Source organism: Anomaloglossus baeobatrachus, chromosome 4 (assembly GCF_048569485.1).
Source record: "Anomaloglossus baeobatrachus isolate aAnoBae1 chromosome 4, aAnoBae1.hap1, whole genome shotgun sequence".
NCBI classification, from domain to species: Eukaryota; Metazoa; Chordata; class Amphibia; order Anura; family Aromobatidae; genus Anomaloglossus; species Anomaloglossus baeobatrachus.
In genome coordinates this window covers 525,256,564-525,833,279 of record NC_134356.1, presented here as the reverse complement: position 1 = coordinate 525,833,279, position 576,716 = coordinate 525,256,564, and the positions used below count along the sequence as shown (strand labels likewise).

At 45.7% G+C, this 576,716-nt stretch overlaps 1 protein-coding gene across 2 annotated transcripts; it reads left to right on the top strand.

Annotated features, from left to right (window-relative positions):
• Positions 1 to 141,830: 141,830 nt before the first annotated feature.
• SEMA4B (semaphorin 4B) lies at positions 141,831 to 555,736 on the top strand. 2 transcript variants are annotated; one of them, XM_075345909.1, is made up of 16 exons: positions 141,831 to 142,098; positions 319,813 to 319,862; positions 472,365 to 472,747; positions 533,118 to 533,269; positions 533,356 to 533,418; positions 538,959 to 539,057; positions 543,964 to 544,075; positions 544,194 to 544,310; positions 545,817 to 545,974; positions 546,557 to 546,738; positions 547,459 to 547,609; positions 548,109 to 548,319; positions 548,411 to 548,526; positions 550,298 to 550,464; positions 550,549 to 550,643; positions 552,690 to 555,736. In XM_075345909.1, the coding sequence occupies exons 3-16, from the start codon at positions 472,645 to 472,647 to the stop codon at positions 553,463 to 553,465; spliced, it is 2,502 nt and encodes an 833-aa protein (XP_075202024.1). In that variant the 5' UTR covers positions 141,831 to 142,098; positions 319,813 to 319,862; positions 472,365 to 472,644; the 3' UTR covers positions 553,466 to 555,736. The 2 variants fall into 2 exon arrangements, with proteins under 2 accessions (XP_075202024.1, XP_075202023.1); XM_075345908.1 differs by having other exon boundaries at positions 141,832 to 142,098; positions 552,687 to 555,736.
• Positions 555,737 to 576,716: the final 20,980 nt, after the last annotated feature.

Genomic DNA, 576,716 nt, shown 5'->3' with positions numbered 1-576,716 from the left:
AGGGTTCTGGGTGTCCAGCTTGGTGAGTGGCTTGCCTCTAGCCTATCCTTTACAGCCCATCTGAGTGTGTCGATCCAGGCAGGCGTTACACCGTGCCCTCTGCAGAAGGCCATGTAGGCCGGGATAGTGTTTTAAAAATTGCTGGACAACCAGGTTCAACACGTGAGCCATACAAGGCACGTGTGTCACATTGCCCTGAAGAAGGGTCGCAGACTGGTTTGCATCATTGGCGCACCCGACCTTCCCTGACTGCTGGTTGAGTGTAGACAACCATTGATGAAACTCGGTCTCACTCTCTAGAGCTAACACACATTTCCCCTACATTTCAAAGTAAACATTTGACCACCTGATGGCCTTGAGCTCTGCTGCCAGCATAGTAAGGAGGTGTGTGGGATTCTTTGGGCGCAGTTACAAGGAAGGGTGGCCTGACCACACAGGGTTTGGGCCGAGGTTAAGGAGGCAGAAGCAGTGGAGGAACTTGTACATACATAGGAAGGATTGACACACAAGTCGTGGGGACGGCAAGACTTGTACAGCAAACCCTTTTCCATCTCTCACCATAGTTACCCAGTGCCCAGTCAGCAACATGTAACTCTCCTGTCCATGCTTACTGGTCCAAGTATCTGTGGTGAAATGCACCCTGTCACACACAGAGTTTCTCAAGGAATCGGTGAGGTTGTGTGCGACCTGCTGTGGTAGCGCGGGCACGCCTTTCTTGGAAAAGGAGTGACGACTGGCCATCGGCTCTTGGGGCACTGCAATGGGCATAAGGTCTCGAAAATCCTCGGTCTCAAAAGGGTGTAAAGGCAGCCTTTCTGTTGCCAACAAGTTGCAGATGATGAAACTCAACCTCTTAGGCATGTCATGCCCTTCGAAAATCATGTAAAACACAGCGAGGGGACTCCAACCACAGTCTCCCTCGTTGCCACTAATTGGGCCACACACACCCCACTTGACTGGCATCAGTTGACCCCCCTTTTGAAAAAGAAAAAGATGCTTTGCATGAAGCACTCTAAAAAATACGCGTGTCTTTCCCGTCCCCTGGATAACCCAGGGGAAGAAAAGTCCTCTGAGAGCCATGACTTGTTCATCTTGGTTCTTTTACAAACACAGCGAGGGGACTCCAACCACAGTCTCCCTCGTTGCCACTAATTGGGCCACACACACCCCACTTGACTGGCATCAGTTGACCCCCCTTTTCAAAATGAAAAAGATGCTTTGCATGAAACACTCTCAAAAATACGCGTGCCTTTCCCGTCCCCTGGATGACCCAGGGGAAGAAAAGTCCTCTGAGAGCCATGACTTGTTCATCTTGGTTCTTTTACAAACACAGCGAGGGGACTCCAACCACAGTCTCCCTCGTTTCCACTAATTGGGCCACACACACCCCACTTGACTGGCATCAGTTGATCCCCCTTTTCAAAATGAAACAGATGCTTTGCATGAAGCACTCTCAAAAATACGCGTGCCTTTCGCCTACCCTGGCTGACGCAGGGGAAGAAAAGTCCTCTGAGAGCCATGACTTGTTCATCTTGGTTCTTTTTTCAAAAGCGAGGGGACTCCAACCACAGTCTCCCTCATTTCCACTAATTGGGCCATACACACCCCACTTGACTGGCGTCACTTGATCCCCCTTTTCAAAATGAAACCGATGCTTTGCATGAAGCACTCTCAAAAATACGCGTGCCTTTCCCGTCCCCTGGCTGACCCAGGGGAAGAAAAGTCCTCTGAGAGCCATGTTCACATTGTCAGTGGACAGACACGTGTGCTTATCTGCCAGCAGACCCCCAGCAGCACTGAAGACAGGTTCCGAGAGAACGCTGGCTGCGGGACACGACAAGATCCCCAAGGCGTACGTGGCAAGCTCAGGCAATTTATCCAGATTGGAAGCCTAAAATGAGCAGGGCTCAAGTTGCACAGTAATGGCATCGATGTTTCCTTGCATATACTCATATATCTGTGTCTCCTCCTCTTTTTCCTTGTCCAGCTCTTTTGTTTTCGCATGAGTATATGTCCTTGTCACTTTCCCATGTGTTTGTGTTGTGAGTTGTTTATCACCTTTTGGACACCTTTGAGGGTGTTTTCTAGGTGTTTTTATGCGTTTGTGAATGCCTGCCATTGTTTCCTATGCGGTTCGAGTTCGGTTCGTCGAACGTTCAGAGTGCCAGGAGGACGTCAGTGTCGTGGACTGCATGGCTGGGGACGTGTGTGTGTGTGTGTGTGTGAGTGAGTGTGTACATGCCGCGTGCAGGAGGGGGCGGAGTGAGCTGAGCAGGGAAGTGTGGGCTTCCTGCACGTAACTAGGATAAACATCGGGTTACTAACCAAAGCGCTTTGCTTGGATACCCGATGTTTATCTTGGTTACCAGCTTCTGGCAGGCTGCCAGCGATGGCTCCTGCACACTGTAGCTGTAAAAAGCCCTGCTTTTTGCTGCTAGAACCGTTCTCGAACGTATCTAGAACTATCGAGCTTTAGCAAAAAGCTCGAGTTCTAGTTCGATCTAGAACAGCCCCCAAAATCACTCGAGCCGCGAACTGGAGAACCTCGAACCGCGAACTGCGCTCAACTCTATTAACTAGGCTCCCAGGGACGGTGTTGTGCAGGTTGGTGTTGACCCCTCCATGGGCAGGGGGTGATGGTCCCAGGGCCCGATGATTGCGAGGTGCGGGCGTGTTGGTGCGGCGCGGTGCGCGGCCCGAGGGCACTGTTGTACTCACTATGACAGATACACCGGAGTCTCTGGTAAACCATAAGGATGGTGGTTGGTGCCCGCAGCCAGCTGCGCTTGGTCCCCCACCCGGTTCGGTGGTTCCCGCCTTTCTCCTGCACCTCGTTTTGTAGAATTTGACTGCCTATGCTTCAGCAACGGTAGTCCACTCCTCGGCTTTCTGTGTGTCGGGGAACCCGTTTGCCTGGGATCTCTCTGCCTGTGCGGTGGCTTTCTGTCCCCCTCGGTGGGCTGTTGCTGTCTTTCGGGTCTTGGGACGGGAAAGGACCTAAGGTCCAGACCTCAATCAGTAAATTCGACGTGGTCCAGTGGCTTCTGGACCTCGTTCTGGGTCTGAGTACCCCTCCTGATGCTCCAGTTTCCAGTTGGTTCCCCGGTTCGGTACCGGCGGGCCACTACCCTGTCTCGGTCCTTTACGGTTCCACCAGCCGTCTTCCCGGCTCCTGCAGGCGGCAACCACCGTCTTCCTCCTGGCCACAGGGTATCTGGGCTACGACCCAGATCCCTGACAGACGTTTACTCTTTACCACTACTCTCTTTCACCTCCAAAACTGATCTGTTTGTGTTTTTTCCCGCCTCAGGCTATCTGAACTCCTCAGTGGGCGTGGCCAACCGCCTGGCTCCGCCCCCAGGTGTGAACGTCAAGACCTGAGAGGGGTGACTCAGGATTTTTAGGTTGGCTGCTGTTATCTTGTTAGGGGACGGGTGTTTGTGCAAAGGCCTACCTGTGACTATCTGGCTAGTCCAGGGCGTCACATTAGCACTGAGAACTTTATCATTTAAAGGGAACCTATCACCAGGTTTTTCCTTTATAAGCTGCAGCCACCACCAGTAGGCTCTTATATACAGCATTCTAGAATACAGTATATAAGGGCCCAGGCCGCTCTGTATAATGTAAAAAACACCTTTTATTATACTCACCTAGAGGGTGGTCCGGTCCGATGGGAGTCTCTGGTTTCAATGCCTCCTCCATCTTATGCGATTGCCGTCCTCCATCCTAGCCCCATGTAGATGAATTGTCCAACGTCATTCACACAGTGCCCTCAAATGTGCTACTGTGCATGCGCACTTCTCTCTGCCCTGCTGAGGACAGATCAGAGTGTTGTAGTTTGCATGACCTTTCCTCCTGCCTGCACATTACAGTACTTTGATCTGCACTCACCAGGGAAGAGAAAAGTGCACATGCGCAGGAGCGCAATGGAGACCTTTGTGTGGATGACTTAGGAGACGTCATCAACACGGGGCTAGGAAGGAGGACGGTGACCGCACATGATGGAGGAGGCGCTAGATTCGAGAGCAGCGACGCTCATCGGACCGGACTGTCCCCTAGGTGAGTATAATAAAGGTTATTATTTATTTTATACAGAGAGGCCTGGGCTCTTATATACAGTATTCTAGAAGGCTATATACAAGGGCTTTCTGGTGCTGGCCGAAACGCATAAGGGAAAATCCTGATGACAGGTTCCCCTTAAGAGCAAAAAGAATATCCAAAGATTTCTGAATATGGAAGGAATTTTATGCTCTAAAGTGAAAGTATTTAGAAATATTTAACTACAATAAATGTGCTGTTGTCCATGGGAGAAGCAGTGTAAGAGCACACTCACATGAGCGTGAAAAACGTCCGAGTGCTATGCGAGAAAATCTTGCATTGCACTCAGACCAATGTTAGGGGTACTTTACATGCTGCGATATCGCTAGCAATTGCTAGCGATGTCGTGTGCGATAGCACCTGCCCCCGTTGTTGTAACAATATGTGGTGATTGCTGCCGTAGCAAACATTATCGCTACGGCAGTGTCACACGCACATACCTGTTCAGTGATGTCGCTGTGACTGCCGAACAATCCTTCCCTCAAGGGGGAGGTGCGTTCGTCGTCACCGCGACGTCACAGCGACGTCACTAAGTGGCCGGCCAATAGAAGTGGAGGGGCGGAGATGAGCGGGACGTAACATCCCGCCCACCTCCTTTCCGCATTGCCGGTGGACGCAGTTAAGGAGATGTTTGTCGTTCCTGCGGTGTCACACATAGCGATGTGTGCTGCCGCAGGAACGACAAACAACATCGTACTTGTGGCAGCAGCGATATTAAGGAAATGAACGACGTGTCAACGAGCAACGATTTTTCACATTTTTGCGCTCGTTGATCGTCGCTCATTTCTACCACACTCTGCGATGTCGCTACCGGCGCCAGATGTGCGTCACTAACGACGTGACCCCGACGATATATCGGTAGCGATGTCGCAGCATGTAAAGTACACCTTAGTCAATGAGGGAGAACAGTTGGTCAGCTTTTCTCACATTCAGATTCTCAATACGAGAAAAGTCGCAAAATGCTGCGATTTTCTGCTAGAGCCGTATCACTCGCATCCATTCAAGTCTATGGGTGCGAGAGAACCATCGGACTGCACTCGGATGTTATCTAAGTCTATCTCCTGCTGGAAATATTGTATCTTTTATTTTCTTTTACAGTATAGCACAAAAGTGAGTATACCGCTCACATTTTTGGAAATATTTTATTATATTTTTTCATGGGACAACGCTGAAGATATGACACTTTGATACAATGTAAAGTAGTCACTGTACAGCTTATATAACTGTAAATGTGGTTTGTGTTCTAAATAACTCAGCACATAGCCATGAGTCCTTCCGGCTGTTGGGAGCTACAGTTCATTTTGGGAACATGAATGCCAACATGTACTGTGACATACTGAAGCAGACCATGATCCCCTCCCTTCAGAAACTGGGCTGCAGGACAGTATTCCAAGATGATAACGACCCCAAATACACCTCCAAGACATCCACTGCCTTGCTAAAGAATCTTAGGGTAAAGGTGCTGGTCTGGCCAAGCATGTCTCCAAACCTAAACCCTATTGAGTATCTCTGCAACATCCTCAAACTGAAGGTAAAGGAGCCCAAGGACTCTAACATCCATCAGCTTCATGATGTCATAATGGAGGATAGAAGAAGATTCCATCGGCTCATGTAAATCTTTAATGAACTCCATGCCCAAAAAAGTTAAGGGAGTGCTTGAAACTAATGGTGGCCACACAAAACATTGATACTTGTGAGGCAGTGACAGGGGTAATATTTGAAGACCAGAATGTGTCTGGAAACCCTCTGAGTTTGCTATAGCTTTTACTGGGAGTATAGCACAAAGGGTAACAGGGAGACAGATCTCTCCTCCCAGTCCAGGTTTTGTAGCAATCCTCATGTCCGGCATTTTCATTTAAAATCATGCAGAGCACAGCAGGGTGTGTCTCAGTTGAGAGCCAGGCTTGGTGAAGCTAACACATGCCGTGTGAGCTGGGCTGGCTCTGTGTGGAGTGAACACAGGCCAAGAGTGTGAGCCTAGGAGAACCTTACACAGATCCCTGCGGTTAACGGGGTCCTAAGGTAACAAGACTTTTTGATGCAAAGAATTTGTCTATATGCACCGGCTGTGATCCGGAAGAGACTTTGACAGTGGGAAATTGGATCTATTTATGCTGCAACAATAAATAGACTGTTGGTGTGAACACGCTGCTGCCTCACTGCCTCACGTTTTTGCCCAAGCAACGCTGCTACCTCACATTATAGTGGAGAATGCGGGCACTGCAGCCTGGTTGCTAAGGGCAATGGCCTAAGAGGTACTTACCCGGGAGAAGAAGAAAAAAAAAAAAGGAATTTTTTTTTTACTGACTGTTTGCGGTGGATCGGCGGGTCCACGAAGCTTACAGGCGTTGCAGCCTGGTTGCTAGGGGCAACAACCCAGTTTTCACATGTTTATGATCAAGCCTGCAAAGTTACAGTTTAACTCAGCAGCCACCATGGAGGATCTTGTAAAGCAGCTGGCCCAGGCTAATGCTCAGCAGCAACAAACCAATGTCCAGCTCCAGCGGGCGTTCATTCAGCAACAGGAGACAAACAGCTTGTTGGCTAAGCAGCTTTCTGCTCTGCGCGAAGCGCTCCCAGCGGTAACTCCAGGTCATCCAGTCCTTCCTGCGGCCCAGGACAGAGTAAGGGCAGCACTTACGAGGATGAGTGCAGAGGATGACCCAGAAGCCTTTCTCTCCGTGTTTGAGAGGACCACTGAGCGAGAGAAATTGTCTATCGACCGTTGGACTGATGTCGTGGCCCCGTTCTTGGTAGGTGAACCCCAAAAAGCCTACCTGGATCTCAGCACGGAGGATGCCAAGGACTATGGCACACTGAAAGGTGAGATCCTTGCACGAATGGGGGTTAACACTTATCTCCGGGCCCAACGAGTGAATCAGTGGTCCTTTGAGGAGGGAAAACCTGCACGCTCACAGGCCCATGTCTTACTGGACCTTGTAAAAAAATGGCTGCAGCCGGAGACCTTGAACCCCGGACAGATGATTGAGCGGGTGGTGATTGAACGGTTTGTGCGAACTTTGCCAGCCCCCATTCAACGGTGGGTGGGACAGGGGGACCCCGGTACCCTAGACCAGCTAGTGAATTTGGTGGAACGCTACACAGCTACCCAGGAGTTGGTCCGGGACTCTGCTTCACGGCGGGCACTCCGTAGGGATACGCCCCCTTCACAGTTGGTAAAAGACTCCCGTCCCTCCTCGGGTGCTGCCCCGTCTTCAGCCCTGGCAGAGAGTAAACCCCAGACTAAGGTCAGCAGGAGTCCCGGTTCCCCAAAGTCAGACACCCGAAACAGGAACACCTCTGCTGTTATGTGCTGGCGGTGCCATCAGCTCGGGCATGTGATGGCACAGTGCCCACTCACATCAGAACCCATGGACTGCCGGTACGCTCGCCGGGTATCAATGTATGCCCATACTGTTTGTACCGTAAGCACTGTTACTATGGGGGAGGAGCCCCATCTCTGCAAAGTACGTGTTAATGGCTATACAGCAGAGCCTTTGTTGGACTCAGGAAGTTTAGTGACTCTTGGATACTTTGTATTCATGGAGACCTACGTGAATACCCTATGGAAAGGGTCACCATTGCTACCTCGTGTGGAGAGGTTCAACATGAAGTGGGGGTGATGAAAAGACTTCCATATGCTGTTATTTTGGGAAGAGACTTGCCCCTGTTCTGGACATTATGTGGGAGGCGACCTAGCCCTCCGAGGTGTATGATTGAACCAGGTCCTGATCCGGACGATCCCGACTCAGGGATACCTGCCGTAGGGGTCACCAGTATAGGGACAGAATGTAACCCTGCCAGGTTCCCCCTAGAGGTAATGGCAGGAGAGGTTGAGCCACCCGAGGCAATCCCGGAGTTGAGCGTGTCTCCAGATAATTTCGGAACAGCACAGCTCCGGGACCCCACATTGGCTCCTGGACGTGGAAATGTACAGGTAATTGATGGGGTACCCCAGCGGCCTGGTGCCAGGCTGGAAACTCCCTACATGGCTCTAAAGCGAGAGTTGCTCTATCGGGTTGATACAATCCGGGGGGAAATAGTGGAACAGTTGGTGGTCCCTCAGCCGTACCGCCGTCAGACCTTGGAATTGGCTCATAACCACCTAATGAGTGGGCACCTAGGTGAAGAGAAAACGCGGGAACGCATGTTTCAGCGGTTTTACTGGCCAGGGGTCGGCGCAGAAATTAAGAGGTTCTGTGAGTCCTGCCCAGTTTGTCAGTTGACCGCACCAACGCACCGTTTCCGTAGTCCTCTGATACCTTTACCCATTATAGAGGTGCCTTTTGAGCGGATTGCTATGGATCTGATCGGACCCATTGTAAAATCAGCCCGTGGTCACCAGCACATCCTGGTAGTGATGGATTACGCGACACGTTATCCGGAGGCCATTCCACTACGTCACACCTCGGCGAGGCTTATTGCTCAGGAGTTGTTTGCTATGTTCTGTCGCGTGGGGTTACCCAAAGAAATCCTGACCGATCAGGGCACTCCCTTTATGTCTAAAATTACAAAGGAACTGTGCAAACTCCTCCAGATCAAGCAGCTACGCACGTCAGTGTACCATCCCCAGACTGATGGTCTAGTGGAACGTTTTAATAAAACTCTAAAGGCTATGTTGAAAAAGGTGGTCTCCAAAGAGGGGAAAGATTGGGACATGTTATTGCCCTATTTAATGTTCGCTATCCGCGAGGTCCCACAATCTTCCACCGGGTTCTCGCCATTTGAGTTACTGTATGGCAGACATCCGCGGGGACTGCTGGATATAGTTAAGGAAACTTGGGAACAGGAGCCCACCCCTCACAAAAGCACAGTGGAATACGTTATGGGTATGCAGGATCGTATCACGGCAATAATGCCCATTGTTAAAGAGCATTTGCTGGATGCTCAGGCAGCCCAAAGTACTCAGTATAATAGAAAGGCCTCCATCAGGTCTTTTAAACCGGGAGATCGTGTCTTAGTCCTAATACCTACTGCAGAAAGTAAGTTCTTAGCCAAATGGCAAGGTCCCTATGAGATCCGGGAGAAAGTGGGGGAAGTAAACTATAAGGTGTATCAGCCAGGTAGAAGAAAACCAGAGCAAATCTATCATGTAAACCTGATGAAGGCATGGAAAGACAGGGAATGTATGGCGGCTGACGTAACGTTGGACCTAACCTTTTCAGGTGCCTTGACAACAACAAAGGAGGAGTCCCCTGATGATGAATTGGGAGTAAGGATAGGGGATTCTCTCTCAAAACAGCAGAGACGGGAGTCTCGGAGATTAGTGCAGCGGAATACGGATGTGTTCTCAAGCCTACCCGGCTGAACAACCGTAATCCACCATGATATTGTCACCGAGCCTCAAGTAAGGGTACGCCTGAGGCCATACCGGGTACCAGAGGCTCGTAGGCAAGCCATTGCGGAGGAGGTAAAAAAGATGCTCCAACTAGGGGTTATTGAAAAATCCACGAGCGAATGGGCCAGTCCCATTGTGCTGATCCCGAAACCAGACGGTTCTTTAAGATTCTGTAATGACTTCCGAAAGTTAAATGTGGTATCGAAGTTTGATATGTATCCCATGCCCAGGGTCGACGAGCTGATAGAGAGACTGGGACGGGCCCAGTACTTCACGACTCTCGATCTCACTAAAGGTTACTGGCAGGTGCCGCTGACAGAGGCGGCAAAAGAAAAGACCGCTTTTGTCACGCCAGGGGGGCTCTATCACTATGTCGTCTTGCCATTTGGTTTACATGGAGCTCCGGCCACGTTTCAGAGATTAATGGACATAGTGTTAGAACCCCATCAACCATATGCCTCCGCATATTTGGATGACATCATCATCTATAGCAGTGACTGGAGCACCCACTTATCTCAGGTACAAGCGGTAGTGGATTCGCTCAGAGCGGCTGGTCTGACGGCGAATCCAAGCAAATGTGCTATGGGTCTCAAAGAAGCCCGTTACTTGGGGTATGTGATAGGCCAAGGGGTTATCAAGCCACAAGTAAACAAAATCGAAGCCATTCAAAACTGGCCTCGTCCCCTTACCACAAAACAGGTAAGAGCCTTTCTGGGTATAATGGGGTATTACCGACGATTCATACCCAATTTTGCTGGAAGGTCGGCGCCTTTGTCCGATCTTTTAAAAGGGAAGAAGTCGGTCATGGTCCACTGGAATACACAAGCAGAGGAAGCCTTTCAGGTGCTAAAGGTAGTCCTATGTGGTCAGCCTGTCCTTGTCAACCCTGACTTTCAAAAGGAGTTTATAGTACAGGCAGATGCCTCTGAGGTGGGTCTGGGTGCAGTTCTGTCCCAGGAGGTAGATGGAAAAGAGCACCCGGTCACCTATTTGAGTAGAAAACTCACCCCGGCAGAGAAGAACTATAGCATAGTGGAGAAGGAGTGCCTGGCCATAAAATGGGCTCTGGAATCCCTCCGCTACTACCTGCTGGGGTGACACTTTCGCCTGGTGACAGACCACTCCCCTTTGGTCTGGATGAGGAATGCTAAGGAGAGAAATGCTAGAGTCACCAGGTGGTTTCTCTCCTTGCAGAACTTTCACTTTTCTGTGGAACACCGGGCTGGTAGGTTGCAGGGCAATGTGGATGCCCTGTCCAGAGGTTCCTGTATGTTGGCAAAAGTTCAACCCCGCCCGTTTGAACTGCAGTGGGGAATATGTGAGGCAGTGACAGGGGTAATATTTGAAGACCGCTATGCGTCCCCCAGAATGTGTCTGGAAACCCTCTGAGTTTGCTATAGCTATTACTGGGAGTATAGCACAAAGGGTAACAGGGAGACAGATCTCTCCTCCCAGTCCAGGTTTTGTAGCAATCCTCATGTCCGGCATTTTCATTTAAAATCATGCAGAGCACAGCAGGGTGTGTCTCAGTTGAGAGCCAGGCTTGGTGAAGCTAACACATGCCGTGTGAGCTGGGCTGGCTCTGTGTGGAGTGAACACAGGCCAAGAGTGTGAGCCTAGGAGAACCTTACACAGATTCCTGCGGTTAACGGGGTCCTAAGGTAACAAGACTTTTTGATGCAAAGAATTTGTCTATATGCACCGGCTGTGATCCGGAAGAGACTTTGACAGTGGGAAATTGGATCTATTTATGCTGCAACAATAAATAGACTGTTGGTGTGAACACGCTGCTGCCTCACTGCCTCACGTTTTCGCCCAAGCAACGCTGCTACCTCACATACTTTAGGCAAAATTTGTCTATTATCACTTAGGGGTGTACTCAGTTTTGTTCTAGTGGTTTAGACATTAATGACTGTGTTGTGTTATTTAGAGGGAACAAAACATTTATACTGTTATACAAGCTGTACACTGACTACTTTACATTGTATCAGTGTCATATCTTCAGTGTTGTCCCATGAAAAGATGTAATAAGATATTTACAAAAACGTGAGGGGTTTACTCACTTTTGTGATATACTATATAATCCTGAGGTGATAATGCAATGACCTCTACAGAACAGGAAGTGTCAGCCAATTGTGAAGCCCACTGGTCAGGAATTCTTAAATGTTGTGACATGAAAATCACAGCTAAAACACCACCATAATTCTTAAAAAAATACGTAAAACATGAAAACGTGATTCAAACAATAGGTCATTACTAGTGATGAGCGAGCACTAAAATGCTCGAGTGTTCGGCAGGTTGGACGCTCTGACGGAATTGATTCAAGTAACGAGTATAATGGAAGTCAATGGAAAACTCAAACATTTCAGGAAGACCCCCAGGAGGGCTGGGGAGGCCCTAAAATCACTGAAATAGATGGAAACAGCACTCAAATGGAATGGGAACAACATGGGGAAGACCAGTGGATGCATATCTGACTCACAAGTCGCCGCCGAGAACAATGTTGTCAGAGTATTACGCCATTTTCCCAGACTGACAATTAAACATACAAAACCAAAGATAAAATGGATTTTGCAGGAAAAAATTAAAAGAAACATTTTTTCCTCTATAATGACTTGTATGTAAGGCAAAATAAAAATAAAAAAAAAAACCCGGCTCCTCCATCCCTTAGATCATGTTCACACATAGCGTTTTTACACTTTCTCATTGCTCTCAATATTAAAAATTGCTATAAAAAAAGCTTAAAAATGCTGTGAAAGAGCTGACATTCTACTTCTTTCAAAAAGCAGCAGTTTTCCATTTCAGTCAGGAAAAATAAGCAGTCATGTGCATTAGATTTATGAAGTCTCCTAGCTTTTGTCATAAATTAGAAGAAGGTACTCCAATACACCCTGAAAGACACAAGAGGAAGGCCTCAGAAAATATTTGTTCCCATTATAAAGAGCAGGACTTCTACACTAGTAAAGTCTATGCACTATATGCATGGGTTGGCAAAAATTAGAAGGAGGTATTCCAATACATCCTGGAAGACACAAAGAGGAAGGCCTCTGAAATTTTTTGTTACCATTATTGATAGTGGGAGTCCTACAGTAGTAAAATCTATGCACTCTATGCAAAGGCTGACAAAATTAGAAGGAAGTACTCCAATACACCCTAAAGGCATGTAGAGAAGGGCCTCAGAAACCCATTTACTGGGAAAGCCTAAGCACTAACTACAAAGAATAAAAAACATTGACATCTGTGGGGTATACATACAGTGCCTACAAGTAGTATTCAACCCCCTGCAGATTTAGCAGGTTTACACATTCGGAATTAACTTGGCATTGCGACATTTGGACTGTAGATCAGCCTGGAAGTGTGAAATGCACTGCAGCAAAAAAGAATGTTATTTCTTTTTTTTTTTTTTTTTTTAAATTGTGAAAAGTTTATTCAGAGGGTCATTTATTATTCAACCCCTCAAACCACCAGAATTCTGTTTGGTTCCCCTAAAGTATTAAGAAGTATTTCAGGCACAAAGAACAATGAGCTTCACATGTTTGGATTAATTATCTCTTTTTCCAGCCTTTTCTGACTAAGTAAGACCCTCCCCAAACTTGTGAACAGCACTCATACTTGGTCAACATGGGAAAGACAAAGGAGCATTCCAAGGCCATCAGAGACAAGATCGTGGAGGGTCATAAGGCTGGCAAGGGGTACAAAACCCTTTCCAAGGAGTTGGGCCTACCTGTCTCCACTGTTGGGAGCATCATCCGGAAGTGGAAGGCTTATGGAACTACTGTTAGCCTTCCACGGCCTGGACAGCCTTTGAAAGTTTCCACCCGTGCCGAGGCCAGGCTTGTCCGAAGAGTCAAGGCTAACCCAAGGACAACAAGGAAGGAGCTCCGGGAAGATCTCATGGCAGTGGGGACATTGGTTTCAGTCAATACCATAAGTAACGTACTCCACCGCAATGGTCTCCGTTCCAGACGAGCCCGTAAGGTACCTTTACTTTCAAAGCGTCATGTCAAGGCTCGTCTACAGTTTGCTCATGATCACTTGGAGGACTCTGAGACAGACTGGTTCAAGGTTCTCTGGTCTGATGAGACCAAGATCGAGATCTTTGGTGCCAACCACACACGTGACGTTTGGAGACTGGATGGCACTGCATACGACCCCAAGAATACCATCCCTACAGTCAAGAATGGTGGTGGCAGCATCATGCTGTGGGGCTGTTTCTCAGCCAAGGGGCCTGGCCATCTGGTCCGCATCCATGGGAAGATGGATAGCACGGCCTACCTGGAGATTTTGGCCAAGAACCTCCACTCCTCCATCAAGGATCTTAAGATGGGTCGTCATTTCATCTTCCAACTAGACAACGACCCAAAGCACACAGCCAAGAAAACCAAGGCCTGGTTCAAGAGGGAAAAAATCAAGGTGTTGCAGTAGCCTAGTCAGTCTTCTGACCTTATCCCAATAGAAAACTTGTGGAAGGAGCTCAAGATTAAAGTCCACATGAGACACCCAAAGAACCTAGATAACTTGGAGAAGATCTGCATGGAGGAGTGGGCCAAGATAACTCCAGGGACCTGTGCCGGCCTTATCAGGTCTTATAAAAGACGATTATTAGCTGTAATTGCAAACAAGGGTTATTCCACAAAATATTAAACCTAGGGGTTGAATAATAATTGACCCACACTTTTATGTTGAAAATTTATTAAAATTTAACTGAGCAACATAACTTGTTGGTTTGTAAGATTTATGCATCTGTTAATAAATCCTGCTCTTGTTTGAAATTTGCAGGCTCTAACTTATTTGCATCTTATCAAACCTGCTAAATCTGCAGGGGGTTTAATACTACGTGTAGGCACTGTATATATAAGAGAATTTTCAAGGTAGGCCTCTAAAAATTATGGAGGGCATTATACACACCCTTCAAAAATTAGCGAGGGTCCCATGATCAACCTGTTGATATGGTGGTGGAGGAGGAGGACACAAAAAAGAAGAAATCCTGAACCATATACCCTAGTTTTGGTGGGAAGGAGTGCATGGGAAAAAACAAGAAAAAAAGAAATATTTTAATTGCCTTTATGTTTCACTCAGTGAATCCTTTTCAGCTTTGTCTATAAATTTTCAATAGCATTGAGATCAGGGCTTTGTGATGGCCACCCCAAAACATTAACTTTGTTTTCCTTAAGCCACTTTGTAACCAGATCATTATCCATTTGAAAGACCAATTTCCACCTAAGCTTTACGCTCCTGGCTGATGTTTTGAGATGTTGCCTCAGTATTGCCACATAATCTTCTTTCCTCATGATGCCATTTCTTCTGTGAAGTGCATCAGTGCCTCCTGCAGTAAAACTACCCCACAACATGATGTAGTTGGGATTGTGTTCTTAGGCTTCAAAGCTTCTCTCATTTTCCTCCAAACGTAATGATGGTCATTATGGCCAAGCAGTTCAAGTTTAGTTTCAGCAACCCACAGGACATGTCTCCAAATATTAGGGTCATTGTTCCTGTAGGCATTTGCAGACGTTAATCTGTTTCTTTTGGAGTAATGGTTTGTTCGCAACAGAGTGGCCTTTCAGCCCATGCTGATACAGTACTCGTTTTACTGTGGACAATGGCACAATCTTACCAGCTACCAGCTTATGTTCTTGGGTTGATATGCAAATGTCTAACCAAAGCATGTTCATCCCTCATACACAGTACCTGTCTCCTTCCTGTGTGGTATAATGGATGGACATTTCCATCTTGTTTGTACTTGCATATAATTGTTTGTACAGATGAATGAGACACATTCAGGTATCTGGAAATTGCACCCAAGGATGAACCAGACTTGTGTAGGTCCACAATTCTCTTCCTGAGATTTTGGCTGATTTCTTTTAACTTTCCCATGATGCTACACAAAGAAGCAGTGTGTTTCAGGTGTGCATTAAAATACATCCACTGCTGTGTCTTTAATTAACTCAGATGTTACCAATAAATCTATCAGAAGCGTCCAAAGTCATGACATCAACATATGGGCTGTCCCATATTGTTTAAAGGCATAGTACTCTAAAGGCCGCTTTACATGCAGCGACATCGGTAAAGCGATGTTGTTGGGGTCACTTAATTCGTGACGCACATCCGGTCTCGTTAGCGATGTCGTTGCGTGTGACACCTACGAGCGATCGAAAAAGGTCGCAAAATCATGCAAAATCGTTAATCGTTGACATGCTCCTCTATTCACAAATATCGTTGCTGCTGCAGGACGCAGATTGTTCGTCGTTCCTGCGGCAGCACACATCGCTATGTGTGACACCGCAGGAACGAGGAACGTCACCTTACCTGCCTCCACCAGCAATGCGGAAGGAAGGAGGTGGGCGGGATGTTTGTCCCGCTCATCTTCGCCCCTCCGCTTCGATTGGGCGCCCGCTTAGTGACGTCGCTGTGACGCCGAACGAACCGCCCCCTTAGAAAGGAGGCGGTTCGTCGGTCACAGCGACATCGCTAGGCAGGTAAGAAGTGTGACGGGTTCGAGCGATGTTGTGCACCACGGGCAGCGAGTTACCTGTGACGCACAACCGACGGGAGCAGGTACGCACGCTAGCGAGATCGCAGCGTGTAAAGCGGCCTTTAGTGTATGTAAACTTTTGATTTTGCAGAAAGTAATAGAAGTGCCTTAAAACATTATCTGTCTCTCTCATTATTCTGGCATTTGGCAAATGTAAATAATAATGGTTCCTAAATGACCTAAAGTGGGAAAGGTTTATTATTTTATTATTTATTCTGATTTCATGTCAGATGGTGAGAACAGCATCCATATGTGTCTTGTTAGATAGTGTATGTAAACTCATTTCAACTGTAACTTTACAAATAATATCATTACACAAGTAGAAAATAATGCCTGTGCTAAAGGCTCTCTGTTCTACAATAATTTTGCAACTGGATGTTGTCCTAGGAGGCGCCTGCAGTTGAAAATAGCGCAAGCCACTAACAGTGGTCTCTATTCTATATGCCCAAGCATTAGGTCCCTGTCCTGTGCAAAATACAAGCCACAAAATTAAATCATAAGTATTACTTCCATAATAAAAATGTAATTAATTTAACATGACGTGATATTAAATAATTCTGGTGAATCCATTGTAAAATACACTCCAAAAATGTGAATGCAATAGCAGCAAGCAAAAAAAAATAAATATAATATGTTTTATAAAGGATACTGTAATATATGCTAGGGGTTTCTCTTTTGTTCTAGCACTGCCACCTCACACTAGCCTTAATGGTTGGGTTGCTGTGTATGTGCTCCCTGCGGTATTCTTCTTTTGTGGTTTTTTAAACTACGTAAGAAAAGTAATGACTGTGCAGATTGTAAACACTAAAGGTCATCTAAATATGACAGCCTGTATAGGAAGATGACTACCACTTCTAAATGCACTGTTTGTACTTTAATATAAAACATAGGTCTAAAGGAAAATACTGAGATCCCTGCATAGCCAAATAATCTTACTTTGTACATGTGTGTTTCAGCTACAGTAAAGAAACTACATTTAAAATATACTAGAAGATATGTGGAGCATTCCAGTATTTGACTGGGTGCCACTTGACTGCTGTGCCCGGTAATAAGGGGTTAATCTGGTCGTCCCATGTAATTTTCTGTCTCCTCCCCGTTTGTTGCATCCAATAATTCTTCTCTCCTCCTCCTGCTTTTCCCCTTGATAATCTCATTCCCTGCCTTTTCCGGTCTCTCCCCACTCTGTGGGACCCGGAGGCAGCTGTCCCACCCTCCCTCCCTTTGTCAGCGTTGTTGGTTTCAGTGTGGACGCTTACCTGTGCCGGAAGTCCGGCTGTGAGACAATGATTGGTACTGTAAAAGCTACCTGTGCCGGGAGTCTGGCTTCAACACAATTATTTTGACTGGTTTGGCTTACTTGCGCCGGGAGTCCGGCTGCGACACAATGAGTTGTACTGGTTTTCTTTTCCATAATCTTGGATTAAGTCACAGCAGCGGTCAATTCAACAACGTTGGTGGTTTTTTGGTACAAAAGCTACCCTTGCCGGGAGTCCGGCTGCGGCACAACGCTTTGTACTGATTTACTGTGTTTTATTTCAGTGGTTTTACTTTGATATTTTGAGCTGTGACCGACCACCATCCACTAAAAGATGAGATTTGGTTATTAAATTTCCAAATAAATAGAGTTCTGATTTATATACCTGAGTCTGATTCTTCATTACATGGGACGATGGGTTGTGGGTTTGTTGCGGGTCTCAGCAGTCTCACTGGTAGGTGTAGAAGGTCAGGCTCACAGGTTAAATAGGTAGGTGCTCTGAAGTTAAATAAATATAGTTACTAGTATAAGGGTAATACTTCAGCATCAACACTCAACAGAAAAAAACAGAAAATTAAAAAAGTAAAAAAAAATCTTTTTCCATAGTGCTTTTATTGTGCATTCAAAGGCAATATTGTCCAAGACATGTCATATCTCCAACATTTTGGCTGGTGGCATCAGCCTTTTTCAAGGTGAACATGAGTAGTCTGGAAAGGAGAAGGAAAAGGAGGGCCGTGAGTGGAGGAATAAATGTTAGAGGTCAATGCCATATATATAGTAGATTGTAGGTACACCCGGAGGTAATGCTATAGAATCCTAGGACAAGGTAATGGTACCCCAAGATTGCTGTCTATCTGCACAGGGATGTGTGTGTTTCCCCAGCGTATAAAGAGGCTCCGTCTGAGACCTGCTTGCTAAACAATTGAAAGGTGATAAAGGGTTTCCGTATAGCCCGGATTGCTTCCAGGATAGGGGTCTTTTGTATTTTCCGTTATCATATATCACCTCGTTACTTACAGGTTGGAAACGCATTGACCTTCTCTAGGTTGTAGTTATGCTACATTGGTCTGGTGGCTGACCTTTACCATTACCATGTATGGTTGCTGGTCTGGCACTGAGAAAGGTACTTCTGATATTGTCCTGGTGTGTGTGGCGTCTGCTACACATGATGGGACCTGGGCTGACCTTTTATCCGCAGTTGCCTCTTGCTGCAAAATGGAAGCGGTTATATATAGGTTACAGGTATGTGTGCTTCAGTATATGGTTCTGCTTTTAAATTTATTTAGGAGGCCGTATGGCACATGACATACATAATAAAGAGTAGGACCCCCTTATCGAAATTTGCCGTGAAGTGGCAGGGGTGGCTCAAAGAATTGATCAATTATTTGCTAAAAATCTCATTTTGTATTATAGTACAGTTGGAATAAATCCGTGAATTTGCACTTTTATATGATGCATGCCACTTTCAGATCATGCTGGCTCTTCTTTCTCAGACCTGAAGAAGATAAGATGGCCTGTAACGCAGTGGTGGCAGTGGCCACCACTGCATTACAGGACAACTTATCTTCTCCAGGCCTGGACCCTCCTCCCCAGGGCATTTTGCCCATAAGAGAGGCATCTTTCAGCATTTTTTTGCATCCTTTATAGGGTCTAGCAAGTACCCCAAGTCTTGACTGCATTTCCAACCCATAACTAACCAAGTGATATACGACAAAGGAAAATACAAAAGACCCCTATCCTGGATGCAATCTGATCCATACGGTAACCCTTTATCCCCTTCCAGTTGTGTAGCACTCAGGTCTCAGACGGAGCCTCTATATACGCTGGGGAAACACACACATCCTTGTGCAGACAGACAGAAATTTTGGGGTACCATTCTCCTTACCTTGTCCTAGGATCCTATAGCATTACCTCCGGATCTACTTACAATCTACTATTTATCTGGCATTTACAGTACCTCTAACATTTATTCCGCCACTCATGGCCCTTTTTTCCTTTCTTCTTCCAGATTACTCTTTCCAACATGTTAACCTTGAAAAAAGTTGACGCTACCAGCCGAAACGGATATATAACATGTCTTGCGCAATATTGCCTTTAAATACACAATATAAGCATTACGGAAAAATAACTTTTTTACTTTTTGTTTTTTTCATCTATTGAGTGACGAAGTTTTACCATTATACTTGTACTAAGGTCCTTCTGGGGCTCCTTCTGCAATATCCCTTTAACTTCTGAATTTGAGATCTTCAGATCCCAAACTGTAGGCTGAAACATTTTTTATTCTACTCTTCTGGGCTTTTCTATGTTACCCCGTATGATCCTGCCATTTCCCCCATTCAAATTTGTATATAAATTCATTAAAACAAGATGTGTATATGGTGAAAGCACACAACTAAAAAAAAATAAATATTTATGCAGGATAGAGATAAACCCTTATCTTGAAGGTTAAAAAATGTGGCAATAACATTTGATATGTTTAACTAGAATTGAATATGGTGTATAGTTTTTACAATATATGAACATTCAATGGAACTCTGCATTCAGTTTTTATGTACCATTTTCCTTATTTGAAAAGCTGGGCAACATTTCTTTCATCTCTAGCTCCAGACTGCCGAGCTTCAGCTTAATTTATTCCCCTGCCTGTGCTAATTCTAAGGATGGATGACTCCGTGCCGCTTCCATCTAAACCTCCTCATTAGGTGCAGAGGCTTTGGGAAGACGGGTTTTTATCCAAGCAGCTGCACAATGTAAAATAAACCAACTATATCTGTGACCACCACTGATTGAAAGTAGCCCTCTAGGTCTCGTTCCAGCAGATGAGAGTGATGCTCTGCCATGTATAATGTGTTTATGCCTTCTGCTGAAGAGCGAACGCAAAAACCCTGATACCAATATAAGGTTTACTGTTCGATTTCAAAAATATGCAAAATGGTATTTGTCAAGATATGACAGATGGGGAAAGTATTATGCTGGTAATCCTACTCCTGGAAAACAGTGAAAAACAGCAACTCGATATTTGTTACTTCAAAAATCCATATTAAACCTATTACAGCAACCACGATAAACATGGCCTACAAGATCCTACTATATTCTGTATAGTATACGATTAATGTATTCTAAATAAAAAACCCTTGTTCTAATATCCTACTGGTTCATCATCCATATCATATATATCTAAAGGCCGCTTTACACGCAATAACATCGCTAATGAGATATCGTTGGGGTCACTGAATTCGTGACGCACAACCGGCCTCGTTAACGACATCGTTGCGTGTGACACCTACAAGCGACCGCTAACGATCACAAATACTCACCATATCGTTGATCATTGACACGTTGTTCATTTTCCAAATATCGTTGATCGTTCTGGATGCAGGTTGTTCGTCGTTCCTGAGGCAGCACACATCGCTACGTGTGACACCCCGGGAACGACAAACAAAAGCGTTCCTGCGTCCTCCGGCAACGAGGTGGGAGTGACATGAATGCGGCTGGTCTCCGCCCCTCCGCTTCTGTGGCGCCCTGGACTAGCCAGGTCGTCACAGGTACTGCAACACACACCCCCACCCTGAGACAGGCACATCAGCCAGACACAAAATCCTTGTTGCCTCCCTCCAGGGGCTGATGTCCACACCAGGTGGGGTGGAACCAGGCGGTTGGCCCCACCCACTGAGGAGTTCACAGTCCTGGAGGCGGGAAAAGGAAGTCAGATCAGTTAGGGAAGTGCAAGTGAGAGGAGTGAAGTAGAAGTGAGGAGCAAACTGACCGTGTCCGGGTGTGTGACCCGGGCACTAAGAGCAAGGTTGGCAGACGGTGGTGGCCGTCTGCAGGAGAGGCGAATCAACGCGGAACCGTAGGACCGGGGACGGGCGGTGGCCCGCCGGTACTGAAACCCCAGGGGTTTCCTAACAGCCAAGACCCGATTGAAGGCAACCGTCCAACCAGCAAAAGGAAATACAGCTACCGCCACAGCTAGAGTTCCAAGGGCCAGAGCCTGTGGGCAAAAGGGCTCCTCTGGCACATATACACGCTGGGGAGCGGTTACCGGTGGGAATCCATCGAGACTGAACATACACAAAGGTGCAGGGAAAGGCAGCCACCATCAACCGTCCGGGAGAAGTCACAGCAGCCGGCTGCGGGACCCGTCCATCCAGCCATTTGGTTTACCAGAGACTTTGCGTACATTTGTGGCTGAGTGAGTACAACCGTGCCATCCGGCACCGCGCTGCACAGTCCAGGTGACCCTGCACCTTGCCAACCCTGCCTCCCCGTCACCTCACCGGGCCCCGGGACCACCAACCCCTACCCACGGAGGGGGGAAACAACATCCCAGCTGCTCCCTACCATCGCTCCCGGGATCCCCGTCACCAGCAGCGGTGGTGCCGAATCTCACCACAACCCGTGGGTGGCGTCACGGACCAAATCCCCAAACCAAACTACCCCCTTTCACTCACGGGCGAGGAGTGCCGCTCGAGTCCCCAGATCTGGCCCACCGCTCGAGCCACCGAGCAGCCATCGCAGCAGCGCCGGACCCGAGCGTTAGCGAGCGCAGCGCAGCGGCGTCCTCCCCGCCCGCGAGAACTTGGCTTTACGAACAGGATCTTACCGTTCTACTGGCTGGTAGAAGTGCGCCTTGTGCCCCGCCGGCGGTGTCCGGCCGAAAAATTTCAGAGTCCGCCATCTTGGGCGCGAAGATTTTCCCGCTCGAGCGTCTTCTCGAGCAGTGGAGGTGCGAAAGTCGAAGCCCCGCCCCTGAAGAGAAGGTGCCGAGAAAAGACCAAGGGGGGACACGGATGGAGAGATGGCGGCGTCCTCGGGTTGGAGCGCGGGAGCGCCCGCCACCGGAGCGTCTAAGCTCTGGAAGAACAGAGGAGGAGTAGCCTTTGAAGACTGTGGCCCGGGTGAGCTCCCTGCCGGGACCGCTGCTTGGCTGGAGCGGGAGCTGGGCCGGTTCTGCTTGAAGGTGAGGGCGCAGAGCTTGCAGCAGCTGCTGGATTGGAAGGCGGAGGTGCGCAGAATGGTTGCCGTGGTGTGGGCCCGCGAGCAAGGGGCCGTTGCGGCCGTGCCGCGTCGCGACCAGGCCACCCAAGCTCCTGAACCAGCCTTGATTGAGTGGGAGCCGGTCCCCGGTACCGCAGCAGGAGGTCCAGTGAGAGTGCAGCTGATGGAAGAGGAGGTCCCGAGCACGCTGCCCCTACCACCATTCCCAACGGCGATCAGCGGTTCTGGACTGCACTGCCTATGGAAGGAGAACCCGATGTACCATCTGGTCCCCGATTGGGCCGACCCCCCGCGGTGGTAGCCGCCCAAAGGCAGCGGTCCCTCCGTTGCACCATTATCCCCGTTGGGACCACCAGTACCGTTACCCTGTTAAGTAAATGAATGAATCAAACCGAGCAAATAACCTGATTGACACCGTGATTGACCTGGCCGTTGCCGGCAAGTCCCCGTAGGGACCCTTTGTACCGTTGGCATGATAAACTCTTCATGGACATGCCTGAGAACTTGCAGGACACCCACGAACTGGTGGGATTGTAAATAAGTTGGGGCATGTTTTCCGTTGCCGCCTCCGGAGAGGCAGGTTTGGAGGATGGGCCTGGAGGAAAGTGATGGCCCAGGCCCGCCACTACCGCAACCGGTGGCGATCCTCCGGGGGTCAGGGGTCCCCCATGGACGTGGGGTCCCCTGAAGTGACAGCCGGGTGCGAGGCACCGTACCCGTTCCCGCTCGGGCAGCCTGGATCTGGACTGGGGTCAAGGGGTGCTGCCCACTTCTTAGGGGCAGCATCAGGGCTATGTTGCTTGGGTGGAAGAGCGGAAGCCGTTCGTCCGTTATTATTAAAAATGTATATATATGTGGTTTGTAACGTTTAAGTGACCTGCTTCCCGTAAGGGAAGATTTAAAATGCATAAACTGTTGATGTTTTTATATTTTTTTGCAGTTAAAAAAAATAAATAAAACCGGTGATGGACGGGCAGCCCGCGGACGGTCCGCATTTATCCAAGGGGGAATGTGGCGCCCTGGACTAGCCAGGTTGTCACAGGTACTGCAACACACACCCCCACCCTGAGACAGGCACATCAGCCAGACACAAAATCCTTGTTGCCTCCCTCCAGGGGCTGATGTCCACAACAGGTGGGGGGGGAGCCAGGCGGTTGGCCCCACCCACTGAGGAGTTCACAGTCCTGGAGGCGGGAAAAGGAAGTCAGATCAGTTAGGGAAGTGCAAGTGAGAGGAGTGAAGTAGAAGTGAGGAGTAAACTGACCGTGTCCGGGTGTGTGGCCCGGGCACTAAGAGCAAGGTTGGCAAACGGTGGTGGCCGTCTGCAGGAGAGGTGAATCAACGCAGAACCGTAGGACCGGGGATGGGCGGTGGCCCGCCGGTACTGAACCGGGGAGCGAAGTGAAGCCAGCACACACAGGCAGGGCCTGCGGACCCCGACCAGGCTTTGAGTCGCCATTAGAGGTCAAATCCGTCAGTGACCGGAACCCCAGGGGTTTCCTAACAGCCAAGACTCGATTGAAGGCAACCGTCCGACCAGCAAAAGGAAATACAGCTACCGCCACAGCTAGAGTTCCAAGGGCCAGAGCCTGCGGGCAAAAGAGCTCCTCCGGCACATATACACGCTGGGGAGCGGGTTACCGGTGGGAATCCATCGGGACCGAACATACACAAAGGTGCAGGGAAAGGCAGCCACCACCAACCGTCCGGGAGAAGTCACAGCAGCCGGCTGCGGGACCCGTCCATCCAGCCGTTTGGTTTACCAGAGACTCTGCGTACATTTGTGGCTCAGTGAGTACAACTGTGCCGTCCGGCACCGCGCTGCGCAGTCCAGGCGACCCTGCACCTTGCCAAACTTGTCTCCCCGTCACCTCACCGGGCCCCGGGACCACCAACCCCTACCCACGGAGGGGGGAAACAACATCCCAGCTGCTCCCTACTATCGCTCCCGGGATCCCCGTCACCAGCAGCGGTGGTGCCCAACCTCACCACAACCTGTGGGTGGTGTCACGGACCAAATCCCCAAACCAAACTACCCCCTTTCACTCACGGGCGAGGAGCGCCGCTCGAGTCCCCGGATTTGGCCCACCGCTCGAGCCACCGAGCAGCCATCGCAGCAGCGCCGGACCCGAGCGTTAGCGAGCGCAGCGGCGTCCTCCCCGCCCGCGACACTTCTATTGGTGGCCTGCTGTGTGACATCGCTGTGATGCCGCACGAACCGCCCCCTTAAAAAAGAGGTTGTTTGCCGCCTACAGCATCGTCGCTAGGAAGGTAAGTACGTGTGATGCGTCCTAGCAATATTGTTCGCCACGAGCAGCGATTTGCCTGTGATGCACAAATGACGGGGGCGGGTGCGATCGCTAGCGACATCGCTAATGATGTTGCAGCGTGAAAGCACCCTTTAGTACAAATTCTGTTTTTGTTTTTCTTTTAAGGTTATAACATTGTTGACCTATCCTTATTATTGGTGGGGTCTCACCATGGAAACTTGCACCAATCAGCAGACCATGCTGATCAGTACCGCACAACTGCATATGGTGGCTGAATCTGATATTAAAGTTCAATCACTCTCAGCCCTACTTCGTAGTATGGTGAAAAAGTTGTTTAAGGGCAGAAATCCAAGCATGCTAAGGCCAGATGCGCACAACCGTTTTGTCTCCTTCATTGAAAATTGCTAATAAGACTCTGATTAGAGTCTGATCCAATCCATTTTTCTTGGGGGAGGAGAATAAAAAAAAAAAAAAAAAAAGTGTCACAAGTCACCTTTGGCTCTGCTTCCTACAAAGCCATTGGTTTTTTTTCTATTGCTCTGTTGTTTGTATTCTCCGAGTCCTTGCCATGGGCAGGGCTTGTTCTGTGACTCGTTCAAGTAATCACCTTGCCTTATCTTTGGGCTGTTGAACCCGGAATGTCGCCAGTGATAGTTGCTGCTCTGAAGTGTGCGCTTCTGGTTCTCATAAGTTTGTTGTGATCCTCATCCCGCTACCCCGACTCATCTTCCCTGTCCACCGCTCCATCTGTCTTGTCTGCTCCCTGACTCCCTGACCCTCCTCTTGTTCCCTCAGTCCCACTTCCCCCCTTTGTACTGACGTTCCCCTTTGGCTTTCTCTCCCGGCTTGCTCTCTGACTATGGTTTTGTTCCCCATCTGTATCTGACATTATTTCCCGGCTACCAACCTTAGGCTTTCACGTGACTTCGGCTCCTCTTACTCCTTTGCACTGATGTGAAGTCCCGGCTCTGACTCTCGGTGTGTTCAACCATTCTGCTACCTCCCCGTGTAACTTCCGGTGACATCTAGTGGGCAGATGCTGCATTACACCTAGGAGTTCCACAACTCTCCTGTGTACCTACACACCCTGGTGGTAGCATTACAAAAGGTTTCTCCACCTTCTCCATTATATCAGTCTATGAAAATTGAACCACACTCGGATATTATCAGAGTGCTGCACAGTTTTTTCATGGACTGCTAAACTTGAATGTCCATTAGCTTCTCAGAGGCAAATTGTGCATTTTTTTTCCTCGGACTACTTAAGTAGTTCCAAGGAAAAAGATTGGATGAGTGAACTGTCTCTTAGAATAACATTGGTCGGAGTAGGCTATTTCCATAATCACATGTTTAAAACATTTGGGTTTATTAACGACTTAAAAACCACAAAACCCATAACTAAATATTACATGTGCGGAATGCATTTTATGGAATAACTAACAAGTTGATGAACATGTCTTTTTTCAACCACACTATGTGAATATTTAATATACAATCTAGTATTATTCTAAGGCAAAATAATATCCCAAAAAATATTTTATTCTATTGCAAATTATTCACCTAATTTCCTCTTTATTAAGCACAAACATGATTATGCAAAACAACTGTCAATATTTTGATCAAACCAAACAACTGATTGATAAAACCTTAGAACAATGTACGCCCTGGTAGGTGGGAAGAGAAATATCAAAATTGCACCAATCAAGCAGGTAAAGTAATATTATGATTAAGTGAACAATAGCTGCTACAGTCACTAGCTGCACAAGAACTGCAAAATGTCAGATCACTTCAAAACTTACACAGTAAGAAAACCACAAGTAAAATTACAATGCAGCTGGAACATTACACCATTGCCATAAGTCGCCATAATTCTCACCCACCAAAACCCCTAAGTTGCTATGTTTCACTGTCCAGTAGCCCAATGCTCATTACTAGTGATGGGCAGATTCGGTCTGTAAAAGTCCGGACCCACGCAGGTTCAAAGGTACCCAAGTGCCGGGGCAGGGCCTGCAATTCTCAGGGAATTCTGGGTATTGATCCGGATCCGGCACTCAGGTAATACAAAAAAATAAAGGAAACATAAAGAAAAAATAATAAAGTACGTGCTTCATATTTATATCCCTGCTGAACTGGTCCTTCTGTCTAAAGGGTACTTTGCACACTACGACATCGCAGGTGCGATGTCGGTGGGGTCAAATCGAAAGTGACGCACATTCGGTGTCGCTGTCGACATCGGAGTATGTGAATCGTTTTTACTACGATTAATGAGCGCAAAAGCGTTGGTGTAGCGTTGGTCATTTCCATAATTTCGGAAGGACCAATGTTAAGATGTTGTTCCTCGTTCCTGCGGCAGCACACATCGCTGTGTGTGAAGCCGCAGGAGCAAGGAACATCGCCTTACCTGCGTCCCGGCTGCAATGAGGAAGGAAGAAGGTGGGCGAGATGTTTACGTCCCACTCATCTCCGCCCCCTGCTTCTATTGGCCACCTGCCGTGTGATGTCGCTTTGACGCCGCACGACCCGCCCTCTTAGGAAGGAGGCAGTTCGCCGGCCAGAGCGACGTCGCAGGGCAGGTAAGTGCATGTGAAGCTGCCGTAGCGATAATTTTCGCTACGGCAGCTATCACAAGATATCGCAGCTACGACGGGGGCGGGGACTATCATGCTCGGCATCGCTACCATCGGCTTGCGATGTCGTAGTGTGCAAAGGGCCCCTAAGACTTTCACCTGGGAACCAATTCCCCTGTTTTCAATTCCTAGGTTACTTTTGGTCTTCCGGCTATTCTTTCTTTGGCCAACAGAGGGCAGTGTCACATCACTAATCTCACAAGGTTGCATGGATCGTTGTGCTCATATTCCTACATTTCACCTCACATTAAAGTCGCCAGTCCTCTGGCAAGGAGAGTTCTCCTAAATCTGACAGTTCTACTGGAGTGGACTCATGGCGGTCATCATTTGGTTGCATTTCTGCATGTGTTGAATCAGCTGTTGCCAGATTAACTCATCTTGGGCGTATCTTGAAGGGGGAGCACCAGTATTGGCCTGCTCAGTCCTCTGAGGTCCCTCTGGGGGCGGCTCATCCAGAGGACTCAAGGCTTCAGTGGCTGCATACTGAGGCTCCTCTTCCTGGGTTCCTCCCTCGTCTGGGGCTGGGGGGGGAGGATAGACCACCCTGGGAAGTTCGACAGGAGGCATCCACCACCCTTCTTTATACCCTAGGCCCCTCAAGTCACTGGAGTTGGTGGTGCTGGCGCTGAGGTTCCTCTGCTATAGACATGCAGGGGCGGAGCATATTCCGGTGTAAGACTTGGCTGGGGCCAGTTTCTTCTTCCTTCAGGTCATACCTCATACACTGGATTATCAGGATGCACCCTTTTCACCACTGGGTAGGGCACGGCCTCCCAATGATGACCCAGTTTATTCTTTGGTCATGTGGCCCACACTAGCACTTGATCCCCCAGGTGTAAGGGTGCCTCTTGCACCGGAGTCACGTCGGGATGACTCAGCTCTTGGAATCTCTGTTCTACAAGTCGCCATAGCACCCAGAAACGATGTTGATCTTCCAGTACCCATGTGCATGTGTTCGACCATGGCCAGTCTTCCTCTGAACCGAGTTCCATCTGGGTGATCTTGTGGCCCTCATGGCCAAACATGAGTGTATGCGGAGAATACCGGGTGGTTGCGTGCACTCAATTGTTGTACACGCACACTAGTTCTGAGACAAACTTGGTCCATTTAATTTTCTAATCCTCTTCCAGAGTTTGTAGCATTTGCAAAAGCATTCTATTAAGGCGTTCGCAGGCCCCATGATAAGAAGTGCTGCGAGATTTCTCTATGTCGTATAGCCAGTGCAGTTCTTCCATCACCTTTCCCTGGAAGCACGCCCTATCATCGGAGTGGATTCTCTTTTGGCACCCATACACACGGATGAAGTCCCAACAGGTGGCCCAGGGCATTGGACCCTCGTGGGTATCACGACTGCGAACTTCATGAAGTGGTCCGTCATCACCAAACAGTATTCACACCCGCTGCGGGACGGACCAATCCTCAGTTAGTCAACCATTAGATAAAGAGATCTTTAGAAAAAGTATTTCTAAAGATTCTTTCTAATATGCTAATGAGGCCAGGGACTAGTCTCAGGGGCATTACTTCCCTTGGCTAGTCAACCCACTTAGCATGTAAGTACGCCCCCGCAGGCATGCTAACATGATAAAGACTGTGCAGCATCAGAGGCATGGTGGGGCTCACCTCAGCTACCACCGCTGACTCAGTGCGCAAGATCAGAACGTCCCCAGACGTCCATTCATGTGCACTACACCAGTTTGAAGACAGGACGCGTACACCCGGCTTTATAGTACACATTACTGAAAGTCCGGGACTTTTGATCATGCGCGTTGAGAAAACTAGTGGTGGCAGCAGAAGTGAGCATGACCATACCTCCGACGCTGCACATTCATTAGCATGTTAGTGCGCAGACAGGGGCGTGTTTACATGCTAAGGTGGCCGACTAGACAAGGGAAGTAACGTTCTTGTGACTAGTCGCTGGCCTCATTGGCATATGACAAAAGATCTTTAGAAATACTTTTTCTAAAGATCTCTTTATCTATGCTATTGTATAAAGGGACGGTTAGGCAGAGATTAGCAATATGCACTCAGAACTGCTCGTGGTTTTTGGTGCATATTGCATCTGACAGGTTCCCTTGAAAGTCAAAGATGGATTTACAAAATTCTAACAAAATAATAAAAATAAAAATTTATATCTTTAAGAGCAAAAAAGTAACAATGCAGTGACATGACAAGAATCTGAATAACTAATCATATGCTAAATAGTTGGAAGTCAAATTTATGTATGAGATATATAGCCTTAATGATTGTCTATAAAATGAAGATAGCCCACCGCTGAAAGCTGTAGTGAATGGTGAGATATGGAGCCTGAAAGTCAAAAGTTCAAAACATTGTTATCCTTTTGCTCATCAGTGTAACTCCATATCTAGAAAGTGTAGGTGTATACGTCATTCTGTTGAAAGGTGCTCAGATAGGACATTACACCAAATACAATATAGAAAATAGAATCTGGCACTCATGTAATTTAAACTGCAATCCAGCTTTTGTAACTTTTCGAAATGACACTCAGACCTTCATCAGACAGACTGCTACAGAAAGAAGATGTGCATAAACGGTTTAATGAGGATAAGGGTAACAGCCCAAAGAATATGCACATAATGCTGGATCGCAGTTCTTATTAAACTATGTTTTCCTATTTGTATTACATAAGTGCCAGATTCTAGTTTATATATTTAACTCCTGTTCTAGGTATATAAATCAGCATACAGAGATGTATGACTTAAGGGTACTTTACACGCTGCGCCATCGCTAACGATTTATCGCCGGGGTCACGGTGTTTGTGACGCACATGCGGCGTCGTTAGCGACATCACAGCGTGTGACATGTACGAGCGACCTTTAATGATCGCAAAAGTGGTAAATATCGTTGGGTTTGGAAAGGTTGTTCAAACACCAAATATCGTTGTCTAGTGAGTAGCGAGGTTGTTTGTCATTCCTGCGGCACCACACATCGCTGTGTGTGACACCTCAGGAACATGGAAACTCACCGTACCTGCGTCCCGCTGCCAATGAGGAAGGAGGTGGGTGGGATATTTGGCCCGCTAATCTCCGCCCCTCCTCTGCTATTGGGTGGCCACTTAGTGACGTCGCTATGACGCCGAACGAACCGCCCCCTTAGAAAGGAGGCGATTCGCCAGTCACTGCGACGTCACAGAGAAGGTCGATGTTGTGCGCCACAGGAAGCGATTTGCTCGTGACGCACAACCGATGGGGGCGGGTACGCTCGCTAGCGATATCGGTACCGATATCGCAGCGTGTAAAGTACCCTTTAGTGGAGGTAGAGCACGTTTATATACTATCATACATGTTACATGCTAGAATGTAACTAGGATGTAATGTCCAATCAGCATACAAACTTATTCTTCTATTATTTTTCTGAAAGGGAAGGTGTCGTGAAAAAAACAAAATTAAATAACTGAAAAAATATAAAGTATTAATGTTTTAATGTTATGTTTAAATAATATTATTTATTTTTAATTGAGAAAAAAATAAAAGTTTGATATTTTCCACTCTTAAACACTAGTGGGAGCAGCTGCTGAAATCCTACTGTAGAGCTACTGTAAAACTAGCTCACATTACAACTGCAGTAAAAGTGGGTAGAATCTGCCCTCCTGTTTGTGATGTCACCTCCCTCTCCCAATCTGGGTGTTTCCAAAAGGATAAGAGAGAATGAAGTTTAGGATCACAGTGCGTAGCCATTTTGTTGGTGGCCGCAAAGTGATCCTAATATGTCTAAAGAGTCACTAAGGCCAGCTGCATAGTGCTCCATTGTATCCCATGTCCCAATGCCCCACTGACTGTATCCCAATGCCCCACTGACTGTATCCCAATGCCCCACTGACTGTATTCCAATGCCACACTATATCCAGAACTCCATATACTGTGCTGCCAGTGGGGATCAGAGGTTCGAGATGACATGCGGCGAGGCGAGGTGATCTGTAGTGCAGTGCTGCTCAGGCTGACCGCTCACAGCCGCATGCACTCACCTTAGACCTGTGCCCCCAGCAGCCTGTCCTGTCAGCGATCACAGTATATAGTAGCGAGCCGTGGAGGCCCGAGGTGAGCACACACAGGGAGGGGGATAAGCGGCGGGGAAGGAGGGGAGGTGAGTGCTGGGGAAGGGGGGTAAGCGGCGGGGGAGGGGGGGAGTGAACGGAGGGGGTGTGAGCGGCAGAGTAGGGGGTGAGCGAAGTGGGAAAGGGGGTGAGCGGCAGAACGGAGGGGGTGAGCGGCAGAATGGAGGGGGTGAGCGGCAGAGTGGGGGGGTGTGCGGAGGGGGAGGGGAGATGAGCGGCAGAGTGGGAAGCAGCACGCCAGTATTAGTTACGGTGCAATAACCGCTGCACCAGTACTCACCCCATCCCGGTGGGTGACAGGGGAAAGACAAGCACACAGCATACGCTGTGAGCTCTACAAATATGGTGCTGATCTCTTCCCTCTGCTGTGATCTGGACAGCAGATGCTGGTTCTGTGTTAAGTATAGGTCGCAGGCCGAGACCGGTCTTCTATGCACAGGGGGCTGCAATAATGGAGGTGAGTTACTCACAGCAAATCCAAGATGGCAACCCCCAGTGCTTCAGTAAAACTAGAATTAAATAAAAACTAAATAAACAGTGAATTTAATTTTGTATTAAAAATACTTCATTTCATATCACTATTATTAATACAAAAATTAAAAAACGCAACAGCGTGCCTTTAACCATCCCCGCCTCACTGCCGTGCCTGACAATTCAATCTGGATATCATAAAAATACCAGATGCCAAGAAGGGATCTTAACCAGAGAAAGCTAAGGCTGTGTTCAGAGGGTTTTCATTTGTCAGCTGATAAACCCTTTTCAAGACATCAGCTCTAATGTCACTAGAGCAAACTGTCCTCCTGAGCTCCTGGAAGAAGAACAATGGACAGACTGAAGAATGGACCCAGATATAGGGTAAGTTCACACAGTGCGTTTTTCGCGGCGTTTTTGCGCAGTTTTCGGGTACGTTTTTGCTCAGAAAACTGCATGACAAGTCTATGAGTTTTCATTTTTGCTGTCTGCACACAGCGTTTTTTTTCAGCTGCGTTTTTGTGGTGCCACAAAAACGCAGCATGTCAATTATTCCCGCGTTTTTCACTGCGCTTTTCATCCATTGAGTGCAATGGGATGTTGAAAGACGCAATGAGAAACGCAAATAGCTGCGTTTTGGTGCGTTTTGGTGCGTTTCTAAGACCAAAAACGCAGCTATAAACGCAGGAGGTGGGTAGTAAAGTGACATGTACAGGAAGAGGATTCCTTCTGTCAGTAAACACAGAAGCGTGAATCCTCCCGGTACCGTCACCGCCGCTTCCACCTCCAGTCCTGTGCATGTATGCTGCCGTGCGGCGCCATGTCTGGGCGGGAGGTGGAAGCGGCTGCGAAAACAAAAGTTAACAGTAGAAAAAAAAAAAAAAAGTTATACTCACCTGTCTGCAGGGTCCCGGTGCCATGCCTGCTCCCATCTCCTCTCACGGTATCGCCGCTGCGGCTGTGTGCAGACGGCTGGGACACCTCCGATAGATGCAGGACCTGGCGATGGATCACCTGATGCAGTCACCTGACGCATCAGGTGATCGTAAGTATCGCGGTGACGTGGGTGCCCGGCCGGTTTAAGCTATCAGCGGATGCGTCAGGAGACTTCATCCCTGTTACCGACAGCTGCTGCAGCAATCGGACAGGATCAGACTCCCGCCCCATCGCTCCAGGAGCTGCCGGTAATCAGCACATAAGTGAGTATTTTTTTTTTTTTTTGCACCGATGCATCTGCTGATTGTATAAACGGCTTTTATACAATCAGCTGATGTGTGATGTGCTTCAGCCCCTAGAACCTGACACATCATCTGATCGCTTTGCCTTCCAGCAAACCGATCAGATGATATTGGATCCGGATTGGACGGCACGGGACCCTTGACCCAGGATTACTGCGGAGGGGGGTTCTTTATTTCAATAAAGATGGAGTCACTAATTGTGTTGTGTTTTATTTCTAATAAAAATATTTTTCTGTGTGTTGTGTTTTTTTTTTTATCTTTACTAGAAATTCATGGTGGCCATGTCTAATATTGGCGTGACACCATGAATTTCGGGCTTAGGGCCAGCTATACAGCTAGCCCTAACCCCATTATTACCCAGCGAGACACCCGGCATCAGGGCAGCTGGAAGAGTTGGATACAGCGCCAGAAGATGGCGCTTCTATGAAAGCGCCATTTTCTGGGGTGGCTGTGGGACTGCAATTCACAGCGGGGGTACCCAGAAAGCATGGGCACCCTGCACTGTGGATTCCAACCTCCAGCTGCCTAGTTGTACCCGGCTGGACTCAAAACTTGGGCGAAGCTCACGTAATTTTTTTTTTAATTATTTCATGAAATTCATGAAATAATTAAAAAAAAAAAAGGGCTTCCCTATATTTTTGGTTCCCAGCCGGGTACAAATAGGCAGCTGGGGTTGGGGGCAGCCTGTACCTGCCTGCTGTACCCGGCTAGCATACAAAAATATGGCGAAGCCCACATCATTTTTTTGGGGGGCAAAAAACTCCTGCATACAGTTCTGGATGAAGGATGCTGAGCCTTGTAGTTCTGCAGCTGCTGTCTGCTCTCCTGCATACACTATTGGATGGAGTATGCTGAGCCTTGTAGTTCTGCTCCCCCTGCCTTTCCCTCCAGCATACAGTCCTGTATGGAGCATGTAGTTCTGCAGCTGTCTGCTCTATTGCATACACTAGTGGAGAATGAAGAACATATTGAAGAAGAAAATGACATCAGACCTTTTTTTTTTTCAACAATCTTTAATGGCATTGTTCACTGATAAAAAAACGCATAAAGACGCAGTGAGCAAAAACGCAGCAAAACACAGCACCAAACGCACCAAATCGCGGCTAAACGCGTGCGTTTGTTGCCGAGGGTGCGTTTTTGTGCGTTTGTTGCCACAAAAAATGCACAAAAACGCATCGTCAAAAAAACGCAGTGCGTGAACCTAGCCATACAGTGCTGGCCAAAAGTATTGGCACCCCTGCAATTCTGTTAGATAATACTCAGTTTCTTCTTGAAAATGATTGCAATCACAAATTTTTTGGTAATAATCAGAAAGACCAGGAGTTTTTGTAGGCAAAAAATAGACAATCTTTATTAATACAAAATATATGCAGTTAGAAAAATACACAAGAATAAAATAGTGCTATAGGGGAAAACACCCAGAGACGTATGGGACAAAAAAGCACTCTCATGTATCAAAACATATGGGTATATACAAAACAGGCCTTAGTAAAAGATTATAAAATGCAATCATGTAGTAGGCCAAAAAATTCAATGCTTACCCATTATGGAGAGAGCGTCACAAGTGCGTCGCTAATGTGTCCCACAGGTCACAGAACCCTTCCTACCAACGCGCGTTTCGCGTCATATGTCTCAGCTTCCTCAGGAGAAAGCTGAGACATATGACGCTAAACGCGCGTTGGTAGGAGGGTTCTGTGACCTGTGGGACACATTAGCGACGCACTTGCGACGCTCTCTCCATAATGGGTAAGCATTGAATTTTTTGGCCTACTACATGATTGTATTTTATAATCTTTTATTAAGGCCTGTTTTGTATATACCCATATGTTTTGATACATGAGAGTGCTTTTTTGTCCCATACGTCTCTGGGTGTTTTCCCCTATAGCACTATTTTATTCTTGTGTATTTTTCTAACTGCATATATTTTGTATTAATAAAGATTGTCTATTTTTTGCCTACAAAAACTCCTGGTCTTTCTGATTATTATGCTTCTATGGAGTGGTGTTTCTGAGACATAGTTTAAAAACAATTGAGATGTGTGTTTTGTTCAAATTACAAATTTTTTGGTATTGTTATCTTCATTTATTTTGCTTGCAATGAAAAAACACAAAAGAGAATGAAACAAAAATTAAATCATTGATCATTTGACACAAAACTCCAAAAATTGGCCAGACAAAAGTATTGGCACCCTTAGCCTAATACTTGGTTGCACAACCTTTAGCCAAAATAACTGCGAACAACAGCTTCCGGTAACCATCAATGAGTTTCTTACAACGCTCTGCTGGAATTTTAGACCATTCTTCTTTGGCAAACTGCTCCAGATCCCTGAGATTTGCCGGGTGCCTTCTCCAAACTGCCATTTTGAGATCTCTCCACAGGTGTTCTATGGGATTCAGGTCTGGACTCATTGCTGGCCACTTTAGTAGTCTCCAGTGCTTTCTATCAAACCATTTTCTAGTGCTTTTTGAAGTGTGTTTTGGGTCATTGTCCTGCTGGAAGACCCATGACCTCTGAGGAAGACCCAGCTTTCTCACACTGGGCCCTACATTATGCTGCAAAATTTGTTGTAGTCTTCACACTTCATAATGCCATGTACACAGTTAAGCAGTCCAGTGCCAGAGGCAGCAAAGCAAACCCAAAACATCAGGGGACCTCCACCATGTTTGACTGTAGGGACCGTGTTCTTTTCTTTGAATGCCTCTTTTTTTCCCTGTAAACTCTATGTTTATGGCCTTTCCCAAAAAGCTCTACTTTTGTCTCATCTGACCAGAGAACATTCTTCCAAAACATTTTAGACTTTCTCAGGTAAGTTTTGGCAAACTCCAGCCTGGCTTTTTTATGTCTCGGGGTAGGAAGTGGGGTCTTCGTGGGTATTCTACCATACAGTCCCTTTTCATTGAGACGCCGACGGATAGTATGGGTTGACACTGTTGTACCCTCGGACTGCAGGGCAGCTTGAACTTGTTTGGATGTTAGTTGAGGTTCTTTATCCACTATCCGCACAATCTTGCGTTGAAATCTCTCGTCAATTTTTCTTTTCCTTCCACATCTAGGGAGGTTAGCCACAATGCCATGGGCTTTAAACTTCTTGATGACACTGCGCACTGTAGACACAGGAACTTTCAGGTCTTTGGAGATTGACTTGTAGCCTTGAGATTGCTCATGCTTCCTCACGATTTTGATTCTCAAGTCCTCGGACAGTTCTTTGGTCTTCTTTCTTTTCTCCATGCTTTATGTGGTACACACAAGGACACAGGACAGAGGTTGAGTCAACTTTAATCAATGTCAACTGGCTGCAAGTGTGATTTAGTTATTGCCAACTCCTGTTAGGTGCCACAGGTAAGTTACAGGTGCTGTTAATTACACAAATTAGAGAAGCATCACATGATTTTTCAAACAGTGCCAAAACTTTTGTCCACCCCCTTTTTTATGTTTTGTGTGGAATTATATCCAATTTGGCTTTGTGACAATTTTTTTTTTCATTGAAAACAAATAAAATGAAAATAATAATACCAAAGAATTTGTGATAGCAATCATTTTCAAGCAGAAACTGAGTATTATCTGACAGAATTGCAGGGGTGCCAATACTTTTGGCTAGCACTGTAGTTGGAAACATATTGTTATATATAGGTGTATGGAGTTGGAGTTGCTAATTATGCATTTGCCTAATTTCATGATTAAAGCTTTTTATTAAAAAGCATTAAATGCTTATGTGAAATATGTAGACAGTAAATGTTGTCTATTGCTTCATCCTGTCATATATACTATAGTATGAAGACCACACAGATTGAAAACATTGAAATAACATCAAAAAGTTGATCACAATAACATAAGCGACTGGCACAGGACCAAAGCACAATATCATCAACAGGAGAATTCATCAGGGGACTCACCTGATAGTGAAGACATCTGTCAATGAAGGACAGTAAGGGACTAGAAGAAAGCAGACGATCAGTACAACCAAGGGTTGTTTGTAGTGGCGCCAGAACATCTGCGATTCTTTCTAATCATAGGCACGTGTGATACACAGAATATATGAACCTTTAACTGGATTTCCTGACGTTCATGATAGGTTATCAAAACAAATGTGATGGCAGGCTATTAGGTGGTAGAAAAGGCCAGATATTTTTCTTTTTAGTAACATTTACCACATTCCTATGACACTTATAATTAGCTGCTACCATGTACACTTATCCTCTGAATGGAGTAGATTTTTTAAATCTTACCGGTAACAGAATTTCCTTCTGTCAATGACATATGTCATAAGTGAGGGCAAAAAGGTGTGTGATGGCCGGTTAGTAAGGAGCGGAGGAGGCCAGACTGTTTTTCATTTACAGATGGAGGACACTCAGGGACCTGGTTTCTGTGAACCAGAAGATCAGTACAGGCGATAGTGATAAGAAGGAGCACCAGAGCATCTGTGTTTATACATAGGTATGTGTTATACCTTTAAGAGTATACAGACCAGTAACTGGATTTCCACACATTCATGATAGCACCAACATGTGTTGTTGTCTTAGTTTCGGGAAAAGAGCATTTCTAATAATCGTGTAGTGTAAATGCACTTTTAGGTGTCTCTATTTTCTCAAAAATAATAATGTAAAAACTTTTCTGTTATAAAAACATTAGAAAAAAGCTGACTACTAAGTCAATAAAGGGATACAGTATATACAATCCAAATGGAGTTCTGTAAGTTAATAATTAGGTACACTGATATTAGGAGGCTTTCTTTTTCAATGTAATGTTTGCAGGGTGAGTACGGGGTTAGTGGATCCACTGGACCAAAAGGTACCAATCACTGGGCTGGGGGAGAGAACAAGAATGGCTATTGTGTCTTTACTAAACTACATGAAGTGGTGATAGACACACATACTGGTAGGTAGCCAACACAGGGCAGCACCAGGGGATCAACGGTACCTTGGGAGCTGGCGCCACAGACACAAACAGTCTCTGGTTGCAGAAGCAGCAACTCGGATATCGTAGATATTAGAAGCTACACCACAAGCTCTCAATACAAGTCTATGACAGTCAAAACAAGGCTCTCATGAACTTGTATTGATTTGTGACCACCAGAGTGCTCCATGAAACACCGGAGCAGTCGGCACTCCATAAACTGGAGCAACCAAAAGGACTAACGAGATGTCGTTGGGGTCACGGAATTCGTGACTCACATTTGGCCTCGTTAGTGACGTTGTTGCGTGTGAAATGCAGAAACGACCGTTAACGATCAAAAATACCATATCGTTGAACTTTGACACGTTGTTATAATCTCAAATATCGTTACTGCTGCAGGTACAATGTTGTTCGTCGTTCCTGTGGAAGCACACATCGCTGTGTGTGACACCGCAGGAACGAGGAACAACATCGTACCTGCAGCCGCCGCCAATGAGGAAGGAAGGAGGTGGGCGGGATGTTACGGCCGCTCATCTCCGCCCTTCCGCTTCTATTGGGCGGCCGCTTTGTGACGCCGCTGTGGCGCCGCATGAACCGCCCCCTTAGAATGGAGGCGGTTCGCCAGCCACAGCGACGTCACTAGGCAGGTAAGTATGTGTGATGGGTCCTAGCGATGTTGTGCGCCACGGGCAGAGATTTGCCCGTGACGCACAACCGACAGGGGCGGGTGCTTTCACCAGCGACATCGCTAGCGATGTCGCTGCGTGTAAAGCAGCCTTAACAGGAGCAATGCTGAAAGCACATGAAGATGCCAGAGGATGAGTATAACAGTAGGGTCAGGAGACTTAAATTTAAAGCAACACTCCAGCGGTGAAATATAAGAAAACACAAGAGTGGCGTTTTAACAAAGTTGTGGACTACAGGTCTATAGAACAGACAATATAAATATTTCTGTTCAAATTGACAACAGGTGAGACTGTGACACAGTTTTAGGTCCTAATGTTCATAGACATGAGGACAGAAGGCTAATTTGTTTGGTGTGATCCCACAGGAGAGTCACAGTATTACAATACTGAAAATGTTAATGTTGGCAATGATAGAAAAGTGCAAGAATACATAGCCTGGTTCACCACTCAACGCACACAGAAAATCAGAAATTGACCATGAAGTAAAGGACAAAAGCGGCCTGGTTTTCTGAGTCAAGTTTTCTTTTACATTTTGTAGATAGCCAGGTGCATGTGTTTCAATTAACTGGAGAAATGATTGTACAAGGATGAACTATGATAAGACCACGAGCTGTGAAGACAGGGTCATGCTCTGGGCAATGTTCTGCTGCAAACCTTAAAGAGGGTGTCTCGTCTAAATCCACAATTCAGCTGGCGTCAGAGCCAGTAATGGTGGACATGTGGCCGCAAATATGTGATATGCATGTAGCGCCCCTGAACCCATCAGGGCACTACAAGGTACTGCATCCTGTCATAGATCTGGATGACCAGTGCCGGTACTAACAAAACACATAATTATCCCCAGTTTTCCTCTCCCAGCCTTGGGTAACTGACTAGTTCGGGACCCAATGGATGGCCACCCAGAGATGGAGCTAGTCCAGTCCACTAGACGACAACCAGGTGGGAGGGGACAGACAAAGAGACCGTAAAGAGAGTCCGGTAGTGACAAATGAAGGGGATGGACGTGTCTCCAGATGGGATCGTGTATCAGTAACCTAGGCGCAGGAAAGTGGTTGCCAGTGAGGGTACGGCGAGGTACCCCTGAAGCCAGAGCACCGATGGGGCACAGGATCCTAGGTCAGGCAAACGCTTCAGGCTACCTGACAAATACCTGCACATTGAGGGGACCTTCAAGGACCTCACTGACCCAAGAATCTGGGGGCACCAGCAGTAAAGTTAGAGCCAGGGATCATAACAGAACACCGACCCTACTGGGTTCACACTGCCCGTCGTACGGACCAGAGACTGCCGACAGACAGTAGGGGACCATCAGACGCTCCAAGCTACGGGGTTTCACCCACCATTGAGAGGTGTCGGGGAAAGAAGCCACCAAGTTACCACACCGGCACTGGAATAAATGGGACCAGGGGTATGAACAAGCCATCCTCAGCGCAGCAGCATCAACAATGTTGCGAGTAAAACAATGGTTGCCCTGCATCGCCATCATGTGATCTCCCTTCTTTCTGCACTGGATCCCACCATTCACTTGCGGAGGGCCTATCATCCAGGCTGCCATCACCATCAGCCCCAGTGGTAAAAGACTGTGCAGCGGCGGTTCCATCACCATAACCGCAACCCGCAAGTAGCATCACAATATAAACTCTTTAATCTCCCCTGTATATAATCCCTTTAAAAAGCGACCCCCAGGGTCATGGAACCGGACATCGGCCGTTACACAACTGTGACACAGCATCCCCGTACATACACAGCCCGGGACCGAGTACCCATAGCCCTGGGGTGTCACATGCACACTCCCAGCCAGAGTCCGACTAGATGCGCTCAATACATGTGTATTAAGTGAGGCCGCACACATCTAGTAAGAATGTGGCTGGGAATATGCACATGGCCTACTTGTGGCCACGTTGCAGCCGTTCCCGTCACTGACACTGTCGAATCCTCTCAGTACACAGTGCGCACAATGTAAGGGGAGTATTTACAAGTCTGCAGTCATATAGAGTGACCGCAGACTTATGGATTTAGCCAGGATAACCCCTGTAAGTCATTATATTCATTATGAGATTGTGGTTTAGCATTTAAGTCCTAAATAAGCACTGCTGCAGGTCAAGTACACGCTTTCATGATAAAAATATTTCCTCACTGCGGTGACTTCTTTAAACAGAATAATGTTCTCCTAGCACACTGCAAAAACTGCTCAGGAATGATTTAACGAATATAGAAAATATTCAGTTGAACCTCTATCGAATATGTTGGAAAAACAAGTCACTCATCAAAGAAACAACAAATTGTTTAAAATCTGGTTTTTTTATGTTATATTATAGATATTTAAAAAAAAAAAAATTGTTACAAATTCCAGCTGGTTATTATGGAACAGATTGTTGCTGAAGAAGAGTTTTCAGCAAAGCTCCTTATTGTCAGAGGTAGGATACAATGACACGTAAACATGTTTATACACAACTGATAACACAGGATTCACACAGGATCACTAATTGTTATAGGCAATTTCACAGATGATTGTGCACCCCTTTCCTTCGCAATGATCTATGCATAGGTTTATCAGGTAAGGGCCATTTACACGCTGCGACATCACTAACGATATATCGTCGGGGTCACGGTGTTTGTGACGCACATCCGGCGTCGTTAGGGACATCGGAGCGTGTGACAGGCTGGAGCGACCTTAAACGATCGCAAAAGAGGCAAAAATCGTTTGTCTGAGAGAGGTCGTTTATTTATGAAAAATCGTTGTCTGGTCAGTAGCGATGTTGTTCGTCGTTCCTGCGGCAGCACACATCGCTATTTGTGACACCGCAGGAGCGACGAACATCTCCTTACCTGTGGCCGCCGGCAATGAGGAAGGAAGGAGGTGGGCGGCATGTTCCGGCCGCTCATCTCCGCCCCTCCTCTGTTATTGGATGGCTGCCGTGTGACATCGCTGCGACGCCGCACAAACCGCCCCCTTAGAAAGGAGGCGGTTCGCCGGCCAGAGCGACGTCGCAGGGAAGGTAAGTCCGTGTGACAGGTGTTAACGATGTTGTGCCCCAAGGGCAGCAATTTGCCCGTGACGCACAACCGACGGGGGCGGGTACGCTCGCTAGTGATATCGGTACCGATATCGCAGCGTGTAAAGTACCCTGTATTTCCATGTAAAAGATAGGCTACTTATCTGTTCATTGTGGATATGTGTGGCGCCCCTGAGGCTTCAGTCGCCACAGAGGTACTGCATCTCAACCAGAGGTGTGGTACCCCATCCTGGGTTAGGAAGAGGTCATCCACCGGTGTGCACACAAAACACACAACACTCTCAATTAGCAGCTTCCCACTGGGTCAGGGTTAGGGCTTGGTACTACAAAAGCTATGTATAGCCCCCACTGGTGGTGGTGCCTCCCTCCCCCTAATCTGACCTAACATGGGGGTGGAGTCTAGTTAGTGGGAGCAGCCTGTAGAAAGTTAGATAGTTGGAAGGAGCAGTGGAAGAGCGAAGATTTGTGGTCTGAAGCTGGTGCAGCTTGACCCAGGCACACAACAAAGGGGGTCCTAGAGCCCATACTCCTGTGGCCTCATTGCACATACAGCATATTGGACTGCAGGGGCTTGGCCGCAGAACGGGGACTGGTCCCTAGACTAGAGGAGAAGAACCAACGTGCTCAGCTAGTAAAACCAGAGGCTAAGGTCACTTCAAGGGGCTGAAGCCAAATCCGCCCACGAATTTGCTGGAAGGTGACCACAGAGGGCCAAGGGATAGAGCGTCAAGCTACCCGACAAGGTCTGCGGACACCGGCTCAGGGCACTCTGTGTGTAGGCGTGGGACAGGCGGGCGAGAAGTCCGCGCAGGAACACGACCAGGGAAGGTACATAAGGAGGCTCAGCGGTCTTGACCTCCGAACTACCTGGGATCAACTGGAGCCCATCACAGTGGAACCCAGCACTCCAAAGGCAGCCACTGACTAGTCGTGTTGCCTTGGAACCATCTACAGTGAGTAAAAACCTTGAGACTACATTTCTGTGTCGCTGCGTTATTCGCCTGTGCCTCCGGCCCTGCACCCCCGCCATCACAGACTACTACTCCCAACAGCCCTGGGGCCCAGCTTTACCTGTGGAGAGTTATACTAACCAAGCTGCGTCACCATCTGCCCCAGAGGTCCCATCCCGCAGCGTTAGCTATCTCTGGCCGAGTACCACAGGTGGCGTTGACGCGCCCCAGGGCTTTGGGGTACTCTGTCCCGGGCCTGGTTTCACTGAGAAGTGTCACGGGTGTAATGGCCATTGCCCGGTTCGTGACACTGGGGGTCGATTTTAAAAGGGGTAGTATTTACAGGGATTATAATAAAGTTTTAGTCATGACGCCACTTGCGAGTTGCGGCTATATGGCTGGAGCCGCCGCTGCACAGTCTCTCACTGCTGGGGCTGATGTTAAGGGCAGCCTGGATGTTGTGGTCCTTCGCAAGTAGGGCTGGGCCCCAAGGGGTAAATGGTGATGTTGTTGTTTATGTACGTTAGTAATACCGGGGCGCGGAAAGAAGGTAGGCCATACAAGGGATTACAGTGTAACTGGTTCTTTACTCACGATGGTGATGCTTGCAACCCAATGGAGGCTGGTCCTCACCACTGGTCCCCTTACTTCCAGTACCGGTGTGGTGACCTAGTGGCTTACTTCCCCTGCACCCGTCTCTGGTTGGTGGGTCTCCATGGCTTGGAGCGTCTGGAGGTCCACTTCTGGTTGTCTTTCGATTCTAGTTCATATGGCAGGCAGTTTGAACCCTGTTGGGTCGGTTCTCTGTTCCCAGTTCCAGATTCTCCCGTCACTGCCGTGCCCCGAACTCTATGGTCGGTGAGGTCCTGGATGGTCCCCTCACCGTGCAGATTTTATCAGGTCTGCCTGGAGCGTTTCCCTGACCTAGGGCTCTGCATCCCGCCGGTGCTATGGTTCCGTGAGTACACCACCGTACTTTCCTGGCAACCACACGCCTAAGCCTGACAGGTCACTGCTACACTCCCCCGTTAGTACTGTTATGTCCGTCTCCTTTCACTTCCACTAACTGACTGTCTGGCTCCCTGGTTGTCATCTAGTGGACTGGATTGGTCCCACCCCTATGTGGTTATCCATTGAGTCCAACCTAGCCTTTCACAAGTTTTGGGGGAGAGGAAAACAGGGGTTGTATGAGTGTTTTGGTGTTACCAGCACTGGTCTTTCGGTCCCTGGGGGTATGCCCTGCATCTCTGACAGGATGCAGTTCCCTGTAGCTCCTGATGGCTCAGGGGCACTACAGCGTCACATACTATTATCCCTTGTAAATATCCCCTTTCTATTAAACGACTCCGTCGTTTCCCAGAAACCGACGTTTCCCAGTAGCATCCCAGAAACAGAACCGTGGCCCGGTAATGAGTAACCCCCAGGCCCCGGTGCAGCGTGTCATATGCACATATTTTATTTCCTGAAATAACAGGAAGTTAAAGCCTTAAATAAGCCCCAGGGCCAATGTAAAAATTGTAACAAATCTATATTTATTTTTTTTATATAGATGTCATGATCCAGGCCGGCTTTTCCCTGCTGCTGGTTACACCCAGCTCTGGCCTGGTCATGTCATGGGTTAACTTCCCTTGCCTTGTTCTGGATCCCAGAACGCTATATATTGCCTCTCTCCCTATGGCCTCCGACACACATCCGTTGAAAACGTGCGTGTTTGGTCCGTTTCCGTATATACCGGAGACACGGACAAACGTGCACCAATGTTAATCTATGTTTGAGGTCACACTTGCGTTTTTCATAATGTCCGTGTGTCCGTCTCCGTGATCCATATGTGTTTCCATTTTTCACGGCAGTATGTCCGTTTCCTGCATGGAACACGCACACACGGACCCCATGAAAGTCAATGGTTTAGTGCGCACACGTTAGCAAACACGGATGCGTGTCCTTATGGTGCGTGTCCGTTTAACTAAATATATAGTCATGAATGTAAATTTGTCCAGCAGGTGTATGGCATAAGTATCGTGCTGGTGTGTTGGCAATCGGGGTAATAAGAAGTTAATGGCAGCAACCCATAGCTGCCACTAAGTCCAAGATTAATCAAAGCAGGCGTCTATGAGACACCCCCAATGATTAACCAGTAATTAGAAGATAAAATGCACACACAACGAAAAAACCTTTTATTTGAAAAAATAAACAGTAACAAAAACCCTTGGTCACCAATTTATTATGCCCCAAAAACCCATCCATGTCCGGCGTAATCCACGGAGGTCCCGCGTCAAGCTCTGCTACATGAAGGTGACAAGAGCTGCAGAAGAACACCGCCGCTCCTGTCATCTCCACGCAGCAACTGAGGTGAGTAGCGCGATCAGCGATGACATCACTCAGGTAACTCGCAGCCACCGCTGGATCCTCCAACAGTGACAGCAAGTCTCCCGAGTGACAGCAATGAAGTCACAGGTGAGTTGCGGTCTCGTTGGGAGGACTCCAGCTAGCCGCGGGTAACCAGAGTGATGGCAGCGCTACCTGCGCTAGTAACTTCAGTTACTCTGGGGATTAGCAGTCACCGAGGATTCCTTCACGGGTGACCGCTAATCAGTACGCGACACCCAGACAGAGCCGCAGTATGACAATGAAGTCGGGTGAAGTTCACCCGAGTTCATTCTCTACGCGCGACTCTGTCTGCTGTCAGCCGACATGTATCAATGGGTATCTGTCTCTAAGTCAACAGTAAAGAGAAGACTCCATGAAAGTAAATACAAAGGGTTCACATCTAGATGCAAACCATTCATCAATTCCAAAAATAGACAGGCCAGAGTTAAATTTGCTGAAAAACACCTCATGAAGCCAGCTCAGTTCTGGAAAAGTATTTGACTCGCCCACCCCAGGGCTATGGGACACCCGGTGCCGGGCCGGACTAGTCCGGTGGTAGTCAGTGGTGGCTGGGCCCGGCTCCGTGGCCCTGGTGGGTGTCAGTTGAATATGTGGCTTGCTTGTTAATGGTTGTGATCGTGACGCCACCTGTGGCATGCGGCTATTAAGCCGCCGCTGCTGTGTGAGGCCTCCGGGATGATGATATAGCAGCTATGGTAGTACTGCTCCCCACAGGTGGAGCGATGCCCGGGGCACAGTTGGTGCTTGTGAAAGTCTATGGTGCTGTGTGACTAACACGGTGCAGGGCCGACAAGCAATGAAAGAAACAGGCACAAACAGTAGTCTCTTTACCTTTTCCTCTTTTACTCTGGGAACAGTCCAGTCCTGGGAGACCGTTACAGGTGGTGATGGGGATCCGGTCGGCCTGGAAGTACTTGGGGTGATCTTTCTGGCCAGCTGAGTATGAGGCCTACTCCTGTACCTTTCTTGGTGATGATAGGACCCTGCTTCTCTGAATCCAGCAATGGCCCTCTTCGCTGCTGGGACCAATGGCACGTCCCTTCCCTCTGTAGGTGGCTGCGCAGGCTCACTCTCTGGTGCTTCTCCGCTGGGGTCCACACCGGGCCCTGATGCTGCAGCTGTACCTTGGATGTGTCTGGGCCAGGGGCTTGCAGCTCCCCTGCCCTTCGGATTCGGCTACCAGGGACGGATTTTATACCCTGGCAACCACAGACTCCGATGTCCGAGTCTCTCTGCTGCCTCTCAGCTACTCCTGCTTCTCTGGGCCAAACTGCTCCAGCTCTAGGCCCCAGATTCACAGGACAGCTCACTCTGTGTCTGTTCACTTCTGCTGCTCCCTACAGACTAACTAACTCCTCCCCCAGGTCAGGCTTAAGGAAGCTCCCTGAAACTTCAGGTTCAGAGCTCCCCCTACTGGCCTGAGGGAGAAACTGCGGTGGATGTTAACTTACTGGCCAGTAGATTTCCCCATTACCTCCAGGCTCAGCATTAACCCTCAGGAGGGCAATGCCGTTGTGGCGACCAGGTCCTAGGGCGCCACACTCCCCCTTAGTTAAATTCAGTACTCCCGGACTGTAGAAACAAAACATAACATGTCATACATTTCATCCCAATATGGGAGGCACATTCTCTTTAACGTTACAATCTTAAACATTTCTATAAGAGTCCAGTGTGGCTCCCTGCCGGGTGTCCATTACACTGCTCCATGGGGGACCCGCCGCGATCAAACCCCCAACGTAGGCTCTGGGCGTGCGTCAGAGCATTGATGACCCCACTCTATGCACGCCGGACGGGTTTTTCTTCAGGGGTGTTTGAGCACACTGGTGCTAACTATGAACAATTTAGGTGTTGGCCACCCATAGTCCAGTGGCCCAATTGTCCATTTTCGCAATCAAAGAAAAAGAAAAACATTTTGTACACAACCTTACAGACATTTTGCATAACTATGTACATTCTAATAAATACTCCTTCTTTTCCCCTTATACAGTTGACTCTCTATACCTTGGAGGGGGTTGTCCCCGAGTGCTGCGCTGGGACCTACGTAGCTCTGGTGTTTGCCCCTGACTACGTGGTGCGTCTTCTATCTCAGCACTACAGGTGGGCCTAACCCCAATAGGTAAGCGTGATGGTTGCCTTTGTGGGCTAAGAGTCGCCAAGGGTATGACAGGTTCACCACTGACAGGGGGTTGATCCTCCTGTTCCACTGCTGGCGTGTCATCTCGTGCTGGCGCGGACGGTTCTTTAGGTGGATCCGGAACCTTTTCTGTTTCTGGCTCGACCAACTGCGGAAACGTCAAAACTGGTACCACTATAGCATTGTTTATTCGGGTCCAAGTTTTGGGGAACTTTCCAAGGATGGTTTGAATCATCTCCCCTTCTTTCTCTTGACTTTGGGGACTTCCTTGTACTCCTTCCATTTCTCTTTGGATTCTGCACCGTTCAGGGCACGCTTTCAGGCGGTCTCGGGAAATTGCTTGATAGGTCTTGCCTTCATCCTTGCTTATGAGGCATACCTTACTATTGTCAAAGTTGGAGGGGATAATGGTGTAGGGCTCGTTTTCCCACTGATCATCCAATTTATGCGTCCTCCGCTTCTTCTTGAGGACTTGTTCTCCAGGTGCTAAGGGAGTTGCTGGGGCTGTTTGATTGTAATGCTGCTCTTGTCTCGTTCTTGCTTGAGACAGGCTCCTCTCTACGCACTCCTGGACCTTACGGTACCGCTGCTGCCGTTCTGTATCCCAATCCTCTATTTCTTGAACCGCCTCAGGCGACACAGTCCCCATCTCAAAGTCTACAGGCAACTTGCCAGGCCTGGCTCGCATCAGGTAAGCGGGGCTGCAGTTGGTCGAATTCACTGGGATATGGTTGTACAGGTCTACCAGATCTGGCAACTTTTCTGGCCATTGGTTCCTTTCCTCCAGCGGTAGGGTCTTCAGCATATCAATAACCACATGGTTCATTTTCTCGCACAGTCCATTGGTTTGGGGGTGGTACGGTGTGGTTCGGATTTTCTTACAACCGTACATGTTACAGAACTCTTGGAACACTTCAGCCTCGAATGCAGGACCCTGATCAGTCAGTACCCTTTCCGGATAGCCGTGAGGTCGACAAAAGGATGCCTGGAACGCTCTAGCTGCTGTCCTGGCTGTCTGGTCCTTCACAGGCACTACTACCAGGAAACGAGAGTAATGGTCCACAATGGTGAGGGCGTACACATAGCCTGACCGGCTTGGTGTTAACTTCACGTGGTCCAGGGCCACCAACTCCAGGGGCTGCTTTGTGACAATTGGCTGCAAGGGAGACCTTTGGCTGGCATCGTCTTTCCGCCTCAGGTTACACGGGCCACAGTCTCGGCACCACTTCTCGATCATCTTTCTCATGTGCACCCAATAGAACCGATCACGGAGTAGGGCCTCCAACTTCTTCCACCCGAAGTGTCCTGCGTTATCATGATACGCTGCTAGGACCATTGGAGCATCTCTCTGCGGAACCACTATCTGCCAGACAAGTTCATTTGTTCGATAGTTGACATATCTCTTGCAGAGCTTGCCTTGGTAGGTGAACAGTCGTCCCCTCTCCTTCCACAGCTGCTGGGCTTCCTCTGGAGCGTCTGGGCCAAGATGGGTCTCAGCTTGCGCTAGCTTCTCTTTGACCAATCGCACGGCCGGGTCACCGTTCTGTGTTTCTTCCCAATTATGGTGGAGTAAGGGGTTGACCGAGACCCCGTGCTGGCTTGAGCGCTTCACTCCCACAGCATGCTCACACTGGGACACACCTTGGTGATGGAAAGCCGGTAACTCTATCTCTTCGAGTTCATCCATGTCTTCTCCAGACTCGGGCAAGTGAGGCATTCTGGACAGCGCATCAGCATTGTTATTCTTCTTGCCAGCCCGATACTTGATGGTAAAGTCAAAGTTAGACAGCCGGGCCATCCATCGCTGTTCCATCGCACCTAACTTGGCTGTTGCCAGGTGTGTCAACGGATTGTTGTCCGTGAAGATGGTGAACTTGGCCGATGCCAGATAGTGCTTGAAGCGTTCAGTCACTGCCCAAACAATAGCGAGGAACTCCAGCTTGAAGGAACTGTAGTTTTCTGGATTCCTTTCTGTGGGCCGAAGCTTCCTACTGGCGTACGCTATCACCCTCTCTCTGCCTCCCTGTACCTGGGACAGAACTGCTCCCAGTCCCACGTTGCTGGCGTCTGTATACAGTACAAACGGTTGGCTGTAGTCAGGGTAGGCCAGAATTTCTTCTCCCGTGAGAGCCCCTTTCAGCCGGACAAAGGATGTTTCCAGTTGGCTGCTCCATTCAAATGGAGGGCTCTGCTTCTTAGCCTGCTTTGGCTGGCCCACCAGGAGATCTTGAAGGGGCGCTGCTATCTTGGTGAAACCATCAATGAACCTTCGGTAGTAGCCCACCAGTCCAAGGAACTGCCGCACCTCCTTCACTGTGGTGGGTCTTGGCCAGTCCTTGATTACAGTGACTTTCTCCGGATCAGGTGCCACACCTTCTGCGCTGACCACATGACCAAGGTACTGTACCTTTGGCTTCAAGAGGTGACATTTGGACGGCTTGATCTTCAGGCCATATTTCGACAAGGACTCAAACACTTCTGCTAAGTGCTTCAGGTGGTCCTCATAAGTCTTGGAGTAGACTATGACGTCATCCAGGTACAACAGCACGGTTTCAAAGTTGTGGTGGCCCAAGCAGCACTCCATCAACCTTTGGAATGTCCCTGGGGCGTTGCAGAGCCCGAATGGCATACAATTGAACTCACAGAGGCCCATTGGTGTCGTGAATGCAGTCTTCTCCTTGTCCGCCTCTGCCACGGGAACCTGCCAATACCCACTGGTGAGATCCAAGGTGGAGAAATAGTTAGCTGACTTTAAGGCTGTTAGTGACTCCTCTATTCTGGGCAGTGGATAAGCATCTTTATGTGTAATGCGGTTAATTTGCCTGTAATCTACACACATTCTCATCGTACCATCTTTTTTCTTTACGAGCACTAGTGGAGCTGCCCAGGGGCTACAACTATCTCTGATAACCCCAGCCTCCTTCATTTCCCGTAACATTTCCTTGGCACACTGATACTGTGCGGGGGGTACAGGGCGGTATCTCTCTTTAATGGGATGATGATCACCCGTGGGGATTTGATGTTTAACCCCTTTCACCTGCCCAAAATCTAGGGGGTGTTTGCTGAAGACCCGCTCGTACTCCTGTACCACCCGGTAAACCCCATGCTTTTGGTGCGAGGGGGTGGAGTCGGTGCCTACATGTAATTTTTGGCACCAGTCTTCCGGCTGCCCCTTGGAGCCATTGTCTTCCGCCTGGTCGGACGGGATCAAGGGTTCCACTGCTTTAATGGTATTGTTGCTGACAGTGTACAGTTTTGCTACAGTGGCGTACCGGGGCAATTTGGCCTCCTCCTCCCCACAATTCAAGACACGGACGGGCACTCTCCCCTTGCGGACGTCCGCTACCCCTCTGGCTATCAGGACTCCAGGCCTACTGTCTGAATACACTGGTTCTACCAAGGCATGGTAATCCTGACCCGTGAGGCCTATTGCTGCCCGACACCATATCAACATTTCACTTCTTGGGGGTATTACAATGGGGAGGGGGTCACTTACCCTCACACTGCCAATTTCTCCTCCGGCCAGCTCTACCTGCTGCCTCCTCATCAGGGCTCTGATCTCCCTCTGTAGGACACGCTGCTGCCCGGAGCTGGCAGTTTCAGACGCCTGTTGCAACAAAATTATCACTTCGGCAATACAATTTTCTATCACATTTGTACCAAGGGTTAGCAGTGGGTCAGATTCTTTGCGATCAATATCTACAATTATCATCCCCTGACATGGCAATTCCACCCGCCCCACTTTAATGGTTACTTCTTTGTACCCAATTTGAGGTAAGGGCTGACCATTACTGGCCACAATTGTTAAATCATCATCTGGGCCATGGTCAATGTCTGAATCAGCCCAATATCTTTTGTACAGTTTGTGGGGGATGGTTGTTACCTGGGACCCCGTATCCAGGAGGGCATTCAAAGGGATCCCATCCAGCACAATGGGAAGGACCGGTCGTCCTCCCACATACTTGCTGCGGCTGGGGTTTGAGCCGGGCTTCCTTACACCTGGGGGTTGGCTCCTGGCCCCAGGCTCAGCCCATTTAAAGGACAGCGTCGTGCAATGTGGCCCGCCTGGTTGCAGTGGCGGCAGATCGGTTGTCCTGTTGAATCATACCGGTCTGTGTCTCTGCCTCGGGTCGGCGGAATCCTCCTCTGTCGCATCCATGGGACGTCATCTGGGCTGGAGGCCAACTCGATTTTTGCAGGCGAGGGGGTCATTTGTAGAGACTGCACGGTCTTGGCAAGGGCAGCCACAGTCTTGGTCAGCTCCTGGAACTGCTGTCTGAGCTCTGCAGTGGGATCCTTATCCAGGGACTGCGCCTCAGCCCCTGCAGTGGCTCGTGTTGCAGGCACCACCCCGGGGTACGTGATAGCAAGAGGCCGGAGGGGTACTGGGTCATTCGGTGTAGATTCTCTCAGTACCCTGATGGCCTGGTCCTTAAACTTGGCAAAGTCCAGAGCAGGGTTCTGCAGGACCATGATACGCAGCTGGGTCCTGTGGGCATCTGACAGGAGCCCCTCTATGAACTGCTCAGTTAGGAGTTTGTGTTCTTCACGTACACTCTCTGGGTCCACCTGTTTAACTGCTTTCAGGGCCTCTTGCAGGTTTAAGGCATAGTCCCTTATGCTGTCTGTGGCCCGCTGCTTGCACCCAAAGAATCTCATCTTTATCTCTGCTGCGGTGCGGGTGTCAAAAGTACTCTTTAGCTTGGCCAGTATCTGGGCTGCTGTCCCTTTATCTGTATCAGGCCAGGACTTCACTTCCCGCTGGGCTGCGCCGGCTAGCTGTCCCATTACTATGCCCACCTTCTGGCTCTCAGTCAGCGGATACACCCGGAATAAGCTGTGCAGGCTTTCTCTGAAGTCACTCAAGGTATGGGACTCCCCGGAGTACTGCGGCAGCCATTCTGCTCCCGGTATGTACGGCATGGTGATCGGCATTACCGGCGCTACAGTGGGGGCCGGGGCGACGGCGACTGGGACTGCTTCGGCCGGTGCTGCGGCGCCTTGGGCGATGGCAGCCACCTGCTCTCCCTCTGAGTCGGACATCTTCCTCCCCCTTAGTGAACCTTACCAGGCTCCGTTCACTTTTCAAATTTCCTTCTGGGTCGCGCGGGGTTAACAGCGCTCTGCTCTGATGGCGCGCTCCCTTCGCGCTCTTTGTCAGGCACGCCCCCCTTCTTCCTGCGCTCGGCGAGGCTAATGGCGGCGACGGTCTGCAGCCAGTACACAGTCTTTTAAGCACAATTCCGGCAGGCGCACAGTACCCGGTGGGACCGGGCACGAAATCCTGTTCGTGACGCCAAAGTTGACTCGCCCACCCCAGGGCTATGGGACACCCGGTGCCGGGCCGGACTAGTCCGGTGGTAGTCAGTGGTGGCTGGGCCCGGCTCCGTGGCCCTGGTGGGTGTCAGTTGAATATGTGGCTTGCTTGTTAATGGTTGTGATCGTGACGCCACCTGTGGCATGCGGCTATTAAGCCGCCGCTGCTGTGTGAGGCCTCCGGGATGATGATATAGCAGCTATGGTAGTACTGCTCCCCACAGGTGGAGCGATGCCCGGGGCACAGTTGGTGCTTGTGAAAGTCTATGGTGCTGTGTGACTAACACGGTGCAGGGCCGACAAGCAATGAAAGAAACAGGCACAAACAGTAGTCTCTTTACCTTTTCCTCTTTTACTCTGGGAACAGTCCAGTCCTGGGAGACCGTTACAGGTGGTGATGGGGATCCGGTCGGCCTGGAAGTACTTGGGGTGATCTTTCTGGCCAGCTGAGTATGAGGCCTACTCCTGTACCTTTCTTGGTGATGATAGGACCCTGCTTCTCTGAATCCAGCAATGGCCCTCTTCGCTGCTGGGACCAATGGCACGTCCCTTCCCTCTGTAGGTGGCTGCGCAGGCTCACTCTCTGGTGCTTCTCCGCTGGGGTCCACACCGGGCCCTGATGCTGCAGCTGTACCTTGGATGTGTCTGGGCCAGGGGCTTGCAGCTCCCCTGCCCTTCGGATTCGGCTACCAGGGACGGATTTTATACCCTGGCAACCACAGACTCCGATGTCCGAGTCTCTCTGCTGCCTCTCAGCTACTCCTGCTTCTCTGGGCCAAACTGCTCCAGCTCTAGGCCCCAGATTCACAGGACAGCTCACTCTGTGTCTGTTCACTTCTGCTGCTCCCTACAGACTAACTAACTCCTCCCCCAGGTCAGGCTTAAGGAAGCTCCCTGAAACTTCAGGTTCAGAGCTCCCCCTACTGGCCTGAGGGAGAAACTGCGGTGGATGTTAACTTACTGGCCAGTAGATTTCCCCATTACCTCCAGGCTCAGCATTAACCCTCAGGAGGGCAATGCCGTTGTGGCGACCAGGTCCTAGGGCGCCACATATTCTATGGACAGATGAGACAAAGATCAACCTGTACCAGAATGATGGGAAGAAAAAAGTTTGGAGAAGAAAGGGAACGGCACATGATCCAAGGCACACCACATCCTCTGTAAACATGGTGGAGGCAACGTGATGGCATGGGCATGCATGGCTTTCAATGGCACTGGGTCACTTGTGTTTATTGATGACATAACAGCAGACAAGAGTAGCCGGATGAATTCTGAAGTGTACCGGGATATACTTTCAGCCCAGATTCAGCCAAATGCCGCAAAGTTGATCGGACGGCGCTTCATAGTACAGATGGACAATGACCCCAAGCATACAGCCAAAGCTACCCAGGAGTTCATGAGTGCAAAAAAGTGGAACATTCTGCAATGGCCAAGTCAATCACCAGATCTTAACCCAATAGAGCATGCATTTCACTTGCTCAAATCCAGACTTAAGACGGAAAGACCCACAAACAAGCAAGACCTGAAGGCTGTGGCTGTAAAGGCCTGGCAAAGCATTAAGAAGGAGGAAACCCAGCGTTTGGTGATGTCCATGGGTTCCAGACTTAGGCTCTGTGCGCACTGGGAAGTGGAATTTTCTTGAGAAAATTCCGCATGCCCTCAAAGATTACCGCACCCGCGGTAAAAAACCGCGGGAAACCGCACCCGAAAACCGCATGCGGTTTGCCGCGGTTTGCTGCGGTTTTACCGCGGTATTATTCGCGGTATTGCCGCGGTTTTGCCGCGTGCGGGTTGGGATGTGCTTTATTGCATTCAATGCAATAAAGCACATTGAAGAAAAAAAAAAAAAAAAGTCATTTAATTCTGAGAGTAGATAGACAGAAGAATAGATAGAGGGATAGATAGATAGATAGAGGGATAGATAGATAGAGAGATAGAGGACAGATCGCTGCATTTCCCACGGTCGGCAGTGAGTTCACATTACCGGCCGTGGGAAATGACCGGTAATTACCTCTGCTGCTTTCATTCAGCCTGTGTCTGTGACAGTCGCGGCTGGATGGAAGCAGCGCTGGACGTCGGACCTGGATTACGCCGGAGTTTTGTTGCGGGAGGGGTTAATAAAATGGTGAACGAGGCTTGTTTGTTTTATTTAAAATAAAGGATTTTTGGTGTCTGTGTTTTTTTTCACTTTACTTACGGGTTGATCATGTCAGCTGTCACATAGACGCTGCCATGATCAAGCCTGGGGTTAATGGCGGTGGTCCCCCACCAACATTAACCCCTTGTATTACCTTGCCACCACTGCTACACGGTGGCAAGAAGAGCCGAGGACACGCCGGTATTGTCGCATATTGCATGCGACAGTGCCGGGGCAGCTGCGGCTGATATTCTCGGCTGCCGGAGGGGGAGTGAGGCGGGGGACATTATCCCTGCCCCTCTCCCTCCCCAGCCTGAGGATACCGGGCCGCCGCTGTGTGCTTACCTCGGCTGGACGGTAAATATGCAGCGGAGCCCACGTTCTTTTTTTCCTATATTTCCGTTTTCTTTCTATGTGTGTTCTATGTGTCTGTGTCTATGTGATCTATGTCTGTGATGTCTGTGTGGCTGTGATGTGTGTGTGTTTATTCTCTGCTCCGCTTCCTCTTCCTGTAATGACATCACTTCCCTGCAAAACCGCAAGCAAGTGATGCACATTACCGGAGGTAAACCGCAAAATACCGCAGGGAATAACGCAGGAAAACGCAGTGAACCGCACAGAATTTGCTGCCTGCGTTATTCCCTGCGGGATTTCTTGATTAACATTGAGTCAATGGAGTAAAATCCCGCAACGATGTGCGGAAAAGAAGTGACATGCACTTGTTTTTGCTGCGGGATTCCCGCAGCAAAACATGCAGCTGTCAAATTCCGCCCAGTGCGCACAGGATTTTTTTTCTCCATAGGATTTGCTGGTGATTCACTGCAGAGATGTTATGAACATTTTCTGCAGCGAAACATGCAGCAAATCCGCGGCAAAATCCGCGAAAAATCCGGTAAGTGCGCACATAGCCTTAAGGCAGTGATTGCCTCCAAAGGATTCGCAACAAAATATTGAAAATAAAAATATTTTTTTTTGGTTTGATTTATTTGTCCAATTACTTTTGACCTCCTAAAATGTGGAGTGTTTGTAAAGAAATGTGTACAATTCCTACAATTTCTATCAGATATTTTTGTTCAAACCTTCAAATTAAACGTTACAATCTGCACTTGAATTCTGTTCTGTATGAAGAGGGCTTCTATATAGTTAGTTAGCCCAGCCCACGTAACCACTAGTGAGCTGACACATATGAGTTTGATTAGAAGAGCCCGAGTTAAACTAGCAACAGTTTTGCACATCTGACATATAAAAATGTAGCCTGAACAACACAGTGTACATATATCACTTACTGGAATCAATAAAAACAAGTAAACAGAGTGCACATACATATACTTATAAGTGATAACTAAAAAATATTGCAGCATCAAGAATAATATACATTTTTTTTTTTTTTTTTAAACAAATAATATCTTGATTATTCTAGAATGGATCTTGCCATCCAATATTAATATCTGGTCAATGTATAGAATGGTAAATAATCAAGATATTATTTGTTTAAAAAAAAAAAATGTATATTATTCTTGATGCTGCAATAGTTTTTAGTTATCACTTATAAGTATATGTATGTGCACTCTGTTTACTTGTTTTTATTGATGCCAGTAAGTGATATATGTACACTGTGTTGTTCAGGCTACATTTTTATATGTCAGATGTGCAAAACTGTTGCTAGTTTAACTCGGGCTCTTCTAATCAAACTCATATGTGTCAGCTCACTAGTGGTTACGTGGGCTGGGCTAACTAACTATATAGAAGCCCTCTTCATACTAGTACATCAGTTTTGTCTTGGGACCGTGAAGAAGGCGGCTGCGTCCGCCGAAACGCGTAGTCCATACTGCATATACCTTGCGCTTAACAACTTGTCAAGAGCTCTGGAATTTTTGATTCTTAGATAATAAAGTCAGAAAAAAAAAAAAAAACTTTTGGTGCCCTTTGGAGTCATTCTGCCTTGCTGGATCCTTCTTCATGTTGTTCTACATATCTTGGAAGTCTCCCACTTCGGGTCCGTGCAATAAGGAGAACAAGGATGCCGGGGCTTGAGCTCAGACAGGTGAGCTGGTCTACAACCTTTATTTCAAAATATATATAATATATATATAGGGTTACTGGATAGGGGATGACTTTCCGTTTGCTATGGATCGCACTACTGAGACCCCTACAATCCCAAGAAACATAGCTTTGAAGAGCACCATGTAAATAGAGCTGTGGTCTACCTTGAGCGATGCTGCACCATTCACATGTAGATTTTCAAATAACTCCTTTAAGAGAGTGGTGAGGGACATGATAAAATAAACGCTAAATTCACTGATCGGGACTCAGGGGTATTACAGTAAGTGGGCAAGTTGTGGGGCTTATGTGCCAGTGTCGTTTTTGGTCCCAGTGCGTCCCTGCAGATACTGTACTATAAGATGTCTTCAGAGGTCTTGTGGAGACCATGTCTTCATAGATCAGACAGGTTTTCAAAGTATAAGTGTAAAATCTACATCTGGTTGATTGGTATTTTTATATAAACTAGATAGCAGATGCAGTATATTAATAGCACAATGACATGTACCACTTATGTCAATCTTTATACATTCTTGGCTTTAATCACAAAGTTTTAGTTATGCAAGATTGGGTCAAGTGAAAGGAGCAGCTCTAGTTCATTTTCGCAGTTGCTGAGATGATTGAGGCCTGCTCACACCTCTGGTTTGGAGGAATGTCTCATTGTAGTGATACAGTCCAGCCTGACAGCGCTTTCTCTGTGTTTTCTATGATGGATGTGGTGATTTCTACAATATCATAACATTTTTTCTTTCTTGGCATAACTCGTGCTAAATGACTTAGAAAGATGCTGGTATTTGTATATCTCCAAAATTTATGATGTTATCTGTTCTCATGAATTTATCCTGATCTCACGCACAGCAGCGTCTGTCATCTCTCTCCCCCATCACTGACCATAATTAAAATGAGCAATTACTTCTTGAGAAATGACTCCCTCAAACAGCCATGGTGATTTCTTTACTCATTAATATATATATTCATTGAAAGTGTTATGTCAAGTTGTTGCTTTTAACCAGTTCAGGACCAGTCAATTGTTCCTCCTACTAACCAGTATCATTTTTCAGTTTTATTTATATTCTTTTTTTAACAGCTCTTATCAAATCATTTGTGTCTTGTTTGGTGATTATACATTTTTATGTAATTTTTTTTATACTTGTTTGGGGGTTTTTTGCTGATATCCCAGGAAAATTTTATGAAAAATAGATAATACGTGTCTAAGTTATTTTTTTTTAAGACCTTGAAGGCCTTCTAAAAAAAAAATTATACATTACATTCTCCTTAGTGTATGTGTAGAAATTATTTTTATATTTTGGAAATATTTTTTATATGAGAGAGGAGGGGCTAGAAACAGCAATTTAATCGGGGAGTGTCTATATTTTAAAGGGAATCTGTCACTCTTTTGCTTTTTTTAGCTATTAGGATGGGCATACAGGGGCATAAAGGTGAAATTAGCCATACCTCTAGGTGCACGGCTGAAAATCCCTTGCTTATGTAGCACCCACGGGGCAAGGGGTTAGCGTTACTCTTTGCCGGGGTCTGGGATGTCACTGGTGGCCCTGTCCGGCTTTGTGGCCCCGAGGCGTACAATAAAAGGGGATGAATGGAGGATGGGAGGATGGGGATAGTTTGTCTCATGACACCATCTGTGGTATGCGGCCAGGGATTATTCGCCGCTGCGGGTGAAGTCTTCCGGGGTTGATGGTGTTGCAGCATAGATGGTTCTGCTCCCCACAGGCGGAGTGGGCCCCGGGGAGGATGATGAGGGACTGTAATGGCCGTTGGCGCCAAAGCGCGGGGCGATGACACCAGCAATAAGAGACTGAATCAGCTGCTGTGGTTCCAGGTCTTTTTACTCACAGTTCAAGTGCAGTCTCACGTTACCGGTCTCTGCCGTTATGGGCCCCAGCCGATCCTGGATAATTCAGAGGTCACCTCCGGTGTTCCCACTGTGTGTCCTTTCTGGTTGGGGTCCCTTCAATCCTGTGGATGGAATGAGGAACGGGCTGCGAGTGTTTCCTGCACTCTTGACAGACCCTGGAATTCCCGGTGGCTGTGAAGAACCCAGGCTGAGCTGCCTGCTCCAAGCCACGGGTCCAATAGTGCTCCCAGAAGTGTGAAGGTAAAGAGAATATGCCTGGACCGAAGTCCCGACTGTGTTCCTCACTCCAAGCTGTGCCTGGGGCTAACTGACCATGTGTGAAGATGCTCCTCCCTTTTCCCCAAGTAGTTCCCGCCCCCCTGGTGGTTGTCCTAGTGACCGGGAAAATCCCATGTCTCGTGAAGGCCACCCCCCTATCTACCCCAGGCCAACCCCCAGGTGGGAAAGCACCTAACTGTGTGCGGTTGTGAATGTGAGAAACACCAGCAATTAACCTCTTACTTACCCGGGATGAGTACCGCACCTTAAGTGAGGTGCAGTACCCTGTGGCGACTGAAGCCTCAGGGGTGCCACATTTACACATTATGCCTGCCATCTACCCCTGCACTGTTCCACCCTTCTGTGGGCACAGGCTTCAATTTTGGTGTGCCCAGGTGCCAGGGAGTCACTGCTGCTTCACAGTGCAGGGGAGAGACAGCAGACAGAAGGCGCATGCGCGGGATTTCTAGCCGCTCACCTGACGTCACAGGAACTCTGAGGAGAAGGGGAGGAGGAATCCTGTGTAATGAAGATGGGAGGTAGACTTATTTTCCAGGCAGCCCACACCCTATAGTCCGGAAGATAGAGGATATAAAAGAGGATTTTTGCCAAATGACCCATCAAATAAGAGGCATACAGGTATGGCTAATATCACCTCTATGTTACCTTTATGCCCATATTAATAATTGAAAAAACGCAAAAGGATAACATACTAAGTTTTGTTTTCTGTCTTTTATATATTTTACACACTATGGGGGGCATTTTAATACATTGACATTTCTTTCAAAACAGAAATCGCCAGTCCATAAAATAAATACTGCATTCCATCAAGTTAAAACCAACACAGGGTAGAGCATTATTGTATTGATATATGTACAGTAGCCATTTTGCACCAATCAGGCACTTTTTAAAAGTCCCCAACATTTTTCTGTTTTGAAGAACTCTAAAGGGTGCTTTACACGCTGCAATCTCGCTAGCGAGCGCACCCGCCCCCGTCTGTTGTGCGTCAAGGGCAAATCGCTGCCCATAGCGCACAACATCGCTTACACCCATCACACGGACTTACCTTCCCTGCGACGTCGCTGTGGCCGGTGAACCGCCTCCATTCTAAAGCCCACTTTACACGTTACAATTAGTTGTACAATCGCATTTGCGATGTGACACGCCCAGGTTGCATACGGGATCTTATTAGATTGCACGTAGGTCGTTCATTTGCTGTCACACGTGCGTTAGTAGTCTATGTTAAATTGATCAACTTTGTGTGCGATCCTTTAGATCATGTGTTCTGTGACGTATGCATTGGGCACCCTTTTTTTTTTTTTTTTTTATTTATTGACTTGCCAAGCGTGTGTAATGTGTAGGGATGCGTTTTTTACTATGTCATCTGCCATTCAGCTCTGCTACATGGCCGCTGACAGCAGACACAGACAGCCATGTAGCAGAGCTGAATGGCAGATGACAGCAGACACAGAAAGAGCCGCACGATCAGAATGAACTCGGGTGAACTTCCCCCGACTTCATTGTCATGCTGCGGCTCTGTCTGTGTCGCGTCCTGATTAGCGGTCACCTGTGAAGGGCTCACCGGTGACCGCTAATCCCCTGAGTGACTGAAGTGAGCAGCCCTCTCTCATATACTCACCGATCCCCGATCTCCAGCGCGGCGCTGCACTGCGTTCACACTGCTCCGGCGGCTTTCACTATTTTGAAAACTCCGGCTGCTCATTAAACAATCTCGTATTCCCTGCTTTCCCCGCCCACCGGCGCCTATGATTGGTTGCAGTGAGACACGCCCCCACGCTGAGTGACAGGTGTCTCACTGCACCCAATCACAGCAGCCGGTGGGCGTGTCTATACTGTGCAGTGAAATAATTAAATAATTAAAAAAAACGGCGTGCGGTCCCCCCAGTTTTAAAACCAGCCAGATAAAGCCATACGGCTGAAGGCTGTTATTCTCAGGATGGGGAGCTCCACGTTATGGGGATCCCCCCAGCCTAACAATATCAGCCAGCAGCCGCCCAGAATTGCCGCATACATTAGATGCAACAGTTCTGGGACTGTACCCGGCTCTTCCCGATTTGCCCTGGTGCGTTGGCAAATCGGGGTAACAAGGAGTTATTGGCAGCCCATAGCTGCCACTAAATCCTAGATTAATCATGTCAGGCGTCTCCCCGAGATACCTTCCATGATTAATCTGTAAGTGACAGTAAATAAACACACACACCCGAAAAAATCCTTTATTAGAAATAAAAAACACAAGCATATACCGTGGTTCACCACTTTAATAAGCCCGAAAAAGCCCTCCATGTCCGGCGTAATTCAGGATGCTCCAGCGTCGCTTCCAGCTCTGCTGCATGGAGGTGACCGGAGCTGCAGAAGACACAGCCGCTCCTGTCAGCTCCACGCAGCTAATGAAGGAAATAGCACGATCAGCTGAGCTGTCACTGAGGTTAACCGCGGCCACCGCTGTATCCAGTGACAGCGGGATTCCTTCTACTAGGAAGACTATGTAGTCTTCCTAGTAGAAGACTACATAGGTAAGGATGGTTGACCTTCTACTAGGCATTGCTCCCACTAGCCAGTTTCCTACTCCACACTGATGAGGGGCAAATACCCCGAAACAGCTGCCTGTGGATGGATACCTTGTTTTGGTATAGGCGGTTTCCTTGACTGGAGACTGCCCTTCCCGTGGTTGTTCCTTCCCGGTGAAAGACCTGGCTAGTTTCCTGCCAGCGTTGAGAAACATGTGATGGTGTCTCTGCTGCATTCTTCTTTTGTAAAAATACCAGCCAGCAGCTGCCCAGAAGTGGTTCATCACATAAGATGCGCCAATTGTGATCCTCCTGATTGCCCTGGTGCAGTGGCAATTGGGGTAATGGTAGTTGGGGTTGATGTCAGCTGTGTAATGTCAGCTGGCATTTTCAAATAAACTAGTTTTGTATTTTTTTTTTCTTTATACTTACTGGGTTTGATAGATATCTCTCTATTACTAAAGCCAGGGTTTATGCCAGCTGACACTAAACAGCTGACATCAACCCCAATTACCATTACCCCAATTGCCACAGCACCAGGGCAATCAGAAGGAGCTGAGGCAAGAATTGGCACATTTTTGTGGGGCGCCTGATGGCTGGTATTTGTAGGCTTGGAAGGGACCAATAACGATGGACTTTCCTAGCCTGATAACATTAGCCCGCAATTGTCTGCTTCACTCTGGCTGGTTATCAAAAATAGAGGGGACCCCACACATTTTTTTTTTTATTTTGTATTTATTTATTTATTCATTAGGTGAAACCAAGCTAAACACCCTTTAGTGCCATATGATAGCCACCAATGGGTTCAAGTTTATAATATGAAGGAGGTTTGGGACATTAAATATCTGTAGAATATCTATCCATATACACCGTGTGCAGAATTATTAGGCAAGATGTATTTTAGAGGATTTTTTTTTATTATTGATCAACAACTATGTTCTCAATCAACCCATAAGACTCATAAATATCAAAGCTTAAAATTTTTGGAAGTTGGAGTGGGGTTTTCTTAAGGTACCGTCACACTAAGCGACGCTCCAGTGATCCCACCAGCAACCTGACCTGGCAGGGATCGCTGGAGCATCGCTACACGGGTTGCTGGTGAGCTGTCACACAGCCTACTAGCAAGGAATATTTAGAAATGTAGCAAATGTTATTTTGACAAACAACATGTTACATATCATAATTCAGCAAAATTCTATGATGCAGCAAAACTGTCCAGTTCTTTTCAGTGCTGCTGCAGCTGATTGAGAGGTCTCTCCCATTCATTTAGGCCCGTTTCACACGTCAGTGAAAAGCACAGACGTTTTTCACTGGCGTGTAAAACACGCACATGTCCCTGCGTGTGCCGAAAATTACGGCACACGTGGGTTGTCTAAGTGCAATCCGGGCTCCGTTCTCCGTGGCCCGTGATTGCACTTAGAGATTCACTCACCTGCGCCCGCTCCCGCTGTCCGTGGTGCTGAATCCTCCCGCGACGCAGCATCCGGCCGGTGGTGACCCCTGCAGGAGCTGCTTCCGGGTCGGCTGTGTCGCGCATAATGAATATGCGCAACAGTAATCAGCCGGCACAGAAGGAGCAGGGAGAACGGGCTGCAGAGGACATCGCTGGACGCCGGGTGAGTTAAAATGTTTATTATTTTAAAAGCACGTTTTTTTCTGGCACGTGTTTCACGGACCACACTACTGCGTGGTCCGTGGAACATCAGTGATGCCAGAAAAAAATGGACATGTCTCCGTGCAGCAATCACGCACACGCGGGTACGCTGCACGGAGACACGTGCAGTGACAAATCACTGACGTGTGAGCAGACCCATTCATTATAATGGGTCTGCGTATGTCAGTGATTCTGGTACGTTTAAAAAAAAGCACAAACGTACCAGAATCACTGACGTGTGAAAGGGGCCTTAGTCCTTTTTCACACGTCCGTGAAAATCACGCACGTTTTTCACGCACGTGTCAAAGGTGAATGGGTGCGAGAGAAACATCGGACTGCACTCGGTTATCCAACTGCAGTGCAATGTACGCACAGGCTGACAATGCAGGAGATGGGGGCATTAACCCCTCCCTCTTCTCCGCAGCGCCCGCCCTCAGCTTCGCAGCTGTGACCTGATTGCAAGATCGGACCACAATCGCATGACACTCGGCTCACACTTGCAGCAGAGCCTGAGCCGGGGGTCATTAGCATGTCGCATCGTATGCCATACGCTAATGTGTCTGCTGCCTTAGGGGGGCTTTAGACGTTGCGACATCGCTACCGATATATCGTCGGGGTCATGGCGTTAGTGACGCACATCCGACGCCGGTAGCGCCATCGCAACGTGTAAATCCTAAGGGCGACGATAAACGAGCACAGAAGCGTACAATATCGCTGATCTGTGTTACGTCGTTCATTTCCATAACGTCGGTTCGACCGCAGGTACGATGTTGTTTGTCGTTCCTGCAGCTCCACACATCGCTGTGTGTAAACCCGCAGGAGCGACAAACATCTCCTTACCTGTGTCCCGACGGCAATGCGGAAGGGAGAAGGTGGGCAGGATGTTATGTCCCGCTCATCTCCGTCCCTCCGCTTCTATTGGCCGGCCGATTAGTGACGTCGCTGTGACGCCGAACGCACCTCCCCCTTGAAGGACGGATTGTTCGGCAGTCACAGCGACATCGCCGACCAGGTATGTGCGTGTGAAGCTGCTGTAGCGATAATGTTTGCTACGGCAGCAATCACCACATATCGCAAGTGCGACGGGGGCGGGTGCTATCGCGCTGGACATCGCTAGCAATTGCTAGTGATGTTGCAACATGTAAAGCATGTAAAGCCTGCCTTAGGCTGAAGTCACACTTGCTTGTTTGTGACTCATGTGCGTATCGGATCGCACTGCCCAGACCAGCCTGATTCTCTCCTGACAAGAGTGGCTCAGCTGCATGTATTTTTATGCAGATGAGCCGCTCCTGTCAGGAGAGAAACTGACCAATCCGGGCAGTGTGATCCATTTTGCGCACAAGTCACAAAAAAAAGCAAAAAAAATTGTAAGAATATTTAAAAAAAATAAATCAGAAAACAGAAAACCAAAAAAATAAAAAATATTCCAATAAATATACATATCTAGGTATACAAAATGTATTTGATATCACCTTATCCATAACAATTTGATCTACAAAATTGTTACACTAGTTAACCCCTTCAGTGAATAAGGTAAAATAAAAAATGTAGCAAAAACTGTCTTTTCATCATATAGTTGACAAAAAAAGTGGAATAAAAAGCGATAAAAAAATCATATATAAATATATATGGTACCACTGAAAGCATCTTGTCACATGAAAAACATGTCATGATACAGCTCCGTGAGTGAAAAAATAAAAAAAATTCTCTAGCTCTCATACTACTGCAGTGCAAAAATGCAAAAAGTATTTTTTTCTATGAAATAATTTTTATGATGTTAACGTGGCAAAACATAACAAAGTAAATATATGTGATATCTATGAAATTGTACTGACATAAAGATTAAGGCTTCCCTATGACTTTTGCGACACAGTTATTGGCGTAAAAAAAAATCCTGAATTACTGTTTCTTCTTGATTCTACCTCAAAAAGCAAAATAGAAAGTGATAAAAAAAATATTATTTGTCCCAATATGGTAGCAATAAAAACTCCAATTCATCAAAAACAAGCCCTCACATGACTCTGTTGGCAGAAAAATAAAAAATATTGTAGTTTTCAAAATTTGTTGATGAGTTCTCAGCTTGTCATTGAGTTGAGAGCTCAATCTGTGCATACGCCAACTCTGGGCACGATTGCTTTGAAGCCCACACCTACCTCACACCTGTAGCAAGCATAGTGGGGACACCAGATGCACCTTCCGCAGCCCAGCCCTACTCCACCACCGCCCCTGCCTCTTGTGACCCCCCCCCCCCTCTGGTAAGCTACAACTGGATTATAAGGCGCACCTCCATTTGCCTTCCAAATTTCGAGGAGGAAAAGTGCGTCTTATAATCCATAAAGCCAGCCAGCAAAACAAACGGAAAATTCACTTTAATGAGGCAGAGGGGGTCATTTGGAACTACTGTCTGGCCTGTGGTCCGGTGGTGTCCATCTTTTTACTTATCTTTTTAGGCGTGCACAAAAGTATAGTCATCATAAGTTCTGTTCACCTTTAAGAAGATGGACATAGCTGAACAGAGGCCAAACAAAGTCCAGAGTAATTCTGCTGCCCCACTAGTGAATGGATACGTCGGGGTTTCACCTGAATCACGTATTTTGGAGATATACATGGAAACCCTGATGTAAGTGCTCAGCATAGAGCACAGGATAAATATGAACTGATCCAAAATGTTCTTTACTCAAATTGCCACCAAATAGCATTCAACTCAACCCACAAAAACACAAGTCCCCTCTCGGGTCCATCATCGGTTAATGGAAATATAGAGGGCTTCCATGTTACTGGTAGCACAAAGGCTATAAAATAGCGCTATAGCTCCCCCCTCAAAAAAAGAAACCAGCAAAATCTGCATTCCTAAATCCAAACGCCCCCCTCCCTTCTGAGCCCCACGATTTGTCTAAACCACAGTTGATGTCCCCATGTTTGGCATTATTGTAGTGAGGAGAGCCCACTTAATTCACGGAGTACAGGTTTACAGAAGCATGAGCTGGGCACAATGTACAGTCACTACAATGTACTGGGCACAACAAGGACTTATTTTCAATTTTTAGTTCTGCAACATTCACTGCGTTTGACTCCATGCATGTTTTCCAGAGATTAAATTGTTACAACACGTGTAGATGAACTTCCAGAGGTGTGTAATTTACAACCTGTGGTCAATTGAGGGGGTCTCTGCTTTTCTGGCACTTAGGGGCTCTGCAAATGGAGTCTGCAAACTATTCTAGGGAAATCTGTGCTCCATAAATTAAATGGTCCCTCCCGAGCCCTGCGTTGCAGTTGAAAAGTATTATACACTCACATGTGGGTATTGCCACATTCGGGAGAAACTGTGTAAAATATTATGTGGCATTTTTTACCTATTCCCCTTGTGAAAATTAGAAATCTGGGGTTAAAACAACAATTTAGTGGTAAAAATGTATTTTTTTTATCATCCAATAGAATAACATTTTGTGACATATCTGTACTCTGGATAAATCATGAAGGGGTGCAGTTTGTAAAATGGTGTCCCTTGTGGGCGGTTTCTGCTATTTTGGCACCTTAGAGGCTCTGCCAATGTGACATTCACCCCCAAACCATTTTAACTAAATCTGAACTTAAATAAGGTGCTCCTTCCTTTGTACTGTGCCTCAAATATAGTTTACAAATACATATAGGGTAAATACCTAGTTTACAAAATGTGGTCAGTTGTGGGGGAGGTCGACTGTTTAGGCATTTCAGAAGCTCTCCAAATGCGACATGGCGTCCGATAATGATTCCAGCCTTCTTTGCACTCAAAAAGTCAAATGGCGCTCCTTCCTTTCCAAGCCCTGCCGTGCACCCAAACAGTAGATTTCTACCACATATGGGGTATTACCGTACTCTGGAGAAATTGCATAAAAAACTATATAGTGCCATTTCTTCTGTTACCCTTGTGAAAGTGAAAGATGTGGGGTTAAAGCAACATTTTTGTGGTAAAAATGTATTTTATTTTCACGGCTAAACTCTTTAAAATTCTGTGAAGCACCTGGGGGGTTAAAGGTGCTCACCAAACATCTAGCTAAATTTCTTGAAGGGTCTAGTTTCAAAAAAGTGATCACTTGTGGGAAAGGTTCACGGTTTAGGTATATGAGGGCTCTCCAAATACAATATGGCATCTGTCAACAAATCCAGCCAATTTTGCATTCAAAAAGTCAAATGGCTCTCTTTCCTTTCCATTCCATGTCATGCGAACAAACAGTACATGTCCACCACATATGGGGTATCAGTGTACTCAGGAGAAATTGCACAACAAACTGCATGACCTACAAAGCCATTCACAAGCTGTCTCCTCCTTACATCTGTGACCTAGTCTTCCAGTACTTACCTGCACGCAACCTCAGATCCTCACAAGACCTCCTTCTCTACTCCTTTCTTATCTCCTCTTCCCACAATCGCATACAAGATTTCTCATGTGCCTCCCCTATACTCTAGAACGCTCTACCACAGCATATCAGACTCTCTCCTACCATGAAAAGCTTCAAGAGGAACCTGAAGACCCATCTCTTCCGACAAGCCTACAACCTACAATAACCCTCAGTCCAGTGCATCACTGCGCAACCAGCTCTGTCCTCACCTACTGTACCCTCACTCATTCCCTGTAGACTGTGAGCCCTCGCGGGCAGGGTCCTCTCTCCTTCTGTTTCAGTCTGTTTTGTATTGTTAATGATTGTTGTACTAGTTTTTATGTATATCCTTTTTCACTTGTAATTATAATAATAATAAAAAATAATAATAATAATCTTCTCTTGTTACCCTTGCAAAAATGCAAAATTTTGCAGGAAGAATTAAAATTTTCATTTTTTCCTTCCACATTGCTTTAGCTCCTGTGAAGCACCTAAAGGGTTAATAAACTTCTCGGATGGGGGTTTTAAACAGTTTGAGGGGTGCAGTTTCTAGACTGTTGTCACTTTGGGGTATTTTCTGTTACCTAGGCCAGTCAAAGTTACTTCAAATGTGATGTGTTCCCTAAAAAAATGATCTTGGAAATTTTGTTGGAAAAATGAGAAATTGCTGATAAACTTTGAATCCTTCTAACTTCCTAACAAAACAAAATTAGGTTTTAGAAATTGCGCTGATGTAAAGTAGACATGTGGGAAAAGTTATTTTTTAACTATTTTGTGTGATAAGTCCCTGGTTTAGGGGCATAAAAATTCAAAGTTTGAAAATTGCAAAATTTTAAAACTTTTTGAAAAAAAATTCTGATATTTTTACAAATTAATGCAAAAAATATCAATCCTAAATTTACCACCATCATGAAGTACAATATGTCCACTAAAATTCACTTTAGTGGACAGTGTCAGGCAACTGCTGCCAGGGCTAATAAAATAATGGGATGTATTAAAAGAGGTATAAGTGTTCATGAAAAAAATATAGTTCTACCTCTGTACAAGTCACTAGTGCGACCGCACTTAGAATACTGTGTACAATTCTGGTCACCGATATATAAGAAGGGCATAGCTGAACTGGAGAGGGTGCAGAGAAGAGCCACCAAGATTATTAGAGGAATGGGTGGGCTGCAATACCAAGGCAGGTTATTAAACTTGGGGTTATTTAGTTTGGAAAAACGAAGTCTTAGGGGGGATCTAATCACAATGTATAAATATATGAGGGGACAGTACAGAGACCTTTCCAAAGATCTTTTTACACCTAGGCCTGCGACTGGAACATGGGGGCATCCGCTACGTCTTGAGGAAAGAAGGTTTAATCATAATCACAGACGAGGATTCTTTACTGTACGAGCAGTGAGACTGTGGAACTCTCTGCCGCATGATGTTGTAATGAGTGATTCACTACTAACATTTAAGCAGAGCCTGGACGCCTTTCTTGAAAAATTTAATATTACCAGTTATGTATATTAGATTTTATGACAGGGTATTGATCCAGGGAACTAGTCTGATTGCCGGATGTGGAGTCAGGAAGGAATTTTTTTCCCCACTGGAACTTGTTTGCCACATTGGGGGTTTTTTGCTTTCCTCTGGATCAACATGTTAGGCTACAGGTTGAACTAGATGGACTTAGAGTCTCCCTTCAACCTTAAAAACTATGATACTATGATACTATGATGTCATGAAAAAAAGAATCTCAGAATCACTGGGATCCATTGAAGTGTTGCAGAGTTATTACATCATAAATTATCACTGGTCATAATAGAAAAAAAATGGCCTGGTCATGAAGGTCAAAACAGGCTGGGGTGGGAAGGGGTTAAATTATCCCTAAACCCTCTAGTATTTGGGAATCCAGATGTGCTGTTCTTTGCAGAGCTACTCACAAAAGTCACCATCTGGAGATTTGCATTTTATACCGGTTTGCTAGACCAGGTGCTAATGCAACAAGAAGGCAGACAGCCATGAGCCACACATTATGGGCCCACAAGCTACGTATGGATCCCAAGTTGAGATGAGCGATGTTCGAGGTTCGCCAATTTCATGTTCGAGTGATTTCGGGGGTGCTCGAGATCGAACTCGAACTCGAGCTTTTTGCTAAACGCTCGACAGTTCGAGTTACGTTCGACAACAGTTCGATCACCAAAAAGCCAAGCTATTTACTAGCTGGCTTTTCACTGTAATAGTGTGAGTCACTGGGATTCACGCTATTATCAAATTTCAGCGTATAGTGTGCGCGGGGGACGCGGTTTAGATCTGTGCTGCTGCTGAGTGCTGATACAATGCCGATCGCCATTTTTTTTTTTCCTAACCGCGTGTGCAGTGGGGCGGGCCATGATGTCAGCCAATCACAGACACACACACAGCTAAGTGGATTTTTGCCAGACAAGCAAGGGCATGTGTCATAGGCTGTGCATGTCACATGTCCTTGCCTTATAAGATATGGCCATTTTCCCCTTCGCAGCCATTATCAGCCTTCTGTGTGTGGGTGACAGTCAACGCTCACGCTGCTGCTGCCGCTCCTGCTGTGTGCGCTATAGGCATAGTTCAATCTACACCGCGCTGTAGGGATTTGGGACTGTTGGTTATTTCAGCCCTTTTCAGGGCTGATTTCCAGGCGTTCATAGCCATAGCTGCTAGGCAGGTCCGTGCAAATGCTGTGTACAGCTTTAGATAACAGCGTCTGCCTACCTCAGCTCAGGACATTCCTTGCTGCATTTTTTCATTGGCAGGGATAGAAAGTGAGGCTTCCTTTCCTGTCCTGGTACCCACCTGCCCAGTTTTGCCACGCTATTTTATTTGCCCAAAGAGCTGACACTTTTTTGTGTCATCCTAAAAGTGTCTGGAATACTAAGTTAGTGTTCCTTTCTTGTCCTAGTACCTACAGAACCCGGACATTCTACCCACCTGCCCATTTTTGCTACGCAATTCTAATTGCAAACTGTGCTGCCACTGTTAGGGGCATGCTAAAATTGTCTGTGATAGTCAGTGTTGGTTCTTCAGCTGTCAATAAAGCTAGACCATCTCTGCATTGTACACGTGTCCATTTTTGCTACGCAATTCTAATTGCAAATTGTGCTGCCACTGTTTGGGGCATACTAAAATTGTCTGTGATAGTCAGTGTTAGTTCTTCAGCTGTCAATAAAGCTAGAACACCTCTGCATTGTACACAGGTGTCCATTTTTGCTATGCAATTGTGATGCCCTGGACTAGCCAGGTAGTCACAGGTAGACCCCCGCATTACACCTGTCCCCCAATAAGGTGTCATCAGCCAATCTTTAAACCCTAGTCAACCCCTCAGGACTTGATGGACACACCAGGGGGCGGAGCCAGGCGGTTGGCCATGCCCACCGAGGAGTTCAGAGAGCTGGAGGCAGGAAAACAAGTAGTTAGTTGTTGGAGAGTGGAGTAGAGAGGAGTGGAGTGAAGGAGTCTGACGGGTGCCGGGGTCGGAGCCCTGGTACCTTGGCTAGGATGCAAACGGTGGCCTTAGCCTGCAGGAGCTGGGAAGATGGCTCGCTGGAACCGTGGTGGACCGGGACAGGGTAGTGGCCCGCCGGTACCGACCCGGGGAACCGACTCGGAAACCGGAGCACAAAGGGGGGTACTCAGACCCTGAAACGAGGTCTAGAACCCACTTGACTGAGTTAATTAACTGATTGCGGTCTGGACTATAGGTCCTTTCCCACTCAAGTACCGACTGAAGACAATAGCCCACCGAGGGGGATAGAAAGCTACCGCACAGGCAGAGAGATCCCACGGACCAGCGTCTGCGGGCAAAAGGGCTCTCCCGACATCTACCAAGCCGGGGAGCGGACTCTTGACGCTGAAGCGCAGGCAGCCCAAGTACACAACACAGTGCAGGAGAAAGGCCAAGACCACTGAACCGGGTAGGGGACCAGACGCAGCCGGCTGCGGGCACCGACCACCATCAACTTGGTTTACCAGAGACTTGTGTGTGTTAATAACTGTGAGTACAACAGTGCCATCCGACCATGCACCGCCCTGCACCGCCCAGCTATCCCCAATGGGTCCGGGGCCATCATCCCTACCAACGGAGGGATTAACATCTTGCTGCACTACCATCTCCCCCGGGTGCCCAGTAATCGCAGTGAGCGGTGGTGTCCAACTTCACCACAACCCGTGGGTGGCGTCACGAAGTCAAACACGGCTCCGGCCCTGCACCTACCTTCCCCCCTCCAAAAGCGCCAGCACCCCTTTCAGAGCGAAGTGACCCCGGGTCCGGAGCTGCTCGAGCCACCCACCAACGAGCCCGGATCCGAGCGGCTCAGCTGCAGCCAAGTGCGGGGCAGTAGACAATTCTAATTGCAAACTGTGCTTCCACTGTTAGGGCCATACTAAAATTGTCTGGGATAGTCAGTGTTGTTTCTTCAGCTGTCAATAAAGCTAGACCACCTCTGCAATCTACACCACCTCTCCACTTTTGCTACCACATGTCCAATCTTGTCGCTAACAAAATGAATGGCAAAAGGAGAGATGCTAGTGGAAAGGGGAACAGGCATGTTGGAAAAGGAAAAAAAGTTTGTGTCCGTGGGGAAGGTGGGAAAGCTACATTAACATCTGCTGAAGATAGGCCATCTTCCATCAAAAGTAAGATGTTTGCTACTTTCCGTGGACAATCTGATGTGCTCCCTTTTTTATGGAACCGAACAACTGTAACAAAGGTAGATGATGCACAAAAAAGAACATGCTTGAATGGATCTCAAGTGCTCCAACAAGTGAACTCTCCTCCACCTCAACTTCAACAACCAAAAAACAACAGTCCTCTGAGTTGTCATCCCAATCGCACTTGCTTTCTCCCAGCTCTCAAGTCTCCACCCGCCCTGCAGAGTATGGTGTAACAGAGATGGCTGAGTCTGCAGAGCTGTTCAGTCACACTATAGTCTGGGAATCAGAGGTCTGCTCCCAAGCTACAGTGAGTACAGACCAGGAAATGGTCTTCAGTGATGCCCAGAAGCTTTGTGAGTCAGATTCAGGCCCTGATGACCAAGTTTCTGAGCATAATGTAGACCCTCATTCCCAAACTGTAACACCTGTTGGTGGAGACAATGAGGAACATACTGATGACGATGAGAGGCAGATACCGGATTGGGATGACAACTTAACTATTCAGTCAGGGCAGGAAGAGGTTAGGTCTGAGGGCGAGGGGAGTGCAAACACAATGCTTGATGATGAAGTTCGAGATCCCACTTACTGTCAACCCACAGTCAGGTACTCGAGGAGGTCACCAGAGGCGGTGGAGGAGGATGCAACTGACGACGAAGTTACCTTGCGCCTTCCTGGACAGAGTCGGAGTACTGGAAGCAACTCTACAACTGCATCCTCAGCCACAACTTTGCATCTGAGCACAAGTCGGGGTGGGTCTGCAGGTCATATGGCCTCTAAGCCTTGCCTAGCCTGGTCCTTTTTTGACCTTGCAAAGGATCTCCTAAATATATGTGATCTGTAAAATTTGTCGGCAATCTATAAGTAGAGGCCAAAACCTTACCAGTTTGACAACTTCTTCCATGAATCGTCACATGAATAACAAGCATAAGTTTCAGTGGGAAGCTCACCGTGCTGCAATGCGGCCTAGCGGAGTGGGCCAAACACCGTCTGCCCCTTCAAGTTCCTCAACGCGCTCTTCATCTTCTATGACTGTGGGGACAGCTGTCACACCTGTTTTTCCACTCAGAATTTCCATCACTTTAACCGCAACAGGCAGTTTGTTTGGCAGGTCGTCAGTTTGGTTTGGAAGGGGAAACAAGTGCTGGTGTAGAGCTCTCTCAGACATCGAGAGCACAAACTTTGGATGAAGGCAACATCATGTCTCCGCCTGCACTTTCCTCACAGACCTGTAGTTTTCCAGGGACACCCTACTCACCACCGTCTCCACACAGCAGCCAGATCTCGGTCCCTCAGATGTGGATAAATAAAAGACCATTTCCTCCGAGCCATGACAAAGCTAAGAGGTTGACTTTATCCCTCTGTAAGCTCTTGGCTACCGAAATGCTGCCTTTCCACCTGGTGGACACAGAGGATTTTCGAGACCTTATGTTCGTCGCAGTGTCCCAGTACCAGATGCCCAGTCGCCACTACATCTCCAAGAAAGGTGTGTCTGCACTACACCAGCATGTCGCACACAACATCACCGCTTCCTTGGGAACCTCTGTGTGTGTGACAGGGTGCATTTCACCACCGATACTTGGACCAGTAAGCATGGACAGGGGTGTTACATGTCGCTGACTGGGCACTGGGTAACTATGGTGATAGATGGAGAAGGGTCTGCTGAACAAGTCTTGCCGTCCCCAAGACTTGTGCATCAATCCTCTGTATGTCGAAGTTCCTCCACTGCTTCTGCCTCCTCACTGTCCTGCACCTACGCCCCAAGCCTGCCTGGTCAGGCCACCCGCGTTGTAACTGCGCACAAGGAATCCTCAACGGTATCAGGCGGTCTTTACCTTGAAAAGTCTTGGAAATAAGAGTCACACAGCGGAGGAGTTGTGGTCAGCTCTTGCGAGTGAGTTTTGTAAATGGTTGTCTCCACTCAACCTGCAGCCAGGGAAGGCCGTGTGCGACAATGCTGCAAACCTGTGTGCGGCCCTTCGCCGGGCCAAGGTGACACACGTGCCTTGTATGGCTCACGTGTTGAACCTTGTTGTCCAGCAATTTTTAACCCACTATCCCGACTTAGATGGGCTTCTGCACAGGGCATGGTCACTCTCTGCTCACTTCCGCCATTCAACCGCTGCTGCTGACCGACTTGCATCGCTCCAGAAGTCTTTCGGCCTTTTGTACCGCCCCGGGGCTCGGCCGGCTGCCGAGCCGCTTGGATCCGTGCTCGTCAGTGGGTGGCTCGAGATCTCCACGGACCTGGGGGTCATGTCGCTCTGAAAGGGGGTTGGCGCTACAGTGTGGAGGTCCACGGCCGGAGCCGCGGTGGTTTGCAGGGGATTTAAGTTTGTGAAGCCACCCACGGGTTGTGGTGAATGGATGGACACCACCGCTGCCGTTGACTAGGCTCCCGGAGATGATGTTGCGCAGCTTGGTGTTGACCCCCTCTGTGGGTAGGGGGATGATGGTCCCGGGGCCCGAAGGAGGTGCTGAGGCAAGGGGACGGATGCGTGCTGGAGTGTCGGTGCGGTGCGGCACGGTGCGCGGCCCGAAGGCATTGTTGTACTCACTATGAGAAAACACGCTGAAGTCTCTGGTAAACCAAACAAGATGGTGAACGGTGCCCGCAGCCGGCTGCAGTTTTCCCCTTAACAGGTTGGTGGTTTCCGCCTTTCTCCTACACCTCTCTTGTATGAAAGCTATGACTCTTATGCCTAAGCAATGGTAGTCCGCTCCCCGGCTTGCTGTGTGTCGGGAGAGCCCTGTTTGCCCTCAGACGCTGGCCCCTTGGGTCTCTATGCCTTGGCGGTGGCTTTACCCTAATGGTTGGGCTGTTGTCTTCAGTCGGGTCTTGTGTGGGAAAGGTCCTAAAGTCCAGTCCTCAATCAGTTGATTTGACTTAGCCTAGTTGTTTCTGGGCCTCGTACTGGGTCTGAGTACCCCTCCTGGTGCTCCGGTTTCCGATCGGTTCCCTCTTTTTGGTATCGGCGGGCCACCGCCCGTCCCCGGTCCCTACGGTTCCACCGGCTGTAATCTCAATTCCTACAGGCGGCCACCACCATCTGTCTCTTTGCCAGAGGTGACTGGGCTCCAACCCAGACACCTGGTGTAGACTTTGGCAGGCCTGAGCACAGGTCTGCCCTTGAACTTGACTCCACTTCACTCCACTGTCAAGACTAGACTACACTCTACTGTTTTCCCACCTCCGGGCCTGTGAACTCCTCAGTGGGGGCGGAGCCAACCGCCTGGCTCCGCCCCCTGGTGTGAACATCAAACCCGGAGGGTGGTGACAAAGGTTTGTAGTTTGGCTGCTTTCACCTTTTTTAGGGGAGGGGGTGTGTGTGCATGGGACTACCTGGGACGACCTGACTATTCCAGGGCGTCACAGGTTCATCGCCTGAAATGCGATGTGGCGACACGCTGGAATTCGACTCTCCACATGTTAAAGCGACTGGCAGCACCGCCGAGCCCTGGTGCAATACGTTATGACGTATAGCTTGTGCCAACGAGATGCAGAGGTGGGGCAGATCACGCTGATGGAGTGGTCTCAGATCAAGGAACTATGCACCTTTCTGCACAGTTTTGACATGGCGACGAATATGTTTAGCACTGACAATGCCATTATCAGCATGACAATTCCAGTCATTTACATGGTGGAGCACACGCTAAACAGTATTCGGAGTCAGGGGGTGGGACAAGAGGAAAGGGAGGAAGTACAGGAGGATTCATATGCACAAGGGATACCAACATCTACAAGGTCCAGACGTTCATCATCACCAAGGCAGCAGGCATGGGACGGTGGGGGAGAGGGATTAACAAGGGCGCATGGTAGCAGCCAAAATGTTGAGGAAGGTGCAGGAGACCAGGAAGAAATGGAGGATAAACTCTCGATGGACATGGAAGACTCAGCAGATGAGGGAGACCTTGGTCAAATTTCGGTTGAACGAGTTTGGGGGGAGATGTCAGAGGAAGAAAGCACGGTTATCACCTCTCCGGCACAAACACAGCGAGGACTTGGTCCGCATGGATGCGCAAGACACATGAGCGCCTTCTTGCTGCACTACCTACGACCCTTGGATTGTCAAAATTAGAAGTAAGGATGACTACTGGGTTGCCACACTATTAGATCCCCGGTACAAGTCCAAATTTGGCGAAATAATTCCAGCCATAGAAAGGGACGCACGTATGCAGGAGTATCAGCAGAAGCTGTTACTCAATTTTAGCTTTTACACCAAACACCAGTGGTGCACGGAGTGAATCTCCCAGTTGTAACTTGCCAAGCATGGGACTGTCTCGTTATTATCAGTCAAACCGTACCAGCAACACCGTATCTGGTGCTGGTAACAGCAATTTTATGGAATCGTTTCATAATTTTTTTAGACCATCCAATGCAAGGCCACAAGAGACAAGAAGTCTGACACATAGTCAACGGCTGGAGAGGATGATACAGGAGTATCTCAAAATGAACATCGATGCCATGACTTTGCAACTGGAGTCTTGCTCATTTTGGGCCTCCAATCGTGAAAAATGGCCTGAGCTTGCCACTTACGCCTTGGAGATCTTGTCGTGTCCCGCAGCCAGTGTTGTCTCTGAACGTGTCTTCAGTGCTGCTGGGTATGTGCTGACAGATAAGCGCACGCGTCTGTCCAGTGACAATGTGGACAGACTAACGTTCATCAAGATGAATAAGTCATGGATCAGCAAGGACTTTACTACCCCTGTGTCATCCTGGGGAGAGTAAAGGCTGGCGAATTTTGGAATGTGCTTGATGCAAATGTACCTGTGAAGTTTACAACTGGGGCACAAGTGATGCCACTGAAATCGTGTCTGTGGGGCCCAATTTTTGGAAAAAAGGGAGACTCTGCTTGGAGTCCCCTTGCTGTGTTTTTAAAAAGGATCCAAGATGAACAAATCAGGGATCAGCAAAGACTTTACTACCTATCCTGGTGTCATCCTGGGGACAGCTAAGGCTGGCGTATTCTTGAATGTGCTTGATGCAAATCAAAACATCCAGTTTGCAACTAGGGTACAAGTGATGCCACTGATGGGGTGTCTGTGGGGCCCAATTTTTGGAAAAAAGGGAGACTCTGCTTGGAGTCCGCTTGCTTGCTGTGTTTTTAAAAATGATCCAAGATGAGCAAATCATGGATCAGCAAAGACTTTGCTACCTACCCCGGGGTCATCCCGGGGACAGTTAAGGCTGGCGTATTTTTGAATGTGCTTGATGCAAATCTACCTGTCAAGTTTGCAACTGGGGCACAAGTGACGCCACTGAAGGGGTGTCTGTGTGGTCCAATTTTTGGGAAAAAGGGAGACTCTGCTTGGAGTCCCCTTGCTGTGTTTTAAATGATTTTAGAAGGGCATGACATGCCTATATCTGTGTCTCCTCCTCTTTTTCCTCGTCCAGCTGTTTTGTTTTCGCATGAGTATATGTCCTTGTCACTTTCCCATGTGTTTGTGTTGTCTTGGGAGTTGTTTGTCACCTTTTGGACACCTTTGAAGGTGTTTTCTACGTGTTTTTATGTGTTTGTGATTGCCTCCCATTGTTTTCAATGGGGTTCGAGAACTCGAGCCTCTAGAGGCTCGCTCATCTCTAATCCCAAGCCACAGGGTGAAGACTTGCTCTAATGCTAAAATAGTGAACCCTGCCCTAATCATACAAATAGTGAAAATGTGCTCAAATGGTCAGAATTTTCACTGTATATACATACTTAGTGGTAAACATTAGAGCCACAGTAAGGTCAAAAACAACATAAGTCCGTGTAGTTCAGCCTGTCATCTTTACCTGTTTATGGACCACACCTCGTTTTGCATTACAAACACTGATACAAAATACTACCGTGTCCTTGTGGTGATGAAATCTCTGCAATAACAAAACATGTGGCGAAAACAAGTACAGCGATTATTGTGAAATTTATCTTTAATAATGCCTCAACAGTCAACAACAAACAACGCAGAGATCAAACATTTCTGTGATATCAATACTAGTATTGCAAGCTACAGCAAAGACACGTCATGCATTGTGCGCTTCTTCAACATTTTGTAGTTGTGGAGGGACAAACTTAACCTGATTATTATTATTATTATTATTATTATTATTATTATTATTAATAATAATAATTTGCATCCCTTAATAATGATCAGAATTAAAGGGAACCTGTCATCAAATGTTCATAATACTTACCTAACAGTCAGTGCAGAGCAGACTGGTCAAATGGGCGACCCCGTTCTTCGAGTCCCGCGCCTCCTCTTTCGGCCATCTTTGTCCTCCTTCTTCTGAAGCTAGTGTGGAAGACACGTTCTGCGTCATTTACACTAGCCGACAGGAGGTCCTGCGCAGGCGTGTAGGGGGTGGGCAGACCCCTTACAAAAAGGAAGCATAGTTAACCCGGAAATGTTATTAATAAAAATGTTTTATATGTATGTATGTATACTGTGTTAGGGTACCCCCTAGTGGCCGGGTGGGACGGCTGTCACCACAGTGGGGAGGAGGAGCCGGCAGAAGCAAGGGGAGAGACGAAAAAGTGTTGTGGAGGAAAGGGAAGAACAGGAGGGCAGTTGTCTCGGGGACGGGAGCGGAGCAGCAGAGCCGGGGCAGAGTGTGGGAGCTGAAGAACAGGGAAGCCGGAGAGAACAGGAGCAGGCGGAACCTCATAGGGTGAAGCAGTCCGGTGTGGGTCCAGGCTGTGGGTAGCCAGAAGTGGGAGCCGGGCGAAGAAGAGTAGTCAGGCACATCCCCACTGGAGGGGACGCAAGGACAGGCTTTCCCCAGCTACAGAAAGCGTAACATCACCTTTTACTGCCTCGTGTGGAGATTTGTGAAGAATAAATAATGTTTGTTATTTGCATCGAACCATGCTCGAAGAGTGTTTGTGCGCCGGACAACACCTGCACCACCACACTCTGCCCCACCATGACATCTCCTGTCCCCAAAGTGACGGCGGAACCAGGGGTAAGCCTGATAGCAAGGGCCACGACTACAAGCCCGCGCCCCTGGCACCCCGTTACATGTGGCGTAGTCGGCAGGATGCGAATTACATGCCAGGTACCCAAAAAGCCGGAGATCAAGTGGTGCCTAGGGCACAGGATCCGGATTATTGGAGAAGATTCCCGATCCCATGGTGGGAAGAAGAAGCAGTGCCTGCAGCGTTGGACCGGGCACAAGATGGCGGCAAGATGGCCGTCGTCTGTGAAGATGCAGAAAGCGCGCGAAAAGTTGGCGTCAAAAGGAGAGCCTGGGGCTGGCCGGTGCCGAAAAAGAAGTTCGGAGTACTCCGCCCAAAGAGGGGAGGTGCCGGTCCCAGGGCACGTACGAAGATATGTGAAGTGGGCGGTGTTGTAAGAAGAAAGAAGTACCGCCGCGGAGGGGTCGACCTGAAGTGTGAGACTGGGGGTGGAGTATGCCCAAGAGCGGGAAAAGTAAGCCCGCCTCCATTTCCTCCAGCTTCTCCACCGACCCTGACGCCTTTACCTGAGCCTCGTTCCCCAAGAGAGATGGAAAACGCCGAGGGACTACACCCTGCGCCTGGCCTGGAGAAGAGCTACCCGAAACAGATTGCGGCTGCGTCTGCGGAGGGATTTCCCGCTCATCTGCCGGCTGTACCCGGAGGACCGGGACGGGCCACCAAAGTGACTTGGGTGACCACGTGGGACGCCGTGACCGGCGAGACCACAACAGAGGTCCGGGTGACCTACACCGCCCAACTACCGTCGGGGAGCCGGCTTCTGGGAACCCCCTATCCATGCCCGGAGATACCCCCGTCAGCCGCGGGAGGATCTGCGACACTTGTGCAAGCTCTGGCTCCGGAGGACATACCCGCCCGGAAACTGGAGAAAGACGAGTGGGGCTTCTACTGGGACCCAGTTCAGCCGTCATCACTACCGACACGAAGGTCCCCGTCACCTGAGCCGGACCCAGTACAAGAGCGGCTGCTCGCCGAGACCGTCGCCCGGGAGATGATGACGGGTCCCCGGAGCGAGGAGTTTGAGCAACAGTACACCACCGGAGTGGTGGTGAAATTTAACCAGAGAGAGGGGTACGGCTTCATCCGGGACGAAGAGACCGGTGACGACTTTTTCTACAACAGAGTAAACCTAGATACGGAAGGTCTCCCGCAGCGGCTACATACCCTGTACCAAGGAGAGAAGGTACGGTTCCTGAGGGAAGTGGGATGCCGGGGCCTGTTTGCGGTCGGGGTGACCCGTATGCCCACCGCACAAGAAGCTGCTCAGTGGCAGCAAGAAGTAGAATGGGAGGAGTGTCAGAACCGGCGACGAGTACAGCGAAGATCGGTGTTAGCCGAAACTTCCCGCTCACGAAGTACCTTGGTTGTAGCCCCAGCAGTCATGCCCGGGCAGAGTACTGATCCGGAGAAGGGAACCCCGCCAGTGCTGGCGATTAACCAGAACATCACCACCCATCCGGTTATTGTTATGGGCAGCCCACCGCTGTCCCGCGCAGCGACCCCATCACCCCCGTCGGGGACTGAGGAGTCAAAGCCGGAGGCTGAATCAGCGGAACAACCCATCAGCTACGAGCCTTTCCGGAGGCTGCGCTGGTTGCCCGGGCAGTCCTTGTCCGAGTATGTGCAAGCCCAGAGAGCTGAGTGGCAACGGGCCTACCATCCGGAATGAATACCAAGACCGGAAGATGGCGGGCCTGTTTTTGTGTTAGACACCGGCGTTGTTCCGAGCCGGAAGAAGGTGTGTTGGTTGAAACTGTTAAAGTTGTTGAGCCCGGAGAGAGCCTACTGCTGGACTGAGCCAGGGGCTCCTCCGCGTCGCTGAGGAGAAGAAGTTTTTGATTTGTGTTCCTGCCGGTTAACAACTAAGACCGGGAGTGCTGCCAAGCCTCCGGGCACAACTAAGACCGGGAGCTTCCAGGAGGAACTCCGGGCGCTGGACTGGTGCACCCTCTTTCGGGTACCCTCCTGTGGACAGGGTCGCAGTTTCATTAAACATGACTTTGCCTAGTTTAAAATGTGATTTTAGATTGGAGCCTTGCCGGGAGGCTCAGGCTTTAAGAGGGGAGGTGTGTAGGGGGTGGGCAGACCCCTTACAAAAAGGAAGCATAGTTAACCCGGAAATGTTATTAATAAAAATGTTTTATATGTATGTATGTATGTATGTATACTGTGTTAGGGTACCCCCTAGTGGCCGGATGGGACGGCTGTCACCACAGTGGGGAGGAGGAGCCGGCAGAAGCAAGGGGAGAGACGAAAAAGTGTTGTGGAGGAAAGGGAAGAACAGGAGGGCAGTTGTCTCGGGGATGGGAGCGGAGCAGCAGAGCCGGGGCAGAGTGTGGGAGCTGAAGAACAGGGAAGCCGGAGAGAACAGGAGCAGGCGGAACCTCATAGGGTGAAGCAGTCCGGTGTGGGTCCGGGCTGTGGGTAGCCAGAAGTGGGAGCCGGGCGAAGAAGAGTAGTCAGGCACATCCCCACTGGAGGGGACGCAAGGACAGGCTTTCCCCAGCTACAGAAAGCGTAACATCACCTTTTACTGCCTCGTGTGGAGATTTGTGAAGAATAAATAATGTTTGTTATTTGCATCGAACCATGCTCGAAGAGTGTTTGTGCGCCGGACAACACCTGCACCACCACACTCTGCCCCACCATGACATCTCCTGTCCCCAAAGTGACGGCGGAACCAGGGGTAAGCCTGATAGCAAGGGCCACGACTACAAGCCCGGAGGCGCCCCTGGCACCCCGTTACAGGCGCATTTGGATCTGCCCTAAGCAAGTGTACTGCCCCGCGCTTGGCTGCAGCCGAGCCGCTCGGATCCGGGCTCGTTGGGTGGCTTGAGCATCTCCGGACCGGGGGTCACTTCGCTCTGAAAGAGTGCTGGCGATACTTAGGGGGGTGGTAGGTTGGTGTACAGCCGAGGCCATGTTTAAGTTCGTGACGCCACCCACGGGATGTGGTGAAGGTGTAGACACCACCGCTGCAGTTACGGGGCACCCGGTGGAGATGGTTATGCAACAAGATGTTAACCCCTCCGTGGGCGGGGATGATGGCCCCATGGCCCGTTGGAGAGAGTAGCCGGGCGGTGCAGGGCGGCGCGCTGCCGGATGGCACTGTTGTACTCAAAGTTATTGACACACACAAGTCTCTGGTAAACAAAGTTGATGGTGGTCGGTGCCCGCAGCCGGCTGCGTCTGGTCCCCCACCCGGTTTGGTGGTCTTGGCCTTTCTCCTGATGAAGAGGGCGGCTCGTCCCAGAAACGAGTTGTGCAATAAAAGGTTAAACACCATTCTCCAGTGTGTGTCGGATCAGTACAGCGCCCAGATCACCGCCCTTCTTTTTCTTATTACCTACTTCTATTAGCTCCCGGTCATAAAACCCTTTAGCTATCCCAGTCCATGTGTCCCACAGCTGGAGGGCCTGTCATACTTTTCCTAGGCCTGCTCTACTTTTTGTTTTGCATAAGTTGCAACAGGATTTTTTGTTATATTTTGGAGTTATGCTAAATTTTAGTTTTTGCAGTATTACTTTGTCAACAATTTTCTAATTTAGCTATGACTGAAAACACAACACACACTAGTGGTAATATTTAAGCTTTACCAGTGCTCCTCCACCAGGTTTTTAAAATGCAGTTAGTTCTTGCCTAATGTAGCATTTTTTACAAAGAAATATATGAAAGAATTGCTAATAAAACATTTATTTATATACCTATAAAATTTGCATGAAACCTTTACAAAGTCATAAAATATTAAGCAAAAATTGGAGCATGAACCATTAGCACCACAACAAGGAGTCATCCGAGGGGAAATTTACTACGCTTTGTAAATTTGTACACAGGTACATAGGTTGAAAAAAGACCTAGGTCCATCTAGTTCAACCTTCCTCCACCAATTATACATTTTGTCACTAAATCATTTATAACCAACAATGTTGTGTGTACTGAGGAAATCATCCAGCCCTTTTCTAAAAGTTGTTATAGTATCGGCCATTACTACCTCTTGTAGTAGGGCATTCCACAGTCTGACTGCTCTAAGTGTAAAGAACCCCTTCCTATTTAGCTGCCAGAATCACTTTTCTTCCAATCGCAGTGAATGCCCCTGGTCCTTAGTATTGTCTTTGGAAGGAATAAGTCATGTGACAGTCCTTTATATTGACCACAAATGTATTTATACATATAAATTAGATTTCCTCTGAGACGTCTTTTTTCTAATCTAAACAAATCCAACTTTTTCAACATCTCACCATATTGGAGGCCTTCCATTTTTTGCAATGATCTAGATGTTCGCCTTTGGACTGACTCCAACTTCTGAACATCCTTTTTAAAATATGAAGCCCAAATCTGGATCCCATATTCCAGATGTGGCCTTACAAGTGATTTATAGAGGGGTAACAATACGTTGGGATCACGGGATCTAATATCTCTTTTTATACACCCTAAAATCTTATTTGATTTTGCAGCTGCTGCTTGACATTGAGTGCTGCTGCTCAGCTTATTTGTAACCAGAATCCCCAAGTATTTCTCCTGCTTTGTTGTTCCGAGTTTACTTCCATTTAATGTATATGCAGCAATAGGATTACTCCGTCCTAGGTGCATTACTCACATTTATCAACATTAAATCTCATTTGCCAAGTATCTGTCCATTCCGACATCTTATCCAGATCGTTTTATAATATTGTACTATTAAGGTCCGTTTTGAATATTCTACATAGTTTGGTGTTGTCAGCAAAGACTGACAATTTACTATCAGTTCCATCTGCAAGGTCATTAATAAAGAGATTAAAAAGAATTGGTCCTAGCAAAGATCCACTTGCGGTACTCCACTGTTGACTATAGCCCAATTAGAGAACATACCATTTATGATGACTCTTTGTTTCCTATCTTTTAGCCAATTCCTTACCCGTCTGCTTATAATTTCCCCTAGTCCTTGCTCCTGGATCTTCATTACAAGACTGTTATGTGGCACAGTATCAAATGCTTTTGAAAAGTCCAAATAAATCACATCAGCTGCATTACTAATATCCAGATTTGCACCTACCCCCTCATAGAAACCCAGCATGTTCATTAGACACAACTTATCTTTAATGATTTCATGCTGGTTATTAGTTATATTATTCTCTCTAATATATTGTGGCGCCCTGGACAAGCCAGGTCATCACAGGTACTACACCAACACACCTCACACCCCGGATAGGCACACCTAAGTCAAACACAAATCCTTGTTGCCTTCCTCCAGGGGCTGATGTCCACACCAGGGGGTGGGCCAGGCAGTTGGTCCCACCCACCGAGGAGTACACAGTCCTGGAGGCGGGAAGAGTTTCAGTTCAGTTTTGGAGAGGAAAGTAGCAGTAGAGGAGACTGACCGTGTCCGGGTGTGTGGCCCGGGCACTCAGCAAGGTTGGCAGACGGTGGTGACCGTCTGCAGGAGAGGCTGATTGAAGTGAACCGTACGGACTGGGGACAGGCGGTGGCCCGCCGGTACCGGATCGGGGAGTGAAGAGAAGCCAGCACCATTCGACAGGGCCTACGGACCCCGACCAGGCTAGGAGTCGCCGTAAAACCGGTCAAATCCGTTAGCGAAGGGAACCTCCGGGGTTTCCCAGCAGCCAAGACCCGATTGAAGGCAACAGTTCACACCGTAGAGGGAAACACAGTCACCGCCAAGGCTACAGTTCCCAGGGCCAGAGCCTGCGGGCAAAAGGGGCTCCCTCAGCATCCATCCAAGCTGGGGAGCGGGTTACCGGTGGGAAGCCATTGGAACCGTACACACAACACAGGTGCAGGGAAAGGCAGTCACCATCAACCTACCGGGAGGAGAACTACCGCAGCCGCCTGTGGGACCCGTCCATCCAGCCGTTTGTTTGACCAGAGACTCTGTGTGAATTACTGGCTGAGTGAGTACCACCGTGCCGTGCGGCACAGCGCTGCCCCCGCGACCCTGCACCTCACCAGGCCCCGTAACCCGCCTGCCATCCCTAAAACCCTCACCGGCGCCCCGGGACAATCAACCCCCTACCCACGGAGGGGAGAACCAACATCCAAGCTGCTCCCTGTCATCGCTCGGGATCCCCGTCCAGAGCAGCGGTGGTGTCACAACTTCACCACAACCGTGGGTGGCGTCACGGACAATATCCCCAAACCACACACCAACCCCCTTTCACTCACGGGCAAGGAACGCCGCTCGAGACCCCGGGATCCGGACCACCGCTCGAATCACCACCGAACAGCAGCAGCAGTAGCCGGACCCGAGCAGTGGGTGAGCGCAGCGTCCCCTCCTCCGCCCGCGACAATATCGCTTCATGTCATCTCTTAAAATGCCCTCAAAAACTTTGCATACTACTTATCTCTGACTTACCAGATGGTAGTTGCCTGAATCTACCTTTTTACCTTTCTTAAATATCAGTGCTACGTCCGCTATTCTCCAATCCTGAGGTACCAATCATGTTACAAGAGAGTCTAAGAAGATAAGATACAGCGATCTGTCAATTACTTAGCTCAATTCCATCAATATCTGTGGATGAATGCCATCTAGCCCGGGGAATTTATCAATGCTTACTTTACTCAGACACAGGCATATTTCTTGTGTTAAATTAGTTATATCAAGAGGGGACTTTGATTTTTGCCTTATTGAATGATCCCTGGTACAGGTACTTCCATGGTGAAAACCGATGAAAAGTGCCTGTTTAATATCTCAGCCTTTTCTTTGTCCTCTATAATTAGCCGGTTATTGTGGTGGGGGTGTGGTCTAACGGCAGCCAATTAGAGACACTGGAGGAAGGGGAAAGCAGTGAATATGTATGAGGGATAACTATCAGCTCCAGAAATAGCGCTGCACAGGGAGACTCGGTAACTATGTACTGCTTTAACCCTTTTTATTTTCTTTCTTTTACAGTCCCCTTACACCATTTTACAACACATCACTTTTGCCTCACATTGTATGTCATGGGTTTGGCTAGGATCGATGATCGTATCTTCTAGGATCGTGGGTTTAGCGATTCTGAACCGATCCAATCCTTGGCAGGATCGCTTTTCTCTAGTCATTGGTCCATGGGGTTGGATTGTAACATTAGTGGATTGTATTGATTTTGATGATTACCAGCAGCATACTCTTATAGAACAAAGAAAACCTCAAAGGTTCCTTCCTTCAGACATAGATGTTGAAGGTATTCATCTGATAAAACGTTCAGACAAGGAAAAAGACAGAGAAAAAGACCATAGGAATAGGCAGGAGTCCCAGCTGGTTTTATTTCCCTAGTCTTGGGATGTCCCTGTCGAAATAGATACAGAAGATGGTTAATTTGTACACTAACAAACAGACGGTAGGGGTTCTGTTGAAGTGTTGAGGACAAAGTACACTCAAAGAATGTGAAAAGAAAGATGTGCACAAACTATATGTATGAATGTGAGATGCCCCACCGGGGCCTGGGGGCACTCGGAACCAGGCCAGCTCTGTTTGTGCTTGGAAGATGTCACGGCGACAGGGCCTGGCTTCGTGACTTCGGCGGTGTCATTAATTAAATGGGGAATATTATTTACAAGGGGAGATAGTTTGTGACGCCACCTGTGGTATGCGGCAAGATATGTGCCGCCACTTCAAGGCAGTTCCCTCTGGGGTTGATGGTGATGCAGCAGAGTTGGTATAGCTCTCCACAGGTAGAGCTGGTGCCCCAGGGCTGTCGATGGGAGATAGGATGTAATGGCGGGGTGCAGGGCCGGAGGCTCAGGCAATGACTGGTCAACACAGGAATGCAGTCGCAAGGTCTTTACTCACAGTTAAGAGTTCCAGAATAACACAACCAGTCAAATGCTGCCCTTGGAATGCTGAGTCTTACTGTGATGGGCCCCAGCCGATCCCCAGATAGTTCAGAGGCACAACCCGATGCATCCTTCTCTGTTCCTTCTCTAGTCGTCTTCCTGCGCTGGCCCCTTCCGCCTGCCCCACGCTTCATAAACAGTGCCCTGAGCCAGTGTCTGTGGATCCTGTTTTCTGCCTGGTCCCTTGGTCCTATGTGGTCACCTGGCTTTGGTACTTGCAGTAATCTCCACCTCCGTTTTGCTAGCTGAGCCTTGTAGTTCTCCACTAGTTGCAAGTTCTCCTATGTGGCCAAGTCCTTCCACACCAGTATACCGGCTGTGGAAAAGAGTCCACGGGTGTATGGCGGCTCCAGACCCCAGGACCGTTCTCCTCTGCGTCTACTCCCTGACTGACTCACGTTCTACAATCTGCTCCCACTAACTAAACTCCACCTCCAGACTAGCTTCGGGCTGTGCTTTCCTAATGCGACTGCAAAGGTGCAACTTGCCCTAACTGCAGCCTAATGGAGTGTTGCTAAATAAAGAGTGTCTGTTTATGTGTGTGCAACGACCTATGACCTCCTCCTTACCCAGGAATGGGATACCACACCTCTGACTGAGGTGCAGTACCTCTGTGGCGACTGGAGCCTCAGGGACACCACAAATGTTTTGACAATGGACTAGTACAGTGGATGTGTACAGTGTGTATAGTACAGAATCTATGATAGAGAATATTGTTTAAACTGTGGAATGATCAAACCTAAGCTCAGTTTCAAAAATGCACTTATCATGTTTCTTCTAACAAAAGTGTAGCTGGAAGAGATGGACACCACTACCTCCACATCCGTAGGGAGGGGGGCTGGGTGGCTGCAGAGAGAGTAGAAAAAAACCTGACTGTTAAATGAAAAAGTAATTATGCTGAGTTTACTATGTTGAAGTAGTTTTTTGCTACTTCAAAAGATTCTGGGACTCTTTCAATGCGACTGAAAATTAGCTAAGTTTATAAATTCAAAATCTCTCTGTAATCTCGAATCGCTTAAAAAGAAAAAAAAATCAATAACTGAAAAAATATAAAGTATTAATATTTTAATGTTATGTTTCAATAATATTATTTGTTTTTAATTCAGAAAAAAATATATATTTTTTTAAAAGTTTAATATTTTTCACTCTTAAACACTAGGGGGTGCAGCTGCTGAAATCCTGCTGTAGAAATATCTCACATTACAGCTGCAGTAAAAATGGGCAGAATCTGCTCTCCTGTGTGTGATGTCACAGCTCCCCTCCCAACCTGGGTGTTTCCAAAAGGATAAGAGAATGAAGTTTAATGACACAGTGCAGAGCCATTTTGTTGTTGGCTGCAAAGTGATTATATGTCTAAAGTGTCACCGAGGACAGCTGTATAGTGCTCCACTGTATCCCTATGCCCCGCTGCTGGCTGTCTCCCTCCCTATGCCACGCTGCTGGCTGTCTCCCTCCTTATGTCCCGCTGCTGGCTGTCTCCCTCCCTATGCCCCACCGCTGTCTGTCTCCCTCCCTATGCCCCGCTGCTGGCTGACTCTTTCCCTATGCCCCGCTGCTGGCTGTCTCCCTCCCTATGCCCCGCTGCTGGCTACTCCCTCCCTATGCCCCGCTGCTGTCTGTTTCCCTATGTTTCGCTGCTAGCTGTTTCCCTATGCCTCACTATATCCTGCGTCCCCATATACTGTGCTGCTGGCCGAGATCAGAGGTCTGAGGTGACATGCGGTGAGGAGGGGTGATCTGTAGTGCAGTGCCGCTCAGGCTGCAGATCACTGCTCCCAGCCGCATGCACTCACCTCAGACCTCTGCCCCCGGCAGGATGTCCTGTCAGCGATCACAGTATGAGCAGCGGACGCAGGCCCGAGGTGAGTACACGTGGAGAGGGGGGTGAGCGGCGGTGGTGTAAGCGGCAGAGCGGGAGGGGGGCTGAACAGCGGAGCAGGAGGGGGGCTGAACGCCAGAGCGGGATGTGAGCTGAACGGCAGAGCGGGATGTGAGCTGAACGGCAGAGTGGGACGGGAGCTGAACGGTAGAGTGGGGGAGCAGCACGCCAGGATCAGTAACGGTGCAATCACCGTTGCCTGGCGTCAGTACTCACCCCATCCATCCCGGTGGGTAACAGGGGGAAAGTGGAGCACACAGCATATGCTGTGTTCTCTACAAAGATGGCGCTGATCTCCTGCCTCTGCTGTGATCTGGAAAGCCCAGGGGGTGCATCCATTTCACAACAGATGCCTTCTCTAATTGTACAATATAGGGTCGGAATCCGACCACTGTCTTCTATGCCCAGGGGGCTGTCATAAAGGAGGTGAGTAACTGTCATTGCAAACACCAAATCCAAGATGGCAGTCCACAGTACTTCAGTAAAACTAGAATTAAAGGGGTGGTTCACCCATTTTTTTTATTTTCTGTAGGAGTTCTACTTACCTTTCTAGGCGTTTTCTCCATTGGCTTCTGTTTCCAGTTCTGGCACTGAGCAGCGCTATCCTGCACGCTCAGTGCCGGTCACATGACCCCCTGGAGCTGTGGCCACCAGCATCCTCTGACGTCCCGGCATTTCCGGGCTCTCAAACAAGACGGGTACGTCAGAGGAGGCTGGCACCACTCAGATTGAGTGACAGGGCTGTGGGCGGTGACTACCGCACATCACAACCCAGTATCGAGGGGAGGATCCGGAGGACGTCAGTGTGGAGCCGGCGTCCTGCAGATGGTGAGGCATGGGGCGCCAGTGTGCAGTACAGGGGGGGGTTCTTCAGCTGAATTCACCCCTGCACGTAAGTATGTGCTCACACTCTCCACCCGCCCGCTCTGCTGTGATGTCAGGAGAGCGGCCGGTGTCGGGCAGTGTGATCATCTGCTCCTCCCAGCAGCAAGACACTGACAGGCATGTCACCGCTGTGCTCTGCCATCTGTCCTGCTGCATGGGACCAACTGTCTGCACTCTGTCACCTGCACCACAAGTCACAGAGTGGAGACAGTTGGTGACAGAGCACCTCTGCCCCCCCTTACTCTCTTCTCTCCCCCCACTCTTCTCTGCCTCCCTCTTATCCCTCTCTCCTCTCCCCTCTCTTCCCTCGCTCTCTAACCCCCCCTCGCTCTCTTCCCCCTCCCCTCGCTCTCTTCCCCCCCTTGCTCTCTTCCCCCCCCTCGCTCTCTTCCCCCCGCGCTCTCTTCCCCCCCCTCGCTCTCTTCCCCCTCGCTCTCTTCCCCCCCCCTCGCTATCTCACCCCCTCTCGCTCCTCCCCCCCACGCTCTCTTTTCCTCCCCCCGCGCTCTCTTTTCCTCCCCCTGCGCTCTTTTCCTCCCCCCGTGCTCTTTTCCTCCCCCCGCGCTCTCTTTTCCTCCCCTGCGCTCTCTTTTCCTCCCCCCGCGCTCTCTTTTCCTCCCCCCGCGCTCTCTTTTCCTCCCCCCCTCGCTCTCTTTTCCTCCCCCCCTCGCTCTTTTCCTCCCCCCCTCGCTCTTTTCCTCCCCCCTCGCTCTCTTTTCCTCCCCTCCTCGCTCTCTTTTCCTCCTCCCCTCGCTCTCTTTTCCTCCCCCCCTCGCTCTCTTTTCCTTCCCCCCGCTCTCTTTTCCTCCCCCCGCTCTCGTTTCCTCCCCCCCTCGCTCTCTTTTCCTCCCCCCGCTATCTTTCCCCCCCCGCTCTCTTTCCCCCCCGCTCTCTTTTCCTCCCTCCTCGCTCTCTTTTCCTCCCCCCCTCGCTCTCTCTCTCTCTTTTCCCTCGCTCTCTCCTGGCATGGTCAGTACAGAAATCTCTCCATCGTGGAGGGGTGAGAGGGAGTAATAGACATGGAGTCCCTACTGTGTCTGTGTATTTATTTCTAATAAAGTATTTTTCTCTGTGTGGTCTTTTTTTTTTTTTAAACCCTTTATTGGAGATTCTTAATGGCCAGGTCAAACTTGGCCTGACATTAAGAATCTCAGGCTTTATACCAGCTGGTAAAACATAGCTGGTATTAACCCCTTATTACCCAGCGTGCCACCTGCCACCAGGGCCACTGGAAGAGTTGGATACAGCACCAGAAGATGGCGCTTCTATGAAAGCGCCATTTTCTGAGGCGGCTGTGGACTGCAATTCGCAGCGGGGGGCCCAGAAAGTTTGGGCACCCTTCACTGCGGATTCCAATCCCCAGCTGCATAGTTGTACCTGGCTGGACTCAAAAATTCGGCGAAGCCCATGTCATTTTTTTTTTTAATTATTTCATGAAATTCATGAAATAAAAAAAAAAAGGGCTTCTCTATATTTTTGGTTTCCAGCCGGGTACAAATAGGCAGCTGGGGGTTGGGGGCAGCCCGTAGCTGCCTGCTGTACCTGGCTAGCATACAAAAATATGGCGAAGCCCACTTCATTTTTTTAAAAAAGTTTTCAGGCAAAAACCTTTATAAAAAAAAAAATGCTTCCCTGGATTTCTATTGCCAGTGAAAGTAACACCAAGCAGCTGGGGTTAGCAGCCAGTAGCTGCTTGGGTTACCCTTAACAATAGAAAATGCAGCGGGAGCCCACAAACAATGTGATTTTTTTTTTTTATTTTTTATTTTTAATGAATTTAAAAAAAAAAAAAATCGACATGGGCTTCGCCCATCGAGCACCAGAGCATTTTACTGCTCAATTCATCCCAAGTAATCAGATGACTGCAGTGTCTGCCAATTACTTGTTCTGTGTCCCCCTGCATCCATTGCAGCGTGTACGGGCTGTGAGGTCAGCGGAGTTCACTCCAGCACTGGAGTCAGCTGATCTGAACTCAGCTGAACTCCAGCCTGCACACGCTGCGATGGATGCATGGGGACATAGAACAAGTAAGGTCTAAGCCACACGGCGAGAAAAACAGTGCGAGTGGAGTGCGATCAAACATCGCATTCCACTCGGACCAATATTAGCCTGTGTGTCAACACACATGAGCGATTATTTTCTCCGCCCTAATTGGACCGAGAAAACAATCGCAGCATGCTACAACTGTAATGCAAGACTCTCTCTTTTACCCATTCAAGTGTATGTGGTGAGAGAAAAATCGCACTGCACTTGCGGTACATCGGTGGACTACGGAGGAGAGAGGGAGAGAAATCCCTCCCACCCTTCCTCAGTGCTGGCCCACCCCTCGAGTGCCGGTCCGCCCCCGCAGCTGAGGTCTGCTCGCAGAGTCGGACCTCAGTCGCAGGGACACACGCATGACACTCAGCTCTGCTGTACTGAGCGTGAGCCGAGTGTAATGCGAGGGGATCGCAGTAATCCCCGTGTGGCCCCAGCCTAATCGGCCGACACTTGAGTCAGCTGATCTGAACTCCGCTGAAGTCCTCTACACACAGCCCGCACACGGTCACATGTGACCGGCAGCAGGCAGCGACTGCTGTTAAGGCTACATTCACATGACCGTTCCTTTTTGCGGGCCACAAAAAACGGTCCTTTTTTTCATGGATGCATCCTAGTGGCATCCGTGTGACATCTGCGTGCCTTCCGTTTTTTTTGCGGACCGCAAAAAACGGAAGCAGCAAGAAAGATAAATAGATGAGTAGGTATAGAGATGAATAGATAGATATAGAGACAGAGGGATAGAGGGATGAATGAATGAATGAATGGATAGATAGATAGATAGATAGATAAGAAATACATAAATAATGTCTTACCCCCTGCATATTCTAAGCTGACACCCTTTTGTGACTTTCATGTGGCACTAAGGGGTGCTTAGCCTTGTATTTAGCCAAAAAAATAAATAAATAATAAAAAAAATGACATGCGGTCCCCCTATCTTTTGTAGCCAGCTAGGGTAAAGCAAACGGCTGCAGCCTGCAAACCACAGCTGGCAGCTTCACCTTGACTGGTAATCCAAAACAGAGGGCACCCCACGCTGTTATTTTAAATTAAATAAATAATTTAAAACAAAAAACACGGGGTCCCTCAAAATTGGATCACCAGCCAAGGTAAAGCGGACAGCTGTGGTCTGGTATTCTCAGACTAGGGAGGTTCACAGTTATTGGAGACTCCCCAGCCTAAAAATAGCAGGCTGCAGCCGCCTCAGAACTAGCGCATCCATTAAATGTGCCAGTCCTGGTGCTCGCGCCATCTCATCCCGTTGCCCTGGTGCGGTGGCAAACGGGGTAATATATGGGGTTAATACCAGATGTGTAATGTCACCTGGCATCAAGCCCTGGAGTTAGTGATGTCAGGCGTGTATCAGATACCCGACATCAGCAACCCAGGCAGTAATAAAAAAAAAAAAAAAGACAACAAACACATTTTTATTTGAAAAAACACTCCCCAACACATTCCCTCTTTCACCAATTTATTAGAAAGAAAAACAAATCCAGGTCTGGTGTAATCCAAGGGGGTCCCACGATGATCCATACCATAGTCAATGTCCCAGTCAATGAAGAACAGAATGTTCCCTATTTGCTGGGAGAGCCGTGCAGTGACCTGAGCTAACATCAATAGGTCAGCCCAGGTCACTGCAGGGCATGACGAGTGCTGCTATCAGGAGGTTAGCGAGGTATATTACCTGCGATAATCGCTGAACTCCTGACAGCAGCGCTGTCACTGAGTTCAATGACCACCGCCTTCACAAACCAAGTATCGCAAGCGGCCCGTGACGTCACCACTAGTCACAGTATCGGGTCGACAGCGAGAGGTGATGTGACAAGCGGCGGGCATAGAAGGCAGTGACGACCGCTGACGTCAGGATGGCAGGACTTCATCACCGTAGGTAATGAAATTACTAACCTCTTGACGGTAGCGCTGGTCATCCCCGCGGCTGCTGACACTGCAGTGCGGGCCGCTGCTGACACTGCTGAGCGTACAGCCGCGGGGCTGAGGCTGGAGCGTGACACTGACTGCACGGGCACCCGACGGAAGTCACATGGAAGTGCTTCCGTGTTGCTTCCGGGAATTTTGCGGACCCATTGACTTGTATTGAGTCACGGTTCGTTATTACGGAACAGAATAGGACATGTTCCATAATAACGGAGCGGACATACTGCATCCAATGTGGTTTTTTTTGTAGGATCGGATGCACATGGAAGTGCTACCATGTACCATCCGATCCTACACAAAAGACATTGAAAATATGGTCCTGTCTGTGGGGCCGCAAAAAAACAGGAACTGACCAGGACACACGGAACGGTCATGTGAATGACCCCACCTGCAGCCATTGCAGCGTGTGCGGGCTGTGAGATCAGGAGTCAGCTGACTCCAGCGCCGGACGATAAATTCTGTGTCCCGCTGCAGAAGGATCCAGTAAAATAACGGTTGCATGCGCTGCACATTTAATCCACAGGATCCGGTCATATGCGGTTTGCGGATGATACGGACGACACACAGACTAGGCAAGAGGGAAAAAAGCAATCTCATCACCCCGTCACTTTTTTTTCCCCAATTATTTTTTTCACATGTTGCGCAGACTAATAATCATAATTTCTGTACACATACATACACACACACTCTCACACACACACACACAAACACTCACAAACACACTCACACTATACACACACACACACACACACACACACTGTATATACGCACACACACACTTTCTTCCCCTGGCTGTGCAGAGCTGCTGTATCTGTGATTTCTCTCTGGGCATCAACTGGGAAGAGGCAGGGAGGAGGGTTTGGTCGGAGAGTGGGTGTATTAGACACAATGGGTGTGTTAGATAAGCTAGACACCGCCCTAGAGCCACAAAGAGTTCTGGGACTTGTAGGAACTGAACACAGGAAGTCAGAGGAGAGATTAACCCCATCAGAGCTGGAGCCAGCAATGAGCATGTGCTGCTAGTGCACAATAAAAGGTAATTTTGCTGAAAAAACATAATAGATGTGTTGAGGGGCACATATTAGCAAGATTTATCAGAAAAAAAAAAATCAGTTTTGGTAACTGGACAACTTCTTTAAATAAAAACTAAATAAACAGTGATTTTAATTTTGTAATAAAAATACTTGATTTCATAATCACTATTATTAATACAAAAATGAAAAAAAAAACGACACCCTTCCTTTAAGGATGGCCCTTTGTTGTTTATTGCATACAAATCATACATACATGTAAAGCCTGCTTTACACGTGTCGATATGTCGTGCGATCGCATTTGCGATCACACCAGCCCCCATCGTTTGTGCGGCACGGGCACTTTGTTGCTCGTGTCGCACAAAGTCGTAAACCCCCGTCACACATACTTACCTTCCAAACGACCTCGATGTGGGCGGAAAGCATCCACTTCCTGAAGGGGGAGGGACGTTCGGCGTCACAGCGACGTCACACAGCGGCCGGCCAATAGAAGCGGAGGGGCGGAAATGAGCGGGACGTAAACATCCCACCCACCTCCTTCCTTCCGTGATGGTGTCTCCGCAGTGGTGGATGTTGATCTCCCTAAGGTCAACCATCCTTGCTCACATAGTCTTTTACTAGGCAATGTCCCACTAGCCAGATTCCTACTCCACACTGATGAGGGGCAAATACCCCGAAACGGCTGTCTGTGGATGGATACCATGTTTGGCATAGGTGGTCTCCTTGACTGGAGACTGCCCTTCCCGTGGTTGTTCCTTCCCGGTGAAAGACCTGGCTAGTTTCCTGCCAGCGTTGAGAAACATGTGATGGTGTCTCCGCAGGCCTTCTTGCTTTGAATATTTCCCAGGGGGCATTGCTCTAGAATCACTGCGTTGAGAAACACGTGATGGTGTCTCCGCAGTGGTGGATGTTGATCTCCCTAAGGTCAACCATCCTTGCTCACATAGTCTTTTACTAGGCAATGTCCCACTAGCCAGATTCCTACTCCACACTGATGAGGGGCAAATACCCCGAAACGGCTGTCTATGGATGGATACCATGTTTGGCATAGGTGGTCTCCTTGACTGGAGACTGCCCTTCCCGTGGTTGTTCCTTCCCGGTGAAAGACCTGGCTAGTTTCCTGCCAGCGTTGAGAAACATGTGATGGTGTCTCCGCAGGCCTTCTTGCTTTGAATATTTCCCAGGGGGCATTGCTCTAGAATCACTGCGTTGAGAAACACGTGATGGTGTCTCCGCAGTGGTGGATGTTGATCTCCCTAAGGTCAACCATCCTTGCTCATGTAGTGAAATAATGTGATAGCAAAAACAGTGTACTAATACATTGATATACAGTCTCGTGTATAACATACATAGATCATACATTAACAATATAAAGCAACATAAAACGAATGCAGTTCTAGGAACAACAATGTATTGCTACTGACAATTAGTATAAAATGCAATCTGACTGGTATAAAAATGACTGGATTAATATAATTACATGCAATGAGGAACAGTTCTAAAACAATGAGCGCTGAACATACCAGGAGGAGAAGTCTGGAAAGAGAAAAGAAAAGCAACCATAAAAGGAGCAAACAGGGTTAGGGCCTGAAAAAGAATGTATAATTAGTACACATCGTAAAGAATGGTGAGCCCGTAGTGATTGTTTATATATGCGCTATTAACATATATGTGGCGAGCAGATTAGTCAGTTCTTCTACTAATAAACAATGAGGCGATATGTACCTTGTGGCACCAGTCATCAGGCATAGGTCATCAGCTGGCACTGGTCATCAGGCACCGGACATAAGCTGGTACAGGACATACGGCACAGGTCCTGGAGACCAGGACCTCAGGCACAGGAAGAAGATGCCGGCACAGCAGGTACTTCCAGACTTCAGGTAACATACAAACACAACTTTATTCACAAAATACAGCAGGACTTTGTGTACATCACAAGACAGGATATCAGATAAAACAGCAGGACTTCAAATACGGAACACACGGACAAGGCTGGAGTCTAAGAACATGCCGGTAACTGGATACACCGAACCCTGAATACGCAGGTACTGGTTAACCGAACTACAGACAGGATACCAGACTCAGACAGATGACTGGGCTCAGGCAGTATACTGGGCTTCAGCAGCAGCAGACTACAGCACTTCGGCAGAAACACAAACAGGACAAACACATGAAATATAATGCAATACTCTGTCCCCCCTATCAGGGTGAGGAACCTTAAATAGCTGGTGCCTCCCAGTGATAGGCTGGGGCACCTTAGCAAGGGGCACACACCTCCCTATAAAAGATTAGGAAGTGTGCGCATGCCCCCTAGGCTGGAGATCAAGAAACCCCACACAACATGAGCAAAGTATGCAGCCTAGGTGGGAACAGAGACGACAATCCCATGGGCATCCACAGGGAAACCAAGCCAGGGGCTGCATATATACATGGATGGCAGAGAAGAGGGAAGCAGGCGCACTGCGCAAGGTGCAGAGGGGCGTCGTCATACTAAGGGAAGCAAATGTTACTCTTACTGTCTGTTCAACTACATGATATTAAGACATTGGCAAATGTAACTAGCAATAGTTTGTTCTTATTTTACTGATCCTATTTCAATGGTAAAATTAGTGTGGGATTGAAGTTTAGATTTCTTAATAGATGCTGGAGCAGGGAACTCTGTTGTGTATGTAAATAATGTTTTTCTTTTTTGAAATTATCAAAACATTTTATGGTAATTTACTTGGAAAATAACTTTTTAATTCCTCTGCTCCCAGACTGCCAGGATTTATTTGTATTGTTTTTGTTTTGTCTTTTGTTTTTTTTCCTTTCATGGACATAAGTAGTTTGCAGTCCACAGACATTGTTATCACAAGGTGCCCAAAAATCAACGGCAATGTATATTGTTGCAATGACAACAATTCTCAAAAGAAATATATATAAATGGACTTCTCCATATCTGGAGGTTGTGTTGCTTTAGTTTATAGTTTGTAGATAAATTATTACTTGCTGTCCTGTTCACATCTTATGCCATGAGTTCTCTATTTTATTTTTGCATTTCCCAGCAAAGGAAAGGAAGGTTACAAAACAGCAGCCTAAATTGGCCCAGAAACATGGTTTACCGCACAGATCTGTGGCTTATTCAGCTAAACTGGACCCTGACATCAGGTTGCATCTCTTCTATCAGAGCAGCTTCTGTGGTTCAAGACAAGGTTGAAAAGATCACAGAAGTAGTTCTTGATTACAAAATTACAATTAAAATTATATTTATGGTGCTTTCAGTACAATCTAGACACAACATGTCTTTCTTATGCCATAAATGTTAAGTGATAAACAGTTCTAAATCCAGCTATTCTTTGGATTCTGGATTAAAAAATGGGGGGAAAATGTCACCTATTATATTCTCCAACAGTGGATGGCAGGGTGCATGCAGACATATACATACTAGTGAGACCCTGAAACTAGCCCTTCTCCTGCAACAGTCATATTTCTTGGATCAGTAAGAAACATGTCAGCTAAATGAGAAAGTGAAAATAGGAAATTCTTGTCCTATATGCTATTTATTTAGTTTCTTCAACCATGTAAAGTACAGACGACCACTTACTGTATTATAGTCAGTTAAAGTCATAGTTTGATTTAACGCAGATTTTTAACCCAGATTTTTAGTTACTAAGATGCTGGTCAATTCTACACTGGATATGCTACAGTTACAGAACATGAGGTAATAAAAGCTGAACCCCTCCTTCCTCGCTTATTGGTACAGGAAGCCAAAATGAAGACATTCACTCATTGTATCATGTAGAGCGGCAAAGGGTAAGATGGCCACATGTGTATGTAGGCTGTAGATCTTTCCTAATATGTGTATATAAACAGCAGATTTTTCAGAAATGTCACATGAAAAACCTATAAAGACTACAGAGTGCATGTGAGCCTGACTGGAAGCTCTCCTGTTATCAAATGAGCCTGGCATAGTGAATATAAAGCTGACAATGATGGAGCTAGAGGAAATGCTCACAGAAATGCAGCAAACAAGGAAGCAGTGAAGAAGCCTAAAGTTGAGAGTTTTTTTACCAATGCAGACCAGAACCTCAGTGTCATTTGTCATTTTAGTGGCACCTGTCACTCCTGATGGTCTTAAATCCCTGCAGGAACAAGCAGTTCAACAGGGTATGGAGTGTGAGATGCAGGGAGCCCAGTTGACTGAGAAAGGTATGTGGACAAAGGGCAGTATGCTTTCTCTACCATAAGCTCTCTTCCCAATGATGCCTAGGTAACCCATGGATTAACACATCTGACAAAGACAAGTTATAAGTGTGTGCTCTGATAGACAAGGTATGGGTGGAACCAGGGTTCAGTACCCTGGTGGCCAGACACATCCAGTCTTGTATGACATGTGCAATATACAATGTTGGAAAAACTGTAAAGATCCCGCAAAAACACACCCGTCGTCCACTCTACCTGTTCCAGAGATTGAAGATATATACATCTACCATGAGTAGGTTTATATGATTTTATTAGTAACATTTCTTCCCAGGATTGAGCTGTGGCATATCCAGTGAAGAAAACTATGTTACTGTTGAAAAACTCATGATGGAAGTGGTATGTAAAAAAAAAATGGGGTTCCAAAAGTGGTAAAGGTATTTTATAGCAGCTGATATTAGAGAGATCCTTGCAGTATCTGGGAATTAGCAGACTTTATCCACTCCTTACCATCCACATAGTGGGAAGGTGGAAAGGCTGTTTGGAACATTCTAGATAAAAATCCAGAAGGTAAAGGTGAAGATTGGCAAGTCATAGACTGAATGCTTGTTTTAGTTTTCTTTTCTTAATAAATAGGTCTCAATATAAGATATTTTTTGGCTTAGCACCTGGAATATGATTATATTTCCCACAGATACTTCAGATTCAGCATGATACCCTCACCAGCAATGTACAAGCCTTATATAACTGAACAGTGTTTGAAACAGGTGTATTCTTCAATTCCAGATGTTAAATCAGTGTCAGGAGCATATGGTCTCAAGCCAGAAGACTGGGTGATCCTAAAAAGACAAGCGAAAAAGAGCCATGAGACAAGATTAGATGGGCCAATTCAGCTTCTCCTAACCACAGCAACTTCAATGACACTTGTGAGAAAACCCATTTGGATTCACAGCAGCTGCTGTAAAGAGGCATTTCAAGAGCAAAATGTTTGTCTCAGCACACCATAGAGCTGGGCTATCTCACATAGGACTTTATGGGAAATCTCTGGGTTTGGGCTGGTATACAGGAAATAGCCAAAATAAGGGAGGGATAGTTATAGGAATATGATATAAACAAGAACTTATTGTGGGGGAAACATTCTCTTTCCTGAACCAGCCAATTCATTCAAAGCAGAATGCTGAAAGAATTGACACGTTGCTTCTTTCAAAAAAGGAGCAGTTTTTCACTCAAGTCAGGAAAAAAAACAATCAAGTGTGAATGAGATTTATGAAATCTCATAGTTTATGGCTTGTAAACTGTAAAAACCACAATTTGTAGAAAACATATGAAAAAAACACACCAAAAACGCAAAATGTGAACGTAGCCTAGAAAGACAAAACCTCACTTTTTTACTTTCTGAAATATTAATGTTTCTTGTTCATTCCGTGAAAAATGCTGCCGACAGTTCAAACTGCTTGTGCTGTGGAAACGTTGATGATTAATCTAAGAATGAACGAAAAATAAAAAGTGTTTTTTGCAACATTGGAGCACTATTTAAGAGCATTACCCCCCGAGCTTCTTTTCTCTGAACTTTAGATGTTATTTACAACAACCAGCTTCTTTTTATAAATAAGGCTGATCCTTGATGAATTGTCTACTTTTGTTTAATAAGACTTTAGAATGCTTTGTATATTACTCTCAGCATGTGATGAATAAAAGTGCGGTTTCCATGACCTGTTTTCTGTTTTGTATAAACACTAGTGGGTACATTTTGTGTGTTCTCAATAGTGCTCAAAGATCTCAATTGCTATTGTTATTTGAGATTAACGCTTATTAGCTAAATGAACCAGATGAGGCTAGATAAACTGACTGTGCACATTTACAAGGATGAACTGTATTAATCTGTACTTATTCTATATGAAAGGAACAGAAAGGGATTGTCAATTTGGGGCAATGTTTTTTCATAGCTGTGCCCCTTGAAAAAGGCTGATCACAACTTTGGCTCTTTGCCGACCCCTCAACTGAACACAATTTAGCCGTCTACTGTGATCTGAAAGACCTGCTACAATCTGTAGTATACTTAATTTGTATAAGTATTACATTTCTTTGCAGCAATACTGTGGCGCCCCTGACCTGGTCAGGCACCACTGAGTACTGCACCCATGCTGGGGACAGTACAAACAGGTAATCCAGAAGGCTGACCGAGGTGTGACTACACAGGCACATAGTGATCAGGTCTCACACATGTACCTTTGGGAGGACCCCTGGGGATCCCAGGAGGGGGCGAAGCCGGTGCGAAGCCTCCATCTCCACTCAAGGGGTGTGGTAGAGAGCCTGGTTGCTAGGTGGCATAGGCAGGCACAAAAGGGAAAAGAGTGTGGAGGAGTGAGGAGCATGGAAGTGGAGCTCAGACAGGAGCAGCAGTGCAGGTCCCCCGAGTGAGCCGGTTTAGTGTGCAGCTCAGGGAAAGCAGACGTGAGGAGCAGACCCTGGAGCTGTGACAGTCTAACAGCGTCCGCGCAGTGACTACCGACGGGGGAGAACGGTCACCTAGTAGTGCTACCCGAAATCCACACACAGCTAAAGAGAGAGCAACGGAGTGGGAAGTAAGGAGACTGCCAGGGAGTTACCAGGCCCAAACGGGTAGCAGGTCCCAGTGCGGAGATAGATCCAGCTTTCTTCTGCCAAACCTGCTTGAGGGGGCACTTCACACCCCCAAGACCACACTACAGAGTCCGCAGCCACGTAGCCACAGTTAGGGCCCATAGTTCACAGGAGGCAAGCTGCCGGAGTGTCCTGGTCCAGGCTACAAGCAAACGGGCCAAAACGAAGGGGAGAGAGGCACCAGCAACTTCCCTGGGTGACCCCCATAGGGACTAAAAGTCGGGGTTACCCCAAAACGTAAAGGGCTAAGGAAGGCGAGTCGGTAGCCACCCTCATCAGTCAGCCTGAAGGACACCTGGTTCCAGCCTGGTTCATCCCAGCTACGCCCGGGTTACTCACTCTGCCACCTTCTGTGAGTAAAACCCCTGAAAGACCTTCTGCTTGTGTGGAGTTATTCTGCGCCTTGTGGTTCTACACATCTACACAGGGCCCTGGGGCTTGCCTCACTCTCAGGAGGCTATTACAACTGACTGCACCCACCATCAGCCCCAGGCGTCCCTCAATCTGCAGTGGCGGTCCCCACTGACCGCAATTCTGAGAGTGGCGTCACGACAATCCTAGATAGAAGATTTCCTACCTGTGACAGGATCCAGCTGCGTGGAGTCCCTGAAGGTAATGCACCGACACAACACTGGAGGGGCTTCACATCTGGCGTCACGAACAGGATAAGGACTAGACCTGTTCAGACAGGTGACCATGTGCCTGGGCGGTCCGCTTGAAAAATTGGAAGCGCCGCCATATTGCCACCATGAAAAGCGCGCTGAAAAACAACAGCAGCCCGCGCTGGGAGAAGTTACCGCCCACGAAGAGGTGTGGCTACCCAGAGATCCCCTGCAGAGTCCTGACCTCGCAAGTGAAGAGAGTGGAGGCGTTCAGAGACGTCGGGACAGAAAGGGAGCCAGAAGTCTGCTGCTAGAGGAAATGGCGTCTGAATACAGAGACCCAGAGCCAGGCTCCGCTGCCTGGTGGGCCCGGGAGCTTGCCCAGTTCAGTGACCGGCTGGAGGCGAGACTCGTACAACAGATCCGAGAGGGACGTGCGGAGCTTCTGGAGATGGCTGCAGCGGTTCAGGCCTACGAGGGGAGAGCCACGCGACGAGTGCCAGACCGAGCGACGACGACTCAGACCCCGATGGTGCCACCGATGGGTGAGTCCAGTGTTGCCCTTGCCAGCGCGAGTGTCCCGACCCCTGCTGCCACGCCCGCGGTCCCTGAAGAGGCGCCCGGCGCGGCGACGCTGAACCAGGCCGCAACCACGCCAGGTGCGGCCCGCCAACCCCAGGCCGCCGCAGCGATACCCTGCCCGGCCCGCAAAGATCCGGCTGCCACTGCGACCCTCATCCACGCCGCGGGTGTGACGCTGACCCAGGCCGCCGCCCTGCTAGGCCCGGCCCGCCAAGACCCCACCGCAGCAGCGACGCTCGTCCGCGCCGCAAGTGAGGTGCTGAACCAGGCCGCAGCCACGTCAGGTGCGGCCCGCCAAGCCCAGATCGCTGCAGCGACGCCCAGCCCAGCCTGCACAGATCCCATCGCAGCTGCGACGTCAATCCAGGCCGCCGCAGCGATGCCCTGCCCGGCCCGCCAAGAACCGGCCACAGTAGCGATGCCCGCTAAGACTGCAACAGCGACGCTGATCCAGGCCGCCGCCATGCCAGGCGCGGCCCGCCAAGACCAGGCCGCCGCCATGCAGGGCACGGCCCACAAAGACAAGACTGTACAATCGTTTACCCCGGCCTGCAAGGCCAGAGCAGACACCGCTCCCCAGTCCAAGGAAGTCCCTGCTAGGAAGTCCCTGCTGGGAGAGGACCCCGAATACTGGAAGCTGAAGGCTGATCTAGAGGCCCAGTTCCCACAGGAGATGGTGGACCGGTATCTGCTCCCTCCGCACACCCACAGGAAGACTTCTGCAACATCCACGCCAAAGAGCCCACCGCCCTGGCCTGCTGATGAACACCCATCCCCAGTGCTGCCACCACAGGAGTGCTCAGAAGAACTAAGGGGGAGAGGAGGCCAGGAGGCTGAGGAGCTGACCCCAGAGCCATCAGCAGTGGATCCATGCCCAGAGCCAGAGATGCTGCCGTATTCCCGCTGGGATGAAGAGAGCCCGACACCCTCCGCTGAGGAAGATCTGTCCAGATACATCACCTGGGAGTCTGCAAGCAGTGAAGTAGCAACCCAGCAGAATCCAGCCCGCAGGACACGGCGCCGCAGCACAACAAAGTTTTCCCCTGCACCGCAATCTCCGGATAGAAAAGATGAAGTAACAGCCAGAGACTTGGAAGAGAAACGGTCTTTAAGGAGAGCTAAATCCCAGGTCAGAGGCCCACTTTGTCGAGGAGTTGTGGAAGACTTCAGTTTGAAGAGTGGATATGGTTTCATAGTTGCACCTGGTATGAAAGAAGGCATCTTTGTGAACAGAAGGGATGTTAGAGCCCATTTGCCTAGAGGACATCCAGGAAGAAACTTACAGATGGGAGATACAGTGGAATTCACAATGCATCAAGGAGAAAGAGGATGGTATGCACTCGACGTTACGCCATGTACCAGAGATTCCTATAGAAACCCAGCTGTCTCCATACCACAAGAAAAAGAAACAGATACAGAAGAAGAGGAAGGAAAAGACAAAGAACCCATTGATGAGACCACAACAGATGATGACAGAGATGGAGAAAGCAACAGGTGCCGCAGCCCTACAGGCCCAAGCCCTGGTGAGGAGGAATCTGCGTAAAGCATGTAAAGAAAAGTACAGCAGTTTGAAAAGTTTTGCAACGTTCAAGTTTAAGAATGCACCCACATGAACTAGTGTGAGAAACCCATGAACCTTAAGGCTATGAACTGGCTATAGCCACAAACTCTCGCAGTGTACATAGTTACCCCAGCGGTACCACCACCAGAGCCAGCCTGTTTAGGGGCCTGGCTCGCCTGCAACCAGGGAGCACGCCTGTTTATGGGGCCTGGCTCTCCACCACAAAGAGGGTACCTGGTCGGCACCAACTGTGGAGGCCGCCTCTACATCCTGCCAGAAGTGGCTGAAGGCGCGGCTCCACCAGGCTAGGTATACCCTGAAACCACCAGACCATGAAAGCCGCCTCTACATCCTGCCAGAAGTGGCTGAAGGCGCGGCCAACGTGAGAGGGTTTAGGGTGGGTTAACGGACTTGTGGGTGGAGGGTGGTGATGTATGGTACCTGGTGGTTTTAAAAGTTTTACGATGTTTTAATGTTTTATGCATTTTAAACTGTTGTCTTGCAGCCCGAGGACGTGCTGGTGATAACTAAGGGGGAATGTGGCGCCCCTGACCTGGTCAGGCACCACTGAGTACTGCACCCATGCTGGGGACAGTACAAACAGGTAATCCAGAAGGCTGACCGAGGTGTGACTACACAGGCGCATAGTGATCAGGTCTCACACATGTACCTTTGGGAGGACCCCTGAGGATCCCAGGAGGGGGCGAAGCCGGTGCGAAGCCTCCATCTCCACTCAAGGGGTGTGGTAGAGAGCCTGGTAGTGCTCAAAGATCTCAATTGCTATTGTTATTTGAGATTAACGCTTATTAGCTAAATGAACCAGATGAGGCTAGATAAACTGACTGTGCACATTTACAAGGATGAACTGTATTAATCTGTACTTATTCTATATGAAAGGAACAGAAAGGGATTGTCAATTTGGGGCAATGTTTTTTCATAGCTGTGCCCCTTGAAAAAGGCTGATCACAACTTTGGCTCTTTGCCGACCCCTCAACTGAACACAATTTAGCCGTCTACTGTGATCTGAAAGACCTGCTACAATCTGTAGTATACTTAATTTGTATAAGTATTACATTTCTTTGCAGCAATACTGTGGCGCCCCTGACCTGGTCAGGCACCACTGAGTACTGCACCCATGCTGGGGACAGTACAAACAGGTAATCCAGAAGGCTGACCGAGGTGTGACTACACAGGCGCATAGTGATCAGGTCTCACACATGTACCTTTGGGAGGACCCCTGGGGATCCCAGGAGGGGGCGAAGCCGGTGCGAAGCCTCCATCTCCACTCAAGGGGTGTGGTAGAGAGCCTGGTTACTAGGTGGCATAGGCAGGCACAAAAGGGAAAAGAGTGTGGAGGAGTGAGGAGCATGGAAGTGGAGCTCAGACAGGAGCAGCAGTGCAGGTCCCCCGAGTGAGCCGGTTTAGTGTGCAGCTCAGGGAAAGCAGACGTGAGGAGCAGACCCTGGAGCTGTGACAGTCTAACAGCGTCCGCGCAGTGACTACCGACGGGGGAGAACGGTCACCTAGTAGTGCTACCCGAAATACACACACAGCTAAAGAGAGAGCAACGGAGTGGGAAGTAAGGAGACTGCCAGGGAGTTACCAGGCCCAAACGGGTAGCAGGTCCCAGTGCGGAGATAGATCCAGCTTTCTTCTGCCAAACCTGCTTGAGGGGGCACTTCACACCCCCAAGACCACACTACAGAGTCCGCAGCCACGTAGCCACAGTTAGGGCCCATAGTTCACAGGAGGCAAGCTGCCGGAGTGTCCTGGTCCAGGCTACAAGCAAACGGGCCAAAACGAAGGGGAGAGAGGCACCAGCAACTTCCCTGGGTGACCCCCATAGGGACTAAAAGTCGGGGTTACCCCAAAACGTAAAGGGCTAAGGAAGGCGAGTCGGTAGCCACCCTCATCAGTCAGCCTGAAGGACACCTGGTTCCAGCCTGGTTCATCCCAGCTACGCCCGGGTTACTCACTCTGCCACCTTCTGTGAGTAAAACCCCTGAAAGACCTTCTGCTTGTGTGGAGTTATTCTGCGCCTTGTGGTTCTACACATCTACACAGGGCCCTGGGGCTTGCCTCACTCTCAGGAGGCTATTACAACTGACTGCACCCACCATCAGCCCCAGGCGTCCCTCAATCTGCAGTGGCGGTCCCCACTGACCGCAATTCTGAGAGTGGCGTCACGACAATCCTAGATAGAAGATTTCCTACCTGTGACAGGATCCAGCTGCGTGGAGTCCCTGAAGGTAATGCACCGACACAACACTGGAGGGGCTTCACAATACCATATGGGAAATTAAACATCACTGCTGGTGCACCCACAGGGATGTACACATGGGTTATTACTAAACATAGAGGCTATATCACTAAGGTTCAAAATCAGAGGAATAGTAAGAGGAGAACCAGAGGTGAAATCATGAGTGAAGTCTATACTGAAGCACAATCCAGTATTGCACTGTTAAAGGGAGTCTGTCAGCAGGTTTTTGCTATGTCATCTGAGAGCACCATAAATTATGCGCCAAGTCCCTGATTCCAGTAATGTCTCATTCTGAGCTGTGTTTTGCTATTTTAATACCATCAGTGTTTACCCAATAGGAGATTATCCTTACAGGACAGCTTGGCATGTGCATCCTAGTCCAACCATGCCCCCAGCACTGATTATCAGCTCTCTGTATATAATGCAAACGGAAAGCTGTGGTGTGTGGGGTTATATACAGATGAACATATTAGCTCAGCTACATCTGCAGGAAAAATTGTGACTCCATCATAACTCCTGCACACAGTATACTAAGTGATAGATCACTAGAATAAGTGTCTCTGCCCTTACTTTATAGTGCTGTCAGATTACATAGCAAAAACCTGCTGACAGAAATGGAAACTCAAGGCTGCTTTACACGCAGCGACATTGCTAGCGATGTCGCTCGTGAAAGCACCCGCTCCCATCGTTTGTGCGTCACGGGCAAATCGCTGCCCGTGGCGGACAAAATCGCTAGTACCCGTCACACATAATTACCTTCCTAACGACGCCACTGTGGCCGGCGAACAGCTTCTTTTCTAACGGGGCGGTCCGTGCGGCGTCACAGCGACGTCACATGGCAGGCGTCCAATAGAAGTGGAGGGGTGGAGAGCAGCCGCATGAAAGTCATGCCCACCTCATTGCCGGAGGACAACGTTGTACGTAGGTACGGTGTTGTTCGTCGTTCCTGGGGTGTCACACGTAGCGATGTGTGCTGCCTCAGGAACGACGAACAACCTGAGTCCAATATCAGCAAAAACTCGGTAAAAAAAAGCTTAGTGCGCACATAGCCTAAAGGCCCTGTTACACACAATGACATCACTAACGAGATGTCGTTGGGGTCACGGAATTCGTGACGCACATCCGGCCTCGTTAGCGACATCGTTGCGTGTGACATGTACGAGCGTCCGCTAACGATGCAATTTGCCCCTGACGCACAAACGACGGGGGCGGGTGCTTTCACGAGCGACATTGCTAGCGATGTCGCTGCGTGTAAAGCACCCTTAAGGGTTCACCAGCTATGACTTCCAATAATCAGATGTCATCTGAGAAGAAAGTTGGCTGCTGGAGTTCAATTTCTCCCTACCTCTCCCACAGGGAAAATGAAGGAATACACTGTCCATTCCAATTAAATAGATATCTTTGTAATACAAAACAAGTCCAAAGAGAGCTGCACTCATTGGAACTAGGGATGAGCAAACCCGAATGGTAAAGTTCAGGGTTCGCTGAAGACATCTAGAGTCCAGGGCTCAAAATTGAACACAGACTTCTCACAGAAGTTTGGAATTTGGATACTGTTTTGATGCTGATTAAAGTTTGTTGAAAGGCTGCAGTGCAGCCAATTAACAAGCTTTTGGCATGGGGAAGATGCCTGGATGCTGCTGGAAACATATATAAATAAAGAAAAAAGACAGCCCTCAGCTGTTTCCTTTACCTTGGCTGGTTATCATAATAACTAGAGGGGATCCCATGCTGTTATTTTGGGGTGTTTTTTTTTTTTTTTCAAATGATTTATTTATAAATAAATAATTTTATAAAACGGTGTAGGGTCCCCCCTAATTTTGATCACCAGCCAAGGTAAAGCAGATAGCTGGGGGTTGGTATTAATAGTCTGTAAATGCCCATGATTACTTGGCCATTTCAAGCCTAAAATTAGCAGCTTGCAGCCACCCCAGAAATGCTGCATCCATTAGATGTGCCAATTCTGCTGCTTCGCTCGGCTCTTCCCTATTCTCCTAAAAATGATCGCAATCAAGGTAATATTTTTGAGGTTGATGTCAGCTGTGATTTCACGGCTGGCATCAAGCCCAGGGCTTAGTAATGGAGAGGCAGCTATCAGACAATCCCATTACTAACAAGGTAAGTGTAAAGTAAAAAAAAAAACACACACAGGAAGAAATAGTTTATTTGAACAAAGACTCCCCCACAGTCCCTTGTTCACCAATTTATTCATGTAAAAAAAAATCATCGAAGTTCCAGCGTCATCCAATGGTGAATAAAGACTCCCCCATGCTCCCTCTTTGACCAATTTATTCAATTAAAAAATCCTCGAAGTTCTGACATAATCCAATGGCATGATGTCCCATAAAGTCCATTGAATCCTATGGAAGCTGCTTGCTTTACCTTGGCTGGTTATCAAAAATAGGGGGACCCCACATTATTTTAAATTATTTATTTATTCCTAGCCACACTTGTTTGCAGGGCGACTGACCTGCTATTACCCCCATTTTGCTTCCTTTTGCAACCCACTAGCCCTTTTTATGAACTTCTACAGTCTCCATTGAGTTATATGGGGTTCTGGTCAAATTCGAGTCAAGTCCAGGTACTGAACCAAACTTTTAACTAGAGATGAGCGAACCGGTCGCGGTTCGGCTCGAGGTCGGCTCGCCGAACGGGGGTCCCGTTCGAGTTCGGTTCGTCAAACGTTCGACGAACCGAACTCGAACCAATAGGCTATAATGGGAGGCAATCACAAACACATAAAAATGCATGATAAATGTACACAAACAGTTAATAAACATTGCCATAACACTTACCGGTCCCCGCGATCCCTTCTGCACTCTGTCTCCTGCCGCTATTCCATCCGATGATCGCTGAATCCTCCCGTGACCGGCACTGCCAGCAGAGATGCAGGACCTATCGTGACGTCAAAATAGCCATGTGACCAGTCACGTGGCTATTATCTCATTGGCTACAGACTGGTCACATGACTATGACGCGTCATGTAGGACCTGCGAGTGCATCTCTCCGGTACACGGTGCACATATGTGTATCGCCGTGTACCGGCGACATGCTCTAGCACACGGTCGACTCCCTGCTCCGTTAGGGACCGGCTGACACAGCCGGTCATTAACGGAGATCACCGTTGCCATAGCAACGCAGTTAGCGGTGACGTCACTGCTAACCGCAGCTCCGAGAGCACCGTTGCTATGGTAACGCGTCTGTCAGCGTTACCGCTGTTACCGCTGACAGCCAGCACTGATCACTCACGGAGTGAAGGCTGCACGCTGCTTCCCGATTGTAGTGAGGATTGTACTGAGGATGAGGTTCCCCAGCCCCAAGTGATGGGCTGGTGAACCTCATCCTCACTACAATCGTCACTACTACTACACTAGAAAGAAAGAAGACAGAAGAGCAGGATCGTGGAGGGCTGACAGGGGGTAATAAAGATGGAGTCTCTAATGTGTCTGTGTATTTATTTCTATTAAAGTATTTTTTCTCTGTGTGGTGTCTTTTTTTTAACCCTTTATTGGAGATTCTTAATGGCCGGGTCAAACGTGCCTGACATTAAGAATCTCTGGCTTAATACTGGCTAGTAAAACAAAGCCAGTATTAACTCATGATTACCCAACAAGCCACCCGGCTCCAGGGCTGTTGGAAGAGTTGGATACAGCGCCAGATGATGGCGCTTCTATGAGAGCGCCATTTTCTGGGACGGCTGCGGACTGAAATTCGCAGCAGAGGCGCCCAGAAACCTCGGGCTAACCTGTGCTGCGGATTCCAATCCCCAGCTGCCTAGTTGTACCCGGCTGGACACAAAAATGGGGCGAAGCCCACGTCATTTGTTTTTTAATTATTTCATGAAATAAGTGAAATAATTAAAAAAAAAGGGCTTCCCTATATTTTTGGTTCCCAGCCGGGTACAAATAGGCAACTGGGGGTTGGAGGCAGCCCGTGGCTGCATGCTGTACCTGGCTAGCATACAAAAATATGGCGAAGCCCACGTCATTTTTTTGGTGGGCAAAAAAATTCTGCATACAGTCCTGGATGGAGTATGCTGAGCCTTGTAGTTCTGCAGCTGCTGTCTGCTCTTCTCCATACAGACACACAGCAGCTGCAGAACTACAAGGCTCAGCATACTCCATCCAGGACTGTATGCAGAAGTTTTTTGCTGAAAAAATTATGTGGGCTTCGCCATATTTTTGTATGCTAGCCAGGTACAGCAGGCAGGTACGGCTGCCCCCAACCCCCAGTTGCCTATTTGTACCCGGCTGGGAACCAAAAATAAAAAGAAGCCCTTTTTTTATTATTTCATGAATTTCATGAAATAATTAGAAAACAAATGACGTAGGCTTCACTCCATTTTTGTGTCCAGCCAGGTACATCTAGGCAGCTGGGGATTGGAATCTGCAGCACAGGTTGGCCTGAGCGTTCTGGGCCCCACTGCTGTGAATTGCAGTTTGCAGCCGCCTCAGAAAATGGCACTTTCATAGAAGCGCCATCTTCTGGCGCTGTATCCAACTCTTCCAGCACCTGCCTGCTATACCTGGCTAGCATACAAAAATATGGCGAAGCTCACGTCCTTTTTTTGTAGTTTTTTGGCCAAAAAATTAAAAAATGCTTCCCTGGATTTTCCATTGCCAGTGAAGGTAACACCAAGCAGTGGGGGTTAGCAGCCAGTAGCTGCTTGGATTACCCTTAGCTAGCAATACAAAAAATGCAGCGGGAGCCCATATATATTTTTTTTAATTATTTATTTAAATAACTAAAAACAAAATGGGCTTCCCTGTATTTTGATTGCTGGACATCACAGTGCTGTAAAAATAAATCTTTAAAAAAAATGACATAGCGCTCCGCGGTATTTTTGATTTTCAGCGCAGATAAAGCAGACAGCTATGGGTTGCCACCCCCATCTGCCTGTCGTTACCTTGGTTGGCAATCAAAATACAGGGAAGCCCATTAATTTTTTCTATTTAAAAAATAGTTAAAAAAAAAATGACGTTGGGTCCCCCCATTTTTGATAGCCAGCTAGGGTAAAGCAGACGGCTGTAGCCTGAAAACCACAGCTGGCAGCTTTACCGTGGTTGGGGATCCAATGTGGAGGTCCCCTCAGGCTCTTTTTTATAATTATTTTATAAATATTAATAATTACACAATAAAAGTAGGGTCCCCCCCAAATTGGATCACCAGCCAAGGTAAAGCGGACAGCTGTGGTCTGGTATTCTCAGGGCAGGAAGGTCCATAGTTATTGGGCCTTCACAGCCTAAAAATAGCAGGCCGCAGGCACCCCAGACGTGGCGCATCCACTAGATGCGCCAATCCTGGCGCTTCACCCCAGCTCATCCCGTGCCCTGGTGCAGTGGCAAACGGGGTAATAAATCGGGTTGGTACTAGCTGTAAAGTCAGCTGAGATCAAGCCCAGCAATTTGTGATGTCATGGCGTCTATTAGATACCCAACATCATAAACTGTCAGTACTAACAAAAACAAAAAATCGACAAAAGAAATTTATTTGAAAAAACAGTCCCCAAAACATTTCCTCTTTCACCAATTTATTGTAAGAAAAAAAATAAAGGGGTCCCACGACGACTCTGGACCGTCTAGAATATGGGGGGGAGACACTCAAGGAACGTATCCCCCATTTTCTAGGAGTGCGGACCCTTCATGTGAGGAGTGTGGGTGCAATGAATCTGCACTCACTCTCCCCGGGTCCACAGCAGCAGAGTCCATGTTGTAATGGTTGCTACCAAAGCTGCAATGCCCTGCTCATGAGGTAAGGGCATGCCTAATCAGGAGAACTACTGTAGAGGAAGCTCTGCTCACTGGTATATAGGTGCTCAGAGGTAATAATAGATAAAATTAGTGAGTAACCTCGGCACTCTAAATCTCCCAGACTAAGTCAGTAAGTCACAACGGATAGTAATGCAAAATCACTCTTTATTGGTTTGTATTAAGAAATATTTTTTTTCATAAGCATATATGTTTTTGTCCAAAACAAGTTACAAATGACGTTTCGGCCTGAGCCTTCGTCAGATTGGACTTATCTGCATGTAATCATGAAAAATGACAATAATCAGTATCACATAAGACTGAGAGAACAATAACATAAACTCGAACAATGTAGAGGTACAATTGGGATGCAGCAAAAAAATTGCAACACAGCAAGAAATGAAACACATGATACAAATGTCATAATACAGTACAAGGACAATATAGTAATGACAAATATGGGGTCAGAGTAGGCTTAGACAGCTCTGGTACGAAAGAGATGTCAATCATAAAGTAACATGTGCAGTAGGTGTAGAGCTACACTATGCATGGCAGAGCTAATGGGTAGACCGACCATAGAAAAAGAACGGAGAAAAAGTGGAGAAAAAGTGGAGAAAAAGTGGAGAAAAAATGTAGAAAAAGTGGAGAAAAAGTGGAGAAAAAAATGGAGAAAAAGTGGAGAAAAAGTGGAGAAAAAAATGGAGAAAAAGTGGAGAAAAAGTGGAGAAAAAGTGGAGAAAAAGTGGAGAAAAAGTGGAGAAAAAGTGGAGAAAAAATGGAGAAAAAGTGGAGAAAAAAATGAAGAAAAAGTGGAGAAAAAGTGGAGAAAAAGTGGAGAAAAAGTGGAGAAAAAGTGGAGAAAAAGTGGAGAAAAAAATGGAGAAAAAGTGGAGAAAAAGTGGAGAAAAAGTGGAGAAAAAGTGGAGAAAAAAATGGAGAAAAAGTGGAGAAAAAGTGGAGAAAAAGTGGAGCACCCTTTGGTGCCTTTCATGTGGCACTAAGGGGTGCTTAGCTTTGTATTTAGCCAAAAAAATGAAAAAAAAAATGACGTAGGGTTCCCCCTAGTTTTGTAGCCAGCTAGGGGAAAGCAGACGGCTGCAGCCTGCAGACCACAGCTGGCAACCTCACCTTGGCTGGTAATCCAAAACTGAGGGCACCCCACGCTGTTATTTTAAATTAAATAAATAATTTAAAAAAAAAAACACGTAAGGGGGCCCCAAAATTGGATCACCAGCCAAGGTAAAGCAGACAGCTGGGGCCTGATATTCTCAGACTAGGGAGGTCCATGGTTATTGGACTCTCCCCAGCCTAAAAATAGCAGGCCGCAGCCGCCCCAGAAGTGGCGCATCCATTAGATGCGCCAATCCTGGTGCTTCGCCCCAGCTCATCCCGCGCCCTGGTGCGGTGGCAAACGGGGTAATATATGGGGTTAATACCAGATGTGTAATGTCACCTGGCATCAAGCCCTGGGGTTGGTGAGGTCAGGCGTCTATCAGATACCCGACATCACCAACCCAGTCAGTAATAAAAAAAATAGACGACAAACACATTTTTATTGGAAAAAACACTCCCCAAAACATTCCCTCTTTAACCAATTTATTAGAATGAAAAACAAATCCAGGTCTGCTGTAATCCAAGGGGTTGCCATGACGATCCACACTGTCCCAGTCAATGAAGAGCAGGATGTTCCCCATTGGCTGGGAGAGCAGTGCAGTGACCTGAGCTAACATCAATGGGTCAGCCCAGGTCACTGCAGGGGATGACAAGTGCTGCTGTCAGCGAGGTACATTACCTGCGCTGATCTCCAGCACACTGACAGCCCCTGTCACTGAGTTCAATGACCGGCGCCTTCACACCAAGTATCGCGAGAGGCCCGTGACGTCACCGCTAGTCAGTCTCGGGTCGGAAGCGAGAGGTGATGTGACAAGCGGCGGCCATGGAGGACAGTCACAGCGCTGAGGTCGGGATGGCGGGACTTCATCACTGCAGGTAAGCCGAGCGGGACCATGTGTGTGTGTGTGTGTGTGTGTGTGTGTGTGTGTATGTATGTATGTATGTGTACATGCCGCGGGCAGGAGGGGGCGGAGTGAGCTGAGCGGGGAAGTGTGGGCTTCCTGCACGTAACTAGGATAAACATCGGGTTACTAACCAAAGCGCTTTGCTTGGATACCCGATGTTTATCTTGGTTACCAGCTTCTGGCAGGCTGCCAGCGATGGCTCCTGCACACTGTAGCTGTAAAAAGCCCTGCTTTTTGCTGCTAGAACCGTTCTCGAACGTATCTAGAACTATCGAGCTTTTGCAAAAAGCTCGAGTTCTAGTTCGATCTAGAACAGCCCCCAAAATCACTCGAGCCTAGAATTGGAGAACCACGAACCGCGATCAACTCTACTTTTAACTAAAGTTTAGCTAAACCCAGGAAAAACGAACATGCATGGGTCCGCCCATCCCTAATTGTAACAACTCTTCACTCTGGTCAAGTGGTGAGGATTCTAGATAGAGCACCCTTTCTAATGTCTCAATAGTTTCTATAAGAAGTGATTTTCTAAACTGGACGATCTCTTTAATAGCAATGTTAGTCCGCTTACTCTTTAATTTGACATTTTTTCATCTACTTGGAAAGTATAACAGATTTATAGGGGTTTTAAATAAACACTTCTACATGCCGAGTTAGGTTATACAGTAGGTTGGTCATAGATCAGTGTCATCTACATAACACCGTCCTCTGAACAAGAGGGGAATACCCAAAAAAGAGCAGTTCTCAGACGCTTACACACTCAATGCACAATTGTTTTATATGGTTGCCTAATTATTTGAATGTAACACCAATAGTCACAATCTATATAGTGTGTCCACCCATATCCTGTCCACTGCAATTAACTTGAGAACTGCGGCAGCTATAGGCATAGAAGTGGTGTCTAGGTAAAGTATCCATGCGCTACGCAATGAAACCACTTATAGTACCACCTGGTAGAAAACAACGGAGTTAGCATTTTTATCTCGAAAACGGAACGAGATAGAGAAAAAAAGTGGGCATCATCAATTCAATACGAATCGACACCTTGCATACTGAAATGCTATGATTAGAACGTGTAAAACTCACAAGGCTGCAGACGTAAAGCGATACCTCATGGAGACCTTCCTACAAGTCATTGGGTATGGTGGCTGCGTGGAGTGGCCTCCACGCTCACCTTACTGGACCCCATTGGACTTCTTTCTGTGTGGTCACATCAAACAGCAGATGTATGAGACCCCTCCACCAACACTGCAGGACCTACGACGACGTATTACAGATGCTTGTACAAACGTGTCACCAACCATATTGCACAACGTGCAGCAAGATACAGTATGCTGTCCAGAGTCCAGATGTGCATTGCAGCTGACGGTGGCCACTTTGAGCATCAAAGTTAAATGAGCGCCATATGCGTGACCAGAATTCAATGTTTTGGGGGGTCATGGGTTTCATATCATAGCATTTCTGTATGCAAAGTGTCGATTCGTATTAAATTGATGATGCCCTACAATTTTTAATTCATTTTTTTGCTCTATCTCATTCCTTTTTTGAGATAAAAATGCTAACTCTTTTGTTTTCCACCAGGTGGCGCTATAGGTGGTTTCCTTGCGTAGTGCATGGCTACTTTACTATACCTAGACACCACTTCTATGCCTATAGCTGCCGCCGTTCTCAAGTTAATGGCGGTGGACAGGATATGGGTGGACACACTGTATATAAAAGATTAATCATAAGCACTATTATTAGAATCATAATTATCAAAAATAACACAAAGTGCAGGACAGTATAGGAAGATGAAATCAATAATTGTATATTTATTATGGCATTAAACTTTTTGAAAATAACACAAAAAACAGGGAGTACAGAATGAAGAATCAAGGGAAAGACTTGAAGATGGAAGACACCTGGATAAAACTAGATATGCCTTGCACAATCAGAACGTACCAGAGCATGCCACATGAGAGCAATGTATTAAACACAGATGTAAATAGGGGTAGAGAGCAAATAAGCCCAGACTAAATATAGTATACAAAGTGGGAAGTCTGACATTGGGCAAAACCCTGTAAAATCAATGATCAATATGTCACGTATGCCACACACAAATACAAAATCGTATAGTCTACAGTCATGGCCAAAAGTTTTGAGAATGACACCAAAATTATATTTTCACATGATCTGTTGCCCTCTGGTTTTTAATTGTGTTTGTCTGATGTTTACATCACATACAGAAATATAATTGCAATCATATTATGAGTACCAAAAGGTTATATTGACAGTTAGAATGAGTTAATGCAGCAAGTCAATATTTGCAGTGTTGACACTTCTTCTTCAGGACCTCTGCAATTCTCCCTGGCATGCTCGCAATCAACTTCTGGACCAAATCCTGACTGATAGCTGTCCATTCTTGCATAAGCAATTCTTGCATTTTGCCAGAATTTGTTGGTTTTTGTTTGTCCACCCGTCTCTTGATGATTGCCCACAAGTTCTCAATGGGATTAAGATCTGGGGAGTTTCCAGGCCATGGACCCAAAATCTCTATGTTTTGTTCCATGAGCCATTTAGTGATCACCTTTGCTTTATGGCAAGGTGCTCCATCATGCTGGAAAAGGCATTGTTGGGTGCCAAACTGCTCTTGGACAGTTGGGAGAAGTTGCTCTTGGAGGACATTCTGGTACCATTCTTTATTCATGGCTGTGGTTTTAGGCAAGACTGTGAGTGAGCTGATTCCCTTGGCTGAGAAGCAACCCCACACATGAATCATTTCAGGATGCTTAACAGTTGGCATGAGACAAGACTGGTGGTAGCGCTCACCTCTTCTTCTCCTAATAAGCTGTTTTCCAGATGTCCCAAACAATCGAAAAGGGATTCATCTGAGAAAATGACTTTACCCCAGTCCTCAGCAGTCCACTCCCTGTACCTTTTGCAGAATATCAGTCGGTCCCTGATGTTTTTTCTGGAGAGAAGTGGCTTCTTTGCTGCCCTCCTTGAAACCAGGCCTTGCTCAAGCAGTCGCCGCTTCACAGTGCGTGCAGAAGCACTCACACCAGCCTGCTGCCATTGCTGAGCTAGCTCAGCACTGCAGGTAGTCCGATCCCGCAGCTGAAACAGTTTTAAGATACGGTCCTGGCGTTTGCTGGTCCTTCTTGGGCGCCCTGGAGCCTTTTTGGCAACAATGGAAGCTCTCTCCTTGAAGTTCTTGATGATGCGATAGATTGTTGACTGAGGTGCAATCTTTGTAGCTGCGATACTCTTCCCTGTTAGGCCATTTTTGTGCAGAGCAATGATGGCTGCACGTGTTTCTTTAGAGATAACCATGGTTAACTGAAGAGAAACAATGATACCAAGCACCAGCCTCCTTTTAAAGTGTCCAGTGGTGTCATTCTTACTTAATCATGACTGATTGATCGCCAGCCCTGTCCTCATCAACACCCACACCTGTGTTAATGGAACAATCACTAAAACAATGTTAGCTGCTCCTTTTAAGGCAGGAATGCAATGATGTTGAAATGTGTTTTGGGGGTTGAAGTTCATTTTCTTAGCCAATATTGACTTTGCAAGTAATTGCTGTTAAGCTGATCACTCTTTATGACATTCTGGAGTATATGCAAATTGCCATTAGAAAAACGTAAGCAGTAGACTTTGTAAAAATTAATATTTGTAGCATTCTCAAAACTTTTGGCCATGACTGTACACTATGGACACAGCTATAAAGTGTATTACCAGCTATGAGTAAAGCCCAAAGTAAATAAAGTTATCAAAGTATACAAAGTATACAGAGAGGGAGGTTTTACATGGGAGAAATCATTAGAAAAACAATGATCAAAATGCCAAGTAAGGATGCGTGCCCATGATCAGTATTTGCAGCGGTTTGGACGCAGCATACGTCAGCTGCGTCCAAACATTGCGTACAAGCATTGTGGACGGGATTCCTAGAAGTCCCATGCCCACTATGCTTGTTTTTTTCTGCAGCAAACACTGACCTGCGGAGCGGCTTTCCCAACAGCAGTATGTCAATTGTTTGCTGCGGAATTGCCTGCGTCCTCCATAGGGAGAACACAATCAGGAGACCGCAGCGTACGGAACCCTGATCGTGGGTACTGACAGCTGCGGTCTCCTGCTTTCTCCTGCGGATGAGACGCCCCCCCCCCTTCCCGGGTCAGGACTCACTGCGTTCTGAACGCAATATACCCTAAGCCTTCCACAAAATTCAAAAACATATAATCTATAACTTGGACATATCTACAGCGCCTTGTAAAAGTAGTTATGCCTCATGAACTTTTCCACATATTTTTTTCACATGACAACCACGAACGTAAATGTATTTTATTGGGATTTTATGTGATATACTAACACTAGCTAGCAAGTATTTGTGACGTTTAAAGGAAATGATATATAGTTTTCTTAATATTTTAAAAGTACAAAATATAAAAATTGTGATGTACATTTGTATTCAGACTCCTGAGTCAATATTTTGAAGGACCACCTATTGATACAATTACTGTTGTAAGTCTCTTGCAGCGTTGCACATCTAGACACTGACATTTTTGCCCATTCTTCTTTGTAACATACCATAGCTCTAGCTCAGTGAGATTGGATGGAGAGCATCTATGAACAGCAATTATCAAGTCTTCACATTGATTCTAAGTGGGATTAGGCCAAGACTTTGGGCCATTTACACACGGATATGTTTTAATCTAAACCATTCCTTTGTATCTATGGCAGCATGTTTAGGATAATTGTCCTGCTGTAAGGTAAACCTCAAGTTTTTTGTCACCTCTAAAAGGTTTTCCTCCAGCATTGCCCTGTATACATCTATCTTCCTATCAATAATGACCATCTTCCCTGTCCCTGCTAAAGAAAGCATCCCAACAACATGTTGCTGGCACCACCATGTTTAACGGTGGGGATGGTGTTTTCAGGGTAATGTGCAGTGTTAATTTTCCAGCACAGATATCATTTTGCATTTAGGACAAAATGTTTTGCTTTATTTTCATCTAACCAGAGCACCTTTCTTCACATACTAGCTGTGTCCCCTAGATAGCTTTGTGCAAACAGGATTTCTTATGGCTTACATTAAGAATGGCTTTCTTCTTGCCCTTCCTTCATAAATGCCAGATTTGGGGGTATTGTTGTGAATGTCAGTTGTGCTTTTGCCACTGTGAGGCTCCCTCTTGTGGCCAGGAATGGTTTGGACAGAGACCAGGTGTGTTGAGCAATGGGCAATTCCATTGCTAACTCTCTGCCTACTTGAACCCTGGTCTGATAGCAGGCTAAGCCGGATATCAGTTGTTCTTTGTTCACCAGCCTGCTTCTTCCTGCTCCAGATCACATCTACCCCAGGTAAGTGCTTGACTCTTTATTTGTTGTTTGGTTATTTTACTCTTATCTGAGTTTGTCATTTACTGTGGTTGTTTTCAATTTATTTGCATGCAGGGATCTTCCCTCTCAGTTGCTTAGCTGGGAAACTCCCTGCAGCTATGTTTGGAGTATTGCTCCTATTAGTCCATGTGTTTGTTGCTTCTTGAATTTGTAATGGTTCCTGCTTTCTGTTCATTGGTATGACAAGAGCGCCTGGTATAGGACGGAGTTCAGATCTAGCAATCTGAGGGCTTTTTTGTACTACCAGGTTCTTGGATTTTTGGAGGGTTTTTCTCTGGCCACCATCAGTCCCTTTCCTATCCTGTCCTATTTAATCAGTAGGGCCTCACCTTTTGCTAATCCTATCATCTATCTGTGTATTGTGTTTTCCTATATCACTGCAGTTTTTGAATGTGGGGGGCTTGCTATTCTTTATCTATTTTCTGAGGCAGAGAGTTATTCATCTTTCCTTCCTTTAGGATAGCTAGTTCTCCGGCTGGGTTCGCGGTGCACAGGATGTTAGTTCACCCCTCGGCTACTTCTAGTGTTGATGGTTAGTAAGAGGATGGTGGCCAGATTAGTTGCTAATGCTCTTGTCACCTTTTACCAACGATTTATGGTGGTCTTCCATGGTTCCGGATCATAACAGTGTATACAACTAATAGTTTTACTGTGGACAGTTTCTCCCGCCTGGATCGCTGCAGCTCCTCCAGAATGATCTTGGGCCTCTTGACTGTCTCTCTAGTGCTTTCTTTTATTGGGATGTCAGTATCTCTGTATGTCTGAAGTTGTGTCATATGCCTACATTTTTGGATGATGGATTGAACAGTGCTTCTTGACATATTCAGAGCTTCGGCTATTTTTTTGTAACCTCACTCTGCTTTACTCTTCTCCACAACTTTATTCCTGACCTGTCTGGTGTGTCCCTTGGTTTTCATTATGCTGTTTGATCCCTAATATTCTCAAACTAAATTCTGAGGTATTCACAGAACAGCTGTAGTTATACAGAGAATAAATTACACACAGATGGACTCAATTTATTAATTATGTAACTTTTGAAGTTAATTGGTCTTTCAATATTTTACTTAGAGGTATTAGACTACAAGGGGCTGAATATTAATCCACATCATGATTTTATATTTTTAAAATATTTAAAAAAACATGTATCATTTCCTTTACACTTCACAAAAACGTATGTTATAGCAAACAAAATTCCAATAAATAAATTTAAGTTTGTGGGTGTAACATGAAGAAATATGGAACCATTCATGGGGTATGAAGACTTTTTCAAGACACAGTATAAGGTATATTTCCAGGCATAAGAAACACATGAAATAGTATTAATGCAGGGAACCAGGGACTCCCCCAAACCTGATGAGTATTTTGCAGGAAATGCTCCTATCCTGCATCGATTGAAGTATTGCACATTGGCCATTCAAATCAATGGGATATCTGTATAATGCAGGACTTAACAGGTCCTGTAGAGCAAGAGACACTCTTTGTAACCGCTCTTCACTCTGGTCAAGAAATAAGGATCTTTGATAGATAACTCTATTTATGGTCTCAATATACTATAAGTATGTATTACAAGTGATTTTATTTTCAATTAAAATTAAAAATTTATTTAATAACAATGTAGTGCCCTTGCTCTCTGATTTGATATATTTCGCTTATTTGGAAAGTATAATATTTTTATATGGGTTGTAACAACTAAATAAACCTTTCCATATGCCCACATAGTGTATTTAAAGGTCATAGATCAGGGTCAACCACATGGCACCAAAACAAGAAGGGTGTATTCATAGCTCTCACCCTCTCATATTGTATGCACACATGTATTACATGTGCACTTAAAGGGAATCTGTCAGCAGGCTTTTGCCACCTCATCTGAGAGCAGCATGCTATAGGCAAGGAGATTCTGTATCACTTAGATTACTGGCTACAGCCGTTTTGACACAATATGAATTTTTAGCTTTAGTCCTGTAGCTGAGCCCAGGGAACTGTCCCTGCTAAACCGAGCTCTCAATAGAGATTGTACATTGACAGTGAGGTGCAAATCAAAGGAGTGCCTACCAGCCTGCACATGCCAGCTAGTGCCAGCTATCACAGCAATGAAAATCACCAAGTGATAAAACCTTTAGTTTAAGTCAACAACAGCATGAAGCCTGATAAGAGACACACAGTTGATTTTGTTTATTTAACCCCTGCAGCATGCTGGCTTCAGATTACATAGCGTAAAAAATTGCTGGCAAATTATTGCTGACAAATTCACTTTAAGATAACCTGTCATCAGGACTATCAGGATTATGCATGATAAAATGAAGGTAATGCCATAATGGCACTGTTATATTGCTTCAATGGAAACATTCAGTTAACAAATTTGCATCATGATTGTTATTTAATCATCATTTGAAGTTTGGGTTTCCTTTCCTATATACTTAGGCTATGTGCGCACGTGTGCGTAATTCATGCAGTTACGCTGTGCTTTGTAGCGCAGTGTAACTGCATGTGTCCTGCGTCCCCTGCACAATCTATGGAGATTGTGCAGGGGCCGTGCGCACGTGGCATATTAGAACGCAGCGCTTCGGCTACTGCCCGAATCGCTGCGTTCTAAGAAGTGACATGTCACTTCTTCCGTGCGCTTTGCCGGCAGCCCCTGCTCTGTCTATGGCAGGAGCTGCAGGCAGAGCGCACGTTCTCGCCGGCACCATGCGCTTCAGAACGCAGCTTTTCAGCTGCGCTCTGAAGCGCACCTTTTCGGTGCGGTGCAGAGCGCACATGTGCGCACATAGCCTTACCTTGTCATTGGTCATACTTGATATGTCTTATTAACAACCTATTGTATTGCTTCATGCAGAGCATCTGCTGTACAATTTTGTAAAACTTAATTTATTATATTTGTGTTATGCACCTTTGTTCCTCTTTTGTAAGTTCATCACACTATTTTACTTAATAAAGCATAATTTTTTTTACATTTAATGACTTTGATTATGGACTGTACTGATAGTTTCTTTTGAAGTCTTTTTATGTTGAAATATAGGTATGGCTATAATGGTGCTATTATACTGGTTTAATAGATACCTTCAGCGAAGAGATCTGCATCCTGGTTGTTGTTTAATCATCATTAGAAGTTTGTGTTTAATGATCCTTCGGTGCATTAGGGCTGGACTGTTGGTCAGTACTGTGGATAGGGTCTTTAGCTCTTCCCCAGCCCCTCCGCTGCTTCTGGTGTCTGTATCTTCTTCTTGCTTTAAATTGTTTGCTGACACTATGCTTACTGTATGTGCTACTTGTGTAGATTTATCTTGCTACAGGCTTCAGTAGGATGGTGCCTCTGTAGGAGTATATGCAGATTGAGATCTTGGCTTGTCATTGAGCCGAGATCTAAATCTACGCATGAGGTACCATTGGCGCTATTTTCCTGAAGACTGCTGGGAAGTCAAAATGTGCAGCCGCCAGCCGCAGGCATCAAATTTAAAACAGGAAGAATATACAGACAACAGAGGCACTGGGGCAGTGTCAAAGACCTAAAGGTATCCATTGAATGAGTATAGCAGTGCCATATGATTATTTTAACATGCATACTCTGATGACAGTTTCTCTTTAAAGGGTTCACTACTTGGCAAACCCTTCTCATTCCCCATATTTGCTACCATAGATATAAAAAGCTTATACTTACCTCAACTGCCAGCGCAGTTCCAGTGGTGTTGAAACTCGCGTTCTCGAGTCTCGTGTGACATTGTTATGACACAGTCCCACACTAGAAAGATTGCACTTCATAATCTCATAGTCTGAACTGGTGCATACTGAACATGACATACAATATTTACTTAGCAAAAAAAGATGGCCCAATTTACTTGTGCCCAGGTACCACGTCAAGGTGTAACTCTCATCTGTGTCCTACTCTAATTTCTATGTAAATTCAAGTAAATTTGGCCACCTTTACTTGCTAAGTAACTCAACTCATATTTTTTGAAAAAATGTTTTCATGTTTTCTTGGCAGTAATGCAGATTCATATTCCAATGTTCACCATCGACATACTTGTTTTTTCTCCTTCCCTTTAGTTGAGTGCAACTGCTATTTTGGATACTGTATGTCATGTTCAATATGCACCAGTTCAGACTGAGACTAGGAAGTGCTGGCAATTTTTCTAGTTTGTATTATGGAGTCATGTCCTTTGTCTGTGCACTCATGCCAGTTATTTCAGGTGTTTTTAATTTTTCTTTTGCAGGTTCTATTCTAGCCCATATACAATGTCAGTTTGGAGAAGAGAGGCATAGAAATAAGAGTAGGACCCAGATGAGAGATACACCTTGATGTGGTTTCTGGGCACAAGTAAATTTGGCCACCTTTATTTGCTAAGTAACTCATATTTTTCAAAAAAATGTTTTCATGTTTTCTTGGCAGTAATGCGTATTCATATTCCAGTGTTTACCATCAACATACTTGTTTTTTCTCATTCCCTTTACTTGAGTGCAACTGCTATTTTGGATAACGTGAGTCCCACATTCAATCACCGCCGGCTTCTCTGTCCCTGTCTTCAGACACTTAAAGGGGTATTCCCATCTCCAAGGTCTTATCCCAATATGTAGCAGGTATAATAGTAATAGTATTAGCAAATACCTCCAATTAAAAATGTAGTATAGCTCTTGAGATTCACTATGTTGCTTACCTCATGTGCAGGGCTTTGCAGAACCTTAGGTATCCATGGTTACAACCACACATATAGTGAAAGTTAGTTATTTGCTAGTGGTTATAACCATGTTCACCTAAGGTCCTACACTGCCCTGCACATGAGGTAAGCGACATAGTGAATCAAGAGAACTATACTACATTTCTAGTTGTAGGTACTTGCTAATATTATTACAAAAACTACTACACATTAGGTTAGGATCTTGGAGATGGGAATACCTTTTTAAGTAATCAAGTGGAAGTGAGCGCCAGCTACAGCTTTCACTCCTTGTTAATTATAACCGTCTGAAGGCAGAGTCAGACAAGCCGGCGGTGACTGAGCGCAGGGTTCACGTGTCATAACAATGTCACATGAGCCCCTTGAAAACAAGAGTGGATAAGACTGAAAACTACATTTCCTTGAGGATAAATGAATGCCCCTCAACAGTTGTTACAACCCCTCTAACTCTCTTTACCCTTAGAATATGTAAAAAGCATTGACGGTTACATGTACATTTATGAAATAATCAAAACTTTATATTTGTTAAATGTTACATCCCATAATGAATGCAGGTCGTTCAAGGCAACCGCTGCCTGCTGATGTCCCTATGGGGATGCACCTTGTTTATTCTACTGGCAACTTTGCTACATTTTTCTGTTTTTTCAGCTCTAGTCGCACTCATTATCCCTAGCTTCCTTCTTATATAAATTGTTGTTACCTACAACAATATGACCTTTGTGTCCTGGTTCTTCAGTACGGTATTCTCTGTATAATACCGTATGTAAAGGCAAAACTAGTTACTATGGCAACTATGCCTAGTCCACGCTGCCTCTCCTGGGAACATGACAGCCAGTTCAGTAAAGTTCTGATAAGTGTCCTACACAAGTGATACATAACACGTCAGTAAATTAATCTGCACCTAACTCTCCACTATTATATCAATGCCATTGTAAATAAATTACCCCAAAGTATATCAGAAATGCGCAATACAGTGAATTCAAGGTAAAGTCATGAGGTTGCCTGCATTAGTTACGTAGTCCAATAGTGTAACACACTGTCATGTCATTTCTTATCTCTATACCATTATTAGTTATGCAAGTGACACCTCTGTAGTAACTTGACATCAAGGACAGGTCCAGCCCCGTAGATTCCTAACTTTATTTCTTGCGCAGAAAGATAAAGAATTTCATGTGGTAAAATTGACTTCCGCTGTCACGGCCACTAGCAATATGTATTGTATCACATGTGAGAAGACAGCGTCGGCCTGTGTCCTAGATCAGTCAACTATCTCCACTGATATCTCCACTGCAAATTATACATCTAGTGAAGGACACAGGTTGTCTGGTGACTTTCTGGGCATGTTGGGAGTTGCAGTTGTGACGCCCTGGCAAAACTAGGTAGTCACACATAGGCCCCCGCATAACACCTTCCCTCACCTAGGTTACACACAGCCGACCTGAAACCCTAGTCACCCCTCCTTAGGGCAAGACAGGCTCACCAGTGGGCAAGACCAGGCGGTTAGGGAACACCCACCTAAAGGTCTAGACAGCCTGGGGCAGGAAAACAAACAGTCTAGTCGAGTCTGTAGGTCAAGTTTCGAGGAGTGTGGGCTGGAGCTAGGTGTAGCTCCAGCAGAGGAGAAGTTCAAGTTGAACGGTGCCAGGGTCAGAGCCGTGGTACCTTTGGCTAGGTGGCAGACGGTGGTCTCCGTCAGCAGGAGACGGGAAGACGGCTTGGCAGATCCGAGGTGGACCGGGACAGGGTTGTAGCCCGCCAGTACTGACACGGAGAACTGACCCCGAAACCGTAGCACAGAGGGGGTACTCGGACCCTGAAGCCAGGACCGAAACCAGCGGCCTAGCTAATTAACCGATTGAGGGCAGGATTATAGGTCCTGTCCCACCCAAAGACCCTAAAGAAGACAACAGCCCACCAATAGGGATAAGGCCACCACCAGGGCCCATAGATGCCACGGGCCAGCGTCTGGGGGGCACGGCATATAGCAAGCCGGGAGCGGACTCCTAAGTTCCAAACCAGGCAGCCCACAATACACAAAATAGTGCAGAGGAAAGGACAGCGACCACCAGCCCGGGTGGGGACCAGAGTACAACCGGCCATGGTGGCCGGCCACCAGCACCTTGGTTTACCAAAAGACTCGTGTGATTCATTTAATTGTAAGTAACCAACTATCCCCTGGTTAATCTGGGCGTGCAAGCCCCTGCAGTCGCCATACCCAGCACAGAGACACTGGGCTCCGGGGCAACCATTCCTACCCACGGAGGGGTTAACATCTGGCTGCCATTACACCTCCCCCGGGTATCCCACAACTGCAGCAGTGGTGTCCCACTTCACCACACACCGTGGGTGGCGTCAGACATTCTACAATCAATCCCGTACAAATACGTCCCCCTTTTATTCGGAGCTACCGCGAGACCCCCGGGTACGGGGAACCCCTCGAGCCATACCATAGGCCCTGGATCCCAGCAGCGCCGGCTGCTGGCACGGGGGCGGCACACAGTTACGTAACAGCTGGAGTGCAAAGAAGTAGCTGGTAGCTGGCGCTGGACCAAGGGAGGGTGAGAATCTGCAGAGATGGTTATTTAGGAACCCGTGTTTCCCCAAAAACAAGACAGGGGTCATGTTATTTTTTGCTCCAAAAGATGGGCAAGGGCTTATCTTCAGGGGATGTCTTATTTTTCAACAAAAAAATCAACATTTATACAAATCTAGTCATATTACATTCAGGAAAATCTATCTATCCCTCTATCTATCTATCCATCCATCCATCAGCTATCTCTATCTATCAATCAATCTATTACTTATCTATCTATCTATCTATCTATCTATCTATCTATGTATCTATCCATCAACTATCTCTATCTATCACTTATTTATCATCTATCTGTCTTATCCATCCATCTGTGATGCCCCTGCGGTAACCAGGTGTCACAAAAACAAGGTAACAACAAGGTAACAGCTCGGGTCCTACATGACTGTGCCAGTCATCACACACACACTAGCACACCAGGACATTTACACTCGCTGTACCCGGCTGGGAGACTCACCCTTCCAGATAACAGGGCTGGGCACTGTTAGATAACAGGCAGCCAACTGGGAGGAAGAGATCAGACCTGGGGGAGGAGAGAGTTACCTGGGGTGTATGGCTAGTCAGTCGGAGAAAGAAAGTGAAAGAGGAAGGAGTTATGAGTTGAGGAGAGGAGTAAAAAGGAATGGTGTCAAGACAGACAACAGACTCTTGAGACACAGTGAAAGTAGCAAAGAATCCGAAAAGACCTGAGTAGAAAGATCAGCCACTCAGAGGAAAAAAAGTAGCTGCAGAGCGAGAGAGCAAGCTCCAAGGACAGAGGGATCCTGTAGGGTGGACTTCCAGGGCTTACAGTACTTTGCATGCACAGGGTGCAGATCTCAGAACAGACCAGGACTTCAAGCCATCTGTTAACTCTGCCAGGCAGGTGGGTTTCCAGGACTCATCTGCCACCACTAATGTCCAAGGCATCAGCAGCAAAGAGGGGACAGGGAGAAATTCCCTTAAATAGTCCAAGCTGCCTGCGGCAGGACCCAGACACCAGGAGGATCTCTAAGTGCTCCACGCCAGGGAGGACCCACATAACAGGAGTGCAAAGGTGGAGAGTGACACCAGGTTAGCTGGCACAGCCATCAGGGACACAGGCGCACCTGGGATCCAGTGCGTCCCCAGGGCGTAAAGCCGGTAAGTAAAGGCAATCAAACTGTACTCTCTGTCTGGACTTCTTCATTGCGCTGTGCCTCCTCGTTAACCCTTCACCTACCCCTGAGGAAAATCCCTGCTCATGGAGGGCTCCACCATCCACTCTGCCCCCATCCATCATCCCCAATGGGAACCCGCAGTGGCGGCCCTACTATCCCTGGCCACAAACCGCGAGTGGCATAGTCAGACTTTCTTTTTCTTTTCATTTAAAACTGTTCGACAGTTCCCCCGGGTGCGGGACCCCTCAAGCCACGGACCGTCCGGATCTGAGCGGGGCACGACAGTTTTTAAAAACTGGCATATTCGGTAGGATTTAGACTAGACCCGCCAAAACGGGTGACAGCGTGCCTTTTTGGACTTTACAGCCCAAAGTTGAACTAGCCGCCGTTTTCTGGACTGTAAAAATGCTGTGCCATCAGTAAAAGGGCGCGAAACCAGAACTCCCTGCCCCTTGGGAGTGTCCAGGACCCCTCAAGCCACGGACCACCTGGATCCGAGCAGCTCGGCTGCCCTGGGGCACGACACATCCATCTATTATCTATCTATCTATCTATCAATCACTTATCTATCATCTATTTATCTATCTATCCCTCTACTATCTGTCTATTTATCTACAGTGCTGCTCACCATTATTGGCACCCCTTAATTTTTTCATAGACTGTACAATATCTTCAGAAATTAATGGAAATATACCAAAGTTATGTACTAAAAACGTTTTAATTAGTGGTCCAAAGTAATACAACAATAAAATATTGTTTGTCAACTTATATGTAATTTCTAAGAAGAAACCAAATAAACAGTATGTGCAACAAATAAAGACACCCCTAATTAATATCTGGTTGCCCCACTAATTAATATTTGGTTGTACACCCTTTGGTTTTGACAACAGCCTCCAAACGTTTCTTGTACCCATCTATAAGCGTCTTGCACTTCTCCGCTGGTATTTTCTCCCACTCTTCCTTTGCAGTTTGTTCAAGCTCTTGAGTGTTTGCAGAGTTCTTTTTTCCCAATGGCAGATTTCAGCTCACCCCAAAGATTTTCAATGGGATTGAGACCATGACTTATTTCTGGCCATTTTAAAGCAGTCATTTTTTTCTTTTTCAACCATTCCCGTGTAGTTTTGAATGTGTGTTTTGGGTCATTGTCTTGCTGGAGGACCAATGATCTTTGACTCAAATCAAGTTTTATTACACTGGGTAGGAGTTTTTGATCTAAAATATCTTGATAATTCTCTGACTTCATGATTCCTGTGATATGGTAAAGGCCTTCAGTACCAGACACAGCAAAGCAACCCCACAGCATTATGGATCCTCCACCATGCTTAACTGTTGGTAGGGTGTTTTTTTCCTTATAAGCTTCATTGCGCCGTCTATAGACAAACTATTGCAGACTTGTTTTTCCTGTACATCCCACAGATGATCAAATCAAAATGAGATCTGGGGAATTTAAAAGCCAAACAAACATTTGTATCTTTGAAAAAAATAATTATGTAAAAGAAGTGATATGACAGAGCTACCCTCTTTCATAGTTCCATGGTCCAATTCAAGAAATCTTGCTGCCAGCGTAGGAGTTTTTGGCAGCCAATAGACCCATACACAGCAAACTGTGATGTATTACACTTTTAGTGGGTACTAAGACCCTAAATATTGGGGGAAAACTCCATCAAACCTGCATTTTGGAGATTTTAGAGATTTTGTATTTTGTTTTTACAACTTTTATGAAATTAATATGTTTCCATGGTAACATGAAAAAAAAAGACTGTGAAGTCTGAACTTGCAGCATTACTCCTTTCTTTCTGTGCTAAGCTACCAAACTGTTATGATGCTCAGAGTAAGGAAGAAATAGGCTACTTTCACACTTGCGTTGAACGGCATCCATTGCATTGCGTTGTGTGATGGATGCAACGGATGTGTTGCATTTAGTGGCACAACGGATGCTACGGATCGTACAAAACAACGGAATCTTTTTCTTTTTTTTCTTCGTCTTTCGTTTTACCTGCGGCAGACTATTGTGAATGATCAGCTGATCGCTCACAGCAGCCGGTCACCGGGTGATCAGCTGATCATTCGGCCGCCGAGAATGTGTGAGGGGGCGGAGTGCGGGGGGCGGAGTGCGGGGTGGGTGGAGCCGAGCGGGACCATGGCGCTGAGGACGTCAGTGCAGCGAGGAATGCAAGGCTGGGGACAGGTGAGTGTGAGTGTGTGTGTGTGCGTGCGTGTGTACATGTGGAGTGGAGTGCAGGAGGGGGCGGAGTCGAGAGGGAAAGTGTCAGGCTCCCTGCACACGTGGCCAGGGTAATATTGGGTAACTAGGCAAAGCACTTTGCTTGGTTACCCGATATTTACCTTAGTTACCAGTGTACACTGCTTATCGCTGGCTCCTTGCACCCGTAGCCAGGGTAAATATCGGGTAACTAGGCAAAGCGCATTGCTTAGTAACCCGATGTTTACCCTTGTTACGTGTGCAGGGAGCCAGAGAGAGCATGCGCAGCGAAATCCTATGGATTGCGCTGCTCAAAAAAACACTACATGCAGTGTTCCCTCCACCCAACGCAACGTCAAAATAACAACGCTGCGTCGTGCAGCGGATGCAACACAAGACCATCCGTTGCTATCTGTAGCTAATAGAAGTCTATGAGGAATATAATGGTTTCCTGCAACGGTTACCATAATTCCTCAAGGCTGCGGATAGCAACGGAAGCCGTCCAACGCAAGTGTGAAAGTAGCCTTAGAAGAAAGTATGACATGCAGTAGTGCAGGATTAGGCTGTGTGCACATGTCACTTTTTATAGCGATTTTGTTTCACGTGTTTTTTCTTGCAGATTTTCACAAATCTGCAAGGAAATCCTTATGCCTGCAAAGTCAAAAAGAATCCCGTTGTACTGTTCGCATGTTCAGGATTTTTTTCCTTGCAGATTTGGTTGGAGAAAAAAATCTGCAGCATATCAATTCTTTCTGTGTTTTTGGCTGCGTTTTCACTACTGAAAGAAATTTAAAAATGTATAAAAAAGGCATTAAAAAAAGCAGCAAATGCATTAAAAAACATAGAAAATTGTGTCAAAAATGTATATTTTTGACTTAGCGCTTTTCCTGCCAGGAGATGCAGATTTGGTGCAGGTATTTCTGCAACCAAATCTGAAACGTGTGCACATAGCCTTAAGCGGGCTTTACACGCTACGACATTGCTCAAGTGATCTCGTTGGGGTCACGGAATTTGTAACGCACATCCGGTCGCTGTAGCGATGCCGTTGCGTGTGACACCTATGAGCGATTTTGCATCGTCGCAAAAACGTGCAAAATCGCTCATCGGTGACATGGGGGTACATTCTCAAATATCGTTACTGCAGCAGTAACGAAGTTGTTCCTCGTTCCTGCGGCAGCACACATCGCTCCGTGTGACAACGCAGGAACGAGGAACCTCACCTTACCTGCGTCCCGGCCACAATGCGGAAGGAAGGAGGTGGGCGGGATGTTAAGTCCCGCTCATCTCCGTCCCTCCGCTTCTATTGGGCGGCGGTTCAGTGACGCTGCTGTGACGTTGCTGTGACGCTGAACGAACCGCTCCCTTAGAAAAGAGGTGGTTCGCCGGTCACAGCGACGTCGCAGGGAAGGTAAGTCCGTGTGACGGGTCCGGGCGATGTTGTTGCGACACGGACAACCGAGATGGAGGCGGGTACGCACGCTGGCGATATCGGTACCGATATCGCAGTGTGTAAATCGGTCTTTACACTACCAAGACTACACAGATGTTGTGCATTGTCAGTTAACAAGGAAATGCATAGTCTACATAGGAGCTGTAGAATAAAACAATGAAACAAAATATAACATTTGTAGGACATTTCCAAAGTGAATTAATTTTTAATGTAGATAGATTGGGATAATAAGAATGATGCAAAAAAATATTACAAAAGTGTACAGAGGCTTTCCCCATGGTAGTTTTTGAAGGGCATATAGTGAAAAAGAATCCGGCACTCAGGAGAATAAATTAAGAAGAGTTCTGTATTTATTGATATTTCACAACCTTAAAGGGAACCTGTCACCAGAATTTTCGCTATTAAACTAAAAGAATCCCCTTCTGCAGCTCATGGGTTGCATTCTACAAAGGTTCATCTTGCTACTGGCCCCACCTTTCAGACCTCAATAACAACTTAATAAAATATTACCTTTTGCTATGGTAGTGAGGTTTGCTGGCCCCGTGGGCGGGCTGTATTTAGTCAGTCTTCTGCCGCTGTTCGCTGTCCCCCAGTGTTCATTTACATAGATGAGGCCGCCGCCCTCATGTTCCGCAGTACTCCTAAAGTCTCGCGCATGCGCAGTGGCACTATCGCGGGACTGAGCACTGTTTTCAAATCGCAAGCGCCGGTGATGTTATTACGCAGGCGCGAGATTATGGGCGGGTACTTGGATGACGTTGGTGATGACATTCATCATCAGGGCAGGGGAGAGATGAATCGCGAATATCTCATTGATGTGCATTAAATGCTGCGGCTATTTAAAAGCCTGGCGTTCTAGGTCACATCCGTTGGTTGGCATAGTGGAGCGCACTGAATATGATCACATCACATCCTGTGAAGAGCGGATGTAATGCAACGGTGAGCAGTGGGATAACCACATACCCAGAAGTGTCAGTGGTGATAGACACTACAGGGAATACTGGGGGGAGGCACATTAAACACAATAAACAAGGATAGAATACAGCAGATCAGTCCATTAAATAGATCAATAATTAAAGAACCAACAGACAAATAGTGTATATACATATTTAGCTATATTTCTCTAAAGTTAAACCTGTTTGCATAATAGAAAAGGTGTAAGCAGATAGGAATAAAAAGAGGGGGAGCGAGGCAGACAAGGGGATAATGAGAAAGAGACAGGGAAAAAGGGGATAAAGAAAGAAGAATAAAGAAAACAAGGCAAAGGGAGAGGAGATAAGAAGGAACAGGGAGAAAAAAAGGGGGAGAAATGAAAGGGAGACAAGAAAGATGGAAGTGAGGAAATAAGGGATGTTGGTAAATTAATACTGGTTGTTGACAGTGGTGATCTCGAGCTCCCAAGTGACCAAATACGATGCTGAAATTAGACAGAAGGCAGTGTTTATGAAAATGAAATTATAGAAATTTCATTAGATTGACATAAAACTCCCCACATCAAATTCTCTGTTTAAACCTTTTGGCTCCAAGGTCTGCAAGGTAAATATCCAGAACTCCTCCCTCTTTATCAATTAAAAAGTACGATTGAGGCCTCTTTTACGTAAGGGGACTTGTTCCAATACCTGGACCTTAAGTGGGGATAAACTATGTCCCATTTTATGAAAATGGAAGGGTAATAGTAGGGAGAGGGGTTCTTATTGGATAGTCGATTTATGCTGGGAGATTCTGTCCCGTACATGTTGCGTCGTTTCTTTCACCCACATACAAGAGGTCACATGGACACTTGATTGTGTATACAACAAATGAAGATTCATATGTAAAGGATCCCTTGATAAAGAAACCTTGACGTGTATGTGGTATCTCCTCTAGGCACATTATTGACCTGTATGGGGTATCTCTTCTAGGCACATTATTGCATTGCAGGCAGTTCAACCAGGGAAATGTACCATTTTTGGATGTACTCAGCTGGGTTTGAAGTATTCTGTTAGAACTCGTGTCAATATCTGCCCTTACAAATTTATTGCTCAAATTGGGAGCCTGGCAGGAGGAGGGCAGAAATGGATTCTGAAATCCATAATTCTGGGGTTCCCATGGCTCAGAATTATCCAATCTCTGTGTATAAGGCCCGTTTCACACGTCAGTGAAAAACACTGACGTTCTTCACTGACGTGTAAAACACGCACATGTCCCTCCGTGTTCCGTGATTCACGGTACACGTGGGTTGTCCATGTGCAATCCGTGATCCCGTGATTGCATATGGACATTACTCACCTGCCTTCATTCCTGCTGTCCATGGTGCTGAAGTCTCCAGCTCTGCAGCGTCCTCCCACCGCTCTCAGCAGCTACTTCCTGGGCGGCAGTTCCTGCTCTCATGAATATTCATGAGCCAGGCAGGAGCTGCCGAAAGCAGAGGCTGCAGAGCAAATCGCAGGCAAGGTAAGTTGAAAATTTTTAATATTTAATATGTCCGTGAGTTTCTGGTACGTGTTTCACTGATCACACACGGATCACACCATAGTGTGGTCCGTGGGTCATCAGTGATGCCAGACAAAAACTGACATGTCTCCATGCAGAATCACGGCCAAGGGTGCACGCTGCATGGAGACACGTTCAGTGAAAAATCACTGATGTGTGAGCAGACCCATTGATTATAATGGGTCTGCGTATGTCAGTGATTCTAGTACTTAGAAAAAAAAAAAGCACAAACGTACCAGAATCACTGACGTGTGAAGAGGGCCTAAATGTGTGTATTTTATACGCATAGGGATGAAAAGTATGGACAAAAGCCACACGCTGGTCTGAGCAGATAGTGGATGTGGAGGGATGTGGAGTCTAACTTAGTTGGAAAATTTTATCAGGGTAGCACCTAGCCTGGAATTTAGAGCGCATCTCTACAAGTCTCTTGGTTTTGATATCATTCTGGCTAACAATTCCATTAACTCATAGTCTGTAGAAAAATATGTTTTTAAATAGAGATTCCTAAACAATCTTTAGATATCCATTTCTAGTTGAAAACAGTTAAAGTTATATGTTGGACAGAATGTCACCCCCTTCTGTAACAATTTCAGTTGATCTAGTTAAAGAGATTTAGCAGATATTTTGAATACCAGAGGGTCTTCCCTACCTATGACCTTGAGATTACATTTGTCAGTGGAATATCTGAAATATTGTCCTCCCCTCCGCGTCTCTTTCTTTGGCCTGGAGAATTTTGTGGGCCTAAAAAAGAGGGATTCAGACATCTATCAGAGTGATATTACGCCCCATTGTCTGAGTTTGAAAGAGAGGTTTCGGTAGAAGAATGTCGAGGTCTTAATTGGAAGGGCCTGTTGGAATCATGCAATCGATATACTCTGTTATTCACTGACAAATTTTTCTCTTTTCTTCTTTTGAGATTCCTCACGTTGTACCTGTAAGCTTGCTTGTAGTTTTTCCTTGATGGCAGCAAATTCTTCAGTGGCAGAGGTTGAGACACGTTGAGTTTCAATGGAAGAAATATTATCACCAGAAGTCCCAATAGACTTATGTAGGTAGTCAAGTGTCAAGGTCATCAGATCCAGGGAGCATTTGTTTAATATTTGTTAAAAGGTACTGTATTACAAAAGTCCTGATTTTTATGGAAGATAGTCGGTTCACACAAAGGCTCCTGGGAATCCTTTTAACACGTAAATGTTCTGTTATGGTAGCACTATGAAATTCCAACTACAAGAGGCGATGATAGTCTCTCTCATAATCCCTTGTCTTGAATTCTTGTGTAGGGATATGTAGGAAATCGCTGGGGACAGTAGTCTGGCCAATTATATCCAAGACTTCTGTGGTTGAATATGAGAAAACATCAGATGTCATATTGAATCTTTAGGGTGAACATTTTAGGGGCCTATACAATAGTTTAAAGAAAAGACGTCACTCCATCTTTTCTTTACACTAGTTTTTGAAGGCCATCACATAGGAAATGTGAAATAGTAGCTGACTGCATATGCATGGCCGGTGGTGGCAAGGTGCAGGTTGACAACTTGAATATAGTTGTCGGAGTAAGCTCTTGAAAAACCTTATAATACTGCCGTTTGATGAGTATTAGAATGCAAGACACAATAATTTTACTTTTAGGGAAGAACTGACACCTCTGCTTTAGTAGAGATCATAGATCTCTGAGCAGTGTGGCTGAACGAGATAAGAGTCTCAGGGGTCACTTTTCTATAAAGATTTGCTTTTTTTGTATAAAAGCAAACATTGACTTGTAGCCTAAATCCTATTGTTTCACAGCTTATATTATTTGCGCTTTGAAGACTTTAGCTCGTATAGCACATGAGCTAAAATATACAGGCGTAAGTGTAGCCCTACTAATGTGGAAACAATGATTGACACTGTAATTTTATTTGCTCTGCAACTGAATGCAAATGACTCTATCGTCTCATCCATTTCTGTAAAAGGTGGTTAATAGAGGGTAAGCCAGCCTCCGTAATATCCCTCAAAGAAGATTACTGATGAGAAGTCTATTGTTTAAAGGATTATTATTGCTTTTTATGTCTGCATATTTTTCTAACTATACTTTTGCTTTTTTTACTAGTAATTATTATTCTAAATAAAGCTACATTTTATTTTTAGGGTTAATTCACAGCGTTATATTGTGGTGTTTAAATTGCATGAACGAACACATTTACAAATGTGCTAACACGCATTTGGTGCTGGATTTTTATTTTACGTGATGCATATACAATTGTCCAAGTGACAAAAAGCTGTAAAAATATACTGTTTTTTTCCCACCATATCCATAATATTATTTTATATTATTATATTATTTAAAAAAAATTACTTTTATTATACAGAATTTAAAACACTATAATATGGGTTTTGCAGAGGGTAGTATTAAAAGATAAGCCAAAACATTAAAACCATTTGTCCAATATTTTGTTGTTTCCCCTTTTTCCTATAAAGCAACTCATGAAACACGAGCACCACAAGATCTGTAAAAGTGACCTGTGGTATCTGGAACCAATATGTTAGCAGTCCTATAAATTACGCAGTGCTGCCTCCATTGATTAGACTTATCTTACCTGCATGTCCTATAGATGATAAATCAGAATAAGATCTGGGGAATTTGGGAGCTAAGAAAATATCTAAAATTCATTGTCATGTTCCTCTAACCATTCCTAAGTACTTTGCTCAGTTTGGCAGGCAGTGGCGTACCACCAATGGAAGCACACCATACGACCGCTTTGGGGCCCGTGAGTCGAGAAGGCCAATATGCTGATACAATTGAAAGTAATGATGAAAGAGGGAGCACTCCACTGACGCTCCCTCCTCCATCATTCTCCCCTCAGCACAATGATCACCATGACATCACTACAGCACACCGGCTGTGTTGAGATGAGCAGAGCTACAAATCTCTTACCTTGGAGAACGGAGCAGCGGGGGAACAACGGAAAGCAGTGGGGAAAATAAGTATTTGATACACTGACGATTTTACAAGTTTACCCACCAACAAACAATGGAGATGTCTAATTTTTACTGTAGGTAAACTTCAATGGTATTGCATGAAATAAGTGTATGATCACCTACCAACCAGCAAGAATTTTGGATGTCACAAACCTGTTATTTTTTCTTTAAGTGGCCCTCCTACTGTGCATTCATTACCTGTATTAATTGCACCTGTTTGAACCCATTACTTGTATAAAACACACCTATTCACACACGCAATCAATCAATCACATTCCAACCTCTCCACCATGGTCAAGACCAAAGAGCTGTCTATGGACAGAAGGGACAAAATTGTAGACCTGCACAAGGCTTGGATGAGCTACAGGACAAAAGGCAAGCAGCTTGGTAAGAAGGCAACAACTGTTGGTGCAATTATTAGAAAATGGAAGAAACACAAGATGACTGTCAATCTTACTCGGCCTGGGACTCCATGCAAGATCTTGCTTTGTAGGATAAGGATGATTCTGACAAAGGTCATGAATTAGCCCAGTACTACATGGGAGGACTTGCCTTTTTTCCAATATTGTATCTTCATGCTCTCTCTTTCTCAGGTAAGCAATGCACATGGACTGGGTCATCAAAATGATGTAAAAGAAAACATCATTCACCAGACCAGTCCACTCTCATCATTGCTCCATGGTCCAATTCTAGAACTCATACAGTAAAGATGCTTTTGGCAATCAACATCTCCAAATATAGCAACCTGTGAGGCACTACACTTTTATTAGATACTAATGCATGAATACTCAAAATACTCCACAAGACCTGCCATTTTGAAAATGTTACAGATTTTGTATTCTGTCTGCTTTGATTCTACAACTCCATGTATAAGACTATGTGCGCACGTGTGCGCTCTGCACTGCACCTAAAAGGTGCGCTTCAGAGCGCAGCTGGAAAGCTCCGTTCTGAAGCGCATGGTGCCGGCAGAGAACGTGCGCTCTGCCTGCAGCTCCTGCCATAGACAGAGCAGGGGCTGCCGGCAAAGTGCACGGAAGAAGTGACATGTCACTTCTTAGAACGCGCGCTTCGGGCAGCAGCCGAAGCGCTGCGCTCTAAGACGCCACGTGCGCACGGCCCCTGCACAATCTCCATAGATTGTGCAGGGGACGCAGGACGCATGCAGTTACGCTGCGCTACAAAGCGCAGCGTAACTGCGTGAATTACGCACACGTGTGCACATAGCCTAAGGCAAAAAAACTAAGTCTGGCAAGTCTGATCCTACAGCCATTCTGCTTCTGGTATATGCTATAAAATGCACAGAAGCTCAAAGTGGGGAACATAAAAAATGAAGTATGATAATGAAAGAGTGCAGGGTTACAATACACATTAGCATTATTTAAAATTAATTTTATTAGAGATTATTAAAAGTGAATGATGTGATATACTCATCTTCAACTAAATTATTATAATATAACTGATGGACTAAGGCGGGCTTTGCACACTATGACATCGCAGGTGCGATATTGGTGGGGTCAAATCTAAAGTGACGCATATCCGGCGTCGCAGTCGATATCGTAGTGTGTAAATCCTTTTTGATACGATTAACGAGCGCAAAAGCATCGTTATCGTATCATCGGTGTAGGGTCCGACATTTCCATAATTTGCCAGCAGTGACAGGTACAATGTTGTTCCTCATTCCTGCGGCAGCACAGATCGCTGTGTGAGAAGCCGTAGGAGCGAGGAACATCTCCTACCTGCGTCACCGCGTCTAACGCCGGCTCTGGGGAAGGAAGGAGGGGGGGCAGGATGTTTACGTCCCTCTCATCTCCTCCCCTCCACTTCTATTGGCTACCTGCCGTGTGACATCGCTATGACGCCGCACGACCCGCCCCCTTAATAAGGAGGCGGGTCGGCGGCCAGAGCGACGTCACAGGGCAGGTAAGTGCGTGTGAAGCTGCCGTAGAGATAATCTTCGCTACGGCAGCAATCACAAGATATCGCTGCTGCGACGGGGGCGGGGACTATCTCGCTCGACATCGCAGTATCGGCTTGCGATGTTGCAGCATGCAAAAGTACCCCTTAGTATCTATTTTCTGAATTTTCCAACAGTCCTGCCTGAGAGCACTATTTCTCAACTTTCCTGTAGTTATGGTTGGTGGTGTGAACACAACTGAGAAAACCTAACATATTCGCCCAAATCCCATACCCATATGTTTCATTTCTAAACCAGCTTCATCAGGGGTACCTTATACCTCCCTTTTTCTATGCTGGTGTTTTACAAGATGAATAGAAAAGCCCATGGAAAAATAGCAGAAAGAAATGTGTGTGATGCCTTTTCTAGACTTTTAATTTAATATCTGTCACAGGTTATTTGATAAAAAACTGCAAACAAAAATACCATTGACAAATAATCATAAATTACCGTAGTTTTTATTTCTGTTTTAGAGAAACAAGTGAAATATTTGTTTAAGAAAGTGTCCGCCAATTATTTTTAAATAAATGTAATATTATGATTTTGTTTTAATTATTTAATATTTCAGCCTTCAAGAAAACGTCTTTGCAATAAAGTATTGTTTATATGTGCATTCTAATTATGGGATTACAGTATAAAAACATTGGGTAGTCCACATGCCCATGAAAGAGGCATGCTCATTTCTATTCTATGTATTTAATAAAATAGGAAAGGTGTTCTAGAACAGTACCCAGTCCGGGCTTGTATTAGCCATTTTTGTTTTATTAAAAACACTTTAGTCCAGGGCATTATAGGCTACCACCTTTTAGATGACCACCCACCTCCCCTACAAGCCTCTTTCACTGCAATTATGGGTGTCAATTTCAGAAAAGGTTTTACTTTGTATTGATCATATTAATTTAAGTGCTTATTGTACATTTCCTTGTGCTTATTTTGTTATATTAAGGCACGTAGGTTTTTTTCTGATGAATCGTGGCATATTTCAATTCATACTATAAAGGTGCTCCCACTTATCAGGAAGAATACAGTGCCTCTCAGGGGTACCACATTATGGCACAGAAAGTATCTATGATGGCACTGTCATCCGAGCTTGTCCACATGGAATAGTTGTGCATGTGGTCTAAGGGGCAGTCAGCATGAAGATGTCTGGATCATGAACTGAGCAAAATCCTAATATTTACCCTTATGGCATGTGCACACGATCAGGACTCATGCATCTTGGTCGAAGGGGTCCTTATCTGCGGGGCTGCGCTTCTCCTCTGCGGGAGAATGCAGGAGACTGCAGCTGCTCGTACCCACTATCAGGGTTGGGTGCACTGCAGTCTCTCGCTTGTGTTCTCCCTACGGAGGACGCATGCAATTCCGCAGCAAACCATTGGCATGCTGCGGTCTGGAAAGACGCACCGTAGGTCAGTGTTTGCTGCAAAAAATACAAGCACAGTTGGCACAGGATTTCTAGAAATCCCATCCACTGTGCTGGTACTGTACAATAAAAACAAAATTCTGTGAATCCCCCTGACTGTGTGTGTCCTGTTGGGACCCTGTCGCTGTCAGCCCTTAGCCACATTGAGGCCTATTTTAGACCCATGGTAAGGTTTTAATATTAGAGAGTGTAGGTACTATCCCAACTGGGTACACCTTGACGTTTGGTGGGATAGCTTTATGCTTTTTTTGATCAAAAACAGTGTTTACTAAGTACCCTATGTTTATATGCAGTATGCTTTTATTTAGTTACAGCAGGGTATGTTTTCACAATTTTTTCCTTGGTTTCTCTTGGTACTGTACAATGCAGCATTTTGGACGCAGCTGAAGCATGCTACATCCAAAATGCTGCAAACACTGATCGTGGGCACACACCCTTAAAGGGAATCTGTCAGGTGCAATATGCATCCAGAACCACGAGCAGTTCTAGGTGCATATTCCTAATCCCTGCCTTGCTGTCCCTGCATCTAGTAGCATAGATAAAGATTAAGATAAGCTAAATGAGCACAAGGAGTAGTCGTAAGGGCGTTATTCCCTGTGCTTTTTCTGCCCCCTTAGCATGTTAGCACGCCCACAGAGACGTGCTAACATGCTGATCAATGCCCACTGCCCAGTATCATCATCAGCAGTGACGCACGTACCTGTTTCCTTTGCACCGCCTCTGAATGCTCGGCATAGGGTCAGTGCGCATGATCAGAACGTCCCCGGCACTTCTAGTCATGCACACTACACCAATTTAAAGCCAGGACACATACACCCGGCTTCATAGTGCGCATGACCGTAAGTCCAGAGATCATGCGCACTGAGCCAAAATCCAGCGTCCGGCGAGGTGGCAGCAGAGGTGAGCGCGACCATGACTCTGATGCTGCGCATTGATTAGCATGTTATTGTGCTCACAGGGGTGTGCTTACATGCTAAGGGGGCCGACTAGCCAAGGGAACTAACATTCTTGCGACTAATTGCTGGTCTCATTAGCATATCATATGGGATCTTTAGAAATACTTTTTCTAAAGATTTCTTTATCTATTTTAGTGTATACAGGGATGGTTAGGCAGGGATTAGCGATATGCACCGAGAACTGCTCGTGGTACCTGACAGGTTCACTTTAAAATGCTATCACTGGTTACTATAAGTTTGCACTCATGCATTATTTGGATGCACACTAACCTGTGGTTTATAGAAAATGTCACATAATCACTTCTGGATTTCATGTACTCTTGGGGACCTCTTTGTTGGTAGATAAGGGCTATAATCACAGTGTCTTCTAGTGTACAGTGGCACTTGGGCATATCTTTGGGTCCCTAGGGATGCTCCAGAAAGTATAATTATGAGGTCTTCTTAAAGGTACCCCTATTGTGCATGGATTCATGGCAGAAAGTGATGCAAATAAATATTGTAAAAAAATTGGCATTATCTCAACATTGAGTGAATACATGCCTTGTGTGTCTAGAAATAATAGCCAGCCTTTTCTTCCTTTGTACACTCCTTACTCCGGTACACATGAGATCATCACTGTGTATCCTCCTGCAGTCTGTCCTACATCAGCACAGCAATGAAAGGGTCTGCCATGCTTCAGAATCCCAAAGGAGCATCAAGGAAAGCATGTTCCATAGATTCACTGAGAGACAATCCCTTGTCCCCTCCTCCTGCCTCTCCTCCACCTCCCTCCTTCACCATTAGACTGGTAGTTTAACACAAGCCTTCCTTAGTGTAATGTGTTTCGCCAGCAGCCCAACCCATCTTGTCTTGTCTTTTTCCTATAATCATCTTGTCTCTCACCTGCTGAGGAGGTTCCTTCTGTAGGGCAGCTTGCTGACCACTCCATCACTCTTCCTGTATCCTCCTACTTACCTGGAATTATTAACTATTGTATGAAGCAGCATGTGTCTGGTAAGAAAATCTACCATCATTTCATTAATGCAATTATCCCTTGTCTTGTATATACATATTAGCGCCTCTGTGAATTATAGTCTCGTGCATTAATAGCTGGATTCTGTCTTTTGCAGATAGGTTGCATATAGGATGTAGTAAATCTGTGAACACATGCCATCTACTATACATGCAGGTGATGAGGGCACACCTGTATACAGTCATCATCACTTCTAATACAGTTGTATAAAGTGGGCTATAATATTACTAGATAAAAGATCTTTTATGCATAATGCGCCTAATGGTTATATTCAAGTTGTTCATTGATTTTTCTCGCATTTCTTTATTACAATTTGCATGCACTGCCCATTTACAATGTGTAAAACTGGATTATATGTTATTCGCCGAGTCTACTAGATAAATATGCAAAGCTGAAATGTGGCAGCATTGTCTAGCCCAGGGATTTTCATCCTTTGGTACCCAAGTGATGCTGAGCTTCACCTCCCACGATGAACATTGGAATCTACAGATGGACTTCTGGAGATAAACCTGGCTGTGGTATCTCACAAAGTGTTTTTACATTTTATGTTGTGATACGCTTTATATTAATATTCATATTATTACATAATTTTACAGTGACTCAGTGTCAGGCATTTTTAAGGTCTCCTTCTTCCGTTACAACATTTGTATTAGTAAATCTCATCCATTCTTGTCCCTTGTAATCTGGTTCATTATAACTTAATGGAACATAACTCTTTATGAGCCAATGTGGTGACTGAGCAATAAGATCATATAAGCAGAATTGCCTAGTGGCGACCGGGAGAATCCCCTTTATTATAAAAACCAGCATGAGGAGAGGAATGAATTAATGACCGCTCATTACATTGTTACATTGCAGGGGCAATGTAAAAGTATACAAGGCAGGATTAGGAGAATAATGCTATCAAGCCTTTATCATGAGCAGTAAAGCTGCATCAGACATGTGTGAAGTGAAGGGAATTCCTGGGTTTTCTGCTGCCTCGATCTAAGGCTGCCGCTCCACAGAAGCTCTCATACTGTTCCCCATGTCAGGTGCGGTAACCATGGAGAGAGCTGGAACAAAAACCAGAAGAGGCGAGGGTGGGGTATCGGATTCCAGAAGTCCAGAACCCGCGCTGCTATTCCTACAAGCATCATGCTGACATGACTACTCTCAGCTCACCCTACTCTGACCCTGAAACCCATCCCTCACTGCGAGATACACTCTTTTATTATTCTCTGATATTCACCTCCAAAGCAGCCACTAGAATATATGGAGTATCTCAAGATACGAGAAACATGAGTTGGCAAAAACTAAGACTTTCTAGTTTTTTAATGACTGTGTGACTTAAAAGTTTTTTTTATGACCCCTTAGACTCTTAAGCCTGCTTTACACGCTGCAATGTATCTTACGATGTGTCGGCGGGGTCACGTCGTAAGTGACGCACATCCGGCATCGTAAGGTACATTGCAGTGTGTAACAGCTACGTGCGATTGCGAATGAACGGTAAAACGTTCATCGCACGCACGTCGTTCATTCCTCATGAATTGAACGTCAGATTGTTCATCGTACCCGGGAATGGATAGCACACATCGCAGTGTGTGACACCCCGGGAATGATGAACAGATCTTACCTGCGTCCTGCGGCTCCCGGCCTGTAATGCGGAAGGAAGGAGGTGGGCGGGATGTTTACTCCACCCCTCCGCTTCTATTGGCCGGCTGCCGCGTGACGTCGCTGTGACGCCGAACGTCCCTCCCACTCCAGGAAGTGGACGTTCGCCGCCCACATCGAGGTCGTATGGACGGGTAAGTACGTGTGATGGGGGTTAATCGTTTGTGCGGCACATTCAACAAATTGAACGTGCCACACATACGATGGGGGCGTTGCAAATCGCATACGATATCGTATGCGAAATTGCAACGTGTACAGCAGGCTTTAGAGAGTGGTTGGTCTGTGACTGACCTATAGGACCCCCACCAATTCTGAAATAAAAGGTGTCCAGTCCCTGTTCCTCTAGTCAGTGTAAGAAACTAAAGCAGTTAGAAACAGGAACAGCTAAGTAAGAATGTAATTTGTATTTCCCATGGATTTTATAAGGGTTTTCCAGGACCATAATTTTGATGGTTTTATCCTGTAGATAGGCAATGAATAGCAGATCGGTGGGGTTCTACTCTCAGCCCCTTTGCCAATCAGCTGTTTAAATAGTCCACAGTGCACAGCTAAGGGCCCTTTCACATTACGTTATTACCTATGTTCACTGGTCCCGTCGGGGCCTCCGTGTGAACCCCCCCACAAAATGGGTTTTGGACACGTGCCGACAAAGCCATTGACTGTAATGGAGCAGATAGCGTCACTGTGTGCTCTGTCTTGCACCATTTTCAGGTGTATACGCTTTCTGCAGGTGGATACCCAGACATAGTAGACTGCGTCTGGGTTTTGCGGGGGTGCTTGGATGGAGGCTTCAATGGGAGCAGTGAAAATAGGTAATAATGCAATGTGAAAGCAACTTTAGTGTTCTGCATTTTCATTATTTACATTGTGTGACCGACCTGCACGTCAAACACTTAGTAGTGGTATTGTAGCTTTGTTCCATTCACTGGAGTGATTAGTGCAGCCCCTTTAAACAGCTGAACAGCGAGGAGTGCCAGTGATTGGGCCCCCCTTCCCCCAATGTGATACCGATGGCCTATTTTAAGGATATGTAATTTGTAGTGTTGATCGAGAACTAAAATGCTCAAGTGCTTGGTACTCAAATTCAGCAGGTTGGACATTCAGACCTAGGTGCGACTAAAGTAATGGTTAACTCAAACATTTTTCCGGAAGCCCCTAACAGAAAAGTCGGGAACAATATATCTCTCTTTCTCTCTCTCTCTCCCAATCATCCTGTTAGAGACTTCCGGAAAAATGAGAGCAAGAACATGCCGAATAATCAACCACCCTCATGATACTTGATCGAGTATCGACTAGTGCCAAGCTCGCTCATCACTAGTAATCAGTATTGTGATCCTGGACATCCTTATATTATAGTGTGTATACTCACACATGGTAAGATGCAGAGATGTCTCAGGATAATTTACAAGTTAAACAATTTTGGTAATACAGTAACAAATAATAAGTTTTAAGCATGGTATAAATATTTTTGGACCAGTGAGACAGATTTCAATCACTCTGAAACAATCAGATCATTATAGTAGACACAAAAGTTATCACTGGAACAGAATAAGTAGGCAGGTGCTATGGTGCTCAGCAGTCAAGGGGGCATATTTCCAAGTAGAAGTATTGTTAAAGCACCACTTCAGCATTTTATTTTCAGCTTTGGAGTAGTGCTTTAAATCTAAATCCCCTGCCCCCTCATCCTCCAGCGTTTTCGTCTTTTTTCGAGTCTGCGCCAATTCTGCAGTGCCATTTTGTACTGTACTGTACCGTAAGTCAGAAGTTACGTTGTAAGCTCTCAATGCAAGTCTATGAGTGCCAGAACAACGCCAGAATAAGGCTCTCATGGACTTTCATTGAGTTGAGACTTGCGGCACGCTCCATGAAAAACCGAAGCTCACAACCTGCCTGAGACCGACAGGAGTGGTGGCGATAACAGAAGAAGATGGCAGTAGGTGAGTATAAGAACAGGGGCAGGTGTCTTAGATTTAAAGAAGCACTCCAGTGGTAAAATTAAAAAAATGCTGGAGTGGTGCTTTAAGTATGAAATTTTACTGAATAATGGAAGGAAAAAGTTATATAGAAAATGGGAAAAAATAATGCAGTCCTTTAAACATAGAGTAGGGCATTAAAGGTACAACAGCAGCTTATACTCTATCAGAACAATGGTGGGAAAGCTTTATTAAACTATCCATACCCAATGGTATGTCGGCTCCCTGCACTTGAATCACAGCCGTACTTCAGCAGGAAAGGTATTTATTATATCAGGCTAAGCTTCATTAAATGTTAGAAATAATATATATATATATATATATATATATATATATATATATATATTGTAGAAGTAAAGAAATTGTATATTAATTAAGACTGTGAGCAGGGAGGCTTTAATAACCTTCTGCTCTAGTATGGATTTCAAACAATAGTAATGCAGCACACAACAATAGACAAATTGGTAGAATAATGGTGAAAGCATTAAAACTGCAGTGTAAAACAGCGACGCTAAGGACTTTACTGCTGTCTAAATTGTGATACGTTTATCAATCAGTCTGAATTTGCTGGGGATTGTGGACAAATTGGAATCACACTATGAATCGCTGCTCTTGCAGTCCTGGAATGTCCTCGCATTACATCGACACTAGTTGATCTGTTTGGTTAGCTTGTGATGCTACATTTGTGACTATCTGTGGCTTCCCTTTTGGATTTACAGTTGATCACCAGTGGACACAGAAGTCAGACCTGTATTAATCCGATAACTGACATGGGGTTTTCTTTCTAGGACAACTCTTATTATCCCTTGGCCCCTAAATAAATACCACCCACACTATGGAAGAACAATACCTGCGTAACTTAAGCATTAGTCCAAGTTATGTTCTTGCTAGTCATGATGAAGCTCAGCCATTTTACTGAGTCTGTCGAAAACTGACTTTTATTTCCCTCCTCTACTAAAACACCTAAACCTGAAATTCCCATCTCCACATGTAGTGCCACCACAACTACCAAGCAGCACGCCCTCTGTTTATATTTATTTTGATCTTGCTCATATCATCTGCACCTCAAAGCATATCTAAAATTCAACCTTTTCTTACCATTAACTTTGCCAAAACTCACTGTTGTTCTGATTCATTCTTGCATGGACTACTGCAAGTCACTACTATTAGGTCTCTCTCACTAAACTCCCCCGTCTCCAATTTATCATGACTGCAGCAGACAGGATCAGATTTCTTTCCATCCACTATTCTGATCCCACTACTCTTTGCACTGATTACTACAGAGATTAGTATAAACTTATTACTCTTACCCACAAACCACTTCACAGTTCTGCGCCACTCTACATTTCCTCCCTAATCTCTGGCTACCATCCTGCCTATCCTCTCTGTTCCACTAGTGACCTAACATCCTTTATAATCCGAACATTGCACTCCCTTCTCCAGGACTTCTCTCACGCTGAACCAGTTTTTTGGAATGCACTACCCTGACAATCCAGTTGATTCCCAGTATCCACAGTTTCAAGTAGACTCTAAAACACATTTATTTCAATTTATTCCACAACCTTACCTCACTAACCTAACTATTCCCTTTTCTCTCTTCCATACAATTAATAGTACCCTATATCTGTATTTGTACACACATTGGCGGGTGACCTATTCATGCAGTGTTATTTGAATGCCCCTTGATGATTGGATCTTACATGACAAGCAGTTTATTTTTACCTTTTGTCTCGCCCCTATTTCCCCATAGATTGTAAGTTTGTGAGCAGGGTCTTCACCCCTTTTGGTATGTGTTGAGCTATGTGTTACTCTGGAATCTTCTTTTTATAAATTCTTTCTGAATGTAAAGTGCTGAGGAACATGTTGGTGCTATAGAGAAAAAAAATATTAATTTGCAGCACAACCTCTAAAATAAACTCTCTCTTTGAGAAGACTTCCCTATTATCCAGTCTAGATTTTTTCATCACAGATTTTCTGTTCTAACATTTCTTATACATACTGACCATCTTCATTGAGATAACCACCCTTCAGAAGACCACTTTTGAGTGCTTGTCCAAAAAGGCTTGACTGTACAAAATGAAATTAATTTAATCAGGCATTACTAGGTTGTAGATTATTAGACAATTTTAGATAAGTATTAAAAATTGAGCTATAGGAGTTTTCTCATGTTTATAATCATGATACTTTAGTTTATGTCAGATAATGTGTGCATGGTCAACTTTAGCAATACAATCTACGAAAGATAAAAAATAGTCAAGAGACTTCCAAAGCCATTGAAATTATTTGCGAATTCTAACAGGAAAAGTCGAATAAAGTAGCACTTCTTGTTGAGATTCATATAGAGGTTTGAGACACATTCAACATTTTGAACAAACATTCCTAAAGAAATAGACCCCAGTGGCTCCAAAGTCAGTTGTATCAGAAACCTATTTGGCTATGTGCCCACATGGTGTTTTTTTGCACTTTAATGTGTTTTTCCTTGCTTATTTTAATGAATAAAATCAAGCCAAAAGCATCCCAGCAAAGTCTATGATCTATGAGAATCCTGACTTGCTGTGCACACCCTGCTTCTTTTTTCCTTGCAGATTTTGTTGCTGAAAAAACCCCACATATCAATTATTTCTGTGTTTATTTCCTGTGTTTCTATAATCCCCTGCAATGTTTTATCAGTACAGTGGATTATAGCGCAGCACTTTGCCTCACATACCATGCATACAGAATGGTCGGTGAGGCGATCTGTAGCTCAGTAACCATGGGTCATCGTCATCATGGGGACGACCCAAGGTTACCATAGCAGCAATCGGGTCCCTGTGATCACATTACAGGGACCGGATCTTCAGGGAGAGGTAAGCGATTCCTCTCCTCGCCTCCTGACTTCTGCGATTGCACTGATTGCTGCATTTAGGGGGTTAAACTGCCAGGAGCGGTGCAGGCACTGCTCCGGGTAGTGAGAGCCGGGTCCCAGCTGTAACATCAACCAGAGACCCAGCAGCGATCACACGGTTACAGAGCCTGAACCCCCACGATCCCCATGACTAACAAAAGCACAAAAAGAAGCAGGAAAAAACGCATATGTAAAAACAATCAAATGCAATAAAAAATGCGGGGTTTTTTTGTTGTGTATTTCCTGCCAAAACATATGTTTTTATCTGCAGAAAAGAAGCATATAAAAAAAGCAACGTGGGCACATAGCCTTATTGAGTTAGAGCCTAAACTGTCTGGAGGAGCTTACAGTATTTTGGTGGATAGGCATACAGAAGACTAGAAGTGTGGTTGTGTTGGGTCATATACAGTAAATTTAGTGCCAGACTTCTATCCCATGCGTCTGTCTCTTCCTTAAGGCCCCGTCACACGCAGCGACGTATCTAACGATATATCACCAGGGTCACGGATTCCGAGACGCACATCCAGCATCATTAGTGACATTGTTGCGTGTGAAGCGCACGAACGACCGTTAACGATGGAAAATACTCACCAAATCATCCATCGTTAACACGTCATTCCCTGTTAAAAAATCTTTGATTGTTGAGCATGCAGGTTTTTCGTCGTTCCCGAGGCAGCACACATTGCTACGTGTGACACCTCGGGAACAACGAACCGCAGCTTACCTGCGGCCGCCGGCAATGCGGAAGGAAGAAGGTGGGCGGGATGTTATGTCCCGCTCATCTCCGCCCCTCCGCTTCTATTGGGCCGCTTAGTGACTGTGATGTCCTGGGGGTGGATTCACTAGACCGTGCATCGGACTCCCCCAGTGAGGCAACCCGGAGCTAACCCCTATGCAGAGACTGTCCGATCACCCCACCAAAGGGCCTAGATGCACGGCAGCCAGAACACTACCGTACGAGTCCTTCAGAGATTTTCAGGGAATGTCTCTGAGTCCAAAGACACCATGAACAGGATGGATGGCGGGAACCGGGTTCAGGTGCCGGGTAGAAACAGCAGACGGGGTCCGGGTCCAGTGAGCCGTGCAGGCGGATGTACCAGGTGGAGTCAGGGACCTGTGAAGGGTATAGGCTGACGGAAGATGGCGGGATCCTCAGCAGACGGTCACAGGGACACTTCCTGGAGAACCGGTAGTCAGGACCAGCGGACGGAATCTGTGGACGAGACAGGGTTAACGGAGAGACAAAGCACAAGGGGACCTGAGCACCTAGCATGGGGAACACGTTGATCAGGCACCGCCCACCAGAAAAGGGAAGTCTAATATACCCTGTACCTGTATCTTGTCATATCCTGTTTCCGGGACGCTGGCCCTTTAAGACAAGGTGAGTGAGCGCGCACGCACGCGCCCTAATGCGCATGCACGAGGCTCGGGTGCCGGAGGCCAGTACAGGACGCTGTGAAGGAGATGCAGGGGAGCCAGACAGCGTGTCCTGGATCGCAGGAGAACGCCGGAGCCGGCGGGCGGGAGGCATGGAGGACGCAGAGGAGGGGGAGTGAGAGGAGCAGCCACGGGCAGAGGGACCGGGGGCCGGAGCGGTGAGTGGCAGGTGGCGCCGGGGACCGGGAAGCGTGACAGTGACGCTGCTGTAACACCGCACGAATCTCCCCCTTAAAAGGAGGCGGTTCGGCGGCAACAGCGACGTCGCTAGGCAGGTAAGTCCTGTGTGACAGCTCCGAATGATATTGTGCGCCATGGGCAGCAATTTGCCCGTGACGCACAAACGCACAACGTGCGTCACAAACGCATCGCTGCGTGTAACACCCCCTTTAGTCTTTGTTAATATACAGTAGAATCATAAAATGGTATAGTGGGAAGGGACCTCACGGGCCATCGGGTCCAACCCCCTGCGAGTGCAGGCTTTCCTGAATCATCCCAGCTATATGTTTATCCAATTTCTGCTTGATTTCCATTGAGGAAGAGCTCACCATACCAAACTATATCTGTACTATGGTTTCTGTTCATAACGTTCACCATAAGACAGTGATGTATCCATTGTATAAAGGATATATTTCGCCCTTTACCCTGCTAGTTGCCGCAGCAGACTGTCTAGAATCTTAGAATTAATGGAGAACCAGGGGATCAGTGATCTGTGCCAAAGAAATAGAGCACCAACCCCTCCTTTATTTTATAAGTACAGTATATTGTAGCGTACTAAGACATAATTTTTATTATTGCTACCTAATGAAGATTACACATTTACTAGTGAATTGTTCATTCCTTTATCATCTAAACATTATTACTGCAAAGATCCAGTAATTCTCTGTAGTTAGACTCCTTCAAGCTTGAGCAGGAACTACAGATTTAGCTGAAATTTCAGGACAGCCACATTTACAAAGTTATTGCAGAAATTCATGCTAAATATATGATCAAAACATCATTTTGCTGCTAAAAGATCTGTCCCTTTAGTAACTTAATACCATTGTATTATCTGCTGAGTAAGGGAAGGCGGCTAATAATAGTACGAGCCATTCCAGAAACCTAACAGACACATTGCCGGTGTTCACACAAAATTTGCTGTAATGGCAGTCATCTTTATTGTGTAAATGTATTGCATCGACTAACGCACCAAACAGAGGAAATGAGGAAATATTCCAAAGGGAGCGCCGTAAGATTCCTGCAGAGAAAGAGCAATTTACTGCAATTTGCCCAATGGTGTCAGTGGCGAGGTCTGGTTGCCAAGTAATTAGTTTAGGGTTTTTGTAATGCTATTGTGTATCAGGCAGAAATAGGGTAGAGACAATGTTTGGGTGTTTCTAGTCCTTTGTTTCCTATCTCAAAGCAAACTTACCTTACGATGACATTTTATTTTTGTTCAGCTGAACCCTACTGGAAAAGGTAGCGTCATACATAATACATCTTTCCCCAACATAATCTGACCTACCACACTTTCCGAGTAATTAAATTGTATCTCTAAATAAGTAAACAAAGAGGTTGCCATGGGAACACCATGCTATCATCACTGAGCGGTAATATAACCCTGTTCAATGTCATGCCATGTCACACTGTGCCACATGTAGCAGTGTGGTGACATATGTAACAACAAAATCAAAAGCACCCCCACATCATCACCTCGCCATCACCTTGATTCTCAATATGTATAGCCCATCCGCTCACCTTACATGCGTCTCACAAAAATATGGCGGTTTGTACCAAAAATCTAAAATTTTGACTCATCAGACCACAGTCCAGATTTTCACTGCTCTAAAGTCCAATCTTTGTGGTGCTTGGCCCAAACAAATCTCTTCTTCTTATTTGCGGTCCTCAGTAGTAGCTTCTTTGCAGCAATTTGACCATAGAGGCATGCTTCTCTTAAGGGGGCTTTGCACGCAACAACATCGCTAACGAGATGTCGTTGGGGTCACGGAATTCGTGACGCACATCCGGCCTCGTTAGCGACATCGTTGCATGTGACACGTACAAGCGACCGCCAACGATCAAAAATACTCATCTAATCGTTGATCGTTGATACGTCGTTCAAATCCGAAATAGCGTTGATGGTGCTGGACGCAGGTTGTTCGTCGTTCCTGAGGCAGCACACATTGCTACGTGTGACACCCCAGGAACGACGAATAACACCATACCTGCGTCCTCCGGCAACGAGGTGGGCGTGACTTTCCTGCGGCTGCTCTGCGCCCCTCCGCTTCAATTGGACGCCTGCCGTGTGACGTCGCTGTGACACCGCACGAACCGCCCCCTTACAAAAGAGGCAGTTCGCCGGCCCAGGTGACATTGTTAGGCAGGTAAGTATGTGTGACGGGTACTAGCGATATTGTGCGCCACGGGCAGCGATTTGCCCATGACGCACAAACGACGCGGGCGGGTGCTTTCACGAGCGACATCGCTAGCGATGTCGCTGCGTGTAAAGCAGCCTTTAGACACCTCTGGACAACTGATGTTGAGGTGTGTCTGCTTCTTGATATCTGTCCATTGTCTATGAGGGCTGTTATCTGACGTGCTGTTAAGTTCCATTTCTGAAGCTGGTAACTGTGGTCTTCCTTTCCCGGGGCATTCCTCATAAGTCGAGATGAGCGAACCTGAGGTTCGGTTTTCAAACCCAACTACAACATAAAAAAATCAAGGTTCGGATTTGGGGTTCGGATGCTTTACGTGCGAACTTCACTAGCGGAAACAACGCTGTGCTCAGGAACGCTTGGTGATGTCTACCAGGATGATAAAGGTGGAATGACAGTGGACATTTCAGTAAGATAATGATGATCCCAAACACACAGCCAAGGAAACTCTCAAAAGCTTTCAGAGAAAGAAAATAAAGCTGCTAGGATGGTCCAGCCAATCATCTGACCTTCCACTTGACGTGCCACCCTGAGGAAGTGACGACTCGGGACTGTGGGACGCAGCCTTCAGATACCCTAGGTATAGGGATTCACTCATACTAAAGCAATGATTCTAATGTGCTGGGAGCGGTATTTAAAATTACACTGGTAAAAAAATGGCTATTTAGCCTAATCCACATAGGATATTGTGAAAACTGTCTACCTAGCTATCAATTGACCGATTGGGAACATTTATTTATTTACAAAAACCTAGGAGTTTTCAGATAGTATTGAGGACCTTAGGCGGGCTTTGCACACTACGACATCGCAGGTGCGATGTCGGTGGGGTCAAATTGAAAATGACGCACTTCTGGCATCGCATGCGACATCGTAGTGTGTAAAGGCTTGATGATACGATTAACGAGCGCAAAAGCGTCGTAATCGTATCATCGGTGCAGCGTCGGCGTAATCCATAATTACGCTGACGCGACAGTCCGATGTTGTTCCTCGCTCCTGTGTGTGAAGCCGCAGGAGCGAGGAACATCTCCTACCGGCGTCACTGCGGCTTCCGTAGGATATGCGGAAGGAAGGAGGTGGGCGGGAGGTTTACATCCTGCTCATCTCCGCCCCTCCGCTCCTATTGGCCGCCTGCCATGTGACGTCGCAGTGACGCCGCACCACCCGCCCCCTTAACAAGGAGGCAGGTCGCCGGCCAGAGCGACAGTCGCAGGACAGGTGAGTCCATGTGAAGCTGCCGTAGCGATAATGTTCGCTACGGCAGCTATCACAAGGATATCGCTGCTGCGACGGGGGCGGGGACTATCGCGCTCGGCATCGCAGCATCGGCCTGCGATGTCGCAGCGTGCAAAGTACCCCTTAGTGTCCTCTATAGCAGAGGTCCCCAACTCCAGTCCTCAAGGCCCACCAACAGTGCATGTTTTCAGGATTTCCTTAGTATTGCACAGGTGATAATTTAATCACCTGCAAAGGTGCTGAATCCAACACCCATGCAATGCTAAAGAAATCCTGAAAACATGCACTGTTGGTGGGCCTTGAGTACTGGAGTTGGGGACCTCTGCTCTATAGTATGAACCCTGTTTTATTTTAACAATTATGTATCTATGCATTTATTTTTTAAGCTTATGATAAATAAAATATTTAATTTTATATTTTCGCATTAGTCAATTTGTCTTTTGGTGTGCTAAAGGGAATCTTCTTTTTCACATCGGAGGATATTCAAATTTCAATGATTAAAGTGAAGGTATCGCTATAATGGCTCTTTTATACTGATTTAATGGATAAGTGTAGTGTAAAAATCCACAGCCTGGTTCTTGTTTAATTTACTTTAGAAGTCTTGGTGCAATAGCCTCTTCGAGCATCGGGACAGGACTGTGGGGTGGGACTGTAAGTAGGGTTTTCAGCTCTATCGTGGCCCCTCCGCATTTGTATGATCCTTCTTTTTTCAATTTTTGTGCTAGTTCACAATGAACTCTGATGAACCCATGAAGTATTGTCCCTAAACCCGTGGTGGTGCGAATGTCATGGGCATGTCATCAGGAGGTCATCCGAGATCATTGTGACCTCGGATTAACCCATGATGTCACTGCACACACACTGCTAGATACTGGATAACTGTCCCCGGCGCTGATGTCCCCGGCGATGCTGCTGCTTCCAGGTCCTCAGTGCATTGAATATGCAAACAGAATAATGAGCAGGAATTGGAAGCAAGTGACAGCAGCTAAGAAGACTGCAGCACTAGAGACAGGTGAGTATAGAAATTCATTCTCCGTGCTGCCGGAGAAAAAAATGACATGTCTCCATGTGTGCGTGCGGGGCCACATGGTCCATGTGAAAACACAGAATAACATGGGTACATGTGGCATCTGTGTTAAAAATGGATGTCATATGTATGTAAAACTCAGACGTCTGAAAGCGGCCTTACAAAGAGTATCTCTCCCTAGAAGACCCATCCTGTATGACACAGACAGCCCAGTGATGTGAACTGAGGTGTGTGTGTCTGTCAGTGTGTCTCCCTGTATATGGTTGAGCCTAGAATGTATGGACTCTTGGTGGCAAATATAAACAGTACAGACCAAAGGTTTGGACACACCTCCCCATTCAAAGAGTTTTCTTTATTTTCATGACTCTAAAAATTGTAGATTCACATTGAAGGCATCAAAACTATGAATTAAAACATGTGGAATGAAATACTTAAAAAAGTGTGAAACAACTGAAAATATGTCTTATATTCTAGGTTCTTCAAAGTAGCCACCTTTTGCTTTGATTACTACTTTGCACACTCTTGGCATTCTCTTGATAAGCTTCAAGAGGTAGTCACCGAAAATGGCCTTCCAACAGTCTTGATCCCAGTCATCCCAGAGATGCTTAGCACTTGTTGGCCCTTTTGCCTTTACTCTGCGGTCCAGCTCACCCCAAACCATCTTGATTGGGTTCAGGTCTGGGGACTGTGGAGGCCAGGTCATCTGGCGTAGCACCCCATCACTCTCCTTAGTCAAATAGCCCTTACACAGCCTGGAGGTGTGTTTGGGTCAATGACCTGTTGAAAAATAAATTATGGTCCAACTAAACACAAACCATATGGAATAGCATGCCACTGCAAGATGCTGTGGTAGCCTTGCTGGTTCAGTATGCCTTCAATTTTGAATAAATCCCCAACAGTGTCACAAGCAAAGCACCCCCACACCATCACACCTCCTCCACCATGCTTAACTGTTGGTAGGGTGTTCTATTCCTTCTAAGCTGCATTGTTTGTAAATAAACTGTTGCTTTGCATTTCCAAAAAGGTCTATTTTCATTTTGTTTGTCCAAAGAACATTTTCCCAAAAGGATTGTGGTTTGTCAAGGTACTCTTTGGCAAAGATCAGTCCTTCCTTTTTTTGTCTTTTCTTCAGCAATGGTTTCTTCCTTGGACTTCGCTCATAAAGCTCTGATTGGTTTAGTATAAGGCATATGGTACTTGTTGAAACCATAACCCCAGACTGTTCCAGGTTAGCCTACAGGTCTTTGAATGTTCATGGTGTTTTTTTCCACCATTCGCACCAACCTTCAAAGACATCTCTTGTCAATTTTCCTCTTTCCACCAAGGCCAGGAAGGTTCTTAATGGTTCTATGCTTAGCAAACTTCTTAATAACATTGTGCACTGTTGAAACTGGGATACCAAGGTCTTTGGAGATGGCCTTATACCCTTTGTCAGCAATTGCCCAACAAAAGAGCAAAATGCTGCTTATTCACCCGGTGATTGGATTGTTTTTGGCGGAACAAAAATTATTGTTCTCAGCAGCACATTACCCGATGCAAACTGCAGAAGTGCTGCTGAAAACATTACACTGTAGGGGACAGATTGATCTACTAGTCATCATTCTGTGCCCATCATTCTTCATCATCCTGTATATAGAAGCCAGGAAACAAGCAATAAAGGAGTTGAATATTGTTGATCACTCTCATTATTCTGAACTCAGTATATGTAAATGAAACGTAAATGTGTGAGTGTGATGATGCAGTATGTGAGCATTTAGGGCCCCACTTTCAACTTTTGCCCAGGGCACCAGTTTGTCTAAATCTGTCCCTGACCATGTATACTTTTGTAGCTAATCTTGTATTATTGTAATGTGGCAATAAAAAAAAAGAAGCAATTTCTTTTTTGTAACGTGTCTCAATTACAGACTTCTCAGGGTTTATACTCTCTAGCTATAGATACACGTATGTATGCCTGGATGCTGTAGACACAAAACTGTTAGGACTATTTAAAAGTTACAGTACTTTATTGAAACCCTAAAGGGGTGGTTCACCCATATTTTTTATTATCTAGTTCGATATTATATTGAGAAACAATGATTCTCTCAAATACCTTGTGTTGGCAATAGTGCCTGTGAGAGGCGCTATTGCAGAACGCTGTTCCCCGCTCCGGTGACGTCACGTCGAGTTCCGCACACGCCACATCCCTGCGGCCGGCTGCAGTCTTCCTGACTCACTGAGCTGTGGGCGGTTTTCACGGCTCGTCACAGCCCATCTGCTCCCTCCTCCCTCCTCCCTCACAGCAGAACGCTGCAAGCAGGAGATGCGCTGTGCTGTGACAGCGGTGAAACACCGCCCACAGCTCAGTGAGTCAGGAAGACTGCAGCCGGCCGCAGGGATGTGACGTGTGCGGAACTTGACGTGACGTCACCGGAGCGGGGAACAGCGGTCTGCAATAGTGCCTCTCACATGCACTATTGCCAACACAAGGTATTTGAGAGAAACATTGTTTCTCAATATAATATCGAACTAGACAATAAAAAGTATGGGTGAACCACCCTTTTAAAGGGAACTAACCAGCAGAATTTTCATATATAAAGTAACGCCAGCGCCATAATAACGCTAGGATGCTTAATCCAATCATACCTTTAGTTAAGAGATTTGATGCTTGATTGCAGAAAAATGTGTAATCAAAGTTCCAGATATGCACTGATTGTTTGAGTGGCGTGTGCATCAGGGGCGGGACTATGTAGGTCGGGCTCTGCATTATTATTCCGCTCCTGTGTGCTTACCTGGCCTTTCTCCTCCCGTCGCCACCATTACTTTTTTGTCCGGAGGCAGCGCCTGCACATACCTCTGTCTCCATCTTATTATAGACACTGTCTTCCTGCTTCGGACATGTTGGTTGCTCCTGCCAAGGGTCTTCAATTAGATGACGCCAAAGATAGCGCTATGTGCTGACTCTTACACCATTTTAATGAAGAGTTCCTAAAAAACGTCTAGATGCTACTGCGCATACGCTGAACATAAATGTAGCGGCGGCGGCGGCGAGGGTACATTGGATTCAGCATGCTAGCATCAGTATGGCACTGACTTCACTTTATATACATGAAAACTCTGCTGGTTGGTTCCCTTTAAAGTGGTTTCTTTGCACAGGTTGAAATCCTTAGTGATGTCAGCAACATGAATCGGGATGATGAGGATTTCCAATTTGCATCAGCGGTGTATTTACACGTGCATGAGAATTAGTGAAATCTCTGTGTGAAAACACCCTTAGGCTATGTGTCCACGGTAGAATGTACCTGCGGATTTTTCTGCATGAAAATCCGCGACTTTCGCGGCAAATCCGCACCTTTTTTTTTGCCGCGGATTTGCCGCGGATTTACCGCAAATTTGCCGTGGATTTTGATGCGGAATTTTTTTTTTTTTCCCCATTCTATACCCAAAATCCGCACCAAAATGCGCAACAATAATTGACATGCTGCAGATTTTTCCGGATCAAAATCCGCGGCAAATCCGCCGCGGAAAAATCCGCAGCATGGACACAGCATTTCCAAAATGCCATTGAAATGGCTTGGAAGTGCCGCTGCTGCAGATTTTCGGAAAATCCGCTGTAAATCCGTGGCAAATCCGCGGCAAAATCCGCGAGAAATCCGCAGCGTGGACACATAGCCTTAGGGTTTAGACGTATGTCGCTTAAGACATTTCTTCAACTGAAAAACTTTAACATTCATCTGAATGGGGTAATATAGGCAGCAAGTACATACATTTTTCAGAGGCGTATCTAGGGGGGGCTGGCAGGGCATTTGCCCCGGGCGCAGTGTCAGGGGGGCGCTGTCATGCCGACTGATGCAGCACTCTAAGTCTCCCCGGCGGCCAGGGCTGTCATCAAGGGCGGTGATGTATGCTGCTGCCCCCGGGCCGAGTTCCGGGTACCGCAGCGCTCATGCCGGCAGGTGCACTTTCCTGATTTGCTGGCTCTTAGCTCCTCTCCTGCACGCAGCTTTCACTGCTGCGTGCAGGGTCTAAGTTTGTCTGTGGGTGGAGTTAGCACGCACTATGCACTGACAGAAACTGTCCAAAAACAGGTAGATGCTAGAATGTGTGGGCTCCTTCCAGGTATGACAATTTGTAATGAAGCTGGTCACACCCACTAACATGGAAGGAGCCCATACATTCTAGGCTTAACCCACAGAGGAGCCGAAGCATGAACATACCGCCGAGCTGTATGTCATCCTCCCCACCCCATGCTGTATACTCTCAGTACTATCTGCCCCACACACCCCAGAGCTGTATACCCCCAGTATTATCTGCCCCACACACCCCAGAGCTGTATACCCTCAGTATTATGTGTCCCATACACCTCAGAGCTGTATACCCCCAGTACTATCTGTCCCACGCACCCCAGTGCTGTATACCCCCAGTACTAAATGTCCCACGCACCCCAGTGCTGTATACCCCCAGTACTATCTGTCCCACGCACCCCAGTACTGTATACCCCCAGAACTGTTTGTCCCCGCCACCCCAGTGCTGTATACCCCAACCCTAGTGCTGTATACCCCAGAACTGTCTGTCCCCCCCCACCCCAGTACTGTATCCTGCCAGAAGTGTCTGTCTCCACCCCAGTGGTGTATACCCCCAGAACTGTCTGTACCCCCACCCAAGTGCTGTGTACCCTCAGAACTGTCTGTCCCTTGACCCCAGTGCTGTATATCCCCCAGAACTGTCTGTCCCTTGACCCCAGTGCTCTATACCCCCCAGAACTGGCTGTCCCCTGACTCCAGTGCTGTATACCCCAGAACTGTCTGTCCCCCCATGCCACTGCTGTATGCTCCCAGAACTGTCTGTCCCCTGACACCAGTGCTGTATACCCCCAGAACTGTCTGTCCACAGACCCCAGTACTGTATACCCCTCAGAAGTGTCTGTCTCCCCACTCCAGTGCGCTATACCCCCAGAGCTCTATGCCCCCCCCACCCCAGTGCGGTATACCACCCCACAGCAGTATACCCCCCCAGAGCTGTATCTCCCCCACCCCAGTGCTGTACACCCCAATAGCTGTATGTCGCCCCACCCCAGTGCTGTATGCCACTTCAGAACTGTATGCCCCCCTCTGGAGCTGTATGTGCCCCCATTGCGTGTATGTCTCCAGTCTCTCCTGTGATGTATATAGCAGTGTCAGTGTGCACTGTGTGCAGCCATGTCTGTAAGCCATGGCCACCAATAAGCGCAGCACAGCCACATGCCCAGAAGGAGCTGGATGGGAGACAAGCGGGGGAGGTGAGTGAGGCTGCTGCCGGCTTCCCCTTATTAATACCTCTAAAGTGTCTTTGTGTGTATGTATGATGTGTATCTATGTATGTCAGTGTATATGACTGTGTATAGATTTATGTCTATTTAGATGTATTCTTGTGAATTTATCTTTAAATATGTATATGTGGGTTTCTATGTGTGTTTGAGACTGAGACTCTTTCGCCAGGGACCCACAAAAACCTGGAGCCAACCCTGGATGTACTGGAAGTTGTTCATGGAATACAAATGTGTATGGATCTGACCTAACATTACAATTTATGTACCATGTACTGCTTGTGGTTCTGATTATATATTTCTGTACCAATGAGGGTTTTGATGCTGTGTTTCTGAACTGATGGGGTTATATGGATGTATTTCTGTACTGCTGGTGGTTCTGATGATGAATTGCTGCATCACTGGTGGTTGTGATGCTGTGTTTCTGTACTGTTGGGTGTTACAATTCTGTATTTCTGTACCTCTGATGGTTCTGGTGCTGTCATTAGTTCTGATCCTGTACACAAGTAACAATTCATAAATTGTAAGATTGGACAACCCCTTTACTTACAATTGGGCTACACTGCTTAATTGTATAATGAAAGGGCTTGTCCAAGTTTGAGATGAAATTCTGCAGTGACTGTGTGACTGCAGGCTTCTGAATTCTCACAGTGCATGCTCTGCACACTTTTGGGATTCTCTGGTGCCAGTGGCAAGAGTGGACGGTCATGTGTAAGTATGAGATTTTTATATTTCTGGCCAGATTCTGATTTGACTTGTCCAGCCTCACTCAATTCATTTTGAGCGAGGCCACGCATATCTAGTCAGCACGTGACCAAATATATGTAAATCACATACTTGCAGTTTCATGACCTCCCACTCTGACCATCGGCACCAGAGAATCCTGACAGCGGGCATTGTGCGCACTGTAAGAATTCAGAAGTCTGCAGTCACATAGTAACTGCAGATTTTCATCTCAAACCTGGACAACCCCATTACTTATAAAATTAAGCACTGTAGCCCAATCATAACAGCGTGTAATATACTCCCTGTCAGGATTCAGCTCTCCGTCTGGTTCCAGCAGTCATCATTTGGCCACTCCACTCATATGTGATTTTCATGCTTGCATGTGACAACTGGCTTTTCTTCACATGTTTCTCTTTGAACATTGAGAGAATTAAATTATTAAGAGCAGCTCATCATCACGTGACTGAGTGTGCAAATCACATATGAATGATTGGTCACATGGGGGGGGCGCCAAATTGAAGTCTTGCCCCGGGTGCCAGAAAGCCTAGATACACCTCTGCATTTTTACAATCAAGGTGAACTACAGTCACAGAAATGTCTGCAATAAATGGGCCACTTGTGATTTCACCGGAATATTTCCTATTGTTGTATGGAAACTACAGTGACAAATACAGGTCCCCTATATCTATACTAGTCAACTTCTCCGCTCTTGAAGAGGTATATTTTTCTCAAGAGACTCAGAGCAGGAAATGTCCTAGACAGGCTTCATCACTTCCCAAACCTGGCCTGTTATTTATGAAAAATAAAATAGCTTTCAGAAAACTTATCTAAGGCTTGTATATTCTTGGCTGAAGACACTTTATATAGCTCACATGTATGAACGCCTCATAAACTCTGTCAATAAAATACAGCAAAGTCATCAAGCAAGTGCAACTTTGCAACATTCCGGGGGTCAAGAGTGACTATCCTTTATTTTTTACTCTGCTACAGTCACCATCAGTCTTAAAGCCACGAGCCAGGACCGGGAGACTCTGCAGAAGAAATTATCTGAAAATGTGAGATATTGAATTGTTTTCCTCACAAAGCCAGACACACAAATTGTTTCTCCAGATGCTACTTGGCAGCATACAAGAAAGCTACTGAGCTAAATGCAGCTACACAAAAGATATAGGAAATGAGAAATATGGAGCAAACCAGGTCATAGTACTCAGCGCATATCATCTTGCTGCAATGGAGGACATTGAGGTGTCACTACTTGTAGAATCATTTTCAGATTTTGCAGAATGAAAACATCATTGAAACATATCTCATTTTTATGTCATATATTATTTTATGAAAATTCATCTTTTATACTCACCTTAAAGAGTATTGAAAATTTCATTAGGAATTCTTTCTTAAAATAAACTGAAGTATTCCTATAACAGAATGGATTCTGTGAATAAAACTGTCACAATGTGCATCCACAAAAAACAGGATTTATAATAATCAGCAAATCAGATTTTAGAATTGCATATGGGTTAAAAAAAATCATGGAACTGGTTGTCCTCTATTGGAGTTGAGCATACTGCCCAAAGTTCGGTTCGGAATTGCCGAGCTTGCCTGTTTTCACCAAACGGTTTGCCAATTGGTTCACGAACCTAGCCGAACTCATTAAATTCAATGAGATTTAAGAGAAAAGGTATAGACAATAACTTTAGGAGGGCACAAAAGCTACCAAAACAGCTCAAACTGTTTTACAGTGGAGCCACACTGTTGTGGCACATCTATTAACTTCCTAGACTATTAACATAAGAAATACTGGATGAGTGACAGGTGTAGGCCTGTTGTTCTGAGATCCCTGCCACTACAGACAAGACAAAACTTTGAGACCCATCGTGGTGTCTCCCCATTTCCAACAATTATGGGCAGACAGTGGCATCAATTGGCCCACAGTGCCCATAGTGACTTTGCACAGCAGTCAGGTATGGGCCTTGCACCACACAATGTCTGTTGGGAGCACTCATACCTCATGCAATAGCTAAGGCTGCTTTCACACTACGTTTTTTTAGCACGCGTCATGAACGTTTTTTTGCTGCAAAAGCGGATCCTGTTTTAGCAGAGAAAAACGCATGCAAACGCATGTGTTATTTTGCAGGATCCTGTAACTTGAAGTTTATGGGCGGGCATTGGAGTCATGTGATCGGGAGTGAGGGGAACTGAACGTGAGACTGGGAGCCGGCATCTGACAGCTGCGGAGGCTCGTAACCAAGGTAAATATCGGGTAACTAAGTGAAGTGCTTTGCTTGAATACCCGATATTTACCTTGGTTACGAGCTTCCGCAGCTGCTAGGAGCCGGCTCCCTGCACACGTAACCAAGGGAAACATCGGGTAACTATGAAGCGCTTTGCTTGGTTACCCGATATTTACCTTGGTTACGAACGTCTGCCGCTCTCAGGCGGGGGAGAGAGAGAGTGGAGAGAGGGAGGGGGAGAGAGAGAGGGAGGGGGAGAGAGAGAGGGAGAGTTAGAGGGGGAGAGAGGGAGGTGGAGAGAGGGAGGGGGAGGGAGAGGAGGAGAGAGGGAGAGAGGGAGGGGGAGAGAGGGAGGGGGAGGGGGAGAGAGACTGATCACGACAGGCTGGTTTCTGGGCACGCTCAGTAGAGCAAGCAGGATCCTGTCTATCAGCATCCCAGCGTTCACATGCGTCTGCGTGCTGTTTAGTCAGGATCCAGCGATTTTTCAGTATTTGGACGCAGCTCAAAAACGCTACAAGTAGCGTTTTTGAAAAAAGTTAAAAAACTGCAAGTCGCTGGATCCTCACTATAACGCACGCAAACGCATGTGAACGCATGTTGACGCGAGTCCATTGCAAATGCATTAAAATGAAAACGCATTTGCACTGAATCCGTTTTTGCGTTTAAAAAAACGTTCATGACGTATGTTAAAAAAACATAGTGTGAAAGCAGCCTAAAACTGCATTTCTGTTCAGCGTCAGTCAGGTGGCTACAATATTAGCTGCATAGACTATCTAGACACATTTAAGGATAGTAAAAGTGGTAGATGAGTGAAAGTTAGCTGCATGCCTGCCAGTCTGAGAACCATACTGCTACAGGCCACACACAACAAGTGTAAGGGGTGGGCAGACCCCTTACAAGGAAGCACAGGTTTTCTCTGAAGTGGTTAATGCTGTCCCCATAGAAACTGTACAGGAGGGAGGAGGAGCCGGCAGCTTAGGGGGAAAGGAAGTGTGTGCTGAAGGCAGTTGTGTCCGGGACGGGAGAGAAGAAACAGCCAGGGGCAGAGTGTGGAGCTGAGTGGGCAGAAAGAAAGAAAGAAAGAAGGGGCCACGACTACAAGCCCAGAGGCGCCCCTGGCACCCCGTTACATGTGGCGTAGTCGGCAGGATGCGAATTCCATGCCTGGGACCCAAGAAGCCGGAGATCAAGTGGTGCCTAGGGCACAGGATCCAGATCATTGGAGAAGATTCCCAGTCCCATGGTGGGAAGAAGAAACAGTGCCTGCAGCGTTGGACCGGGCACAAGATGGCGGCAAGATGGCCGTCGTCTGTGAAGATGAAGAAAGCGCGCGAAAAGTTGGCGCCAAAAGAAGAGCCTGGGGCTGGCCAGTGCCGAAAAAGAAGTTCAGAGTACTCCGCCCAAAGAGGGGAGGTGCCGGTCCCAGGGCACGAAGAAAAACATGTGAAGTGGGCGGTGTTTTGAAGAAAAAGAAGAACCGCCGCGGAGGGGTCGATATGATGTGTGAGACTGGGGGTGGAGTACACCCAAGAGCGGGAAAAGTGGGCCCGCCTCCACTGCCTCCAGCATCTCCACTGACCTCGCCGCCATTACCAGAAACGCTGACTCCGAGCAAGATGGAGACTCCAGGAAGACAGCATGCTGCGGTAGCCGCACTAGTAGCGACTATCCTGGGCAGAGGACGCCCGAAGCAGACTGCGGCTGCGGAAGGACCCACCCTTAACCTACCGGCTGTGCCAGGAGGACCGGAGCGGCCCACTACACAAGAGGCCGCACAGTGGCAACAGGAAATCGAGTGGGAGGAATGCCAATACCGGCGGCGGTCGCAGCAAAGACCGTGCTGGCTGAACTCTCCCACCCGAGACGTTGGAGCAACCCGCCAACTACGAGCCCTTCCGGAGGCTGCGCCGGTTGCCCGGACAGTCCCTGTCGGAGTACGTGCAGGCCCAACGAGCCGAATGGCAACGTGCATATCATCCGGAGTGACTTTTCAAGACCGGAAGATGGCGGGCCTGTTTTTGTTCAACACCGGCGTTGTTTTGAGCCGGAAGAAGGTGTGTTGTTTGTAACCGTTCAAGTTGCTGAGCCCGGAAGAGAGCCTGATGCTGGACTGAGCCAGGGGCTCCCTCCGCGTCGTTAAGAAGATTTTTGCCGAGTTGTGTTCCTGCCAGCTAACGTCTAAAACCGGGAGTGCTGCAAAAGCCTCCGGGCAGAAACTCCACTAAGACCGGGAGTGCCTGCCGACGGCCTCCGGGCACGACTAAGACCGGGAGCTTCCAGGAGGAACTCCGGGCGCTGGACTGGTGTGCCCTTGCGGGTGCCCCCTGGTAGATGAAACAGATACCGTAACTTAAAAAAAAAAAGACATTGTCTATGGAGATTCATAATAATAATCAGTTGGAGATCAAAACCTTAAAACTGTATACAGTCATATCTTCTGCATACAAACCCGACAAATTAGCAGTGTACCCTGAAAGACAAAAAGAAAAATAATTTTAACATATTTGGCTTCATTACATCTATATATTGATTGTCCTTTTACAGTTTTTAAAGGAGGAGTGCAACAACAAAGGGAATGATGATGAAGCTGTAGAGCAAACCCCCCACACTACATTAACCTTTTTTGTTTTTTCAAAATGGTTTGCCATAATCTATAGCAATAACCCACAATGTTCCCCAAAAGCAAACCTAAAAGACAGAATAAGATACAATTCTTAAAGAAATAAAGACAAAAGATGCTCTCAAGTTTTTAAATCCCTCCACTCCTGTCTCTTCCACATCCTCTAAGGCCTCCACCTGTGCCTTCAACCTCTCCCTTAATGTGACTCTCCATTCCAACAGCTCAGACAGAATCACCCCAACCTCCGTACTGTGCAGCCAGGGCTCACCGTAACCAGGCAGTGTTTCTATTAAAATGCATTATGGGAATAGGCGTGGTATTCGAGGTGTACGTGGGGTAGATGGTAAAGTTACTGAACGTTCTCCTGAACACATGTCGCGGGCGGGGAGGAGGGTGTCAGCACACTACGCTCACCCCTTCTGCTCGGGTCTGGCGGCTGCTGCTCAGTGGTGGCTCGAGCGGTGGGCCGGATCCCGGGGGTTTCTCGAGCGGCACTCCTCGCCCGTGAGTGAAAGGGGGTTGTTGGGTGTGGGAATTGTTTAATGTCCGTGACGCCACCCACGGTTGTGGTGATTTCACCACCGCTGCTCTAGACGGGGATCCCGGGGATGGTGATGCGGAGCAGCCAGGTGTTGTGTTGCCCCTCCGTGGGTAGGGGTTGGTGATCCCGGGGCCCGGTGATGGTGAGGGAGGTGCAGGGCCTGGTGGGCGCAGGGACGCGGGGGCAGCGCTGTGCCTTGCGGCACTGTGGTACTCACTCAGCCTGAGACGTTGACACAGTTTTTACGGTAAACCACACGGCTGGAAAGACGGTTCCCACGGACGGCTGCACTTGCTCTCCCAGTAGGTGACGGTGATGTCCCTCTTCCTTGCACCTTTGTTTACTTGTTGGTAGCGATGGGTCCCCACAGGTAACCCGCTCCCCGGCTTCAAGCTGGACCGGAGGAGCTCTACTCTTTGCTCGCAGGCGCTGGCCCTGAGAAACTGGTGCCTTGGCGGTGGCGGTGTCTCTCCTACTCTGGTTGGGCTGTTGCCTTCAATCGGGACTTGGTTGTTGGGGGATCTACGTCCCCTTCACTGACAGATTTGGCAAATTATGGCGACTCCTAGCCTTGCCGGGGTCCGAGAGGCCCCTGCCCTGGTGCTGACTGTCCTTCGGAACACTGCTCCAGACCGCCGGGCCACTACCCGTCCGCGGTCCTTCCAGGAACTTCCAAACGGTCCCCCTCCAGACAGTCACCGCCGTTGCTGACCTTGCTGACCTGTCCTGCACACAGCTGGACTACTTCAGGCTTTCTCTCTGTCACCACTCTTGCTTTCCTCCTTTACCACTTTACTTCACTTCTACTTCCACTTCCTTAACTCCTCTTAGCTGTTCTTTACTCGAGCCCTGCCTGGGCTAATCTCTCTCCTTCCACTTCCTCCTCCAAACTCTATCTGCCTGGTTTCTCCCGCCTCCAGAGCTGTGAACTCCTCGGTGGGCGGAGCCAACCACCTGGCCCACCCCCTGGTGTGAATCATCAGTCTCTGGAGGAAGGCAACAAGGATTTTTGGTTAGCTTTGGTGTTCCTAACTGGGATGTAGGGTGCGGTGGTGTGTGACCTGTGTCCCCTGGCTTGCCCAGGGCGACACACACACACCAGCTCACCCTATCCAAAGGCAACTGACAACTTCTATTAGTGGACGGGCTACTCGATTCCTTCTCCTTGTCAGCCGCACTGTGGTATGACTTGTACTGTAGATGAAGCCCAGAAAGAGCATGTGCTACATTGGATGGCAAGTGTGACGCCCTGGACTATCCAGGTCATCCCAGGTAGACACAACAACACTACACCCCCCCTTCCCAGTTAGGTAACATCAGTCAAACTTAAAAGCCTTGTCACCACCCTCCAGGTTTGATGTCCACACCAGGGGGGTGGAGCCAGGCAGTTGGAGGGAGGTTGTATCCAGAAGCAGCCCTGTGCTCAGGCCTGCCAAAGACTACTCTGGTGGCTGGGTTGGAGCCCAGTCACCATTGGCAAAGAGGCAGATGGTAGTGGCCGCCTGCAGGAGACCGGGAAGATGACCGGTGGAACCGTAAGAGACCGGGACAGGGTAGTGGCCCGCCGGAACTGAACCGGGGAGCCAACTGGATACCGGAGCACCAGGCAGGGTACTCAGACCCCGAACTAGGCTAGAAGCCACCACCATAGTCGAATTAACTGATTGCGGTCTGGACCTCAGGGGTTCATTCCCACCTAAATCCCGATTGAAGGCAACAGCCCAACCATTCGGGATAAGTGCCACCGCCAAGGGCAAGAGATCCAAAGGGCCAGCGTCTGCGGGCAAACGGGCTCCTACAACAGATACACATCGGGGAGCGGACTACCGGTGCCTAGGCACAGGAGTCAAGATTCACACACAGAGGTGCAGGAGTAAGGCGGACATAACCAACCTAATCTGGGAAAAGCTGCAGCCGGCTGCAGGCCCCATTCATCACTCCGTTTGGTTTACCAGTGACTCCAGTGTCTTGTGTCAGAGTGAGTACACCAGTGCCATCCGGCACTGCGCCGCGCTGCGCCGCAACACTACACCCTGCACTCGGGCCCAAGCCTGCCGGACCCCGGGACCAATATCCCCTACCCATGGAGGGGTCAACACCTAGCTGCGCTACTACACCGCTCCCACACCTTCACCGCAATCACCACAACCCGTGGGTGGCGTCACGAACTATCACTTCAAACCAAACACCCTAATCCCCGCTTGTAGCGCCAACCCCCTTGCAGAGCGACGTGACCCCTGGGTCCATGAGAGGCTCGAGCCACCACCCGAAGTGCGAGCACGGATCCGAGCGGCTTGGCGGCCGCAGCCGAGCCCGCGGGGCGGTACACAAGCACTGCATTAAGTGGCCTCTCGTCCGCTTCTTCCATCTCAACATCACACACAGTACAGTTCCCAGAGGTGGCACCCCAATTACCCTTCTTTCCTCCCACATCACAGCTCTCTAACCACCCAACTGACTTTGGGGAAACAGAAGTGGACGAGTCTGCAGAGGTATTCACACATTCTATTCCATGGGTATCAAAGCTCTGCTCCAAAGATTAACAGAGGAGGTAAACATCTGCAAAAATCCCCCAAATCTTTGTCAGTAGGATCCATAGCCGGACGAAGTAGGTTCCGACTAAAATCCAGACCCTCATCACCAGACATTAACCCCCAGGGCTGGAGAGAATCATGATGAGACTCAGATACCTGAGGCGCACATATACTGTACTGTCAGGGCAGGAAGAGGAGGAGGGTGACTTTCAGGGTGAGGAGTGTGACAACAGAGAGGATTACAATAAGGTTCTACCTCTCACTGGGTGTTAACCCAGAGGCATGCAGCATAATAGCTTAGTAGAGAAGGTTGAGGAGGAGGAAGACAAGAAGGTTCTGTTGTGGCTTCCCACACAGACACGGATTGATGTAACCATGAAAAGCAGTGTATCCTCAGCCACAACACTGACTGTGGCCAGTAGTGGTAGGGGGGCTTCAGTTCACATAGGTGGCAAGGGTTGCTTAGTCTGAGCCTTTTTTGAGACCACAAAGGATGACACAACTTACGTTATATGCCAACTGTGTAAACAACTACTCAGTAGAGGCAAAAATTCCAATAATTTGAGTTCTACCTGCATTAATCAGCACATGCGCATGCAACATGCATTATTCTAGGAAGTTTACCGTGCTGAAACACGGCTTAGCAGGCCTCTCCTACCACCAGCCTCCCCATCTACTGCATCTTCTGCTTCATCCTCCTCCATCACCGTGGCAAGTGTTCTCAGAAAGGTCTCCGATCATGGAACCTCCATTTGTTTACTCGTTACAGCCGGGGTGAGTGAGAACCTGTAAGCTGTTAGGGAAGTGGACATGCCTGCTGTTTTTGATCGATCTGAGACATAGAGCACACCACATTTTTTTCAATCCACCATATCTCTGTCTGTACCTCCACCTCCCTCAAAGGACACCAGTTTGAGCTCCTGTTAGAATGACTGGGGGAATGGGGGCTGAGTGATTGGGTATGAGGTTAGAAAGGTTGCAGAAAGTCATGCTATATCGTGGATGAGGGCTACCAATAACTGTGAACTGTGGGAATGTTTTGAGAAGGGCCGGCAGTCGGAGAGATATGACCACTAGTGAGGAGAAGCAGCGAGAGTGTTAGTAGGTGGCAGCAGGAGAGGCCATGATGTGGCTGTGTGTGTTTGGAGACAGAAGATTTTATGTTGAGCAACATATCTGAGGAGAAGGTGAGATGGATGGGGAGGATGGAGGGAGTTCATTCCTAGATACAGGGATTAGTGGAAATATTAGGAAGTGAATGACTATAGGAGTGATAGTGAAACTAAAGACCATCATTGTTTACAGTGACTATGGATTGAGTTAACTTCAGTTCCAATATGGTTCAATTCTGATCTAATTCATTAAAGTACACTTATAGATAAATTTAGTCGATGCACAAATGCTTCCTTTCCGCCTGTTGGAAACAGATTGTTTCTAAAAGCTGATTGTGGAGACACGGGGGTCAGTGGGTGCTCTCGTCCGCTGGCCCGAAAGAAAGACAGCATGGCCCAGGGCTCATCCCAACTGAACACCCGACCTCCTTAACCGTGGGCGGAACACTACTCAAACAACACAGGGTGAGGGAATCACAATATTAAGACTTTATTGGATCCCAAAACAATTAACGGCACATAGCACATAACCAGCAAGACAACAAAATGTAACCGGCAACAGTTTCTCACCCTTCTGCTACTTCACCAGGGATTAGAATGTCCGTGCCTCAGAGCTTCCAGGGCCACTTACTCCAAACCAGCCGCACCCCGCTTTTGGTGGGCACCCACAGAGAATGGAATAACGCCAGATTTAGGAAGCTGGCTGAGGATCGCAAAACCTGTAGTCAGGTGACTGTATTGTCCCAAGCTGGATTCCTTCCTTAGGTAGTCTTTGATAGCTCAGCCGAATCCTTGCATTCGATGCTGAAGTCCATATAGTATTATAATCCTGGTTGGGTTATGGCTTGGTAATCAGATCCGCAGGTCCTAGATTGGTAGCATGTAGCAAGAGACTAGCCGGGCAATGGACAGACCTCCTTCTTATACCTTGAGCTCTCCATTCAGACCATTGGGGTCTTCAGGATTGGTGAGTAAGACTGGGCTCTTATTGGCTAGATTTCAAGCCGTATACAAAATATCCCTAATAGTAATGGTCTCTGTCAGAAACGAGGGGGAGACAGCTAAGTTACATCGCATAATTGATTTGTCTGTGTTTCTGAACTTCACTGGCCAAGGCAATTACATGAGTCAACAAGAACTGTAACACTAGACTCCTAAAGGTGGTGTCACACACAGCGACGACGACAACGATGTCGCTGCTACGTCACCATTTTCTGTGACGTAGTAGCGACGTCCTGTCGCTGTCGCTGTGTGTGACATCCAGCAACGAGCTGGCCCCTGCTGTGAGGTCGCCGCTTGTTGCTGAATGTCCAGCTTCATTTTTTGGTCGTCGCTCTCCCGCTGTGATGCACACATCGCTGTGTGTGACAGCGAGAGTGCGACGAAATGAAGCGAGCAGGGAGCAAGAGCCAGCATCTGGCAGCTGCAGTAAGCTGTAACCAGGGTAAACATCGGGTAACCAAGGGAAGACCTTTCCCTGGTTACCCGATATTTACCTTCGTTACCAGCGTCTGCCGCTCTTGCTGCCAGTGCTGGCTCCCTGCTCTCTGCACATGTAGCTGCGGTACACATCGGGTAATTAACCCGATGTGTATTGTAGCTAGGAGTGCAGGGAGCCAGCGCTAAGCAGTATGCGCGGCTCCGCTCCCTGCTCTCTGCACATGTAACACAGCGACGCGTGTCATTATGATCGCTGCTGCGTCTGCTGTGTTTGACAGCTAAGCAGCAATCATAACAGCTACTTACAAGGTCGCTGTTGCGTCACAGAAAATGGTGACGTAACAGCGATGTCGTTGTCGCTGTCGCTTTGTGTGAACCCAGCTTAAGAGTCTTGTAGAAACAATGAGGGGCTTATCCCCTGTGTATAAACAAACTATCTTCATGCCTGGCTGAATTTTAAGAAACGTAACCCATGCTAGGCACTGAAAGGGTCCATGTCATCACACTGATCTCCAACAAAGTCCCGCAGTATCAAGCCTGCACTACACCAGCATGTTGCAGACATCATCCATTGCTTGAAAAAATTGCGTTTGATGGGCTGCATTTGACCACTGACACCTGGACCAGCAAGTGTGGCCCGAGGCGTTACCTCTCGCTGACTGGGCACGGGGTGAGTCTGGTGGTAGGGTGGGAGAGGCTCCTCAACCAGTATTGAAATCTCGCAAGCTTTTGGGACCAACCTCTGTATCTACCACTTCCTCCACTGCTTCTGCCTTTTCCACCTCCCATAGGGCCTCCACCTGCAGCCTGAACATCCCCCTTAATATGACACACATTCCCACAGAGAGAATCCCCCCAGTTTCAATGGTGCCAACACTTTCAGCCATGACTGTATATGTTATAGTAAGCTTCGTGATATCATCCAATAGACTTCGGTGCTGGTATTCTTCAGCTCCAGAAATGTCTGCTATAAAATTACCGCATGTTAATTTACCCTTAGACTGCACTACTGTTTTTCAGCTCAGTAAATAAGGAATTTCGGTCCTTTAGCGTTATTGGTTTTATTTTCATAAAACAGCTTTTTTTCTTTCTTAAAAGCCACCTGCTTGTAAAGAACGGGGAACAGAAGTCTGCTAGTAATTATTTGCAGATTGAAACAATACAATGTAGATTTTTGTAAATTTTGCTAATAATACAACAGGCTGTAAAACTAAAGAATAAAGTCCGTAAGGTTCATTAAACTGCCATATGCTAACATATTTATTTTACCATTAGTGTTTTAAGAGAGTAAAGAGGTGCTCTCAAATCAATACTTAAATGTACAACAGCCTTTCCCAGTGGTTAAGTAATCGTTACTTGGCTCCGTTCAATGCACCAGTAATATTAGCTACTTTGTGAGCAGGGATCACTGACAATGAACCACAGTTGTCCTGACAGCGGATATAGCACAGGATAACAACAGTTCTGCACACATGCATTAAACATGTATACTGATGCAATCCATCCTTTGATTTACCCTTCCAAGTTTCTTACTCCTTCCTTCTGAGTAGACATGCAACAATTTCCAAAAATACTGACACGTTTTAAACAGCCATATGATAATGTCTACATTTGTGAAAGACAAGATGTAATCAGGGAGATCTTAAGTTATTCCTGTGTAAAGTTAGTAAGTGGGCTCAGAGGGTGCCTGAAAATGTGACTTTATCTCCTCAAGCAAGAAAAAAATATTCATGCATGTTACACTTATGGGCTTTAGCGTCAGATTCGTGCTAATTTTCTACAATCAGCTTTTTAATACAACGGTCGTGAAAAGTTTAAGGTCTCTACTAGGGATGGGCAAACCAGAAGATGTTTTCATTCGGCAGGTCCAGACGGACTTAAACCTGAACTTGAACTTGACCCGAACTTGAGCCCGAACACTGAAGCTCATATAAGCCTATGGGGACCCAAACATCAGTGCTATAAAATGGTATTAGTAAGGGCTAGGGGACTGCAAAAGGAACAAAATGGGGATTAAACCAGGACAATCATACTTACCGAGTTTCCGCGCAGCTGTCACTCTGTTCCTAATTAAATCTTATGAATATTCACTGCTTCCCCAACTCACCCTCTGCAACAGCGTCTGTGATTGGTTGAAGTCAGACTGTGCCCCCACCCTCTGTGCCGGAATCTGTGATTGGTTGCTCTCACACTAGCTGTCTGGGTCCCCGAAGTGGAGTGTAAAAATAAACAAATTGGAAAAAATGGCGTAGGGTCCCCCATGTTTTGATAACCGTCACAGATAAAGCAGACAGCTGGAGGCTGCATCCCCCAGCTGTGTGCTTCTCTTTGGCTGTGTATCAAAATACGAGGGACCCCCACTTTGGCTTTTTTTTAACTAATTTTAAATAAATCATTCTAATAACTGGCATGGGGTCTCCCCAATTTTGATACCCAGCCAAGTTAAAGCAGACAGCTGCAGGCTGATATTTGGTGATGAGTGAATATATTCGGCATTATTCATTACTCGCACGAATATTAAGGTATACACGATATTAGTTACAAGTCAGGTATTTTGGTGCTTAACTCGTGAGTTTCGAGTCGCTTCCCCACATGATGGTGCCTGATTTTCAGCCACTAAACATGCTAGGTTTCTTGACAATCACAGTATTGCCATAGCCATCTTTGCTACTGGTATTACTGTGATTGACAGGTGTAGTGGAGAGATAAAAAATGAGGTGTGGTCATTAAAGCCGGAGAATTATACGTACTGAGTTTCCCCATGGTTGCACCGCTTCCCCCACTCGCCCTCTGTAACAGTGTCTGTGATTGGTTGCAGTAATGCTTCCCTCGCCCAACCCCTGTGCCGCCATCTGTGATTGGTTGACCTCACATTAGCTGTCTGGGTCCCCCAAGTGGAGTGCAAAATTAAATAAATGAAAAAAAATGGCGTAGGTCCTCCCACTTTTTGATACACAGCACAGATAAAGCAGACGGCTACTGGCTGTCCCTGGCTGTATGCGTCATATTGGCTGTGTATCAAAATACGAGGGACCCCCATGCATTTTGTTGTTTTTTTTAAATTATTTAAATAAATAATTTAAAAAACGATGGCAGATCCCCCCCAATTTTGATACCAAGTCAAGATAAAGCAGACAGCTGGAGGCTTATATTCTCAGGCTGGGGACGCCCACGGTTATTGGGCCCTCCCCAGCCTCAAAGGAGCAACCCACAGCCACTCCAGAATTGGCACATCTTTTAGATGCGCCAAATCCAGCACTTTACCCGGCTCATCCCGATTGCCCTGATGTGGTGGCAATTGGGGCAACATAAAGGGTTAATTACAGCTGTGATTTGTAAAAAATCACAGTTGTCATCAAGCGCAAGGTTAGTAATGGGTCTATAAGACCTCCATTACTAACCCTGTAATTTCAAAGACATAAACACAGAGAAAAATACTTTATTTATAAAAAACAAACAATCTTTTTCCAATTTATTAACTCCTAAAAAACACTCCTGCAGGTCTGACATAATCCACACCAGGTCCCATGATAATCCCGGTTCTGCTGCATATGAGGAGAATTTGACTGATCACTTCGGCGTCACGGATACAGTGATAGAGCAACAGCTGTGAGCAGTGAAGTCACTGAGCTCACCTGAGATCACAGCTGGCAGTTCCAATGGTACCCCTATTCGCCCATCTCTACTGATGTTCTCAGGCTGGGGCGGCCCATGGTTATTGGGACCTGCTGAGCCTTAAAATAGCAGCCTGCGGCCACCCCATGATCATCCTGTTTGCCCTAGTGTTGTGGCAATCAGGGTTATATAAGGGGTTAATGACAGCTGTGATTTGTCAAAAAAAATCACATCTGCCACAAAGCCCTGGATTACTAATGGGTAGGGGTGTATGAGACCCTTCCCCCCCATTACTAATTGTGTAAGTAAAAAGAAATAAACACAAATAAATAAATAAGTAAATCACTTTGTCACATGAACTCCAGGAATTTGATTACTGACACCACTGGAATTGCACCGGCAACGAAGGTGAGTATACACTTTCTTATTTTACTTGGGGTTTGGGGTAAACATGTGGAATCAGAAGGAATTGTCCTATGAGTGGAAAACCCCTGAGCTTTACAGCTATTTGTAAAAATCAGCTGTCCAGGAAGGCTATGGGACAACACAGAAAATACTTGATTTTATTGTTGGCTCCAATTATTATAATCATTGGAAACCCAGTATGGGCTCTAAAAGTGAGCAGCCTTTCTTTGAGTAACTGGTTGTCATTTCTGTTCCATCAAATGACAGAGGGAAAATAGAATATTCCTGGCATTGGTAACAAAAATAAAAAGCAGTAGGTGTGTTGTAGATGTGAACAAGGTGGGAAACAGGTTGCCAACTTGACTTTTTTATTTTTCTGGCTGATTTATACAAAATTATAGATAGACAATATTTTTTACGGACACACTGGAAAACAATTATGAATCATTATAATAACAGCTCATAATTGTAATATGATGACATTAGCTGCATTCACTTTAAACTGGGAAATGATAAGTACAGTCAAAATAATCTGTATAAGTGTCTTCAGCTTCATAAATGATCCTACGCCTCAATTTTTTTTTATGAATGGGGCAAAAAAAGGCCCAATTTTACAGACAGTCCAGGAATTTCTGTACGATTGGCAACCATGATGTTACAATGGGATCACAGTGAAGCGATGAACTGAGGGCCCTCCGCTATGCAGAGCAAGTCACGGGATCAGACAGATTGACGGATAAACCAGGGAGAATGTTTATTTACAGGGAATAACAAATGCAAGCTGCCCAGGAGCAGGAAGGGGGGAAAACAAGTAAAGGCGGGAAAATAACCCACAGTACAAAAGTAAACTCTTAGCTGAAGTGACTGCCAAGGTTGCCACAAGTAGAATAACATACAATATCATTTTAACAGCACTGCAGCGATATGCATACAGTGGAACCTTGCTTAACGAGAACAATCCGTTCTGGGAGTGTGCTTGTTAACCTAACCAAGTTACTCGTTCAGCAAAGCAAGATTTCCCATAGGAAATCATTGCAATGCAGACGATTCGTTCCACAACTTGTTAAATGTCCCATCCTGGTCCCCTATTCTGTCATTCCACAAATGCACAAACGCACACAAACACGTACAAACACACACAAACACACACAAACACACACAAACTCACACAAACTCACACAAACACACACAAACACACAAGCACGCACGTACACGCACATATTATATGCTCACCTTACCTTCCATTCCATTGCTGGTCTCCTGGGACTTGCTATTCTCCGGTACGGGCTGTGCATCGGGTTACCATAACGACGAGGGAGGAACTTTCGCTCCCAGCGCGCTGACGTCAAAGGCAGATCCGCTTGCCTCTGATTGGCCAGCGAGCTGCCTTTGAGTACCGGTGACAGGAAGTTCCTGCTTCGTCGCTATGGATGCTGATGCACAGCCTGGAGTGGAGCGGAGTGGCGAACTACAGGACCCAGGAGGCCGGCGATGAAACGGAAGGTACACATATTATATGCTCACCTTACCTTCCATTCCACCGCCTTCCTCATGGTACTTGTAGTTCGCCACGAGGAGGTCGCAATGTACCCGGGAACTACAAGAACCATGAGACCGGCGGAGGAACGGAAGATAAGGTGAGCATAATACTGTATGTGTGTGCGTGTGTGTGTGTTTGCACGTACATGTGTGTGTTTGTGTGGACTGCAAGTGCGGGTCAGAGCGCGGTGGATGTACGGAACCGGAAGTGTGTGCGGTGAGAATTTTGCTCGTACAGCAAAGCTTTCTCGTAAACCGGGTTACAAATTTACAGAAAGCTTTGCTTGTTAAGCAAAATTCTCGTTAAGTGAGTTACTTATTAAGCGAGGTACCACTGTATATGCAACGTTAAACAGTCATTCTCTGTCCTCTATCCTAACTGGTCTCCCGTAAAGGGACAGTGCGGTTACAGCATTCTGCCTACAAAGGCCTAATATGGTTCCCTAACTGCTACGCCCAAGCGTACACTCACGGCACTGTTCGCAGGGCCGGTCCGCTTTGAGGCTTGACGGTATGGTCATGCGCACTTCCCTCCGGGAGGGCAATTCAGGACTTTTCTTCCCACAATTCACCGGACAGCAGGGCTCATCCAGGCGGTGTCTTCTAGCAGGCCAGATACCGACTCTCATGTGTGCGTCCCTCGGCATGTCCTGGAACTCTCTCTCTGTCTGCCACTTCCTGCTTCTTACTGCACTTTTTCTCAGGCCAGACTAAACAAACTCACAGCCACAGGGGAGATGCAGCCCATTCCATTGTGCTCTGCAGGGGAGCCAGTTTCTTAAAGCCATAATATAACAAAGTCGTAAAGTAACATTATTGGTAGGGGCTGCACTCCTCTACAACAGCACCATTGGCAAGGTAATGGCAGGGCATTTATTATAAAGGGGACCTGTCGACCTGAGCAAGCAGTGTCTACTACCGGCATTATATTATAGAGCAGGAAGAGCAGAGCAGATTGATATATAGTATTGGTATTTTTGGAAAAGGTTTAGTATAACTTATATTTTATTTATTTCAATTCCTGCTTAGAAATCCATCTTGTGGTTCTAATTAGTAATATACACCAATCTGCATATGGATTCACATAAAGGACGTTGTCAGTCATTCAGTTGGACCGTCTGCTAGACCCCTTAGTCCAGCTAGATTCGCACTTACACGGTGACAGGTTCCTTTTAACAGGAGCATACTATATGTTTTTGTTAAACATATATGTCGCTACCATGTTTTTAACACCTGAACAACTTATTTAATTATAACAATATATACAAAACAGGCACCAGGGTATATAGAAAGACAGCAAGCATATCTAAATGTGGTGTTATGACTTTAGACCATTGTGCAGGAGATTTTAACTTTCTGAATCCTTTTTTTACTACTAAAATTGTTAGCCATTTTATTACAATAATGCTTCTGTAGGATCAAATTGTAAGAACTGATATCTTGTTTTTATTGTCACTGGAATTAGTTTGGAGGCCATAGACATAAGCATGAACAGACGTTTTGCACCAAGGCATATGAGCCTTTAGATACATCCTTGCATCGATGCAATAACAAGTACATGATATCGTGATTTGGATTTAGCAATTCACCCACTTTTCATGTGGGATGCTTTTAGGAAAACTAATTTGAACGTGTGACTGTATGAAGGATGTGAGATTTGCCCACCTAATGCTGAAGAATCATATGCAAGCACATTTTTACATCCCACAAGAAAAATCTCAAGTCAAATAACTTAGAAATTACAGTAGTTACTCCAAGTTCACAATTTGTTAGCATCCTTAAGGTACTTATGATGAGTGTAAAGCAGGCTTTACACGCTACGATATATCTAACGAGATGTCGGCGGGGTCACGTCGTAATTGACGCACATCTGGCATCGCTAGTGATATCGTAGCATGTGACAGCTATGAACGAGCAGAAATACTCACCTTCTCGTTCATTGTTGACACGTCGCTCATTTTCTAAAAATCGAACGTCCGGTTGTTCATTGTTCCCGAGGCAGCACACATCGCTCCGTGTGACACCCCGGGAACGATGAACACAGCTTACCTGCGTCCCGCCGGCAATGCGGAAGGAAGGAGGTGGGCGGGATGTTTACGTCCCGCTCATCTCCGCCCCTCCGCTTCTATTGGCCAGCCGCTGTGTGACGTCGCTGTGACGCAGAACGTCCCTCCCCCTTCAGGAAGTGGATGTTCGCCGCCCACAGCGAGGTCATTTGGAAGGTAAGTATGTGTGACGGGAGATACAGCATTGTGTGACACGGGCAAGAAATTGCCCGTGCCGCACAAACGATGGGGGCGGGTGCGATCGCAAATGCGATAGCACAACTAATTGCAGCATTTAAAGCAGCCTTTACTCGCATTCTGGACTCAGCGTATTTTTGCTGCTTCCAAAACACATTGTTTCACAGTACATGCAAAGTGGATGGGATTAATAGAAATCACATGTCCAGTGTGCTTCTTTTTTACACTGCGTAAACTCACCTGCAGTGAATTTTTCCAAGCTATAGTATGTCAATTTCTCTTGTGGGAACACTCAGTTTTCTGTGCGGATTTTTCCCACAGACTTGTATTAGATGTGGTAATATACATGGCGAAAATGCACCAAAACGCTTGTGTTCCACACCTAAATATGTCAAAGTTTTCTGAAGCAGCAGTTGATGTCATCACACTGTGTCAACAGATATGGACAACAGGTAAGTGGCCCAAGGACTGGACAAAATCAGTGTTTATTCCTATTCCGAAGAAGGCAGATGCTACCAACTGTGAAAACTATCAGACTATTGTGCTCATACCTCATGCCAGCAAAATACTACTGAAGATCCTACACAGATGGTTAAAGCCTCAGTTTGACAAAGGGCTGCGAGAGAACCAAGCAGGATTCAGAAAGCGTAGAGGAACAGGAGATGTAATTGCTAACATTAGCTGGATAATGGAAAAAGCCAAAGAATATAAGAAGGAGCTCTGCTTTTACTTCATTGACTACAGCAAAGCCTTTCTTTTACTATGATGATCACCAGAAACTTTGGCATACCATTAGGGACATAGGTGTGCCAAACTATCTGATTAGCCTCAGGAACCTTTAAATTGTCCAAATTGCAACAGTCCAAACGGAACACAGTGACATGGTATGGTTCAACGTATAACGAATCATCAGACAAGACTGCATTCTATCATCATTTCTCTTCAATTTATGCACAGAAGCTTTTTTAGGAAAGCTGGATTTGCCAAAAAAGAAGGAATCGAAATTGCTGGACAAATAATCAACAATCTTAAATACGCAGACAATACAACATTGAAAGCAACAAGCATAAATGGAATGAAGGACTTATTACAGAGTGTCAAGATGGAAAACTTGAATATGGGACTCCTACTCAATAAAAAGAAGACACAGATATTGACGATTGTGAGATACGGCCAAGACATATTTGAGGTGGATGGCAGCAAACTGGAAGTTGTAAAGGACATCAAACTACTCAGATCAATGATCACTCAAAATGCAGTGACGACACCGGAAGTCAATAGGAGAATGGCTATGGGCAAATCAACAATGAAGTCACTGGACATAGTCTTCAAATTGAGGAAAATTTCACTGTTGACTAAGAGACAAGTCATTCATAGTCTCGTCTTTTCTGTAGCAACATATAGATGCGACACCTGGACGATAAAGAAACAAGACAGAAGAAGAATCAATGCCTTTGAAATATTGTGCTGGAGAAGGATGTTGTCAATAACATGGATGGCAAGAAGAACAAACAAATCAATATTGCAACAAATGAAGCCAGTCATTTCACTGAAAACAAGGTTGACCAAGCTATGACTTGCCTACTTTGGACATATACAAAAAGATCAATCACTGAAGAAGAACATCACGGTAGGATGAATAGAAGGAACAAGGTGAAGAGGAAGACCAGCAACCTCATGGCTTGATACAATCAAGAAAACAGCAGAGAAGACCTTGGTGGACCTATCTACCTTTGCACAGGATCAGTCTTCCTACAGTGCATTCATTCATCAAGTCGCCATGGCTCGAGATCAAGCTGAAGGCCGTTAACAAAAAACAAAATTGATGTTGATACCAGGAACCTTAACCCCTTAACCTTTAACCCCTTAACAACCTAGGACATATATATATCCTCCCCTCCTTTGGTGTGGGCTCACATGGTGAGCTCACATCTTTACCCACACATGTTGACTGATCTGATCAACTGACTTGTGCAGCTAACAAGCGCGGGTGTTTCTAATGCGCTCCAGCGGGTATCCCGCCATTCCCCACTGCCATTGAAGTCCCGTGACGCGATCACGGGATGCCATTGGGTTGCTCACGTCCTGTTAATGCCGTCAGAGTGCTGGCAATTACAGGAGACAAGCATTTCTGCTGATCATAGCAATGCTTTACTCTGATCAGCAGAAGAGATCGGACTGTGCAGTCATAAAGTCCCCTACGGAATTTAAAAAAAAAAAGTATTGAAAAATATTACAAAAAACCTAAATGTTTTAATCACCTCTCTTTTGCCCTTTGAAAAAAAAATACACATATTTGGTATCACCATGTTCAGAAATACCTGATCTATCAAAATATAAAATCAATTAATGTAAAGTAAAGGTAAATCGATAAAGGGTGTAGTGAGAAAAAAAATCTAAGGCCATGTGCGCACTAGAAATTGTCTTTTTCTTAAGGAAAATCCAGACCCTCTGAAAAAATCCAGCACCTGCGGTAAAAAAAACGCACCAAAACCGTAACGAAATCCGCATACGGTTTTGCCGCGGTTTGGTTCGGTTTTGGTGCGGATTTGCAGCGCTTTTTCCGCAGGTTGGTCCCTGCGGATTTTTACCATTATTTATGGCAAAAAACGCAGGTACCTATGGAAAAGAAGTGACATGCTCATTAATTCCGCAGCGGAAATTCCGCCTGTAAATCCGCAGGTGTATAAGTGTGCGTACAGCATTTTTTAATACCTATAGGTTTTTCTGGGGAATGACTGCAGAAATGTTGGAAACATTTTCTGCAGCAAATCCGTGGCAAATACGCGGTAAAATCCACGGTAAATCCGCAGTGTGCGCACATAGCCTAAACCCCAAAAGTAAGATTTTTTTGGTTGCTGTAACATTGCATTAAAATGTAATAGCAGGAGTTCAAAACATCACATCTACCCAAGAAGATTAAAAACGCCAGCTGAAGATGCAAAAATAAGAAATCTCTCAGTCACAGATCTCAAAAATGAGAACACTACAGGTGTAGTCACATATGAAAAAGAGAGGAGTATTAAATGTGCAAAATACTAAATTTTGTTAAGGTTGAAATAAAAACTCACAATAAAAGTAGTGAAAAAGGCAACGTATGTTCTCTCATGCGACAGAATTGGACCAATTATGCTCTAGACACTGATCTGATCAGAGTTTGAGCTGAGTGTCATTTACTGAGATCCGATTGCCTCGCACGAGAGAATCAGAATGAGATACAGGTGAGATGATGTAGATCCAGAGTACAGGTGAGGAGAAGTTGGAGATCTTAATTACTACACTTTCTCCATTGTCTGTCAGTGTAAATTGGACTGCACTCAGGTAGACTTGTATGGGTGCGTGTGATCCCATTGCATTGCCAATTGCAACATCCTGAATCAACATGAAAAAAAAGTGCTGATTGGCACTGCCCCATAGTATAACATTGGGCCAATGGCTATCCGATTGGTCCGATGAATAACCCTTGTCCGTATTATACGTTTGTGTGAGCACGTGCAAAAGGCCATTAAACAAGGAGGGATACTAACCTGCTCATGTCAGAAACTACACTGTGTGCAGAATTATTAGGCAAATGTGTATTTTGTTTACATGATACTTTTTATACATGTTGTCCTACTCCAAGCTGTATAGGCTTGAGAGCCAACTACCAATTAAGTAAATCAGGTGATGTGCATCTCTGTAATGAGGAGGGGTGCGGTGTAATGACATCAACACCCTATATAAGGTGTGCTTAATTATTAGGCAACTTCCTTTCCTTTGGCAAAATGGGTCTAAAGAGAGATTTGAAGGGCTCTGAGAAGTCCAAAATTGTGGGATGTCTTGCAGAGGGATGCAGCATTCTTGAAATTGCCAAACTTTTGAAGCATGATCACCGAACAATCAAGAGTTTCTTGGCAAATAGCTAACAGGGTCGCAAGAAGCATGTTGGGCAAAAAGGCGCAAAATAACTACCCATGAATTGAGGAAAATCAAGCGTGAAGCTGCCAAGATGCCATTTGCCACCAGTTTGGCCATATTTCAGAGCTGCAACGTTACTGGAGTATCAAAAAGCACAAGGTGTGCCATACTCAGGGACATGGCCAAGGTAAGGAAGGCTGAAAAATGACCACCTTTGAACAAGCAACATAAGATAAAACGTCAAGACTGGGCCAAGAAATATCTTAAGACTGATTTTTCAAAGGTTTTAAGACTGATGTAATGAGAGTGACTCTTGATGGGCCAGATGGATGGGCCAAAGGCTGAATCAGTAAAGGGCAGAGAGCTCCACTCCGACTCAGATGCAAGCAAGGTGGAGGTGGGGTACTGGTATGGGCTGGTATCATGAAAGATGAACTTGTGGCACCTTTTCGGGTTGAGGATGGAGTGAAGCTCAACTCCCAGACCTACTGCCAGTTTCTGGAAGACAACTTCTTCAAGCAGTGGTACAGGAAGAAGTCGGTATCATTCAAGAAAAACATGATTTTCATGCAGGACAATGCTCCATCACATGCATCCAACTAGTCCACAGCGTGGCTGGCCAGTAAAGGTCTAAAAGATGAAAAAATAATGACATGGCCCCCTTGTTCACCTGATCTGAACCCCATAGAGAACCTGTGGTCCCTCATAAAATGTGAGATATACAGGGAGGGAAAACAGTACATGACTCGCCCACCCCAGGGCTATGGGACACTCGGTGCCGGGCTGGACTAGTCCGGTGGTAGTCAGTGGTGGCTGGGCCCGGCTCCGTGGCCCTGGTGGGTGTCAGTAGAATATGTGGCTTGCTTGTTAATGGTTGTGTTCGTGACGCCACCTGTGGTATGCGGCTAATAAGCCGCCGCTGCTGTGTGAGGCCTCCGGGATGATATTATGGCAGCTATGATGGTACTGCTCCCCACAGGTGGAGCAATGCCCGGGGCACAGTTGGTGCTTGTAAGTGTCTATGTAGGTGGAATAACAGAGACGAGTCCAAGGTGCAGTTCCAGTTCTTTTACTCACTGTTTCTGTCACACTTGCAAGGACCCTCAGACTGCTGGGACCACTGTCAGGGACCTCCGTCGTTTCTGGATGGTTCCGAGCGTGAAATCCGGTTCCCTCTCTTTAGTGTCCCTTTTTCTGCTGACTTCACTAGCCTTGCCTTAGGTAGATGGACTTGGCTTGGCCTCCACTACAGCCTCCAGGCTGGGGGGTCACCTGTCGGCTGATTACCCCTTTTCTGGAGATCTGCTCTGGGTTCTGGCCCTGGGAGCTTGCAATTCCCTGGGCCTCGGTTTTTACTGTCTGGAGACTGTCTTTCCACTCCTTCAGTTTCTAGGGACCGTCCCCTGTCGCAGCTGATCACTCCACCGATGTCACTGTGGAACGGGCCACCGCAGCCTGCAGCTACCCGTAGCGCCTCTGGGCCCTCGGCAGCGGTACCCAACAAGGACTGCTCGTGGTACCTACAGGACTACCCGCGGCCCTGTGACCCTTTCTTTCCTTCTCTTCTTTCTCCTCCTTGCCTGCCTCAGCAGGCCTCCTCCTCCCTCCTTTCTCTCGTTCTTCTCCTCCAACTACATGCTGCTTCTCTCACTCCCTGAGGTAAACTAAAACTAACTTCACTTTCCTTTCTCTATCTGCTCTCAGTGGCTCCTCCCACCTCCCCAGTTGCTAAGCTACCACCCTATGGGAGCAGGGATAGGTCTTACAGCCCCTCTCAGCATGCAGCATGGGAGGGTTGCCTGCCACTTTCCCTGGTCCTGTGTGTCCCTAGCAATGGGTGTAGTGTGAATTTACCATGGGACCGGAGTTCACTCTCTTCCTCTCCCAGAATGGGGCATCACACCGCAGATGGGGTGCAATGACCTGTGGCGACGGAAGCCTCAGGGGCGCCACATACACCTCTCAGAACAGTGTCTGGGAGGCTGTGGTGGCTGTTGCACGCAATGTTGATCGTAAACAGATCAAGGTACTGACAGAATCTATGGATGGTAGGCTGTTGAGTGTCATCATAAAGAAAGGTGGCTATATTGGTCACTAATTTTTTGGGGGTTTGTTTTTGCATGTCAGAAATGTTTATTTCTAAATTTTGTGCAGTTATATTGGTTTATCTGGTGAAAATACACACGTTAGATGGGAATATGTTTGGTTTTTATTAAGTTGCGTAATAATTCTGCATAGTAATAGTTACCTGCACAAACAGATATCCTCCTAAGATAGCCAAATCTAAAAAAAAACCACTCCAACTTCCAAAAATATTAAGCGTTGATATTTATGAGTCCTTTGGATTGATTGAGAACATAGTTGTTGATCAATAATAAAAAAATGCTCTAAAATACAATTTGCCTGATAATTATGCACACAGTGTATGTCTGGTATACAGCACTGATAATATGGTAGCCTGATAGCAAGGGTACGCTCACACAAGCGTATAAATTGGACAAGTGCAATGCGAGAAAATCTAGCATTGCACTCGGCCCCATGTTAGACAATGCTGCAGCTCAGATCAGTGATTTTTTTCTCAGCCCTAAACGAACTGAGGAAAAATTCACAGCATGCTGCGATTTTCTACGAGAGCAGTATTACTTGCACCCATTCAAATGAGTGGGTGCAAGAGAAGCATCGGACTGCACTCAGATGTTATCCCAGTGCAGTGCGATATACGCACAGGCTGACAATGGAGGAGATGGGGCAATTAACCCCTCCCTCTCCTCCGCAGCGCTTGCCCTCAGCTTCACAGCTGTGACCCGATCGTAAGGGTGGAACACAGTCGCATGACACTCAGCTCACGCTCGCAGCAGAGCCTGAGCCAGGGGTCATTAGCATATCGCATCCGTTGCTCTCGCATCAGATGCCATACGCTTATGTGTCTGCAGCCCAAAGCTCATAGTAGGATCAATATACAGCACTGATAATATGGTGGTCTGAAACCAAACCCCAAGCTCAAAGCAGGATCAGTATATAGCACTGGAGGTCATATACAAGGAGGGAGACTAATAATTAGCACGTCTGATACCAATGGTCATAGAAGGATGCGTATATCAGCAAGATCAACATATAGGATAATGAGAACAGTGCACTCCTCATCTATGTAATATCCCGCTGACCCCAGGAGAGTCATCATCACACCAGGACTTTGAGGAAGATGCATAAATTACCTGTAGTATATAAATGACTTATGAGGTGTTTCGACCATGTCTGCGCTGTGATACAGGAGCAGTGAAAGAGACAGATAAATGAGGTGATGGAGAAGGACACAATATCTGAGGTAAAACTTTCATCTTTATGTGAGGTAGAAGACCCTACACCATAAGGCTATGTCCGCACGTTGCTTTTTACCTGCTTTTTACCTGCTTTTTTGCTGCTTTTTCAACTGCAGCGTTTAATGCCAAAATGGTTGTGTTCTGCTTTTCAAGCAAAGTCTATGGGAATTTGGGTTTCTTGTCCGCACTATGCAGTTTAAACTGCAGCCTTTTTGTTGCAGAACTTTGGTCAAAAACTCAGCTTTGCAGTGCAAAACCCAAATGGCAAAAACAACTGACATGTCAATTGTTTTTGCCATTTGGGCTTTGCACTGCAAAGCTGAGTTTTTGACCAAAGTTCTGCAACAAAAAGGCTGCAGTTTGAACTGCATAGTGCGGACAAGAAACCCAAATTCCCATAGACTTTGCTTGAAAAGCAGAACACAACCATTTTGGCATTAAACGCTGCAGTTGAAAAAGCAGCAAAAAAGCAGGTAAAAAGCAGGTAAAAAGCAACGTGCGGACATAGCCTTATATGGTGTGTGAGGTGAATTTGGCAGTTTTGTGAGTTGATTACCCCAGTAGTACTCTAAATGGCTGTGGACATGTTTTTTCTGTTGAAAGTAACAGGAAGCGCTATAAACCTGCAAATGTTGGGATAATCTGTAGGTGAATAGTATAACAATGGTGCCTGTCAGTGTGGCTACTGGGAGAAAATTAACATTCCATGCAGGAGCTGCCGGCTTTCAGGCATAGAGGCGTGCTGGAACACCTACAGTCACCGCTCAGCACGCAGTGAGTGGCGACTGTGAGGACACCTGGACCTTTTGATTGACAGAGTGCTCCTCACACATGCGGCATACAGCCAGCTGTCTATCAAGGAACTGTAGCGGGCTTACAGTTGCCACTCACTGTGTTCTGAATGGTGACTGAAGCCACATCGGCACGCCTCTATCACCGAAAGCCAATAGCTCTGGCATGGAATGAAGTTAATTTCCTCCCAGAGCCGCACTTTCAGTAAGGTGGCCAGACAGGTTTGTAACGGTATTACCTGCAGATCACAAGATATCTACAGGTTAATAGAATTTGGGGACATGACAGGTTACCTTTAGGAAACCCTCCTTTCTTTCTATATATTCTTGAATGAGAAACTCACCCAGAAATAGGTCTGCCAACCTCATAATTATAATGACATCTCAGTTTGATTCACTATATATATATATATATGAACAACAACAAGGCAGAGTCCAGCAATAACGTGAGCAATCCAAGATGCTATTAAAAAGTTTTGTTTTTTTTGTTTTTTTTTCTTTCTTTTTATTCATAAATTCCTTAAAATATAATGGTCCAAGCAATTCAGAACAGCATTATCGCAGGAAAATAGCGCAGATAGGACTACGCGTTTCAGCGGTAAAATCCGCCTTCTTCACGGTCCAGAATCTGATCTGCTTTCCAAACATAGAACCTTATATACATCTCACTCCCAATCAGGGTAATTACAAACACGTGTGATCCTTTCCTTATAACTCTTATGCATGCTGTATATTGATTAATATGCGGATAGCTTACATGTTTCATTTGCTTTTCTAGCTCATGTTTTTAAATCTCTCACACATGTTTGTAATTACCCTGATGGGAGTGAGATGTATATAAGGTTCTATGTTTGGAAAGCAGATCAGATTCTGGACCGTGAAGAAGGCGGATTTTACCGCTGAAACGCGTAGTCCTATCTGCGCTATTTTCCTGCGATAATGCTGTTCTGAATTGCTTGGACCATTCTATTTTAAGGAATTTATGAATAAAAAGAAAGAAAAAAAAAAATTTTAACAGCATCCTGGATTGCTCACGTTATTGCTGGACTCTGCCTTGTTGTTGTTCAGATTTGTATGGATGGACTCCTACGTCCTGATCCGGGCACAACGGAGTCAACCAGGTCAGCTGAGGTTCCAGGTGATTCACAGGAGTGAGCTGGTCTACATTGTTGGACATATATATATATATATATATATATATATATATATATATATATATATATATATATATAATTTAGAAAGCATTATACAGAAGGCTCAATTACAGTATAAAACCTTTAAACTGTATCTACTAAAACGGAAATCTTAATATTTTATTTGCAAAGGGACAAACTCTTGCACTTCTTCTTTTGCTGCTCATTTTACTGCATTAATTAGATTTATTCCTCCTCTCAGTATTTATATGTTCAAAAAGGGGCATAATTTAATGTTAATTGACTTTCTGCAAGCCCTCCGGGTTTTCTACTACCACATATTGATTCTCTATCTTGCCTACCTACAATTTATCATTATGTTTTTGCTGCTCGGGACAGATTTTATGAATTTTCTCCATACAATGATTTTCATAAATTGCGAGTATGGAACAATGTAATTATAACTGTGTAAATATTCCTAATTGACCAAGGCACTGCAATGGTGTTAGAGCTGAAACAGAATAACTTTGATTAAGGTGTGAGTTCATTACTTAGAAATCTTAGAAGACTGCATATTAATATTAGAGGGAATTGCATATATGTTTTAGGGTACGGTTCCACTTACGTTTAGCACAGACGAGTACAGTCCAATAAACCATCAGATTGTTCTCCCTCTAGTGCAAAACTATGGGGCAGTGTCTATCTGTGATTGATTTCTCATGCCATATCGGCAGCTAGTCTCAGCTCATGCACCCCCATACAAGCTAAGGGTGATTAGCATATCACTTCCAGTGCTCTCGCATCGTAAGCTCTGCGCAAGTGGAACTGTACCCTTAGGGGTACTTTGCACGCTGCGTCATCGCAAGCCGATGCTTGCGATGCCGAGCGCGATAGTACCCGCCCCGTCGCAGGTGCGATATCCTGTGATTGCTGCCGTAGCAAATATTATCGCTACGCCAGCTTCACATGCACTAACCTGCCCTGCGACGTTGCTGTGGCCGGCGACCCACCTCCTTCCTAAGGGGGCGGGTTGTGCGGCGTCATAGCGACGTCACACGGCAGTCAGCCAATAGCAGCGAAGGGGCGGAGATGAGCAAGATGTAAACATCCCGCCCACTTCCGTCCTTCCTCATTGCAGCCGGGACGCAGGTAGGAGATGTTCCTCGCTCCTGCGGCTTCATACACAGCGATGTGTGCTGCCGCAGGAACGAGGAACAACATCGTACCTGTCGCTGCACCGGCATTATGGAAATGTCGGACCCTACACCGATGATACGATAACGACGCTTTTGCGCTCGTTAATAGTATCAAAAAGGATTTGCACACTACGATATCGACAGCGACGCCGGATGTGCGTCACTTTCGATTTGACCCCACCAACATTGCACCTGCGATGTCGTAGTGTGCAAAGCCCGCCTAAGGCTATGTGCGTACGTTGCATTTTTTCATTTTTCCGCAGCGTTTTGAGCTGCAGCGTTTTTATGCAATATTGCATGCGTTTTGATTTCCAGGCAAAGTTTATGGAAAATAGGGCATTTTTTGTGCGCACAATGCTTTTAAAATTGCTGCGTTTTTGTTGACAAAAATTTGTCAAAATCTCTGCATTTGAAGAAGCAACATGTCAATTATTTTTACCATTTTGGCAGCGTTTTGCTAATATTAAAGTCAATGAGAATTATCAAAACGCATCCTAAAAGAAATTTATAGTGTTTTACATGCTTTTTTGATGCAAAACGCATACTTTTTTGTCAAAATCTAAGCATGCGTTTTTGGCATTATAGTGAGGTCAAGAGGTTTCCATTTGCCCTCACATGCAGCCCGACTTTAAAAAAAAGAGTCCAACAATAAGATAAATTTATTTTTAAAATAAATATTAAATCTCAATAATCTTTTTATGAAAATTATCATTACAGTTAATGATTTAAAGGATGATTTTTTTTTTTTCATTTTTTTCCTAGTGTTTGAATGTTCAAACTTTATTTAGTAGTGTCTTTGTATTGAAAACACATCTCATGTTAAGCACTGAAAAAGCATGTAAAATGCAGTCAAAACGTGGCAAAAACGCAAGAAAAACGATTGCGTATTTCCTGCGTTTATGTGGTCAAAACAAAATTTGACAATGACAAATTCTGCCAGAGGATGCGTTCATTTCTGCAAGTTACTCAACGCAACGTGAGCACATGGCCTTAGAGGGGTTGTCCACTACTACTCAGAGAGGGTAAAAAAAAGATACCTGCTGAACCAGTGTTGCTCACTCTAAGGCCTCTGTCACATGTATGTGAAAATCACGCACGTGCCGCGAGACACATATTTTCCCTGCGTGTTGCGTTTGATAAGTGTCTCCAGTACATGCGTCCCACGTGCGTTCTCCGTGTGCTATCCGCGATAACACACGGAGAACTGGTAATTTGAATACTCACGTGGTCCTTGCTGCTGTCCAGGGTACTGATCTTCGGCTCCAGACCCGCCCACTCCCCGATGATGCTGCCTTCGGCCGAGCGGAGGGGCGGAGATTAGCGCCTGTGACATCACGCCCACCTCCTTAACACGCTCATAATGAGTGGCGGTCGGCAGCAACTGTTTGCAGCGGACGTTTTGCAGGGCTTATATGAGTATGTGAGTATGTGTTTTTTTTTATTTTAAAATAATGACACGTGTTTCTCCGGCGTGTGTCACATAGGACCGCATTCACACTACATGCGTGTGGTACGGGTGCGGGCCGTGTGACACCCGTGATGCCGGAGAGAATCGGACATGTCGGCTTGAGGAACACACGGACATGCGTAAGTACGGAACTGACACACGTTCCGTTCCAAAATACCTACATGTGTCCAAACCATTAGGAATCCATAGGTCCACGTGTGTACGTATCTCCGGTACGTGATAAAACTACAAAACATGTACCCGAGGCACGTACATGTGACAGAGACCTAAGGCCTCAATCAGATGTCAGTTTTTCACATACTGTACAAGTTGTATTCGGGATTTTCACAGATAGACTTTTATATGAACATGTTCTATCAGGCTGTTCACATGTTTATATATTTTTGTAGACCTAGTGGTGTGCACCAAATAATGGAGACATGTCTTATAATGATCCTAATCACGAATCAAACTTCTCAAAGCAAGTCTGTAAGTCTACGAAAAATACCATTTGCATAGTCTGTTTGTTATTCAGTGACAATCTGATAGGAGAACTTTGAGAAACCTCCTTGGTTTTTTTAACATACTGAGGAAACTCTGATAATAAATAATGTCACATTGCCCCATCCTGGAATATATGTGTGACGCCCTGGCAAAACAAGGTAGTCACAGTTAGGCCCCCGCACAACACCCATCCCACACGGGGTTAAATCAGCCGACCTGAAATCCTAGTCACCCCCCCTCAGAGAGGGACAGACACACCAGTGGGTGGGACCAGGCGGTTAAGAAACGCCCACCTAGGGGTCTGGAGAGCCCGGGGTGGGAAAACAGTCAGTTTAGTTCAATTAAGTTCAGTTAGTGGAGTTGAGTGGAAGTGTGTGGAGGTGCTAGCTGACAGGCGTCGGGGTTGGAGCCCTGACGTTCTGGCTAGGTGGCAGACAGTAGCCAGAGTCTGCAGAAGACGGGAAAACGGCTGCCGGAGATCCGAGGTGGACCGGGACAGGGTTGGAGCCCGCCGATACCGACACCGGAGAACTGACCCGGAAACAGTGTGCACAGAGGGGGTACTTGGACCCTGAAGTCAGGACCGGCACCGACGGCCTGGCTAATTAGCCAATTGAGGGCAGGATTTTAGGTCCTGTCCCAACCTAAATCCCGAAAAGTAGACAACCGAGGGGGATAGGACAACCACCAGGCCCCGTAGATCCCAAGGGTCAGCGTCAGATGGGCACAGCTCCAAACCAAAGGACCGGGAGCGGACTCCTGTGTTTCAAACCAGGAAGCCCTGCTTACAACACACTAAGTGCAGAGGAGAGAGACTTTGACTACCAACCCAGGTGTGGGACCAGATACACCCGTCTGCGGCAGACGGCCACCATCACCTTGGTTTACCACAGGACTTGTGTACTTTATCCGACCGTGAGTAACATCCCCGGCCTGGCCAGGTGCGCCGGCCCCTGCAATCAACAACCCGCAGCATAAAGACACTGGGCCCCGGGACATCCATCCCTACACACAGAGGGGTTAACATCCAGCTGCCAGCCCAACGTCCCCAGGAGCCCCGCAACGGAAGCGGTGGTGCTACATCTCACCACACACCGTGGGTGGCGTCACAGATATTTTACAACCAATCCCGTACAAATACGTCCCCCCTTTCATTCGGAGTGTCCGCGCGATCCCCGGGTCCGGAGGACCACTCGAGCCGTACCGTAGATCCGGATACAAGCAGCACTGGCTGCTGGCATGGGGGCGGCATATATGTCATCATCATGACCTCATCATGGTATATATGCCCTCATCATGGCCTTAAGTGCAGAGAGGTGGGTGGGATTATGGGCATGGGGAGAAGTGAATATTCATATCATTAATCGGCGGGCACATTGCAGCACAGGGATAAGACTCTGATAAGACACATAAGACTCTGTGTTGCAATGTATTTCAGCTGGATGTGTGCACTTGGATGCACATCTTGCTGAAGCAGGCGCTGATGTCCATGGCCCCCCAGCCCACAGACCCCATAGCAGTAGCGTGGCCTACCGCTATTGGCGGTACGTCAATATGCTGTAGAAGAGTCTCTGACTTTCATCATTTTTGGCAAAAGCTATGTGAACCAAGCATTAATCTGCGCTACATCATCAGTAGCTACTGACCAGCTAATGTGTTTGCATTTTGTCCAAGCAGAAAAAACAGTGTGACATACTGCGACCCATTAAAATAAATATATTGCATTATTTCCAGACATCATTAACCCCTTCATGATGGGCCTTTTTTTTGTGGGTTTTTTCCTCATATTGAAAAAGTCATAACTATTTATTTTTCCATTCATATACCTATTATTGGGCGGCACGGTGGCTCAATGGTTAGCACTGCAGTCTTGCAGCGCTGGGGTCCTGGGTTCAAATCCCACCAAAGACACCATCTGCAAGGAGTTGTATGTTCTCCCTGTGTTTGCATGGGTTTCCTCCAGGTACTCCGGCTTCCTCCCACACTCCAAAGACATACAGATAAGGACTCTAGATTGTGAGCCCCAATCAGGGCCGGATTAAGGTTGGTGGGGGCCCCTGGGCAGAAAATCTGGTGGGGGCCCCATAACGTTAACATTTTTAGCCATAACAGTAGAGCGCGAACTGTAGCATTTAGATAGAAATCCAATGAACATTTATCCTGTTCTGCCACATTCAGATTTACAGTACTACAATACAGACACAGTCCAGGATCACTCACAGCCGTCACTTATACACGGAAAGTAGAGTTAAGGCTGTTTTACACATTTCGATCTCGTATGCGATCACACACGCCCCCATCATATGTGCGGAACAGGCAATTTGTTGCCCGTGTCGCACAAACGATTACCCCCATCACACGTACCTTCCAAACGACCTCGCTGTGGGCAGCAAACATCCACTTCCTGGAGTGGGAGGGACATTCGGCGTCACAGCAACGTCACACAGCGGCCAGCCAATAGAAGCGGAGGGGCGGAGATGAGCGGGGCGTAAACATCCCGCCCACCTCCTTCCTTCCGCATTGCCGGCAGTACGCAGGTAAGCTGCAGTTCATTGTTCGTGAGGTATCACACGGAGCGATGTGTGCTGCCTCAAGAACGATGAACAACCAGACGTTCAATTTTTAGAAAATGAACGACGTGTCAGCGATCAACGTTTTAACGCACAATCAGGGTCGCACGTAGCTGTCACACACTGCAATATCACTAACGATGCCGGATGTGCGTCACTTACGACGTGACACATCGTTAGATATATTGTAGCGTGTAAAGCTTTACTCACATTTTTTACTGATCCCAATGTTAAGGCAGCCAGGGCCGGCTCCAGGTTTTTGTGGCCTTCGGGTGAAAGAGTCTCAGTGGACCCCATCCACACACAGACACGCACATACACATACAGGCATACATATACATATTTGAAGACAAATTCAGAAAAATACATATAAACAGACAAATATATGCACAGTCATATACACTGACATATATGCAGACACAGACGCATTAGGGGTCGTGCGCACGTTGTGTAATTCCATGCATTTACACTGCAGTGTAAATGCATGCGTTCTGCGTCCCCTATACAAGCTATGTAGATTGTGCATGATACGCGCGCACGTAGCTTTTATGAACGCAGTGATTTGGGTGCTAAAATGTTGACCCAAATCTGTGCGTTCATAAAATGAGCATGTCAATTATTCCGTGCGCTATGGATGCAGCTCCCGCTCTGTCTATGGTGGGGGAAGCAGCCATAGCGCATGAAATCGGATTTTCTGTACAGAAAAACTGCATCCATTATGCAGTGTTTCTGCAGCGATTTGACGCGCACATGTGCTGTCAAATCGCTGCAGAATATTCAGCAGTTACGTGTGCATGAGCCATTACAGGTATTAATATGGGGAAGTCGCCAGCAGCCTCACTCACCTCTCCCGCTTGTTTCCGTCCAGCTCCTTCAGGACATGTGGCTGTGTTTCACGATGGCTGTCACTAACAGACATGACTGCACACTGACAGCACTGCTGTATATACATCACAGGAGGGGCAGGGGGCATAGACGTTACTGGAGTGGCAAACAGCTCTGGTGATGTACTCATTACTGCGATGGGTGACATAGCGCTCTGGGGGACCCATATAGTTCTGGGGGGGCCGCACAGACTGCTCTAATTCATATATACACACACACAGTACTGCTTCTTACACACACAGCTCTGACACACACACACACTACAATGCACCCTCTACACACACACACACACACAATGCACCCCCTACACACACACACACACAATGCACCCGACATCATCTCACACACACACACACACACACAATGCACCCCACATCACCTCACAAACACACACACAATGCACCCCACATCACCTCTCACACACACACACACAGAGAATACAATGCACCCCCCCATTACCCCTCCCCCCACATACAATACAATGCACCCCCCCATTAACCCTCCCCCGCACACAATACAATGCACCCCCCCATTAACCCTCCCCCACACACAATACAATGCACCCCTCATTACCCTTCCCCACACAGAATACAATGCACCCTCCATTACCCTTCCCCACACACACGATACAATGCACCCTCCATTACCCCTCCCCCCACACACAATACAACCCTCATCACCCCCTACACACACAAATTACACTGCCCCATCACTACACACTCCTCCCTCCTTCCTCGGAATACAGTACTCCTCCTCTGCCTGTCACAGAGCTGTGTTCCTTCACAAATGTTCCCCGTTGTGTCCTCAGCCCCTCCTCACTCATCCCCATTAATTACACCTGTCTCTTCAGCTCCTTCATGGAGCGCTCGCTTCCTCTTGTCCCCTGTGTGGCGCCTGCAGCACTGTGATGACGTCAGCAAGGTGCTGATCTCATCACGTTGCTGCACGTCGGGGGCGGGGCCGGGTCCCGGCGCGCTGTTCAAATGTATTTACGTCTGAAAGATGCAAATACATTTGAATAGGAACGGAAAGAGGAAGCTGCGGTCATCGGCTCTGCTGCGCTCCTCTACACTGGGTGCATGCCGAGCACAGCACACAGCAGAGCCGACAGAGCACAGCGCGCTGCCTCCTGCTAGTGTGCCTGGCATGCACACAGTGTAGAGGAGCGCAGCGGGGACAGCAGATACAGCGGCGCACTACACCGTGCCCCTGCTTCTAGGGAGGGGGAGGGAGGGGAGGGGGGGAAGCTGCCCGCCCCTCGCTGGGTACGGCCGCAGCACATAGCAGGGAGCATTTAGCATTAGCACACCTGACCCCGGAAGTACAAGTGGCCGCTGGTACTTCCGGTGTCAATCAGCGTCCTGTGCCCGCAGTTTGTTTTTGCGTCTTAAAGATGCAGATACAAATAAATAGCGGTGCTTCAACACCCCGCGCCTCCCCCCCCCAAAATCACAGCTGATTTATTAGACTGTCTTTACGGAGGGGGAGAGGGTGTGAAGAAAAAAAAATGCTGACAGGTGCCAAGTATGGTGGGGGCCCCCTTAAAAGCTCTTTTGGTGGGGGCCCCTGGGCTGGAGCCCCGTCTGCCCCGCCTATAATCCGGCCCTGGCCCCAATGCTCAGTGTTGGGACACTCAGTCCCACTGACTCAGTGGGACAGTGTTGCAAATGTATGTAAAGCGCTGTGGAATTAATAGCGTTATATAAATGAATAAAATTATTATTATATACCTGTTTAATGGCTTGATTTTTACGGGACAAGCTGTATTTTTGAATGACACCCATCATTTTATCATGTGATGTACTGGAAAGAAAGAAAAAAGTTCCAAGTGTGTTAAAAAAGCAAAAAAAAAGTGCACTTTTACAATAGTTTTTGGAGTTTTAATTTACCATGTTCACTTTATGGTAAAACTAAGGCTACTTTCACACATCAGTTTTCTGCATTCAGGCACAATCCTTTTTTTTCCTGATCCAAAGGATCTGGGAAAAAAATGTAAAACCGTATCCACTGGATCCGGTTTTTAACGGATCCGTTATGCCGGATGCGTAAAAAACCGGATCCGTTGGATCCGTTTTGCATCCGTTTTTGCATCCGTTTTGTCCGTTTTTTTGATGGATCAGTTTTTTTAATTAATTTGGTGCATGCGCAGTTTACAAAAACAGATCCGGCAGCCTCATCCATTTTTTACCGCATTGCGCCAGATCCGGCGTCCATAGGCTTCCATTGTAAAACACGCCGGATCCGGCGAGATGCGGTTTTTTTGCCGGACAAAAAAAGTTGCAAGACACGTTGCCTCCGGCCGCCGCTTTAATTAATTTTGCCGCATCCGGAAAAAAACGGATGCAACGCAAAGCCATCAGGTACAATCCGGTAACAATGCAAATCTATGGGGATAAAACGGATGCGGTACCGGATCCGTTTTACCCGTTTTTTTCCGGATTGTACCTGATGGAAAAAAACTGATGTGTCAAAGTAGCCTAACCTGGAAAAATGATTCTCCAGGTCAGTACGATTACACAAATACCAAACATGTATAGTGTTTTTTTTTAAGGAAAGTAATAAAAAAAATTGTAAAATTTCAGAAAAAAATGTTTGGGCCTTGTGTCGCCATTTTCCCAAATCCATACCATTAACAATTTTCAGGATATGGGGCTGTGTAATGGCTTGTTTTTTGCACCCTGAGATTACATTTTTGATGATACTATTTTGTGACAGATATTATTACAATTTATTGCAATGTTGCAGTGGCCCAAAGAATGAAATTCTGGAGTTTTAATTATTTTCTCGATTATTCGATTGGATTAAGTTATTTTATATTTTGATAGATCGGGCTTTTATGAACAAAGTGATACCAAATATGTGTATTTTTTGAGTTTTTTAATTGCTTTATTTTTAATGGAGCAAAAGGGAGCGATTTCAACTTTATTATCTTTTAATATTCTTTTTTATTTTTTCACTTTTTACAGTATTTGCCAGTCCCCTTAACCCCTCAACGACCAGACGATTTTTGCGCTTTCCGTTTTTTTTCGCCATTCTTCTTCCAAGAGATGTAACTTTTTTTATTTTTCAGTCAATATGGTCATGTGAGGGCTCATTTTTTGCGGAACAAGCTGTACTTTTAAATGAAACCATGAGTATTACCATATATTGTACTAGAAAATGGTAAAACAAATTCCAAATGCAGAAAAATTGCAAAAAAAAAGTGCGATTTCACTATTGTTTTTAAGATATTTTATTCACTATGTTCACTATATTGTAAAACTGATGTGTCAGTGTGATGCCTCAGGTCGGTGCGAGACAACAATTATGAATAGGTTTACTTTTATCTAAGGGGTTAAAAAAAATTAGAAGTTTGTCCAAAAAATAATGGTGCACATTTTGTGCCATTTTCAGTGACCCATAGCATTCTCATTTTTCTGGATCTATGGCTCAGTGAAGGCTTATTTTTGTGTCTCAGGCTCACGTTTTTAATGGTACCATATTTGTGCAGATGGCGATTCCACTCGTACCTGCAAGGCACACATGTCAGCTGTACAAATCAGCTGACATGTGCGTGGATCCCCGCCTGCAGCCCACAGCAGCAGGTGGGCATTAGCACTTTGACCGCAGGGACGTAATATTACTGTCGCACCCAGGGATATGGGGTACTCGGTCCCGGGCAGTTTCTCTCTTAGGGATGTCACGGCGGTGGCCGTTGCCCAGTTCCATGCCCTGGGCCCTTTTTGTAGTGTAGTGTGACACCACTTGCAGTGTTGCGGTTATATATGTGGAGCCGCCGCTACAGAATTTCACTACTGGGGCTGGTGGTAATTGCAGCCTGGATGGTAGGCCCTCCGCAAGCAGGGCCGGGCCCCAGAGGATGGGTGATGTGACGGGCGTCGGAAGAAGGTAGTCCACACAGAGGTATAGGGCAACTTGTTTTTACTCACTGCTGGTAGGTGGTAACAGGTTATCCGAGGCCGGATGGTTTCACCTTTAGGTACCCTTCATCTCAGTGCTTGTGGAGTAATCTGGTACCTTCTTCCCCTGCACCTGTCTCTGGTAAATGGGTCCCCGTGGTGTAGATCTCCTGAGGTCCCTGTCCGGTGGTTTTTCCACTTCTGTCCGCTTGACGGTAGCGTAAGCCCTGTGGGTTTGGAGTCTCTGGTCCTGTCCCTGGTTCTCCCTTTGTTACTGAGTCTTCGCATTCTTAGGGTCAGCGAGGTCCTTGATGGTGCCCTTGCTGTGCAGGTGCTAACAGGTCGGCTTGAAGCTCTTTCCTGTGCTAGGGTCCTGTACTCTGTCGGTGTGTAGTTCTGGGAGTACTCCACCGTACTCCACTGGCAACTACTCTCCTGGGTACCAGGTCACTGTCAACCCGAGTCAGGATGTTACTTTGCTTCCACCTTCGCTCCTTGCCTGTCTGACACTCACTGACTACTCTCCACAGTCTGCCCCTCCCACCTGGTCAACTAGTGGACTGGTCTGGCTCCACCTCTAGGCGGCCATCCATTGGTCCAACCCTAGCTAAATTCCATTGTATGGGGGATTGTTGGGGAAAAACTGGGATTACCTAGGTTTTTGGTGTTATCAGCACTGGTCTCCCGGGGCCCTAGGGGGTAGGCCCAGCATCCTTGTGGGGGATGCAGAACCTTGTAGCACCCTGATGGGTTCAGGGCCACTACATTACTGCCCACAGTCATTAAGGGGTTAATGGACTTGAATTGATTGCTTATACTATACATAGCAGTGCATCAGCACTGCTATGTATAGCAAAAATATCCTGGCTTTCACAGAATGGAGTGATGTATCCTCATACCAGTGTGTGTTAAATGCTGCTGTCAGAGATTGACAGTGGCATTTAGCATGTTAAAAGCCACTGATGGGTGTTAGAGTTTGAATAATTCAGCCATCATCTGCCAGGAAAGGCAAGCCTGCATCAAAGTCAGGGACAGAACATATGATGTTGATTTTGGATCAATGTCATGTTGCAAAAGTGCACGCCTACCAAGGGCACGGAGTAGCATCTTCTCTTTTAATTCAGAGCAGTATATCTGTGAATTCATGATACCATCAATGTAACGTAGCTCCCTGGCATCAGCAGCACTCGTGTAGCTCCACATAAGGGCACTGCCACCACCATGCTTCACATGAAGGCACCATGCATTTTTCTTTGGGCTCCTCACCTTTTCAACACCATCAGTTTCAAAAACATTTTATCTTGGTCTCATCATTCCTGAGTATAGTGTCACAGTAGTCTTCATATTTTTAAGCACTGGCAAGTTGTAGGTGAGCTTTTTATTTATAGGCTTTAGGAGAAGTTTCTTTCATGGATGAGACCCAAGCATGTCATTCCTCTGCAGTGTATACTGTATTATTACTGACACAATTCCTCTATGCAGAGCATCTTGCACATTAGGAGATGCTCTGCTGTGTTTTTTCCTGGGCTTCTGGCTGGCAGTTTGATTGACAGTGCAGGCTTCCATGCTGGTTCTGGTAGGTGCTGACTGCTCAAGTGTTCCATCTTCTGGATACATTGCTCTGCTTCTTTAGTGAGCATACTCTCCCAGAACCTTGCCAGTCGTACATTCTGGTTCTGTTGTTGTGCTGTTGGCCTGAGTTCCTGCCTGTGCTCTGATCTTGGTTTTCTGACCCCGGACTGTTGTTTGACTCCTCTCTGCCTGTTCCCTTTTTTCTGTTGTGGCTTCCTGGCTTTTGACCTCGGACCGTTACCTGACCACGTCTCAGTTTATTCCCTGAATCCATTACATGTCTTCCTGGAATTCTGACACTCGGATCGTGATCTGACTATGGTTCTGTGTACTCCCTGTGCCCATACGTGTCCTCCTGTCACCAGACCCCATCTTTCCTGACTACTTTACCGTTTCTACTACCCGTAAGTAGTGACTAGTATCACAGGCACATTCTCTTTAAGGCAAGACTATGCATTCAAACATTCTACTAATCAATAGTTAAAAAAAACTACTAAAGTAACTTATGTCTTCCTTTTCTGAGAAGAAAAGTTTTTTTGTTCCATTTACAGGTTTGGGCCATAAGATTGACAATAATTTGCCTTCCATTTTATGACAAATACAGACAGTCATTGACCATTTCACCCTGTATATGCCGATGTTCTATATCACTACAGCTCATGAGAGATTTCTCATTTCTCAGAAGATATAGCACAATTTTATTTTAATCTGCTTAATAAAATTCCTGTCAGTTCTGTAAGATCATAAGTCAGGCTGTGAAGACGTTTTGGTCATATGAACACTTCAGTATAGGTCTGTTGCTTGATGCTCCCTGCAAAGACAGCATATACGGCAACTGTGACAGATGTCATCAGATGATTGACAGGCTTATCCAATGAACAAACTGGAGAAGTAGCAGAAAGTCGCAAATGTGAAGATGGCGGCTTTGACACATACGAAACAAGAAATACAGCAAGTTACAATAGAATATGGTGCAGTGTAAATGCAAACAATAAAAGGAAGAAACCTATTCGGTAACATTACCTGAGTGTTTGGCCCCAAAACAGACATTGTAAACATAAAATAAAACTAAAAGACTTCTTTCCTAGATTTGGTTTTTGTATAAACTTTTATAAACAAAAACTAATGTTGGGTCTTAAACACAGAGGATGTACAGTATAATGAACATCTTTATTTTCTTTACTTACACTCTTGATTCTGGCTTTAAAATACAGATGCAAAGTTTTAGGATTTGCTCACACATGGACGATCTGTTCCAAATATCTAAATGGGATTATTGCTTCTACATCATGCGCATGGATTTTTACAAATATATTTTGATATTTGATTATGGATTCTCAATTTCTTGTATGACAACATAACTTTTTTTTTCTTTAAGGCTAGGTTCAGACAACAATATAAAAAACTGATCAGTTTTTCATCCAGAAAAGTGGAATGATTTATTTCTCGTCATCTATGAGTAGTCTATTTTTAATCCATTTTTTAAAAAATTTACAGGACCATTTAGTTTCCTATGGTATATAAATGCACTGTATACCTTTTTCTTGCACCCATAGACTTGAATGGGTGATTTTCATCCGATTTACAGAAGAAAAAAGAACATACTGCAATTTTTTTCAGATTCTATCAGTGAAAAGAATCTGCCATCTGCACTGCCCCTTTAAATAACATTGATCAGAGTGCGGTCCGATTTTTTTCATGGATAGCACTCTGACCAACGGTACAGTCATCTACATGACCGTATAAGAAAATTGGTTCAATTTTCATCCAGAAAAGTGGGACGAATTTTTTTCTCACTCGTCATTCGTGTAGTCAGTATGTAATTTTTTTTTTACAGTAGAAGTTATGAATTCTTTACAGGACCATTTATAGTTTCATATGCCACAGAAATGTTATATATCCAGAAAAATCAAATCCTATACAGTGGCTCCATATAGCATCTGATTTTTTCTCACACCCATAGACCTGATGAAACTAAGAGATAGTCATCTTGAAACGTGTAGACCCTGTCTCATTTTCTGTATGTATTGCTAATCTTCTATTTGGATCTTTATATACTAAAATAAATGTGATGTTTTAATCTACTAATTTTTGTGGTTGCTGGAATTTTTTCCTCTTTTTCATGTCTCACATACTCAGGAACTGGCCTGAGGCTGCCATACAGTTAGGTCCAGAAATATTTGGACAGTGACACAAGTTTTGTTATTTTAGCTGTTTACAAAAACATGTTCAGAAATACAATTCTATATATAATATGGGCTGAAAGTGCACACTCCCAGCTGCAATATGAGAGTTTTCACATCCAAATCGGAGAAAGGGTTTAGGAATCATAACTCTGTAATGCATAGCCTCCTCTTTTTCAAGGGACCAAAAGTAATTGGACAAGGGACTCTAAGGGCTGCAATTAACTCTGAAGGCGTCTCCCTCGTTAACCTGTAATCAATGAAGTTAAAAGGTCTGGGGTTGATTACAGGTGTGTGGTTTTGCATTTGGAAGTTGTTGCTGTGACCAGACAACATGCGGTCTAAGTAACTCTCAATTGAGGTGAAGCAGAACATCCTGAGGCTGAAAAAAAAGAAAAAATCCATCAGAGAGATAGCAGACATGCTTGGAGTAGCAAAATCAACAGTCGGGTACATTCTGAGAAAAAAGGAATTGACTGGTGAGCTTGGGAACTCAAAAAGGCCTGGGCGTCCACGGATGACAACAGTGGTGGATGATCGCCGCATACTTTCTTTGGTGAAGAAGAACCCGTTCACAACATCAACTGAAGTCCAGAACACTCTCAGTGAAGTAGGTGTATCTGTCTCTAAGTCAACAGTAAAGAGAAGACTCCATGAAAGTAAATACAAAGGGTTCACATCTAGATGCAAACCATTCATCAATTCCAAAAATAGACAGGCCAGAGTTAAATTTGCTGAAAAACACCTCATGAAGCCAGCTCAGTTCTGGAAAAGTATTCTATGGACAGATGAGACAAAGATCAACCTGTACCAGAATGATGGGAAGAAAAAAGTTTGGAGAAGAAAGGGAACAGCACATGATCCAAGGCACACCACATCCTCTGTAAAACATGGTGGAGGCAACGTGATGGCATGGGCATGCATGGCTTTCAATGGCACTGGGTCACTTGTGTTTATTGATGACATAACAGCAGACAAGAGTAGCCGGATGAATTCTGAAGTGTACCGGGATATAATTTCAGCCCAGATTCAGCCAAATGCCGCAAAGTTGATCGGACGGCGCTTCATAGTACAGATGGACAATGACCTCAAGCATACAGCCAAAGCTACCCAGGAGTTCATGAGTGCAAAAAAGTGGATCATTCTGCAATTGCCAAGTCAATCACCAGATCTTAACCCAATTGAGCATGCATTTCACTTGCTCAAATCCAGACTTAAGACGGAAAGACCCACAAACAAGCAAGACCTGAAGGCTGCGGCTGTAAAGGCCTGGCAAAGCATTAAGAAGGAGGAAACCCAGCGTTTGGTGATGTCCATGGGTTCCAGACTTAAGGCAGTGATTGCCTCCAAAGGATTCGCAACAAAATATTGAAAATAAAAATATTTTGTTTGGGTTTGGTTTATTTGTCCAATTACTTTTGACCTCCTAAAATGTGGAGTGTTTGTAAAGAAATGTGTACAATTCCTACAATTTCTATCAGATATTTTTGTTCAAACCTTCAAATTAAACGTTACAATCTGCACTTGAATTCTGTTGTAGAGATTTCATTTCAAATCCAATGTGGTGGCATGCAGAGCCCAACTCGCAAAAATTGTGTCACTGTCCAAATATTTCTGGACCTAACTGTACCTATTTTGAGCAATTTCTCCACCTGGTGAGCTGATGTCTTTGTGCTTTTGTTTTTCTACATCATTCTACTGTTTACTGAAAACAGGAAGAGGTCTACAAAGAAAAGAACACAGTATCTACAGTCAAATATGGTGGAGGTTCAAAGTTGTTTTGGGGTTGTTTTGTTGCTTCTGGCACTGGGTTCCTTGCCTGTGTGCAAATCATCACGAAATAAGATTACCACCAAAGGATTGTGGATTACAATGTAGTGCCCAGTATCAGAAAGCTGGGATTGCATCCTAGGTCATGAGTCTTCCAGCAGGTCAACATACATACTTCAAACATACTTCAAGAAGCATGAGAAATAGATGGAAACAAAGCGCAGGAAAGTTCAGGAAAGTGGCCAGCAAGAAATCCAGATCTAAATCCCATTGAACACCTGTGGAGAGAACTTAAAATTGTTCTTGGGAGAAGGCAGTCTTCAGATATGAGAGACCTGTGGCAGTTTGCAGAAGAGGTGTGGTCCAAAATTCCACTTGTGAGGTGTAAGAAGCTTGTTGATGGCTATAGGAAGCAATTGATTGCAGTTATTTATTCCAAAGGGTGCGTAACCAAATATTAAGTTGACAATGCCAACAATTTTGTCTGGCCCATTTTTGGAGTTTTGTTTGAAATTATGTTCAGTTTGCCTTTTTTGCTCTGTTTGTTTTTGTGTTAATCCAATACACACAAAGGAAATAAACATGTGTATGGCAAAATGTTTAATTGCAATAATTTTCGGTGAGTAATGCTTCATTTCCTGGAACAATTTCAAGGGTGCCAACACTTTCATCCATGACTATACAAGCCCGGAATAAGAAAAATTTACTTATTTTCAATATACAATATTTTTGTGCATTGTGTTGGTGTAAGAGTGATGGACAATGGTAGTCTTGCTCCTGCCCCTGAAGACATCAGTCGCGTCATTGTATTGTGTTGTTGCGTAATGTTAATTATGTCTAGCATCTTTTATAAATATTGTCATGTGAAGTGTAATATATTGTAATGTGATATGTTCCTGTGTAGTGAACAGCATGATGTGTAAAATGTAGTAGTGTTGATAATGTGATATGTAATGTACAGTATTTATATTAGAATGTTTATGTAAGTGGAAGGTTAAGTGTTGGGTCAGCTGACAGGGAAAGGATGGCTTATTCTAGGAGTCAGTGAAGGCCTAGTGAGCGAACATGACAGATGTAAAGTTGGTCAGCTGTGATGGTTGCATATAGTGGGTTCTTTGTGGCAATGGAGCAAAGAAGTCAGAAGGCAAGATAGCTTGATTCTCCAGAGGTCAGAGACACAGAGTGTGAACAGTGTTGTAACTACAGGCCGATCTCGAACAGTGTGGCTCCAGGCTATAGGAGCCGGAGAACGGAATTGTTACATCCAGGACCCGTAACCGTTACATGTACTTGGTAACTGCTACTGGTGCAAGACTCTAATGACCAGGCCCCTCAACCTTCATAGTACTAGGTTAACTTCAGTCGGCATGTGCTGTAGTCAACCAATCTAGTGGTGTTTTGTTAGATGTCCAGGTGTACAAAGCTTTACTCCGGTCAGTATAGGATCCCTGAGGGGACCGGACTAGGGACTGCAAAAAGGGAAGGAGGCTGTCACTATGTGCATTGTAACACTGAACTGGTTTGCAGTGGGACTCAGCGCCCAGTTAGATTAAACGCAACACAGCGGGAAGTTGAATTGTGTCTGTTAATGCAAAGTGAAAATTTAACATTCTGGAAGCTATGTGCCCGCTATTTGGCATGTACAATTGTGAATGACATTGAACTATCCATTATAGAATTGTGGTTTAAAGTGAACAGTTGGTCTCTTTGTGTGTGAGCCATCATCTGGTCCCGTCCAGCCAACACCAGTGGACATGAGTTCCCAACCCACATGGCTGAAATCCAAACACCCAGCCAGAACCATGTATTTCACATAGTGTGTCACTGCATACGGAGTCAATCCCTCACCCTCTACTACCACCGTGTGCCACTCTACTTTGGAATTAAATGAGAGACATTTACCAAAACAACAATTGTAAGTAACAAATCTTGAACCCTGAGAGATTACAGACCAACCATACGGCAATGTTCAGTGCATGTATCCATATAACCAGAAAACATGACAGAAATTTCTAGTTTTTGCCTACATAGACTGATTAATAAGACATTTAGTTGTGGAGTATTTAACTGTAGTTTGTCGTTCTCAGGAAGCTATTTTAAGATATAGAAAAGTAATATGTGTTTGTGAATCCAGCTGGAGGAAGTGACATTACCACTTATGATGATCTTAAAGACGTCATACCCCCTGGGTGTAGGAATTTCCTTTGCTTTGGCACCTGTTGGTAAGGGACCAGAGGAAGTGGTCAATAATGACCCTAATTTAGACCAGTTCAGGAATTCAGCCTTGACATCTAGATTCTTTAGATGTCTAGTTTGTTTCATGATCCTGTATGTTAACTGTTGATCTTATATCAAATGATCATTATTGATCCTCTTATACATTTTCCGAAATGTAAAACATGACAGAATTCTACAGTTATACATACGTTAAATACAGCCTATGCGACTGCTACAAGACTCCTGGAGGAACGGGCCCTGTTCCAAGAAGGACTCTGTCCCATTTTAATTAGTGATGAAAGCCTGTGCAGTCAAGATAAAACGTCAAGACTAAGCCAAGAAATATCTTAAGACTGATTTTTCAAAGGTTTTATGGACTGATGAAATGAGAGTGACTCTTGATGGGCCAGATGGATGGGCCAGAGGCTGGATCAGTAAAGGGCAGAGAGCTCCACTCCGACTCAGACGCCAGCAAGATGGAGGTGGGGTACTGGAATGGGCTGGTATCATCAAAGATGAACTTGTAGGACCTTTTCGGGCTGAGGATGTAGTGAAGCTCAACTCACAGACCTACTGCTAGTTTCTGGAAGACAACTTCTTCAAGCAGTGGTACAGAAAGAAGTCGGTGTCGTTCAAGAAAAACATTTTCAAGCAGGACAATGCTATATCACATGCATCCAAATACTCCACAGCGTGGCTGGCCAATAAAGGTCTAAAAGATGAAAAAATAATGACATAACCCCCTTGTTCACCTGATCTGAACCCCATAGAGAATCTCTGGTCCCTCATAAAATGTGAGATCTACAAGAAGGGAAAACAGTACACCTCTTGGAACAGTGTCTGGAAGGCTGTGGTGGCTGCTGCACGCAATGTTGATCATAAACAGATCAAGCAACTGACAGAATCTATGGATGGTAGGCTGTTGAGTGTCATCATAAAGAAAGGTGGCTATATTGGTCACTAATTTTTTGGGGTTTTGTTTTTGCATGTCAGAAATGTTTATTTCTAAACTTTGTGCAGTTATATTGGTTTACCTGGTGAAAATAAACAAGTGAGATGGGAATATATTTGGTTTTTATTAAGTTGCCTAATAATTCTGCACAGTAATAGTTACGTGCACAAACAGATATCCTCCTAAGATAACCAAATCTAAAAACAACAACAAAAAAAAACCACTCCAATTTCAAAAAATATTAAGGTTTGATATTTATGAGTCTTTAGGGTTGATTGAGAACATAGTTGTTCAATAATAAAAAAAATCCTTTAAAATACAACTTACCTAATAATTCTGAACACGATGTATATGGGCCCTTTGATGTCCAGTAGCTTAATATGGGGTGAAGGGGTTAACACACGCTGGCAGGGAGTACATCTTACTGATGCACTGCTCTGTATAGCAGAATCGATCAGACGATCACAGCTTCAAGTCCCTTAAGGCCCCTAGTAAATACAATAAAAAGTTTTTAATAAAAAAAAAAAATCTGAAAAAAAAGAAAAGTTCAAATTACCCCCATTTTGCCCCATTCAAAGTAAAACAATTTAAAAAAAAACAAACAAAAAAAAACAACAATTGAGAAATGTCCGATCTATCAAAATTTAAAATAAGTTAATCCGATCAACAGTATAATGAAAAAAAAAATTAAACATTCCAGAATTACGTTTTTTGGCCCTGCAACATTGCAATAAAAAGCAATAAGAGGTGATAAAAAAATTATATCTACCCATCTATCTTATTACTTAAAACCTCAGCTCAGGATGCAAAAAATAAGCCCTCACACAGCTTCAGATCCCGAAAAATCAAAAACTTCTGAATCTCGGAAAATAGACACAAAAGCAACTGTTTTTTAACAAATATTTCAGATTTTTTTTCCCCAAACAAAAAAATATATACGGTACCGTATTTTTTGGACTATAAGACGCACTTTTTCCCCCAAAATGTGGGGGGTGCGTCTTATAGTCTGAATGTAGGGCATGGCTGCGGGGAATGAGGGTGCAGCTGTGGCACGGGTCATCGGGGGCATGAGCAGGCTGCAGCAGCGCCTACCGTGACCACGTGGGCCCGCTCATTTTATATGCATGCCCATCATCCCGCCCATCATCTCTCAGCGCTGAAGCCAGTGCTGAGAGGTGGGCGGGATGATGGGCAGTGGATACGTGCCTACTAAACAGCCGGCCCGCATGATCACCCCTGTCAACTACAGCCTGGAGAGGCATGTGCAGCTGTATTCACTGACCCCTGTGCATCATCATCAGGTGTGCAGTGAATCAGTATACTCACCGGTCACGATCCCTGCAGCATCTCTCATCCGCCTGTCTGTGCCAGCCATGGCTGTGTGTAGAGACTAGCGGTGCGCACAGTGATGACTTCATCGCTGTGTGCATGTGTCCACACACAGCCGCAGCCGACACAGACAGGAGGACGAGCGATGCTGCAGGGATCGTGTCCGACTCCACACAAGTCAGCGGCGCTGCTGCTGACACAGATAGGAGGAGGAGCGATGCGTGGAGCAAGGAAAGGTGAGTATGAACGTTTTTTTGTGTGCCACAGGACGTGGCCATACACCAGGATGGGGTATATAGCAGGATGCGGCCATATGCCAGGATGGGGTATATAGCAGGATGCGGCCATATACCAGGATGGGGGTATATAGCAGGATGCGGCCATATGCCAGGATGGGTTATATAGCAGGATGGGGGCTATACCAGGATGTGGGACATATATATATATATATATACAAGGCAGGAGGATCATATACAAGGCAGGAGGATCATTACCAGAATGGGGTATCTTAGTAGAGAATTTGGGGACATTACTCCCATAACAGTGTCAGCAGCAGATTCTCGCTCCATAACAGTGTGTCATGACCACATTTTTTGCTTAAAATTTTATTTTCCTACATTCCTCCTCTAAAACCAAAGTGCGTCTTATAGTCCGAAAAATACAGTACATGTTTTGTATCTGTGTACTCATCCTGACCTGGAGAATCATACTGTCAGGTCAGTTTTACCATATAGCGAACATCGTGAATAAAAAAAGTAGTGTGGAATTGTTCTGTTTTTTTCCAATTTTATCTCATTTAGATTTTTTTCCGTTTTTCAGTACACTATTGTAAAATGAATGGAGTCTTTCAAAAGTACAACTCGTCCTGCAAAAAACAATCCATGATACTGCTATATTGACAGAAAAATTGAAAAAAAAAGTTATGGCTCTTGGAAAAAGGGGAGGAAAAAAACGAAAGTGCATAAAAGGAAAATGACTATAGCGTTAAGGGGTTAAAAGTACAGCTGCTAGACACTCTACCTATGTGATCTTATGATGTCTCTGATTTAACATCAGTGTACATTATCAGAAAGAAATAAAGGGTATTCCAAATTTATGATTTAAAAGTATATCACTGGATATGCCTTGATACTTTAGTCGGTGGAGCTCCAGCCTTGTGAACACCCACTGTACGCAAAAACTAAGGAATAAGGGTCTTTTCAATATGTTTCTTGCATATTTTTGTATTGTGAAGTCTCATTTAAAGATTTGATTATACCTACTATAGGCACAATATGTATAGAATGCAACCATTCTACAGTGGAGACACGGTTGAAAATAAAAAAAAAACTTTAGCAAGCAGTGGATCTTGTAACTATTTTTATAACCGTTATAGGAGAAATATTACATTTCCTACTTAGCGATATATTTTCTTATTAAAGTTAATTCTCTAAAGAACTTGATGTTGTGGTGTTCCTGGTCGGGACTCCATTATTGCTTTATTTTTCATTTTCCATGTTTGTTTTGGATTTTTAAGAATCTGAAAGAAATTTATGTGGATTTTATTACTTGAAAAACATAATGTAAAGTAAGAAGTGAGAAAAAAGACAATTATTCTCAGTCAAGTAAGTTCAGGGAGAAGAATATGATGGGATAATCCAAAAAATAAAATATCCTTCAATAAATAGTGTGATGATCCAGCTTCTAAAGGCTTATCATTCCAGTAAGCATCATAGATCTTCTGTAATGCTAATAGGAATGTAATACCTAGAGGATCAGGACAGAGGACAACTGGGGCTATTAGTTTGATTGGTCTGATCATGTTCGATAATCTGCACAAATTCACAATGAAATACTGTATGGAATATATGAAACTGGTTTCACCTGTACCCCCACCTCTTGCCAAATGATATAAAACACAGATAATTATGTGTCAGTTACTTCATGCCAAAAAGAAGTGATCATGCATTGGGATAAGCGTGGATCCCATGCCGTCTATTTAAATTAAATAAATAATTTTAAAAACGACGTAGGTTCTCCGTTCATTCTTGATGATCAGCCATATAAAAGCTGACAGCTGGGGATTGGTATTATCAGGGTGGAAAGAGCCATGGTTATTGGACCCTCCCATCCTAAAAATAGCAGACACAGCTGCCCCAGAATTAGCACATCACATTAGATGCACCAATTCTGACACTTAACCAAGCTCATCCCAATTGCCCTAGTGCTGGGGCAATCGTAGTAATATATGGGGTTGATGATAGCTGTAATTTGTCAAAATCTCAGCTGCCATCAAGCCATAGGTTAGTAATGGGAACATCCCTATTATTAGCTAACTTAGTCAAAAGAAATAAACACAAACACAGACAAACACAGACAATTCCTTTATTTGACATAAAAAACACAGACACCCTCTTTCACCCATTCATTAACCCCCAAAACACCCCTGCAGGTCTTACATAATCTACAATGATATCCTATGATATCCCCGGCTCTGAAACATCCAGACGCTGCGGTGAGCAGTGATATTAGAAAATGTGACCATTCACTGCGGCATTGGGAGGGCCCCCAGATGTGTGAAGTGGTGACATCAATCAGCTCCCACGGTATCAACTGTGCTTGCCAAAGAAACTCACTGCCAGATTGCCGAACTGTCGGATTGGGTGACACGGTGGCAGAGCAGTCAGGCAATCCGGCAGTGAGTTCAACAGCTGTCACAATTGGTACAATGAGGACTGCAGCTGTGACCGGTGGGGAACTCGCTGCCAGATTGCCAGACTGCTTTGCCGCCATGTCGCGCAATTCAACAGCCCTTCAATCTGGCAGCGAGTTCAACTGAAATCACAGCTAGTGATTCCCACGGTACCCTCTATGTGAGCCACTAACTGTGACCGCAGTTGAACTCACTGCCTGACTGCGAGACTGTGAGACTGAGTGACATGTTTGCAAAGCAGTCTGGCAATTCGGCAGCGAGTTCACAGGCAGTCTCAGTTGGTACCAAGAGACCCACAGCTGTGACAGTCTGTGAACTTGCTGCTGGATTACCAGACTGCTCTGCCACCATGTTACGCAATCACAGTCCAGTAATTCACCAGTGATTTTAACTGAGTGGTGGTTCTGCTGGTGTTTCCGATGATACACTGTGTGTGAACTGTCAACCGTGACCGCAGTTGAACTTGCTGTCAGACTGCCAGATTGTCAGATTGCGTGACACAGCAGCAGAGCAGTCCCACAATTTGACAGCGAGTTCACATCTTTTTTTTATTATTATTTATTTCTTTTACACTACAATACAGCAACTAGTCTGCAATGAAACACAGATGCTGACACAGCTGGAGGAAGGCATGTATAGCAGTCTGACTGCAACCAATAACAGACGCTGGCACAGGGGTCGGGAGGGGGAAGCAGTGAATATGCATATAGTTTAATGAGCGGGAAAGAAAAAGGCCCAGAAAAGAGTCTGACTGCTGTGTTATCTTTCGGGAAACAGGGTTTGAATAATTGCCATGTTCTTACCCCCATTTAGCTTCATTTTGCAGCCCCCTAGGTCGTACGATGACCATTTTACAGCACATACGTTCGGGTCCCCATTGACTTGTATGGGGTTCAACACCCGGGGTCAAGTTCAGGTCAAGTCTGGTTCCTGAACAAAACCTTTTTTTTCCAGTTTGTCCGAGCACAGCGAAAACGAATATCCGCTCATCTCTAGTCATGCATCCTTATGAAGTCATGTACTTAGTATAATGCCTCTTGTGTGCATTCGGTATAAAATTCACGTATACAAGAATATTCAATGCAAGGTTTATTTCACATCAGTTTAAGTAATTTTTAACAGCCTCGCATTTTTATATTGTAAAATAAAAAAAATACTGTTTCGTTGTAAAACTGATGCAAATAGATAAAGTACAATATATCAATTTTTAATCATCCATTTGCATTTGATTTTTTAACATGACTGGAAGGGACACTCAAGAGATCCTGTGACCTGTTTTTTGAAGAAAAAAAATAGACATGAAAAAAAACAGAAGCAAACTTATGACAATATTTTTGCATCCGTTTTTCATTGATATCAATGTTAGATAAAACAGATCTTTTTTTCTCATTTCTTTTAAAGAATGAAAAAGCACAACAGACTGTTTTTTCCATGCTGTAGAAATCAGACATGTGCACGAATATGTTAAATGCATACCAATGAATTACCTATTCCCATAAAATTCTACGTAAACCCTCCATTTGAATATGTGTTTTTACAGTAAAAATGGGTACATCAAGTACACCACTAAAACGTGATGTAGGACTGGACTAACCTACATAGGGCAAGTTCATTAATATACATTAAGTGACATTTGACTTTTTCCTCTATTGACGTATAGGCTTCCCCTATCTGCTGCAATCTACAATTTTCAGGAAGGCAGCAGTGCACAGCTCACTTTGACCTTAGTTTGAGATTAACCATGCAAAGAAAATTAGTAAAACGCGTGCGTCATTCAGATGTCATATAAGAAAAGACTTATTACATGTAAATAGTGATGGGCAGACCCGAGCACTGACTCCGGGTAACAAATCGGGTCTGTCAACTCAGGTAATTAAAAAAAATTAAAAAAAATAAAGAAAAAAGGGGAGAGCAGGAGCGTTATACTTCCAAGTCCCTCGCGCAGCTGTACACTGCTTCCGGGCTTCACATATTACTTCCAGGGCCGCTCATTATCCTTAAAGCATATGCACTACTTACTCCTGACACTGGAAGTCTTCGCGTCTCTGGTTGCAATGAAACGCGTCCCCCATTATTTTACCGCATAGTCACGTTCACTATGTTTCGATTTCGACCCTCGTCGGAATTTTTGGAGACTATGAAAACTATACATTTCTGGAAAGGTTATTGTATAAGCAATAAGAAAAACAATGTTTCCATTTGCCCTGACTCATACGCGAACGCCATATTGGATTTCACAAAATGGCTGACTTGACATTAATTTTCCTTTATATATATCAGCTCGTAAATAATATAAACTTACTTGATTTTAATAAACATACATTTTCAGGGCAAAGAAATGCAAGGGTATCCAAATAAATACTCTAGATTCAACTAAAACTTATTTTTATTTATTTATTTGGTCTTATTACTTGTTATACAAGTTGTCGTCCACGAACAATATGCAGTATAATGTTTTTAAGTTTTTAAGCCCCCGAGACGTTTTACATTTCGCCACCATCACTGTCATCATCACTTTCATACTGAATCTGGGTGTCCTCGTGTGCCAGGTCTGGAAGCGCCGATGTTAGTAAGTTGTTTGCTTTCGGACAACAGTGAGTTGTATCAAGGCTGTCAATTGGTCCTATCATGATCCAGCGGATGGCGGAGTATAATTCAGCTGGAACGTCTTGTATGTCACCGGTGACTTCTATGGTGTTTTTATCCGTGGCTGTCTTTGTAAAATTTGCGATGCTTTTCCTTATTAACTGTAGAAAGCACCCGACAGTTAAACGGTCTGTACGTTCCACCATTCTTGAAGAAGGGCGCTTTTGTATTCTTTGCAGTCGATAACACGGACTTCCTGATGGGAAAGGAACCACACATGGAACTATAACTGCTGTATATCAAAAAGCAGATGTTGTTAGAAAACCTGTTGCGCCACCCTTGAACATAACAGATGCCCACACGTTATCTGTCACTCCATACCATGTACATATGAAGCCCTGTGACAAGCCAAAACCACAGCATACTAAGAGAACAGAAGACTTTGTCACAAGCAAGAAATCATCAGGTTCCAACCAACTATCGCAATTTGGATGGGTTGTTGCTACTGATTCCAGAATGCAGCAACAACAGAAAGCATTGAGCAATATTCCTGTGTGGGCAGGATACAACTCACTGCTGTCCGAAAGCAAATAACTTGCTAACATCGGAGCCTTACCGCTGCTTCCAGACCTGTCACACGAGGACACCCAGATCCAGTATGAAAGTGATGATGACAGTGATGGTGGCGATATGTAAAAAGTCTCGGGGGCTCAAAAAATTAAAAACATTATACTGTATATTGTGCGTGGACGACAACTTGTATAACAAGTAATAATACCAAATAAATAAATAAAAATAATTTTTAGTTGAATCTAGAGTATTTATTTGGATACCCTTGCATTTCTTTGCCCTGAAAATGTATGTTTATTAAAATCAAGTATGTTTATATTATTTACAAGCTGATATATATAAAGGAAAATTGATGTCAAGTCAGCCATTTTCTGAAATCCAATATGTCGTTCGCATATGAGTCAGGGCAAATGGAAACATTGTTTTTCTTATTGCTTATACAATAACCTTTCCAGAAATGTATAGTTTTAATACTCTCCAAAAAATTCCGGCAAAATTACATAGTGACCCTGACCAGCAATTAGGACTTATTTTCGGGGTAAGGCTTACATTTAAGCCATACTCCGAAAAGGCTAAAAATTCCTGCTAGGGCATATTTTTAGGGTAGGGCTTATTTTCGGGGAAACAGTAGCATGTGTCCACTGCAGCCAGTTAGTGGCGTAAGTGGCCCACAACAGATATGTGTCATATTACATGGTGCCTGCTAAGAAGTGAATGTAAAATAAACATGAATAAAACAATCAAGAAGCTTCTCTTTCTTGTTTAAGATGACAGGGCCCAGTTCCTCTGCTTCTTCCTTGGTAGATTAGGGGGAAACTTAGTTGTTGAGTTGTGTCTTTGTGGGGGTTTTTTTCAAGCCATGATAAGACATTATATTAATACCCTAGTTTCAGTGGAGATTTGTCTGCAACAGAGGTTCCTTTAACGACTTAAATGAGTGACTGCATGGCATCATAAAAACAGATTAGGATTTGTGTGTTTCTTGGCAGAGAGCGGTGATAGGAGCCATACAGACACTGCAAAATAAACAAGAATTTGAGATTGCAGTGAAAATTAAATGTTATTAATTTACTGCTTAATTTTATGGATAATTGCAAAGCCTCTTTGGAATTTTGATAATTTAGCATGGAAGTCTTGCACTTAACCAGTTCATTGCAAAAGTGTCTAATGTAAATTTCTAGTGACCCCTCTGAATCACTTTCAACTTCTAGCGGTTACGTAATTGAATCTATACAAAAACATAGATAATTAAATGTACCCTCTAATGATTCAACACATCTCTTAATTTTGTTGTGTACATTGTAATTAAAGACACATGATTATCTCTCTACACCATGAACATAATAATTACATTTATTGCATATTGAATGTTAGGTATATAATTTAAATAATCACCTTAGAATTAGAATTGATATTAGAACTTTCTGTTTTCTTTGACGGGAACATATTAGGAAACTGAACACCCCATTCCCAAAAAGGACATCTATTCATGGAATGTACAGTATATCACAAAAGTAAGTAAACCCTTTACAATTTTGTAAATATTTTATTATATCTTTCATGGTACAACACTGAAGATATGACACCTTGATACAATGTTAGTGTACAGCTTGTATGACAGTGTAAATTTGGTGTGTCCTCTAAATAACTCAACACTGAGACATTAATGTCTAAACTGCTGGCAACAAAAGTGAGAACACTCCTAACTGAAGATGTCCAAATTGTGCCCAAAGTTTTAATATTTTGTGTGGCCACTATTATTTTCAAGCAGTATCTTAACTCTCTGAGGCATGGGGTTCACTAGAGGGTCACTCCTCCATGATGATGTTGGATGTTAGAGACTGTACTCTCTTCCACCTACCATTTGAGGAGGTCCCACAGATGCTCAAAAGGGTTTAGGTCTGAAGACATCCTTGGCCAGTCCAGCACCTTTACTCTCAGTTTCTTTAGAAAGCCAGTGGTCATCTTGGAGGTGTGTTTAGAATTGTTATCACGTTGAATACTGTCCTGCGGCCAAGTTTTTGAGAGGAGGGGATCATGCTTTGCCTCAGTATGTCACAGTACTTGTAGGCATTCATAGTTCCTTCAATGAACTGTAGCTCCCCACAGCCGTCAGCACTCATGCAACACCAAATCATGACACTCCCACCACCATGCTTGACTGTAGTCAAGACACTCTTGTCTTTGTACTCCTCACCTTATTGCCGCCACACATGCTTGACACCATCTGAACCAAATAACTTTATCTTGGTCTCATCAGACCACAGAACATGGTTCCAGTAATCCATATCCTTAGTCTTCAGAATACTATTTTTGGGCTTTCTTGTGCATCATCTTTAGAAGAGGCTTCCTGCTGGGATGACAGCCATGTAGATCAATTTGATGCAGTATTTGGTGTATGGTCTGAGCACTGATAGGTGGACCTCCACTCTTGTAACCTCTGCAGCAGTGATGGCAGCATTCATAAATCTATTTTGAAAAGACAACCTCTGGATATGATGCTGAGAATGTGCACTCAACTTCTTTGGTCGCCCATGGTAAGGCCTGTTCTGAGTGGGACCTGTCTTGTTAAACCACTGTAGGTTCTTCGCCACCATGCTGTAGCTCAGTGTCAGGGTATTGGCAATCTTCTGATAGCCTAGGCTATCTTTATGTAGAGCAACAATTCTTTTTTTCTGTTACTTAGAGAAATCTTTGCCATGAGGTGACATATCGATCTTCCAGTGACCCATATGACAGAGTTTGTGAATGTTAACACCAAATTTAACACAGCAGCTCTCCATTACACCTGAGACCTTGTAACACTAACGAGTCACATGATACTGGAGAAAGAAAATGGCTAATTTGACACAATTTGACCATTTTCACTTAGGGGTGTACTCACTTTTGTTTCCAGTAGTTTAGACATTAATGACTGTGTGTTGAGTTATTTAGAGGCACCAAATTTACACTGTTTTATACAAGCTGTACACTGATTACTTTACATTGTATCAAAGTATGACTTCAATGTTGTCCCATGAAAATACAGTGCCTACAAGTAGTATTCAACCCCCTGCAGATTTAGCAGGTTTACACATTCGGAATTAACTTGGCATTGTGACATTTGGACTGTAGATCAGCCTGGAAGTGTGAAATGCACTGCAGCAAAAAAGAATGTTATTTCTTTTTTTATTTTTTTTTTTAAATTGTGAAAAGTTTATTCAGAGGGTCATTTATTATTCAACCCCTCAAACCACAAGAATTCTGTTTGGTTCCCCTAAAGTATTAAGAAGTATTTCAGGCACAAAGAACAATGAGCTTCACATGTTTGGATTAATTATCTCTTTTTCCAGCCTTTTCTGACTAATTAAGACCCTCCCCAAACTTGTGAACAGCACTCATACTTGGTCAACATGGGAAAGACAAAGGAGCATTCCAAGGCCATCAGAGACAAGATCGTGGAGGGTCACAAGGCTGGCAAGGGGTACAAAACCCTTTTCAAGGAGTTGGGCCTACCTGTCTCCACTGTTGGGAGAATCATCCGGAAGTGGAAGGCTTATGGAACTACTGTTAGCCTTCCACGGCCTGGACAGCCTTTGAAAGTTTCCACCCGTGCCGAGGCCAGGCTTGTCCGAAGAGTCAAGGCTAACCCAAGGACAACAAGGAAGGAGCTCCGGGAAGATCTCATGGCAGTGGGGACATTGGTTTCAGTCAATACCATAAGTAACGTACTCCACCGCAATGGTCTCCGTTCCAGACGAGCCCGTAAGGTACCTTTACTTTCAAAGCGTCATGTCAAGGCTCGTCTACAGTTTGCTCATGATCACTTGGAGGACTCTGAGACAGACTGGTTCAAGGTTCTCTGGTCTGATGAGACCAAGATCGAGATCTTTGGTGCCAACCACACACGTGACGTTTGGAGACTGGATGGCACTGCATATGACCCCAAGAATACCATCCCTACAGTCAAGCATGGTGGTGGCAGCATCATGCTGTGGGGCTGTTTCTCAGCCAAGGGGCCTGGCCATCTGGTCCGCATCCATGGGAAGATGGATAGCACGGCCTACCTGGAGATTTTGGCCAAGAACCTCCAATCCTCCATCAAGGATCTTAAGATGGGTCGTCATTTCATCTTCCAACAAGACAACGACCCAAAGCACACAGCCAAGAAAACCAAGGCCTGGTTCAAGAGGGAAAAAATCAAGGTGTTGCAGTGGCCTAGTCAGTCTCCTGACCTTAACCCAATTGAAAACTTGTGGAAGGAGCTCAAGATTAAAGTCCACATGAGACACCCAAAGAACCTAGATAACTTGGAGAAGATCTGCATGGAGGAGTGGGCCAAGATAACTCCAGAGACCTGTGCCGGCCTGATCAGGTCTTATAAAAGACGATTATTAGCTGTAATTGCAAACAAGGGTTATTCCACAAAATATTAAACCTAGGGGTTGAATAATAATTGACCCACACTTTTATGTTGAAAATTTATTAAAATTTAACTGAGCAACATAACTTGTTGGTTTGTAAGATTTATGCATCTGTTAATAAATCCTGCTCTTGTTTGAAGTTTGCAGGCTCTAACTTATTTGCATCTTATCAAGCCTGCTAAATCTGCAGGGGGTTGAATACTACTTGTAGGCACTGTATATAAAATATTTACAAAAATGTGAGGGGTGTATGCATTTTTGTGATATACTGTATATAATGTGTATAACTAAATTTAGCCCCCATACAATCATAAGGTTTTCATTATTTTACAGTATGTGGGTTATGGCAGCCATAATGTGCTTAGAGGCATCCACCCAACCAGCTGTATGCAAGGGAAGTTGTGATTTTATTTAAAGAATTTAAGTTTAAGAAATCCAGTGTCCATGTCATGCTGTGCAAAGGGCTGGTAAGAAGTAGTACAGCTTATTTCCCACTAGGTGGCAGCAGAGTAGAGAAGGAAAGTAAAAGTTACACTGTAACAGAAAGGAGGCTGAAGTACAGCAAAGTAACTTCAGCAGGCAGTTCACAGGCAACCCACCAGGGGGCAATAGAATAATCAAGCAGTTAGGGTCTAAATGGGAAGTCAACTTACTGCAGAGGGAGGATCAAGATCAAGTCAGAAAACAGAACCGAGGTCGGATCCCGGGAGATCAGGTATGCAGAGGGAAACACAAAGGGCCCAGGGAACAGAAGACAAGACCGGAGGGTGATGAGACACAAACATAGGAAGGAGGATGAACCTGGATGGGTAAACAAATGACAGGAGAGGGAAGTCAGAGACTGGAACAGATGGACGAACAGGGGAGGGTACAGGTCAGGGCACAGTAACAAGGATTCAGAGCAACAGGAAATCTCACCAGAGCCAGTCACAGGCTGCAGAGCAAAACTATAACCAGCACTGGAATGATGGTGCATTGCCTAGATATAGTGTCTCCTGAAACTAGAACGAGGCTGATGGGAGTTAACCCCTGACATGACCAGGGCGAGTCTGGGAAACTCTGGAGTGGGGACTACCGATCCTGGATCATGATATCCATATTCTCTATCAATCCATGTGAATGTCATAGAAGGGTTTTCTGTATTAGGCAGAAAAGAGTATACTGTGTCTCATTCTGATGGATTCACCTCATCTTTTTATCACATTGGTTATGGTCAGATGGGACTTCAGATAATAATTGATTTTGAGCAGTTAGAGAAGTCTGACCTTAAAGGATTCCATAAGCATTTGCTAAAGTTGGCCAAAGCCAGCAACATTAGAGGGATCACTCGATAGTCGAATGTGTATGGCGGCCTATTGACTCTTTGACAAATGTTGGGAAAGAGAATGATCTAGCCTGTTGGATTTCAGTAGCCAATCCTTTTTTCCTCTTAGATAAGTCACTGCAAGAGGAGTCTGCCAGTGTCTTTCTCATAAACAACATAAGAACACTTGCCAGAGCTGTGTATGGAAAATTGGGAAGATAACTGTCAGTTAAGCAATCTAATGTTTATGAGAGTCTTAAGCTGGTTTTATTCAAAATGGAGCTTTTTGCTTATAGCCCTGTGAATATTTTTGCATAACGCCTATCATTTTGTCAGTAAATCTAGACCAAAAATTGTGATTGACCAAAATTCCTTACAAGAACTTAGATTTTTTTGCAGCAAATACCAGGTAAAGTGACAGAGAGAAGTTGGCCTCTGTTCAAGACAAAGCAGTATAGGGTCAATTGCAGTCTAATAGCTCATTATGTTTCATCCCTTTATGTTTCTGTGACAGAAGATGCTTGCTGCTTTTGAGGCGGAAACAGACTCCCTTACCTCTTGGCCCTGATACTGCTGCATTGGTTGCACCAATGGTTTGTCCGTCCCTGAAATGACTATTATTCAATTGTTCTCAACTAAAAAAAGCCATATCACCACTTACAATGCATTGTATTGCTGCCATCAGCTTAGCAGGTGCAATGCAGAGAAGACACAAGGTCAATGGGACAGTGCAGTTTGACAGCTCGAAACTGTGGCTTGTGTCCAGCCGGTGCGGTAACACTGTGTGCAGAAAAATGGATGAAAAACATTTTCAGCAGGAGTTACTTATGATGTAATGTAACACATGCTGTAGACCTCTTTGGTAGCAGCAGAACATTATTTCAAGTTTATATTTACCTTTGAATACATTACTAGTTACGATTAACAGATGGTATTCATCTGTATAAAATATTGAATAACTTGATGAATACATTCCCTTACTTACTTTATCTGGCAATAATCACATATTTCAATGAAACCCATTAAAAAAGTAAATAGCAATAATCCACAAATATAATTAATTGGAGCTTAGAAAACTGGGAAAATCTAAAATATGTAAAAAAAGACCATACTAAAAGTTCAGAACGAATACAAATAAAAATATGGCTGCACAATAAAAAAATATGAAGCACGCAATAAGACAAAATTAAAAAGGGGAGGGGTAAACACGCTAAATAAAAATGGTGTAAGTGATCCAGAGGGTATCATGATGAATAGTAAATAATAAATTATACGTAAATGATAATAGCTAATAATTACAATAACAATTTATCTATGATTCATTATACTGAAGGGTGCTTGTGAGAAATAACTGAGTGATAAATAATATTTAATTTAATAATGTATTAATAATGATGTCGCAAATAATAATAATAAAAAAAAATATGAATTAATAATAATGATAAACCACTGATTAATAAATATATACTTAACTATAAAGTGAAAAAGTGCAGCAGATATGTTGAAAATTAATTGAAGATTAAATAAATATCTTACCACCTTAATAAATCTTATTACCAGAAAGAAGAAAAATCATACTAACCCAGTTGCATGGCATGGCCTGCTCCTCTCACCACTACCCCAACATACGTTTCGCTACATTTATTCATCATGAAGTCTTTTTGTTCTTTACATAGTTTAAATTTTTTACTCCAAATTTCAGCCAACATTATAATCTGCAGCTGCAATCAGAATTTTGGTAGATCAGAGCTGAAATCTTCAACTAATCTTTGCTGGCCGAATGCCAGGACAGTTTCTGATACAAATCAGCAGCATTGTGAATGCAGCAGTGGAGCAAAATAAAATAAATTCAATATCCTGAATGCTTATATGTATAGATTAATTAATTCTTTTTTTATAATGGAGATATAGGAACAAATGTTAGAAGTTGCTTTTTACATTCATTTTGAACAAGTATTGAACATTCATGTCTACATTAGTTTTTTCAATCTCATACCTGGATAGCACTTCTTTTGTTATTTTTATATAAAAAAGGTGTTTTTTTATTTTCTGCAGTAAATTAGCAAAACAATCATGTGAATACGCCCTAAGCATAGTAGTAATATCAGAGGAGAAAGTAATAAGATTGTAGTAGGCACAATTCAAACAGTTGCACAACTGAAACAAAATGAATGACATTTTTTAAATTAGTTGAGTAAATACAAGTACAATAACATTGTCTAAGTGTTTACGTGGATTAAATGCCAAAGTGTCATTTTAGATATTTCACAAGCTGATATTAGGAGAACTATTTTTAATAAAGGACTATTATATTGCGGGGGTGACTATGTTGCATGTTCTAAACCTAGGCTCTCTGCTGGTATTTTTGGTTGTTTTCATGGTCTGGGTGACAAATGTTTCTCAGTAACCCAACACTTGTCAAACTTACCTGAGGAATTTTGCATCACTTTGTTTATGATGGTTGAAGCAATTTTCGCTGTGACTAGTTAGTGATTGGTTTTGACCTTTTTTTTGCAGGCAGAGTAACAGAACACATATTTTCTTTCCTTTTGGGGTTTTTATTCCGTTAGAATTGTGAAATTGGAGCCACCACCTGATAGTTCACGTAACATTCTGGTTTACTATATACCTATAATACCCCTTAAAATAACATGGGTTGTGTAGGAGATATTTTACTGGATACTGAATTCCAGACCCTTAGGGCGGCTTTGCACACTACGACATCGCAGGTGCGATGTTGGTGGGGTCAAATCGAAAGTGACGCACATCCGGCGTCACTTGCGATGTCGTAGTGTGTAAATCCTAGATGATACGATAAACGAGCGCAAAAGCGTCGTTATCGTATCATCGTTGCAAGCTCCGACTTTTCCATAATTTTCTGCAGCGATGGTACGATGCTGTTCCTCGTTCCTGCGGCAGCACACATCGCTGTGTGTTACGCTGCAGGAGCGAGGAACTTCACCTTACCTGCCGCCTGCGGCTCTACGGAAGGAAGGAGGTGGGCGGGATGTTTACATCCTGCTCATCTCCGCCCCTCCGCCGCTATTGGCCGCCTGCCGTGTGACGTCGCTATGACGCCGCACGACCCACCCCCTTAGGAAGGAGGTGGGTCGCCGGCCAGTGCGACGGTCGCAGGGCAGGTGAGTGCATGTGAAGCTGGCGTAGTGATAATTTTCGCTACGCCAGCTATCACACGATATCGTACCTGCGACGGGGGTGGGGACTATCGCGTGCGACATCGCAGCATCGTGTTGTCATGTCGCAACGTGCAGAGCCCGCCTAAGTGTCTCTCTGGTAAATTCCGAGAACGTCCCTACCTCTAGTAGGTCAGATGAGAGTAACCATGGGCGGTGTCTAGGAGGCATCCCCAGTCCCTCCTGTTCCACCTGTATTTGTATAAATTTTTTAATGATCTTTTATATTTTGTGACCTGTTTTGTCTATTGCTGTATTTATGGGTCCACTCCACTTTTTCATCTGAGGTTTCACACAAAATGCTTTTAACTTTACTAATAAGATGTTGAATTCTTATTTTGTGCTAAAAAAGACTCCTGTCTTTTCTGTATAAAAATTGCTCTAAAGGAGTAAGCACATTTATGTGTTTCTGTACTGGGATTCTAATTTTGCTATATTGTTTGCATTCTAAGTATTATTCTAAATGTTATTATGGTAGGCTGATCTACTCATGTGCCACCTTACAAACAACTGTGATCTAGACATTTGCTCAATTTACATGGTAAATGATATAGCATTGGAAAACCTTTTTTCCCTCTAAAAGAAAAATTGAAAATCCAGTGGTTCATATTTTGAAATCAAGTTCAGGGCACGTTCTCTTTAATCACATTTCTATACAGAGTTCAGATTGCAAACTTAGAAAGATATATAGATGCAATAAATTGGGAAATGTCTATTAAAGTATCACGAGAGTTAATATATTGCATGAAGATTAGACATAGACTTGTAATTGTTGTAAATGAGTTACTGGTTGGTTGAATGTAAATCTATGGTAGATGTAGGGATGGCAACTGGCCAAACACGCCAAGAATAGTTACCCTACGGTGTAGTTTATGAGCTGAATGTCAGTTACGAATAGCTTACCTCTGGGTTATTTTACTGGAGAAATCCTGAGGCTGTTATTTTTGTAGAGCTGAAGATATTTAATTACATCTCATTTCTTCGTTATGGAGGCACAATATGCAGAGTGTTCCCTCTATAGCTCGAGGGCCATCTTGATTTTTAATGACTTATCGATAATGATTTCATATTGAACATCGGCCAGCTAGGATGCTGCTCAATCTGGACTAACATCTGTTTCTATAGATAGAAGAGAATAACTTCAAGACGATCAAAAAGAGGCAGTTCTGCAACACTTGTTAGAATCGCAATAAGTTTCCATCACGTTTTTCTTTTGTGGTTTCTCCATTAGTGCTGTCATTTTGGAAGAGTTTCAAGGCTTAGAATGGATATCCCTGTAGTAAATCTTCAGCTGAAATGTTAATGAGATCTTGCCTTTCTTACAGCAGAATTCACAGCCACAAGCCGTAGAACAACACATATATTTCGTTTATTTTTGTTTGCCTGGCGCAGAGACAAGATTACAGATAATCATGAATAGTTTTAACCATCCCCTTTTTTCAGCACCTGCACATTATTTTACGGACTTCTCTATCATTCCTATTCAGACTAAGCTTCTTTAATTAAGCGAAGGCAGAAACTTTTCTGATTTTATCAATTCAAGATTTTGTTAGACTAGACTAGTTCTGCCAAGCTCTATTTTACCACCATGGACAGAACCATTACTTTTAAAGCACCTAGTTAAAGAGGATCAACCACCACTATTTTCATATATAATCAAAAGCCAGTGTTATACTGGTGCTTTCATCCTGATTCTAAACATACCTTTTGTTGTGAGATTGAATGTATACTTTCTGAAATATAGGCATGTAAAGTTTGTGAAATGCACTGTTTTTTGATTGATAGCAGCTACAGAATATCAAATAGGTGGGTTGGGTTTTGCTAGTTAATCCCACCCCTGTCTGCTTGCCTGTCCTTCCTCCCCCTGTCTCTTTTATTACAGGGGGAGGAAGGAGAGAGGCAGGACAGGGGGGAGGAAGGACAGGCAGGTAAACAGGGGCGGGAATAACTAGCAAAACCCAACCCACTTATTAAATATTCTGTAGCTGCTATCAATCAAATAACAGTGCATTTCACAAACTTTACTTGCCTGTATTTCAGAAACTATATATCCAATCTGACAACTAAAGGTATGTATAAAATCAGCATGATAGCACCAATATAGCACTGGCTTTACTTTATATATGAAAATCCTGGTGGTTAATCCTCTTTAATGGTTCAAATACACTTTTAAAAAGTAGATAGTAGATCCAGAATATAGCGAGAGCACATGGTTCATACAAGTGAGGTTCTCCAAAGTAGGGGAGTCCTCTACCACTAATTCTGATTGTCCAGGTTGATTCCTCTGATCTGGCTGTTGAGAATCACATTTAAGAAAACAACTACCAAATTGTTACAAATCACAATCAAGTTATTAAATTGTTGCAAGAGATAGTCAGTTTCCACAAAGGCAGGAACAATATGAACAAGGTAATAATAGGACAATTTGCATTTGTAAGGCCCCTTGTATTCCCTTTATTGAGACAATACTAGGAACTGTGGTTATAGGAGGTGGTTTTCAAAATTTACATAATGGTTGCTTTGTGGCCCAACAATTTCTAGTTATGCCCCTGGCAGTCAGTGTTTATATGATAGTGTGTACACTGCTCACTTCTGAGACCCTCCACATGACAGGAACGGAAATGAGGAGGTGGCCACATAACCTCTCTCCAAGGTGGTTTAACCAACCCCCATAGACTTAAGTGGGAGTACACAATCACCTCTCCTTTATGTGTCTGCTATAGAGGGTAAGGTGAAATCTAAGTACTTAGATGGGATGTGGCCCATATTTTTTTTTACCCAGGGACACAACCTTTTTGTTATAGTGTCCTGGACATTAATTTTTATATGTCAATACAAATCTTGTATTTGTATTAAACCAAACAAAGATATGGTCAGGACTTGTGCTTCCCGACTGATAACCAAAGAACCATGTACATTCCAGGGTAAGCTTAAGAGTTATAGCTCAATAATGAAAGCCAGCCCTAAATCTCTTGTTTTTTTTAAACTTGTAGGAATTTAGCTTTATTGATCATATTTAATATTATGGTCACTATATTTCTAGCACCCGTATAACCTCAAGCACTGTAGGTTAAGCCTTATTGTTCTCATGATTATCTGGAGGCGAGTTGAGTGATGTTTTTCCACTTGCTGGTCAAATTTATTTTTGCCTGCCTGCCTGTAACACAAGTGATTGAAGGAATTTATGAGAAAGAATTTTGCAGTGTTAAAGGATTTTAAACAGTATGTTATTCTATTTCTATGTGTTTTCTTTATAACTTTTAGTTTATCCTGAAAAGCATTTTGTATGTGTTTTATAACTGATGCATTTTGAAAATAGAATTAAATAGAATATAGAAGCATAGGATGGGACATAGACAAATGAAGATTTAGATGCTCCGGTGTCAGGTTGCTCCTCGGGTGTCAGTCCTGAGTCACAAACGGAAAGCTGGGCCTTTGGAAATTTCAAGTTTGTCACTTCCTAAAACTGATCTATAGAGTTGAGCGCGGTTCGCGGTTCTCCAGTTCGCGGTTCGAGTGATTTTGGGGGCTGTTCTAGATCGAACTAGAACTCGAGCTTTTTGCTAAAGTTCGATAGTTCTAGTTACGTTCGAGAACGGTTCTAGCAGCAAAAAGCAGGGCTTTTTACAGCTACAGTGTGCAGGAGCCATCGCTGGCAGCCTGCCAGAAGCTGGTAACCAAGATAAACATCGGGTATCCAAGCAAAGCGCTTTGGTTAATAACCCGATGTTTATCCTAGTTACGTGCAGGAAGCCCACACTTCCCCGCTCAGCTCACTCCGCCCCCTCCTGCACGCGGCATGTACACACACACACTCACACACACACACTCACACTCACACTCACCTGTCCCCAGCCATGCAGTCCACGACACTGACGTCCTCAGCGCCACATGACCCCGCTAGGCTCCACCCACTTCGCACTCCACCGCCAGCACACATGGCTCCGCCCACCTGTCACTCTGCACACATGGTCTCGCTAGGCTCTGCCCACCTGTCACTCTGCACGCACGGTCCCGCTAGGATCCGCCAGCCTGTCACTCTGCACGCACGGTCCTGCTAGGCTCCGCCCACCTGTCACTCTGCACGCACGGTCCCGCTAGGCTCCGCCCACCTGTCACTCTGCACGCACGGTCCCGCTAGGCTCCGCCCACCTGGCACTCTGCACGCACGGTCCCGCTAGGCTCCGCCCACCTGTCACTCTGCACGCACGGTCCCGCAAGGCTCCGCCCACCTGGCACTCTGCACGTACGGTCCCGCTAGGCTCCGCCCGCCTGTCACTCTGCACGCATGGTCCCGCTAGGCTCTGCCCACCTGGCACTCTGCACGCACGGTCCCGCTAGGCTCCACCCACCTGGCACTCTGCACACATGGTTCCGCTCGGCTTACCTGCGGTGATGAAGTCCCGACCTCAGCGCTGTCACTGTCCTCCATGGCCGCCGCTTGTCATATCACCTTCTCTCGCTTCCGACCCGAGACTGACTAGCGGTGATGTCACGGGCCGCTCGCGATACTTGGCTGTGAAAGCGGCGGTCATTGAACTCAGTGACAGGTGCTGTCAGCAGTGCAGGAGATCAGCGCAGGTAATGTACCTCGCTGACAGCAGCACTTGTCATCCCCTGCAGTGACCTGGGCTGACCCATTGATGTTAGCTCAGGTCACTGCACTGCTCTCCCAGCCAATGGGGAACATCCTGCTCTTCATTGACTGGGACAGTGTGGATCGTCATGGCAACCCCTTGGATTACACCAGACCTGGATTTGTTTTTCTTTCTAATAAATTGGTTAAAGAGGGAATGTATTGGGGAGTATTTTTTCAAATAAAAATGTGTTTGTCGTCTATTTTTTTTTATTACTGACTGGGTTGGTGATGTCGGGTATCTGATAGACGCCTGACCTCACCAACCCCAGGGCTTGATGCCAGGTGACATTACACATCTGGTATTAACCCCATATATTACCCCGTTTGCTACCGCACCAGGGCGCGGGATGAGCTGGGGCGAAGCACCAGGATTGGCACATCTAATGGATGCGCCACTTCTGGGGCGGCTGCGGCCTGCTATTTTTAGGCTGGGGAGAGTCCAATAACCATGGACCTCCCTAGTCTGAGAATATCAGACCCCAGCTGTCTGCTTTACCTTGGCTGGTGATCCAGTTTTGGGGGGACCCCTACGTGTTTTTTTTTTAATTATTTATTTAATTTAAAATAACAGCGTGGGGTGCCCTCAGTTTTGGATTACCAGCCAAGGTGAGGCTGCCAGCTGTGGTCTGCAGGCTGCAGCCGTCTGCTTTACCCTAGCTGGCTACAAAAATAGGGGGAACCCTACGTCATTTTTTTTTTTCATTTTTTTTTGGCTAAATACAAAGCTAAGCACCCCTTAGTGCCACATGAAAGGCACCAAAGGGTGCAAAATTACAAAATGCAGGAGAGTGGGACATTATGTGTCTTTCTGCCATTATAATGACAGAAAAGACTGATATGAAGTGCACAAGCACAAGAAAATCACCAGAGCGCTTTACGCTGTGAAAAGCAGTAGAAAATGGCACTGGAGTGAACATGTGACCGCCTCATGTAGGATGAAGCTATGGATCCTGGGTAAATTTATGCATTTACCCTCCTTCAGTTTTTTTGCAGTACACAAAAAAAAAACGGAAGGCACACGGATGACAAACAGATGACATACGGACCGTCTACGGAACGGAAACGGATGCCACACGGAGGCACCCGTGAAAAAAAACTTGTTTTTTGCAGACCGCAAAAATGGATCGGTCGTGTTAATGTAGCCTTATTCTGATCTGCCATTTATAAACAGCAGGCAGAAATAAGTGAATAACGCCCCCCAGCGTCAGAAAATCTCCGGGGTTTCAGGGCTAGCTGAGACCCTGGAGATCATGATTCAGGACGGTTTTTCCGGTCCCCGCTCACGTGATCACAGGTATACACCGTACACCGATGATCACGTTACAGTAAATGACAGCGCCGGTAAAAAATTATTTATCTCCCATCTGGCATGAACAAACATGATAAATCTCCTCCCCGGTCCCCCGGTGTCGCCAAAGTGCCCCCCCTGATGCCCTCCCAGAAATCCAAGATGGGCGCGCGCACAGCAGCGCGCCGGCCGCATTCACCCTACTCCTCTGATTTCTGTCGCATGTGCCATGACACATGCGACAGAAAACTCCTCCCCAGGCCCTGCCAGGTCACCCCCTATAACCCCACCGGTGTTCCCCGGTGTCCCATGGTACCTGTGCAGCGTTGATCCCCCCACGGCCCTCTCCTTCACAATAGACGCTGCCGCATGCACAGAGCGGCTGTCAGTTCAGCTTCCTGTGTTCAGACACAGTGAGTGGTGGTTATGCATCTGTAAGCTAAATGGGCGGCACGGTGGCTCAGTGGTTAGCACTGCAGTCTTGCAGCGCTGAGGTCCTGGGTTTAATTCTCACCAAGGACACAATCTGCAAGGTGTTTGTATGTTCTCCCCGTGTTTGCGTGGGTTTGCTCCGGGTACTCCGGTTTCCTCCCACACTCCAAAGACATACAGCGCTATGGAATTAATAACGCTATATAAATGAATAAATTATTATTATTACTGCAATGCCCTGCTCATGAGGTAAGGAACATAATTGATCAGGAGAGCTATATACTACATTTCCAAATGGAGGGATTTGCTTTTATAGTTTCCCTGCTGAACGACTACCAAACATGAGAGTCCGTTATACGCCACAAGAAAGCACATCTAAATAGCGAGCTCTGTTGTTAAGTATTCATTCAGCTGGATAACTGGACTTAAAGGGGTATTCCATCTCCAAAATCCTATCCCCAATATATAGTAGGTGGAATAGCAATAATATCAGCAAATACCAATATTTGGAAATGTAGAATAGTTCTCCTGATTAGGCATGCCCTTACCTCATGAGCAGGGCATTGCAGCTTTGGTAGCAACCATTACGACATGGACTCTGCTGCTGTGGACCCGGGGAGAGTGAGTGCAGATTCATTGCACCCACACTCCTCACATGAAGGGTCCGCACTCCTAGAAAATGGGGGATACGTTCCCTGAGTGTCTCCCCCCATATTCTAGACGGTCCAGAGTCGTCGTGGGACCCCTTTATTTTTTTTCTTACAATAAATTGGTGAAAGAGGAAATGTTTTGGGGACTGTTTTTTCAAATAAATTTCTTTTGTCGATTTTTTTTTTTTTTTGTTAGTACTGACAGTTTATGATGTTGGGTATCTAATAGACGCCATGACATCACAAACTGCTGGGCTTGATCTCAGGTGACTTTACAGCTAGTATCAACCCGATTTATTACCCCGTTTGCGACTGCACCAGGGCACGGGATGAGCTGGGGTGAAGCGCCAGGATTGGTGCATCTAGTGGATGCGCCATGTCTGGGGTGCCTGCGGCCTGCTATTTTTAGGCTGTGAAGGCCCAATAACTATGGACCTTCCCACCCTGAGAATACCAGACCACAGCTGTCCGCTTTCCCTTGGCTGCTGATCCAATTTGGGGGGGACCCTACTTTTATTGTGTAATTATTAATATTTATAAAATAATTATAAAAAAAGAGCCTGGGGGGACCTCCACATTGGATCCCCAACCACGGTAAAGCTGCCAGCTGTGGTTTTCAAGCTACAGCCGTCTGCTTTACCCTAGCTGGCTATCAAAAATGGGGGGACCCAACGTTATTTTTTAACTATTTTTTAAATAGAAAAAATTAATGGGCTTCCCTGTATTTTGATTGCCAACCAAGGTAACGGCAGGCAGATGGGGGTGGCAACCCATAGCTGTCTGCTTTATCTGCGCTGAGAATCAAAAATACCGCGGAGCGCTACGTCATTTTTTTTAAAGATTTATTTTTACAGCACTGTGATGTCCAGGAATCAAAATACAGGGAAGCCCATTTTGTTTTTAGTTATTTAAATAAATAATTAAAAAAAATATATATGGGCTCCCGCTGCATTTTTTGTATTGCTAGCTAAGGGTAATCCAAGCAGCTACTGGCTGCTAACCCCCACTGCTTGGTGTTACCTTCACTGGCAATGGAAAATCCAAGGAAGCATTTTTTATTTTTTTTCGCCAAAAAACTACAAAAAAGGACGTGAGCTTCGCCATATTTTTGTATGCTAGCCAGGTATAGCAGGCAGGTGCTGGAACAGTTGGATACAGCGCCAGAAGATGGTGCTTCTATGAAAGTGCCATTTTCTGAGGCGGCTGCAGACTGCAATTCGCAGCAGTGGGGCCCAGAAAGCTCAGGCCAACCTGTACTGCGTATTCCAATCCCCAGCTGCCTAGTTGTACCTGGCTGGACACAAAAATGGGGCGAAGCCTACGTCATTTGTTTTTTAATTATTATTATTATCCGTGAGTGATCAGTGCTGCTGGCTGTCAGCGGTAACGCTGACAGACACGTTACCATAGCAACGGTGCTCCCGGAGCCGCAGTTAGCGGTGACGTCACTGCTAACTACGTTGCTATGGCAACGGTGATCTCCGTTAATGACCGTCTGTGTCAGCCGGTCCCTAACGGAACGGGGAGTCTACCGTGTGCTAGAGCATGTCGCCGGTACACGGCGATACACAAATGTGCACCGTGTACCGGAGAGATGCACTCGCAGGTCCTACATGACGCGTCATAGTCATGTGACCAGTCTGTAGCCAATGAGATAATAGCCACGTGACTGGTCACATGGCTATTTTGACGTCACGATAGGTCCTGCATCACTGCTGGCAGTGCTGGTCACCGGGAGGATTCAGCGATCATCGGATGGAATAGCGGCAGGAGACAGAGTGCAGGAGGGATCGCGGGCACCGGTAAGTGTTATGGCAATGTTTATTAACTGTTTGTGTACATTTATCATGCATTTTTATGTGTTTGTGATTGCCTCCCATTATATCCTATAGGTTCGAGTTCGGTTCGTCGAACGTTCGCCGAACTGAACTCGAACGAGACCTCCGTTCGACGAACCGAACTCGAGCCGAACCACGGCTGGTTCGCTCATCTCTACTGATCTAGCTCAATTTTTATGACTATGCGTAAGACCTTCAATTAATGCTATTGTCCTAATACTGTTCACTTTATGATACAAATAGTACTGGGATTAGCGCGATCCTCCAATCCAAACTGAATACTGGAAAATATATGGTAAATGTATGGCCAGCAAGCTTGATGCCCTTCCTTTTGAAAAAAGTTACCAACATTTCACTTTAATGGTTTCATATTTTCATTTTCACAATTGGATCAATGTGACTGCTACAATAAAATGGAAACATTGCTAGAGATGAGCCCAGTAGAAGACAACTTCACTACATCATTGGGACAATGAATGGAGCCATGTACTGTAAAATCCTGAGTGACAACCTCCTTTCCTCCGCCAGGACATTAAAAATTGGTTGTGGCTGAGTCTTCCAGCACAACAATGACCCAAAACATACAGCCAAGGCAACAAAGGAGTGGCTCAAGAAGAAGCACATTAAGGTCATGGAGTGGCCTAGCCAGACTCCAGACCTTAATCCCTTAGAAAATCTATGGAGGGAGCTGAAGCTCCGAGTTGCCAAGCAAGAGCCTCCAAATCTTAATGATTTAGAGATGATCTGCAAAGAGGAATGGACCAAAATTCCTCCTGACATGTGCTCAAACCGCATCATCAACTCCAAAATACATCTGACTGCTGTGCTTGCAAACAAGGGTTTCGCCACCAAGTATTAAGTTTTTTTTGATCAAATAAGTATTTCCCCCACTGTAAATATACTCCTTTTTACTTTCCCCATTTGTAGTATAAATTCAAAAAAAAACTCAACTTGCAGTCTATAAGTAAAGTCTTGTGGACACCAAAGACTGAAGCTTGTAAGCTAGAAGCAAAACAGAATTAGAGTTAAATTCCCTTAACGTCATGGCTTCTGGGCACGTTAAGAACATTTGTAACTTTGTGGCTGAGAAGACTTGCCGGGATGTGATCTGTGTCTTCTAGTGCGGCTTTCCATTACGCTAGGATCATTAGACTATTATAAATAAACACTTGGGCTTCTGGTTTACCTCTGAGTTACAAGGCAGTCCTCCTACGGCTGATGCTAATTGCACATGATCAGACCTAATGGTCAAGAAATGATTAATAGTTACCATAAGAGTGGACTGAAATGAAATATGGGGTGACTAGAGATTGCCTAGTTTAATAAGATGTTATTACTTTATCAACAATTAAGTGTAACTTATGGTAACCTGTCAGATATTTTATAATCATTATTCTGAATGATACAAGGCTTTTCCTACCTAATACATCTTGACTGTGGTTGCCTACACTTACTAGTGTTAGGGATGTTTCCTGTCCAAATTTCAAAGTTTCTTGCAGAAGTAGTAATTTCTTTTTATTTAAAAATTATTTACCTTGACATGTTTTGTAGACATCTCCTCACAATGTGGGACCACTATTTATTTGAATAGAAAGTCTCAAGATGACTATACAAATATCTGTTGAACTCAACAGTTTTGGCGCTACAACCCGCTCATCTAATATATTGTATTGTCCCAACAATCCACTGATTTAATTTCAAATTGCTTTTGTTTATAAGGGGGTTTTATTAAAATAAATGATATCCCCTATCCAATTGATAGGGAATAACTTAGTGGTAGCTGGACCTCTGAATGCTGAGCTTATTTGAATGGAGAAAAGGTTGAGAGCGCATTTCCGCTCCATTTATTGTTTATGTGACTACCTGGAAAAGCTGAATACGACTTTTGTTCACAGTGGTAGAGACAATGCATGACGCAGATGATGAGAATGCTCAACCTGCGTCCCAGACTAGTTGGACAGGTAGGTCCCCAGTGGCTGCTCCCTGCGCGCTTCCCTGGGTTCCAGGTCTCAATCTATTTGCGCACATAGGCAAAGACCCCTCAGTCACTGTCAGCGGGAGAGGAGAAGCCGCTGGATACCCACCTGTCCGACTACTCTACTGGCAGCTCGATCCCCAGTGACTATTAAAGTATAATAATAATAATAATAATAATAATAATCTTTATTTCTATAGCGCCAACATATTCCGTAGCGCTTTACAATTCAGGAGGATCATATACAAACAAGTAACAGTTATAGAAATACAATATTTAGAGGGACAAAAATACAACCCTGCTCGTGAGAGCTTACAATCTACAATGAGATGGGGGGAGAGGCAAGGTTCAAGTGCTTATTTACAATGACAATCCAACCATCTCACGGAAATGGGGCTGGATAATGGTTTCCTGGACCAGTGGGCCCGAGCCTTGAGATGCCTTTGGGTGCCATGGAGTTTGATGTGGAGTGTTGTGAGAGGTTGTAGAGGGACTATGTGAATCGAATCTGATTAGGGAGTGTGATAGGCCGCCCTAAAGAGATGCGTCTTTAGGGTGCGTCTGAAGCTGAGTAAGTTGTGATTTGTCCTAACTTCTTGGGGTAGAGCGTTCCAGAGGGTTGGTGCAGCTCGGAAGAAGTCTTGGATCCGGGAGTGGGAGGTTCGAATTAGTGTGGATGTTAGTCGAAAGTCGCTTGCAGAGCGTAGAGAACGGGTGGACTGATAGACAGAGAGGAGGTTGGAGATGTAGGGGGGTGCTGCACTGTGGAGAGCTTTGTGGGTGAGAACAAGCAGTTTGAATTGGATCCTATGATATATGGGCAGCCAGTGCAATGACTGGCAAAGAGCAGAGGCATCCGAGTAGCGGTTAGCCAGATAGGTGACCCTGGCTGCTGCATTAAGGATGGACTGTAGAGGAGAGAGTCTAGTTAGGGGGAGACCAATTAATAGAGAGTTACAGTAGTCCAAGCGAGAGTGGATCAGGGCCACGGTGAGGGTTTTTGTCGTTTCCATAGTGAGAAAGGGGCGGATTCTAGAGATGTTCTTGAGGTGCAAGCGGCAGGAGCGGGCAAGAGATTGTATGTGGGAGGTGAAGGAGAGATCAGTGTCAAGTATAACCCCCAGGCAGCGGGCTTGCGGCCTAGGACTTATCGTTGTGCCACACACAGAGAGGGAGATGTCAGGTTGAGGAAAGTTGGAAGATGGAGGGAAAAGAAGAAGTTCAGTTTTGGAAAGGTTAAGTTTCAGATAGAGAGCAGACATGACATTGCAAACTGCAGTCAGGCAGTCACTTGTGTTCTGTAGTACAGCGGGGGTGAGCTCAGGGGAGGAGGTGTATAGCTGTGTGTCATCAGCATAAAGATGGTACTGAAAGCCAAATCTGCTGATGGTCTGACCAATTGGGGCAGTGTAGAGGGAGAAAAGAAGAGGGCCAAGGACTGAACCTTGAGGGACCCCAACAGTGAGAGGGAGAGGAGAAGATGTGGAGCCAGCAAATGATACACTGAATGAACGGCCAGAAAGATAGGAAGAGAACCAGGAGAACACAGTGTCCTTTAGGCCGATAGAATGGAGCATAGAGAGAAGGAGATGGTGGTCAACAGTGTCAAAGGCAGCAGAAAGGTCAAGAAGAATAAGCAGAGAGTGGTCACCATTACGTTTTGCTGTCAATAGGTCATTGGTCACTTTGACAAGGGCAGTTTCTGTTGAGTGTAAAGGGCGGAAGCCAGACTGTAAAGGATCTAGAAGAGAGTGAGTGGAAAGGTAGCGGGTGAGACGAGAGTAGACCAGGCGCTCCAAGAGTTTGGAGATGAAGGGGAGATTAGAGACTGGTCTGTAGTTGCTTGTGCAGGACGGATCGAGAGAAGGTTTTTTTAATAATGGAGTAATGATAGAGTGTTTGAGGGAGGAGGGGAAGATACCCGAAGAGAGAGAGAGATTGAAGATTTTAGTTAGGTGAGTGGCGACAACCGGAGAGAGGGACTGGAGTAGAGGTGTGGGGAAGGGATCAGTAGGGCAAGTTGTAGGACGAGAGGAGGATAGGAGCCAGGAGACTTCCTCCTCTGTGACTGGGTCAAATGTGGAGAGTGAGCTGGATGGGATATGGGGAGGGATGGGATTCACAGGGCTTGGTGGCTGGGAGCTGATCTCTTGGCGGAGGTTTTTAATTTTCTCTGTGAAATGCGAGGCCAGGTCATCAGCATGAAGGTCTGTGATAGGGGTCTGTACTTTGGGACTGAGGAGGGAGTGAAAGGTGTCAAAGAGTTTTTTTGGATTGTTGGCAAGTGAGGAAATAAGGGTGGTGAAGTAGGTCTGTTTGGCGAGGTGAAGGGAATAGTTATAGGTCCTTAACATGAACTTGTAGTGGATGAAGTTTTCTGGTGTGCGGGTTTTCCTCCATAGGCGTTCGGCACTCCTGGAACATCGCTGAAGAAGTAGAGTTTGGGATGTGAGCCAGGGCTGTTTTACTCTGTGTTTGGTCTTTCTGAGGGTGAGGGGCGCTACTTGGTCTAGCGTAGTCCTGAGTGTGTCATTGTAGTGCTTTACAGCCAGATCAGGACAGGAAAGTGAGGATATAGGGGACAGTGATGCGTGTAAAGAGTCTGAAAGTGTCTGAGAATCGATGGCCTGTAGGTTTCTGAATGTGTGATAGGTGGGAGTGTGCTGGGGCGGACGAGGGTTTGTGAGCTTGAAGGAGAGTATATTGTTCTTTGAAACACTGCTGCATTTCATAATACATGGCTGAGATAATACAGCCAGCAGTTTGGGGGGCATGTATCAGTTGTCTGGTTCCCTTTAAAGAGGACCTTTCAGTAAAAGGTTACAACAGAGTAGTTTATCATATTGCTGCAGCTTCACAGATTCTGTAACAGTTTTTCTTTTTCTCTTGTGCCCCTCTATTCCAAAGTTATGCCCCCTGGAAATGAGGATGCAACATTTCCCTTCATCCAACTGAGGGCCTACTGTATATCGCAGAAATTCTGTCATAGATAATGTCATAGACAGAAATTAAAATCCATAAGGCATCTCTGGATAAGAAACATATCCCCCCCGTAACCACACACACGTATGGGATTAATTATAACTTGGGAAGAGAGAGGGAGAGGTGACACTTCAAGCTTCATTGGCGTAAAACCTACTGTGTGGACAGGTAATTGCTATCCAGGAGATGTACCAGTCCAGGCATAAAAAATGGGATCTGTGTATGAAGTGCTATCACCTCTGAAGTTAGCTCTGCTGAATTTTAAAAGATTGGCCCAGACTTTTGGGCACTGGTAGTCTGTAAGGAATATTGTGGTTTTTGTATCAATCCAATATTTATGGGAGGCAGATTTTCAGCTTCACAATCAAGAGAGAAAGAAACATATGTTTTCATAATTATAATTTTGAGGCCTGCCTATGAGCTTCAAATTAATATCAAGCAGATGGATGACAAAACATATATAATATATCCTATTTATGGAAAAGTAAAATCATGACAGGAAATATGGCAATAAAATCTTATGCCCGGGACCTCCAGGAGCAAAGATATGCTGAAAACTGGGGATCTCCTAAAATTCTAGAGACTGAAGCCACACTTCATGACCAGCCCTGATATGAGTCACCAAAGGGGAGGTATGTGGGTGTAAATTGTGTTAATAAAAGCAAATGCCAAATTATGATCCATGTTCAATGCTAGGAAGATACATTGCAGTGTAGTATTGTTCCACATATCATTGGAGTTCTTCCTCCATACATCTGAGCCAGTTTTATGAAGCAGGTTGAGTAATTTTCTTCTGTAATTGCTTTTTATTATACTAATATCAATACTGTATTGTTTTGTCTACTTTGTAACACATTTTGTATATTTTGATAAACACTTCCTACTTTTCAGATTAAATATATAAAAATGAATAGCTTTATTTCTCTTGCTCTATTAACTGCATCTCTGAAGCCATACGCTGCCTGTCATGGGTGTCTAATCAGCCTGTTAAATGATTGGTGGTGGCAGCTAGTGGTTTCTTTTGTTATTGTGGGCTTGTCAGTGACCGTACCGAGGTATATATTCTGTGCATTGGAAAAGGTTGTATATATTCTATACCCTCACTGTGTGTTCCCAAATAATCAGACTAGTAGTGGAAACAGCAAGAGCCGCGTCTATTATTCAGCAGTAAATTATGTAATTGTCCTGACAATCAGTGGAAGCAGTTGGATTTTTGTGTAATCTCCCTGGCAGTCCCCGAGATAGAGGGAAAAACACAAATGCCCACAGAGAAGTTCTGTTGTATACGCCAAGCTAATCGAAAGGGAAATGTACTTCTTTGTTACAGGTGGGGGGACTATGGATAGTCACAGAATAAAAATAAAACCGTGCTAGAATCAGTGGAACTGCACCGTTCGGATAAGACACTGAGTTTAAATTAAAAATGTTGAATTCAGTAACTGTGCACGTGGCTTTTGCTAAAATGTCTTGTAGGTATGCCTGCTTCAACAAACAAAATGCTGTACAGACTAATGTACTATTTCTGAGTATACACAAGTCTTTTATTTTACAAACCTAGATAAAATAAGTAAAAAAAAAAAAGATCAAAAAGTGAATAACTAAAGTTATATCAAAAGTCATATATTCCGTGGTGAACACAGCCCAAGTAATAATATGTTTTGTCACTTATACAAGCCAAGTGAACTTTGAAACTCAAGATAAGAAGCATATGCAAGAATAAAAATGTCATAGACATGTTAGGCTACGGGTTGAACTCGATGGACATAAGTCTATCTTCAACTTTAAAAACTATAAACTATATTGAGTTGTCAGTGGGAAATTTATTTGGCCACCATTTTTCTACACTCTGCTTCTATCTTGCCTGTTTGACTTAGGAAGGTGGTAATACAGTAACAATAGCTTGCCATGAGATGATTCTCTGAATACATTGCTTTATATACTTTGAACTGTTGTAATATGGTTTACATACACTTTTGTACACATAACTGGCCCACTTATTACAGTGCCATCCAGCCGTCGTGATCCAGAAGATGCAGCACACTTTAATTGAACAAAAATAATGAGCAAGAACAAAAACAATACCGTCTCCTATCTCCTCCATGTGATGTTTTTGGATGAAGAGCTTTTGTGTGATGAACTCTAATTGAGGTCAGAGAATATTTAGTTACAACATTGTTATCATCCTTGTGACTAACACATCTGGCTTTGTAGCTTTGTCAAGCAGTTTCTAAGAAGCACATACAGAGTTTCTCATTACCTAAACTTCTGCAGAGGAGCAGTTTCATTAGCAAGTCTCTTCACCGTACATTGCTCACTGCTGGGGACCGGACAGCTATATGTAGATAATTACCCGCTGAAGCAGAAAATTGCTTGTTTGTTGGATCATCTCAAATAAGTTTGATAAAGATTTTCTTCTTAAGTTGTGTAACGGAAATACATCGATTATAGATGTCGCGTAATATGAAAGTTGTTCATTACTTCCCTCTTGGCGATCATATTATACTAATAATACAAAATGGTGGAGCTATGACATCAATATCCATTTTTTTTGGCTTTTTTTAATCAATGAAATAATACGTGAAAATACTACATAAACAGCAATTCCCTAGTATAAAATCATTATTCAATTAGCTATGTTCTAGCTACCGTATGAAGGGCTTCTTATACCTTCTTGAATTTTTAATTGCAAATCTGACTACTATATCAATACACAGAATACAAGTTTCATGACAAACCACGTCATGATCAAGTTAGGATCACACCCTATGGTTGTGTTGAGCGTATACAGTACAGTATGCTCGGGTAATGTTATATGTGCTGCTCTGGTCCAACATTCCCTTTTTTCGGTTTGTTTCTTGTGCACCTGGCATCCTCAGCCTGCCATTTTCTGGTGCTTGCTTACTAGTCCCTGCAATGTTACAACATCATGTGAGACTTACTCACTAGACTACTGTAGGATGTTGGGATGTAGATGGGGGATGCAGAAGTAAAGACCAGATGCCAAGGAGGATTGGAGTGGATGCCAAGTCAGGAAAGCATGAGTCGAATTGCTCATATCTATTTCCAACAAGTAAATCCAATTGTCCACAAACTTTATTTAAAGGGGTTGTCCACTAATAGGACAACCCCTTCTGATTCCACATGTTTCCTCCAGTTAAAATAAAAAACCCTGTACTCACCTCCCGTACTGGCACCATTCCAGCACTGTCGGTAACTGTGGTTCAGGGCTCATGTAACATCATGAGAGCCCCGCATCCAATTACCAATGGATTCTCTCTCCACGCCTTCGGACCAAATTAGAAATCAACAGGAAGTTGAAGGCAGCATTACTTCCTGTTGATTAACTCATTTGATACAAGGGCGGTAGTACTCCTACTAGGGCAATCCCTTCTGATTCTACTTGTTTCCCCCAGTTAAAATAAAAGACCCTGACTCACCTTCCGTTCTGGCACCATTCCAGCGCTGCGGTTTGGGTCTCACGTGATTTCAAGGAAGCCCTCTGTCCAATCATCGCCACCTCTTCTCTCCCCACCTTTGGACCAAATGAGAAATCAACAGGAAGTGACTGGCAGCTGCAGCGTTATTTCCTGTTGATTATCTCATTTGATCCAAAGGCGGTGGTAGTGAACAACCCCTTTAACCAACTGTACAGTTGCTAACATGTCTTCAGACATTTATTTTCTATCCCAATCCCTAATCCTACCCTTTTCAGAAACATTCTGTCCTTTGCAAGGGCCACCCCAATCCACTCAATATTTACTTAACTGTCTTCCTTCCCTTTTCAATCTACACATTCTTGGAAAGGACATTTGGAAAATAGATACATTTAGCCCAAAATGATTTGCTGTTGTATGTCACAATACAATTGTGTCTACCGTGGTATTTCATGGTATACTTTTTTTTTTATATAGTAAATGCAATGGCTGACATAAGTAACAGTATAGGTATGTTGCTACATATCAAATACAAAATGCATACAGCTGCATACAAAATGCCATCAATGTATAAGGGAACTCTGGTACTGCATTACTGCTATATGAAAAAATGAGATTTTTAGTTTATGAATTGGCCAATGCATGCAAGCCCGGAAACCAACGGCAAGGTAAATCTCAATATTCCGGGTACCTAACTAAAATGCCACTATCTAGGTTAAAAACATCCATGCCTGGGCAGCTAGACTAAAAATCTAACTTGAGATGCCATTATCTGGACTAACCTCCATGCCTGGGAGCTAGGACTCCTAGTATAAGAATCATGAACACAGCCTGGTTTATAGGGCAGAGTGCTCAGTCAGAAAAAGACTCACTACAAATATTTTAAAAAGACTGACCCACACATCCTACAAGTGTGTATAGGTGCCAGCTGAAAAAACATAGCAAATACAAAATGCATACAGCTGCACACAAAATGCCATCAATGTATAAGGGAACTCTGGTACTGCATTACTGCTATATGAAAAAAAGGAGATTTTTAGTTTATGAATTGGCCAATGCATGCAAGCCCGGAAACCAACGGCAAGGTAAATCTCAATATTCCGGGTACCTAACTAAAATGCCACTATCTAGGTTAAAAACATCCATATCTGGGCAGCTAGACTAAAAATCTAACTTGAAATGCCATTATCTGGACTAACCTCCATGCCTGGGAGCTAGGACTCCTAGTATAAGAATCATGAACACAGCCTGGTTTATAGGGCAGAGTGCTCAGTCAGAAAAAGACTCACTACAAATATTTTAAAAAGACTGACCCACACATACTACAAGTGTGTATAGGTGCCAGCTGAAAATACATAGCAAATACAAAATGCATACAGCTGCACACAAAATGCCATCAATGTATAAGGGAACTCTGGTACTGCATTACTGCTATAAGAAAAAAGGAGATTTTTAGTTTATTAATTGGCCAATGCATGTAAGCCCAGAAACCAACGGCAAGGTAAATCTCAATATTCCGGGTACCAGGCTGTGTTCATGATTCTTATACCAGGAGTCCTAGCTGCCCAGGCATGGAGGTTAAACCAGATAATGGCATTTCAAGTAAGATTTTTTAGTTTAGCTGCCCAGACATGGATGCTTTTAACCTAGATAGTGGCAGTTTAGTTAGGTACCCGGAATATTGAGATTTACCATGCCGTTGGTGTCCGGGCTTACATTCATTGGCCAATTCATAAACTAAAAATCTCATTTTTTCATATAGCAGTAATGCAGTACCAGAGTTCCCTTATACATTGGTGGCAGTTTGTGTGCAGCTGTATGCATTTTGTATTTGCTATGTTTTTTTGGCTGGCACCTATACACACTTGTAGGAGGTGCGGGTCAGTCTTTTTAAAATATATGTTGCTAGATATGTCTGGGGTATAATTTTGGTATACTATTTCAAATGGTCCTGCCCAATGTCATTTTTTTCATATTGCCACATGATGTTGTAATGAGTGATTCACTACTAACATTTAAGCAGAGCCTGGACGCCTTTCTTGAAAAATTTAATATTACCAGTTATGTATATTAGATTTTATGACAGGGTATTGTTCCAGGGAACTAGTCTGATTGCCGGATGTGGAGTCAGGAAGGAATTTATTTCCCTATTGGAGCTTGTTTGCCACATTGGTTTTTTTTTTTGCCTTCCTCTGGATCAACATGTTAGGCTACGGGTTGAACTAGATGGACTTAGAGTCTCCCTTCAACCTTAAAAACTATGATACTATGATGATGATATTCTTTTTCTTTCTCTATGGTATCAATGTTACTCCATAGCTCAAGGTTGTATTAACAAGTTCCAGTCAATTCAGGGTTTATTTTTTTAATCTATGAATAAGCTAATACATAAACTATACTGTATATGAAAAAAATCCATTCTGAATTTCGCCATTCAAACTATGCATCTCAGACTAATTGCAGCAAACTTGATGATGTGACTAGATCGTGCCTGCCATGATGAGCCACAGACCATATCATACTATATATAGGGAGCTATAAGGGGCCTTCATACTGTATATAGGGAGCTATAAGGGGCCTTCATACTGTATATAGGAAGTTTTTGGCACCATAGGGAGATGTGTAGACAATAATCCTCTGTTTAGTGAGGGTGAATGTGGGGATCATCATACTGTTTATAGGGTGGTGTAGGGGACATCTTGCTGTATATAGAGAGCACTGGGGCCATCATACTGTATATAGAGAGCACTGGGGCCATCATACTGTATAAAGGGAGCTGTGGGGGCCATCATACTGCATATAGAGGGACTGTTGGGAAATCATACTGTGTATAGGCGGGCTATGGACCATCAAACTGTGTAAAGTATTTAGTATTTTAGCATTTAGTATGCATACTGTTAGGATTTGACTTTGCTTGCTGTTTCGATCAGTCGTGAAGTGATCGCTCACATGTGATTTACAAACTTATGGCAAGGCAAAATGGCAATACCTGAGGAAACAGTGCCTGATAAAAATTTGCACAGGTCCAAAAACCCTCTTTAATGATAATCATTGGTTTTGTATAGATGAAAGGTGGGCCCTCAAAATCAGGCTCTTTGGTGAGTCCAATGTTCCCAAATCCGACACTGTGTACTCCAAATGAGTATGTTCTGTATCAGTATATCTACAGGCTGGCAAATAGACCGATAAATCAGAGGCTTTCCATGCTGGACATAATTATTTAAAAAAAATGAAGTTACTCTTTAACCAGTTGAAGAGACCCGTCCATTTACTCTTGTCCCCGATCAGGCACATTTTAGGAATTTTTATCTTTTGGATATGCAAATAATTATTGCATCTTTCTTTCATAATACGTGGGACCTAATTTATAAGCTATCTTAATACTCTCTCATTGGTTAAAAAATAAAGGCAATGCGTGTCTGGTTTTCAAAAAAAATGTTATGACCAGAAAAGACCACTGAAATACATTTTAAAACCTGTTCTCCTTTCCATATCAATGAATTTTATAAATCAGATATTTTCTTTTACAGAGGCAGGGCTTGGAAACAGCATTCTGGATTGGCAGCGACTTTTTAATTAATTAATTTATTTACTTTTTATTTTTTCCTACTATATATGTTTTTGTTTTTTATTTACTCCACATTCTGTGCCTCTTAACCTCATAACGACGGCCGTACGACTTAAAGCGGCGGCAAAACAGGGTACTTATTCTGTTCCGCCGCTTTAAAGCGGCGGCCCGAAAAAACCCTGTAGCGCCCCCCAGCGACCGAAAATCTCGGGGGTTTCAGCTACCGGGGGTAGCTGAGACCCCCCAGATTATGAATCGGGGTGTTTTTTTTGGACCCCGATCATGTGATCGGCGGTATACACTGTATACCGACGAACACATGAAAAAAAAAGAAATGGCCGGTAAAACTGATTTCTTTTTCATCTGACATGATCAAACATGTCAGATGAGAAAGAAATCTAACCCCCTAGTGCCCCCAAAGCCCCCGGTACCGGAGAGTCCCCCCACCCCCACCCCTACCCCCACCGGACATCCAAAATGGCGCCGAAGCGCACAGAAAACTGCCGCCGGCGCCGGCTCTGCAGTCATTTCCCTCCGATCTGAAATGATCAAACATTTCAGATCGGAGGGAAATGTCCTCCCCCTGACCCCTCCTCCGGTCCACCGGAGCCCTCTGGTCACCGGAGCCCCCTCCGGTTCTCCAGAGCCACCACCCCCCTCCCCCCTCCGGAGCGTGGAAGATGGCGGCGCACAGCGCGCGGCCGCCTTCATTCTGCTCTTTCTGCCGCATGTGACACGTCACATGCGACAGAAAGGTGTCCCCAGGTCCCGCTAGGTCACCCCCCGTCACCCCCCCCCCCAGCCCCCGGTTATACGTTACCTGGCTGCTGGTGCTCCGGGCCCGCGATCGCCGCCTCCTTCTTCAATGCTGGCGGCGCATGCGCAGACAGCGGCTGTCAGCTGGATCCCTGCAAGCAGGGATCCTGCTGACGTCGCAACTGCACAAGCTACTCCACTGTGGACCGGGGGAGGGTGAGTGCGGAAATCTGCAGTCACACTCCTCACATGGAGAGACTGCTGTTCCAGAAAATGGGGGGTACGTTCTGTGAGCGTGCCCCTCATATTCTGGAATGAGGTTACTGCAGGTCACTCTGCCCTAGGTTGGACCGGGGCAGTGTGAGTGCAGTATTCTCAGATTACTGCACCCACACTGCTCATGGAGAGCTTGCTCTTCCAGAAAATGGGGGATACGTTCCCTGAACGTGCCCCCCATATTCTAGAAGATCCAGAGTCGGCGTGGGACCTCCAAAATGGATTACAGCGACCGGAATTTCTTTATTTTCAATAAATTGGTAAAAGAGGAATGTTTCGGGGAGTGTTTTTTCAAATAAATTTTTTTTTTGTCTTTTTTTTTTCTATTACTGACTGGGTTAGTGATGTCGGGTATCTGTTCAGATGCCGTGACATCACTAACCCCAGGGCTTGATGCCAGGTGACATTACAGCTGGTATCAACCCCATATATTACCCCGTCTGCCACCGCACCAGGGCGCGGGATGAGCTGGGGCGAAGCGCCAGGATTGGCGCATCTAATGGATGCGCCACTTCTGGGGCGGCTGCGGCCTGCTATTTTTAGGCTGGGAAGAGTCCAATAACCATGGCTCTTCCCACCCTGAGAATACCAGACCCCAGCTGTCCGCTTCACCTTGGCTGGTGATCTAATTTGGGGGGGACCCCACGTTTTTTTTTTTTAAAAAAAACGCCTGGGGAGCCCTCCAAATTGATCACCAGACAAGGTGAAGCTGTCAGCTGTGGTTTGCAGGCTACAGCTGTCTGCTTTACCCTAGCTGGCTATCAAAAATAGGGGGGACCCCACGTCGTTTATTTTAATTATTAATTTTTTGGGGGGCTAAATACAAGGCTAGGCACCCTTTAGTGCCACATGAAAGGCACTAAAGGGCGCCAGTTTAGAATATGCAGGGGGTGGGACGTTATATATGTTTGACATCTATCCATTCATCCATTGTAGCATTTTAGGCTATGTGCCCACAATCAGGGTTTGCAGCGTTTTGGGCGCAGATTGTTTTCCCTGCGTCCATAGCGCTGCGTTGTGCAGTAGAAGCACAGTGGAAGGATTTTTAGAAATCCCATGCCCAATGTGCTTCTTTTCTCCGCAGCATAAACCGACCTGTGGCGCAGCTTCCCGAGCCTCAGCATGTCAATTTATGCTGCGGAGATGAGTGTTCTCTGCAGGTAGCATAGAGCTCCACAGCAGCCTGAACCCAAATCGTGGGCATGGGCAGCTGCGTTCTCCCGTGGACAACACTCACATCTCTGCAGGAAGGTTGACACTCTGTACTAGACGCCGTGTCGCTGGATCATGGCCACACAGCCTAAAAGTGAGACATTTGTTGCTACAGCAACATTTTTGTGAAGTACCTGTGGATTCAAAATGCTTACTATACTCCTGAATAAAATCCAGTTTCCAAAATGGAGTCACTTGTGGGGGGTTTCTGCTGTATAGGCACCCAAGGGGCCCTGCAAATGTGACATGGTGCCCGCAATTTATTTCAACTTTTCCAGAATTCAAATGGTGCTCCCTCCATTCCAAGCCCTCCCATTTATCCAAACAGAGGTTTTTGGCCACATGTGGGGTATCCCTGTGCTCATAAGACATTGGATAACAACCTGTGGGGTCCACGGTTTGTTGTTGTCTCTTGAAAAAGTGAGAAATTTGATGCTAAAGCAACAGTTTTGTGAAAAAAATGAAAATTTTCAATATGGCAACCTAAGCTTATCAAATTCTGTGAAGTACTCGTGGATTCAAACTGCTCACTATACACCTAGATAAAAGCCTTGAGGTGTCTTGTTTCCAGAATGAAGTCACTTGTGGGGGACCGCCACTGTTTAGGCACCTCAGGGGCTCTCCAAATGCAACCTGGCGTCCGCTATTGATTCCAGCCAATTTTGCAGTCAAATGGCACTCCTTCCCTTCCGAGCCCTGCCATGCGCCCAAACAGTTGATTTCCACCACATATAAGGTATCGCCAAACTCAGGAGAAATTGCACAATAAATGTTATGCTGAATTTTTTCCTTTTACTCTTGTAAAAAAAAAAGCTACCTGGTTGAAATAACAATTTTGTGGTAAAATTTTATTTTTTTTTTTTCATGGCTCAACGTTATAAAATTCTGTGAAGCACCTGAGGGTTCAGGGTACTCACCAAACATCTAGATAAATTTCTTGAGGGGCCTAGTTTCCAAAATGGGGTCACTTGTGCGGGGTTTCTGCTGTTTAGGTACCTTAGGGGACCTCCAAATGCGACATGGTGCCCGCAATCTTTTTCAGGCAAATTTCCTTTCTAAAATTCAAATATTGCTCCTTTCGTTCCAAGCCCTCCCATTTGTCCAAACAAAGGTTTCAGACCACATGTGAGGTACCACCGCGCTCATAAAAAAGTGGTTAACAAACCTTGAGGTCAAATTTTTGGAATTACCTCTTGAAAAAGTGAGAAAATTGATGCTAAAGCAACATTTTTGAGAAAATTATTAAAATTTTCAATATGACAACGTAACGTTAACAAAATCTGTGAAGTACCTATGGATCTAAAATGCTCACTATACCCCTAGATAGAAGCCTTGAGGGGTCTAGTTTCCAAAATGGTGTCACTTGTGAGGGATTTCTTCTGTTTAGGTACCTTAGCGGACCTGTAAATGCAACATGGTGCCCGCAATCTATTTCAGCCAAATTTGCTTTCCAAAATTCAAATATTGCTCCTTCTGTTCCGAGCCCTCCCATTTGTCCAAACAGAGGTTTCTGACCACATGTGGGGTATCGGCGCGCTCATAAGAAAGTGGGGAACAAGTTTTGGGGTCCATTTTGTTGTGTTATTTCTTCTAAAAGTGAATACATTTGGGTTAGAGCAACATTTTTAGGTAAAATTTAATTTTTGCTTTTTTTCATTCCACATTGCTTTTGTTCATGTGAAGCACCTGAAGGGTTAATAAACTTCTTGAATGTGGTTTTGAGTACTTTGGGGGGTGCAGTTTTTAGAATGGTGTCACTTTTGGGTATTTTCTGTCATCTAGGCCTATTGAAGTCACTTCAAATGTGATGTGGTCCCTAAAAAACTGGTTTTGTAAATTTTGATGTAAAAATGAGAAATTGCTGATAAACTTTGAACCCCTCTAACTTCCTAACAAAAAAAAATTTTGTTTCCAAAATTGTGCTGATGTAAAGTAGACATGTGGGAAATGTTATTTATTAACTATTTTGTGTCACAGAAATCTCTGGTTTAACGGTATAAAAATTCAAAAGTTGAAAATTGCTAAATTTTCAAAATTTTTGCCAATATTCAATTTTTTTCATAAATAAACACAAAAAATATTGTCCTAAATTTGGTACTAACATGAAGTCCAATATGTGACGAAAAAACAATCTCAGAATCACTGGGATCCGTTGAAGCGTTCCAGAGTTATAACCTCATGAAGTGACACTGGTCAGAATTGCAAAATTTGGTCTGGTCATTAAGGTGAAAATTAGCTCCGTCACTAAAGGGTTAAAAGGTCATAAAAGACACCTGTTGACATCTCAACAATTAAATACATTTTATTTTATCTGATTTCCCTTGTAACTGGGGTTTGATTATTAGCCTCAGTAATAGGGGACATTCAGCCTCCTGTTAGCATCTGTCTTTGCTCCCTTCTTAGGCGGGCTTTGCACATTGCGACATCGCAAGCCGATGCTGCGATGTCGCACGCGATAGTCCCCGCCCCCATCGCAGGTACGATATCTTGTGATAGCTGGCGTAGCGAAAATAATCGCTAAGCCAACTTCACATGCACTCACCTGCCCTGCGACCGTCGCTCTGGCCGGCGACCCGCCTCCTAAGGGGGCGAATCGTGCGGCGTCATAGCGACGTCACACGGCAGGCGGCCAATAGCGGCAGAGGGGCGGAGATGAGTAGGATGTAAACATCCCGCCCACCTCCTTCCTTCCGTAGAGCCGCCGGCGGCAGGTAAGGAGATGTTCCTCGCTCCTGCGGCGTAACACACAGCGATGTATGCTGCCGCAGGAACGAGGAACAGCATCGTACCATCGCTGCAGCAAAATTATGGAAAAGTCAGAGCTTGCAACGATGATATGATAACGACGCTTTTGTGCTCGTTTATCGTATCATCTAGAATTTACACACAACGATGTCGAAAGTGACGCCGGATGTGCGTCACTTTCGATTTGACCCCACCGACATCGCACGTGCTATGTCGCAACGTGCAAAGCCGCCCTTACACCCAGGGATCAGATGATCACTGGATCTGGAGGACTAACCATTAGCATTTCCTATATACTGTGTGCAAAGAACATGTACCTTGCCATGTATACAGCAGTTGAGAAAGTAGAGAAGGTAATGAGCTATCGCTGTCTTCTTTATGGGGGTCGCAGTTCCCTGAGGAAGACCACGAAACGCATTGGGGTGCGGTGGCTGTGGGTCTGTTTTTTGGCTGTACCATGGGTAAATTAACATGTGTACTATTATGCTGATGTGTGCACTGTCACCAGGATTTAACCGTCACATGTCTGGGCTAATTTTGCTCTCACTTCCCATGGCAGTGTTCCAGACCTAACTACTTTGCTCTGGATCTTTTCATCTATCTACCTGCTATCTCTAAATCTGCAAATTTTGGATCACTCTTTTTGCAAATTTTAACATGTATTGTGGTATTTAATAAAGATTGTTATACTTTTCTAGAGCTGATCTTGTTTGAAGTCTTTCTTTCAAACACCTGATACTGGTCACTATTTCCCTCCTCTCTTCTCTGTTCTCTATGGGGGTTATGCAGTTGCTTTACTATGCAGTGACGGTTTACATTGCCACTGCAGATTAAAGCGTGGACTGCTTCACATTTATCATCTATGGACAGTTCAGAAGTTAAAATGGTTTTCCACCTTTGACTCTTTGTTTCCCTGTCTAATGCTGGCTGCACAATAAGAAGTCGTCAGCCAGCTGTGATGGTCAAACAAGGATTTTGTAACTGTTATATCTGTCTTTTTCTGAGCTCTTCTCAGCTGATCTATGGACACAGACCACATCAAAGTTAAAGCAGGGAAGGAAACAAGTGTAAAAGCTAAACGCTGTAAAACTCTTAATGAAACCCAATTTCAAAAATTATTTTAATCCCCAAATAAATGCATTTAATTAAAGAAAAAGTCCCCAAAGGTGGATAACCCCTTTAAGGGCACAACTTTGAGCAATGTGACATTCAGATCTACAGACCAGGCTGATCAGCAGTGCCACCTCTGTCTTACATAATCTTAGACCTCTTTCACACGTCAGTGAAAAATACACACGTTTTTCACTGATGTGTTAGAGGTGCGTATGGCCATCCGTGTGCTGTGATTTTGGCACACGTGTGATCTCCGTATGCTATCTATGATAATACACAGATATCACCTGATAAAGATAGTATATGCTATTGAAACGCGTTGTGGCCATTATAGGGTTGTAACAATAAAAAGGTTTGTTCTTTTACCCTTCGAGTAAGTCGTCTTGTTCCCTAGCGCTCCACCTGACCGCCATCCTTGCTCTTTCAATACACAGAGATCAGGCACTTATAACCACCTGTCCACGCCGCTGGTCTCAGTGGTGCTGAAGTCTCCCGTAATGCTGTGTCCATCCGCTGCTGTATCACCAGTGCTGCTGCTTCCGGGTCGGCGGTGCAGTAAATCTGCATAAGCATAATTAGCTGGCCTGGAATCAGGAATCAGCAGTGGCTGAAGACAGCATCGCTGGAGAAGGTGAGTTTAAAAAGATTTTTATTTTAAATGTCTGTGTTTTTCTGGTAAGCGTTTCACAGATCACACCATAGTGTGGTCTGTGGGACATCAGTGATGCCAAATCACTGATATGTGCGCAGATCCATTGATTTTAATGAGTCTGCATATGTCCGTGATTCTGGTACATTTAAAACAGTAATATACGTACCAGAATCACTGACGTGTGAAGGGGGCCTTAGAAAGGCAGATTGGCATAGAATGGAGTATGAAGTGCTTCGAAGAATTGGTAGAAGGACTTTCTTATCATCACACAATGGAAAAATACTTATAAATTCTTAAGTATTTTAGCCAGCATGTATAATTTCTGTTTTATTAAGCTGTGTTCACAATTATTAAGTATTGAGTATTTTGACCATATCATCATTTTTAAGCAGATTTTCCAACTCCAAGTTGTATAACCCTGAATGCTTATTTGGAAGAAGCAGATCAGGTGGTGTGTTTGTGTAATGAGGAAGGAAGATGCTTAAAGGGAACTAATCACCAGAATTTTCGTATATAACCTATGAATACCCCCCCAGATATTATCTGATCCTTAGCTGCTGTCACTCAACAAGCTGCTGATTTTCTAAACTTTACTTTCTTGTATTTCAAAACCTAAACATCCGTGCTGACCACTACAGGTATGTATAGAATCAGCCTGATAGTGCCAGTATAGCACTGGCTTTAGGTTATATACGAAAATCCTAATGATTGTTTCCCTTTAAGGATACAACACTCTTTATCAAGGTGTGCAGAATTAGGTAGCTTGTTTTCCTCAGATCAAATCCCAAAAAAGAGATTTAGCTGACTCTGAAAGGAAAAAACTGTTACAAGTCTCACAGTGGGTGCCATTGTTTAGATTACACTTTCTTCAAAAAGTGTTACAGAATAAAGTCTGCATCTTTCAAGAAAACCATGATTTTTATGCAGGACAATGATCGTATACATCAAAGTCTCCACTGCTTGGCTAGTAAAAGTCTTAAAGATGTAAAGAAGGAGCCAGGTCATTATTCTTTCCTCACCTAAACCATATTGAGAACTAGTGTAATTTTCTTAAAACGGGAGATTTACAGTGAAAGAAAACAGTCACCTCTCTGATTAGCATCTGGGAGGCTGTAGCTAGTGCTGCCCAAAAAAGGTGATTGTCAACAAGTGAAGAAACTTAATGGTGGGTTCACTTGTTAGCATTACTGGCCACATCAATATAACATTCAGAAAAAAGGCCTCTATCAAATACCTTGTGTCGGCAATAGTGCCTGTGTGTGAGTGACACTATTGCAGTCCACACATCCCCATTGCGTGACCCTCAGGCTCCATGACCTCTGCTGTCTGGTGATGTCACATCAACTTCCAGTTCACCTGACACCGTCAAGGCCGGCCCCAGTCTCCGTGAGTGACTGGGCTGTGGGCGGAGTTTCACCGCTCATCACAGCCCAGTATCTCCCTGCTCTGTCCTTCACTGCAGAGCACACAAGCAGGAGCGATGCTGGGCTGAGATGTGCGGTGAAACTCCGCCGAAAGCCCCATCACTCACAGAGACTGGGGCCGGCCTTGGCGGTGTCAGGTGAACTGGAAGTTGACGTGACATCACCAAACAGCAGAGGTCATTGAGCCCAAGGGTCATGGGATGGGGATGAGGTGACTGCAATAGTGCCGCTCACAGGCACTTTTGGCAACACAGAGTATTTGAGAGAAGCCTTGTTTCTCAACTTTATATCAATGTGGCTTGGAAAACTAAGTAGTGAACCTTCCCTTTAACACTAGAAGTCCCAGAGAGGGGTCATTTAACATTTCTACCATTGGAACCCTATGAAGCTCGAAATTTCTGGGACTTCTAGTGTTAATGGATGGAAGGCTTACGGCTGGTATCACTAATATATTTTTTTAAAAATGTCACAAATGTGTTTTTGTACATTTTGAATTGTTTGGATATTTTTCTACCTTCAACAGATGAAAATAAACAATTGAGATGGAAATGTTTACATTTTTTATTTAGTTGCCCAATAATACACACTAATAGTTACCTGATAATTATGCACCCATAGATGTTATCCTTAGGCCCCCTTCACATGTCCATTTAAAAATTACATATGTTGCACAATCTGTTTTGTCCATTGGTGTGGCCATCCTTGTGACTGTCATCCATGTGTCATCATCAATGTGCCATCCGCGTGCTCTCCATGTGGCATCCGTGTAATAGAAAGATATATTAATAGATAGATAGATAGATATGTACCGCCCCGCGCTTGGCTGCAGCCGAGCCGCTCGGGTCCGGGCTCGTTTGGTGGGTTGCTCGAGCGCCTCCGGACCCGGGGGTTACGTCGCTCTGCAAGGGGTTGCTGGCGATCTCGATGGGGGTGGTTAGGTAGGTGTACGGCCAGAGCCGTGTTTGAGTTCATGACGCCACCCACGGGACGGGGTGAAGGTGTAGACATCACCGCTGCAGTTACGGGGGGTACCCGGGGGAGATGGTCGTGCAACAAGATGTTAACCCCTCCGTGGGCAGGGATGGTGGCCCCGGGGCACGCTTGGGGAGAGTAGTGGTTGGGCGATGCAGGGCGGTGCGCGGCCGGATGGCACTGTTGTACTCACGATTATTGACACACATAAGTCTCTGGTAAACAAAGTTTGATGGTGGTCGGTGCCCGCAGCCAGCTGCGTCTTGTCTCCCACCCGGGTTGGTGGTCTTGGCCTTTCTCCTGCATCTTGTTATGTTTGTGTAGACTGCCTGTGCCTCAGCAATGGGAGTCCGCTCCCCAGCTGTGTATGTGTCGGTGGAGTACGTTTGCCCGCAGGCGCTGGCCCGTGGGATCTCTCTGCCTGTGCGGTGGCTTTCTATCCCCTTCTGTGGGCTGTTGCCTTCTGTCGGGACTTGAGATGGGAAAGGACCTAAGTTCCAGACCTCAATCAGTAAATTCAACGTGGTCCAGTGGCTTCTGGGCCTCGTTCTGGGTCTGAGTACCCCCCTGGTGCTCCAGTTTCCAATCGGTTCCCCGGTTCGGTACCGGCGGGCCACTACCCTGTCCCGGTCCCTTACGGTTCCACCTGGCCGTCTTCCCGGCTCCTGCAGGCCAGGCCACCACCTGCCTCCTAGTCAAGGTGTGCAGGCTACAACCCTCACACCTGTCAGTTTCCACTGCAGACCTGTCACCACAGGCCTACTGCACTCTACTCCTCTCAACTCCAACTGACTACTGTCAACTGGCCACTGACAAACTCCTCCGTTTCTCCTGCCTCCGGCCCTCTGGACTCCTCGGTGGGCGTGGCCAACCACCTGGCTCTGCCCCCTGGCGTGTCCATTAAGCTCTGAGGGAGGTGACTAGGTTTTAATGTGGTTGGCTGCTGTTACCTTTTTTAGGGGTACTTAAGCAAGCATTGTTGACCTTAGGGAGATCAACATATCCACTGCGGAGACACCATCACGTGTTTCTCAACGCAGTGATTCTAGAGCAACGCCCCCTGGGAAGTATGCAAATAAGAAAGCCGCGGAGACACCATCACGTGTTTCTCAACGCTGCCAGGAAACTAGCCAGGTCTTTCACCGGGAAGGAACAACCACGGGAAGGGCAGTCTCCAGTCAAGGAGACCAACTATACCAAAGATGGTATCCATCCACAGACAGCCGTTTCGGGGTATTTGCCCCTCATCAGTGTGGAGTAGGAATCTGGCTAGTGGGGGCAATGCCTAGTAAAAGAATACTTAAGCAAGCATTGTTGACCTAAGGGAGATCAACATATCCACTGCGGAGACACCATCACGTGTTTCTCAACGCAGTGATTCTAGAGCAACGCCCCCTGGGAAGTATGCAAATAAGAAGGCCGCGGAGACACCATCACGTGTTTCTCAATGCTGCCAGAAAACTAGCCAGGTCTTTCACCGGGAAGGAACAACCACGGGAAGGGCAGTCTCCAGTCAAGGAGACCACCTATACCAAACATGGTATCCATCCACAGACAGCCGTTTCGGGGTATTTGCCCCTCATCAGTGTGGAGTAGGAATCTGGCTAGTGGGGGCAATGCCTAGTAAAAGACTACTTAAGCAAGCATTGTTGACCTTAGGGAGATCAACATATCCACTGTGGAGACACCATCACGTGTTTCTCAACGCAGTGATTCTAGAGCAACGCCCCCTGGGAAGTATGCAAATAAGAAAGCCGCGGAGACACCATCACGTGTTTCTCAACGCTGCCAGGAAACTAGCCAGGTCTTTCACTGGGAAGGAACAACCACGGGAAGGGCAGTCTCCAGTCAAGGAGACCACCTATACCAAACATGGTATCCATCCACAGAGAGCCATTTCGGGGTATTTGCCCCTCATCAGTGTGGAGTAGGAATCTGGCTAGTTGGGGAAATGCCTAGTAAGAGACTACTTAAGCAAGCATTGTCGACCTTAGGGAGATCAACATATCCACTGTGGAGACACCATCACGTGTTTCTCAACGCAGTGATTCTAGAGCAACGCCCCCTGGGAAGTATGCAAATAAGAAAGCCGCGGAGACACCATCACGTGTTTCTCAACGCTGTCAGGAAACTAACCAGGTCTTTCACCTGGAAGGAACAACCACGGGAAGGGCAGTCTCCAGTCAAGGAGACCACCTATACCAAACATGGTATCCATCCACAGACAGCCGTTTCAGAGTATTTGCCCCCTTATCAGTGGGAAGTAGGAATCTGGCTAGTGGGGGCAATGCCTAGTAAAAGACTACTTAAGCAAGCATTGTTGACCTTAGGGAGATCAACATATCCACTGCGGAGACACCATCACGTGTTTCTCAACGCAGTGATTCTAGAGCAGGTGGTGTTGCCCTGGAGTCTGCCCTTCCCGTGTTGTGAAAGACCTGGCTAGTTTCCTGGCAGCGTTGAGAAACACGTGATGGTGTCTCCGTGGCTTTCTTATTTGCATACTTCCCAGGGGGCGTTGCTCTAGAATCACTGCGTTGAGAAACACGTGATGGTGTCTCCGCAGTGGATATGTTGATCTCCCTAAGGTCAACAATGCTTGCTTAAGTAGTCTTTTACTAGGCATTGCCCCCACTAGCCAGATTCCTACTCCACACTGATGAGGGGCAAATACCCCGAAACGGCTGTCTGTGGATGGATACCATGTTTGGTATAGGTGGTCTCCTTGACTGGAGTCTGCCCTTCTCATGGTTGTTCCTTCCCGGTGAAAGACCTGGCTAGCTTCCTGGCAGCGTTGAGAAACACGTGATGGTGTCTCCGCGGCTTTCTTATTTGCATACCTTTTTTAGGGGGACGGGTGTTATGCGGGGCCTATCTGTGACTACCTGGCTAGTCCAGGGCATCACATATAGATAGATACAAAGCTTGTGCAGCTATTTAGCCAAATAAATTAATAATTTAATGAAAAAACAGCATGTTCACCCTTATTTTTGGTTACCAGCCAAGGTAAAGCAATCAACTGTGATCTGATACTATCAGTCTAGGAAGGTCCATGCCTAGAAGTGGCGCATCCATTAGATGTGCCATTTCTGGCGCTTTGCCTGGCTCTTCCCCCTTGCTTCTTGCATTGACAATTGGGGTAATGGTCTATGGGGTTGATGTCAGCTGCGTAATGTCAGCTGGCATCAAGCCCCATATGTTAGCAATGAAGTTAGTAAAAAGATAAATAAATAAATATATAAATATATATATATATATATATATATATATATATATATATATATAGTACGGACCAAACGTTTGGACACACATTCTCATTCAAAGAGTTTTCTTTATTTTCATGACTCTGAAAATTGTAGATTCACATTGAAGACATCAAAGCTATGAATTAACACATGTGGAATGAAATACTTAACAAAGTGTGAAACAACTGAAAATATGTTGGCACGGTGGCTCAGTGGTTAGCACTGCAGACTTGCAGCACTGGGGTCCTGGGTTCTAGTCCCACTAACGACAACATCTGCAAAGAGTTTGTATGTTTGTATGTTCTCCCCGTGTTTGCATGGGTTTTCTCTGGGTACTCTGGTTTCCTCCCACATTCTAAAAAACATACTGATAGGGAATTTAGATTGTGAGCCCCAATGCGGACAGTGTTGCCAATGTATGTAAAGCTCTGTGGAATTAATAGCGCTATATAAGTGAATAAATATTATTATAATTATTATTATATATTCTAGGTTCTTCAAAGTAGCCACCTTTTGCTTTGATTACTGCTTTGCACACTCTTGGCATTCTCTTGATGAGCTTCAAGAGGTAGTCACTGGAAATGTTCTTTCAACAGTCTTGAAGGAGTTCCCAGAGATGCTTAGCACTTGTTTGCCCTTTTGCCTTCACTCTGCGGTCCATCTCACCCCAAACCATCTCGATTGGATTCAGGTCTGGTGACTGTGGAGGCCAGGTCATTTGACGTAGCACCCCATCACTCTCCTTCTTAGTCAAATAGCCCTTACACAGCCTGGAGGTGTGTTTGGGGTCATTGTCCTGTTGAAAATAAATGATGGTCCAACTAAACGCAAACCAGATGGAATAGCACGCCGCTGCAAGATGCTGTGTTAGCCATGCTGGTTCAGTATGCCTTCAATCTTGAATAAATCCCCAACAGTGTCACCAGCAAAGCACCCCCACACCATCACACCTCCTTCTCCATGCTTCACAGTGGGAACCAGGCATATAGAGTCCATCCGTTCACCTTTTCTGCGTCGCACAAAGACATGGTGGTTGGATCCAAAGATCTCAAATTTGGACTCACCAGACCAAAACACAGATTTCCACTGGTCTACTGTCCATTCCTTGTGATCTTTAGCCCAAACAAGTCTCTTCTGCTTGTTGCCTGTCCTTAGCAGTGGTTTCCTAGCAGCTATTTTACCATGGAGGCCTGCTGCACAAAGTCTCCTTTTAACAGTTGTTCTAGAGATGTGTCTACTGCTAGAATTCTGTGGGGCATTAACCTGGGCTCTAATCTGAGCTGCTATTAACCTGCGATTTCTGAGGCTGGTGACTCGGACAAACGTATCCTCCACATCAGAGGTGACTCTTGGTCTTCCTTTCCTGGGGCTGTCCTCATGTGAGCCAGCTTCTTTGTACCGTTTGATGGTTTTTGCCACTGCACTTGGGAACTCTTTCAAAGTTTTCCCAATTTTTCGCACTGACTGACCTTCATTTCTTAAAGTAATGATGGCCACTTGTTTTTCTTTACTTAGCTGCTTTTTTCTTGCTATAATACAAATTCTAACAGTCTATTCAGTAGGACTATTAGCTGTGTATCCACCAGACTTCTGCACAACACAACTGATGGTCCCAACCCCATTTATAAGTCAAGAAATCCCACTTATTAAACCTGACAGGGCACACCTGTGAAGTGAAAACCATTTCTGGTGACTACCTCTTGAAGCTCATCAAGAGAATGTCAAAAATAGCAACAAGAGGAGGAGATAACAACTCCCCCAAAAATGTATTATAAAATGTACTCACAGCAAAAAAAGGGCAACCAGTCCAGTTAGCCCAGGCCAACACATCTAATGCACAAACAGGATGCAGACAAGCCTCTCAACATGATGGACGCTTCACAGGTGCAAGGTAAATTGCACACTAGTGGCGCGCATAGGGCACTGTTCACACTTGTATGCGCATGGTGTCCAGCCAGCAACCTATTACCACGCCCTTACTATTAGATTAGGCGGGTTACTCGGACACTACTCACTGCAGCACGTAAGGGACAGAAATTCCACTATGCACGGCCGTATTAAGAGGCCCGGCTGCACCCCGCATAATCAAAGTGCAAAAAAATACATATAAAATATATGTGAGGTATTAGTTTGTAAATTGGCCAATGTACATAAGCCCACAATCCTCATCACGGATCCTCACGCTTGCGGGTCCCTACACTGATAAATATCAAAAATAGCAACAAGAAGAGGAGATAAAAACTCCCCCAAAAATGTATTATAAAATGTACTCACAGCAAAAAAGGGCAACCAGTCCAGTTAGCCCAGGCCAACACATCTAATGCACAAACAGGATGCAGACAAGCCTCTCAACATGATGGACGCTTCACAGGTGCAAGGTAAATTGCACACTAGTGGCGCGCATAGGGCACTGTTCACACTTGTATGCGCATGGTGTCCAGCCAGCAACCTATTACCATGCCCTTACTATTAGATTAGGCGGGTTACTCGGACACTACTCACTGCAGCACGTAAGGGACAGAAATTCCACTATGCACGGCCGTATTAAGAGAATTCATCAAGAGAATGCCAAGAGTGTGCAAAGCAGTAATCAAAGCAAAAGGTGTCTACTTTGAAGAACCTAGAATATAAGACATATTTTCAGTTGTTTCACAATTTTTTGTTAAGTATTTCATTCCACATGTGTTTATTCATAGTTTTGATGCCTTCATTGTGAATCCACAATTATCAGAGTCATGAAAATAAAGAAAACTCTTTGAATAAGAAGGTGTGTCCAAACTTTTGGTGTGTACTATATATATATATATATATATATATATATATATATATACATATATATATACAGTATATATATTATATATATAAAAAAAAACCTCCCTGACTCTCTCCCTGGTTCACCAATTTATTAAAAAAAAAAATGCAGGTCCAAAGTAGTCCACGGAATGGAACGTTAACAATGGAAATTAGATAGACATAAACAGAGAGAGGTAAAGAAATGAAAATAAGTGACTCCCTCCTTCACCAATTTATTAGAAAGTAAAGTTACCACATCCGACATAGTCCAGTGGTTCCCACATTGTTCCTCAATTACCTGGATAAATAATAATAATAATAAAAAAAAAAATTCTATGGAAACTCAGAGCGAGGCTCAGAACGAGGAACTCCATAGGATTTTCACAACAGCCAGTCCTGCCATCACCGCTTATCACAGTGATCAGCGGTGACATTCCTGACATCATCGCTCATCACAGTTGCTGGGTCAGCAGACTGCTCAAAATCTATGGAGCTTTCTTCTGAGCCTTATTCTGAGTCTTTATAGACTTTGATCCAAGTACTTGAGGAATGGCATGGGAACCACTGGAATACATTGGATGTGAGAAATTTACATTCTAATAAATTAAATGAAGGAGTCTCTTGTTCTCTACCTCTCTTTTTATATCTTTTAGTTTTCAATTGTGGACTGTGTCAGATTCCGTAGACTACTTCAGATCTTCAGATTTTTATTTTTTTTTTCAATAAATTAGTTACCCGGGAAGTGATTTTTTAAATATATTTTTTCAATGTGTTTTTTCAATCCTTATACTCACTGGGTTAGTAATGGGGGTGTCTGTCCATAGCTAACCCTTGGGCTTGATGCCAGCTGACACTACACAGCTGACATCAACCCCATCAATCATACCATGATTGCCAACACACCAGGGCAATCGGGAAGAGCTGCGGTGAAGCGCCAGAATTGGAACATCTAATGTAATGTGCCACTTCTGTGGCTGCTGATGGCTGGTATTTTTAGACTAGTAAGGGCCAAATAACCGTAGATCTTCCTAGACTGATAATATCATCCCGCAACTGTCTGCTTTACCTTAGTTGGTTAACAAAAATTTGGGTCCTCACATCGTTTTTTCTTTTAATTATTAATTTATTTGTAAACCTAAGTATATATAAAGAAGCAGGGTGTCAATACGCCATAAGCACAATGGTATAGAAACTTAAAAAAAAAAGTGCAAAAATTAATACAAAACTGTAAGATAAAATAGTAAATTTTATTGAATCAATTCAAATGGAAAAATATGCATGCAAAAGCAGCAGCACAGAAGCTGAACTGGTAAGTGAAATGAAGATACTTCAGTGAATGTGCAAAATAGCATAGAAAGATATTAGAAAGAGCATAGTAGAAAGAGCATATTTAACCGACATAAATACACAAGATACAAAATTAATCCAAAAGAAGAGAAAAAGAAAATAATGACCTGTGACAAACAACAAGTATATACATTAAAAGTATTTTAAAATAGTTGTAAACGGATACTTATAGAATGTTGGGAAAACAGTGTAAAAGTACACACAAACGTTGCGCCTGTTAAATGGAATACATACTGTGTAGTAACGTGCACAGTGGCATGACTGACTTATTTAGCAGTTAGGCAGAGCATACCCGACGCGCGTTTTGCATATAGCTTCACTACCCCTGAAAAAAAAATATATATATATATATCCTCTATCTATCTATCTTTAACACATAAAAAACATATGAATTTCAGTGCCATGTGCTTTTTTCTGGTACAAGTCACACAGATGCAATTCATATGCTGTACGTGTTTCATGCTGCCAGTAAAAAACGGACATGTCTCCATGTAGCACACATGGTCCCACTCGTGGTTCGCATGGACACACGTTCCATGTAAAAACACAGTGGTGTGAAGTTCAACAGAGATTTTAATTAATGTGCATGTGACCATGTCTCCAGTACATGTTAAAACGGACACCATGCACCCTGGAAACACAGACATGTGAAGGGGGGCCTAAGGAAGACAAGACCTCATTTTATACTTTCTTAAATATTCAGGATTATTAACCATTTGGATTGACTGACAACACTGTAGTTGTTCAGTAATAAAATTAGTCATCAAACAATAGAAATGACCTAATAATTATGCACACAGATTATAGCCGAGGAAAATGGAGCATTCAGTAAATAGTGTTTGGGAAGTACTGATGCTAATATTACACCCTTCTGGTTAAAGGCAATCCTTCTTCCCATTGAAGAGTTTGGAAAATAACACAGGGGAAGTAGGATTATATGTGCTTGCATCAGTACAACACTATGCTGTAAATCTTGAGCATTCCACCTCATTGCACTCATTCTATTACATTGCAGAAGTTTCCAAGGAGATAATTTGTATTCTACAGGAACTGGAAAATCCAGAAAGGGGAAACATGAAGTTCCTTCCGAAATGACTATTTTTATCTAATAGTATTAATAAAAACTCTGTGCGACTGTAATTTTTTCTCATATCATATATATATATATATATATATATATAGATATATATATATAGATATATATATAGATATATATATATAGATATATATAGATATATACCGTATATATTTATATCTACAGTGCCTTGCGAAAGTATTCGGCTCCCTTGAATTTTTCAACCTTTTCCCACATTTCAGGCTTCAAACATAAAGATAAAAAAATGTAGTCCAGCATGGTGTGAAAGAGACTTAGCAATCAGATTGCTTAACAAAAGCTGTGATTTTTTTTATTTTAAAATCCTCACAAAGTGAACAGAGCACAGACGTTTCCGTCTAATACCTCAGACCTTCATCATTTTACATGCTGGAGTGGTGGGTTCCACTGGGAGTAGAAATAAGCACAACACACGCACATCAAAAACAGACCCATCAGGACCATAGTTCTGACAAGACATCTCTGGAGAACGTGGACTTTACTAGGCCCAGGGGCTTGGAGTGGGAGCTCAGCCAGGGTACCTAACTGCGGAGAGGGACACCCTAGAAATAGGACTCTCACTCCTACTCTCTCAAGACACCGGTGGTGAACCCTTACCGGATCTGGGATTGTCCGGAGCCCATCATGGCAGTGACCAGTGTGACCGGGCTGGCAGCTGAAGTTGTGAGTAAACTACACCCTGAACCTGCAGAGACTGTGTGGGCTCGTCCTTATCGGCGCTGTCGCCCAGCGCTTAGGCACCAACGGCCATTACTACACTCATCATCCACCCGGGGCCCGCTTTGCCTGTGGGGAGCAACACCATCTCGGCTGCCTTAACACCTGACCCGGAGAGGAACCCGGCAGCGGTGGCTATTTCCTGGCCGCATACCACATACCTGACAAACTATCCCCAATAACCCCGCTTCCCTCACCATTTACTGTACACTTCGGGGCAAACGGGTAAGCCCCCCGTGACAACGTCTGACCCGACTCGGCGACGAGTAGGTTAACCACCAGCCCCGTGGGGCGCTACACAAACATAGCGAATAAACAACAGATCGGACCTTGATAAGACAGGCATCCTTGAATTCTCTGTGTTAACCCTTGCAGCATGCTGGATTCAGCTTACATAGCAAAACCCTGCTGACAAATTCCCTGTAGATATCATACACATGGCAGAGCTACGGGGACTTTGTATGGATATGTATCACAATCACAACTACAAATATTTTTCCCCTGAGTGGGAACAGGCAGATAATATGGCATCTAATACAACTTAAAGGAGTTGTTCATTTAACAACATTTATTATCTATCCATAATAGAGGTGATAAATGTATAAGTGCTAAGGGTCTGACGTCTACTCATTGCTAGAATCGGGGGTCCCAATGTGCAGTTGAAGCAGTAGTAAGCATGTGCAACCACTCCATCCTTCACAGTGGTAATTGCAACCTATTCACTACAGCTCCATTCACACAGGTGACCTTGAGGGCCCCATTTGCAAAATCGGGGCGTCTCGGCAGCTAGACCCCAGCTAGTACATATTTATCATTTATCCTGTGTATAGAGATTCAATAAAGTTTATGGGACAAACTTCTTCATGGTTTGGTATAAAATTGGACAATGTGTAGTTAACCGCTAAAAGAATCTATGGCTGCTGTGTTATAGAACCATGATATACTTGTGTGATTCTCGTGCATCAGATATTATTCGGTACTTGCTGCGTCAGTTTTTATGCGGTACTATTGTAGTGTCTTACTAACCTGCAACTATAGGAATTCCCCAGACTCCCGCTCTGTAATCTCTGCCAACTATTGTGTACATGATTTGTGGCCCAACCAAAAATGACTGGAATTGGAGTCAAACCCACATGAAAATGAAAAGATAAGTGTAATAGTCAGCGCGGAAATGGGATTAATTTAAATGTGGTTTCTCATTAAGTCTGACATCCTCCCTGTCCCTCATTTCTTCATCAATATATTGTTTTCTATTTTTCTATGCTGAACAATTAAACTGATTTTCCAGGACGATGCGACATTAGTCTGCTGATTTATTACACCACATAATTAAAGCATGCCATGAGATACCTTAATTAAAGCAATTGCTTATTTGCATAATTTATGCACGGATAATTCTCTTTTAGTCTTTGACTGCAAACAGGCAGAGGCGTTGGTTACTGCATCAATCTTACCTGCTGTGTCATCCGAACAGTGCACAACTTTTATGTAACTTACGCACATTTCCTTCTTATTTATATATTTTTAATGCTACAGTTATGAAAGTCAATTCAGATGTGACTGAGACATGTCAGAAGATGTCTTTGTGATGATCCCCATTGACTCCCAGAGCTCTTTTGATCTTAAGTCGGTAGCTGGAATTCTTCATGCTCAGCAAGGACCTACTTGTGCGTGCAGCCTGTGGCTGTCGGCGCTTGTTGGAGGTTACAGTTGAGTAAAACAGGTTAGCTCGAGACCACTGTTCTAATAAATTATGGCATCCGTTCAGATGGTATAGGTTCTGTCAGACTTTGAGATGTAGAATCCTTTACAGTTCATGGATAAGCAGGGCCGCCATCACGGCATGACAACCATGACTGGTGTATGGGGCCCGATGAACAGGGGGGCCTGGTCAGGCCCAGCGTAATTACTTAGCTTTTGTTAAGCCCTGGGCCTGGGCCGGCCCGGGCTCCCCTCTTCACCGGGCCCCAGTCACAGGCGCAGCAGAGGGGTCCTGTGGTGTTGCTTCAGCCACTACAAGGCACTGATAAGCAATCGAAAGATAAAAAAAAAATAAAGAGCTTGCATTAAATACATTACCCCTTTTAGTTTGCCTAGTTAGGGCATATGGATATCAAAGAGGTTGGTGTCTCCTTCTTCAGCCAGAGGAAAGATACTAAAGAAAAAAACTTAAAGGGGTTGTCCGGAGAAAACAAGTTAAATCGGGAGGATAAGTAATAACCTATTGATTGCGTTGATCTGACTGCTGGGATGCAATGCACATGCTCAATAACTCAATTATTCTGTATGCTGCCAAGTACTTTTTTTGCAGACTCAAAGTGAGAGAATGGAGTGGTGGTCTGGCATCCAACCTGCTGCTCTATTTTGTAATAGGGATCAAAGTGCAGTATCAGGAACATAAATTCCCCATTCTGCTATTTTGAGCTGGTCCCAACAGTTAGTCCCCCACTGATCAGCAAGATACCACCTATTGACAAGATATGTAATAGCTTGTTTTCACTGGACAACCCCTTTAACATTATCCAGTATAAAAGCAATAAATGTGTGATCCAAGGGTGAATGGTCACTGTCTACCATGTGCCCATAGTTCCTTATTAGCACTTATTGGTATGTGGAACTCAATAGTATGATGTTTTAACGTGTTCATTTCCAGGTATCCCAGTTTAGAGCTGTGGTCCCCAACATGTGACTCGTAGGCCCGTTATGAATGGCTCATGGCTTTCTTCCAGGTTGTTGCATTATCACCAAGTCTATCACACAGCTATGAAGAGCAGGCCTCCAGATGGTGACTTTGGTGAGAAGCCCCATATGGAAGTGCAAATCTAAATAAGTATAAGGTAAGGACTAGTGATGAGTGAACACTACCATGCTTGGGTGCTCGGTGCCTGAAACGAGCAGGTCAGATGCTTGGATGGGCTCAACTTAAGTACCAAGTATAATGAAAGTCAATGGAAAACTCAAGCATTTTTCGGGAAGATCTTCCAGTCGTGGACATTGATGGCTTGGGGCCACTGTGCAAGAAATGTGTTTGGGCCTTTCTTCTTTTATGACGACCAAGCTACAGTTTATATATACTGTGTGTATTTATATTACATAGGTTCCTCTCATTATGTTTATTACCGTCCCTCATTACATAGTGCCCTCTCTTGTTCTGTACATTACTGTACCTTACATATCAGATTGTCTTGTTATTTTTGCTACTTATTGTGCCTTATCTTTATTTCATAGTGTCCTCTCTTATTAGACACAAAATTAGATAACTGCTGATAGAACAAGGGAAATCTTCTTTTCTAATATAGGAGGCTGATGGACTGATCTTCTGGTCAGATGCTGATCCATCAGCAGTCATTAGATATCTAACAAGACAGGATTATGTAACAGGCGCTGTGAATAATAAAAGTAACGAGAATACACTCTGTAAGGGACAGTGCCATACATTATAAGGCTACATTCCTGTACTCGTGTGAAGTGTCAGTGTGCTGTCCAATTTTTACATCAAGTTACTTGCAGCTGATGTCTTATCTGATTAGGTTTTGGTTGTTTTTTCTCCATGTGGTCAGACCTTCATAATGACATCTCCCAGCCATGACTCATCTTGTGAAACTGATCACCGCCGCCCTAAAAATAACAATGTCACATATATTGTATATATACATTTGTCTTCTGAATAAAAAACTCCCCCTCACTGCCCCCCTGAATACAAATATGTATCACACCAGTAATATACTATTGGCCACGCACCATTCAAAATATAAATGGATAAGCCAGCACTGTACCAAATATTAACTATCATTTCTGATGCCCTATAAATATAAACTAAGCAGTCACTCCACGATCCACCCCCCGCCTGCAATAAATTTTAAGGCTATGTGCACACAATGCGTTTTGCTACATTTTTTCTACATGTATGTGTTGCGAAAAATATGCGGTTTTATAGTGCAAGCAAAGTGAATGAGAATCCTATCTCATGTCCTCATTCCTTATGTTCTGCTGCAAATCCTCAACGTGTGCACATGGCCTTAGTCCCTGTACTGTTTCCTCCCCCCACACATACATTTCATTATAAGTCCTTGTTAGTGTCATTATGCAGTAGGGGGTGGGAAGAGATGGTATTAGAGTCTTATAATGCATTGTAGGGGTGGGAGAGGATTCTCTCAGGCACTTTGGCAAAATTTGGACCTTGTCCCCCACTTACATGTTATTCTGTATGGGCACTTGTAACTTTCTAGATCCTATAAAGACATATGTTCACCCACTATATAGTATAATGTTTCCTATCCTATGATAAGGTCCCCCATTAAGAGTCCATTCCTGGTATAATGTCCCTCATGCCGATCCCCTTCCTGTTATAATGTCACCTATTCTGGGCCATTTCCAGCAATAATGTGCTCCATGCTGTGCCCCTTTTGGGATGGATTCTCTCAACCTGGGCTTCTTTTTGGTTTAATATGCCACATCTTGGTCCACTTCCTGGTATAATGTTCCCTATCCTGGTCCCCTTGCTGGTATAATGTGCCAAATCCTTGTCCCCTTCCTGGTATATTGTTGCCCATCCTGGTCCCTTTCCTGGCATAATGTGCCCCATACTGGTCCATTTCCTGGTATAATGTGCCCCATACTGGTTACTTTCTTTATATAATGTCCCATCCTGGCTCTTTACTTGCATATTGTGCACCATCCTGGTCCCCTTCCTGGAATAATGTGCTTCATCCCATTATATCCTGCCCCATTCTGGGTTCTTCCCTGGTATAATGTGCCCCATGTTAGTATAATGTGCCCAATCCTGGGTTCATCCCTGGTATAACATGTCCCATCCTAGTCCATTCCTGGTGTAATGTGCCCCATCCTGGTACAACGTACCTCATCATGATCAACTGTCTAGTGTAATGTCCCCATCTTAGACCCATCCTTGGGATAAGGTGCTCCGTTTTTGTTCAACACATAAAAAAACAATTCTACCTACCTTCCTCCGAGCCCACACCGCATGGTGCCCTCTTCTATAGCCGGCACAAGAGCTGGCAGCTGACATCGGAGTGCAAGTGACGTCAGCGGATGACATCACTATCATACGCCACAGTCAAAGACATGCTGACTTCAGCTGCTGGCTTCTGATTGGCTTGTGGTGTGTATTGCAGCACAGGGTGTCAGCAGGTTGCCTGTAACACAAGACAATACATCTGAATGTACACTCATCCATTTGAAATAGTGACTGTTGTTAGTGTGCCCCAATGCAGCTGCACCGACTGCACCGGCGATATGTCCGCCCCGGGTTTTATCAATATCTTGCTCTTGTTGCATCATTGAATGAACTTGCTGCATCCTATCGGTGCATTTGTTTCTATGACGTTGGCTGGTAAGTACCATTGCTTTTTGATAGCCACTTGATAGACATGACAATTCTATAAATTACTCCATATTTTCCACTATAAAAACGGCAGACTAAGAATTTTCATGCACTCTAATCTTTCTTCAAGGGTTCGCTCACACTGGCGATGGATCACTCGTGAGAGAATTGGATTCTATGTGATAGTGATGACACTCGGCGCAGACTCTGCTGTGTGTATGAGTTACGTGTCACTCACTGTGATCCGATTCTCTCTCATGTATCTGATCACAGGTGAGGAGAACATGGAGACAATAATCTCTCCATCTTCTCCATTGCCTGTGTCGACGTTAATCGGACTGTACTGATAACATCCGAGTATAATCCGATGATTTGCACCTCACCCACAGACTTAATGAGTCCGTTCTGTCCGATATATACGGCCAATTGCAGCATGCAGCAATTTTTTTTCTTATGCCAACGCAGCATGAGAAAAAGCGATGATTGGCACTGCCCCATAGTATACTGTTATGCGGGCATCACAGGAGACGAGCTATTGTGCGATGCATCGTTGGGGTCACGGTTTTCGTGACGCACATCCGGCATCGTTTGCGACATCGTTTCGTGTGACACCTCCGAGCAACGCTGAATCGGTCACAAATCGTGAGTCGTGTACACGTCGCTTATTTTTAAAAAATCGTTTATTTTTCATGGCGCCGGTTGTTCATCGTACCCGAGGCAGCACACATCGCTCTGTGTGACACCCCGGGAATGATGAACACAGCTTACCTGCGTCCCGCGGCTCCTGCCGGCTATGAGGAAGGAGGTGGGCGGGATGTTTCATCTCCGCCCCTCTGCTTCTATTGGCCGGCGGCTGTGTGACGTAGCTGTGACGCCGAACGTCCCTCCCCCTTCAGGAAAAGGATGTTCGCCGCCCACAGCGAGGTCGCTCAGCAGGTAAGTACGTGTGACGGCGGTTTAACGACTTTGTGCGACACGGGCAGCGATTTGCCCGTGACGCACAAACGACGGGGGCTTGTACTATCACTCGTGCGATCGCACGATAGATTGTACTGTGTGACGCCCGCATGAGGATGAGGGCTATCTGATAAAACCTCCGATAGCACTCAGCCGTGTTACACGCCAGTATGAGCGAACCCTATGGCTTGGACTATATGACGACTTCAGCTGGGACACAGGTTGTGCAGCCACACATCAATGTATGCTGCTGCTATATTGCAGCTTAACACAGGTGAATGCAGTCACTTTGCTTCCCATTCACTGTCACCATAACAAGCAAGTAGTAAAGAAAGCCAACTAGATCCAAGCTCTTGTAACTCAGTAGCAGTACCCCATAGATTGCAAAGCAACCTCATTCACCTGCATTATACTGCAATGTAGCAGACAGTGATCTGTGGTTGCGAGACCTCTTGTGGCCAACGGTGCCATGTGGCCCCAGGCTACATTCACACATTCACATGATACATCCACATGATGTCCATTGTTTTCTCAGACAGCACATTTTCCCGTATTGATTCAGTGATCTATACACATCCAGTTTAAAAGATATCTGCCCCCATTATTTTTTATATTGTTCTGAGAGCAGCATAATGTAAGGTCAAAGCCTGATTCAAGCGATATGTCACTTACTAGGGGTTTCTGAAAGTTTGATAATATCACTGTTTTATTAGTAGGGAATGATCACTATAGGACTAGTAAACCTGCTGCCAGGTAGTCCTCCATATTCATGAACTCTATATTACCTTGTCTGAGAGCAGCATGATCTACGGGCAGAGACACTGAATATAACAATGTATTACTTACTTGGCTGCTTGCTGCAGTTTTGATAAAATCATAATTTTGTCTGCTTGCAGATCTACCAGTTCTCTGAATGCTGAGCCAAACCACTGACAGGCAGCTTTTTGTGTATACTGTGCATAGGTAGAAAGCTGCCAATCAGTGGTGGAGGCTGAATTATACAACACCTAGCACTGTATAGCTCCGCCCACACTACTAATTAGCAGCTTTATGTTTATGTGGCGCCCCTTAGGCTTCAGTCCCCACAGAGGTACTGCACCTCAGCCAGAGGTGTGGTGCTCCATCCTGGGTAAGGGCAAGGCCATCCACTGGTTCACACAAAACACAACACTCTCACTCAGCAACGCCTCATCAGACATGGCAAGGGCGTGTTATACCCGAAGCCAGGCCGGGGGGTGGAATCTTAAGAGTGGGGACACACACAGTGGTGGAATGTGGAGAAAGTAAGACGGAGGTGGGAAGGAGCAGTGGAGGAGTGAGGCCTGTGGCCTGGAGCTGGTACCGCTCGGCCCAGGCACAAGACAGAAAGGATCCTAGAGACCATGGGAAGTGCAACATCCTCCCGTGGCCTTGTTCCACATATAATCTCTGGGTGGAAGGACTTGGCCGCAATTCGGGAACTGGTCCCGAGGCTAGAGGAGAAGAACCTACGTACTCAGCTAGTAAAACCAGAGGCCGAGGTGACTGCAAACACCAAGGCCACATCCGCACACGAATTTGCTGGAAGGTGACCCCATAGGGTCAAGGGATAGAGCTTCATGCCACCCAAAAGGGCCCGCAGGCACCGGCACAGGGTTCAGTGTATGAGGGCGCAAAGCAGGAGGGAGAAGTAAGTGCAGGAAGACGACCAGGGAAGGTACATATAAGAATGGTGCACCGGACTCAACCTCCGAACTACCCAGGATCAGCTGGAGCTCTTCACAGTAAAACCCAGCACTCTAAAGGTGGTCACTGGCATGTCGAGTTACCTTGGAACCTGCTACAGTGAGTAAAAACCTGGAGACTGCATCCCTGTGTCACTCCGTCATTCATCTGCGCCTCCCGCACTGCAACCCCCGCCATCGCCTACTACAACCCCCGTCCACCCTGGGGTCTAGCTCTGCCTGTGGAGAGCTGCATCATCTAAGCTGCGTCACCATCTGCCCCAGAGGTCCCTATCTCGCAGCGGCGGAACCCAACCTTGCTGCATACCACAGAGGGTGTCACAAATAAACTGTCATCATCCCCTTCCTATTTGCTAAACAACACAGCCGGGGTCCCGGAACCAGGCCTCACCTCCGCTGTGTCCCAGGAGTAGAACCACTAAAAGTGAATCATGGTCTAAAGGAGCGCTATGGAGGTCACAAATCGTTTAATAAGTTTTATTTGTTTTATCAAAGCCACAACGCGTTTCGATATACACAATATCTTCGTCAGGTGAATATAAAAAACAAAATGTGGAGAGTATCATTTAAAGGGGCAGGTGTAACACCATTGGCCAGTGACATTCCAAACCATTAACCCTTGGTGTGCCACACTGAAAACTCTATCATTTGTGTTATTAAAACAGTTTAAAAGTTATATATAATGAGAACAAGATTAAAAGATAAACCGTCAATATTGGTGTTAAAATAATCATAAAATTAAACTCATATTAAAATTATATATATCTACCTTCTTATCCTAAAATTTAAAACATTTTTTTTTTTTTTATATAGCATACAGAAACATAAGAACAAGAGATTAATAAAAATTCACACTGGAAGGGATATATAAAAGGATAAAAGTAAAACCGGTATATATGGAGTAGGGGTACATTCACAGAAAAAGCAGTATATGTGAAATAGGAGTATATTCAGAGGAAAAATTGAAATTCATTTAATTTTGATAATACCTAATGGTGAATTCCCACACATTAAAACCGAATACACTGGTCAGCACAATAGGTGCTGTGATTCCCTTGGAAAAAAAATGAAAGAAAAAAAAAAAAATATATAAATTTCTATCAATGTTTAGCCACATTTTCAATTGTCAAATTAAGGCCCTCTGGGTGTAGGGTTCCCAATTTGAAAATCCAGTAGCTTTCACGTTTGATAAGTTTCTCAAACCCATCGGACCCAGAATTCTCTATACGCATGCGCTCCCTGTTTTCACTTCTTTCAGGAGTAGAACTATGGCCCGGTAACGAATCACCCCAGGCCCTGATGTGGGCGTGTCATTTACACTGTACATAGGTAGAAAGCTGCCAATCAGTGCTGGAAGCTGATTTATACAATGCCTACCTCCACCCACACTACTGATTAGCAGCTTTATGTTTCTATATTATGCAACTCTCAGATTAGGAGGCAAAAACCTGCTGACATATTCCTTTCAAGTCTTTGTATTCACAGAGGAAGGGAATGGCTATTTGTTTCATGCGTCTGGTACAATAAATGGTTCACACTCGCACTTTGCAATCGTATAACATTTCCTCTTCCTGTGAAAAACCCTATATTTCCCAATGAGTTTAAAGTTCCAGGAAACTAGATCTCAAGTGGGCAACCCAAGCCCCCCCCCCTACTATCGCCATAATCCTACTTATTCACTAGTCACCATGTAATTCAAGGCCTGAACCTGACTTTACGAGAAAAGCTTTCTTTCCCCAGATCCTCCGCTCAGCCTGCAAAGTACAGAGAGAAACTTGTGCAGGAAAGACTTGGAAAGTAATGTTTGGGGCCCTGCCAAGCCCTGAGTGAGAGATAAAGGAATAACACAGTGCTGTTGCTGGCTGGGATTCAAAGCTGGGACCAGGGATTTCATGGTGAGCGTGCAACAACTAAATTAGGGCCCCTGGGTAATAGAGATTTGAAGTCACAGTCACTTAAGGTCTCCATTCATCCGTGTAATGTGAGAAGGGGGGCTGCGATGTGAGGCCTGAGCACTCATCACTTACACATGTCCACCTGAAGAGTATACAAATGTACATGCACAAGATATTAAAATGTCCTGTACACAGAAATTACAACGTTCTGCAGCTAAATTAGAAGCTTTGGTGAAAAATAACCCTTCTTGGTACAGAAATACTCATAGTTCAGCTACTTTAAGGAACCACATACATATTAAGGTTTGTTTCTGAGACCTCTATATAAGGGACAGTGCAGGAGAGTATAGATTTTCACACTATATATAACTTTTATAATGGCGAAGCGAATATGTTCCAATGTTATAATATCAATGGTTATAAAATTTGGTCTTGGAGAAATGATGTAATTGGAGCAAACAAAGCCCCCAATCCTCTCCCCTCTCAGGCTATGTGCGCACTTTGCGTCGTCCTAGTTGCAGTTCTGGCAGAAATTGCTTTTGCCAAAGTTGCTTTTGAGGTAAATAGCAATATGTGTATGTATTTTAAAATATAACTTTTAATAAACCAATTAAAACCTAAAACAGGTACCTAAACAAACAGTGATTAACACCGGATTAACCTGTGGACAAATTTGCACAGTCGCCCACAATTGGGCCCTATTAACATGCAGCGTGGCTAAATCCCAACCGGGATAAGATAAGGACAGTGGCCCTAGGCTCTGCCACGTATAAATATCAACTGGGGAAACCTCAGCTACTTCAGTTGGAGCAAACAAAGCCCCCAATCCTCTCCCCTCTCAGGCTATGTGCGCACTTTGCGTCGTCCTAGTTGCAGTTCTGGCAGAAATTGCTTTTGCCAAAGTTGCTTTTGAGGTAAATAGCAATATGTGTATGTATTTTAAAATATAACTTTTAATAAACCAATTAAAATCTAAAACAGGTACCTAAACAAACAGTGATTACCACCGGATTTGTAGCGGGCGGGGAGGAGGGTGTCAGCACACCGCGCTCACCCCTTCTACTCGGGTCCGGCAGTTGCTCCTGGTGGCTCGAGCTGCGGGCCGGATCCCGGGGTGTCTCGAGCGACACTCCTCGCCCGTGAGTGAAAGGGGGGGTGTTTGTTGGGATTATAGTTCGTGACGCCACCCACGGTTGTGGTGATGGCACCACCGCTGCTTTGGATGGGGAGCCCGGGGATGGTGATGGGAGCAGCCAGGTGTTGTGTTGCCCCTCCGTGGGTAGGGGTTGGTGATCCCGGGGCCCGGTGAAGAGATGTGAAGTGTAGGGCCTGGAGGGCGCAGGGACGCGGGGGCAGCGCTGTGCCTTGCGGCACTGTGGTACTCACTCAGCCTGAGACACGGACACAGTTTGTACGGTAAACCAACGGCTGGTAGGACGGTCCCACAGACGGTTGCACCTGCACTCCCGGTAGTTAACGGTGTTGTCACTCTTCCCTGCACCTTGTGTTCTGATGGTGGTAGCGGTGGATTCCCTCCGGTTACCCGCTCCCCGACTGCAATCTGGGCCGGAGGAGCTCTACACTTTGCCCGCAGGCGCTGGCCCTGGGGAAACTGGTGCCTTGGCGGTGGCGGTGTCTCCCCGGTAATGGTCGGGCTGTTGCCGTCAATCGGGACTTTGTTGCTGGGAGATCTACGTCCCCTTCATTAACGGATTTAGCAGATCCGACGACTCCTAGCCCTGCTGGGGTCCGAAAGGCCCCTGTCCTGGTGCTGACTGTCCTTCGGAACACTGCTCCAGACCACCGGGCACACAGCCAACGGGGTCCTTCCAGGAACCTCCGAACTGTCCCACTCCGGACAGCCACCGTCGTTGTCAACCTTGCTGGTTCCGTCCGGACACACAGTCACGGACCTTCAGGCTTTTCTGTCACTTTCTACTTTCTCCTTTCTACTTTCACTTCTGGTTGTTCACTCTAGCCCTTCACTGGACTTAACTCTCTACTCAAGCTCGTCCCTGAGCTGACTGCTTCTTTACTCAAGCCCTGCCTGGGCTAATCCGCCTGGTAACTTCCTGCCTCCAGATCTGTGAGCTCCTTGGTGGGCGGAGCCAACCGCCTGGCCCACCCCCTGGTGTGCATCAACAGACTCTGGAAGAGGGCAACAAGGATTTGTGTTTTGACTGTGGTGTTCCTACCTGGGATGTGGGGTGTGGTGGTTGTGTTCTGTGTCCCCTGGCTTGCCCAGGGCGACACATTCCCCCTTAGCAAAATGCAGACCGTCCGCGGGCTGCCGTCCCACACCGGTTTTATTTTTCTGTGAAAAGGGGATAACAGGGTTAAACATAACATACATGACATTTTTAATCAACTCTTCCCAAGACGGGAGGCACATTTACTTTTAACGTTACAACGGTGTACGGTCACGGTTTCCGCTCTCTCCCACCCAAGTAACCTGGCCCTGATGCTGCCCCTAAAACCCAGGCAGCACCCCTTGACCCACAGTCCAGCACACGGTACCCGAGCGGGATCTGTCCTTCCCTCCAGAGGGTAGCCACCGGTTCCTTTGGTGGCTGGGCCCTGGCCTGCTCTGCTCAGGGCCCTCCCTCCAACCTGCCTCTCCGGAGGCGGCATGGCGGAAACGGTAACGGTACCCAACATATTTACAAGCCACTAACGTTTGTGGTTGCCCTGCAGAGTTCACGGGCTTGTCCATGGCAGTTCCCATGCATTTTTAAACTTTGAACGGTCCCCACGGGGACAACGGTGCCGGCTCCAGCCGGTTGCTAATCACACAGATAATCAGGTAACACTTCGGTAATCATTTTTCATTTTTCATCATCTTTCAACTTTTTTTAGGTTGGAACGGGTGGACCTCCGGGGCCCGGTGTCAGTGGTGCTAGACAGTGGGGTAGAGGGAACAATCGGTTCCTCCTCCCTGCTAGAGTGTGGGGCAGGCGGAGGTGCAGGGGGGCTGGGTACAGGTTCATCCCTGGGCACTGGCACTGGTTCTGGCTCACGGTTAACCGCTTCCACTACTTCTTCATCCACGGGTTGTGGGAACAGTATCACTGGAAGTATCACCGCTCCGTTCTGTGTGGGCCAGTTTGCTGGGAAGTCACCCATGACAGTGTGGATTACCTCTGCTGCCTTTTCCACCGGTGGAGGAACCGGTACTTCAGCCTCTGCTTTCAACGCTGGGGGGCATTTTTTTAGATGGTCCCGAGAAACTGTGGCCAGGGTGCCCCCTTGGTCGCGACTGATCTGGTAGGTCTTCCCATTGTCCCACTCGGTGGGTTGTACGACGTAAGGGACTTGCTCCCACTGGTCATCCAGTTTGTGGGCTTTTCTCTTCCGTTTCAGCACCACATCTCCTGGCTGGAAAGGACCTGCAGGCGCCTTCTGGTTGAACCGGTGCTCTCTTACTGTTCTCGACTTCGACCGAGGTTTTTCTCCACATACTCCTGGATTTGCCGGTACTGGGCCCTCCTCCGACTTTCCCATTCTGCCGTTGAAGGGAGTGCTTCCGGAGCCTCCAACCCCATTTCCAGATCCACCGGCAGGCGGCCAGGCCGGGCCCTCATCAGATACGCTGGGGTGCACTTCGTCGAGCTGGATGGGATATTATTGTACATGTCGACCAAGTCGGGTAACTTTTCCGGCCACATGTTCCGTTCTTCCAGCGGTAACGTCTTGAGGAGCCCCAGGACCAAGTGATTCATTTTCTCGCACATGCCGTTGGTTTGGGCGTGGTAAGGAGTGGTCCGGATCTTTTTGCAGCCGTACAACTGGCAGAATTCGTGACACACTTCTGCTTCAAAAGCCGGGCCTTGGTCGGTCAGCACCTTCTCGGGGTACCCATGGGGTCGGCAAAAATAGGCCTGGAACGCTCGGGCAGCGGTTCGACCAGTCAGGTCCTTAACGGGGACTACCACCATGAATCTTGAGTAGTGGTCTACCATGGTCAATGCGTAGGTGTACCCACTTCGGCTAGGGGTGAGTTTGACATGGTCCAGGGCGACCAGCTCCAGCGGTTGATGGGTGACTATGGGATGTAACGGTGCCCTCTGGCTAGTCTCGTCCTTTCTCCTCAGTGTACAAGGACCGCACTCTCGGCACCAGGCTTCCACCGATTCACGCATCCCACTCCAATAGAACCGCTCCCTCAACAGCATCTCTAGCTTCTTCCACCCGAAGTGGCCAGCACCATCATGGTATGCCCGCAGGACGGTAGCGACCTCAGCTTGAGGAACGATCAACTGGCATATTTTCTCATGGGTCTTTGGGTTGATCAGCTCACGGTACAGCCTCCCTTGGTGTAGGTAGAGCCGTTTTCGTTCTTTCCACAAGCGTTGGGCTTCGGCTGGAGCGGCAGGGTCTATCCCCATAGCACCTTGTTCCACCAGGGTCTTGACAAGGCGGACAGCCGGCGCTTGGTCCTGGGCGTCCTGCCACTCTCGACTGGGCCGCGGGTCCAGATCCACCCGTTGCTGACATACTTGTACCCTCTCAGTAGGCGGCTGGTGAAACGCAGGCAACTCGATCTCCTCGAGGTCGTCATCCTCACACCCCTCTTCTGACAAATGGGGCATCCGGGAGAGTGCATCTGCATTGATGTTGACACGACCAGCTCGGTACTTTATGGTGAAATCATAGTTGGCTAACCGGGCTACCCACCGCTGCTCCAGCGCGCCCAACTTGGCCGTGTTCAGGTGAGTTAGCGGATTGTTGTCCGTAAACGCGGTGAATTTTGCCGCCGCCAGGTAGTGGCGGAACCGCTCTGTGATAGCCCACACCAACGCCAATAGCTCGAGCTTGAAGGAGCTATAGTTCTCAGGGTTCCTTTCGGTCGGCCGGAGTTTTCGGCTGGCGTAGGCAATCACCTTCTCCTTCCCATCCTGGACCTGGGACAAGACCGCCCCTAGCCCCACGTTACTGGCGTCCGTGTGGAGGATGAACGGGCGCCCATAGTCAGGGTACGCCAAGACCTCTTCTCCGGTCAAGGCCGCCTTCAACTGGCTAAAGGACTCCTCATGCTTGTCCTCCCACAACAGTGGAGCTCCAATAGGTCTACCACCTTTGGTCTGTCCCACGAGGAGATCTTGCATGGGGGCAGCCATCTTCGTGTACCCCTTTATAAAGCGCCGGTAGTACCCCACCAGACCCAGGAACTGCCTTACTTCCCTCACTGTGGTTGGTCTCGGCCAGCTCTGGATGGCAGTGATCTTCTCAGGGTCGGGGGCGACACCATCCGCACTCACCACGTGTCCGAGATACTGCACCCTGGGTTTCAGCAGATTGCACTTCGAGGGCTTCAACTTCATCCCGAACTTGGCAAGGGACGCGAACACCTCGGCCAGGTGCTCCAGATGGGCCTCATACGTCTGGGAATAAACAATCACATCATCCAAATACAGCAGGACGGTCTCGAAGTTTAGATGTCCCAGACAGCACTCCATCAATCGTTGGAAGGTCCCGGGGGCATTGCACAGCCCAAACGGCATGCTATTGAATTCGCATAGCCCCATCGGGGTGGTGAAGGCGGTCTTCTCCCGGTCCTCGGGGGCCACGGCCACTTGCCAGTATCCGCTGGTGAGGTCAAGGGTCGAGAAGTAGTTTGCAGTTCTCAGTGCAGCCAAAGATTCTTCAATACGAGGCAATGGATAGGCATCTTTATGGGTTATCTGGTTGATCTTCCGGTAGTCCACACACATCCGCATGGTACCATCCTTCTTCTTGACCAGTACCAACGGAGCGGCCCAGGGACTACAACTGTCCCGAATAACCCCTGCCTCCTTCATATTCTTCAACATATCTTTGGCACACTGATAATGTGCAGGGGGAATAGGTCTATACCTCTCTTTGATAGGGGGATGTTCACCCGTGGGAATGTGGTGTTGGACCCCCTTGATCTGCCCAAAGTCTAGGGAGTGCTTACTGAAAACCTGTTCGTACTCCTGCACTACCCTGTGTACCCCTGCCCTGTGATGTGTAGGGGTATCATCAGTGCCCACATGCAGCTGTTGGTGCCACTCCTTGGTGTCCCCCTGGGGTGGGGAAGCGCTGGTGGTAGGTGGAAGTGTGGATGGACGGGCTTCCTGGATAGTGTGAGGATCCAGGGTGAGCAGCTTGGCAATGGTGGCATACCGGGGGAGCCTGACTTCTTCCTCCCCACAGTTCAACACTCTCACAGGCACTCTCCCTTTCTTCACATCTACCACCCCTCGGGCGGCCACTACAGTGGGCCAGTGCTCGGAAGGCATGGGCTCCATCATTTCAGGGTAGTCACGCCCCTGAGGCCCTACTGCTGCCCTACACCAGATCATCATCTCACTCCTAGGGGGCACAGTCAATGGAGCAACATCCATCACTCGCACTCCACCAATCTCCCCTCCGGTTGAGCTTACATGCTGGCGGTACATCAGGGCGCGGATTTCACGCTGCACAGCCCTCTGCCGGCTCCCCGCCGCCGTGGCGGCTAGCTGCTGCAAAAGGTTCAACACATCAGCCATGCAGTGTTCCATCACATTGGTTCCCAACACTATTTTCGGGTTATGATCACTAGGCTCATTCATGATCACAATCATACCCTGGTGTTGCAGTTCAGCTTGCCCCACTGTCATAGCCACCTCTTTGTACCCCACCTGGGTCAATGGAAGTCCATTAGCGGCAATCAAATTTATACTATTGTCTGGAGGCGCCAGCTCGTCTGTGGCCCAATATCGCTGATACAATGTGTACGGTATGGTAGTTACCTGTGATCCAGTGTCCAAGAGAGCCATCACGGGTATGCCGTCCACAGCCACAGGGATGATAGGGCGGGCCCCGACGTATCGGTCTCGCCAGTCCGGGGGGCCACGGTGTTCTACTCCTGAGGATTGGCCCGGGGCCCCAGGGGTTGCTCGTTTAACGGGCACTGTCGGTAAACATGGCCCGGCTTACGGCACTTGTAGCAGATTGGAGGTCTGCTCCGCGGGTTGTTAGCGCTTCTCCGCTGCATCCAGGGAACATCTTCAGGACTGTCAGCAAGCTGTATCTGCGCTGGGGGCTGGGATATGGTCAGAGGTTGTAGTGCAGCAAGGATTTTGGCAAGGTCTCCGTCCAGGCGACGGACCTGGGCTGCCAGTTCTTCCACTGTGCTGCTCGAGGTTGCAGGTAGTAAGGAGGTTGTTTTGGCTGGGGCCGCCACAACGGGAGCTGTCTCGACGGGCCACGGGGCGGGTTCCAGAACTTCAGTAGCTGGGGGCTGTAGTGCTTTGATAGCCCGCTCCTTTAACACAGCAAAGTCCACATCAGGGTGTTCCAGAGCCCACAGCCGGAGTTGTTTACGGTCCTCAGGGGACCTCATCCCCTGCGCAAATTGCTCCACCAACATCTTGTTGCTATCCGCCTCATTAATAGAGTTCACCCGCTTCAGCGTGCGGAGGGCGGTCTGCAGACGTAGAGCATAGTCCCGAATGCTATCCCCGGCTCGTTGCCGGCACTGGTAAAACTGCATCCTCAGCTCAGCTTCAGTCCGGGTCTCGAAGGCAGTCTGTAGCTTCTCAAAGATGGTGGCTACAGAGAGCCGGTCCCCCTCGGCCCAGGTCTCCACTTCCTGCTCCGCCGCACCGGTTAGCTGGCCTAGCACTATCGCTGCACATTGCTTATCAGTCAGGGGGTACAGCTCTAGCAACGGGTTAAGCTTTTTCCGGAAGGCCTGCAACGCATCCGGTTTCCCGTCATACTGCGGTAGCCAGGCAGCTCCGGGCGCATAGGGCAAGGAAAACGGCATGACCTGAGCAAGCGCGGGGGCCGCGGCACCTCCCGCCAGTACGGCCGGGACCTGGGCAGGCCCATTCCCATCCGCGGGTGCCGCTGCGGCTGCGACCACCGCTCCTCCAGCGGCTCCGTCGGGCGCAGACATCTTGTTTCCGTCCCCCTTAGCTCTTTCCGGCCCCTCCTCTCTCGGGGCGGAGTTTTGGCCTTCGCGCCTCTACTGCTCGAGAAGACGCTCGAGCGGGAACTTTTCGCGCCAAAGATGGCGGCTTCTGAAATTTTTCTGCCGGATACCTCCGGCGGTAACAAGGCGCACCTCTACCAGACGGCAGAGCGGTAAGATCCTGTTCGTGACGCCAAGTTGTCGCGGGCGGGGAGGAGGGTGTCAGCACACCGCGCTCACCCCTTCTACTCGGGTCCGGCAGTTGCTCCTGGTGGCTCGAGCTGCGGGCCGGATCCCGGGGTGTCTCGAGCGACACTCCTCGCCCGTGAGTGAAAGGGGGTGTGTTTGTTGGGATTATAGTTCGTGACGCCACCCACGGTTGTGGTGATGGCACCACCGCTGCTTTGGATGGGGAGCCCGGGGATGGTGATGGGAGCAGCCAGGTGTTGTGTTGCCCCTCCGTGGGTAGGGGTTGGTGATCCCGGGGCCCGGTGAAGAGATGTGAAGTGTAGGGCCTGGAGGGCGCAGGGACGCGGGGGCAGCGCTGTGCCTTGCGGCACTGTGGTACTCACTCAGCCTGAGACACGGACACAGTTTGTACGGTAAACCAACGGCTGGTAGGACGGTCCCACAGACGGTTGCACCTGCACTCCCGGTAGTTAACGGTGTTGTCACTCTTCCCTGCACCTTGTGTTCTGATGGTGGTAGCGGTGGATTCCCTCCGGTTACCCGCTCCCCGACTGCAATCTGGGCCGGAGGAGCTCTACACTTTGCCCGCAGGCGCTGGCCCTGGGGAAACTGGTGCCTTGGCGGTGGCGGTGTCTCCCCGGTAATGGTCGGGCTGTTGCCGTCAATCGGGACTTTGTTGCTGGGAGATCTACGTCCCCTTCATTAACGGATTTAGCAGATCCGACGACTCCTAGCCCTGCTGGGGTCCGAAAGGCCCCTGTCCTGGTGCTGACTGTCCTTCGGAACACTGCTCCAGACCACCGGGCACACAGCCAACGGGGTCCTTCCAGGAACCTCCGAACTGTCCCACTCCGGACAGCCACCGTCGTTGTCACGGACCTTCAGGCTTTTCTGTCACTTTCTACTTTCTCCTTTCTACTTTCACTTCTGGTTGTTCACTCTAGCCCTTCACTGGACTTAACTCTCTACTCAAGCTCGTCCCTGAGCTGACTGCTTCTTTACTCAAGCCCTGCCTGGGCTAATCCGCCTGGTAACTTCCTGCCTCCAGATCTGTGAGCTCCTTGGTGGGCGGAGCCAACCGCCTGGCCCACCCCCTGGTGTGCATCAACAGACTCTGGAAGAGGGCAACAAGGATTTGTGTTTTGACTGTGGTGTTCCTACCTGGGATGTGGGGTGTGGTGGTTGTGTTCTGTGTCCCCTGGCTTGCCCAGGGCGACACAGATTAACCTGTGGACAAATTTGCACAGTCGCCCACAATTGGGCCCTATTAACATGCAGCGTGGCTAAATCCCAACCGGGATAAGATAAGGACAGTGGCCCTAGGCTCTGCCACGTATAAATATCAACTGGGGAAACCTCAGCTACTTCAGTGGGTAACACCAAAAGAACTGAGTAAGCCCTAGTTAGATATTTAATCTAAAAAGAATCTGCGCTGACCAAATGAAGGTCCAAATCTGAAACAACAAGGACAGTGGTCCTAAATTGTGTCCCATACATACATTAACCGGGGAAACCTCAAGAATTCAAGGGACATCAAAAGAGGTGTCGTATATAAATATCACAGGAGAAACCTCAATGAACAATTAGTCCCAAAACAAAGTATCCCATACATTTCAGTGTATACACCTGTTAAAGCAGATATAAAAGAAGGATCTCACCCATTCAGATGATCTGCAGTCCGTCATGTCCTTCCTATCACCAAGGCGGTACCGAGGGGAGGGCACTTGTATAAACACCGGCAAAAACTCGCCTATGTCCCCAAAGACTCCCGTCCTTACAAGGACGGTCCACAGCTATCACCTAGCCGCCGTCCTACCAGTCCCCATATGCCTCCCGACGCGTTTCGTCAACGTGCATGACTCCTCAGGGGATAAAGCATAGATTGGAACATAAGTTCAGGGAACACTGGTACGTTGCCACCAGCTGCTATCCAACTAGGCATAGGGCGTGTTTTTGCCAGCGTTTATACAAGTGCCCTCCACTCGGTACCGCCTTGGTGCTATTTACCTAATTGTGTGTAATCCCTGTCCAGGAACTGGTTTCCCTGCTTAAACTCTAAAGTTGCTTTTGACCACAGAAATGCAATAAATAGGCGTGTGTTTTTACTGCGTTTTAGCAGTGTTTTAGCGCTTTTTACATGCTTTCCATTGCGTTTAAACAGATGCGTTTTGAACATAAAGACACTGCTAAATAAAGACAGTCAAACACAATGAAAAAAGGGGAAAAAAAGGAACACATATAATTATTGAAATCATAACGAAAATAGTTATATTTCATATAATTCTAGCGGTTTTATACTATTTATCGCTAAAATAGCAATAAATTAATATTTTTCATTAATTTAATTGTCGGACTATGTGTGTGTGTAAAGGGACATATCATTCCATTATTTTGATGTCAGAAAAGCATGCGTTTATGTAGTCCTAAACGCATTCTTTCTGCAGCTATAAAGCATGTAAAACGCTGGAATTTTGATGTTGCTTTATACAACTTCTCATTGACTTCAATGTTAGCAAAACGCAGCCCAAATGGCAAAAACAACTGACATGTTGCTTCTTTGAACGCTGAGTTTTTGCCCAAATTTATGCAAATTAAACGCAGAGTTTTGAACTGCAAAGTGTGCACAAGAAATCCACTTTTCCCATAGACTTTGCAGGAAAATAAAAACACATGCATTTTGGCATGAAAACGCTGCAGTTCAAAACGCAGCTGAGAAGCAGGTAAAAACGCAAAGTGCGGACACAGCCTTAGGATCATTCTCTCGGCTAGATTTATATGAGTGCCAATGTTAGAAAGAGAAAAACTAAGTATATAAAGTCATGGACCATACACATTAAAGGGAACCTGTCAGGTGCAATGTGCTCCCAGAACCACGAGCAGTTTTAGGTACATATTTCTAATCCCTATCTATCTGTCACTGTATCTAGTAGCATACATAAAGAGAAATTTAGAAAAGGTATTTCTGAAGATCCTTTATGTAGCGCCCCTAAAGCCATCAGGGAGCTACAAGATACTGCAGGGCCTACCCCCTAGGGACCCAGAAGACCAGTGCCGGTCACACACAAACACTTACAAAAATCCCTGTTTTTCCCAACATCCCCCATAGAATGGTACAAGGCTAGGGTTGGACCAATGGATGGCCCCCTAGAGGTGTAGCCAATCTAGTCCACTAGACAACAAGGTGGGAGGGGCAGACAGTGGACAATCAGACAGTGGAGTCACAAAGAGTCTGACAGTGAAAGTGAGCAGACGGACTGACAGGAGTGAACAGTGACCTGAGGGCCTAGGCGGTTAGTTGCTGGTGGAATACGGTGGAGTACTCCCAGAACTACAAACCAACGGGGTACAGAATCCTAGGTCAGGAGAAAAACTCCAGGCAGACCTGATAAAATATGCACAGTGAGGGGACCATCAAGGACCTTACTGACCTTGAAATTCGGTACTCAGTAGCAAAGGGAGAATCGGGGACAGGACCAGAGACTCCAACCTTACAGGGTTCACGCTACCATCATACAGACTGCTGAAGAAGATAACCAGGATGGGACCCCCAGCTGCTCTACGCCACGGGGACCCACTAACCAAAGACAGGTGCAGGGGAAAGAAGCCACCAGGTCACTAAACCGGCACTGGGACTAAGGGGACCTGCGGTTGAGACCAGCCGGCCTCGGGTGACCAGTTTCCAGCTTACTATGAGTAAAGGAACCAGTTACACTGCAACCCCTTGTGTGGCCTACCTTCTTTCAACACCCATCTACCTCACCTATCCTCTGGGGCCTGGCTCTGCTTGCGGAGGGCCTAACATCCAGGCTGCCACGAACACCAGCCCCAGTAGTGAAAACTGTACAGTGGTGGCTCCATCCCCATAGCCGCAAAACTGCCAGTGGCGTCACGTATGAACTTTATTCAAAAATCCCCTGTAAATATTCCCCTTTTAAAAAGCACCCAGGGCACGGGACCGGGCAATGGCTACCAAAGGGACATTTTCCCCAGTTATACCGCCCGGGACCGAGTACCGCATAACCCTGGGTGACACAGCTTTTTCCTGGCATCACGAACAGGATTGAACTGGACCCGGTTTCATAGGGTGACGTGTGCCTTAAAGACTGTGCCTCATGAACTGTGTTTTACTACTTGTGAAACTGACGCCATTTTGGTAGAAAAAGTAACTCGCCACAGCAGTGAGAAAGGCGCGAAAAGAAAGCCCTGTTCCCTGGGAGTGTCCAGAATGTAAAACAAAACTGGAAGCAGGGAGCCCGGAGGCCCTGCTACAGAATGTCTCCAGGACTGTATCAAGCAGCACTATGCCCGCCCCAGGGGATCGTGCCAGTGAACCGGTTCACCCAGAGACCTGGAGCGCGAAGAGGCTAGAGGCAACTCCAGCGCATCGAGGAATGGCGATCAGAGATGATGGGAGTGATGGCGACCATGTGGGTCCATGACAAGCAGGCGCCGCTTGTCCAGACTGCACCAATCCATCTGCAGGAGTCCAACCTCGACCAGGCCGTATCACTGCCAGATACCAAGAGACCAGAAGTGGTCACATAATCTTCTCCGGAAGAGAAGGACCAGGTGGCACAGATTTCCCCAGCCAAATCAGACCCGGCCACATCACCTTCTCCAAAGGAGAAGGATCAAGCTACACCATCATCTGACCCAGTGACGACAGACCGGGCTGCACCGTCATCAGGAATCGCGGAGCAGGCTACCGCTATCGGTGATGACTACTCCCAGGTACTGTGCCCAGTCACTGTCGGGGACCCGGCAGCGAGCTACCCTGAACCAGGTAGCGGGAAGTCAGCAATTGTCACCTGGGAGCAGGCCCGTGTTGAGGAGGACACCCGTGGGGGGTTCCAGGCCATCATTACCCAGCTGGCCCCGGAGCAGGAGCAGCGGTAAGCCAGGCGGGTGTAGACGGAGGCCAGGGACCTCCAGTAGAAGCAGTGCCTGCGTCTTGCCAGCTACCGAGCCTGGGGCCTGCTGTACCAGGGAGTGGTGGAGTGCTTCAGCCTGAAAAGGGGATTGGGTTTCATTGCGGAGCCCGGCCTGAAGGAGGAAGTATTCATCTCCCGCCGGGATGTGAGACCCCATCTCCCCCAGAGGACACCCTGATCGGGATCTGTATGTGGGCGACAAGGTTGCTTATGTCGCGGGCGGGGAGGAGGGTGTCAGCACACCGCGCTCACCCCTTCTGCTCGGGTCCGGCAGTTGCTCCTGGTGGCTCGAGCTGCGGGCCGGATCCCGGGGTGTCTCGAGCGACACTCCTCGCCCGTGAGTGAAAGGGGGGGGTGTTTGTTGGGATTATAGTTCGTGACGCCACCCACGGTTGTGGTGATGGCACCACCGCTGCTCAGTGTGGGGGTCCCGGGGATGGTGATTGGAGCAGCCAGGTGTTGTGTTGCCCCTCCGTGGGTAGGGGTTGGTGATCCCGGGACCCGGTGAAGAGATGTGAAGTGTAGGGCCTGGAGGGCGCAGGGACGCGGGGGCAGCGCTGTGCCTTGCGGCACTGTGGTACTCACTCAGCCTGAGACACGGACACAGTTTGTACGATAAACCAACGGCTGGTAGGACGGTCCCACAGACGGTTGCACCTGCACTCCCGGTAGGTGACGGTGACGTCTCTCTTCCTTGCACCTGTTTGACTGATGGTAGCGGTGGATTCCCTCCGGTTACCCACTCCCCGACTGCAATCTGGGCCGGAGGAGCTCTACACTTTGCCCGCAGGCGCTGGCCCTGGGGAAACTGGTGCCTTGGCGGTGGCGGTGTCTCCCCGGTAATGGTCGGGCTGTTGCCGTCAATCGGGACTTTGTTGCTGGGGGATCTGCGTCCCCTTCACTGACGGATTCGGCAAATTGGGCGACTCCTAGCCTTGCCGGGGTCCGAGAGGCCCCTGCCCTGGTGCTGACTGTCCTTCGGAACACTGCTCCAGACCACCGGGCACACAGCCAACGGGGTCCTTCCAGGAACTTCCAAACGGTCCCCCTCCGGACAGTCACCGCCGTCGCTGACCTTGCTGTTCTAGCCCTACACACAGCTGGGCTCTCAGGCTCTGTGCACTCTCTGCGCTCTCTCCACTTCTTGCTTTCCTCCTTTTCCACTTTCCTTTCCTTACTCTCACTTCTTGTTGTTTACTCTAGCCCCTGCCTGGGCTACTCCTCACTCCTTCCACTTCCTCCTCCCTGACTGTTCTCCTACATGTCCCTCACTGGACTCCTGGTTACTTCCTGCCTCCAGAGTTGTGAGCTCCTTGGTGGGCGGAGCCAACCGCCTGGCCCACCCCCTGGTGTGCATCAACAGACTCTTGGAGGGAGGCAACAAGGGTTTCTGGTTAGCAGATGTGCCTACCTGGAGTGTGGGGTGTAGTGGTGTTGTTATCTGTGTCCCCTGGCTTGCCCAGGGCGACACATTCCCCCTTAGCAAAATGCAGACCGTCCGCGGGCTGCCGTCCTACACCGGTTTTATTTTTCTGTAAAAAGGGGATAACAGGGTTAAACAAACATGCATGACATTTTTAATCAACTCTTCCCAAGACGGGAGGCACATTTTACTTTTAACGTTTCAACGGTGTACGGTCACGGTTTCCGCTCTCTCCCACCCAAGCAACCTGGCCCTGATGCTGCCCCTAAAACCCAGGCAGCACCCCTTGACCCACAGTCCAGCACAAGTCACCCGAGCGGGATCTGTCCTTCCCTCCAGAGGGTGGCCACCGGTTCCTTTGGTGGCTGGGCCCTGGCCTGCTCTGCTCAGGGCCCTCCCTCCAACCTGCCTCTCCGGAGGCGGCATTGCGGAAACGGTAACGGTACCCAACATATTTACAAGCCACTAACGTTTGTGGTTGCCCTGCAGAGTTCACGGGCTTGTCCATGGCTAGTTCCCATGCATTTTTAAACTTTGAACGGTCCCCACGGGGACAACGGTGCCGGCTCCAGCCGGTTGCTAATCACACGGTGAATCAGGTGAAAACTCGGATAATCATCTTCATTTTTGGCAAAACTTTTCAACTTTTTCAAACAAACTCACAACACTCTTTTACATTTGCGGGCCCCTCTTACTCATAGAATGGTCTCCCTGTACCTAAGTGGGGGTCTACCTAGGTTGGAACGGGTGGACCTCCGGGGCCCGGTGTCAGTGGTGCTAGACAGTGGGGTAGAGGGAACAATCGGTTCCTCCTCCCTGCTAGAGTGTGGGGCAGGCGGAGGTGCAGGGGGGCTGGGTACAGGTTCATCCCTGGGCACTGGCACTGGTTCTGGCTCACGGTTAACCGCTTCCACTACTTCTTCATCCACGGGTTATGGGAACAGTATCACTGGAAGTATCACCGCGCCGTTCTGTGTAGGCCAGTTTGCTGGGAAGTCACCCATGACAGTGTGGATTACCTCTGCTGCCTTTTCCACCGGTGGAGGAATCGGTACTTCAGCCTCTGCTTTCAACGCTGGGGGGCATTTTTTTAGATGGTCCCGAGAAACTGTGGCCAGGGTGCCCCCTTGGTCACGACTGATTTGGTAGGTCTTCCCATTGTCCCACTCGGTGGGTTGTACGACATAAGGGACTTGCTCCCACTGATCATCCAGTTTGTGGGCTTTTCTCTTCCGTTTCAGCACCACATCTCCTGGCTGGAAAGGACCTGCAGGCGCCTTCTGGTTGAACCGGTGCTCTTGCTGTTCTCGACTTCGACTGAGGTTTTTCTCTACATACTCCTGGATTTGCCGGTACTGGGCCCTCCTCCGACTTTCCCACTCTGCCGTTGAAGGGAGTGCTTCCGGAGCCTCCAACCCCATCTCCAGATCCACCGGCAGGCGGCCAGGCCGGGCCCTCATCAGATACGCTGGGGTGCACTTCGTCGAGCTGGATGGGATATTATTGTACATGTCGACCAAGTCGGGTAACTTTTCCGGCCACATGTTCCGTTCTTCCAGCGGTAGCGTCTTGAGGAGCCCCAGGACCAAGTGATTCATTTTCTCGCACATGCCGTTGGTCTGGGCGTGGTACGGAGTGGTCCGGATCTTCTTGCAGCCGTACAACTGGCAGAATTCGTGAAACACTTCTGCTTCAAAAGCCGGGCCTTGGTCAGTCAGCACCTTCTCGGGGTACCCATGGGGTCGGCAGAAGTAGGCCTGGAACGCTCGGGCAGCGGTTCGACCAGTCAGGTCCTTAACGGGGACTACCACCATAAATCTTGAGTAGTGGTCTACCATGGTCAATGCGTAGGTGTACCCACTTCGGCTAGGGGTGAGTTTGACATGGTCCAGGGCGACCAGCTCCAGCGGCTGATGGGTGACTATGGGATGTAACGGTGCCCTCTGGCTAGTCTCGTCCTTTCTCCTCAGTGTACAAGGACCGCACTCTCGGCACCAGGCTTCCACCGATTCACGCATCCCCCTCCAATAGAACCGCTCCCTCAACAGCATCTCCAGCTTCTTCCACCCGAAGTGGCCAGCACCATCATGGTATGCCCGCAGGACAGTAGCAACCTCGGCCTGAGGAACGATCAACTGGCATATTTTCTCATGGGTCTTTGGGTTGACCAGCTCACGGTACAGCCTCCCTTGGTGTAGGTAGAGCCGTTTCCGTTCTTTCCACAAGCGTTGGGCTTCGGCTGGAGCGGCAGGGTCTATTCCCATAGCACCCTGTTCCACCAGGGCCTTGACAAGGCGGACAGCCGGCGCTTGGTCCTGGGCGTCCTGCCACTCTTGACTGGGCCGCGGGTCCAGATCCACCCGTTGCTGACATACTTGCACTATCTCAGTAGGCGGCTGGTGAAACGCAGGCAACTCAATCTCCTCGAGGTCGTCATCCTCACACCCCTCTTCCGACAAATGGGGCATCCGGGAGAGTGCATCTGCATTGATGTTGACACGACCAGCTCGGTACTTTATGGTGAAATCATAGTTGGCTAACCGGGCTACCCACCGCTGCTCCAGCGCGCCCAACTTGGCCGTGTTCAGGTGAGTTAGCGGATTGTTGTCCGTAAACGCGGTGAATTTTGCCGCCGCCAGGTAGTGGCGGAACCGCTCTGTGATAGCCCACACCAACGCCAATAGCTCGAGCTTGAAGGAGCTATAGTTCTCAGGGTTCCTTTCGGTCGGCCGGAGTTTTCGGCTGGCGTAGGCAATCACCTTCTCCTTTCCATCCTGGACCTGGGACAAGACCGCTCCCAGCCCCACGTTACTGGCGTCCGTGTGGAGGATAAACGGGCGCCCATAGTCAGGGTACGCCAAGACCTCTTCTCCGGTCAAGGCCGCCTTCAACTGGCCAAAGGACTCCTCCTGCTTGTACTCCCACAACAGTGGGGCTCCAATGGGTCTACCGCCCTTGGTCTGTCCCACGAGGAGATCTTGCATGGGGGCAGCCATCTTCGTGTACCCCTTTATAAAGCGCCGATAGTACCCCACCAGACCCAGGAACTGCCTTACTTCCCTCACTGTGGTTGGTTTCGGCCAGCTCTGAATGGCAGTGATCTTCTCAGGGTCGGGGGCGACGCCATCCGCACTCACCACATGTCCCAGATACTGCACCCTGGGTTTCAGCAGATGGCACTTCGAGGGCTTCAACTTCATCCCGAACTTGGCAAGGGATGCGAACACCTCGGCCAGGTGTTCCAGATGGGCCTCATACGTCTGGGAATAAACAATCACATCATCCAAATACAGCAGGACGGTCTCGAAGTTTAAATGTCCCAGACAGCATTCCATCAACCGTTGGAAGGTCCCGGGGGCATTGCACAGCCCAAACGGCATGCTATTGAATTCGCAGAGCCCCATCGGGGTGGTGAAGGCGGTCTTCTCCCGGTCCTCGGGGGCCACGGCCACTTGCCAGTATCCGCTGGTGAGGTCAAGGGTCGAGAAGTAGTTTGCAGTTCTCAGTGCAGCCAAAGATTCTTCAATACGAGGCAATGGATATGCATCCTTATGGGTTATCTGGTTGATCTTCCGGTAGTCCACACACATCCGCATGGTACCATCCTTCTTCTTGACCAGTACCAACGGAGCGGCCCAGGGACTACAACTGTCCCGAATAACCCCTGCCTCCTTCATATTCTTCAACATATCTTTGGCACACTGGTAATGTGCAGGGGGAATAGGTCTATACCTCTCTTTGATAGGGGGATGTTCACCTGTGGGAATGTGGTGTTGGACCCCCCTGATCTGCCCAAAGTCTAGGGGGTGCTTACTGAAAACCTGCTCGTATTCCTGCACTACCCTGTGTACCCCTGCCCTGTGATGTGTAGGGGTATCATCAGTGCCCACATGTAGCTGTTGGTGCCACTCCTTGGTGTCCCCCTGGGTTGGGGAAGTGCTGGTGGTAGGTGGGAGTGTGGATGGACGGGCTTCCTGGATAGTGTGAGGGTCTAGGGTGAGCAGTTTGGCAATGGTGGCATACCGGGGAAGCCTGACCTCCTCTTCCCCACAGTTTAACACTCTCACAGGCACTCTCCCTTTCTTCACATCTACCACCCCTCGGGCGGCCACTACAGTGGGCCAGTGCTCAGAAGGCATGGGCTCCATCATTGCAGGGTAGTCACGCCCCTGAGGCCCTACTGCTGCCCTACACCAGATCATCATCTCACTTCTAGGGGGCACAGTCAATGGAGCAACATCCATCACTCGCACTCCACCAATCTCCCCTCCGGTTGAGCTTACATGCTGGCGGTACATCAGGGCGCGGATCTCACGTTGCACAGCCCTCTGCCGGCTCCCCGCCGCCGTGGCGGCTAGCTGCTGCAAAAGGTTCAGCACATCAGCCATGCAGTGTTCCATCACATTGGTCCCCAACACTATTTTCGGGTTATGATCACTAGGCTCATTCATGATCACAATCATACCCTGGTGTTGCAGTTCAGCTTGCCCCACTGTCATAGCCACCTCTTTATACCCCACCTGGGTCAATGGAAGTCCATTAGCGGCAATCAAATTTATACTATTGTCTGGAGGCGCTAGCTCGTCTGTGGCCCAATATCGCTGATACAATGTGTACGGTATGGTAGTTACCTGTGATCCAGTGTCCAAGAGAGCCATCACGGGTATGCCGTCCACAGCCACAGGGATGATAGGGCGGGCCCCGACGTATCGGTCTCGCCAGTCCGGGGGGCCACGGTGTTCTACTCCTGAGGATTGGCCCGGGGCCCCAGGGGTTGCTCGTTTAACGGGCACTGTCGGTAAACATGGCCCGGCTTACGGCACTTGTAGCAGATTGGAGGTCTGCTCCGCGGGTTGTTAGCGCTTCTCTGCTGCATCCAGGGAACATCTTCGGGACTGTCAGCAAGCTGTATCTGCGCTGGGGGCTGAGATCTGGTCAGAGGTTGTAGTGCAGCAAGGATTTTGGCAAGGTCTCCATCCAGGCGACGGACCTGGGCTGCCAGTTCTTCCACTGTGCTGCTCGAGGCTGCAGGTAGTAAGGAGGTTGGTTTGGCTGGGGCCGCCACAACAGGAGCTGTCTCGACGGGCCACGGGACGGGTTCCAGAACTTCAGCAGCTGGGGGCTGTAGTGCTTTGATAGCTCGCTCCTTTAACACAGCAAAGTCCACATCAGGGTGTTCCAGAGCCCACAGCCGGAGTTGTTTACGATCCTCAGGGGACCTCATCCCCTGTGCGAATTGCTCCACTAACATCTTGTTGCTATCCGCCTCATTAATAGAGTTCACCCGCTTTAGCGTGCGGAGGGCGGTCTGCAGACGTAGAGCATAGTCCCGAATGCTATCCCCAGCTCGCTGCCGGCACTGGTAAAACTGCATCCTCAGCTCAGCTTCAGTCCGGGTCTCGAAGGCAGTCTGTAGCTTCTCGAAGATGGTGGCTACAGAGAGCCGGTCCCCCTCGGCCCAGGTCTCCGCTTCCTGCTCCGCCGCACCGGTTAACTGGCCTAGCACTATCGCTGCACGTTGCTTATCAGTCAGGGGGTACAGCTCTAGCAACGGGTTAAGCTTTTTCCGGAAGGCCTGCAAGGCATCCGGTTTCCCGTCATACTGCGGTAGCCAGGCAGCTCCGGGTGCATAGGGCAAGGAAAACGGCATGACCTGAGCAAGCGCGGGGGCCGCGGCACCTCCCGCCAGTACGGCCGGGACCTGGGCAGGCCCATTCCCATCCGCGGGTGCCGCTGCGGCTGCGACCACCGCTCTTCCAGCGGCTCCGTCGGGCGCAGACATCTTGTTTCCGTCCCCCTTAGCTCTTTCCGGCCCCTCCTCTCTCGGGGCGGAGTTTTGGCCTTCGCGCCTCTACTGCTCGAGAAGACGCTCGAGCGGGAACTTTTCGCGCCAAAGATGGCGGCTTCTGAAATTTTTCTGCCGGATACCTCCGGCGGTAACAAGGCGCACCTCTACCAGACGGCAGAGCGGTAAGATCCTGTTCGTGACGCCAAGTTGTCGCGGGCGGGGAGGAGGGTGTCAGCACACCGCACTCACCCCTTCTGCTCGGGTCCGGCAGTTGCTCCTGGTGGCTCGAGCTGCGGGCCGGATCCCGGGGTGTCTCGAGCGACACTCCTCGCCCGTGAGTGAAAGGGGGGGGTGTTTGTTGGGATTATAGTTCGTGACGCCACCCACGGTTGTGGTGATGGCACCACCGCTGCTCAGTGTGGGGGTCCCGGGGATGGTGATTGGAGCATCCAGGTGTTGTGTTGCCCCTCCGTGGGTAGGGGTTGGTGATCCCGGGGCCCGGTGAAGAGATGTGAAGTGTAGGGCCTGGAGGGCGCAGGGACGCGGGGGCAGCGCTGTGCCTTGCGGCACTGTGGTACTCACTCAGCCTGAGACACGGACACAGTTTGTACGATAAACCAACGGCTGGTAGGACGGTCCCACAGACGGTTGCACCTGCACTCCCGGTAGGTGACAGTGACGTCTCTCTTCCTTGCACCTGTTTGACTGATGGTAGCGGTGGATTCCCTCCGGTTACCCGCTCCCCGACTGCAATCTGGGCCGGAGGAGCTCTACACTTTGCCCGCAGGCGCTGGCCCTGGGGAAACTGGTGCCTTGGCGGTGGCGGTGTCTCCCCGGTAATGGTCGGGCTGTTGCCGTCAATCGGGACTTTGTTGCTGGGGGATCTGCGTCCCCTTCACTGACGGATTCGGCAAATTGGGCGACTCCTAGCCTTGCCGGGGTCCGAGAGGCCCCTGCCCTGGTGCTGACTGTCCTTCGGAACACTGCTCCAGACCACCGGGCACACAGCCAACGGGGTCCTTCCAGGAACTTCCAAACGGTCCCCCTCCGGACAGTCACCGCCGTCGCTGACCTTGCTGTTCTAGCCCTACACACAGCTGGGCTCTCAGGCTCTGTGCACTCTCTGCGCTCTCTCCACTTCTTGCTTTCCTCCTTTTCCACTTTCCTTTCCTTACTCTCACTTCTTGTTGTTTACTCTAGCCCCTGCCTGGGCTACTCCTCACTCCTTCCACTTCCTCCTCCCTGACTGTTCTCCTACATGTCCCTCACTGGACTCCTGGTTACTTCCTGCCTCCAGAGTTGTGAGCTCCTTGGTGGGCGGAGCCAACCGCCTGGCCCACCCCCTGGTGTGCATCAACAGACTCTTGGAGGGAGGCAACAAGGGTTTCTGGTTAGCAGATGTGCCTACCTGGAGTGTGGGGTGTAGTGGTGTTGTTATCTGTGTCCCCTGGCTTGCCCAGGGCGACACACTTACACCCGCCAATATGGAGAGCGGGGCTGGTCCTGTGGAGGTCCTTGCAGAAAAGCCAGCCCCCGATCCCACTTCAGCATTAAGTCCACAGCTGCCACCAGGAGGCAGTGCAGATGCATTGGACCAGTGTACCCAGACTGTGAGTGCTGACCCCAGGAGGCCAAGTGAACCAGATGACCCATTTCCAACACCCTGGTAACTATGACCTGTTGTGCTACCAGTTGTTTGTTTATTGTTGACTGTTCCAGTTAAAAATGTTAATATAACCTGATTTTTAAATGTTTGCTAAAAATGGACAATAGAACCTAAGAGGTTGCAACGTTGCATTTTACCAGTTTGATTTGATAAATTTGGACCCAGGCTGCAGAACTGGCAGCGGCCAAAAACTTTAACCCCTTCACGACCAATGACGGATATATCCGTCATGGACCGTGAGAGGTTAATCCTGCCTCCTGCCATGGGCAGGTCGCGGCGATCCGCGAATATATCAGCTGACATGTGTGCCTGCATGTTGCGAGTGGAATCGCATTCCACCTGCAACATTTAACCCCTTACATCTCGCTGCCAAAGTCTGGCAGCGAGATGTATATGCGCGCAACCATTATTTTCACTTACCCCCGCCCCCACCGGAATTCACGTGCGTGATCACGTGACTTTCGGTGGCTGCCATGGTAGCACAGGGTCATGTGATGACGCCTGTAGCTATCATGAGCCACTTTCGGTTTCACTCGGCCCGGAGCCGAGTTAATCAGAAAGTGATCATATCTGCTGTTTACAGCTGTGTAGCTGTGATCAGCAGACAGGGCAGAGCGATCGCATTGTTGATCCATATAGTCCCCTAGGGGAACTAGTAAAATAAAAAGAAAAAAGTAAAAAAAAGTTTTAAAAAATAAAAAAAACAAAATAACCTAAAAGTTCAAATCACCCCCCTTTCACCCCATTGAAAATTAAAGAGTTAAAAAAATAAAAAATATACACATATTTGGTGTCAAAATATAAAATCAATTAATCTGATTGGTAAATGGCGTAAATGGTAAATGGCGTAGCGGCAAAAAAATTCCAAAATTACGTTTTTTGGGTCGCCGCAAGTTTTACGCAAAATGCAATAACAGGCGATCAAAATGCAGCATCTGTGCAAAAATTGTACCATTAAAAATGTCAGCTCGAGACACAAAAAATAAGCCATCATTAAGCCATAGATCCCAAAAAATGAGAACACTACGGGTTTTGGAAAATGGCGTAAAACGTATGCCACTTTTATTGGACAAACTTCTGATTTTTTTTTAACCCCTTAGATACAAATAAACCTATACATGTCTACAAACTCGCCCCAACCTCAGGCATCACAATGACACATCAGTTTTACCATATAGTGAACACGGTGAATAAAACATCCCAAAAATATTGTGCGATCACACTTTTTTTGCAGTTTTTCCACACTTAGAATTTTTTTGCTGTTTTCCAGTACACTATATGGTACAACTTATGGTTTCATTTAAAAGTACTACTCGTCCCATAAAAAACAAGCCCTCATATGGCAAGATTAACAGAAAAATACAAAAGTTACGGCCCTCGGAAGAAGGGGAACAAAAAACAAACACGCAAAAACGGAAAACGCTCTGGGTCTTAAGGGGTTAAATGTAAAAAGTTGCACCAGCTGTGCACCACCAGAGTACAACCTAACCAGTGGACCCTGTTAAACACCGCCACCAGGAGAGGCCGGGTGCAGGAAAGGTCTGCGGCAGAAGCGTCCGAGACCTGGTCACTAAATAAACTGGTGACGTGCCTCCTTAGAGGGTCTTGGGACCAGGACCTTTGGGTGATGGGTGCAGGGAAGGGGTACTCCAGTTTAAGAAACGTTAAAGCCTGAACCTCCCCTGCGTGGGAAGACCTGTTATGTGATGTTATGTTTTCATTTGTGTGTAAAATAAAAATTTAAACCTGTTTTACTTGCAGCCCGAGGACATGCTAGAATTAACCAAGGGGGAATGTAGTGCCCCTGAAGCCATCAGGGAGCTACAAGGTACTGCATCCCCCACCAGGATGCAGGGCCTACCCTCTAGGGACCCAGAAGATCAGTGGCAGTCACACACAAACACTCACAAAAATCCCTATTTTCCCCAACATCCCCCATAGAATAGTACAAGGCTAGGGTTGGACCAATGGATGGCTGCCTAGAAGTGGAGCCAATCCAGTCCACTAGACAACAAGGTGGGAGGGGCAGACAGTGGACAGTTAGACAGTGGAGTCAGAAAGAGTCTGACAGTGAAAGTGAGCAGACGGACTGACAGGAGTGAACAGTGACCTGAGGGCCCAAGCAGTTAGTTGCCGGTGGAATACTCATGGAACTACGCACCAACAGGATAAAGAATCCTAGATCAGAAAAAAAGCTCCAGGTAGACCTGATAAAATCTGCACAGTGAGGGGACCATCTAGGACGTCACTGACCTTGAAGTTCGGGACTCAGTAGCAAAGGGAGAACCGGGGACAGGACCAGACACTCCAACCCCACAGGGTTCACACAACCGTCATACAGACTGCTGAAGAAGGCAAAAAGGAGGGGACCCCCAGCCGCTCTATGCCATGTGGACCCACCAACCAAAGACAGGTGCAGAGGAAAGAAACCACCACGTCACTAAACCGGCACTGGGACTAAGGGGACGTGCGGTTGAGACCAGCCGACCTCGGGTGACCAGTTTACAGCTTACTGTGTGTAAAGGAACCACACTGCAGCCCCTTGTGTGGCCTACCTTCTTTCAACACCCATCTACCTCACCTATCCTCTGGGGCCTGGCCCTACTTGCGGAGGGCCTAACATCCAGGCTGCCACTAACACCAGTCTCAGTAGTGAAAACTGTGCAGCGGCAGCTCCATCCCCATATCCGCAAAACCGCAAGTGGCGTCCTGTGCGAACTTTATTTAAAAATCCCCTGTAAATATTCTCATTTTAAAAAGCACCCAAGGCATGGGACCGGGCAACAGCCACCAAAGTGACATTTTCCCCAGTTATATCACCTGGGACTGAGTACCCCATAACCCCAGGCGACACATTTATGATATGCTAATGAGCGCAGGGACTATTCGAAAGGGCGTCAGTTCCTGCGCTCATTCCGCCCTCTTAGCATGTTAGCACACCCAAGCATGCTACTCATTGTCCATTACCCAGCGTCATCAGTGGCAGTGATTTGCGTACCTGTGTCCGTTGTCATCGACTCAGATGCCGGGTTTAGGGTAAGTGTGCATGGATCAGAATTGCCCCGTACTTCCGGTCATGCGCACTATGAAGCCGTGTGTACATGTTCTGATCGTACGCATTGACTCTAAGCTCGGCATCTGAGGCAGCGCAATGGACACATTTACGCACGTCACTGCCGATGATGAGGCATTAGATGCGACAGTCCCGGGACTCTACACGGCTCATCCCAATTGCCCTGATAAGGTGGCAATCAGGGTAATAAGGAGTTAATGGCAGCCCATAGCTGCCATTAAGTCCTAGCTTAGTGATGGCAGGCGTCTATGAGACAACCCCCCATCACTAAACTGTAATGAAAGTAAATAAACACAAACACCGAAAAATCCTTTATTTGAAATAAAAGACAAAAAAAACCCTCTTTCACCACCTTATTAATCCTCAAATATCCCTCCAAGTCCAGCGTAATCCACAGGAGGTCCCACGACGCTTTCAGCTCTGCTACTTTGGAAGCTGACAGGAGCGGCCGTAGAACACCGCCAATTGCTGTGAGCTCCACGGAGCAACTGAAGTGAGTCGCGCTGTCAGCGGTGACATCACTCAGGTTACCCGCGGCCACAACTGGATTCTCGATACAAACTGCTACAACGGATCAGTTTTTTTAACAAATCCATCCTATCAGTTGTACCACAATCTGCGACGGATCCGTTGCATCAATCACAAACCGGATTGTGCCTGATGGCAAAAAACTGATCTGTGAAAGTAGCCTAATGTGTATACATGTGTATAATGTGTATATATGTGTGTGTAATGTATATAGATGTGTGTATAATGTGTATACATGTGTGTAATGTGTACATGTGTGTGTAATGTGTATAGTACCCCTGATGAAGAGGCGAAATATACTTTGGGATGAGGGGACACACAGGGCACAGTTATAATAGGTAAGCAATATTATCCGGATCCATACACTGGTCACGCTAATATAATTAGATAAAACACAAGCACAAGCACTTTTTTGTAGGTTGATGGTCTGTTTTCGATATGTACAGCTTGTCTGTTTGTAAATTATGGATACTGTGTTGCCCCCCCCTATGTTTTTATGTAGCACCGGCTATTAATGGAAAAAATATATTTTACTTTTGATGGTTGTTTCTAAACCTTTTGAATAATAAATAATATTTTATTGGGCAGAATACTCTTGCTTGGTTGGTTCTTAGGCTACTTTCACACATCCGGCTTGAGCCCTGCGGCTCAATCCGGCTGTGCAAGCTATGCAACGGATGCGGTGAAAACACCGCATCCTTTGCATAAGTTTTTCCTTTGCGGCCAGTCCGGTTTTTGCCGCTTGCGGCATGCTACTGAGCATGCGCAGTGGCAAAAACCGCATGCGGCGTCCGGATGCGGTATTTGCCGCATCGCGCCGCATCCGGCCGCCATAGGCATGCATTGAGAGATGCGCCGCATCGGCCGAATGCGGCGCAATGCGGTTTTTTTTGCCGCACGAAAAAACGTGCCAGGCAACGTTTCATCCGGCCGCCGCATCGGCTAAATCTGCCGCATGCGGCAAAAACCGGATGGAACGCAAGGCCATGCGGCACAATGCGGCACTAATTAAAGTCTATGCAGGAAAATCGCAACCGGCAGCAAAAAAAAACGGTTGCGATTTTCCTGCAAAGTGCCAGATTGTGCCGCAGAAGAAAAACCGGAGGTGTGAAAGTACCCTTATACAACCAGGTTTTTTGTATTGTAAAATTTTGTTGGAGTTTTAGCTCAGATTTATTCATTTGCACTAACCTATGTGAACAAGTGTGTTTTTTATATGTGTGTAATGTGTATAGATGTGTGTGTAATGTATAGATATGTGTGTAATGTATAGATATGTGTATTGTGTGTACATGTGTGTAATGTGTATACATGTGTGTAATGTGTGTATTGTGTATACATGTGTGTGTAATGTGTATAGATGTGTGTGTAATGTATATACATGTGTGTAATGTGTATAGATGTGTGTGTAATGTATATACATGTGTGTAATGTGTGTATTGTGTATACATGTGTGTGTAATGTGTATAGATGTGTGTGTAATGTATATACATGTGTGTAATGTGTATAGATGTGTGTGTAATGTATATACATGTGTGTAATGTCTATAGATGTGTGTGTAATGTATATACATGTGTGTAATGTGTATAGATGTGTGTAATGTGTATACATGTGTGTAATGTGTATACATGTGTGTAATGTGTGTATTGTGTATACATGTGTGTGTAATGTCTATAGATGTGTGTAATGTATATACATGTGTGTAATGTGTATAGATGTGTGTAATGTGTATACATGTGTGTAATGTGTATACATGTGTGTATTGTGCAAACATGTGTGTGTAATGTGTGTACATATGTGTATACATGTGTGTAATGTGTATAGATATGTGTAATGTGTATAGATATGTGTATTATGTATAGATGTGTGTAATGTGTATACATGTGTGTAATGTGTGTATTGTGTATACATGTGTGTGTAATGTGTGTATTGTGTATACATGTGTGTGTAATGTGTATAGATGTGTGTAATGTATATACATGTGTGTAATGTGTATACATGTGTGTAATGTGTATACATGTGTGTAATGTGTGAATGGTATATACATGTGTGTAATGTGTGTATTGTATATATATATATGTGTGTAATGTGTATAGATGTGTGTAATGTGTATACATGTGTGTAATGTGTATTGTGTATACATGTGTGTGTAATGCGTGTACATGTGTGTAATGTGTATAGATGTGTGTAATGTGTATACATGTGTGTAATGTGTGTAATGTGTATATATGTGGGTATTGTGTATAGATGTGTGTAATGTGTATACATGTGTGTAATGTGTATACATGTGTGTAATGTGTATTGTGTATACATGTGTGTGTAATGCGTGTACATGTGTGTAATGTGTATAGATGTGTGTAATGTGTATACATGTGTGTAATGTGTGTACATGTGTGTAATGTGTATTGTGTATACATGTGTGTGTAATGCGTGTACATGTGTGTAATGTGTATACATGTGTGTAATGTGTGAATGGTATATACATGTGTGTAATGTGTGTATTGTATATACATGTGTGTAATGTGTATAGATGTGTGTAATGTGTATACATGTGTGTAATGTGTATACATGTGTGTAATGTGTATTGTGTATACATGTGTGTGTAATGCGTGTACATGTGTGTAATGTGTATAGATGTGTGTAATGTGTATACATGTGTGTAATGTGTGTAATGTGTATACATGTGTGTATTGTGTATAGATGTGTGTAATGTGTATACATGTGTGTAATGTGTACACATGTGTGTAATGTGTATTGTGTATACATGTGTGTGTAATGCATGTACATGTGTGTAATGTGTATAGATGTGTGTAATGTGTATACATGTGTGTAATGTGTGTACATGTGTGTAATGTGTATTGTGTATACATGTGTGTGTAATGCGTGTACATGTGTGTAATGTGTATACATGTGTGTAATGTGTGAATGGTATATACATGTGTGTAATATGTATAGATGTGTGTAATGTGTATACATGTGTGTAATGTGTATACATGTGTGTAATGCGTGTACATATGTGTAATGTGTATAGATGTGTGTAATGTGTATACATGTGTGTAATGTGTATACATGTGTGTATTGTGTATAGATGTGTGTAATGTGTATACATGTGTGTAATGTGTATACATGTGTGTAATGTGTATTGTGTATATATGTGTGTGTGTAATGCGTGTACATGTGTGTAATGTGTATTGTGTATACATGTGTGTAATATGTATAGATGTGTGTAATGTGTATACATGTGTGTAATGTGTATTGTGTATACATGTGTGTGTAATGCGTGTACATGTGTGTAATGTGTATAGATGTGTGTAATGTGTATACATGTGTGTAATGTGTATACATGTGTGTAATGTGTATTGTGTATATATGTGTGTGTAATGTGTGTACATGTGTGTAATGTGTATAGATGTGTGTAATGTGTATACATGTGTGTAATGTGTGTAATGTGTATACATGTGTGTATTGTGTATACATGTGTGTAATGTGTATACATGTGTGTAATGTGTATAGATGTGTGTAATGTGTATACATGTGTGTATTGTGTATAGATGTTGTCCCCTAAGTGAATAATAACTTAGGTGAAGAAGCTTCACTATGAATACAATGTGTAGATTCTTTCTGAGATCAAATCAATAACGCACAGGGATGAAAAGCTGATTCCTGTCACAGGTGAGCATGCTGAAACACCTCTGAAAGTAAAAGTTTTCATGACACATGCTGAATCACTGGCCTCCATACAGAGCACACGCCTGATGTTGTTTCCAGGTGGATGACACTACAGGGAGGAAATGGTGACGTCTGCAGTGATTCAGCTCTGCCTTCTTTTAATGAGGAAACTAGTGTATTGACAAATCACATGAGAGGCAGGAAATTTCCAGATCTGGAAAGTCTATTTATTTACCATATTGTTCCATTAACACACTTAATATGTCCACAAATGTTCACTCAATTATCTTAATATTGGATTTTTATATGGAACTAAGAACTTCTGGGGTAATTTTAGCAATTTCCATCTGATTAACCATTGACGGATAATACTTTTATGCCCCAAAAAAGACCAAAGTTTTCTAAGGTTAATAGTTTTATTTTCTAAACAGAAAAATTATACTTTCAGATCCCAGAGGCTCCTTCTTCAGGCAGTTTACAAATGATTTACCGAGACAAGCGCAAACGGAATCTGTGAGCAGGTTTTTGCTATGTAAGTTGAAGTTAGCATGCGGCAAGGGTTAACACAGAAAGTTTAGGGAAGCCTCTTATTGTCACAGTCTGATCTTTTGTTTATTTGCTATGTTTGTTTAAGCAGCAGGAACCTAATCATTACAGGACTATAAACTCACCTGCAGAGAAGTCCAGCACGCCTCCTGCTGCGATTGACAGCTCACTGTATAATCTCTAATGTGTGCGGGACAGCTCCTTGGACTCTGCTACAAGACTAAAGCTAAAAATTCAGATTGTGTCAGAAAAGTGGCAGCTATTAATCTAAGGGATATGTCGCGGGCGGCGGGGCGCTGCGCTCGCTAACGCTCGGGTCTGGCGCTGCGGCTGCTGCTCGGTGGCTCGAGCGGTGGGCCGGATCCGGGGACTCGAGCGGCGCTCCTCGCCTGTGAGTGAAAAAGGGGGTGGTTTGTTTGGGGATTTAGTCCGTGACGCCACCCACGGGTTGTGGTGAAGATGGGCACCACCGCTGATGGTGACGGGGATCCCGGGAGCGATGGTAGGGAGCAGCTGGGATGTTGTTTTCCCCCTCCATGGGTAGGGGTTGGTGGTCCCGGGGCCCAGTGGTGAAACGGGGTGGCAGGGTCGGTGAGGTGCAGGGTTGCAGGGACAGCGCGGCGCGGTGCCGGATGGCACGGGTGTACTCACTCAGCAAGAGATGCACAAAGTCTCCGGTAAACCAAACGGCTGGATGGACGGGTCCCGCAGCCGGCTGCAGTGTCTCTCCCCAGACAGGTGATGGTGGCTGTCTTTCCCTGCACCTTTGTGTACTGTCTTGACTATGATGGGTTCCCAACGGAAGTCCGCTCCCCGGTGTATGGATGCCGGAGGAGCGCGTTTTGCCCGCAGGCGATGGTCCTTGGGTCTCTAGCCTGTGGCGGTGGCTGTATACCCTCACGGTGCGGACGGTTGCCTTCTGACGGGACTTGGGTTGTTAGGAAACACCTGGGGTTCCTGTCACACTCGGATTTGACTGTTAATGGCAGCTCCAAGCCTGGTCGGGGTCCGATGGCCCTGCCTGGGTGTGCTGGCTTCACTCCGTTCCCCGGTCCGGTACCGGTGGGCCACCGCCCAGCCCCGGTCCTTACGGCTCTGCGGAGTTCCACCAACTCCTGCAGACGGCCACCACCGTCTGCCAACCTTGCTCTCAGTGCCTGGGCCCCTTGGATTCAGAATCTCTTTGCCCAAATCATGCTGCTCTCAGATGAGGTAGCAAAAACCTGCTGACAGTTTCCCTTGAAGAGATGGTACAATATAATACTTGTGTATGCGGTAGATTGGGTAATGCCTCCTAAAGATAAGTCATGGTTATAAAAGTATGGCGTTTGTTACAGATTAGAGGCGGTGGGAGTGTAGGCACAGGAGTTTGATCTGGAGTCAGCCTACTGGAGGTGTGTGATGTGTCTATTGTGACCGTTTACATTACCAATCATAAGAGAAAATGTTGGTAAAATCGAAGCAACAAGCAATAAATATCTCTATTTACATATATACATCGTGTACATGGTTGTCCTCACGAAAACTCAATTTAAGTGTCAACTCTATCAGAACGAAACCAAGGAAACTCCTTTGTAGCTGTGCGGACAAGCCCTTAGTTTATTTATTGATCTTCTCAACCTCTCCCTTCCCTGAACTCTGCTTGTTATTTGGCTGCTCTAGACCTGCTGAGTTGTCACTTATATGCCAGATTAATGCTAAAACTGTTTGACACTCCTTACAAACGTCTCCAGACTATTACATTATTCTTGTGCAGCTGTTCAGTTGCAGAAAATACAATCTTAGGCCTCCCTCACACATCCGTGAAAATAACGCACGTTTTTCACGGACATGTCAAAGGTGCGTATTGCCCTCCGTGTGCCATGTTTATAGCACACATGTGTTCTCCGTGTGTTCTCCGTGATAACACACGGAGAACGGGAACTGTCTGCTCACCTGTCCCTGGCGTTCCTCTCCGTGGTGCTGATCTTCAGTCTCTGGTCCTGCCGACTCCCCGCTGCTGCTGCTTCCGGCCCACAGTGGAGTGAATATGCGATGAGCATAATGAGCAGGGGTCGGAAGCAAGTGACAGCTGCGGCAGAGACAGCAGGGCTGGCTGGAGAAGATAAATATAGAAATTATTTTTATTTCACAGAAACGTGGGTTTTCTCCGGTGCGTGTCACATGGATCACATCCGTTTGGTCCGTGTGCGGTCCGTGTGACACCTGTGATGCCAGAGAAAAATGGACATGTCTACGTGTGGAGGACAGGGGCACACGTATGCTCCACATGTACACACGGTACACAGCAAAACACGCACGTTAGCGCATACCCATTGATTTTAATGAGTCTACGTGTGCCTGTGTCTCCGGCACGTGTGGAAACGGACCAAACACATACTGGAGACATGGACGTGTGAAGGAGGCCTTATGCAGTAATTTTATGTAGTTACATCACAAGCATGGCTATATAGTAATCTGTCATCCCATACTGTACCCACAAAAAACTGAGGGCTTTATTTACACACATTCATACAGAATAATTGAAAGGGAATCTGTCAGCAGATTTTTGCTATGTAATCCGAGAGCACCATGATAGCTTTCTGTGTATACTGTATATTGGCCTAAAGCTTCTAATCAGCATTGAGGGGTACGGTTGGACAAAGAGGCTCGAGACCAGTTTAGTTTGCTGTTTTAGTACAATCATTATTTTGTTAGCAGGGGATTATCAAGTCACACTATAGGGAAATGGCCAGCCTATGTTGTTTGGGGGTGGATTGAGGAGCATGTCTAAGAGATCAAGGTGTGAAGTCAACTCCAAATTTCCTAAATATCAATCCAATCAAGCATCTGTGGGATGTGCTGGATAAAAAAAAAGTCTATAGAGGCCTCAACACGCAAATTACAGCACTGAAAGATATTCTGCTAACATCTTGGTGCCAAAAAATAGAAGAAACCTTTAGCTCCCTTGTGGAGTACATGCCATGGGACAGAGCTTTTTTGGTGGTACAAGAAGGAACAATACAATATGAGACAGGTGATTTTAATGGCAGATTGGTGTAAATATTTTGCGCAGTGAAGGATTTTCTATTAAGCATAGGTGAGCATTTTGTCATCACTTGTGTCAGCTGTTTGACTAATGAATCAATGGTGACATGGAGATACCAGATATTAGTAAAGCTGATACTACAATCATTGATCCCAGTATAGCAAATACAGGGAGACTTTCAGATTGTTGAATACACACTTTATCTTTGACCAAAGTTCATTGGGAGACTTTTCATTTTCTATGTAAGTTGTGGTTTACATCTATATAGTTTTTCTTTATGATTTTATTGCTCTGTAACCTCATAAAACATGTCACGAGTGTGTTGCAGCATGATGTGACCGCTTTAGTGGCCGCTCGTCATTTATCTTGAGTTGGAGCATATATAATTCTATCAGGTACTGAAGGGGTTAAGGTTCATTTCTATCCTGCAGTGATTTAACAGATAATTGTGATCTCAGCTGCAGCCACTCCCTTCTGCTATAAATAGCCACTCCTCAGTCCCCCCTATGTTGGTTATAGCTCACACCTATGCTGTCCACGTGGAAGGAACCAGTCTCTAGAGGAAGTTGAGGTGTCGCTTCATTTGCAGCTGGAAAGTTCCTGGCAGAGTTTTATTTGTTGTGTGTTTTTCCCGTTTGTCTTTCCTACCTTGTGTTGTCTTACGTCAGTAGTGAGGCAAGTGACTCACTGGCGTGCAATAGTCAGAGCGACTTCAGGGCCAGTGAGGGCCTAGGCACGTGATCGGTGTACTGGGGGAGAACCCATCTAGGGATTTAAAGGAGTACAGGGATCAGCCTCATGTGAATGCTAGGAGATGACCCACTCCCTCTCACTAGCACCAGGGCCCGTTGTTATGTTTCCGGTATGCCTTGTCTGTTGCGGTGCTCGTATAAGTCCCCTTATACCTAGCGGGACACCGGTAGTCACTGTATGACATTATCCACTTATAATTATTACTAGTGGACTGGTTTGACACAGCATATTTTTGAATATGGTCATAAATGGTGCTTCAACTTTGCCCTATTCCAGTGAATCTGAGATGCAGTGCCATTTAGGACCATAACACGGTGTACAAGATGTGCAAACTAAAGTGCTCTGTGTCTGAATCAACTGATCGGAAAGAGAACCTGGAGTTAGGTACCACTATGACCCTATAGTTCGCTATTTGACAATCCCATAGAGTTTAGATCATGCAGCAGTGAGCGTGCTTGACTGACACCTCAAATAAACAGTGCGAACTGCCATTCGCAACATCTGCATGGGTGGCCCCCAGTAATCAGACCTTTATTACCTATCTTCAGAGGCCAGACCCGAAATATTGTCACTAAGAAATCAATGTCTATAGCGGAAAAATACTACAGTATCTACTGAATATTACTATAACATGCACTTTGTCCGATACAGCAAGAATCTGTAAAGAAAAAAAAATCTCCATTTTTGGAGTTTCAAAATAGTCTTAGAATGATCCACTCCCAAACTTTCTATGTTCACGCTGCTCTGTGAAAGGTAATGTCATCCACACGTTACTGATGTATAGCTATGCAAGACCATAAAGTGCAATGTCAGATGTTGGCGCCCAGTGTGGGCCTCATATCTACATTCTGTAAATTCTTAGTTTTCCAACAGTGGAGAAATATGACAAGTTGTGATTATTTTCAAAACTAAGAACTTTTTATTAACAATTTCCATGAACAATTCTTTTAATTTCCCATTGTACTGCACATGCTTCAGACATCAGTCTTAACAATATCTTGCTGTATATGCTGTTCACAAACTCAGTTTTCAATTACATAGCAAATGGGTATCTGCTTGTATTTCTTCATCTGACGGAAGTAATTGCTTTCTCCGGGGGTTGCTGTCACAGAAGAAAAGTGTGTTGCATTCTGACAGATTTTTTGCTATAAAAACCATTTGTAAATTAGTCCAATTTAAAGAGCCAGTGTATTGGAATAAAATGTAGCGGGGGTGTCAGGCAGCTGCTCTTCATAAAACCAGAAGGCAGGCAGCAGAATACAGGCAGCAATGTAAGGAAGGTGCACTACGTCTAACAATTATAGGAGTGTTCATTAGCAATATATGATTGCCTACTTTTCAAATATACAAACATATTTTGGGTCTGTATTTTTTTTATATATTTTCTTAAATAGTTTTTTTCTTACATTTTTACAAGCATTTTTATGCTGTGTTCTATTTGCATCTTATTTGAGCACTAGCTGTAGCACCCGGCATTGCCTGGGATAGTAACTGTCTCTCTGTTTCTCTCCCAGTCTGTCTGTCTCCTTCTCTGTCTGTCTCACTTTCTGTCTGTCTCCCTCTCTGTCTCTGTCTGTCTGTCTCTTTCCCTGTCTGTCTTGATGTCTCTTTCCCTGTCTGTCTGTCTCTATCTCTTTCCCTGTCTGTCTGTCTCTCTATCTCTTTCCCTGTCTGTCTGTCTCTATCTCTTTCCCTATCTGTCTGTCTCTCTATCTCTTTCCCTGTCTGTCTCTTTGTCTGTGTCTGTCTGTCTCTTGTCTGTCTCTTTGTGAGTTCGGTTTTCCCAACTCACATATGTTACCAAGATTGGTATTGGCAATTTAAGGAAGCTTTAGACCTGGTACTGATTCCACCCTCAACAACCTCAATCTAGCCCATAAATACCATGGACCTCAGCAGATTAGTAGGAACTATTTCCAAAAAATAGGGCCAGTCCCAGCAAATTCGGGACAGATGGCATGTATGCATATGAGTATGAGTTACTTATCCTTAAAGGGGTTTTCCCATGAACAAAGATAATTTTAAAGTTAATTTTAATCAATAGATATGGGAATAATAATGGGTTCCACTATTGGATGTGTTTAAAAAAAATGTTCCTGCCCTGAGATAATCTTATATATGTGTCCCTGCTATGTACTGTGTAATGGCCGTGTCTGACCGTACAAGGACACGGTCTGATCATACCACAGCTCCTGGGCCAGGGAGGAAGTAAAAAAAAGCTATACAAATATTATACCACAGGATCGCCAATAATTCTTTCTTTGAGGTAAACATTTTCCTGTCTGTTTTTAAAAAATGTTTTACCTCAAAGAATCACTTGTGATCCTGAGCTGTAATGTATACTCTCTGTTGTGTCCTTCCCTGCACAGAAGATGTGATATAATCAGACCATGTCCTTGTACGGTCAGACACGGCCATTACACAGTACATAGCAGGGACACATATATAAGATTATCTCAGTACAGGAATATTTTTTTAAACACATCCAATTGTGGAAATTATTATTATTATTCCAAGATTTATTCATTAAAATTAACTTTAAAATTAACTTTGTTTGTGGGGAAAACCCCTTTCAGTGTACTATTTTTATGGGTATTTTTCCTGATTTTAATTTTTTTGGCTAAATGAAAGAGAGAATTCTTTAAGTGTGCAATGCCCAAAATCTAAATCCCAGACACAGATACTCATCTTTTTTTGTGCTCTTTGCTCTGTGATTGCCAGTGCAAAAGTGTGTTATAGGAGGTGGGCATTTATGGTGGCAACTTTGGGGTTTCTGTGTACTAAGGGTTTATTTTATTTATTTTACTGACTCTAATGAGAAAAATTAGCTGCAGCATGCTATATAGAGTGTGTGAGTGTGTGTAGATACATGTGTATATATATATATATATATATATATATATATATATATATATATATATATATATATATATATATATATATATATATATACTGTATATATGCACTCTGTAGCATTGCAGCGTTGTGTTCAAATCTGAACAGTGCATGTAAAAATAGAAAAAACAGAGTGCGCTCCTGTGTGAACCTTCTAAAAATAGTGAGAATAAATTAAATGCGAGGCACTACTCACCCCGAAGGTTGTGCACCCCTGGGGAGGGGATTTAGATTGTTAGCCCCAATGGGGACAGAGATGGTGATGTCTGTAAAGTCAGCATGGTGGCTCATTGGTTAGCACTGTTGCTTTTCAGCACTGGGGTCCTGTTTTAAATACCTCCAAGGACAACATCTTTAAGTAGATTTTACCCCTGTATTTGTGAGGGTTTCCTCTGGTTTCCCCTCCCACACTCCAAAGACATACTGATAGCGAATTTAGATTGTGAGCCCCAATAGGGACAGTGATGGTAATAACTGTAAAGCACTGTGGAATATGATGGCGCTATATAGGCAAAGCATTCTAATCCACTGGGGAATTAATGGGGCAATATAACTTAAAAATGTGTATATAAACATATATACAGCTGCTGAAATAAGTATTGAACATGTCACCAATTTTCTAAGTAAACATATTCTGCATATGCTATTGATATAAATCTCTCACCAGATCTAGGTAACAACCCACCCAATCTGCACAGGCAAAGAAATCAAACCATAGATGTTCATGTAATAATGAGAAATTTACACACTTACTGAAATGTATTTAATACTATGTACACAAGCCTTTGTTGATGAATACAGATTCAAAACGCCTCCTGTATAGATAAACTAGCCACATGCATTGCGTAGGTGTGATTTTGGTCCATTCTTCCACACAAACACTCTTTAAATCCTGACGGTTCCATGGGCTCCTTCTATGAATTTTGAGCTTTAAACATGGTATGCATTATGGCATTCAATGAGTTAAGTTATGCTCTCATCTGACCAGACTATATTTCTCCAGGATTTCACAGGCTAAATGTTGTTCAGCAAACTTTAAACGTGCTTGAACATGCTTTTTGCTCAGCAATAGAGTCTTGTGCAGTTGTGGCGCCCGGCGCGGCGACGCTGAGCCAGGCCGCAGCCACGCCAGGTGCGGCCCGCCAAGCCCAGGCCGCCGCAGCGATGCCCTGCTCGGCCCACCAAGACCCGGTCCCTGCAGCGATGCCCTGCCCGGCCCGCAAAGAACCGGCTGCCACCGCGACCCTCATCCGCGCCGCAGGCGTAACGCTGACCCAGGCCGCCGCCCTGCTAGGCCCGGCCCGCCAAGACCCCACCGCCGCAGCAACGCTCGTCCGCGCCGCAAGTGAGGTGCTGAACCAGGCCGCAGCCACGCCAGGCGCGGCCCGCCAAGCCCAGACTGCTGCAGCGACGGCCAGCTCAGCCTGCACAGAGCCCACTGCAACAGCGACGCTGATCCAGGCCGCCGCCATGCCAGGCGCGGCCCGCCAAGACCAGGCCGCCGCCATGCCAGGCGCGGCCCGCCAAGAAAAGACAGACGTACCCTTATTTACCCCGGCCTGTAAGGCCAGAGCAGACACCGCTCCCCAGTCTAAGGAAGTCCCTACTAGGAAATCCCTGGTAGGTGAGGACCCCGCATACTGGCAGCTGAAGGCTGACCTGGAGGCCAAGTTCCCACAGGAAATGGTGGATCAGTACATGCTCCCTCCGCACACCCCCAAGAGGATTCCGGCAACCCCTGCAGCAACCACGCCAAAGAGTCCCCCGCCTGGGCCTGCTGAAGGAAGTCCATCCCCAGCACCGCCACCAAAGGAGTGCCAAGAAGAACTAAGGGGGAGAGGAGGCCAGGAAGTTGAGGAGTTGACTCAGGAGCCACCAGCTGTGGACCCATGCCCAGAGCCGGAGATGCTGCCCTATTCCCGTTGGGATGAAGAAGACCTGACACCGTCTGCTGACGAAGATCTGACCAGAAACCTCACCTGGGGGCCTGCAGGCATTGAAGTAACAGCCCAGCAGAATCAAGCCCGCAAGACACGGCGTCGTAGCAGAACCCAGTTGTCTCCTGCACCGCCATCCCCAGAGCAGAAAGATGAAATAACGGCCAGAGACTTGAAGGAGAAACGGTTCCTGAGAAGAGCCAAAGCACAGGTCAGAGGACCCCTTTGTAGAGGAATTGTGGAAGACTTTAGCCTGAAGTCAGGATACGGGTTCATCGTTGCACCTGGTATCAAAGAAGGCATTTTTGTCAATAGGAGAGACGTCAGAGCTCATTTGCCCAGAGGACATCCTGGAAGAAACTTAAAGATGGGAGACTCCGTACAATTTACCATGCATCAAGGAGAGAGAGGGTGGTATGCGCTCGATGTAGCACCATGTACCAGCAAACCCCACAGCCATCCCATGCTACAAGATAAAGAAACAGACACAGGAAAAGAAACAGAGGAAGACAGAGAAAGAAAAGACAAGGAACCTACCGATGAGACCACCACGGACGAAGAAAGAGGTCAAGAAAGCAACAGGTGCCGCAGCCCTACAGGCCCAAGCCCTGGTGAGGAGGAATCTGCCTAAAGTAAGAAGTACAGCAGTTGAAAAGTTAAAGTTTTGACCAGTTTGAAGTTTGCAACGTTTTCAAGTTTAAGCAATGTGCCCACATAAACTATTGTGAGAAATAAACCTTAAGGCTATGAACTGGCTATAGCCACAAACTCTCGCAGTGTAAATAGTTACACCAGAGGGTACCACCACCAGAGCCAGCCTGTTTAGGGGCTTGGCTCGTCTGCAACCAGGGGGAGCCCGTCCGTATATAGGGCCTTGGCTCACCTGCAACCAGAGAGCATGCCTGTTTATGGGGCCTGGCTCTCCACCACAAAGAGGGTACCTGGTCAGCACCAACTGTGGAAGCCGCCTCTGCATCCTGCCAGAAGAGGCTGAAGGCGCGGATCCACCAGGCCAGGTATACCCTGAAAACCACCAGCCCATGAAAGCCGCCTCTACATCCTGCCAGAAGTGGCTGAAGGCGCGGCCAACGTGAAAGGGTTTGGGTGGGTTAACGGACTTGTGGGTGGAGGGTGGTGATGTATGGTACCTGGTGATCTTAAAATGTTTTACCATGTTTTAATGTTTTATGCATTTTAAAATGTTGTCTTGCAGCCCGAGGACGTGCTGGTGATAACTAAGGGGGAATGTGGCGCCCCTGACCTGGTCAGGCACCACTGAGTACTGCACCCATGCTGGGGACAGTACAATACAGGTAATCCAGAAGGCTGACCGAGGTGTGACTACACAGGCGCATAGTGATCAGGTCTCACACATGTACCTTTGAGAGGACCCCTGGGGATCCCAGGAGGGGGAAAAGCCTTGACCTCCACTGGAATAGTGGAGGGGGCCAAAAGCCTCCATCTCCTCTCAAGGGGTGTGGTAAGAGAATCTGGTTGCTAGGTGGCGTAGGCAGGCACAAAGGGAAAAGGAAGAGAACAGTCTGCAGCAGAGTGTGGAGGAGTGAGGAGCAGGAAAGTGAAGCTCAGACAGGAGCAGCAGTGAAGGTCCCAGATGTGAGCCGGTTCAGTGCAGAGTCCAGGGAGCTCGAGAGAGGAGCAGATCCCGTGGGCTGCTGTAGTCTGACAGCGTCCGCGCAGTGGCTACCGACGGGGGAGAACGGTCAACTAGGAGTGCTACCCGAAACCCATCTCAGCTAGAGAGAGAGCACGGAGTGGGAAGTAAGGAGACTGCTAGGGAGTACCAGGCCCAAACGGGCGGCAGATCCCGAAGCGGAGATAGATCCAGCTTTCTTTTGCTAAACCTGCCGGTGTGGGGCTCTCAAAGCCCACGCCACAACACCACAAAAGCCGCAGCCACGTAGCCACAGTTAGGGCCCATAGGTCACAGGAGGCAAGTAGCTGGAGTGGCCTGGTCCAGGCGACAAGCAAACGGCAAACGAAGGGGAGAGAGGCTGCAGCATCTTCCCTGGGTGACCCCCATAGGGACTAAAAGTCGGGGTCACCCCAAACCAAAAAGGGCTAAGGAAGGCGAGTTGGTAGTCACCATCAGAAGTCAGCCTGAAGGATACCTGGTTCCAGTCTGGTTAATCCCAGCTACGCCCGGGTTACTCACCCTATCAACTGTGAGTAAAAACCCTGAAAGACACTCTGCCTGTGTTGAGTCATTCTGCGCCTTGTAGTTCTACACATCTACACAGGGCCCTGGGGCTTGCCTCACTCTCAGGAGGCTACTACAACTGGCTGCACCCACCATCAGCCCCAGGCATCCCTTAACCTGCAGTGGCGGTCCTCACTGACCGCAAATCTGAGAGTGGCGTCACGACAAACTACAAAGAAGGTTTCCTACCTGTGACCAGACAGATCCAGCTGCGTGGAGTCCCTGAAGGTAATGCACCGACACTGCATCAGCGTTAGCGGGGCTTCACATCTGGCGTCACGAACAGGATAAGGACTAGACCTGTTCAGACAGGTGACCATGTGCCTGGGCGGTCCGCTTGAAAAATTGGAAGCGCCGCCATATTGCCACCATGAAAAGCGCGCTGAAAAACAACAGCAGCCCGCGCTGGAAGAAGTTACCGCCCACGAAGAGGTGTGGCTACCCAGAGATCCCCTGCAGAGTTCTGGCCTCGCTTGTAAAGAGAGCGGAAGCGTCCAGAGACGTCGGGACAGAAAGGGAGCCAGAAGCCTGCTGCTGGGAGAGGAGCTGCTGAAAGAGGCAGAGCGGAAACTGAACAGCTTGCTACTAGAGGCAACGACGAGTCCACTGCTGGGAAATCGTGCAGAAGAGGGCGCAGAAGAAATGGCGTCTGACCGCAGAAACCCAGAACCGGGTCCGCTGCCTGGTGGTATCGGGAGCTGGCCCAGTTCTGCGACCGACTGGAGACCCGGGTCGTGGAGCAGATCAGAGAAGAACGCATGGAACTTCTGGAGATGGCTGCCGCGGTTCAGGCCTATGAAGGGAGAGCCGCGCGCCGAGCGCCAGACCGAGTGGCAACGACTCAGACCCCGATGCTGCCACCGATGGGTGAGTCCAGTATTACCCCTGCCGGCCCGGATGCCCCGACCCCTGCTGCCACGCCCGCGGTCCCTGAAGAGGCGCCCGGCGCGGCGACGCTGAGCCAGGCCGCAGCCACGCCAGGTGCGGCCCGCCAAGCCCAGGCCGCCGCAGCGATGCCCTGCTCGGCCCACCAAGACCCGGTCCCTGCAGCGATGCCCTGCCCGGCCCGCAAAGAACCGGCTGCCACCGCGACCCTCATCCGCGCCGCAGGCGTAACGCTGACCCAGGCCGCCGCCCTGCTAGGCCCGGCCCGCCAAGACCCCACCGCCGCAGCAACGCTCGTCCGCGCCGCAAGTGAGGTGCTGAACCAGGCCGCAGCCACGCCAGGCGCGGCCCGCCAAGCCCAGACTGCTGCAGCGACGGCCAGCTCAGCCTGCACAGAGCCCACTGCAACAGCGACGCTGATCCAGGCCGCCGCCATGCCAGGCGCGGCCCGCCAAGACCAGGCCGCCGCCATGCCAGGCGCGGCCCGCCAAGAAAAGACAGACGTACCCTTATTTACCCCGGCCTGTAAGGCCAGAGCAGACACCGCTCCCCAGTCTAAGGAAGTCCCTACTAGGAAATCCCTGGTAGGTGAGGACCCCGCATACTGGCAGCTGAAGGCTGACCTGGAGGCCAAGTTCCCACAGGAAATGGTGGATCAGTACATGCTCCCTCCGCACACCCCCAAGAGGATTCCGGCAACCCCTGCAGCAACCACGCCAAAGAGTCCCCCGCCTGGGCCTGCTGAAGGAAGTCCATCCCCAGCACCGCCACCAAAGGAGTGCCAAGAAGAACTAAGGGGGAGAGGAGGCCAGGAAGTTGAGGAGTTGACTCAGGAGCCACCAGCTGTGGACCCATGCCCAGAGCCGGAGATGCTGCCCTATTCCCGTTGGGATGAAGAAGACCTGACACCGTCTGCTGACGAAGATCTGACCAGAAACCTCACCTGGGGGCCTGCAGGCATTGAAGTAACAGCCCAGCAGAATCAAGCCCGCAAGACACGGCGTCGTAGCAGAACCCAGTTGTCTCCTGCACCGCCATCCCCAGAGCAGAAAGATGAAATAACGGCCAGAGACTTGAAGGAGAAACGGTTCCTGAGAAGAGCCAAAGCACAGGTCAGAGGACCCCTTTGTAGAGGAATTGTGGAAGACTTTAGCCTGAAGTCAGGATACGGGTTCATCGTTGCACCTGGTATCAAAGAAGGCATTTTTGTCAATAGGAGAGACGTCAGAGCTCATTTGCCCAGAGGACATCCTGGAAGAAACTTAAAGATGGGAGACTCCGTACAATTTACCATGCATCAAGGAGAGAGAGGGTGGTATGCGCTCGATGTAGCACCATGTACCAGCAAACCCCACAGCCATCCCATGCTACAAGATAAAGAAACAGACACAGGAAAAGAAACAGAGGAAGACAGAGAAAGAAAAGACAAGGAACCTACCGATGAGACCACCACGGACGAAGAAAGAGGTCAAGAAAGCAACAGGTGCCGCAGCCCTACAGGCCCAAGCCCTGGTGAGGAGGAATCTGCCTAAAGTAAGAAGTACAGCAGTTGAAAAGTTAAAGTTTTGACCAGTTTGAAGTTTGCAACGTTTTCAAGTTTAAGCAATGTGCCCACATAAACTATTGTGAGAAATAAACCTTAAGGCTATGAACTGGCTATAGCCACAAACTCTCGCAGTGTAAATAGTTACACCATAGGGTACCACCACCAGAGCCAGCCTGTTTAGGGGCTTGGCTCGTCTGCAACCAGGGGGAGCCCGTCCGTATATAGGGCCTTGGCTCACCTGCAACCAGAGAGCATGCCTGTTTATGGGGCCTGGCTCTCCACCACAAAGAGGGTACCTGGTCAGCACCAACTGTGGAAGCCGCCTCTGCATCCTGCCAGAAGAGGCTGAAGGCGCGGATCCACCAGGCCAGGTATACCCTGAAAACCACCAGCCCATGAAAGCCGCCTCTACATCCTGCCAGAAGTGGCTGAAGGCGCGGCCAACGTGAAAGGGTTTGGGTGGGTTAACGGACTTGTGGGTGGAGGGTGGTGATGTATGGTACCTGGTGATCTTAAAATGTTTTACCATGTTTTAATGTTTTATGCATTTTAAAATGTTGTCTTGCAGCCCGAGGACGTGCTGGTGATAACTAAGGGGGAATGTGGCGCCCCTGACCTGGTCAGGCACCACTGAGTACTGCACCCATGCTGGGGACAGTACAATACAGGTAATCCAGAAGGCTGACCGAGGTGTGACTACACAGGCGCATAGTGATCAGGTCTCACACATGTACCTTTGAGAGGACCCCTGGGGATCCCAGGAGGGGGAAAAGCCTTGACCTCCACTGGAATAGTGGAGGGGGCCAAAAGCCTCCATCTCCTCTCAAGGGGTGTGGTAAGAGAATCTGGTTGCTAGGTGGCGTAGGCAGGCACAAAGGGAAAAGGAAGAGAACAGTCTGCAGCAGAGTGTGGAGGAGTGAGGAGCAGGAAAGTGAAGCTCAGACAGGAGCAGCAGTGAAGGTCCCAGATGTGAGCCGGTTCAGTGCAGAGTCCAGGGAGCTCGAGAGAGGAGCAGATCCCGTGGGCTGCTGTAGTCTGACAGCGTCCGCGCAGTGGCTACCGACGGGGGAGAACGGTCAACTAGGAGTGCTACCCGAAACCCATCTCAGCTAGAGAGAGAGCACGGAGTGGGAAGTAAGGAGACTGCTAGGGAGTACCAGGCCCAAACGGGCGGCAGATCCCGAAGCGGAGATAGATCCAGCTTTCTTTTGCTAAACCTGCCGGTGTGGGGCTCTCAAAGCCCACGCCACAACACCACAAAAGCCGCAGCCACGTAGCCACAGTTAGGGCCCATAGGTCACAGGAGGCAAGTAGCTGGAGTGGCCTGGTCCAGGCGACAAGCAAACGGCAAACGAAGGGGAGAGAGGCTGCAGCATCTTCCCTGGGTGACCCCCATAGGGACTAAAAGTCGGGGTCACCCCAAACCAAAAAGGGCTAAGGAAGGCGAGTTGGTAGTCACCATCAGAAGTCAGCCTGAAGGATACCTGGTTCCAGTCTGGTTAATCCCAGCTACGCCCGGGTTACTCACCCTATCAACTGTGAGTAAAAACCCTGAAAGACACTCTGCCTGTGTTGAGTCATTCTGCGCCTTGTAGTTCTACACATCTACACAGGGCCCTGGGGCTTGCCTCACTCTCAGGAGGCTACTACAACTGGCTGCACCCACCATCAGCCCCAGGCATCCCTTAACCTGCAGTGGCGGTCCTCACTGACCGCAAATCTGAGAGTGGCGTCACGACAAACTACAAAGAAGGTTTCCTACCTGTGACCAGACAGATCCAGCTGCGTGGAGTCCCTGAAGGTAATGCACCGACACTGCATCAGCGTTAGCGGGGCTTCACACAGTGAGTGTGCATTCAGGCCATGGAGGTTGAGTGCATTACTTATTGTTTTGTTTTAAACAATGGTACCTGCTGATTCCAGGTATTTCTGTATCTCTCCACAGGTGGTTCTTGGCTCTTGACAACTCTTCTGATAATTATTTTCACTCCTCTGTCTGAAATCTTGCAGGGAGCACCTGGTTTGTGGCTCGGTTATGATGAAATGATGTTCTTTCCATTTCTGAATTATGGCTCCAACAGTGTTCACTGTAACCTTCAGTTGTTTAGAAATTCATCTTCCCTAACTAATGCCATCTATATGTTTTGCAATAATAAAGTTGTGAAGGTCTTGAACCAGCTCTCTGGATTTACCCATCATGTGATGTTTCTTGTGTGGCACCTTGGTAGTGAGACACATTTTTATAGGCTATCAGGTACACCAGCTGATATTATTTTTCAATAAGTGGCAGGATTGTTTTCTAATTACTGATGTTCAGCTGGTATCATGACTTTCCATGTATTTTTGCACCTCTCTTTTTTCATGTGTTCAATAGTTTTTCTCTGTGTCATTTCTCATTATTACACATAATCTATGGACACTTATGGTTTGATTTCTTTGTCTGTGTGGCTTCGATGGGTTGTTACTGACATCTGGTGAGAAATTCGTGTCCATAACACCTTTAGAATATATATTTACCTAGAAAATTGGTGACATGTTCAATACTATTTCACAATTCTCCGGTATGGTAAATTGTACTTTTTGTCTCTTAATATTAAATCCCATATGGTTTCTGCTTTTGGCTTATATTCTCTAGTTTCTAAGCTTCACAGTTGCTATAGAAGATGTTTTTTTTAAAAGAAAACATTTCATCCAGCAGCAATGTATAACAGGACCAGTTTAATGTTGGGTCTGTTATAAGAATTAGCGCCGTTTAGTTAATATGGCACAATAAACTGAGCCGTGAGGCCTGAATAGGGGAATTAATCTGCTGCTCATCTCCCAAACTGATCTGCAGGCCTGCGCTCTCTCAGGCTGTCAGTCACATTACACAGCTATGCTATGAAGCTACGAATTTTCATAAAGTCTGCAAAGTGGAGCGATAACAAACAAGCACTGAATTGTTATCTTCATAAATATCACCCTTCATCTGCTGGTGGCTTACGGTCTTCAGAAAGAACGCAGGTGGATTATTCCTGCTTAGTTTTGGTATAAACACATTGGTAAGTATTTTACTGTCCATCTACGGGCCTTAGTGCCCGGCTATAAGGTTATTAGTTTGGGCCTAGACACCCATGGTGAGCCTGAGAATTGCACCTGGATTGTAAAATATGGCTGGAGGGCGCTCAATGATGAACTATCATGTAGGCCAGACAGATAAATTGTCCCAACCTGGGTAGGTTTCTATAAGATATGACCAGTAATGGTCCGGTCCCACTGCACTCAGACTCTACACTTCACGTACACATTGGTAAGTGCACCCGATGTATGCTCCAAATAACCTGTAAACTTTAATATCTTTTTCAGAAGTGTTCTCTTGGTAATAGTTTGAACAATAAATATACAGTATATACACATTTCTTAATTGAAAAGTATTTTATTAATAGGGTTCTCGAAGAATATAATAACATGGCCCTGTCACAAATAATAGCCCATTCTAGTCACGTGTGAGCAGGACCGGCTGCAATCCCAAGAAACAGACCTCCCAAGACCTGTCAAAAAAGAAAAATAGGACAGCATGCAACAGGGTGAAATCTTAAGTATCTTTTTTTATTGTATAAGCAACGTTTCGACCCCAATCAGGTTTTTATCTAGATCTTTATCATGCTTGATAAAGACCTGATTGGGGTCGAAACGTTGCTTATGGAATTTAAGAAGATACTTAAGATTTCACCCTGTGGACTGCTCTCTTATTTTTCTGTTTTGGTATGGCCTAATCTGAGTGGATCCGTTGGATATGACATGAGTCCCTAGGCTCTTGCGGCTGAACAAGTGGATTACATGATTGCAAGGTTTCAATAGCGGGTGCTGCAAACTACATTCATTTTGTACATCACTGCCAAGATCTGTGTCTGATTTGACAGGAGCTGTATCGTAAGTACATGGACTTCTCTGAGCCGAGGAGAAGGGCTGTGTCATAAGAAGAAATAAATCTTCTACTCAGATGACAAAGGATTTTTTTTCTTTATCATCAGTCCTCTGTGCTCTGTCAGCCAAGGAGAAGATTTATCCTCCTCCTGTCAAGCCCTTCTCCTCAGCTCATGGAGGTATGTGTGATTATGATATATCTCCTCCACCAGTTAAAACACAGCTCTCGGGAGCTGTATGTCTTCAGACTGCAGCCCGTCCTGACACCTGACTAGGACGAGTTGCTGTTTGAATTACTTGACAGTGGTTATTTTATTATATTCTTGTCTTAGTCTTAGAATCTTTATTCACTGGTTCTAATGATTTTATATTATATTTTTCAGATTTCCAAGGTCTGGCTGTGACACCATATTGAACAACTCTTTTGGATACGGTATGTGATATCTATATCTTTTAAAAAAGTATTCTTAAGATTGAAGTGTGGTTATGCATTGGAAAGGGTAAGAATTTAACAATATGCTATGAGTATGCTGAGTGGTAAATTACAGGTCACGCAGAAGTGGATGAATAATACTATTCCTTAACAAAAAAGCCTCTGATGCAAAATTGTCTCCAAAAATTTTATGAACATGCCCTGTATTATTTATTGCTTAGTGCAGCCGAGGAAGCTAAGCAAAAGTCTGAAACCCCGTTCCCACGATCAGATTCCCCAACGTTCTGTACGCAGTGTGTTCTCATTGTGTTCAAAACGCTGCATTGTACAGTAGAAGCACAGTGGATGGGATTTATAGAAATCTAATGCACACTGTAATTCTATTCTCTGCATTGTAAACTGACATGAGGTGCAGCTTTCCGAGCCACAGCATGTCAATTTATGCTGCGGAGATGCGAGTGCGCTCAGCGGAGAGAACACAGCTAAAGTCCACAGCGCCCAAAACCTGATCGTGGGCACGGACCACTGTGTTCTCCCTGCGGAGAGCACTCACGGCTCCATCGGAGGGCTGACACCGTCTAGAAAGCAGTGTTTCCGGATTATATGCACTTACCCTTATACTGTACCATCCACATATCAGCCTCTACGGCCTCACATCACAGTCCTGAGCTGGATTTAATTTCATTTTTAACTAGTAGATGAGTGAATTCTCCGATTTACATAATCTTTCTGTAATTTTCCATTTGTATGTTCAGGATTATTATTTCCTATGCTGTGATTGCTTTGCTACACAGAATTAGAAAAACTACAGAAAAATATGTGTAGGTTGAGGCATGTATGCTTTCATATAGTCACTTAGAGCCTTTATGGAAGCTTTTGTCTGTCCAAAAAACTTACCGTACATAAACATGGTCCTTTAGTGTACCTCCAGATGCCCACCTGAGTCTCAGTACATATGACATATGGGTGATACTCATTAGTGTCATTACATTGGTCACATAGATTGGTCACATAGTGCTCCATGAAACCAAGGTTCTTGCATGATATTGTCCAATAATGATAAATCAAATCCTTCCAATGACTAAATCTGACAATACACTAACACCATGGGTTTTTTTCCCGCAGTCATTTGTTGTATAGAAAATCTGCTGTGTTTAAGCCTATGTGCGCACTTTGCATTTTTACCTGCGTTTCCGCAGCGTTTTGAATGGCAGTGTTTTCATGCCAAAATGCATGCGTTTTGATTTTCCAGCAATGCCTATGTGAAAAAGGGATTTCTTGTGCGCACAATGCAGTTCAAAACGATGCATTTAATTTGCATATTTTTAGGCAAAAACTCAGCGTTTAAAGAAGCAGCATGTCAATTGTTTTCGCCATTTTGGCAGCGTTTGCTATCATTGGAGGCAATGGGAAATGTCAAAACGCACACACAATCAAAATTCCAGCGTTTTACTTGTTTTTTAGCTGCAGAAAACATGCTTTTTGAACTAAATAAACACATGCGTTTTTGACTTTATAATATTGGAATAATATGTCCCTTTACACACACACAGAGTCCGACAATTAAATTAATGAAATACCATAATTTTATGTTATTTTATGCATATACTAGCTGTACTCCCCGGCTTCGCCCGGGTTAATAACTGCTGTTAACAAAATAGAATGTATTAACAAAAATGTATTCTGCACACAAAAACCACAAAACAAATAGATAGAAAAGTAATTATGTCTGTCTCCCCCTCTGTATATATCTCTCTGTCGCTCTCTCTCTTTGTCTGTCTGTCTCTTTCCCTCTCTGTCTCTGACGGTCTTTGTCTCTTTCTCCGTCTGTCTCAATCTCTTTCCCTGTCTGTCTATCTATCTCTGTCACTTTCCCTGTCTGTCTCTTTCCCTGTCTGTCTCTTTCCCTCTCTTTCCCTGTCTGTCTCTTTCCCTCTCTTTCCCTGTCTGTCTCTTTCCCTCTCTTTCCCTGTCTGTCTCTTTCCCTCTGTCTCTTTCCCTGTCTTTGTCTGTCTCTTACCCTGTCTGTCTCTTTCCCTCTCTTTCCCTGTCTGTCTCTTTCCCTCTGTCTCTTTACCTGTCTTTGTCTGTCTCTTACCCTGTCTGTCTCTTTCCCTCTATTTCCCTGTCTGTCTGTTTTCCTGTGTCTGTCTCTTTGTCTGTGTCTGTCTCTTTACCTGTCTGTGTCTGTCTCTTAACCTGTCTCTCTCTTTCCCTCTCTTTCCCTGTCTGTCTCTTTCCCTCTGTCTCTTTACCTGTCTTTGTCTGTCTCTTAACCTGTCTCTCTCTTTCCCTCTCTTTCCCTGTCTGTCTCTTTCCCTGTCAGTCTGTCTATTTGTGTCTGTCTCTTACCCTGTCTATGTCTGTTTCTTACCCTGTCTGTGTCTGCCTCTTTCCCTGTCTGTGTCTGTCTCTTTCCCTGGCTGCATTGTGACACACCAACATTCCATATAAGGGCGTGGCTGTGCATTCTTCTGAAGTTCTGGCTGCACTGTGGTTCCCAGCTCCATTTGCTTTAATGGAGGGCAGGTTTTTTGGCGAATAACTGTAAGGCGTGGGGTTAAAATTTCCCCTCGAAACATAGCCTATGACGCTCTCGGGGTCCAGAAGTGTGAGTGTGCAAAATTTTGTGGCTGTAGCTGCGACGGTACAGATGCCAGACATACATACACACACACACACATGCACATATTCAGCTTTATATATTAGATATTAAAAAATAGTTATATATTTAATAAAAATATTTATTTTGTGTATGATTTTAATCAATATATTTATTATAATTTGTTCCCATTTTTTTCATAGTGTTTGAATGTTTAAACTTTATTTAGTAGTGTCTTTGTATTGAAAACGCATCTGACTTTAAGCAATGAAAAATCATGTAAATCGCGCTAAAACGTGGTAAATAAGCGGTAAAAACGCACGCATATTTATCGCGTTTCTGTGGTCAAAACCAACTTTGGCAAAAACCATTTCTGCCAGAGGATGCGTTTAGAACTGCAAGTACCTCGACGCAAAGTGCGCACATAGCCTTAGGGCGGCTTTGCACGTTGCAACATCGCACGTGCGATGTCGGTGGGGTCAAATCGAAAGTGACGCACATCCGGCGTCACTTTCGACATCGTTGTGTGTAAATCCTAGATGATACGATTAACGAGCGCAAAAGCGTCGTTATCGTATCATCGGTGCAGGCTCCGACTTTTTCATAATTACGCTGCCGCGACAGGTATGACGCTGTTCCTCGTTCCTGCGGCAGCACACATCGCTGTGTGAGAAGCCGCAGGTGCGAGGAACATCTCCTTACCTGCCACCGGCGGCTCTAAGGAAGTAAGGAGGTGGACGGGATGTTTACACCCTGCTCATTTCCGCCCCTCCGCCGCTATTGGCCGCCTGCCGTGTGACGTCGCTATGACGCTGCACGACCCGCCCCCTTAGGAAGGAGGCGGCTCGCCGGCCAGAGCGACGGTCGCAGGGTAGGTGAGTGCATGTGAAGCTGGCATAGCGATAATTTTCGCTACGCCAGCTATCACAAGATATCGTACCTGCGACGGGGGCGGGGACTATCGCGTGCGACATCGCAGCATCGGCTTGCGATGTCGCAACGTGCAAAGCCTGCCTTAAAGTCCACGTAAAGTATATGTGTTTATAAAATCTCATTCCCATCACATGTTTAAAGATGCTTTAAAACTCTATTCTTTCTGCATTTTTTATTCCTTTCTATGAGTAGCCTGAAAAAAAATCATTTAAAAAATGCAAATGCATTTTTAAGTGCAGAATCATCAGTGTTTCTGTACTAAAATATGCATGAAAAAATACATGGCATCAAATCTGTCCTAGAGATGCAAACAAAAGTTTAGAAAAAAATGAAGCAAAAAAAAAAAAGAGGATACACACGCATGCAAAAATCAATGCAAGATAAAATAAAACAGCATCATTGCATGTTGGAATTTGGCCTCAAGATTTCAAATGGACTCTTCTGAACAACCTTTGGTCATGTCTACAGGGTTAATAAGTGGGATTTCTTGAACTACAACATTATCAGTTAGAATAGCAAAGTGAAGACGTTTGCCGGAGCAATACCTTAAAGTAGCACCCCAGCCTTTATTTTGCCCCGCTGGAGTGGTGTTTTAAATGTTCGTCCTCTGCTTATAACCGTTAATTCAGTCGGTCTCCGCCGTTTTGTGACCGGCCGACAGCTTTAGTGTTTCATGGAGGTCACAACTCAATGTAACTCTATCAGAGCCTTTTTCTGGCTCTCATAGACTTACATTGAGAGCATATGGCATAACTTCTGACTTCAGAAGCTACAGGCATAAGATGGCTGTGGGACCAGAGCGGCATCAGTAAAAGGTGAAGCTGTTGGAAGGTGAGTATAAGACAGGGGGCAGGGAATTTACATTTAAAGTGCTACAGCTGCTCTAAAAAAAAATGCTGGCGAGGTGATGTAATTACTTTGTGCAATGAATATCCATTGAGATAAGGGAATTATTTGTAGACCCTCGCCCTATATTTGAGCATGTCCAATTGGTGTAAATAGACATTTGTCAATTGTTACATAACTATCTCTAAATCCTATAGCCAGCTTAAATTTCTACTATCAGATAGTTTTCAAACCTCTTACACAATGTTCACACCTGTTAGAATAGTATCACTCTATACCTCACCATACCCTAATAATCCCATAAGCAAACATTAGCCTTATTACCCTTCTGATGTTGATTAAAATGTCACAAAAGCCCAGATTATATGATTATTGAATACTGTGCCATGGTTACCAGTCTTTCTGACATACTTTTATTACAGAGGATACCAACTAAGGATAATGTGATGATTCTTGTGGTTCCATCAAATTAATGGCTTCAAGTACCATAGATGACCATAGATATCAGACCAATATCTGATAACACAGACTCTAAATTTAGAATCTAATGCTGGGTTCACACATAGTGACGCAGCAGCGATCACGACGGGCGACCTGACCTTATCAGGATCGCTGCTGCGTCGTTACATGGTCGCTGGTGAGCTGTCACACAGGCAGATCTCACCAGCGACCAGTGACCAGCCCCCAGCCAGCAGCGACGGGTGGAAGCGGTGCTGCGCTTGGTAACTAAGGTAAATATCGGGTAACCAAGGGCTTGGTTACCCGATCTTTACATTGGTTACCAGTGCACACCGCTTAGCGCTGGCTCCCTGCACGCCAGAGTACATATCAGGTTAATAAGCAAACCCTTGCTTATTTCCCGATGTGTACTCTGGCGTGCAGGGAGCAGGGAGCCGGCAGCACAGGCAGCGTGAGAACGGCGAACGCTGGTAACGAAGGTAAATATCGGGTAACCAAGGAAAGGGCTTCCCTTGGTTACCCGATGTTTACCTTGGTTACAGCTTACCACAGGCTGCCAGAAGCTGGCTGCCTGCTCGCTTGAGTTCGTCGCTCTCTCGCTGTCACACACAGTGATGTGTGCTTCACAGCGGGAGAGCAACGAGCAAAAAATGAAGCAGGACATTCAGCAACGAGCTGCGACCTCACAGCAGGGGCCAGCTCGTTGCTGGATGTCACACACAGCGAAAGCGACGGGACGTCGCTGCTACGTCACAGAAAATGATGACGTAGAAGCGACATCGTTGTCGCCGTCGCTGTGTGTGACACCACCTTAAATGTCATGTCTATAACCAGATTTTAGTTTTTGTATACACTGCATTATAGGTATTTCAGATTCCAAATGTTTCAGAAGCTTAAAGGGGTATTCAAGTAGGTAGACATTACCACCTATCCTTAGAACAGATAATACCTTCCAGATCAGTGTTGGTCCAACCACTGGGATCAGATTGGTGGGTATGCATCACACAGTATCCCCGACGATCAGCTGTTCTCGGTGCTAACCGGTGATGGAAGTGATCGGCTGTTGAGGGGAACTACACAGCTCTGCCAACTTTATAGTGGCCATAGTGGACTACTGCAGATCCACCCATAATGAAATGTATAGGCATGGATCTGTAGTACCCTGCTTCGGCCACTACTCAGTTGAAGAGCACATCCAGCCGCTACCAACACTGAAAATAGTTGATCGGCAAAGGTACCAGTTGTAGTAATGCCGCCGATATGATGTTGATGACCTATCCTAAGTTTAGGCCATCAAAATAAAGAACAGTACCACAGAATCCCTTAAGGAATATTTAGCTCACTAAATTGCTGTTCTTCCCACTAGATGCATGAAATCAATATATTACAGCCTACTTTAATTGTTTTCTTATTTTGTACTGTACTTTCTGTTTTTGATGAAAAATAAAAGCTTAAGAAAGCTATCAAAACATGAAACAAAAAAAGTAAAATGTCTCATCTGAAAGTCGTAATACATTTTCACTGCCACAAATTCTGTTCTGTTTTGGAATACATTCACTTGGTAATGACGAATCACTTTTTTCCCCAGAGGCTTTGCCACAGTTACAGAAGGGCATAGTGCAATTTTTCAAATATTTTATCATACCTCTAAAATTTAGATTTTTTTTTTTAATTTTATTGTGGGAATATGATTTTATAAATTCATATTCATTAAACTGTAACACTGTACATAAGCACCAAAAACACAGTAGAACCCCATCATTTAAATGCAACCTTGAAGGGAACTAACAATCAGGATTTTACTATATGAAGTAAAGGCAGTGCCATACAAGTGCTAGGATGCTGAATCCAGGAATACCTGTTATAGAAAGATCGGATGCTTGGTTGCTGAAATACCTGAAATCAAAGTTACAGAAATGCATAGAACTTTGACTGATGTATGCATCAGGGCGGGCCATGGTGGATTGGGTCCTTGGCGTATATTTTATTTAAATATCACGTCAGGCCGCCATTGCTGCTATTGGAGGCGCATGCGCATTTCCACGATAATTATGTCATCATTAAAATGGCGCTGGTGTCTGCGGACCGCAATCTCCAGTGCCATTTTATTGAAGAAACTGTGGAGAAGACTATGAGCATCATCAGCACGTGCGCAGATTTTTTTTTTATATCTGCGCATGCTCCCCTGCCGTTCATAGTCTTCTCCACAGTGTCTTCAATAAAATGAGAGATCGCGGTATGCACATGCGTGGACTCCAGTGCCACTTTAATGAAGACATAATTACTGTGGCAATGCGCATGCACCGCCAACAGCAGCAATGGCAGCGTGGCGCGATATTCAAATAAAGAAAAAGGGGCATGCAGCACAACACAGGAGTAGAAATAAAGGCCACAAAGGCCCGCACCACGGCACACGTCAATCAAAGTGCAGTGCATTTCTGCAACTTTGATTCAAATATTTCATCAACCAAACATCGGATCTTTCTATGGCCTGCAACACACATCCGTGCCGCCGGTACTTGTTTGGTACATTTTTGCATGTACAGGCGGCATGTGCACACGTGCACCAATGTTACCCTATGGTAACAGGCACACACACGTAAAGCCACATGGAACGTGTGTCCGTGTGGTTTTTACATGTGTGCGTTTTTTTAATCGGATGACATGTCTGCGTTTTGCCGGCATCACGCAGACACAGACCCGCTAAAGTCAATGGGTCCGTGTCTGCACGTACGTGACACGGCCCATGTACGTGTGCTTTCTGTATGATCCGTGTGCGTTTTTTATTTTTTTAATGGTGAAACGGCTCAAGAAACACGGACTGCACACCGACTGCACACGGACATAACACGTACGTATCTAACCCATACACGAACATTCCACACGCACACACGGCAAGCATACGCCAACACACTGATGTCACATGTCCCGGGGAAACGGACATCCAACACGGAACACAGACCCGAAAAACAGACCACAAGACACGCACGTGTTTTCTACGGACATGTGTTTCAGGCTTACAACAGGTATCTCTGGCTTCAGCGCTGCCTTTACTTCATATAGCAAAATCCTGGTGGATGGTTCCCTTTAAAATCTTAAAGTATGTAAGCCTGGGATGCCAATAACAATGCAGTAGTGTTGTCATGAGCCATGCAGAAGTTTATTTAGGAAATACTGGAAAGCTGGCCTGATATCCCCACACATTGATGCAGGTTTCACCCTGCTTCTTCAGGGGACATTTAAATCTTGGCTTATGTATGTTTCAGGAGCACACATCATGCTTCTCCATGTTTGTTGTTGAATTGTATCTCACAAAGTATAGTTTGACAGGCAAATCATGTTTTGCAGGCCATTCTGACATGCCCTCCGCCGCCATAAAAGCTCTAAACCTGTTCCAAGTATTAGTTGTGTGTTTGTAGCAGCTCTATTATAGACATTCCCATTGTTTTGCTGTTTGTAAAGCCCCTCATTAAGACACATTACAACTGGACAGTCAATATTGAAATGTAAGAAGTGGCCTGTTGGATGACTTTAGGAGGTCTGAACTTTGTCCCATTAGACTTCCATTATTCTTGGGCAGTTGTTCCAGTTTTTAACAACTGAGATACAATTCTCCTAGCGATTAAACTTGTCTTCTGTAAATGCATTCCATTCCTGAAGCCCACCTGCGCTGACTTGCCCGCCTGTATGTATCTCACGTCACCTTTTCATGAAGCTGAAATCTCTGAAGGCCAGACGTAGGTAGGTTTGTTCTCCCAACTACGGCTGGTCAAAATCATTGCTATCTCAGGACTTTGCAGATTTATTTCAATTAGGCTTGAGTCATACATGCGATTAACTCGCACGAGTGCAATGCGAGAAAATCTCACATTGCACTCGGACCAATGTGAATCAATGAGGCAGCTCCGATCTGCTATTTTTTTCTCAGTCCAAATCGGACTGAGAAAAAAATCGCAGCTTGCTGCGTTTTGATGAGTTTCACGTGCGAGTCACGCCAATGAAAGTCAATGGGTGCGTGAAAAAAAACGGATGTCACACGGACGGCACACACACCATCCTAGTGACAAACGTTTTTCTAAATACATTTATCACATATTGCCGAAAACACTGGAAATGAGTGAGGTCTGTCGATGTTGGTCAATCTCTATCTCTGTCAGTCTGTCTCTGTCTGTCGGTCTCTCTCTCTCTGTCTGTCTCTCTCTCTCTGTCGGTCTCTCTGTCTCCATGTCGTCAGTCTATCCCTCTCCCCCTCTCTCCCCCCTCTCTCATACTCACCGATCCCTGATCACCGACACAGCGCTGCACGGCTGTCACAAAGCTTCGCCGGTTTTTCCTCTTTTGAAAAAGCCGGCCGCTCATTATTCCATCTAGTATTCACTGCTTTCCCCGCCCACCGGCGCCTATGATTGGTTGCAGTCAGACACGCCCCCACGTTGAGTGACAGCTGTCTCATTTCAACCAATCACAGCTGCCGGTGGGCGGGTCTATATCATGCAGTAAATTAAATAAATAAATAATTAAAAAAAAATGACGTGCGGTCCCCCCCAATTTGGATACCAGCCAGGGTAAAGCCATAAGGCAGGAGGCTGGTATTGTCAGGATGGGGAGCCCCACATTATGGGGAGCCCCCCACCCAAACAATATCAGCCAGCAGCCGCCCGAAATTGCCGCATCCATTAGATGCGACAGTCCCGGGACTGTACCCGGCTCATCCCGATTTTCCCTGGCCCGGTGGCAAACGAGGTAATAAGGAGATAATGGCAGCCGCCCATAGCTTCCACTAAGTCCTAGGTTAATCATGGCAGGCATATCTCCGAGATACCTTCCATGATTAACCTGTAAGATAAAGAAAATAAAGACATACACCAAAAAATCCTTTATTTGAAATAAATGACAAAAAACACCCTCTTTCACCACTTTATTAAACCCCCAAATACCCCTCAAGGTCCGGCGTAATCCACAGAGGTACCACGACGCTTTCAGCTCTGCTACATCAGAAGCTGGCAGAGAGTGGCCACAGACCACGACCGCTGTCTGTGAGCTCCCCGCAGCGACTGAAGTGAGTCGCGTTATCAGCGATGACATCACTCAGGTTACCCACGGCCACAGATCTCAGGTGGAAGACTTCAGCTGTGGCCGCGGGTAACCTCAGTGACTGCACAGCTGATAGCGCAGATCACTTAAGTCACTCAGGGGATTTGCGGTCACCGGTGACTGAAAATCAGGCCACGAAACACAGATAGAGCCGCGGGATGACAATGAAGTTGGGTGAAGTTCATCCGACTTCATTCTGATCACGCGGCTCTGTCTGTGTCTGCTGTCAGCGGCCATTCAGTTCTGCTACATGGCTCTGTCTGTGTCTGCTGTCAGCGGCCATGTAGCAGAGCTGAATGGCAGATGACATAGCTGCTGAGAATAAAAACGGATCACATACGGATCACACACGGATTGCACATGGACTACAATCATGAGAAAAATCACATAATCGCATTGCAGTTGCATTGTTCACGGATCAACACTCGGACAGAGCTTATGCTACTTTTTAGCATGAGACTCGGTCCGATTTTACACTCGCAAGTGTGATTCCAGCCTTAGAACTACTATCCCTACAGAAGACGCTGCTGTCCTAAGATGTGTTATAGTATATTTATAGCATTTCTCTATACGCTGTGGTTTTTTTATGTGATAAAAAAGAATCTACAACGTCCCGCGTGCCCTGACAGGGCCTGATAGGAGCTCTGGAGGGCCATAGGTTGAATAACAATGGTATATATTCTAGTATAAATATGTTTTTATTTTTTGTATAATAATATAAATCTACTACTGACAGATGTCAGTGGAATGTAAACTGAAATAAAGAGCTGCGTTAAGTGGAATTAGGAGCTGTAATGTCAGCAGGTATGTGCGGTTTACTCAGGAAGCAGTAATATATGAGGTATGCACGAAAATCAGCACTTGCATGGACACAGAGTGGTACTCGGGGAGGAGCTGACGTCTGAGTTGTGCAGGGTTTAGCTCCAAAACAGTATATAAAATGTGTGGGAGAATTGGCAAGGATCCACATAAACTTCCTGCCAATTGCCTACATGAATAGTATCAAAGCCCACACCTCTATTACACACGGCCAGCAGTGCCCTAAGCCTGTAGTCTGGGTATATAGTCTTCATAGTTATTAAAGGGAATGTGTCACTAGGTATTTACTGCCGCATCTAAGAGTAGCATAATATAGGGGCAGAGACTTTGAGTCCATTGCTTAGTGCAGTTTTGATAAAATCACTGTTTTATCTGCTGTAGATCTACCAATTATGTGAACGCAGAGCTCTGCATAGCCCCGCCCATGCCACTGATTGGCAGCTTTCTGTATACACTGTGCATAGGCAGAAATCTGCCAATCAATGGTGAGGACGGGGTTATAAAGAGATCATGAATATGGCGGACTACCTGCAGCAGATTTACTTGTCCTCTAGTGATAATCTCCTGCAGATAAAACAGTGATTTTATGAAAAGTACAGAGATTAGCCCAGTGACACATCACTGAAATCAGGGTCTCTGTTTCTATATACTGCTCTCAAATTAGGTGTCAAAAGCCTGGTAACAGAGTCCCTTTAATATATTTAGGCTAAGAAACTAACTTTATTGTTGAAGGTTTGGAGTAGAAGTAAACTCAAATTCATTTATAAACATATTTTTATATATACAATGGAGAAGGAGGAAAATAGTAGATAGACTGAGAATAGGGGCAGAACGTCCAAAAGGCGTACTATCTACCGCTATGATCATATGGTTTTAAACTACTGGAAATAACTTTTTAATGCATATCTAATAAATGGACAATTTTTAAAAAAACAGCTGGACTTGGATGCTGGATTTTCCTCTTTCTCCATTGTTGCAGTCTGGACAATTACGAAACTGTCCGTGCACCTTCTTGGGTTATATGGTTTCCTTGTGGATCGGTGAGCTGGTGTAATTTTTTCTTCTTCTCACATTGTTTTATATATACAAGTATTTTTATTTAATATTTATTTGTGTTTTCTAATAGTTTGATTATGGCATTTCCAGGATTACATTAACAGTAAAATATAACATTCTGTCATGCACCAGAGACAGAGTAATCATTTAAGATCCAGAGTTTTGGGTGGTGCTTCTAAACTCCCACCAAGAATCTGAACCAAGACTATTTATGAGATGTCAGGACTCCTAATTTTGCTTATATGGATTTTGAAATCACTTGGTTCCCCTGATTGTCTGAGATCTCAGATAATTCTCTCTAACTCTACCAGATACTCTCATTTGAAAAGATGCTCTGCTCCCCGCCACCATGTTCTGGTCCCACACCAGAAGGTCATCTAGTATAATACATGTATAAGGCCAGAGTCACACTTGCGCGTGCCTCGTGTGTAACTCGCGCGAGTCTCTCACTGAATCACCCGGCATGGACTCGCACTCTCCTGACAGGAGCAGGTCAGTTGCATGTATGTCTATGCAGCTGAGACGCTCCTGTCCGGAGAGTGTGAGTCCATGTCGGGTGATTCAATGAGAGACTCGTGCGAGTTACACGCGAGGCACTCGCAAGTGTGACTCTGGCCTAAGATGGTGTTTGGTGTTTTATTTTTGTTTGTTTGTTTTTTAATAATTACCATCAGTAACCAATGCTGAATTTATATCTACAAATTCTAGGAGTATTGAGTAATATATCTGTAAGGTCCCTCCAAATAAATCTATAGGATTACAAATAAATGTATTATCATTGACAATAAAAGGGTTTTTTCGGTGTTTGTGTTTATTTACATTCGCTTACAGATTAGGGAGTGTCTCATAGACCCTCCCCATTACTAATCTAGTGCTTGAGGCAGCTGTGGACTGTTATTAACCCCTACTATTACCCTGATTGCTACCGCACCAGGGCAATTGGGAAGAAGCGGGTAAAGTGCTGGACTTGTCGCATCTAATGGTTGCGACAATCCCGGGCAGCTGCAGGCTGCTATTTTTAGGCTGGGGGGAATACTAGCCCCCGACTGTCAGGCTTTATCATGGCTTGGTATTAAAATTGGGGGGACCGCATGTCGTTTTTTTTAAATTATTTATTTAAATAGTTAAAAATAAGCCACATGCAGTTCCTCTTAGTTTGATACATCCAAGATAGGTATAAGGCTGGGGGCTGCAGCCTGTAGCTTTGGGCTTTATGTGTGCTGGGAATCATAATACGGGGGGACCCTACGCCACATATTTTATTTATTTTTATACCACGATGCTGACCCGTAGACAGCGCCTATGATTGGTTGCAGTCAGACACTGGGGGCGTGTCTGACTGCAACCAATCAGAGACACCAGGCCGGCTAGTGGGTGGGGAAAGCATGAGCCTAATGAGCAGCCCAGGAAGTGAGTAGTGTACAGCAGGGATGGAGACTCAATAAGTATGAAGAACTCACTTCATTCCTATTTTCTTTATTTTTCCTTTATTTTTTTTAATTTCTTGAGTGCCAGATCTGGATCAACACCTGGAATCCCGGTCCCAGGCCTAGCACCCAGATACCTTTCAAACCGCGCGGATCCGGTCTTTTACAGTCTGGGTCCGCCTATCACTAATTATCAATTCTCTAATTGCTTCTGCACTGAAGATGTCCTTTGGAGAACACTTGGTGAGAATGTGAATGATCCTCAATGTGGTATTACCTCTACTGTTGGCTGATTTTAATAACGGTACAGGTCAATAAACGTCAAAACCTCAGATGTCAATGTTCCAAACTGTCTCAGAAAGGTCAGGAAAAATCAGGGGTGAAAGCAGCAAGAAAAAACAATTGTTTCTTATAAATTCCATAGTCTGAGATGTCAAGTAGGATAAAAAAATATCATAAGGTCTGGATAATGCTGAAAAGCAACTTCCCTACAACTTTGAACGTTTCTTGCCCATGTTATAACACTTCTTTTTATGTGGCCCCTGAGTGACACCACAGATCGGTCAACATATACAAGACAACAAACATGGTCTATGGTGCCCAAATACAATCAGGAGGATATAGCTGGCTGATTCATAGAACATGGGAATATACATAAGGGTGTTGACTAGTGCTTGTGACACTCTGGGCAGTACTACTAAGCCTTTCTTTGTCTAAGAAGATAGAGAATGACAGCAATTACTGGCTAGCACCACTGGAGAATGTGCTGCCAGCTCTAAGGTGGTCTAAGCATCGGCATGTTCTTCAGCAGTTGTCATTGTCAATGAGACGAGTGTCCATCCATGAATATCATTACAGCTACTCTCTGTATAAATACCTAGCAGTCCTCTCATTTTTGGGCTAACCCTTTCCAAAATGATATATACATATATTTTACAATTGCAAGGAAATATGCTGAAGATAGATTTGACATGTAACTCTCAGCCTCACGGGAATCCAACAGCTAATCTTGTTCATCAGCTCCTATTTGACAGCTACAAACAGCTGATGAGGAGGTAACGAGTTTTTACTGTTTACCAGACATTTAAAGTGATATTACCACTTTGGAAAGTGAAGGTTGCCATCACTTTAGGTTTGGTGATTCTTATAGTAAACTTGGTTTCCTGAAGGGTCCCCTTCTGAGGCTTGAAGGGAAAAACTGTAAAGGGAACACAGTGATAAAATACTGCGGTCGCCTTATCGTCAGAAACAATTGTCATCCCAGTGGTCTTCTGACCCAGATAGTTCATAGTGATAGAATAGCACAGCAGTATGCTATCACTTTACAAAATACCCCTTTAAGTACATAATGTCTTGTGCATTGCACATTTCTCCACTTCAGGTTTGCGTTACATCTGGAGAGTGTTGTATGATACTGTTTCATGAAGAGGAATATTAAAGGGAACCAATCACCAGGATGTTTGTATATAACCTAAATCCAGTGCTATACTGGCACTATCAGGCTGATTCTATACATACCTGTAGTGGTCAGCTCGGATGTTTAGGTTTTGAAATTCAAGAAAGTAAAGTTTATAAAATCAGCAGCTTGTTGAGTGACAGCAGCTGAGGATCAGGTAATATCTGGGAGGAATTCATAGTTATCCCCTAACCCCTGTTAGAATTATCATAAGTATTATACAATTGATTTACTTTGACTTGCTTGACTTGTGTGAGGTCCTACTCATGTGACCAGAAGGGGTGGGGCCTCAGCCAACAGAAAAATGTTGTCTTCCTGGTATCAGCTTTGTTGGCTGAGGTCCCGCCCCTTCTGGTCTCATGGGTATGACCTCACATAGGTCCTGCAAGGAAAAGAGTAAATCGATTGTATAATACTTATGGTAATTCTAACAAGGGAAGGGGATAACTCTGAATACCCCCCCAGATATTATCTGATCCTCAGCTGCTGTCACTCAAGAAGCTGCTGATTTTATAAACTTTACTGTCTTTGATTTCAAAACCTAAACATCCGAGCTGACCACTACAGGTATGTATAGACTCAGCCTGATAGTGCCAGTATAGCACTGGATTTAGGTTATATACGGAAATCCTGGTGATTGGTTCCCTTTAAATTTGATTCATTCAAAAATGTTCCTCCTAATTTCTTGGAAAATTTTCCACAGCAAATGTCACAAGCAGAGATGAAAAACAATGTTTGATTCTGTGGGGCGCTTTTCTGCCTGAGCTGTCTCTCATCTACACCAAATGTTTCAGATTACTGAACAAGTCTATGAGCAGCAAAACCTCTGTCACACCCTGAATGTAGAGACCTACTCATCCCAATAGAGGAACTCGTGCAAACAAATGGCTGAAGGAAAAAGGCAGTTCAAAAAGTAATATTTACTATAAGATCACATGTAATAAAGGTGACCATATATATGGGAATTATCTTTATAACAGCCTGTAAGTTCCTGGAAGATATTTCTAAGATTCGAGGCTCTCGGGGTGTCAGAATTATTAACACAATCAGAGAAGGCGTCCCTTGCATCTAGTGCCCACTGCTCCCGATTAACAGGCCCTGATAAGAATCCTGCCATCAAGCTTAGTAACCATAAATCAATAATTAGAAGTGCAGAACATGAAAAAAACAAAAGAAACTCCTAAAATTAAAATTTTAATAATATCCGATTTAAAAGGGAAGGGAATATTCCAACACCAAAGTCATAAATATCCTTCAAATTACAGTAAATATCAATATTAAGAAACTACAAGGGAGGGGGGGGGGTTTTGACCCTTATAATGCCCTAGATCCACCCCTTCCTTGCCGCGGAGGTCGACGCCCTAAGAACCTGCGCAATTGGCGCCCCCGCTCTACGTCGACTATCCCTCCTGGCCCTAATATGGCCCTAGGAATTGTGAGGTGATGGTACTGTGAAGGATTCACACATTCAAATGAACCAGTATTAAAGATATAATATAGATGATGTCAATGACCTATGACCAATATAATTATATTGGAAACATAATAGGGTACAATGACCCAGAAAACCACTCAATTATACTCCAGCGGTCCCTAAAGGAAACCACCCGACGCGTTTCCCCTCATCTATCTGAGGTTCTTCAGGAGTGAAATGAAGAGTTAGTTCATAGAAAAAAGACGTTAATGAATGCTGGTGGTCCCAAAAAGCACTAGAATCAGAATAATGCTTGAGTCTGTACAAATCAATCACGGTGGGACCGTACTTAATAGCTGGATAAGCCTCTAACCGTGTAATACAGATACCCTAACTATCACCAGGTAGCAGGGGTTAATCCCAAATGCAAATGCATACAATTGTAAAAACAGACTCAAAACATATAAAGCCAGAATAGAACCAAGGCTTTAGCCACTTATCTCATAGGCCTCAGTGTTCACCAGATAAGGGACCTTCCTCAAGGGATTCCCCAAATAAAGAACGGACCCAGCGTCACAGAATAGCGATCATTCAGTCTCTCAAGTCCTCATCCTATAGCCCAGATGTGGCCCGCATCAATGAGGATGTAGGTTCAAGGGGCCCCTAGGATGAGGACTTAAGAGACTGAATGATCGCTATTCTGGAGACGCTGGGTCCGTTCTTTATTTGGGGAATCCCTTGAGGAAGGTCCCTTATCTGGTGAACACTGAGGCCTATGAGATAAGTGGCTAAAGCCTTGGTTCTATTCTGGCTTTATATGTTTTGAGTCTGTTTTTACAATTGTATGCATTTGCATTTGGGATTAACCCCTGCTACCTGGTGATAGTTAGGGTATCTGTATTACACGGTTAGAGGCTTATCCAGCTATTAAGTACGGTCCGAACGTGATTGATTTGTACAGACTCAAGCATTATTCTGATTCTAGTGCTTTTTGGGACCACCAGCATTCATTAACGTCTTTTTTCTATGAACTAACTCTTCATTCCACTCCTGAAGAACCTCAGATAGATGAGGGGAAACGCGTCGGGTGGTTTCCTTTAGGGACCGCTGGAGTATAATTGAGTGGTTTTCTGGGTCATTGTACCCTATTATGTTTCCAATATAATTATATTGGTCATAGGTCATTGACATCATCTATATTATATCTTTAATACTGGTTCATTTGAATGTGTGAATCCTTCACAGTACCATTACCTCACAATTCCTAGGGCCATATTAGGGCCAGGAGGGATAGTCGACGTAGAGCGGGGGTGCCAATTGCGCAGGTTCTTAGGGCGTCGACCTCCGCGGCAAGGAAGGGGTGGATCTAGGGCATTATAAGGGTCAAACCCCCCCCCCCTCCCTTGTAGTTTCCTAATATTGATATTTACTGTAATTTGAAGGATATTTATGACTTTGGTGTTGGAATATTCCCTTTTAAGGCGGATATTATTAAAATTTGAATTTTAGGAGTTTCTTTTGTTTTTTTCATATATATGGGAATCGACCTATATGTCAAGCCACTGGTGGACACAGATAGAAAGTGGCCTTGTCAAAGAAGAATATTTGGGTCCTTTGTAGCCCAAGAGTTCACGATAATGCACAATTCCACCTGTTTTGGAGGTAGAAATGCCCCCTTACCTCGCAGGTCCCTGTGTGGCCGCACACATTGCACCAATGATATGTCCGCCCCTGTGTCAAGCATATCTGTAGAGCCATATTTACCCAATGAGACCAAAAGAGTGGCTTATGTCAGGCCAGTAAATGTCACCAAACTATTTTTGCTCTACAGAATATAAAAGTCAACTACGCTATTCTACTGTATATGGGACTGGAGAGACAGGTGGCTGCTTGTTCAGCAAAGGGTTAAAGCTGGTAATACACATTTAGACTGAATGTAGACAGAAAGCAGCAAATCACTGTGAACAATTTCCCAAACAAATGTCCCAGACTGCACTGACTATTACAATTGTGCAATGAGCCCATTAGGGGAAACACTATGTATACTACAAGGGCATAAGCCCAAATGGCTGATATTACTCGTTCTGACAATTAGGTGCGTGGAAACCTTACATTATAGGCCAGAGGGGCGTTTTTATAGTGGATGGAAGGACTGCTGTAACACCTAGACCAGGGAGCACAGTGGGACACAACAGCTGACCTGTGATAATTGGTGGCCCTCTTGAAGCTTGTGGGCCCCAGTACAAAATCTCCAAGTTATATTGACAGAAGCTATGTATATATAAAACACTCATGTATACAGTTATCAGCCAATTTTGATATGTGCATCCCTAAACTAATGATCAGTCACAGATGTTGAATAGCTAGAAAAATCCATCATGACTAAAGGGGGCTTTACACGGAGCGATATCGCTAGCGGTGGCACCCGCCCCCGTCGTTTGTGTGAGACGGGCAAATCGCTGCCCATCGCGCACAATCTTGCTTGCCCGTGTCACACATACAGCCCTCCCTAACGACGTCGCTGTGGGCAGTGAACAACCTCCCCTGAAAGAGGGAGGTTCGTTCGGCGTCACATCGACATCACAGAGTAGGCCGCCAATAGAAGCGGAGGGGCGGAGAGCAGCCGCATCTCCGTCACTCCCACCTTGGTGCTCGTTGAGGACACAGGTACGCTGTAGTTTGTCGTTCCCGAGGTGTCACACATAGCGATGTGTGCTACCACGGGAACGACGAACAACCTGCGTCCTCAACAACCAACAATTTTTTGAAAATGAACGACGTGTCAACGATGGACGATTTGGTAAGTATTTTCCATCGTTAACGGCCGCTCGTTGGTGTCACACACAACGGCGTGGCTAACGATGCCGGATTTGCGTCACAGAATCCGTGACCCCGGCGATATATCTTTAGATACGTCATTGCGTGTAACGGGGCCTTAACTCTTGAACAGATATCATAGAATCATAGAATGGTAGAGTTGGGACCTCAAGGGCCATCGGGTCCAACCCCCTGCGAGTGCAGGTTTTCCTAAATCATCCCAGCTATTTGTTTATCCAGTTTCCGCTTTTCGGTCAGTGGTGACACAGTCCAAAGAGGGCCCATGTGTGAGAACATTATATGGGCCCTGTTCAGTCTAATAATGTATCTGTTGTTGATCCTGCTTTTTGCTGTGGAGGTGGAGTAGGTCTACTTATCTGTTGGGTGTCTGTGCGATTGCAGAGGTTGCACCAATGATGTGTCTGCCAATGCCTTAGCTGATATACATTATAAATGTAATATAGACCTATTGACAGAGTAAATTCAGCCATTTTGGCTTATTTCTTTGTAAATATGTATGGCGTTTCACCTGACTGTCCAAACACAGCAAACATTGTCATGAAATGATCAGATATGTTGAACATCTAAATGCTAGTCCACGCATCATCAGCTGAACATGTGTATGTATCGCGAGGGGGGTTATCGGTATTGGCCAAAGACATCTTAGTCACTTCTACCTTTAGTTTCATATCAGCCAATCTGTGGCTATACACAAGTAATCTCTTTACTGTATCACAGCTCAGCACTGGATGAGTTTTTTCAGCAGCAGATATTTTTGGTAGGATTTGGTCACGCTCTAAAGCTACATTTACACTGACTGCTAATCATAAATAAGTTTAACTTTTATATTGCAGTGTAAACAGGCTGGCAATCATCAAGTGAAATAATTTTTTGCGCAGCACAAAAGATCATCTCTTGGCAGTGCATCATCCTGTGTGAACAGGACTCGCACTGCCGAGAACCATAGCAGCCTGTGTACATTCCTGTTACAGATCACTCAGTAAATATTGTTTACTTTGGTCTGTCTAGGTAAACAGGCTGTTAAACGACTGCTGATTGGTAAACGTCTACCAAGCGGCGGTTGTATTGAAGGAAGGTGCCGACCCCAAGCCGCATGGGCAGCGCACTCCTTTGCCAAGGAAACTCTGTGTGCGGATGTAAATTCGGTGGGTTGCATGTCACTTACTGATTTCTTTAGGCTGGTGTCCATCACCCTGTTGGCAGTTGCCATCGTGGACAGTCAGTAACACATTCAACACCCTAGTACACTTAGCGAACCAAAATCGTTCACTTTTATTCTTCCCACTGTTATGACAGACAAGACCTTCCTTTCCTTCCTTCCTCTCTGTATGGGGTACTGGTCCTCGACCTGTCCTCCGCTATCTTGGATCTTGTCCTCCAGCTTCTCGGGGTCTGTGTCAACTTACCCCTAACTCCGTTCACCTTTGTCCGATTCTGGGCCTCGACGGCTCTCTAGCCAGATAACTCTCTAAGCCTGTCGGGGCGAGCCATAGGCCCTGGATGTCTTGAAGTTACCTCATGGTTCCTTGAATGGCCCTAGCACCAAGACCACATCTCACATTTGAACCCTATTCTCTACAGCTCCTCTTTCCCTCCATCTGCCACTCCTCCCTTCCACTACCTTAACCATTTCTTATGCAACATCTAATCTAAAATCGACTTGCCGCTAGATGACAGCCGTTGGTACAAACATATACATCTTACAATATTCAACAGTCTATAAAACATAGTATATGTATACAGTGGGGCACAGCCCCCTTTCTACAGTAGCATGCGTCCGGTTGATCCGCGTAAACAGACCCTAAGGCATCTCTCGAGACTGGGACAGTTGATAATATTTGCCAAGTGCCTTTGGATCAGTTGCCACTGCTGCCAACATGAACAGTTGTACATTATACATACCCAATTTATATATAATAAGCAGATAAAGCGCCAAAAAACATGCTGAGAAATGGATTGACAATGGCCTCGGTTTAATCCTTATCAGATACACGGGCTAATTTATGATTCTCTGGCATGTTTTAGCATATGAGCTATAAAATATTACATGTTTATGTTTATAGATGAAAGTCTTAGAAGTTTGATGTAGATATCAACATTTCTGCAATAGGGAGATTGTTTCTGGACTAAACCAGTATATGATCAAAATGATTGTAGCAAAGGTAACTACAGTGCACACAACACAAGCTCTACCCTGCAAAACTGCTGATTTCTATGTTACTATGCATTTCTCATAGAGCAATATGCTGCAGAAGTAAAAAGATAAAATAAGGACATTGAAGATTTCGCCCATCATTTGTATTTTTGGGTTACAAATACTGACGTAAAAAACTCCCTAAATACTCACCATGTGCACGTGGCTTTAAGGCCCCGTCACATGCAGCGACGTATCTAACGATATATCGCCGGGGTCACGGATTCCGTGACGCACATCCGGCATCGTTAGCGACGTCATTGCGTGTGACACCAACGAACGGCCGTTAACGATGGAAAATGCTTACCAAATCGTCCATCGATAACACGTCGTTTGTTTTAAAAAAAATCGTTGATTGTAGAGGACGCAGGTTGTTCGTTGTTCCCAAGGCAGCACGCATCGCTACGTGTGACACCTCGGGAATGACGAACAACAGCTTACCTGCAGCCGCCGGCAATGAGGAAGGAAGGAGGTGGAAAAAAAAAAAAAAAAATCATATAGCCCTTTAAAACACAATCTTTATTGATTACTAATTAAAACATCCAAAAAACCCCGTGCAATTATAAATGAAAAGAAAGGGAGGAAGGAAGGATTCTCACCCTAACCGATGAACCTCCCTCCTGTCCACTACCTACCGCGGGGGTCGGCACCCTGATATAAACGAAACTGGCGCCCCCACTCAGCGGTGGCTGTCCCTATAGAGTCCCTAATAGACCCTCAAACAGTCATGAAAAAATAGAATAGGGAGTCATGGGAAGGGCACATTCAAATTATGTGGACAGAAATTATAGGAAACCCACATATGACAGTCAGATTCTGACTAACCTCAATTAGTTCTGGTGTATCCTGGGATAATTATAAGACAGAGGTATCCATGATACTTAGATACATCAAAAACCAGGAATATCCACCGTGATTATGTACACACAGTTAGTGCTCTAATGACAATCTAGTATGCATATTTGATAAAGTGCAAATGGTCATCAGAATAAAGTGCACAGCGCAATGTAAAGTGCAAGAAGTCCAGTCTGATAATAAAGTGTCAATGCATAACCAAAGTGCAAATGCGTACCAAAAATTAGCCGAAAAAATTCAATACATTAATCATAAATCATGAAGAGGTAGTCAAACACTTATCGTGTAAGGAGTCATATGTGCGTCCCAGAGATGTCCCTGAATCGCCTCAACGCGTTTCTCCAGCATTGGATCATCAGGAGGCTTGATATACAACTTGCCAATTGCTCTCAGGAAAGCATAATGTCTGGATAAAGGGGAGGACCCGATGCCTCATGGTCTCCTTTTCTATTGTATCTGGTATGGGCCGCCCCCAGCCCCAACCAATCCAACCACCCCACTCCCCACACACCCACAAACACACCCCCATCCATACCGATTCATACCCTCAGTCTATTTGATAACTCATTTTAATCCCCAAGTACATATAAAATAATATGATACTTCCATCTCAAAGTCTGGGGATAACAAATAATAGATACGAGTAAGTGACACCCCATATTTCATTCACGTGATCTGGATTCCAAGATCCCGTGTGATGGCAATAACCCGGTCTGGAGACACCCCTCTGTTAAATTCCATAGCCGGGCGTCGCTTGCGTTCCACATACGCGTCATGACGCGAAACCGGAAGTGACGTCACGCGGGTGACACACCAGGCTCCGCTCATGTGATCTTAGATCCGGAGCCCCGTGTGACAGCGTGCGACCGCCCCCCGATCGCGTTCATTGGCCGGACACCGCTTGCGTTCCACATGCGAGCCATGGCGCGAAACCGGAAATTGCGTCACACGAGTGACACACCAGGCTCCGTTCACGTGATCTCAGATCCGGAGCCACGTGTGACAGCGTGCGAACACCCACCGGATCGCGTTCCATGGCCGAACACCGCTTGCGTTCCACAGCCGCATAGTGATGCGAGAACGGAAGCGGCGCCAAGCGGTCGCACACAGCCAAATGTAAACAATGAAAGTGCGGTAACACTCCATGCCAAGGAGCATCACCATGACCCGGGTGCTCTCTCGGTATAACAGGTGTCACCCTATTGTACATTTGTAACTTAGTCATCTTACAATGCACAGACCAAGATAAAGGCCATATGATTTCTTAGGAAATCGGCCTCCACCTTTGGATCGTGCAACCCTTACACACTGTCATTATAATGCAAATATAAACGCACAAAGGGGAGGACATTTCTTTAGTGATAAGAGGTCGGGAGGGGCCAGGCGTGCATGGGGAGTAGGAGGGGGGGGGTCAGAGCTGGTCGGAGGGGCGGGGCAATCCACATCAGACACCATTTATTTTATTACTACATTAACTGTAGCATGTATCAAACAGAAATCCTCCCTGTTGCGGGATTCAAACCAACAATCCACAGGAACCAGAAAAATCAACCCGGGGCTTCAGAGGAAGCAGGCATAGGAAATCTGCTCATTCAAACCCCCAGGGTGTACAGACTCCATTCTGAAAATCCATTCACATTCTTTTCTTAGAAGGGCCTTATCATGATCGCCACCCCTAGGATTGTTCTTAACCACCTCCAAGACCTGAAACATTATTTCGTGGACCCTACCCCCATGATGAGAGTTCATATGTCTCCCTAAGGAGGTGTCCCGTTGGTTGCGTATATCGCCAAGGTGTTCTCCCACCCTCCTTCGTAGCTCTCTCTTAGTTTTACCCACGTAGTCCATCGGACATGAACATGTGGCCACATATACCACTCCTGTAGTTTTACAGTTTGCAAAGGACCTTAAGAAGAATTCCTTCCCGTTCTTAGCACTTCTTACATACTTCGCAGGTCTCATTGAATTACAGTATGAACAGTCCCCACACCTAAAGAATCCACATAGGCCCCTATCCAACCACGTACCAGGATGTTTGGGTCTGGTGTAACAACTGTGGACCAATCTGTCCTTAAGAGACCTGCCCTTCCTGTACGTGATGCTTGGTTTTTGTGAAATCATATGCCTCAGGTCAGGGTCCAAAGTAAGAATATCCCAGTGTTTACTGAGCACCCTGCGAACCCTTTCGTTCTGGCAGTCAAAGGTGCCAATTAGTCTGGTGATTTCATCCTCCTCTTTCTTCTTCCTGCCACAACCATGCAGAAGTACCATCCTATCCTGTTTTTCTGCATAATCTCTGGCACAGTGCAACACTTTGGGGGGGGTAACCTCTATCTGTAAAACGTTTAGTCATGTCCTTAGCCTGAGAATGAAAGGTCTCTATGGTCGAACAATTCCGTCTCTGCCGAAGGTATTGGCCTTTGGGGATGCCACTCCTTAACTTTATACCAAATGAGAAACAGTATAGTATCCTGAGAAAGGGTCTTTCATTTGTACCAACAAATGACTATAATTATTTTCATTGGGTTAAGGATCTGCAGCTCTTCGGGAGGAAATTAAAATGGAGGAAGTTTTTCCTCAATAATGATAGAGAGAGCTGTAGAAGGTTGGGACTGACTGATGATGATATGGAGGGATATCGGTCACTCCTAGGGCTTCTTCAAGAACAGGACATTGATAATGGTAATGGACATGGCCCTTTTACTAAGCTCAGGGCTAAAAGTACAAGGATGCCCCCACAAGGTGATACAACCAACATTGATCTATTCTTAAACCTTGTTGAAAGGGATCTTAAAAGGATCCCCCGTAGAAATGATGGTTTGGATCGTAACCTCACTGATGACGAGTTTTTGGCGTTGCAAGATCTTGAGAAAAACGAGAGTTTAATTCTAAAGCCTTCGGACAAGGGTGGGAATCTCGTGATTTTGAGTCATGAAAGATATCTAGAGATGTGTCACCGTGTCCTAAAAGATAGGCATACGTATGAAGCACTCACCTCCAATCCCCTTAACGAGTATAAAACATCACTACTTATGATATTAGAGGAGGCAAGGAGGGTCGGTTTGCTGACGAATAATGAATTTGACTTTCTGAAACCCACATGTCCGGTTATGCCAACCTTTTATACCTTACCCAAAGTCCACAAAGGGCTTGAGGTGCTGAAGGGCCGCCCCATTATATCAGGGGTGAATTCGTTTACACAAAACAGAGGTATTTATATCGATGAAGTTTTGCGTCCCTTCGTCACCTCCCTTCCGTCCTACACACGTGACACGGCCGATCTACTAGGAAAATTGGATGGTATTGAGGTTGGAGAGGATGTCCTTCTGGCCTCAATCGACGTAGAGGCTCTATATAGTAATATACCTCATGCACTAGGATTGAAAGCAACCGAGTACTACCTCAATACACGCACCAGGGAATATAGGGATCATAATCGATTCCTGTTGAATTTGCTGGACTTCCTATTACATCATAACCTCTTTAAATTCGACGGTAAGTACTTCCACCAGCTCAGGGGGACAGCTATGGGGAGCCCTTGTGCTCCTTCGTATGCAAACCTCTTCCTGGGCTGGTGGGAAGAAACCGTCGTCTTTATGGATGAGGACCACTGGTGGCAACCACATATATTGTTGTGGTCAAGATACATAGACGACATATTTGTCTTGTGGTCGGGGTCCAGCACATTATTCACGAGGTTCGTAGAATCGTTAAATGTGAATGAATTAAATCTTCATTTTACATTTGAGGTAGACATGAATGAGTTGCCTTTTCTAGATGTGACCATCAGGAAGGAGCCGGACGGCGCCCTTTCCACGAGCACTTATCGCAAACCTACGGCAACTAATAACATTCTGAGGTGGGATAGCCATCATCCGTTTCCATTAAGGAGTGGCATCCCCAAAGGCCAATACCTTCGGCTGAGACGGAATTGTTCGACCATAGAGACCTTTCATTCTCAGGCTAAGGACATGACTAAACGTTTTACAGATAGAGGTTACCCCCCCCAAAGTGTTGCACTGTGCCAGAGATTATGCAGAAAAACAGGATAGGATAGTACTTCTGCATGGTTGTGGCAGGAAGAAGAAAGAGGAGGATGAAATCACCAGACTAATTGGCACCTTTGACTGCCAGAACGAAAGGGTTCGCAGGGTGCTCAGTAAACACTGGGATATTCTTACTTTGGACCCTGACCTGAGGCATATGATTTCACAAAACCCAAGCATCACGTACAGGAAGGGCAGGTCTCTTAAGGACAGATTGGTCCACAGTTGTTACACCAGACCCAAACATCCTGGTACGTGGTTGGATAGGGGCCTAAGTGGATTCTTTAGGTGTGGGGACTGTTCATACTGTAATTCAATGAGACCTGCGAAGTATGTAAGAAGTGCTAAGAACGGGAAGGAATTCTTCTTAAGGTCCTTTGCAAACTGTAAAACGACAGGAGTGGTATATGTGGCCACATGTTCATGTCCGATGGACTACGTGGGTAAAACTAAGAGAGAGCTACGAAGGAGGGTGGGAGAACACCTTGGCGATATACGCAACCAACGGGACACCTCCTTAGGGAGACATATGAACTCTCATCATGGGGGTAGGGTCCACGAAATAATGTTTCAGGTCTTGGAGGTGGTTAAGAACAATCCTAGGGGTGGCGATCATGATAAGGCCCTTCTAAGAAAAGAATGTGAATGGATTTTCAGGATGGAGTCTGTACACCCTGGGGGTTTGAATGAGCAGATTTCCTATGCCTGCTTCCTCTGAAGCCCCGGGTTGATTTTTCTGGTTCCTGTGGATTGTTGGTTTGAATCCCGCAACAGGGAGGATTTCTGTTTGATACATGCTACAGTTAATGTAGTAATAAAATAAATGGTGTCTGATGTGGATTGCCCCACCCCTCCGACCAGCTCTGACCCCCCCCCCCTCCTACTCCCCATGCACGCCTGGCCCCTCCCGACCTCTTATCACTAAAGAAATGTCCTCCCCTTTGTGCGTTTATATTTGCATTATAATGACAGTGTGTAAGGGTTGCACGATCCAAAGGTGGAGGCCGATTTCCTAAGAAATCATATGGCCTTTATCTTGGTCTGTGCATTGTAAGATGACTAAGTTACAAATGTACAATAGGGTGACACCTGTTATACCAAGAGAGCACCCGGGTCATGGTGATGCTCCTTGGCATGGAGTGTTACCGCACTTTCATTGTTTACATTTGGCTGTGTGCGACCGCTTGGCGCCGCTTCCGTTCTCGCATCACTATGCGGCTGTGGAACGCAAGCGGTGTTCGGCCATGGAACGCGATCCGGTGGGTGTTCGCACGCTGTCACACGTGGCTCCGGATCTGAGATCACGTGAACGGAGCCTGGTGTGCCACTCGTGTGACGCAATTTCCGGTTTCGCGCCATGGCTCGCATGTGGAACGCAAGCGGTGTCCGGCCAATGAACGCGATCGGGGGGCGGTCGCACACTGTCACACGGGGCTCCGGATCTAAGATCACATGAGCGGAGCCTGGTGTGTCACCCGCGTGACGTCACTTCCGGTTTCGCGTCATGACGCGTATGTGGAACGCAAGCGACGCCCGGCTATGGAATTTAACAGAGGGGTGTTTCCAGACCGGGTTATTGCCATCACACGTGATCTTGGAATCCAGATCACGTGAATGAAATATGGGGTGTCACTTACTTGTATCTATTATTTGTTATCCCCAGACTTTGAGATGGAAGTATCATATTATTTTATATGTGCTTGGGGATTAAAATGAGTTATCAAATAGACTGAGGGTATGAATCGGTATGGATGGGGGTGTGTTTGTGGGTGTGTGGGGAGTGGGGTGGTTGGATTGGTTGGGGCTGGGGGCGGCCCATACCAGATACAATAGAAAAGGAGACCATGAGGCATCGGGTCCTCCCCTTTATCCAGACATTTGTCACGCTCCCCGGGTCCCCTGTGCTGCCCTCCGGCTCACCTGTCACGCTCCCCGGGTCCCCCGTCTCGCTTCCCGGTTCCTTGGTCCGGTCACCGCCGCTCCCCGCTCTCCAGCACCCCTTGCCAGCGCGTCCCCAGCGTCCTGGTCCCCGCACCCGGCGTCCGTCGGCTTCACAGCCCCATCCTGGCCCTGCTGCTTCATCCTCGCAGCTTCCTGCTCTGGCTTCTGGCACTCGGGCTGCGCGCATGCGCATTAGGGCGCGCGCGCGGTCATTGACCCTTTCTTAAAGGGCCAGCGTCCATTAACAGGAAATGATGCAAAACAGGTACAGGGTATAAAGGGGGTTTATGTCCAAGGGGGCGGGGCCTGATCTTCGTGTTTCTTAAGCTAGGAGTCAGGTCTCCTGGTGTATATGTGTATATACTCACCTATCTCTCTTGTAGAGCCGTGCCTGCCTCGCCATCCGGTCCAGACCGAATCCCGAACCCCGAACGCAGTCCATCTGCCATCCTGACAGTCCGTACCATCTCGGATCCCTGCGGTGACCTGTCATCTCGCTCCAAAGGTTCCGGACCCCGCCTGACATCTTCTCGGCTTCCGAACCTGAGCTGCGTCACCCGGACTACCACCAGTGACTCCGTAGTCCCAGGGACTTCTCCGTTATACTCCTGTGCACGGACTGTTCTGCTGCCTATAGTGCTCCAGCTACCGGACCCCTTACCAATATCTAGGAATTCGGCCCAGTGGATCCACCTCCTGGGTCTGCCCGTCCACCTGGCCCTGACAGTAAGATCAGGCCATGGATCCCGCTGCAGCACTAGCAGCCGTACAGGAGGAACTCACACGCCAGCGTGAGACTCAGACCCGCATGCTGCAATTTATGTCTTCTGTGGACGCCCGCCTGAACACGCTACAAGCGGCAGTCACGTCTTCAGCATCCCGGGCCTCCACTAGTCAAGCCACGGCTCCAGCTCCCGTGGCGACTTCTTCAGATACTTCCAGACTTCGTTTGGCCTCACCACCCCGGTACGCCGGAGACCCCAAGACCTGCAGGGGATTCTTAAACCAATGCTCCCTCCATTTCACGCAGCTGCCGCATTTGTTTGCCTCTGATCAAGCCAAGGTCGCCTTCATCATGTCCCATCTAGAGGGTGAGGCACTGGCGTGGATGAACCCCTTGTGGGAGAAGGGGGATCCTGTGACCACGAACATCCAGGACTTCCTGCAGGCATTCCGTGGCACCTTTGATGAGCCCGGGCGCGCCTCCGCGTCTGCTTCATCTCTTCTCCGGCTGCGTCAGGGGACTCTGACGGTGGGCCAATACGCAATCCGGTTTCGCACCTTGGCTTCGGAACTCGGGTGGAACAACGAGGCCCTAACCGCCGCCTTCTGGGAAGGACTCTCGGGGCGAATTAAAGACGAGCTGGCGGGTCGTGACGTACCGACCACCCTGGATGCCCTGATCGCCCTAGCGACTCGAGTAGACATCCGCTTTCAGGAGCGATCCAAGGAAGTGTCCCGTGAGAGACGACCGGTACGGCATTCCTCTCCTCCGCAGAAGCCCGCCGTACTTCAGTCTTCGACAGCTGGGGTTCCCGTCCACGAGCCCATGCAGATCGACAGAGTGCGGCAGTCTGAACAACGTAGAGCTGAGCGGCTCGCCAAGGGCCTCTGCTTTTACTGCGGAGAGGACACACACCTGCTACGCTCCTGTCCTGAGAGGCCGGGAAACTCCAAAGCCTAGGGTTGGTAGGAGAGGCCACCCTAGGTGCTGGGACTCTCTCAGACCCGGTTACGTGGACTGTGCAAGTGACAACGGGAGAGACGCGGTTCACGGCTGAGGCATACCTCGATTCCGGGGCAGCAGGCAATTTCATCCAGCAGGCCACGGTGGACAAGTACCAGGTGCCTGTTACTCCACTCGACAAGCCCCTCGTGATTGCCTCTGTGGATGGGAGACCCCTCTCTGACACCATCTCCTGGATCACCAAGCCGGTGGAACTGTGTATCGGTGCCCTGCACACCGAGAACATCGCTCTCTACGTCCTCCCACACATGTCCCATCAAATCCTGCTGGGACTTCCCTGGTTGCGGACACATGAACCATCAGTTAGCTGGGGCACTGGCGAAATCACCCGATGGGGCTCTTCGTGCCATGAGAAGTGCCTGAAGACCATACAACCCATCCGACGACCTCCGGTTCCAGAAAACCTACCGGGGCTGCCCTCGGCCTATTGGTCCTTTGCAGACGTCTTTGATAAAAAGGAATCCGAGGTACTTCCGCCACATCGTCCTTACGATTGTGCCATCGACCTGCTCCCTGGAACTACACCACCTCGAGGACGGATATATCCATTGTCTCCAGCCGAAACAAGGGCCATGTCTACTTACATCACAGAGAGCCTGGCAAGGGGATTCATCCGGAGATCCTCCTCTCCTGCTGGAGCAGGTTTCTTCTTTGTCAAGAAGAAAGAGGGCGACTTACGCCCATGCATAGACTACCGGGGTTTGAATCAAATCACCGTAAAAAACAAGTACCCTCTGCCGCTCATCCCTGAATTGTTTGACCGGCTTAGAGGAGCTCGTGTGTTCACCAAGCTGGATCTTCGGGGTGCTTACAATCTGGTACGCATCCGCTCTGGGGACGAATGGAAGACCGCGTTCAATACGCGCGATGGGCACTATGAATACTGCGTGATGCCCTTCGGCCTGTGTAACGCCCCAGCCGTCTTTCAAGAACTGGTGAACGACGTTTTCCGGGACCTTCTTTACGTCTGTGTGGTAGTATATCTGGATGACATCCTTGTCTTCTCTCCGGACCTCCAGACCCACAGAGAGAACGTGCAGCTGGTTCTACAAAGACTGAGAGAGAATCGTCTGTACGCGAAGTATGAGAAGTGTGTCTTTGAACAGTCTTCTCTCCCCTTCCTGGGGTACATCATCTCTGATACCGGACTGCAGATGGATCCAAAGAAGGTCTCCTCCATTCTCAACTGGCCTCCTCCTTCTGGACTGAAGGCAATCCAACACTTCCTGGGATTCGCCAACTACTACCGCCAGTTCATCCCTCGCTTCTCGGCTCTGACTGCTCCTCTCTCCGCTTTGACCAAGAAGGAGGCTAATCCAAAGGACTGGTCACCTGCGGCCGACGCCGCGTTTGGCTCGCTGAAGCGGGCATTTGCCTCCTCTCCTGTACTTCACCGTCCGGAGTTAAACCGCCAGTTCACCTTGGAGGTGGATGCCTCCTCCTCAGGAGCCGGAGCAGTGCTCATGCAGAAGTCCTCCTCCGGGAAGATGGTGACTTGCGGATTCTTCTCCAAGAGCTTCTCAGCGCCTGAACGCAACTACACCATCGGTGACCGAGAGCTCTTGGCAGTTAAACTGGCTCTGGAGGAATGGCGCTACCTTCTGGAAGGAGCAGTGTACCCCGTTATCATTTACACGGACCACAAGAACCTGGAATACCTGCGGTCTGCTCAGCGACTGAACCCACGGCAAGCCAGGTGGTCCTTATTCTTTGCCAGGTTTGATTTCCAGCTCCATTTCCGACCCGCGGACAAGAATGTACGCGCTGATGCCTTGTCCAGGTCTTTCATGCCCATGGAGCAGGAGGAGGAGACTACCCAACCCATCATCTGTCCTAGCAAAATCATTCCGGTGGCCCCTGTCACCCTGGCCCAGATACCGCCCGGGAAGACCTATGTCTCTGAGACAGACAGGCAAAAAGTGTTACACTGGGGTCATGCCTCGAAAACAGCCGGTCATGCGGGTCAGAAGAGAACATGGGGTGCGATTGTACGCCATTACTGGTGGCCATCCCTTCGCACGGACGTCGCTGCTTTTGTCTCTGCCTGCTCCTCTTGTGCCAGGAACAAGACGCCCAAACACCTGCCATATGGACGTCTTCTGCCTCTGCCGATACCTTCAGTTCCGTGGCAACACATAGCGATGGACTTTATTACAGACTTGCCATTGTCCTCCGGACACACAGTCATATGGGTCGTGGTGGATCGATTCTCTAAAATGGCTCATTTCGTCCCTATGGCTGGATTGCCCTCTGCTCAGGAACTCGCGGACGCCTACATACATCACATCTTCCGCTTGCATGGCTTTCCATCTCACATCGTATCCGATAGAGGAACTCAGTTCACCTGCCGCTTCTGGAGGGCTCTCTGCAACCATCTGGGAGTGACTCTGGACTTTTCATCTGCATACCATCCTCAGTCTAATGGCCAAGTGGAGAGGGTCAATCAAATATTGACCTCTTTCTTACGTCACTATGTCAACGCCCATCACGACGACTGGTCCACGCTTCTTCCTTGGGCTGAATTCTCCCATAATCACCACATCAGTGAGTCGTCCTCCAGCTCTCCCTTCCATGTCGTTTACGGACTTCAGCCCTCCGTCCCATTGCCTGTATCCCCTTCTTCGGATGTCCCTGCTGCTGATACTGTAGCCCGTGACTTTGCAACCATTTGGGACTCTGTCAAGGCGTCCCTTGGGCGTGCTTCCCTGCGGATGAAAAGACACGCAGACAAGAGACGTCTGGATCCTCCGTGTTTCTCTCCTGGAGATCTAGTCTGGCTTGCATCCAAGTACGTCCGATTGAAGATACCATCCTACAAGCTGGGTCCTCGCTACATCGGGCCGTTTAAAGTCCTCAACAAGATCAATGAGGTCTCCTACAAGCTACAGCTCCCGGCCACGATGAGGATACCCAACTCATTCCACGTCTCCCTGCTCAAGCCGGTTGTCCTGGGTCCCTTCTCCGCTGCTGCCAGTTCGGCTCCTCCACCTATTGCCGATGACGACATCCATGCGGTAAGGGATATCGTGGCCATGAAGACCGTACGGGGTCGACAGTTCTTCCTGGTGAACTGGGCAGGGTATGGTCCTGAGGATAGGTCCTGGGAGCCCCGGGAGAATGTGGGTACTCCGCTGATCCGTGCCTTCCTGTCCCGGTTGCGGGGAGGGGGGCGTGGGGGGGGGTACTGTCACGCTCCCCGGGTCCCCTGTGCTGCCCTCCGGCTCACCTGTCACGCTCCCCGGGTCCCCCGTCTCGCTTCCCGGTTCCTTGTTCCGGTCACCGCCGCTCCCCGCTCTCCAGCACCCCTTGCCAGCGCGTCCCCAGCGTCCTGGTCCCCGCACCCGGCGTCCGTCGGCTTCACAGCCCCATCCTGGCCCTGCTGATTCCTCCTCGCAGCTTCCTGCTCTGGCTTCTGGCACTCGGGCTGCGCGCATGCGCATTAGGGCGCGCGCGCGGTCATTGACCCTTTCTTAAAGGGCCAGCGTCCATTAACAGGAAATGATGCAAAACAGGTACAGGGTATAAAGGGGGTTTATGTCCAAGGGGGCGGGGCCTGATCTTCGTGTTTCTTAAGCTAGGAGTCAGGTCTCCTGGTGTATATGTGTATATACTCACCTATCTCTCTTGGAGAGCCGTGCCTGCCTCGCCATCCGGTCCAGACCGAATCCCGAACCCCGAACGCAGTCCATCTGCCATCCTGACAGTCCGTACCATCTCGGATCCCTGCGGTGACCTGTCATCTCGCTCCAAAGGTTCCGGACCCCGCCTGACATCTTCTCGGCTTCCGAACCTGAGCTGCGTCACCCGGACTACCACCAGTGACTCCGTAGTCCCAGGGACTTCTCCGTTATACTCCTGTGCACGGACTGTTCTGCTGCCTATAGTGCTCCAGCTACCGGACCCCTTACCACCATCTAGGAATTCGGCCCAGTGGATCCACCTCCTGGGTCTGCCCGTCCACCTGGCCCTGACAACATTATGCTTTCCTGAGAGCAATTGGCAAGTTGTATATCAAGCCTCCTGATGATCCAATGCTGGAGAAACGCGTTGAGGCGATTCAGGGACATCTCTGGGACGCACATATGACTCCTTACACGATAAGTGTTTGACTACCTCTTCATGATTTATGATTAATGTATTAAATTTTTTCGGCTAATTTTTGGTACGCATTTGCACTTTGGTTATGCATTGACACTTTATTATCAGACTGGACTTCTTGCACTTTACATTGCGCTGTGCACTTTATTCTGATGACCATTTGCACTTTATCAAATATGCGTACTAGATTGCCATTAGAGCACTAACTGTGTGTACATAATCACGGTGGATATTCCTGGTTTTTGATGTATCTAAGTATCATGGATACCTCTGTCTTATAATTATCCCAGGATATACCAGAACTAATTGAGGTTAGTCAGAATCTGACTGTCATATGTGGGTTTCCTATAATTTCTGTCCACATAATTTGAATGTGCCCTTCCCATGACTCCCTATTCTATTTTTTCATGACTGTTTGAGGGTCTATTAGGGACTCTATAGGGACAGCCACCGCTGAGTGGGGGCGCCAGTTTCGTTTATATCAGGGTGCCGACCCCCGCGGTAGGTAGTGGACAGGAGGGAGGTTCATCAGTTAGGGTGAGAATCCTTCCTTCCTCCTTTTCTTTTCATTTATAATTGCACAGGGTTTTTTCGATGTTTTAATTAGTAATCAATAAAGATTGTGTTTTAAAGGGCTATATGATTTTTTGTATTTAACACTCCCTTGATAATAAGTACGTGAAGGAAGGAGGTGGGCAGGATGTTAGGGCCGCTCATCTCCGCCCCTCCGCTTCTATGGGGCGACCGCTTAGTGACGCCACTGTGATGCCGCACGAGCCGCCCCCTTAGAAAGGAGGCGGTTCGCCGGCAACAGCGACGTCACTAGGCAGGTAAGTCCGTGTGACGGCTCCAAATGATTTTGTGTGCCATGGGCAGCGATTTGCCCGTGACGCACAAACGACGGGGGCGGGTACGCTCGCTAGCAATATCGTTATCAATATCGCTGCGTTTGACGGGGCCTTTACATGCACACAGTGTCTTTTTCGGGTGGATGCCACCTAGAATGCGCCAAAGAGTCGCAAAAGTACCCTAGAAAATAAACATAATGTACAACAATGTCAAAACATCTTATGTCATGTCTGTTATCAGCTTCATTGATCGGAAACTTTGCAGTAGTTACAAGACGTTTTATTCTCATTCTTTGGGTGACTTACATTTGGACGCCATCCACTCTATATTCTCGGAAGCACAGAGTAAAAGATGTCTGTGGATGAGCCGCTTCATGAACGATGGCAAAACCACCAATGGAGCTGCTTCAGGAAAAAAACGCCAGCGTTCCTCTGAAGCGGCTTCCCCCGGTGCGGGTGTAAAAGAGACGTCATGTGCACATACCCTTTGGCGGTTCATTAATGCATGTTCGCAATACAAATGCTAAAAAAAAAGTGTTCCTAATAAAGGACATGAGTAAATACGCAGAAAAATGGCTTGGAGCATGCATTGGCAGTTCTGTCAGCTTCGAAAGCAGGAAAAGTGCAGGAAACAGAATTAATCCAGCCAGCGCAATGAGCCTAAATGATGAAATAAAAATATTTATTTAAGCAATTTCTCTAAAGATGAGTTGCACATAAAGTGTAAAATTTAAATTTATTTTTTATTTTTCTTGAGTGAAGAGGGGAGAAGGATTAGTTCTTAATTAGGCAGGTGGCTGGAGCATGCTGGGGGCATGGGGGCAGCTGCTGGACAGGTCAAGTGACACATCAAAAGCATTCCCAAAGGAGAGAATGAGACAAATAATATTAGGAAATCTAAACTTAAAATATGTGTAGAGTATGGAAATAAAGTTGAAACATCTATATCTATGTCCATATCTATAGCCATGGCCGAAAATGTTGCCAGCCTTCAAATTGTCCAAGAAAATTATTGCAATTACACATTTTGCACATTTTGTCATACAAATGTTTATTTCCTTTGTTTGCATTAGAACAACACAAAAAACTAAACACAGAAAAAAAGGCAAGTTTACCACAATTTCACATAAAATCCCAAAACTGGACTGGACAAAATTGTTGGCTCCCTCAACTTAATATTTGGTTGCACACCCTTTGGAATAAATAACTGCAATCAATCACTTCGTTTAACCATCATCAAGCTTTTTATACTTCTCAGCTGGAATTTTTGGATCAATCTTCTTCTGCAAACTGCTCCAGGTCTCTCACATTTGAAGGTGTCTTCTTCGAACAGCAATTTTGAGATCTCTCTACAGCTGTTCAATAGGATTTAGACTTATTGCTGGCCACTTCAATGCAAACTATCCATTGACATTTGAATGAAATGAAACACTGTGGCAGGAGACCCAGGAGGACCCCACTGTTTAGACAGAGACATAACAAAGCTAGATTGCAGTGTGGCAAAATGTACATAAGCTTAAATGCTTCTGGGAAAGCGTCTTGTGGACAAATCAGACCAAGATAGACATTTTTGTTACAGCACATCATTCTACTGTTTATCAAAAACAAAATGAAGTCTACAAAGAAAAGAACACAGTACCTACAGTCAAATATGGTGGTTAGGATTGTTTCTCTGCTTCTAGCATAGGGCGCCTTGGCTGTGTGTGAGGCATCATGAAATCTGAAGATTACCAAAGGATTTTGGGTCGCAGTGTCATGCCCAGTGTCAGAAAGCTGGGTTTGCTTCCTAGGTTATGGGTCTTCCAGAAGGACAATGACCCCAAACATACTTGAAGAAGCACCCACATTGACTTCTATTATACTCAGTACATGAGTTTAGCCCGTCCAAGCATCAAAGGGTTTGTTGCCGGTACCGAGCACCCGAGCATGGTAGTGCTCACTCATCATTACTCTATGCAAATTGCCTATTTTGCACATTATCTATTGAGATCAAGTTGTATGAAAGTATGGTGACCACTGAACTTTTTTTTTAAAATAACTCAATAGTCTGGCTTACAGTAGTATAGTAAACTATTAACAACATAATGTGATATCATGTGCCTAAAACTCAACTCCCGATGTTATGGGAACGCAAAAAAATCAAACTCACAAAGAGCGGTGCTTGCAGTGAAGGCCCTAAGCAGATTCCCATACACAATAGATCATCAGCAGATCCTGTCACAATCCACATATAAATCCGTTGCTGTATGGACAGCCTTACATTGTCAAATTATGATGACTAAATAACCTATTGTACAGGAATAAAATTCAAGTAAATTACAAAATAGAATTATGTTCCTACCCTTTGGCCCCTTTGGGCATTATGCCATAACTAAATAGCAATTTTACATATAGCTACTGTCTCCATCTCTTATACAAGTTGAATTCATTCATATAAAGTAGGAATAAAAATGAAGGTCTCTCCCAATCTCTGCTTTCCTGCGACACCGCATGGAAAGAATGATGACTCCAATATATTTCAGCTATGTCAGCAGACTCTTCCTTCCTCAGCCTACCTCTGGTCGCTGTGATAAATGTGTGTCTGCCTACATTGTTTGGGAGTATGAAACGAATAACTGATGCGGTATTCAGGCTAGAATTGTCACGCTGTGATTGATGCTGTGCATGCCCAAAGAGTCAGGCACTGTTCAAGCAGCAATAAAAATATAGCAATTTTATGACAGGGAATAGCTTGGAACATTAGGATAAATGTATTACATCCCTCTGTGATCATCTGTATAAATGTTGTAGAAGAGATCATCAATGATTGTACAGTCATTAGCCGGAGCAGTAATCACATAAACTAATAATGAGAATGTTATGAAGTGGATGAACTCCAGTATAATGAATTACCATCAGGAAAAGGTATCTAATAAAGTACAAGAAGCAGCTGTTCTTATGTGTAGATTTCTGTCAGTTTAGACTAGGACAAGGTAACTATCACACCCAGGTTACCAGACGAGGTGGAGGTGGGTCCACTGCACCAAGGTACCGTTCACTGACCCGGGGGAGCGGACCGGAGTGGCCACCGAGTCTCCATTACTACCACCGAAGGTTGCAGCAGATACACACACTGGTAAGTGTCCGCCTGGAGGCAGCATCAGGGGATCCCAATACCCAGTAGCTGGAGCCACAGAGTCAGGTGTGATCCGAGGCTGGCTGGTGCAGGTGATAGCAGGCTGGGGCAAGGTGTTTGCAGTAGTGGGGGTAGGAGGATGCACTCAAGCTGGAACAGGCACACGTTGAACAGGCACCTCCCAATCGGGGAGGATGCCTTAAGTACCCAGTACCTGCAAAGATGATATCTGGGTCAGGTGGTGCTGACCCTTTAAGAAAAGGGGAGAGAGTGTGCCCACACCCTAATGCACATGCGTGAACCACGGGACCCAAATGCCAGAGCAGAAAGCATGGAGGAGGAGACTGGAGCAGGATGTCAGCACTTCAGCGTTGGATGCCGACGGGGGTACAGAGGAGACTTAAGGGCTGCGGAACCAGGAAGAAGGTGAGGGGACCGGAGTGGTGAGAAGGGGGTGACGTCGGCGCTCCTGGGCTGGGAGCACCGATGGCATGATAGGAACATTATAATACAAATTATTTTGCAATTGAATAAAGCAACAATGCACATGTGTGATCTCAACTCTGTTCACTCCAACCACAGTGGCCAGCTGTTTTTATAGTATACCTTTTCTGTACATCAAATGTTTTACCTAAGAGCCACCACAGATGTTGATCTGAAATGTTAAATAATTTATTATGATTTAATAGTCCTTTAAAGACTTTTCAGCAGTTATTGCAATGCAAGGCTTGACAAAGGCTACTTCATGTAGCAGAAACACGTTGCTATGTCATAATTTTTCCTTTGGAGTGACTTTTATCACCTGTCATATTTTATACTGAGACACCAAACGTCTATTAAAACTTGGAAATTTACCTGGCTGAATCTGAATCTGATTACTCTCCAGCGCTGGACGTTGTTCTTACGTCTCACTGGACTCACTCTCATTTTAAATCAAGATTATACAGCTATTCTGTGTTATGTGAGGTGGGTCATGCGGTGGTGTTGGATCCTCTAAGCCTGCTGGTCCAGCTGGACACGCAGACGTCAGTGCAGCAGCCAGGTGAAGCATGCTGAACACAGTCACGAAAAATGGAAAAAAACTATCTTAAAAAGTCCAGGGATTAAAGCGGTTGTACACTACTTGAACAACCTTTTCTCATTCCCCTTATTTGCCCCAGAAAAATAAATAGGCCTATACTCACCTCTGGTGCAGCCACAGTTCCAGCGATATCTGAAATTGCGTTGCTGGGGCCCACGTGATAGTGCTATGAAACGCGAGCCCTTTGACCAATCAGTGCCAGCTTCCTTCACCTTTACTTAAGACCTTTGAGCAGGAAGTCAGAGCAGCTCTGACATCCTGCTCAAATGTCCAAAAGTGGAGAGACAGACACCGGGCACTGATTGGTCGTGGGGCTCACATGTCACAACAATGTCACGTGGGCCCCGGGAACACAACATCAGACATTGCTGGAACTGTGGCCACACCGGAGGGGAGTATAGGATTATTTATTTTTAAGGGGGTGAACAAGAAGAATGAGAAGGGGTTGCCCAACCCCTTTAACAGACAGACAGGTAACAGACATGGGCAGAGTTACAAAACATAACTGGCAAACTTGCATGAGCGGATGGCAACATCACTAAAGACAGTGACAGATGGTGGAGTAGTAGAAGTCTTCAGATGAACAGTAGGTTTACAGACTACAGTAGCACGAGACAGGGTTGCTGAAAGCGATTGGCAGACAGGTAGCAGAGTTGGTCCCGGCTGATTACAGGTAACATGATGACTGGCAGACAGGTAGCAGGGTTACTGACGAATGGAAACAGGTAACAGGATACTGGTGACCAATCGCATACAGGCAGCAGGATGACTAGAAACCGCAGGCAGACAGATAGCAGACACTCAGGAGTAAACAGAAGTCTGACAACGTTGGAAGCCACACCAATCTGAAGGGAGACACAAGACAGAATGTCCAAGGTTTAGGGCAGGTCACAGACAGGACTCTGGAGTTCAGACAGAAGCCAAGATGCAGAGCAACAAGCAGAGTCCAGCTCAGTCGCTCAAACTAAGTTAGTCTCCATCAATCAGATGAATTACACCCCAGAGTACTGAAGGAGTTAGCAGAGGAAAAATTAGAACCACTCTTCATAATTTTTGAAAATTCTTGGCGAACAGGAGAAGTTCCAGAAGACTGGAGAAGAGCAAATGCTGTTCCTATCTTCAAAAAGGGGAAGAAGGTGGACCCAGGGAACTACAGGCCTGTGAGCCTGACTTCAATACCAGGAAAAATCTTTCAACAAATTATTAAACAACATTTATGCAAGTACCTGGATGAGAATGAAGTGATTAACCAGAGCCAGCATGGGTTTGTAACTAATAAGTCATGTCAGACTAACTTAATTTCCTTCTATGACAAAATCACTGACTGGGTGGATCAGGGAAATGCAGTAGACATAGTATATCTTGACTTCAGTAAAGCATTTGACAAAGTATCTCATACAATCCTTATTGAAAAAATGACCAAGTGTGCAATGGACAAGGCAACTGTTAGATGGATTCGTAACTGGCTTAGTGATTGGAGTCAAAGAGTAGTCATAAATGGCTAAACATCCAGTTGGAAGACTGTCTCAAGGGGGGTACCACAGGGCTCTGTCCTGGGCCCCGTGTTGTTCAACATCTTTATCAATGATTTAGATGAAGGTATAAGGGTAAACTGATTAAATTTGCTGATGACACAAAGCTAGGAGGAATAGCTAATACTAGAGAAGAGAGAGAGATAGAGGATTCAACAAGATCTAAACAAGCTGGATCAATGGGCAGCAACTAATAGAATCGTTTTTAACAGGGAGAAATGCAAAGGCATACATCTTGGCAAGAATAATGAAAAGAGCATATACAGCATGGGAGGAATAGAGCTATCCAAAAGCATGTGTGAAAAACTTAGGTATACTAATAGATCACAGACTGAACATGAGTCAACAGTGTGACGCAGCAGCAAAAAAAGCAAACACCATTCTAGGATGTATTAACAGAAGCAAACAGTCTAGATCACGTGAAGTCATTATCCCCTTAACTCCTTTATGGTCAGACCTCATCTGGAATATTGTATCCAGTTCTGGGCACCACATTTTAAAAAAGACATCAACAAACTGGAGCAAGTTCAGAGAAGAGTGACCAGAATGGTGACTGGTCTGCAAACCATGTCCTATGAGGAACGGTTACAGGATTTAGGATTGTTTAGCTTGCAACAGAGAAGACTGAGAGGAGACTTAATAGCTGTCTACAAGGAAAGACTAGAAGAAATGGGATGAAACTGATGGGGAGGAGACACAGATTAGATATTAGAAAAAAAACCTTTTAACAGTGAGGGTGATCAATGAGTGGAACAGGCTGCCATGAGAGGTTGTGAGTTCTCCTTCAATGGAAGTTTTTAAAAAGACGTTGGACGGACATCTGTCTGGGATGATTTAGTGAATCCTGCTTTGAGCAGGGGGTTGGACTAGATGACCCAGGAGGTCTATTCCAACTCTAATATTCTATCCTATGATTCTATGATCAATACCAGGGCCCAGATATGAGACTTAGAGGCTCTTAAATAGGCCAAGGAAGTTCATGATATGAAACACACCCAGCTATTTGCAAAGCCTAAGGTGGAGCAGAGCCTAAACCAGGGGCAGGAGCATAACATTCTGAAATTGATTTTCAAAGTAAGGGTATGTGCACACGACGTGTTTTAGACGCCAGCGTACCAACATTATTTTTTACACAATGAAATGGTGGAAAGGCTTTAGCTTGACCGTGCTGCAGGAAAGGAAGAATCCAGACTCCAGAGTAGTTGAGAAGTAGTTTAATTGTTTCAGGTTCGGAATGTGCCTTTTTTAAAATATAAACTACACATAAAAGCAATAAAGATACACAAGGGTTTAAGTAGAACTACTTAAACCCTTGTGTTTCTTTACTGTTTTGCGTAATAAAACTACTTCCCAGTTACCCCGGAGGCTGCATTCTTCCGCTTCTGCAGCAGAACGGTCACTCTGACGCCTTTCCTCCATATTGTGTATATACGCAGAAGAAGAGGATCTTCTGTTTCTTGGCGGAGTGCAGCGACTGATTGATTTAAAAGCTTTTATTGTAGTTGTGAAAGTCACAACTCTGTCAGTGGAGCAATATTTCACCCCCACCTTGCATACCCTATGGGTGCTTGTCTTCCTTTTTCTTTCATACCATTTTTGTGGCAGAAGATGCTTCAAGAAAGCGCTGGCGGTGTTTTCCTTGAAGCCTCTTTTCTGACGTCTTCTCGAACACCTTTTGCGGCGGCTTTGCGGGAAATGTTTTTTCTTTAAATTTCATATATGATTTAGAGGTCGCCAAAATGATGAAATATTCACTTCTTCTGGCCGCTTTATGGCTTTCAAAGCCTGAAACAGTTTTAAAAAGTTACGAAAGACAGAACATATGCACAATACCTCGTTTTGACATTGCCATGCATAAGTTCATTTTTTAGGTTATTTTTAGTGCTTTTTCATGCTCGTTTTAGTGGAATCCACCCGAAAAAGACATTGTGTGCACATAAGTGTATCCGTCTCATCAGGTCTAACAGAACTTGCATACAGTTTGTATGGTGAAATCTGGTGACAAATACGCCTTAAAAAAGGAAAATGTATTTTATATTAGTTTCTTAAATGAGTTCTGCTACTGAAACTCTACTTGTAGTTCAAGGCTTTGAATTTAATCTCCCTGCAGATTTCGAGTATATCCCTTTTCATTGCTTTTAATATAAATGTACTGTAGCTGTGTTGTACTTCTCAATTCTGTCCTCAAATACCCTTGAACAAAATTTACGTTCCCAAATGAAAATGGTAAATGTGCTGATGGAGTCATTTATTTGTATGTATGTCCAATATTTCAATTCTATTATTTGGAGGAATAGCAAGGGACTATTTTCCACTTTATATGAAATAGCCAGTAATAACTTTCATATGCACGCTGTCAGGATCACACCAGAGCTACAAAAGCCTTTTATTGCAAATACGTAGTAAATATTGCATTTACATTTGCTCTGGTGCTGCCTTTCTATTCCTCTGACCGAACGATTACATATTTTGTATGTTCATATCTGATTAGAGAATATGTAAAGGATTTTTTTGCTCCAGGCGTCGTCTTTCCATAACTTGGTGATTCAGGATTAGAAAAAATGTTCTTCTTTTTTACGAAGGAAAATTGCTACTATTTTCTCCAAATTATGCGTGATATTGCAGCTCGGCCTATAACCCTAATAGTAGCTTTGTTTATGAAAAAATATGGAAGAATTTGTTTCATCACTTGGGTGCGGCTTTTCAATCAGAATCATATCGGCTTTGCTGAATTACAGAAATCGAATGATCATTTTCAACTCTAATAAATGTCAGGATTACCCTGTGTTTGGTCACCATGTGATGCATGCAAACTAGCAATGAGTGATGAGCGAACCTGACAACTAAAGTTCAGTGTCCGTACCAAATACACTAAAAAAATCCGAGTTCATAAGACTTAGGGGTACTCTACACGTTGCGACATCGCTAGCATCGGCTAGCGATGTTGAGCGTGATAGTACCCGCCCCCGTCGCACATGCGATATGTGGTGATTGCTGCCGTAGCGAACATTATCACTACTGAAGCTTCACACGCACATACCTTCTCGGCAACGTCGCTGTGACCGCCGAACAATCCCTCCTTCAAGGGGGAGGTGCGTGCGGCGTCACAGCGACGTCACCGCAACATCTCTAATCAGCCGGCCAATAGAAGCGGAGGGGCGGAGATGAGCGGGACGTAACATCCCGCCAACCTTCTCCCTTCCGCATTGCCGTCGGGACACAGGTAAGGAGATGTTTGTCGCTCCTGCGGGTTTACACACAGCGATGTGTGCTGACCCAGGAGCGACAAACAACATCGTACCTGCGGTTGACCCGACATTATGAAAATGACCGACGCTACACAGATCACCGATTTTCGACACTTTTGCGATTGTTTATCGCCGCATCTATGATTTACACGTTGCGATGTCGTTACCGGCACCGGATGTGCGTCACTAACGACGTGACCCCGACGATATTTCGGAAGCGATGTCGCAACGTGTAAAGCCCTCCATAGGATTTATTACCAAATCAGAATCCCAATTTGCAGACACAGTGTTTCGGGGTGACTGCCCCTCGTCAGTGAAAAGGCTTGTTTAAAAAGCCACTTTTGACTTTTAGGATTGCTACTTCCAATAGGTGGCGCTAGAGTTTGTCTTCTTCCTCACTGGAGGGACAATTTGAATAATTCCCAGAGGGGCATTGCAGATATAAGTCCCCTTACTGACAGCCAGACTGGTTTGTCAGGTCTCCATAAGGAGAATAGTCTTTCCCGTGGTCACAAACAGCATTACACACACAGATAAAAGAACGCATCGTCAAAAACGCAGGTCATAAAAAACACACCCAAATAGACAATGAAGAAACGCAAGTAAACTAAGGTGTGAAAATTCTGCAGCGTCAAAAACGCAACAAAGACCAATCGTGGGAACATAGCCTTAAAGGGGTATTCCCATCTCCAAGATCCTATCCCAATATGTAGTAGGTGTAATAATAATAATATTAGCAAATACCTCCAATTAGAAATGTAGTATAGTTCTCCTGATTCCCTATGTCATTTACCTCATGTGCAGGGCATTGCAGGACCTTAGGCATCCATGGTTACGACCAGACATATAGTCACAGTTAGGTAGTTAGTTGCTAGTGATCATAACCATGGATACCTAAGGTCCTTCAATGTCCTGAACATGAGGTACTTAGGATTAGTGGGGGACCCAATGGTTGGATCCACACCAATCACCAAAATATGATATACCGTATTTTTCAGATTATAAGATGCACTTTTCCTCCCAAAAATTTTGGAGGAAAATGAGGGATGCATCTTAAAATCTGAATATAGCTTACCAGAAAGTGGAGAGTTGGCGCGGGGGCTGTGCAGGCGGCCGGCTGACTCTCTCTGTGTGGGCGGCCAGCTTGCTGTCTCTCTGTGTGGGCGGCCGGCTGGCTGCTTCTCTATGCGGGCAGCTGGCTGGCTGTCTCTATGTGCTGGCGGCCGTCCGGCTGTCTGTCTGTCTGTGCGGGCTGCGGTGGCTGTGTAGAGCAGAGCGGTGCGGCGGGTATCCCAGATGCTCTGGTCTTGAATGATGGAGCCCGGAGTCGGCGCGTGTGCAGATGGAGCTCTCGGCTCAAGATCTTGTCATTGAGCTGAGAGCTCAATCTGCGCACACGCCACTTCAGGAGCCATTTCTTTGACACCCCCTCTGCCAACAGAGCATCTGGGACTCCCACTGCACCAGCCTGCTCCACACAGCCAGCACAGCTTCTGCTGCCAGCACAGCCCAACCATTGCCAGCACAGACCCCCCCCCCCCGCTGCAAGCACAGACCCCACCAGCACTGCCCCTGCCTCCTGTGACTCCGCTACATCACCACTGCCGCCCCCCTTTGGTAAGACAGCACCGGAGTATAAGACGGACCCCTTTTTAACTTTTTTTATCTCTAAATTTGGGGTACGTCCTATAATCCGGTATATCTCATGATAATGAAAAATACGGTACGGTAATTATACAACAATGGAAATAATTAAAAATACAAATTAAATCACCTTTAATTGCCAACCAAGTCATATGAGAATGTTCTCTGTAATCTCCATATCTCACACCACAGTCTTCTGTGTGGAATATAACCTTTATTTAATGAACAACTTCAAGTTTGAGAAGTCTTCAATTTTTATTTTATCTAGTTTTTTTTATAATGAAGCCGATATATCGGACACTAGATACTGCTTTACACAAGTCATATAGTCTCTGGATGACACAGGCGACATCTGGGTGATACATACACTGTGTGCACAATTAGGAAATTTTTATTTTTTGATAAGTAACTTTATTATTGAACGATTGCAGTTCTGTCAGTTAATCCAAAAAGTTAATAAACCTGAAACCTGAATATTTAAGAAAATAAAAGTGAGGTTTTATCTTTCCTAGGAGATTATCTATGTATGCAGAATTATTGGACAACTAAATGAAAAATTAAAATTTTCCCATCTCAGTTTTTTTTATCTGTTGAAGTGAGAATAATAACCAAATAGGTCAAAATGAACAAAAATAATTTTCTGACATTTAAAAACATATATCAGTGACCAATATGGCCGCCCTTCAGTTTCTTAATCTGTTTATGGTGTAGCATAATATTACTAGTTTCTTCACTGGCAGAATGCAATTCAAGGATATGTATGCGGGAAATAAGTGGTTCAATTCTTGTTGATTCAGCCCTTTATATGCAGGTGCAACAGTAGTGTAGCTATTGGGATAGTTAGAGAAGTGGTAGACGCCTTGGGCCTACTCACATGGTGGGGCCCACCCCAAGTGATCTCCACTATAAATGGTATCGGACGGTATCATCGTGCATAGCATGCCAATACAGTTAAACTCTGTGGTAGAGCAGGGAGACATGGTCTAGTTGCCTTGCCCTACTACTCTCTGTCCTGCGGGCCACAGGTCACGCTCATCCTGGAACTTACAGAATGGCAGGGTCATGCACGTCGGTATATTAAAGCAGATGGTGAGATTACATCGCAAACACAGACTATGCCAACGGACTTGCCTGGGTTCAGGGAATAGGTACTAAGTATTTACTTGTTTTTTTTCATGTTTTGGCATACAAGGCATAGCTACTCAGGGGACATTATTACTATAAATGGTTTGGCTCAGGTTATATTCTTAGCATATCTGAGGGCCTCAGGGGATATTGTTACTATATATGGGAGACTCAGGGCATTTCTATACCAGGAGTGCTGAGGAGCATTATTACTGTATCTGGGTGGGCCACGAGGATATTATTGCTATATATGGGGAACTCGAGGATTATTTCTATTGTTGAAGCACTTCGGGCATTATTAATTGCTAATGGGACACTTAGGGGACATTATTAGTTTATGGGGCAAAACTAAATGTTAAGTGGGCACATAATAATAATAATTAATTAATAATAGTAATAATTTTATTCATGTATATAGCGCTATTAATTCCACAGCGCTTTACATACATCAGGCACACTGTCCCCATTGGGGCTCACAATCTAGAGTCCCTATCTGTATGTCTTTGGAGTGTGGGAGGAAACCAGAATACCCGGAGGAAACCCACGCAAACACGGGGAGAACATACAAACTCCTCGCAGATAGTGTCCTTGGTGGCATTTGAACCCAGGGCCCCAGTGCTGCAAGGCTGCAGTGCTAACCACTGAGCCACCGTGCCGCCCATATATATACATAAGAAACATTATCACATTATAGGGGAGTTAAAGGTATTGTAATTGTCAACGGGGCAGACAAGAGGCATTATTACTTTGTAGGCCATGCTCAGTGAGCATTAATATTTTCTAAGGGCAATTTTACCATCTAGAGGGCACAAAGAGTACGTTTTACTGTGTGGCGCAGTGGTGACATCATTAATATGTGGGGCACTTGGAGGAGTACTGTTACCATGCCACACAGCATGTCCAGTCATAGGGAACAATATGGTAACAGCAGGTTCATTATTGGGGTATCAGTTCGATGGTGATTTTGCATTGGTTGGGAATAGATGGGGATTGTGCTGGAAATGTGAGAAGTCAAATACGTCTTTTTGTAATCTCTGCAGACAAGCTGTGGCTGCAGAAGCCGTCACAGTAGACTGAGCCAGATGAAAAAGATGGTAAAATTTAACGACCGCATCAGAAAGAACGTCAACCGTAAATCTTGCATAATCTGCAGGACTAGTATCTACTATACAGTCAACATATGGTGGTAATGTCGGTGTTGGTCTTTTCATAGAGTTTTTTGGTTTTTTCCAGGAGCAGCATAGTCATCTGCTGAGGCTCTTCAATGCCCACTATGATTGGGGTTCACCACAGTAGTTACCTGGATTATTTCAGATGTGTTTTCCCCTGCTGAGCTGAACCCCTAGCTAAGCTATTGAGCTACACAATCTCCGCACGTGTGAGCCTCTATGCTATGAGATCACTTCAGGAAACGCTCACCCACTCAACAAGCCCGAAAAGACAGTGTATACATTTACAAAAACCAGGAAAGGAAAGAAATATGACCCAATATACGCAGACGAAACACAACATTATCTTCATGACATTCACAGATGCTTACCCAACTTTACATTCTTGTCACTTGCTCCATGTATGACGGTTGTAGGATTGTAATGAACTAAAGAGCAACTGTTATTTTAATTGTTTGTTTCCCTAAATCAATAGCACATATGTAAATAAGAAACTAATATATCTTATCAGAGAAATTGGTATCATTCTCTTTCTGGACTGATCTTTCACTTTCAGTTCACAGGTAAAATCAGTCCTCAATGAATATAGGATTTTCCCATTACTGAGATAGGAGATGACACTTGCTGCTCATAAGATTCTATGGAGGAAGAGGAGGAGGATGGCGCTAGAGGCCAGCACAGACTTTTGCTGCAAGTTCTCCTGAAATTAAACCTACACTTTAAGACCACATAAAAGGTGTTGTCTACAATTGTTTTTGTATAAAGGGAACCTGCCATGGTATTAGGAGATCCAGGAGAGTGCAAGGTCTCTGACAACAAGGGAAGAGAGGATCTGTAGTAGGAGAAGTGGTCGACATGTCGAAAGCAGAGGACAGGCCGGAGGAGTGTAGAGAATTGTCTGTTAGCTTTGGTAGTAAGTCATTAGTACATTTTAGTCAGGTCACTTTCAGTGGAATAGTGCGGATGAAAGTGAAACCCAATCATGTTTTTTATGCTTTCCTCAATGAAGAAAAATATTTTAATCTTTCTATTGGCTATTATTTGTGTACAGGTTTTTTATGACCATGCCCCATAGCCATATTTAACAATTTACTGACACTTCGTGTGAGGTACTGACCACCTATATTGTAAATGGTCGCTATGTATCCCAGTGGTGAAGGTCCTCTGTGATGTAAAACCTGGAATGATTACTCTGGGACTTGTAATTCCAAAAGTCTTGTTAAATATATTAAGGGCCAGGCTATTCACATACTTCCACCCACGGGTGTGTCTGGTCTGATATATAAGACTGGTTGTTAGGTCACATCGTCTCTGTGTGCTTGGAAGCAATTTACTTCTGGAGGCATCCTGCGATGAGACCTTGTGTGTATGTGTGTTTAGAATCGGCTGCAGACTTCCCTGAAGACACACCGCCTAGTAGGCCAGGTGTGTATGGAGCCTGCGGTAGCTCTGTGTTTAGGAAGCAGCAGGCATTCTGAGGATCTGGACTGTCAAGAGTCAGTGTGTGGAGCAAGACACAAATCTAGGTTGTATACTGACCAAGGTCAGTGAGTGGACAGTGCTATATCTCCACTGGGATACTGCTGCGAGGGATTGTAGCCGAAGCCATGTGGATTGAACTGGACTGAATATCATTTCTGTTATGTAAACCCGAAGGAAGGCTCATATACCACCCCAGCAGCGGTCGAACCGCTTGGATCCGGATGTCACTGCTCGTGGCTCGAGGGTCTCCGGTCTAAGGGTCACACCCATCAGCTTGGAGCTTTCCGGGCCCCGCTCCCTGCCAAGAGTAGCAGAGGTGCTTGCTCTCAGGACCTCATGCTTGGGATTTCAGTTGGCTGCTTTGCTTGGAAAGCCCTATACCCCTTGTTGCGACGTGTCTTCGGTCCCAGCCCTGCTATTGAACTGCGTCTGCTGGCTATCCTCCAAGACTAGCCAAGCACCCAGTCCCAATCTCCCGCGACCGAGTGTCTGACTCCTCCGGGTCCAGACCACCATCTGTGACCTAATCTGCTTCTCCCCTGGGAGCTCCAACTCCCAGCTCCCTCGAGCTCCTCACTGCTCGAGGGTTATGACTCAATGCCACTTGTCACCTCCCACCTCCCTGCCTGACCCCTAGTTGAGTGGCTTTATTTCAGCTTAGCAGCCCACTGGAGTGCCTGACAGGGTGTGGTGCTAGGTGTGATTAGGATTTGTAGATGCTAGTGGAGGCAGTACTGCAAGATGGGGACCCAGAACCATGGGGGGTTGAGTCCTGCACTGGGAGAGAAAGATTCTGCAGTACCCTGTGACGACCTGACTAGTCCAGGGGCGTCACACTCATGCTTAGCTCATGGAAAACGGTTTAGGCTGTGTCTTAATAAACTGTCTGGACTGTTGAAATAGAAAATCGTTCCTGTGTGCTTCAATAAGCAGCCAAGCAAGTGTCCCCTTCACATTGGGTATTGTAATATATATTTTTATACAATTTTGTGATTTTCCTTATATAAGGTTCTCCTTACGTCACACACTTCTTGTTAGGCTGATTTTTTTGTTCTTAATTGTTCATCTACCACATGTGCATTGCTTTTGTATGTTGCATTAGTATCAGAACCATCCCAGTAATAATGTTCTTATACGTGGTTCATCACTTTAATGAGTACTTACTACAACCACCATTTCCCACATCAGTTCTCACAAGTCTTTTTCTGCCTTGAATGTGTGATCACAGAGGCCATACCTTGCAATGCTTGCTGAGTGATAAAGTCTCCTGTTCACATATGGAGTGTCATCAGTTTCCACACCACTATTCCTTTGATAGTAAGTATATTTTTAAACCAGACAAACAGCTAAATTTTAATAAGGTGGAAAGAAAAGGAAGATCACACTGATATTCTTGGTAGCAGGGAGTCAGGACACAGAGGAATACTACACAAATGAGAGAATCCTGCCCTAACTCCCGCAGGCTCTTGTAATTTCCATGTTCTAGCAGCCAAGTATATAGCAAGCTCAATTAATTCAGGTTACCATGTTACCGCACATGGCAAATCACTGCTGCATGTCTGTTAAAGTGGAAACAGTGTATGAAGCTCAGCTTTCCTATAATTAGATGTCTGGCATTTAGTATAACTGCATTAAAAATATTTCATTAGCATAAAATTGTATACATATATAAATGCATATGTGTGTGTGTGTGTATATATAGTCAAGGCCGAAGTGTTGGCGACTTAAAATTGTTCCAGAAAATGAAGTATTTGTACAAGCAAATTATAGCAAATACACATTTTGTAATAAATATGCTCATTTCCTTTGTGTGTATTGGAATAATACAAAACATAGAGACAACAGGCAAATTGGACAGAATTTCACCAAAACTCCAAAAATGGGTAGGACATAATTGTTGGCACCTTCAACTTAATATTTGGTTGCACCCCCTTTGGAATAAATAACTGCAATCAATCGTTTCTTACAATCATCAACAAGCATCTTACACCTCACAAGTGGAATTTTGGACCACTCCTCTTTTGCAAACTTCTCAATGTCTCTCATAATTGATGGGCAGCTTCTCCCAACAGGAATTTTAAGATCTGTCCACGGGTATTCTATGGGATTTAGATCCGGACTTGGTGGTCATTTCAGAATTCTCCAGTACTTTGTTTCCATCTACTTCTGGGGGCTTCTTGAACTATGTTTGGGCCATTGTCCTGCTGGAAGACCCATGACACAAACCCAGCTTTCTGACACTGGGCAGTATACTGTAACCCAAAATCCTTTGGTAATCTTCAGATTTTATGATGACTTGCACACAGTCAAGGCACCCAGTGCCAGAGGCAGAAAGGCAACCCCAAAACATCTTTGAGCCTCCACCATATCAGACTGTACGCACTGTGTTATTTTCTTTGTAGGCCTCATTCTATTTTCAGTATACAGCAGAATGATGTGCGCTAAAAGCTCTATATTGGTCTCATTTGTCCACAAGAAGGATTTTGGGTTACTCACATACATTTGGGCAAATTGCAGTCTGGCTTTTTTATGTCTCTGTGTCAGCATTGAGGTCTTCCTGGGTCTCCTCCATAGCGTTTAATTTCATTCAAATGTTTACGGCTAGTTTGCACTGACACTAATGCACCTGAGCCTGCAGGATAGCTTGAATTTCTTTGGAACTTGATTGGGGCTGCTTTTGCACCATCCGGACTATCCTGCGTTGCAACCTTTCATCAATTTTTCTCTGCCGTCTATGTTCAAAGAGATTAGCTACAGTGCCAAGGGTTGTAAACTTCTTGATTATGTTGCTCACTGAGGACAAAGGAACATCAAGATCTTTGGAAATGGACTTGCAACCTTTAGATTGTTGATACTTTTCAACAATTTTGTTTTTCAAGTCCTCAGGCAGTTCTCTTCTCCTCTTTCTGTTCTCCATGTTTGGAATGGCACACACAGACACACAATGCAAAGATTGGGTCAACTTCTCATCTTTTTAGCTGATTTCAGGTGTGATTTTTATATTGTCCACACCTGTTACTTCCCATAGGTGATTCTGAAAGAGCATCACATGATTGATTACAAATGTTTCACCCACAATTTTGTCCAGCCCATTTTAGGGATTTTATGTAAAATTATGTCTGTATCTAGCTCCTCCCTCCGCCTCTAGCTCCTCCCTCCTCTCGTCATCATAGAATCTTCTCGGTAAAGCGGGCTTTATACGCTACGATATATCTAACGAGATGTCGGCGGGGTCACATCGTAAGTGATGCACATCCGGCATCGTTAGTGATATCGTAGCATGTGACAGCTATGAACGAGCAGAAATACTCACCTTCTCATTCATCGCTGACACGTTGCTCATTTTCTAAAAATCGAGCGTCCGGTTGTTCAGTGTTCCCAAGGCTGCACACATTGCTCCATGTGACACCCCGGGAACGATGAACACAGCTTACCTGCATCCCGCCGACAATGAGGAAGGAAGGAGGTGGGCGGGATGTTTACGTCCAGCTCATCTCTGCCCCTCCGCATCAATTGGCCGGCCGTTGTGTGACGTCGCTATGACGGCAAACGTCCCTCCCCCTTCAGGAAGTGGATGTTCGCCGCCCACAGTGAGGTCGTTTGGAAGGTAAGTATGTGTGACGGGTGGGGGTTACAGCATTGTGCGACACGGGCAACAAATTGCCCGTGCCACGCAAACGATGGGAGCGGGTGCGATCGCAAATGCGATCGCACAATTAATTGTAACATGTAAAGCAGGCTTAACAGACATCATCACCTATCTCAGTAATGGGAAAGTCTTCACTGAATACAGATTTTACCTCAGAATTGAGAATTTTGATAATGACAGATCAATTCTGGAAGAGAAAGAAGCAAATTTGTCTGATAACAAATATTACAAAGTTTCTTATTTTCAGGTGTACTAATAATCTATGAAATGAAAATTGAAACAATGGTTAGGCTTTAAACCTGTACAATTTCACTGTTTCTCACTCCCACGCGCTCTATAAAATAAATTAGGAGCTGAATTCTAGCTCCTTACAGTGTTGGCAGTCGGCTTGCTGTAACTGTTTTATCAGAGTCAGCTTTGAGCTCAGGAGGTAGGATGGAGGAAAAGAAGTGCCTCAAAAGTAGAGAAAGAAGCATATTTTTCTTATAAGTTTCTGATATTTGCCTGTACTGTTGATTAAAATTAGTTGGAACAACAGTCAGTGATTAATTAAAGCCTAATGGGATGAGGACAAGGAGCCACATGTCAGTCATCCCTATATGATGGCACGCTTTAGCTGTAGGGGAACCCACTTTGGTTAGTTTATGCTATATATTGACACCTACTGAGTGCATTTCTAGGCCTTTCACTAACGGTAGAATATTAGATTGGTCACAGTTTTTAATTTCTCATCTCCACAGCAGAAATATTAGCATGTAAAGTTTAGATTCTAATTTTCGCTAAGACCAATGGAGTTTTAGCAGAGATTTAGCTTGAGAATGGGGCATTATTTTTTTCTACAGCATTATTTTGACCAATCATGTTGCAGGGGTTAAAAAAAAGAACATGCCCACAGAGCTGATCAAATCCAGCTTTCTTTGTGTGAGACATGTAATGACACATAGCTCTGCTCTCCTCACTGATCTTAATGCCGACATCTAGAGTAATTACAACCCAAGGAGTGGAGTACAGCAGAGCAGTTTGTCATTAAAAAAACACCTTCTTCATCAACAGCTCTCATCTCAATGCTGTTTCAACTCTGTTCTACTCCCCCTTCCCTTACACTTACAGTGCAATGGGATGAGAGCTGCAAATGCAAAGGTGTTTGTAGTGGCACACAGCTCTGCTCTACTGCCCATCCCTTGCACTTGTAATCACAGTCTGACGCAGGTCAGAAAGGGGTGCATGATCATCGGTGTGTGTCATTATAGATCCATTTCAATAACACAAAGAGAAAGCACAGTTTGACATTCCCTGGGGATGTGTACCGTTTTCTTTTCCTGCAACAGGGTTGAGAAATTAAAAAATGAAAAGTGTGTTTCATTTAGCTTTGCAGCCACTATTCCATGATGGGGCCAATTTCTCAGCTAAAACTGGTGAAAAGTTTTATACTAATGGACATTACCTAAAATCAGCTTAGCATAACCTTTATCAGAAGGCCTGCACAATGACAGCTAACCTTTTATCTCCTTTGTGTTGCTGTCTTTGAGAAGATGTGACACGTTGCACAAGTTTTTCAGCTAAAATCAGCCTTTGAATGAATGAGACCGCGTCTAAAAATAATTACAAGAAGAGTATCATCTTCTAATCTACAAAGACTCAGCATTTTATTATTTTAAGGACCTGTATTTAAGTCTGAAAGAGCTAATTTCAGCTTCGAGAATTCTTGAATGGAAGGAGTGCTTTGTTTTTACAGGATCCGGCTATAAAAGGCTACACTTTAACCAAAGTGGAGACAGATCTGGCAACAACAATGGTATAGCTGCCAGCATTAAGATTGTTAACAGGGACAAAATAGAAGATAACCACAGAAAAATTTCAGGACCTGTTCCTTTCCAGCAGTTAAGAACTTTTTTCCTGCTCCAAAATAGGTGTGCTCAATAAAACAGGCACTGGAAAATTGGCATCATCATGGCCTGTTCTTCTAGGACAGTGTTCCCCAACTCCAATCCTCAAGGCCACCAACATTTCATGTTTTCAGGATTTCCTTAGCATTTCACAGGTATTGGAATCATCACCTTTGCAGGTGAATAAATTATCACCTGTGCAATACTAAGGAAATCCTGAAAATATGCACTGCGGGTGACCTTGAGGACTGGAGATGGGGAACACTGCCCTAGGACAGGGTCGGTGGAGAGATGCACTCATAACTCTGCTCCGGCACCTATACCACAATCCCCATTCCCAGGGCGCTGTAGTATTGCTGCAGGGCGTGAATGATGTTGCATGAATCAGCAATCTTTTCTTTCAATAAGACAAATACAAGAAAAACTATTTTTGCGTAAGTAAGCAAAGTTAGTGTGCTGAGGCTGAATCTGGTCAGACTGCAGGCAATGGAAAGATTAATGATTTTTTTCTCCTCCACTTGAATTTCATCATCCCGGAGCAGTGCTGAGCTCACTCATTCTATTGTATCTGCATCTTCTTGAGGGACAGCAATATTTATATGTAATTTTACGTGACAAATAGTTCATAAATAAGAATAAATTGATATATTAATAGGAATTGTAAACACTCTGCAAATTATAAGGCCTCTTATGACAATGTGACCTACTTAGCTAACCACATACTGTAGTTTTAGAAGAGCAGAATTCATTAAAAAGGTTGGGGGCCTCTGCATTTCTATTCCCAGTCTTGGAGTCGGTGTCTTATGTCCAAAACTGAATGCCATAGTGTCGGTAATCTCCCATAGAGTGGTAAAAAGTAGTGTTGAGCGGACCCCGACCGGCAAAATCCGGATCCGCGCGGTTTGAGTGGCAGATCCGAGTCCGACCCGGACGCGGGAATCCGTGTGCACGATCCGGATTCGGTGTTGTTTTTCTCTCTCTCATATATGGGGCTGGATTCCGGATCGGATCCGGACTTCTTTGTCAACCCGCCGCTGATCCGTCGGACCCAGATTATTGCCAGTCCGCTCAACTCTAGTAAAAAGGCATAAATTCACACATGTCAGAATTGCAGTTTTTAAACAATCTGCAGCAAGAATGCAAGAAAAATGTTCAGACAAGCGTATTATACATGTGTTGTCCATGCCCATCTTGGAGCGAACACACCCATTAGGCCTTATTCTGACGCCTGTATCTCACGTATTCGGTTATGACCACTGCCAGAATGCGTACCAATTATAGTCCATTTAAATGTCCATGTTCTTCTCATGTGTACACAACAAAAATCAAGGAATTCACATTTTTTGGGGGGGCGTCACAGATGAAAATCAACCATACAAGTCTATGGTTCAGTGAAAATCACAGACAGCACACAGCAGATGGCATCAGTATAAAATCCATATGCTGTTCGTGATTAAAGCACCACTCCAGGAAGGGAAGTGGTGCTTTAAATGTAAGCCCCTTGTTCCCGGTATTATACTCACCTGCCGCAGTCTTCATCACTTTTCTGCACCGCTCCTCTCCCGTGGCACCATCTTGTGCCCATAACTTCTGACTCTTCGGAAGTCAGACGTTACGTCATAAGCTATCAATGTAACTCTATGAGAGCCAGAATAGAGTTACATATTTGTGACCGCCGACAAACTCCATGACGCACTGGAGTTGCCAGCAAGTCAAAAATTGCCGGCGACCGACAAAAGCTCCACTGGAAAAAAGATGAAGATGGCAGCAGGTGAGTATAAAAACGAGGGCAGGGGACTTACATTTAAAGCACTACTCCTGCGGGAAAATAAAAACAAAACGCTGGTGTGGTGCTTTAAAACTTAAAGTGAAAGACTGAAAGTCTAAAAGTAAAAATCACTGATGAAACACTGATGATGTAAACTGACACATGGAAGAAACACTGATTCAAACGCTGATAACACTACTACCATTTTTGTGCACATGAAAAATCACAGAAGTCTGCATGAGGCCTTATGGACAATGTATCAGTGCACATGGTCCATGCAGCAGGCACTACTTTTGTCCAATTTACAGACCAGACTAGTGCATGTAAATGGCAGGAGGTTCCTGTACTCATTTGTACAGCACAAGGAGCTGAATATGGAGCCAGCCAAGTCCACAATTTGTAGACGTGACTGGCCCTAATTTTCATATGGCCTAAAACTCAGATTTCTGCCTTAGAATATGGCTAATCCACACACAAATCCACTAACACATCTGATTTATTAAGTCTAATCCACTACTCTTCTGTCCATATTTGATAGCAATAATAAATATGCATTGGATTTTAAAATCCGCAGCACATTCATTATTCAGTGCAGATTTTTTTTCTCAGAAGCATCTGAATGAGGTACCAAAACCCTACTTACTTGTATTTCCTGCAAGATGTCAGTGGATTCTGTCATGATTTAAAAAGGTCCAGTGACCAAGAAATACATTAGTTATTTGAAGAAGTAATTTCCCTTGCTACCAGGCAAATTTATTTTTTTAAAATATGATTGAGACAGAATATAACAAATTTCTAGCATTTTGTATAGAACTTATTTTTTGCAGGCGTTGGTTCCAAACTTCTGGGTTGTGTGATCTAAGTATGGATTGCTTAGGAGGCTTTCTATATCCCCTTAAAGAAGCATTTTATTATTATTATTATTTATTATTATAGCGCCATTTATTACATGGTGCTTTACAAGTGAGAGAAGGTATACGTACAACAATCATTAACAGTACAAGACAGACTGGTATAGGAGGAGAGAGGACCCTGCCCGTGAGGGCTCACAGTCTACAGGGAATGGGTGATGGTACAATACGTGAGGACAGAGCTGGTTGCGCAGTGGTCTACTGGACTGAGGGCTATTGTAGGTTGTAGGCTTGTTGGAAGAGGTGGGTCTTGAGGTTCCTCTTGAAGTTTTCCACGGTAGTGGAGAGTCTGATGTGCTGAGGTAGAGAGTTCCAGAGTATGGGGGATGCACGAAAGAAATCTTGTATGCGATTGTGGGAAGAGGAGATAAGAGAGGAGCAGAGAAGGAGATCTTGTGAGGATCTGAGTTTGCGTGCAGGTAGGTACCGGGAGACTAGGTCACAGATGTAGGGAGGAGACAGGTTGTGCATGGCTTTGTATGTTAATGTTTTGAACTGGAGTCGTTGGGCGATGGGAAGCCAGTGAAGGGATTGGCAGAGTGGCGAGGCTGGGGAGTAGCGAGGGGAGAGGTGTATTAAGTGGGCCGCAGAGTTTAGGATAGATTGGAGGGGTGCAAGAGTGTTGGAAGGGAGGCCAGAGAGCAGGAGCATTTCCATCAAAGTTTTTATGCTCTTAATATATTGCAGTATATTGTGTACTTTCAATAGCTCATTTTGACTTTGCCCTTCTACCCAGTTAATTCTTCTCTTTTCTAGTAGTTCTATGACATCACATGTTTAAAAACAGACAAGCTGAATCCTTCTAATCTCTATGTTGAAAAAGGGAGTCTCTTTTCACTGCATGAGCCATTGCCGCAAAATTGAATGGCATGGGGGAGGAGCAGAGCAGCTGGGTCAGGAGTTGAAGAGGAGAATGACTCATGCAGGGAAAATAGACTTCCTGTTTCTACATAAAGCATAAAAAAGAGAATTAACTGGGTAGAAGGGCAAAATGAGCAATTGTCAGTATGCAATGCTATATAATATTATGATGATTGCAATACATTAAGAGGATACAAATTTTGATAGGAATGCTTTGTTAAGGTAATACATGGAATTAGAATGAGAGAACTCACAGTATTGTCAAATTGTTCAGCTTATGCACTACTCATAGACTGGTATCATTGATACAATTATTACTGAGTAGTAACAGTTTTCTGATTCTGCCATGGAGAGTTGTGGGATCTGCTGATTGTGCCAGAATCCTAAGGGGCACTTTGCACACTGCGACATCGCAGGTGCGATGTCGGAGGGGTCATGTCGAAAGTGACTCACTTCTGGCGTCGCACTCGACATCGTATTGTGTAAATCCTAGATGATACGATTAACGAGCGCAAAATCGTCGTAATCGTATCATCGATGTAGTGTCTGGAAATTCCATAATTACACGACTGCGTCAGGAACGATGTTGTTCCTCGTTCCTGCGGCAGCACACATCGCTGTGTGTGAAGCCGCAGGAGCGAGGAACATCTCCTACCTGCGTCCTGCAGCTCAAGCCGGCTATGCGGAAGGACAGAGGTGGGTGGGATGTTTACGTCCCGCTCATCTCCGCCCCTCCGCTTCTATTGGCCACCTGCCATGTGACGTCGCTATGATGCCGCACAACCCGCCCCCTTAATAAGGAGGCGGGTCGCCGGCCAGATCGACGTCGCAAGGCAGGTGAGTTCATGTGAAGCTGCTGTAGCGATAATGTTCGCTACGGCAGCTATCACAAGATATCGCTGCTGCGACGGGGGCGGGGACTATCGTGCTCGGCATCGCAAGCATCGGCTTGCGATGTCGTTGTGTGCAAAGTGCCCCTAAATCCTTAAAGCTTAGATTTCACTCCTGCAGGGGACTTAGGTCCTCTACATACTGATAGGCTTTATGCAAATCTTAATAAAATTTAGAAACAAATCGCTTGTTTGGTGAAAGGGAACAGGATTATTTTAATAATAGTTACTAGGTCCAATGTAGGAGCTAAATCCCCACCTAAATATGACAGAATAGTGAAAGTACAAAAATGGTCTAATGGAATTATATAACATTTCTCTCCTTCTGTTGGCAGATACAGGAATTTTACGTATGGATGATTTGTGCTATGTTATTTCCAAATACAATGCATGAGTTAGGAAGATAATGCTGAAATAATGGAATTTAAATGGTTAAATAAAATATATTCCTATTGAAATAAAACATACAACTATCAAGTAATTTGGTTTTCTGTAGCAGCAAATTATGAGATTTCTGGAGTTGTAAGTAAAATAGAAAGTCATCATATACTGTATATTACACATTTTACATAACAGAACTTGTCTTCAAAAATAACTACAGACTTTCGATACCTTAGCCTAGATTTCAGGCATACACCCTGCAGATACTCCCCTGTTTTTAAAGCACACAATAGACAGGAGGTACAAGTCATCTGCACCTGAACAAGTACTTCTGCCTGTGAAGTAAAATCTTATGTATTAGTTGAGAGCAGGTGATAGAATATGATCATGTGTTAATGGAGATCGGCCAGGAGATAATTTCTTCTTCTCACGATATTGTTCCCTGCAGTCATGTTAATGATCATAGAAATGCTCCTAATCTTTCTTGCTATCACTACTAATTCTTGAGAACATTCTAAAGGCCCCGTCACACTGAGCAACATCGCTAGCAACATCGCTGGTAACGAACAACTTTTGTGACGTTGCTAGCGATGTTGCTGTGTGTGACATCCAGCAACAACCTGGCCCCTGCTGTGAGGTCGTTGGTTGTTGCTGAATGTCCTGGGCCATTATTTAGTTGTTGCTGTCACGCTGTGAAGCACAGATCGCTGTGTGTGACAGCGAGACAGCAACAACTAATTGTGCAGGCAGCAGGAGCCGGCTTCTGCTGAGGCTGGTAACTAATGTAAACATCGGGTAACCAAGAAGCCCTGTCCTTGGTTACCCGATATTTACCTTTGATACCAGCCTCCTCCGCTCTCACTGCCTGTGCTGCCGGCTCCTGCTCTGTGCACAGATAGCTGCAGCACACATCAGGCAATTAACCCGATGTGTGCTGTAACTAGGAGAGCAAGGAGCCAGCGCTCAGTGTGCGCTGCTCCCTGCTCTGTGCACATTTAGCTGCAGCACACATCGGGTTAATTAACCTGATGTGTGCTGTAACTAGGAGACTGGGGGCTGGTCACTGGTTGCTGGTGAGCTCACCAGCAACTCGTGTAGCCACGCTCCAGCGATCCCTGCCAGGTCAGGTTGCTGGTGGGATCGCTGGAGCGTCGCAGTGTGACAGCTCACCAGCAACCTCCTAGCAACTTACCAGCGATCCCTATCGTTGTTGGGATCGCTGGTAAGTTGCTTAGTGTGACTGGACCTTTAGATTTAAGCCTCATCTTGTCATAGGCTGTGAAGCTTCTCCATGATTCTGCGTAGTCTTAAAGTGACTGAAAAATGAATAAGCATTGGGGACAGCCAGCCGGATGCTCTTTACAGAGGTATTAGCTGAAGAAGAGATGTGCAGAACTGTCTTCACAGATCACTGATACTGTTTGTGTGAAATTGTGCACATCTTCAAACACATGCAGCGCTCAGCATAAATGATCCCCCCCCCTTTGAAAAGTAAAAAGTAAGATTTACATCAAAATCTCAGAATAAAATTTCCAAATTTTTTACAAGCTTCATAGAACATGTTTATCCTATACCATGAACGAATATAACTTTCATTATAAAATCTTCCGCTTTATTCAAATTAGTTGATGGAAAAATGAATACAGCCCAGATCAAAAATTACTACATCTAGTATTTGTAGGACAGCACCAAGTCTTCTAGGCATGGAATGAACAGCTTGGTGACGTATAGCAACAGCTGTCTTTTTCCATTGTTGAAGAATGACCTCTTTTAGAGCCTGGATGCTGGATGGAAAGTGATGACAAATGGTCTCTTCACAATTCCCCATAGGTGTTCAGTTGGCTTCAGATGAAGAGACATACTTGGCCACTGAATCACTTTCACCTTAGTTTTTTTCAGAAATGTTACAGTGGCTTTAGATGTGTGTTTTGAATAATTGTCATGTTGGAAAAGTACGCGTCTACCAAGGGCACAGAGTGATGGCAGCATCTATTTCAATACACAACAATACATTGGTGAATTAATTACACCATCCATGAAATGTAGCTCCCCGACACTAAAAACACTCGTGCAGCTCCACATAAGGACACTGCTACAACCATACTTCACTGTAGGCACCATTAATTTTTCTTTGTACTTCTCACCTTTGCAACACCATAGAGATTTGAAGTCAGCAGTTCCAAAAAATATGTATCTTGGTCTCATAACTTCAGAGTAGAGAGTCCCAATAGTCTTGTTTTTTGCCATGGACCCTGGCAAATTGTAGGGGGGCTTTTTCTCCATGGACTTTAGGAAAGGCTTCCTTTGTGGATGACACCTATGCATACCATTCCTCTGCAATGTACACCATATTGTGTCATTGAAAACACTCATCTATTTTGGCTTACTGCTTCTATAGATAACTGCAGTGAACTTACATGTTGATTTTCTTCAACCTTTCTCATCAGAATACATTACTAGTTTCCATGGTCGGCCTGGATGTCTCTGTGAGATGGTAGCAGTTTGATCTTTGTTAAATTTTTATTTCACTTTTGCTAAAAATATTTTGACTGACAAGTAGAGTTTTGCTAATCTTCTTGCAGCCGTCACGTTTCTACAGCACAGAATTTATTACTTTTTCCTCATGATTTTTGATATTTCTTTTCCATGTGGTGCCATTGCTGACAGCATGAAATGGGAAGAGGTTTTCTTTGTTAAGTAATGCTCTTTTATGGTAACCTGTCAGTTGGACACCCGTTTAATGAATAATTAGACTTAACTATGGTTGAATTCTTGTTAATTAGAAAGTCTAAACTTTAGCTTTGCTCCTAAAACTTTCATTGGGGTGTACTCATTTTTTAGCAACATGATCTTGAATTGATTTGTTACGAAAATTACTTGTTTGAGGTGTTCAAAATAGCACATCTTGTCTGCAATCAATGGCCCACATTTGTGGGTCTTTTTTGTAGTATGGTATCCCTCAGAAAATGTTGATTCTGAATGGACACAAAAAACATTCTGACAAATTTGTTGGGGTGTACTCATTTATGCTGAGCAATGTAGGTATAGACAATTTATATCAACATAATACTTAAAAGTAAAAAATAATATGTCTAAATAATATGTAGGTGAGACAAACATTTTGTATATAGATAGCTTATCAAAGCCTTTTTTGTCTGTGGGTTTACTAAAAGTAGCGTCAAAAGTGATAATATAATAAAGACAGTGCTGACCTGTGCATTAGCCTACAGAATATAACGGGAGCTTTTCCTGACATACACTTTAACGTTCCTATGAGCCGCCATTTACCAGACAGGGGCCAAAAGAAGATTTCAGGATTTTTTAATAAGGTTAATGACAATGAATATAAGAAAAAACTGCACCAAATTTATTTAAAAAATATTTTTACAATAAAGCCTTAATTAAACCAATGTTTTTTGGTCAATTTTTGACGAGGCCGTCTTTTTAGCTTGTTTAATTTAAAATAGTTCAACTTCTATAGCCAGGACTTGTGGTTACACGGGGTCCACACGAGGTCATTTTGGCAAAATGACAACATACCAGGAAGCTCCATGGACTGCTGCTATCATACTGGGTAATCTGATTTTCCCAGTGTGTTCTTAACAATAATAATTCCATTACTACGCTTAGTGTCAATAGTGCAATGACACAGTTAAACATCCGTGACTGGGGGTGACAAGAGGTGACAATTCTATGGCTATTTCTGTCAAGCCAGTGCAAAGAAGCTGGCAATAAATGCACTGTACAGTGGGTATGTTAATTGCAGTATAATGGTCAGATAAATTGTCTTAAAGGAACGCGAGTTCTAACAATCATTTATCTGAATTTAATTGCTTCAAGTCACACAGGCTTGCTTGCAATCAGTCCTGCTAAATGTAAACCTTGCTTAAATTGAACCTGTAAACAAAATTTCTAAAAGGAAAATAAATAAAACTCAGAAGAAAAACGTATAAGAAATGGTTATAAGGCTATGTGCACATGCTGCGTTTTTTTGACGCTGCGTTTTTGTGCGTTTTTGGCCGCTAAAAACGCACAAAAACGCACCCGCGTCAAAAAACACATGCGTTTTTACCGCGATTTGGTGCGTTTTTGATCTCTGCGTTTTTCTGCGTTTTTCCAATGCATTGCATGGGGGGAAAACGCAGAAAAACACAGGAAAGAATTGACATGTCCATTTTTTTTTAAGCTCAAAAACGCAGCCTAAAAAAAAAGTTGTGTGCGGACAGCAAAAATTAAAACTCATAGACTTTGCTGGGGAAGCATAGTCATGCAGTTTTGAGGCCAAAAACGCACCCGAAAAACGCACAAAAACGCCGCGAAAAACGCACTGTGTGAACTTACCCTAAAGCTCAGAAGTAGAACCAAAATGTGAAAAGTCTTCCTAGAAATGGGCTACCTGCCAAAAACGTGATAGACTCTTCCCAGGTCGATGTTCATGACTTTCTAATATATATATATATATATATATATAAACACAGAAAAGAATGAGATTCATGGGAGAAAAGCACCAAGACTTATCGGCTGATCTCAACATGCTCAAAGACGCTCAGCATGGACGCAGAAAGGGATCAGACACGCACAGGGCGGGGATGCTCTACCAAAGAAAATTACTATATCTGGTAGTAAGAAAGATTGAGTATCAGTTTTAAGAAGAAATTGTGACATTTCTCAGGGGAATTTGATATATTATCTGATTCACAGCAATTGTGAGAATATGAGCCATAATTTATGATAATGATTCCTAGACTATATAAGTATATTCATGCAAATACTTTTACTCCCAACCAATGATCCATAATGGTTATAACTGTATTTGTGCCACAAAAAAACATATATATATATAAATATATATATATATATATATATATATATATATTTATATATAATATATTTATATACATAGAAGTGCTTCTCAATAAATTGGAATATCATCAAAAAGATAATTTATTTCCGTTATTCAATACAAAAAGTGAAACACATATATTCTAGAGTCATTACAGACTGAGTGATCTAAGTGTTTATTTCTGTTAATGTTGATGATTATGGCTTACAACCAATGAAAACCCAAAAGTCATTATCTCAGAAAATTAGAATATTATATAAGACCAACTGAAAAAATGATTTTACACTCAGAAATGCTGGTGCCTACTGAAAAGTCTGTACAGCAAATGCCTCAATACTTGGTCGGGACTCCTTTTGCATAAATTACTGCAATCATCAGCCTGTGGCTTGATTCATACGTCCTTCGCAAAGTTTAATCTACCAAATTTCTGCCCAATTTCTAAAGTAAGGTAATCTTCTCTGATGAGTCTAATTTTCAGCTTTGTCCAACATCTGGTCGTCTAATAGTTAGATGGAGACTTGGAAAGGCGTACAAGCCACAGTATTTTGCACCCACTGTGAAATTTGGAGCAGGATTGGTGATGATCTTTGGATGCTTCAGCAAGGCAGGAATTGGGCAGATTAAACTTTGCAACGGACATATGAATCAAGTCGTATACAAGGTTATCCTGGAAAAACAGTTTCTTCCTTCTGCTCAGGCAATGTTCCCCAACTCCGAGGACTGTTTTTTCCAGCAGGACAATGCACCATGCCACACAGCTAGGTCAATCAATGTGTGGATGAAGGACCACCACATCAAAACCCTGTCATGGCCAACCCAATCTCCAGACCTGAACCCCATTGAAAACCTCTGGAATGTAATCAAGAGGAAGATGGATAGTCCCAAGCCATCAAACAAAGAAGAACTGCTTATATTTTTGCACCAGGAGTGGCATATAGTCACCTAAAAGCAGTGTGAAAGACTGGTGGAAAGCATGCCAAGACGTATGAAAGCTGTGATTAAAAATCATGGCTATTCTACAAATAATTGATTTCTGAACTCTTCCTGAGTTAAAACATTAGTATTGTTGCTTCTAAATGATTATGAACTTGTTCTGTTTGCATTATTTGAGGTTTGAAAGCACTGTGCATTGTTTTGTTATTTTGACCATTTCTCATTTTCAGAAAATAAAAACAAAATGTATTGCTTACAAATTGGGAGACATGTTGTCATCAGTTTATAGAATAAAAGAACAATTTACATTTTACTCAAAAATATACCTATAAAAAAAAAAATCAGAAAAACTGACAATTTTGCAGTGGTCTCTTAATTTTTGCCAGAGCTGTATATATATACCACCCCAAGTCAAACACCCAAAGATTGTATACCAACAGAAAGGAGGGTAGTCGAGGCTTGATAGGTGTCCAAGCCACCATCATGGATGAAACAAGAAGTATCCAGGAATACATCAGAAAAATGGCACCAAAAGATGAAATGCTGAAGGAGAGCCTAAGACAGCAACAACAACAGTCCGAAAAGGAAGAACACGAACATGAAGTGCCATGGCAAGACAAGCCGCTGCATGGGATGTACCATAGACAGATAATGGAGGTGGCTGACATGAAGAAATCCTACCAATGGCTGGAGAAAGCTGGACTCCAGGACAGCACAGAAGCACTAATCATAGCAGCACAAGAGCAGGCGCTAAGTACCAGATCCATAGAAGAAGGGATCTACCACACGAGACAAGACCCAAGGTGTAGACTATGTAAAGAAACCAAGGAAACAATCCAACATATAGTGGCAGTATGCAAAATGCAAGCAGGAACAGCGTACACCGAACGCCACAACCAAGTAGCGGGAATTGTATACAGGAATATCTGTACAGTGTATGGGCTAAGTCCCCCTACGTCCAGATGGGAGACCCCAGAAAAAGTGGTGGAGAATGAAAGGGCTAAAATCCTGTGGGACTTCAAGAATCAGACGGATAAGCATGTGGTAGCTAACCAACCAGATATCGTGATAGTAGACAACGGTCAGAAGACAGCAATGATAAAGATGTGGCAGTGCCTAATGACAGTAACATCAGAAAGAAGGAATATGAGAAGCTGGAGAAATACCAAGGCCTTAAAGAACAACTGGAGAAGATGTGGAAGGTGAAGGTAACAGTGATTCCAGTGGTGATAGGAGCACTTGGAGCAGTGACCCCTAAGTTGGAAAAATGGCTGCAACAGATTCCAGGAGCAACATCTGAGCTCTCTGTCCAGAAAAGCGCAGTGCTGGGAACAACTAAGATCTTGCGCAGAACCCTCAAACTCCCAGGCCTCTGGTAGAGGACCCGAGAATGAGAAAAAGGACAAATAACCACCCACAGGGGGTGAGAAGGTAATTTTTTATATATATATATATATATATATATATATATATATATATATATATATATATATAATATATACAGTGCCTACAAGTAGTATTCAACCCCCTGCAGATTTAGCAGGTTTACACATTCGGAATTACCTTGGCATTGTGACATTTGGACTGTAGATCAGCCTGGAAGTGTGAAATGCACTGCAGCAAAAAAGAATGTTATTTCTTTTTTTATTTTTTTTTTAAATTGTGAAAAGTTTATTCAGAGGGTCATTTATTATTCAACCCCTCAAACCACAAGAATTCTGTTTGGTTCCCCTAAAGTATTAAGAAGTATTTCAGGCACAAAGAACAATGAGCTTCACATGTTTGGATTAATTATCTCTTTTTCCAGCCTTTTCTGACTAATTAAAACCCTCCCCAAACTTGTGAACAGCACTCATACTTGGTCAACATGGGAAAGACAAAGGAGCATTCCAAGGCCATCAGAGACAAGATCGTGGAGGGTCACAAGGCTGGCAAGGGGTACAAAACCCTTTCCAAGGAGTTGGGCCTACCTGTCTCCACTGTTGGGCGCATCATCCAGAAGTGGAAGGCTTATGGAACTACTGTTAGCCTTCCACGGCCTGAACAGCCTTTGAAAGTTTCCACCCGTGCCGAGGCCAGGCTTGTCCGAAGAGTCAAGGCTAACCCAAGGACAACAAGGAAGGAGCTCCGGGAAGATCTCATGGCAGTGGGGACATTGGTTTCAGTCAATACCATAAGTAACGTACTCCACCGCAATGGTCTCCGTTCCAGACGAGCCCGTAAGGTACCTTTACTTTCAAAGCGTCATGTCAAAGCTCGTCTACAGTTTGCTCATGATCCCTTGGAGGACTCTGAGACAGACTGGTTCAAGGTTCTCTGGTCTGATGAGACCAAGATCGAGATCTTTGGTGCCAACCACACACGTGACGTTTGGAGACTGGATGGCACTGCATACGACCCCAAGAATACCATCCCTACAGTCAAGCATGGTGGTGGCAGCATCATGCTGTGGGGCTGTTTCTCAGCCAAGGGGCCTGGCCATCTGGTCCGCATCCATGGGAAGATGGATAGCACGGCCTACCTGGAGATTTTGGCCAAGAACCTCCGCTCCTCCATCAAGGATCTTAAGATGGGTCGTCATTTCATCTTCCAACAAGACAACGACCCAAAGCACACAGCCAAGAAAACCAAGGCCTGGTTCCAGAGGGAAAAAATCAAGGTGTTGCAGTGGCCTAGTCAGTCTCCTGACCTTAACCAAATTGAAAACTTGTGGAAGGAGCTCAAGAAGATTAAAGTCCACATGAGACACCCAAAGAACCTAGATAACTTGGAGAAGATCTGCGTGGAGGAGTGGGCCAAGATAACTCCAGAGACCTGTGCCGGCCTGATCAGGTCTTATAAAAGATGATTATTAGCTGTAATTGCAAACAAGGGTTATTCCACAAAATATTAAACCTAGGGGTTGAATAATAATTGACCCACACTTTTATGTTGAAAATTTATTAAAATTTAACTGAGCAACATAACTTGTTGGTTTGTAAGATTTATGCATCTGTTAATAAATCCTGCTCTTGTTTGAAGTTTGCAGGCGCTAACTTATTTGCATCTTATCAAACCTGCTAAATCTGCAGGGGGTTGAATACTACTGGTAGGCACTGTATATATATATATATATATATATATATATATATATATAAAAAAAAATATATATATATATACACACGTAACACAATGCAAATATGATGTAATGCCTATAAGTTTATCACATTTATTGCATTACAAATGTGAACATTAGAACCTATAGGGAATAATTCTAATTTCATGTTATACAATAATCTCCAATACTTGTTCATTTTTCAGCCTAGTTCTGTATATATAATGTAAGGACAGGGTTAATAATAAAGAAAAGACCTTTATTGTAGTTTCTATAGCAACACTGAGAATCTTGGTCTTCTTCCTTTATGTCATAACATACGGTAGCCTGGCACTCATGCTGAGCATCAGAATCAGTACATCTCTACAACAAAAATAAACTCACAAAACATTTAAAGAGGTTTGATCCATAGAGTTATTAATAAATCTTACAGAATACATATAACACTTTCTTATATACACACTGAACAGAAGTATAACCGCAACACTTTTGTTTTTGCTCCATTTTTTCTTGAGCTCAACTCAAAATCTGAAACTTTTTCTATCTACACAAAAGGCTTTTCTCTCTCAAATATTGTTCACAGAGTAGGTCATCCTGGATTCCCGTATTCTGAGTGGGCGGGGCCCATGATGCACTACAGGGAGTGTCTGGTCTCCATGCATGACCATGGTGGCGTCCTTTGCAGCGGAGATCCGGAAATACGAGTGACGTCACATGAAGTATTCTTCCATCCGGTCTCCGCTGTGGACGCTGAGCCTCAACACGCCTCGGCACACCTCTGGATACAGAACACCTGGTAGTGCGCAACATAATGGGCGGTTCGGTGGCTTCTATTGGGCTTTATAAGGTTGGTACTTGTGCACACTTTTTATCTGTCCCCCGACGAAGCACATCAACGCGAAACACATGTTGGGACGCCGGTCCCCACCTGTTAACCCGGCATATGACGGTTACCCGGCTTTTGTAAGTAGCGCTGCTTTCTATTGTCTTAGACGTAGAAGTATATTATGACTCCCGATGAGTCCATTACTATTATTGATGCAGTTCTGCTTCTGCCTTGGGCATTATGCCTATATTTAATTGAGGTTACTAATTTTTGGAGTTAACAACTCTTTTTTCTCCATTATTCCAGGACACGTGGGGTTCTTTCCCCTTTAGCACCTCCCCTTTCCTTCTATATCAAATTTTATGTTATTGTTATACCCTAAGCACATTATTTCAATAAATATTTAAAAAATATTGCTAGTTTGGGTATTTTCTTGCTTTCTTAGCAAATTTAAAGACTCCAATGCTTGTTTATGCACTATCTCTAGGTAGTTATTGCTGATACTGATTATGCGATCTGTGTGTGGTCCTTGTTTTTCTCAATTCATTGTTCACAAATTTGTCTAAATCTGTGTTAGTGAATGCTTCTCCTTTGCCAAGATAATCCGTCCCCCTCAAAGGTGTAGCATATCAAGACGCTGATTAGACATCATGATTATTGCACAGGTGTGCCTAAGGGTGGTGTCACACACAGCGACGACGACGTCGCTGCTACGTCACCATTTTCTGTGACGTTGCAGCGACGTCCCGTCGCTGTCACTGTGTGTGACTTCCAGCAACGACCTGGCCCCTGCTGTGAGGTCGCCGGTCGTTGCTGAATGTCCAGCTTCATTTTTTGGTCGTCGCTCTCCCGTTGTGACGCACACATCGCTGTGTGTGACAGCGAGAGAGCGACGAAATGAAGCGAGCAGGGAGCAGGAGCCGGCATCTGGCAGCTGCGGTAAGCTGTAACCAAGGTAAACCTTTCCCTGGTTGCCCGATATTTACCTTCGTTAGCAGCGTCCGCCGCTCTTGCTGCCAGTGCCGGCTCCTGCTCTCTGCACATGTAGCTGCAGTACACATCGGGTAATTAACCCGATGTGTACTGTAGCTAGGAGTGCAGGGAACCAGCGCTAAGCATGGTGCGCGGCTCCCTGCTCTCTGCACATGTAGCTGCAGTACACATCGGGTAATTAACCCGATGTGTACTGTAGCTAGGAGTGCAGGGAGCCAGCGCTAAGCAGTATGCGTGGCTCCCTGCTCTCTGCACATGTAGCACAGCGACGCGTGTCGTTATGATCGCTGCTGCTTCTGCTGTGTTTGACAGCTAAGCAGCGATCATAACAGCGACTTACAAGGTCGCTGTTGCGTCACATAAAATGGTGATGTAACAGCGACGTCGTTGTCGCTGTCGCTATGTGTGAACCCAGCTTTAGGCTGGCCACAATAAAAGGTCACTCTAAAATGTGTGGTTTTACAGTATTGAAGGAAGGGGTCTTGGGGTGTCAGAAAACCAGTTAGCATCTGATGTGACCATCATTTGCCAGTCTGCCATCTGCCCTGTACAGTGAAAACTAGGATTTATCTGTAAAGAGAACACCTCGACAATGTGCCAGGTATCACCGAATGTGAGCATTTGCCCACTCAAGTCAGTTACGACAACAAATTGCAGTCAGATGGAGACCCCGATGAGGATGACGAGCAGCAGATGAGCTTCCCTGAGACGGTGTCTGACAGTTTGTGAAGGAATTCTTTGGTTATGCAAACCAATTATTGCTGCAGCTGTCCGGGTGGTGATCACAGATGATCTTGGAGGTGAATTAAACAATGTTGAGATCCTGGGCTATGTGGTTACATGTAATTTGAGGTTGTGAGGCCGGTTGGATCTACTGCCAAATTCACTGAAACGCTTTTGGAGACGGCTTATAGTAGAGAAATGAATATTCAATTCGTGGACAACAGCTCTGGTGGACATTCCTGCAGTCAACATGCCATATGCACGCTCCCTCAAAACTTGTGACATCTGTCTCATTGTGCTGTGTGATAACACTGAGTGACCTTTTATTGTGGCCAGCCTAAGGCACACCTGTGTAATAATCATGCTGCCTAATCAGCATCTTGATATGCCACACCTGTGAGATGGATGGATTATCTCGGCAAAGGAAAATCGCTCACTAACACAAATTTCTACTAATTTGTAAATAATATTTGAGAGAAAAAAGACGCTATGTCTACATAGAAAAATTGTTATGTCTTTGAGTCCAGCGCATAAAAAATAGGAGCAAAAACAAAAGTGTTGTGTTTTATATTTTTGTTCAATATATGATGAAAGATCTGTGGCTACAAGAGAAGGATTGGGTGTGTACTATTGACCATTACATATGGAGGAAACACTGGTGAATAAAGGCGCAAATAGGGTCTTATCCGATGAACAGGGGAACAGACAAAGAGAGCTTGCACTCACCTGCTGTAGTTGTTTGACACACAACAATACATGAGTGAAGGAGATGTATGGTAGTTGCTGTAGATCCACGTGTGTACACTTGGTACACACAAAAAGGGAAAAAATGTGTTTTTTCTGCTGTTGAAGACTTCAGGATGGAAGAGTTCTTGGAAACATCAATAGATCAAATGCAACTTATTCTACGCGTTTCAAAGCATAATAAAAACAGCTGCACCACGTCTGCATTTTTTGCCCACTCCTGATTTTGTGTACATGGCCAATAAAGATGGCACAAGCCGCTGAATCCAGTGACTGACGTCTGCGGACACGTGCACTGTAGCCATAACTTCACTGCAAAATCCTGCCAATGAAAACCGGAAACAAAGATGGTGATCCATAGCTAGCACCAATGGGTCAATGAATATTGCTGAATTTTTCTTTGTAGCGCAGCTCGTGGCTTAAATTCTGGATTCATGGATCGGAACCTTAGATATTAATCAAGGATAAAAAGTCAAAACCTGCTCAAAATTGAACATTATTATGTGACATTTGACACATTGGTCTGTTTTCTAACAATGTAAAGTTTGCTAAAGATGCTTCAAAACGTTATATTGGTATTTTCTCCAAAATTATCATTTCATAAAAAGGGAGTATAGGATGCGAAGTGAGAAGAGTAGAGACTGGAGGCAAATTACACCATTTCTGATGAACGGGGGCCATAGCCTTTATTAGATACTAATTCTTGGAAACAGAGGGAAAAAAGAAATGATAAAGACAACTGCTAATTTAATATTTTATTTTTATTTTTATTTTATGGACTGATCTACTTTCTGGGTCAAATAATTTTTATTGAACTTTTGGTAAAGGGAACCTGTCACCAGCTTTATAAGCTACGGCCACCACCAGTGGGCTCTTATATACAGAATTAAAACATGCTGTATATAAGAGCCCAGGCAGCTGTGTAGAACATAAAAAACACTTTATAATACTCACCTAAACCAGTCGCTGCAGTGGATATGGCTCATATGAGCGTCTTTGTCCTCCGGTGCCGGCGCCACCTCTTTCGGCCATCTTTGTCGCTGCCTCTGTCGTCCTTCTAAAGCCACGGTGCATGACGCCTCCGACGTCATACACACTCGCCAGCATTCAGGTCCGGAACAGGCGCACTTTGATCTGCCCTGAGCAGGGCAGATCAAAGTATTGTAATGCGCATGTGCGGGATCAGCGAGTGTGTATGACGCAGACGCAGAAGCGTCTGCAAACAGGCTTCAGAAGGAGGATGAAGATGGCCAAAAGAGGAGATGCTGGCACCGGAGGACGAAGACGCCCATTTGAACCACATGCACCGCAGCGCGACCATTAGGTGAGCATTATAATGTGTTTTTCTATGTTCTACACAGCAGACTGGGCTCTTATATACAGTATGTTAGAATGCTGTACATAAGAGCCCACTGGTGGTGGCCGCAGCTTATAAAGCAAAAAACTGGTGACAGGTTCCCTTTAACAAAAATATATACAAAAGGGCATGTGGATGGGGGTAAAGAGTGGAAGGTAAACATACAGTATGAAACATTGGAAAAGGGGGGGTGAATGTAGGGGTTACACCAAAAAGTGGGGGGTTGTTGTGGACGTTTGTTATTCCCTTTAAATATATAGAGATACTTTTCTACAATTTAAGGCAAGTTGAACAAGTAAGTAATATTGTAGAATCTTAACATTAAAGGGTTATTCCCATCTCCAAGATCCTATCCCAATATGTAGTAGGTGTTGTAATAATAACAGTAGGAAATACCTCAAACTAGAAATGTAGTATAGTTTTCTTGATTAGCTATGTCGCTCCTGCTGGATGGTGTCCCCCATAAAATTGTCCCTCTAAGACCTCAGCTCACTATGGACTCCCCAAATGTTAACAACCATGTAACATAAAAGGATAGGAGGGGAGTGGTGGATTAACCAACTGATTCAACCACTCCCCTTCCTCTACACCACCAACTGGCTTTCAAAAGACCCGCTCCCGCCCGCTGCCATGCCATCCAAGTAAACACCACAGTATAAATCAAAATTACAATACACCAAACCAGGGACTACTCGATAAATGAGGGATGGTGGGTGGGACATGCTGATTACCAACTAACTACCCCAAACCCCACTCTGCTCCCTTATGTACCCCTGGTCTTGCATCAGTCAGGTAAGGCCTCACATGGGGCACCTTCTCATAACCAACCCACAGATTTTGAACGCCCCCTGAGCCTGCAATACACCATCTTGCCAAACAAATCCCAATTTAAACCCCATAAACTAACTAGGGCCTGGCAGGCATCATAGTCATGCGGCCCTCCCTTTTAGCCCCCTCTGGGGTTCCAGTATAGGCTTTACTTTTATGCAGTATTAAAAAAGCATTAAAAACCTGGATTCACATCTGCAAGAAAAAGGCATCAAATAAGAGGGAAAACGCATTAAAAAGATGCAGCAGACACGCAATATTGAGAAAGATAATTGCATTGCATTGTATGGTGCGAATACCTTGAAAAACAAGCAGTAGAAGAAAAAACACACCATTTATGCTACATAAAGTTACATTTTTCACTCTTTGCTTCATTGCAGCCATTTGGTAAATTAAAAAAAAAGTTATTTTTTTTTCTCAGTAATGTATATACACTCTGCACCCCATCTTGACAGATATAAACAGTGGAGCCAGTTTCAGAGGTGAGTACAGACTTATTTTACATGGGGGGATATAGACATTGTGCAGTAGTTGTCTAAGTAGTGAACAACCCCTTTTACAACTCATTTTCCTCAGTGCAGTATATATTGAGAAATGACCTAATATCCATATTTTTCTCACTGCCAGTATAGTAGTCTGTACTTCTGAGCTCCTGTCTGGACATTTGCTTTAACGCTCTGATCAGTGATCAGTCCGAGACCTTTCTCTGTCATACAGTAATCCTTGAGACTCTGCAGCCAAGTCTTCTGTTATCCTCACTACTTGCTTTACAATACGCTACAGTAAGCCCAGAGGATTTGTGTTCCCTGCAGTTCTGCTCATATATTATATTAATAGGCGAACACTCCATCTAAATGGTGGAAAACAATGCATTTATCTCCTTAGTTTTGTAAGAAAATTGTGAAAAATAAAAAGGAATCAAAAAACAGGGAGAGTGAGTAAAAAGAAAGTTTAATCTTTTGTTATCGACATTGCAACAACCTAACTTCATGCCTTGTCTGCTGATGAATTCTTAGATCTAAAATTATTCAACCACCTCTGACCACATATCATCTTCAGCTCTCCTACAAAATGACTCATTTCCACCTCTGTGCTCTGAGAAATGTGCATCTGATACCTCCTGAGCCATATATCTTTATCTAAAATGAATAGTGCTTGTCTTAAGATATCAGTTTTTACATGTATGCTATGTGATAACAGAGAGTAGTAGAAATGGTTTTTTCAAACCGCGCCAATGACCGCTATGAACGTCTGTAAGATTAATGTAACTTTTATTTTATTTACAGGTCAACGCGTTTCTGGAGTCTCTGCTCCCTTCCTCAGGACATGCAGGAAAAAAGTACATCAAATCACTGAGATTTGATGTACTTTTTTCCTGCATGTCCTGAGGAAGGGAGCAGAGACTCCAGAAACGCGTTGACCTGTAAATGAAATAAAAGTTGCATTAATCTTACAGACGTTCATAGCGGTCATTGGCGCGGTTTGCAAAACCCATTTCTACTACTCTCTGTTATCAGCCATCCTGGGTGCTGCTGCCGTGACCTGGAGTATCATACGTGTATAGTAGTTGTGACTCTCACAACTCGATTCGGTGAGTGCATTTGCTCTTGTTCACCCCATATTACTCGGGTAAAACCCTATTGCGCTTTCTTTTTCCACAGTTCTTACTTCTTCATGTATTCTATGTGGAAAGAGCCCAAAACCCATACAAAAAAAAGTAAAAAAGTTTGTAGGTGGATGACCACATAGGTAAATACAGCATACAATGTACATTACAGGGGTATTCACCATTGATCTTAGGCTCCTTTCACATTGCGTTTTTCCCTACGTCCACAGGTCCCGTCGGAGGATCCGTCCGAACCACCCCTCCCCCACTCTGCAAAGCGTGTTCCAGACGCATGCGCCCGACAGGGCCATTCACTGCTATAGAGCGCACTGCGTTAGCGTGTGCTCTGTTTTGTGCCATTTTTTGCACATATACGTTTCTGCAGACGGACACCCGAACGTAGGTGGACTACGTTCGGGTGTCCGTCTGCAGAAACATATATGTGCAAAAAATGGCACAAAACAGAGCACACGCTAACGCAGTGCGCTCCATAGCAGTGAATGGCCCTGTTGGGCGCATGCGTCCGGAACACGCTTTGCAGAGTGGGGGAGGGGCAGTTCTGACGGATGCTCCGACGGGACCTGTGAGCAGAAGGTAAAACGCAATGTGAAAGGAGCCTTAGAAGTGTACGACTCCCCAGTCTCGTGCTTGCCAGGGGGGAAGCTTCAATGCAGTTTGGACCAACAACATTGTTGCTAACCCGAAATGTGCACTATTATATGCAAGTCTTCTACAACATCAGAGAAGGTTTTGTTTGTTTACAGTAAACAAACAATAACAGACTGGCGGACTACGAGCCTCTTCGGCAAGTTGTCCTTGACTGATGGCTCAGGCGGAGTGGTTTGTTTCTAAGTGGGACCCTCCCTGTGGCCAGCAGGGAGCGACAGGTAATAAGTGTTAGTGTTTAATAAAAAAATAACAAAAGAATGGGACAGGCTATGCATTGCAGGGGTGCCTGGTTGGCCCTACTGCTTATGGTTTGGGTAACATGTCTCCGCCCCCTTTCTGTTCTGCCCTATTGGTTTTATAGGGTTGGTTGAGCCCATGGGTTTATAGGTTTCCCCACCCGGCTGTCTGCCTCTTTCTGGCATCGGCTGACAAAAGCTCCCCTCCCACCCTCCTCTTTATTCAAATTTTTGGTGTACTTTTTTTTATTTGTGAGGCTGTGTGTGAAGTCACAACTGGCGTTAATTCAAACGTTTGTGAGACCAAGGACGTACTTGCCCTCCAGGAGCTGGAGGGGCAAACCGTTTCGGTTATAAAAGAAGTTTCGTGTTCCAAGTCAGTTCTAAGGAAAGTTTGAGAAACGTTAATAAATAAAAGCTGTGGCCGATCCTGTCCACTTAAAGGAGAACTATTGTGATGGTCTTTATTCACATCGGAGACACGGGAGGATGGGGTAGATGGGATGTGGATGCCATTAGTCTGGTACAGTGGGGAGAGGAGGTCCAGGTTGGAAGACTAGCATCTGCAGATAGTATATTAAAACCTTTGCTTTATTCTTCCAAAAGTTAAAACATAGACACCGTCTACGCGTTTCGAACAAAAAATGTTCTTAATCTGGATTGCTTCTGTTCAGGAACCGGCCTGCTATTTTTCCATGCATCGCACCTTCTGAGATATTCTATCTACTCTGGTGAGCTGAACTGGTCTCTTGTTTCACAGAGGAGAGAGGACCCTGCAGTTGCTGGCTTACATTGTATAGGATGATGGGGAAGGAGCCGTAGGCTGGAAGGTTGCGAGGTGGCAGTAGGGTCATTGCAAATGTGGCGCCCCTGACCTGGTCAGGCACCACAGAGTACTGCACCCAAGCTGGGACAGTGCTTCCAGGTAATTCCAAAAGGCCAGAATGAGGTGTGTACACACAGACACATAGTGACCAGGTCTCCCACACCATTAGAAGGGACCCTTGGGTACCCTCTGAAGTGGTTAACTTTCAATTCTCCGCAAGGGGTGTAGGGGAGGGGCTGGAAGCTAAGATGGAAAGGCTGTAAGGAAAGGAGGAGGAGCAAGCCAGTCTGAGAGCAGTGTACAGAAGTTGCTGAAAGAGGCAGACGTACAGCCATGCTAGTCAGACCCTGCAAGTGTGGTAGCTGTTAGTGGGGGAGTACAGTGACCAGAAAGTCAGCCTGAAAGACACCTGAAGAGAGTCAGTCGAGTACGGGGACTGCTGGTGACTCAGCACGCACAGGGAACAGGTTCCTAGAGCCAGACATCCATTTACTGATCTGCTAAACCTGCCAGTGAGGGGATTAGAGGTCTCTCACCAAAGATACAGAGTTCGAGCCTCAGCAGCAACAGGGGGACCCATAAGGAGATAGGGCCAGAAGCCATCTCACCTGGTCCACGCTGCCAACAAATGGGCCAGAAAGGGGAGAAAAAGGCAGTAGCGACTTCCCTGGATGAATCCCACGATACTGCAAGTAAGGGGTTATCCGAAACAAAAGAAGTGCAAGGAAGGTGAGTTAATAGCTGCCCTCAGAACGGCCTGCAGGAATTCCTGGTTCCACCTGGTATAATCTCAGCATCTCCCGGGTATCTCACCAACCAACTAAAAGTGAGTAAACAAGTTGAAAGACACTCTGGACTGAGGCTGAATTATTCTGCGACCTGTAGTTCTACGCACATATACCCGAGCCCCTGGGGCCAGCCTCACTCTCGGGAGGCCATACCACCAGACTGCAGATACCATCAGCCCCAGACGCAGACTGCAGTGGCGGTCATTACCCTGACCGCAAACCGAGAGTGGCGTCACGACTCCTATGAAAGTGAACCTGACATACCTGTTGCCAGAAGGGTCCCTAATCAGAAGTCCCCGCAGTGTCCCGGAGGCGATCGTTGCAGCACTGTGGTGGGCGACTCACAAGCTGTAAGCTTTCTTGAAGAGATGAGTTTTCAAAGTCCATCTGAAGATTCTGAATGTGGCAAGTAATAATCGGACGTGTGAGGGCACAGAATTCTAGAGGACGGGGGATACTCGGAAGAAGTTTTGGAGGCAATTAGATGAGGAAAGAATAAGTGTGGAGGAGAGAAGGAAATCATGGGGAGATCGGAAAATGTGGATGTGTTTCTAACATACCAGACATACAATTATTAGCATAAAAGAAAGATTGCGGTAGCTTCTATGCTAAATTATGGGAAAGATTTGGGATCATCCTTTACTGAATGAATTTCAATCTATGCTCATTATTAGCTGGAGCTGTCTCACATGGTTCTAGTTTTTGCATGTTATCTGTTATTATTAAAGATTTTCAAAATACATAGATAGCATTGATACAGGGTATAATATAGGACACATCGTTAAATAAACCATATACATTCCTATGCAAACAAACAACACAACTGAGTTTAGCACTTATAGGTGATACAGTTTGCCGCATACTCTATTATTTCAGATTTGATTTAATTCAAAATCTGAAGAAAAAATGTTATCTGTATTTCAACCCATTCATGAGGATGACGTACATTTATGTCAAAGATTGTGCCCTGCCTTTGATGCAGACTCACACGCCGAGCCCGCATCTTTCCCTGCATATGTCAGCCGATTTAATCAGCCATCATGTGCCTCTAACAGCTGAACCACCCACGGCTGTTAACCAGTTAAATCTCGCTGTCAATCTCTGACGCTGGGATTTAACACGCGAAGCCAGAGTAACGCGCCATTCCCCGCTCCCATCGGTAAGCTTGTGGCATGATCGTGGGGCGTTGATGGGTTGGCATGACAGCCAGGGGTTTGCTGAAGACCCCTTCATCTGTCCTTATGATCCTAGTGTAAACGTCGGCTGCAAGCTGGCATTCATAGGAGATCATGATTTCTTCTATACATCTATACAGATCACTGTAAAGCGGGCTTTACACGCTGCGATCTCGCTAGCGAGATCACAAGCGATCGTACCCGCCCCCGTCAGTTGTGCAACACTGGCAAATCGCTGCCCGTGCCGCACAACCTCGCTTACCCCAGTCACACGGACTTACCTGCCCTGCGACGTCGCTCTAGCCGGCGATCCACCTCCTTTCTAAGGGGGCGGTTTGTGCGGCGTCACAGCGAGGTCACACAGCAGCCGTCCAATAGAAGCGGAGGGGCGGAGATGAGCGGGACGTAAATATCCCGCCCACCTCCTTCCTTCCGCATTGCCGGCGGCCGCAGGTAAGCTGCAGTTCATAGTTCCCAGGGTGTCACACGGAGTGGTGTGTGCTGCCTCGGGAACGATGAACAACCGAAGCACAGAAGGACGTTCGATTTTTTTAAAATGAGCGACGTGTCAACGAGCAACAATAAGGTGAGTATTTTTTCTCGTTCACAGTCTCTCATTTTGTGTTACACGCTACGATATGTCAAACGAGACCGGATGTGCGTCACTAATGACGTGACCCCGACGACATATCATTAGATATATCGTAGCGTGTAAAGCGGCCGTTATGTTAGTGCACTGCTCTGTATAGCACATGAGATTGGACGATCACAGCTTCAAGTCCCCTAAGGGAACTAAAAAATACAATAAAAAGCAGGGGAAAAAAAGGTTTTTATAAATTTAAAAAACACAAAAGTTCAAATCACCTCCTTTTTGTTACATTAAAACAAATTTAAAAAATTTAAAATACACATTTTTGTATTGCTGCATTTGTAAAAGTCTTATCTATTAAAATATAAAATAAATTAATGCGAGTACTAAACATCATAACGAGAAAAAAATCAAACAGCAAAACTTACATTCTTTTGGTCAACATTGCAATAAGACAATCAAAACATCATATCTGCCCCAAAATGGTATCAGTAAAAATGTCAGCTCAGGACGCAAAAAATTAGCCATCACACAGCCACAGATCCTGAAAAAATAAAATTTTATGGATAACAGAAAATGGCAATAAAAGCAAAAAAAAAAAAAATCTTACAAATTTTCACTTTTTTTACCACTTGAATAAAAAAAAAAACCTACACGTCTGTATCTGCATATTTGTACTGACATGAAACATCATATTGCTCAGTCATTTTTACGATGTAGTAAACATGGTAAAAAAAAAACAACAAAAAAAAACCCAGTCGTAGCATTGTACTTATTTTGCAATTTCCGCAGAAATGGAATTTTTTCCCTATTTCCAGTGCATCATATGATTTAATGAATGGTGTCACTGAAAAGTACAACTCATGCCGGAAAAAAACAAACCATCATACAGCTATAGGGATGGAAAAATAAAATACCGTAGTTATGGTTCATGGAAGAAAGGGGGAGAAAATGATAATGCAAAAACGTAAAATCGCAAGGAAAGCAGTGGAGATAGTTATGTGGTGAGAGTAAAAAGAAGGGGAGGATGAGGTGGGGATGAATACACAACAAAGACGGAAAATCATTAGTCCTTATGTAATAGTAAATGCTTCGAAATTTTGGACTATAATTATTAATATTACATTAAAGGGGCAGATTTATTAAAAACTGTGTTTGTTGCCCATAACAACCTAACACAGCACACTTTTCGAAAGCACTAATGAAAAAGTAAGCTGTGATGTGATTGGTTGCTATGGGAAACAAAACCTTTTTCTTTAAGACGGTTTCTAATTGGACTAAAACTACAAGAAGACATTTGTCTTTATTTTAGCATATACACTGGAGATCAAACTTAGAGAACAATGTTTGATCATTTGCTTTTTTTCAGAAATAATGTAATTTACATTGATCAACATTTGAAGAGTTTTTGTAAGGGGTACACCATGCCATTACAACAGTGTTTTATAAAAGATCCAAAGTTTATCAACATAAAACCTTTATTTTGCACAAAACGTGATGATCCTAATTAGAGAACAACAATGACTGTAGCACAGAGAAAGATATTTACATTTTCTGAAGGTAACAACAGTCATCAATCAGTAGGAAGTGTACAGGGCTTTGCTTTAAATGACTTCAGCATATCTGTGGCCATAGGGCATCACTAGTCTCTCACACTGCTCTGGTGTGCTTTCGGTCCACTCTTCTTTCAGTGTCTTCCACAGTTCTTTGACTGTTGTGGGTTTCTTGGCCATAACTTTGTCACCAAGGATTTTCCAGAGGTTTTCTATTGGGTTTAGATCAAGACTCTGGGCTGGCCATTTCATTGTTTCAATGTTTTCTGTTTCAAGGAACTGCTTTACCCATTTTGCTGTGTGACCGGGGCCATTATCCTGCATGAATAATGCTGGCTGATTGAGTGATGAATTCATGAAAGGAACCACGTGTTGTTGAAGAAGGTTCTGATACATACTTGCATTCACTCTGTCATTTAGCTGTATGAGAGGATCAACTTCTGCTGAAGAAAACATTACCCAAACCATGACACTTCCTCCACCACTTTTCACTGACTTCTTAAAACACTTTGGGTTCAGTTTTTCCCCAGTTTGTCAATGAAAATAATATTTCTCATCAGACCCAAATAAATTAAACTTGCTTTCATCACTAATATGAACTGTGGATCACTTCTTTATCCACACAACATGCTCCTCACCAAAGGTGAGTCTAGCTTTTTCATTATTTCTGCTAATGAGAGTTTTGGTCACTGCAGAGTGGACTTTCAGTCCAAATGCTCTTAAACGTCATGACACTGAATGACAAGACAGATCTTTACCCTGTTCAGTGCTGAACTGGCAAGCAATTCCAACTGCAGTGTTGAAACGATTACCCATGGAGATTCTCCGCATTATTGTGTCCTCTCTTGCATTTGTCTTTTGAGTGCGACCAGCCTTCTTGGGGGACTTGAAATAGTTTGTGATGTTGTAAAGATGCAATATTCTTTAAATCACACACTTGGAAAAACCAACTTCTCTTGCAATGGCTAATAGGGTCACCCATTTGGCCTTCATATGGACAACCTGCTGCCAGATGGCTTCAGTCACTTTCGAACAGCACACCATTTTTATTAAGTCGTTGCAACCTGGAAAGTTAGGCTGCAAGTTACATAGGGTTTATCAGATAATTAAAAAAATTAGCACCAGGTGCCAGATTAACACCAATAAATTCCAGGTATCTGAAAGTGTTCTCTAATTTTGATCAGTGTTCTTTTTCATTTATCTAGTTTACATTTTTATTATGTTCTTTACAATAAGTTAAATTTATGAAATAAGCTTAAAATACTGTGAGTTTACTCATGTTAGGATATACTCACATAGGACTACACAATGACCTTAACATTTAGGAAATTGTGTGTTGTTCTCTGATTTTGATCTCCAGTGTATGTGCAGAAACCTTTTAGTACACATTCAACACTATACTGAACAGTATATGAACGTTTTTATTTTGTTGCGCACACATCATATAATTTACACTAACGCTTTAAAAAGACCTCAAAATGAATCTCTAAGTCACAGTTAAGGCCGCTTTACACGCAACGACATCACTAACGAGATAACGTTGGGGTCACGGAATTTGTGACGCACATCCGGCCTCGTTAGCGACGTCGTTGCGTGTGAAACGCACGAACGACCGTTAACGATCAAAATTACTTACCTTATCGTTGATTGTTGACACTTCGTTCTATTCACAATTATCGTTGCTTTTGCAGGACGCAGGTTGTTCGTCGTTCCTGCGGCAGCACGCATCGCTATGTGTAACACCCCAGGAAAGAGGAACATCACCGTACCTGCGGCTGCCGGCAATGAGGAAGGAAGGAGGTGGGTGAGATGTTCCGCCCGTTCATCTCCGCCCCTCCGCTTCTATTGGGCGGCCGCTTTGTTATGTCGCTGTGATGCCGCACGAACCGCCCCCTTAGAAAGGAGGCGGTTCGCCGGCCAGAGCGACGTCACTAGGCAGGTAAGTACGTGTGACCATTCTTAGCGATGTTGTGCACCACGGGCAGCGATTTGCCTGTGACGCACAACCGACAGGGGCGGGCGCTTTCACCAGCGACATCGCTAGCGATGTGGCTTTGTGTAAAGTGCCCTTTAGTCCCTAATATTAATCATTATGTTAATGATTGATTCATAAAGAACCAGCAGAAATATAGAAGTATCATCTTTTATTTACGTCCTATAACTCTTAAATGCTGTACTTAATGTATAGAAACATTACACACAGTCACTTTACAAAGGTTTCTATGTCGGACTGTAGCCACAGATTGTCTGGCGCCTTAGACAATCCACAGACTTCTATCCCCCGGTGCTGCCTACAGGCTCAGGCTTACAATGCCTATAGTAAAATACAGGTCTGGTCCCATATGACAGCTTGAAAATGCAACTGCACCACAGACAAATTTGCTGCAAAATCATCGGACAGAATCTGACACAGGAATGCAACTGGATGTCATTTCAGGTGCAGAAAATAAATGGTGACTAACATATGGTTAAACTAGGCAGCAGGGTCAGGTAAGGTTAAATGAGCAACGTAGACTAATCATGAACTTGTCACAAAATACCCCAGGTGTGAGTCTATGGTATAACTCCGGAGACGAAGAAGGATGGTATAAGTCAGCAATGTGTAATTGTCTGGTCTCAGTTATTCACATTTACTAATGTCTGTGTTTTTACTATTAAAGAAAACCTGTCAGCAGAATTGTACGAAGTACAGTCATGGCCGTATTGGCCATACCGCCTATTTTAAATACCGTGCTGGCATAATACTTTCTTGGGTCTCCGAAAAAACATTAGGTCTCCAACAAAATGGAGCCATCGGTGCCGTATATGTGGTCGCATCTACAAGTCATCGATCCGAGTTTGTCTGCACACAGTGGGCAGCGCATGCGCAGTTGCACCTACAAGTCATTGATTCGAGTTCTGTCTGCGCATGCGCTGTCCACAGTGTGCAGACGAACTAGAATAGATGACTTTTAGATGCGACTGTACATGCACTGCCAACGGCTCCATTTTGTTGCAGATCTAATATTTTTTTGGAGATCACAGAAATCACTGTGTCAACGCGATGTTTAAAATAGGAGGCAAGTCACTGACAGATCATTGTAATCAAAATTACAGCGCCAATATGGCCATGTCTGTACTTAACTGCTGACAGGTTTTCTTTAAAAAGCTCAATTTTGCTATATAAGTTATATGGTCAAATCCAGCATAATGGCTCAGTGGTTAGCACTGATGCTTTGCAGTGCTGGGGCAGGGACATCATAACAGCATTATGGGCCCCTGAGCAAATCAGTGTACTTGGACCCCTATGACAACCAAACACAGAAAACCTCAGCTCCGTTTTGCAGACAGCATAGGGTTAATTAACATACCACAATTTGCCTAAGGTAACAAGAGGTACCCTAGCTAAAGACTATTATTACAATATAATGTTGAATCTAATGGCTCATAATTGACCTATATTAATTAAAACCCACAAACAGCAGGGTGCTGTCTTGAACTATGACTCATATTAGCCAATGGCTAAATATAGTATCCAAACAGGGTAGAGTTTCAATTCATATATGGCCGAGGATCATTTAGAATTTAGATGCACCCTAAGTGGAACATCAAGGACGCTCCCTGCCTCTGCATATTAAAATTCAGCTATCAACCTCCCCAACATGTTTCACCAAGACAGGCTTCATCAGGGGATAGAGCCTCTAAGTATGGTTTTCTACAAGTTTTTAAAAAGGAACATTTTAAATGAAATGGGAAAGGAAGACCTCCTGTCCATCGGCCACCTCAACTGTCTGCTCCACCAAATTTCTGGTCTGAACAGCCACAAGCCAAATATGTCCGAGGATGCGCATTTAGTTTAAACCAGCAGGTTCCTAGAATCGTGTCAGGGTGCTGCTTCTTGCCAATTCGGGGAACCAACTACAGTTTTAACAATTGGTTCCCCCAAACTGGAGAGAACCAGCTGAATCTCACGTCACCAGTGTTCCCTGTGTCACGGGCGGAGAAGGGGTTTTTGGGAACGCCGCTCGCCTGGGGAGTCTCTGGCGCTCGGGTCCGGTGCTTCTGCTCCTCGGTGGCTCGAGCACGGGGCCGGACCCGGGGACTCGAGCAGCGCCTCCTCGCCCACGAGTGAATAGGAGGAGGTTTGGTGGTGGGATGTCGGTTGTGACGCCACCCAGGGGGTTGTGGTGATGGTGGACACCACCGCTGCTTGTGACGGGGGTTCCCGGGAGTGATGGCGGAGAGCAGCTGAGGTGTTGGCCCCTCCGTGGGTAGGGGCTGTTGGTCCCGGGGCCCCGGTTGGGGGTTGGTGAGTAGGGGATAAGTGCAGGTGCCGATGCGGGGAGGCAGCGCGGATGCGGGGCAGCGGTGCAGCGCTGTGCCGGATGGCACTGGTGTACTCACTCAGGTAGTCAATGACAGAGTCTCTGGTAAACCAAATGGCTGGATGGACGGGGCCCGCAGTCGGCTGCGGTGTCTTCACTTTCCCCGGACGGGTTAATGGTGGCTGTCTTTCCCTGCACCTGTGTGTAAGTGTTTCACCCCTATGGATTCCCACGGGTGGTCCGCTCCCCGGCTTGTACGTGTCGGGAGAGCCCGTTTTGCCCGCAGGCGCTGGCCCTTGGATCTCTGGCCATTGGCGGTGGCTCTTATCCGGACGGGTTGGGCTGTTGCCTTCTGACGAGACTTGGGTGGGAATGAACCCCTGAGGTCCAGACCGCAATCAGAGAATTTGACCGTCAGGGTATGTGCGCACGTTGCTTTTTACCTGCTTTTTTGCTGCTTTTTCTTCTGCGCTGTTTAATGCCAAAATGGATGTGTTCTTCTATTCAAGCAAAGTCTATGGGAATTTGGGTTTCTTGTTCACACTATGTTGTTCAAAATGCTGCCTTTTTGTGGCAGAACTTTGGTCAAAAACTCAGCTTTGCAGTGCAAAACCCAAATGGCAAAAACAATTGACATGTTGCTTCTTTGAAAAGCTGAGTTTTTGACCAAAGTTCTGCCACAAAAAGGCAGCATTTTGAACAACATAGTGTGAACAAGAAACCCAAATTCCCATAGACTTTGCTTGAATAGAAGAACACATCCATTTTGGCATTAAACAGCGCAGAAGAAAAAGCAGCAAAAAAGCAGGTAAAAAGCAACGTGCGCACATACCCTTACGGCGGCTTCTGAGCCTAGTCGGGGTCTGAGTACCCTGCCTTGGTGCTTAGCTTCAATCCGCTCCCCGGTTCGGTACCGGCAGGCCAATGCCCGACCCCGGTCCTACGGTTCCGCAGACGTCCACCTACTCCTGCAGATGGCCACCACCATCTGCCGACCTTGCTGATGGTGCCTGGGTTCCGACCCAGACACACACAGTCTCCACTTCAACTCCCCAACTCAACTAAACTGCAAACTGACTACTTTTCCCGCCTCCAGGCCAGTGAACTCCTCGGTGAGTGGGGCCAACCGCCTGGCTCCGCCCCACCTGGTGTGGACATCAGACCCTGGAGGGAGGCAACAAGGGTTTTGTTTGACGGGTGTTCTTGACCAGGGGAGGGTGTGTGTGTGTATGTGATGTTATTCTGTGACCCTTGGGGTCCAGGGCATCACACCTGCAGCAAGGTTTCTCAGTAAAGACCGAGAGGCCTAGTTGCACGGAATCCCAATGACGTCACATGGTGAACCGAGTTCATGCCAGCGGAACTGCAGGAAACCCCGGTGATCTCATGAACTCAATTCAACTTGTGACATCACTGGAGTTCCCTGCAGCAAGGTCCCTCGGTAAAGACAGAAAGATGAAGAAATGGCTGCAGGGAACCCCAGTGACGTAAAAAAAGCACATGAAAACGCACAAAAAAAGCAACGTGTGCATTACACAAGCGTTTTTCCCTGCATTTTTCACTGACTGCATTGAAGTCAATTGCTGAAAAAAGCAGGAAAAACCGCAGAAACAATTCACATGCTGCTTCTTCTCAGCAACAAAAACTGTAAGGGAAAAAAGAGGCAGCGTGTGCACAGCAAGTCAGGATTCTCATAGACTTTACTGGGATGATTTTTCTATCCTATTATTGATTAAAAGAAGTAAAGAAAAAAGTATGAGAAAAGCAACATGGGCACTAGGCAGCTTACTTCGTTCTTGGTTGAGCCCAATGGCCTCAGTTATATCACACTTGCCAATCGGGCTGGTTCTTACCGTTCCTACACGGACTCCTCAGGTACTTGTGACTTATTCACAGTGCACATATAGTATTATGGAGGGAGGTGCTGTAATCCCCTCTAACATCCAACATTTCAAATTTCACAACTTGACCCTTTTCCCACCATCTTTTATTCAGTCCAGACATAGCAGTGCCATTTATTTACCAAAAAGTCAAAAGTGGATCCTAAAGGGAGGAAATGAATGCTTTATTCCTTTAATTTATTATCTAAACATCCTGGTTTTGGCTAAAAATTAACACCTGCATCAAAGCTGTGCTGAGGAAATACCGGTAATATCATTAACTGGGATTTCTTCCAAGATTAGGAGTCCCATAGGTAACAGCCTAATTAAGTTAGCTGGTGTAAAAGTTCATTGAAAGAGTGATTTGCATTGCAATTTTAGAAAGCACTGATAGATGAATTGCAAAAATGCATTTAAAAAACTTGCAAAAAATATGATACTACAGCTGTGGTCTTTAGATAGCAAACACCATAGAATTGGCACTTTTAGAAAATGACAAGTGTTTGAAAAACATAAATGATTTCTTAAAAATATCTTTAAAGGGAATATGTCATATGAAAAAATGCTACTAGCCTGCAGATATGGGGGTTAATGTGCAGGTTAATAGCATTCTAAAGCATTCTAAAGTGTCGGTGCCCGCACTGGGAGCCCCGCTGCTCAGAGGAAATAAACTTTGCTCTTCCCGGCAGTGTTCAGCTTCCAGTCATAGGGGTGGCCCTGACACTGGTTCAATCACAGCTCAGTGTAAAGTCAGCAGTGTCTACAATTGCCTGAATTGACTGAAATCCAGATGTTATGCACAGTGAGCTGTCAGTCAGTGCCAGGGGTGCGGTTACAGACACTGCTCACTATACACTGAGCAATCATTGAACTTACGCCGGTGCCACCCCTATGACTGAAAGCTGAACACTGTCCGAAAGAATTGTCACGCAATGAGCGTGGCGAGAGCGTTCAGCCCATCCGAGATCGGATACACAACGAAAACACACACCTAAACAACACCACAGATACAGAGGAAACACCGGGGACACAATAACAACAATGGGCCCCGACACTAGTGAGAGGGTAGGTGGGTGCCTCATAACCTCACCTGAGTTGTCCCTACTCTCCTAGCCAGTCCTTATACTGTCTCCGCAACTGTTGCCAAGCAGCACCTTGGGTCCCTGCGAAAACCCTATAGATGCCCTGACTAGTGAGAGGCGGGTGGGTGAGGTTCACTAGACCCACCACTGCACTAAAGAGACAAGAAGGTAGGAGAGACAAACAAGCTATAAATAACCAAAATGGAGAGGATGCAACTTCTGGAAGATCCACAGCAGGTTCCATCCACTAAGGTGGCTTTCATACAAATAATTTGTATAGTCAGCAAAGCTTGCTGGGAGACCGTGCTATTTAAGCACAAGAGGGTGTGGCTACAAAGCAGGTGCAGCTGACCTCAACTGCAGCAGAGACTGCTGGAGAAGCTGCCAACAGAAACCTGATATTAATCATTAGGGTACTGAAGGAAATAAAACTAGATTTAAATGAGGATAACCCGATAGAGATGGGAGGCTGTCACTAGCCTCCAAAAACAGGGAGACGACTGTCACAGGAATAAAATTAATTTCCTCCCGGCATCAGGGCTCTCCGTGCAGGAGCCAGGCACTTTAGAACGCTATAACCTTGCAGATTGACAGGTTCCCTTTAAAAGCCAAACAAATCTACAATGTATCAACGGGAATATCAAATTGACAAAATACAAATTGTTTTTTCTAGCTAGGAACATAACTGAATAGTTCCTCCATCAACATGTGCCCAAGGGGGAAATTATGTGGGTGAATCACTTCTTTTTCCTTTCTGCTTTGCCCCTTGAATAAGCCAGAAGCGAATTGTGCATCAGGGTAAGACGGTAGCCACAGCACTTTACCATTAACAGGGGTAGGCACTGTACATTGTACTTATTTGTATTAAGTCAAGGCCCCGTTACACGTTATGATTTATCTGACGATCTCGTTAGCGATGTGACACGCCCAGATAGTTGTTACGATTTGGCGAGATCGCACATAGGTCGTTTAGTAGTGGTCACGCGTAACGATCTCACAAGCGACGCAAAATCGTTCAGCGATATATTGTTTGCCCAAGGCGGTCGTGTGGATGTTGTTCGTCGTTAGCAGGGTGTCAAATGTACCAATACGTCTGCTGCGTTCCAAACGATGAACAATATTTTGAAAGTGAACGACGTGTCAACGATCAACGATCTTCAGCCTATTTGCGATGTTCGGAGTCGCACGTAGGTGTCACATGCAACGATGTCGCTAACGATGACGGAAGTGCGTCACGAAAACTGTGACCCCGACGACATATCGTCAGATAAATCGTAGCGTGTAACGCCACCTTCATGCTACTTTGCTCATTATGCATCATACATGGATTATTTTTCAGGAAATCAAATCAGCACTCGCACTTTATATTGAATCATTTCCATTTTTATTAGTTATTTGCTATGTATGAACATGCACTGTATTCAATACTAGATATACTTTTTTATACCAGTTTGAATCATGATGCTTACAATTAATTTTGGGATACGTAATCATGCATAAACTATTGGCTATACTCAATCATGTTATTCTGGATTGCCTAATTATTATTTACACCATTTTTTACCACATCTATTTGTATTATGCAGACTTATTTTGCTGTGACAATTAATTTCTCTTTTTTGTCTTCATACCTTTCTTCTTGATCCCTGAGTATTTTAATTTTTAAAAAATATCTTTATAGTAAATAATATATTAATTTACCTATTTGGTGATTTCATTTACTCAATTGTTTTGCTTTTTGTATATCTTATTAAAGGGAATGTATCATTAGATAAATCCTGTATAGGAGCAAGAAATCCTAGAAAGTTGAATAACATGATACCCTGATATCTATGATCCGATGTCTCATTGCACACAAATCCACGTTTTTCTCAATATGTAAATGTGTTATTAAGATCTATGGGACAGACACAAATTGGCATCTGCAAGAGAATCTACCTCCAAAGCCTTCTTGTAAAGCGGGCTTTACACGCTACAATTTATCTAACGATGTGTTGGCGGGGTCACGTTGTAAGTGACGCACATCCGGCATCGTAAGGTACATTGTAGCGCGTGAAACCTCTGTGCGATTGCGATTGAACGTTAAAACGTTGATCGCATGCACGTCGTTCAATTACTAGAAATTGAACGTCCGGTTGTTCAATGTTCCCGAGGCAACACACGTCGCAGTGTGTGACACCCCGGGAACGATGAATTGTAGCTTACCTGCAGCCGGCGGCAATGCGGAAGGAAGCAGGTGGGCGGGATGTTTACGCCCCGCCCATCTCCGCCCCTCCGCTTCTATTGGCCAGCTGCCGCGTGACGTCGCGGTGACGCCGAACGTCCCTCCCACTCCAGGAAGTGGATGTTCGCCGCCCACATCAAGGTCGTATGGAAGGTAAGTACGTGTGACGGGAAATAACTGTTTGTGCGACACGGTCAACAAATTGAACGTGCCGCACATAGGATGGGGGCGGGTCACATCGCATACGATATCGTATGCGAAATTGTAAGGTGTAAAGCAGCCTTTAGGTTCATTAGGTGAGGTGCATCCACAAAGCCCAAAGTCCAGGGAGGCACACAGACCACAAGCCTTGGTGCAGCAGGAAGTTGAGGCATGCGACAAACAGGAAGCAGAGATACAGGAGACAGCAGACAGGTAGCAGAGGTCATGGAGACCGTGGACAAAGAGCAGAAGCCAGCCTCGAAAATGGTGTGTAACAGTACTCCTCCTCTTAGCGCTCTTCAGAAATGAGTCTGTAACCCATGGCAACAGTTAATGTTGCTGCTCCTTTGGGAGCCATGGTCTTGGTACATAAACACGAACGTCAGGGCAGCAGGCAGATGAGGCACACAAGAAATAGGAAGCAGAGTTATGGAAGACCACATACAGGTAGCAGAGGCCCTGGAGGCCGCAGGCAAGTAGCAGAGGTCCTGGAGACTGCAGACAGGCAGTAGAGGTCCAAGAAGACCAGAAACAGATAGCAGAGGTACTGGAAGCCATAGCCAGACAAGAGACATCTTGGAGAGCCAAGTCAGATAAAAAAGGTCCTGGAAGACTGGGAACAGATCGTTGTGCACAGACAAACTAAAAGTCTTAATACTCAGACACAGCTGTGCGTCTTGGTAGGCTTTAGGCTATGTGCGCACTGGGAAATGGAATTTTCTTGAGAAAACTCCGCATGCTCTCAAAGATTACCGCACCCGCGGTAAAAAACCGCGGGAAACCGCACCCGAAAACCGCATGCGGTTTGCCGCGGTTTTACCGCGGTATTATTCGCGGTATTGCCGCGGTTTTGCTGCGTGCGGGTTGGGATGTGCTTTATTGCATTCAATGCAATAAAGCACATTGAAAAAAAAAGAAAAAAAAAGTCATTTAATTCTGAGATCGTAGATAGACAGAAGAATAGATAGAGGGATAGATAGACAGACAGAGGGATAGATAGATAGATAGATAAATAGATAGACAGACAGAGAGATAGATAGATAGATAGATAGAGGACAGATCGCTGCATTTCCCACGGTCGGCAGTGAGTTCACATTACCGGCCCTGGGAAATGACCGGTAATTACCTCTGCTGTTTGCTGCTTTCATTCAGCGCTGTGTCTGGGACAGTCGCGGCTGGATGTAAGCAGCACAGGTCCTGTAGATTACGCCGGAGCGGTGGATTACGCCGGAGCTTTGGTGCGGGAGGGGTTAATAAAATGGTGAACGAGGCTTGTTTGTTTTATTTAAAATAGAGGATTTTTCAGTGTCTGTGTTTTTTTCACTTTACTTACGGGTTGATCATGTCAGCTGTCACATAGACGCTGCCATGATCAAGCCTGGAGTTAATGGCGGTGGTCCCCCACCATCATTAACCCCTTGTATTACCTTGCTGCCACTGCTACACGGCGGCAAGAAGAGCCGGGGACACGCCGGTGCTGCCGCATAATGCATGCGACAGTGCCGGGGCAGCTGCGGCTGATATTCTCGGCTGCCGGAGGGGGAGTGAGGCGGGGGACATTATCCCTGCCCCTCTCCCTCCCCAGCCTGAGAATACCGGGCCGCCGCTGTGTGCTTACCTCGGCTGGAAGGTAAATATGCAGCGGAGCCCACGTTCTTTGTTTTCTATATTTCCGTTTTCTTTCTATGTGTGTTCTATGTGTCTGTGATGTCTATCTGTGTCTGTGATGTGTCTGTGTCTGTGATGTGTGTGTGTTTACTCTCTGCTTTGCTTCCTCTTCCTGTAATGACATCACTTCCCTGCAAACCGCAGACAAGCAATGTACATTACCGGAGGTAAACCGCGAAATACCGCAGGGAATAACGCAGGAAAACGCAGTGAACCGCACAGAATTTGCTGCCTGCGGTATTCCCTGCGGGATTTCATGATTAACATTGGAGTCAATGGAGTGAAATCCCGCAGCGATGTGCGGAAAAGAAGTGACATGCACTTGTTTTTGCTGCGGTATTCCCGCAGCAAAACATGCAGCTGTCAAATTCCGCCCAGTGCGCACAGGATTTTTTTTCTCCATAGGATTTGCTGGTGATTCACTGCAGAGATGTTATGAACATTTTCTGCAGCGAAACATGCAGCAAATCCGCGGAAAATCCGCGGCAAAATCCGGTAAGTGCGCACATAGCCTTAGATAGGCCTAGGGAGCTCATTATATGGGAGCACGCCAAGCACAGGAATGTTTAACATATTTTAACAAAGGAAGCAAAGCCCAGACCTGGTAAAGATGCGTAACATTATTTTTGAATGAATGGGAATGTTACCAGTGTGAGACATGTAATAACTGACAGTCTGCTCTCCTGATACCCCTATAAAGCTGAGTGTAATTACTACTAACACTTCTTCAGCTTCCATCTTACAGGCAACCAGTGTGGGCCAAGGAACAATACAGCAGATATCTTTGGAATAAGATATCAGATTGCAAATATCAAAGTATCATTTTATTCAACTTTCTATGACCTACATGTCCATATAGATGGTTAGGAGGGTTGAACCTTCTGACAGATTGCTTTAATGGAACATTATTTTTAAACCGTGACCATTGTTTACATTTTTATTCCAAAAATGATTAGTACACCTGAAAATAAGCAACTTTGTAATATTTCTTATCAGAAAAATGTGCTTTTTTCTCTACCAGGATGGATCAGTCATTATCAAAATTCTCAATTCTGAGGTAAAATCTGTATTCAGTGAAGGCTTTCCCATTACTGAGATAGGAGATGGCAGCTGTTACTAAATATATTCTATGACGGTGAGAGGGAGGAGCTACATGTAGAGGGAGGAGCTACATGTAGAGGGAGGAGCTACATGCAGAGGGAGGAGCTAGACACAGCCGCGCCCCTCCTCCCTTTTCTATCTACAAAGATTCTCATCAGTAACAGCCGCCATCTCCTATCTCAGTAATGGGAAAGTCTTCACTGAATACAGATTTTACCTCAGAATTGAGAAAATTGATAATGACTGATCAATTCTGGAAGAGAAAGAAGCAAATTTGTCTGATAAGAAATATTACAAAGGTGCTTATTTTAATGTGTTCATGTGTATTATTAATTTATAAAATAAAAATTTAAATTACTTATTCTTTAATCACAGCTTTAATCTAGAAACAACATTTTCTCAGTACAACAGCAGTGTAAAAATATCCGGTTAATCTCAGTAATGCAAATGGAAAAAATTGTACTTTGTTCCATTATTTATCCATGAATATCAAGAAACAAGACTAAATTATTCGCACACACAAGTGTTTACTCAAATAAGTAGACACCAGCCACCAAGTGAGCGCTGTGTGGACCAGTCTCCCAGTACGGTAATTAAAGGGAACCTGTCACCCCTTTTTTGGCCTATAAGCTGCGGCCACCACCACCGGGCTCTTATATGCAGCATTCTAACATTCTGTATATAAGAGCCCAGGTCGCTGTGAGAACATAAAAAACACTTTATAATACTTAGCTAACGGTTGCGCGGTTGGCCATATGGGTGTCTCCGTTGTCCGATGCCGACGACGCCTCTTTTGGCCATCTTTGTTCTCCTTCTCTAGCCGCGGTGCATGATGGGTCTGACGTCATCCACACTCGCCGGCATGCAGGTCCTGAGCAGGGCAGATCAAAGTATTGTAGTGCGCCTGCTCAGGACCGGCGAGTGTGTATGACGTAGCCGCATCATGCACCTTAGCTTCAGAAAGAGGACGAAGATGGCCGAAAGAGGAGAATGGAGACCCCCATATGGCCAACCGTGCGACCGTTAGGTAAGTATTATAAAGTGTTTTATGTTCTCACAGCGGCCTGGGCTCTTATATACAGCATGTTAGAATTCTGTATAGAAGAGCCCACTGGTGGTGGCCGCAGCTTATAGGGCAAAAAAAGTCGTGACAGGTTCCCTTTAAAACTACAATGGATGGAAATATTGTTAATCAATGAAGAAGTAAAGATATCTATAGAACTAATAAAGTTAAAAAAGTGGTATAATTTATTACCTAAGTATTGTGGAAGGTGTCGACGAGACTTTAAAGCTCTCTTTGTAGTTTTAAAGAATGGTATTCAAAGAACAGGAACAGCAAGGGAAAAGTATTACATATGGAACTGGGAAGTGCTCACCAAGATAAAAAGACAGCCTGTCAGCATTATATCTCAGCATGGGGTTCATGGCGTTATGCAATACAAGGTATACGATAGCTCATACATTAAATATATTGAGCAATAGAACCAGTACTAGAGTATAAAGCTGTAAATCAGCTGCAGTAACTTAACTGTTTTTTATCTATATAATTATTGTCTTGGTTATTAAATTGTTATTGGTCTGTAGTCACTTAGGTTGTATGGGGTCAGTAAAGATCCAGCCACTAAGTAGGGTCGGATTGGGGTGTCTGGGGCCCACAGGAGGAATTGACTGTAGGAGCCCACTCTACAGCTATATGGAAATACCTGTTAGCCGTTATCCCCGTTATGGTGGAGCATCGACAGTAGTAATGGGCAGACCCGCACTGTAAGGCCCTGTGCGCACACTGCGTTTTTACCCGCGGTTTTGCTGCAGAAATTTCTTGAGAAATAATTGTAACCTTTCTGCAGACATCTCCCAGCAAAACCTATGGGAAAAAAAATAGCTGTGCGCACACTGGGGTTTTTTCTCAAGAACATTCTTTCTGCAGAATTTCTTGCGAAAATGTCTTGAGAAAATGTGCATGTCACTTCTTTTCCGCAGGTACCTGCGGTTTTTGCCATAGATATAATGGTGGAAACCGCGGGGACTAACTTGTGGAAAATCCAGTGTAAATCTGCGGCAAAACCGCGACAAAACGCGGCAAAAACGCGGGTGCGGTTTTTACCGCGGGTGCTGGATTCATTCAGGGGGTCCGTTTTTTTCTTAAGAAAAGGGCACTTTCTAGTGCACACATAGCCTGAAAGTCTGGATCCCCGCTCTTGCAAACTTAGCCAAGTGCCCAGGTTTCCGAATGTTGATCCAGATCTGACAACTTGGGGAATAAAAAAAAAATAAAGGTAAAGAAAATAAGAATGAAGCAAATGCTTCATATTTACCAAGAATCCAGTGTGACTGTATACTGCTCCCTTGGCCTCTCCTTCACTTCGTAGGCCACTCATTATTGCTTACCCATATGCACTACTTTCCCCGCTCACTGGCCATCCTGGCGTCTGTGATTGGTTGCATACAAATCAGAGTGAAAAGGGAGTTAATGCCGCGCATCAGCCAAAATGAAGATGTAGCACGTTGATGTTATAAACGTATTCTTTTATTCCATCGGTCATTGACCGATGGAATAAAAGAATACGTTTATAACATCAACGTGCTACATCTTCATTTTGGCTGATGCGCGGCATTAACTCCCTTTTCACTCTGATTTGTATGCACATCCACGTGGGGCTGCAGCAGACGCCATCATCCTATGCTCTATCAGTGGTTGTGACTATCACAACCATTTCAGGTGAGTGTATTTTTCCTGATCTACCTCACTGATCTGTTGGTATTATACTATCAGCGCTCCTTATTTTTCAGCTTATATGATTGGTTGCAGTCAGACGCGCCCCCAGCCTGTGTGACAGCGTCTGCCTGCAACCAATCACAGGCACTGTCTGCGGGTCTATATCATACAGTAAAACTAAATAACATATTTGATGTAGGGTTCCCCCATATTATGACACTCAGCGCAGATACAGTTAGGTCCAGAAATATTTGGACTGTGACACAATTTTCGCGAGTTGGGCTCTGCATGCCACCACATTGGATTTGAAATGAAACCTCTACAACAGAATTAAAGTGCAGATTGTAACGTTTAATTTGAAGGTTTGAACAAAAATATCTGATAGATATTGTAGGAATTGTACACATTTCTTTACAAACACTCCACATTTTAGGAGGTCAAAAGTAATTGGACAAATAAACCAAACCCAAACAAAATATTTTTATTTTCAATATTTTGTTGCGAATCCTTTGGAGGCAATCACTGCCTTAAGTCTGGAACCCATGGACATCACCAAACGCTGGGTTTCCTCCTTCTTAATGCTTTGCCAGGCCTTTACAGCCGCAGCCTTTAGGTCTTGTTTGTTTGTGGGTCTTTCCGTCTTAAGTCTGGATTTGAGCAAGTGAAATGCATGCTCAATTGGGTTAAGATCTGGTGATTGACTTGGCCATTGCAGAATGTTCCACTTTTTTGCACTCATGAACTCCTGGGTAGCTTTGGCTGTATGCTTGGGGTCATTGTCCATCTGTACTATGAAGCGCCGTCCGATCAACTTTGCGGCATTTGGCTGAATCTGGGCTGAAAGTATATCCCGGTACACTTCAGAATTCATCCGGCTACTCTTGTCTGCGGTTATGTCATCAATAAACACAAGTGACCCAGTGCCATTGAAAGCCATGCATGCCCATGCCATCACGTTGCCTCCACCATGTTTTACAAAGGATGTGGTGTGCCTTGGATCATGTGCCGTTCCCTTTCTTCTCCAAACTTTTTTCTTCCCATCATTCTGGTACAGGTTGATCTTTGTCTCATCTGTCCATAGAATACTTTTCCAGAACTGAGCTGGCTTCATGAGGTGTTTTTCAGCAAATTTAACTCTGGCCTGTCTATTTTTGGAATTGATGAATGGTTTGCATCTAGATGTGAACCCTTTGTATTTACTTTCATGGAGTCTTCTGTTTACTGTTGACTTAGAGACAGATACACCTACTTCACTGAGAGTGTTCTGGACTTCAGTTGATGTTGTGAACGGGTTCTTCTTCACCAAAGAAAGTATGCGGCGATCATCCACCACTGTTGTCATCCGTGGACGCCCAGGCCTTTTTGAGTTCCCAAGCTCACCAGTCAATTCCTTTTTTTCTCAGAATGTACCCGACTGTTGATTTTGCTACTCCAAGTATGTCTGCTATCTCTCTGATGGATTTTTTCTTTTTTTTCAGCCTCAGGATGTTCTGCTTCACCTCAATTGAGAGTTCCTTAGACCGCATGTTGTCTGATCACAGCAACAGCTTCCAAATGCAAAACCACACACCTGTAATCAACCCCAGACCTTTTAACTACTTCATTGATTACAGGTTAATGAGGGAGACGCCTTCAGAGTTAATTGCAGCCCTTAGAGTCCCTTGTCCAATTACTTTTGGTCCCTTTAAAAAGAGGAGGCTATACATTACAGAGCTATGATTCCTAAACCCTTTCTCCGATTTGGATGTGAAAACTCTCATATTGCAGCTGGGAGTGTGCACTTTAAGCCCATATTATATATATAATTGTATTTCTGAACATGTTTTTGTAAACAGCTAAAATAACAAAACTTGTGTCACTGTCCAAATATTTCTGGACCTAACTGTAAAGCATATGGCTACAGGCTGCAACCCTCAGTCGTGTGCTTATCTTGGCTGGGTATCAAAATAGGAAGAACCGTATGTGACTTTTTTTAATTACCTAAATAAATAATTTTTAAAAATTAGTGTGAGGTCCCCCCAATTTTGATACCCAACCATGATAAAGCCCAACAGCTGGGGGCTGGTATTCTCAGGCTGGGGAGAGCCATTAAATGTGACATTCCCTGCTCTTTACCCGGCTCTTCCCAATTGCCCTATTGCAGTGTCAATCAGAGTAATAAAGGGTTAAATAACAACACACAACTGTCATCAAGCCCAAAATTAGTGTTGGGTAGGGGTCTATGAGACCCACCATCACTAATACTATAAGTAAAAAGAAATAAACACAAAACGCAGAGAAAAATTCTTTATTTGAAATAAAATACAGCACGCTCTTTTCTGTCTTTATTAACCACAAAAGACGCTTGAAGTTTCGCTATAATCCACAGGACGTCTCATGACAGTCCTGGCTATGTTGCATCCGAGCCTGTAGAGACCGAAAACATGTCCGGTCTCTCCAGGCTCCAGGACACACTAACAAGGGGGACGTGGCTGGCAGTGACAGCATTTAGTTCACTGGAGGTCATACCCTGGTTCCCACGGTATGACCTCTGGTGACCTGAAACACACGCTCTAAAAGTGCGGGGCTGTCCCCCACACCCCGCCAGCCATTTCACACTGACAGTGTCAGCCGGGGGTCGTGGAGTATGGAGCAGCCCGCACCCCCTCCCCGGCTGGCACTGTCACTGTTATAGGGCCGGCGGGACTGCCCTTCTGTCATTGAGCCTTGACCGGCACTGTCAGTGTTATATTATTATATATTAGTATGAGCCCACACATAGTCGCCTATAGATAGTATTAGCCCCGAATAGCCTCTATAATGAAAATTAAGCCCACATAGTGCCCTATAGACAGTATTAGCCCCCAGATAGCATCTTACATACATTATGAGCCCCATATGGTCCTCTATAGACAGGATTAAAGGATTAGCTTCCACATAGCCTACTATATACCAGCACACGTATGGGAAAAACAACGAAAGAAAAAAACACATACTGATCGCCTCTTAATACATTTTTTTCTGTAGTTACGCCTTTAGGGGACTTGAACCTGTGATCATCTGATCGCTTGTGCTATATACAGCAATCACATATCATTGCTGTATATACTTGTAACAAAAATCACGGTCTTCTTTGAAGCCTGGCACACAACGAGTTTCAAGGGAGCTCCTATGAATGCCAGCTATGAGCTGGTTTTCACAGGAGTACCGTCATGACAGGCACAGGAGGTTTTAGCGGACCTTGGCAGTCATGAAAAGCTATTGATGCCCTGCGATCACGTCATGGGTACACTGATGGGCATATAATATGGTACACCCCCTGCCGACAAATGCTGTCAGAGATTAAACGATCAAGGTGAAGAGGAAGACTAGCAACCCGATGGCATAAGAATGTTGGTATATGCTACAGATGAGGACTTCTTTGTATGTGTGAAGGAGCACTTTATGCTGATCTAACAGTAGATGGCAATGTTGTGTAAAGTTTCCTTACTCACTGTATTGTAAAGTCTTTTGTTTTCTTCCTGGTTTGGGTTTCTCTTCCCGATGCAATGCTGTATGACTGTGCATATTATTACCTCATGCTCCAAGAAGTAAAGAGCTTGTTATCCCATGTAATCTGCTCTGTGAACTTTCTTCTATACCTGGGAAGATAGAAGCTGTGCAACAGATACAATGAAGAAAATGGTGGAGAGAACTCTGGTGAACCTAATTAGGCATGCACAAAATCAATCTTCATACAGAGCGTTCAACTATCAAGTTGCAATGGCTCGAGATCAAGCTGAAGGCCATTAAAAAATATATACATATATATTCCTTGTAAAAGTATATTTTCAATAGAGATGAGTGGACCCGTGGAAGTTTGGGTTTACCAGGACCAGCCAAACTTTAGATAAAGTTCAGTTCTGGATTCGGATTTGACCTGAACCCATTTGGAAGTCACTGATTGGGCAGTTTGTCTCTCTACCCACATGCAGCCAGCCATAAACAGATCACTTCCGGGAAGAGAGGCTGAGGTTTTTGGGGTTTTTTTTTTTTTTTTGTAGACAATACATCCAATAGTGCTTATTTTACCCCCCATTGCAAGTCGAACAAACATTATATGCGGCTCACACTGGGCCGAGCACCGAGCATACCCGAGCACAGCGATGCTCATTCGAGGGGTCTGCATACATAAAGCCCCTGAAATCCAAACTTCAATACTGATCTTTTTGTAAAGTCTGTGTTTGGTTTTCGCGTCCGCTCATCTCTAATTTTCCACACTTTTCACCATCACAGGCTGTCATTGTGTGCAGTGTTATTATTGTAACATCTATAATTTTTTGTTGCATAATGCTAAAAAGATTTTTTACTAGTATCAGCAGATACCAATATATAAAACAATCGCTGCAATTCACCTCACTAGTATGAAGCAGGAGAAATCTGCCTCATCTGTCATCTCACAATTACTATTCTGCTCAGTTTCAATTATATGTTTCATGTGTGACGTGCCTTACATATCTGTTACATGAAGCTTCGAGATTATAGAGGTGCTGAGGGTAGAAAACTCAATAAACAGCATCTCCACATACATCACCGGTAAGTGTGGCTATATCACTTCTTGTTTCAAGAAAAGCTCCTTAGCAGTTTCGCCACCATTACAGCAACTATGACAGTCGCGTCCCAAGTATCCTAGAATTCTGGATGTTAATATTACATATTTGTGCACTCAACACTGGGAAATCTCGGCTGACGGTGGCTAAATTCACAATGCATGCAGTTGTATTGAAAATGGCCATTGACTATGCCTTTCAGCACAATTGGATCCACAGGATCCTGGCATATCCTGATCAAACATATGCCAAAAAGACAGTCTTTTGGCCACAATTGCACATATTTGCCAGCAATGTTAAAGACTCTGTTCACACTGGTACTGGGTCCCCTTTCTACCTTGCTCCCATTGCTTTATAGCTGCATGAAAAAAAATAGCCAGTATTACTGTTCCATTAATTTCTATAAAATAAATATAACTTTGTGTGGCTGTGAAATTAAACTATATCAGGGCTGGGAAAAGTGCATCTTGAGGGCCACTGCTGGCTGTTCTAGTTCAGCCCGCGGACCAAGACAGCCGAAGGGGTGAAAATAGTGTACCGCGGGCCATGCCATGCCCTCCCCCACTGCCCAATTCCCGATGTCAGCGCTATTTGCATCCACAGCGTGCAGACAGCAATGAACACATTGGTGGAGGACAGTGGCTCTGGCTACATCATCCACCAATCAGCGTGAGGCACAATATGCTGTTATGTGGGGTTGATAATGTATTTAAGAGGCCATGTTGGGCTAATAGCGTATATAGAAGGTTATATGGGGGCTCATAATGTATATAGGGGGTTTAGAAATGTATATAGGAGGCTATGTTTGAGCCCAAAAATGTATACAGCAAGCTATGTGAGGGTCTCAGAAATGTATATAGGAGGTTATGTGGGGGCTTATGGTGTGTATAAGATTTTATGTGTGGCTGATAATGTATTTAGGAGGCTAAGTGGGGCTATTAACAACATATATAGGAGGCTATGTGGGGCTCAGAAGTGTACGGTATATAGGAGGCTATGTGGGGCTCAGAAGTGTACGGTATATAGGAGGCTATGTGGGGGATCATAGTGTATATATGAGGATAAGTAAGACTCATAATTTATATAGGAAGCTCTGTGGGGCTCAAAATGTATATAGAAAGCTATGTAGGGGCTCATACTGTATATAGAAAGCTATGTAGGGGCTCATACTGTATATAGAAGGCTATGTGCAGGTTTATGCTGTATTTAGGAGACTGTGGGAGCTCACACTGTTTATATGAGCGCGGTTTATGTGGTGGCTTGTACTGTATATAGGAGGCTATGAGTGGGCTCACATTGTATAGAGGTGGGCTGTGTGCGGTCTCACACTGTATATAGAGGGCTATGTGAGGGCTCACATTGCATATAGAGGGGCTATGTGTGAGTTCATAGTGTATATAGAGGGCTATGTGGGTGCTCACACTGTATATAAAAAGGCTATGTGGGGGCTCACATTGCATATAGAGGGGCTATGTGGGGGCTCACATTGCATATAGAGGGGCTATGTGTGAGTTCATAGTGTATATAGAGGGCTAGGTGGGTGCTCACACTGTATATAGAAGGGCTATGTGGGGGCTCACACTGTATAAAGAAAGGCTATGTGGGGACTCACAATGTATATAAAGGGGTTATGTGGGAGCTTATACTGTATATAATGAGTTACGTGGGGGGCTCATACGGCATATAGGGGACTGCGTGAGGGTTCATCTTATATGTAGGGAGCTATGTGAGGACTGTATGTAGGGATGCTGTGTGTGGGCTCGTACGTTATATAGGGGTACTCATACTGTATATAGTGTGGTTGTGCGTGGGCTCTTAATGTATATAGGGGTGATCATACTGCATATAGTGGGGCCATGTGTGGGCTCATGCTGTATATAGGGGGCTCTGTGTGGGGGCTCACTCTGTATATAGGGGGCTTTGTGTGGGCTTGTGCTGTATATAGGTAGGTCTGTTGTTGAACTACCACTGTATATAAGGGAATGTCAGAATACTTAATTCTGCTCAATATTAAGTGGTACAATTATTATTAAGATAAAATAATTATAATTAATACGCTAATATTAATATTGAGCAGAATACATTTCAGGCTATTGGTTCGGCCCTCCATACCAGTCATGGTCTCTCATGTGGCCTCTCGGGAAAATGAATTGCCCACCGCTGCCCTATATAATTGAAATATGCCCTCATTTCATCTCTCTGCAGCTCCACGGTTGTGGCATGTGGTATGGTTCTAAGAGAAGAAGCAATTCATACATTAAAAACACCAATACTTACGATCAGGGTAATTTAAAGCCATACACCACATGTACAGTCAGCTTTATTATCTGTACTAAATATGAGGCTGCTGGTTTTCTTAGCTTTGTAGAGGTTACATATGGCAGTAATGTAGGCTGACCACATTGCTACAAAGTATAAAGAAAAGATTTATTCCTGGTTGTTTTTCCAGCTGTCTTCTCCCTCCTGGCTAAAAATACATATTGGAGCAGTAAAATCAGTCTCCATTGTAGTGACTGTGCTAGCAATATCTAAGGTACAAACTACAATCTGATACGGAGGCCGGCCGGGCAAGATGACAGCATTATGTAAAGCAGAACATAATAATGGGATTGTGCAATACTGTCAATGAAGCAGATCTTTCAGGAAGTAATAATAATAAAAAGATTCAATGATAAAGTAATAACTATGGGAAAAAAGGAAATCTAGGCACGAGAGCTTGGGTCCTGGAACTAGCCATGTGTTCAGCAACCGGGAACTTGTTCACACTGTCTGCAGGTTTTTTATTTAGACCCCAAACTAACTTCATCTTGTAAAATCCCTGTAATGTTGATTATGTCCATATCTTTGTTTTATAAGTCCTTGTCTCCGTTTTATAGAAATCCGTGTATCACTTACTGGGATGCTTGCTGCAGTTTTGATAAAATCCCTTTTTTTTATCTCCTGCAGATCTACCAGCCCTCTGGGTGCAGAGCTTTGTATAAGGGGTACTTTGCACGTTGCGACATTGCTAGCATCGGCTAGCGATGCCGAGCGCGATAGTACCCGCCCCCGTCGCACATGCGATAGGTGGTGATTGCTGCCGTAGCGAACATTATCACTACAGCAGCTTCACACGCACATACCTGCTCGGCGACAATGCTGGGACTGCCGAACAATCCCTCCTTCAAGGGGGCGGTGCGTTCGGCATCACAGCGACGTCACCGCGACGTCACTAATCGGCTGGCCAATAGAAGCGGAGGGGCGGAGATGAACGGGACATAATATCTCGCCCACCTTCTCCCTTCCGAATTACTGTCGGGACGCAGGTAAGGAGATGTTTGTCACTCCTGCGGGTTTACACACAGCGATGTGTGCTGCCGCAGGAGTGACAAACAACATCGTACCTGCGGTCGACCCGACATTATGAAAATGACCAACGCTACACAGATCACCGATTTTCGACGTTTTTCCGATCATTTAACGGCGCATCTAGGATTTGCATGTTGCGATGTCGTTACCGGCGCCGGATGTGTGTCACTAACAACATGACCCCGACGATATTTCGGATGCTATGTCGCAACGTGCAAAGTACCCCTAACTGCCTATATCACTGATTGACAACTTTCTGTATTGACTTTGCATAGGCAGAAAGCTGCCAGTGGTGGTGTTGGGGTTATAGAGAGCTCATAAATATGAAGGACTACATGGTGGCAGGTATACTAGTCTTCTAGTGATAATCTCCTGCTGATAAAACAGTGATTTATCAAAATGAAAGCTCTCAGCCTAGTAAAGGCCCAGTCACACTAAACAACTTACCAGCGATCCCAACAACGATACAACCTGATAGGAATCGCTTGTAAGTTGCTAGGAGGTCGCTGGTGAGATGTCACACTAAGCGACGCTCCAGCGATCCCACCAGCAACCTGACCTGGCAGGGATCGCTGGAGCGTCGGTACACGGGTTGCTGGTGAGCTGTCACACAGGCAGATCTCACCAGCAACCAGTGACCAGCCCCCAGTCAGCAGCGCCGCGTGGAAGCGATGCTGCGCTTGGTAACTAAGGTGAATATCGGGTAACCAACCCGATATTTACCTTGGTTACCAGCGCACACCGCTTAGCGCTGGCTCCCTGCACACCTAGCCACAGTACACATCGGGTTTATTACCCGATGTGTACTCTGCTACGTGTGCAGGCAGCAGGAGCTGGCTTCTGCGGACGCTGGTAACCACGGTAAACATCGGGTAACCAAGAAGCCTTTACCTTGGTTACCCGATATTTACCTTCGTTACCAGCGTCCGCCGCTCTCACACTGCCAGTGCCGTCTCCCTATTCCCTGCACTCCTAGCCACAGTACACATCGGGTTAATTACCCGATGTGTAGTCCGGCTACGTGTGCAGGGAGCAGGGAGCCGGCACTGGCAGTGTGAGAGCGGCGGACGCAGCAATGTGTGCTTCACAGCGGGACAGCAACAACTAAAAAATGGTCCAGGACATTCAGCAACAACCAGCGACCTCACAGCAGGGGCCAGGTTGTGGCTGGATGTCACACACAGCAACATCGCTAGCAACATCGCTGCTACGTCACAAAAGTTGTTCCTTAGCAGCGATGTTGCTAGCGATGTTGCTTAGTGGACGTGGCCTTAAGTGACATCGCTGGATCTCTGTCTTTACATTATTCTGCTGTCTGATTAGGTGGCAAAAAACTAGTGACAGATTTCCTTCAAGGCAGGCCCTATGGTTACTCTTTTGAATATGTCCACAAGAGACAAAAATGCTGCTATGTAGGTGACTCATGCGATCAAACAGGTACAAAAGATCCCACCACAACATCCAAATAACTGCAGGTCAGTGTTCATGACTCCACCATAAGAAAGAGACTAGGCAAAAATGGCTTACATGGTAGAGTTTCAAGACTAAAACCACTGCTGAGCAAAAAGGGCATAAAGGCTTGTCTCAGTTTTGCCAGAAAACATCTTGATGATCCCCAAGACTTGTGGGAGAATACTCTGTGGACTGACTAGACAAAAGTTGAACTTGTTGGAAGGTTTATGTCCCATTACATGTGGCGTAGAAGTAACATAGCATTTCAGAAAAAGAACATCATACCAACAGTAAAAAATGGTGGTGGTAGTATGATGGTCTGGGGCTGTTTTGCTGCTTCATGACCTGGACAATGTGCTGTGATAAATGGAACCATGAATTCTGCTGTCTAACAAAAAATCCTGAAGGACAATGTTCGGCCAACTGTTCGTAAGCTCAAGCTGAGGCACATTATGGGTTATACAGCAGGACAATGATCCAAAACACACCAGCAAGTCCACCTGAATGGCTTAAGAAAAACAAAATTAAGACTTTGGAGTGGCCTAGTCAAAGTCCAGACCTTAATCTGATTGAGATGCTGTTGCCTGACCTTAAAGGGAATCTGTCAGCCAGTTTTTGCCACCTCATCTGACAGCAACATAATGAAGGCAAGGAGATTTTGAATCCAACAGTATAGCACATAGATTACTGGGTGCAGCAATTCTCACATAATCAAAGAATTGAGTTTTAAACATGTAGCTGAGCTAAGAAAGCTGTCCCTGCCCACACCAGGCTCTCAATAGAGATTGTGCATTGACTGTGAGATGTCAATCGCAGCAGGGGGTGTGTCAAACTTCTCTGTGCAGAGTTTCTAGCCTTGCAATGTTAATCACAGGGTAATAAAGACATTAGATTAAGTAAACAATAGCACACACACAGATAAGACAAATATAGTTGCTTTTTTCTTTTAACTGCTACAGCATGCTGTCCTCACCTTACATAGTAAAAACTTGCTTACAGATTCCCTTTAAAAGGGCGGTTCATGCTCGGAAACCCTCCAATGTGGCTGAATTACCGCAATTCTGAAAAGATTAATGGGACCAAATTCCGTAAGAGCATTGTAAAACACTCATTGCCAGTTATCGCAAACGCTTGATTGCAGTTGTTGCTGCTAAGGGTGGCCCAATCACTTTTTCACACAGGGCCCTGTAGGTTTGGATTTCTCTTTTCTTTTATAATAAAGACATTCATATAATAAACTGAACTTTTGTGATTACTTGTGTTATCTTTTTCTAATATTTACATTAGTTTGGTGATCTGAAACATTAAAGTGTGACAAACATGCAAAAGAATAAAAAATTCTCAATTTGCAGCTAGTATTCTCCAGTGGGGTACATGACATATCAGTTACAAATTTCAGATTTCAGCTGCGTCATCAGCACTCAGGATAAAACTGCTGTGTGTATGGATCAATGAAACTCTATAGGTCAGTGTGCTGTCAGAGAAAAAAACACACAGCACATGGACAAGTCACATGGATGTGTGAATGCAGCCTTTGTTCAAAGTTAACTGTTTTATTTCTGGCACACAGCAACCATATTCACAATCACAGCATGAAGGATTACAGTAAAGAAATTACATAAAACAGTACACTAATTATGACCTCTAACAAATTAACACAGCGCAAACTGCTGCCTGCTCAACAATTGTTTCTCAGCATAAGCCTGCAGCTGTTGTATACGCTAACAATAGCTGTAAGGGGTACGCACAGATAAGCTTGTAATTCATTAAGAAGCGCACTCTTACTGAATCATAAGCTTCTGACAATTAGAGTATACCTCTGCGTGTCTCACCACAAGTCTTACTCCAATCAAGGAATCAGAACAGCTGCACCCAGTAATCTAACTGATACATCGTTAGATTCAGGGTCTCTTTACCTACATCAGATGAGGTAGCAAAAACCTGCTGACAGATTCCCTATAAAATTAGATTGTTCTCTTTAGCAATGCTGGACAAAACTGGCATGAAAACGATCAAACTACCAACATTGTATGATAACTTTAAGTTGCACAGAAATGTTGCTACTTCTGATTGTTGTCTACACCAGTTTTCTGGCGTAAAAGCTTTAATGAATTGGGCTCTCATTGCTGGCTCCTTTCTGCTGTATAAGGCTGGAAACACACCTATGCGTGTAAAATCGGTCCATTCACGTTAGGTCAGAGTGCAACGCAAGTGCTATTTTTTTTATTAGTTAATGACTTGCATAGCGTGTGTAATGCGTGTGTGTTCCTTTTTTTTCTCAGCAGCTGTCATCTGCCATTGAGCTCTGCTACATGGCTGCTGACAGCAGCCACAGACAGAGCGATGTAGCAAAGCTGAATGGCCGCTGACAGCAGACACAGACAGAGCCATGTAGCAGAGCTGAATAGCCACTGACAGCAGACATAGACAGAGCCATCTAGCAGAGCTGAATAGCCGCTGACAGCAGACACAGACAGAGCCATGTAGCAGAGCTGAATAGCCGCTGACAGCAGACACAGACAGAGCCATGTAGCAGAGCTGAATAGCCGCTGACAGCAGACACAGACAGAGCCATGTAGCAAAGCTGAATAGCCGCTGACAGCAGACAGAGACAGAGCCGCACGATCAGAATGAAGTCGGATGAACTTCACCCAACTTCATTGTCATCCCGCGGCTCTGTCTGTGTGGCATGGCCCCTGATTTTCGGTCACCGGTGAAGGTCTCACCGGTGACCGCAAATCCCCTGAGTGACCGCAGTGATCGGCGCTATCAGCGGTGCCGTCACTGAGGTTACCCGCGGCCACAGCAGAATTCCTCCCGCTGAGATCTGTGGCCGCGGGTAACCTGAGTGACGTCATCGCTGATAGCGCGACTCACTTCAGTCGCTGCGGGGAGCTCACAGAGAGCGGTCGTGGTCTGTGACCGCTCTCTGTCAGCTTCCGATGTAGCAGAGCTGACAGCATCGCAGGACCTCGTGTGGATTACGTCGGACATGAAAGGGTATTTGGGGACTTTAATAAAGTGGTGAAAGAGGTTGTTTATTTTTGTTATTTCTTTCAAATAAGGGATTTTTGGGTGTATGTCTTCATTTACTTTATCTTACAGGTTAATCATGGAAGGTATCTCGGGGAGACGCCTGCCATGATTAATCTAGGACTTAGTGGCAGCTATGGGCTGCTGCCATTAACTCCTTATTACCTCGATTGCCAACGAACCAGGGCAATTCGGGATGGCCGGGTACAGTCCCGAGACTGTCGCATCTCATGGATGCGGCTATTCCGTCCGACTGCTGGCTGATATTGTTAGGGTGGGGGGCTCCCCATAACGTGGGGCTCCCCATCCTGAGAATACCAGCCTTTAGCCATATGGCTTTACCCTGGCTGGTATTAAAATTGGGGGGACCGCACGCCATTTTTTAAAATTATTTATTTATATATTTTTAACTGCATGATATAGACCCGCCCACCGGCAGCTGTGATTGATTGCAGTGAGACAGCTGTCACTCATCGTGGGAGTGTGTCTGACTGCAACCAATCATAGGCGCTGGTGGGCGGGGAAAGCAGGGAATACAAGATTGAATAATGAGCGGCCGGCTTTTTCAAAAGAGGAGAAGCCTCCGGAGCAGTGTGAACGCCGTGCAGCGCCGCGCTGGTGATCGGGGATCGGTGAGTATGAGAGAGGGGGGGAGAAGGATAGACCGACATGGACAGAGAGAGAGAGACCGACAGAGAGAGAGACCGACCGACCGACAGAGAGAGAATAGAGACCGAGAGGGAGAGACCGACTGACATTAATCGCATGTTTCTCAAAACACTGGAAATGAGTGAGGTCTCACAATGTCTGTCAATTTCTATGATTGATCGACATTGTGAGATCTCACTCATTTCCAGTGTTTTGAGAAACATGCGATTAATGTATTTAGAAAACTGAATGTCACTAGGCTGGTGTGAGTGCCGGTCCGTGTGACATGCATTTTTTTCACGCTCCCATAGAGTTGCATTGGAGAGACTCATGTGAGAAACTCGCAAAAAAGCAGCATGCTGCAATTTTTTTCTCAGTCTGATTTGGACTGAGAGAAAAAAATCGCAGATGAGAGCTGAATCATTGAATAACATGTGTCCGAGTGCAATGCGAGAATTTCTCGCATTGCACTACTGCGAGAAAATCGCAAGTGAGAAGCCGGCCTAATATGAAGTGATGGCCATGGAGAGAAGACTGTGATATGAGTACAGCTGCAGTGTTCGTGAGGCAGTGCGGCTCTCCACCTCCGCACGGACATTGCAACTGTGTCGCCCTGGGCAAGCCAGGGGACACAGATAACAACACACACGCACCCCACATTCCCTGCAGGTACACCAGCTAACCCATAAATCCTTGTTGCCTTCCTCCAGAGGTTGATGATGCACACCAGGGGGTGGGCCAGGCGGTTGGCTCCGCCCACCTAGGAGCTCACAACTCTGGAGGCAGGAAGTAAACCAGGCAGATTAGCCCAGGGAGGGCAAGAGTGAAGACAGAGTGAAGTCTAGCAGAGGGCTAGAGTAAACAGAGAAGTGAAAGTGGTGAAAGTAGAGAAGTGTAAAGGAGAGAAGCCAGTAAAGTGACAGAAGGAAAGAAAGCCTGAGAGCCCAGCTTTGTGTAGGGCCAGAACAGCAAGGTCAGCAGACAGCGGTGAAGATCTGCAGTGGGACTGTCTGGAGGTTGCTGGAAGGGCCGCGGAGGCTGTGTGTATCCAGGGCCTGGAGCAGTATACAAAGGGCAGTCAGTACCAGAGCAGGGGCTTTCGGATCCCAGCAAGGCTTGGAGTCGCTGTAAATTGCTAAATCCGTTAGTGAAGGGGACGTAGATCTCCCAACAAGCAAGTCCTGATTGACGGCAAAGGTCCAACCACAACGGGGAAACACCGCCACCGCCAAGGCACCAGTTTCCCAGGGCCGGCGCCTGCGGGCAAAGTGTAGAGCTCCTCCGGCCCAGATTGCAGCCGGGGAGCGGGTAACCGGAGGGAATCCACCGATACCACAAGACATTTCAAAGGTGCAGGGAAGAGACCGTCACCGCTAACTGCAGGGAACCGCAGCACCGTGAACCGTCCGAGGGACCCGTCCAACCAGCCGTTTGTTTACCGAGAACTGTGTCGTGTTTACTGGCTGAGTGAGTACCTCAGTGCCGCAAGGCACAGCGCTGCCCCTGCGCCCCTGCACCCCACTGGGCCCCGGGATCACCAACCCCTACCCACGGAGGGGCAACACAACACCTGGCTGCTCCCATCACCATCCCCGGGATCCCCATCCAAAGCAGCGGTGGTGCAATCACCACAACCGTGGGTGGCGTCACGAACTATAACCCCAACAAACACCCCCCTTTTCACTCACGGGCGAGGAGTGTCGCTCGAGACACCCCGGGATCCGGCCCACAGCTCGAGCCACCAGGAGCAACTGCCGGACCCGAGCAGAAGGGGTGAGCGCGGTGTGCTGACACCCTCCTCCCCGCCCGCGACAACTTGGCGTCACGAACAGGATCTTACCGCTCTGCCGTCAGGTAGAGGTGCGCCTTGTTACCGCCGGAGGCATCCGGCAGAAAAATTTCAGAAGCCGCCATCTTTGGCGCGAAAAGTTCCCGCTCGAGCGTCTTCTCGAGCAGTAGAGGCGCGAAGGCCAAAACCCCGCCCCGAGAGAGGAGGGGCCGGAAAGAGCTAAGGGGGACGGAAACAAGATGTCTGCGCCCGACGGAGCCGCTGGAGGAGCGGTGGTCGCAGCCGCAGCGGCACCCGCGGATGGGAATGGGCCTGCCCAAGTCCCGGTTGTACCGGCGGGAGGTGCCGCGGCCCCCGCGCTTGCTCAGGTCATGCCGTTTTCCTTGCCCTATGCACCCGGAGCTGCCTGGCTACCGCAGTATGACGGGAAACCGGATGCCCTACAGGCTTTCCGGAAGAAGCTTAGCCCGTTGCTAGAGCTGTATCCCCTGACTGATAAGCAACGTGCGGCGATAGTGCTAGGCCAGTTAACCGGTGCGGCGGAGCAGGAAGCGGAGACCTGGGCCGAGGGGGACCGGCTCTCTGTAGCCGCCATCTTCGAGAGGCTACAGACTGCCTTCGAGACCCGGACCGAAGCTGAGCTGAGGATGCAGTTTTACCAGTGCCGGCAACGAGCTGGGGATAGCATTCGGGACTATGCTCTACGTCTGCAGACCGCCCTCCGCACGCTGAAGCGGGTGAACTCTATTAATGAGGCGGCTAGCAACAAGATGTTAGTGGAGCAATTTGCGCAGGGGATGAGGTCCCCTGAGGATCGTAAACAACTCCGGCTGTGGGCCCTAGAACACCCTGATGTGGACTTTGCTGTGTTAAAGGAGCGGGCTATTAAAGCACTACAGCCCCTAGCTGCTGAAGTTCTGGAACCCGTCCCGTGGCCCGTCGAGACAGCTCCTGTTATGGCGGCCTCAGCCAAACCAACCTCTGTAATGCCTGCAGCCCCGAGCAGCACCGTCGAAGAGTTGGCCGCCCAGGTCCGTCGCCTGGACGGAGACCTTGCCAAAATCCTTGCTGCACTGCAACCTCTGACCAGATCCCAGCCTCCAGCGCAGATACAGCTCGCTGACAGTCCTGAAGATGTTCCCTGGATGCAGCGGGGAAGAGTTAACAACCCGTGGAGCAGACCTCCAATCTGCTACAAGTGCCGTAAGCCGGGCCATTATTACCGACAGTGCCCGTTAAACGAGCAACCCCTGGGGCCCCGGGCCAATCCTCAGGAGTAGAACACCGTGGCCCCCCGGACTGGCGAGACCGATATGTCGGTGCCCGCCCTATCATCCCCGTGGCTGTGGACGGCATACCAGTGATGGCTCTCTTGGACACTGGATCACAGGTAACTACCATACCGTACACGCTGTATCAGCAGTATTGGGCCGCAGACGAGCTGGCGCCTCCAGACCCTAGTATAAATTTGATTGCCGCTAATGGACTTCCATTGACCCAGGTGGGGTATAAAGAAGTGGCTATGACAGTGGGGCAAGCTGAACTGCAACATCAGGGCATGATTGTGATCATGAATGAACCCAGTGATCATAACCCGAAAATAGTGCTGGGAACCAATGTGATGGAACACTGCATGGCTGATGTGTTGAACCTTTTGCAACGGCTAGCCGCCACGGCAGCGGGGAGCCGGCAGAGGGCTGTGCAGCGTGAGATCCCCTGAGGATCGTAAACAACTACGGCTGTGGGCCCTAGAACACCCTGATGTGGACTTTGCTGTGTTAAAGGAGCGGGCTATTAAAGCACTACAGCCCCTAGCTGCTGAAGTTCTGGAACCCGTCCCGTGGCTCGTCGAGACAGCTCCTGTTATGGCGGCCTCAGCCAAACCAACCTCTGTAATGCCTGCAGCCCCGAGCAGCACCGTCGAAGAGTTGGCCGCCCAGGTCCGTCGCCTGGACGGAGACCTTGCCAAAATCCTTGCTGCACTGCAACCTCTGACCAGATCCCAGCCTCCAGCGCAGATACAGCTCGCTGACAGTCCTGAAGATGTTCCCTGGATGCAGCGGGGAAGCGTTAACAACCCGCGGAGCAGACCTCCAATCTGCTACAAGTGCCGTAAGCCGGGCCATTATTACCGACAGTGCCCGTTAAACGAGCAACCCCTGGGGCCCCGGGCCAATCCTCAGGAGTAGAACACCGTGGCCCCCCGGACTGGCGAGACCGATATGTCGGGGCCTGCCCTATCATCCCCGTGGCTGTGGACGGCATACCAGTGATGGCTCTCTTGGACACTGGATCACAGGTAACTACCATACCGTACACGCTGTATCAGCAGTATTGGGCCGCAGACGAGCTGGCGCCTCCAGACCCTAGTATAAATTTGATTGCCGCTAATGGACTTCCATTGACCCAGGTGGGGTATAAAGAAGTGGCTATGACAGTGGGGCAAGCTGAACTGCAACATCAGGGCATGATTGTGATCATGAATTAACCCAGTGATCATAACCCGAAAATAGTGCTGGGAACCAATGTGATGGAACACTGCATGGCTGATGTGTTGAACCTTTTGCAACGGCTAGCCGCCACGGCAGCGGGGAGCCGGCAGAGGGCTGTGCAGCGTGAGATCCGCGCCCTGATGTACCGCCAGCATGTAAGCTCAACCGGAGGGGAGATTGGTGGAGTGCGAGTGATGGATGTTGCTCCATTGACTGTGCCCCCTAGGAGTGAGATGATGATCTGGTGTAGGGCAGCAGTAGGGCCTCAGGGGCGTGACTACCCTGCGATGATGGAGCCCATGCCTTCCGAGCACTGGCCCACTGTAGTGGCCGCCCGAGGGGTGGTAGATGTGAAGAAAGGGAGAGTGCCTGTGAGAGTGTTGAACTGTGGGGAGGAAGAAGTCAGGCTCCCCCGGTATGCCACCATTGCCAAACTGCTCACCCTGGACCCTCACACTATCCAGGAAGCCCGTCCATCCACACTCCCACCTACCACCAGCACTTCCCCACCCCAGGGGGACACCAAGGAGTGGCACCAACAGCTACATGTGGGCACTGATGATACCCCTACACATCACAGGGCAGGGGTACACAGGGTAGTGCAGGAGTACGAACAGGTTTTCAGTAAGCACCCCCTAGACTTTGGGCAGATCAAGGGGGTCCAACACCACATTCCCACGGGTGAACATCCCCCTATCAAAGAGAGGTATAGACCTATTCCCCCTGCACATTACCAGTGTGCCAAAAATATGTTGAAGAATGTGAAGGAGGCAGGGGTTATTCGGGACAGTTGTAGTCCCTGGGCCGCTCCGTTGGTACTGGTCAAGAAGAAGGATGGTACCATGCGGATGTGTGTGGACTACCGGAAGATCAACCAGATAACCCATAAAGATGCCTATCCATTGCCTCGTATTGAAGAATCTTTGGCTGCACTGAGAACTGCAAACTACTTCTCGACCCTTGACCTCACCAGCGGATACTGGCAAGTGGCCGTGGCCCCCGAGGACCGGGAGAAGACCGCCTTCACCACCCCGATGGGGCTCTGCGAATTCAATAGCATGCCGTTTGGGCTGTGCAATGCCCCCGCGACCTTCCAACGGTTGATGGAGTGCTGTTTGGGACATTTAAACTTCGAGACCGTCCTGCTGTATTTGGATGATGTGATTGTTTATTCCCAGACGTATGAAGCCCATCTGGAGCACCTGGCCGAGGTGTTCGCGTCCCTTGCCAAGTTCGGGATGAAGTTGAAGCCCTCGAAGTGCCATCTGCTGAAACCCAGGGTGCAGTATCTAGGACATGTGGTGAGTGCGGATGGTGTTGCCCCCGACCCTGAGAAGATCACTGCCATCCAGAGCTGGCCGAGACCAACCACAGTGAGGGAAGTAAGGCAGTTCCTGGGTCTGGTAGGGTACTATCGGCGTTTTATAAAGGGGTACACGAAGATAGCTGCCCCCATGCAAGATCTCCTCGTGGGACAGACCAAAGGTGGTAGACCCATTGGAGCCCCACTGTTGTGGGAGGACAAGCATGAGGAATCCTTTGGCCAGTTGAAGGCGGCCTTGACCGGAGAAGAGGTCTTGGCGTACCCTGACTATGGGCGCCCGTTCATTCTCCACACGGACGCCAGTAACGTGGGGCTAGGAGCGGTCTTGTCCCAGGTCCAGGATGGAAAGGAGAAGGTGATTGCCTACGCCAGCCGAAAACTCCGGCCGACCGAAAGGAACCCTGAGAACTATAGCTCCTTCAAGCTCGAGCTATTGGCGTTGGTGTGGGCTATCACAGAGCGGTTCCGCCACTACCTGGCGGCAGCAAAATTCACCGCGTTTACGGACAACAATCCGTTAACTCACCTGAACACGGCCAAGTTGGGCGCGCTGGAGCAGCGGTGGGTAGCCCGGTTAGCCAACTATGATTTCACCATAAAGTACCGAGCTGGTCGTGTCAACATCAATGCAGATGCACTCTCCCGGATGCCCCATTTGTCAGAAGAGGGGTGTGAGGACGACGACCTCGAGGAGATTGAGTTGCCTGCGTTTCACCAGCCGCCTACTGAGAGGGTACAGGTATGTCAGCAAAGGGTGGATCTGGACCCGCGGCCCAGTCAAGAGTGGCAGGACGCCCAGGACCAAGCGCCGGCTGTCCGCCTTGTCAAGACTCTGGTGGAACAAGGCGCCATGGGAATGGACCCGAGCGCTCCAGCCGAAGCCCAACGCTTGTGGAAAGAACGGAAACGGCTTTACCTACACCAAGGGAGGCTGTACCGTGAGCTGATCAACCCGAAGACCCATGAGAAAATATGCCAGTTAATCGTTCCTCAGGCTGATGTCGCTACTGTACTGCGGGCATACCATGATGGTGCTGGCCACTTCGGGTGGAAGAAGCTGGAGATGCTGTTGAGGGAGCGGTTCTATTGGAGTGGGATGCGTGAATCGGTGGAAGCCTGGTGCCGAGAGTGCGGTCCTTGTACGCTGAGGAGAAAGGACGAGACTAGCCAGAGGGCACCGTTACATCCCATCGTCACCCATCAGCCGCTGGAACTGGTCGCCCTAGACCATGTTAAGCTCACCCCTAGCCGAAGTGGGTACACCTACGCATTGACCATGGTAGACCACTACTCAAGATTTATGGTGGTAGTCCCCGTCAAGGACCTGACTGGTCGAACTGCTGCTCGTGCGTTCCAGGCTTATTTCTGCCGACCTCATGGGTACCCCGAGAAGGTGCTGACTGACCAAGGCCCGGCTTTTGAAGCAGAGGTGTTTCACGAATTCTGCCAGTTGTACGGCTGCAAGAAGATCCGGACCACTCCGTACCACGCCCAAACCAACGGCATGTGCGAGAAAATGAATCACTTGGTCCTGGGGCTCCTCAAGACGCTACCGCTGGAAGAACGGAACATGTGGCCGGAAAAGTTACCCGACTTGGTCGACATGTACAATAATATCCCAACCAGCTCGACGAAGTGCACCCCAGCGTATCTGATGAGGGCTCGGCCTGGCCGCCTGCCGGTGGATCTGGAGATGGGGTTGGAAGCTCCGGAAGCACTCCCTTCAACGGCAGAGTGGGAGAGTCGGAGGAGGGCCCAGTACCGGCAAATCCAGGAGTATGTAGAGAAAAACCTCAGTCGAAGTCGAGAACAGCAAGAGCACCGGTTCAACCAGAAGGCGCCTGCAGGTCCTTTCCAGCCAGGAGAGGGGGTGCTGAAACGGAAGAGAAAAGCCCACAAACTGGATGACCAGTGGGAGCAAGTCCCTTACGTCGTACAACCCACCGAGTGGGACAATGGGAAAACCTACCAGATCAGTCGTGACCAAGGGGGCACCCTGGCCACAGTTTCTCGGGACCATCTAAAAAAATGCCCCCCAGCATTGAAAGCAGAGGCTGAAGTACCGGTTTCTCCACCAGTGGAAAAGGCAGCAGAGGTAATCCACACTGTAATGGGTGACTTCCCAGCAAACTGGCCTACACAGAACGGCGCGGTGATACTTCCAGTGATACTGTTCCCACAACCCGTGGATGAAGAAGTAGTGGAAGCGGTTAACCGTGAGCCAGAACCCGTGCCAGTGCCCAGGGATGAACCTGTACCCAGCCCCCCTGCACCTCCGCCTGCTCCACACTATAGCCGGGAGGAGGAACCGATTGTTCCCTCTACCCCACTGTCTAGTACCACTGACACCGGGCCCCGAAGGTCCACCCGTTCCAACCTAGGTAGACCCCCACTTAGGTACAGGGAGACCGTTCTATGAATGAAAGGGGTCCGCAAATGTAAAAGAGTGTTGTGTGTTTGTTTGAAAAAGTTGAAAGTTTGAAATGATGAAAATGAAAATGACCGAGTACTTCACCTGATTCACTGTGTGATTTGCAACCGGCAGGAGCCGGCACCGTTGTCCCCGTGGGGACCGTTTAAAGTTTATTTGCATGGGAACTATCCATGGACAAGCCCGTGAACTCTGCAGGGCAACCACAAACGTTAGTGGCATGTAAATATGTTGGGTACCGTTACCGTTTCCGCAATGCCGCCTCCGGAGAGGCAGGTTGGAGGGAGGGCCCTGAGCAGAGCAGGCCAGGGCCCAGCCACCAAAGGAACCGGTGGCCACCCTCTGGAGGGCAAGGACAGATCCCGCTCGGGTGACTTGTGCTGGACTGTGGGTCAAGGGGTGCTGCCTGGGTTTTAGGGGCAGCATCAGGGCCAGGTTGCTTGGGTGGGAGAGAGCGGAAACCGTGACCGTATACCGTTGAAACGTTTAAGTAAATGTGCCTCCCGTCTTGGGAAGAGTTTTTGATTAAAAATGTATATTATTTACCGTTGATAATGTTATACCGTTTTACCTTTTCAGAAAAACAAAAAGGAAAATAAAACCGGTGTTGGACGGGCAGCCCGAGGACGGTCTGCGTTTTGCTAAGGGGGAATGTGTCGCCCTGGGCAAGCCAGGGGACACAGATAACAACACACACGCACCCCACATTCCCTGCAGGTACACCAGCTAACCCATAAATCCTTGTTGCCTTCCTCCAGAGGTTGATGATGCACACCAGGGGGTGGGCCAGGCGGTTGGCTCCGCCCACCTAGGAGCTCACAACTCTGGAGGCAGGAAGTAAACCAGGCAGATTAGCCCAGGGAGGGCAAGAGTGAAGACAGAGTGAAGTCTAGCAGAGGGCTAGAGTAAACAGAGAAGTGAAAGTGGTGAAAGTAGAGAAGTGTAAAGGAGAGAAGCCAGTAAAGTGACAGAAGGAAAGAAAGCCTGAGAGCCCAGCTTTGTGTAGGGCCAGAACAGCAAGGTCAGCAGACAGCGGTGAAGATCTGCAGTGGGACTGTCTGGAGGTTGCTGGAAGGGCCGCGGAGGCTGTGTGTATCCAGGGCCTGGAGCAGTATACAAAGGGCAGTCAGTACCAGAGCAGGGGCTTTCGGATCCCAGCAAGGCTTGGAGTCGCTGTAAATTGCTAAATCCGTTAGTGAAGGGGACGTAGATCTCCCAACAAGCAAGTCCTGATTGACGGCAAAGGTCCAACCACAACGGGGAAACACCGCCACCGCCAAGGCACCAGTTTCCCAGGGCCGGCGCCTGCGGGCAAAGTGTAGAGCTCCTCCGGCCCAGATTGCAGCCGGGGAGCGGGTAACCGGAGGGAATCCACCGATACCACAAGACATTTCAAAGGTGCAGGGAAGAGACCGTCACCGCTAACTGCAGGGAACCGCAGCACCGTGAACCGTCCGAGGGACCCGTCCAACCAGCCGTTTGTTTACCGAGAACTGTGTCGTGTTTACTGGCTGAGTGAGTACCTCAGTGCCGCAAGGCACAGCGCTGCCCCTGCGCCCCTGCAGCCCACTGGGCCCCGGGATCACCAACCCCTACCCACGGAGGGGCAACACAACACCTGGCTGCTCCCATCACCATCCCCGGGATCCCCATCCAAAGCAGCGGTGGTGCAATCACCACAACCGTGGGTGGCGTCACGAACTATAACCCCAACAAACACCCCCCTTTTCACTCACGGGCGAGGAGTGTCGCTCGAGACACCTCGGGGTCCGGCCCACAGCTCGAGCCACCAGGAGCAACTGCCGGACCCGAGCAGAAGGGGTGAGCGCGGTGTGCTGACACCCTCCTCCCCGCCCGCGACACAACCACACTCACACAGTGACATTGCAGCACACACTGCCGGCTCCTGTCTGCGGCCTCCACACAGTACTACAAATAGGAGCCAACGGTACTATGAGAGTGCAGCTGCAGTGTCGGTGCAGAGACGCTGATCGAATTCAGGCAGTATTTTCTTGAGTACTGTCAATCAAGATATGTCAGTGCTCAGTATGAAATTGAAAATTGGGGGGTGTATGCAAATATAAAAAATGAAAATTAAGTCCTTGGCCACGCCTATAGCACTTTAAACACCCCTTATTTGCATACAAAATAAATAATATTTTTACGGCAACTAAATCACTAAAAGCTATTCTACAGGTATGATTTCTATAGGGGCTAAGCCCCTCCATTCCTGTGTAAGTGGTGTAGTTAGCATTATGGGGGTGACAGACTCCCTTTAAATTGATTTAATATGCAGTAACAATCAGTACTATGAACCTTCCAAACCATGACTAAGCTTAAGGAGATTTCTGGGTGTTTTCCGCTCACATATTGCACTGGTTATCTGAAGGTTTGAATAAAAGTCTATGGGAAACCTGTTTGTACATCCTAGAGATCTCAGGCAGGTAGAAACATGCAGCCTACCTCTGCTTGAGCACCATGATAAATGTGCTTAGGTTAGAACAAACCTGTATAATCACGGTTTGTCTCGGATCACGTTAACATCTACAAGTAGTAAGTTGCAGCCGCTTCTTCACCTGGGGTTAAGCTGAAGTCACTGGCAGCATGGTCCTGAGACAGCTGCTATTCTTCCCAGTATGGATAGACACTGTTCACATAGATCGCATACTTTCCAGCCAGGACTCCAGGGATAATGAAGTACAGACAAGAGAAAGTTTACATTTGCACGGCAGATGTAGGTTGAGCAGCAGCCATATAAGTGTATTTCTTGCTCCTTGACAAATGGTTATAGAGACTGACCGGCCACACAATATGACTGCCTATAGGTAAACTTTTACTGATCAGTGGTGGTTTCAATCCCTGTTTACAGGCTGACCGCAGTAAGCAATGTGCAATGACTGATCTAGACTAGAGCGCTCAGTGTGCACTGACTGATCTAGACTAGAGCGCTCAGTGTGCACTGAATGATCTAGACTAGAGCGCTCAGTGTGCACTGACTGATCTAGATTAGAGTGCTCAGTGTGCACTGACTGATCTAGACTAGAGTGCTCAGTGTGCACTGACTGATCTAGACTAGAGCGCTCAGTGTGCACTGAATGATCTATACTAGAGTGCTCAGTGAGCACTGACTGATCTACACTAGAGTGCTTAGTGTGCACTTATTGATCTATACTAGAGCCCTCAGTGAGCACTGACTGATCTACACTAGAGTGCTCAGTGTGCACTAACTGATCTACACTACACTAGAGTGCTCTATGTGGACTGACTGATCTACACTAGAGCGCTCAGTGTGCACTGACTGATCTACACTAGAGTGCTCAGTGTGGACTCACTGATCTACACTACACTAGAGCGCTCAGTGTGGACTGACTGATCTACACTACACTAGAGCGCTCAGCGTGCACTGACTGATCTACACTAGAGTGCTCAGTGTGCACTGACTGATCTACACTACACTAGAGCGCTCAGTGTGCACTGACTGATCTACACTAGAGCGCTCAGTGTGCACTGACTGATCTACACTACACTAGAGCGCTCAGTGTGCACTGACTGATCTAGACTAGAGCGCTCAGTGTGCACTGAATGATCTAGACTAGAGCGCTCAGTGTGCACTGACTGATCTAGATTAGAGTGCTCAGTGTGCACTGACTGATCTAGACTAGAGTGCTCAGTGTGCACTGACTGATCTAGACTAGAGCGCTCAGTGTACACTGAATGATCTATACTAGAGTGCTCAGTGAGCACTGACTGATCTACACTAGAGTGCTTAGTGTGCACTTATTGATCTATACTAGAGCCCTCAGTGAGCACTGACTGATCTACACTAGAGTGCTCAGTGTGCACTAACTGATCTACACTACACTAGAGTGCTCTATGTGGACTGACTGATCTACACTAGAGCGCTCAGTGTGCACTGACTGATCTACACTAGAGTGCTCAGTGTGGACTCACTGATCTACACTACACTAGAGCGCTCAGTGTGGACTGACTGATCTACACTACACTAGAGCGCTCAGCGTGCACTGACTGATCTACACTAGAGTGCTCAGTGTGCACTGACTGATCTACACTACACTAGAGCGCTCAGTGTGCACTGACTGATCTACACTAGAGCGCTCAGTGTGCACTGACTGATCTACACTACACTAGAGCGCTCAGTGTGCACTGACTGATCTACACTCGAGCGCTCAGTGTGTACTGACTGATCGACACTAGAGTGCTCAGTGTGCACTGACTGATCTACACTACACTAGAGCGCTCAGTGTGCACTGACTGATCTACACTAGAGCGTTCAGTGTGTACTGACTGATCTACACTAGAGTGCTCAGTGTGCAATGACTGATCTACACTAGAGTGCTCAGTGTACACTGACTGATCTATACTAGAGCGCTCAGTGAGCACTGACTGATCTACACTAGAGTACTCAATGTGCACTGACTGATCTACACTAGAGCGCTCAGTGTGGGCTGACTGATCTACACTACACTAAAGCGCTCAGTGTAGACTGACTGAACTACACTAGAGTCCTCAGTGTGCACTGACTGATCTACACTAGAGCGCTTAGTGTGCACTGACTGATCTACACCAGAGTGCTCATTGTACACTGACTGATCTACACTAGAGCGCTCAGTGTGCACTTACTGACCTACACTACATTAGAGCACTCAGTGTGGACTGACTGATCACTGATCTCCTCTACAGCGCTCAGTGTGCACTGACTGATCTACACTACACTAGAGCGCTTAGTGTGCACTGACTAATCTACACTAGAGCGCTCAGTGTGCACTGACTGATCTACACTAGAGCGCTCATTGTACACAGACTGATCTACACTAGAGCGCTCAGTATGGACTGACTGATCTACACTACACTAGAGCGCTCAGTGTACACAGGCTGCTATTGTTCCCGGCAGTCCAAGTCCTGTTTATACAGTATAATACATCGCCGAGAACGATGGTCTTTCATGTTGTATAAAAGAATTTCAGAAGTGTTTTGCTCGTTTACCGGGTGATCGGCAGACTGCACAGCAAGATAATTGTGAAATGTGTGCTTTTAACAACACTCGTTCCCAATTGTACTACAGTGAAAACGCCCCTTAAGCTAGAATTCTGCTCTATGATGAGATGCATGCAAGTTACGGTAAAATCCTTTTAATTCTATGAACATGCAGTGACTTCAGTGCTTAATTTTGGGAACAAATTAGCTTTGAGTGACCAAACAAATAGTCCATGTCTGGCCAAGCAACAGATGGAATGAAAAAGAATAAAATGTGATCCCTACTGAAATATGCCTATAACATACCTCTTTACAGAAAACACAGATGCATAAATATATTTGATGCAAAGCCCCTAAGGTTATCACCAAAGTCTCATACACAGAATTACAAGGTCAGATGGTGAGGAAATTCATTTTAATGAACTCATGTGATGTTTCTGCTCAAAACAGCAAAGTTTTTCTCATACCTTACTTTTGGGATAAGGCCTAGGACATACGAAGAGGAAAATGGAATGCAATAAAAAAGAAAAAAAAAACGCATTCCACTTGGACCAATGTAACATTATCAGGCCACTCATATCTGCAATTTTTTTTTCTCAGCTTTAATCAGACCGCGAAAACAATCGCAGCATGCTGTGGGTGTTAGCAAGTCTTCAATCACTCACACCCATACAAGTCTATGGGTGCGTGTGAAACATCAGACTGCACTTGGATGACATCTAAGTCCAGTGTGATATACGAACAGGGTGGCAATGGAGGAGATGGAGAGATCACTCTCTCAGATCGGATCACAGTCGCATGACACTCGGCTTACACTCGCAGCAGAGCGGAAGACGAGGGTCATTGGCATATTGCATCCGATGCGCTCGCATTGGATGCCATACACTCGTGTGGCCTCTGTGAGCAAGGATGGTTGACCTTAGGGAGATCAACATCCACCACTGCGGAGACACCATCACGTGTTTCTCAACGCAGTGATTCTAGAGCAATGCCCCCTGGGAAATATTCAAAGCAAGAAGGCCTGCGGAGACACCATCACATGTTTCTCAACGCTGGCAGGAAACTAGCCAGGTCTTTCACCGGGAAGGAACAACCACGGGAAGGGCAGTCTCCAGTCAAGGAGACCACCTATGCCAAACATGGTATCCATCCACAGACAGCCGTTTCGGGGTATTTGCCCCTCATCAGTGTGGAGTAGGAATCTGGCTAGTGGGACATTGCCTAGTAAAAGACTATGTGAGCAAGGATGGTTGACCTTAGGGAGATCAACATCCACCACTGCGGAGACACCATCACGTGTTTCTCAACGCAGTGATTCTAGAGCAATGCCCCCTGGGAAATATCCAAAGCAAGAAGGCCTGCGGAGACACCATCACATGTTTCTCAACGCTGGCAGGAAACTAGCCAGGTCTTTCACCGGGAAGGAACAACCACGGGAAGGGCAGTCTCCAGTCAAGGAGACCACCTATGCCAAACATGGTATCCATCCACAGACAGCCGTTTCGGGGTATTTGCCCCTCATCAGTGTGGAGTAGGAATCTGGCTAGTGGGACATTGCCTAGTAAAAGACTATGTGAGCAAGGATGGTTGACCTTAGGGAGATCAACATCCACCACTGCGGAGACACCATCACGTGTTTCTCAACGCAGTGATTCTAGAGCAATGCCCCCTGGGAAATATTCAAAGCAAGAAGGCCTGCGGAGACACCATCACATGTTTCTCAACGCTGGCAGGAAACTAGCCAGGTCTTTCACCGGGAAGGAACAACCACGGGAAGGGCAGTCTCCAGTCAAGGAGACCACCTATGCTAAACATGGTATCCATCCACAGACAGCCGTTTCGGGGTATTTGCCCCTCATCAGTGTGGAGTAGGAATCTGGCTAGTGGGACATTGCCTAGTAAAAGACTATGTGAGCAAGGATGGTTGACCTTAGGGAGATCAACATCCACCACTGCGGAGACACCATCACGTGTTTCTCAACGCAGTGATTCTAGAGCAATGCCCCCTGGGAAATATTCAAAGCAAGAAGGCCTGCGGAGACACCATCACATGTTTTTCAACGCTGGCAGGAAACTAGCCAGGTCTTTCACCGGGAAGGAACAACCACGGGAAGGGCAGCCTCCAGTCAAGGAGACCACCTATGCCAAACATGGTATCCATCCACAGACAGCCGTTTCGGGGTATTTGCCCCTCATCAGTGTGGAGTAGGAATCTGGCTAGTGGGACATTGCCTAGTAAAAGACTATGTGAGCAAGGATGGTTGACCTTAGGGAGATCAACATCCTCCACTGCGGAGACACCATCACGTGTTTCTCAACGTAGTGATTCTAGAGCAATGCCCCCTGGGAAATATTCAAAGCAAGAAGGCCTGCGGAGAGACCATCACATGTTTCTCAACGCTGGCAGGAAACTAGCCAGGTCTTTCACCGGGAAGGAACAACCACGGGAAGGGCAGTCTCCAGTCAAGGAGACCACCTATGCCAAACATGGTATCCATCCACAGACAGCCGTTTCGGGGTATTTGCCCCTCATCAGTGTGGAGTAGGAATCTGGCTAGTGGGACATTGCCTAGTAAAAGACTATGTGAGCAAGGATGGTTGACCTTAGGGAGATCAACATCCACCACTGCGGAGACACCATCACGTGTTTCTCAACGCAGTGATTCTAGAGCAATGCCCCCTCGTGTGGCCTCAGCCTAAAGGGCTTCCAAACCCACAAAAATCAAGTCATGTCTGACCAAGTAGCCAGGGGAATGAAAAATAATTAAATACAATGCCTGATATAATATGCATACAAGATACGCATACATATATATATATATATATATATATGTATATATACTAGCTGTACTACCCGGCTTCGCCCGGATTAATAACTGCTGTTAACAAAATAGAATGTATTAACAAAAATTTATTCTGCACACAAAAATCACAAAACAAATACAGTCAGGGCCAGAAATATTTGGACAGTGACACAAGCTTTGTTATTTTAGCTGTTTACAAAAACATGTTCAGAAATACAATTATATATATAATATGGGCTGAAAGTGCACACTCCCAGCTGCAATATGAGAGTTTTCACATCCAAATCGGAGAAAGGGTTTAGGAATCATAGCTCTGTAATACATAGCCTCCTCTTTTTCAAGGGACCAAAAGTAATTGGACAAGGGACTCTAAGGGCTGCAATTAACTCTGAAGGCGTCTCCCTCGTTAACCTGTAATCAATGAAGTAGTTAAAAGGTCTGGGGTTGATTACAGGTGTGTGGTTTTGCATTTGGAAGCTGTTGCTGTGACCAGACAACATGCGGTCTAAGGAACTCTCAATTGAGGTGAAGCAGAACATGCTGAGGCTGAAAAAAAAGAAAAAGAAAAAATCCATCAGAGAGAAAGCAGACATGCTTGAAGTAGCAAAATCAACAGTCGGGTACATTCTGAGAAAAAAGGAATTGACTGGTGAGCTTGGGAACTCAAAAAGGCCTGGGCGTCCACGGATGACAACAGTGGTGGATGATCGCCGCATACTTTCTTTGGTGAAGAAGAACCCGTTCACAACATCAACTGAAGTCCAGAACACTCTCAGTGAAGTAGGTGTATCTGTCTCTAAGTCAACAGTAAAGAGAAGACTCCATGAAAGTAAATACAAAGGGTTCACATCTAGATGCAAACCATTCATCAATTCCAAAAATAGACAGGCCAGAGTTAAATTTGCTGAAAAACACCTCATGAAGCCAGCTCAGTTCTGGAAAAGTATTCTATGGACAGATGAGACAAAGATCAACCTGTACCAGAATGATGGAAAGAAAAAAGTTTGGAGAAGAAAGGGAACGGCACATGATCCAAGGCACACCACATCCTCTGTAAAACATGGTGGAGGCAACGTGATGGCATGGGCATGCATGGCTTTCAATGGCACTGGGTCACTTGTGTTTATTGATGACATAACAGCAGACAAGAGTAGCCGGATGAATTCTGAAGTGTACCGGGATATACTTTCAGCCCAGATTCAGCCAAATGCCGCAAAGTTGATCGGATGGCGCTTCATAGTACAGATGGACAATGACCCCAAGCATACAGCCAAAGCTACCCAGGAGTTCATGAGTGCAAAAAAGTGGAACATTCTGCAATGGCCAAGTCAATCACCAGATCTTAACCCAATTGAGCATGCATTTCACTTGCTCAAATCCAGACTTAAGACGGAAAGACCCACAAACAAGCAAGACCTGAAGGCTGCGGCTGTAAAGGCCTGGCAAAGCATTAAGAAGGAGGAAACCCAGCGTTTGGTGATGTCCATGGGTTCCAGATTTAAGGCAGTGATTGCCTCCAAAGGATTCGCAACAAAATATTGAAAATAAAAATATTTTGTTTGGGTTTGGTTTATTTGTCCAATTACTTTTGACCTCCTAAAATGTGGAGTGTTTGTAAAGAAATGTGTACAATTCCTACAATTTCTATCAGATATTTTTGTTCAAACCTTCAAATTAAACGTTACAATCTGCACTTGAATTCTGTTGTAGAGGTTTCATTTCAAATCCAATGTGGTGACATGCAGAGCCTAACTCGCAAAAATTGTGTCACTGTCCAAATATTTCTGGACCTAACTGTAGAAATGTAATTATTAAAAGGCAAAAACTAAGCTAATAGAAGCATTTCACAACATATATTTCAACACCCCAGATATTCCACACAAATTTAAATAAATTGGCCAACTAATGTGCTCCATCTGTCTCTTTCCAAGTCTGTCTCTTTCCAGGACTGTCTCTTTCCAGGTCTGTCTCTTTCCCTGTCTGCCTCTTTCCAGGTCTGCCTCTTTCCAGGTCTGCCTCTTTCTCCGTCTGTCTCTTTCTCAGTCTGTCTCTTTCCCCGTCTGTCTCTTTCCCCGTCTGTCTCTTTCCCCGTCTGTCTCTTTCCCCGTCTGTCTATTTCCCCGTCTGTCTATTTCCCCGTCTGTCTATTTCCGCGTCTGTCTCTTTCACCGTCTGTCTCTTTCCAGGTCTGTCTCTTTCCAGGTCTGTCTCTTTCCAGGTCTGTCTCTTTCCAATTCTGCCTCTTTCCAGGTCTGCCTCTTTCCTCGTCTGTCTCTTTCCTCATCTGTCTCTTTCCTCATCTATCTCTTTCTCCGTCTGTCTCTTTCTCCGTCTGTCTCTTTCCCCGTCTGTCTCTTTCCCTGTCTGTCTCTTTCCCCATCTGTCTCTGTCTGTCTCTTTCCTCGTCTGTCTCTTTCCCCGTCTATCTCTTTCCCCGTCTATCTCTTTCCCCGTCTGTCTCTTTCCTCGTCTGTCTCTTTCCCCGTCTGTCTCTTTCTCCGTCTGTCTCTTTCACCGTCTGTCTCTTTCCCCGTCTGTCTCTTTCTCTGTCTGTCTCTTTCCTCGTCTGTCTCTTTCCCCGTCTATCTCTTTCCCCGTCTATCTCTTTCCCCGTCTGTCTCTTTCCTCGTCTGTCTCTTTCCCCGTCTGTCTCTTTCTCTGTCTGTCTCTTTCCCCGTCTGTCTCTTTCCCCATCTGTCTCTTTCCCCATCTGCCTGTCTCTGTCTCTTTCTTTGTCTGTCTCTATCTCTCTGTTTCTTTCCCCATCTGTCTCTTTCCAGGTCTGTCTCTTTCCTTGTCTGTCTCCCCGTCTCTTTGTCTGTGTATTTTCCTGTCTGTCTCTTTCCCTGTCTGCCTGTCTCTGTCTGTCTCTTTCCTTGTCTGTCTCTATTTCTCTGTCTCTTTCCCCGTCTTTCTCTATCAAGGTCTGTGTCTTTCCCCATTTATCTTTGTCTCTCTGGCTGTCTCCTCCTTCCCTGTCTGCCTGTCTCTGTCCCTGTCTGCATATCTGTCTGTCTCTTTCCCCATCTGTCTCTTTCCCCATTTATCTCTTTCCAGGTCTGTCTCTTTCCTTGTCTGTCTCTGTCTGTCTCTTTCACCTTCTGTCTCTGTCTGTCTCTTTCACCGTTTGTCTCTGTCTGTCTCTTTCACTGTCTGTCTCTATCTCTCTGTCTCTTTCCCAGTCTGTCTCTGTCTGTCTCTTTTACCTTCTGTCTCTGTCTCTTTCACCGTTTGTCTCTGTCTGTCTCTCTCTCTCTGTCTGTCTCTCTCTGTCTCTCTCTATCCGTCTCCCCACCGACATCTTATTACCTCACATATAAGCTTCTTATACTATGAATGTCTTTTGTTCCTATAGCAACCAATCACAGCTCCTACTAATAACCTGTAGTTCCAGGATCCATTTACTTTAATGGATGCATGTTTTTTGGAGCGTAAAACGTAAAACGTGGGGTTAAATTTTCCTGTCAAAACATAGTCTACGATGTTCCCTGGGTCACATGAGGTGTCTGTGCAAAATTTCGTGATTGTAAATGTGACGGTGCGGATACACTTTTCGTTTCACTTTTTCCCCATTATGTAGATAGGGGCAAAATTGATTGGTAAATTGGAACGCGCGGGGTTAACATTTCACCTCACAACATAGCCTATGACGCTCTCTGGGTCCAGATGTGTGAGTGTGCAAAATTTTGTGGCTGTAGCTGCAAAGGTGTAGATGCCAATCCCGTGCATACCCACACACACACACACACACACACACACACACATACACACATTCAGCTTTATATATTAGACTAGCTGTACTACCCGGCTTCACCCGGGTGAATAATTGCTATTAACAAAATAGAGTGTATTAACATTCCCGGGATAGAATGTATATATAGAATATATTAACGCCCGGGATAGTAACTGTCTCTCTGTTTCTCTCCAATTCTCTCTCTGTCTCCCCCTCTGTATATATCTCTCTGTCTCTCTATTTTTGTCTGTCTATCTCTTTCCCTGTCTGTCTCTGACTGTCTCTGTCTCTTTCTCCATCTGTCTCAATCTCTTTCCCTGTCTGTCTGTCTATCTATCTCTTTCCTTGTCTGTCTATCTATCTCTGTCACTTTCCCTGTCTGTCTCTTTCCCTCTCTTTCCCTGTCTGTCTGTTTCCCTGTGTCTGTCTCTTTACCTGTCTGTGTCTGTCTCTTAACCTGTCTCTCTCTTTCCCTCTCTTTCCCTGTCAGTCTGTCTCTTTGTCTGTCTCTTTGTATCTGTCTCTTACCCTGTCTATGTCTGTTTCTTACCCTCTCTGTGTCTGTCTCTTTCCCTGTCTGTGTCTGCCTCTTTCCCTGGCTGCATTGTGACCCACCAACATTCCATATAAGGGCATGGCTGCGCATTCTTCTGAAGTTCTGGCTGCACTGTGGCTCCCAGCTCCATTCGCTTTAATGGAGCCAGGTTTTTTGGCGAATAACTGTAAAGAGCGGGGTTAAAATTTCCCCTCGAAACATAGCCTATGACGCTATCGGGGTCCAGAAGTGTGAGTGTGCCAAATTTTGTGGCTGTAGCTGCGACGGTGCGGATGCCAATCCCGGACATACACACACACACACAAACACATACACACACACATTCAGCTTTATATATTAGATGTACCTAATATGCGTGTATACTTATATATGTACATCGTGACAACTTAAATAACAAATATCATCCTGTAAATGCATCTACCAATAACAACAACAGGGAGCACAAGATGTAGTAATAAATTATACAGATTTACATAGGACAGGGAGGAAATGTATCACTGGTGATGAAATATCCATTCCCATAAATCAGAGATGTTATCAGTTACAACATCCTTGCCAGCCTCCATTTAAAGTCATTATCTGATATTTCTATGACTATCCCATACCTTTGAATGGGGCTTAAAAAAAAAGATGTTTGCCACTAAAACAATCCTGTTCAAGTAAAACTGATTTTCAGTATCAGAAGCTTTTGCACCAAATTTGCTATGTGTGAATATAGTCTTCATGCTAAGTTCACCCATTAACACATTGCTTCCGAATATTTCACCCTTTGCTTCCCTATTCATCTTTTAAAACAAGTCCCTTAGTGAGGTCTGCATCTAGATCGGTGATGCCCTACTTGTAGCCTAATTGCCGTTTTTAAACCTTTTGTGCCGGTTGTAAGACTTATTGTAAGACATATTCTTCTGTGCTGACTCCAGGCATGAGGTCTCCCATATGCTGAATCCTCTGCCCAACCATAAAGAATAGTTATGTGCTGTTTGTTAAGGTGTTATCTTTCATATCTCCATTTGTATTATGTAAATTCATATGTCTCTGATGATTTGTTTTGTATTTTTTTACTTTTGTTTCAAGCCTGTTTTTAGATTAATACGTATAAAAACACATATGTAATGTATGTGTGCCTCACCCTTGACCCAGCCATGGCTAAATATTTTTTCTTGCCTTTTGTTAGACTTAAGGGTGCTTTACATGCTGAGACACCGCTAACGATATATCGTCGGGGTCAAACCTGGCGCCGTTAGCGATATCGCAGCGTGTGACACCAAGGAGCGACGATCAACGAGCGCAAAAACATGAAAAATCATTGCTCGTTGACACATCGCTCCTTTTCTAAATATCGTTGCTGTTGCAAGTACGATGTTGTTCGTCGTTCCTGAAGCAGCACACATCGCTATGTGTGACACCGCAGGAATGACGAACATCTCCTTACCTGCGTCCACCGGCAATGAGGAAGGAAGAAGGTGGGCGGGATGTTCCGGCCGCTCATCTCCGCCCCTCCTCAGCTATTGGACGGCTGCCGTGTGATGTCGCTGTGACGCCGCATGAACTGTCCCCTTAGAAAGGAGGCGGATCGCCAGCCAGAGCGATGTCGCAGGGAAGGTATGTCCGTGTGACGGGTGTTAGCGATGTTGTGCGCCACGGGCAGCGATTTGTCCGTGAAGCACAACTGACGGGGGCGGGTACGCTCAGTAGCGATATCGGTACCAATATCGCAGCGTGTAATGTACCCTTTAATGGCTACACTTGACGCACTTACAATATACTGTGGTGACAACCATTGGTGTAGATAAAAGTAAAGCAGAAACATATAAAAAGGTCTCCGAAAGTAATTCCTAAACACATCAGCAACAACCATTCCTATATAACATTCCAATTTTTTGTGAAATAAACCTTTCCAAACTTAAGGGCCATTTACACGCTGCGACATCGCTAACGATATATCGTCAGGGTCACGGTGTTTGTGACGCACATCCGGCGTCGCAGCGTGTAACACGTATGAGCGACCTTAAACGATTGCAAAAGAGGCAAAAACCGTTGGTATGTGAGACGTCGTTCACTTACCAAAAATCGTTGCCTATTCAGTAGTGAGGTTGTTTGTCGTACCTGCGGCAGCACAAATCGCTATGTGTGACACCGCAGGAACGAGCAACAACCTCATACCTGCGGCCGGCCGCAATGAGGAATGAAGGAGGTGGGCGGAATGTTCCGGCCGCTCATCTCCGCCCCTCCGCTTCAATTGGATGGCTGCCGTGTGATGTCGCTGTGACGCCGCACGTACCGCCTCCTAGGAAAGGAGGCGGATCGCCTGCCAGAGCGATGTCGCAGGGAAGGTAAGTCCGTGTGACGGGTGTTAGCGATGTTGTGCGCCACGGGCAGCGATTTGCCCGTGTTGCACAACCGACGGGGGCAAGTACGCTCGAGCGATATCGGTAACTATATCGCAGCGTGTAAAGTAGCCTTTACAGCTACATTCTGACTCATATTGGGGTGTTGTCCATTATTCAAGTATTTTTTAAACAGTGCATTTCCTCAAGACTTTTTGGACTGTGCAATCAAAGCAGCACATTAAGAAATGAAGACAGTGTTAATACAATTTGCAGCGGTTTTTCAAAAGTATGGCAAATCTGAAAAGAACTGAATATTTTGTTCATTTGTTGGTTGATCTTGCTCATTCACGACAATTGTGCAGTTTAATCCAATTTAATGAACGTATTCGGCTCAAGTGCTATATTTCCATTGTAAAACAATATAAGTGAGTCCTGAAGTGACTTTTTTAAAAAAAAATAGTCTCCATTAATCACTTTATAGCCCTATATACAAAATCTAATTTTCAGTTTTTGAGTAACAGGAAGTCAATGAAAATTTCTGTTTCCATATGTTACAAAAATTAAGTTAAACATTACATCATACATTATATCCTTTTATATTCTGATGATAAGCGTTGTCAGGGATATCTGGACAGCTGATTAGCTTCTTTGTTACATTGAAATATCATTTATTTTTGGCCAAACTGAATGTGCATATTTATGGGTCAAGAATGATAAATGTTGACCACATGTTACTGGACAGACTAAAGCTGGTTTCACAAGTCCAAATTTCATACTCTGCAATTTCCAGACCAACCGTAAGTCTCCTAACCAAACTCAGCAGCCTAATGGGTATATATGAAGCTGTTGTCACGGAGGTACCACGACGGAGAGTGGTCCCCTCTATTTCAGGTATCAGGAGATCACAGTGCATGGCTACACACACTAGCAAGCGTTAAATCTGCTAGCTGTGCAGATTCTCCTTGGTCCAATGCTCCAAGGGTTAAGCAGTTTGTTTGGTCTCCTAACTCAGGATAAAAAACCTGATCGTAGCTGTTCTGATTTTCCCACTCATGTCTGTTATAAACACTCTCCACTCAGCTCAGGGAGTTGCCAATGTTAGCTTAGCTATACCTAGCCTTTAGAATGGACTTGTGAGCTGTGGACTAAGAAGTCATTTTTGGAGATGTACCCGGAGATTGCTGCATGGAAATTTATGTAGTGTTTTCCCTTCCTGTAATCATATTTCAGTTTGCCTTTTTATCTGCTCCCTTTACTCCTTCCTGTAGTTTGGTGACCTTTGTATGATTGCTGTTTCTTTTACCACTTTCTGTCTTATTGCCTCTGTGTTCTTTAATCTAGAGCAGGACTAGTGTTCCTGCTGCCCTGTGCACTAAACAGGGTTGTGTTCAGGGAAAGACAAGAATAGGAACATAATCGCTGTAAGTGGGAAAAAGAACCTATCTAGGAATGTGAGGGAGCTCAGGGTAAGTGTGCCGCCCCCGTGCCAGCAGCAGCCGGTGCTGCTTGGATCCGGACCCGCTGTGTGGCTCGAGGGATCCTCTGGACCTGGGGGTCACGCGAACACACCGAATGAAAAGGGGGACGTAGTTGTACGGCCTTGGCCGTATTCGGTTCGTGACGCCACCCACGGTGTGTGGTGAAGTGGGACACCACCGCTGCTGTTGTGGGATACCCGGGGAAGATGTAGTGGCAGCCGGATATTAACCCCTCCGTGGGTAGGGATGGTTCCCCCGGGGCCCAGTGTCTCTGTGCAGGGTATGACGATGGCAGGGGCTTGCGCGCCCGGACAGACCAGGAGATGTTTGGTTACTCACTATTAAATGAATCACACAAGTCTTTTGGTAAACCAAGGTGCTGGTGGCCGGTTGTACTGTGGGCCCCCACCCGGGATGATGGTCGCTGTCTTCTCCTCTGCACTAGTTGTGGTTGTGTTTTTAAACTTCCCGGTATGGAACACGGGAGTCTGCTCCTGGCTTTCTGTGTGCCTGAGGAGAAATGCCCGCTGATGCTGACCCGTGGGATCTATGGGCCCTGGCGGTTGCCCTATCCCTCTCTGTGGGTGGTTGTTTGCTTTTCGGACTTTGGTTGGGACAGGACCTATAATCCTGCCCTCAATCGGTTGATTAGCTAGGCCATTGGTTCCGGTCCTGGCTTCAGGGTCCGAGTACCCCCTCTGTGCACGGTTTCCGGTCAGGTCTCCGGTGTCGGTACCGGTGGGCTTCAACCCTACTACAGTCCTCCTCGGATCAGCCGAGCCGTCTTCCCGTCTCCTGCTGACAGAGACCACCGTCTGCCACCTAGCCAAGGTACCAGGGCTCCGACCCTGGCACTGTCCAACTTGAACTTCTCCTCCGCTGGAGCTACACCTAGCTCCAGTCTCCACTCCTCTCAACTTGAACTACATACTTCAACTGTTTGTTTTAGACTGACTGTTTTCCTGCCCCGGGCTGTCTGTCTAGACCCCTAGGTGGGCGTTTCCTAACCGCCTGGTCCCGCCCACTGGTGTGCCTGTCTTGCCCTGAGGGGGGTGACTAGGGTTTCAGGTCGGCTGTATGTAACCTAGGTGAGAGAGGGTGTTATGCGAGGGCCTATTGTGTGACTACCTGGTTTTGCCAGGGCGTCACATAAGTATCAGGGGTTGTCCCTCCTTATACTTCTCTAGACTTCTCGGGTCTTGCCTTGCACCTACCAGCCCACCTGGTGGAGCGCGACAACAAGATGCTGCCCTGGAATGGTATCTAGTGCCTATCGTCAGACAAATCCAACCTCACTATCAGAGGCTCTGGTGAAGACTGGGTAGGCACTTAGTCACACCCCTCTTGGGGTAAGCCTGGTTCTATGAACAGTGGGTCTACATCCTCTCTCTCCCCTCCATCTTGAAGCATAACAGCTGTACAGTTCAAGACAGGAGACTTGTGGCCAGGCCAGAAACTGCAGTCCATACTTGGAGGTGTGAAACCACGCTAAGGCTAGTTTCACACATCCGGCTTTTCGCCGGTTTGCCGGATTCGGTGGACTCCAGTACAGTGTGATACAGTACAATGGCAGCGGGGTAACTTCTGGGTCACAAGCTTGTTGCGCTGCCCCCTTCCCTGGAGTGTTCCAAATCCAAGGAAAAGCCGGAGGTGTGAATTGGCCCTAACGCATATTGTCAGTAATCTAGTGTAATCTAATTAGATTACATGGCTTTGGATTCCCAGATTGTTATATGGATAATATAATTTTGCTCCATTTCCTATGTATATACAAGGTATCCATTTAGAGTAAATTTAACTATTTACTTACTTCTCTAGAAATCCAGTTACACTTTCTCTTTATGATCACATCCTGAAAAATTGAGACAGTTAAACCATTAGACATAATTGAAATGTTCGTTTATGGATGTTCCACATTTTGTAGCCAGACATTAGTAAGAGCCTCGCTGTAGGCAGAGTTCAAAGAGCTGAATTTCTCAGTGATGTTGTCAGACAGGTGAGTAGTAATTGAGGTTAACCTATTACCAGTATGTCTGCACTTAGTACCAGGGACATATAATAGAAGCACGCCACGTCTGTAATCTGTGTGTTTATTACGTCTCAGTTGAGATAATATAAATTAGGAGCACAGGACTGGAGATCAGGGAGGCCGGCTGGATTTTTTATTTCTTTTCTGGACAGTCAAGATGTTTTACAGACACTTTGTAAAAATACAAAAACATTAGCTTCCGTCAATGATGATAATTACAGTCAGAATATTTTTACAAACTTCTTCAATTTAACAAAAAATTGATGTGTCCATGATTTATTTATTTCTTTTTACAGACAGATAAAAAGGTGCACTAAATTCATGGACCGTCCAGGAATTTTTGGACGGTTGGCAACTGAGGTGGAGACATAGCTACCACGTACTAGGAAGACTCTACTTACTGCTTCTATTTGTTAAAGGGCAAACTAGAAAGGCTCATATCTAAATGGCCATAAATCCTGTTTTAATGTTTGTTTCTTTGGCAAGTATATACGGTATTTTTTTTCTCTCTTTTTAAAAGGCAACATCCACAAACCTAGAATAATTAGGCTGCATTTCCAAGATGAGTTTTGGTGAGTTTTTGATGTTGCAGAATTTCTGCACCTATTATGTAAATTAGGTTACTTGCGTTCTTTACATGTGATATTGATGCTGTGGTTTTGTCTCTATTTGGTATGTCATGTTTTAAATAAAGCTACTTTGTTTTTGATGCTTCCTGGTATTTGGCTTTGACAAAACTTTATTGCTGTTCTTAGGTGCGTTTTTAATGGGGTGGTTCACTACTTAGCTTTACTAGCCACATCGATATAATGTTGAGAAACAAGGCTTCTCTCAAATACCTAGTGTTGCCAATAGAGTCTGTGAGCGGCGCTATTGCAGTCCGCTCATCCCCATCTCGTGACCGCCGGGCTCTATGACCTCTGATGCCGGGGATGTCACGTTAACTTCCAGTTGGGCCGACCACAGTCTCCGTGAGTGACTGAGGTGTGGGCGGAATTTCACTGCTTGTCACAGCCCATCATCGCTTTTTGCGGCGCTCTGCAGCAAAAGAGAGAGCATGGAGATGCTGGGCTGTGATGAGCGGTGAAACTCCACCCACAGCACAGTCACTCACGGAGACTGGGTCCCTCCTCGATGATGTCGGCTCAGCTGGAAGCTGACATGACATCACCGGATCTCAGAGGTCATGGAGCCCGGCGGTCACGCAATGGGGGATGAGTGGACTGCGATAGAGCCAATAGCGCTACTCAGAGGCACAATTGCCAACACAAGATATTTGAGAGAAGCCTTGCTTCTAAACGTTATATCAAAGTGGCTAGTAAAGCTAAGTAGTGAACCACCCCTTTAATGCGTTTCCTCAGCATAAATGCACTACAAACACATGTGCACTTTTTCCTGCAAATTTTTCGCCACTAATGCAAGTCTATCTGAAAAATGGCCGCATAAAACATAGAGTAACCGCAAGAGAAATTGACATGTTGTGGATGTAGAGGACGCACTGCAGATTAGTTTACACTTAGGCGGGCTTTGCACACTACGACATCGCAGGCCGATGCTGCGATGTCGAGTGCGATAGTACCCGCCCCCGTCGCAGCAGCGATATGTGGTGATAGCTGGCGTAGCGAAAGTTATCGCTACGCCAGCTTCACACACACACTCACCTGCCGTGCGACGTCCCTGTGGCCGGCGACCCGCCTCCTTGTTAAGGGGGCGGGTCGTGCGGCGTCACTGCGACGTCACACGGCAGGCGGCCAATCAGAGCGGAGGGGCGGAGATGAGCAGGATGTAAACATCCCGCCCACCTCCTTCCTTCCGCATATCCTACGGAAGCCGCAGTGAGGCCGGTAGGAGACGTTCCTCGCTCCTGCGACTTCACACACAGCGATGTGTGCTGCCGCAGGAGCGAGGAACAACATCGGACCATGGCGTCAGCGTAATTATGGATTACGCCGACGCTGTACCGATGATACGATTACGACGCTTTTGCGCTCGTTAATCGTATCATCCAGGCTTTACACACTGCGACGTCGCATGCGATGCCGGAAGTGCGTCATTTTCAATTTGACCCCACCGACATCGCACCTGCGATGTCGCAGTGTGCAAAGTGCCCCTTAGAAAGAAGCACAGATTGCAATAGATTTCTATTAATCCCATCTGCTTTGCTGGATCTGTAAGACGCTGCGTTTTTGATGCAGTGAATATACGCAGAGTCAAAAACTCACCAAAAGCTGATCGTGGGCACACACCCCTGTAGTCCACGTCAAGGGCATCGATTTTTGCAATAAGGCTACTTTAGATTACTTACTTTTTATCTTTATAGACAGTTTTTGGATACAACACTTTAGAAATTAAGTCTGACACATGAATAAGCAGACAAATCATCCCCTGTAACAGACAGAGTCAGAGCAATTTAGCTAAGGGCTATCTGCGAGGAGTATGACGAGAATAAGGCGTGGAGCAGGAAGGGTCCAGGGATGGTGTGTCTGTAATTACGTAACTACAATAAATCTGAAATGTAGCTTGAAGAGTGAGTGTTTATATTCTGTAAAAAAAACCCACTCTTAATTCCACAGGATATTTTATCATCTGTACATATGTGGCACTTTTGTTGTAGAAATGTCTCGTACAACTGAATAGGGTATGCAGAATTCCATTCACATGCTGCAGAAACATCCCCGTTCAAATGTTTAGAATTTTATTCCGCGATGTGTGAATAAAGCTCTACAGTAGGCCTGCCAGGATTTATAAGGCAATGTGCACACAACATCTTTTTCCCAATGGTGGCTTTACACAGGCTATCCGAGATTAACTCTATCCTGGAAAAAGCTGGTGGCCTTTAGAGGGGCTGTCCATTACTCAAACAACCCCTTCTCAATCAGCATGTTTGCCCACCATTAAAATATCAACACCTATATTTGCTTCCGGTGCTTGGGCCATTCCAGTGGTGTCAGCACTCACTTTATCAGGGCTGTTGTCAAGTTGCCACATCAAGTGAGCTCCTAGCCAAATCAGTGCGAGCTTCACTCTTCCCGTCTTCTGACAAATCGAACATCAAGCGGAAGCCAGGGCTGCGGCTGGACGCTCACTTCATATTGATTTTTCAAACACACTTGAAGGCGGGGAGAGCGAAGCCATCGCTAATTAGGTGCAGGGCTGGTGTACGGTAACAACGTATTGTGAGCCACGGGAAGGAGAGTGCCGACACCGTAGGGGAGTATAAGGGTTGGTAATTTAACAGGAGCAAAGATGGTGATTGAGAAAGGGATTGTCGAAGTAATGGACAATCCCTATAAAGAGAGGGAAGCTTCCAAACTAAACCATAGAATAATAAACATGTTTCCTCTTTTTAATCGCTTTACAGTTTTTGAACAATGAAACAGATGAAAGAAGTAACAAAAGAATGAAGATGTGCACAGACGGGCATTTTCACATTTATGGTCATTGTGTTCTTTTTTTGCTGTGGTTTTGTAGGGCTTATTTTAGTGGAATCCATCTGAAAAGCCGCCATGTGCGCGTAACTTTGAAGGCCACTTTACACACAGAGATAAATCTTTGGCAGATCTGTGGTTGCAGTGAAATCATGGATATATTGTTCCATTTGTACACAGCCACAAACCTGGCACTGATTGTCCACAATTTCACTGCAACCACAGATCTGCCGCAGATTTATCTCTGTGTGTAAAGTGTCCTTAAGTTTAAAGGGGGCTTTACACGCTTCGACATCGCTAATGCGAACTCATTGGGGTCACGGAATTGGTGACGCACATCCGGCCGCATTAGCGATGCTGTTGCGTGTGACACCTATGAGCGATTTTGCATCGTTGCAAAAACGTGCAAAATCGCTCATCGGTGACATGGAGGTCCATTCTCAAAATTCGTTACTGCAGCAGTAACGAAGTTGTTCCTCGTTCCTGTGGCAGCACACATCGCTCCATGTGACACCGCAGGAACGAGGAAGCTCTCCTTACCTGCCTCCCGGCCGCTAAGCGGAAGGAAGGAGGTGGGCGGGATGTTACGTCCCGCTTATCTCCGCCCCTCCACTTCTATTGGGCGGCGGTTCAGTGACGCAGCTGTGACGTCGCTGTGACGCTGAACGAACCGCCCCCTTAGAAAGGAGGCGGTTCGCCGGTCACAGCGACGTCGCCGGGCAGGTAAGTAGTGTGATGGGTCTGGGCTATGTTGTGCGGCACGGGCAGCGATTTGCCCGTGTCGCACAACAGATGGGGGCGGGTACCCACGCTAGCGATATCGGTACCGATATCGCAGCGTGTAAAGCGGCCTTAAGTTTCCACGACGAGTATTTAATGCATTATAGATGCTGCATATTTTTTAATTGTCTTTCAGTTCCAGCCTAGTGGATGGGATCAGCCGTCCTCTACTCTACTATTGGCTTTATACTACACAGTACATTTTAACACAATGCATATTACACTGTTTTTTGCACTCAATATAATGATTCATTTACACACAACAAGCTTACCTCCATACAGCTGAATCCGGCAGCTTCTTTAGCGTGCACATTTCTATAGGTCCCATTTGAATAATTGAAATAGTCTCGTAAATTTCTCTAACAAATTTGCCACATGTGAATATAGCTTAATTTGCGTAGCTGAGCTCATATAATGAGGTGGAAAAATTCCCACAGTAGATTATAAAAAAGAACGGCTAGTAGGAATACTTCCTAAAATGCAGATAATTTATGTAAGTTCAGTAGAAACAATAAACCAAGGAGTGAAATTGGATGGATAGAACAATAGAATGATAGAAAGATAGAATGAAAGATAGAACAATAGATTGATAGGTACCATGTTTCCCCGAAAATAGGACACTGTCATATTATTTTTTTGCCCCAAAAAATGTGCTAGGCCTTATTTTCGGGATAGGGCTTATTCTCAATGGAACATGGTTGGGTGACAAGTTTACCCCACCAAAAAAGCAGACCCCTTTCCTAGGAGAATCATACTTACCAGATCCCCAGCGTCTTCATTGCTCCCATGTCCTCTTGCGATCCTCCGTGGGTGCTCCCAGCAGGTATGCACCACATCGGTCATCCCCTGCTTCTGGCTGACACTCAGACACATGAGATCGCACACACGCACACACACTCATACACATCAGATTGCACACACCATCACATTAGATCATACACACACACACACACACCACACACACACCACACACACACACACACACACACACACTGGACATACCATTGGTGCAGCTTGTGCGGCCGCACAGTAGCCCGAGAGGTAAGGGGTTCACTAGCCTGTGTAATGTTGCATTTTTCTTGGGCTACGAACGGAACATATATTCTTCTTGCACAGGGTCCTGTTCCTGTCTGTATCAACTCGTGCATTAGATTGCACACACACACAATCACACATCAGATTGCACATACACAGATAACTTCCGGTGATACCTATTACTTCCGGCCAGCAGGGGAACCTGGGACACAGTGCAGTAGAGTGCGAGGACCTGCGGTGGAATGAATAGAGGACCTGCGGTGGAACGCATTGAAGCATTTCACTGCAGGTTCTCCATGTGTTCCCTCACAGGACATCGCGCTCCAATGCACTGCTTCCCATGTTCCCCTACTGGCCAGAAGCAATTAAATGGATGTAATGAGTGTGTGTGTCCGATCTCATGTGTGATTGTGTGTGCGATCTGATGAGTGTGTGTGATCCGATGTGGGTGTGTGATCTGATCTGTGTGGGTGTGCGATCTGATGAGTGTGTGTGTGATCTGATGTGGGTGTGCGATCTGATGTTTGCCTAATCTGATGTGTGTGCGATCTGATGTGTGTGGGTGTGTGATCTGATGTGTGTGGGTGTGTGTTCCGCTGCAGGTCCCCCCTGGTGATTATAACTGCAGGTTCTTATGTTTTTTGGAGGTGCCTGCTTTTTTAATGAAGTGTCCTGCAGTATTCTTTAACTTTTTCAGCTGCATGGATACTTCATTATTGAAACATGACTAGGGCTTATTTTCAGGGTAGGGTTTATATTTAAGCCTTATGCCGAAAAGGCTGAAAATTTCTTTCCTAGGGCTTATTTTCGGGGTAGGTATAAATTTCGGGAAAACAGTAGATAGAATGATAGATACATAGATAGAACGATAGAACGATAGTTGGATGGATGGAGAGATACATGGATAGATAGATAGATAGATAGATAGATAGATAGATAGATAGATAGATAGATAAATAGATGTTCTCTGGCAGCACCAGCAACCATTAAGAATAGTGTTTCCGGTGTTAAAATTTAGTCATTTGTGCTGGGAATTTAACAGCTCAGTTCCTCTGAAAATGACTTGAGAAGGGATCTGGCTCGCTGTTTTATTGGGCTGAGATCTGAGCTGCTTAGAGTAAAGCTCTGTAAACACATGAATATAAGGATGGAGGGTGGAGAGGGTGTGCTGTAAGCCAAAATGCCTTTTAATCTACTATTTCATATAAGCACTATGTTCTGCTTTCCCTCCAATTATTTTTTTATGGAAAACGTGATTTATTTGACAAAGACTCCACATTTTGAAGTATTCATCGTATCTGATGCCTCCATTAACAGGTTCTCCGAGTATTTAACAGGTGTGGATTTTCCTCCTCACATGTAGAAGGGGTCAGGATTTCTCCCCATTTGTAGGGCCATGGAGTAGGAATTCAGAAAATAAAGCAGCTCGCCCGTTTTATTGGCTATGTGACAGCTCGTCTAGACTCTGCTGCTTTCTTTAACAATAAAATAGCAATAAATAAAATAATCCGTCCATTGTAAATGTGAGATGTGATCGCTACCACGGAGAAGGGCCTTAGGAAAGTCGATACCCAAACATTTGTACAGTAATATCAAGTGCTGGGGAGTTCTGCAGCTGGCACCGTATTCTGAGGAAATATCCCCCCTGAGAACACTTCATATATTCACGAGGATTAGAGTTTTTAAACACGTTTTAGCTTCAAAGTTGGTTTTCTAATGATATGTTTATTTTTCCGAATATTTGTAAGATATATGTTACATAAAAAGGTTTTTAATCTAAAAAGAGTAATCATGGACTTCATAATTTCCTAAATAGCAGCGCCTGCCGATACCCGAAGGAATTGTCTGGCAGTGTCTTATTCCTCTCATATAAAAAAAATTAAAACATGCACACTCTCTTGAGCTGAGCATGCATGCTTAAGGCCTCTTTCATACGTCCGTGAAAATCACGCACATTTTTCACGGACGTGTCAAAGGTGCGTATTGCCCTCCATGTGCCGTGTTTATGGCACACGTGTGTTCTCCGTGTGTTATCCGTGATAACACGCGGAGAACGGAAACTTTCTGCTCACCTGTCCCTGGCGTTGCTGTCCGTGGTGCTGATCTTCGGTCTCCGGTCCTGCCGACTCCCCGCTGCTGCAGCTTCCGGACCGCGGTGAAGTGAATATGCGATGAGCATAATGAGCGGGGGTCAGAAGCAAGAGCCAGCAGCGGCAGAGACAGCAGCGCTGGAGAGGGTGAGTACAGAAATTGTCTTTATTTCACAGGCACGTGTGTTTTCTCCGGTGCGTGTCACATGGATCACATCTGTGCGGTCCGTGTGCGGTCCATGTGACACCCGTGATGCCAGAGAAAAACTGACATGTCTATGTGTGGAGCACACGTATGCTCCACGCGGACACACAGTCCATGGCAAACACGCACGTGAGCGCAGACCCATTGATTTTAATGGGTCTACGTGTGCCCGTGTCTCCGGACGTGAGGAAACGGACCAAACACGTACCGTAGACACGGACGTGTGAAGGAGGCCTAAGGTAAAGTTGTGAGTAATGTCGCCCAAAAACTGCTTTCAAGTATATGGCCAACCCTATTGAAAGTCTATAGAGCCGATAGAAACAGCCCAGTACACTGTATGACTGTCTCTAACAATCACAGTAGGTGATATATGTTTTTGTGGGGTTACTTTGGCTTTATTCTTTTTATTGTAATATATCCCAATTGTGTTTGAAATTTCAGATCTAACAATCTATGACATAACATGATCTGGAAAATGTTCACGTAGCAAATTCATTGTTTGTGATTCTAAAGCCCACCATGCACATTGGATGGCTGTTGACCGAGCAATGGTTCCACCAGTAAACATCTAGGCTGCCTATGCCATACACAGGAGAGCACGTTCAGCTGAGGACTCCTGTGTCCTCTATGAAAGATGATAGAATTGATCACCCGAAATCAGATATGCCGGATTTATACTTCCTCCAACAATAAATTGTCTGAGTCGCCCATACACATTAGACCGTTTGCCGAACGCGTTGATATCAACGGTTTTGACCCACATTAGTCTAATGTGTATAAGAGACTTAAAGGGAACCTGTCAGGTCCTCTATGTTCTCCCTCCAACCCAGCTGCAGTCACATGTGTATGCCAATATTCTCTGCCTAAGCAGCCCTGTATAATGCTATTTACTAAAATCAAAGATTAAAAAACATTTATAAAGTGCACTGTCCCTATGCTAATTAGGGCCTTGACTTGTTGCAGGGGAATTGTTTCCTTTGACTAGTTGGCCTTCACCGACTGGTCACTGCCAGCTCCTGAAAAACTTGCGCATGCACGGGGCTCATTTTGACAGCATCAGTGCACCTCAGAAACCAGGTGTACGTGTCCTGACTTTAGGGAGGTGCACTGTGCATGATCGGAAGAACAGCTTCTGCATTCTCGATCGATTCACGATGTGCAGTGCGCCTCTCTGAGGCCGGGACGTGTACACCCAGCTTGAAAGGCACACTGACACTGCTGAACTGAGCTGCGCATTCGCAAGATTTCTAGGAGCTACGATGACGACAGCTCATGGAAGACATCGTGTTATCACACCCACGGGGGTGTGATAACATGGAAAGAAGGCCAACTAGTCTGGGGAACTAACGCCCCTTCGACTAGCCAAGGTCCAAATCAGCATAGGAATAGCGCACTTTATAAATGCTTTTTTTAAGCATTCATATTAGTAAATAGCATTATACAGGACTGGTTTGGCAGGGAATTTTGGCATACACATGTGACTGCTGCTGGGTTGGAGGACATACGACACCTGACAGGTTCCTTTTAAAGGGAATCTGTTTCTAGGTTTTTGCTATCCAATCTTAGAGCAGCATGATGCACAGGCAGAGAGCCACTTAATAGGGTGCTGATATAAATATAAGTTTGAATAAAATCTGTTCTTTGCTGCAGATCTATCAGTTGTCTAAATGTTGAGCTCTGTATAACCCCGCCCACACCACTGATTGGCAGCTTTGTGTGTTCACGGCAGAAAGCTGCCAATCAGTGGCAGATGCGTGTTTGGACTTCCTGGCAGCAGGTCATGTAATCATGTCATGTTCTCTAGTAATAATCACCTCACTGAATGTCTGACAATCACACTAAGCAGCCCAGTAAATGATACATCACTGGAATCAGGGTCTCTGCCCCTCCATCATGCTTCTCTCAAAATAGGTAGCAAAACCCAGTGACAAATTCTCTTCAAGGATTGCAAAGAAATACATACATATCACTAGGCTACGATATTAGATTGTATGATTGGTAGGGGTCCAATGTATGGAACCCCCACTGAGAATGAGTGATACACCCCCTCATTTTTCCATGTATCTCTCCTGATCTTCTAAACTATATGGAATCACTTAGACATGAGAAACTCCTTTAAAGCTAAACCATACTTTCAAGTTAAGGCTGCTTTACACGCAGCGACATCACTAGCGATGTCGCTCATGAAAGCACCCGCCCCCGTCGTCACGGGCAGCGATTTGCCCATGGCGCACAACATCGCTAGGCCCCGTTACACGGACTTACCTTCCTAGCGACATCGCTGTGGCCGGCGAACAGCCTCCTTTCTAATGGGGCGGTTCGTGCGGCGTCACAGCGACTTCACACGGCAGGCGTCCAATAGAAGCGGAGGGGCGGAGATCAGCCACATGAAAGACACGCCCACCTCGTTGCTGGAGGACGCAGGTACGGTGTTGTTCGTCGCTCCTGGGTTGTCACACCTAGCGATGTGTGCGGCCTCAGGAACCAAGAACAACCTGCGTCCACAACGACCAACGAGATTTTGAAAATGAACGACGTGTCAACGATCAACAATTAGGTGAGTATTTTTGATCGTTAACACTCGCTCGTAGGTGTTACATGCAATGACGTCGCTAATGAGGCCGGATGTGCGTCACAAATTACGTGACCCCCAATGACATCTCGTTAACGATGTTGTGTGTAAATGGGCCTTTACTTTAGAATAGACTTTTCCTGTATGTTCATGAATAACACTATGTTTGGCTATTATGTACTTTTTCACCATTTTTGCGGTCTGCATAATTTATCTCTAGTTTGCAATCACTCTGGGCCAGTGGGAGGAAAATACCTGTTATGATCTCTCCTATACACAGCACACAGGGATGGATTTCTGCTCTTCAGTCCTTTTTTAGCACACAAGAGATGCAGCAGCTGCATCGGGGAAATTAGCCTGCGACAGTAACCAGTGAGGCGATGAAACCAGCCCTGAGTGAGGTATGGGTGCGTCCACACTAGCGTATAAAAATAAAAAAAGTGATGTCAATTTTATCCAGAAAAGTTGGACAATTTTTTTCTCGCCCAGCATCTGTATGCCATCCGTTTTTCTCAGCAGATATTATTCATTTACAGTCACCTCCAGGACCATTTACATTGACCTATGCTACAGAATGGTAATGTATCTGTTAAACACAGATACTCTAGGATGGTCCGTGTGGCATCTCATTTTTTTTTCTCATACCCCTAGACTTGAACAGGCGAGTCTCATCCAATTCACGTGTCCCATCATAGATTGTAGATCAGCTTTGCCTTTTTTTAATAACATGGGTCCAAGTGTAATCCTTTTTTTTTCTTGAATTGCCCTCGTCCGAGATAGGCTATGTGCACACGGTGCGTTTTTCTCAGCGTTTTTGCGCGTTTTTCGGGTGCGTTTTTGGCCTCAAAACTGCATGACTTTGCTTCCCCAGCAAAGTCTATGAGTTTTCATTTTTGCTGTCCCCACACAGCGTTTTTTTTTCAGCTGCGTTTTTGTGGTGACCACAAAAACGCAGCATGTCAATTATTCCCGCGTTTTTCACTGCGCTTTTCATCCATTGAGTTCAATGTGATGTTGAAAGACGCAATGAGAAATGCAAATAGCTGCGTTTTGGTGCGTTTCTAATACCAAAAACGCAGCTATAAACGCAGGAGGTGGGTAGTAAAGTGACGTGTACAGGAAGAGGATTCCTTCTGTCAGTATATACAGAAGCGTGAATCCTCCCGGTACCGTCACCGCCGCGTCCACCTCCCGTCCTGTGCATGTATGCTGCCGTGCGGCGCCATGTACAGGCAGGAGGTGGAAGCGGCTGCGAAAACAAAAGTTAACAGTAGAAAAAAAAAAAAAAAGTTATACTCACCTGTCTGCAGACTCCCGGTGCCATGCCCGCTCCCATCTCTTCTCACGGTATCGCCGCTCCCGCTCCGGCTGTGTGCAGACGGCCGGAGCTTTCCTGATGGATGCAGGACCTGGCGATGGATCACCTGATGCAGTCACCTGACGCATCAGCTGATCGAGTCTCGGGCTGACGCGGGCGCCCGGCCGGTATCAGCGGATGCGTCAGGAGACTTCATCCCTGATTACCGGCAGCTGCTGCAGCGATCGGACGGGATCAGACTCCCGCCCCATCGCTCCAGGAGCTGCCGGTAATCAGCACATAAGTGAGTATTATTATTTTATTTTTTTTTGCACCGATGCATCAGCTGATTGTATAAAAGCCGTTTATACAATCAGCTGCTGTGTGATGTGCTTCAGCCCCTAGAACCTGACACATCATCTGATCGCTTTGCCTTCCAGCAAACCGATCAGATGATATTGGATCCGGATTGGACGGCGCGGGACCCTGACCCAGGATTACTGCGGAGGGGGGCTTCTTTATTTCAATAAAGATGGAGTCACTAATTGTGTTGTGTTTTATTTCTAATAAACATATTTTTCTGTGTGTTGTGTTTTTTTTTTTTATCTTTACTAGAAATTCATGGTGGCCATGTCTAATATTGGCGTGACACCATGAATTTCGGGCTTAGGGCCAGCTGATAATATGCAGCTAGCCCTAACCCCATTATTACCCGGCGAGCCACCCGTCACCAGGGCAGCCGGAAGAGTTGGATACAGCGCCAGAAGATGGCGCTTCTATGAAAGCGCCATTTTCTGGGGTGGCTGCGGGACTGCAATTCACAGCGGGGGTGCCCAGAAAGCATGGGCACCCTGCACTGTGGATTCCAATCCCCAGCTGCCTAGTTGTACCCGGCTGGACTCAAAAATGGGGCGAAGCCCACGTCATTTTTTTTTTAAATTATTTCATGAAATTCATGAAATAATTTAAAAAAAAAGGGCTTCCCTATATTTTTGGTTCCCAGCCGGGTACAAATAGGCAGCTGGGGGTTGGGGGCAGCCCGTACCTGCCTGCTGTACCCGGCTAGCATACAAAAATATGGCGAAGCCCACGTCATTTTTTTTTGGGGGGGGGCAAAGAAATCCTGCATACAGTCCTGGAAGGAGGATGCTGAGCCTTGTAGTTCGACAGCTGCTGTCTGCTCTCCTGCATACACTATTGGATGGAGGATGCTGAGCCTTGTAGTTCGACAGCTGCTGTCTGCTCTCCTGCATACACTATTGGATCGAGGATGCTGAGCCTTGTAGTTCTGCAGCTGTCTGCTCTTCTGCATACACTAGTGGAGAATGAAGAACACATTGAAGAAGGAAATGACATCAGACCTTTTTTTTTTTTGTTCACTGATAAAAAACGCATAAGGACGCAGTGAGCAAAAACGCAGCAAAACGCAGCAAAAAAACGCACCAAATCGCGGCAAAACGCGTGCGTTTTTTGCCGCGTTTTTTCGACGCAGGTGCGTTTTTGTGCGTTTTTAGCGGCCAAAAACGCACAAAAACGCAGCGTCAAAAAAACGCAGCGTGTGCACATAGCCTTATACGCCAAGGTGCGCGAACACTAAAAAGTATTGTTAGGAATCTTTGGCTGAAATTACACTGATAAGGGAGCTCTGGGTGTCAATACTGGGGGGGGGTTGTATGTCAGTATTCAGAGAGGGGCTCTGGATGTCGCTCAAGTTTTAGAGCTGAATGTGGCTCTTAGGACACGTTAACTATTTGGTCACTGTTTTACCTCAGTATTTGTGAGCTAAACCAAGGAGTGGGTGAAAAATTGCAGATGTAGTGCCCGCTTCTTGTCCTTTGTTCCACTGCTGATTTTGGCTTAAAAATACTGAGGTAAAAAACTGACCAAATACTGAATGTGTGAATGAGGCTTCAAGGTAAGAAAGGTTGGGCACCATTGCAATAGAGCAAAAAAAGGTATAATGATGTAGATTACCTACAAGGAAGGCGCAAAATGACACACTGGTGGGTGAATGGATGTGTTTCTGTATAGTGGGCTTTTTTGTCATATACACCAAATGTCAGACTCAGACTAAGGCTGGAGTCACACTTGCGCGAGTCTCGCATCGCATCACCTGGCATGGAGCAGGTCGACTCCATGTATTTCTATGCAGCTGAGATGCTCCCGTGCCGGGTGATGAGATGCGACACTCGCGCGAGACACGAGCAAGTGTGACTCTGGCCTAAAGTGTGGTGTTTACCATATGGAAACACAAGTCTTTTTTTTTCGTTCTCAGCAATGTCTGGCCTGCCAAAATCAGACTGTGATCAATGTCATCAAGGAATCATTTGCATCCTATTAAATTCTGCTGTACAATTACACTCAGCACATCATATAACATTGATATAGATCCAGACATCAAATATACGCGGTATATACTGTAGAATCAGACACGGACAGAAGAGGGTCCCTGGGCAGAAGCAACGTATGGACCCTCATATTAATAGCTCATCATACTGCACAATGCCACCTGCTTTGGAGATAGACGTGTCCCCCTTACCTGCCTCTTGGGCCCCTGATGGCTGCACCAATGCTATGTTTGCCCCTGCTGTAGATAAAATAGATGCATAGGCCAGTGGTTCGACAGAATTATGCCCTCGATTAGTTGGCAATCTATAGCTAATCTTAATTCTGACAACTTTATGGGAGTTCTCCAACTTCCCAAGGCCCCACTGACAAGTAGGGGGTCAGAAGATTCCCTCCTGTATAATAGCGGAATGATTTGCAGTGCAGTATGGCATGATAAAAATAAATCCTGCAGCCATTTTATTGTAGTGATTAAACATTTAAGACACGATCAGCCAATTGCGACCATTTATATATCACCTTGAACAGACGATTAATGAGACGCGCAGTGGAAGTTCTTGATGTGCTTGGCTGGCATAACTGAGCACAATAGATGTCTATGGATGTGCGTAACACTGGATGTGTAAGTATCATGGCATACATCTGCAAAACGGCTATTGTAAAAGTGTAAAAAGATTTTTCCAAGTGCCAATTGATTTCCTTCCCCGTACTTACTACAATTATTCTGAATATTCCTAGTGTGATTGTGTTTCAGTTAAGATCACAAAATATGGACCAGACTTAACCCGAACTTGATCACAGACGCCAAACCCCATATAACTCTAAGGGACCAGAAATTAGGTGTTATAATGTTGAAGTGCAAAAATAATTGGAAAAAAAGCTACATGGGGTCCCACATATTTTGATACCCAGTGCAGATAAAGCAGACAGCAGGAGGCTGCAGCCCCCAGCTGTGTGCGTTATCTTGGCTGTGTATCAAAATACGAGGGACCTCATGTGGCTTTTCTTAAATTATTTAAATTAATAATTTAAAAACCCGGCTTCCAATCCCCCCTCTATTTTGATACCCAGCCAACATAAAGAAGACAGCTGTGGACTGGTATTTTGAGGCTGGTAAGACCCATGGTTATTGGGCCCTCCCAGCCTAAAAATAGCAGCCCGCAGCCACCCCAAAATTGGAGCATCCATTAGATGTACCAATCCTGGCGCTTATCTGGCTCTACCCAATTGCCCTTGAATGGTGGTATCGGAGTAATATAAGGGGTTAATGAAAGTTGTGTTTTGTCAAAGAATCGCAGCTGTCATCAATTCCAAGATTAGTAATGAGGAGCGGTCTATTAGACCACCCCCTTATTACTAATAGTGTAAGTAAAAAGAAATAAACACAAAACACAGAGAAAAATCCTTTTAAAAAAAAAATACCAATACAAGTCCAGCGTAATCCACACCATGATGTCCCACAACAATCCCGGTTCTGCTACATCTGAGGTTGCCGTGTGTTGTCACATTAGAATACGTGACCGATCACTGTCGCCAGAGAGACACCTTGACGGAGCCACAGCTGTGGACAGTGACATCAGTGAGTTCATCTGAGGTCTCAACTGTCTGTTCCCATGGTACCCTAGCTGTGACCTTAGCGGAACTAAAAAAAACTCACCTGTGGTAAACTCGATGAACTCAATACCAGATTACTGGCTTAGGCTATGTGCGCGCTTTGAGTTTTTAGTTGCAGAAAATCCGCATCTCCTGGCAGAAAAACGTACCAAAAATGTGATTCGGTTTTAATGCACTTTTCTGCCAGATGCAGATTTTTGTGCAGAAATATATTGCTGTGTTTTGTGTTTATCTCTTTTTACTTACATGATTAGTATTGGGGGGTATCAAAGACCCCTCCCCATTATTAACCTGGGGCTTGATGACAGCTGTGATTTTTTGACAAATCACAGCTGTCATTAACTCCTTAAATTACCCCGATTGCCACCGCACCAGGGCAATTGGGATGAGCCTGGTAAAGTGCCAGGATTGACGCATTTAATGGATGTGCTAATTCTGAAGCAGCTGTGACCTGTAATTTTTAGGCTGGGGAGGGCCCAATAACCATGGGTTTCCCCAACCTTAGAATACCAGTCCCCAGCTGTCTGCTTTATTTTGGTTGGGTATCAAAATTAAGAGGGACCGCACTTTGCTTTTTCAAAAAATGTATTTAAATAATTGAAAAAAGGTGCATGGGGTCCCTTGTATTTTGATACACAGCCAATATAACGAACACAGCTGGGGGCTGCAGCCTCTAGCTGTCTGCTTTAACTTGGCTGGGTATCAAAATACGGGGGACTGCAAGCAATTTTTTCCAATTATTTATTTATTTTTAAACTCCACTTTGGGGACTCAGACAGCTAGTGTGAGGGCAGCCAATCATAGACGCCGGCACAGAGGGTGGGCATGCAGTCTGACCGCAACCAATCACAGAAGCTGTCACAGAGTGTAGGCAAGGGAAGCAGTGAATATTCAAGAGATGTGCTGAGTGGACCCAGAAGCAGTGAGACAGCCGCAATAATTGCCCTGCTTTAATCCCAATTTTGCTTCCTTTTATAAATTTGTATCTAGGTGACTGAACCAAAACAGTAACACAGACTTCCCTGAGAATTCTGTGTTCAGGGTCCGTGCACGGACACTAGGTGTCCGGTACGGACCCCGAACTTTACAGTGTGGTCATCATTACTTGTAACTGTTAGCGCTGACTAGTCAGAAGCTGCGGTCACAAGATAGCGGAGTGGGACCGATTAGCACCAGGAAGGGCAAGGGGCAGAGTGGTACGAATATAACTAGGGGTAGGAACTTACATTAGTCATACCACTCCAGCAGTGAAATAAAATACAAAAACCAAAAGCAAAGTGGTGCAATAAACTGGGTAATATGTTAAATGAATGATGAGATCCTACCTAAGTCTATACATAGTGAATCAAGTGTATTGTGCCAACTCTTGCCCATACAATGAGATGGGGCCCACTCCACACAGGGTCCCAAGGGGGGATTCACACAATTGTCCCCCTGTGAGCCAATCCGAGCCTGGAAGATATTAATGCATATAAAACAAAAAATACTTTGTGCAATCTAAGGGTATGTGCGCACATAGCCTAATGCAGATCACTAAGGAGCCGCAGCCTAAGAAAAAATAAAGCCTAAATACATTGGTGATACATGTGTAATATTTTGCTCTTCTATTAACCAGCAGTGATGACATACTTTACTACTATGCACTGCAGTCTTCTGTACTAGAAGAAACCTTACCTCTGTCTGTTACCCAATCACTTTGCTGAGTTTTTTAAAGCTCCCTTTCTTTTTTTTCTTCTCTTGTTCTATGACAGGTCTGTGAGTAGCAGTGAGAAGGAGGAGGAGGAGAGGAGAGGAGGAGGAGAGGAGAGGAGGAGGAGGCCCGAGGAGAGGAGGCCCGAGGCCAGCAGGAGAGCGGGGCGGGATCTACACTCAGAACTCTGCAAACTTTTGTACCCTCCGTATACAGAGTAATACCCAGCGCTGTACTGAGCTCCGGACCCACTCTACCTTGGATTACAAAACCTGAGAAAAGAAGAAAGAAAAACAAGACACCACTTGGAATATTACACAGGGAGGCGGCCAGGCTTGGATATGGGGACCTGGACATGGCTCTTTCTCCTGGGACAAACTGTGGCCACCATCCTGATTGTACAATCTGCAGATGAAGCCATTCCTAGACTCACCTTGCAATATGGTAAGTGCAGTGCAGCATGTAATGGGTTAAGCCAGGCATGGAGGAGCCCTAGCTTCTGAAGGAGGAGGAGAGTTCTGTTTCCAGGGGTATCTGCTGGGTGCTGTACAGCTGTCTCCAGGGGTGTCTGCTGGGTGCTGTACAGCTCTGTCTCTAGGGGTGCCTGCTGGGTGCTGTACAGCTGTCTCCAGGGGTGTCTGCTGGGTGCTGTACAGCTCTGTCTCTAGGGGTGCCTGCTGGGTGCTGTACAGCTCTGTCTCCAGGGGTGTCTGCTGGGTGCTGTACAGCTCTGTCTCTAGGGGTGCCTGCTGGGTGCTGTACAGCTCTGTCTCCAGGGGGTGTCTGCTGGGTGCTGTACAGCTCTGTCTCCAGGGGTGTCTGCTGGGTGCTGTACAGCTCTGTCTCCAGGGGGTGTCTGCTGGGTGCTGTACAGCTCTGTCTCCAGGGGGTGTCTGCTGGGTGCTGTACAGCTCTGTCTCTAGGGGTGCCTGCTGGGTGCTGTACAGTTCTGTCTCCAGGGGGTGTCTGCTGGGTGCTGTACAGCTCTGTCTCTAGGGGTGCCTGCTGGGTGCTGTACAGCTCTGTCTCCAGGGGGTGTCTGCTGGGTGCTGTACAGCTCTGTCTCCAGGGGTGCCTGCTGGGTGCTGTACAGCTCTGTCTCCAGGGGGTGCCTGCTGGGTGCTGTACAGCTCTGTCTCCAGGGGTCTCTGCTGGGTGCTGTACAGCTCTGTCTCCAGGGGTGCCTGCTGGGTGCTGTACAGCTCTGTCTCCAGGGGGTCTCTGCTGGGTGCTGTACAGCTCTGTCTCCAGGGGGTCTCTGCTGGGTGCTGTACAGCTCTGTCTCCAGGGGGTCTCTGCTGGGTGCTGTACAGCTCTGTCTCCAGGGGGTGTCTGCTGGGTGCTGTACAGCTCTGTCTCCAGGGGGTCTCTGCTGGGTGCTGTACAGCTCTGTCTCCAGGGGGTGTCTGCTGGGTGCTGTACAGCTCTGTCTCCAGGGGGTCTCTGCTGGGTGCTGTACAGCTCTGTCTCCAGGGGGTGTCTGCTGGGTGCTGTACAGCTCTGTCTCCAGGGGGTGTCTGCTGGCTGCTGTACAGCTCTGTCTCCAGGGGGTGTCTGCTGGGTGCTGTACAGCTCTGTCTCCAGGGGGTCTCTGCTGGGTGCTGTACAGCTCTGTCTCCAGGGGGTGTCTGCTGGGTGCTGTACAGCTCTATCTCCAGGGGGTGCCTGCTGGGTGCTGTACAGCTCTGTCTCCAGGGGGTGTCTGCTGGGTGCTGTACAGCTCTGTCTCCAGGGGATGCCTGCTGGGTGCTGTACAGCTCTGTCTCCAGGGGATGCCTGCTGGGTGCTGTACAGCTCTGTCTCCAGGGGGTCTCTGCTGGGTGCTGTACAGCTCTGTCTCCAGGGGGTGTCTGCTGGGTGCTGTACAGCTCTGTCAGCCTCATCTTCTGTTACTAACTGCCTTGTTTATTTCTCTATTTTCTATTTGTTTTATAAACAGAAATGTGTTACATTAGTTTGTATCTTTCTGTAAAGAATTAGTGATACAGTGCGCTCCATATTCACTTCACTAGTTACTACACTATAGGCTGCCTATAGGCTAACAGTTATATTGATCTGTACCACAAATATTAACCCCCCACATTAATAAGCATTGAGCCTGATGGGCTGACACCTTCCACTATAATCCTTTGTATTATTGGTAATTCAGTTATGTATTCTGGATGTGATAATTTCTTATACTACATTGTAGTGAAACATTGTACATTCAGTGGTTGATTTCAGGTGTGCACATATATAATAATAAGTGTGTGTGTGTATATTATATATTATATATTATAATGCAATCACAATTGTGTGCGCTGTGTTTGAGAGTCTGTTACCTAAAACAAGAGTTGCAAAGAAATCAAATATCCCTCTATCACGTTATTGCAACATCAATTATCTGTATGAATAGTTATATGTTGTCACTTGGTTTTTCAGAATAGACATACTTTAGAATATGTTAACTGAAGACCACTCAGAAACTTGAGTATTGTATCATAAAGTACTCTGCATGTTGTATGGAGCCAGAAATCCCAAGCTCTGCCATTATAGTCCGTCACCTTTCTGTGACCTCAACACACTGTAAACTGGATCTGCTAAAAGTACAAGTATTCTGCTGTTTTTAGGTGACTTTGAGCAGCTCCTTCCATGCAGCAGGGATCAGGTACCTGTTTACAGTAATGGAGTGAGAGATTGCCTCTGGTCTGGTGACCTTTCTCTATGTTGTTGTAAGGGATGATAAGAGCAGCCAGACCTCACTGCCCCCTACTGATGGAGCGGCCACATTAACCCTTGTTCATCTTTAGCTGACAGGATTAGTTTGGCAACTGCTCAAAGAACTTTTTACTAAATCAGCCTGTAACCACAAAAGCCACACTAGGATCCTGGCTGCATTACTGTGACAGTAAAATAAATTAATAAGGATGTTATTAATGTGACAAATAATAATATTGCTTATAAGGAAACATTTTAATCTGTTTCTTTATAATTGTACATCTGATTATTGCTCAGTGTGGAATAAAAAGAATGACATATGATGAGAAACACAGCAAAGTGATTTATATTGTCTACGAGATCTTGTATGACCTTAACAGAAATAAATATATATTATATATATATATATATATATATATATATATATATATATATGCCTAAATAATAGTGATTAAAAGAGAGTGTTTCCAAAAACTCACTATTGAAGATGCCTCATTTTTATGTTGACTGCTTTTACTGGGATATCGGAGTGACAACCAGTCCAACCACCCTGTTGTAGTCGTAGCCATTCTGGTAGTCAATCAGCTTACCCAGAAACAAATATCACTATTAAAGCAATTGACAGCTGAGGACTTCTAAAGTCTAAATTTGTGTGTGTGTGTGTGTGTGTGTGTGTGTGTGTGTGTAAAAAGCTCTTTACTCTGTGTGTGTGTGTGTGTGTGTGTGTGTGTAAAAGCAATTGACAGCTAAGGACTTCTAAAGTCTATATTTGTGTGTGTGTCTGTGTGTAAAAAGTTCTTTACTCTGTGTGTGTGTGTGTGTGTGTGTGTGTGTGTGTGTAAAAGCAATTGACAGCTGAGGACTTTTAAAGTCTATATTTGTGTGTGTGTGTGTGTGTGTGTGTGTGTGTGTGTGTGTGTGTGTGTGTGTGTGTGTGTGTAAAAAGCTCTTTACTGTGTGTGTGTGTGTGTGTGTGTGTGTGTGTGTAAAAAGCTCTTTACTGCGTGTGTGTAAAAAGCTCAATTTACTGTGTGTGTGTAAGCTTTGTGTGTGTGTGTATGTGTGTGTGTGTCTGTGTGTAAAAAGCTCTTTACTATATTTGTGTGTGTGTGTGTGTAAGTAAGCTCTTTGTGTGTGTGTGTCTGTGTAAAAAGCTCTTTACTCTGTGTGTGTGTGTGTGTGTGTGTGTGTAAAAGCAATTGACAGCTGAGGACTTTTAAAGTCTATATTTGTTTGTGTGTGTGTGTAAAAAGCTCTTTACTGTGACTGTGTGTGTGTGTGTGTGTGTGTAAAAAGCTCTTTACTGCGTGTGTGTAAAAAGCTCAATTTACTGTGTGTGTGTGTAAGCTTTGTGTGTGTGTATGTGTGTGTGTGTCTGTGTGTAAAAAGCTCTTTACTATATTTGTAAAGGTCCTTACTATCCTCAAAGCACAAGTCAGAGCAATGAATCACCTCTGCAACTGCTGACAGTGTATCGTGACGTTGTATACAGGAAATTCAGTGGTAATGGGCCCTGTCACGTCAGTTTCACCCTTGATTTTCTCTGTATGACTAGCTGGATATCATTCCAAGATGCTTTTTAAGTTAGTAAATAGAGTAACTTATTTATTTCCTGGCTGTCATTCTATTATCGCTGTAATTATCTACTCTATATACCGGAGAGTAGACGTACAGTATAATGTAACCTCTGTGCTAAATATCTAATAACCCTGAATATTCACCTTCATTATTACTGATTGGCCCCTTGAGTGTTGTAAGAAGCAGCAGGACATCTTAAGCCCAACATACACGGCAATATTTCTTAAGATTTAATATTTTCCACAGGGACTATTGTAATCGTTATTACCCCATTATTTATGTATTTGCAGGGATCTCTGTTTTTCCAAGGTTATCACATGTAGCAGAAGTCAATGTAATGCTCACTGCCTATAATTGGATACTTACGTGAATTGTTGCCAATTTCTCTGCTCCTCCAATTTATCACTTGGTTGACTATTTGTCAAAGTTTTATACTTTTTATAACTGTCATTATAAATTGGAATTGTAGACTGGTTTATGTTCTTTATGCAACGAATAACATCCGTCAGCTTTGATGAACTGGTGGTGAACATACATTTGTATATTAAGGCCAAGCACATGAAAGAGACATCAGCTAATAATTTCATGTATGGGGTTCTGCCAACTTTTCACTGATGGCAGCTTGCAAGGGAAATATGGACCAAGCATGTTGGCTATAAATATGCCTAATCCTTTGTTTCAGCATGTGGTAAGTAGCTGCCAGAGGGGTCTCTATTAAAGTTGGGCGATCCTGCTCACCACTGCTCGATACTCGATCAAGCATCGGGATGCTCAGGTACTCGCGGTGCTCGGCCGAGTATCACGGGTGCTCGAATGTGTTATCTGTGAAACAATGAACACAAAGCACAGCCTCGCTTCACTGCATGATGTGCGCAGGCACCCTAGGGAGAGCCACTTGCAGTCTCCAACTTGCTCTCACTGGGGGCTAAAACAATGTTTTCAGATGTAGTGTGCCAAAAAAAACGCCCTCCCATGGAAATGCTCTCTTTATAGCTGGCTGCATGTGGGTAAAGTGCCCAATCATTGACTTCTATTATACTCATTACTCCAGTTGAGCCTTTTCAGAGCATCTCACCTGCTCGACTTATAGGGGTATTCCAATCTCCAAGACTCTATCCCAATATGTAGTAGGTGTAATAATAATAATATTAGCAAATACCTCCAATTAGAAATGCAGTATAGTTCTTCTGATTCACTATGTCACTTACCTCATGTGCAGGGCATTGCAGGACCTTAGGTATCCATGGTTATGACTACGAGCAGCTAACTGTAACTATATGTGTGGTTAGTAGCCATAGAGACATAAGGGGGCTTTAGACGCTGCGATATCGCTAACGATTTATTGTCGTGGTCACGGTGTTTGTGACGCACATCCGACGTCGTTAGTGAAATCGCAGTGTGTAACACATACAAGCGACCTACAACGATCGCAAAAGTGGTAAAAATTGTTGGTGTTGGAGAGGTCGTCCAAACACCAAATATCGTTGTCAGGTGAGTAACGAGGTTGTTCGTCGTTCATCGCTATGTGTGACACGGCAGAAGCGACAAACATCTCCTTACCTGCCTCCACCGGCAATGCGGAAGGAAGAAGGTGGGCGGGATGTTACGTCCCGCTCATCTCCGCCCCTCCACTTCTATTGGACGGCTGCCGTGTGATGTCGCTGTGAAGCCGCACGACCCGCCCCCTTAGAAAGGAGGCGGTTCGCCGGTCACAGCGACGTTGCTAGGCAGGTAGTGTGACGGGTCCTAGCGATGTTGTGCACCACGGGCAGCGATTTGCCCGTGCCGCACAACCGATGGGGGCAGGCACGCACGCTAGCGATATCGGTAACGATATTGCAGCGTGTAAAGCGGCCTTTAAGGTCTGAACGTAAGAGACATATAGTGAATCAGGAGGACTTTACTACATTTCTAATTGGAAGTATTTGCTAATATTATTATTTTTTATTATTATTATTAATAATAATAATATAATGCCAACAACATATTGGGATAGGATCTTGGAGATGAGAATACTCCTTTAAGGAAGGAGCACCCAAGCATTTTAATGCTCGCCCATCACAAGTCTCTACCCATTGAAACAAATGTGAACACTTGAGCACGGAGTCAACAAAACTGAAAGCTTTCCAAGTAGAAGGCCTGCCAACATCTTGCGGTGGACAACTTTATGGCAGCCTGTATTCTGCTCCTAGTGCAATAAACATGTTTAGTATCTGATAGCAAAAGCAAGGAAGACAAAGAAATAAGCTCTATAGCTTTATACAATTACCTAATATAGAAGCTAGAATGTTTCTTCTAGAGAACAGTGGAACAGAAGACCATGTAACACTTTTAGTGGTCAACCTATAGTGGGGGAGATAATCCCCCTGAAAGCGGCAAATTTTACCATTTTCTGACTCTACAGAACATCAAAGTGTTTGGTTTTATACAAGGTTTAGTTTTATTATTATAACCCATCTCAAGCCTTTCTACTTGGCAAAATATTGTCCACCTCCAACAAAACTGGTGCCAAAATGGAGCTCTAATATCACTGCGTATGCCAATATTGGCTGAATGAAGCTGCCAGCTGCACACACATACCATTTGTTGGTTCATTTTGGAAAAGGCCTGTTTTGTTTTTGTCTGTTTTTCTACATGAAAGACCTCGTGTCCATTGAAATGAACCTCATGCCTGTACTTGCTGTCAACCTGTTTTGCAGTTCAGACTTTGATGTCTAAGGGTGTGGGCAAAATCTGCTTCTAATAATGATCAGAGAGCAGCTCCACGTCCCCGAACTGAGGAGCAAATCAATCTGGAGCAACTTCCCTTCAAAAACAGAAGAAGAAATAAATTAACTTTTTCCATTTTACTTGATTATTCATCCTGGAAATATTGTATATATCATTGAGCTTTATTTTCAGTCTAATCCTGAAAGACATTAATACTAAATGAGCTAAAATGCTGGGATCTGGCAGTAACATCTGGGTTGGTCAACCACTTGTCTATAGGTCAGAGTTCATTGGACACTTGGAGGTGATCATAGGAGATTCATGTTACCTGTCACCACCTGGGCATTTACCAACAAAGTATCTATAACATCCTATGACTAAATCCTATTACACACACACGTAAATGTGCAAGGTGCGTGTGTAATGTGTGCAAACGGCCGTATCCTTGCCCTGTAGTCATAAAACTGTTATCGGTGAACTAAAACCCATATCTCCTGTGATCACTTCTCTCTCTACTAAGAATGAAATATAGGTGACACAGGTTCCTTGTTTCTTTAAAGGGAACCAATCACCAGGATTTTCATATATAAGCTAAAGCCAGTGCTATACTGGCACTATCAGGATGATTCTATACATACACTGCTATACTGGCACTATCAGGCTGATTCTATACATACCTGTAGTGGTCAGCTCGGATGTTTAGGCTTTCAAATCCAACAAAGTAAAGTTTATAAAATTACCGTAGCTTCTTGTTGAGTGACAGCAGCTGAGGATCAGATAATATATTCATAGTTATCCCCTCCCCCTGTTACAATTAGCATAAGTATTATACAAACTATTCACTTTGTTTCGTGCAGGACCTGTGGGGTCATACCCATGTGACCAGCTGGTATCAGCTTTGTTGGCTGAGGCCCCACCCCTTCTGGTCACATGATTATGACCTCACACAGGTCCTTGCAAGAGACAAAGTGAATCATTTGTATAATACTTATGCTAATTGTAACAGGGGGAGGAGATAACTATGAATATATTATCTGATCCTCAGCTGCTGTCACTCAACAAGCAGCTAATGTTATAAACTTTACTTTGTTGGATTTGAAAGCCTAAACATCTGAGCTGACCACTACAGGTATGTAGAGAATCAGCCTGATAGTGCCAGTATAGCACTGGGTTTAGGTTATATACGAAAATCCTGGTGATTAGTTCCCTTTAAAACTTAGTCATATACCACCTGTCACTGGGGCACAGAGTACAGACGGTTGTATGATGGCCTGATGTTTCAAAGACTCACGTTAGTACTAAATCTATTTTCTTGAGAGATTGCTAATAAGTATGGAAAAAGCAGGAAGATACTTGAAAAGTCCAGACAAAACTACTAATTGACACCTACCATCACTGACGGACACAGACAGAAAAGGGCCCCTGCACAAAAACAGTATTTAGGCCCTTTTCGGTCCAATAACCCATCAAAGCACATAATTCCACCTGTTTTGGAGGTAGAAATGGGCCCCCCAACCTCTTGGGCCCCTGTGCGGCTGCACAAGTTGCACAAATGATATATGTGTCCGCCCCTACCTAGCATCAGCCACCTGTATCCAGCGCAGGGTAATCTGTGGTGGTGATACAGGAAGAAGAGACGTCAATCATCCAACAGAAGCAGGACCTGCTTCGGCCGTTGTTTGGCTGCAGTGGTCAGGTAGATTGAGCGAAATCATCGGATGAGCCACTGCACCTGACCACTACAGCGGTCCTGCTGATGGTAGATGGCTGACGTCTCCTCTTCCTGTATCAGCGCAGACTATGGAGCGCCCTGTGCTGGATCCGGGTAGTTTTTCGGTAGGTGAGAATCACTAAGTTTGTTATTTTTTACATAACCAAGCCCCTGGTAAACCCCTTTTTAAAATCGGGTACTCAGATGGCAGCAATGTCCGCCAACTCCTACCACTTTTTCTGTGGCAAGTCGAACGTACTCATTTTTGCCCATACACAGAGCAAAGTATTCGGATGATGTGGCTGATATCCGATTTGGTTGGACCTCGATCAATAGTTGAGTACATGATGAAAAGAAATCTGACTGAAGATGTCGACATCTGTAATGTTATTGTGTGAAGCATGAAGTGCAGCTGTACACGGAGGGCCGGACCCTAGAATGTGAAGTATGCCATATTCTCTCTATAATGCAAAGTATAGAATATCTTGGGAATTCCACGTGCGTGTTGCAGCTGATCTCCACGGCTTGTCTGTATTTGCTAAAAGGGCGATCATACCATCTCTGTTCATTATGAGGAAAAATGAAGAACAATACAAGCAGTGACCAGATTAAAGATGTTGTTTTTTTTTTTTTTTTAATATTTGGATGATTGCTTGGGTTTCTGCATCTAAGGCTGCTTTCACACCTCCGTTTTTTTCCTGTGCGGCACAATCCGGCACTTTGCAGGAAAAACGCAACCGTTTTTTTTTTGCTGCCGGTTGCGTTTTTCCTGCATAGACTTTAATTAGTGCCGCATTGTGCCGCATGGCCTTGCGTTCCGTCCGTTTTTTGCCGCATGTGGCAGATTTAGCCGATGCGGCGGCCGGATGGAACGTTGCCTGGCATGTTTTTTTGTGCGGCCGATGCGGCGCTTTTCCCAATGCATCCCTATGGATGCCGGATGTGGCGCGATGCGGCAAAAACCGCATCCGGCCGCCGCATGCGGTTTTTGCCACTGCGCATGCTCAGTAGCATGCCGCAAGCGGCAAAAACCGGACGGGCCGCATGTCAAAAACGTATGCAAAGGATGCGGTGTTTTCACCGCATCCGTTGCATAAGTTTCACAGCTGGATTGAGCCGCACGGCTCAAACCGGATGTGTGAAAGCAGCCTAATCATGTCTCTTGTTGAGGTGAAGTTCCCATTGAGATGATTAAGATATTGATTATATTAGGAAAGTGTAATATAAGGAAATCTCTTATTTTCCAAATGGCCCTTTTCACAGGCAGAACTGATCACAATAACACGGCGGATCTCCAGCGAGTTTAATCTTAGATCCTGCCACTTTGTAGGTCCCTGTGGGACTTGTCGGCTGATGTTTACAGCAGAAGATACGTTGTCAATGGATTGTACAGGGACTGTGAAGGTGCCCTGTCCTTTACCAGAATACAGGCTCCTGTAAATGTTTCTCCAATCCTGATGGTGTCTATATTGCCCTTTTCACATCTGTGCTGGTCATTCCTCCATTATTATCAATCAGAGCTAAAAATGCCCTGCACTTTTCTGTCTAGCTAATTTGCTGACTCAATTACCAAAACCTGTCAGAACCCAATATAGTTAATAGGCTTAATTTGATGATGCTATTCTGTAGTGTTAAAGGGAATCTGTCTCCAGTATTTGCCCCCTAATCTGAGTGCAGCATAACGTAGGGGCAGAGATCCTGATCCCAGCGATGTGTCACTTACTGAGCTGCTTAGTGTAGTTTTGATAAAATCACTGTTTAATCAACAGTAGATTATCATTAGAGGACTACTTGACGGGCGGCCAGGTAGTCCACCATATTCATGAGCTCTGTATAAGGGTGCCCTCACATGAGCGTATAACTCGCATGAGTATCGGAACGCATCACTCGGTGCAGCTGCACACTTTCTGGACAGGAGCATGTCAGCCGCATAGAAATACATGCAGCTGACCTGCTCCTGTCAGCAGAGAAGCCAGCCGCGCCGGGTGATGCATTCTGATACTCATACGAGTTATAGGCTCGTGTGAGTCCAGCCTAACTGCTAGATCTACAGCAGAGAAATCACTGATTTTATCAAAATAACAGCAAACAGCTCAGTAAGTGACACCTCGCTAGAATCAGGGTCTCTGCATTATGCTGTGCTCAGATTGGGGAGCAAAAACCTGGTGACAGATTCTCTTTAAATAGATATGGCTCTGCTTTCAATTATATTGTTCTGGTCTTAAAAGACCCCAAACACATTGGACAGATATTGACGAATTTGAATGTGATTAGTATGGAGGCCCCAACTTTCCTGGGAGATAAAGACCTGGCAAAGCCAATCCTTTTATTCTTTAAAGGGTACTTCACACACAGCGAGATCGCTACTGGGATCGCTGCTGAGTCACGTTTTTTGTGACCTCATTAGCGATCTCGCTGTGTGTGACACTGAGCAGTGATCTGGCCCCTGCTGTGAGATCGCTGCTCGTTACACACAGCCCTGGTTCGTTTTTTTATTGTTGCTCTTCCGCTGATAAGCACACATCGCTGCGTGTGACAGCGAGAGAGCAACAATCCTGAATGTGAAGGGAGCAGGAGCCGGCGTCTGACAGCCTGCGGTAAGCTGTAACCAAGGTAAACATCGGGTAACCAAGGTGGTTACCCGATATTTACCTTCGTTACCAGCCTCCGCAGCTCTCACGCTGCCAGTGCCGGCTCCTGCTCCCTGCACACGCTAAGCTAAGCAGTGTGCGCTGGTAACTAAGGTAAACATCGGGTAACCATACCCGATGTTTACCTTAGTTACCAGTGTCCGCAGCTTCCAGACGCCGGCTCCGTGCAAGCGCAGCGTCGCTTGCACGTCGCTGCTGGCTGGTCGCTGGTGAGATCTGCCTGTTTGACAGCTTACCAGTGACCATGTAGCGACGCAGCAGCGATCCTGACCAGGTCAGATCGCTGGTGGAATCGCTGCTGCGTCGCTAAAGTGTGACAGTACCCTAAGACCACGGTCACACGTTGAGTATATAGTGAGTTTTTTTTATCTCAGTATATGTAGCCAAAACCAGGAATAGATGGAAAATCCTGAAGTGGTGACGTGTCTCTTTTATACTTTTCCTCTGATTGTTCCACTCCTGGTTTTGGCTTCAAATACTGAAGTAAAAGATCAAAAATACTCAACGTGTGCACATGGCCTAAGAGGTAAGACACTGCCAGAGATGTCTGCCAATGGCTTTCTCATAGGGAGCCCGGGAGCATGGCGCTTGTGTGCATGGAGTCAGGCGAGGTAGCTGCTGGCATAAGGAGCCATTCACATTGTGTTTTGGCGTTTCTATCAGTTCTTCAGTGAGAATCCCTGAAAAACAAAATTCGGATAGAAATTCTGAGAGTGCAAAGAAACAAAGGAGTTCAGGCTCCTTTTTATGTCCCCCCACCCCCCCAGTGGTATCCATCTTTTCAGACTGACCCCAAACGCACTATGGCTCTATAATATGGATACATAGGAATATTTGCTTCTATACAAACTCCGAGCATTAATGTGTACATGAAGAATAACCTTGTATGAGATGGATACCACATTGCGGGAGTCTTCTGGAAATCGAGAGACATTTTTCAAGAAACTATGATGTCCTTCTGCGTACACAAGATCCGCTCTGGACAACGCATGTTTTTTTCCTTTTTGTAGCCAGGTGAATGCCTCCTATTATAGAGCCCCATTATGTGGACTATCTTGCAGAATTTGTAATATATCGTCTTGTTATCTAGGATGACATGATGAAGTGTATGGAATGACGTGATCTTGGTGACATTACTTGATGTGCCAAGGTATCAGGTTTTTACATGGTAGAGCTGCCATTAAGAATCATGTACTTGTCAGCGTGTTCCTCCTAGCTATCATCCGTTCTGTCCTGGAAGAGGACTATATACTTTCAGAGAATAATAATATTCTGGTTTGTGGAAAACTGTTCATGAGAAGCATTGAAATGAGATATATTATATATTATTCTGTTACACCCTGAAGGGCGAAGATCAATGAAATCTGTTAAAACTGCGTAACTTACTGTTATTGGAGCCAGAAAAGCTTTGTATGGCCCTTCCGGCAATGTCCCCTCTGTCATACACCAGGACACGTGGTGCTTCGGGTTTCATTTTCTGGTATAGGTAATGCTGATACTGTATATTACTGTTTCATTGTGGGAATTAGGCAAACAATATTTCTAATTTATGAGGTGTTATATAAATCAGGTAACACCATTATAAAAGGAATGTTAAATTATAGTTCATTATTTCTGATTTTTAGGAGTTGTGACCTGAAACCTGTTTAGGCCCAGTGACTATCACAGCTGAGTGTCTGAAAAAATTGTATTTAAAAAAAATCTACATTAAAAAATATAGAAATCTTGCAATGTTTCACAGTGCCACTGGGGCTTTTCTAAACGTATACTTTTTGGGTTTTTTTTTTTATAGGAGACTTTTTTATAGTCTCATTATCATCACAGACAAGATTACAATGATAGCTACTAGAGATGAGCGGACCCAAATTTTAAGGTTACATAGTTTTACCAGACTTTAAAAAAAAAATCAGTGTTCAACTATGGAGTTCTGGTGCTTTACGTATGCTAACCACTCAAACGAGCATCCATATGCTCGGGTGCAGTGCTCGGCCCAATGCGAGCCGCTTGCAGTGTTGGGGATAAAGACAGCATTATTGGATGTAGTATGTACAAAAAATAATGAAAGAATTCCACAATCCCTCCCCTGGAAGTGCTCCTCATATGGCTGGCTGTATGTGGACGGAGACCCGAAGTGTCCAAGCAGGGACTTCTACTGAGGTTTGGGTGCAGTCCGGGTCCAGAACTGAGCTTTAGATAAAGCCGGATTGAACCCACAGAACCCAAACTTCCACTGGTCCGCTTTTTAGAGGATAGATATATATATATATATATATATATAATATATATATATATATATATATATATATATATATATATATATATAAATAAAAATAATGTGTATGTGTGTATATATAAGTATAATATATATAAAAATATGGCCATCAGCTCGATTTCGAGCCATGGCGATTTGATGGTTGACCGCTCTGTAGATAGGTCTACCTGGGTCTCCTCTGCCATTTTCTTGATTGTTTCAAGCCATCTGGTTGCTGGTCTTCCTTTTTGCCTTGATCCTTCTATGGGTCCGCTCATCTCTACAGCTAAGGCCGGGGCCACACTGGGACTACTGTGATCCTCGCATGACACTCAGCTCACACTGGCAGCACAGCGAGAGCCGAGTGTCACTGCGATTGAGGTCCAATCATGCGATCGGACCTCAGCTGCGGGGGGAGGGCCGGCGCTGAGGAGGGGCGGGCCAGCTCTGAGGAGGGAAGGTAGGGATTTATCTCCCTCTCTCCTCCATAGCCGGCTATTACCATTCTCGCTCTGCACTCTTAGTAAACCCGTGTACTGCGAGTGCAGTGTGATCTTTTTTTCGCCCCATAGACATGAATGGGTACGAGCTAAAGAGTCTCGCATTATAATCACTGCATGCTGCGATTGTTTTTTCGGTCCGATTAGTGCTGAGAAAATAATCGCTCATGGGTGCCGGGACATAGGCGAGTGGAATGCGATGTTTTATTGCATTCCACTCGGTCCGATTTTTATACCGTGTGTCTTAGGCCTAACACCTATATACACCACTAATAACATAGGATCCACCATTCACAATAGGTGAAGTCACAGCTGACCCCGTTCTTCCCCTTCACAATTTTTTGGCCTAGAGGGAAATGGTTATCAGATAACTGCGCACGTAAATTCTAGGAAGGCTATGAATGGTGCATATTCATCGGGACAATAAAATGATTGTTACACTGTATTTTATTACAGTATTTATTCTGTACTTTCCTTTTTATTGTGGCACCACCCTGCATACTTTTCCATTTATCTGTATTTTCCGATCTCAAATGTATGAAGGACAGGTGACTGGGCATATCGTCCTGTATACCATACATTACATCGCTCGTACCCCTGTGTGCACAATGCAGAGGGCTGATTGAGGACTGGTCCCGGTGCAGTTCATGCGCACTTGACATGCAGGAGGTGTTATGTTTATGTATCAGTGAAAAAAGACCTCACACGTCATTTTTCTATTCTTCCCTCGCACATGCTTGGCACAATAAGTCTGTTTTCTGTTTTCCCAAATGTGCACTGCTCTTCCTATCCGGTCTGTTTGTTGACAGAATGTGGATAAGCCAAGAATTGGAGAACATTTCCGCACAAACAGGATTGGAGGAGTGTATGAGAAGTTGCAAGTTCCTGTCTATTTGTTTTTTCTGTGGTCCAACTACCACTAAACTAGCCACACACGCTGAGATAATGGCCGCGATATTGAGCAATCGGCCTGTAGGACAGATGCAGAGCCCACATCCGTGCTAGTAAGAAAATGATACGTCCTGTATTCTTCTTCCAGGCCCGGAAGATGTTAGAAATCTTACATTTTGCATATAAAGGCCAGATGCAGCTATTCAAGTGAAGATTGATCTTGTCAATGTAGTTAGTCATGAGCACTGAGAGTCAGCCATTATGATTGATGAACACGGGTTTATATGTGTAAAACAAATGAAGGTGTTTAGGGAGTGATCATTTAAAGAGAAGCTGTCACCAGTCCTGACATGTCTGTAAATACGTCTATCCCTCTCATATAACCATTCTGGAGGATTTTTTCTTCTAATTTTGTTCTGTTCCTCCTAGAAAACTATGAAGAAATTGACAAATGTGTTAAGGCCCCGTCACACATAGAGATAAATCTTTGGCAGATCTGTGGTTGCAGTGAAATCATGGACATATTGTTCCATTTGTACACAGCCACAAACCTGGCACTGATTGTCCACAATTTCACTGCAACCACAGATCTACCCCTGATCTACCCCTGATCTACCCCTGATCTACCCCTGATCTACCCCTGATCTACCCCTGATCTACCCCTGATCTACCCCTGATCTATCCCTGTTCTACCCCTGATCTACCCCTGATCTACCCCTGATCTACCACAGATCTACCCCTGATCTACCCCTGATCTACCCCTGATCTACCCCTGATCTACCCCTGATCTACCCCTGATCTACCCCTGATCTACCCCTGATCTACCACAGATCTACCCCTGATCTACCCCTGATCTACCCCTGATCTACCCCTGATCTACCCCTGATCTACCCCAGATCTACCCCTGATCTACCCCTGATCTACCCCAGATCTACCCCAGATCTACCACAGATCTACCACAGATCTGCCACAGATCTACCACAGATCTGCCACAGATCTATCTCTATGTGTGACAGGGCCTTTAGACGTTTGGAGCGTATCCCTAAATAATCTCCCACTGTCCAATCTGTGCAGACAGTATAGGACTACGTAGAAAATAGAGATGAGCAAACCGAATGTTGTGTTTGGTTTTGGTACCAAACACCAACGTTACAAAAAAAAAAACACAGAGTTCGGGTGCGTTATGCATGCAAACCACTTGCGTGAGCATCGCTGTGCTCGGGTGCACTCAGCGATCAGCCAAGTGTGAGCCATGTGCAGTGTTTGTACGGATCAGATGTAGTGGGCACCAAAAGAAAGAAAAACAACCCTGTCCTCCCTGTGCTCTGTTTATGGCTGGCTGCATGTGGGCAGAGACCCCAACTGCCAATCAGTGACTTCTATTGGGATTCGGGTCAATTCCGAACCCGTTGAGGTCCGGTTTGGCTGCATTTGCTGAACCGAACTTCCACGGGTTCCCTCATCTCTACTAGAAATAGAAATCATTTGACTGGGGAATAATACCGCCCAATTTATTATTAATGTTTTAGGAGGAATAAAAGAGGAACAGTAAAACACATAGTTATAAAAACATGACGCTGAATTCTTATTCCACATCCAGAGCTTCGGACAGATTCTCCTGAATAGGAATCTGTCAGCAGGTTTTTGCCACTCTGAGAGCAGCATTATGTAGGGGCAGAAACTCTGATTCCAGCGGTGTATCACTTACTAAGTTACTTTCTGGCATCTTGCTACAATCACTATTTTGTCTGCAGCAGATCTAGCAGTTCTCTGAATGATTAGCTCTGATTAACCCCTCCTACACCACTGACTGACAGATTTGTTTTCACTGTGCATAAGCAGAAAGCTGCCAATCAGTGGAGGGTGGATGGGGATACAGTATACAGTAATAGGGGGGACTACATGATAGTAGATTTCTTAGTCCTCTAGTCATAATCTCCTGCTGATAAAATGGATTTTATTAAAACAACAATACACAGCCGAGTAAGTGACATCTCTGGAATCAGGGTCTCTGCCCCTACATTATGCTGCTTTTAGATTACATAGGAAAAACCTTCTTGAAGATTCCCTTTTAATGGACAAGTTTAATACATCAAATTGGTTATGTGATGTTTATTAAAACTACAGTAAACAGCTCAGTAAGTGACACATCACTGTAATCAGGATCTCTGCCCCTACGTTATGCTGCTTTCAGATAAGGTGACTAAAACCTGGTGATCGATTCACTTTAAAGATCAACTAAACCTGAAATGCTAATGTCAGGTTTTGTGGCTCCTCAAGGGTTTGAGATGCTACGATTGTCTGCAGATTCCTAGAACGGCATAGATGAGGCTGAGTAATGGTTATGGGGGCTTTTTCCGGGCTAGTTTACCCCATTACACACTGCCCCATTACTGGCCCATATGACGCCCCAGTTTCAGTCCTCCCAATATCTCTATAAACATTTCCTGGCCATGACTGAGCACAGTCATAACAAAGCTGACTCCAAATACCAAATTGCTTGTGTCCTCCGCTGAAAGCCGAGCTCTTGTGTTACAGTAGACCCTGTGCTCGTGTTACCTCCGTGATGACCGGCTATTACTGAAATCCTATCTAGTAAAATAATCCACGCTCAGTGCAGGATCCGCAGAGTAATCTGCGCTTCCTCGAGAAGCCCGCACCTGCTGTTGTGGCTGCCGCTCTCTGGCCACATGGCAACTTTCCCAGTTATAAAGTCATTTTTGTAGCGTGCTTGCCTCCATTCATGCCGGAATTCTTGGCTTTCTGTGTCCATAAACTAGGCTGTCTGTGAGCGGAGAATATCGCTTTAGTTCTCTCTGTTCTTTTTTTTCTGGCGCTGTGTGCAAATGTTAGAAGAAAAATTCACTTTGATATAGATATATTTAATAGACACTAGTGCCATCGCAATGGGAGAATGCGTGGTCTTTTTTTTTACTTTTTATTAACTTGTATTACGGGGAAGACACAAGAAGGTCCACAGTAAAGGCCCAATTACACACAACGATATCGCTAACGAGATGTCGTCGGGGTCACGGTGTTGGTGACGCACATCCGGCCTCGTTAGCAATGTCGTTGTGTGTGACACCTTTTTGTGATCAGTAACTATCGCAAAAAGGTGTCAAATCGTTCGTCGTGTACACGTCGTTCATTTTTAAGAAATTGTTCCACGTTTGGAACGCTGGATGTTTGTCGTTCCTGCGGCAGCACACATCGCTATGTGTGACACCGCAGGAGCGAGGAACAACATCGTACCTGCGGCCGCCGGCAATGAGGAAGGAAGGAGGTGGGCGGGATGTTCCGGCCGCTCATCTCCGCCCCTCCGCTTCTATTGGGCGGCCACTTAGTGACACCGCACGAACCTCCCCCTTCAAGGAGAGATTGTTCGGCGGTCACAGCGACGTCGGTGAACAGGTAATTGCATGTGACGCTGCCGTAGCGATATTGTTTGCTACAGCAGCGATCACCCCATGACGCGCCACCGACGTGGGCGGGTGCTATCGCTCGCGACATCCCTAGCGATGTCGCAGCGTGTAAAGCCAGCTTAAGACATGCGGCCCCCTAACATTTATACTGCTAGTCTACAACCATTAAAGGCACTCTGCCTAAAGGGATTACCTTGGGCAGCTGAAAGGTAAACTTGAGATATGTAATTGTGCACCAATAAAACCCCTTAAGCATGAGGCTATGTGCCCACGGGACTCTGTACCCGCACATTTTGCAGTGGAAAACCTGCGGATTTATCTGGATTTTCTAGATAAATGCGCAGGTTTTAGCAAGTACTGACACTCCCCATGTTATCCTATGGGACATGTGTCTGTGTACATGCTGCGGATACATGCGGCTGCAGAATATGCTGCGAATTTCCCGCAGCTGCACATAACTGCGTGTCAATTATTTCTGCGGAAATACCTGCAGAATTCCCGCTCCTCCACTATGGAGATAGAGACCGGAACTTCCGCAGGTAAGTCACACAAATGTCCGCAGGTTTCCCGCAGCTATTTCGCTGGAATCACACAGCTATGTATAGCTGCGGATTCCGGGGAGCTGCTGCGGGAAACCTGCGGACGTACCTGCGGATATATCTGCAGGTGCGAGCTCCTGTGGGCACATAGCCTTACAGTGATGATAGAAATGATTGATTGAAAAAGCCATTAAAGGGGTTGTCCAACAAACAAAGTATAATGTAATCAATAGATCTTGGAATAATAATAAGTTTCATAATTGGATGTGTTCAAAGAAAATGTGCTGACATGACTTAATAAATGTGTCCCTGCTGTGTACTGTGTAATGGCCGTGTCTGACCGTACAGGGACATGGTCTGATCATACCACAGCTCCTGGGCAGGGGAGGATACATAAGAGTATACAGATCGGACAGCATGGGATCACAGCTGATTTTTTTTCTGTGAGGTAAAACATGTTTAAAAACAGGCATGGAAATGTTTTATCTCACAGATAGAATCAGCTCTGATCACATGCTGTAATATCTGTATACTGTTACGAGGAAGTATGATTGGACCATGTCCCTATATGGTCAAACACAGTCATTACACAGTACATAGCAGGGACACATATATAAGATTATCTTGGCAAAGAATATTTTTTTTAACACATCCAGTTGTGGAAATTCTTCTTCTTCCTCTTCCTCTTCGTCCTTCTCTTCATCCTCCTCTTCCTCTTTGTCATCCTCTTCCTCTTCACCCTCCACTTCGCCCTCCTCTTCCTCTTCTTTGTCCACCTCTTCCTCTCCGTCCTCATCTTCTTCCTCTTCGTCCTCCTCTTCCTCTTCATCCTCCTCTTCTTCCTCCTCTTCTTCCTCTTCCTCTGTGTCCTCCTCTTCCTCTGTGTCCTCCTCTTCTTCCTCTGTGTCCTCCTCTTCTTCCTCTGTGTCCTCCTCTTCCTCTTTGTCCTCCTCTTCTTCCTCTGTGTCCTCCTCTTCCTCTGTGTCCTCCTCTTTCTCTTTGTCCTCCTCTTCCTCTGTGTCCTCCTCTTCCTCTGTGTCCTCCTCTTCCTCTGTGTCCTCCTCTTCCTCTGTGTCCTCCTCTTCCTCTTTGTCCTCCTCTTCCTCCTCTTATTCGTCCTAGTCTTCCTCTGTCTCCGGGCTTTCTAAAGGGTTTTCCACAAATACATTTCTCTGTCTAGTGTATTGTGCTGCATGAACAGAACAAATTCAGCAGTAGTAGACTGCTCCTGGCTGTCCACCTCCAGTAAGCGTATACTGTTGAAAATTGTGCACGGCACAGCACACGGTGACTCCGTCTGCACCATTATAGTCAATGGCCCAATCAGTTCATGCGTACTAATACCGTTTTGTGATGGGTTCAGGCACAAGCCCTGACGGGACAACTTAGGGAACAAACGCATACCTCCCAACTTTTAAAGAAGGAAAAGAGGGACAAAGTTTGCGGCGCGCGTAGCGCGCCGCGGCAAATTTTTAGGCCACGCCCCCTAACCACACCCATTTCACAGTCACGCCCATATCCACTCCCCATCCACACCCATTCAGCACAAACACGCAGGCAGCCGGCGGGCCTCCAGCACGGACACGCAGGCAGCCGGCGGGCCTCCAGCACGGACACGCAGGCAGCCGGCGGGCCTCCAGCACGGACACGCAGGCAGCCGGCGGGCCTCCAGCACGGACACGCAGGCAGCCGGCGGGCCTCCAGCACGGACACGCAGGCAGCCGGCGGGCCTCCAGCACGGACACGCAGGCAGCCGGCGGGCCTCCAGCACGGACACGCAGGCAGCCGGCGGGCCTCCAGCACGGACACGCAGGCAGCCACAGTGAGGCGGCCGGTCGCCTTCACAGACAGGCGGCCGGCCGCCTTCACAGACAGGCTCCGGCCGGGGGTGAGGGGGGAGGGAGGGAAATCAGCGCTGGGGAGATTAGTTTACTGTACCAGCAGCAGCACAGGCAGCGCTCCTCTCTATGCCACGTCTACTAGGATGGTAGGTGGGAAAAGCAGGGAGGCGGAGAGAGAGTGGGTGGGCGGAGCCCGGGAGCCGGCCGTCCCGCCCGTGGCAACGGGACAAACAACGTAAAGCGTGAAAGTCCCGCTGTATCCGGGACGGTTGGGAGGTATGCAGCATGTTAGAATGTGTACATAAGATCCCGCTGGTGGTGGCCGCAGCTTATAGGCCCCAAATCTGGTGACAGGTTCCCTTTAAAGTGAACCTGTCAGGTGCAATATGCACTCAGAGCCAGGAGCAGTTCTGGGTGTATATTGCTAATCCCTGCCTAACCGTCCCTGTATACACTAGCATAGATAAAGAGATCAAGAACAAATATTTTTAAAGATCTTATATCTTATGCTAATGAGCGCGGGGACTAGTCACAAGGGCGTTACTTCACTTGGCTAGTCGGCTCGCATAGCATGTTAGCATGTTATTACGCCCCTGTGTGAGTACTAACACGCTATATGAGCCGACTAGCCAAGTGAAGTAACGCCATTGGGACTAGTCCCCGCGCTAATTAGCATAAGATATAAGCTCTTTAAAAATACTTTTTCTATAGATGCCTTTATCTATGCTAGTGTATACAGGGACAGTTAGGGAGGGATTAGCAATATACACCCAGAACTGCTCCTGGCTCTGAGTGCAGATTGCACCTGATAGGTTCCCTTTAAAGGGAAACTGTCACCAGAAATTTAGCAAAAAAAAATAAAAGATTCCCCTCTGCAGCTCCTGGGATGAATTCTGGAAAGGTTCCTGTTGCTATTGTGCCCCCTTTGAGACCTAAAAAAATACTTTATGAAGTCTTACCTTTTTGTATGCAAATCTGTTTTTATGGTCACGGGGGCGGGCTGCCTGGCGTCCGTTATTCCCCCTCCTGCCGTTGTACGCCGTCCCCCATTGCTCATTTCCATACATGAGGATGCCTTCCTCATGTAACTGTCCTCCTGAAGTTTTGTGCATGCCCAGTGCCACTCTCGCGGGAGTAAGCACTGTGCAAGGTGTGAACGCTTTTGAGGTGATTGCGCAGGCGCGAGATTATGGGCGGCGCTGTGATTGTCATCAGCAGCGTCATCCAAGTACCCACCCATAATCTCGTGCCCGCGCTTCTCACTCTGCCTCCACCGTTATGCGCAAGCACTGGCCATATGAACCACGTTACCTATTACCATGGGCGCGAGATTATGGGCGGCGCTGTGATTGTCATCAGCAGCGTCATCCAAGGACCCGCCCATAATCTCGTGCCCACGCTTCTCACTCTGCCTCCACCGTTATGTGCAAGCACTGGCCATATGAACCACGTTACCTATTACCGTGGGCGCGAGATTATGGGCGGCGCTGTGATTGTCATCAGCAAAGTCATCCAAGTACCCGCCCATAATCTCGTGCAAGCAGTAATAGGTAACATGGTTCATATGGCCAGCACTTGCGCATAACGGTGGAGTCAGAGGGAAAAGTGCGGGCACGAGATTATGGGCGGGTACTTGGTTAACGCTGCTGATGACAATCACAGCGCCGCCCATAATCTCGCGCCTGCGCAATCACCTGAAAAAGCGTTCACATGCGCAAAACTTCGGGAGGACAGTTACATGAGGAAGGCGTCCTTGTGTATGTAAATGAGCAATGGGGGACTGCGTAAAGCGGCAGGAGGGGGAATAACGGACGCCAGACAGCCCGCCCCCGTGACCATAAAAACACATTTGCATACAAAAAGGTAAGACTTCATAAAGTATTTTTGTAGGTCTCAAAGGGGGCACAATAACAACAGGAACCTTTCTAGAAGCAGCCCAGGAGCTGGAGAGGGGAATCTATTACTTTTATTGTGAAATTTCTGCTGACAGGTTCCCTTTAACTGGTAGGGGAGCCAGGATAAAGCAGAGCTGAAGTTGTTGGGAAGCTAGGACCCAGCAGCTCTGCTCCACAGGCAGGAGACCACTGATCGGTAAGCTAATAGAAGCCTGCAGATGTCACTCTGCATAGGTTATTGTCACTGCTATCTGCAGGAGATAAGTGCTGATTGCACGGTCTCCTCAGCTTCCTGATCCCCGCGTGTCTGCAGCAGTGAGAAGCCGCACACGGGGGAATCAGAGAACAGCTGCAGACAAACGCAGGCTCCGGGACTGGGGGGGTCGGCTCTGGTGCAGGGGGGGGGGCTCTGCTGCAGGGGGGGGGTCGCTCTGCTGCAGGGGGGGGTCGCTCTGCTGCAGGGGGGGGGTCGCTCTGCTGCAGGGGGGGGGTCGCTCTGCTGCAGGGGGTGATTCATACCTCAGCAGCAGTCACAGGAGTAGGTGGCGTGCGCGCTCGGCTCTGTAATGAATAGTAGAAGGGAGAAACAGCGAGGCGGGGCTACAGTGGGTGGGTGGAGCCGGGACAATCAGCCTCACGGGCGGGATCCGGGATCAAAGGCTCAGAAGAGGGACTGTCCCGCTGTATCCGGGACGGTTGGGAGGTATGCAAACGCAGCATGGAAGCGGCCTAAGTTTATGTTCACATGTGGCATTTTTATGCAGCCTAGTTAGTGTGTAAACTATACAGTGTTTTACAATACCAGTACTTCTGATATAACCTGCACATGCTGTTTTTTACACATATTTTTAACCCTGCTGTATTTTTGCCAATATGCATGCAGCTTGTAAACGTTTTCAATGCTTTTCAAGCACTTTTCACCCATTCACATGAATGGATGAAAACATGACAAAAAGTGTGTATTCTATGTAAAAATACGTGTGAACACAGCTTAAAGGGAACCTGTCACCACTTTTTTGGCTTATAAGCTGCGGCCACCAAAAGTGGGCTCTTATATACAGTATTCTAACATGCTGTATATAAGAGCCCAGGCCGGGGGTATAACATAAAAACCACTTTATAATACTTACCTAATGGTCGCTCGGTTGGCCATATGGGCGTCTCCGTTCTCCGGTGCCGCCTCTTTCGGCCATCTTCGTCCCCCTTCTTCTCTAGCTGCGGTGCATGATAGGTCCAACGTCATACACACTCGCCGGCATTCAGGTCCTGAGCAGGCGCACTTTGATCTGCCCTGAGCAGGGCATATCAAAGTATTGTAGTGTGCCTGCGCAGGACCGGTGAATGTGTATGACGTAGACGCGTCATGCACACAGGCTTCAGAAAGAGGACGAAGATGGCCGAAAGAGGAGGTGCTGGCACTGGAGAACGGAGACGCCCATATAACCCACCGCACGACCGTTAGGTAAGTATTATAAAGTGTTTTTTATGTTCTCACAACGGCCTGGGCTCTTATATACAGCATGTTAGAATGCTGTATGTAAGAGCCCGGTGGTGGTGGCCGCAGCTTATAGGCCGAAAAAGTGGTTGACAGGTTCTCTTTAAGTTTAGCAGTGGTATGTGATTATATATGTGCACCGCTGGTGGACACAGGCATAACAGGGCCCCCGGTACAAAAACAATATACGGGTCCTTTGCACTCCAATAGTTCATCATAATGCACAATTGCACCTACTTTATAGGTAGAAATGGCCCCCTAACCTTTTGGGCTCCTGTGCGGCTGCACCAATATGTCCGCCCCTGATGTGCACGTCTTGTGCTTCTTGGCTTTAGTTATCTATTCTTTTGTGGGAATTGTAATAATCCAGTTTATTTCTTTAGAGGTTTCTTCCTGTTCATGATGAGGATGTTTGGGTTGACATGTCGGTAAGGTTCACAGGCCGAGATATTTCTAAATGAAAAGAACAAGATCAATAGTGACCACAAATAGAACTTGCTTAAGAAGATGCACTAAGCGATGGGAATGTTTTGCAAAGAGAGAGGTCTCCGAGGAGTATTCTGCTGCACGGACACATATCTGTACCGATGGCTGGAACAGAAGTTGTTGCTTTTGCAACTTTGTTGGCATTTCTATAGACTGTTGATTAAGGCCAGGAACATGAAATGACGCAGATGGTTCCACCATACTCTGTATGTCTCCACAGTCATTTAGAGTTACATTTTTTTTTTGTGTATATCAAACAGAAAGATATCATGGCGAGCTCCGTCACATGTCACATTATGAAGCATCGGGTAGAAGAACCTCTCCTAATATCCCACCTCTTGTAGGCACATAGTATTCCTAGTGTAAGGAGTCTTGTATAAGTAAAGCTAGGCCTTACCAGTTGGTGGTGTGCTCTTTACAAACTCTGTACTGCCAGTGCCAGACACCCGCCTATGACAAGTGGGAATGATAACGCCTAGTTGTCAATTTATTCATAAATTTATAGGAGAAATAACAAAGGAAGGGCCCAACAGAAGACCTAGAAAAACAATTTGGGAATGCAAGTATCTGTTAATGTCTGTTAATGTTTTGTAGGTTTTTTTCTTTATCCAACCATCATCTTTGGTTGACCTGCTTAAGGCACTGTCGCCCATTAATTCGTCAGAAAAAATGCAATTGAAAGGTGTGCCTACGCCATGCATTTTGTAGCACTAAACAACCACTGGTCGACTACTAGTTTGCTGATTGGCGGTTGTTTAATACTGGTATGTTCATGGGGCGAGCGCTGTATTAGTGTATCCACTGGACCAACTTGCCTGGGGGAGCGAACTGGACCAGCCGCCGAGTCTTCACTACTGCCACTACAAGTGGCAGCAGGTACATGTGCAGGTAAGTAGCCAGCAGAGGTCAGCCCCAGGAAATTTGCGGTACCCCAGCATCTGGCACCATGGACACAGTACAGTCTCTTGTGGAAACAGCAGCAGCGGCAGGCAGACTAGTGGATTTGTCCAGAATGGAGGGATACGGCAGCATCGTCCGGTGTGGATACTTGCAGTGGTGGGTATCTGGGTAGCCAGCCGGAGTGGATGGAAGCTGCAGCAGGTCAGTAAACTGAAATATAGGTAATGTCAGCAGCACAAGACACCTGAGAACTAGCAACGGTACTAACTCATTGCCCAGACACCTCGCATAGGGTAAAGGTGCCTTAAGTACCTGCAGTCTCTCAGCTGACCTGAGAGCCACTTCCGGGTTAGAGTACACTGGCCTTTTAAGAAAAGGGGTGTGGCCACACTCATACCCTTCGGGCATAACCAGGAAGCCTGTGAGATGTGCACAGCCTCCGAGAGGCAGCAGCATGGTTTGGGGACAGGGCAGCCACTGCAGGACAGCCAGACAGGTGAAAGAGCGGACATCCCCGCTGGAGGAGGGGGACAGGACCGTGCGGGGATGCCGATGTGGGCATTACAAATAGCTTCTGGACTTAGGCCGATCGCTCTTTAGATGCTCCTAGAACTCTCATTAATCGATCAATTAGTGCACATAAGCTGCCATTGTTTTCAGCAGCACATTAACACAAAGATCAATATGCTGCCGAGAATGAAGAACTTTTAAGCAAACCAGAAGCAGATCATTTTCACTGACAAATGAACATTTTCCTAGTTCATCGGGTAATTACCAGACTGTTTACACTGTACCATTCTCAGAAACTAGTACAGTGGAACCTTGGTTAGCGATAACAATCCGTTGTGGGAGTGTGCTTGTTAACCAAGTTACTCGTTCAGCAAAGCAAGATTTCCCATAGGAAATCATTGCAATGCAGACAATTCGTTCCACAACTTGTTAAATGTCCCATCCTGGTCCCCTATTCTGTCATTCCACACATGCACAAACGCACACAAAAACACACAAACACACACAAACTCACACAAACACACAAGCACGCATGCACACGCACATATTATGCTCACCTTACCTTCCGTTCCATCGCCGATCTCCTGGGACTTGCTGTTCTCCGGTACGGGCTGTGTATCGGGTTACCATAACGACGAGGGAGGAACTTCCGCTCCTAGCGCGCTGACGTCAAAGGCAGAGCCGCTTGCCTCTGATTGGCCAGCACGCTGCCTTTGAGTAGCGGTGACAGTAAATTCCTGCTTTGTCGCTATGGATGCCGATGCACAGCCTGGAGTGGAGCGGAGCGGCGAACTACAGGACCCAGAAGGCCGGCGATGAAACAGAAGGTACACATATTATATGCTCACTTTACCTTCCGTTCCACCGCCGGCCTCATGGTACTTGTAGTTCGCCGCGAGGACGTCGTGATGTACCCGGGAACTACAAGAACCATGAGACCTGCGGTGGAACGGAAGGTAAGGTGAGCATAATACTGTATGTGTGTGCGTGCGTGTGTGTTTGTGCGTACATGTGTGTGTTTGTGTGGACTGCAAGGTTAGAGTGCGGTGGATGTACAGAACCAGAAGTGTGTGCGGTGAGGATTTCGCTCGTACAGCAAAGCTTTCTCGTAAACTGAGTTACAAATTTACAGAAAGCTTTGCTTGTTAAGTGAAATTCTCGTTAAGTGGGTTACTCGTTAAGCGAGGTACCACTGTATTCCTGAGAACACTTGGTCACTATAATCATGTGCTTCAAACCAATAGTGCCCAAACAGTGGTACTGTATGCTTATAATAAAAGACCTGACAATTGTAATGTCTTTTCTCGAGCGCATTCAGTACACAGCCACAGTGCAGGGAGTATGTGAACCCTTGAATGTCACAATCTGTAGATCCCTTCTACCAAACTTTCCCTGAAGCTGTGTATAAAATTTGTTCAATGCTGAACAGACATTTTGATATTTTTATCGCTTCAAATGTGTTTCAGCTCATTAGTATATCTGGAATGCCCTGCGTGAACAACTGTGGCATAACATTAATATTATTATTATTTATTATTATAGCACTATTTATTCCATGGTGCTTTACATGTAAAAAGCGGGTACACATAGTAGGCAAAAGTACAGTAATCATAAACAATACAAGGCACAGACTGGTATAGGAGGAGAGAGGTCCCTGCCCACGAGGGCTCACAGTCTACAAGGGATGGGTGAGGATACAGTAGGTGAGGGTAAACATGGTCATGCGGCGCTGTATCAGACTGAGGGTTACTGCAGATTGTAGACTTGTCGGAAGAGGTGGGTCTTCCGACAAGCCTACATCAACATAACATCAAACTGGTAGGCCCCAATACAAAAAACAGGTCTCCAACTATCATGAATCTTCACCAGTACTGGTCTTATATGAGCCAAAGGATTGGACGTTTTGGAACCCGTAGGTTCAAGGGTTTCGGGTGTGACCTCAACCTTTAAACCACCTGTAGTTACACCCCTGGTACACAACCCTTTTCAGATCAGGCCACAGAAGCTTATTAGGGTAAGAATTTGTGTTCAAGTTAACTACAAAGCTGCCCATAAGCAACTAGGATGTACTTGCCCAATTAATCTCCACCCTGTGTCACATAGTCTTCTGTTTCTGCTCCACATTACTGCTATCACCAGTCTTATGCCTCACAGGTCAATATGATACACTTGTCAGAGATGGAATTTGAAGGCCTTTGTTCCTTATGCAGAATCTGTTTCTGGCCCCATTTATCTACCATGTGCCATTTATTAACCTGGTGTCTTATGTGGCAGAGGGGTCCATTAGACATCTGGACCCTAGTACATGTTAATAACCGTTCTTTTATCATAAATTGCTATAAGCTGAATTGTTCTTGTTCGTGTCTGTCATAATGAGCCTATTAGGCGATGGTTATTTATGCCATTTCCTAACTGTGCTGCTTCGTTAAGGACCTCTTGGCCATCTAGAGTGTCATCCATTGATAGTGAAGCATTCTACAGTGTGTACATGGCATAAAACCAGGGCATGGATCAAAATAATTGAGCTCATGAGGCTCTGCAGCCATTGCCTGAGAATCTGTAGATATGTTTTGTGTGCACACCTCCTGGGCGTTTATTTGTTTATGAGGCTTGATAGTTGCTAACCCTTTAGTTCATGGCTGGCAGAGAGGCCATTGACTTGTTGACAAGCTGCTGGTTAGCTGCAGTCCATGTGTTATCGGAGTTCACAAAGCCAACGAAGATCTTGATCGGTTTTACCTGGGAGGGGTAGGCCATGTTCTAACACGTTTCCTTGGCTGAACAATCATTTACTTGAGTGTCTTATATCTTAAAATATAAGTGTAGACGAGACTAAGGACCTGTTCAGTCACCTGGGTAGGGCTATGTGCTATAAGATGTATTGTATAATAATGTTCTTCATTTTTCTTTTTTTTTTGCTCAGGTGCGACAAAATTTATATGACTTGTCATTGCTTGTTAAAGGGGATGTCTGAGTATTGAACAAAAAGAAAAAAGTTTTCAATGGGTGATGTGTGCCACCCCGTGCTCGGCTGCAACCGAGCCGCTCGGTTCCGGACCTTCAGTGGGTGGCTCGAGGGTCTCCGGACCCGGGGGTCCTGCGGTCACTCCGACCAAAAAGGGGTTGGCGGTTTGGGGACGTAGGTATACGGCCGGAGCCGTGTTTTAAGTTCGTGACGCCACCCTTGGGATGTGGTGAAGGTGGACACCACCGCTGCAGTTACGGGGCACCCGGGGGATATGGTATGCAGCAAGTTGTTAACTCCTCCGTGGGCAGGGATGGTGGCTCCGGGACCAGTTGGTGGTGTTTTGGCGGTGCAGGGAGAAGGGCGGCTGGAGGGCACTGGTGTACTCACTATTAGAATGAAACACTCAAGTCTCTGGTAAACCGAGATGATGGTGGTCGGTGCCCGCAGCTGGCTGCAGTCGGGTTCCCCCACCCGGTTGGTGGTCTCTGCCTTTCTCCTGCACCTGTTTGAGTTGTTGGACTACCTGCACTTGCAGCGTCAGGAGTCCGCTCCCCAGCTTGTGGATGTCGGAAGAGCCCGTTTGCCCGCATACGCTGGCCCGTGGGATCTCTGAGCCTTGGCGGTGGCTTTCTATCCCCCTCGTTGGACTGTTGTCTTCTATGAGGGACTTTGGGTGGGAAAGGACCTAAAGTCCAGACCACAATCAGTTAATTAACTCAGTCCAGTAGTTTCTAGACTTCATTTCAGGGTCTAAGTACCCCCTCTTGTGCTCCGGTTTCCGAGTCTGTTCCCCGGGTCGGTACCGGCGGGCCACTACCCTGTCCCGGTCCACCATGGTTCCACCGAGCCGTCTTCCCGGCTCCTGTAGGCAGGGGCCTCCGTATGCCTCCTAGCCAAAGGTGCCCGGGCTCCAACCCTGGCACCTGTAATTCTGTCACAGGCCTGTCACACAAGTCTGACCTCCTCCACTGCACTCTCAAACTGAACTCTTTTCGAACTGAACTGTTTTTGTTTTTCCTCCCTCAGGCTCTCTGAACTCCTCGGTGGGCGTGGCCAACCACCTGGCTCCGCCCCCTGGTGTGTTCATCCAGCACTGAGCGAGGTGACTAGGGTTTTATGTGGTTGGCTGGTGTTACCTAGTGAGGGGACTGGTGTTGTGCGGGGCTCTATCTGGGACTACCTGGCTTGTCCAGGGCGTCACAGATGTCTTGAATTGCATCCCATCCCCCTTCACTTAAAGGAACAGTAAACCTAGAAATTAATGATAAACATCCTCAAGGAGGATAAATGTCCTCAATTTTTACTCTTCAGCATTTTCTACATGGACCTGAAACGAAGGCCCTGATTCATCACATCCTTTACATATATAGTGGCGTAAAAGCTTTGAAAAGTTGTGAAATCAAAGTTTGATGTTCCATGCCATTTTTTTTGCCACCGATGACAAATGGGCCTGAACAGGTGCTACGGTGGCGCAACACTACAGTTGTTTAAATTTGTGAAGAGCTGTGGCGTTTCCTACACCGGTAAGATTTCTGATGTAGCGCACAAAGTCACACACCACCCATCAGCTCCACATTCACGGTGTGCACCAAGACTCCACCATGCTGCATACTGGCAAGAAAATTGCCAGTTTTCATGAACCAGAGCCATAAACTTTGTTTCTGGTAACGCAGAAGTAAATCTGCTGATCTGTTCCATTTTCGATTGGTGACCAATAAAAGGGGCAGCCTAAGGACAGGTTTATACCACTCAACTTGCGGCATTAAACGATTGCCAGTCAGCTGTTTGTTTTTTCTGCTTGCCAGTTCAATATCCTGTTTACACAGGAGGTCCACATTTCCCATATGCATAAAACAATCAGTGATTGTTCTGTGTACATAAGCAGCCATTGTTCTCAGCAGCATGTTTTCTTTACACAGGACAATGTGCTGCTGAGAACAATGATCTTTAAAACTGCTTAAAAATCATTTCACCTGACGAACAAGTTTTTTGCTCATTCATCAAGTTATTGGCAGCCTGTTTACACTGTGAGATTATCAAGAAATGATCATTCTTAGGAACTATCGTTCGCGATATTCGACCAGTATAAATCTAGCTTAGGAAAAGGTAGCGAATTATGATCTTGGGCAGCACGGTGGCTCAGTGGTTAGCACTGCAGCCTTGCAGCGCTGGGGTCCTGGGTTCAATCAAATCCCACTAAGGACACCATCTACAAGGAGTTTGTATGTTCTCACCGTGTTTGTGTGGGTTTCCTCCGGGTACTCAGGTTTCCTCCCACACTCCAAAGACATACTCTCAGGGAACCTAGATTGTGAGCCCCAATGGGGACTGTGTTGCCAATGTATGTAAAGCGCTGTGGAATTAACAGCGCTATATAAATGAATAAATTATTATTATCTTTTCTTCTGCTGCAGACAATGTGAGGGGAGGCTCCTGCTGCAGCCAAATATCTTACAGCTGCACACAGGAAAATTAGAAGAAAAAGGGGGACATGGCTGAGCTTTTAAGACACACAGAAAAATTATGTCAGTTTTAATTAGTAGTAAAACACGTAATGGGATCAAAGGAAAATTGGTCATTAAAGGGCTTGTCAGAGTTCATGATATTCATGACTTCCTTCCGGAAGGTCACCAGTATCAGGTCAGTGAGCACCCCCAGTGATCGGCTAGTCTCAGCTCTGGTGGCGGTCACTTGTAATTAGTGAACAATTCAGCAGCACAGCTCCAGTCGTTGTGTAGTGGCCCCTGCCAAAAATTGGAACTCCGTTTCTATTGAAGCAAGGCTAGCAATACTATTTACCATCTGTGACCACTTACTATTCAGGCATAGGCAAAAAAAAGGATGGAAGGTTTCAACTCTGTAGTTCCAATATCTGAGCCTTCCATGAACATGAACAGCCATTTATATAAAGAATTGTCTTATAATACTATATTTGCATGGCCATAAAATTCCCCACTTGCATGCTGAAATTGCTTTCCAATTAGGGGTAATGTGTGATGAAACTACCCCTTTTAATTGATTTATCATTTCGATTAGTAATGCTATGCAGCAAATTCTGACTGATGTGTGTTAGGTCTGGTCCTTGTCTGATTTCTGGTCATTGTTTGTCCTACTGAAGCATCCAACGGTATGCAGACCATTACATTGCATGACAAGGGTATTGTAAAGTGTCCCAAGCACAAAAAAACCCACAAAAACAGAGTGACGTTGGAAATATACGACCACAGCAGCCTTTATTAACCACAATTAAGAACATACTCAACTTTGTAACCATCATAACCATAACCTTCACTCTGAGGAGATCCTGGATGGCCTGAACCACTGAATAGCACCAGAATACCATCCCCAGACTCGGGGCTGACAGATGTCACAGTGCTGTGCCCTCCAAATTTTAACTTGTTCCTCGGGAACCATCCCAGCAGGAACTTAACCATAACCAACTATGAAGGGTCAGCATACCTCCGATGTGACTCCTTACTCCGTTAACCAAGGCCATCCCTGACCTCCTCAGCTGCCATGACATTATTACTACATATCATTAACCACCACCCTATCACAAAATTAATTTAGGTATAATTTCTTTTTTTGTTTAAAACAACATTAAGTAAGGGCAGGTAGGTCCACGAGACAGGATCCCAACGGCTCTTCCTCTTCTTATAAAGTTACTCCTTCCTTTTCCACATCCTTTCCTAAAACTTCCTACCATTCCCATAGCAGTCCCCAAGCCATGTGAATTACTCAAATCCCATAACTTCCCCCATCTCTTGCTGTGCAAATGTGTCAAAACCTCTGTTAACCCCTTCCTGCTCAACTTCCTATTAACCCCATCAGTGCCTGTTCTCACAAACCCCTGTCACGTCCGGTCTTCCACTATAGCTGCGCCTCGCTCCAACCCTTTTCTGGATTATTGCAGTAAATACAAAATAATTTCTTAATCTGATTACCAGCTGCGTTGCGTTGCGTGTACTGTGGGTCGAAACTCCCTTCAAATCTGTCCCTGTAACTAGAGTTCATCAGCATTGGACATTAGCACCAGAAGAAAACTCAATGTGTAAGAGTATAAATAATTCTTTGCGAGTGCTACATGTAAGCAAAAATAGCTTCTGTGGTTCTCCTGGACCCGTGCCCTTTAGCTTTGCATGTCTAAGGTAGATTTATTTGCATGATTGAAGTGTGCAAGACATTGAAGCACCGTATGACTTATGAACTGTCTCACTCAAGCATTTTAATGCTTTTTCCAGCCACACAAAAAAAAACCTTTACTTTCAAACTATAAAACGCTCTAGACTTTGTACATGGACTGAGAAAACACATGGGAACACTTTACATAAACTAATGTACCATTTTTGAAAGTTGTTTTTGTTCTGGTAAATTTGGACAGAACGTGCAGTATGAGCTGAAAGGCCTACGATTGTTATCCTTGTGACTGTTTGGATTGACTGTAAGTGATTGTACAAATTGTCCAAAAATCCTGAGTATTTAATATTGCTTCATAATGTCGTAGTTTAAAATTATTCTTTTCCAAGTGGAAGGAAGACAAATGCTCTCGAAAATGTGCACTAAAAAACAATGATATGGTCAGATGTAGCATATATATGAGAATGTAAAGACGTGCACTGTTAATGATATCTGACACAATTAATACATGTATGGAACTGAAAACGCGTACTGAGATATGGTAGTAGAGGTCACAATGCTGTTCTGACCTGGCTGTGAGCAGTAGCCAACTACTAGGAAAGGACGGACCTCTCCCGAATTCCCGAAAAACTTGGCCAATCTCCCATACGCTGCAGAAACCTACCAGAAAACGACACTTCCAAAAAGTGTTTTCTGCATGATTTTGGCATTATCTGCGAACACACACAACCCCAACATCTACAGGTAGGAGACAGGTAGTAGAGAGTTGGCTAGTATGGTTTTTCAAACGATTTCTCACGACATCCTTGTTTACCTATTAGTCTGAATTTTTCTCATTTTATTAGGCATTTACTTAGCCCTGTTACGAGCAAAGGAGACAAAACTATCTGCATTCAGTATTTTACAAGAAAGCTGTGCAGGGAAACCATAGGATATGGCTAAACATACAGGTACTATTAGTTCAATCAAGAAGCTTGACCAAAAAAAGGAAATCTTTTTTTTATATTCTTAAAGGGAACCTGTCACCAGATTTGGGGTCTATAAGCTGTGGCCACCACCAGTAGGCTCTTATATACAGCTTTCTAACATGCTGTATATAAGAGCCCAGGCTGCTGTTTAGAACGTAAAAATCACTTTATAATACTCACCTAACGGTCGGTGTGGTGCAGACTGGTCGGATGGGTGTCTCCGTTCTCCGGTGACGGCGCCTCCTCTTTCAGTCATCTTTATCCTCCTTCTTCTGAAGCTGGGGTGCATGATGCATCCTACATCATGCACACAGGCTGACACTGTGGTCCCGCACAGGCGCAATTTGATCTGCCCTGAGCAGGGCAGATCAAAGTATTGTAGTGCACCTGCGTGCGACTTCAGTGCTAGCCCGTGTGCATGACTTAGGACGTGCCATGCACCCAGGCTTCAGAATAACAAGGACAAAGATGGCCAAAAGTGGAGGCACCAGTACCGGAGAACAGAGACACCCATCCGACCAGTTTTCATCGCACCACCCCTCAGGTGAGTATTATAAAGTCATTTTTACGTTCTACACAGCGGCCTAGGCTCTTATATACAGCATGTTAGAATGCTGTATATAAGAGCCCACTGGTGGTGGCCGCAGCTTATAGTGGCGAAATCTGGTGACAGGTTCCCTTTAATTTCGAGAAGCCACTTCTCTGCATCATCAGCAGTGCTTTAATGCTAAGGATGAGACAGGCACAAGACAAATTGCTCTTGACGCATGACCTCTGCTGATTGGTCCCATCGATAGTTTCATAGCCGTCATTCTCTCAATACATAATGTTCGCAGAGTTCACATGAGCACGATCCGTAAAAAAATCACAATGCCCGGACTGGCTGCAGTTCGGCCAACCCAAACTTACAGCCTCATATTTGTTTATGAGGCTGTAAATTCAAGTTGGAGACCCGCGGTCAGTCGGGCATTACACCATGAAATCATGAGAACCTGACCTTACTCTGCTATATATAGGGGCCATATGTAAGATATTTAATCTTAAAAAATGTTTATATTCCATAGAACGTGGGTCCTCCATTAAGATACATAATACTGTCAGTGCTATTCCCACAAATAGTAAAAATACATTTATATGGAAATCTCATGTTTTTCATAGCTCCTTTAAGCCTCATCCTGATTTCATTGAATATGTATTTTACTTATATTGCCCAGCTTGGCATTCTCTTCTATATATTTTTGGCACAGTTTTTATATTTATGAGCCAAAAAAAGCTTTGATCTCAAGACCCTTTTGGAAGTAAAAAAAAGAAAAAAAAAGGGGGGGGGAGTTGTGTGGCTTTCTAAATATAGCGGAAATGCAGGCTACATCTACCTTTCTGCAATATATCAAAAATGTTCCGTCACTGCTCCCTATAGTCCTCACATCTTGTCCATTAACAAACTACTCTGAGGCTATGTGCGCACGGTGCGTTTTTACCCGCGTTTCCGCTGCGTTTTTAGCGGCTGCGTTTTTGTGCCAAAACGCATGCGTTTTTGTTTTCCAGCAAAGTCTATGGGACAAGATGAATTTCTGTCCGCACTTTGCTTTTTTTTCTGCAGCGTTTAATTTGCATATTTTTGGTCAAAAACCATGCAGAAAAAGAAGCAGCATGTCAATTGTTTTTGCCATTTCTGCAGCGTTTCCATAACATTGGAGTCAATGAGAAATGGCAAAAGGCAACCAAAACCAAAATTCCTGCGTTTTTCATGCTTTCTCCCTGCTTTTCCACTGCGTTTTTGGCTCCAAAAACGCATGCTTTTCTGGCATAAAATTAAAGGGTTATAATGTTCCTTTACACACACACAATAACCGAAAATTTAAATGCTAAAAAATAATAAACTTTACCTATTTTTCTGTTAAAATGTGCATAACTGCTATTATTTCATTAAAATTGATGATTTTCAATATAGTTTTATTAAAAGTTAATTTTATCCTTTTCTTTATCTTTTTTCATTCTTTTTGACTATTTCAACTTTATTTCACAGTGTATTGATCTACAAAACGCATCTGCAGAAACGCAGGTGAAAAAGCAGGCAAAAAACGCGGTAAATACGCATGCGTTTTTATCGCTAAAAAATGGTCAATGCAGGCACTACAACGCAAAGTGCGCACATAGCCTTATACATTTTGTTTTCAAAAGAAAAATTAGTTAGGCTATGTTCACACACAGTTGTTTGAGGCGTTTCTAAAGCAGATCCTCTCCAAAATCCTCCTTTAAAAAACTTCTCTACATTTATATGGGAAATTTATGTTTCTGTTCTTATGAGGAGTCTCTCTCTTGAGATTATTTAACCTCAAGAGATTTTGAAAAATTCCTCCTAGAAAAAAAGTCTAACCTCTTCTTCAAGAATATAAGAGCTCTGCCAAAAAGACCCAACAGAGGCGTTGTGCACACAGAGTTTTTTTAGAAGCTTTTGGAGCAGAAACTGGCTATGTACATTCGGCACAAATAGTCTTTTTGCAGGGTTTTTGGAGCAAGACTTAAAAGTTTTTGAAGAGGATTTGCAACATTTTCACTCAGTTTCAGCTTCAAAATGAGCTAAAAAAACGAACAACTCAGTGTGCACATAGCCACTAAGCAGGAACTCCAGGTTTTTTAGGAGTTTTGAGACTTGGAAGAGGATTTGGAGACTTTCCTCTCAAATTCTGCTTTAAAAACAACTTCCTGAGAAACAACAGGTGTACTGGGGTCACATGAGCGTATAAAGAAATTGGGTCCCATTCTCATCCAGAAAAGTAGTCATCTGTGTGCTGTCTTGAAGATTTCCCAGAAAAATGCTTGAGTTCCCCATTGACTTGCATTAGGTTCGTTATTCGTGACGAATTCTGGAATAGTACTTGGTATTCGAATAGCATAATACGAATCCGAATATTTCACTATTCGCCCATCTCTAGTCTCAACTTAACTGATGAAACAAAACGTTGGTGGAAATCTGCCTTGGTCACATCCTGAATGTACATGGGCTCACTTGGTAGAAGTATAGTTGTGTATCCGTCAAATCAACCGATTTGTATCCTCTGCAAGGTCCAAAGGGAATGACAGAAATCAGAGAAATGTCACTGATATATAAGATGTATTGGAAAATTGTATATTTTTTCCATAATGCAAAGAATACACTTTATTTGCTGAAACCAAAATATCCATTGTAGTAATATTAGGGACTAAAAATAGAAATCTGTACTCCATGTAGTCCTATTTTGGAAGGTTTGTACATACTTACTGATTTCTCCATTATGTCACATTGACAAAGTGATCATTACCGTCAATGCTCCGGTGACTGGTTTGAGGATCTTGGTGCGTCCCTGAAATTTCTAGAGCTCATTTCTCTCTTTGTTTTGCTCCGACCATTGAAGTGAATTTTCCCTTTTAGCAATGTTTCTGCACTGGCGATTTCCCTTTCACATATTTAATGAATAGTCAGTTAATCTGTTTCCAGTAAAGCCATAGCAAATCTTGGCTGGTGTTTAGTGATATGAGTAAATCAATGGCACAGAATGAGGGTAGCAGGTTTATATAGTGATTTATTCACACGCTGGATAATGGCCCTGAAGGTTACAGAGTAACACGGTATTATATGACGGTGGCGCTGGATGGCAGAAATGCAGCATGATACAAAGGCAGTTGTATAAAGTGCAGATTATGTCCTGGCTGGTAAATAGTAATGAAACACTGTAGTACAGTAATGGCCTAATAGTAGAACGATTGTCTATATACTGAAAAATGCGAGATACAATCACATTTGCCTGAATCTCAATGAACGCCTGACCTCTGCTGACCTGGATGAGGCCGTTTGCTGAACTGTTGAGTCCACTTATTTTGGTGCCGCCCCATAGATAGCGGAGTAATCCTGCGTATATAATCCGGGCTGTGCAGCTAGGCATACACCACAGAGAACGGCTCATGTAGTCAGACCATTTTCCGGATGATTGCTGCTTACCTTCTCCAGCTCTTTCCATCTCACTCATTGACTTGCATCAAATGGTTTTCTCATCAGACAGTCCTAAAGTGACAAATGTAGTTTATTAAGGATTTTAGGAACTAGAAGCCATTATAGTGCTAATTACGACTGTCACCTAATTGTGTCAGGCTTCTGAGGTCACACGAGATTATGCTAGTGACTCCTTATAAGAATTTGAGCCAAGGGTCATTACTGTGAGATTCAGAGTACAGGTGAGCCGAAGATGGAGAACTTAAAGGGGTTTTCCACTACTTTTTCATCCCCTTGCCATAAATCATAGCTCTTCAAAACAATAATATACTTGTATTGTATATACTGTATAGTTTTATGAGCGCATCTTGGATCACATAGTACTGGATTGTTATGCAGATTCTTCTCCGTCCTCTATTATGTATGATACTTCCTTTACCAGCACAGAAATAGGACCAAATGAAAGGAAGTTGTCTCTTGGCTCCTGATGGTGGGTGTGGACATTTTGGAGGGAATCACAATTAGTCTACCTCACCAGCTGAGCTGACAGTTTAATTCAGCAGTAATAGCAGGGGCCGGCACCTGTGCTTTTGAAATCCAGATCACAGCACTTCACTAGCAAAGGGTTTAGGTAATCCAATCACTGACATTGACATGAAAAGTGCCGAAATTTGCATTGCAAACACAGTGACAGGGTCCTACTGGTCATCTGGCAATTCCTAGATGGGCTGGTACCTACCCTGGGCAGCCCTTACACTTAGTATTTAACAGTATCTTCAGCAGCACTTGGTGGACAAGGGAGGGGGGCAAGCTAAGTGCTGGCTCACAGGCTACTGCATTGCATTATTGCATTATGGAACTTATAGTAATTGATCATTGTAATCTGTAGAAGACGGGATGGATGTAAACATCAGAGCTGTAGCTGGCAGATACAAAGTGATGCCATCTGTATGATCAAAGGTTTATATTACTATAATAAGAGTATAGATGCATTTAGTGGCACATAATGATGAATACAAAGTTAAATGAGTTAGCATAGTGGATAACTTATTTTATTTCTCTATCTTTCCCATTGTCTGTTTCGACGTAAATCGGACTGCACTTGGATGACATCTAAGTACAGTCTGATGTTTTGCACGTACCCACACATGGGTGCATGTGATCCGATATAAGCTGATATAAGCTTTTTTTCCCATGCCAAATCAGCATGAGAAAAAAAGTGCTGGTTAGCCCTATAGTATTAACATTGAAGCGAGTGCGATCCGATAAAACATGAAAGAGCCCTAGGCCTTATACGCAAAGCCCTGACCACCACTGCATTGAACACCCTCAGGATGAACTAGAATGGAGATTGCGACCCAGGCTTGTTCATCCGACATCAATGTTTGACCTCTTAAGGGTATGTGCGCACTAGGCCTTTTTTTCACGCTCCGTTTTTATGTGCGTTTTTGTCTCAAAAAACGCACCCGCGGCTAAAAAACGCGACAAAAACGCATGTGTTTTTACCGCGATTTGGTGCGTTTTTTGCTGTGTTTTTGCTCACTGCGTTTTTAATCAGTGCACAATGCCATTAAAGATTGTTGATGAAAAAGAAAAAAAAAAGGTCTGATGTCATTTCCTTCTTCAAAATGTTCATTGTATGCAGGAGAGCAGACAGCTGCAGAACTAGTTTATGCAGGAGAGCAGACAGCAGCTGCAGAACTACAAGGCTCAGCATCCTCCATCCAGGTCTGTATGCAGGAGTTTTTTGCCCAAAAAGAAAAAAAAATGACATGGGCTTCGCTATATTTTTGTATGCTAGCCAGGTACAGCAGGCAGGTACAGGCTGCCCCCAATCCCCAGCTGCCTATTTGTACCCGGCTGGGAATCAAAACATAGGGAAGCCCTTTTTTTTTTTTATTTCATGAATTTCAAGAAATAATACAAAAAAAAAAATGACATAGGCTTCGTACAATTTTTGAGTCCAGCCAGGTACAACTAGGCAGCTGGGGATTGGAATCCGCAGTGCAGAGTGCCCAAGCTTTCTGGGCACCCCCGCTGCGAATTGCAGTCTGCAGCCACCCCAGAAAATGGCGCTTTCATAGAAGCTCCATCTTCTGGCGCTGTATCCAACTCTTCCAGCTGCCCTGATGCCGGGTGGCTCGCTGGGTAATAATGGAGTTAGGGCTAGCTGTATATTATCAGCTGGCCCTAAGCCCGAAATTCATGGTGTCACGCCAATATTAGACATGGCCACCATGAATTTCTAGTAGTAATGATAAAAAAAAAACACAACACACAGAAAAATATTTTTATTAGAAATAAAACACAACACAATTAGTGACTCCATCTTTATTGAAATAAAGAACCCCCTCCTCCACAGTAATCCTGGGTCAAGGGTCCCGCGCCGTCCAATCCGGATCCAATATCATCTGATCGGTTTGCTGGAAGGCATACTGATCAGATGATGTCAGGTTAAACTACGTGAATCACATCACACAGCAGCTGATTGTATAAAAGCTGATTATACAATCAGCTGATGCATCAGTGCAAAAAAAAAAATAAATAAATACTCACGTCTGTGCTGATTGCCGGCAGCTCCTGGAACGATCGGATGAGAGTCTGATCCTGTCCCATCGCTGCAGGAGCTGCCGGTAATCAGCTGATGAAGTCTCCTGACGGCAGGATCAGCTGATAGCCGGCCGGGCGCAAAAAAGCCGGCGACACCGCGAGAATTACGATCAGCTGATGCGTCAGGTGACTGCATCAGGTGATCCACCGCCAGGTCCTGCAAGCTTCGTACGTGCCCCGGGGAGACTGCACACAGCCAAAGCGGCGATACCGGGACAGGAGCGGGCATGACACCGGGACCCTGCAGACAGGTGAGTATGACATTTTTTTTTTTTTCTACTGTTCACTTTTGTTTTCGCCGCTGCCTCCACCTCCCGCCCAGACATGGCGCCGCACGGAGCTGACATGGCACCGGGCGGGTTGTGGACACAGCGGTGACGGTACCGGGAGGATTCATGCTTCTGTGTTTACCAACAGAAGGAATCCTCTTCCTGTACACGCCACTTTACTGCCCACCCCTTGTGTTTATAGCTGCGTGTTTAGTCATAGAAGCGCAGCTATATGCGTTTTTCATTGCGTTGTTGAACATCTCATTGAACTCAATGGGTGAAAAACGCAGTGAAAAACGCAGAAATAATTGACATGCTGCATTTTTGTGGTCACCACAAAAATGCAGCTACAAAAAAACGCTGTGTGCGGACAGCACTTATGAAAACCCATAGACATTGCTGGGGAAGCAATGTCACTGCGTTTTCAGCACAAAAACGCGGTAAAAACGGCGCTAAAAACGCGGCAAAAACGCCTAGTGCGCACAAGGCCTTAATGTGCTTATAGATGAATGGACAAAAATTCCCATGGACCCACTCCAAAATCTTGTAGCAAGCCTTCTTAGTAGAGTGGAAGATGTCACCGGTGCAACATGGGGAACGACCCCACATTAATACCAATGGATTTAGCCTGGGATGTCGTAAAATCTCCGGCGAGTGTAATGTTGAGGTGCCCAAATACTGTTATCTACATGGTGTATAACTAAGAAGCTTGTACTCGCATATATTTTATATATATTTGGTTGGATGCTTTGTCCTATAAACTAGCAGGAGCAGACTGGACGCCCTCCTGTCTTGTAGGAGACGTGCAGGGCTTCCTCATGTGTCTCTTACATGCTCTACAGAGCAAAGCAAATGCACTTTGCTCCTATGCTTTTATGGTATATTGCCTAATCTTTACAACTGATGATGCATGTGTTAATCAGTCTGAATGTTAATTATTACACACAGGGATTGCTGCTGAGAGTCTGCACAGATACATAGCCGGGCTGGATTATTTCTAAAGCTGGTTATCCAGAAAACTCCATACAGCTGGTGTCGGGGATGTAAATGTGGAGAGTATCTTCAGTGCCAACTGGTTTGCTTTTGGGGAATAGTCTGTGTTTGCATATTTGTGTGTAATATGACAAAAAATTATCTTTTGTTTAAATCAGGTTTTTATGTTAAAAGGAACCTATTGCCTACAATAAAATACTATTTACCTACAGATATAGTGTTAATCAGCATTTAAGTACTGTTTTAAATCATATGACAACACCTGTTGGTGTAGGAAATACTCAACATAAAACACTGAGTTCAAAATTTAAAAATTAAATTTTTATTTTGAAATATTAAAAACATTAGAAAAAATGGTATGAATAGTATATAATGGTGCTTCAAAAAGGAGGGACACAATACCAGTCTATAATTTCATAATGAGAGTATAAAATTATAAATATCTGATTACAGTTGTACAGGCAGAGGTGTTAAAGCGTGAATAAATAATAAAATAACTGTCAGAAATATTTTATGCTAAAAATCTATATGGTTAAGATAAACCTATTTTACACATATAGCAATCGCTGATAAAACGATAATCTATTTTTCAGGCATATTCAATGGTAATCATTTTAGGTGCTAGTAAATGGACAAGGTCCTAAAGTGCATGGAATATAACAATACTTTCATTGTCCCATTGAATATGGTGATAGGACACCTTAATAGGAGTTCATAACGTGCACAATGTGAATAAAGTGCTCCTGTGCTTGTAAAATAGCTGTTACCTGTTGTGTGGTGCTGTATTGTCCCTCCACCCCGACGTACGTTTCAATTCACTTTCTTCAGGGGGTGTATGATATTCATACCATTTTTTTATACTGTTTTTAAATATTTCAAAATAAAAATTTAAGTTTTAAATTTTGAACTCACTGTGTTTTTTTGTTGGTGTATTTCCTACTCCAACGGGTGTTGTCATATATTTTGTAAGCAGTGAATTACCAATTCAGACCTATTGTTGTTAACTGTTTAAATCAAGTCTGGCAGAATTAGGGGAACAGTGGCTACAGGGAAAAAAATGAAACATGATCTGTCAGTAGGAACCAAACCTTTTAAACTGTTTGTATGGACATTAAAGTGAACCTGTCAGGTGCAATATGCACCCAGGACCATGAGCAGTTCTGGGTGCATATTGCTAATCCCTGCCTAACCGTCCCTGTATACACTAGCATAGATAAAGAGATTTTTAAAAAATGCAAAAAGCATGCTTTTGGCAGGATCCAGCCTGTCTTGGAACCGGGTATCTAATCATTCACCACATGAATTGCAAGGTCTAGTTGAGCTGTTGTTTTTTTTCTCTCTAAGTTTGTATCTTTAAAAGTAGTATTTAGAAAGATCGTTTATTATATGCTAATGAGGCCCACGACTAGTCGCAAGGGCATTACTTCCCTTGGCTAGCCAGCCCACATAGCATGTTAGCACGCCCCTGTGGGCATACTAACATGCTAATGAATGCGTAGTGACGCCGCACATACCTCAGTCTTCATGGCGGTCGGCGGAGGATGGATGCGCACTGCTCATGACTGGGAGTCCCCGGGACGTCCGATCATGTGCACTAAATTGATGCTGGGAGTAAGCTTCCCGACTTCATTGATGTATAGTGTGCATGACCGGAAGTGCTGGGGACTCCCAGTCATGAGCAGTGCGCATCCATTCTCCGCCGACCGCCATGAAGACTGAGGTATGTGCGGTGTCGCTGTGCATTCATTAGCATGTTAGTACGCCCACAGGGATGTGCTAACATGCTATGTGGACCGACTAGCCAAGGGAACTCACGCCCTTGCGACTAGTAGTGAACCTCATTAGCATATAATAAACGATCTTTAGAAATACTTTTTCTAAAGATCTCTTTATCTATGCTAGTGTATACAGGGGCAGTTAGGCAGGGATTAGTAATATGCAGCCAGAACTGCTCGTGGTTCTGGCTGCATATTGCACCTGACAGGTTCTCTTTAAGGTCATAGAAAGTTGAATAAAATGATTCCTTGATATCTGGAATCCGATGTCTTCCAGAAAATTCCAGAAAATTCTACTCTTTTCTTATATGTAGGTGAGCTGTTCCAGGCTATGGACCGGACACTAATCTGATCTGCAGAAGAACCTGGCCAGAAATGATTGTAAATAAAAGGGGGCATTACAGTGTGAGACATGTAATGACTAACAGTCTGCTCTCCTGATGTCACAGCAGAACTATGTGTGATTATAACTGACCAAGGACAGCATTAAAAACAAATGCATCTAATAGGCAGTTTTGAAATATTGTTGCACTACAAACAAAAAAACATTTTCCAAGATAGGGTAATAAATCCCAAAAGCATAAGCACAAATCAGACACCAATCCTAAAGTAGCTCAGGACAGAGAAACCGTACTAAGCAGTTCCCATAAATAATTTTAATGCAAAAAAATAATTAAAAGACAAAGGTATAATAGATCAATAAATAGTCCCAACATACAGGAGACAACAGGTGTTAGTGGGTGAACCAAAAGGTAAAAGAGGTCCTAGTGGAGAACATGGAGTTATAATCCATACAAGATTCAGTATACATAGTAAGAGCAAAAAATTGCATGCCAAAAGAGAAGTATATAGCTAATGCAAAAAGAATCAGTTAGAATACACTAATTTGCATTGTGGTAGACTAGATAAGGAGATTCGCCCACCAAACACATCCAACAAGCATATCACGTGGGTTACAGCAGGGACCCCTTTAGTGGGGCACTTCCCAAGCCTTTGCCTTCTGAGGTTGTTTCTCGGCCGGCCTAGCACCAAGCTCTTCAGAGTGATTGAAAGCGCATTATCTGTATGACGTTAGACACCAGACAAGGAAATGAGACCATGAGCTACAAAGGCTGGAGTTGAGCTGAGAAACAGCCTCAGGAGGCAGAAGATGGAGAAGTGCTCTGTCATTTCAAGAGCACTTAACACCTGATTTGCATATGGGAAAGCGGAGAGATTATATTAATTTGTCAATGGATTTAGCTTTCAAAGACCTTGTATACCCATATATGTGGTTTGGGAGTTTGATCTTACTGACATATTCCCTATAAAGGGAACCTGTCACATGGAAACCTGTAGATATAGGGCTTATCTGCAGGTTAATAGTGTTCTAAACCAGTGTGGCGCCTGCACATTAAACCCTGCTGCTGGGGGGAAATGAACTCTAATCCTCCCGGCAGCATTGCGGTTTCAGGAATGGAGGTGGCGTCGGTGCAGGTTCAGTACTCGCTCTGTGTATCGAGATTGGCATCTGTAAATGCACCCCCCCTCCCCTGCACTGACTGATGGCCACTCTGCATTAGAAGAAGCAGTGCTGGGGGTGCAGTTACAGCTGCCGGTTTCAATACACAGACCGGGGACTTAACCCACACCGGTACCGCCTCCATGACTGAAACCGGATCGCTGCCAAGAGGAGTAAATTTTTTTTCCTCCCAGCAGCGGGGTTTAATGTGCAGGGATCAGGCAGGTTTACTATGATGGTATCCTGCAGATTAACCCCATATCTACAGGTTAATAGTTTTTTCCCACCTGACAGGTTTCCTTTAAACGCTAAACAGATTGCAAACATACAGTATATGCAGATAAATGTTGTTTTGGCGTTTTGTTGTATTTTTTAAAAAAAAAATTAAATTATTTTTTATATCATAAACTAAAAATAAAACTTTTGCAATTTCCACATTGTCCACTGAGCCTAAAGGCCCCGTTACACATAGCGATGTTGTTATCGAGATCGCTGAAACATCACAGGTTTTTTTGACGCAAAAGTGACCTCGCTAGTAATCTCGCTATGTGTGACACATAGCAGCGACCAGCCCCCCGCTGCGATATCGCCGATCGTACTTGAACATCCTGATTCATTTTTTGATCGTTGGTGTCCCGCTGGGCAGAATGCATCGCTGTGTTTGACACCATAACAACGACGAGCGACCTCGTTGGCGACTCAGAACTCAGCGACGCGGGCGTGGTTTTGCTTTGTCTTTTCAACGCTTCCTCAGATCCAACTGGTGGTCACAACTGTGTTATGATTGGGCGACCTCGCCATAAAGAAGGCAACGTAGTAGCACTTCCATCCTTTGTTCCTGAGCGCGTACAGGTCAGCTATCAATTATATGTAATCATAACCATATTCTGCATTATGCTCATTGTGCAACAAAGGAAGGAAGCGCTACTGCGTTGCCTTCTAATGGCAAGGTCGCCCAATCCGAGAATGACAGTGCAGCAGTAGTGGCCACCAATCGGAGCAGAGGGGCGTGGAAAAGGCAACGCAAAGGCACGCCTGGGTGGAAACACTACGCCTATATCGAGGTCTGAGTCGTCAGAATAGCTGCTGTGCGACAGGGTCCCAATGACCGCCGAGGTCATTGTATGGATCGCCGTATAGTTGCTGTGTCGTTAATTAGATCTGCCTGTTTGCCAGCTCACTAGCAACCATGTAGTGACGTACCAGCGATCTTGATCAGGTTGTATCGTTGTCGGGATCGCTACGTGTAATGGGACCCTAATTCTAGAATATTGTATTCTGTACGGGAAGCCACATACATGTAGGCAGCAGTAGACTGGCTCTGACTCTGTTCTGGCTATGCTCTGATCTGTTCAAAGGTCAATGTCAGAGAGGAGGAGAAGCCAAGCTGTGACATCCATTGTGAAAGGAGGACTACGTGTTATCGGTCATTGTAATCCTGTCCATTATCATCGTGAGGCTGCTAAAAAGTCATCTATACAGTGAAAATGACAAGGTTTCGGGTATTTTTGTTCTTATAAAGGAATAGTTACATGTTTTAAAAAACAAAATACAATATCTACATAAAATCTGATTTTAAAAAAGTTATTTTCTGATGACACTTTAACTTTAAAGTACTAATAAAGGCCAGCTTTTACCTCGTATGTAGCCATACGTACACACATTGTTAGAGCCATTTTTTGGCCTAATATTAGTGCGGTTCATGATGCCAAAAACAAAATAAAAAGAAACATTACACTCACTGTATATTGTGAATTTTCAATCGGCTTCTTGAAAGGGCACGGCAAATCGGTAAGGCAGTAAGGTTTTGTCCCCTGACGCGGGACAGGAAAGGATTTTCACGGTTTGTAAATTACATTTCGTTAAACTCTGTAGAGCATCAAAGAGTAACACATCTCTTTCAGAGAAAGCCGAGTCCCCGCGGGCTGGTAAATTTTCAAGATTGGCACTACAGTAAACTGCTGCGAATGAGGCTCTGCATGGGGCTGAACAATCAGGGTTTGGGAGACTCGGTGGACTGATAGGTATAGGGAATCTGTGGAACAATGCTTGCTGAATATTTATAGACGTGAAAGCCATCGGACTATCCTGGTTAATTGAGCGCTCAACTGTGATTAGGAAAATGGCCAAGAAATAATGAACATTACATAGATTTAAATCCGATTTTCTGATCCTTCTCAGCTGAAGAATAAGTTATTGGATCACTGCTGTCATTTTTTTTTTTTACAATGAGCTCCTTTCTCACCTAACAATTGGCTGACTCTTCAAGCCTGCAAATCCTGATGTCTTGAAGAAAATAAAAGCCAATTGGATTGCTTAAAAGCCTCAGTACACAGAGTAAGGCCGGTTACAGACGTCCTTGTTTAATCAGGTACCAGTCACACGCATGGTTATGGTCACACATGTGTAAAACGTATGTCACGTGTGTGTCACACGCATGACATCCGTGTTTGCATACATGTGACAGGTACCGGAGAAAACACGGGTCTGTGAAATAATCAGATTTTCCATATTTATCTGCTGTCTCTGGCTCTGCTGCCTCCTGCTCGTGAGCCCCGCTCATTATAGTCATTGATTATTCACCGCACTCAGGACCTGGAAGCCAGAGCAGCGCGGGGGACAGCGCCAGGCACAGCACTGCCAAGGACAGCATCGCAGGGACAGGTGAGTATTCACAAAGCACAGTGACATCCAGGAGGTCATCGGAGTTCCCAATGAACTCTGATGACATCCTGATGACAGTCGTGATACCCGCGCTACAGCTTCACGGGTATCAATATTATGAATAGTATGAATATTCAGTGAGTATAATGAGCGGGGGTCAGGAGCGGGAGGCAGCAGTGCCGGAGACAGCATCGCTTGAGAGGTAAATATAGAAAATCTTTTTATTAAAAAGAACTCACCACACACACACACACTCACCACACACACACACGCACACACACACACACACACACATATATACACACACATATACACACACACACACGTATACACACACACACACACACGTATACACACAAAGCAGACACACATGGCTACACAGAGCACATACACACACAGCGCACGTGCAAGCATACACTGAACACACACGCACACACACACACACACTCTGCTGTATACTCACCCAGAGATGCGGTCCCCGACACTGAAGTCCCCAGCGCTGCTCCTGCTTCCAGCTCCACAAGGCACTGAATATTCAGTGAGTATAATGAGCGGGGGTCAGGAGCGGGAGGCAACAGAGCCGGAGACAGCATCGCTTGAGAGGTAAATATAGAAAATCTTTTTATTAAAAAGAAGCATGTTTTCTCCGGTACCTGTCACACTGATCATGAGAGATCACACGGTCCATGTGAAAACATGGACGTGTGAGTAACAGGAAATAATAACATGGGTACGTGTGGCATCGGTGTTAAAAACGGATATCACACGTACCTAACACACGGACATCTGAAACCAGCCTAAAGTTGAAGACAAGCAATTTCAACCAAAACAATTATTCAAATAAAAACTTACAGGGAACCTGTCACCAGATTTTTCCCTTATAAGCTGCGGCCACCACCAGTTAGCTCTTATATACAGTATTCCAGAGTACTGTATATAAGAGCCCAGGCCGCGCTGTATAACGTAAAAAAACACTTTTAGAATACTCGCCTAGGGGGGCGGTTTGATCCGCAGGGTGTCGCTGCTCTTTGGTCCAACCGACACCTGCTCACTGCTTCTATCGCCGTCCCCCTTCTACTCAGCCCAGTGTGGATGATATGTCTACATCATCCACACAGGCTCACACTGCGGTCCTACACATGCGCACTTTGATCTCCCCTGCTGAGGGCAGATCAAAGATCTTTAATGCACAGGTGCAAGGAAAGGTTAAAGACCACACGCACATGTGCACTACAATATTTCGATCTGCCCTGAGCAGGACAGATCAAAGTGCGCCTGCGCAGGACTTCAATGCTGCCTAGTGTGCAAGACATAGGACGCGTCATGCACACAGGCCTCTAAAGAAGGAGGATGGAGATCACCGCAGAGAGGAGGTGCCGATTGGACCGGACTGCCTCTTAGGTGACTATTCTGAAAGTGTTTTTTACCTTCTCCACAGCAGCCTGGGCTCTTATATACAGTATTCTGGAGTGCTGTATATAAGGGCTCACTGGTGGTGGCCGCATCTTATATTCGCCAAATCTAGTGACAGGTTCCCTTTTAAGTGTGAATGATTGATTTAGCCGACCAATCATAGACCATCATCGTTTGAATTCAAGTTGGCCGAACAATTTTTAAAATATTCTTTCAATGGAACATTGCCTGACTATGAATGAGGTATCATTAAAAGAAAATTGCCAGAAAGAAGATTCATGAGTCACCTGGTGACAATGAACATGAATGGCCAGGTTGAACCACTAAAAGGGACAAAATGGACTAAAATATATATTTCTGTCGGCATTCTTATTGTACATGAAAGGATCATTCAACCAGCAGCATAGTTTAATGTGTAAGGGGAGGCTTAACATCTGTGATGTTGTGTGAGACTCTTGACATTGGTGCTGCTGGTGGTGGTGGCTTTAATAACTGTACATAGACTCTTTAAAGAACATAGGAAAACAAGGCCCATTTGAAGATTTGTAACTTTGTTGTTAAGGATAATTCTTTTAGTTGCAGATTCTATTGGTTGAATAGGAGACTCTTCTTCACACAAGAGTGGCGCTAAACTCCTAACGCGATGAACAGTAGACTAGATTACACTATTTCTCCGTTGGGCATAACTTCTGGTGGTGCAGAATTCTTGAATGTTGAAGAACATAATTTTAATAGTGCTTTAAACAAATAAACTCTAATATCCGGCAGGACAATGTTAACTGAATACAGTTAATTATTTTTTGTTTCGTTCTGGCTTTCAGCCCTCTGTGACTCTTATAAGGAAGTTTTCTGTTACCTTTTGTCATCTCCTCCCCTTTTATTGTCATTGCGGAGCAACTGGTTCCAGCATCACATCAATCATGCCTATGCTGGCGTCATACTCTTTCTTTATTCTGCACTGATGGCAGCACCTCTCCATGTTACGCATTCTCCTAGGCAAGGAGTTCAGCACTTGTAAGCTCTTTACTTTAAAGCATACAAGTGCTGCTTTGAAGCTGACCACCTCCCTGGATCCAGTCAGCTTCATTGGCCCTGCATTTCTTCCATTCTTTAGAGGCAAAGCTGCCTTTGATCGCAGCATTGGTGCACATGCAGTTTAGACCAGCAGTTCAACAGTACTGGTTTGAACTGTCAATCATCATGAGCACACCTCCCCCTGGGAAGTAGGAAATTCGGAGGCTGTGGAGTAGTGCGCTCCAGAGCAGGGATCTTAAGAAAAACCCTTTAAGTTAGAAAATAATGTTTATCCTTACCCTATCTTACATGTATACTGTAGATGGAGGATTGCAGTTGTATTTTTAATGTCCACAGCCCTAAAGGTCCACATTGCTTTTTATGTGCTTCTATTCTGCACTTAAAAAAGTGTGTTTTTGCAGGTGGTTTTTTTTAATCATGGTGATTGCGAGGGTTCAGGCGCTTTACCGCCACGATCGCCGCCTGGTCTCTGGCTGATTACTGCCGGGACCCGATTCTCGCCGCTCCCGGCAGTGCGCTCTGCACCGCACCTAAAAGGTGCGCTTCAGAGCGCAGCTGAAAAGCTCCGTTCTGAAGCGCATGGTGCCGGCAGAGAACATGCGCTCTGCATGCAGCTCCTGACATAGACAGAGCAGGGTCTGCCGGCAAAGCGCACGGAAGAAGTGACATGTCACTTCTTAGAACGCGCGCTTCGGGCAGCAGCTGAAGCGCTGCACTCTAAGACGCCACGTGCGCACGGCTCCTGCACAATCTCCATAGACTGTGCAGGGGACGCAGGACGCATGCAGTTACGCTGCGCTACAAAGCACAGCGTAACTGCATGTAATTACGCAACGTCCGCACATAGCCTAATTCCCTAAAAGCTTTGATCAGTGCAATCGCAGCATTCAGGAGGCAGCGAGAGGAATCGCTTACCTCTCCCTGGTGATTGGTCCCTGTAATGTGATCACAGGGACCCGATCACTGCCATAGTAAGCCTGGGTTGTCACCACGACGACCCGGGTTCCAGAGCTTCAGAGAACCTCACACCCCATGCTGTATGCACGGTGCGTGAGGCAAAGTGTTGCGCTATAATCCACTGTAGTGATAAAGCTCTGAAGAAGATTATAGAAAGGCAGAAAAAAAAGGAGGAACAATTAACATGCGGCTTCTCTTTTCAATAACAAAATCTGCAAGGAAAAAAGAAGCAGCATGTGCACAGCAAGTCAGGATACTCATAGACTTGGCTGGGATGCTTTTTCCTTGCTTTTGTAAAAATAGCAGCGAAAAACACATGAAAAAATACCACGTGGACACATAGCCTTAAAATATTTCTGATTAAGCAAAAGTAATGAAGAGTGAGATGTTTAGTAGGTACACATGCACATTATGTTCTATGTATATTGAGTAGCGCACTGTACTCATTTGATGTCCATTTAGACTAAAGCTGGTTGGAGATGAGAGAATAATATAAAATGAAAAAGGACAATTTGTATTGTTTGCCTTAATTATTGGCCATTAGTTGATGAACTACATTCTGTATGTCAAAATATGTTGTTAGATTTGTTTTGGGTCCAATTCTTTCATAACGAAAATGACATAGAGCGATCAAACGTTAATGGGTGTTTCTTGTTTTTCCCCCTTCTGCATCTGGCAGCATTTAACTGTGCATGGTTGTAAGTGTTTGTAATATATTGGATAAAAGTATAATGAATCCACAATTGGTCATGCCTTAGTCGGCTCTTATTATGGGCACTTTTCTATATTAACATTGGTAAAGTTTCATTAAATCTATTTTTGTAAAACATAACTGTGTATGATTGCAGATATTTACAAATGCGGAATAATTCTGTAGAATTCCGAGCAGTTTGGCCTGGGAGAATGTCTATGCCTGAATCAATAATGAGCTATAATAGTTTTCCTGTGTTGCTTTTCCAGCTATAACCACAACTGTTGTTTGCTTCTTCTAATTCATCTGTATTCAGAAGAAATGTTCTGCACACTTGTTCAACAGATGGGACTGTACAAGACTGTTAGTAAAGACGAAATAGAAGGAAGACCTTGACACAACATGGCAGCAGCTCAATTCATTCTACAAGCTGCCCAGTTATGATGTCCCGTAGCGTTTACAAGATCGTCTAGATAAGGGACTTTCTGCATAACAATAACGTTTGTGTGGACGTCGGTAAATAAATATTGTCTTTAGAAAGCGTGTTTTGATCATATCACTTATAATTAGTGGGTTCTTAAAGTAAGTTGTTCTCTGTTGTATCCTTCAGAACTGTCCAATAAAGGGGGCTTTACACGGTAGCCATATCGCTAGCGTGCGTACCCGCCCCCATCGTTTGTGCGACACGGGCATATCGCTGTCCGTCGCACAGAAAATCGCACTCCCCCGTCACACGGCTTACCTGCCCTGCGACGTCGCTCTGGCCAGCGATCCGCCTCCTTTCTAAAGGGGGCTTTACACGCTACGATATCGTTAATGTTTTATCGTCGGGGTCACGTCGTTAGTGACGCACATCTGGCATCACTAACGATATCGCAGCGTGTGACACTTATGTGCGATCTAAAACGATCGCAAAAGCAGACAAATTCGTTTGCCGCGGAGAGGTCGTCCTAAAACAAAAAATCGTTTGCCTCTCATTAGTGATGTTGTTCCTCGTTCCTGCAGCAGCACACATCGCTGTGACACCGCAGGAGCGACGAACATCTCCTACCTGCCTCCACCGGCTATGCGGAAGGAAGGAGGTGGGCGGAATGTAACGTCCCGCTCATCTCCGCCCCTCCGCTTCTATTTGACGCCTGCCGTGTGACGTCGCTGTGATGCCGAACGACTTGACCCCGACGATAAAACATTAACGATATCGTAGCGTGTAAAGCCCCCTTTATATTTAACCCCTTCACCACCATGGACGGATCTTTCCGTCATGGATCGTGTCCCGTTAAGCCCCGCCCCCTGCCGCGGGCAGGCGGCATGGATTGGCACACATATCAGCTGTTTTCAACAGCTGACATGTGTGCCTACATGTTCTGAGTGGAATCGCATTCCACCCGGAACATTAACCCCTTAGATCTCGCTGCCAAAGTCTGGCAGCGAGATCTATATGCGCGCGGCCATGTTTTTTACTTACCGCCGCCCCCTCCGGACGTCACGTGAGTGATCACGTGACGTTCGGTGGTTGCCATCGTAGCACAGGGTCATGTGATGACGCCTGCTGCTACGAAGTTTCACTTTCGTTTTTTCTCGGCACAGAGCAGAGGAAAAAAGAAAGTGACTATTTCTGCTGTTTACAGCGGTATAGCTGTGATCAGCAGATAGCGATCAGCAATCGGATTGCTGATCGCTATAGCCCCCTAGGGGGACTAGTAAAATAAAATAAATAAAGTAAAAAAAAGTTTTAAAAAATTAAAAAAAAAACAAAAAACCTAAAAGTTCAAATCATCCCCCTTCCCCCCACTGAAAATTAAAGGGTTAAAAAAAAAATAAATATACACATATTTGGTGTCGCCGCGTTCACAAATGCCCGATCTATCAAAATATAAAATCAATTAATCTGATTGGTAAACGGCATAGTGGCAAAAAAATTCCAAACGCCAAAATTACGTTTTTTGGTCACCGCAAGTTTTACGCAAAATGCAATAACAGGCGATCAAAACGTAGCATCTGCTACCAAAAATGCTACCATTAGAAACATCAGCTCGAGACGCAAAAAATAAGCCGTCACTGAGCCATAGATCCCAAAAAATGAGAACTCTACGGGTTTCGGAATATGGCGCAAAACGTACGCCACTTTTATTGGACAAGCGTGTGAATTTTTTTTAACCCCTTAGATACAAGTAAACCTATACATGGTTGGTGTCTACAAACTCGCACCGACCTCAGGCATCATACCCACACATCAGTTTTACCATATAGTGAACACCGTGAATAAAACATCCCAAAAACTATTGTGCCATCACACTTTTTTTGCAATTTTTCCACACTTGGAATTTTTTTGCTGCTTTCCAGTGCACAATATGGTAAAACTTATGGTTTCATTTAAAAGTACAACTTGTCCCGCAAAAAACAAACCCTCATATGGCAAGATTGACGGAAAAATAAAAAAGTTACGGCTCTCGGAAGAAGGGGAGCAAAAAACAAAAACGCAAAAACGGAAAGTGCCCCGGGGCTGAAGGGGTTAATAATAACTTTTGGAACATTCCTAATTGTAAGTGAACTGATTCTTGTATTAACTCGATGATGAACCGATGTCTTATGTAATCGTCAAAATAACCTTAAAGATGTGTTAACACCAAAACATCCCCTATCTGTAGTGATGAGCAAGGATGCTCAGCACTGCTCACTACTTGACCGAGCATTGGGGTGCGCGGGTACTCGCAGAGCTCGGCCGATTATCACAGGTGCTCAGCTGTTTTGTTTGTGAAACAACAACCACAAAGCACAAGCTCACTTCACTGCTTGATGTGAACAGGCTCCCAGGGATGGGCATACAAAGTGTCTCTCACTGGGATTAAAGCAACGTTTTTGGTGTCTAAAAAAAATAAATAAATAAATCAATATATAATATAGCTGATTGTATGTGGGTGGAGAGCCAAAGTGCCCAAGCATTGACTTCCATTATACTCGTTATTTGAGTTGAGCCGAATGTACATTGCTATTTTTGGTACCTGAAGAAGGCACATGCTAGCTTCGAAACGCGTAGAACTAGAACAATAAAATCCGCTGATTACATCGTTTGCTCTCCTGAATCCATCTGGCAGCATGGCATCCCATTTCTTTTCTTCCACTGATTGATGAAAGTTAAGTGTGTGTAAGTTATGGAAGTGAGATTGTGAGCCACATTGGATCAGGGAGTAAAGTGAATGTTGACAATTTCTGTACAGCGCTGCAAATATGTTGGCAATAGGTAAGCAACATGAAAATAATTTGCAGATACGGTGGTTAATGGCCATATTAGCTAGTGCGACAATGGCGTACAATAAAATGCTTTATAGAAATGCTGTTATGGGCTAATGTACTGTATGGGCTCACTCACACAAGCGTATAAGACCAACGAGGACTATCCATTGTTTTGTCAGATGGCACTTGGTCCAATGTTATACTATGGGGCAGTTTCAGGATGAGAAAAAGATGTCAATATGCTGCGAGTGGCAGTGCAAACTGAACTGCGTACACCCATTCAAGTCCATAGGTGCTTGGAAATCATTGGAGTCCTAGAATGGAGAGCACGCAGACATTTGTTTTTCATCTTCTCACCTGTGATACAATTCTCCGAGAGAATCCGATCACACTTAGGGGTACTTTGCATGCTGCGACATCGCAAGCCGATTGTAGCAATGCCGAGCGCGATAGTCCCCGCCCCCGTCGCAGATGCGATCTCTTGTGATAGCTGCCGTAGCGAACATTATCGCTACGGCAGCTTCACACGCACTCACCTGTCCTGCGACATCGCTCTGGCCAGCGACCCGCCTCCTTCCTAAGGTGGCGGGTCGTGCGGCGTCACAGTGACGTCACACGGCAGGCGGCCAATAGAAGCGGAGGGGCGGAGATGAGCGGGACGTAAACATCCCGCCCACCTACTTCCTTCCTTATTGCAGGCGGGATGCAGGTAAGGAGATGTTCCTCGCTCCTGCGGCTTCATACACAGTGAAGTGTGCTGCCGCAGGAATGAGGAACAACATCGTACCTGTCGCTGTAGCGAAATTATGGAAATGACTGACACTACACAGATCACAGATTTTCGACGCTTTTGCGATCGGTTATCGGTGCATGTAGGCTTTACACGTTGCTTTACTTTACTTTACACTTTACTCGTTACTGGCGCCGGATGTTCGTCACTTTCGATTTGACCCCGACGATATCGCAGTAGTACCCCTAAGTTGATACTTGGATCAGAGTTTGACCGGAATGTCATTAACATAATTATTCCAACTGTCTCGCATGAGAGCACATACGCTCATGTGACCGCAGCTTATAGCTGAGAAAGCAGTTTGATTTTTGAAGTTCCATGGACCATAGAAAACAACCCAAAAATTTGGCAGTTGCAACAAATCTCTAAGCAAGATTTCTACCAGCGTCTTGATTTTGGCCTAACTTTGTACAGATCTGAAAAAATATACATACAGGGTGCCAAATCTAGGAACAGCAGCACCAAAGGCAGTCGAGGTATAAGCTGCTTGTGACTATACAGAACAAGGTACTTAATCTGTAGTTGAGTTTGCCGTTGGTTTAACCGATGTGGTACAGTATGGTAAACCTTGTCCGAAGAGATTATTTTTAGAAAAGAACCCTAGTTCACAAAGGCTTTGTTCTGCCAGTATGCTCTTTTATTTTTCCCAGTTTTCAAAAATTTCCCACCGCTTTCACCGCCATGGCATATACCGGCAGTACACAACGCTACAAGTAACACGTGAATTTCTTTATTTCGTCTGACAAGTCGCAACTGGAAAATGTCAAGGCTGCTCAGACAAGCTAATGAACACTAATAACAGAATGCTGTCTAATGTTGTGAAACACGGCATGAAAGATGACAAAGGTCAGGCTACATTTGTGGATCGCGCCTCACAGGAGGCCCGGGCATTGAACAGAATGATTTCTTCCAAGGCTTGCTCTTCATTACTCTTGTCAGCTTGGCACATTCATCTTCTAGTGAAGAGTATTGGAGTTTCTGCAGGTGGTTTATTGTTTCAGGATAATGCTCTTAGATCCCATAGTTTTGTCGTATCGCCCCTGCATGGCTTGGTATATTTTGCCCATAACCCAATAAAATTGTTTTAATTAATAGTCCATTGTAATTTATTGAGACCGGTTTCATTTTTAAAGAATGAGAAGAAAGTGCCTGATTTGGCCATAACATGTAGCTCTTGGCTGCTGTAGGCTACCGGGCTAGTATGGAGCTCTTGGCTGCTATGGGCTACTGGGCTAGTATGGAGCTCTTGGCTGCTATGGGCTACTGGGCTAGTATGGAGCTCTTGGCTGCTATAGGCTGCGAGGCTAGTATGGAGCTCTTGGCTGCTATGGGCTGCGAGGCTAGTATGGAGCTCTTGGCTTCTATGGGCTACTTGGCTAGTATGGAGCTCTCGGCTGCGATGGGCTGCGAGGCTAGTATGGAGCTCTTGGCTGCTATGGGCTGCGAGGCTAGTATGGAGCTCTTGGCTGCTATGGGCTGCGAGGCTAGTATGGAGCTCTTGGCTGCTATGGGCTACTTTGCTAGTATGGAGCTCTCGGCTGCTATGGGCTGCGAGGCTAGTATGGAGCTCTTGGCTGCTATGGGCTACTGGGCTAGTATGGAGCTCTTGGCTGCTATGGGCTGCAAGGCTAGTATGGAGCTCTCGGCTGCTATGGGCTGCGAGGCTAGTATGGAGCTCTTGGCTGCTATGGGCTACTGGGCTAGTATGGAGCTCTTGGCTGCTATGGGCTGCGAGGCTAGTATGGAGCTCTTGGCTGCTATGGGCTGCGAGGCTAGTATGGAGCTCTTGGCTGCTATGGGCTGCGAGGCTAGTATGGAGCTCTCGGCTGCTATGGGCTGCGAGGCTAGTATGGAGCTCTTGGCTGCTATGGGCTACTGGGCTAGTATGGAGCTCTCGGCTGCTATGGGCTGCGAGGCTAGTATGGAGCTCTTGGCTGCTGTAGGCTACTGAGCTACTATGGAACTCTTGGCTGCTATTTACTTCTGGGCTAGTTTTCCTCGGGCAGTTTTTATACACCAGACATAGAATGTTTTATTCGTTCACACTGGTGGCTATTAGAGATTATCACTGGTATCCGTACCATGAGGGCATTATGTATGGTATTATTATATATGTACTTTACATATATCATCCGTCACATAGGTAATAAACTGATCACAATATACCCTTACGTTTGTGTCTCCAGTTTTGGAGCGGAGCAAAAGTCAGGCTGTTCACCATAAAGATATTGTGTTTCTGAGCCAAAGATCTGTTTCTGGCAACACATGGAGTATGTGCTATAAAGCTAGCTGTAGGAAACGTGAAGATGGTTAGTTTCACAAGGGAATAGCAATCACCTCTTGATTATTAATGAACTGGAAAACTATTCAAAGGACACAGTTCACCCTATGCTACTCAGTCTTAAAGGGAATCTGTCAGCAGGTTTTTGCTGCCTCATCTGAGAGCAGCATGATATAGGTAAAGAGATGCTGAATCCAACTGTGTATCATATCAGATTACTGGCTGCAGCCATTCTGACAAAATTAGAGGTTTTAGCTGTAACATGTAGCAGAGCTGAGAGATATAACCCCACCCACACCTGGCTCTCTATAGAGATTGTACATTGACAGTGAGGTGTCAGTCACAGCAGGGGGCGTGCACACAAGTTTCTAGTCCTGTAATGATAAAGGTCCTGCTGTTCCAACAAACATTGCAAATAAACAAAAGATGGACTGTGACCAGGACAGAACTTCTGTGTTAACCCTTGCAGCATGCTGGCTTCAGCTGACATAGCAAAAATCTGCTGATGGATTTCCTTTAAACAGCTTCCCGTTGGGGAGCAATAGATTGCAGCGGAGCATGTGTTGGTGAGGTAACAAAATTCACTTATTATTCACCTGTGTAGTTTTATTTTTCATTATTATTTGTTTATTTTTAAGAATGAGTGATCTTAATCCTATTATTCATGGTTGTCACTGAGGGCACATAAACTTTCCCAACCCAAAAGTATATGACTGAGCCTGTGCAACTAACATGGGGTGCAGTGACGGACAAAGACGGAAGAGGAACCCTGGGCAAGAGCAGTATATGGGCCCTTCTTTGTGACTGTGACAGGACCTGGTTGCAGATTTAAAGGTGAAAGTGGCCCCCCTTACCTTATGGACCCCTGTGCGGCTGCACTGGGGATATGTCCGCCCCTGATGAGGTGGTAATATCAGTGAGTTTTCAGTGCGATTGATTAAAATAACTAAAAAAAAAAGGGCTTCAAGATGTCTACCATATAAGAGTTCTTCAAAATTATTAATTGCGTTAGGTTCATGTGATAAGTGGCCAGCACATGATAATGGAATCACTGCTTTTTGTTGTTCCATTGACTGCACTCCCTTATAGTTATAACTGTATATTCCTAGTGGTCACACACCTTTTCCAGGTCAAGACAAATACATGGCCCCAATTTACATTAGGTTAACGGTAGCCAAACCCCCCCAACCATATAATGTGAATGGGGGTCCTCTGACTCTTCCTCTACAGATGATGTCAGAAACATTAAAGATACATTTATATACCCCTCTCATTCTGTTCGCTCGGGGATAGACCACTGCCAGAGGTGTTGGACAAAAGCCAATCCCCTCCTCATTGTGAACACTCTGCAGAATGAGAAGAGTTAATTTCCAGCTAAGCAAGTATTCAGCTGACAGCTAAGTAAGGCTAGGTTCACATTTCCGTTGTTTTGCATCAGTAACATGCGTTGCTTGACGCATGTGACTGATGTGTTGTACAACGGATGACAAAGAACAGAATTCATTGTCGGACTCCGTTGTGTGCGGGGGCGGAGTGCGAGGTGGGTGGAGCCGAGCGGGGCCGTGGCGCTGAGGACGTCAGTGTCACGATCTGCATGGCTGGCGACAGGTGAGTGTGTGTGTGTGTGTGTGTGTGTGTGTGTGTGTGTGTATGTGTGTATACATGCGGAGTTCGGGAGGGGGTGGAGCCGAGCGGGGAAGTGTCGGGCTCCCTGCACACATAGCCAGGGTAAATATCGGGTAAAAACTAAGCAAAGCACTTTTCTTGGTTACCCGATATTTACCTTAGTTACCAGCGTACACCGCTTAGCGCTGGCTCCTTGCACACGTAACCAGGGTAAATATCGGGTAACTAGGCAAAGCACATTGCTTGGTAACCCGATGTGTATCCTGGTTACGTGTGCAGGGAGCCAGAGAGAGCATGCACAGCGAAATCCTACGGATTGCGCTGCTCAAAAAACGTTACAAGCTGCGTTCCTCCCGCCTCGCGGTCAGTCGTTCCACAACTGATCAGTCGGGCGGTGGATGCAACGCAGCATCATCAGTCACAATCCGCCGCTCATACAAGTCTATGGGAACAACTGAATCCGCCAAACGGATTCCGTTGTTTACCAGAGCAGCGGATTGTGACTGATACAATTTAACGGAAGTGTGAACCTAGCCTAAGATGTCTGGGCAACTATTATAAATGCGCATGAATCGGAAAACACTTGAGCTTTCTTGTTCCGGTCCAGATAATGATTCTACATATGTATGTTGGCGATGTGCGAACTGTAGCCAGCCACAAATTGCTGCAGGATCTATATTGCTCCTTTGGTCTTTGTCCAAACGTTTGATAAAAGCTGAGTATCTGTCTTCATTTGAAGATTCCTATCCAAAATATATAAATGTTCACTTAAAATCATATTTGTGTATTGGTGCATGTTGTAAACTACCATCCTGTATAGCACCGATTAACATATATATTCTTCGTCCTTTTGTAGGTTCTACAGAGAGGACTGTGAAGAGGTTTGAGGCAGAAGGAGTCGGCCATTACACAACCCTACTGCTCAGTAAAGATGGCAGCACGTTATATGTGGGGGCCAGGGAAGCCTTGTTCTCACTGGACAGCACAAACTTTACATCTCTATCAAAGGTAGGGGCTTCTGTTCCCTGTCCTTCAGCGGTGGTCAGCCAGCTTGGCACCTGTGATAATGCAATGGTTCTTTATTCATTTTTCAGTTAATATGGAAAGCAGAAGATAGTAAAAAGAAGGAATGTACTTTCAAGGGAAAAGATGCCCAGGTATGTTCTACCATGCACTCTCATTATGCATTCTGCAGCTAATATTGCAACATGTAGGGGTTAAATCAGTAAGTAGCCCTGTGTATCCAATAACATAATTACTAGTGATGAGTGAGCACTACCATGCTCGGGTGCTCGGCACTCGTAACAAGCAGCTGGATACTCGGGACATGAGCGACTCATGTAACAAGTATAATAGAAGTCAATGGGGAACTCAAGCATTTTTCCAGAAGATTTCCTGGAAAAATGCTTGAGTTCCCCATTGACTTCAATTATACTCGAGTTGAGCCCGTCCAAGTATCCAGCTGCTTGGTACGAGTAGTGAGCACCTGAGCATGGTAGTGCTCACTCATCTATAATGATTGCATTAAGCAAGCCTGTAACAATCTTCTGATCCGCCAGTTGATGATTGCAGTCTCTAGTCTTGTCATACGTTTATAATTGGGCCCAAATTTTAATTTCCTGCAAATATTTTTTTATTCAAACTTTAGTCTTTGGTCGATTTTTTTTTTTTTTTTTTTTTTTAATTATGTCACAAACTATTAAAAAAAACACATAATGAAAATATCTCGCTGTTTTCATTCTGTTCTATGAACCTCATTGACTCCTGCTTTGTAGAGATCCCTGTTTTATAGATACCACAGGATCCACCATCCACAATAGCTGGAAGTCATAGCTCACCTCCTCCCCCTCCCTGGACAATGACCACTGCACAGATCATAGAGCAGGCCTGGAAAACTCACATAGAATTCAATGAAATCTCTAGTCCACAGGTTTCTTTGTCGACAATTACTAAACATTTACATTTTACTTTGAAGGGTATGTACACAACTATCTTTACACACTTGTGTCCTTTTAGACAAGTTTTTCCTAAGGCTAGGTTCACATTTCCGTTGTTTGAAGTCCGTCAGGTCCGTCAGCAACGGATCAGTTGTTTTTTAGATGTCAACTGACGCAATGGATGTGCTTTTCACAGGATTCCTTTCACAGGAATCCTGTGAAAAAACTGATCCGTCGCGTCTGTTACATCCGCTATGCGTCTGTTTTTTGACGGATCAGTCATGATCCGTTTGTGTTTGGGACAGCCCAGTGGGTGTGCCAAACATGCTGGGCATGCTCAGTAGAGCATGACGGAATCCAGCGCTGGATTCCGTTGTAAGACGGATTACGACGGAATCCAGCACCATAGACAAACATTGCAAGCGTGACTGATGGCAACGGATTCCTGCGTGGCGCGTTAATTTTGACGGCCAGAAAAATGTTACACTCTACGTTGCTCCCGCCCGGCGGTCAGTCAAAAAATGACTGACCGCGGCGCAGCGGATGCAACACAAGGTCATCAGTCGCAATCTCCCACTAATACAAGTCTATGGGACACAACGGAATCCGCTAAACGGATGCCGTTGTTTACCAGAACCGCAGATTGGGACTGATACATTTTAACGGAAATGTGAACCTAGCCTTAGAAGTATTTTTGGTCATCTGTTTTGCCTTCTGGTGCTTTACCACTGGCCTTCTTTTTTTATATACTTCTTATACTAACTTATATACACAAAGTAGTAAGCCGCCTGAAGGACGGGCAACTCATTTCTTTTAACCACTTCAAACTTGTTAAAAGGAAACCAAAAAGACTGAACATATACACAAGTCATTTTTACATTGCTCTGCATACATTCCCTTTTCTTTTTTTTTTTGCTTTTTTTCGTGCTTTTCAGGTGGATTTCAGGCATTTGAATGTCTTGTGCACATACCTTTACATTCAGAGCCTAGATTTGCACTTTGGCCACCAAAGCTCCGCACCTTTTCTCATTTCCTGTATTAAGGTATCCATGAGTTATCCATCAAAAGTCAAAAATGCTGATGTTTAGAAAATGGACCAGATTTTTGATAGACTATTAAACTAAAGCCTTCCATACATAGATTGAATCCTGTCCAGCTTTAAGATATTTTCTTTACCCTTACAATGGTCCTCAGACATGCAAAGCTATTTACAACTACGTGAGATGAATTTACATGCTTTTATTATTACTCCTTTACATATTTTGTTAATTTTCTTCGTATTCTTTTTACTAAATTGTGTAAACTCCACTGTTTTAGAAAAAAAAACCCATCTGTAGTTTTACAGTCCCACAGCCTGAAACTATTAAGCTATAATACAGATAGAATATATATTCTTTGTCCGAAGTACAACCACACCCTTGTTACACGTATCCTCTGCACGCAGTTGTATTTGCATGTGTACTGTACCTGACCTCTTTATTAAATACATAATGGTAAACAGGAGCGAAAAGGTTTGTGTCGTGTGTTTGTACAAAGCTACTTATGTACAGCAAACATTGCAAAAAATGACAACCTGTGGCTGCATTTTCATGTGTGGGTAAAAAAACACAGTGAAGAATCTGCAGCATGGCATCTTTCTACTCTAAGTTCAGATTTGTCACCCTATATGGGTTTTAAAGAGTTAACTTGTTTTGACTGGTGATAAGTGAGTACTCTACTCGTAACGAGCATTGTAAGGGATGAAGCGGATATACCTGGAATTTGAATTATAATCTAGGCATGAGCGAGAGATAACGTGCAAAGTCAAAAACATTACCAAGGTCCGGTGGTGGAGGGGAGCCTGACGTACGTTTCGCGGCGTCTAGCATATCGTTAGCCGCTTCATCATGGGGGAAGCTAGACGCCGCAAAACATACGTCAGGCTCCCCTCCACCACCGGACCTTGGTAATGTTTTTGCACTTTATCTCTCGCTCATGCCTAGATTATAATTCAAATTCCGGGTATATCCTCTTGATCCCTTACAGTGCATTGCATGGCTATTTACGTCAAAGGCAAACTTTGCCATTTACGATATTATTCCTGACTTGGGATTTCTAGCTAATCACCTGGCATTTTTTCAACTTTTATTGATAGGCATAACATGTGACCATTGTTTCCATCATTACCCTAGTCTGTACCCGATAATTGTTTTATCATGTCCCCCGTTCTTCCTCTTTACCATCACTTTTTGTCTTTAACATTGTGTAATTTTTGCACTATGCACTTTTAGATTCTCTAAATAAATATTGATTATTACTCAGCATTTTGCTCAAGTTCCTTTGTTTATGATCTGTCATCTATATGTATAGCTTGCTTGTTTTTAGGCTGTGGATACTGTGTGCCCCCCCCCCCCCATGTTTTCATGCTTTTATGCAGCACTGACACTTTTTTGATACATTTTAATATATATGTTATTACCTTAAATGGTTATTTTAATCTTTTTTGAATAAATACCGTAAATAATTTTTATTGGGCAGAATACTCGTGTCTTGGTTTCTTTTTATACAACTTTGCTTTTTGTTTAAGCTACAGATTGTAGTCTGCTGATGTTGAGCATTACTTATTCCTAAATTGAACGGATTAGTGATAGACTTTGGGATTCACAATTTTTTCTTAAACTCTAAGCTTATACAGTACAATACATTGACACGTATGCATCACCAAACATGAATCACATGACATTAATGGCAGCAGGTATATCACCGAATGGAAGCATGTACATTCCCATTAATGATTGGGGTTAAAAAATGATGCAATTTTCCGAGTTTGCATTTATCATTGTATAACATAATGATGCGGCATCATCTGCTGTGTAGGAAGATCTAGGGGAGGTGCCCCTTAAACAATATCTCTTCTCAAATGTTTAATGCAGTGCTGTGGATTTGATATCTGGTATTTCAAGCTCCTCTCATTTGCAATGTTGAAGCCATTATTGGGCAATTTGCTAAACTTTGCAACTTGTGCTGACTCAAACTGACCTTCTACCTACAGAAATATGACTACTGAAGAGGTCACAAGTGTGATTACAAAAGAACAGATGTACAAGGCTAGATACATTATGAATAGTTTATTCCTCTGAGCTTTTTTGTATGTTTCTCTTCATATAGTAAAAAAACTACCCCCCCCCCCCCCCCATCCCCTCTCCTCAATTCCAGGAATAGTGCCTCTAGGGAGGAAAAACTACCGTGCAAAGAACTGACCCTATTCTATGTTTTGGACAAAATTTGGACAAAATCCTGGTGTGAAAGTGGCCTTATAGGGAATCTGTCAGCAGGTTTTTGCTATGCCATATGCTATCTCAGAGCACCATGATGTACGGGCAAAGCCCCTGATTCTGGTGATATATCAGTTACTAGGCTTCTTGCTGCAGTTTTTATAAAATACCTGTTTTATCTTCTGAAGATCTAGTAGTTCTCTGAATACTTAGCTCCACATACCCCCACGTACATTACTGATTAGCACCTTTCTTTATACACTGTGCGTAGGCAGAAAGCTGCCAATCACTAGTGGGGTCAGGATTATACAGAGCTAATGATTAGGGATGACCGAATACTTCGATTATTTGGCTTCGCGAATATTTTCCGAATACCTCGCCGCTATTTGACTATTCGATGCACAATGTAAGTCTATGAGAAGTCCGAATAGTTCCGAATAGTTGTTATTCGGGTTTCCCATAGACTTACATTGCGCATTGAATATTCGCGAATAGTCAAATAGCGGCGAGGTATTCGGAAAATATTTGCGAAGTCGAATAATCAAAGTATTCGATCATCCCTACTAATGATTATAGCGGACTACATGGCAGCAGGTTTATTAGTCCTGTATTGATAATCTCCTGTTGATAAAACAGTAATATTATCAAAACTACAGCAAACAGCCAAAGTAAGTGATACATCACTGGAATCAGGGTCTCTGTCCCTACATCGTGCTTCTTTCAGATTAGATGTCAAAAACATGGTGACCGATTCCCTTTGTCAAGTTGTATCTTCAGGAGTAAAACGCTCCTAACTCCACTTTCCTGCTATGCCATGTCGGTACGCTTCTGAAGACTGACAGTTCGGACCAGTAGCATAGTCTTGTTACCAGTCTGTATTCTGCTTCTCTCCGGCTGCAAGCGGAGGGACAGCTTCAGAGTAACGAATCTTGTTTAGGTAACCGGCCAGGCTGGGACTGGAGGGTGATTGGTAACCTGTGCACTATAAAATTAAATATCCCTATGTTCTTGAGAATGAAGACGATATTTAATGAGGAGTAAATTACAAAATTGTCTTGTTTTATTAGCACTTTGCTACCACCTTAAAGGGGTTGTCTCAAGTTCATATATGGGTAAAATTTCAGCTTAACCATAAGGGGGTTATCTTGCTGCATCCAGCGCTGCTCACTTCCACTTCCGATGACATTACGACCCACCACCCTGCCGAGATGAGTGCACAGTTAGCAGCTATTGTGCACATGTCCATGTTCATTAGAATAGGACACGTGCCTGATACCTGCCAGACGTGCACATCTCAGCACTGGTGGGGGGTTGTAACGTCATTCGCACGGCTCCGTTGTTGGTTCTGGACAATCCCTTTAAACATTGTGTGGACATATAAAGCTTTGGCATTTTGCTGTCTATTCCATCGGATGACACTGGCCTCTTATGGTGTCATGTGATAAACTGATGATCAGTAGATAATATGCAGTCAATGACTTAAATCTTGTTTTTTTATTGTTTCAGAGAGATTGTCAGAACTATATAAAGATCCTCCTGCAGCTGAACAGCACACACCTCTACACCTGTGGGACGTACGCCTTCAGCCCCAACTGCACCTACATCGTAAGCACACTTCTTCTTCCCCAGCTGTGTTGGAAAGCGGTCACACCCGGTCTGGGTTGGGCTTAGTCTGCTATTATGTGGGCTGCTGAGAATATACATGGATGGCTATTCTGGAAATATCTACAAGAGTATAAATACCCTAAAACCAGTAAAAAAACCTTTTATTCTGAGTCCGTAAACTTTGCTAATACATTGATGTATGAATGGCCTGTGATTGGCTGCAGCTGTCAGCTAACTTTGAGCAGCGTGTCATCATGATACATCCAATGACACACTGCTAAGTCATCTGACCCCTGCATCCAATCACAGTCCGCATTGGTCTAGTAGCTACTGGAATGGTGACATCATGGCTTCCTGCCTTAGTGCAGACCACGGCTTGTGCTGGATCCAGGTGGGAATCGGTAGGTGAGTAATACGGAGTTTTTATTTTTGTACATAACCTGTACCCCGAGCAAAGGTTTATTTTGCCTGAAAACCCCTTTGATTTTCTCGTATGCTATGTGTATGGTTTGACTTCTCTTCACCCATCCCAGGACTTGTCTGGTTCCATGAATGAGGGGTCATTATGTACTGTATGTAGGCCATAGGCTGAAACCTGCTTTATGACAAGAGCCTGTTATTGTAGTGACTTCACTGGTATGGAAGCCTGTTATCATCCCCGTATGTTAGAGACACAGACGGCAATCCGAGCTTGGATCACACATACTAACACCCTTACCTATTTCTTTATGTTTTCACGCCCACAACAAATATACTGTAATTATCCATGTTATTATTTGGGAATGGCATCTAGGCAGTTAACTGTAATTTGGGTGAAGCTGCTGAGGATGCATCTATTTTATTTATCCATGAAATACCTGAGGATTATTAGCTATACCAATATTTATCCGTATGCTTCTAAAAAGTACTGTGTATGCACAGATGCACTGATACTCATGGGTGCCCAAGGCTAACGTCTAATCATTGCAAACAGGCACACACAAATTCTGCCTGCTTCATTGGAGCCAATTACAAATCCCATACTACACGGAGCCGTTACACCTACACACATCTGTACGCAGTGAGCAACAGGCCAATAATCATCTGCTACAATAGTTTCAGAAAGTTTAGCGATAAAGGTGTGTAGAGCGTGAGGTCCAAGGTCTAAAAAGTAGCACAAAGTTGGCAATGTCTGAGACAATGTCTGTAGAAGCAGATAGTTTTCGGCTTATCTGTGTTGAAATGGTTATGCACTTTGAATCCTCTCTTGTTGTTAGAAGGTTCCCCAAATGTTGATGACCTGTTAATGGGAACCCCAACTGCGAGATAACCACAAGCAAGTCTTCAGTTTCTATACAGCACCAGCACAGAGGAAATGCAACGTGACACGGACATTAGTGGGGTGTCCCTGTAGGGCATGAAAATTTCAGGTTCTTTGCACCACTGCAGTAGTATTTCTAGATGTATGTACAGAACACAGAAGCAGAAACAGACAGTATAGGGCCCCTGTGCAAAATCAGTAAATGGACCCTTTCCAATCGCTCATTATACTCCCCTTCATGTGTCTGTGACCGAGGCTCCTTTGAAGGTAGAAGTGGGCCCCTTTACCTCTAGCTGCATGTGTTGCAACAATGGTATATCCACCCCACTGTGTGTGTATCTATATCTATCTAATAACTCAAAACTCAGCCATTAATATCAAAACCGCTGACAACAAAAGTGGGTACACTCATACGTGAAAATTGTACCCAAAGTGTCAATATTTTGTGTGGCCACCATTATTTTCTAGCATTACCTTAACTCTCTTGGGCCTCTTCATGGCGTTCATTAGAGCTTCACAAGAGCCACTGGAATCCTCTTCCATCCTCCATGACGACATCACAGAACTAGAGGATGTTATAGACCTTGCGCTCTTCCATCTTCCTTTTGAGGATGCCCCACAGATGCTCAATAGGGTTTGGTTCTGGAGACATGCCTGGCCAGTCCAGCACCTTTATCCTCAGTTTCTTTAGCAAGGCAGTGGTTGTTTTGGGAGTGTGTTTGCGGTAGTTCTGATGTTGGAATACTGTCCTGGAGCCCAGTTTCTGAAGAATGGGGATCATGCTCTGCTTCAGTATGTCACAGTACAAGTAGGCATTCATGGTTGCCTCAATGAACTGTAGCTCCTCACAGCTGGCAGCATTCATACAGCCCCAAACCATGACACTTCTACCAGCATGCTCGACTGTAGGCAAGACACACTTGTTTTCATGTTCCTTTTTTGCCGCCACACACGCTTGACACTATCTGATCCAAATACGTTTATCTTAGCCTTATCAGACTACAGGACATGGTTTGAGTAAAGCTGGGTTCACACATAGCGACAACGACATCGCTGTTACGTCACCATTTTCTGTGACGTAACAGCGACCTTGTAAGTCGCTGTTATGATCGCTGCTTAGCTGTCAAACACAGCGACGCAGCAGCGATCATAACGTCGCTACATGTGCAGAGAGCAGGGAGCCGCGCACACTGCTTAGCGCTGGCTCCTTGCTCTCCTAGCTACAGTACACATAGGGTTAATTACCCGATGTGTACTGCAGCTACATGTGCACAGAGCAGAGAGCAGGGAGCCGCGCGCACTGCTTAGCGCTGGATCCTTGCTCTCCTAGCTACAGTACACATAGGGTTAATTACCCGATGCGTACTGCAGCTACATGTGCACAGAGCAGGAGGCGGCACTAGCAGCAAGAGCGGCGGAGGCTGGTAACGAAGGTAAATATCGGGTAACCAGGGAAAGGTCTTCCCTTGGTTACCCGATGTTTACAGTGGTTACAGCTTTCCGCAGCTGCCAGACGCCGGCTCCTGCTCCCTGCTCGCTTCATTTCGTCGCTCTCTCGCTGTCACACACAGCGATGTGTGCTTCACAGCGGGAGAGCGACGACGAAAAAATGAAGCAGGACATTCAGCAACGAGCATCGACCTCACAGCAGGGGCCAGCTTGTTGCTGAATGTCACACACAGCGACAGCGACGGGACGTCGCTGCAACGTCACAGAAAATGGTGACGTAGCAGCGACGTCGTTGTCGTCGTCGCTGTGTGTGACACCACCTTAATCCATGTCCTTAATCTGCTTGTCTTCAGCAACCTGCGGGTATCTTATGCCTCATCTTAAGAAGAAGCTTCCTTCTGGGATGTCAGCCATGCAGACCAATTTGATGCAGTGTTCAGCGTATAGTCTGAGCATTGAAAGACTGACCACCCCCATGCCTTATCCTCTGCAGCCATACTGGCAGCACTCATATGTCTATCTTGAAAAGGCAACCTTTAGATATGACGCTGAGACCGTGCACTCAGTTTCTTTGGTCAACCATGGCAAGGCCTGTTCTGAGTGTAACCTGTCTTGTTAAACTGCTGAATGGCCTTGGCCACCATGCTGTAGCTCAGTTTCAGGGTGTCTGCAATCTTCTTATAGCCTAGACCATCTTTATGTAGAGCAACAATTCTTTTTTTAAGATCCTCAGGGAATTTTGCCCTGAGGTGCCATGTTGAACTTCCAGTGACCAGTATGAGAGAGTGTGTGAGCGAGAACACCAAATATAACACTCCTGCTCCTCATTCACACCTGAGACCTTGTAACACTATTAAGTCACATGACAGTGGGAAGTGAAAATGGCTAATTGGGCTCAAGTTGGCCATTTTCACTTAGGGGTGTATTCACATTTGGTGCCAGCGGTTTAGACATGAATGACTGTGTGTTGAGTAATTTAGAGGGCACCAAATTTACACTGTTATACAAGCTGTACACTGACTACTTAACATTGTACCAAAGTGTCATATCTTCAGTGTTGTCCCATGGAAAGATGTAATAACATATTTACAAAAATGTGCGAAATGTAATCACTTTTGTTATATAGTACTGTGTGTATATACACAAATATATATATATATATATATATATATATATATATTTATGTATAATGTTTGTTTTTTTTGTTTTTTCTTTTAATACTCTGAAGTTAGGATTCGCTTAGTTACGATGAAGGGCATCATATAAACGCAGTACATCTGTTCTACCTGTCACATTTTTTGAAGAAATTGCTCAAATGGATTAGATGCTTATCGTCTTGTGAATCCTGCTTTCAATGGGGAGAGAACGTCGTCCCAAAGTGTCTTCTGCCCTGAAAACAAAAGGATTGGACATTAATTTGAATCTGCCTAACACTCTTCTCCCTTCACATGAGTTTAGGGGCTGCCCCTGTACAAATTGGTTGGTAATTGGGTTTGGTTACCTTTAAGCTGGCTTTACACACTACGATATCGTTAATGAATTATTGTCGGGGTCATGGTGTTTGTGACGCACATCCGGCATCATTAACGCTATCGCAGCGTGTGACACTTATGAGCAACCTTAAACGATCGCAAAAGCGGTCAAAATCGTTTGCCGCAGAGAGGTCATCCTGAAACAAAAAATCGTTCTCTGCTTATTAGCGATGTTGTTCGTCGTTCCTGCGGCAGCACACATCGCTATCTGTGACACCGCAGGAGCGACGAACATCTCCTTACCTGCCTCCACCGGCAATGCGGAAGGAAGGAGGTGGGCGGGATGTTACGTCCCGCTCATCTCCGCCCCTCCGCTTCTATTGGACGCCTGCCGTGTGACGCCGCACGAACCGCCCCCTTAGAAAGGAGGTGGTTCGCCGGCCAGAGCGACGTCGCAGGGCAGGTAAGTGCGTGTGACGGGGTTAAGCAAGGTTGTGCGACACGGGCAGAGATTTGCCCGTGTCGCACAACTGACTGGGGCGGGTACGATCGCTTGCGATTTCGCTAGCGAGATCGCAGCATGTAAAGCCCGCTTTAGTCTAATGTGTATGTAAGTTTTTAGAAGTCATTATGTACTAATCGAGAAGTGAAAAACTGACCAAGTGTCTCACTCTTTCCATTCTAGAGAATCAGTGATTTTACATTAGAAACCGATTCAAATGGTAATCACATCATGGAAGATGGTCGGGGCCGATGCCCTTTTGATCCAGAATATAAGTCCTTTGCTATAATGGTTGGTAAGTACAGCAACTCCAGGAGCCTTGTAATAGTTTCCTCAGATTGTCCTATGATTTGTGCTGTGATTTCTCCCATTGTATGTACACTGCTTACTCAATTCTTCGGTCTCTGTGCCAGATGGGGACATGTATGGAGGCACTGTCAGTACTTTCCAAGGAAATGAGCCAATTATTTACAAGAGTGAAGACAGCAAGATTACTCTGAAGACTGAGACCTCCTTCAACTGGCTCCAAGGTTGACCTTTGATTTACTTCTTTGATAAGAATGTGTTCAGACATAACATGGCTTTGGATAGAGATCAGGGACCACTTTTGATGTATGCAGGATCATCATGAATTGCAAATATTTGTCTGTGAGATTGAATCCAAAGTTTCTATAGCTCAGGTATCGTGTACTGGTTGTTATGAATTTCTAACATCTCTTCCTCTGACTGTAGCCTAATAAAGAGTAAACGCTTTGTATTATTCACGTTCCAGTGAAGATAAATTATCACCTTTCCACAAGACAGCTGATAACTTATAGATCAGTGGGGGTAAGACCAATGGGACCCAGACCAATCAGCAGAACAGGGTATTTTATCCCCATTAAGACTAGAGTGGCAGTGTGTACACTTGATCTATGACTGCTGGAAAAGGGAAAATGCAACATTTGGCAGCCCCATAGGGAATGAATGGGGCGGAGGGCGGGCAGGAGCACCGCCGCTCCTCCAAAGTGCTTAGTTCTGCTAATCAGTGAAGGTGACAGCGGTTGGACCACCACTGATCTATACATTATTACCTATTGAGTGGGTAGGTGATATCTTATCTTCACTGGACAACTCCTTTAAGGAGGATATGGCTATGTTGGTGTAATTTAGACTAAGGGTGGTGTCACACATAGCGACACAGCAGCGATCACGACCAGCGATCTGACCTTATCAGGATCGCTGCTGCGTTGTTACATGGTCGCTGGTGAGCTGTCATACAGGCAGATCTCACCAGCAACCAGTGACCAGCCCCCAGCCAGCAGCGACGCATGGAAGCGTAACTAAGGTAAATATCAGCTAACCAAGGAAAGCACTTCTCTTGGTTACCCGATATTTACCTTAGTTACTAGCGTCCGCCGCTCTCACGCTGCCAGTGCCGGCTCCCTGTTCCCTGCACTCCTAGCCAGAGTACACATCGGGTTAATTACCCGATGTGTACTCCAGCTACGTGTGCAGGGAGCCGGCACTGGCAGCGTGAGAACGGCGGACGCTAGTAACTAAGGTAAATATCAGGTAACCAAGGAAAGAGCTTCTTGGTTACCCGATGTTTACCGTGGTTACAGCTTACCGCAGGCTGCCAGACGCCTGCTCCCTGCTCGCTTCAGTTCGTCGCTCTCTCGCTGTCACAAACAGCGATGTGTGCTTCACAGCGGGAGAGAGACGTCCAAAAAATGAAGCAGGACATTCAGCAACGACCGGCAACCTCACAGCAGGGGCCAGGTCGTTGCTGGAAGTCACACACAGCGACGGGACGTCGCTGCTACATCACAGAAAATGATGACTTAGCAGCGACGTCGTTGTCGTCGTCGCTATGTGTGACACCACCTTAAATAACAATGGAGGCGTATGGAAATCATTTGGGCTGAGTACTTTCTAGTATGTAAATAGCAGCATAGCAGGAGTACTAATCAGACTGGGATGCTTGTGTTGACACTGTGATTAACTGTGCCCAGGACCTGCTATTAAATTCATTATCCACCGCTTTGTCATGGCAGATCCAACTTTTGTCGGCTCAGCTCATATTCCAGAGCATCTTCCCAAAGGGAACCCTGAAGGTGACGATGATAAGATTTATTTCTTCTTTACTGAGATGGCTAAAGAGTATGATTATTTTGGGAACCCTTTTGTGTCTCGGATTGCCAGAGTTTGCAAGGTGAGGATAACAAAAGTAAACTATAGAAATGAGGATGATATTATATTTTACTGACTATTAAGAAAAAAAATCTCTTCTTTAAAATACCTGACAAAGTGCAACATGTTAAAGGGTTTGTCCACTACTTTTACATTGATGGCCTATCCTTAGCATAGGTCATCAATGTCTGATTGGCTGTGGTCCTGCACCCCAGCCGATCAACTGCTGTTGGTCCTGGCAGCAGGCAGCCAGAAATGCTCAGTTTCGGAGCTGCTTCGTCTTCTGATAGTGGCCGCGGCCTGGTGCTGCACCTCCGCCTCCCGTTCTAATCAATAGGAGATGGATGTGCAGTACCCAGGTGCAGCCGCTATCAGAACACGGGCAGCTCCAGAACTCAGCATTTCCTGCTGCTACCACCAGGGCCGAGTACAGCTGATCGGTGGGGGTGCAGGATGTCAGACCCCAGAAGATCAGACATTGATGACCTATCCTAAAGATAGGCCATCAGTGTAAAAGTAGTGGACAACCCCTTTAATTCTATAACGGAATATGTTTTTTTGCTTTGCGTCCTTTGACACTGTTTTTATATTGTTCTTTTTCAAGGGTGATCTTGGTGGTGAGCGTGTCCTACAGAAGAGGTGGACCACATTCCTGAAAGCCGAGCTACTGTGCTCTAGCCCCGAATATAGTTTCCCCTTTAATGTTTTGAAGGATATGTTTGTACTCGTTCCAGGAGGGGATCATTGGATAAATACCACTTTCTATGGGGTCTTTACTGCACAGTGGTAAGCAGAAAGTTATTAGTATTAATCTCTATGTGTGAATGTGAGAAACACCCAGAATTTTGTCTTGCCTTCTATAAATCCGATATTGAAATTTAGCAGTGCGCACCGGTTTTATCGTTTATTACAGCCTCGTATTGTCAATTACATTTCAGCCTTTTATTCACCTTGTTCTACTTCTCAGCTTCTGAAGCTTGTTTATGTGACCATTAAAAAGGCCTGGCTATTATAGGATGGTTTCTAAAAACAGAGATCCCAATTTGTGAAGGAGTTTTTGTCAAAATTCTGACATGAAACTCATTGAAATAGCGCTATTTTTTTCCTCAACTGTAAAATGCTTAAAAATGTACAACCTTTGCCATTTTTATACTAGTTTTGGCTAACTCTACCACAATAGTTAGAGATGGGGTGTAGCAATGCCCAACAAATTCATTACAATTTACTCCACAAAAATGTCAGAAATTGCTACCAAATTGTACTTCTGCCCTTGGCTGCAGGGATTTTTCTTGCAGTGACGCGCAGCATTTTATACACTAGCCTTAATGTATGTTGAATGTGTAAAATGCGCCAAGTTTCATTGAGTTTTATGCCAGAATTCTTATGAAAACTCTTTCACAAATTGGGGTCTCTGTCTTTAGAAACTATCCTATAAAAGACATGGAGTCTGTAGATACCCAAGGCTCATGTGCAAAATTATATTCTAGAATGTATTCTTCTCTCCAGGAACAAGGGAGTTGTTGGAAGCTCAGCTGTTTGTGCCTTTTCAATGACCGATATACAAAAAGCGTTCAATGGCCTCTATAAGGAGGTAAACTGGGAGTCTCAGCAGTGGAGTACATACACCCGTTCTGTACAAGATCCACGACCTGGAGCTGTAAGTATCACATGTGCTTCCAAGTATATGTTACTGGACTCAGCCGAGAACAACTTTGATCCTATAGGAAGAACTGAGCTCTTTTGTTCCTGAATTAGTAGAAATGTGTTGAAGCCATATTGTAATATGTACCTGGCTAATATTATATGTATATATTCCTTCAAAGCATGTATGGAGATTTAATTGTGTACTGGAAAAGCAAGCAATTACAGATGACTGTCCTTTATTCTCTGCGCTAAAAGTTCCAGAGTGCTGGCATTCTATCGGATAATGTGGATGTGCACCGCCCTCTAGTGGACAAACTGTATATACAGAATTTCAGCAGATTGTATCTTGCAGTATCCAGTTAACGCTAAAATGTGGCTTTTTGCGATCTAATTTATATTCTGTGACAGTATTAATCAGTTTGAATATATTTTGATAGAAGTACACAGATTAGTGGATGGAGCCTTACAAAAACATTGTATGTTGATATATTTCATTTTATTTATCCCAATAGTGTATTAATAATAAAGTAAGGAACATGAAAATCAATTCTTCACTACAAATGCCTGACAGAGTACTGAACCTTATCAAAGACCATTTCTTGATGGACAGTCCTGTGCGGAGCCAGTCACTGCTGCTTGAGTCAGAGATATCCTATCAGCAGATCAGCGTCCAGCGGGTCAAGGGGCTGAAGAAAACCTACGATGTCTTGTTCCTGGGGACAGGTAATGCTTGATTCAGTCGTACAGTTCGGAGGCCAGTGTATAAAAGTTTATTACAGCAGTTTAATTGTTAATAATATTTTCCATTCCACAGATGATGGACGACTGCACAAGGCTGTCAATGTCAACAAGAAGGTCCACATTATTGAAGAGATCAAACTTTTCCCAACTGCAGATCCAGTGCAAGAGCTACTGATTGACCACAGCAAGGTGAGAACGTCGCTTAGTTGTGCATTGGGCTAAAATAGAACAGTATGATAGAGCAATGTACAGAGAACAGATGTATCCTTATCATCTACATATCAAGGCTAATATCATAGCGCAGTCTGTTAGCACAAGATCATATTAACTATGTGCAGATGTGTGTCCAGCGTGCCCTAGAGACATAGTAGTACTACCCCTCTACCAATGCTGCCGAGACACAGTGGTATTTCCCCTCTAACAGTGCTGCCGAGACACAGTAGTACTACCCCTTTACCAGTGCTGCCGAGAAAAGTGGTATTACCCTTCTGCCAGTTTTGCCAAGAAATATTGGTACTACCCCTCTACTAGTTCTGCCGAGAAACAGTGGTACTACCCCTCTACCAGTGCTGCCGAGAAACAGTGGTACTACCCCTCTACCATGCTGCAGACAAACATTGATACTACCCCTTTACCAGTGCTGCCAAGAAACAGTGGTACTGCCCCTCTACCAGTGCTGCCGAGAAACAAGTGGTACTACCCCTCTACCAGAGCTGCAGGGAAACATTACTACCCCTCTACCAGAGCTGCAGGGAAACATTACTACCCCTCTACCAGAGCTGCAGGGAAACATTGTTAATACCCCTCTACCAGTGCAGATGAGAAATAGTGGTACTACCCCTCTATGAGTGCTACAGAGTAATAGTGGTACTACTCTGGTACCAGTGCATCAGGGAAACACTGTACTACTCTGGAAATAATAGTACTACCATACTACCAGTGCTGCGGGGAAATATTGGTATTACTCTGGAAACAATGTTACTAATCTTCTACCAGTGCTGTAGAGGAACAGTGGAACTACCCCTCTTCGACTGCAGCAGAGATACAGTGGTACTACTCTGGTACTAGTGCTGAAGAGAAACAGTAGTACTACCCCTCTACAGGTGCTGCAGACACAGTGGTCCTGCTCCTCTACCAGAACTGCAGAGAAACAGTGGTACCACCCTTCTACCTGTGCTGCAGAGTCACAGTGGTACAACCCTCTACCTGTGCTGCAGAGAAACAGTGGTACCACCCCTCTACCTGTGCTGCAGAGACGCAGTTGTACAACCCTCTACGAGTGCTGCAGAGACGCAGTGGTACTACTCTGTTACCAGTGCATCAGGGAAACATTGGTATTACTCTGGAAACAATAGTAATACTCCTCTACCAGTGCTGCAGATAAACGCTGATACTACCTCCCTACCGGTGCTCAGGGAAATGGTGGTACTACCTCTCTACCAGTGATGCAGAGAAATAGTGGTACTACTCTGGTACCACGAGTGCTCCCAGGAAATACTGGTATTACTCTGGAAACAATATTACTACTCTTCTACCAGTGCTGCAGAGAAACAGCAGTACTACACCAGTAAGTATTACCAGTGCTCAGGGAAAAGGTGGTATTACACAGATGTCAGTGATCCAGGGACATGGTCCTACTCTTCCTCTACCAGGACTCCTGGAAACTGTAGTACTAACTTGCTGTTAACCACAGTATACTAGATATTGAGCTATAGATTGATTTTCTTCTAGAGCCGTGTGACACTTTCACCTTTTCTGAAGGACAATTATTTTCCTGAGACTAGATCATGTATCTCACATGCCATTTACAATTCAGTTACTAATTAATAAACAGAATTGATGTTTTTTGTAAAAATCCATATCTCAGTCTAATAAAGCAATAAGACAACATAGTTTGACTGTTGACACCTTGACTCTATGACTGTAGTCTTGGAAACTCATGTTATTCTGTCTTTTATAGAACCTAGTTTACGCCTCGTCTCGTTCCATGGTGGTACAAGTTCCCGTCTCAAACTGCAGCATGTATACAAGCTGTGGGGAATGCATCCTTTCCCGTGATCCCTACTGTGCATGGAGTAAAAAAGGCTGCCGCAGTGTCCATCACCATTCACATGACCCAAATGCCCAGTGAGTGTTCGCTGCTGTGGCTCTTCACTAGTAATGGCTGCACATACAAATAGTTTTTTGTTCATTGATATTTTCTTATTTCAGGCACTGGCTCCAAGATATTGAAAATGCTGATACTGAAAAACTTTGCCAGCAGGGTAATAGCTCAGGAGCTTCTGGACGGGTTCTTGTATCAAGTGGTAAGTGGCTAAAATACTTGAATATGTGCGATAATAAGAAACTTCATCATTATTGAAAGTAGGGGTGAGCTAGAGAGATATATCTATATCGTCATCACATGTTGATTTTACCTCTGCAGACGGCGTTATTCCACACATGCCGTACTTCTAAAGATCTCTATTGGCATTCTGCAAGCGGTTTATTCTCTTTGTGTTAGTGAAACAAGAGAAGAAAGAAGCGATCATACAGTCCAAAACACCAGAATGATTGAATTAATTTATTATTATTTTATTAGATATAAATACAATTTAATCATAATCATTAATGGAGGTAATGGTAGGAACAACATGATATGCTTTTCGTGACTTTTGCTCAAGATAGGATTACATCATAAAAGCTATACATGATACATTAGAATAACACCTGTATCAACAGTGTCACGTGCCATAACAGAACAAGGAATTAGCTAATATTAAATAAATCAAGTAGCCTCCAAAATCACTTGTATTCACCATGGGACAGGTACCGGTTAAATCCTATAAAAACACTCCAATTAATATGCTAGGGTAAATCAGTCATTTAATGCATCCAAGTACGCCTGATTGCATACAATAAGTCTTGGAGCATTACCAACATATATATATAATGACTGATGCATCCAGGCACAGCAACTAAAGAGATTTAATTCAAGACGATATTAAAAGTGGATGCCTTAAAAGATCTTCAATATAGCATAGATATAAGGATTAGATGACAAATCAGTATTACCGGCTAAGCCCACAAGGTGTCGCTAAACACACATGTGTCTGAATAACCAAGTCATTAAGTGCATCCAGATACACCTAAATACGTGCAATTATCATGGAGCACAAACATTACGTTATATGACAAAATGACTGATGCATTCAAACAACGTGGTTAGGGAGAATCCATGCAGGAAATATCGCTAGTCAGACATTTACAGCACAATAGACACTGAGCATTTTTACCTGTGGAGAGCATACAACACCCGACACGTGTTTCGGTAAGCTTCGAAGCTAACCATTGCATTATCGGCACAACTACACTATTATCGTATAGCTGGCACTAATACAAAAAAGTGCACTAAAACATTTCCACTATGCAAAAAGTTCTAAAGCACATAATCTCGGTACTTTTGGCACGTCTGAAGACATAAAATTGATATGTGATAACTAAATACCGTATTTTTCGGATTGTAAGACACACCTTTTTTTTCCACCCAAAACTGGGGGTAAAATGGGGGTGCATCTTGCAAAGCAGATATGGCTTACCGGGGTGGCGGAGATGGAGCAGGGTCGGCGACACTTAGGGTGTCACTGCAGTGTTGCGGCGGCGGGCGCCTGACTTAACTGCAACCTCTATTGAATCACTTGTGGTTGACGCGATGAACTTCAAGAAAATGGTGGCGGAGGCCTTTCTGCACAAGCACCGCCTCCACTGTCATTATCTTGATGTCCATTGCGTCAACTGCAGGCGATTCAATGGAGCCGGCATTCAAATCAGGCGCCCACCACCGCAGCGACACCCCGTCCTATGACCCTCCTGAGTCGCTTCACTTCAGTTACACCTCCATAGCATATTAGCATATCAATAGCGCCCACCACCACGACACCCCCGAACCCGCAGTATTGCCGACCCTATGTCCACTGACCCTCCTGAGACACAACACCCCCTCCGCTGAGCCCGGAACATCGCTGACCCTGCCTCCTGTGACCTCCCTGAGTTGCTCCACCACCGCCGCTCCCCCCTGGTGAGCATTAGGATTAAAATACACTAGGATTATAAGTCGTACCCTCATTTTAACATTAAAGATTATTTTTTCCTATTTTCTAAATTTGGGGTGTGTCTTATAATCTGGGGCGTCTTATAAAATTAAAAATACGGTAGATCTGTCATCTCTCACATCTATCTATAGAGCTAAAATCAATATGAGATAGAAACAATTCATAATCAATATAAGATCAAGCAATGGAAAATCAATATGCAAAAGATAAATATAAAAGTTGAATTTACCATTAATCCTGTTTATATTTTATTCACAGAAGAGCCCGAGTGTAATAAGATTGTGATAAAACCAAATACTGCAACTACTTTGCCATGCAACTTGTTATCCAACTTAGCCTCTCGTCAGTGGCTTCACAACGAGAAACCCATCGATGACTCCTACTTTGTATTCGAATCGGGAGACCTCATCCTTGTAAACAGCCCTGAGCGGCTAGGAACGTATGAATGCTGGTCAGAAGAGAAAGACTTCAAGAAGCTGATGGTGAAGTACTGTGTGGAAACAGACGGCATTGCAAAAACCACCACCGAAAAGCCTCTAACGGAAATAATCTTCCACAAAGTTAGTGCCATTGACAAGAATGGCAACACCTCAGAAATTCTTTCCTCGTCCTCAGGGGGTAGCTCTGCACAGCTTTTGGGGAAATCTTACTGGAATGAATTTTTAATAATGACTGTACTTTTTGTGGTGGTAGTAGTCATTCTGACGTTGTGCATCTTGTATAAGCATCGCAGTGGAATGAAAACTATTTTGAAACCAGTAGAAAATTCTGACAAGAAGCCACGGAAACTTCCAGAAAATGTGCCTCTAAATGGGAACAGTACTCCTATCCCACAAGGTGACCATAAAGGTTATCAGACTCTAAATGACAACTATATTATTAACACTCCGGTTCATGACCCTTTGGTTGCTAGTAAAATTGTAACAGAATCAGAGAAAAGACCTCTGAATGTCAAAGACACTCTTGTGGAAGTATCTCCAGCATGTCCAAGACCAAGGGTACGACTAGGCTCAGAAATAAGAGATTCTGTGGTATGAGAACCTAAAAGAAAAGACATTCCTGAGCCCACAAACCACTATGGGACCACAAGCGACTGCTCTACAAGTGATCCACAAGTATTCTATGTGTGTGCATGCAACTTTATGATGATGGTCAAAACTTGATTGTCATTCCAGGCTACCTATACATGGATAGCTTCTGTGAGCAGAGAGTATACAAGTGTACATTGTGGAAAGATAGCACATCGTCTTCTGTTACAATCATCATCACGATTTCTAGACACAGATGGACAATTGTGTTTGGGAGCATGTGCGCACTTGATCTCAAGGTAGCACATTTCCATTTCAACACTCATCTGATAAGCCGTGTGTAAGGACCATGTTGAGCAATTTGCACATGGATAATGGAAAGTTGGGATGCTAGTGTTATTCCTCCACAATATTCATTATCAGTTATGAAGAAAAGCAGCAAGCCAAATGTCACTGGAGGTCCCCAAGGCCTCGGTCATGTTAGAAGATCATTAAGAAAGTTGTACCTGTGAACGTTTTGTAGATCACTGAGCGTCCAGACTTTCTGAATAGAAAATGAACATGGTGTCAGTGCTGGCAGGTTTTTTTTTTTTGCGAAAAGCACAATGAGAATCTGGTAGTAGCCACGAAATAGGATTTTCAGAATATAGCCAGGTACATTGCCAACTGGTAGCAATATTCTACTGCAAAACGCCTCTCGTCAAAAGGAGGAATTGTCAGATATTTGCCACGTCGTCCTCGCAGCCATCTTCATGAACACTCGTTGCGCCTCCTGCTGAATATCATCCACATCTTAATCCTTTTAGAAAACATCTAATAATATTAGTTGTATTTTTTTATGTTTTGTCATAACCTGTTTTGTTTGAAATAATGTGAACCAGGAACTGGTGTTATGGCACCAACAACCAGCTATAATCTGCCTAGAGAATAAGAGGTACACACACGGATTCCTTAATTTATCAACCTGTTAAACATTGCAACATGTAGGGGTTTGTTGTTTTTTGTTTTTGTTTTTCTTTGGGGTAGGGGTGTAAATATTGTATATACGTCATGGGTTTTTATTTGCTAATGTTTTTTGAGTACGTGTGTGTATGTATTGGATGTGTTCTGTTAGTATCAACTGATTTTTCCAGTAATGTAAACCATTACTCTCTCTGAGTGACAAGTAGGGAAAATGAACTGTATTGTTTGTGGGATGTCACAATCTCGCCTGTCACACTTTTTCCAGTGCCTTCATAACGCGGGACTTTGTTAGCACACACAAAGCTTGAATGGTAATACATCCTAAGATCATTTTTGACATTGTGTATCATTGGTTTAAATTGGAAGAAGCAGTAGCCACCCTCTTCCTCGGCTAATACGAGATACTAATTGTGGGGTGTCGGAGTAGATTGGAAGCACACGCTCTACGCTCGTAGTGCCATAAATACTCTTGCTTCACTGCAGATTAGTATGAGCAGTGTTTAATAATACCAAAGTAGTTATCATGCTACTAGATATTGTATAGACTTGTACAAAGTGGTTTTGTGCAAATAAGCCTTGGAAAATATCCATTTCCTCCATTTTTATATACAATTGAGCATCAAGCTACAATGGTACTCAAGACTACGGATATATCCACTCAGTGGGCTATAGCTACTTCTTTATAAAGCACATGTACCTCAGCTATAATCAAGCTCCATCTTTCCTACTCATAGTAAAGCACAATATTCCATAGACCTTCGTGCCCTAGGAATTTTAGTTTCCAGACTCTGTCGGAAAGTATTTAAGGACTAGTGATCAATCTTGATTTGTATAAAACTATTCTGGACCAGCGAATACATCTATGAATGTACAGTATTGAGTCAGTAGCATCTGATCTAAAGCACATCCCCTTATAATAAACTCCTGTAGCGAAGACTAACCTTGGTGTTATACACAGACGTTCAGTGACTACCCATAGTGTACGTGACAATTACCAGATCTACAATGCTGTGAATCAGCTGCTGCTTGACAGGGATATTTACCGGTACTACACTGAATATAGAGGACCACTAGGACTTGGACATCATCTTACCTGTGTTGCAAAATAAAAAAAAGAGAAACGCGCACCTTATCACAATGCATGGAAACGTCCCATCTGTTGTAAATATATATGTGCCGCTTTTCTGTGCCAAATGTTTTGTCAGTATTTGGTGTTGGTGAGTCCTACTGTACAGTCCGCTTCCCAATGTTGATTTGCAGTTTATGAACATTTTTTTTATTACAGCACTTTATTTTTAATAAAATGTGGAAAATTTACATGGTAATTTTTTTACCTGGATTTTAATCTTGCATTTTGCATCGATATATCTGATTCACATTTGGGAGATCCACTCTCTGGAACGTCTTTGAGCCTAATTCTTAACGCAACTGGGAGAAGAAACGTTCAAGAAATATTCCCCTTACTTGAAAGGCTTAGATCACATCCTTTTGATAAAAAGTCCCAAAAATAGCAAAGGGACCTAATACAGTGGGTGAAATATGTATTGAACATGTCAACAGTTTTCTAAGTAAATATATTCGTAAAGTTGCTATTGACATTAAATTCTCACCAGTTGTCGGTAACAACTCATCCAATCCACACAGGCAAAGAATCAATCCATAGATGTCCATAAATTTAGTGATGTGTAATAATGAGATATAACACAGGGAAAAAAGTATTGAACACACTTGATTAAATTTATTTACTACTTCATACACAAGTCTTTATTGGTAATTACGATTCAAGACGGGGAGTATCTGGTTGTGGCTGGTTGATAGTGAAATTATGTTCTTTCCACTTATTGATTATGGCTCTAGCAGTGCTCATGGAAACCTTCAGTAATTTACAAATTCTTCTGTAACCAATGCCATCAGTATGTTTTTCAGCAATAAGGTTGTGAAGGTCTTGAGGCAGCTCACTGGTTTCACCCATCATGAAATGTTTCTTGTATTCTTGTGTGGCAACTTGGTATTGAGACAACTTTTTATAGGCCATCAGTTGAACTAGCTAATTTAATTTTTTCAGAAAGTGGCAAGATTGCTTTCTAATTACTGATAGATTTCAGCTGGTATTGTGACTTTCCATGGCTTTTTGCACTTCCCTTTCTTTATGTGTGCAATACTTTATTCCTGTGTCATTTCTCATTAGTACACATAACTTAATTTATGGACATCAATGGTTTGATTTATTTGCCTGTGCAGATTGGATGGTTTGTTACCGGCATCTGGTGAGAAATTCACATCAATAGCACCTTTAGAAATAGATTTATTTAGAAAATTGGTAAAAACTGGTGACGTGTTCAATATTTATTTCACTCTGTATGCATATTATGATGAATGGATTTCACCTGCCATTTTAGACATCATGCCGGATGGGTGATTTTCTGTTCCAAACAAAGAAACTAAAATTGGGTCAGTGGGAAGACAGGGAGGGCTGTTTGCTTGTTAGCTGATGCAGGTAAAGTAGAAAATAAACTGTGTGAATATGACATAGAAAAATAGTCTGTTTCTCCCCAGAGTCAGTGCAGTTGTGTGTATGAGATATGAAAAATAGAAGAGCAAAAGGGAGAGAGAAGTCCAAAAGAACATGTAGGTCCCAGGGCATACGTAGAAATCACAGGGCATCATACCAGAAATTCTAATTTGGCGCCCCCCCAAAAAAGAAAATATTTTTATATTCGACTGGTTCACTTATGAACATATCTCACAACTTTAAAGCCATTTCAAAGTAATTCTTCTCCCACTGAAGCCCCTAGATCCCCCTTTCTTTGCACCCATAAAATATGCCAACAAAAGTATCACAAACACTGTATGGTACTCCCACAGTGAATTCCTCTACAGTGCCCTCCACAAGTACAATATGCCCTCCATACAGTATAATGACCCCCACACCTCTTTACACTGTATAATGGCCGCCTCCAGTAGCCCTCCAAACAGTTTAATTGCCTCCGCACAGTATGAAGGACACCACACAAACCTTCACACTGTATTATTGTTTGCTTACAGTATAATGGTCTTCAAATAGCCCTCCATAAAGTATAAATGCTCCGTCATAGCACTACAAATATTATAATCGCCCAACATAGTGTCATGTTCGCCACTGCAGATGGAGAAGTGGCGAACTAAAGTGGACCCTCTGGACCACAGGGGAACCCCGAGCTTACCCTTTTAGTGGGAGGGGCATGACTAAGCACCCACCACGAGGCAGACGTCAGGTGCTACTCCCACAGCAGGGACTGGGACTGGCAGCTGACCCCCAGGGCAGGGGCGAACACGAGCAGACAGGCTGAGTCCCAAGTATAGACAGGGACCACCAGAGTGGCAGAGGCAGATGGCTTGACTAGGACAAACAGGATGGGTTGCTAGCAAGGCTGGGACCACCGGGATAGCGGAGGCTGAAGGCACAGCTGGGACAGACAGGCACAGTCTCTGGTGGGGTGAGGGTCACTGAGGTAGGTGAGGCTGTGGGCACAGATGGGACGGAGAGGCACAGTCATTGATGTGGCGAGGGCCACCAAGGTAGCTGAGGCTGGAGGCACAGCTGGGAAGGACAGGCACAGTCTCTAGTGTGGCAAAGGCCACTGAGGTAGCTGGGGCTGGAAGCACATCCGGGACAGACAGGCACAGTCTCTGGCGTAGTGAGGGCAACTGAGGTAGCTGAGGCTGGAGGCATACATGGGATGGACAGGCACAGTCTCTGGTGTGATGAGGGCCACCGAGATAGCTGAGGCTGGAACCACGGCCAGGGCACACATGCACAGTCTCTAGTGTGGCGTAAGCCACCAGGATTAACTGAGGCTGAAGGCACAGCCGAGACAGACAGGCATGCTCTCTGGTGTAGCGATGGGCATCGAGATAGCTGAGGCTGGAGGCAGGGCGGACAGGCAGGGACACTGGTACCGACAGGACAGGACAGACAGGCAGGAAACAAACAGGACTGAACAGACGGGACAGACAAGGGGACCTGACAACTAGCTAGCTGGAGTACTGGACACTGACTAGCTAATCAAAAGCATTTATCAGGCAACTCCCCTAGAGGGAGCTTGCCCTAAATACCCAGTGCCTCTCAGCAATAGGCTGGGAGGCACTTGCTGGAAGTGGTGCACTTGCCCTTTAAGAGAGGGGGCAGCAGAACATGCGTACGCATCACCAAGGAGCCCGCCCGGAGATTCTGAGATGCGCACACAAAGACCGGGAGGCGGTGAGAGGAGAATCCATATGGAAGAGAAGCAAGAACGCCAGGCAACATGGAGGGACCCGGCCACAACTGGCAGTCGCAGCACATCCCTACAACAGAGCAAGGAGCACAGGGAAATAGCGTTACAGATAGGCCTCCAAATAATATATAGCTCCCCCACATAACCCTCCAAATATTATAATAGCTCCCACATAGCCTTCCATATAGTATACTGGGCTCCACATAGCCCTCCATACAGTATAATGAGACCCACATACCCGTCAATAAAGTGTAATGGGCCCCACATAGCCTATAGCCTTCCATACAGTATAATGCACCCCATATTGCCTTCCATACAGTATAATGGGTCCCACACTGCCTGCCACACAGTGTAATGGGCCCCACATTGCCTTTCATATAGTATAATTGGCCTCATATTGCATTCCACATAATATAATGGGTCCACATCGTCTTTTATAGTATAATGAGTCCACATTGCCTTCCACATAGTATAATGGACCCCACATTGCCTTCCAAATAGTATAGTGGGCACCACAGTCTTCCAGATAGTATAATGAGACCCACATTGCCTTCCATACAGTAAAATGGGCCCTACATTGCCTTTCACATAGTATAATAGGCACCACATTACCACCATATAGTATAATTAAGCACACATTGCCTTTCAGATAGTATAATGGGCAGCACATTGCCCTTTATATAGTATAATGGGCCCCACATTGCCTTTCGCATAGTATAATAGGCACCACATTGCCTTTTGTACAGTATAATGGGCCCCATATTGCCCATTATGCTGTACAAGACGTCCATCAGACCTTGATGACGTTTTCATACCGAAATGAAACGCGTATTCCTATAATCTGCTTCTCTCCTACATGTCCATGCTGGTTTCTTTATCCATTATGTTATTACGCAGGAGATAAAAGTCAAGTTTTATGGAATATATGGAAGTTTGTTTCTCCATTGGAATTTTTATTGTTCCACACTTTGAACCAAGTTACTGTCTGAACCCAAACCTGAATCTGTCCTGTATGTATCAGCCATCCTGCCTGTACCTGAGCCTGAACAAGTCCCATTTGTACTATTACCAGTTTACACCCTGCCGGTTATCTTAATCCTGTTCTGGCTGTGGCAATGACTCTGCCTCACCTGTTTCCGTTAGTGTCAGCTTATGCAGATTTGGGGACTGCCCTGGAGTGCTACCTGCAGCACAAACCTAACCTCACCACCAAAGATTCTAGGGAAGAACAGGTAGCCACTAAGTTATGCCCCTCCAGGGAAAGCACGTGATCCGTGGTCATGTAGATCCACATCTCCATCCCAGCCGGAATGGTCTATCTATCTATCTATCTATCCTTCTATCTACGGTATATACTGTGAGAAGCAAAATGGTAACAATGCTTAAACTTTTGACTTTCAGGCTCCATATTTCACCAACCACTAAATTTTGAGCGTGAGATTACCTTTATTTTATAAAGGTATTTATTTATATTATTATTTTATAACCAATTTGTCACAAACAGCTGGGGGAGTCACTCAGAAAATCCCGCAGCTGTTCACTAATTTGTTACACACGACTACTCTCTAGCGCCCCCCTTGTCTGCAGGCCACTTTTGGTACTGCAGGACAATGCATAAGATGAGGCTGCTGAGCTGTTAATGCCAAATATTGGAGGTCTCACCGCAAGGGTAAATGTATATCACCGATTCTCGCTAATGGAATATATATATATACCTCAGTACCCTTAATGATCGCACTCCAATAATTCTATGCAATAACAAATTACGCTGCCACCACCCAGCTTTTCCGGGATAGCTGGGGACCCGTTTCAGATAGCATAAGGCTCTTCGGGTTTTTGGAGTCGTATATAAAGCATGAGGAAAGAAACTCTTAAATTTTATATATTTAATCCGAAAATAGGCAGTGTTTAAAAAATATACAAGGGGGGGCGTGTCCTGGCTATGAAGGAGTGAGGACGTGACTTGTCTTAGCTCCTGCCACTGGACTTTATAACTGATGATCCACGCAACTGAGGACTCTGCAACACAGGCTATGCAGCGGAGGAGACGAGGGAGATCCCAGGGGTGCAGCAGCAGAGCTTCACAATCGGAGGAGAGAGGGATCAAACACTTTTTATCCAGGCCGGGGCAGAGAGAAGCTTCACAGGTGGCACCCAAGATGGCTGCTAAGGCTACACACGAGGTGAGCTCAGCGTGCAGCAGTGAGATGGCAGCTATGGAGATGCAGGGAAAGGCTCAGCAGCTGACGCGACTGAGAGGAGAGGCCACCTGGAGTGAAGAGGAGATACAGAAGATAAGGCCAGACAGCCCAAGATTGCAGGTACAGGGGAAACCCGGAGTGAGAAGCACGGGGGAAGTGCCTGCTGATACAAACAGTAGCCCTGAAGCCTGGAGGCCTCTGGAGGGGGAAGTAACGTCCTTTCCTATAACACACATGCAGGAGTGTGAGGAATTTCAGGAGGGGGGACACTGCACTGCAAATGAGTTACAGGTCCCTGACAGAAGTGAGACCATACCCAGGGAGAAGCACAACATAAATCTAAAGTTACCAGATGCAGACAAGCATGCAGGGTCAGGGCCAGCCATAACAACAACACAAGAGTCAGGAGTTCTGACAGAGCTTAATGAGATGCGGGCACGTTTCTCAGCTATACCCACCAGGGAAGATATGGAGGCATATATAACCAAGCTGGAGCAGGCGTACCGCACAGAGCTGTCAGCCCTGAAGGGGGAGGTGGAGAGAGTGGACACCCAGAGTCAAGTGCAGGCAGCTAAAATTCAGAATATGGAGGACACTTCACAGGCCCACGGGGCACTATTAGAACAACACTCCCACCAAATACAATACGTGGTTGAAGCAATGGATGATGCTGAAAATAGGGGCCGAAGAAACAATCTCAGAGTGCGCGGCCTGCCTGAGTCTGTTGAGTCCAAGGACTTACATGGCACCCTTCAAGTGATCTTCAATAATATTCTGGGTGAACCATCAAGCCAACCCCTGGAATTGGATAGAGCGCATAGAGCGTTGGGCCCCAAACCAGCCCAGAACGACCGACCTCGGGATGTGATCTGTAGGGTCCACCGCTATGTTATTAAGGAGGCCATTCTGTTTAAGCTCCACAGTGGAGTATCACCATCGTATGAGGGGAGCCAAATCCAGATTCTACAAGATCTATCCCGTTTTACCTTACAAAGGAGAAGAGCTCTTAAACCTCTGCTGGACATTCTCCGCTCATACGAGTTTCCATATAGCTGGGGGTTCCCCTTCCGCCTGCAGGTTCGGCACGCGGGACGAATGCATGTTCTTCGGTCTCCGGCGGATTTACCCTCGTTCACCGCGGCCTTGGACATTCCATTAGTGCCTATAGAGGACTGGCCGGACTCTCCAATGGGGGGGGAGTCACCGTCCCAGCCGGTGATCGGATGCGTGGCTCTCGTAGAGAAAGAGGAGGGAGGCCGGTCTGATGTATAAGAGAATGGTGGATTAAATTGTTCTAGTATGTTTTTGGTTATAGGATCACAGTACGATGGAGTCTATCCCCTGGTCCTGATGGGAATTTCGCGTTGTGGGGTTATTGTATCGCCCTGGACAGGGGGGTGGGGGGTTCCCTCCTTCCATCCTGGGTGTAATGGGGGGCGCCCCTCAACATTATAAGGTACAATACCCTCTCAAAGCCCCTTCTCCCTTCTTTATACAGAGCTTTAGTTGCAAATCAAAATATATATAGTTAAAAGTTGTTTTTTAGTCCAGGGCAGGGGGCTCCTTTGTGGAAAGTTCCCTCCCTGATTGGGATAACACGCCACAGGGTAGTGGCGTAGGATTAACATCCCTGGTATATAGAGATTCTTATTTTTCTGCATTTACCTCTAGTCTATTTGACCAAGTATAAGGGTCACGTTACGACCCTACAGGCAAGAGGTGCTTTGACCTTTTTGCCTACGGTACTCTCTCTTTGTTTGTAGTTTCCTTTATATACTTAATCCTTCTACCCCCCCCCTCCTTTTTTTTTTTTTTTTTTTTTTTTCTTTCTCTCCCCCTCTCCTAACCTTCTCTATTCTCTCCACCCACACCTCTCTTCCCATCCCCATCCTCTGACCCTACTTCCCGGTTCCTCACCGTTCCTCCTCCTCAGAATGACGCAGATTACCTTTGGCTCATTGAATGTGAGAGGCCTCAATGTCCCGCAAAAACGGTCTCAGGTATTCTTTGACATGCATAAGAAACGAGTCCATATATTATTGATTCAGGAAACACATTTCAAAACTGGTCACCTCCCTAACTTTAAAGACAGATATTACACCAAATGGGTCCATAGCACCAACCCAGAGTCAAAATCAAAAGGGGTGTCTATAGGCATCCATAAAGCCCTGGTGCACACGGTTCTGGACACGAGAGTGGACACTGAGGGAAGATTCATTTTTCTGAAAATTAATGTTAATTCATCTATCTTTACCATTGTCAATTGGTATTTACCAAACAGAGATCCGGCGACGTCCTGCTCCTCTCTCCTGTCATCATTGGATGAATTCGCAGAAGGGACCGTGATCGTGGGTGGCGATTTAAACTTCACTTTGGACCCTAAGGTAGATACAACTTCGGGACACAATTTTCTCTCTCTCAGAAAGCTAACAAAAGTTAAACGCTCAATACAAGAGCTTCGATTGGTATATGTGTGGAGAACGTTACACCCAGTGGAGCGTGACTACACATACTTCTCCCCGGCTCACTCCTCGTACAGCCGCATAGACCTGTTTCTTGTGAGCCAAAAGGCTCTGACTTGGCAGATACAGGCCTCTATAGGCAGTATATCCTGGTCTGACCACGCTCCTATATTCCTGAGCCTTACTATCCCAGATGGGGCAGGGAGGCCGTGGTCTTGGCGGCTGAACGATAGTCTGCTTGGGGATCAGGGGTGCATGAAGGATCTACAGAACACGATTGATGAATTTTTAGAAATACACTCAGAAGACCCCACAGCCCTTCCCGTGCAGTGGGAGGCACTTAAATGTGTGTTGAGAGGGGTTTTGATCAAACATGGGGCTAGGCTTAAGAGAGAGAGAGCCCAAACCATTTTGTCCCTACTTCAGAATATTTCAGATCTGGAAAGGGCCCATAAGAAGACATTATCACCTTTGACATTAAGGAATAACGTTTGGAACTCCATTCTATGTCTGAACTGGGTGCAAAAAACCTAAAAAACATCACTATGGGGAGATAAGGTATGCACACCAGTGACTATGGAAGGGGAATACATGGAATAGCAGAAACTGCTGTGTGAATACTGACATGAAAAATTCAATAGCTATTTGTAAGAATGAAATGTGAAAAATGGAACCTGCATTACTGCCATGAATATATGAATAAAGAGAAATTTAGCTACTGAATTGATCAATGCAGAAGAGCCCCAACACTACGCCAAAGTATCTCTCCACGTTGGGGTCCCTAGCTTGTGTGTGTCCTCTCATGCAGTTAAAAAACTTACCGTGTATGGGACGCTGAGACCCAGGCTATATATGCGTATAATGTGGATTGGCAATAGGTGTGTATGGGGAGGGTTCACAAACGAAAAACTACTAACATTAAGGAATAACGTTTGGAACTCCATTCTATGTCTGAACTGGGTGCAAAAAACCTAAAAAACATCACTATGGGGAGATAAGGTATGCACACCAGTGACTATGGAAGGGGAATACATGGAATAGCAGAAACTGCTGTGTGAATACTGACATGAAAAATTCAATAGCTATTTGTAAGAATGAAATGTGAAAAATGGAACCTGCATTACTGCCATGAATATATGAATAAAGAGAAATTTAGCTACTGAATTGATCAATGCAGAAGAGCCCCAACACTACGCCAAAGTATCTCTCCACGTTGGGGTCCCTAGCTTGTGTGTGTCCTCTCATGCAGTTAAAAAACTTACCGTGTATGGGACGCTGAGACCCAGGCTATATATGCGTATAATGTGGATTGGCAATAGGTGTGTATGGGGAGGGTTCACAAACGAAAAACTACTAACATTAAGGAATAACGTTTGGAACTCCATTCTATGTCTGAACTGGGTGCAAAAAACCTAAAAAACATCACTATGGGGAGATAAGGTATGCACACCAGTGACTATGGAAGGGGAATACATGGAATAGCAGAAACTGCTGTGTGAATACTGACATGAAAAATTCAATAGCTATTTGTAAGAATGAAATGTGAAAAATGGAACCTGCATTACTGCCATGAATATATGAATAAAGAGAAATTTAGCTACTGAATTGATCAATGCAGAAGAGCCCCAACACTACGCCAAAGTATCTCTCCACGTTGGGGTCCCTAGCTTGTGTGTGTCCTCTCATGCAGTTAAAAAACTTACCGTGTATGGGACGCTGAGACCCAGGCTATATATGCGTATAATGTGGATTGGCAATAGGTGTGTATGGGGAGGGTTCACAAACGAAAAACTACTAACATTAAGGAATAACGTTTGGAACTCCATTCTATGTCTGAACTGGGTGCAAAAAACCTAAAAAACATCACTATGGGGAGATAAGGTATGCACACCAGTGACTATGGAAGGGGAATACATGGAATAGCAGAAACTGCTGTGTGAATACTGACATGAAAAATTCAATAGCTATTTGTAAGAATGAAATGTGAAAAATGGAACCTGCATTACTGCCATGAATATATGAATAAAGAGAAATTTAGCTACTGAATTGATCAATGCAGAAGAGCCCCAACACTACGCCAAAGTATCTCTCCACGTTGGGGTCCCTAGCTTGTGTGTGTCCTCTCATGCAGTTAAAAAACTTACCGTGTATGGGACGCTGAGACCCAGGCTATATATGCGTATAATGTGGATTGGCAATAGGTGTGTATGGGGAGGGTTCACAAACGAAAAACTACTAACATTAAGGAATAACGTTTGGAACTCCATTCTATGTCTGAACTGGGTGCAAAAAACCTAAAAAACATCACTATGGGGAGATAAGGTATGCACACCAGTGACTATGGAAGGGGAATACATGGAATAGCAGAAACTGCTGTGTGAATACTGACATGAAAAATTCAATAGCTATTTGTAAGAATGAAATGTGAAAAATGGAACCTGCATTACTGCCATGAATATATGAATAAAGAGAAATTTAGCTACTGAATTGATCAATGCAGAAGAGCCCCAACACTACGCCAAAGTATCTCTCCACGTTGGGGTCCCTAGCTTGTGTGTGTCCTCTCATGCAGTTAAAAAACTTACCGTGTATGGGACGCTGAGACCCAGGCTATATATGCGTATAATGTGGATTGGCAATAGGTGTGTATGGGGAGGGTTCACAAACGAAAAACTACTAACATTAAGGAATAACGTTTGGAACTCCATTCTATGTCTGAACTGGGTGCAAAAAACCTAAAAAACATCACTATGGGGAGATAAGGTATGCACACCAGTGACTATGGAAGGGGAATACATGGAATAGCAGAAACTGCTGTGTGAATACTGACATGAAAAATTCAATAGCTATTTGTAAGAATGAAATGTGAAAAATGGAACCTGCATTACTGCCATGAATATATGAATAAAGAGAAATTTAGCTACTGAATTGATCAATGCAGAAGAGCCCCAACACTACGCCAAAGTATCTCTCCACGTTGGGGTCCCTAGCTTGTGTGTGTCCTCTCATGCAGTTAAAAAACTTACCGTGTATGGGACGCTGAGACCCAGGCTATATATGCGTATAATGTGGATTGGCAATAGGTGTGTATGGGGAGGGTTCACAAACGAAAAACTACTAACATTAAGGAATAACGTTTGGAACTCCATTCTATGTCTGAACTGGGTGCAAAAAACCTAAAAAACATCACTATGGGGAGATAAGGTATGCACACCAGTGACTATGGAAGGGGAATACATGGAATAGCAGAAACTGCTGTGTGAATACTGACATGAAAAATTCAATAGCTATTTGTAAGAATGAAATGTGAAAAATGGAACCTGCATTACTGCCATGAATATATGAATAAAGAGAAATTTAGCTACTGAATTGATCAATGCAGAAGAGCCCCAACACTACGCCAAAGTATCTCTCCACGTTGGGGTCCCTAGCTTGTGTGTGTCCTCTCATGCAGTTAAAAAACTTACCGTGTATGGGACGCTGAGACCCAGGCTATATATGCGTATAATGTGGATTGGCAATAGGTGTGTATGGGGAGGGTTCACAAACGAAAAACTACTAACATTAAGGAATAACGTTTGGAACTCCATTCTATGTCTGAACTGGGTGCAAAAAACCTAAAAAACATCACTATGGGGAGATAAGGTATGCACACCAGTGACTATGGAAGGGGAATACATGGAATAGCAGAAACTGCTGTGTGAATACTGACATGAAAAATTCAATAGCTATTTGTAAGAATGAAATGTGAAAAATGGAACCTGCATTACTGCCATGAATATATGAATAAAGAGAAATTTAGCTACTGAATTGATCAATGCAGAAGAGCCCCAACACTACGCCAAAGTATCTCTCCACGTTGGGGTCCCTAGCTTGTGTGTGTCCTCTCATGCAGTTAAAAAACTTACCGTGTATGGGACGCTGAGACCCAGGCTATATATGCGTATAATGTGGATTGGCAATAGGTGTGTATGGGGAGGGTTCACAAACGAAAAACTACTAACATTAAGGAATAACGTTTGGAACTCCATTCTATGTCTGAACTGGGTGCAAAAAACCTAAAAAACATCACTATGGGGAGATAAGGTATGCACACCAGTGACTATGGAAGGGGAATACATGGAATAGCAGAAACTGCTGTGTGAATACTGACATGAAAAATTCAATAGCTATTTGTAAGAATGAAATGTGAAAAATGGAACCTGCATTACTGCCATGAATATATGAATAAAGAGAAATTTAGCTACTGAATTGATCAATGCAGAAGAGCCCCAACACTACGCCAAAGTATCTCTCCACGTTGGGGTCCCTAGCTTGTGTGTGTCCTCTCATGCAGTTAAAAAACTTACCGTGTATGGGACGCTGAGACCCAGGCTATATATGCGTATAATGTGGATTGGCAATAGGTGTGTATGGGGAGGGTTCACAAACGAAAAACTACTAACATTAAGGAATAACGTTTGGAACTCCATTCTATGTCTGAACTGGGTGCAAAAAACCTAAAAAACATCACTATGGGGAGATAAGGTATGCACACCAGTGACTATGGAAGGGGAATACATGGAATAGCAGAAACTGCTGTGTGAATACTGACATGAAAAATTCAATAGCTATTTGTAAGAATGAAATGTGAAAAATGGAACCTGCATTACTGCCATGAATATATGAATAAAGAGAAATTTAGCTACTGAATTGATCAATGCAGAAGAGCCCCAACACTACGCCAAAGTATCTCTCCACGTTGGGGTCCCTAGCTTGTGTGTGTCCTCTCATGCAGTTAAAAAACTTACCGTGTATGGGACGCTGAGACCCAGGCTATATATGCGTATAATGTGGATTGGCAATAGGTGTGTATGGGGAGGGTTCACAAACGAAAAACTACTAACATTAAGGAATAACGTTTGGAACTCCATTCTATGTCTGAACTGGGTGCAAAAAACCTAAAAAACATCACTATGGGGAGATAAGGTATGCACACCAGTGACTATGGAAGGGGAATACATGGAATAGCAGAAACTGCTGTGTGAATACTGACATGAAAAATTCAATAGCTATTTGTAAGAATGAAATGTGAAAAATGGAACCTGCATTACTGCCATGAATATATGAATAAAGAGAAATTTAGCTACTGAATTGATCAATGCAGAAGAGCCCCAACACTACGCCAAAGTATCTCTCCACGTTGGGGTCCCTAGCTTGTGTGTGTCCTCTCATGCAGTTAAAAAACTTACCGTGTATGGGACGCTGAGACCCAGGCTATATATGCGTATAATGTGGATTGGCAATAGGTGTGTATGGGGAGGGTTCACAAACGAAAAACTACTAACATTAAGGAATAACGTTTGGAACTCCATTCTATGTCTGAACTGGGTGCAAAAAACCTAAAAAACATCACTATGGGGAGATAAGGTATGCACACCAGTGACTATGGAAGGGGAATACATGGAATAGCAGAAACTGCTGTGTGAATACTGACATGAAATATCACCTTTGACACTGGCGGAGCTAGTCAAAAATAGAGAGGAGCTTAAATCGATTCTCGACCGACAGTATGAGCGACATAGGACTAGAATAAAAAGATTCCTCTATGAGTATGCAGATAAATGTGGTAGACCACTAGCTAGGATTCTACACCCTAGGGGAGACCCCAGCCACATTCCCATGATTAAACAAGCAGACGGCTCTTCGACTCAGAACCCAACTCTCATCGCGGAACAGTTCCAAAAGTATTATAGAGACCTATATAACATAAAGGGCAAATTTGGAGACATGCCACATGACGCATTAGAAAATAAAATAAACGACTACGTATCCAGAACGGCCCTACCGGTTATACCCAGCGCTGAGGTTGAAAATTTAGAGACGGACTTTACAGAAGCAGAAGTGGCATCTATCATTAAAGAATCTCCCTCAGGCAAAAGTCCGGGTCCAGATGGGTTCACCCCTAAATTTTATAAAATATTCCAAACTCAGCTATCCCCGTTCTTGACTAAAGTATTTAATTCCATCTCAGAAAATTCCCAATGGGTGGCGCAATCTCTCGAAGCCCATATATGTGTTATCCCCAAACCGGGGAAGGATCACATGTTAGTTACAAATTACAGACCCATTTCACTGATCAATCTAGACCTAAAACTTTTTTCCAAAGCCTTAGCCAACAGACTTGCTCCTTCCTTGCCCGGGATAATACACACAGATCAAGTGGGGTTCTTACAAGGTCGGGAGGCGCGTGACAATACCAACAAACTGTTCCTCCTGATGACCCGGTCGAGGGCTCATTCTCTTCCCATGTGTTTACTCTCAGTGGATGCGGAGAAGGCCTTTGACCGGGTCAGCTGGAATTTCATGATGGCCGCTCTAAAGCAGGTGGGTTTGGGCAAAAAATTTTTAGATAGGATTGCGTCCCTTTATTCGAGACCCTCAGCAAAAGTTAGGACGGATGGGTTTCTGTCGTCATCGTTTCAGGTCCACAATGGAACAAGGCAAGGATGTCCATTGTCACCTCTGCTCTACGTCATTGTCATGGAGCATCTCGCGGTCGCCATAAGAAATAATGCTAGTATCCATGGGATAGAGGCCGGGGGAGGGAATCGCAAGTTAGCTTTATTTGCTGACGACCTTCTCATGTTTATTTCCCAGCCACACATCCTTCCTGTCTTTGCTCAAAGAGTTCGAGGAGTTTGGTAACTTAAGTAATTTTAAAGTGAACTTCTTTAAATCAGAGGCTATGAATGTGACCCTGTCGGCGGAAGATTTAGCCCGTACAACCCAAAATTTTCCCTTTAAGTGGCAACCGTCAGCTATAAAATATCTGGGGGTAGTTGTACCTCGGGATCCAACAAAAATTATGCATCATAATTTTCTACCCCTGTTAGAGAGGACAATTAGGGATTTAAAGAAGTACGACAAAAAAAGACTATCGTGGTTTGGGCGTATCAACGCTATTAAAATGGATGTTCTTCCTAGGTTTCTTTTCTTGTTCCAAACGGTACCTATTCAGCTGCCGGGGAGTTACTTTTCCAAAATTCGGACGGCTTTGTCAAGGTTCGTTTGGGGGAATAGGAGACCTCGGACAAGCATAAAAACTCTTACCAGACACAAAAATAATGGAGGGGCAGGGCTCCCAAATTTCCAGTTATACTACAGGGCAACTATTCTAACGAGGATAATCGATTGGCACTTCCATAGGAACTCGAAACAATGGGTCGCGATCGAACAGGACGGATTGGGAGTCCCTTTGCACTTCCTCTCATGGATGGGAAAGGAGAGTAGGTCACAGATAGAGAAGGGAATGGAGTTTATTTGGACAGTGATGGGGACGTGGGATGGTGAGGTTAAGAGGGGTTCTCTCTCACAGGGGAGGGGTCCACTTACCCCCCTCTTTGGCAACCAGGAGTTCCCTCCGGGGCTTCATTCCAATAAATTTCTGGGATATGCTCGGGTGAAGGAAACTCGTTTTTTTCATGTGCTCCAGGGAAATACCCTGCCCCCTTATGCATCTCTTCGGGCCACAGGGAGAGAGGTTTCCTGGATAGAATATATGCAGCTGAAATCGTTTCTATCCAACCAGGACAGGGAGAGGAAGTTGAGGACCCCCCCTACTCCATTTGAGAAATTGTTCTTGCAGGGTTCGTCACCTGGGCATGTCATATTTATAAAATGCTGAACCAGAGAGACATGTCGGACAAACCCAAATTTGTCTATAGATGGGGAGAGGAACTGGGAGAGGACATTTCGGAGGACAGATGGAGCAGGGTGTTTCTGTGGACCCACAAACTTTCTCTGGCTTGTGCCGCCCAAGAGAAAAACTATAAAATTCTCACAAGGTGGTACCAATACCCGACCAAATTGCATGCTATCTTTCCCTCAGTGTCCGACATGTGCTGGAGATGTGGTACAGAAAAAGGGTCTATGTTACATATATGGTGGAGCTGTGCTAAATTGCAACCATTCTGGGACTCAGTGTTTTCTCTGTATAAAAAGATGAGTGGGGGTGAGGTGGAGAGATCTCCCCAGGTGGCCCTCCTCTCTATCCTCCCAGGTTCATTCAAGTCACAAAAGAGGGACCTGCTGCGATTTTGTTTAGCGGCAGCCCGTATAATTATTCCCAGATACTGGAAACAGACTAGATGCCCCACGTTAGCTGACTGGGTAGAGGAGATGGCAAACCTCCAGAGAATGGAGGAACTCACAGCTGAACTTAATGGGCTCACGGAAAAATTTATCACAGTGTGGGGACCGTGGATTACGTTCATGGAGTCTCCTGAGTTCACGGTGAGTCTGGCAGGTTATTTGGGATGAGAAATGGTGACATACCTTGTCTTCCCCTCTCCCCACACACTTTTTTCCCCCACCCCCTCTTTACCCTACTTTCTTCACTCTATTTGATTCCTTCTTTTCTAAGCTTATACCTGTTCTTTTTTTTTTTTTCTAGTTTTCTACTTTTTCTTAAATGTTTATTCAATAACTTAAAAGGGGATTGTTTTATGCTGAGAGTGGTCTTGTCAATTATCAGGAAGACATGTTTAGCTGGAACTCTGATTTCTAGTGTATGGTTTGTCATGGAGTGTTAGCATAAAGATAGCTTATAGAGTTCCAATGAAATCTACAATGTGATGTTATTTTTGTCATTCCGAAACTGAGAGATCACTGTTTATGTTTTATAAGCTTTATAAATGTTCAAGATGTATGCTTGATTTATAAACTTAATAATAAAACAGATTTGAAATAAAAAATATACAAGAATTTACAAAAGGGAACAAACAAATACAGTAGACAGTTACATTAAAATTAAAAGGTATAAAATGTGAAACTTACTAAGCTTGTGCCATAGAAGTGTCGTCTACTTAGGGAGTGGGAGGTCTCCAAAGGAAGAAGATGATAGAAGAATGGCCAGCATCACCTCTTACAGATGCCTTCCAAATACTTTATTTTATAGGCATTCATCTTGGCTAATTCATACATAAAGTTGACTTGCAATTATTTACCATATAACTAGTTATGCAGATTCTTGTCCTTTTACTGCATTGTTACTGTTTTGCTCCTGGTGTTTGAAAAATGTTTTTTTTCTTCTATACTACAGATAACAACCTATTCTCATGTGACACCCTGGCAAAACCGGGTAGTCACAGTTAGGCCCCCCGCATTACACCGTTCCCTCACTAGGAAACACACAGCCAACCAGAAACCCTAGTCACCCCTTCTTAGGGAAAGATAGACACACTAGTGGGCGTGACCAGGCGATTGAGACACGCCCACCCAGGGGTCTAGACAGCCCGGGGCGGGAAAACAAGCAGTTTTAGTTTTGAGTTAAGTTGAGTTTGGAGAGGAGTGTGGACTGGAGCTAAGTGTAGCTCCAGCAAGGAAGTCCAAGTTGAACGGTACCAGGGTAGGAGCCCTGGTGCCACTGGCTAGGAGGCAGATGGTGGTCTCCGTCAGCAGGAGATGGGAAGACGGCTCGGCAGAACCGAGGTGGACCGGGACAGGGTTGTAGCCCACCGGTACCGACACGGGGAACCGACCCGGAAACCGTAGCACAAAAGGGGATACTCGGACCCTGAAGCCAGAAACCAGAACCAAGCGGATTGGTTAATTCACCGATTGAGGCCAGGACTAGAGGTCCTGTCCCACCCAAAGTCCCTCATAGAAGACAACAGCCCGCCGATTAGGGATAAGAGGTCACCGCCAGGGCCCATAGATCTCACAGGCCAGGGTCTGCGGGCACAGCTCCTTAGGCCACATCCAGCTGGAAGCGGACTCCTGAGTTTCACACTAGGAAAGTCCACCTTACACAAAGCAGTGCAGGAAAAGGATAGAGACCACCAGCCGGGTGGGTGACCTGAATGCAACCGGCCGCGGCACTGGCCACCATCACCTTGATTTACCAGAGACTTGTGTGTTTTACTAACAGTGAGTACACCAGCACCCCCTGCGGTCGCCATCCCCTGCACCGAGCCACCAGACCCTGGGGCCACCATCCCTGCCCACGGAGGGGTTAACAACTTGCTGCACAACATCTCCCCCGGTTGCCCCATAACAGCAGCGTTGGTGTCCCACCTCACCACACACCATGGGTGGCGTCACGAACTTACTACGGCCTAGCCCGTACATCTACATCCCCCCATTTATTCGGCGTGTCCGCGAGACCCCCGGGTCCGGACACCCTCGAGCCACCACCCCTGAAGGCCCGGATCCGAGCAGCGCCGGCTGCTGGCACGGGGGTGGCACACTCACATTCCCCAATAGTTCAGTGTTTTACTAGGTTGATTCCCAAGTGAAAGGTCAATGTTTTGATTCAAGGAGCAACCAGGAAGAAGATATTCCATGAAAAGAGAAACAGCATCATCCAGCTCATCGATAGCTTCACTCCAGCAAGAAAATTGGCAAACTCCATTGTGTGAGTGACATGATAGTCGGAAGAATACAAAATGAAGTCCGTCCATCCATTCAAAAGTTAAGAAGTGGACAGGCAAAATATCAACAAGTCGGCTTATCATGAAGTCTGTCAGTTCTGGCGCGACAAACAAGGCAGTGTAGGTGGCTTGTATGCTTTATAATAGTGAGATCACACACGTCCATGCAAGTGTGGCACCCCTGAGGCCTCAGTCGCCACAGGGTACTGCATCTGATTTAGGGTGCTATACTGATCCAGGTAAGGCTACTTTCACACATCAGTTTTTTTCCATCAGGCACAATCCGGAAAAAAAACGATAAAACGGATCCGGCACCGGATCAGTTTTATCCCTATTGATTTGTATTAGTGCCGGATTGTGCCTGATGGCCTTGCGTTGCATCCAGCTTTTGCTGGATCCGTAGTAATTGGCTAATGCAGCGGCCGGATGGAACGTCTCTTGTAACGTTTTTTGTCTCTGACAAAAAAACGCATCGCACCGGGTGCGGCGCTGTGCGGCATGGTGCATAATTTAAGTCTATGCACTCCAAATCCGGTGGCATGCATCAAATGCCGGAAGCATGTACCGGATTCGGTTTTTACTTCTGAGCATGCCCAGAAGTGATATAAATTCATTGCTTGTCAGAAAATATCTCTCTCTCTCAAATCGGTGCGAGTGGAGTGTGATAAAACATCGCATTTCACTCAGACCAATATTAGCCTGTGTGTCAGCGCACATGAGCTATTATTTTCTCAGTCCTAATCGGACCGAGAAAACAATCGCAGCATGCTGCGGGTGCAACGCGAGACTCTTTTATCTCGCCCCCATTCAAGTGAATGGGGCGAGAGAAAAATCACACTGCACTCGCGGTACACCGGTGTACCGTGCGTGCAGAGCAAGAATCACAATAGTCGGCTACGGAAGAGAGAGGGAGAGAAATCCCACCTTCCCCTCCTCTGTGCTGGCCCGCCCCTCCTGAGAGCCTGGCCGCCCCCCGCAGCTGTGGTCCGCTCTCACGGTTGGAACGCAGACGCAGGGACGCTCGCATGACACTCGGCTCCTGCTGTGCTGCCAGTGCGAGCCGAGTGTGATGTGAGCATGGCAGTAGTGCCCCATGTGGCCCCAGCCTCTTTCTCTCTCTCACACTCACTCACTCACTCTCACCCACTCACCGATCACTGGCGCGGTGCTGCACAGCTGTCACACTGCTGGCGGCTTCTCCTGATTTGAAAATGCTGGCCGCCCTTTATTCAATCTCGTATTCACTGCTTTCCTCGCCCACCGGTGCCTTTGGTTGGTGGCAGCCAGACACGCCCCCACGCTGAGTGACAGCTGTCTCACTGCAACCAATCACAACCGCCGGTGGGCGGGTTTATATCTTGCAGTACAATAAATAAATAATTAAAAAAAATGCGTGCGGTCCCCCTCAATTTTGATACCAGCCAAGATAAAGCCACACGGCTGAAGGCTGGTATTCTCAGGATGGGGAGCCCCACGTTATGGGGAGCCCACCACCTTAACAATATCAGCCAGCAGCCGCCCAGAATTGCTGCATCCATTGGATGCGACAGTCCCGGGACTCTACCGGGCTCATCCCGAATTGCCCTGGTGCGGTGGCAATCGAGGTAATAAGGGGTTAATCATGGCAGGCATCTATGAGACACCCTCAATGATTAACCTGTAAGTGAAAGTAAATAAACACATACACCCGAAAAAATACTTTATTTGGAATTACAGACAAAAAAAAACACCCTCTTTCCCCATTTTATTAAAATCCACAAATACCCCTCCAGGTCCGACGTAATCCACGAGGTCCCGCGACGATTTCAGCTCTGCTACATGAAGCTGACAGGAGCGGCAGTAGAACACCGCCGCTCCTAGGAGCTCCACGCAGCAACTGAAGGGAGTCGCGATGTCAGCGATGACGTCACTGATGTATTGCCGGGATGTGTGTGGTGATGGTGCGTGCGGGAGTGCCGGTGTTTGTGCAGTGATGATGGGTGCGGGAGTGCCGGTGTATGTGCGGTGATGATGCGTGAGGGAGTGCCGGTGTATGTGCAGTGATGATGCGTGCGGGAGTGCCGGTGTATGTGCGGTGATGATGCGTGCGGGAGTGCCGGTGTATGTGTGGTGATGATGGGAGCGGGAGTACCGGTGTATGTGCGGTGATAATGCGTGCGGGAGTGTCGGTGTATGTGCGGTGATGATAGGAGCGGAAGTGCCGGTGTATGTGCGGTGATGATGCGTGCGGGAGTTCCAGTGTATGTGCGGTGATTGTGCGTGCGGGAGTGCCTGCGTGTGCAATGATGATGGGGTCTCCCTCTCTCTCAGCTTTAAAAAAACAAAAAAAAAACAAACGGATCAGTTTTTTTTACCGGATCCGTCGCATCAGTTTTTACACACTTTGAGACGGATCCGTTGCATCAGGCACTAAGGGGATTGTGCATGATTTCAAAAAACTGATGTGTGAAAGTAGCCTTAGAGGGGGTTAACCGCTGGTGTTTGGAGCTTTACACAACATCCTGTGTTCATATCAAGTTACACAATTAGGAAACCAGGTGCTTTCACAATGAAACTAGGGCAGAGGTGGTTGCCATGGCAGTGGAGAATTCCTGGTCAGGGTGAGTCACCAGAGGGTGGGGGCACTAGGAGTGAGGAGAATGAGCAGACAGGAATTCACTTCAGATCAGTCTGGGACACAGAAGGAGACAAGTCGTTGAGGGGCACACCGGATGGCTCCCCTTAGAGGGGCCGACTGGAATGAGTGCTTGAGAGCTATTCCAGGGGAAAGGAGAGAGAGTACCGGAACACCATGGACTTGTAGAAGCGGGCAGACTGGAGGGAACCAGAACCAGGTAGACTGGGAGTAACTGAGACCCCCGGGTAAGCCTGTGAGACTGAGGAGGACACGGCAGCCGATGGGAAGCTGAAACGCTCCCTTGGGGCCGGCACAGTCAGGTTGCAGAGACCTAGGATGGATCATACTT

What these genes read in the sequence shown, in the direction of transcription:
- SEMA4B (XM_075345908.1), top strand. Translation starts at nt 472,645, where the DNA reads ATGGGGACCTGGACATGGCTCTTTCTCCTGGGACAAACTGTGGCCACC. An exon ending in ACTTTACATCTCTATCAAAG is followed by an intron (nt 533,270 to 533,355) that starts GTAGGGGCTTCT and finishes TTCATTTTTCAG; the next exon opens with TTAATATGGAAAGCAGAAGA. An exon ending in TACTGATTGACCACAGCAAG is followed by an intron (nt 548,527 to 550,297) that starts GTGAGAACGTCG and finishes TGTCTTTTATAG; the next exon opens with AACCTAGTTTACGCCTCGTC.